At 42.7% G+C, this 576,716-nt stretch overlaps 1 protein-coding gene across 6 annotated transcripts; it reads right to left on the minus strand.

Moving 5' to 3' along the window:
- Positions 1–39,283: 39,283 nt before the first annotated feature.
- Positions 39,284–441,424, minus strand: Tnr (tenascin R). Of its 6 annotated transcripts, XM_021227882.2 has the most exons (26): positions 441,297–441,424; positions 438,254–438,368; positions 431,130–431,841; positions 311,421–311,552; positions 228,613–228,714; positions 118,084–118,639; positions 115,397–115,873; positions 109,430–109,693; positions 106,686–106,801; positions 103,310–103,460; positions 99,247–99,516; positions 93,257–93,442; positions 82,150–82,239; positions 81,063–81,326; positions 80,257–80,526; positions 79,042–79,161; positions 78,008–78,154; positions 75,301–75,420; positions 71,930–72,073; positions 71,195–71,325; positions 70,190–70,322; positions 55,656–55,807; positions 53,837–53,933; positions 50,963–51,124; positions 47,280–47,443; positions 39,284–46,629 (listed from the first exon to the last, which is right to left on the minus strand). In XM_021227882.2, the coding sequence occupies exons 6-26, from the start codon at positions 118,580–118,582 to the stop codon at positions 46,510–46,512; spliced, it is 4,077 nt and encodes a 1,358-aa protein (XP_021083541.1). In that variant the 5' UTR covers positions 118,583–118,639; positions 228,613–228,714; positions 311,421–311,552; positions 431,130–431,841; positions 438,254–438,368; positions 441,297–441,424; the 3' UTR covers positions 39,284–46,509. The 6 variants fall into 6 exon arrangements, with proteins under 6 accessions (XP_021083541.1, XP_021083542.1, XP_012969777.1 ...); XM_021227883.2 differs by lacking the exon at positions 431,130–431,841; XM_013114323.3 differs by lacking the exon at positions 311,421–311,552.
- Between the last annotated feature and the right edge of the window lie 135,292 nt (positions 441,425–576,716).

The following is a 576,716-nucleotide window of genomic DNA, read 5'->3' on the forward strand; positions in this document are numbered from 1 at the left end:
TTTATTCAGTGGAATATTGGCTTTGGTTTCATGCCAATAACTACTTAGTAAGCCATTTGATATTAAGAAAAACCTGTGACAAGCATCACTATCCAGCGTGATAAGGGAAGAAACCAAAGTCAAGTGGCCTGTGACCACCTACTGAGTTAGTGTTGGAGGTGAGATAAGAATTCCTTTCCCTCCATGCTTAGTCACTGGAGTCCCTGTTCTAGTGTTTCTAACACCACATACATTTAATCGTATTGAACCATGACCTTGTCCTCACACTTTTCGTAGCTGTTGTATAATTATTAGATGCTATGCTTCATTATTTCATGGTAAGATGCTTGGAAAATAAATGGCCCGCTGAGTTGGCTGGTGATGACAGTTGCTGCTGCTTCTAGCACATTCTTTGGTGGTGGGTCTTATTTTCCTTCTCAGAATCCCTTCCTTCCTTCCTTTCTTATTTTTTGCAGGGGCTGGGTCCTTTTGCAGACTTTATCTTGTGCACTGATTCTTGATTTGGTTGAACAAATCGAGACCTGCCAGTAGCTTCTGAGATGAGAGTGAGTATATGGTTAACTGTGGCTCACAGGACAGAAGGTGAAGCTGCCTTTACTTTTACAGCATATAGAGGACACAGATAATACTGTTTCTCCCAATGATCTTTGCCAACTACAGGTGAACTGAGGCTTGACCCAGTAGTAACATCTTGGAATCAGGAACAGATGACATTTGAGACAGTGAGAGTAGTAGAGTGGGAAAGGAGAAAGAACCCCAACTGAGTTCCTCCTCTGAACCTTTATGTAGGGTTTCATTTAGATACAGTGATACAGAGTGACTGGGATTCCTTCTGACACACCCCCATCAAATAACCAGGGTCAGTGTCAATTTCAACTGTTGTACTAGATAGCCCTATGACAACAGAAATATTATTCATCTCTAAGAGCCCTCTTGATTATAAAAGTGGACATAATAAAATATCCATTTTACAAGGTGAATGTCTAACACAAATCATGATGTTCCTGAAAATGTTGCTTTGCCTGCTATACTTGTTAATATTATGTGCTGTGTCAATATCAGTGCCATCACCAGGCTCCATGAGCAGGGAGAATACTTTAAAATCTTCTTGTGCCTCCAGAAAAATCACTACATCCTGAGACATTCGTGTGTTCCTTTTTTCTTAAGATCATGTATAGAAAAGCAAGATGGGTTATACTTTGGGGTGTAGAGTCCCTTAATGGAATACGGAAGTAACATCTTTCAATAAGCAAATGGGGTTTGTCAAGTTGCTTCCAGCACTAAAATTCCATGAAATTATTTCTAGCATCCCAGTACCTATGTGGCTGCAACATGTACCAGGCCACTCCACTCTGCTTGCACTGAGTTGTGGAGCACTCCATGGATTTCAGGTGAAAGGTCATGGTCCTGATGTATGAGAGATAAGTAAATCTAAGAGGTACACTTGTGCTGTAGTTCCCCAAGCAGAGCTCTGCAAGGGTTCTTCATCTGTTCTACAGTGCTCACCATCCTGGTGCCTTGCAAAAACAACTCTCTTAAGTTGAGTTTCTGTGAGAAGTATTATGGACTTGATGACTTCTACACAACAGGAATTTTTTTTTGCTTGTTTGTAATTACCTTTAACCTTTTCAAGATATAATCAATGAGGGAAGAGTTGGTGAGAGTTTTTTTTTTTTGTTTAAATCATCTCTCATGCAAACCCTAGTGTAAGTTCTTCTTTGGGATAATACAGGCGATAGTTATCCCTTAATTTCCCCTGTATTCATTTATCCAATCTTGGCAGCTACAGTCAGAAAGAAATCATTAAGACATTTACCCCACTCTTTGTCTCACCTATAATAGCAACTGTAGCATCAGAAGTAACTGTTTCACGTGATAGGCATTTACTTTTATGGTTTCAAACCCTGGAGTCTTCTATAGAGACATTCCTTCCATTTATTAGGGCTAAGCTATTGTCCTCCCAAAAGATGCACTTCATGATATCATCACATTGCAGGTTAGAGTTTCATTGTGTGTCTTTGGAGACACAGAAACATTAAGTCCTTTGCAACCACCTCTTTAAGTCTCTTCTAAGCACCGCAAGATTTGCTTGATTTACATTCACAGCTAATTTATACCCCTTCCCCCGCCTTTTATTGCAAGCGCAAGGGCCAGAGGAGTTCTATATTCTGCATGCATTTGTGGTAGAGATGCAGAATATAAAGACGCTGTGATCATGAAGAATGTGGCACTTCAGAGGGATCTTTCCTGGCTGTTTGTTGTGGGAGGTCTGGAAAGGACAGCATTGGCCTTAGACTACATAAGGAGGGGGAGAAACCCAGGGGACTCTTGATTGGCCCAGTTCCATCCCTGAGCTCACTAATTTTATGGAAGGTCAAGAAAGGAGGAGCTGAGCCCATGGACATCTGCCTGGAGTAATATTTTCAAATTGGTCTTTCTCCTCTAGCGGTTCATTTTCAAATTTAATTAGCTAACTAATGATGGTAAATTATCAAAATTAATTGATGGATGCTAAAGTGCTTTGACTATACAAAAACACTATACATAATTTCTAGGGTAGTTAATGTCTGATCTAACTTTAAAGACTAATCTAGGAAAAGATTTTTACAGTAGTAATAATAATACTTTTTTAATAGTTTGAGCTGAAGTCTTCTATAGGCCAGGAACATTGCCTTGGGGGAGAATCTCATATAGTCTCTAGATTCCCACTTAGTGGAAAACTTCTCCTTTTGCCAGAGGCATCCCTCGAGGAAGGAGTCCAGTGAGAAAGCAGTAAGTGTGTCTTTAACATCCAGAAAGTAAGACAGAAAAATAAACAAGCATTTATAGTTGTCTAGGAAGATGGGTGCTGTGGCGGGAGATGCTGAGGGAGACAAATCCGGGCACATCCTTGCAGAGGGAGAACTGCTGGAGAAAGTTCCTCAGGCAGAGCTGGGGATGGGGGAGATGAGAAGGAAAAACTGGACAGATGAGGGAACAATAAATGCACTATATGTGAGCTTCAGCAGTAAAACAGACAGAGAATCTAATGCATTTTGGGAGAACAAATTTGCTAAAATTGTTGGATCATAAGAGATGTAATTAAAATACTAGGGAGCTGTGTTTTAAAGAAGAGAATAATTAGCTGTCTATTAATCTATCTCTTCCTATCAAAAGGATTATAATAGGAATTTTATGAAGATGTAATCCATAAGAACAAGCAAGCAGAATATAAAACAATACTAAGTTTTTAGAAGTTATACAATAGGTAGAAGAGTGGAAATTGATTTAGATTTAGAAGACTGAAGAAAGTGTAAGACTAGTCTTAAGTTTTTTTGTGATTAATTTTATTCTTTGGCAACTTCATACATGTATGTAATGTACTTTCCCCCTACACCAAGTCTTCTGTTTATCCCATCCCTATCCATATCCCTCTGCCCGTCCCTAGAATCTCTTTCCAAATTCATGTCTTCTGGTTTTGTTTTATGACCCATTTAGTTTAGTCAGGGCCGTCTGAGGGATATTGAATTGAAATTAGCCATTGGGGTTACAAGGGGTTTAAAACCAGTGAAAATGACTTCTCTCTTTGAACCTATCAATAACAGATAGTTCAGTAGTATGTGTGTGGGTGAGCTCCCTGAGCTCCTCCCCATCTATCCCTTACAGTTGAGTGAGCCTAGAACAGGTATCCAGAGCTGCTGTGAGTTCATGATTTCAATGGCTATGTCTTGCCCTGAAGATGGCATCTCACAATCATTCTCCCTTTCTTCTGATTCTTACATTCTTTCTTATGCAATGGTCCTTGAGCTGTAGAGGGAGTGGTACAAATGTCTATTTAGGGTAGGGCGCTGCTTTTATTTCAGCACCTTAAGCAATCACGAGTCTCCCCCATTTACCACTCTTCAGTAGAATGAGGCTTCTCTGATTGAGACTGGGAGTAGCATTTGTCTATGAATGTAAACATAAAATATAAGAAGGCAGTTTAATATTGTATCAACTTAGCTAAAGAACAGTATTCATCCCTCCCCCAGGCTTATGATTTCTTGCAGGATAGGTTTTTGACCAGGTTTATAGTACCACATAAGAATTCCTTTCTGTGGAAGTGGGTATACCTTTCCTGGCAGGTTAGTCTTACAGTTTGATTTATAGCTCCCAGCCAAAATTTATCTCATTAAAAATATGTTTATTACCATTGAGTTTGAAAGTTTTGGGAGCTCTTATGTCCAAAGACCAAAAATATACTTTTATAATCTCACACTCCTGATAATAGAATAAAGATCAGGGTGCATGAGTGTGGTGGTTTGAAAGGAAATTGCTCCCAAAGAGCGTGGCACTATCAGAGTGCCTTGTTGGAGGAAGTGTGTCACTGTGTGGGAGCAGGCTTTGGGTCTCTTGCTCAAACTTCCCTCAGTGTGACTTTGAGACCATTTCCTGTTACCCGGAAGGTGAAGGACTTTCAGGTACTTTGCCATCACCGTGTCTGCCTGCACACCACCATATTCTATGCCATGATGATAATGGACTAAACCTCTGAAACTTCAGCAAGCCATCCCAATTAAATATTTGTTTTCCTTTATAAGAGTTGATGTGGTTGTGGTGTCTCTTCACAGCAATAGGAACCCTAACTAACACAATGGGTGAAGTGATACTTTCCTTGGCTGCATGCTCCAATAGTCTGCCATTAGTGCATCTGTGATATAATGTCTATATTTACTCACTTGTAGACATTAAGATGAATTGGATCTACAATAATACTCCAGACATCATTGCTTAGACCACATTCATCTTTGACAGACCAGAGTCCCTTTGCTTTTAGGAGCTTCTCTGCTCAAATATTTCTAGGCCTTCTTTCACAGATTTTTGTTTGTACATCTCAAATGCTCCCTTGGTCTTTGGGGATCACCCTAGGGAGGCAGCAGTTTCTCACAGTTGCAATCAGGGCCTCTGTCAACAGCTCTGACAGGCAGGGTCATCAGCCAATGTGGAATGCTGTGCATTCCTCTAACTGGTCTGTGGCCTCTGGCAGGATGCTCCCTGAGAACGCCTTTGTCTTCTGACCAGATCTTTTGAAACTGTTTCGCATGACTGAGCTATTGAGCCTCTCCTTTGCCTTATTCCCCATGCCTTCCAGTGTGGATAACATATCTAGGACGGTTGCTGGGTGATGTCACATACTATATTCCACTCCTCTGAAACCTTTGCTTCTCTGAATCCTAGTTTTTTTCTGCCACCAAGCTCTGTTAAAGTTTAACTCTGCTGATGAGCTCTAAACAGACCAGTATTTCACTAGGCAGCTATAGGAGCTTTCCTGAGGCCAATCCCCACCACCCGAAAATCTCCTGATTGAAGACCCTCAACACAAATCTTCCCTAACCCTGTAATAGTTTCCTAAGTATCCTGAGCTAATTCAGAGAATACCAAGAAGTTTTGGATGAAAATGTGGCCTAATATCACCAGTGTAGGCAGCATGTGTTCATGCTAGTTAGGGGTTAGAATAGGGGGCTATGTATTGATTGATTGATTGATATAAATAGACTATTTTTAAAAGATTTGCTTATCCTCACCCACTCTGTGAGATGAATCCATATTTGACACTACTAAAATGGCCAAGGACTTGACACTAGATAGGTCATGGACCCTGAGAGAAAAACTTGTGCTATTATTCTGCAAAAGGAACATAGTAATAAAATGACTCCTGATGACATATTTCTATGCTGTAGATCAGTGTCTTCTTCCAGTGGGTGGTAGTTAACACAGAGACACACAACTGGAAAATGGGAGAGATTTTGGAGCTCTTAGTATTAAACGGGATATCTTCATCAAACCCTTACCTTCAGGGCCCAGGGAGCTATGCAGAAGAGAAGGCAGAATGATTACAAGAGTTAAAAGTGGTGGGTGACTCCAAGGAAACAGTGTCTCTCAGACACAATAGGACTGATAAGAAACTCATGGAAAGCATAGCATCATGCACAAGACCTGTATGGGTTCAAACCAGACAAATTCCCAGCTCTGAGAAGGAGAGGGAGACACAAAGTCCTACCCTTAATTAAGAAGCTATTTGCAATTAATGTCTGCTGGAAAATGGAAAATCACTTTTCTTCAGTGTTACTGGGTGTATCAACCACAGTCCAGGGCAGGCCCCATGCTCAGGAGTAGTTGAACAACACAAAACATACTTCATGCTCTCTCTCTCTCTCTCTCTCTCTCTCTCTCTCTCTCTCTCTCTCTCTCTCTCTCTCTCTCTCTCTCTGTGTGTGTGTGTGTGTGTGTGTGTGTGTGTGTGTGTTGGGGAGAGACCTGTAGGGGTTGTTTATCTTACTGTTTTTTTTTGTTTTGATTTTCTCTTGTTTTGAGAAACAGAAATAATCTGAAGTTGGGTGGGTAGGGAGATGGGGAGGATCTGGGAGAAGATCGGAGAGGGGCAAGAACATGATCAAAATATACCATATAAAATTTTTTGGACAAAAATCTTTTAAAAAGATCTGTTTGGCTACACGTATGTGTGTCTGTGTGGATATATCTGCACATGAGTGTGTGTATGCACATGCTTGTATGTGGTGCAGAGAGGAGGTGTTGATGTCTTCCTTTATCACTCTCTACTTAATTCCTCTGAGGCAGGATCTGATCCCTGAACCCAGGGCTTCATTTTCTTGGCTAGGCTAGAAGCTAGCAAGCTCCAGTGATTGTCTTGTCTCTGTTCTCTTTGGAGTTGGGGTTACTTATGGGTATTTGCAGGGGCATTTAGTTTGTTACACAGGTGCTGGGATCTGAACCCTGGTCCTCAGGATTGTGAAGCAAGCACTCTACTTCTGAACTATCTCTCCACCAGATAATCTTCTTTTAGAATGCAAATATGTACAGTGTTGCCCAGAAGGGTGACTTGGGCTAGAAGATGGTAGAACAGAGATACAGAGAAACATAGGAAGTTTGGGTCAGAAATTTTTAACTTGAGCTATCATCATCAGTGACAGCACAACAGATTTTCATGAGCTTGGATTATTAAATAATATCCTACTTCAGCTTGCTGGGGAGCCTCAGCTATGTGTGGATTTATATTTGAAATGTTTGATTTCAAATTTGCTGTAAGATGAGTACAAGACAGAAGAGAGAGATGTATGCTCTAAGGGATGAAGGAACAAAGTATAATTTAGTATGAAGTAAGAAAGTTGGGAGATGAAAAACTATTTGAGAGAAGAGGAAATATGACCTTATTTTTGACTTTCTACATAATTCCCAGCTTGGAACTTGGAGATTTTCTTGTTTTGGCACAGAGCAGTCTTCTTTCTGTAGAAGTTAGATACTCAACATTTGGCCTTTCTCACAGTTGGACTACAGACACATGTTGCACAATGAGTCCTAGTTTGCCAAGGTAGAATTTTGGAACACAGGAGTAAAACACAGCTAAGGCTATAGATAATCTGTCTTGGTGAAGCTACAGGTATCAATGGTATCTAGATGCCATTTTAGCTTGATTCTGACCCTTATAAAATACTGTCACTCATATTAAGTCTCAGAACCCAGACACAAAAGCAAGCAAGCAAGCAATTTAGAATACAGAATGCTTAGAAAGGAAGGACATTCATAACATTCTTGTTTCCACAACAACAACAAAAACAATGGCCCTAAGTTTACTTGATGACACAGTCTTGAAGTATTTCCACTGAATTCTAGATGTCATGAAGACAGAGGAAAAAAATCTTTATCAAATAGTTTTGGAAATTTGAGGAATATTCTGGGAAAAAATAAAGTGGCTACATATAACTTCTCCAAAATCTTTTGAATGTTAATACATTCAAAAAGCTTCAAGACAGATATAAACAAATTTATTTTCTCCTCTCTGGTAGCATTTCAAGGGATCTGAAGGCACACATTCTGATGCAAAGTGTTGCTTTCTGCTCTCTATCCAAGGCATCTACACAATGGCAATTGCAGAGCACATGCCTTCATGTTCCCTGTGTAGACTTTGCACAGAAAAATCTCTCTTTGGGGTCTTTGTGTTAACCTGAGTTATTCTGGCAAGGTAGTGGTCCCTGCCCTGGGCCAACTGACACCCTCTTGGTGTTTAGTCTTTGCTCATGTATATTCTGATAGAAACTGAGTGTCAAAGCTGAAAATTAAGGTCAAGACCTCCAAATCCTGAAACGAGCTTAATTTATTTGGACATTTCCACTTTTCTACAAACTATATTCAACTTCCTATTCATCCCTAGCTTAAGGGTGAGACCTCTCAGCATGATTTGACACAGACTATAAAGAAAGAAAGGAAAACCCGATTTTCTTCAAAGGAAAAAATTCAAACATGACCAATTGCAATAGGGTTTGTCATGCAAATGGAGACCAAGTAGCCTTGTTGTTCCCAATTATGCCCAGTGTGGAAAGCCAGAGACTTAGAGAGACTTAATTCAAGGGAAAGAAAAATAATGGCTCACCCATGGGGTACTGACTGTTAAAGGAGAAATAAAACCTTTCCATTCTATTATTTTTCCCACCTGCTGAGCTGGTTCCAGGAAATATGACACTTACTGATAGCTGTGTCCCAATTGTGCTACAGACCTATGTGCTATTTGGAACATGGTACTCTAAAGGCATTGATAGGAATCTCTGCATGTATTTACATTTATATAATCAGTTTGTGATATTCATACTCAATGAGGACAGGGACTTTTTTTCACCTCTGTATCTATAGGATGTACAATAGTTGCATTATAAATGTTTGCCGAATTAATGAAATCTATCTGAAGAGACGAACTGGTGTGGCTGGGTCCCACGCAGACGCTGGGACCCACTAGTATCTACCAACCTAAAATCTGCTTTTGTATGTGCAGGCATGTAAAAGCAATTACTGTCATATTTTCTTCAGTTCCTTGGGAGAAGTCAGGTACTGATTTCCGCCTCCTTCTATTGAGCAGGAATTCATTCTGACTTCTCTGCAAATTCAGGAAACAAACAGTTCTGTTCCTTGCACTGTAATGGCTGGGTATTTGAAACAATTTTCCTAACAAAACAGCTAAAAAGCTAGTGAATGTATATTCTTTAAAGTCTTAAGACATCGATGAATCAGAAAGACACAGCAGCAAATGTTTACCAGTTCTAATCTAAAAGGGGACAGGAGCCAAAAATAGTACACTGATGTTTGAAAATTTACCGAGTGTGTGGTTGCTGACATGGTTAAATTTCATCTTTGGTTCTTTCTTCCTTCCTTCCTTCCTTCCTTCCTTCCTTCCTTTCTTCTCTCTCTCTCTCTTTCTCTCTTTTGGTTTTTAGGTTAATAACTGTGTGGGAGAAAGAACACACACAAAGGATAATGCACACAGGATAACATACACAGGACACTACACGCAAATAGCATATGATACCACATGCACAGGATAATACACACACCCATATACATATATACACATGACACTAAAAACATATAACACATACACACAATATCATACGAACATATACATACACACACATAACATACATATATGAAAACACACATACACACATGATAACTATGGTACTATACACATATATACACATGATACTATACAAACATACATGATACCACACATACACACATAACACACACATGCACACATGATAACACTACATATATCATGCACACATGAAACACACACACTAACACATATACACAAAATAATATACACAGAGACACACACACATGAAACAATATACAGAGACACACACATGGTAACACACAAATGATAACACACATACAGCACCACACACATGCATAACAATACTACCACACACAGAGACACATGCACACACGATACTACAATACATTACAACACACACATGACTATACACACATACACATGATACCACATACACACAATACCATGCACATACACACACAACACTATGTACATATACACACACGATATCCAACATACACATAACACACACATGACATTATATACAAATACATATACTACTACACACATACATGACATTATATACACATGATACCACATACACATGACACTACACCACACAGACATGCACTTACGCACAAAGGACACTACATACATGGTAATAGACACACACATGATGCTGTACACACATAAACACAATACCATACACATGACACTACATACACACATGGTACCATACAACACACTCATGATAACATGTATGTACATACATACACTTATGATAACACACATGGCATTACATACACATATACACTTGACAACACACAAACATGACACTACACACATATACAGACACATAATACACACACAATACTACACACACATATGGTACTACACACATACATACAGGTCACTACATATACTTACACATGATAGCACACATACACACACCACACTACACACACACCACACTACCCACACATACACTTGATAATACACACTCACACACCATACTACACACATACACATGATATTATATACATACTATACCTTCCCTTCACACAGAGCACCCAATGCTGGTTTTAAGTGTAAATGTGACCCAGAACTATCACTGCTCTTTATCCCTTCCACACACAAATTCTAGGGCAATGTGTTAAGCTCAAGGCAAATTGGGGCTTAACAACTGGGAGAACAACTCTTCTGATAATTAAGAACTTACTCTGGAAACAAAAAAAGAACTTACTCGGGCCTTCACATACACATTTAAGTCAAATTCATGTGGCCTGGGTAGTCCAAATTACTTCAAGTCGAGTTTTAAAGTATTCCCAAAATAGTGCTGGGCCAAACATTTGGTGAAAATAAACTGGACCCATCCCCCTGTCTCAAAACAAAACAAAATTAAAGTACTCATGAAGGCCTTGAAGGGTTCAGAGATGGGCAGCAGTTAACAGATGCATTAGATCTATAGACAGAAGAACCAGATCTGCACAGACTTTAGGTACTATAATGACCAAGTTCATAATCCAAAATAAATATGATTACCATGTTTAAAGAGGAGTTTAAAATGTCTGTAGGGAACATAAAATTATAATGAGGGACTAAGCAGATTTGAAAAAGAACCAAATGCAATTTCTAGGAATGAAATTATAATAAAAATTAAAAACCTAGAGCGTGAATGGACTTAATGTCAGTTAGAGAGAGGTGAAGAGAGGATGAGTGAACTATAAGATTCAAACAAGTTATCCAGAACACAGCACAGAGATGCAAATAGTCCAAAAGGAGAGTGACATGGGGACACATCTCTCTGGAGTTCAGGATAGGTGAGAATGCCACATACAAAATGTGTGAAGAGGTAACAACTGAGATTTTTTATAACTGTTGAATAAAATCTGCAGGTTCAACCTTCCTACCAGTCTCCAGAAAAACAAGCAGAAGTACACGCACATCCGGGCACACTCCAATGAAACTTTAGGACATAGACAACAAAGGAAGCATAAAAGTAACAGCAAGTGGGGGTGGTGTAAAACTGGTTACCTTAAAGAGAAAGCATTCATATGTGAAGTAGGCTTTTAAATTTTTTAAATAGAAAATACGTATTTTTCTGAGATATGAGTATGGTATTCAAATCATTTCCCTTCCCTCTCGTCCTTCCAACTTCTTCCATCTCCCACTTCACTCCTCAAACTCATGACCTCTGATTCTTTTGTTACTACTGTTAAATGTATGTACATGATATTCATAAATGTAGCCTGTTGAGTTCAATTTGTTGTGGTCATATGTTTAAGGTTGATCACTTGGGATTGGATCACCGACCAGGGGGTTTGTCCCTGGAGAAGACTGATCCCTCTCCCAGCAGTCATTCATTACCTGTAGTTCCTCATGTAAGAGTAGGTTCTTGTGTGACTTTCACCATCCATTTGGCAAACAGTATTGTCACTGTTTAGGTCTTGTGTTGCCCCCTGTCACTTGCCCCAGGTAAGCCTCACCCACGTTTCTTTTCAGTTTCCCTCTATATAGTGCCTGTGTTCTGCTATTTCCCTCGGCAGAGCTGCTTCTCTCTTCCATCACCATGATCCCCTTTTACGTTCTTTATATCTTCAGTTACTCCAGGTCACATCTAAAGACTCAGAGCTGGGATACACGAATAAGAAAGAACTTTATGGGTTTGTCTTTCTGAGTCTGTGTTACCTCATTCAGTATAATATTTCCTAGTTATATCCATTTGCCTGCAAAATCTCAAGATTTTATTTTTCTTATCGCTGAGTAACATTCCATTCTGTAAATGGACCACATGTATATTAGTTGTAGGGTATTTAGGTTGTTTCTCTTTCCCAGTTCTTGTGAACAGGAAGCGTGGCCTTCCTGGAGGAAGTATATCACTGGAGGTGGGCCTTAAGAGTCTAAAGCCTTAAATTGTTCCAGTTCACTATTTCTGCTTCATGTTTCCAGCTTCCTGTTCCAGCCACCACGTCTACCACTCAATGCTATGTGTCCCTCTTATCCCTCTGGACCCATGAGCCAAAATAAACTTCTTCTTCCACAAGTTTCCTCAGTTATGGCTTTTTTCAGAAGTCAATTTTAACAGAAAAGAAATTAATACAATGAATTAATGGCCAACCTGCACTTCGTAGTCAGACGCTGAGTTAAAAAAAAAAAGAAAGAGCCCAGCATTGGTGGTTCACACCTTTAATCCCAGCACTTGGGAGGCAGAGGCAGGCAGATCTCTGTGAGTTTGAGGCCAGACTGGTCTACAGTTCCAGGACAGCCTCCAAAACAATACAGAGGAACCCTGTCTCGAAACGTCCCCCCCAAAAAATAAAGAAAAGGAGAAAAGAAAAGAAACAAATAAAACTATTGAAATAAAACAGAAATTAAAAAATAAGTCTGAAGAAAGATGAATGAGTGTTAGGAATCTGTGTGTTGCCAGACAAAAAGTGTTCTTTGATACTTAGTAGCATGTAACTGAAAGAAGAAATGGGAAATAGGTACAATTTCCAAAGGAGTGGAAGAGGAAAGGGCAGGGCTAAAAGAAATAAAAACCCTCACTCAATTACAACAAGATCAGAAAGTGGGAGAGAAGGGACCAGACCAAGTGGGACAAAAATAGAAAGCACGGAATGATTGGGGAGGTGACTCAGCTCATGCCGAGGACCTGAGTTCAGTGGTGAGCACTCCCATTGGCCAGGTCACAGCCATCTGTATCTCTAGCTTCAGAGGAGCCAATATCCTCTTCTGGCCTTTGTGGGTATCTGCACTCACATATACACCCCCCCACAGACATACATGTATGCACACATTAAAAATAAATGGATGAACAAGCGTAGAACTGTCAGTAATTTCATTAAATTAAAAAGATTGAAGTTATTTAGATGACTCAAAAATTACTGTATCAAGTGAATGTTTGGTTTACATGTTATGAGTAATAGTAAAATATATAATACATGAACTAACTGAAAATGGGCATGATATATTAGTTGTTTTTCTCATTTCTGTGACATTACCAGACAAGAAGTAACTTAATTGAGGTAAGGTCTATTTTTTCTCATAGTTCCAGAGGATGCAGCCCACCATGGTGGGGAAGGCAAAGAACAGGAGGCAACTGGCCACAACGTATTGTATCCCCAGATAGGAAATGGAGAGCAATAGATGCCCTTGCTTTGCCAGGCTTCATGTAATCCAATGGTTCTCAATCTGTGGGTCACAACCCCTTTGGGAACAGTCAAACAATTTTACAGGTATCTCCTAAGGCCATCAGAAAACATAATTCATAACAGTAGCGAAATTACCATTATGAACTAACAATGAAAATAGTCTTATGGTTGGGGGTCACCACAGTGTGAGGAACTGTATTAAAGGGTCTCGGTGTTAGGTAGGTTGAGAACCACTGTGCTAGGTGGTCCAGAGTCCCAGTTCACACATTGGTGCTTCCTACGTTTAGGGTGAATCGTCCACCTCAGTTAACATAACTTAGAGAATTTCTCACAGACATATACAGAGGCTTTGTGGTTCTAGATTCTACCAAGCAAACAAGCAATATTAACCTTCACAGATATGAACAGTCACCTCACTGGAGAAAAGAAGCAGATGATAAATGATGCCCCACATCGTTTGTCATTAGAGAGTCTCAAATTAAAGCAAGGTGATCTTACCAGGCCCAAATTACCATGTCCAAAACCAAAAGAAAACTCTACCAACAAAAAACTCCTCACCCTGCCCCCCCAAAAAACCAACAAAATAAAGCAACTCCTACAATATACAAAATAGGTAGTGTACGGACTCAGATATCTTATTAACTCCACCCCTTGATGACCAGGCATGCCCAATGATGCGGCTATGTCACCACTATGCCACTCATGCGGGACTCAATGCGCATGTGCCTCATCCCCTTTATAAATCACCTGAACCCCCCCCTCTGCTCTGCACGGGTTGGTTACCTCTCACCCCCTTTTCCCTCCCCGTCCACCAATAAACTCCACGTGGGATCATTGAGTCACGGTCTGTGTCTCCTTACTGGACAAACCTAAACATTTTAACAACAGGTAGGATTCAGAGTAACAAGAATTCTCATGAATTACTGATGGGACTTCAAAATGGCATAGCTGTATAGAAGAATTAGGAACTATTTGGGCAGTGTTCTTTCTACTCACCCCAGACTAGATACAGCCAAGATGTCCTTCAATAGGGAAGTGGCTAAGCAAATGGTAGTCTATGCAATGAACTTTTAATAAGTGTTAAAAAAAGAAATGAGTATCAAGCTATAGAAAGACATGAGACACTTTACAACCACATATTGAATCCAGCCTTAAATGCCTTTTGATTGCAATTATATGACATTTGCATAAAACATAAAACTAGAGACAGTAATGCCAGTGGTTATGATGGAGGGAGTAGTAGGGACAGAGGACATAGTGGATTTTGTAGGGTGGGGGGAACTATTCTGTATGATACTAGGATGGTGGACATGTGACTTGGTGCTTTTATCAAAATTCACAGAATTTTACAGCACAGTGAATGTCAGTGCATGCAAATTAAGAAAAAAAAGATCATCTAGGTGGTTGGGGGAATCCCAGAGAAGAATGGGAACCGTGACAACAGGATCTCAGATTGTATCATAACTACGCTTCATTTCATTTGTTCTCATTGTTTTGAGACATGGTCTCATGTATCCTGGGCTGATTTCAAACTGATAATGATCTGACAGTGATCTTGAACTTCTGGTTCTCCTGACCCATCTCCAAATGCTGAGATGACAGGGATGCCACCACCAGACCTGGCTTTATGTGGTTCTAGGGTTTACACTTTTTAAAAATTGTTTGACAGCTTCATACATTTATAACATGAATTTTAGTTATTTTAATCTATTCAGCTTCTTTCTCTCCCACTGAAACCCTTCATCACACAGTGTTCCTCCTCTTTTCATGTGTTCTTTGTGTGTGTGTGTGTCCCTGAGTTTTATTAGAGTTACTTGCCAGATCATGGGAGGAAGGTTATTTTCTGGAGCAAGGGAAACTTCTCAGTTGCTAAGCCACAGAAGAAAGAGACACTTCCTCCCCTAACAACCATTAACTGCCAGTATTCCTCAGGGAGGATGGGCCTCATGGGTCCCTCCTCCATCCATAATGAAGTGTTGATGGGCCCCAGAAATTTTTGTAGTGAGGTCATGAGCACATCGGCTGTGTCATGTTAAGAAGACATCTTTTTGGCTCTTGCTGGTGTTGGGAGTTGGACACAGTGCTTTTTTCTTGGCAGACAAATATTTTACTGTGTGATATTCCAAACCCTCACAAATGTACTCTAAAAGGCATCATGAAGAAGGTGGGAAAAGAGTAGCATGCCTGGTTGCTTTGGAAATGGTGATGGCAGTTAAGGCTGAAGGCAAAAGTCATTGAATGTAAGCAATACACTGAAGCTGAAAATGCTTCCACAAAAGTATAGAGTATCAATTCTGATGCTAGTATGTTCATATACTAGAGGAGTTGGTAAAGATAGGTTTCTCAGTGTTGGAGTTGAGCATTATCCTTAAGCAAGGAGAGGAGGATGGGGTGATTCATTAGGAACAGGTTGGAGTGGGAAGCATTAGAAGAGACAGACACCTATTTGAAACTAGATAAAAATGATTGCATGCTAGGACTCGAGAGATGACTCAGCACTTAAGAGTATGTACTGTCTTCCACAGGACCTAAGTACAGTTCCAAGCACCAGTGGTAGGTGGTTCATAATTGTCCTCAACTTCAGCTCTAGGGGATCCAAAGACTCTGGTCTCGGTAGACACTTGGACTCATGTACATATATCCCTGTACACACACACACACACACACACACACACACACACACACACACACACACACACGAGAGAGAGAGAGAGAGAGAGAGAGAGAAAGGTATACACATGCACACATAATAAAAATTAAAAAGAACTCTTAAAAATGATTGGTTGTGAGTTATTACAAATACATATATTTATTTGTTAGCTGAAAGTACCTAGAAAGATGTATTACCCTAGTCACATTGAACAAATCTTAGTTTGCCCTACCATTCTCCGAGAGTAGCCATCAAATGATGTGGACAAATGGCTGATTGTAAGCTGGGGTAGGAAATGTGTAGGATGAGTATGGAACATCTCCTACTTCCAGAAAGTGTTCAGAATGCACAGAACAGACGGCAAGTGTTCAAACTGCAAACCCACAAGTGAAAACTCCTCAGTCACATAGGCAGACCAGACTGATGTAGAGGCGAGGAAGAACTCCAACACCCAAAGACAGCAATTTTAGTAAGAAAGTTAAAAATAATATTGGTTTATAACCCAAAGTACAAAATAAATGCCCACAAGTTTGTAAACATATAAATAAATTATTGAATGAATAAATAGTTGAGAGATAAAGACAATTTTCTCATGCAGAAACATTTCAAATAATTTATATGGTATTTTTCCTTGAGGGAGTTGAGTTATAAATCTCTATTGCCTAAATGTAGTCTGCACACAGTGACTTCCTTTCAAATACTGTGGTATGGCTATAGCGGAAAGAGAGTAATGGAGTAGTGGAAAAACCTGATACACATTTCAACCAACTGAGTAAGGTCAGCAACAATGAATGAAAATAACATTTTTGCCTCTCTGGCTTTCTGTTCCCAGACAATTGATCCAATTCTTATTATGAGAAAAGCAGCGGGTGAATCCTGACTCTGAGATATCTTGAAAATACATGACTCTTAATCCTCAAGATTGTAAGGCCAATCAAAAGCAAAGAATCAGCACAGCCAGGAGGAAACAGAGAAGACATTATGAGTTAGTGGGGAGGTGATGCGTAGATAAAGCATTGCTTTGAAGCTCACAGACCCCGATTCACTCCCCTGAACCCATGTTAAAAGCCAGGCAAGAACCAGACTGTGGTGCTGGTGCTGAAGAGAAAGAGAGACAGCAGATCCTCGCAGCTCACTGGCCAGACAGACTAGTCTACTTTGGGAGTTCAGGCAAGTGTGAGGCGCTGTCTCAAAAGAACAAAGTGACTTGGGTCCTAAGGAAGAACACACAGGTTATCCTCTGCTCTTCCCCACACGAATGCATGCACCCCTCACGCAAAATGTGCACATAAGCATGCACTAGCAGGGTTTTTTGTTGACAGATGTAGACATTGTTATTAAATGTAATGTGGTATCCCAGTAAGTATCTTCTTAACTTAGAAAAAGGGGGATTGGGTGCAAACTAAGAAAATCTGACTTTAATTAATAACAAGAATGTATCCATATTGCTTCAATAATTACAATAAATAAAGGAAATTAATCTAGGATGTTAATGATAAGGAGAATATGTAGCACATTTGAATAAAGTACAAAATCCAAATATATTTTAGCTATAAAAAAGAAACATATAAAATATAATAGTATTACAAGGATGAAATAAAAAGAGTGAAAAATGATATATCAGGCAAAATTTAACAACAATGAAACTGGTACAGTTATTTTAAGATTAGAAAAGTCAAAGTTCTGAGTGGAGGGAGATAAAGATGTTTGCTTCATAAAAATAGTTAAGTTGGAGAGAGAGAGAGAGAGAGAGAGAGAGAGAGAGAATGAGTGAGCAAGAGACAGAGAGATATTACAAGTATACACATCTTTTTTTAAACCTGTTTTTTATTTAAATTAGAAACAAGCTTGCTTCACATGTCAATCCCAGTTCCCTCTCACTCCCCTCCTCCCCCTCTCCACAATCCCCCACCTAATCCCAACTTCACTCTCCAGGGAGGGTGAGGCCCTTCATGGGGGATCTCCAAAGTCTGTCACATCAGCCAGGGCAGGGGCTAGACCCTCCCGCATGAGTCCAGGTTGAGAGAGCATCCCTCCATGTGGTATGGCTCCAAAAGTCCATTTGAACGCCAGGGATAAATACTGATCTATTGCCCAAGGTCCCAAAGAATGCTGAGACCTCTTCACTGACACCCACATTCAAGGGGTCTGGATCAGTCCCATGCTGGCCTCTCAGCTATCAGTCTGGGGTTCATGAGCTCCCCCTTGTTCAGGTCAGCTGTTTCTGTGGGTTTCACCAGCTCGGTCTTGACTCCTTTGCTCATTGCTCCTCCCTCTCTGCAACTGGTTTCCAGGAGTTCAGTTCAGTATTGAGCTGTGGGTGTTTGCCTCTGCTTCTATCAGCCACTGGATGGAGGCTCTAGGATGGCATATAAGGTAGTCATCAGTCACATTATCAGGGAAGGGCATTTAAGGTAGCCTCTCCACTATTGCTTAGATTGCCAGTTGGTGTCATCCTTGTAGATCTCTGGAAATCTCACTAGTGCCATATCTCTCCTCAAACCTATAGTGGCTCCCTCTATTATGGTATTTCTCACCCTGCTTTCCTCTATTCTTCCCTTGACTCAACCTTCTTGCTCCCCATGTCCTCCTCTTTGACCCCTCTCTTTCTCCCAGCTCCCTCTTGCCTCCCCCCATGCTCCCATTCCCCTCAGGAGATCCTGTCCCATTCCACTTCTCTGGGGTACCATGCATATCTCTCTTAGGGTCCTCCCTGTTTCCCAGACTCCCTGGTGGTGGGATTGTAGGCTGGCACTCCCCTGTTTCATGTCTAAAATCCACACATGAGTGAGTACATACCATGTTTGTCTTTTTGTAACTGGGTTACCTCACTTAGGATGGTTTCTTCTAGTGTCATCAATTTGCCTGCAAATTTCAGGATTCCATTTTTCCCCCCTTTGAGTAGTACTCCATTGTGTAAATGTACCACATTTTCTCTATCCACTCTTCAGTTGAGGGGTATCTAGGTTGCTTCCAGGTTCTGGCTATTAAAATTATATACATCTTAATAGCAGGACTGCTAAATGGTCAAGAAAATGGGGCTTCAAGAAGAAATAGACATAACCATAAATCATATAGCTGGCCATTTAACAACCTTTGCCATAATTTATTAACAAACTGATAAAACCAGCATTGTAATGTATGGTATTTGGCCAACGTGATGAAAACATTTGAATACACACACACACACACACACACACACGAACCATAAAGTAAGCCTTAACAAAATTATAAAGGGCACTTTTTCATTTTTTTATTTTTTGAGACAGAGTCTCACTATGTAGAACAAGCTGGCCTCGACTCTCAGAGATCTACCTGCCTACCCCTCCAGAGTTCTGGTATTAGCCAGTTGGTGGTGGCGCATGTCTTTAATCCCAGCACTTGGGACACAGACAGGAGGATCTCTGAGTTCGAGGCCAGCATGGTCTACAGAGCACGTTCCAGGACTGGCTCCAAAGTTACAGAGAAATCCTGTCTCAACAAACAAACAAACAAACAAACAAACAAACACAAAATAAAACAAATAAAAATCCAGAATGCTGGGATTAAAGGCATGCAATACCATGCCTGAGTGATAAAATTTTAAAAGTTGAAAAATACAGAGCAGTCATCTGAGTTCTAGTCAGATAAGCTAGACACTGAAAGTGATAACCAAAAGAGTTACATCTATGTAGAATCAGAAGGTGCTTCTGCATAATCCAGGGCTTTATAGAGATTAGAAAGCATCTAGTTGAATTACAATAAAAATACTACAACCCAAAATGTGTGAATATTGTGTAACTAAACTTTTTTAAATAATTAAAAGGAAAAATGAATCAAATTTAGCAGTATAAAAGTTCCAGCATACCATGGTAATTTTATCTCAGGAATACAGTGTTTTAATGTAGAAAATGTAATGTTTTTGCATTACTAGATGTATAGAAAGACTATGCAATAATAAATGTTATTTACTTACTGTAAATTTTTAGCAACCAACTAGTAAGGAAATTTTTTTTTAATAAAGTAAGGAGACTCTTCAAGGAAAGAAGTAGAGAAAATATCACTCATAATGGTCAAACTTCAAAAACTTTCTTTTAAGTGAACAATGAGATAAGAAAATATACTGGGGAAGGGCAGTGGGGATGAATGCGAATAAAGTATAATGATGCGTATTTATTGACACGTCATAATGAAATTCATTATGTATATGCTTACCACAAAATTAACAGAAAATAAAATAACCTATAGAAGATAAGAATGCTATCTCTTAGCACTTTTTAAACTTTACCCTAAAGCCTAAAGAGTTCAGCCAGTTAGAATAAAGCCAAATATATATAGATAAATTAGAACCAAAACCCTAACACTGAATTATTCAAAAATATAAATGAGACAGTTTGATAGAATTTCAGGATAAATTATCAGAATTAATGAGCTGAGTAACATTATTAAATAGAAAATTAATATAAAGGGTTCTTTTATATTTCTGTGTGCCAGCCACAGTTAGAAAAAAATGTACACACGAGATTATATGAAGTACTGTTTCAATAATTTACAGTATTAGGAAGCACTGTGTGAGAGGGAGTAATTTACAAGGCTGTGGGAAATACCGAATTTGTCATCCAGTGGATGTATCAAGAATTCAAGACCCCAAGAAGTCTTCAAATGGGCCATATCTTAGGTTTGCATTTTTACAGTGAAACTTGAGATGAGATGCCTTCCTCTGGGAAAGGCTTCAAGAGTGTTCATCACTTGCAGTAGAATAGTAGGTTTCCCAAGATTGTTGTTTGTCGGCTGTAAAGTAAGCCCACTCTGTGAGCATCATCCACTAGCATCCACTGGCCAGACCTGGGAGAGCCAATGTGCAGGCTGCTTGCTATGCATGAATAGTAGCGCTTTCATCCCTGCAGGAGCCTCATGTCTCCTGCTAGCACCATAGAGCAGAAATAGCCATACTTATTAACTTGTAAGTAGTGTAAAATCTCAGTCCCAAAAAGTACCCAGTAGTTAATCTAATAAAAGATGTATAAACTCTCTTAGAAGGAAACTATAATCCTTCATTGGGAGATATGAAAGAAGACAGACTAAGCTGAGAGATCCTCCTTGATTGGAGGATTTAGCATGGTGAGGAGGCCTATGCTTCTGAGTTGATGTATAGATTCAATGCAATTCCATTAAAAATTCTTATAGATTTTTGGTAGATTAGATAATTAATTTGGAAATGTACAGTCACAAAACAGTCAAATTTACATGAAGAAAAAGAACAAGGCAAGAGGTCCTGTCATGCAGACACCAGTACTTATCTTAAAACTGTAATAGTTTCAATGGTGTGGTATTAAGACAAGGTTGACAGAAAGGCTACATGAGAAAGGTGACATTGAAGATCAGTGGGTAAGGATAGATTTTCAAATAAATTATAATGAGATAATGTCCTGGGCACATGAAAAGGAGTGAAAAAAAAACAGACTTGGAATGAAGCTGCGTATCAGGTATTATATTACACTATATAGGATTACATGCTTCTGTAGAATAAGACAGGCAAATAGAGGTGATATCATGTAAGCTTTTCAATAAAAGAAATACCCAGGTAGATTAAAAACTCCAAATGTGACAGGCAAACTCACAAAGCTGTTGAAAGTAGGAGAATAGATTCATGTTTCAAGTTTAAAGCAAGACCAACAAACAATTACTATTTGACTATACTGAAGCCAAGGATGTGTTTTTATTAAAGACACCATAAAGAAGGAAGAGAGGCAAACACAAACCACAATGAGATCTTTGCGATACACACAACTGACAAGTGCTTCCTATGCAGATGTACAAAAATAACTCACGTCAACAAGGAAGTGACAAGCAACCCAGTAGAAAATGCCTTAATGAGTTATCCAGATCTTCCTGATTTGACATATTTTATTATACAATATCAAGAAGGCACATTTCTAACACCATGCTGATCTCATCAGAAAATTCTCAAGTATTAGGAAGCTGTCAAGCCTACTGTGGCAGATAAACATTTTTCAACATTCTAATTTTCTCCAGAGAGCTCGGATTTTTATCATTGGTGACAAAAATCAAATACTGTTGATTGTTCCCCTTGAAGTGACAGGCTCAGTCGGCTTGTTTTTTGAAGAAATGTCTGCCAAATATCCAATCTAAAACACCATAGTTTGCCTGTCACTCCTCCCTTCAAGTGAAAATGGTGTTTCTTTCAAAAATCATAGCTAGCACAGCTGGTGACTCAGACAATGACATAGGGTCTTTTCCCTGAGACGGTCTTTCTGCTTGGGTAGGCTGTGCAAGTGCTTTGACATTCTTCCAATTTGCTCATGGCATATGTAAGAGGTGCCCTCTGGGTTACAATTTAACAATCTTACTTCTTCATTAAGGTCTTTGTTTGTTTGTCTGAGACAGGGGCTTTGTTTTAAGTAGCTCTGACTATCCTGGAACTCATTAAGTTGAGGCTGGCCTCAAACTCCCAGAGATACGCCTGTCCCTATCTCTGGGTGCTGGGTTCAAAGACATGGACCACTATACCAGGCTCAAGGTCATTCTTAAATGAAACTAACATTTGTATTTCCTTCAAGTAAAGAATATGATAATTTTAAGTCTGTTGTCATTGCCTTGATCTGTTCCAAGAGTCCTGCTATTTGGGCGACTGTGGTACCAATATCAAAACAGTGACATAATCTCTTAAATTACTGTAAACATAGTTTGTAGTTTGTGGGCTTTCTGAAGATGTGGATCTGCGGGCTTGACAACTGTAGCCGTAGGTGGATGACTTCCCCAGCATCTGCAACATGGTGGTAAGAAAAGCCTGTGGGTGATTTCCCCAGCATCCACACATGGTGATAAGAAAATCCCTTGAAATTCGGGTGTTTTATGGCTCAACTTTCTGCAGTGGAATGATTCAGAACTATTCTGACTGATCTGGAAATGTGGGAACTTTATTACTTTTATTTTTGGAGACATGGTCTTTCTTCAGACTTGTCAGGTTTAGAACTTGCTTTGAAAACCAGGCTGATCTGGAACTCACAGAGATCCATTTGCCTCAGACTCTTAAGAAGAAGTTCTCAGTCTATGGGTTGTGATCCTTTTGGGGGTCCAAAGACCCTTTCACAGGGATCACCTAAGACTATCAGGAAGCAGATGTTTATAATTCATAACCATAGAAAAATTACAGTTATGAATTAGTGATGAAAACAGTTTTATGGTTAGGAGTCACCACAACATGAGTAACTATATTAAAGGATCATAGCACTAGGAAGGCTGAGAACCACTGGTCTTAAGTGATGGGATTAAAGGCATGCACCACCATGCCTGGGTGATGTGGGCCTTTTATTGGAGCTTTCTTAATATATCCTATTTGAATACATGACAGACAGGACTTTTGGGATAAATGTAATGAGGTCAAAAATGGGGGAAAAAACAGCCAAGTTTCAACTTTTCCTTACCCCACCCCCTTTAAAATTTCCTGGCCAAAATATTATTAGGTTACTGCTTGTATTATTTTTGTATCTTGTATTGTAATATATTTTATAGGTTAAACGCTTTCAGTGTTTTAAGCTAAGTTTGGTCTGAGGATGTCTCAGAACTTTGAGTCCATGTATAGCTGTATTTTAATCGAGAACATGAATTCATTGAATGCTTTATTCAGAAGGATCTTGAGGAAGATGGCACAGTGTTAGTCAATCCCTGCGATGGAGATTTAGTCAGTCCTTGTGGCTGACTCCTCAGAACATGTTCAAGTCTAGCAGCCTCTGACTGCCACGCAGGCTCTGCTTTTTGCCCATAAACACTGCTGCCCATGTTTGCACCACAGTTCTCTGAATCTCATCTGGTTCGGAGAGGTGCCTAATTTGTGAATAGTCCTTTATTCAAACTCTGCTAAACTTTATCGTATTTGAACTTATTCTCTTGAAAATCCCCAGTAACAGAAAATGCCACAGAAATGGGCTTTAACAAGCAACTGGCAAAAAAAGTGGGGATGTATTCAAAATCCAGATGACACCTGATCCAGCTGCTTAATCTTGTAATCAGAGTCTCTCTTTGCTGTCACAGTTTAGACTCATGTGGTGTCAGCTTCCTTCTGAGCCTGTTTCCTCTTTGTTTTTCATTGAGAGAAAATGTATGCCCTTAGTTCTGAGGGTTTCTCCCACACACCGCAAAATTCATGGGTAGTTAGAATTTCATTTCTTGAGGCCAACCAAAATCATTTGGTGTAATATTCTAGGACTGAATCGGGACATGTGGTCATTGCTGAATTGGTATCTGTGGTCCAAAGTGGGATCATGCTGATTGGCTTAGGACTGGGCAACTGTGTTCCTAGGCTATGTTTGTAAGGGAGATATGACCTTTCCTCAAGGGGATTTCTTGTTTTTAACTGGAGGAGTGTGTGCCACTGGCATCTGGTTGATAAAATCCAGAAGTAATATGAAATCACCCAGTTCACAGTACCACCTGTCCTGTTGTTCATAACACCTTGTAGTAATCACTATATGATCACAGAGAATTGTGTTCAGAATGCCAGTAATGCCAAGAATGAGAAATGCTGCCCCAGAGGAAAATGTGGAATTCAGAACAAAACTGGACAATCCAGCATAAAAAGGGGGGGGGAGAAAGGAAACGGACAACAGACATAGGACACAAGTGTAAGTCTGCACATGTGCATTTCCCCAGTTCTTAGCCACTTGGGAAAACAGAAATCATTTTTCCTTTTTATTAGAAAATATGAAGGGCATTGAAATGTTGTTGATTATCTCTGAATAGTAAAATATTATCTGAAGTAGGAGTTTACATAAATTTACCTTGGGTAGACACCAAAGAATTATGATTTGCCCGAATTAGTATGTGGTCTCTGGTCTTCTTGCCTCCCCAGCTAGGAATGTAGCAAGCCAACTTCATACTCACACCACATTTTATTATAATACTAGGTTCTGTGAGATGAAGTGACCAAAAGATTTACAGAGGTCTGCACAGTGCTTTCTAGACAAGTGAGAGAAGACCCAGGCTGCTGGAAATACCCTTACAACCCATCCTATAGGAATATTTTCTGTTTTGATCTGAATTCTTAAGGGAAAATGAGGCAAGGACATCAAGATGCCTTTTCCTTTTTTATTTTGAATTTTGTCTTAGTCCTCTTGAATATAGATTCCTGAAGATGGAGGTTTCTGTCCTACCTGGTCACATAGTCTCTTTGCCCAAAATAAACACATGTGTGCTATACTAATTATAAAACTGTTGGCTGACACCGCAGGCTTCTTATTGGCTAGCTCTGTCTTGATTATTTATCCATTTTTATTAATCTATGTATTGCCATGAGGCTGTGGCTTACCCACAATCCAGCATGTTATTTCTTCAGCAGCATGGCATCTCTTAACTGCCTCTCTTTGCCTTCCTCTCCCAAGCCTTCTACTGGTCTGGTCACCCCATCTATGCTTCCTGCCTGGCTATTGGCCAATCAATGTTTTATTCATCAACCAATAGGAGAAACATATATACAGAAGGACATCCCCCATCAGATTCCCCCTTTACTCCATAAGTATTCCACGAAGAATTTCACCCATTCTATTTAGATTCCCTCATCAGGGTCTTATATGTAGGCCTAGTTGGCCTGGAACTCAATATGTATACCACGCTAGCCTTGGACTCATCCACCTGCCTCTGCCCTCTCCTTTTCATGCTCTTTGTCCCCCTCTTAATCCTTTTGGCATTAAAGACCTCAAACTGACCTTTCCACAGCCCTCAGGGAACACCTTGCCTCCCTTTCTCCAGCAGAGTTCAACACAGCTGGTCTTTCTCTGGCTAGGTGCTTCCTTTGGCTGGTTTTCAGGCATCACCCTTCCCAGGATTTCTTCTCTTTTTCCTAACCCCTCCTTTTCATGCTCCTTTCTCCTTTTAAAGTTGGAGTTCTCAGCCACTAACTCTAATCCCCAGGGTTACCAGAAAGAAAATAGCCCAAAGTGTAATAACAAAAACCATAAACCAATAAAAATGATGTATTAGAAAATAAGCAGCACAAAAGATCTGTAATGGTAGAATCAAGAAATGTAAAAGAAGCCAGGCATGGTGGTGCATGACTTTAATCCCAGAGTTTGGGAGGCAGAGACAGGTGGGTCTCTCTGAGTTGAAGGCCAGCCTGGTGTACATAGTGAGTTCCAGGCCAGCCGCTTTGGTTTATCCCCCGCCAGCCGCCTGGGCTCTGCCACTTTGTAGTCCCCAAATAAACACACAAGACGCTGTATTAATTATGAAGCTGTTGGCCTTGCTTGTCTCTTACTGGCTAGCTCTGCCTTAAGTAATTACCCCATAATTGTTAATCTAAGTATGTCTCTTACCGGAGAATAGTTCCGGGCTTCCTACCCATGCGGTTACATCTCGAACTCTCTTGTGTTTCTCCTTCCCAGTATCCTCCTGGACTCCTAGTCCCTCCTATCTTGGTTCCCTATAGGCTCAACAGTACTTTATTGACAAATGCACAGAATTTCCCCCAACACAAAGCTATGTAGAGAGACCCTGTCTCAAAAAAACAAAGAGCAAAACAAAACAAAAACAAGAGAAATGTAAAAGATAAGATACATAGAAATGCTCTTAGGTGTTTCCTACCTCATCAGTATTTTCATTAAATATAAAGGGATAAAACACTCAAATCAAAATGAAAAGACATTACACAATTTTGCTGTTGACAAAATATGTTTTAGACTCACACTCAAAGCTAGACCATTAAAAGAATAATGAAGACAGCTGGTATCAATATTAGACTTTAAGATAAGAATTGATATTTTATATCAAATTCCAGGCAAAGAAAAATGTTTGAAAAGATTTAAAGGTCAGTTGGTCAAACAAGTAGAACAATCGTAAACATATATACATTTAATAATGAATATCAAAATATCTAGAAACAAGAAAATACAATTACAATGAGAAATAAATACTTCAACAACTATAATGGTAGAATCCAATACTCTATTTTCAATAATGGATAGAGCAATTAGTAAAAAGTCAGAAAGGGGACAGCAAGCTTTGGAGCATCACAGGTAATATGTTTCTAACAGACATCTATAGAGAAATCTACCTCAAAGTAGAAAAATCCACATTTATCTCAAGTGTTTGAGCAGTTTCTCCAGGATAGAGAACACAACAGCCCCAAACAAACCTTAATTACCTGCAACATTATTTGAGTCATAAAACACACTCTCTGTTTTCAATGTAAATCAACAATTGTAAAGTTTGGAAATTTGCCAACTAAGGGGGATTAAAACACTCCTAAATAACAGATACTTCAAAGAAATGAATGCAAAGGAGTATAGGAAACACCTTGAATTCAGTGAAAATAAAGGCACGTCATGTCCAAACTTAAGGGGTACAGCTAAATCTGTGTTTAGAGGGCAATTTATAGTTGCAAGAAGCAAAGAACTGTGAGGTCCCCATTTGAAACTGTTTATACAATATTGAACCAGTCCCAAGTCTTACTTATGCATGTGGCCCTTTTGTGATGATAAAGGCCATAAGTTCATGCAGCTGTCCCTGCATGTGATGCCCTGGCATATCTAGCCCAGGGCTCTCCTTTGAACTCTATTCCTACACACGCAGCTGCCACTCTGTCTGTTCCTGGCAGTGCTGAGGACAGAACCCAGGCCCTTATACATGCCAAGCAATCACTCTACCCATGAACTCTGTCCCCAGGCCTTGCCATCATCTTTCTTGCTTATGTATCTAAAGGTGTCTACAGTTGGTAGTCAAAATGAGTTCTTCCTTGATTTATCCCTCCTCCTTGGCCAGGTGATCAAAATCTACCCACAGATGCTATTCAGAAGTTATATTCCATTCTTGGGATTTCATTGCCTCTCAAATTTCTATTTATCTTCTAAATCTACCTTACAACTGTACTCCAACCACTTGAGTCCAAGCTACGTTAATATCACTCTAAATCACGCGTGTGGATGGCAGAGTTCTGAGTAGTCACTGGTCTCTGTTTTCAGCTGCATCTGTGTGCCCATCCCTACCCATCAGTGTTCCTGCTTCACTGTCTTTCTACCTGTTGCCCTGCACAGTACTAGCACACAGGGAGTGTTTCCAATGGCTTTTCTGATGAGTGAGCAAATGGCTACATAGAAAAGCGAGGGAAGGAATGAATTTTCCAGGTCGGAGAATTTAGCTCAGGTAAGATGCTCCATTGAAGGACATGGTTTTCCTTCTTGCCTGCCAGAGCTCTCTTTGGCAGATGTTCTGCATGAGGCTGCTGCACTCTCTCACTATGTAAATCCCGACAGGGAGAGCTGTAGCAGAGAGCCTAAATGTCTCTGTGCATCTGTTACAGTGACTAGGAGACCAGCAGAGTGAAAACACTGCAATAGAAGCCTCAAATGCATCAGTGCCACCTGGTGCAAGCGGGAGGGAGGATGGCGTGATAGATTCTGCTCTTTCTCTTTTTCCAGTTAGCACTTAGCAGGGTGAGTGTCTATAGACGACGGTCAGAGACACAGATGAGAAGTGAGTCATTACCATGATATATGCTCTGCGTTTTTGTGGCTTGGGCCTTGGGCCTCCTTATAGCACCTGACAGAATGAGGAGGGCTCATGGCTGCTATATGTGACAATTGTTTCCTGATCCTAGCACTTTGGAGCAAGGAGAGGGACAAGGGTGAATGCCCAGCACCTGGGTCACCCACAATGAGGTAGAAATGGGAGCAAGGTTGAAATGTTAAGAGGCTATGTATACTTCTATCAGTGGGAAGTTTTGTATCTATTCTGGGGTGTAGGAGTAAATGTTTTTCCTATGTGAGGTTCCTTGGCAGAATGAACACAAGACTGTACTGAGACATGAGAAGAATCCAGAATAACCTTATAAATGAAGATGCTTAAACATCTGTTTCACGTGTATGTAGAAGTGGGACTGAGACTTTAAACTCCTTTGGGGGGATGGGCAGTATGGTACTCTCTGCCACTTGATCGATAAGACACTCCACTCAACATATCAGAAACCCACAGCTCCTCAGAAACCAGCCTGAGCCCCTTCCCTAGAAGTTATCTGTTGTGGAATATTATTTGAATTAGGCAAAGATGTGTTACATTTGTTTATGCTGCAGACTATTTAACTGTGTAAGGTGTGTTACTTTTGTTTATGCTGCATTTGTTTAACTATGTAAAGATGTGATGCATTTAATTCATCTTGCCTGCCTAAGGCACCTGATTGGTCTAATAAAAAGCTTAATGGTCAATAGCTAGGCAGAGAAAGGATAGGTGAGACTTGCAGGCAGAGAGACTGAGGAGGAGGAGAAGTCTAGGCTCAAAAAGAAAGAGGAATGAGAGAATGAGGGAGACCCCCAGGGCCAGAAGCCAGGCAGCCACCAGCCAGCTAGACACAAGAAGCAGTAAAACTGAGATATACAGAAGTAAGAAAGGTAAAAAGCCCCAAAGCAAAAGGTAAAGAGAAGCAGGTTAAGTTCAAAGAGCTGGCCAGAACCGAGTCTAAGCTAGATCAAGCATTCAAAAATTCAAAACTAAGTCTCCATGTCATGATTTGGGAGCTGGTTGGTGGCTTAAAAGAAAAAGGTTGGTACAGTTTTCAGTTGTGTTATAGAGACATTCACTTTAATATGCTCGTAATATTGGAAACTCAGGCCTTTTCACCTGTGTAGCCTCCTGTGAATTTTCATAAATGCACAGTGACCTCTCTTGCTTCTCATCTCTATCACTTCCTCCACTCTTACCTCTTCCTGTTCTCAAGGAACTATCAGCTAATAGCAAGCACTTTCTTTAACCAATTAAGTTGCTTACAGGAACAATGTTGGTACAGTTTCAGGCCATCGCACTACTGTGAAAATGTGAAGGTATTTGTGATTTAAGGTCGATTTTCTCCATTCATGGTCGTATCATAATCATCATCATAATCACCATCCTGTGTGTTTTGTGTGTGTGCACACATGTGGAGATCAGAGGACAAATCATCAGCCTGTGTGTGTGTGTGTGTGTGTGTGTGTGTATACATGTGGGGGTCAAAGGACAACTGTAGGAGTCACTTTGCTTTCTCCTTCTACCTTGTGGAGGCAGGCTGTCTTGTCATTTCTAACTGGTCCACAAGCTTTTGGGAAATTCTTCTTCTATTGCTCCCATCTCAACTACGAATGTTGGCATTACAGATGTGTGTCACTATATTTGACTTTTATTTTTTAATGTGGGTTCCTGAACACAAGTTTTCAGGTTGGTATGGCAAGCTGTTTTACCTATTGAGCCATCTCACTGGCTATGATTTGACTTTTTGTTTTGTTGTTTGTGTCTTTTGGGGTAGTGTTGTTTCTGATTCAGGGTCTCACATATCCCATGTTGGCTTTGAACTTACGATGTAGCTGAGGATTACTTGGAATTCCTGATCATACTGCCTTACCACTTAAGTGCTGGGATTGCAGATCTGTGCCACCATGGCTGGTTTTATGTGATACTGGGGACTGAGTCTAGGGCCTTATGTATTTCAACAGTCTTAGGCCTCATATGAGGCTGTTTATGATATCTTTTAATTTCTACCGAACCATCACATTCTCAGTTATAATAAATGCCCTTTGCAAAGTACTTCTATATATTATAATGCTCTATGTCGCTATAAGTCTGTGTGAGTGACTATCTTTACTCATTTTCCAGAAGGATACTGCATTTCAGGGAGTCAGGAAGACCCACCCTGGACATACTGTCAGCAGTAGTGGTTTAGCCAGAAGCCCTTTGACCTTAAGCCCCATATCTTTCCTTTGATGCCCAGGGAATCTCAAGCTAAGCATTTCCTGAATATTTTGGGGGATCTACCCCAATTTTTTAGCACAGTTAAAGCTTTCAAATGTCTTTCAGATGCTGAAAAATAATAGATTCACTTCAGTTTACATAGGCTTTTCTGCAAATTCTAGACTAAATATCAATATTAGAAGTAGAAAAATCAAAGATCTACCTTCATATAGCTCACATACAAGGGAAATTTTCTTCTTAATGATTTCTTCACAACCCTTTCCCAGTTCCCTTCAACCCTTTAGAAAGAAACCATTTCTTTTGCCAAACTTGAGGTCTTGCCTCTTCAAAGTGGCTTGATTTTAGAAGAGAAAAAGCATATGGGAAATTTGTGAATGGGATTCAGCTAGACCCTGACAGGGGTGAACTGATTCAGTGACTATCCATCTGGACCAAGATCTTATGGCAACAGAGTATGGTGAGAGACAACATACATATCTCTGTAGCACCTAGATGTGGACCCCAATTTTCCATACCTTGAGCTCTGTGGCTATACATACCACAGCAGGAAGAGACACCATCATGCTCTCTTGGGAACTCAACCTTCTTGTGTAATTAAGAGAAACAAATGGCTATTGCCTCCAGTCCTGCTGGCATATTGACTGTCTTCCAATTACATAAAATCTTCACAGCTAGCTCCTCATTATGGAGAACTGTCACTGCTAGGCATAATAGAGCAAACATGTAATCCCAGCTGAGGTAGAGGCAGGAAGATCATGAGTTCAAGGTCAGCCTTGTGTACGTAGAAAAGGCTAGGCTGAGCCTTGTGAGACCTTGCATAAAAACATAAATAAGAGGGGGCAGAAAAGGAAAGGAAAGAAGACATGAGAACTGTGGTGGTGACTACTGTTTTCCAAAACACAGCACTGGATCCAAGCAGCCCTGAAGGTACGGCTGAGTAGGAAAGAAAGTAGGAAAGAAAATATCTCAAATTTCTGAAATATCTACAGGTGGAAATAGTGCCCCTCTGTCTGGTGTCCCACAGTACTTGCTGGGAGAACTGAACTGGGGAAAGGGATTAGTGTGGGGAGAGTCTCTACCTGATGCTAAGGGCCAGTGAATTTTTTACATGGTCAATGGCTTTATTACCTGTTTAATCCATCTCCATTCTAGGAACACAATGAACAGCTTCCCCAGGCTGGCTACCTGGTAATCCTTCACTTTCTCTCTTATCATAGAAGCCTGTCTAGGAACGTTACTCAGATGTGGATCCCTCTCTAGGCATGTTGCTGAGATGTGTACTGTCTAGGGATCAAAGGCAGGGAACACTGGCCTTTGTGGCTCAGCTGAGCAGAATCTTGGATGTAGGTCCCATTCTTAGGTAAAATTTTGAGATTTTAAACAAGAAAAGCAATTTTTTTTCTAACTTTAGAGCTGAACCTTTCCTTCTTTTTAAAAAAAAAACAGTGAATAATGGATTGTGAGGTATTTGGGACCCTCAAACAATCTCTATCATTTATTGTTGTCCATCAGGTAAAAAAAAGTAACTCTTGGTTTGAAAACCAGTTGACTCCAGGAGAACCATGGCAAACTAAAGGAGTCTGAGTGAAACCCATATTCTATGAGCACCATCTTCTAAATTCCACCACAACCCCAGAATCTAATCTTGAACCATAAAAATATCCAGAGTAATTCCCCCAAAGGGGAGCAAATATGAACTAAATAAAACACAGCTCTATATTTTTCAAATATTTATAAACTATATAAAATAAACTTAATATAAAAACTATAACAATGTTCCACTGGGGGATGCCTTACATGTTTTGAGCTGAAGTAGATTTACTGCTGCTTCCTACCACATGGCTTCAACAGAGCAACATAGTCTGGAATGAAGTTATTTTCTTTCTTCCATAAATGCTGTATTACAGTGTCTCTCAGTAAAGGGTGATCTAGCGACATTTGGTCATGACAGATTTTGTTGTTACTACTTAGTGGAATGGTGATGGTCTTACCAGAACTTGGTGAGTAGATGCCTGGGATGTGGTTAAATACCTTACAATGTAGGACAGTATTGTAAGGGGAAGAAATAAATAACTGAAACAATAACATCATTGTCTTAGTGAATATCAACTCTCTGATAAGCCTGGGCATTGAAAATTGAGTTGTTACTTCAATCGTTTTTAAGTATGCATGAGTTATAAATACATCTTCTCAAATATTTCATTTTTTAAATGGACTGTGATTAGATCTGGGGATGGGCTAGGAGGGCAGTAGTACCTCTATGTGGACTTTCTTAATGACTCCTCCTGACAATAGGCCCACCAAGTCCCCTTTAAGAACCTGGATTGCCATTATTGCCAAGACTTTCAGGGTAGCAACTCTGACTGTTATTTAAGTCATGAAAAGTGAGCGTGTGGATCCCAAATCAAGCAAGGTATTGTCTGAATCTATATGTAATATCCACATATCCACACTGCCTTTCCTAGATCTCACCCTTTTTTTAAAATCTTAGCATTCCCTATATAGCCAGTAAATTGAATTTTCATAATTGCTACTACATTTCTGGTAATTTCTATTTGTTTCCCATAAGCTTCTAAAGAACTGATTGTCACAAAGAGCAGATCCACAGACTTCACACAGCTGTGAAGGGACACTTGGCAGTGATCTCTGATAACAGCATTTTTAAAGCTTTAAAAGCCATCAACATTAACAGTGTCATCACCTTTCAGGACATCCTCTCTTTCCCATCAGGATGATGTGGGAGTAATCAGTCCTTGTAGAAGGTTCTGTTGGCTCTCAGAGACAAGGAGCTCCTTAATTGCCACTTTTCTTAGTGTTTGAAATGTTTGAAATGTGTCTTGAGTTTTAAAAAAGAAATTTCAATATTGAAATGGCAACGCTTATCCTAATTAGTTAAGCTCTTTCACTGTGTGTCTCTTTCCAGTCCCTCATGAACACATAAACAGAAGTTCAGAAATTTTGCTCTATTTTATTTGACAAGCTTTGAGCAAGGGGACTTACATACATGTGAAGTATCTGAATGGGAAAGAAGGGTTTTTAGGGATAATGAGCAGAAAAGGGTGTTTGTGACCTGAAAACCAGCCTGTTAAAACTCTAGTCTGCATTATGATGTCCCCATGACAGGAACATCTATGAGAAAGGAGTCATTCCTATGCAGTTTACTACCAGCCAATAATGTGATGGTTAATTTTGTGTGTCAGCTTGATCATAAAAGTTATTTCTACATGTGTGTCTGTGAGGGTGCTACTTCAAGAGATAGGCATGGATTGGCAGGTTGTTTAAGAAAATGGTTTAGTTCTTAGTGTGGGTGGGTTCCATCTTATCAATTGATGATAGAAATAGAAGAGAGAGGCAGAGAAAGGAAGGCTTTGCTTCCTATTTCTTCCTGCTTGTCTGCTGACCTGAGACCTTGGTATTTTCCTGCCCTTGGACTGGAATTGTCATTGACTTTCCTGGTTCTTCGGTCTTCAGGCTTGAACTAAACTACATTGCTGGCTTTCCTGGGTTTCCAGTTTGTAGATGTCAGATAATGAGACTTCTTAACTTCCATGGTCATGTCTGTCTGTCCTCTATCATCACCACTATGCTTCATCGTGCTAGTACTATTTCTTTTTTTCCTTGTTTTTCTTTGTAGTTTATTTAAATGAGAAACTATCTTATTTCACATATCAATCCCAGTTCCCTCTCCCTCCCATCCTCCTATGCTCCCCACTGACCCCCCATCCACTCTACAGGGAGGGTGAGGCCTTCCATGAGGAATCATCAAAATCTGTCAAATTATTTGGGGCAGGGACTAGGCCCTCCCCTGTGTATCTAGGCTAAGAGGGCATTCCTAGGGATATATCCTGGTTTCACTGCCAGAGACCACATAGACTTCCCAGTGCTCCTAGCTGACACCCACATTCAGGGGGCCTGGATTAGTCCTATGTTGGTTCCCTAGCTGTCACACTGGGATCCATGAGTTCTCACTTTCTCAGGTCAACTGTTTCTGTTGGTTTTCCCAGCCCCTCCTTCTCTAGAGCTGGATTCCAGGAGTTTGGCTCAGTGCTTAGCTGTGGATCTCTGTTTCTGCCTCCAACAGCTATTGGATGAAGGCTCTAGGATGGCATTTAATGTAGTCATCATTCTTATTATAGGGGAGGGGCATTTAAGGTAGCCTCTCCGCAATTGCTTAGATTCCTAGTTGTGGTCATCCTTGTGGATCTCTGTACAATTCCTTAGTGCCAGATTTCTCTTTAAACCTATAGTGGCTCCCTCTATTGATGTGTCTCTTTTCTTGCTCTCCTCTATTCCTCTCCCCACTCAATCTTCCTGATCCCTTATGTTCTCTCCCTTCCTTTCTCCCCTCCTTTTTCTCCTCCATCCCTCCCTCTTCCCCCTTACTCACAATTTGTTAAGGGGCTCTTGTCTTCTGATTTAGTGGGAGACCGTGTGTGTCTCTCTTACAGTCCTCCTTGTTTTGTAGCTTCTCTGGAGGTGTAGATTGTAGGCTGGGAATCCTTTGCTTTCTGTCTAATATCCATATATGAGTGAGTACATACCATATTTGTCTTTTTGTGACTAAGGTTACCTCACTTAAGATGGTTTATTCTAGTTCCATCCATTTGCCTGCAAATTTCAATATTCCATTGTTTTTGTTTTTGTTTTGTTTTTTTAGTTTCTGCTGAGTAAATGTACCACATTTACTCCATTGTGTAAATGTACCACACTTTCTGTATCCATTCTTCAGTTGAGGGACGTCTAGGTTGCTTCCAGGTTCTGGCTATTACAAATAACGCTGCTATGAACATAGTTGAACAGATGTCCTTGTCTTGCCCCTCTGCCCTCCGGGGGGAGAGAGAGAGAGAGAGAGAGAGAGAGAGAGAGAGAGAGAGAGAGAGAGAGAGAGAGAGAGAGAGAGAGAGAGAGGTGAGTGGGTGAGTGTCAGGGCTCTCCCAGGCCACCTTTCCCTCTTCAAGTCTTCTGACCTTCACCTGCCAGACCCCCCCCCAGTCACCTTTCTTGTTTTTCTTAGAAGAACTTTTTATAACACACTGGTACCCAAAGTCCCAGTGCTTAATATGGACTTCAATATATAGGGAGGGGACAAATAAGAGAATTCCTTTTCACTGAAAGATGAGATAGATAGAGAGAGAGAGAGAGAGAGAGAGAGAGAGAGAGAGAGAGAAGAGAGAGAGAGAGAGAAAGAGGGAGAGAGAGAAAGAGAGAGAGAGTAGGAGAGAGAGAGAGAGTGGGAGAGCACAAATCTCTTCAAGGGGGTAGGGATGGAAGGTCTTTTGCACTCACCAGGAAGTCTCTATCATTTAAGAACAAGATTTATTTTCCATTATGAATGTGTGTGTGTATGAATGTGCGTGTGTATGAATGTGTGTATGTGTATGAATATGTGTGTGTATGAATCTCTGTGAGTACACTCAAGGGTGCAGGGACCAGGAAGGGGTAATGAGTTTCCTGAATCTGGAGTTATATAAGTAGTTGTGAGCTGCCCAATATGAGTGCTGGATAACTTGGGTAGTATGTAAGGGTTCTTAACTATTGAGGTGCTTCCCCAACCATAGTCTCCATCTGTTTAACTAAAGTCAGCACTGGGTTTGCTATAAAATAGGTATTCATTGAATGAGGGAAGAGGCAAGATGAGTGAAGAACAAGATACACATTTATGTGTGTGTTTAAGTGTATCATGTATATTCATGTTCTAATTTCTTGCAAACGGAGGTGGGGGGAGTACATTCTATATCAGTGGTTCTCAACCTCCCTAATTCTGTGATCCTTTAATACAGTTCCTCATGTTGTGGTGACCCCAACCATAAAATTATTCTGTCGCTGCTTCATAACTGTAAATTTTAAATTGTTATAAATCCTAAAGTAAATACCTGATCCACAGGATATCTGATATGTGATTCCCTCAAAGGGGTCATGACCTCTACAGATTGAGAACTATTGTCCTACTTGTCTACTTGTTAAAGAAAAGGAGAGATGCTGGCCTGGAGGCCTCTCGTTTTGTGATGATGTCTTACTGCTGACTGGCAGAACGGCCAGTGCAGAAGCGAAGGTCCTCAGGGCCACTCAGGGCATTATGGGAGAGACGATGATACAGGGTAATTGCACTGATTACTAATGCTGTGAAGATTTCTCTTGCTTAATAATCCACTTTTAATTTTACCCGTGGCAGTTTGCAGTTCCCACAACACAGCAATAATTAAATCTGTGTTCAGATGGTTGTAAATGTACCCAGAGGTCTTAAGCGATGGGTGAATTATACCCATTTAAGTTAGAACATAATGCTAACATTCAGCCCTCTCAGAATAAATACTAATTACTGAAGTTCCTTTAGGTTCCACTAGACCCCTTTAGTTTCTACTTCTGTTTCCAGAAAGCAAGAGAGATGAGATTCAAACGGCAGGTTTTCATCTCAATATTATAGTAATCACTCCTCTGGTTCAAAATCCTGAGGTCTGGGTATCCAGGTGGTTTATTCAAAGCATGGCTAGGCAATGTGGCTGTTTAAAGGCCTTCCTTGACTGACAGTCCAGAAGCTGGGGGGAGGGAGGGAGTAGTGTTGAGGACACACAGGGCCAGGGCTAAGGAAGTGCTCCTACACCCGCATCTTCTCCTTATATGGTGCTCCTCCAGTGGGCTCAAAGGATGGCCCAGATGTTCCAAAGAAGCCTGTTGGCACCAGGGGGGAAAAGTAATGAATCCTTCTTCCTGGCTCATTCTTAGAAATGTAATTTAGTCCCTTCATTCTAATATTCACCATTTCTCCATTTTAGTAAGGGATGTGAAGAAAGTCTGCTCTTCCTTGGGGGTTTTGGAATTTCACAAGGCTTGGCCTATGGGAGCTGTCTGTGGGGAGTTAAGGCTTCATGCTCTCCCATGTGGTCCCAGGGAGCCAGCAAACATTTATACCAAATGCCTTCTGGCTTAGTATCCACATACTGCCTCATGCTGCTTGGCATTTTTCCCACTTTGACAGTTTGCATTATCATGGGAACTGGCCACTTAACCCTTCCCTAGCCAGGCTCCTACAAACCCCCTTTCCTCTCAGTGGGGCAGAGCCCTTGGTTTACTGCATTTAGTGCAGTCTACTGCTCAGTTACCTGAGACTTTCTGACTTTGTAACCTTACGGAACTAACCGCACAGGGTGAGTGTTTCCCTTGTCAACCTTTCTTGGGACTATTCTCTAGCTAATGTCTTACCTAGTATAAATGGAGGTCAGAGTTGATCTTATGCTGTGCATTAACAGAAAGGTAAAGGGAGAAGGCCTTTATAGGCGACCAAGTGGAGGAAAATGTGACCATCAGAGCCATCATTAGAATGGCTGGTAGTAAACTGGCTGAACTAGTTCCAAGCTGGAGTGATGAAGCCTGGCAATGGCAGGGCTCTGACTGGGGAAAGGCAAGAGGGTTTAGAACTTTGGGTCTGTCACATAGACTCAGTCAGTACCCATAGGTGGCACTAGAGATCTGGAGATGCGGCCATCACAGGGTTGAGGGTGCCAGGAGAACAGCAGGAGGGAGGTATAATGGACCACTGCCATGGTGACTGATCCAGGACACCAAACCATAGATAAGATCAGAGTCTGCCATTTGCTAGCGACCTATTGTGATGGTAGAACAAAGAGTAAGATTAAGAATTCTAAGGATCTGGAGGGAGCAGGTGGGAAAGGAAAAGAGGTACAAAGAAGGGAGGCAGGAGGCACAGAGAGTGGAAGGATGGGGAGGAGAGAAATGGCAAGGCTGTAATGGCAGAAGAGGGACAGAGTGGATCTGGGACACAGGAAAGGGAGCAGGGACACCAGGAACAAGGACAGCTCACTTACAAGGGTGATGCAGAGGAGATATGGGTAGAGGTAGGCTGGTAACTGCTGAGGAGAGGTGTTGGGCCACAGCCCCCATGGGGTCTCTATGAGTTGCTTGTCATCCAATAACCACAGGTGCATCCTGTTTTCTGGTCCTGGCTTACAGCCCTGGCCTTGCCCTACTGGCATCAACCTCTAATTATGAAAACATGAACTCTTACACCTGGGGTTTCTCCACTGTGCTACAAGTCTGTATATAAGGCTGCTCCCTCCTTGCAATAATCTCTCTCTCTCTCTCTCTCTCTCTCTCTCTCTCTCTCTCTCTCTCTCTCTCTCTCTCTCTCTCTCAGCATAAACAGCCAGACATCTCATCTTTCATTTAAATCTCCAGGCTTTCACCCAATACATTAGACTTGTTCATTGCATGGAGGTTCCATCAAGATAGAGAAAGAAAGGGAACCTGAGAGATTGCCTTTGGAGGCTGGCCAGCAGGCAAGGCAAGGATTTATGAAGATGAATTGTTGCTCGTGGCACAGGAGGGGCTCAGAGAAACCAGGGTTTAAAAAAGCACCCCTCCATAAATACCCCAAAGAATGGAGAAGACACATACTTTCCCTTTAGGATCTTTTATTAACGTATAGAAAATGTGTTTAAAAAAGGAACTATACAGAGGCTAAAAGCAACTGGGACTAAAAATACGAGTTAACAATGGTTAACAAGCAGATTCCAGTCTTTGAGCTACAGTGTCATGAAAGGATGGGGCAAGCTGGCTCTCCCTCTTCCTTCCTCTCTAGCTTTTGATTTTACTTCATCAGAGAGTGCATGACCTGACTACCATAGTAATTTACCCCCTTTCTTCCTTTGGCCTTTCTTTTTAAGCAAGAGCCTTTTCAAGTACAGTGTAGCTACAAAGTCAGTAAATTGGTCTTTGTTATTTTTACCTGAAAAGGCTATTAAATGTTAAAACCACAAATTCAAATTCAGAGGGATTGGAGGATTTAGTGCTTATGATTTCTCAGGATGACAACTGAGAAGCTACCAGGTTGAGTTTCATCTGCTTGGAGCCCCAGGTAATAATCCCTCAGAGTCACAGTGACTTGTTTAGGGTATCTGGGAATTCCTGTAGGGTTGAGATAGTGTGTGTGTGTGTGTGTGTGTGTGTGTGTGTTTAGGAGGGAAGAGCATGTATGTTGAGGAGAGGCAGGAGGGAATAGACTCTGGTTTGTGAGCCCCCACAGTGGGGTAGTGAAGAAAGGAGCTGGCAAAGAACTTCTCTGATGGAGGACGGTTTTGTAGGAACTGCAGGGCTTGCTGTATCTAAGGTGCCCCTGAGGAGCCACCACTCTGAGGGGTCCTGAATTCCCTCTTGGGGAGATCTATTCCTTTTAACATGAACTTTAAAGGAGGAGTAAGGGTTCAGTGTTGGAGTTTTTGCCTGATAGTTGAAACCACCAGGTTTCTGATATCTTTCTAAGTCATTCTCTAAAGTGGCAAAGTTAGTCATGGTTGTCGCCAATTGTTCTCCTAACTTCTCATTCACTGGGATATGGAGTAGGAGAAAAAAGTGAGGGAATAAATACATAAAACTTCTCTACTGCCTTCTTGTATCTCCAGGCTTTGCAAATGTCCTCTAATGTGTTCTTCATGGAGCCCTGGTAGTCTGGGAGTGTGTGTGTGTAAATTTTGTCTGTACCCTGCTGATCTTAGCCTAGAAATTTATAGGATGTTTGCATTTGCTGCTACTTGTAGTTTGTTTGAACACTCATAACTCTTTGCAAATTCTAGGGTCAAACTGACACTCTCAGAACTTATACTGTGTTAATTCTGTGTTCACTCTTTCCTTAACCCTGGTTCTGTCTCTTGCTTTAGGCTGAGAAAAAGGTCTATGTTAGAAAGGAGAGAGGCTTCTGTGCTGTCTCAAGACTGGGTTGGAAACCATATTTGTATCCTGGCCCCATCTCCAAAAATTTAAAGAGAATTGCTGCCAGGCTATTTCTTACTACTTCTGACAGTTGGGGATGAGGCTCCTCTGGAGTATGCATGGGGGGAATAAAGCAAGAATTCCCATCTATTAAAAGGAAAAGGAGAAGGAGAGAAGGATGGAGTTAGAAATACCTCAATGAGAATGTTACTGAGATCCAAGATGGCGGCTGCATGGTTAACTGTGTCTGCAGTTTTACAAAGAGGAAAACTCAACGACATTTGTGTTAGTGATGAAGGCTCTCCCCAGAAACTGTGTGATGTCAGACATGTTACTTAAGAATCCTGTGCTTCCATTTCCCTCATTCGTAAACTCTGGACTGTGGTGAGGATTTAGTAAAGTCATTGATGTGAAGACCTTTGCATAGAATCTGATCAACAGATGTACAATAAGTATATTTTCCTCAGTCTCTGTTAAAGGAGAGACAAAACAAACAAAAAATATTGTACCAGGTCTGCCTCTAGTTCTATGCCTCATTGACTGTGGGAACTAGGGCAAGCTGCTTGTCAATTTTGGCCTTGCTTTACTTGGGTATGAAGAGGGTCATGTTAGGTGACTTCAAGTATTTCCTTTGACTCTGAAGGAGTGTTTTTAAATATTTATGGAGGAGACAGGGTTAAGTATGTCAGGTTCAATGACGAATTGTTTAAAGGCAATATGTTTCTCTGGGGGCTGTGACACCACTGACAAGAAGAAAAGAGTTCTCACTAACATCCTCTCAGGCTTCCTTAGTATGGCATGTCTACATCTCAAAGACTCTCATACTTTCTCTTCAGAGCAAGTACCCAGTGACTGTACTCAGGAAAGTACTCATTAGAGGGATTTGAAAGGGATAAATATTTCTAAATTAGGAATTGAATGTTAGCCCAGCCTCACAGCTCAGATAATAGGGTGCTGTTCTAGTAAGTTAATAGAGGGGTCTTAGGAACAAGGGCTGTGTTAAAATGGATACTCTGCAATAGCCTTTTTAAGTTTGGAAAGAGGGAGGATTTTCTGTTTGGAAAAAACACTGTCCAAAGACTGAAGTTTGCCAAGGACATTTGGACAATGAGGTGCTGCAGGTGCAATGAAGTCATGTTTCAGGCACAGAGTGACCTTGAAAAGTAAATCAGAAATGGTTGAGATGACAAACCAGGCTGTGCTGGCTGGGAAAGGAAAACTGAGGTTGAGGCAAGAGTGGATGAGCAGCATAGAAGGATCTACTGCTTCTTGCTTCTGCAGAGTAAGGCTTCTGGTCCAGGCAAAGGGTGGAATCTGAGAGAACTTTGTCTGGAGGCATGAACTCAGAAGCCAGTGCCATTGTCTTTACTGTGGCTACTCACCTGGTTTGTTTCCCCTGTGGGGCCATCTCTAAGATTTGTTTTTATTTTATAAGACTCTATCGGCTTCTTTTATTTAACTTACATTTTTATTTTCTTCTTCCTAACTATTTTCTCAAAGCTTGAAGAAGACAAAACTGGCTTTATCTAAATCCAGCATGGATTTAGTTAGGATGAACCAAAGCCACTCTTTCCAAAGGGACTGAGTCTGCATCAGCACAACCTCTGAAAAACAGGAGTGTTCCTCATTCTGTTGACATCTCTTCCTACTGGACTCTTTCCCTACTTAATTGGAGTCATTTTCATTTGTTCTGTGAGTCCCCATTTTGCCTGGCAGTGCCAAAATACTACACTACTATCAGGAGAGATACTATCACCTATGGGAGAGTTGGGCTATGAAAGAAACAATGGCTTAGGAAAACAGTCAAAGAACTTCAGAAGTTAGTTCTGGGGACCCAGTGGTACAATAAAGAGAAGTCACAAGTCATGGGCCAGAAGCTAGCTCTGTCCCCTTTTCTCCAGAAGAGGGAACCTTGATTGCTTTGCTATCTGAATGAAAGTGGGCCACCCAGGGAGGATGGATGAGAAGCTGAACCCTAGACCTTAAAGATCCACCCCAGTCTCTGGGGCTCCCAAGTCCCTTCTTGTAGTTTGGGCAAGTTTGAAGTAAGCTAGCACAATCCCATCTCCAGAACTGAATTGGATTATTTGAGTCTTTCAGAGTCTTGTTATGGATGTTTCAGAGTGGACACTTGGATGTAAATAGAGGTGGAAAGTGATCTCCACTCTCCCTCTCTGGAGGAGAAGAAACACAACCAGGGAACTGGCTTGACTAGGAATTTTGTGATAAGTGATCAAGGGCTAGAGAAGCACTTACCCTGGGGAAGTGCCCCCACCCTTCTGGAAACCCTGGGTGAAGGAAAAAGAAAAGTCTATGGTGCAGGCGCATTTTCCAATGTGATCATTGACTGCTCTTTTTAAAATCCCCCAGCTTGGTGCATCCACTGTTCTCATGGCTCCCATTTTTCTTTCTCCAGAGAAAAGGACAAGGGGGAACTCATCAAACCTTTCTCAACCGATGCTTTGAAGAGGCTCTTTGAAAAGATTCTCTTGTCCCATAATCTATAGCTCTGCTCTGACACTAGATTTTAAAGGTAAAAATGTATTTAGGGTAGTTTGTTTAGGCCTCCAGCTCACTGGCAAGATGGCCTTGGTACTTTAAGTTTGCCTTTGAAATGAGAGTTTTCTATAAAGGAGGAGCTGATTGGCTCCCCAGTGGAAGGCAATGGGATATTCGGGGTGAATCTCACCTTGTTAGAGATAGGGTATTGCTAGCTGGGAGAAGAGGAAATGTAAATATCCACAGAAGTTTGTTTCATATTTTTCTGCTGTCATGTTGCTGTTCCTTTACAAATCGATGTCCTGTATAAATGAGTTCTGGCTTGGTGTGGGGTCACCAGGAACCCGAAGAACCATGCTGCATCATTCCCCATTTTTCATGAACAGTTAAGTGGGCATCCGGGTGCTGTGAACACCATCTTGTCACCTTTACCAAGGCCCCTTTACCCATTAAGTCTGGTCTGAAGGCCAGTACTTTCTACAGGTGTATCATCCCTGATGAAGAGTCTGGACAGCCAATTACCTTCCAGAAGCAGCCCTGGGAAAATGTGAATTCAATATGCAGGAACAATTGACAGCAGGGCACACACAGAGGAAGAGCAGAGTGGCCTGGTTCTCGACTCTGGGGAGTAAATGGCAGTCACTAGTGACTAGTTGTTTTTGTTGTTGCTTGGGTTTTCTTCTAAGTGTGTTTTCTAAAGTGTCTGCCCACTTCAAGTCATTCTGAGTCTGAGTCCCTTATGCAAAAGTTGGGTGCTTGGATGGGTGCTGAGTGTTGCTGCCTGCCTCCTCAGGGACAGAACCAGGTGCGGGAAGGAACGGACAGTAAAGCGATCTGTTACGAAGCCCAGTGCAGAGGTTAAGTCAGTCAAGTTCAGAAGCTATGAGTCAAGCTTGCTGTCAGTCTTGAGAAGACAATGGGATGCACAGTCTCTTCAAAACAGCGTTTGGGGTGGGGCTCGCTACTTAACAAAAAGGGATCTATAGGTCCTTTTTCAGAAGGTTGGCTGAGATGATCTTTGAAGTTCCTTCCTTACTTTAAAATTCCTTTAAATGATTCTAGGTGATGCTGCCGATGCTATTTATAAAAATGTTCCACGGGATAAAATAGTTCCAATGAAAGGCAGTTTTGGATTTCCATTGATGTTTCTTGATTTTCCCTGGAACTGATGACACGCAATCTTGTTCCATTTCAGCTCCCTTGATGAGATGGGCTGTACGGGCACACCCAGGCCCTTGGCTCTTGCACAGGCATAATGACTTCATCTTCTTTTTTGTTCTCTCTCTCTCTCTCTCTCTCTCTCTCTCTCTCTCTCTGTGTGTGTGTGTGTGTGTGTGTGTGTGTGAGAGAGAGAGAGAGAGTAGTTAGTTCTGAATCTGTCTCCTTCCTACTCGTTCCTTCCCTGCCTCCATCTCCTCTGGAATTCTGACTTTTCCTTCATTGTGATGGTTCACCAAGGCCAATTTTTGTCCTGCTTTTCCTATCACAGATTAACATATTAGCTGTTAAAACTGAAGTGGTGTTATAAATTCTTTTGGTCTAAGCTCTGATTCAGTGGGTAAGGAACCTGAGGCCCAGAAATGTGAATAAACCCATCAAAGTCTTGTAGCTGGCATGGTGGTAGAGATGGCCATATATCACAACCCCCAAGTCCCTCATTGAATGTGCTTACCTCCGATTCGGCATGGTTGGTCTGTAGCTAGTTAAATCTCATATAACCTATAGGCTCCTCTTTATTCCTCCTTCCCTTAGCTGTTTGAAGTTCACGTTGGATTAAGAAATGAAAATTCCACTTGTACAGTTTGACCTTGAGTGTGGCCATGAGTCTCCATCACAAAGATGGAGAAGGCTGCAGAAAGTGGCAAGCTAACTCCAACTTCACAATGCTAGGCATGAGATTAGCAATGACGAGGACTGTTGCTTCCAGGTCAGAGCTTGGTTAGATGGTGGCTGTTCCTATTACAAAATGTCCGCTAATCCTGTAACTAGCTGGCAAAGGTACAAGATGCCTCAGGTGGCAACCATGGGCCCTATAGTGGACACTCTGGGGCCTCAGGTAGGAGAGGGAGAAATCAGCTGAGACACTTGGCACAGTTTGGCCAGATGCTGCAGGGAAGACCAGCTGGTTTTTATTCAAGGAGAAGCTGAAAGGTCATGGCTTCTATAGCCTCCAGTTCCCCGGGGCTTAAAAATCAAATCATGTGGGAGTGGAGAGTTCACGCCTCTCACCTTTGGAGTTCTAAATGCAATTTCCTCTGGCACTTTTCATCTTTCTTCTCAAAGCAGAATAATAAAAGGGGATGGAAAATGTCTACCGTGATCTTACCTCACTGAGCGGTGGCTTCTTCCTACCACAGGATCAAAACAAACAAAAGACCAGAGCCAGCATCCCCTCCCAGGGCTTTCAGTCAGGAGAATGGCTGATGGTCACACAGATTTTTGCCTTGATTCTTATTAAGTCACTTGCACTGAGGATATAGCCTGGCTGAGGACAGAACTAGAGACTTCCAACTAGGACACCAGGGGAAGGAATCCATGGTAAATCTGATCAGAAATGCAAACAAGCAGCTCTAAGAAAGGTGGGACTTACAGTGGTACTTACAGATTCCCTGATAGGTGCCCTGGTTTCTACTCCCATCCTTTCTCAATGCCTGATGCAAACACGCTAGAAACAGAACCCTTCCCCAGTCTCACCACCTAAGAAGGTTATTCCATGACAGTGGCTTATGACACCCAGGGGCACAGCTATTTTATAACCCGGGGCTGGGGACAGACAGTTTTTGGCAACTGGAGTTCTAAACAATGGTTGGGTTGGTAGGTCTATAGAATCTAGGGGGTAGAACTAGGGGAGGGGTGGGATTGGAAGAGAGGAAACTCCTCCTCAGAGTTAAGTGTCAGAATGTGGGCATCTTTAGCCCATTTCAATGAACTTGGTTGGGCTGTTGTATTAGGGTGTGCTGGGCAACTTTCCTCTTAAAAGGAGACTGGTCAAGCTTCTCTCAGCTGGTGTGGCTAGCTGGCCATGGTCAGCTGTGGCCAGTTCACTATTACTTAGAAGTTGGAAAGTGTCTCAGAAGGGAGGGTAGAAAAAGTAGGTGTGTGTGCCTGTTGCTGTAACATTCTGTTCTTCGTGACCTAGTTTTGAATTGTAGTTTAAACCCCCCAGTTTTCCTCTTCCGAGAAAGGGGGGAGATGATTAGGGAGGACCGATTAGCAGGGAGCATGTATCCCAAGGGTCAGGCTCCAAGGCAGCAGAAACTATGAGCAGATGGTACCTAACTGATCCCTGCTTCCTTCAGATAGTCTGAATATGTTGTGAAGCACATTACTTGATGCCCCACCCCCCTTGTCTCATATTATAAAATACAAACAAGTGACAGAAAAGATCGTCTGGCTGGTGGCTGGCTGCCCAGTGCTCAGAATTTCAAGGCTCGTCGTTTCCTCCCGGCTGTGAGACGGTGGTTGTAGGGCCTCATCTTCATTTCTACAAAGGGGATGGAGAATTCATGGCCTTTCCAATGGTACCAGTTGATCCCCTGAGTGTGAGAAAGATGAACGTATCAGAGCCCCGTTCCCCCACAGCTTGAGAAGAGGAGAATGACTGGCTGGAGACCTAGTTCTTCTCAGTCAACAAGCGGCTTATGGCAGACTTCCCAGTGTGAAAAAGAGAACTGGGTCTCTTTCCAGCTTTCCCCTTAAACAGGCCTGAGTCTTTATAGAAGGCAAGTCGTGACTCATTTCTTATTGCCAGTTTTATGCTTTTGCCTCCAGGAGTTTCTTGTATTAGGGGGTTGTGGTGTCAAACTCCCAACTAGGTGGAAACATTTTGAATAGTGTAATCTTGGACAAATCATTTGTGATACAGAGACTGGAGTGGTTTCCAGCTGGGGTGAGCAGTCTCTGGGGTTTGCCAAGAACCTAAGGGGGCTTCCCTGACTATATTCTACTGTTTTTTGTCACTTAGCCAAACTGTGGACTTGCAATCTCTTGAGGAGGTAGCTCAGATAACTTATATTCTGATCTCTTTCTTTTGGGACCCCTTCTTAGAGTGGCATTAAGCTAATGATGAATTGATGAGCTCCTTCCACAAAGCTTTTTAAAGGGTCTTTGCTCAGCCTTAGAGTACTACTTTTTAAATGGGTTCTATGCTCTGGATCACTCTGACCACAGCCAGAACATGGGTTACCTGACTGTGCCTGGACTCCCCGTACTTCCCGTTGAGGTTGGTCCGGTGGCAGTTCTTATACCACCAAGCACCCTTGTAGGACATGGCACAGTTGGTGACTGCAATATCATTGTCTCTGTCCTCTGTGGAAAAAGGGCGTCCCTGGTGATAGCTGAGGGAGTCTCCTGCAAAAAAAAAAGAAAGAAAAAAGAAAATCAAAACAAAAGCATCAGGAGGCTGTCCCATTTGCTGTGGACATCTGGTTTCCACATGGAATCCTGGCTTACCTCTCTTGCTCCTTCTGAGATGAAACATGCTATGATGAACTTTTCTACTTTTCTTTCATATTACCTCATGGGGCAGGGGAACAGAGGGTGTCCATGTTTCCCTCTATAATCTGCCTTTTCACTACTGAGATTTTACTGGGAACTTTATCCATATAGCACTATTGTAACACCTTTGTCTATTTCTCCTGACTATTCTGGGACACAGAACAGTCATATTCCCATTATGTCCTTTGGCAACAGCAAGGAACCATGACAATAACTTGGATTATTCTGGATCGTCTATTCCTGCTTGAAAAAGGCAAGAAAGATGTCTTCCTTTCCCCTCATAAATATCATCTTCACCGCCTTTATCTCAGGTCATACTCATATCCATTATCTTAAAATGATTGGTTCAATTATATTCGCCAGCAACCCATTCCTGAACCATCAATTCATTGACTGGGTGTGTCTACTCATATTCCTATCATCTCTCCTTCTGCAAACTAGAATATATCCTCATTATTCTCCTAACAGTTCTCTCTGGTTTCTACTGTCATGTTGCCAACCAGTTGTTTCAGACATAGTCCCTTTGATCTTTGTATCCTCCTCTTCATTTATGCCTCATACATCTACCTCATATATTCAAGACATGTACTAAATCCTGGTTTTCTTTCTTGAGCCTCTGTTCAGATTCATACCTTTTCATAGCTCTGACGTTAGTGAGGTCTCCTGTTATCTCCCACCAGGATTAATACAGCAGTCACCAGTTGGTCTTTCTGTTCTTCACTCAGCTCTACTTTATGCTGCTTGGGGTGGACTGTCCTAGAGAGCTTTCTAAAATCCAAATCCCATTATGCCACTACAGACTTGCAAGACTTTTCGTCACATAAAGACTAAATTTCTCCTTCAGTGTCAAGACTTTCCAGAGTTATTCTTTCTCTCTCCTTTCCTCTCCCTGTCCCTCTTTCTTCCCCTCCCTCCCTCTTCCCCTTTACCCTCCTCTTCCTGCTTTCCTACCTGAGTTGCCTCTTCTTTTTTACTCCATCTTACTATATAGCCCAGGCTAGCCTTAATGTTCAATCTGTCCTTCTCAGCCTTTCATATGCTGTAATTATAGTTATGTGTCACTTCTTGATCCTTCCAATCATATGGCTGGCCCAAGGTAGTAACCCATTAAGCTTACTCTGCCTACTGAAGCTAGTCCTTCTATGACTTCTTGTCCACAAGATGTTTTCCTGGTAGTGAATTCAAATAGGCAAAATTTAAAGATCCTTCATCTACCATCCAGACACCCTTCTATGAGTATCCCTAACCTGAGAGTGCTATTTAGTGCTCAAAGAGCTATTCCCCAGTGTTTTCTTACAGAATCCCCAAACCAGGACTGTAAGCATTGCTCTGCCTTTACTGATGACACAGCTTGGAAGTCTCAGTTTGAATCTCAGTAGAGTTCTATTTAGATAGTCTTGGAGGTTGAGGACCTTCAAATTTGGAGAGAAGGGTTGCACTTGGACTGGAGGTCCTGGGGTTGCCAGTGAGGCCAGGAGAAGTGGTAAGAGCCAGAGGAATTGGGAACTGTTGCAAATGCCAGGAAGAAGAGGTCTTGGTTTTCTATCCCAGTATGAACTGTGTGCAGTTGCCTAGAGATAGAGTAGCCTAAGTAAACCCAGGGTTTTATCTATTGAAGAAGGTGAACTGGATATATAAGGTGACAGATGAATCATTGTTAATATCTATGAATGACCAGCCAAGCTTTACAAAGCTCTGGCCTCTGAAACAAGGGAGAGGTATGTGGTCTCACAGTCTGGCCTCTGTGGGGGTGCATCAGAAAGACTGGGTTGGGAAAGAGGTTTCCAGGGCTACATCCAAGGTAGATAGATAACATATGGGATTGCAGAGAGAAAGATAAAGAGGAGGGATGAGGGGAGACAGAGACTGAGGTAGAGATGGCTTGTTTCTCTTCCCATAGGAGAAACATGAAAAGTTTCTCTGTAGGCACAATTCTAATTCTAGGGAGTGAATAAGTATCCATTTAGTTTTTGAAATGATTTAGTCTGACATCTTGTTTAATGTCCATTTCAATGGCTGTTTTATGCTCAAAGTGTGGCAAATTGGGCCTTTTGTTGGGGCTCTTCAGGCTTCTGTGATTGCCACTGTGAATGACTCAGCTGTGAACAATAGCAAAGGTAAGTGTGTCTTCTCTTTAGAATAACAATACCTGGCTGAGAAAAGGAAATAATGGAGCAGATGCAGTAATTGGAAGGGTAACACCTTGATGTTCATTTTAATTCCAAGAGTCATAGGAAATGCTGCTAAAATTAAACACCAACATTTAGCTCTAAAATTAGAGAAATGAAATGTCCAATAACTCCATGTACCAAACAGTAGCATACCCGGTACAGCAGGCTTCATGAAATGTACTGTAATAGAGCACATTAGGCAAAGGGATAGTTCGGGTGATGTGTTCTCACAGAACTGTGAGTACATAGAGCAAAAACAGATGGTTGTTCTGCTTGGTAAAAATGCCATAAAAATCAACACTGGAAACTAAACATGGTATACGGTTCACTTGGGAGAACAAAGAGACATTTAAGCAATGTCCTTTGCTCCTTCATGGGGTGCTATGATGACTGCTAATGTTTGGGTGAGGGGGGTGCACTGGCTAGTTTTGTGTGCCAACTTGACACAAGCTAGAGACATCAGAGAGTAAGGAGCCTTGGTTGAGGAAATGCTTCCATGAGACCTAGCTGAAAGGTGTTTTCTCAATGGAGAGGGCCCAGCCCCTCGTGGGTGGGGTCATTCTTGGGCTGGTGGTCCTGGGTTCTATAAGAAAGCAGGCTGAGTAAGCCAGGAGAAGCAAGCTAGTAAGCAGTTCATCCTATGGCCTCTGCATTAGCTCCTGCCCCCAGGTTCTTAGCCCTGCTTGAGTTTTCTGTTCTGCCTTCCTCCAATGATAGACTATTATCTGGAAGTGTAAGCCAGAGAAACCCTCTCTTTCCCAACTTGTTCTTTTGTCATGGTGTTCCACTGCAGCAATAGAAACCATAAGACCAGGCATATCTCAAAGAATGGGGACTCTGAATTGTTTCATTAGTTCAGAGGTCATTTTTCCTAGAGGCTTTGCAAGGAGATGTCTACTAAGATGAGAAATAATTATACCTTCTTTAAATGGGAGCCTACATGAGTTAATCTAGATAAGACAAGCAACCCTTTGCTCTCACATTACATTCTTTTCAAGTAAACTTCACATACATACTTACTGGGTTTACAGCAATTTTTCTGACTATTCTGTATAGTGGGGCAGATATCACTATTATAATTTTTCATGGTAGAAAACTAAAGTTCCAAGAAATTGACTCCAGGTCTCCTGAATGGTTAGGAGGAATCAGGCCTGGAACACACACCCACTGCCCATGGGGTCAGCAAGGGGCCCATGGGTACCTGCAGTGCCGTTGTAGCTTCCTATGCGAAGCTTGTATAAGCTTCTGCTGTCCTCTACAGCAAACTTGTCATAGTAGGCAAAGGCTGTCTCCTGTCCATCCCGCATATCAACACGAAGCTCATAGCGACCCTGGGCTGTTATCCTGTGGATGTTGTCTAGCCCTGTGGAGAAGAACAGACAGTGTACTGAGTCTTGCCCAAGCACCTTTGGCAATGGGAGGGAAACACATGCTATGGAGACAGCATTGGTCATCCACATTGTTCTGTCCTCCATCCTTCTCAGGGTGGTTTCAAAGAGACCCTGCTAGATTATGACTGTCCTCTTGTGACGAGGTCACTCCAGGTCTGCTGAGGAGTGCCACCTCAAAAAACATTGGATCCTACCATCTAGTCTTGACCTAGTAACGGTCAAGCCTCAAAGCTCAACATTCTTGGTCCCGTTTCCCAAAATCTTCTGTGTTAAATTATGGTAGCAAAATCTCAAGAAGTCTTGAACAGGTGTGATTCTTTTGGTTTGAGTTGTAGGAAGCAACAGGTGGAAGCACTGAGTTCCAGAGTCTCTCTGCCTTTCTATTCCAGATGCTATGTGACTGTTGGCCTCCAATTCCCTCTGTCATGCCTGCAACGTGACTGTTCACCTCCAATTCCCTCTGTCATGATGGCCTGCGTCCTCCTGCTAAGATTTCTCTTTCCAATTTTTGAGTTCTATAATATGCTTCTCAGTCAGTCTGCCTGATCACATTTTCTTACTTATCTGGCTTGTTCCTTTCATCTGCTCAGAGGGTCTCTTTCCTGTTCCTCCTCTTTCCCATTCTCCTGATCTTTCGGTCTCTGATACCTGGGACTGTTTGTCAGTAGTTCATCAGTTAATCTGGTTTGTAAAAGGGCATTTCTGGTGATATGAGGCAAATGTGGGAACAAAGAACTAAATAACCTTGAACAAACAGGGATAGTTGCACATTCCAGTTCAACTTTTCTTAAAAGAGGGAAGTGAAACCCAAGCCTTGACCCTAATCTTAACTCCCAGTCTGGGTTTTATCCTAGTATTTCATGGTTGGTTGAACACGGAGCACTTTCTGATCACCATTCAAGAGCAGCAGCAGCAGCAATAGACTTGGTGTTCCTGCATGTAACTGTCATTTAATCATATTAATATTGCTTTCTTTTCACTTTTCATCTTTAAATGATACTTTTACTTTTGAGGCATCCTCTTATTTATGGCACACAACAACCACCTTTCCATTTTGGCAATGGATAAAGCTTCCTTAAAACATATATTTAATTAAATAGAAAGTGATATATAGAACATTTAAGTGCTGAATAGTTCACATGTTTCACAGAAATGATGGAAACTGTGAAACCAGGTACATGGTGACTGAGGTTTCTGTAGCCATGAGTCTTGACTACTTATGTCTACATTGATTCATGTATATTACTGACTCCCAAGCTGTTTGAAGATGTTTTAAATCAAAGCACATTTTCCTGCTTGTTTGAATTCTCTCTTAGTGGGTTTATATGGTTCTTACTGTGCATTTTTATTTCCCATATTGGCAAACATAGATTTGACTATCTAACAGATACTCAATAAATTCTTACCATTAATTTATATTTACACTTGAGGTACATATGCCTTAGGAAGTCTTAGGTAGTGATGTTTAAAACTGAATTGTGAGAGCCTGGCCCAAGAAGCATCCGATAGAGTCTAGACAGATAAAGTAAAATACCATGATTCAAGCCATAGTGGAACATGGCCAATTATTCCACAGGCAATGGATGAAAAAAAGCCAGTATGGCTTCTATGGAGGAGGAGGTGCTTAAGTGGGCCTTTGGATATAGGTAGGTATACATCAAGGTGAGGAAGGGACAACTGATTGAAGAGTGTTTCTTGCAGAGGAAACTTCCATGGTTGTGCAGGTTTGAAGGGCGGTGCTGGGGAAGTGAGATGGAAGACAGTGAGGTGCTTAGTGGTGGAGAGAAGGATCTAGAAGGGGAGAGTAGGAAGTCTTGTACCTTTACTAGGTGATGATGGGAGTCACTGAAAGGCTTTACCAAGCTGTGTTATCCTTCCTTTAGATTCAGGCTATGAGGAAGCTCATTTTAGGGCCATGTAGACAACAGGGTTACCCTGAGGGCAGGGAGCCCATTCCAAGCCTCTTAGTTGGCCACCATGGGAAGATGCTGAGGCTTGAAGAAGAACGTGGCAGGAGAGAGAGAGTGCAAGTAGCTAACATCATCATTATTTGCCTTTCTGTCTGCCTCCCCTTATCAACCATTAGGAAAATCTCACAGAGAAACATGGGCATTCACACTCTGACTGTTTATGAGCCAGCACCAGCAGTCTGGCTTGAGTGTGTTTATCTTCCTGGACCCACCTAAACTCCATCTAAACGTCCCGCTGTGTCAGTCCTCCAGGAAATCACCTCTAATGTCACTCTCATTTTTTTTTCCTTTCCATGCCAAGTCAGATAATAACACTCTCCCAGGAACCCAGCAGAGTCTCATTTCTCTCTGGACCTACAGGCTGACTAGCTGGATGCCTAGCTTCTGAGACAGGGCCAGCCTGTCCATTGCTCCCTGTGCCCCGTTCCCTACCAGGCAGATTCCTGCCTTTGTACTTGCCTCATGTCAAGATCCATCAGCATAAAAGACTATTAATGAGGGTGGGAAGAGACAGAGCAAAGAGGAAAACACCACAGTTAGATAAAAACAGATCAATAGTGGAGCCAAACGGAGCAAGAGGCACAAAAGCAATTCACGAGCTGTCAGCTTCTCAATGGACACAGACTTCTGACAGTTCCAGGCAGACACAGAAAGGAGAGAGATGGACATAAACCCAGGGCAGCCTGTGCAGGGAAAACACAAAGTGGATGTTACCTAGCCAAAACTCATCCTCCAGATTCCCAAAGCCAACACGATAATCAGCCCATTTCCGGAAAAAATCAGTTTGGCCGTTCTGCCGCCTCTGGAATACCTGTGAAGAGAATGAGAGGAGAGTCCGTATGACTGGGTACTGTATTGGCTAGCATCAGGACCATTTCAGAAGTGAGCTTCATATTTTCATGGCAGATTTTGCAGGGGATGCTCAGAGCCCTTTTCTTGAAGTGCTGATGCCTCTGACAAATAGGCTAGGGGTGTGATATCGACTCTAATTTGCACCCCTGTGATAGAGAAAAGATTCAGGATACATATCAAGCTCCAAATAGTCAGGGGAAATGGGCTTGATTCTCAAATTAATCTCTTTGCACCACAGAGAGTAGTAGAAAGTATTTCTCACCAAAGGACTGGGACCAACTTCAAATCATCTAGTCACTGTCATCATCTTATTGCAGGCAAAGCAATTGCATATCATTCACTTTCCAAGCTGTTTAAGTGCTAATTTCATTTAACCTCCAATACATCAGCCTTGGCTTCAATTTCCAATTATGCATTAAGAAGGAGGCACAAATATGTCAGAAACATAAAAGAAAATGTCTCCCAAGAGTATTATGAGTGCAGTCAACATTTAACTCTTCAAAACCTCCCTGTTTTGGAGCATTAGTGTTCCAGTGCTGTATCTGAGCTGTGCAAAGAAGGGTGGGTACAGGAGGGTGGGCAGGGCTGTTTCTATCCATACTGATTCAAGCCCTGCTGTTCAGTTTAGAGCCAGCTTCAGGTACTTGCTCAAGTGTACAGTGGCTAGCACCTCCAGCTGCCCTATTTCTTCTGCTCTATGCTAGCCTATCAGGTATGAGGGGAGATGGTGTCAGCAAGTAGTGTCCCTCTCCCAACCACTGTTGCTCCCTGAAGACCATGACAGCTCTAGGGAAGAACTTGGGATTCAGAATAGAATGAGGACACAAGCAGTTCTTGTAACTAGGGGGCCATCCATATTCTGCCTCAGATCTTATCTGCCATATGCTACCCCCAAGATAAGGAAACTAACTGCCTCACCATGGGAGGCTCAAGTGCTTCTGTATGGTGGCCACCACCTCTTCATTTTAGCTCCAGCCCTTGGCAAGCAGGATCCATGTGCCTCATTCTTTCCCTTCCCCAGCACCCCCTGCATTCACTCTGTTTGCAGAAAGAGCCCAAAGCAAGGCAGTCATCTTAGAGCCCTTCTTTGGGCCAGGCTATTGCATCCTTCATATGTATTCTGGTTGGTTTTTATTGTCAACTTGACCTAACACAGAGTCATTTGGAAGAGGAAACACCAAATGAAGAATTGCCTCTGCTAGGTTGGCATGTGGCTGTGTCTTTACTGAAGTGGAAGGACCCAGCTCACTATAGTACCGTCCTGAGGGTGTGGGGCTGGGCTATGTAAGAAATCAAGTTGAGCATAAACCAGTGAGCCAATAAGTAGCGTTTCTCCATGCCTTCTGTTTTAGTTTCTGTTCTATTTCCAGCCCCAACATCCCTCAATGATGGCCTATGATCTGAAAGTATAAGCCAAATAAACACTTTTCTCCCCTGTGTTGCTTTAGGTCATGGTGTTTATCATAGCAACAAAATGAAACTTAAAAAAACAAAACAGGGTCTTTTATTTCCCTTCTTGTGAGTGGGCTCCTGAATGAGGGCCTTGAAGCAGTGAAGAGACCAAGGTCCAAATGAAGGGGTTAGTTAAAAGGACAGTCTAAACAGATAGTGACATTATAATCCACAGGTACTCAGCCAGGTAGACGAGAAGCCTGAAGACGTGCCTACAGTGTGTACTTACAATCCAGCCGCCCCCATCTGTGGTCATGTCACAGTATACTTGCAACTTGTGGCTTAGCTCGCCATTGAGGAAGACGGTGTAAACTCCACTCAGAGTATCTCCGTTCATCAAATGCTGAGCACAGTCTTGAGGATGAGAGAACACCCGGCCCCCTACAGAAGAAAAGCAATTGATAATTTTATATTTAGTGTGTGTGTGCGCGCTCACACGCATTTGGAGACAGAGGACAACTTGAGGGAGCCAGTTGTTTCTTTCCACCATTGGGTCCTGGGGATGGATCTCAGATTGCTAACCCTGAGCAGCAACTGCCCTTTACCTACTGGTCATCTGATGAGCCCCAAAGCAATGAATTGTTCCTTTTCCATTAGGCACAAGAACCCTTGGGTGAGAGGATGTGCTAAAAAGTTTTGTGGTTGGTCTGTTATCATGAATGTAATTCACGATGTGCGGGTGTGAAAGTCAATGTGTGGATGTGAAACCTAAACTCATGCTGCACTTCAGGACTCCGAGGACCAAAGGCTGAGTTAGTGGTCGAGATTCTCTGCTTATCAGTTTGCTTGACTAAAAGCTAAAGGCCTTGAACATTCACTTTCTCATCAGTAAAATGGGGGTAATAAATACTTCCCCCTTGCAGCATGAAAATGAGTTAATGCCATTGATGACTGTGTAGAGATGGGCCAGGGGACCATTGTAGGGATCACCTCTCAAAAAGACAAAGGCATCTGAACAAAGTCTTTGTTATCTACATGGCAGCCATTAAGGAAGTTCCAAATAAGCTCAGAGTCAGCATAGAGATGAATGTCTATTCCCTGTACAAAGCAATCTCTTGATTGTACCAAACAATCAAACAGCCATGTTTTACAGTTCAGTTTAAATTTAAGGAGAAGGCAGGGGAAGTAAATTGCAGCTCATCTTTCAGAAGGAACAACCCAATCTGTAAAACAATACCTAATTAGCTGCAAGAGAAGCTTAAATCTTGGAGCACTTTTCTCTGAGATAAGTTGTGTGCTTATCAGGAGAGCCGAATGGTCTACTAGGGGGAGTCTGCTAAGAAGGCAAGTTAAAGGCACAGGCTGCCATGTAAGGAGTGGTGGTTGGGGAACTCTGTAAATGTGGGCTTCTGGGTCCATGAAGAATGTGGTCACAAGATACAGCTCTGTGTTTCTGTGTGGAACTGAGACAGACAAAAAGAGAGGTTGAGGCAAGAAAGTGGGTGTTGGCTAACACAGCCCCTTCTGGTGGTGTTACTCACACATCACGGGTGTCACACCATCTCTTAGAAAGGCAGGACAGTGGACTGTTTAAGCAGAGCATGTCACACAAGGAAAATGACACACTAACTTTCGTGAGAGTCCCCATCACAGGTTATCTATAAAGCATTCTATGTTAGGAAGAGGCTACTGGTCTTCATGCAAGTCCCCCAGCCCCAACCCAGCCAATAGACCCAGAGATATATTAACTCTGAGGACCATACTCCAGATTGCTACCACAGGTTTGCCAAAATGGTTTGGTAAAACAAGACATTTCAAGAATAGTCACACCGAGAACTAGTGATATGTTTCTACAAAAACTCATAGTTTACAAAGTCTATTAGTATTTCTATTTAATTCTTGTGAGAAGCCTTAGAGGGAAACAGGTGGATATAGATCTGAAGCTTATTTTAACCGTGAAGGCAAACTGCTCGGGAAGATTACATGATTGGCTTATTCAGGAGACTTGAATTCAAATTTTCAGAGCCCAAGTCAAGTGTGCTGTAAAATGTATTAAAACAAGAAATACATCCCTGGGTGGAGAGATGACTCAGTGTTTAAGAGCATCTGCTGCTCCTTCGGATGACCCATGTTTGGTTCCCAGCACTCACATCAGATGGCTCACAACTACCTGCAATGTCAGACCTAGGGGATCTGACACCCTCCTTTGGTCTTTGTGGACATCTGCACATATGTGCTATATACACATACACAAAATATGAAGTCTTAAAAAGCAAACCTTTAAAAAAGAAATATAACCTATGCTCCAGTTTGTTGAGGATCTTCTGTGTAACATAATTGATTTTTTTTATTTAACATATAAGTACAAAATACTCCAGGTGATAGTGGCCTCCAAAAGCACTATGTTCCAATTAAATGTGCTCCCTTAACTGGCTCCTATAGTCACTGCAGAAGAGCTATTGACTTTTATTTACAGTATGTCCTAGACCTCTGAAAATGCCTATCTCACCTATCTCTGAAGGTTAGTTTCATTTTAGGGGACAACCATGAGTGGCTTCTGTCCCCTCTCTGTGTTGCCTTGAGAACACTGGCCTTATTTCCAGTTGGCCAGGCTATTCTTGACCCTGGTCTCTACAGCAACAACGTGCCTACTTGCCCTTCCCCTCTCCTCCCTCGCTGCCTGTGGTTCTCCTCTCTGATCAGCACATATAATGTTCCTGGGCTCCAGCTCACTGCTGCTGTATGCACTATTTCTCCCAAAGGAAGAGCTCCTCCTTAGACCAGCCCAGCTTCTTAGGGAGACAGCACTCTTATTTCTCAGTACTTCATGGGTCCCCCACAAAAAAATCTCTTTCCCAAACTCATTCAAATATACATTTAAAATCAAACACACCTTGAGACTAGAGAAGCAAGCAATTTTACATAAGTTCCTTCTCCTTCATTGATAATGACTAAAATTTATGTTATAGATACTTTATGAGGGTATCAAATCCATTATTAGTTCTTCTAAAGTTAGACCTAATGTAGGCACATGTAATAAATTAAGATGACTTGCTTTGGAGAAGGGAAATTTTAAATATCTAAGTAGCTGTCATAAAAGAGACATTCACTTATTTTTAAAGTTGGAAGATAAGAATAAGTATCTAAGGCATGCCAAAGATGGATGGGATATAGGTCTCAGATGATCCTCGGGAGAGGAAGGACCATATGCCCCTCTTTCTGAGCTCCCATAGTATGCTGGCAGGTGGAGGCACTGTCCAAGTATGTGGGAGGTTGATGCATAGTCGCTAAGTACACTTGCCTTACCCTTGACAAATTACAAGGCCATCTGCTTGTTAATAGATTCGATTTACTGTAATTTAGTCTATGGCATTAGTGGAAAGGCAATCAAGAAGCATTTTGCTTTTATAGATGATCAGAAGCAGCAACCTGGGATTTTCCTTCCCTGGAAACTTGGAGATGATGGGACATGAAGTTTTCCTCCATCCTGCTCCAGCCTTGAAAGCATCCCAAGCTTGTCTCAGAGTCACTAGTCCCTTTAATCTTACAAGAGAAAGCAGAGGCTTGCTGAGAGCTCTCAAGTTATGTACTTTAATATTGTTCAGATTCCTGTGTTCATTCCTGCTCTACTGCATCACAGTGTCAAGAAGAGAGATAGGCTCAGAGGCCAGTATCTTACCAAAGTGCTTCCGATAGAGCTATTCAGAGCATACATGTTTCTCTTCTCAGAAGCCAAGAGGTGGAAATGGTAAATGAGATGATGGTTTGGAGGTCTCTAGGCCAGCCCTCCCTACTTAGATCATATGACTGTGTGGATAACACAGAATTAATTTTTCTCTCCCTCCTCTCTCACACACATCTCCCTGTCTCCCCCTTTTCTCTCTCTTTCTCTCTTTTCTTCTTAATGCTCTTTCTTCCTCAGTAACCATATCCTGGGCACTCCACCTTTCAGTTTGGGTGGTATGGGGAGGGATATTTCACCTTGAGTTTAAACCTTGTGACCTGTCCAGCCTTTACCATTTCTCCTTGCTGCTTTGGAGGTGTTGAACTTTGGCTAAGTTAACAATTATAAAATCTCTCCCATGTTCTGATTGACTTGTTGGGTTATGTGCCCAAGTTGGACCTCCTATGTTTTAGAGGATTATCAGGGCTGATCATAGGCATCCTTAGTTCTCTGGGTGCCATGTCATATAATTAGAGACCTACCTTTAATGCTGAAACTTATTATCCTAATACTTTTTCCGACCAAGCACATAACCTAGGAGGTTTTTCTTCCTTTTGGTGCAGTAACTTGAGCCTAGCTGAGTAAGATGGCCTTTTTTCCTTAAAAGCTCAGGTTATGGTGATTACCAAGTTAGAGGGAAAGAGATGCCAGGTGATCACTACACTGAAATGTCTCCTGATTAAGTATTTCTAGATGTAATTGTGAGATCTACAGGCCAGGGCATTCAGTGGAAGGATTGCTCTGAAATTCGTTTGTGTTGGGCATCAGAGGCTGCATGCAGGATGAAGAACAGCTATCTTCCCAAGCCACAGGGCAATTGGATGGCTCTGAGCCAGTGGGGAACAGAAGAGCCTTCTCTGTCTCTTTCCAGCCCTCACTTGTTTTGTGTCCTTGGGCACATGCAATCTTTAAAATTTAAAGATTTAATAGATCTAGAGTGCCTCTGCCTGCTGTCTTCTCTGATGGACTCAGTATAATAACTCTAGAGAGCCTCTGCCTGCCATCACTCTGATGGACTCAGCATCAGAGCAAAGCAGTGACATCAGAGTGTTTCTCTGAGAACAGCTACAGCAGGTTTCTCAGTAAATGCAGAACAAAGTATGTTTCTCCACCGAGTCATCTACCATGTTAAAATTAACAACCCATACTTGCAAAGTAACTGATAAAACTTTGGGGTCCAGCCTGAGTCTGTGGACAGAGCCTAGCTGTCAATCAGCTCATATGAGCTTAATCTATCACTTCATCTTTCTCAGAAAGTCTTGTTATTCACTTAATCAACATGTTGGAAAGTATCTCTTGATTTCTAAATACCAGACTGAGTGATGAGGAATTACAGGAGGAGGGAAGACATCTTTCTGTAGGTTCATGGTTTTGTGGGAGAAACGAATGAATGTGATCTCAAGTTCTCAGTGCTCTGAGACAGAAACAGACATGGGAGGATAGAAGGGCATCAAAGTGAGTATGCAGTGAAGCTGGGGATCTTCTGGAACGGAGTAGAATTTGACAAGTGCTAACCATAAAGCTTTCTGACTTTAGGAACTGACAGATTACCCATGAACTTGTGGAGAAGGGTATTCCAGCCATGTGGAAAAGCATGGAGCATTTGGAAAACTGAAGATTTAGCTAACAGACAAAACAAGCACTGGGTTGCATGAATGTGATACTAGTAACCGAATCATGCTGTGTAAGGAGAGGGACCTTCTACTGAAGGCAAGAGATACCCTATTTTTTTAGAGGTGGAGTATATTTTTCTGGTGCCTCCACCCTTTGAGTAAAAATTTTATGAAGTCCCAACTTCTCCACTGTGATACAGTCACTGTTGAACTACCTAGACTAATATGGAAACCTATGAAACAAATGTATTTTTTTGAGACAGGGTTTCTCTGTGTAGCTTTTTTTGGAGCCTGTTCTGGAACTAACTCTTGCAGGCAAGGCTGATTGGGAATTCATAGTGATCCGCCTGCCTCTGTTTCCTGAGTGCGCCACCACAGCCTGTCCAAATCTCTTTTTTATCATTAAAAACAAAAAACCAAACAAACAGACCCCATAAGGCTAAGCATCTGGCATGTTATTCACTACTTTGTCCTTAGCATTTAGCACATAGCCTGACAACACATGGCTACCCCATCAGCATTTATTAGCTGTTTAGTGCCATGTGAGTGCTAACAGCCATCTCTACAATAATGAAAGAGGATGCAGAATTAAATTTTCTGAAAACATTTGCAATGATATAATTTAAAATGGGTCAAATCAAATTCTGTGACTGGTGATATATAAGTTCTCTCTAGAGCACTTATGAGGTCATCTTATAAGCTACAGTAAATAGTAGCACTGTTAAATAAGACTCACCACCTCCCCCACAGGGTAGCCACACATCCCTGTTCTGTTCACTAGCACATCTCTATGTAAATAAGTTCAGCAATTTAGATGAAAGGGACCATTCCTTGAACACCACCACCTCCTAGAGGTCCCCCAAAGTGAAACACAATAATATCTAGAGAGTATGACAACTATTCTTCAAAACTTATTTTGTAGTTTAAAAAAAATCTCACATTAAAAAACAAAAAGCTCTCCAGACTCAGGTGGCTTCACTAGTGAGCAGATTGAGAAGTTGATGAACTCTCACCAGTTTTATAAAATACCTTTAAGGAAACAGAAGAGGTGAAATCAAATAAATTTCTCAGTTTGCTCAGCAAAATAAACAGTTAGACAAAACAGTACTGAATGAGATAGTATAGGTTGGACAATAGTTTTGAAATCTATTCTTCTCTATGCTGCCACAAGAGAGCTCGTTGCCTGGGCTGTTTGTTCTGCGTTTGGTCTTTCTTGATTACATACTTGCACTACCTGAAGGAGAGTCTGATAACCCAAGGGAGTATGGGCTTACAGGACAGAGTATCCATGCACTGAGGAACAAGAGTACTTTTAGAAGGAAGATCACAATCATTATGACATTGATTATCTAGTTCAGCTTATTAGAACAACAGTTTAATTAGACAAGCTGATTGCATTTAAAGGGGTAAGGAAAAAACCAACAGCATGAAGAAAAACTAAGAAATTAAAACCCAGCAGAAATATTAAACTTGGACATTAAGGTTTAAAATAACAATGCAATCAAAAGGATGAAAGATTTAGATACAGTTAAAATGTGAACAATCAATTGAAATGTATGGCTGAGAACCTCTTTAAGAAGATAAGAGGAAAGAATAAAGAGGAAGAAAATTAGAAGATTTGGAGTACAGCACACACATTCTAACATCTAATTAATAGAAGTCCTGAAAAGAAAAAAAAGGAGGAAATGGTTAAATGAATAGTAAAGACAAATGTGTAAGAAGTACAGATAAAATGCTGTCGATTTAAAAGCCTCATTGAATGTCAAACTGGAGATAAAAAGAGAAATGGACTGTAATACAGAATGAACTGCAAGACTGCCAGAGGGAGAGAAAAACATGGCACTGGAGAGATGGCCCACTGGGGCAAGTGCTTGCCACACTAGCATGAGGACCTAGCCACCATGTTTTTTTTTTTTTTTTTTTTTTTACGTCTGTAATCTCAGCACTGCAGAGGGAGAGCCAATCAGGTCCCTGGAGCTCAGGGCACAGCCTTTCTAACCAAACTGGCAATCTCTTCAGTGGAAGACCCTGTCTTAAAACGTAAAGTGGAAGAGTAATCAAAGACGATACTCTACATGCAGAGATGGGCACGTACCTCTACATGGGCACTAGTACCCATGTCCTCCCCGACACACACACACAAAGGGGGAAAAAGCATATTCTTAAAGGCTCCAGGTAGAAAAACTTAGTCATCTACAGAAGAAAGTCACCGGACATTAATTTTCTTGAAGTCAATACTGCACATGAAAAGACAGTAGGAGCCAAGTGTGATAGCACACACCTTTAATGCCAGCATTTGGGAGGCAGAGTCAGGGAGATCTCTGTGAGTTTGAGGTCAGCCTGGTCTACATAGTGAGACCTTGTCTCAGAAAAAAATAAGTAACAATAGTAATACTGTAAGGACATGAGATTTCTGTCCCACCCAGTCCTGTAGCCATAGGGGACCATGTGGAACAGAAAATTCTGTCTAAGCCGGGCATTCGTGATGCACGACTTTAATCCCAGCACTCCAGAGGCAGAGACAGGCAGATATCTGTGAGTTCGAGGCCAGCCTGGTCTACAGAGTGAGTTCCAGGACAGCCTCCAAAACAATACAGAAAAACCCTGTCTTGAAAAAAAAAAAAAGAAAGAAAGAAAAGAAAATTCTGTCTATCTACCGCACTGAATGCTGGCCAGTTTTTTTTTTTTTTCTTTCATGTAGTTGGTGAAACATAGAGATATAAACAGTAAAAATGGACAGGCCAATTTTCTCTATGACTATAGATGTCAAATGTCAGAGTTAACTAAATCTGAATGTATTAAAAACTCATATTCAGGTGAATTTTTCAATGATAGTAAATACATATTTTTAAAAGTCACCAATGTAAGTCACCTCATTTGTAAGCAGAAGTATAAGAACCATGACTTATTAAACTATCATTTGATAAAATTCATTGCAAAACCTAACTTGAAGTAGAAGAAAACTATAACTGAATGAGTGTTTCATGCCACCAAACTTCGCAAGTAATTTTTTTTATATTTATGGCTAGCTGATTACATATTTTTGTTATTTTAGAAAGCAATTACAGTGTTAAAGAGGTTCAGTGGATGAGGAGTCAGTGAGGATTATGCATCTGAAGTGTTAAATGTGCTCCTTTCAAGAATGTGAACAGGTCACAGTTAACTAACCTCACTGTCAGGGATAGCTTCAGAGGGTTCCAGTTAATGTGCAGTACAGAAACGAAAACTAGTACCCTTAAATGACACCAAATACCTAAACTATTTGTTAATGCATGGGTTTGTGGAGGCCAGAGGTCAGTGTCTGCTGTCTAACTCTGTCTATTTTATTTTCTCTGACAGGGTCTTTCACTAACCCTGGAACTCTATTCAGCTAGACTAGCTAGCTGGGATAAACCCTGGTATCCTCTTTCTTGTCTCTCTAGTGACGGAATACAGGCTTGGGTTGCCACCTTCCACTCCCCTGCCAATGCTGCGGGTACTGGGGATTAGAACTCATATTCTTGTAGGTGCACAGCAAGCATCACTTTACTTATACTATCTCCCAGCTCCATATTTACCTAAAATATTAATAGAAACAATAGATAATTACAATTAGTAAGAAGTCAGCAGGATCACTAGATACTGGATCAATATATAAAATCAATAGTATTTTTCTGCATCAGCAATAATCAACTAGAAAATATTTTTTTTAATTAGGGACAAGTCACAAAGCAATAAAAATAATAAAACTTCCAAAGATTAACCAAGAACACAGGAATGCTGTGGGGGAAATTTTTAACATTGTGAGAAACATAAGGATTATTTAAATAAATGAAGATACAGTCTGTGCATTTTAGAAGAGATAACTTACTATCATAAAGATGTCAGTTTTCTCAAATTCACTTATAAGTACATTGCAGTTCTAATCTAAATTTAATTTGGAGGACTTTATACCTAAATGGGATAATTCAGATGACATGACACCTATGGAAAATTAAATGCCATCAAATAGCTAAGTGAACCTTGAAAACTGGAGTCAAGGAAACTTGTCTTACCATGTGTAAACGTATTAAAATTAACTCTCTATATAAACACACAATGTAGGCTTTGGGGGAAAAAACAGATGAGTAGAGCCTGGAGTAAAATAGATAATTCGGAGTTCAGGGACAGATTATGTGTGTGTATGAACTTAATATATAAGAAAGCATCGCAAATCAATGAACAGATGGCTTCCTTAGTGTATGATGCTGGTAAAACTGGCTCACTTTATAAAGAAAAATGAAACAGTATCCCAACTGAACGCCACATATGAAATAAACTAAGTAAGATAATAAATCACAGAGTGAACAGAAGAATATTGAAGAATAGCTTTGGGTCTATTGGCAGGAAAAAAAATTTCTTACTAAAGACGTTAAAGGTTCATATAATACTGGATAAATACTATAAGGAACCCTGATGGAAAATGATCAAATGACATGAACAGGTAATTTACAATGAAAAGAAGTCTAACAAACTGAGATATTTAAATTCAAACTGACTGTTACTGAATGGGATTCACCAAGAACAATGACACATCAATCTTATTCGACTGTTAAAAATTCCAGGCTGGACCAAGCTGCATTGTGTCAAGTCATTAGGAATGATATGTACTCCCAGAAAACAGGGAAATTCCTGTGTACCCAGCCTGTAAGTACTGAAACTATGTAAGCACATACCCTGTGCCTAGCAATTCCTTTTCTGGGTATATAACTATTGCATGCCTCACTGGTCCATAGATGGATACATTGAGGGTATATACTATAACACCATTTGGGACTGTAAAAGGTTGGAGACAATTTGATGCCTGTCTTTGAGAGAGTGGAGAGGCAAACATGATGGATACACATCAAGTAATGCTTTACAATAATTATATGTAAAAGATTGATGAATCTAAAGTGTCCAAACATAAAAATTTGTAATGACTTATATAATTCAAAACACCTTACACACACTTAAATCATTCATAACCAAAGCAATTCTGTAGGAATATGTTTTTCAAAAGGAGAAAAAGAGGCTTCCCATTGGACTTGTTGGGATGGAGTATATGGAAGACAGAAAAAGAACTGGGGCAAAAGGAAGTAAATGAGTGAATATGAAGAGGGATCTTGTTGGAGGCTGATATTGATCACACATAATAAAGTGGGCAGCTTGATGATTACAAACCTTTGATCTGACATTTAGCTATTCATTTGGACATGCTTGGGTTGGTATATTCATATGATATGATTAGTGTGCCACTTCCTTCTCCATAGACAGGTCTCAGAGGAAGGTGAAGGCAGACCTTCCCCTATGTGTGTTTCTGTCTGTCTGTCTGTCCCCTTCCTCCTTCCTTCTCCCCTGCCATGCTTGCTTGTCTCAGGGAAACAAAACATCAAACTGTTTGTAAGTGGTAGAGCAGTGGGAAGTGGTCCCAGTTCCTCTCTGGATGAAGGGGCACATGATGTCCTGATGTACAGATAACTAGACTTCCCTTTCCAACAGAAAGTCTGGTAACCACGTGTTCTTCTAGAATCCACTACTCATTGTGTTGGAGTCTAGATTTTTGCCAATTTTCATTCATTTTTACAACCTAATAAAACTGAATTTTATGTCAGAAGAGACCCCAGAGTTTTCCTGGAGAGTGTCACAGAACAGCCTGACCTGGAAGGGAGATATCAGGGGGCAATAAAAAAAAGAATAATGTATAAAGAAACAAAACAAAACATCAACCTCTTCATTACTCATCTCTAGCTACCTTTTCGCTTAACCTCAAGGTCAACACAACCCTTTTATAGTGTTCACTGCCTCTGAGGATGAGCTAAGCCTGAGTTTTGTTTGCCTTTTATAGTATTAAAAGAGACTATGAAACCTGCCTCTCAGAAGATCATTTCACCAAGTCCCTGTGGCTCTGCAGGGAATATATTTGTTTCCTCATTTAAATTCATGTCTCTAAAAGACAAGTAGACCTTGGACGAAATTTCAGGAGACAGCAAATTATAAATAATGTATCCATATTTTTTCTTTCCCATACGACTTGTATATAATTCCCCCTGGAGCCTTGTGCAAACACCAGAGACAAGAGGACAGGAAGCTATTAACATGATTGAAAGATTGGAATGGGCTCATGTTGTGTAATATGAACGTAAGAAAAGGCATCTTGATCAAAGGAGGTTGTGAGGCCAGATCTTGTCTATAATAATGGTGTTGGGGGGAACTGAGAGGAGTAGAGGAAGGGAAAACCAAAACCAGGATATATTATGCGAGGGGGGGAATCTATTTTCAAAAAAAGACAAAAGAAAAAGAAAAAAAATACCACTATTGTTTACTATTATTTGTTACTATTATTATTGGCATCTAAACTATTTCCCAGACAATTAGATAATCACCTGCTTGAGAGACTCCTTTATCTTGATCACCCCAGGACAAGATGAGTGTTTGTTAGTGATGGAGGTTACTTTGAAGTCAAATTTTAAATTCTCTTTTCCATCAGAGAAGGCATAGAAAACTCTCACATCATCAGTGCATCCTCAGAATAGGATGCTAAGTGGAAAATGCAGATACTGTCAATTAAGTCATAAAGGATATTAACATCTAATTCCTTCAGCCCTGGTGTACTGTAATATAGACCTTCAGTGGTCCCCAGAATTGCTCAGCAGGATTAATTCCTGCCCCTGGGGTCTAGACAAGCAGCCTTTTCAATCTGGGATTGGGTAAGGATAATCTTCTTTTCACTTTGGTTATTTCCCCTTTTGGTACTTTTTCCACCCCCACCTTTAGGAAGCAAATGAACTTGTATTCTCTTCTTTGATAAAGTTTCCTCTTGAGGTGGGCAGAGACTGGGGCAGGAAGTAAGCAATTATTAACTGGCCAATGGCAATACAGCCCAGAGTAATGTCCCTGGAAAGATTTATACTGTTGTGGCAGACAGAACCTGACATTAGAGAGAGACTTTGGCCTTCATACCCTGCAAGCTGCACATATTCGTAGCATCCCTGAGCAGGGTATTAAGAATCTTAGTTCTCGTCTTCAGTTTTGTTTTATCATGAAGCCTCCATTTCTGCTGAGATTTAACTCTTCAGTTCATCTATCATGTCTGTATATATCAGGCTTTGTACTTGGGACTTGGACATGCATTATTTCTTGCCTAAGAAATTTTTACTCAGCATCTAGTTGTCTCAGTGGGTTCTGATAAATCTCCAAAACAAAGCCAGCAGGGTTTAGGATGCATCAGTGACTGAAATTTCAGCTTTCCATTAAAACCACAACTCCTAAACATGGATACTCTTTTGCTACATATTTGGGGATAGTGTGAGCCCATTGTTGGTAGCCCAAAACTCTATATTGTGAGTAGCTCAATTGGTAACTATATTCATTGCATAGACATTGAGCTCTTCAGTTCTCTTTCTTTTGTTCTGAGTTGACACTGCCTATGTTTAATGAGCCCATTGTCAACTGGAGTCCTGTAAGAAAAACAAATGAACCTAAACAGATACCAGCAGTGACCTAAACTGACCATCAAACCAAGCCATTAGCCAGCTTCCTCTCCACATTTCCAAGTTGTCAATTACCTGATTTAGTCCTCCCAAGGCCTTGGCTAGATCTGGAGACCCACATCCAAACTATTGCATCTAAGACAAGGCAGTGATGGGCAAGGGACCGGCTGTACTTCTCAGTCCAGAGGTATTTGGAAAGAAGCTGCTGCTGTAGATACCAAGACATTTGACACACTGTTCATTACTGCCAGCTGTGACATTAGCAGGATGGGAATGAAAAGCTCATCCAACACTGAGCATTTTGGTGACAAAATGATTCGTTTAACTCAGTAAATATGCAAACTGGGAGCTCTGTGCATCTGTTAACTGTGTTCTTTTTATAGTGAAAAACAATTCTTAATTCAGCAAAAAACTCCTCCCAGTGGATCTTTAGGAGGTGACTTCATAAGGGACCTTTTAATTAGCCTATGAATGTGCAGGGCTGGCTTTGAACAAGAGGTAACACCCTAATTCTGAATAAGGTATCTTTGAAACAGCAAAATAAACCTCATCAGAACAGACATTGAGTGTTCTCTAAGTTCCAGTTGGTAAGGATATGTCATGTCTTGGTTGTACGATCATGATTTATTTTTATTTTCCCATTAAAATATTTGCTTTTAACTAATGAACTCATTGAAGACACTCTGGAGAGTATTAAAAAGTATAAAAAAAGAAAGAAAGGAACTCATTCATTATTTCACTATCTAACAGTGACTTTGAAGTATTTGATCAGCTCTTGGCTTTGTCACCTAGAATGAGTGTACCAAGAAAAGGGGATTGGGGGGCACTTTCTGTTGCTTCTTTTGAGATGGAAGGGAAGGTTCTGGGACATGGAGGAGGACCCAGTCATCCTAGTACTCTGAAATTCAGGAAACCTGTGTTTAGGGATGAGGGATATGTTCCTATTAGCTCACTGATAGACACACCCTCATCCCTAAATGGGCAGGGTGGGCAGTTACACATCACAAACTATAAAGGGATGCCATGGAGATGGCAGAGAGAACTTTTAATATACTAACAGTTCAGATCCTGGGGTTGGACTCTGGAGTCAAATCTCAGCTATCTAACTTAAAAGCCATAGAATCTTAGGTAAGTTATCTCTATTGTACCCTACTTTCCTTGTCTGTAAAAATAAATAAATAGAGGTAATAGTCTATAGGACAGAGGCTGTTGTGGAGTTGAAATTAAATGAAGCTAAATAATGCATCTAATGTGTTTAGGAAAATGCTTGCCAGAAAGCCATGTAAGTCTTTGATTTCTTAAAAGCCTTTCTTTTTATTCTTTCTGTGGAGCCAGTAATCAAACCTATGACTTTGAACATATTAGGTAAAAGTATTCTATTAAGCCACACTCCTATTCCTGGGCTTCTTATATTTATTTATTTTGTGGAGCTGGGGGTTGAACCTGGGACCTCACATATGCTAAGCAAATGTCCTACCACTGAGCTGTGTACTAGCTCATATTCCTGACCTTTAAAATGATTCTACCAGTGATTTGAAAGATTGATTGAGATACTGAACACTCAAAAGTACTCTGTGCTTAGGAAGGTATGAGGGTTTATGAGGGTTCAGAACTGAAGGTTTCTTCTGTAGCGTTTACTAGAAGTGTTGCTGAGGACAGGCATCAAGGGAAGGATTGAGAGAGACAGAGACAGAGAGATACAGAGAGAGAAGAATTTTTTTTCTGGAGAAACATGCAGGAATTGGAACAAGAAGCAAGCTGATATCTCTACTTGGTGTCCTTAGTTGGTTTACATGGACTACAGATTTGGGCTGGTGTTTCCCTGATAACATCAGTGGTGGGAATTTTCTGGCAGAGCCTTGGAAAAGGGGAAGGAAGAAAGAGGAAGCTGAGTGTTTTTAATAGGCTCCTTCCAGGCCAAGGCTCAGCAGAGATACTGAGGAGGCAGGCACCATGTAGGGAGAAGAAGGCATCCAAGTGGCTTCAAGTCCCTCACCTGTGGTGAAGGCAGTAGAGGTGAGGCTACTCCGTGTGGCTTCCTGAGCTGCCTGCAGGAGCACTGTGTAGTCTGTGTTCTCTGACAGGCCCTCCAGTCGGATCCAGGTGTCCTCAGCATCCACAATCAGCTCCTGCAGGGAGCCAGAATAAAGGAGGCTGGGGCAACAGCTAACTTGCAATGTGGGACAGTAGGGAAGCTGGGTCAGCACTGCTGTCCTCCCTATCCCACAGCATGGAGGAAACTGCGAATAGGTATGGAGGGCAGCTCCCATGTGAGGTTTAGGCTGGCTCCTATCTCACAAATGCACATGGGATAAATTTAGGTACCTGGGTTATTGAGCCAGTGACTTCAGACTGCATTGGGCTTACTGTGGAGTAGAAGCAGCTGAGGAAGCAGAACCCTAGGCCTTCCCACCACCATCAACAAACCTGCTTTTCTTATACTTGTTCTCTACACTTGACTTCTATATATGACTTTCACTTTTAAAAGGAACCTACTGCAAGGGAAGGTTCACAAACTAGTGCTCTGATGGAGTGATGATATGAAACCAAAATTTATCATCTCCTACTGTAGGTTACATAGATGGTGCTTTTATAATGCTTATCAAGCCATAAAGGCCTCTTGGGTTTATTATATGGCTCATGTTTGCTTGGCCCTGTGAGTAAGAAATCATTCTGGTAACACGGGATTAGGAGTTTGTCATGTTTTACACCATAATGCCCAAAGTACCATCACACCTAGTGATGATCCAGAGAGGACACTGACTGAGAGAGGGCTAATGCTTTACCAGTGTGGGCAGAGAGCAGTAACAAAGCCACAACTTGGTGTTTCCTGGCTTATAAACCTGGTCTCTCTCCTCAATAGCAGGCTGTGTATCCAGGATCCGGAAAGTCATTGGTTCCTTCTCCATCCCTGCAATTTCCATGGGTCATTCCACTGGTCAGTTTCCACATGGGCTCACATGGGAGTGATGGCTTTTCCCCCTTTCCAGCTAATGCTTACCTTGCGGCTACCATCTGTGGACTTGTATGTTAAGACGTAGTTTTCAATCTCTGCTCTGGGTGGCTGCCAGGAGATGAGTGCACTTTGCCTGGTGACTTCACTGGCTGTCAGGTTGGCAGGAGGATCCAGGACTGCAAAGAAGAAAAAATGCTAGGGTGTCCCTATCTCTCCAGCTCTTCCTTGTTTGATATCAGGTATAGTGTGCTTGCTCACAGCGCTGTTCCCATGCTGACTCTGGTTCTGGCTTGGATGGGACCATAAAGGATGCTATTATCCTTTGAAGCTACTCCCACTCCCACAAGCAGGACTCAGGCCATCTTCCAATGCAACTCTTTATGATTAGACTACTGAACCCATCAGCCACTGTCTCTTTGAATTTGTAGCTATCTTGGATCTTCTCTTGTCCTAATGTTCCACTGGTCATGATTTTACCAAGAAGCTCACAGTCAATACCATACCAAGCTTTCTAATATTCAGAGTTTCTTGTACCAGATAGAGTCTTAGTGCCAGATTTTCTTGTATAGCTCTGCTATTGTCACATAGATTCTGGGTGTAGAAACCGAAGTGCTAATTGAATAGCAATACACAATACACTACTTGGACCACATTTGATCAAAACATGTTTGGGTCACCAAAACCTATAGCTTATTGTCTACTCTGTTACAATGAAGCATCATATTTAGTTATACATAATCCCCCAGGGATTATGCCATCCATGCAGGAACCTATACTCACGGGTAGAGAAGTTGGTGGCGATGGTGCCACTCATGAGCGGCCCACTGGTAGCATACATGGTGACAGTATAGTGGGTGCTAGGAAGCAGGCCAACAAGCTGAAATTCTTCACTGACTCCATCAACCAGGATGGTCTCTCCCGCAACTGAAATCAGATCCATACAGATGAGGAAACACCTACTATATCTAAAGGCTTTTCACATGGACTCAGTACCCAAGAATTCTGGGAAAACTACTGGTGATGGAGCTTATTGCCCCCTACAAGGATCCACTTTCATCTTTTTGTTTTTACTTTTTATTCTTCAGAAAGAGTATTCTGTACATGGAATAGCTCTCCCTTCTATGCTTGCCTCTGCAATTGAAGAGTAAGAAGAGGTGTTATCTGTTTTGTTCCATCCACTTTTCCCTATCAACTGCTCCCTCCTTTATACTGAGAAAATTCAGCGCCTGCCTCTCGTTACATTTGTACAACAGTTCTAAAGTTCCCACAGTCTTGACAGTTTCTCTCTGGACAAGAAAGTTTATCAAGGTCTCTGCTGAAATGCAAATCTTGGGAGAGAACTGAGAACAAAAATTGGTGCCATTGTTCAGTGCTGTAAACAGGGTCAGCCTGCTTCTGTGCCTGACACTTGTATTATTCCGGGCTTTAGGACAGCCATGTATCATTGCCATAGCATGCTGAATTTATTATCAATGACTTTGCTTATTATCACTGCCTTGGTTGATCGTTTTGACCTGTGGGAAGAGTTTTGCTTTTATTTTTATCATTTTTCACCTTGGTTGAGTTTTGGACCACAGTTTCAATTTATTAAAACGTCTATACTGTGGATTCAATCAGTCACAGTTTTGTTTTATATACAAATTTTATAAGCATGGCTTCTTGGTGCTCATTGAAGCTGTTAATAAAACTGTTCATTAGATCAGAGCAAAGCTCTCTGTTAGACAATTAGAATATTACTGAATCATTCAGCATTTAACAAAGTTTATTAGGCACATCTCCAAACTAGGTCAGACCTGATGCTTGACGTTTCTTGTGATCTAAAGGCAAATGAAACAAGGAATTCTTTGGAAGAAGGTACATCGTGACCATCTTTTTGCTATCCTACGCTGTGACATCCTGCCATTGCTCAATGCTCTCCTGTACTAAACTGTGATGGATACTTAAGTGCTCATCTCTCTCCAAATACAGGAAGGCTGTACATTTCCTTAGTATTCGCTTGCCATTTTTACTTTCTCTGAGATCTTGTTTCTTTCTTCCTCTTAGTACCCCAAATTCTAAATTGTGGTGATTCATTGGGTGGGGCTTACTATGTTCCATCTTGCATAGTTCAGGTCACAGCTCAGGTCACGCTGTATTTACTTCTCTGCATCATCACTGGAGGTGGGTTCCACAGCGATAAGAATTCAAGCATTGCTTCTGAACTTTTCTAGGTTAAGTGAGTTCATCGCCCATAGGACGTCATCAAAAGCATTTGCTGAGTGAATAGATGCGAATGAAGAGGATGGAACTGTGTGCCTTATCACTATGAGCAGGTGCTGACTGCCATACAGGAATGGGGGATACTTTGTCAGAAAGTACAGGATTGCAGCTAAGACCTGAAAGACAGGTTTTCTAGGTTGACTCTTGGAAAGAGGAGTGCCTAGCAGAAAAATGGCACATGGGCAAATGCATAGAGATTTGAAAAGGCTTAAAAAGGCATGCTGATCTAAGAAATGCTGGATCATGATATACACCAAGGGACAGTAGGAGTTGAGAGGGGGCTGTTCAAGAACATAGAGGGATTAGGATGTATTCATAGTATCTTCCTTTGAGAAGGATTATGCAATCAGATATAGTTCCTATCAACTCAAAACCATGTATGTTTCCATCTTAATTAAAGACTAAATGATATTCAACTTTTTAATGCCTTGCTGAAATGCAAATGTGCTAATAGAGTTGCAAAGCCAAAACAAACTGGAATCAACAAGAAAGCTTTGTGAACCTACAATGGTACATAGTAATGATGACTAATGCCTTTTCCATTTTGTTTGATAGTTGTGTGTTAGTTTTCAGTTTCCCCAACTTTGATGACAAATTATTCTTTGCAGCTTGTAGATCTGCCTTGTCTTCTATCTCTGAAAGTCATGCTGTCTGCCTTCTGTTTCCCTAGATTCTTGAATATAACTCACCAAAATTCTGTGATTACATGTTTAATTTTGGCCAAGAAGTAATTCCATAAGCCCAGATGTTTGGAAATGCTTCTGTTTTGTTTTGAGCTTCTCTATTCAACTTCAAATAGTGTAATGGGAATGAGCACTGTGAAAGCAGCACCAACATTCAAATTTTGGTGTTGATTCAAACTTTTGGGCCAGATATGGGTAGGGAAGACCAGTACAACAGAAATATTGCTTAGTACTTCTAAAGCAATTGTCACCTATTGTGGTGGTTTGAAAGAAAATGATTCCCAAAGAGAGTGGCACTATTAGGAGGTGTGACCTTGTTGAAGGAAGTATGTCACTATGGAGGCAGGCTTCCAGGTCTCATATATGCTCAAGATACCACCCAGTGTCTCAGAACACTTCCTGTTGCCTGTGAGTCAAGATGTAAGAACTCTTAGCTCCTTCTCCAGCACCAGCGCTGCCAGTATGCTGCCTTGCTTCCCACCATAAGGATAATGGACTAAAACCCTGAAAATGTAAGCCACCACAACTAAATGTTTTTCTGTTATAAGAGTTGTCATGGTGTCTCTTCTCAGCAATAGGACCCTAATTAAGATACCTGTTAACATGTTAATCTGTGTCAAGTTTGACACTATAACTTAATTATTTTTCTTGCTCTATAAACATCTAGAACAGTGGTTCTCAATCTTCACAGTGCTGTGACTTTTTAATACAGTTCCTCATGTTGCAGTAACCCCCAGCTATAAAATTATTTCCGTTTGTACTCCATAACTGTAACTTCTAGTATTATGAATTGTAATGTAAATATTTATGTTTCAGGATGGTCTTAGGTGACCCCTGTGAAGGGGTTATTCCATCTTCTAAGGGGTTGTGATCCATAGGTTGAGAACTGCTGATCTAAAAAATTCTTCTTTCTTATCTGCAGCCCTTTGGTGAAAATCTTGGCTCAGTTCTGAGCTTTGTCTTCCTAGTGTTGGCTCTGATTTAGTGTTTGTTCTTGGTTGCTCACCTTCCTTGAGCCTTTCAGACTGACTGTGTGATTCTCAGGAGTTGGGGGACATCTTGAGGACTTTGTAGAGCTTGGGGGGTTACATAATTCCCCAATCTGAGGTAATTTCTGATTTGACTTTTAGATAGGTAAAATGAATTATTTCTTCACTTCCATACTGGTTTGAAGCTCCGGCCCCACCACCCTCACCTGCAAGCACTCACTTGCAAAGTGTGTGAGGACAATGACATAGTTCTCTACTTCACCCATGGGTGCTTTCCATTGAAGCAGGGCTTCTGTGGGGGTGATGTTGGTAGCAATCAGATCCACAGGACTATCCATGGCTGAAACAGAACAGGATAATAACGGGTTAAAGAGCGAGCAACTGCAGGACAGAAGTACCACAAACCATCAGATTTTTCCCATGTGGTCCACGTCTGTCACTCCTCTGGATAAAACAACAGGGTGCAGACTGATTCTTTATCTGGCTCCATTCATCTCTTTCTTTCTTCCCTTTTCTTCGACTTTTCAAATACCCACTTCTCTCCCAATTTCCTTAAGTCCTTCTTTTAAGTTAGTTCATTAACTTATTTTGTTCAGAATTCTTTGACAAATTCCATGGGAAGTGGAAAATTCAAAATACTCTGTTGTACTTTAGATGTTTCAGTCTAGATGGTGTGAAGGACCTTTTGAAGACGTTATGGTTCCTTAGCTACTGGGATAATTCCACTTTCTGGCCCACTTGTTCTTTCACACATATAAGGGTGACTTTGTGGAAAGATATCTGTGACCCTCAGGAAGTGTGGTGGAAGTTCAGGGAACTCATAAAAATAACTCTCAGAGTCATATCCACAAATTCTTACATCACCATTCACAAGCTTTACTCTAGACTGTGTTCAGGGCATCCTTCTTGTTGCATGAGAGCCAAGGGGGATTCACATTATTGCTTAGGGAAGCCAAGCTTACCTATCAGGAGAAGAAAAGTTTGATAATGAATGCATTATGATTTTACTCACCCAAGGTGAAACTCTTGGATTTACTTAGGTGTGTCCTTTTCATGAAGTTGGAATTTATTTATAAAGTGGGCATTATTATAACAACTTAAGTGTTAGTTCATCCTGAATCATGCAATTTATGTTTGGGAACCAAAATCCCCTCTTAGTCTACCCCTGCTCTTAATTAAGTGAGTTGTATTTGTTGGGTTTTTTTGGTGTTTTTTTTTCTCCTTTTATGTTTCTAATCATAAAGTAATGATCAAAAACCCTCATAATTTAATGTTTTGAATTTTGTCTATAATCTGTGCTTTCAAGAACTTCTTCAAATACTGCTCTTATTTCTGAGATATGGATGGTTTCCTGAAAGGGGTTTTCATTTCAAAAAGTTTTAAGATTAATGTGACTACTTTAAGACTTCTGAGTATAGCACAGGTCCAGGAAGTTACCTGAACAGCTCTTGCTAACTTGAAGGAGGACAATGTGACTTGTTGAGCCACTGAGTTTCTGCTTTGGAGATGTCTGTTGCCTGTGGCTAAGAATCCCAGGAGTTAGCCTTCGGCCCTAGTCATAGCCTTCTTGGGAACAAGATGTTCTAGAAATCCATTTTATGATTTTCAATGATAATTTTCAGGAGGGTAGGAAAGGGGCTTTCTTGGCTCAGTGGACATTACTTTAGGTCAACATTTATTAACCAGATGCCTTAAGGATCACAGATAATTAGAAGATTGGGACCAGACTGAAGGATGAACATAGATAGTACATCTACAGTCACAGACCTGGAAGTAGAGAGACTGGGAAAGGTTAGAACACCCTGTGCTGTCATGAGATGTTTATGTTTCTGAAAGATGTTTTTGCCACTGTGTAAAGTGACGCTGTTTTGGCATTTGTGAAAGAGTATCTACAAAGCAGTGAGGAATTCTTAGGCATGTTTCCTTCCTTCAGGAAACACCATCTCCAGGGAAATTAAGCAGTGTCAGGAAATCCAGGTGTTCACTTAATGAGGCAGGCTGAATGTTTTCCTACAAGTAGTGGAAACGATGCTTTAACTAGAAGGTCTTTTCTCTGATGTTGAGGATAGAAACTGATGGTTGTGCCTTCTAGTGACATCTATAGCAAATCTTTGCTGAGTCTACCAATATACTTCTTAAAGACCAGAGAAGAAAGGCTAGGGGAGCTGCCAAAACAGAACCCTGTCCTAGGCTTATCCAAAGAGCTAGTTTTCTGAAGAAGGCATGGAAAGAGGGGACTTCTCTTCCCCACTATCCAATATTACAAGCTGTTGTGTCTCCCCTGTAAAGGGGCTTGAGGACATAGAGGACACTTGGATCTAGTTATACAGCCTGTAGGAGGACAAGGACTATACAGTGTTCCTGGGGGTGGCTGGGGATGCTATGTGAGTCAGCCTCACCTCCACTGCTGCTGCCTTCATACAGGTGAAGGACTTAGAACCTTTTTCCTGGAACATAAAGCAAAGGCAAAGCAGCTGCAGGGTGGCTATACAAGATGAATAATCTCACCCCTGAATTTCCTGTAACGGGATAACAACACTTCCCTGAGCCCTCAGCCCCCCCCCCCACCAATGTTAAAGAGATCCTATGATTCAAATGTCTGCTGTGGAATGTGTCTCCACTATGCATCTTTGAAAGGGCATTCTTCATAGTGGAAATTCCATGAAAATTCCTGACCTGAACCAGCAAGACTCCTCGAGTGTGACTCACTAAACTCCTATAATTAGATAAAAACAGTCTGGGGAGAGAGATTACAAGTTGCCCTGCAGGACACAGTGAGTCAGAGGAGGCCAAGGAATGGCGCCGTGGCCTGGAACCTATATCCGCAGTATGAACTGAAATAATTTCACCCTGCTTCCTGTGTTTGTTTCAAGCCTGCTGCTCGTGTCGTGTCCTGACCTGACACTCAACAAGGAAGCCATGTTTACCTGTGTGTACCAGGGTGCAGATGCGCTCACTCTCCTCCCTGCCCCGAACACTGTTGAGGCTTATTTCATATTCGGTAGCTGGATACAGCCTGGTGATGGTAAACTCGGTCACAGTGTTGGGCACCACAGAGCTGTCCAGCCGTCCCACTAAAGAAGAACGAAACCCATCATTAAAAGTTCAACAGCTCTCTCATCAGTGGGTCCATGGCTCAGTGTACATTGGGACAGTCGGTCATGAAGCACAGATGGATGTGGGCTCAGCATGCAGTAGGGAAGGCCGATCAATAATTCATAAGATGGTAATAGTGGAGTTTAAATAAATCTTATGTGCTGACCTCACTCTCATTTTATAGGCTTCTTAGAACAAAAATAAATGCATTATTTACTATGTTGGTTTCTATCAAACTGGTTTTCTCCAAGGTGACCATGTCAAAGCAGTATTGTGGGCACAGCTGAAAAAAGTGCTCCATGCAGCCCAGGGAAAGGTAGCCTGGAAACCTGTCCTACCCCTCGCTGGAAGTGGGCATGCCTTTCATGATGTTAACAATGCCTCATGCACCAGCAAGAGCTGGCAGTATGCAGGCAGGGTCCCAGCCAACATCTCTGAATCTCACACTGGCTACAATGGCAGAATTAGGATCACATCACTGTGGTTCCCTCCAGGGCTCCATCTGGCTCTGCTGGGTCTTTATCCATATCCTGGATCCTAGCCTTAGACTTTGTGTTCAGGAGAGTACATGTAGGCCTAGCTCCAGGCAAAGTCTTTTAGGGTTCATTCTCATTGCACAGCCTAGCTAATGGTGTCCAATTGCTTCCACTGGTGAAGTGCCTGGCTTTCTTGGTCACGTAATCAAACCTATTTTGAGAGGAGTTGGTGAACTCATATTTTCCCAGTTGTTCTTCACTGACACTCATTCTGAGGGAGTATGCTACAGAGAGGGGCCAACGTCCTGTGGATATGACAGCACCCCCATATTAGTCTCCACAAGGCTTCAAATCTCCTTTATGTGTGAGAAATAAAATCATTTCGTTACCTTGTGTGGGTCGGTAGGACACTCGGTAGTAATCAAAAGGTGCAATAGGAGAGCTCCAGGAAACCATCACTGAATCCTTAGTCACATTGCTAATTGTGATGTTTTTTGGGGGATCGATTCCTACAAAGATCAGGGAGTTGTGGGAAAAGACAGAAGCACAGTTTGAATATGGAATTTCTACTCCTGGTTTTGCATTGATCCAATAGTGTCCCATAGGCAGGCACGACCCTACATAACTAATGGCACATGCCTAACAAGAGGGCCAGTGCGATGTCACACCTGAAACATTATAGCTATTGCCAAAGTCAGTTTTGAACATTCTAACAAAAGGAAGCTAAGTTAGCAAGATCTGTGCTTCTGTGAAACCATTACTACCTATCTAGACCAACTAGTAACTTTCCTTTTAAGTTCCTGTATTTTATTTCAAATAGGGAATTACATGGTTATCTTCTTTGAGGGAAACTGCTCTTGGAAAGACACAATTTTGCTACCATCTTTTTTTTTTTTTTTTTTTAGCAGCCACCTTTGGTTCAATTTGGAAAAACTGCCTATTATCTGTAGAGGGATTTCAGAGCACATATTCCAAACAAATACACTTTGCTAAGTTGCATTTTATTTATGGTACATAGTTAAATTGTAGGATTAAATCAGCTGATGGTTTAATATATTTTTCAATTCATGAGTTCTTGTCAGTATGTAGGGAACTACCTAAACACAGGTGTTCTTATGTATACACACATCATATTTGGGATTACATTTGCAAATGATCAAATGGTAATGACCCAATTCATCTCAGAGTGCTGTGTTTTCTAAACAATGTGCACATCAACCCTAGTCTCTGAGTGTCAGGTTGCTACATGGTTGCATGCTAGCTCTGTGTTGATTCTGGGGAAGAATCATATGTTAGGTAGTCAAGAGATGGCTTTCCAGAACAGAAACAGCATCTTTTCACTTGGAAGGATTCCTTTGGAGACCAGCTTTCCCAGGACTTTTTCCTAAGCTGCTAGATATAGGACCAATGTATTTAAGACTTGAGTCCTCCAAGCACTGGGTCTATCATGAAGCCCTGGAAGAAGTATCTGCTTCAGGAAAACTCACTGAGGCCTGTTAGCCGTAGACTCAGTATACTATTGTTTGAATATTTCCCTTTTTAAATTGCATTGGCTTATCAAAGGCTACTGTGAGAACCCTCTTCACCATCCTTTCCAGCCTCACCTGTAGTGATGGAACCCACAATGGGCTCAGAGGTTACTGTCCCATGCACAGCTACAAGGTTCACTATATATTCAGTGGCTGGCTGTAGCCCCAGCAGGACAGCATGCCTCTTGGTGGCATCTAAGAGGACCTCCATCATCTCTTCCTCGTCATCTCTGGGGTTATAGTTCAGAATGAGTCTGTCTGCTGGGGGAGACGGGTCACTCCAGGTGATGTTGACACTGGAGGAGGTCACATGAGAAAAGTGCAAATGGGAGATGGGGCGGAAGCCTGCAAAGTAGAGAAACACATCCTGAAACGTGTGTGACAGGAGGTCGTTGAGCAGAAGAGATTCATGACTTCCTCCTTTGCTAATGAGGGCTCTAGTCTCACCTCCTGGCTCAGAGTACCCACCACACTCCAGTTCAGCCTAGTCAATTCTTCCCAAGCCATACACTGAACCATCAATTCTAAGTATTTCTGTGGAATATTCATAATACTGATCCAGGATTTAAAAACCCTTAACTTGGAAAAAATGTGACATAGAGCCTTAGCATTCCCACTGATTTAATGAAGGAATGGCAAGATGGACAAATCAGCTACTGTCTAGACTGTACAAAAATCAGACATAAAATTTCAGATGTGTGGCCTCCTCACTCACCCCTTCCCTTTACCACCAAATAGTTCCTTTTCATGTATATATTAGTTTTTCCTCTCTTCCCCCTACCCATCTCTTTTAGTTTTTGGAAGACTGAGGCATGAGAATGACCTTATCACATTAAGAGCTATTTATTCCTGAACCTCACTGAGATGTCTGCCCCTGGTACCTGTGAAGGCATCCACAGTAGACTCCAGGCTCTGCTGCCGACCCCTCTCAGCAGTGATAGAGATGATATATTCTGCTCCAGGCTCTAGATCTGTCAGTGTATATGAAGTCCTGTCCCTAGGCACAGTGACTTCTGAGGAGATCCCAGAAGATGGGGTAAAAGTAATTCGGTAGTGGTCAATGGGACCACTAGCCTTGGTCCAGATGAGAGAGATAGAGGTCTCTGAGGAGGCTGTTACCATAAGGTCTCGGGGACTGTCAAGTTCTGTAGATTAAGATAAGTTTTATTTATTTGTTTATTCATTCATTCATTCATTCATTCATGGTCTTATGTAGACTAGACAGGTCTTGAACTCATTATGTATCAGAGGATAACCTTGAACTTTTGATCCTCTTGCCTCTGCCTCCCAAGTTTAAGATTACAGGCATGTATCACTTCACTTGGCAATTAGCCTATTTCACATTGGCTCTGTAGGACAGCCACTGGTTATTGGATTACTCAGTATGTCTCCAGGGTGTTGATAGACCTGCTGACCATGAGCCCTAGGTTGTCATGGCTGATACTCTTCTCACATTTTGTTAAGCAGCTTCCCTTTAAAAGATGCCCAGTAATATACAAACAATGGACAGTCTGCAGAAAGGGGTTATTAGCAATGATACACTGGAATACATTCATCCCTGGAATAGATCTAGTTGCTGATTTGTAAGAAGTCTATACTTATTTTCACTCACCCTCCCTTGATAAGTCAAACAGGCATGAAGAGGAGCCAGCACCACATTGGATAAGGTGTTCATGGTAACTAAGTTTCCCATCTTCCCCTCCCTGACTGGGGGATTGTTATTTGGGGTTGTTCTAACCACAGGTGTACAGGTCTGCAGGCTTCTGGAGACTCTTATCAGTGTGTTCCTCTAGCAAGTTTATTTTGGCTAGACTGAACCTTGGGGGTAAGGATTGGTCCAAACCTGTAGCCCTACTTGGTCTAAAATACTTATATTTAAGCTTACTAGAGTGACTTTGAAATTTCCCAAGGATGTGTAAGGGAAACTGTTGGATCCACAGCAGTAAGAATTTTTACCATTCTACTTACCAGTCCTAGCATTCATGGTAGCAGGAATGCTTTGTTTTGAGTTCATGACCGCAGATATTCCAACTCCATATTCTGTGCCTGGTACCAGATCTGTGTATAGATGCAGAAACAGACATTATTCCTCTCTCTCTCTCTCTCTCTCTCTCTCTCTCTCTCTCTCTCTCTCTCTCTCTCTCTCTTTCTTCCTGTGTGTGTGTGTGCATAAGTGCACATGCACACACATATGAACACACAGGTTTAAGTGATGGGGAAGGCTAAAAGGAGAGAAGAAAATGATCATAGAGTCCTGTTTAGATTTCATGTTTAGTCCACCTTCAGATTGCTCCTAATTTTACCCATTAAGAAATCCCCATTTTGCTACGTGGTAAATCCATATGAAGTCAGTAGGATGAACTTGCCAGTGCCAAGTGGCTGCTTGTTATGGTTATCAGAATGGCAGTGAGGCTTCCCCTGTTAGTGTCCTTGGAAAAAGTAGTCGAGTCTAAAACATTTCCCCGTGTACATGGGTCTCATGTTAGCTAAAACAGTGAAGTGGTTTCCTGTTTAAACTGTAAGGTGTGAAGAAAATGTAATCAATAGGGACAGTGTAAACATGAGTCTTGGATGAGTTTCTTGAACATGTATATGAGGGTTATATTACACATTTTACAAATAGATCCTGAGACCATCTAGGGATTTTGAGGTCATTTCTAGAAAGTCATAATGTATAGACTTTTCCTTTGAACATGGGACTATCAGGCTTTTAGCACAGATGTTTGCATAAGTCCAGTACTTGTGAACACCCCAGCAAGGTCAGTCACTCAGTCCAGGGTATGTAAGCTATGGATCAGTTATACTTTACAGTGGCTTCTGGTGAACTATGAGTGTTTGAAGGAAATTCAAAATTAAAGGGTGTAAGCCTCATGGAAATCCTTTGGGAGTTCATTTCAAAGGATCGCTGACAGGTTCTTGGAGCATCTGGAATTCTCTAGAGTCTCTCAACTGTTCCACATTCATTTTCATATCAACTGGTTTGATTGATGTAATAGTTTCCTATTGCTGCTGTGACAAATTACCAAGATTTAGTAGCTCACAACAATACAAATTAATGATCCTCTAATGCGGGAGGCCTGGAATCTGAGATGGCTCAGCAAGGTTGCATCCCTTCTGATGGTCCCAAGGGAAGAACCATTTATTTGCTTTTTCAGCTTCTAGGGGTTGCATAAATTTCTCATTTCTTGTTTGTGAATTTACCTGCAAAGCCTGAAGCTTAACATCATCAAAACCTTTTCTCTCTGTTTGATCTTACATGTCATTGCCATACCTACTTTGACTCTGACCTCCCTGAATCTAACTTATAGGGGCCGAGGTCAGTAAGTTGGACCCACCTGAATAGCACTGGCAAAGTCTCTACCACAGAAGGTGACATAGTCACAGATGCTAGGGATTAGGATATGGATAACTTTGGGGATCCTTATTCTTCAAACTCACCCTTACTTATTAAAACTTAGATTATAGAAAAATGTAGTGATCTAATTGCCATCCCTGGGGGCCTTCAGGGGTTGGGCTAAGTCCTTCCAGCAGGTTTATTATGAGGCCTGAGCACTATAGATTGTAAGAATCTCTTGGGTTTGTGCAACACTGTTTTTCAAGCATGATTGTGCTTGGAGCTTCATAACAATCCCATGAAGGTGGATGAGCAGTCTGTATCCATCCTTATTGATTACCTGTGGCTACTGCCAGAAACTACTACAAACTGGTGGCTTAAAGCAACAGAAACATATTCTCTCACAGTTCTGGAGCCTAGATGTCAGAGGACAAGGGACCATGCTCCCTCCAAAGGCTTTAAGAGATCCTGTCTTGCCTCTTCCTGGAGTCTGGTGGCAATGCGTAGCTTTCTTTGCCTGGCTTGCAACTGCACCACTACAATTTCTACTTCTTCAGTCTTGTGACATTCCCGTGTTTCCTAACCTTAAAAGGACACCAGTTTCTAGCTTTTGTTCAGTTCACACTTTGTGTGATTACAGCAGATGCTTACCTGGTCTTACCCATCTGTCTCCCTTGAAGGAATGCAGTTGGGCCCTCTCTGGACAGAATTAGAACTAGGTCCCATTTTTCCACCTCAAACCAGTTTGTTCTTTCTCTCTAACCCTTACTTGATTCTTTCTTGAGTCTGTCAGCCTAAGAAGACATAAAGTTTGAAGTACAGCAGGCTTTGGAGTCTGGTGTGCTTTTATATATTCAGGCCCAGCCACTTTCCATGGTATAACTTTGACTACTTAATATCTTTAGCCCCCGGTTTCTGAAGAATGGGAATAATTAACTTGGATGTCAGAGGATCATTATAAGGAGTAGGTGAATTTTCTGTGTACAGGTCCTATACTATAATGATTGTCATCAATATTATCATTACCCAGCACAGAAAAGTATGCTAGGATTTTTTTAAAGCCTTTTCATGTAAGTGGTTTTGCCATTATCAAAAAGTGCCCAGGAATGCACAGGTTGGTTGTGGTACACTTTTTGTTGGTTTGCTGAAGCTTGGCTCTTGACTCTGATGCAAGTGAACAAATAAACAAATAATAAATAAATAAATGGTTCATGGAGTCAGGGTGTTAGTGAGGAGTGCTCCCTGGCTGGTCTTGGTATTTGTCTCTAGACTGAGTGGGTGAATGCAATGCATATAGACCTGTTTAAAACACACTTTCTTTGCCATTGGTATAGTCCACTACCCCCAGAACACTCCTAGTTGGAGAAAGAAGGTTATCTTTGGGGGCACAAACTGCTTTTCTCAGGCAAATGATTGAGACCTTCAATCGCCAATAACAAAGTAGAAATTTTGCAACGTAGGGTGACAGATCAGGAGAGTAAGACAGAAATTATACGTTGCCAAATGGATCTAGCATGTAATGTTTTCATCCCAGTTTCTTATTTATGAAGCTTAAATGAAACGCTCAATAATTTACAGCAGAATTGCCTTCTCCCAGAAAACAGCAGATGTTAAAGCGCTCTTCCCAGGCTCTCTGTCCAGGGGACAGGGAAGCAGGACTCTCTTACAGACCTATGTCCGCTGCTTCCCTTTGCTCTTCTGCAGCTTTCTTCCTGCACTGCAAGTCAATTGCTGCTCTTTTCTAGCCTGCAAAGAACAGTTCTGCCAGAGAGGAAAATGTGTATCCGAGGCATATCTAGTGTACTTCCCTCTCAACACACAGAGCACTCACTCTGAGAGATTTGTTTTTTCACTTTAAAGACCCCATTGCTCTCCATCAATGCTCCCTTTATTTTCCATTCAACTCTTGCGAGTGAGAGCATATAAATGTCTCTGTTCCCTTTCTTAACAAAAGCTCAGACAATTCTTCCCATAGGACTTCACTATTCTCCATCCCTTATAGAACTTCCTTTGTTTGGCTTGAGGGTTGATGCTTCCCCAAACTGTCACTACATGCCCATTCTTCTCTGAATCCCTAAAGCACACATCTCATCCAGCCCGCAAGTATTACCAAGGGCCCCCTTTGTGTCAGGCATGAGGCTGTGGATATGAAGTGAGCTGATAAGACATCACGTTGTCCTTTTGAGGGTCAAAAAGGCATCTGTACTGGAAAAGTAAATTAATTACTTATTGAGTACCCATGCTATGCCAAACACTGAGCTGAAAGTAGTAGGTGATCTGGAAGAAGGAGGAGGAGAAGGAGGAGGAGCAGAAGCAGAAGCAGGAGGAGGAGGAGGATGAGGAGGAGGAGGAGGAGGAGGAGGAGGAGGAGGAGAGGAAGAAGAAGAAGAAGAAGAAGAAGAAGAAGAAGAAGAAGAAGAAGAAGAAGAAGAAGAAGAAGAAGAAGAAGAAGAAGAAAGGGTAAGAAGAAGAAAGGGTAAGAAGAAAGATGAGGTTTAAACAAGGATTCCGAGTGTCTGATGGTAAAGACAGTCCAACTGTACTTTTTACAGAGACCCATGTATGCCTGTATTAACTCCCGTGTAGCTTGGCTCATGAACAAATGTGGGCTCAGAGATGTTCATCCCTTGACCACAAAGCCTAGTACAGGACAAAGCAAGGTTTAGAACCTGGTATCTTTCCCTAATTGTTATATAACTTAGCTTTGGGGACTGGTGTGAACAAACTGGAACCTGAGAGTCATTTATGACAATTCTGTGTGCTGTTAACTAAGAGTGGCTTCTGAGAAGGGAGTTAACTTGGCTGTAGCAGCCGGAGAAAGAACTTGGACCGGGCCTTGAAATCCAGCTAAGATGAAGAAAGGCAGTGATAGAGAAAGTAGAGTCTTTCTGTGGTCGGAACAGGGCACGGCAAGAGCCAGTGGTTTAGTGCAGGCTGGAAGGCAATGGACATGAGCCAGAGCTCTCAGCTGCACTGCAAGGATGGCCGCGATGAAGACAGAATAACTCACTTTCCCACTCTGAGGAAGCCTATGCTTGCGGTGACTAGTGGAGAACAATGGGGCTGGTAAAGGAGGCCTAAGGAACTGTCTCTTGCCAGCAAAATCATAAAAAAGTCACCTGGCATCTGTAGGCTTGATTGGCTTCCGTCTCTAAATCCCCAGGTCTCTCTCCCACAAGCCTATGAAACTCAAGGGCACCAAACTGGGAACAAGGATTTAGTTAGTCCTAGTTCTCTGGTTGTTTTCACAGAGAGGGACAAACCATGAACCTTTCCTTTCCTTAAGGAGTTTGCAGTCATTTTCTTAATTTTGACAGCATATGTCAAGTCATATATGACAAAATTACTTATGAAAACAAGACCAGATGTCATGTCCCAGCTCAGCAAAATTCCTTGGTAGTGGAATTTTGAGGTAGAGTTGTTACAGATGGAGAGAGGTCTGGAGACAGAGGGACTTCTAAGATGTCCTGAAATCATACCTCATGGGCAATGGTCTGGTTTTTAGCTAGATTAGCCAGATGGAAAGCCAGGCTCCCTGGCCCTGCCCTCCCATCTTGGATAAGAAGGGCTTCTCCAGTGAGTCAGCCTTTGAAGGAGATTGCTCTGCTGATGGGGGATATGAATGAGGGTAATGCACTAAAAGGGGCAGTGACTCCATCTTGACTTTAAAACCACATTTAAAAAGAATGCAATATTAAACAACATCCTCTCAGATGGGACTCTTGTCACCAGTGAGACTAATGGGGAGCATGGCTCATCACCCCGGTCTTCGAGTAACACCCTATTTCTGGTTCTTCGCTATAAATAAGTGTTCCCTGTTGAAGGATGTATTCTGATCTCTTGTCTCCTGGCTCCTCTTGTCCTGGGCTTCTCATGCAGTAAGAGAGCTGGTTCTTCAGTTCTATGAGGAGGCATGTGCTTTTGTTTCTGCAGCTTATTCCATATCTTCATGTTACCTGACAGGTCACATTTTTTTAAACGGTGCCTTACCAAAGTGGCCACTTGGGGTCACTATGACCTTGTCCAAAGGAGTCTGAACTTTGTCTAGTCCAGACCCCTAGACCCTTAGCCCATGCTTCTCCCTGTCAGATGTGCCCAATGACTGGCACTGATAATGGTGTTTGCACCAATATGGCAGGGGAATACAGACAGGGTGAAATGGACATAAATGCCTTAGTCATTGTTGATTTGACAGCTGTCCTCCCTTTGAAGTCTCAAAGTCCTTCATTAGCAAATTCCCTGTGAATAGTATATCTGCACAAATATCCTGTAGAGCTTACTTTCCTAGACTCACATCTGGGGAAACAGTGATGGGTTTAGTAGGTGGTTCCCATTCAATGGTCCCCACCAATAAGAAGCTGTTAAGAAGTCTAGGCATACTGATGGGTCACGCTTACAGATACTAGCTGTATGTGTGTGTCCTTGCATGTGTATGAATGTAAATGTGTGAACATCTGTGTATATATGTGTATATGCAGCATGAGTGTGTATATGGGCCTATGCATTTGTGTATATGGAAATATGTACATGCATATAATGTGACAATGGTATGTATATATAAACATGTATGTATATAATTGAGTGTATTTGTGTAAAAGAATGTGAGTTTGTATGTGTTACATGAGTGAATGTTCTTTGTGTGAGAATATGAAAATATGATTGGTGAGTATATATATATATATATATATATATATATATATATATATATATGTACACACAAACACCCACAGTTAAACACTGAACTGAACCCAAGGAACCCAGTGACAGAAAGAGAGGAGTGATGAGCAAATTGGCAAAGAATGGGCTGGCAAAAACAGTAGAGACAGCTGATCCGAACAGGGGAGAGCTCTTGGGCCCCAGACCGACAGCTGGGAGGCCAGCATGGGACTGATCCAGACCCCCTGAATGTGAGAGTCAGTGAGGAGGCCTGGGCAACCTATGGGGTCCTGAGCAGTGGATCAGTGTTTATCCCTCGAATACTAACAGACATCGTGTGTCCATAACACAAAGAGGGATGCTCTCTCTCAGCCTGGACTCTTAGGATAATGCCTGGACCCTACCCTGAGTGAAATGACAGACTCTAGATATCCCCTATGTGGAATGAATTGGCAATAGGGTGGGAGGATGGGGGGGGAGGAGGAGAGGGAGAGGGAGCTGGGATTGACATGTAAAACAAGCTATTTAAAATTAAAATAAAAAAGAAGAAAAAATATATATACACACACATAAATATATATGTGTGTGTGTTGCTGAATGTGAGTATGAATGCATGGTTATGTGCATTTTCCTGTACATGTAAGTAGGTGTGGGGGGGTTGTAACTTTTTCTACAACTTACATTATTGCACAATGTCTACAGGTCCTAGGTTTCCTTGATTGATTGATGTTCTGATTATCAGCTTGCTGATCAAAGATAGAAATACTAGCATGGAGCAGCAGCAGACTGGTTAGGGAAGTGCTTATGAGGAACCATGCAGACCAGCTCCTTTCTCTTTGTCTCCTGGTCACAGTGTCCAGGATGAAAAGACAGGGTTGAGAGGATGCATAAGTGCCAAGAGCCTACTTCTTTGTACTGAATATGCTTTTCTAGCCTTTCTGGGAATAGAGCAGAGAAGTCACCTCAGACACATCATCAGGGAACTAATGATGATGATGATGATTTATTTTCCATTGGTCTCTAGCAGGAAGGCATTCCTTTGGCCTCATCCCAGTCAAGAACCCAGAATCTCCTTCCCTTACTCCATTCTTCCCTTCCTCCACTAGGAGTCTTCCACATACGGTTCAATGTCAGAGGGCAGACTTGTGCCAGGTTCTAACCTAGAGGAGTCTTGATGAGCCTGTAAATCTGTGTTACTTTGGGACCCTGTGGAGACTCTAGGCATAAAACATTGACCAAGCGTATGTCATAGAGACTCAGAGACTGAGCCTAAAAGAAATGACTTAGCATTTAAGATCCAGAAGCCACCCAAGCAAGGAAAAGCAAAAAGTCACTGCAAACATATAGTCCATTGTTCAGAAAAAAAAATTGTGCCCCAGAGGGAATTCTCCACAGGCATCATCTTACAGAGAGTAATGAGGGAATGTCTGGAATTCTAGACCTGAGCCTAGGTTCTGTGTTGTAATGAATAAAGCTTGTGGAAGGGGACTAGTAGGTGTGTACTTGCTGTGGGCCCTTTGAATGACTCAGAATCCTCGAGGCCAAGAGGATCCTGGGTTTTACAGCAAATGGGTCAATGGTAGCCTCAGACACAGAGGCTTCTGTCAAGAATAGTAAACACAGGTACCACTGCCTCCTACAGTAGCAATTACCTGTGAGAATAAAGGGGGGTCTAAAAGTGTACCATGGAAAGACCAGATTGCAACAGGTCTAGGGCTGAACTTTGTAGAGACAAACAATGAAAATCCAATGGCTAATGTGCAGTCAGTATGTTCCAGGTTCCAAATTCAGCACTTATACCCAATATCACATATGGTTTTGTTTAATCCCCTTGATCAGAAAGCTGAAGAACAGAAAATGTACAGAATCTGGCCAAAGATGTGTAGGCATGAAGCTGTATACCTCAAATCTGACTAGGGTGACATCAAAAGCCATGCCCTAAAAGAATGCTTTGTTTCTGCCAGTGTGTGTGTTCATGTGTCCACAAGCCTCCCGAGGCTCTGACATACAGACTGTGACTTAGTGGGTTGGCAGTAGAGGCTTCTTACATTTCCTCAGTGGCTCCTCTGTTGCTGATGCCCATATCAATTTAGGGCATCATGCTGATCAAAAGAAGTCATCCTAAATCAGCTATTGGACCTTGGCATCCCTTTTCTCTCCCACTATCATCTACTTACAGCCCCCCTGTTGGCGGAACTCTAACAGAGAGTGTGACTCTCTGTAAGAGGCAGAGGGGATGGAGGACACCAAGAAAACAAGGCCTTCTAAACCAACATGATCAAAGCTCACATGAACTCACAGAGACTGACGCAGCAAGCTTGGGGAGACTGCACAGGTCTGCACCAGGTCTCTGTGTATGTTATAGCTTTCAGTTCAGTGTTTTTTATGGGACTCCTGAGTATGTGAATGAATGGGTCTGTTGTGCCTTCTCTTGGGATTTTTTTCCTTCTGTTTGTCTTGTCCAACACTAGTGTAATAGTTTTTGTTTTATCTTATTATTTAAAAAGAGTAAAAAAATAAATATATGATTCTCGCGATGGCTCTATGAGGGGAGTGGTGTCGCTTGCAAAGGGAGTCAGCTGACCCAGACACATGGAAAGTGTTGAGTCTGAGTCCTAGTCAAATAAGAGGTTTCTGGAGTCCCACGCAGGACATAGAAGCTGAGAAATTCCTATTCATGGTCCAAGTAGGGCAGTGAGTGAGATAGTTATTTAGAACTGGGACCAGTCATTTCCCCTTCTCTCCTTCCTGGGTCTTTCTTCCCCCAGATACTTCAGTAAGAGAACAGCAGCCCTTGGAACTAGTCTCAGCATAGGCATGCACTGTAGTTGGTTTTCTTATATGCCTATAATCCCTCCTTAAATCATGCAGTAGTTAGCATTTATAAATCTCCCAGTAGTGAACTCCCTAGGACAATCATAGGAGATGTGTATTATACATACATACACGTGTGTAATATATATATACATATATATACTAGTCAAACACAAAATATGAACACATTTGAGCCCATTACTCAGTAATAAATCTCCTATGGCCCTATAGGTCTGCATACTTAAATTTGGACCTTCCTTTACATTTTACTTCTGCAGTGGCAGCAGCAGCCAAGCAAGGAAAGTCCCCACACAGATTCAGAAGCTGCTCTGTGTCACCATGTCCCTTGCTAGTGTGAACTTGTACAAGCTTCCAGAGTCTCTGAGCCTCGGTTTTCTCATCCATACAATGGGGATGCTCATGGCTGCAAATATGTGGTATAAGACTGGTATCAATGAACACAAAGTATTCTCTCTCTCTTTTTTTCCCCTCCCAATAGTGGGGAATAACAATCAGGCTGTGATTGGTTTCTATGATTTTACAGAGTAGCTTCTTCCCAAACAACTAGCCTCCATTTTTGTAAAGCTGCTACTTGTCAAATCAGCCTGTATCTGTAGGCAGAGATGAGCTGCTTCCTCCCGTATCATTAAGTTTTTTGATGAAGATATTTTTTTAAATAAATGTCACCAGCTCTCAGCTAGGCCCTCGCACCAGCTGGGGTCCCTTCCATGCCTAATTCCCTCCTGTTAACCTGCTTTATCAGCATGTTTCCCATCCCCTTGTTATGTTTCTGGCTGTATATCTGTCTGGAAAAGGTGTTCTTTCATATCTACTTTAACTAGCTTGATTTGGCAAGGAAGTATGAGGTTTCAGTTCAGGAAGAAAACAGCTTTGATTACATTGCTCTTATTTACTGTTCTCCCTCTTGCTAAGTATCCCTAGACTAGTAAGACAGCAAATGCTTTTGCAAGCAAAGATGAAAGTTAATAAAGTCTGTAGACTCATGGGCAGCCTCTCGCCAACAAGCATTTTGTGCAGTTCATCTGTTATGTGAAAACCACATAGCATACTTCAAGCACCCACCTTTTGGTGAGGTCCAGGAAGTATATTTTCTTGGATGGATGTGCTGTGGGATCAGGGGGAACCATGGCTGAGTCCCAGTTCCTCTAAAGTCTGTCCCCAGCTCCCTAACCCCACCCATGCATTGTATTGTCCTAGGGAACTGCCCTGACCCCTGTCTATATATACCTACTCACTGCACTGCCTTGCTTAAAATCCCTTACCCAGCATGATGTTGCTCACTTATAATTTATCACTCAGGAGGCTGAGGTAGGAGGATTATGAGTTGGAGGCCAGCATAGGCCACACCGTAACACCCTGTCTCAGAAAGCAAGTAAGTAAATGCATAAATACATAAAATTTCTCAGTGGTTTCTTACTCTCCTCTACCATAGCTCAAACTCTTTATGGGACATAAAAGCATGGCTAGGCTCTCACTTTAAGTTTTTGCAGCTTCATTTGTTCACTTAGTCATTCATTTATCCAAAAAGCACTGATCTAGGATTGAGTATATGGTAGACACTGTGCTAAACTGTGGATTCAACAATAAACAAAACAAATGTGAACTGAATTTTATGGAGTTTTAGGTGTAGGGTAAAAGTCAAACAATCCTGCCCACATGTATCAGAATGGTGCAGAGAGGTGACTGTTTGAGTGTTGGTCTCTTTGACCTTGCTCCTCATCAAGTAACATGCACATTCTGGTGCTGAAAGACACTCTGTCAAGAGCTAAGCAATGGGAATGCCCTAGGTTAGGAGGCAGAGTGTATATGAGGAAATGAAGGAAGCAGACCTATGGGTTAGGAGCACAGAAACCACCAGGGCATCAAGAGAAGGCGGCCTGAGGTAAGTAGAAAAAAGCGGGCCAGCCTCAGGGGCTGTTCATTCTGAAGGCAATGTTAGATGCCCCAGATGTATACATAACATAATGGTATAATAAAAATGTACTTTGAAAAATTATTCAATGTTTCTGGGATAAAGAATAGCTTAGATTGAGATAAAAATGTGTGGTATTATTGTCATGGTTAAAACAAGAGATGAACAAAATTTAGAATGATTGATAACAGTACACTCTAAAGTGGATGTATTTGGTAGATATTTAAAATATTAAATCAGTAGGCTTTGTTGGTAGAGTAGATGTGAGAAAAATAAGTTGAGGAGAGACCAGTGAAGATACAGATCCAACAACATTCCAAGAGACAGGTCTTACTCACCTGTGAGGGTAGTCCTGGTAGTTGGACCAATGCCCTTGGGGACCAGTACTTCATGGTACTGCTCACCCGCTAGGGTGCTGTACACAACTTTGTACTCCTGAGCCTCTGCCTCGCTGTTATCCCACTCAAGGTCAAGGCTAGTTGCTGTGCGGGAACCCACTCGCAAATTCTTGGGAGCATCAATTTCTAAAATAAACAAATATCATCACCATCATATTTAATTCCATACTTTATGGTATATCTTGAATTCTAATGATCTATGACCCTCTGCCTCATTTATGAATGAAGTCTGAGATGTTGCTTCTCCTTTTGTTCTGCCATGACAAGTCTGGGTATGTCACATGGTTTGGAGTTAGGCTTCAATGAATTCTATGTTTACTCTATATTGTCTGAGAATTCAAGTAGCATTCTGGAAACTTGAAAAGGAGCTGATTAACATCAGAAGTTTAAAAGTAAGCCAAAAAGATAATCCAGTCAGAGAAAACAGGAGATGATCTCAAGTGGTTAAAATGGAAGAGAGGAATGCCAGGTGCGATCCCTGAATAAAAGGGAGATGGCCGATTTCGAGATACCTTCCCATGGGTTTACTTGCACAGATACAACTGCAAGGCATCAAAGTTGGGGATTTATGATGTGGATAATGGGTGTGATATAGTGGGAAGAGTGTGGGCTTTGAAGTCAGGTCTCAGTGTGAACCAGTTCTGACACCTACAGTAATAGGACTACAGACAAATCTTTCAAGCTCTTAGAACTGAATGGCCATCTCCTAGACAAGGGGAAAACAATCCAAGATGCACAGAGTAGGTGTTGCATGTGAAGTGCATAGCATGGCATGGGGGGTGGGGGGGAGTGTACAAAAGTAGGTGTCCAAACCTGGATGGATGGTTTCTCGTTATCTCAGACAAGCTTACTGAACCCAACAGTATGGCACCTGAATGTGTCTTTTGGGTTTCCAAGAGTTCCTGTGACTATTGGCATTTCCTCTCATAATCTGTGGGAACCACTTCTCTCTGACACTTGTCTTAAAAATCTGTCACTTAAAAAGTCCGAGACAGTTACAATACTGGGGACTTGAATTTAATATTGGAGTGGTTGTTGCTTGTTCTAAGTAAACTGTGTCAGTCTGCCACCACCAGGCAAGTAGCCCTTCCCCATTTGTCCCCATGGAAGAACTGACTCCATCTGAAAATGGAGGCTTCTGTCTTCTGTTGTAAACTGGGGGTGGGACTGGGGTCTTGAGCAGATGAATGCCTTTGCAGCTTATTTTCCTGAGACGTTGGTCTTCATTCAATGTGTGTTTTCATACTGGATACTGTTATTCTTGATGTGTTATATGTTATTTGTCTGGGAGTTGGAGCGTGGGGACAGACACCTGTGAGGTAGATCTCATGCAGGAAGAAAGCACTGGCAGAGTCGATGACCTGTCCTGACCAGATTTAATGTTTCTCTTTTCTGGAGCTGACGAAAGCAACTTAAGGAAGGGTACAGAGAATGAGATTGCTGGTCACTTGTATCCAACCACAACCAGGAAGTAGAAAAGGCGAAGGTTGGACTCAGACGCTCAGCGTGCTTTCTCTTTCTGTTGCATCCAGAACACCAGCCCACGGAATGTATTTGTCACATTAAGGGGGAGGCCCACCCCAGTCAACTCAATCTAGACATTCTTTTATACACATTCCCAGAAGTGTATCTCCAAGTGGTTCTAACCCCTGTCAAGTTGATGAGTACTAATCATCCAAGAGGTAAAAACAGTTAATCTGGGTTAAGGTGGGGACCTATGTCTATACTTACAAAATGTTAGAGATTTCCTCTTTTTATAAGGGCAGAGAGTGCAGTTTAGTGGCTATTGGCTCTGTACTCTGTAGGAAGGGGACAGTGTTCAGAAAGGAATTGGTGTTTCCAATCTCAGTAATTTTAAAAGAGCTCACTGCTAGAATGAGAGATTGGCCAGCGAGTCTTAGAATTGGGCTGAGATGAAAGCATTGCTCTCTCTGGGTCTTTCTAGACCCAGAGACATCCATGTAGAAGGGGGTTTTCTTTTCTCTGTTTAAAACATTCTTTTGTTCCATGCTAAATGCTCCTTAATTCCAACAGTAGGGGTCTAACTGGGCACTGAGTGAACAGATTTTTAAGCACTTCTACTCTTTTTTTTATTCTTGGGGCACATCAATTTGTATTCCAGGGTCTTTGAAGCAGCTGCCATTTTTGCCTGGAATGTTCTGTAGCTCTTGTGTGACTTGAGTTCTCCGTCAGAATGCCACTTTCTCAGAGGGGTGGGCCTAATCCATTGGAGTTCTTCTTTTTTGATCCATTTCACTCCCTACCCCAGAACTCATGAGTGAAATGATCTTTCATCTTTCTTTTCCTGTTGTCACCCAGTTCTCCCCACTAGGATGCCATTCATGTGAAAGAGGCTCTTATCTGTTTACAGCCTCTGCCTAGAGCAGTATTTGTGGCCCCAGAAGATGTTCAACAAGTACATGGGAAGTCACCAAACATGTATCATCCCCTTCTCAATCTTGTTTGTTCCCTCCAAGCCTTCAGAAATGACTTGTTAAATATTTTAACTGTGGGCTTTGAGATTGCCTGGAGTGAGGTGGTGCAGGAAACGGAACAGCTGTGAGAGAGGCATCCAGCCTTGCAAAGGAAGTCTTTCTGCTGTCCACAACCAGTGTCTTTGCTGAGGCAGCGAGTGCTTCCAGGTTGAATTTTGAAATAACTTGTTGGAGAATCCCAGGGAGGAGGGAGAGGAATGAAACTCTGGCTTGAATGTTTGCATTTGTTATCTGAAGCTGCCACACATGGCAGCCCAAGCTGGGGTCTGAGCAGGAAAGCAATGTCTAGAATCTTGAGATGCAGGTGCTGGCAGGGTGGTTTTCTTCTGAGAACTGGGGGGAGGGGAATCTGTGACATGCCTCTCAGCATCTTGTGATTTTGTGGCCATCTTGGGTATCCTCTGACCCATTTCTGCCTTCATTTTCATATGGCATTCCCAAGTGTGCATGTCTCTCTCTGTCCTGGTTTCCCCGTTTGATAAGGACACAGTTGTTGAATTTGAGTCAATCCCAATGACTTCACCTCAGTTGACCCACCAGCAAGGACCCTGTTTCCAAATAATGTCACATTCAAACATACAGGGGGGTCAGTGCTTTAGCATCTTTTCAACTCATGGAAACACTAAGTATAGGTGTGGGTCATTCAGATCAAAGGCACTGGTGGCTACAGTTCTTTGAGGACTCTGCCCAGAATGAAGTCCTCCATGGTAAGGGAAACTGTCCCAGAGTCTCCATGAGGCTGCTGAAGTGGGAGGGGACTCTACGTTTGCTAATCTGGCTTCTTTCTAATTACTGGCCTCTGTGTACTTCCACCAGGGTTTTTGTTTTCAGGGCAACTCTAAGACCCAGACTAACATCCTACTCACCATGCAGGAAGCAAATCTCAGTTTTAATTGCCTGTGCAATTAGTGCGCTCCTAGTGTTGAAGCCATCACCTGGAAAAACACTTTGCTTAATTTGAATTTAAGCAGAATTTTGAAATGACTGAGGGCCCTACCGTGAGGGTCTGCATACACTTTCATCATTCAACTGGCATCTGCCAACTTTGGACTTGGAGAATCTGCCTGCAAAGCTGTTTGTGGCTTCCCATCCTTACTTCCCCTCCCATCTAGGAGTCAAGAGAGCAGGCATGGGTTTGAGGCACAGGCTGAAGGCTGCATGGAGAAGCAGCCACCTAACAGCTGCCAATTCACCAGGCAACCCGAAGCTGAGATTCCTGCTGCAATGAACTGAAACGCAGGGTGAGCTCTCTCAGAGGAGGTGGGATGTAATTGTCTTGATTGGAATTTTCCTGGGCCACCAGCCAACATTGCTCCATCTTACCGACCTGAACATCAAGAATTCACTTTTCATCATACTGTTTGAAAGGCCCCTTCTCTTTTCTTACCTCTTCAAACTCCTTATCAGAGCAGAGCACAAATAAATCACTTTCAAATATAAACTATCTTGAAACTAAGAGAAGAAAGCAGAACACACGTGACCCAGAACAGATACCACCAGCCTGAGCAGGTCATATTGTATGTATGTGAGGTGTGTGTGTCTGAATATGCACTGGAGGATGACCATGAACTTTCAGACCATTAGTGGATATTACAGGACCATCCTTCCTCATGCTCTTACATGAACATTTTTGCCTACATAGGGGAGAAAGGAACAGAAATGAGAATAATTTGATTGTATTTTCTTCTTTTTCTTCCCCATGAGAATTACCATTTATTTCTTGAGTTGCCAAAATCATCACCAAAGAGTGCCAAGGGAACGAGGAGGCTCAAGCACTGATTGAGGGTTATCACAGGAAAGGTCCTTCTCTGGCTGGCTACCCTCCCTATCACCCATGTGGGGTTATTCTCAGGAGGAGGTGGATTGGAGGCTTTGGAAAAGGGTGTTGATTGTATTTTCTAAGAAGCACACTCAGACTTTGGGGATCTCAAGATGTGTTTACCTTTTTGCCTGGAGTATAACCAATGGGCCGTTTCAGTAGAGTCTGGTACCAAGGATTGAGAGAAGAACTTAGCGAGTCCAGCAGACTCTAACCTGCCTCCTGAAGCTTACAGAGTCCATACTTGTTTCTAAAGGGAAGTTCACCAGAGTCTAAACTTGCTTGTTTCTACAGAGGAACCCATCATTTAAGACTCTAGGATGCACTCTTTGGCTAGGGAAATGGGCTTACTTAAGTGGTGAGATGTACAGCAAAGCCTGGGCACTGATGGTTCACTCCCCACTTATGGGACTGCCACAGGGGTCCAATCTCTCCCCGTTCCTCCACAGTATGAGTCCTAACCTAAGCAGTCTATAACTTTGCCATGGGTAGTCTAACCCACATCTTCCCCAGCCACTCAACTCTCATATACGTCTACCTGTAACAATAAGCCATCTGCTACAACTGGGGTCATGTATTATGGTTGCTTATATCTACTTTTTTGTCCATTGATAATTCAACATCTTGAAAGAGAAGGTGTGATAGTTATTGTGTGTTCTTGGAATCCTTGTAGCAGACTCTCAAGCTACAACCCAACTTAGGACAAGTAGATTAGTGTTTCTTCAGAAGTCAATGGTTCTGAGGTCTCCCAGGTGTTATCAGTTTCCTTTGATCCTTGGGACAACTTGGAGCTGGCAGAAACATTCCTTGACATGTAACTTCCCCAAGGAAGGGAGACCAAGACTGACATTCTTGACACAGGGACTCAGTGTCTCTAACCTGTTCACAGGCCCTTGCTAACCCAGCAAGGAAACCTGACCTATGAGTGGGGCCTATTGGTCTTACCCATGGGCACGTCAGGAAGTGAGTCACCCTGAGACCTGGATTTTCTGATTATTGTTAAGTTCAAGTATGCTCTCTTGTGGGCATCATTACAAGACCGATGGGCTTAGCTCAGTTTCCCATTCAGGACTGTGTCTATGTCTTCTACCAATTATCCTTGTTGCTAGAGGTTACAAATGGCAGGATGACTCAGGGACCTCAGTCAGGAGGTTGGCTGATGACTATGCAGGTTATGCTTTGCACAAGGCTTCAGTGTCTTTGTGGTAAAGAAGTCATTTCAGGCTTAGAGAACTTCTACAGTTTCCAGTAAATGACAATAAAGCATCTTAAGAAACAGACACCTTCTCTGAACTTTCACAGTTTCACCAACAATATGGATATTCAAATGCCTTTGTGATAAGCTCAACAATTCTATGAGTCTCTGATTTCCAGCTTCTGAAGGCTAGCAGTTAGGATGCAAACCCAGCTCTCCTGGGCTAGCAGATACTCTTTTTTCTTAATGCTGGAATAGCAATAGCAGCAGGAGCCCCCTCAATCCTCTAACTTGCTTCTTGTAGCCTCTGCATGAACAGGGTTGCCTAGCACGCACCATTTCATTTTTTCTTTAATGTCTGCTGGCATGGTAACATCATCATGTTGCCTCCCACCCTGCCTTCTCCCCACCCCAGTCTCACCTGTTGTAAATTGGGTGCTTGTGGCATCACTTTCATTGGTTCCCCGGACTGCGCTGACAGAGACCTCATAGCGGGAGCCAGGTCTAAGGGCTTGTACTGAGTACTGGCTTAGGGGAGGCTGCAGCCGGAAGGTAGTCTTCCCGCCTTCTCCACCCAGTAAGCCGTATTTCAAAAGAATGAAGTCGACTTTGGCTCGAGGTGGAGTCCACTCCACAAAGGCCACAGTGTCAGAGACATCTCGAACCAGGATCTGCGTGGGCCCATCAATGACTGCAGGAGAAATACGACATGATGTTGATTCAGAGAAAGCATTCTTTGGCATCTATTTACCCCCTTTGCATCTTACACTAGCTTGCTTGGTGGGATGGGTTTCCTCGTCCCATTGTACCAATATAGGGAATATGGGCTATAGAAAGAGGAATTCTCTTCCTTGAGCAGACATTTGCTGACACCATGGACATTGATATTCAGTTCTCCTGAGACTTGGTCTCTTTCTCCATCCATTGACTATAAGTTTCAGGTGCTGGCATTTTCCAGTCTGGGCAGGGGAAGAACACTTACTAACTTGGATGACTCTGACCTGTTTCTTTCAGAGGTAATGACACAGGAAGAGAGAAGAAACTTCTGCCTGATCCCCAGCTCTTACCTTCACTGAGCCCAGAGGAAAGCTCAATGAGATCATGGAGACAATGGAGACCCAGCCTTGGTTGCCAAAGGTCTCATCATGAGTATTTAGAAATTATTCATATCTAGCTTCATTCAGCTTGGCCAACCAGTCTGGCATTTGCATATGTGGACATGAAACATGGCATTCAGGAATCTGAATACAAAGTGCTCTAACCCTGGAGTTGTTTTTGCAACCCCCCCTACCCCCACATAACAAGTGCCTACATGTTTCTGAGCCTGAGGACACTGGATACAAAGAATTCCCCAGGGTCTCTGGCACTAGAGATTGGCTCTAGAATTAGCCTGTGTAGAGCCAGGGCTGATGTGATGAGTCTCTACCACACTTATGGGGAAAGATGGAACATTTGAGATGGGAGGCATAGGTCTATAGATAAGCAGAAATGGGTGACCATGTGAGCTTTTGAAAAGACATAAAGAGTAACTCAATTTCTGATATTCTATTTTATGGTTAAAATCTTTTATGTGGCTCAAGTGTATTTCTGGTCCCAGGCTTCTAGGAAACATTTTATGTACTTTCCAGTAATCTTTCTTTTGCTTCAGTTAGTTTAAGTAACTTTCCATAGATTGTTCTGAAATCTTTGGCTAAGATTTTTGTTTTTAAATCTGTACACACTGGACACTTTTTATTCTGTCTCCAGCATGGGCATCTCCATCTGGACTACTGCAGGCTCAACTTTTCAAAGTTGGGCCATTCGCCAGGCACCCCACTCTCAGCCCATTGCCGTTTCCTATTAAGAAGCTTAGGGCTTTGGTCTAGTATCAGCTAAAATGAAAATCACTTGATTATTTTGGTACTTCCTGGTTTGGAATTAAAATGAATTTCAATTTTTCATACTTGAAGTAGTCATGTGTTTAAACAGAAAGCAGCCATATGGTTTCTTTGTAGTAGCTTTAAGTAACTCAGAACCTTTGTTATTTCACTTAATTTATTTACAGGGTGGCCAAACCCCCTTCTAGCTATGGCTTCAGTTCACTCTCTGAAACACAGAATATACTCAATGAGTGCTGAATGAATGAGTTGAATGGATAAGCCTCTCCATCCTTGAGAACAGGGATGGGAGAGCATTTCACTTAACTGGAGCTTTTTGAGAAAAAAAATGGAGTCAGGGGAAATCATATAACTACATAAAATCAGATAACTGCTTTTGTCCTTCAACTCTTTAGATCCAAAAACCCTAATCATAATGGATTGGCCATATTAGAATGTGATTATGTAGCACAGAGGGCGTTAGCTGCAGGAGGTCTTGCATTTGCATTCATAAAATGGCCTGCCTGGAAAAAGCCAGTCTAGTGTAGATGAGGACTTAGAGCTTCCCAGGAGGGGGTCGGTGTAGGTCAGAGCTTAGCAGAAGGACGTAATCAAATGATTGTTTCCTAAAAGCAGCAGACAAGGATGGGAGTCAGCCATCTTTCCTGCTTCACCTTGGATTCTGCCCTTCCTTGGTCAATTGGTTGTAATGTCCTGTTCCAATCAAGGCTGTAGCAGCTTGCTTTCAGACTCAGCCCTAATTTCTAAATGAATACACAAGTCCTTTCAAAAAGTGGAATGCATGAGTTTTTTCCTTCTTCCTCTTCTTTTTTACACTTTTCTTATAACTTTGTCCACGATGCTACTCCATTGAGTAGGATTTTTCTTAATTGAAAGCTGCCTAGCTTTCCCATGATTTCCTGAATCTGGAGCTTTTACTTTTAATTTTAAGGGACTCTCAAGAAGTACTTCAAATTTTATTTTAAAAATTGCATGGGTATAAAACCAAGGCTGGGTTGGATTGCTTCTGTAAGTGCCCCCAATACTCTGAAAGTAAATTACTCAACTAGAACGATCTCTCTGCTCTTCCCAACCGCCTCTTCTTTGCAGTCTTTTACCAGCTAATGCTTTCTTATGTCAGTCACAGGAACGGCTGGAGATTCTGCTACCAAACATGAGTAATCGGTGCCTGTTAAAAAGGTGCAGGCTTCAGAGTCCAGCATAACCCTGAGCAATAGATTTGTGCCTTTGACCTTCTGGAAAGTTCTCCAGAGCACCATGGCTTTGCCTCCAAGGGGTTTCTTCTCAAGTTCACCTGATTTTAACAGTGCTTTAATGAGCTTCTTCCTCATAGTGATACTTCATTTATTTGTTTTTTTAATCTTAAATGGATGTACAAAATACAAAATAGGTCAAAGCAGGACTTTCCCATCTGACGGTATGGGAGAGAAGTTAATTAAAGGTGTGGATCATACACACACCCCTATCCTGACCTTGAGACACGGCTCTGGAACCATGATGTACCAATGCAACATAAGTTAATGCCAGTGTATGTATGTATGTATGTATGTACGTATATATACATATAAACACTCAGCTTTTTCTATACTGGGCATAAGTCTCAGAACCTGATGCTGTTAGTTTGGATATGAATATCTAAGTTTGAACCATTAACCCATAAACACTGCTGTATTGTGTAGTGCTATGGTTCCCTTTTCTACCTAAGTCAACTTTTCGTTCTGGACTTAAAACTGACTTTCTAGGGTGTTTATTTCTGTTTATGAAAAAGAAAACTGTATTAAATTCATGTAGCTCAGTTTTTGTTGCTAACAGGGAAAGTTGCTTAAACTCTATATCTCATCTTCCCCATCAATAAATGAGAGCCAAAAATGAATACCAGATGTTACTTAGCACTTTGAAGCAACTCTGAAGGGTCATACACATGCACATCACAGTGAATAAATTACAGCACTCAAGCTAAGAGGACAAATAAGGCAAAATATGACATGATTAATGAATTGATCTTGAAAATATAATGATTCTGAATGAGATAAAGTGTGGGCACAAAATAATAACTTGAGCCATCACTTTGATAAGTGATTTAACTCTGCCTACGGGTTTCAAGTAGTCTGCACCTTACTGCCTTTACTTCTGACATGTTTTGTATGTATGTATACCAAGTACTAAGCATCATCAGTATAACAATAATTATGTCATATACTGTATTTAATCTAATCCTCAATTCAATAGAGGTGTTATAAAACAGGTTGAGGTTTAGAAAGGTTTAGTTAAATTTCTTCAAGAATGAAGTAGGTGAGAATGTGTTGGCTCTTGCTGGTTTCAAAGTTTATGACAATAGGAGGTTGATGAATGAGGTTTCTTGATGAGTGAGATTAGTAAAACATACTGGAGCTATTAATAGAGAATTTCCTCAGTGGAACACTTCCCCAGGTTTCTGTGCTTGCAAAGTTGAGCACTAAGAAAGAGGGTCTGCTAAGCACCTGGTAAAGCAGGTCCATTTTCAAGTTCCTGTATCATTTCAGCTCTGTGATGAATCCTCGCATCTTCCTTACCTGTTCATTCCTTGTAGTTCTTTGGGCAGCCATGGAAAGAGTTGGAGGTACTTACCAGTGGAGACGCTGGCAGAAGTAGGAGGGCTGCGGGCTTGTTCCTTAAGAGCCACAACATTCACAATGTACTCCTCTCCAGGTTTCAGTCCTGTCTGGTTAAAGGAGGTAACGTCGCTGGGGAGCTGAGCAATCACCCCTCCTTCGTTGTTCTGGAGAATGGGGCAAAACAGAGAAATCACAAGGATCACTGGGAAAGAAATACGATGAGAAAAAGATGAAGGAGCAGGATGCTAACTGTGCACAATGGAAATTAAAAAGCAGACCACATCTGTTCCCTACACGCTAGCAGCTGAGTACTTGGGGCCAGGAACATGCCAAACAGGCTCAATAAGAACCAGTTTACAAGGACATTTCTTTGGCCTGACTTTGCTGAGTCCCCCCTGCTCCCCGCCCAAAACACACACACACACATACACACACACACAACTAGTCATACAGTGATTCAGATTGACTTTTGTCAAAGATTTAATGTTTGATGGTCATGATCAATGTGCCTGAGATGCTGCCCTCCCTGCCTCTATCCACAGCATCGGTGCTTGTGTCTACCTTGTCAGGAAGGGGGTTCACCTGCTAGCCAGGTGGCAGAAGCAGAGTACCCAGATATAACACTTACTGTGGCTTCTGGAAGGTTTAGAGAAATGTCAGGAAGCTGGGGCTGGTGAGATAGTTGAAGCATTTGTCATAGGTGAAAATTTTAGGAGGGCCCCAAAACATAGGACTCTAGAAAAACTATGTTTTAGTGCATTTAAAAAAGCAAAATTCATGAAAATACAGGATGAACAAAATTTTATATGATAGTGTCTGATCCTGTGTTTTAATACTCTCCTTATCCTCTTTTCCCTCACCTAATCAAGGTCCTTCCTATCCTGCCAGCCATTTCAAAGGCCTGAGAGAGCTAATACAGTGTTGAAAAGGGCTAGCCTTAGAACCTGTGAGTGGCATTTTCAGTAATACATCAAAGCTCAAGAAAATATGCACTCTATAAGACACATGAACATTTTCTAGTTGTATATCAAATTTAATGAAAATAATACTCTTTTAAAAATACAAAATCTAGGCCGGGCGGTGGTGGTGCATGCCTTTAACGCCAGCACTCAGGAGGCAGAGGCAGGCGGATCTCTGAGTTCGAGGCCGGACAGCCTCCAAAACAATACAGAGAAACCCTGTCTTGTAAAAACAAAACAAAATCTACACAATCTAAATCACAAGAAAGAAAAGTTTCTAACACCAAGGCTTCTTTGGTATTTTAGCATCTCTGTTTATCAAATTTTATGTAAACTATGTATTTTTTTAAAAAATCAATCCATCAGTATAAAGCGCATTTCTCTGTTCGCTAAACATTCTCCTATAATTTCCTAAGTGTTGCTACTTGTATGTGTATCTCTAAGCAGTTATGACAAATATCCTTGCAGATAAGTTGTTTTTTTAAATCAGATGTTTGTTTCCTTGACACAATAAAACATTTAATTCTTAAAAAAAAGAGTTTTGGCACCTATTATAATGAGTATGCCCTTAGCTGTTTATTAGAATGCACTTGTGTGTGTGTGTGTGATATTTTAATCCAAGACATTAACATATTTTTTAAACCCAGAGCTATTGTCTCACTCTGTTTTCTTTCTTGTGGTGCCACCCTGGTTGCCAATCTGTCACCATCATGTTTTCCCTTCACTCATACCACGAAGTACAAAGAAAATGAAAAGGAACAAAGAAAGAAATAGAAACAGGAAGCAGAGAGAAAGGAGGCAAATATGTAGGAAAAGAAATGTGAAAAAGGAATTTGATGATATTGGATCCAGGATTTATCAATTTTAATCTATCCATCTACCGTCTATGTATGTATGTATGTACATATGTACGTCCATACCTATATACCTCCATCTATCGGTCTACCTACTGTTTTTTCCTAATGTCTGCTTTGGAAATAGCAAAGGCAGAGATCCTTTTGTAACCCTGCCACTCTTATGTGTTCTTTGGTCTCTATGTCACTTGGGTGCTCCATATATAACTTATAGCCATGCTCTTATAAATCAATGTGATAAATGTTCCCTTCCTGTGGCTTCAACCTATATATTACAACATATATTCCATGCAGCCATGTATTTGATCTTGGCTTGCCCTGACTAGCTCGTCTCTCATTCTACATTTTATATATTATATGTAGAGCAGGAAAACTCGACAGTTATTTTTTTTCCTGTCTGTACAGCAGGATAACATGATTCTTCCTACCTTGTTTTAAACCCAGTTGCCTGCAATTCTTTATTGGCCATTTAATTCAGGTAAGACATATTCTAACAGATTTGTATACAACATCTGTTTAGGTGTACTTAGCTTGCTGTGACATGACTATATCCACAGAAGGGTGTGTGAGCTCTGGAGGAGAACCTGAGATTCAGGTTCTACTTAAACCTGGCCAATGAAGTCAGTTAAGATCTGAGTCTTGGTTTCCTTAGACTAAACAAAACTAAATGTAAAATGAAGGCTCATATTCTATTTGCATGAAGGTCTTTTGTAGCTACAACAGTCATGGCTCCAGGAACTTGGGAGTAAAAGAACAGTAAAACCACAGTCTTGTTAGCCAAAAATGTGTCAGCTGTCATTAGGTCTGATGAATGACTCAAAAAATGCTTTGTGATGGTGAGGGATGGAGACAGAGGAAAGGAGTGTGCTGAACCCCACATCCATGAGTGATGCTTAGGGAGAATATGAGCAGAGCCAACAAATGCCGGAAACTGGAACAGTGCTGGTGACTTGCAGACAGTTCCGGGACCCATAAAATAAAACATTGCTTTAAAGACCAGAGAGGACTCTCAGGACACTTTTAACTCATGAGTTATAATAATGAATTTGTTAAAGGAAAAATTTGCTTAATGGATTATAAATTCATTTTGACTAATTCAGGAAAACCAAGACACATTTTACATCTCTAACCTTCAGAGGTCAAAAGCCACAGCTAACTTTAAATTTTTTTTCTCTACACTTATCTGTAGGCTGACTGTGTGACTGGATCCACTTGTTTGTTCTTTTGTATAAAGGGGAGGGCTCGACTCTTTGAAGGCTTGGTTTTCAGGCTCACTACAAGCACAGCTCTCCAAACCCTGGTGTTCCCTCAGCAGACAGCTGGATCTTGGTACTCTTTCTGTATACCCCATCATCCAAGGCCTGGGGCTGAGCTCAGGTTATATTTGTTAGGCAGTCCTCTGGTCTTTGTGAGGACAGACTCCTACAGCCCAGACTCTCACAGTATGCCTTTCTGTATCTTCAATGGATTTGGCAGTTACATCAGATAGTACCCTCCTTGTTGACCCTAAATCTAAGTTGAGGACAGGAATACACCAAATCAAAAATTTTTAAACGAGCTGGGAGTTGAGTGTTACCTTTGGAATGAAGCTGATCTCCCACCCATCGAAGGGGAATGAGAAGGGCTCCCACTGCACCTCCACGGTGGTCTCTGTGATCGTCTTGAACTGTAGCCCTTGAGGAGTGGAGACATCTGGAACACAGCAATGTGGGTGGCAATGTCATGGCCATCCCTGGCAGGGGCAGTGATTGCTTCCTGGTGCTTTGTCTTGTGACCTCCCTTGGTGTCCTGGGTGAGGAGAGGTGTGGTGGGCAATCCCAATCCTGCTGCACACAGAGTCTCGGTGGCAGGGTAGCACACTGTCATGTGACCCTGGTGCTCAGTGTGCATGAATACATGAGCAGACTTAACAAATGTAATCATTAGTTCTGTGCTTTCTAGTACATAATAGAAAATGTTAACATTAAAAATTTTTAAATCATGCTTTCTTTTCCTTACTCATGTGGTAGATCCTGGCACTGAATAAAAATCCTTTCTCAGAGGACTCATGTAAGATGTCATGCAGGATTCTGGGGAGGCAAGATAGTGGCCAGTATCAGCGTTCCTGTTTTATACCCAGGCAAAAGGAGGGACAGAGGAGGCTGGCTGGAGATGTAGGATAAAGCCAGCTTCAGAATAAAGCTGGATGCTTTCCATGAGTATCTGAGGTGCACTGAAAGCATTGGGACTCAAAGCACTACACCTCAAATGGTGTGAACTCGCCACTTTAGATGTATAAAGAAGCATAGGCATACACAGAGTGTTGCTCCCATTTCTTCTCTAAATTCCCTCCTGTTCTTTTTTTCTTGCTCACCTTTGCCTTACTTATCTAGTTTTTCTTTGCTCCTAATCTCTTTTTCTCGCCATCCCCCAAAAACACACACACACACACACACACACACACACACACACACACACACACACACACACATACACACACACATACACAGGCTTAGTGAGGTGGAAGTATGTCACCATCCCTGAAATACAACAGTGTGACTTTTCACAGTTCTCTAGGAAGCCTGCTCCCATGTTAGTATTGCTTTTCAGACTATTCCCACTGGAAAAGGATGGATTCTTTCTTGTTTTGTTTTTTTTTTTCCCTGTGGAGAAGCTTCCTTTGCTCCAGGATGGAAAGGCAGGGCTGACTCGGAAGCCACATGAAGGAATGGCAGGTGAGTTTACATGACTTGTCTTTGTCACTTATGAGCAAGCCTGAGGGGATGCCCTGAATTGGCACAATAAATGCCATCAGAGATGGAAACCGCATCAAGACATGGGTATGGATTAGAGAGGAGTGGCTTCTGGATGGGCCAGGCACTCCAGGGGGTGACTCATCCCCCAGCACAGTGGGGAAGGCAGCAGATGGTGACCTGCCTCTACACAGTCACTGAAGATATTTAAAACTAGTTCTCGGGCACCAGATTGTTTTTAAGGGTCAAATATAAATGGAGATAATTATAGGCAGATTAACACACTCAGCATTTGTGGAGGAGTCCAATAGCATTTTAACACTTTGGCCACCTACAAGTGGGACAAGGTGATTTTCTTAAGCCTTTGTCTCTTTCAAATTTCAGTCTTTAACTTCTTTGAGGTCCTCAAGACCAACTCTTTTACTTTGACATTTCCATTTTCTGACATTTGTTATCCAAATGCCATTTGTCATTTGAGACCTACATAAAATGGACTCAAATCTCTTATTTTCTATTTGGCCATAAGTTCTCTTTACAGACCCCAGGGGCTTTCTGAATTCTAAGGGGCCCTGTTTCCATGGCCACACATCTTGTTCCAGTCTCTTATCTCAGCCCTCATCCTTCACATGTTCTCTGTGTAGAATCCAGTTATGCATCTGTTCATGCAGGTTATGCACTAGATTCTTCTGGCTAGCATGAGCATAGGCTGCTGCTCAACTACTGGAAATTTCTTTCAGGAGAGTTGCTCATTTTAGTTTTGGAAAGTTGAAAGTAATACAGACTCTTTGTAACGATTTAAGAATTGAGAAGTATATATAAAATAAAAGGAAATAGTTTCCTTTATTTTTGGGTAGCTTCAATGTGAACACTTATAAGCTATTGCTTAATTTTTCTATGGTGAACTATGCATACACAAAATGTAGATAAGGGTCTAGAGGAGGTCTTCCTTGTTATAAAGAAACAATAAAAACTTTCCAGAAATTATGCATCATGAATTCAGCTCAGCCTGCTTTCTGTCTATATCTTCACTATCACTCTCGTCATTGTAGCTTTCTAAATTATCTTCTAGAACCTCGATTTGTATTATTACTAAAGCGAATATCAAGAGATTTTGCTAAAATAAAAGGTCATAAAGAAGTGGTGCCACTTATAGAAATAGGTTTGTCATCTGTGACTTAAAATAATCATTGTTTTTTTTTTTCTGCACTCTGCTTAGCACTCACCACCTATAACATTTAGTCCTTGTTTGTTTTATTTCATAGCTCCTAGTTTTGAATCCCTAACTAGATTCAAAGTCTGTATAAATCTCATACTTTCCTCAACTTCCATCAGAATCCAGCTTATAACAAATCAGGTGCTCAATAATTACAATATTTTTGTTCTATTCATGGATGTTGCCTGAATTTGGAAGCGCCTGTTTAATGGTGGGCACTTTTTAAAAATAGGTCACATCTGAAACCCTTACCCCTAAGAGCAAACTATTGCAGGCATCCCTAAAGAATTAAGAAAAGACAACACTATTCATGAATGCCCATGATCTCATGTAGGAGAAAATAAAAATGAAGCAGGACGGGGAAATGGTACGTACGAGTGGCCACCTTGGCAGTGATGGGAAGGCTGAGGATGTTGCTAATGACAGCGTAGACGCTGATGTTGTAGGTGAGACCTGGCTCCAGCTCCGTGATGGTGACACCACTCCAATCTCCAGGCACCCGCTGCTGGAGCTGGAGGCCCCCCAGGGCCATCGGCTGGTAAGAGATCACATATTCCGTCACTGCCATCGGCCCGTCCCATTCCAGCTCAATGGACCTGTCGCTGATACCAGCCACTCGCAAGTCCTCTGGAGGGGCAACTACCAGGAGGCAATACACAGACAGCATGAGCTCAGAGGATTGCCTTTCCCAGCCCGGACTCAACTTTCTTGTTCATGTCTCACCCCCTAGTTAAAAGTCTGTAGTTCAGTTGGGCTCCATGGCTTGCTTCCCTACTGGAAAATGCCAAGCTCCACAAGACCATAAATTAATGTGGTACTGAAGCTGGTCCCTCACTGCCTTGTGAAGGCTGACTGTTAAATGATCAGGAATTTTGCCTGACCATTCACAGGTATTGTCATCGTTAAAGATGAAGTGCTATGAAATGGTAATTAAGCAAATTGCATCTAAAAGGTAATTATTGAAGACCTGCCACTTTCAGATCATTTCATCGCATTTTATAATTAACTATGTTTTAAAGGTGATTTTTGTGTGTTGCATCTGTGGTAGAAATGCTACGTGGTTGTGTTCAGTTGCATGTCTGTTCTCAACCCCATGCTTAATCATGTCACATAAGCAGCTTGAAACCGGCCATGGAGGTGTTTTCACCATGGAAATTTGCAAAAGCTACAAATAAGAGCTTACTAGTTTGTTTTCCTTCAGAGAGCTAGTTGTTAGATTTTTCACAGCCCACTGTGACCAGCTAAACAGTTTGGTAGTTTAATAAATTACTGCTGTCAAACTGTCCTGACAGCCAGGGTCTTATTTAGCAAGTGGAAATTAAGACTAATTCCTGTTTTTCCTACAAATTATAAGAAGCCTAAACAACATGTCCTTTATCTCATAGCCTAATGAAGATGCTCAGAAGTTCTTTATTATAACTCCCCCCCATTAAAAGGACAACATTTAGGTTCTGAAGCAAATGTAAGTTGTTTCAAACTAATTTTCATTAGCCTTGACCTTGGAGATGATGACCAGGGAACATTCTTGAGAGCTTTGCTTTTCTCACTTGTCCAGCTTCACAAATGCTATGCAGAGTTGCCAAAGGTTAAACCATATTGAGATAGCCTTTCTTGTATAGCTCCCTTGGGAAGCCAAGCTTCACTGTAGGATGGGTATCAAATCATTGAACCTTTAAGGCTAATTAGGAGGCTAACTCTAGTGTTTATAATTGGACACACTCATAGATTACAGCAAAGATCAGGCCAAGATTTATGTGATTGCAATTAACTTTCATGTTTGTAGGTAGTGGAGGTTTGGTTCCCATTGGTTTCAGAGTTGTCATTGGTTTTGAATTTTTCTTCTGGGTAACCTCACCCTTTACAAACAAGCAGGGCCAGGCCAGGCACTTTTTACAGGAACATGAGAGTATGAGAGGAGACAGCCTGCCTCCTTAAGTTCACACCAGAAACCTCAAATTCTTGGCTAGCAGAACTGAGGAACCCTTATCTGATTCAAGATTCCTGGGTAAGAATAATATCACAGTTCTACAATGCTGGCTATTTGCTTTTGCCCCCAACCATTCTCTGCACAAAACAGCTGAGAAAATAAACTTTCTTCTGAGTGAAGAGGGAAAACATTATCTGAAGCAGGAAATCTATACTTTCTTCTATAATCAATTGATTTGTCATTGTTCTCACAATGTAGCCTAGGCTGTATAGAATTTAACGGTCTTCCTGCCTCACCCCATCTCCCGATTGCTGGGATTATAGCTCTGTACCATTATTCCCATTCGTGTCTTAAAATCTACTCCAGACAAACTTTCAAAACTAAAATAAGTATAAATAAAAACAATTAAACCCTTAAGTGTCCTGTTTATGGCTCTGACATTATAAATGCTGAAGTGCACTAGCAGAAACCCTGCCGTTATTTGTCATAGTGTTTCTGGTGGGCAAAATACTAATCATTTTACCCTGGGTTATCCCAATTCAACTTCCCACCAGCACAGCAGGATAGGTTTTATTATTACTCCTAATTTATACACAAGAAAAATGAGGCACACAGCAAATAAAGACAGAAGCGAGGATTTGAACCTGGGCACAATGACTAGAGAAGCTGTCAGCAAACACATTATTCTAGATTACAGTTCTAAAACATTTCAATGATAAATCATGTCAGACATACCATTCAACTAGTTAAAAATCCTTTTATAACAGTCCTGGGAGGTAGTTCAGTAAGGTAGGGTAATCTTAACGTGGTAAAAGGGGGCTGAGTAGAGGGGTGTGCCAAACTCCAGGAAACTGAGTCAGGGCAGAACTAACTCTCAAACTCAGGTCTTGCATGGAGTGGGCTATCCACTCCACCTGCAATCTTCTTTCATTTATGTGCAGCCCTTCAAGGATTGTGTAGAAAGCTCCAATCCAGAAGACCTACACTTGTGTTCAACAGAGTTTTTTCTTGTGCTGCCTCTTGTGAATCAACACCTTTACTCTGAGAGTTGTTGGCAGGACTCCTCCTGTCAGTGGCAGAAACGGTCACTCCAAATTTCACGTCACGGGCAACTCTTGGGACTAGTCAGTGTATTCCTTCTTCCAGAAAAATGGAGCTAATGATAGCAGCAGGGGCTGATCTAAGCTCAGCATTTAGAATCGTCAAGAAAATAAGATGCAGAGAAATTTTCATCCTGCTGGCTTAGGCTTGTTAATACTGCCTTCACATCTGCCTGCGAGAGTGGCATCTGCTCTTACCAGTGGTAAAAGTACTCTGGTAAGTGATAGGCCAATGAAGGTGTCAGCAATCACTCTCAAACAAAGCAGTACTGAACTATAAAGCAAACTGCAAAAGAGATGCGTGCAGTGAGCGTGTGGTAAGGGGCAAAGCATTTTCAGTCCTACACCCTTTTCAGATTTCACCTGGAGTCTCATGGAAAAGCAAGGGGCTAGAGAGGAAGAGGCTGGCTGGAGGGTCCAGGACTCTATTTCCAAAGCAGCTTTGCCATTTACTTTTCATATCTTGCATCACTTTTGTGCTTAGTGAGCACAGGGGGAGGCAGTTCCAGGCTGTGTTTTGCTCCATGGAGCAAGTGGTCCCAGAAGCCAGAGGTGGGGCAGCTTGTCTTGACAGAGCTGACAATGACGTTGATGGATCTGCACACGGTCTCAATGAATTCCAGGGAACCTTCCAACAGCTCATTCACCAGCTCCTGTCCTAACCACCATGTGGGATGGATACACACAATGCATTGTAGGTGCTTCTCATTAAAGACAAAACACATTTATGAGTCTCAGTATTTATGCCAAAAAGACTGCTCCTGGTGTATTTGATGCCAAAGATTTTATTCTTTTTTTTTCTGTTTGGCTTATCATCTTAAAGAGGTTTAGAGAATGCTAGAAGTTGGTGGGTGACCAGAGTTCCCATTCTTACTCTGTTTTAATGATGAGCTGTTCGTTCTGGGAAGAACCCATCTCTGAATGCTGCTTTTTAAATCTCTAGGAGAAGCCCAAAGCAGCTTTCCTCTAAGGCTTGTTTTGTGTGCCCAGATTTGGGAGGCTTTGCTGTATCACCTTTACACAGGCAGAGCACGAGGCAGAAAGACATATCATGAGCAAAGGTCAAGTCTAGGAGTCAACTGTAATGGCCTTGCTGCCACCAGTCAATTTTACTGATGCTAGGGTATAGGGACCTCACAACGAAATCCATATGGTGGACAACTATTCTACATGTCACACCGAGGGAAAAAAATGGTGACCTACAAGGAAGGCTATTTTGTGGCTGTCCATGTTTTCCCCTTTCTGACCCTTCTGTCCTCTATCTCTGCACTCCTGGGAGCTATCTTGTGTGCACCTGGCCAGAAATGTCAAACAGTGAGTAAATAGGCCCACTCCTACATCCTCTTCTCAAAAAGCTAGTAAAATAGCACTTTAGATAATGGCACACATCTCTTTCTGGAAGAGACCTGTGGCATTTGGTTTTAAAGGCAGGCATCAAGAGGAGTCCTCCTGCAATGAGAGGTGGCTCCAAGGTTGCTATAGAAACAGAAGGAGATTATGCAAATGTCCTTCCTCATGGGCTTTGAACCAGTAAAGAAAATTTATCTGAGTTTTCAGAAGTCTTCCTCAAGATGAGCAGAGCTGACATGTCAGAAGTAGCATGTATGCTAGGCTTGGTCTTGAGCCAATTGTAGCTATATTAACAGCTGGTGAATCTTGCCTGATATGATCGAGGTATTATACCTCAAGTTAGGTTGGAACACTGGATCAGATTGTTTTTCAAACAGACCTGACCCTGGAGCAAAGCATGTCTTGATCATGACAAGTATACGTAGATTCACAAACTTTGATTGTATTAAGAAGCATGTGTACTATAGAACAGCAATTAAATAACAGTGACTCAAGTTGACCCTTGGCATCCTCTGGATGGGGCATCATACTCTTGGTGGTAACAAGGTTATGCTTCAGGTTTGTAGCAATTGTCCTCGTGCTTTGGATTCAGAAGTGCTGAGGATAATGTCTGTTTCAGTTTTGCTTTGGAATAGTTGGTATAGTAACCATACTTTTAGAAAGGAATTTCAATTCAGTAAACAGAATGGAAAGGCTAGATGAAATAATTAAATATATAAGAAATGTAACATAGGGGAAAATTCTTTCTAAGCAGTGAGTTTAGCACTTTGTTGCCATTAATCCTTTAGAGGAGTTCAATTTGAAGCCACACATGCAGATGCTGAATAACAGAAAACTGTGGAAGCTGGCTTCCCAGGATTTGTCCCTTAGAAATTACTAGAATTACTCAATTGGAAAGTTTAAAAATGTTGTTTGTTTTTACTCATTTAAAAATTTCCCAGGAGGCATTCTGAGTTCATAACGGAAAGGATCAATTACTTAATCTATACTTGTAAGAGCACAAATTTATCAGCAATGGTTTCTGATTTAGTTGGAGTAGGATGAACAATAGAGAAACAATGAAAATAATATCATCTGTGGAAAAAACATAAAAATCACCACCAGCCCCGTGAAATACTGCCATCTCCCTCACAGCTGGATTTGGGTCTGAGAACATCATGGCAGGGCATGACTGTCCTATCATTTCCTACAATGTAGGCTACATATGGAGTTGGTTCCTGTCTGTGCTATAGTCATCTGGAACAAAATGAGTCATATCTGTTTAATAGTCTATACTAATTGCTAAAATGTGAGCTCCTCGGTAATTTCATAAGTGTAATCTCATCCTGCAATCTGTAAGATAGCCAGATAAATAGAGAACTAGAGCCATCCTTCCTCAAGCAGTGATGTAAGATGTTGAGATACAGTAGTAGATGAGCAGGTATAATTGGCGAACTCCCATTAGTTAAAGACCAGCCTTACCTAGCATGGTTCCCTGACTTTTTGGGGCTTGCTGTGATTTGAATATGGTTTGTATGTGTTCCCTTAGGCTTCAGGAGTTGAAATTTCATTCCCATTCTGAGTTATTAAAAAAAAGAGTACAAACTTAATCGGGCAGTGGTGTATAGAGATAGGGTCATTGGAAGTGATTCCGACTAGCAGGATCCATCCACTCAGTAGAGACCCAGATCTCATCCTGAATGTGCCCTCACCATTTTTTTTTTGAGACAGGGTTTCTCTGTATTGTTTTGGAGGCTATCCTAGAAATCATTTTGTAGACCCGGCTGTCCTCGAACTCACAGAGATCTACCTGCTTCTGCCTTCCAAGTGCTGGGATTAAAGGTGGGCGACACCAACACCCGGCAACCTCACCAATTGTTATGGACCCAAAACCAGTACAACCAAACTGGGAATTATTTTGGCCCCACCCCTCCATTCTTCCTTTCCAACCAACTGGAGCTAGCCCCAGCGTGTCCCTCTTCCTACCTGCTGAGCAATCCAGGCCCTCGTAGCCCTCCTCACAGATGCAGAGGCCCTCCTGGCAGTGTCCTCGCCCACTGCAGGCATTCAGACACCGTCGCTGGCTGCAGTCCTCACCAGCATAGCCTTCCTGGCACAGGCAGGTGCCATTGGCACATTGCCCCTTCCCTGAACAGTCTTCGGGGCACCGGAGCTCCCTGCAGTCCTCGCCTGTGTAGGGCTCTTCACAGACACATTCCCCATCCACACAGAGGCCCCGGGAACTGCAGTCTGTTGGGCACCGAAGCTCAGAGCAGTCATCGCCGCTGTATTCACTGTCACAAATGCACTGGCCATCAACACACACACCCCGGCTGGAGCAGCCCAGTGGGCAGTAGGGCTCTGAGCAGTTCTTGCCATACCAGCCTTCATTGCAGATGCAGCCACAGGACTCAAAGCTAAAGTTGCCATGGCCACTGCAGTGAGGAACATAGTCCAGTTGTCCTAGAATGGCCAAGGAGAAGGTCAAAGGGCAGCAGTGGCCTCTCATAAATCATACTGGGGAGGGTTGAGCAGAGATGTGTACTCGTCCCTTGATCACATTGGTGCTGCTGAGAGTTAACTACAACTTAGTTTGGTACAAATTCAACTTAATGCTTTCACCCAGTGCAATTGTCTATGCCTAACACAGCACTGAAGGTGAAGATGGCTAAGATCTGAGCCATTGTCCTCTTTCAGATAATCTTCTAAGCATCTTAGGTTAGGTTCCCTAGAAGCTAATACAAACACTTACTAAAAACTGTTCCCAGAAGAAGCTTGCTGTAGTACGTTGGGAAGGGGAATCAGGAAGGCGTGTGGCTGAGCCAGAGTATGATTATGCAAAGTCCCAGGAAGAATAACTCAGATTCCTGCAGTGTTCTAGAAACAGTACAAGGCACATTTCTCATGAGGTCCTTCTCTGAGCACATGCAAGCTCTAGGACCCTCTTTGAGCATGCCAAGTGTTCTGATAGGCTAAGGACATTCCTCTAACAAAGAAGTCCAGGTGCCAGGTATAGGTGTGAGGGGGATGTAGGCAGAGCACTAGATCCACTATGCAGGTGGAAGTCATATGTTACAAACCTGTCCCATCTTTTCCCTTCCTGTCACTGGATACTGTACATGTGTCAACCCCAAGATTTCATCAAAGGCTTCCTGAAGCACAGTTTCAGTCATTTTTTGCTATGATACCTGCATGATTTCATGCATATATTTTGCCTCAGGCCTTTTGCATAAAGTTTTATGGCTAAATAATGAAGTCCAAGTTCAGTCTAGTGGTCCATATTGCCTGAAAAATATACTACACTGACATTGCTTAATATAGTTCATCCTAATAGAATTTTCCCTAACCAGTGAATGATCTAAGTGGCAAGCTGGTGAATTCTGGAGCAGGAGAGACCATGTCTATGGGAATCTATGTTTCTCTCTTGGTTTTAAGCTCCATCAGAAAGATGGACCAACCTATCAGAACTTGCTGAAGAACAGGCATGTGGACATCTTGATTTCACTGTGTAGTAATCTCATTGTCAATAATCTGAGGAAATTCTATAAAATACTCCACTAGTCATATTGGCCCTGATTTTACTATGACTTGGGGAGAATGGGTTTCCTTTCTGAAGCTATAGATCCCAAGGGTTGATATAACTTCCCTCCACTTTCATCTTGAGCCGTCAGATCATACAGAGGTGAACACTTGCACCCAAGATTAATGGATGGTTGTTCCTTGTCATTCAGTGCCAGAACTATATGAGTCTGGGGGATCCTTTGGATGGAGAAATCTGGGCACAAGGCTGACTGGGTGCAGCTAACGGTAGCCATTGCTTATATGATGCTTACTAGCAATCAGACTCTCATCCAACTAGGTGAGTTAATAGTTAATAGCTCCATATTGCTCTAGTCTGTCACAATTTATAGACAAGGAAAGAAAGGCATAGGCTATGTGACTTCCTTAGATCACAAGCCAGAGGTGGCAGAGCAGATCTGAATTCAAAGTCTGACTTTGAAGTCTTGATCACATCTTATAGTAAGGAACAGATGAACAATGACAGAAGCAAATCTACTGAACATTCAGGCTTTTGGAGAACAGGATAAGGTGTGTGTGTGTGTGTGTGTGTGTGTGTGTGTGTGTGTGTGTGTGTGTGTGTGTAAGCCCATGGCTATATTCATGGATTGGATCAAGATAAAATTCCCATCTTGCTGCAGGAGAGGGGAACAGGTCCTCTGTGACCTTAATGACTTCCATTTGCTCAGAGGGGAACAAGTTGCAAGTGAATGGACAGAGCACCACACGCTCTAGTCAGTCAGGTTAACATGAACGGATATCAACTCAACAGCCTGTGAAAACCAAAGATGAATGAAGACAGACATCAAATTCCCTGCCTGCCATCAAAGTTGCCATGTCGAGCCGATGTACCATTACCTGACTCATCCCTCCAAAATCAGGTTAATATTTTTCAAACTGGGTAAGCAGTGTTGAGAATCCCTGAACCGAATCCCCAGGGAATGGCTGCATTTAGATCTTACAGATGACACATTAACTGAGAGCTATATACTAGGCACTTTTTTCTTTGACCCTGTGAAGAGATACTGGGTTTCTCTTCCTCTCACTTCACCCCCCTCTTCGCTCACCCTCTCCTTTCCCACCAGGGACCAGGATGCAAGCACTTTAGACTCTACCTGTGGCTGCACTTTCCTGACAGCAGTTTGTGTTGCACTGGTCTCGCAGTAAGGACACCTCCCTCTCCAGCATCTCGATCCGACTCAGCAGCTCCTGCAGCACCTGGGCAGAGCTGGCACACGGGCAGGCTTTTTTGGGGAGGTTGATCCTGTGAGTGAAGGTGACCTGGCTTTCATGATCTGAGGTTTGGCCTATGTATTCTGCCAGAGTATCATCTTCAGTGCTCACTTCATGTTCTGCTGAAGTCTCCAGCCCTGAGGAGCAGAGGCTCTCTAGCGGGACGTTGATGTTATACACGTGGTTGAAGACCATAGGCTGTTCCTTGCTGGATGTGTTGTAGCTGGAAGTCCCTCCTTCCTCCTCCACAGTTTGTCTCTGGACCCGTTCTGTGGTCACCTCCAGCTGACACTCAGATGTCTTGAGCATGGATCCCAGCAGGATCAGGTTTACGCCAATGAGCATGTTCTTCAAAACCACTGTTTCCCCATCGAGCCCCATCCTCTCAGTCAGAGGTTCAAGAGCTCCCTGTAGTAGCCAGCATGGAGTTATGGAAATCTGCAAGAGAAAGCAAGGGGTAAAGGCACAGATTGACTCTGAAACCTGTACCTGGGTACCATGACTCTCATTCTGTAAAGCTAGAACATATGTAGATAGAACTTCTCTGGGGCTGTGGGGAAAACTGGGAAGAGAAGGAAATTGGGTTCTAAGTCAGAAAGCTGGGCCTTTGTTCTCCTGAAAACTGGATTCTTGATAATGGATAACACTTGCATATAAGGGTATTGTTATGGCTTTAATTTCAAATGGCCCCCTCTTAAAGCTTGTTGACAGATGAAGGGTTGAGAAATGCTTGGATCATGAGGGTTTTGATTCTATCAATTGATGGATTCATACATTCACAGCATTACATATTGAAAGAAGCAGGTCACTATGGGCATACCTTTGAAAGGTTGTGGTGATTTATATCAGAATGGTCCCTATAGGCTTATATATTTGAAGGCTTAGTCACCAGGGAGTAGAGGTATTTGAAAGGATTAGAAGGATTAGGAAGTGTGGTCTTGTTGGAAGAAGTGTCATTGGGGGTAGGCTTTGAGGTTTCAAAAGCTTATGTCAGGTCCAGAATCTCTTCTCTATCTCTGCCTATGGAGCAGGATGTAGCTCTCAGCTACTGCTCCAGCAATAGAACAGTGACTAAGACAAGGGTACATCTTATTCCCAGTCATTTGTCTTCTCTCTGCTTCCTAGCCACCATGAGGGAAGCGGCTTTCCTCTGCCACATCTTTCTGCCACAATGGATGGAAACCTTTGAAATCACAAGACAAAAAAGTCCCTTCTTCCCTGAGGGTTTTTTGTTTGTTTGTTTTTTAGGCCTCCTTTCATTACAGCACTGAAATGTCAGACTAATGTCACCATTTAGGCACAGAATTCAATAGTCTGTCCCCACAGTGCACAAGGAACTTCTAGAACATATACTAGGAATAGAGGCTCTTTGGACAGCCTCTTCCAGTGAGGAGACTTCAAAGCTTCTCTTCACTTTTAAATGAAAGTTAGGATGAAGCAGACCATAGAAACTTAGAGGCATTCCCATGTTGCCTCAGATATTTATTATAAAGGGGCCTCACTGGGCATGTCAAATAACTTATCCATCAGCTCTTTAAGCTCACCTATTCAACAGAGGTTGACTTTATAATAACCAACCAGCCAAATAATGTAGTTCCAGGCAGTTCGTGATTGTTAATTATCCTTGGGTACATTTGTGATTTATCTGGGTTGATGTAAACCGAGCTTTGTTTTAATCTTCTCATTTAATATAGTCCCTGTGCTCTGTGACCACAGGGTGCCTTCCTTCTGAGGTCCTGTTTAAATAGCTAAAATAATGAATTAGCTCCTCTGTTGGTTACCTAGTCACCAAGAACCATGCAGTATAATAAATTCACAGTAATAAAACTCTGTTTTACAAAAATTATGTTTCCTTTCTATTCCCTGTGTAAAAGGAAAAAAGAAACTTAGACACTTCGGTTCTCAAGTAAAGTCAGAGCTACTAAGAAGATTAAGGACTAAGGAACCAAGTAGCTGTAACTCTGAGCCCCGGAAGAAGGTGACAAATGTCAGTTAATACTCACTGGCTGTGCACAGGGCACAGATGGTGCCGAGCAATCACATGTGATCTTATCCTACCCCTAGGAGAGTCTTAGATGACACTCATGTTACAACAGAGCAATTTCTGCTTAGAGAGGCTGAGATAGGAAAGCTGGCCAGACTGATCCCAAACCTGTGCTCTTGACAACTATGCATCAATGCCTTTTTAAAAAGGTGTTTAAATTTGGGCAGGACAGCACACATTTTTAATGCTAGTATATGAGAAATAGAGACTGGAAGATTAGGAGTTCATGGCCAGACTCCCCCACATAGCAAGCTTAAGATCAGCCTGGGATACATTAGGTTCTGATTTTTGTTTTGTTTTGTTGTTTTTATTTTTAAAGAAAATGTTCAGCCGGGTGGTGGTGGCACATGCCTTTAATCCCAGCACTCGGGAGGCAGAGGCAGGCAGATCTCTGTGAGTTCGAGGCCGGGCTGGACCGACAGCCTCCAAAACAATATAGAGAAACCCTGTCTCGTAAAAAACAAACAAACAAACAAAACAAAAAACAAAAAAAAAAGAAAAGAAAATGTTCAAGTTTTTTCTTGTAATTGATGGAGACTGGACATTCTAGAACTTTCTCAGGAATGCTAAAGTTAGAAAATTTGTTTGGGAATGGTTCAATTCCTTTTCTTACACGAACCATTCTTCCCTCATATTTCCTTCCTGTCCCCTCATACATTCCCCAAATACAGGGTGAATTGCCTGGACCCACACTCCCCTATGAACACCCCCTCTTAGAGTGCTGACCATGCTAGACCATGCCTGATTTTTCCACCTGGCTTGCTAAATTGTTTTGAGTCAGACCATGTCTTGTCTACAGCATATGGTTGTGTGTTTAGAACATGAAAGCACTCAGTATTTGGTCGTTGAATGAATGGATGGGCAGATGCATGAAAGAATGAATAAACTGATGATTTAATGACTAAATGCTCAATGAGCAAAAGGTTGAATCATTCTCCAATTCATTTAATCTCTCTCCATTAACCTTAAGTTACATACTGTTCTCTTCAATTTCAGCTCTGGACAATGTCTAAGACTTCATTGAATTAGGAATAACTGGTATTAGTGACTAACATATCTTTTTACTCAGCTCTTATGCTATATATTGTAGCATTTTCTGTCCCTGTTTCTAATATTGAGAGGAAGAAGGGCAGACCAGAGCTGCTGAGACTGCCAGACTGTCTGAGATCAAGCCTCATCCCCATAAATGTTTATCTATGGAAAGACCACTTAACCTCTCTGTCAGCTTTGCTATCTGTAGAGTGGATATAAATAATGGTACCACTTTTATAGGGTTAGAATGATGACTCTACCATTATCTATATAATACTTATTAAGGACCTAGCATTGAGTGAAATAAATAAATAAATAAATAATGCTGTTTTCAGACCATTTGGTTCTTCTTCTATTTAAAGACTACCCTGAATTTGCAGAGGCATGTAAAATCTCTTCCTAGTTGGCATCAGGAAAGCCCAACTCATAGTTTATACTTGAACAATGATGATGAGGTTCCAGAAACACTATGGGAGATGACAACTCATTGGCCATATTTAGATAAGGTAAATCCACCTTTCAAACTGATGAACTGACGTGTCAAAACTAAATGACCCCACAGCAGTAAGCTCTTCCCATGCCCCTCTCATTTGAGGCTGTACTTCTCTACTCTCTTTGAATTGCTCCAGTCATTGCACTCTTGGATTTCACTTCTGCACTTTTGTCATGACAATAACCTCACAGTGACTCTGTTAACACTCCTACACACACACACACACACACACACACACACACACACACACACACAAGACCTTGCTATCTTTCTTAAACTAAACTTCATTTACTTGGTTCATATGGTATTGCTGAATAATATTTTCTCATGGAAAGTGTGAAATTGTTACATAACTCTCCAAGGCACTTAATATAGATTTTTTAAACCAATTGTAGATAGTAAATAAAAAATAAATGATATTGTAAACAAAAAGGAGGACAACTAACAGGGAAATTATGAGGGAGAAAGATGTTAGATTCTATGTGTAGGTCCAAAACAACCACCAAAAAAAATGTAGAGAAAGGGAAAGCTAGCGTTTTATATGAGAAGCATGGTCAATATTTTAGTCAATAACCAAACTTATATAACTAACTCAACCATGTAATTTTTGTAAGCCCAAATTCTTTTTTAAACTTAGACTTTATTAACTGAACTACAGAGTGAAAAATCAGCAAGGGGCTAGTCTACCCTTCCAGCCTACTCCAGCTTGACCTCATCTTAACATAACTAGCCATATCTGTAATGGGTCACTTCCAAGTAGGGCCACATTTTGAGGTGCTGAGGGTTAGGGCTTCAACCTAGACACAATGAAAGGACAAGGCTCAACCTACAACAAATAACAACAGTGATTGGAACAAGGTATACATCTGCCTTGTGCTACTTTATTTTTGTAATAACACTTGTAAGCTAGAAAGGAGTGATCTTTTAGGATATTCAAGAAATTTACAGCATGAGTATGACTTGGGAAATAACCAGTCAGAATGGGGGATATCTACACATGAAAATGAGACATTAATCACTCTAGTTCATCATGGGCAGGTGAGCTCCTATGGTGATTTTCTATAATGGTAGGTTCTCTTTTCATTTCTATTTTTTAAGATGGAGAAAATGAGCATCAGAAAAGGCCAAGTAACTTGACCAAGACTGAATGGCTAATGAATAGAGGATCTGGTGCTGAACCCAGATCTTGTTGACCGGAGCCTGGGCCTTCACTGCTGTTCTGCAACCAGCTTAATTAGCAGCCACATACTGTTCTCGTGAAAAGAAAGACTAAGGGCTCTTATGTTATCAACATTCTCTTCTCCCTGGTTCAGATTTAGGGCTTCGTGACAGCTGTGACTTTTAGTTTAATGTTTTCTCCACAAATCCAGGCAGTTTCCCTAGAAATTGCTTCAGTCTCTCCTCCTTGGGGGAAAGCTTTTCTGTTGGCTTTTGATTTATAGGCACCCAGCCTCCACTTAGTCCCAAGCATCAGGGAAAATATCTCTACCAGTAAACTTTGCTACTAAAGGAAGGGTATACAGGGAGGCAGCTTTGAGACCTGCCCCTTCCCAGGAAAAACCTGGCTCAGACAGCCATTACAGAGAGCCAGACCCTGGGTGCTTGACTCCTTCTGGCTTCCTTCCTTATTCTGAGCTTCCTCTGAAGCTCACAAGTCACAAGCCACATGGACCAAACCCACTGGTGGGGGCTGCTTCCCTCTTAATCTGCTTTTCTGGAATAAGTCAGAAAGGGGGGTGGCGATAAAGGCTTCTAGGCAAAGTCTATAGCAGAAGAGGGCAGAAACTAAAGTGTCCGAAGGGCCTGCTCATCAAATATGCCCTTGGCTTTTGCCAAACTCATGTCAGTAATTATCTCAAAGTGGCTTTTTTTCTTGTGTTCCTGAAAGTGTCCCTTCCCTGGATTTGTTCAACACGTCTGTTATACTCCTTATCGTTACCAAGAATGCTGACCATTATGCAGGAAGTTGCTTTTGTCCACAGTTTTTAATAACGGTGGTGGGCAGAGTTTTGAAAAATTTTCTGGGAAGACCCAGCCTACTGCAGCACACCTGGGAATGGTGCATTGGCCACTTAGTTACCTTTGAGGCATCTCAAAGCCATGTCCTGTCTTTGGTGTAAAGTGGTGGCATCCACTGAAGCTGGATACACCTCTCTAGAGGTGACTCAGCACCTCCTGTCTTCCTTATTTCTTCCTGAATATCAGATGGTGGTCAGACAACGAGCAAGAGTCAAACACTGGAACCCAGAGGGTCTGTTAATGATACGGACTAGTGGTGGAGTCAGGGACACTGTGTCTGAATGTTTGCATACCCCTCCCTGTGCCACAAATTTATTCTTGAAATCCTTACTTCCAAAGTGATGGCATTCATAGTCATGAGGCATAGCCCCCATGAAAGCCCCTTTAGGGAGATGCCTTTGTCCTTCCATCATGTAAAGATATGGCTGCCTCAGAAGAGCCAGAGACGAGGCCCTTAGAGGCAGGATTTGCCAACACCTTGGTCTCTGCTTCCTAGCCCCAAGAATGGTAAGAAATAAATTTCTGTTGTTTCTAAACTACTCTGTCTGTGATTTTATTTCACTGTAGCTGTCTAGTAGCCTTGGGCAATGGAAAAGGAAGGAAAAATCAGAGGAGGAAGGCACAGAAGGAAAGACAGAGAAGGAATTAGGAAGGTACTTGGTTAGCAAGAGAGAAATGCAGGAATTCTACATGTATGGTGGGCAAACATAAACCTGAGGGATAGATAATACACCCCAGGTTCAATGACACGCTAACAGTCATGAGCAAGACAGATAGCCAGTGACCCTACAAATGAGAGTGCAAAGGAGTTGTGGTAATTCGATAGATTGATACTTGAGAAATCCTGTGCTTCTATTGATTTCATTTCCTCTGCTCCAGCTTCCTTATCAATATAATTATCATGGCCAGTACCAGAGGTGTCTGCGGGCAATTTGTAAGAGATGGATAACAGGATCTTCCTTAAGGCTGATTTAGTGCTGAGTTAATGAGGTGCTCACTTGTCTCCAGGGAGGTCTGTGGGGAGGCCAGGTCACCCTAGCTGGGTTGAAGCCTCTTCAACTACTTAAAGTCCTTCTTTCCCACCCCTCCCCCCAAACCCTCTCTGACTTTATTTCTTCACACTGAAGAGAACTTTGAAGGTTATAGAAAAATATTCTGAGTCCTCAGCTTTCACAGACATGGTAAAGGAAGGAAAGAACTGGTCACAGAAGCTGGGCCAAGGTTGGGGACAGGAATGGAGAAAAGATGGAGGAGAGAGACAAAGGAGAAGAGAGACAGCCAGGAGGCAAGTGCATGGCTGACAACAGGCCTCCCTCTGACTCTTCTCCCTTCTTTTTCTTTTTCCTTGCTCAGAGGTGATAGTGAGACAGAGGGATCTCACAGTGGAAACAGGAGAGAATGAGTGTATAGGTTGTTGGGCGGGCTAGGCTAGAACATTCCCCCCAGCCCGGGGTGGGTAGCCAGGGCTCTGCTTAAATTGTCTAGCTTCTGCCAACCTTAGTCTCCACTAGGTCCCTACGGGTTATTTATAAACCAGAAGTGTATCTGTGGGAAAATGACACTTTCTGTTCCTTTTTTCCCCCTTGTAAGTTAGAATTAGTTTAAAAATAGTCCCCTCTCTGCCATTGGGATGCTCTGTCACTCAGAGAAAGAGGGTAATTATGAAAGACGGAGGGTGTAATGTGATTACAGTCGGCCCCATTGTGTCAGTGGAGGCAGTACTGGGCTGCTGGGAGAAGGCAGAACTGGCTGTCTCCATCAGCACTGGGCCATTATTGGGCCTGTCAGATTTCTGAAAAGAACCTGAGGGCAGAAAACTCCCAGCAGACAGGACTCTATGGCTGGCCAGGAGTTGACAGAATGACTAAGAGTGGGGTAAAACAATATACTGGACCTGGCTAGGGTACTACCACCCACTGGACCTGGCTGACCAATGCCCCTAATAATGTGCATCTTGATGTGTCCACATATGGAAACCTGTAGGAAGAGTCTTTGGTTCAGCACCTAATGGATATACCTTCATTCCTTGGCACATGTCTAGAGCCCAGTAGGTACCAGATTTCATGTCTGCATCGATTACAGGTCCTGTGGTTGCTGCTCTTGTCCTCTGACCCCATCTTGTACTATCTGGGAGAACTCTAATTGCCCTGACCTACCAAAGCAGCTACTTATTCATCTGAAAAATGGGGTCTTGAATAGCAATCAAGGGAATGATAAAGAGAGGGACGAAAATCTCTACACTGAAAGTAAAAGTGAGGGGAATGTCATCCAGGTTTGCTTCAAAACTCAAATGCAAAGCTGGGGACACATTTCTTTTTGGCTACTGTGGCAGACAGAAAATCTTGCCTGGTAATTTCAGCTTCAAAATTTTGATGTATGATCTTGGGGTTTTTGTGATTTTTGGTAGATAGATATCCTATTTAGGTGATAATTTATCCAATTTTGTAGACTCTGGAGAATTCTCAGTATCTGTCGAGCAACTGACAATTCTATATTATATATGGCTCCATTTGGTGCTTGCAGCACCTGATAAAATTACTCCTGTTTTATAGGTGAAGCTTAAGTTTGAGGGTGCTTTGCAGTTACCTACAATAAGTTAGAATCAACTGAAGTGCTGGGCTGTATTTCTGGTTCTTAATTCATTAATAGAGGTACAGCCTCCCTCCCGCATCAGTTGCCCCATCCCTTGGAAATAGGTAGGGCATAAATTATGGATTGCTAATTAATCTTAACCATTTTAGTCAAAAGTTCTTTCAAGAGCCTGACCTTTCTCTATCATTAATGACTATTTTTTATCTGTGTTTCTTCAGCTTGGAGAACAGCATGTCACCATTTGCTGTTCAATTATTCTTCTTGAAGACTCACACTACCTTTCATCTTTCTCTTCTCTCCATTTAATAAACTCTAAAGGAAGTTCTACTGCAAGAAAGATTGCTAGCCAGCTTGGTTTTCCTGCCCAAGATTTCTCTTACAACAGATTGTGAACAATTGGTTTAGAATATACCCACATAGAACTTACAATCTAGTTGGGGTGACAAGATACATATGAGCCAAAAGAATGAGATTAGATATTCTATTTTAGCATATTAAACTGATACTTAAGTTTATTAAGCATCCCATAGCAAATAGAGGTAAGTGTGGGGGGAAGTCTTTCAGAAACAGTGGTATCTCAATCCAGATATAAGAGTTGTGGATAGGAGTGGCAACATATATGGGGCAAAATGACAGTGTAGCAGAAATAATTAGAGCCCTAAAGACTAAATGCAAGGAAGTCCAGCTTCCAAAGGGACCAGCTCTGTCTTCATGAACTTAAAATGTAGTGCATGAATACCTGTGTGTGCCTATCAAGTGTTTCCAGAGCCTTTTGTATGTGAACTATAGGGTCTTGGGAGCCAAATAGGGAGCATAACTTCTAATAATTATAAATATGACCATAGGAACTAATTGCTTAATTTTTAAGATGGCAAAAACTCTTTAGAAAATAAGTTACTTTTAAAAATGATATCTACCTGTATCCTGAATACCACAAGAATTTGTCTGCTCCAAAACTACCCAATGACAAACTCACATATCAAGTTCATGCGGTTCCCAATTATATAGCATAGCTATATTGGAGTTGATCTTTCTAGCAGGAACCAAATAATTATACTCACTTTGGATAGCCATTAGTTTCTTCAGATGACTTGAATGTTGGTGGTGGCAACTTATTAAAGGTTGGCTGTAGTGGTCTATGGGTGTTATTGACTTCATTGTGTAAATTATGCCTTTTAGAGCATGAAATAGCACAATCCTGACCCAGAGACTACAGGCAGGTGAAGTATGTCTTCTAGTGCATGAAATAACATAATCGTTTTCTACTTGAAATTTGAAGAAGCTCTGAGAGTAGTCGTATATAGAGCACAACTCGCTTAATTAAATTTAGTTGCATGCTGGTTGCATGCCAGGAACTGGGCTAGGATCCATCTGAGATGCCAAGGGCCAGCTACAGAAGCATCAGGCATCTCCTTGTGTATCTGGAAGAAAGGTGTTCACACAGCAAGGAAAAAGGGCAGACCATGGTGTATACCATGCCAGAGAAATGGGAATTCTTCTAGAAGCTCAGCAGAAGGCAGATTCTCACTCACTATAAGACTAGCTATAGAAAAGTCAATGGGAAGGGTGACCTTTGAGCTGGGGCTTGAAGAATAAATACTAAAGATTTGGAGAGGAGGGGGCAATGAAAGATAGGTGATATGAGAGGTGCAGAGTATGAGGAGCACAATAGTCATGGTTTCTGGGGTGGTGGGGTATCTGGGGAGTCTGTTTTCAGAGGTGAAGGGTACTACAATGTCTGATCACCTTGGCTGGCATCTTCAGAAAATGGCCTGGAGGTTTACTCAGCCATACAAAGAATGAAATTGGGCCATTTGTAGGTAAATGGATGCAAGCAGAGATTATCATGTTTAGTGAAATAAGTCAGTCTCAAAAACAACTACTGTGTGTGCTCTCTCCTAGCAGAAGATGGGGAGCATAGTGTGGCACTAAAGGTGGCACTACCGGAGACATGTAAGAAGGGAAAGGGGGTGATAAGGATAAAAAAGAGTAACCAGGGATGGGCATAACCAAGTTATATGTATGCATACGGATGTTGTAATGAAACACCTTTGTACAAGTTATGTATGCAAAAATAAATTAAATTTAAAATAAGCAAAAATAAATGAGTTCTCTCTGTGTCTGTGGGCCTGATGAATCACTAGCATTTTTTTCTGGAGTCTGACATGGTTAAGAAATCATGTGACATTTGTACTTATAATTGGCCCCAAAGATAAAATTCCAAATTGAACAAGGATTTTAAAAATTGCAGTTATTCAATTTGTAAGGTTCAGATTAGGCTTCCTCATTATTTTAGGGAGTAGTTTTTCAGGGTACATAATTTCTTTAATTCCTTTTCTCCCACTCTTTTTCTGATAAAAAAGCATTTTGGTTTCCATTAAGGGACAGCACATCATCTTTGTTCATTACTGTTAAAAGGGGACACTGAGGAATTCAAATGCCATTTTTATTAACTGTTAAATCCAGGGTACATATTGTACAATATTGGGCTTTTAAATGTGTTCGATCCAAACAAAGACAAGAATTGACCATCTAACTGTGGGGAACTAACTTCCTTGCTGGCAAATTAAAAACAGCTGGCATGGAGTGAGCTCTAAGTGAAGCTGGGCCACTGAGGCCTTGGTAAGTGAGGTATGCCCAGAGGGTTCAGAGTTCATGTGTGATAGAGTAGGGTCCAAAAACTGCTCAGTACAAGGATGCAGAGTGCTTTGAGTAGATTCAGGCTTTTACCTGAAATAACTGGATATTCAGTTATCTTCAACCAGCATTCTCCATCCTTCCCAGCCTCTGCTGTACTCCACTATTCTCAAATCCTTTCTGTAGTCCTGAGAATCTTCCATTGCCCACCTATGGCTTCCCTTCTCCTTTATCCTGTCTCCTTTCTTTCCCCAGAACTTCCTATCCTGCCTAGCAGGGACTCAAGGAGGAGGGTGGTAAGGTCCCTTGTCCTTCTTCAGGAAGACCACCTTGTGTTGGTTGTGCTCCTAAGATGAGGGGTACAGCACTTGCTTTTCTCTCTGTGACTGTCCCTCTCATTTCTTGCTTAGTCAGTCTCCTTGCCCCTTGTGGGCTTACAGATGGTAACAGTTTAGCTTCTGTCGGCCACAGTGCAATGCCCTCAGTGGCCCATGCCTGTCCAGAGCTTGTCTCTGCACATCCATGTAGGGACATGGCTTGCTGGGAAAGGCTTTTAAATCCAGATGTTTCTTTCTACTAGCTAGGCTCTGCTAAAAACTGATTTCTTCCATGTTTCCTCCCTTTCTCTGTTAGTCAAATGCCAAAGTAATACCAGTCATAGCACTGGCAATAAATTAATGCCTTCTGAAAAACCTATTTGGAAACAGGTAAGCCTTAAACCATAAATAACCATGACATTTTCATTTTAACAACAGCCTTCAACTAACCTATCAGTGGACATGGTTCAGCGTGGCTTCATATTGTAGCAGAAAGCAAGATTCACGGGTTGTAAAAGGTCCCAACATTTCTCTCACATTGATCTTTCCGCCTTTCCCCTCTTTGAAAGCCATTAAAATGAGTCAGGGTAGGAGAACGCCTGGCATTTGTAGAGCTCGTTAGGGTTTTCAAGGTGTTTTCATACATGTCAACTTGGTTGGTCCTTCTACCAATTCTGTGTAGGATGTTGCATGAGTGCACTGTTCCATAAGAGAGTTGGGGAGGCTCAGTCCTATGAATAACAAGCTACAGAGTTACTACTGAGGAAATCTAGTTTTCTGAGGGCAATCTCAACTCTTTCTAAGAAATTCACTGTCTGAAAAGAAACGAAATCCCTGTCTTTTATAAAGTTGTTTACCTCCCAGGGAGACTAGAAAAATATAGTGAATTAAAATAAACAAATAAAACCACAATCTTACTTGTTTTTTGTCTCTGCAAGAAACTGTTGTCTATGTTAAAAATATACCCCAACAACTTCAGACCTGGATTTCCCCATGTCAGGACACTTAGGTGCTTTAACACAGCTTGCTCAGGTAGAGGTGGAAAGGAGGCTTCTTAACAAGGATTCTAAATACCAGAACTGATAGTGTAGTAGTAGTGCCTGGGCAGTGAGAGAGGCATTAAGTGTCTAGACCCATGCACATCTGTCAGAGCAGAGGGCAGCGTGTCTCTCTCTCTCTCCCTCTCATTTATTCAACAACTCTTGTTGTTCTGGACTGGGATTGGAATGCTATGTCCTGAGACTTGCAGATTTCCCTAGCAACAACTCAAAGCACTGCGGCTCCTTCTTGGGAGTTTGCAGTGGGGAAAGCTATCCTTTCGATCCTTGTTTGCATTGTCAAACAGGATTCCCACTGGGAAATCATTAGAGTCGTATTCCCTCTACTGAGCAAGGCATCCACTTCATTCACTAAATGGAAAGCTCAGAGTAGGTGAGCTATTTTCCAATATGACTCTGACAATTTTCCATGCCTTATTTATCAGGGATCGTATTTGAAGATAATTATGAAATAGGCAGTGATATGTCCTTAGATTATTCTGGAATATTATACCACCATTTGCTTATATCTACAAATATACCTAGAATAATCCAAACTTTTTATTTGCAAGATACATCTACAGTATTAAGTTAGCAATAAATATTTATTGCTTTTCTCTAAAATAATAAAATCACTGGGCTTTTCCTAGAAGACCGAAGCCCTCGGAAAAGTAGCTGGCTTTGCATTTGATTTAGGGTAAAATCCTGCTCACCTTCCAGGAAAATCTATCAGATAGAATTGCTGAATTCAAAGCCTATGCATTTGGCCCTCCTGCAATACCCACCAAGAACTATGCTATGAGGGGCAGGAAGGGCTTTGATTGACACACTCTTAATCTAGGCATATATTAGGCTGTCTTCAAGAGTTTGTGTACATGCTTATTTAATTCTCATAGCAATCATACAAACCATTTTACTGTTCTAATTTAACAGTTGGAAAAAACTGTGTTACTGGAGGTTAAATGATTTGTCTACAAAAATCACAAAGCCCTCAGATATGGGTGCCAAGATTTCAACACCTTACTCCAAAGTCTTTGAATCTTGAGTGTCGCTTTAGTGGACTAGGACACAGTCTTTTAAGAAAAAAGTAATTGTGACAATCATTCTCTTTTCTGAACTCAGGAAGAACTTGTTACTACACTTATCATCACAGCTATCTGCAGTTGTTTGTATCTCCTGAAGAAAAGCTCCCTAGAGGGCAGGTTATAAACAAGGTATCTTTTATCCCAGCATCTGAAACAGAGCCTGAAGTCAGATGTGTAGTATCTCCCTACAATCCCCTCTCTTATACACAACGCACATGATATATTTCAGTCAGACTTACATACTGGGGTATCCTACCTGTTCTCACCAGTTTGTCTTCCCTATTTGTAAACTTTCTAACATGCTCCTCTCTGCACGGATGCAGACACAGGTAGGGAATGCTCCCAGGTGTGGGTAACCTGGGAAGATCAGGACACATTGTCCCAACAGCTGTCGGCACTGCTGCCTCTTAGGGTGAGCCATGTTCTACAGACCTTGATCCAGCCTCTCTCCCTGACAGCTCCGGGATTATAGGTCTTTCCTCCTTTACTTTTGTTTTGATTGCTGCTGCCAGCCACATTGTGGCTTATTATTGACCCTGGTAACCGCCAGACTCTACACATGTTGTAATTGCCTTTACCATCAGATGTTCACCCTTGCTGAAAGATTCTTTTCTCTGATTACCCAACCCTGTCAGTCTTCCATAGATTGACTTGCTGCTTCTCAGAAATTAAGGAGTGAGCTCTGTCATTTTTGTTCTTGGATTTGATGGAGGGTGTTGTCTGCTGGATGGTTGCAGATAGTTCCCTCCAACAAGAGGCTTTTTTTGTTTTTTGTTTTTGGTTTTTTGGTTTTTTGAGACAGGGTTTCTCTGTATTGTTTTGGAGGCTGTCCTGGAACTTGCTTCTGTAGACCAGGCTGGCCTCGAACTCACAGAGATCTGCCTGCTTCTACCTCCCGAGTGCTGGGATTAAAGGCATGCACCACCAACGCCCGGCCCAACAAGAGGTTTTGGAGACACATTGTCTGACCGGGAGGACATTCTGCTTTGGAGACACCGTGTTTGTGTCTTCTGTCACATCTGTTCATTGGCTTCATGTTCTTGTGTGGTCATTCATGTGACTACTGTGAATCTCAATTTCCATACCTGTGAAGTAGGAATTACTTCTACGGGGAGTCAAATGTATATGAAAGTATTTTATTGCATGAACTATGGTGTGGCATGTCATTGATTAGAAGGTGAGACCAGCTGTTAACAGATAAAAATGAAAGAGCATGTGTTCTCCATTGAGCTGCACATCAGAGGTTCATTTTGGGACATCCAGCTGTGGAGTCATTTTTTCCTCTGTGCAAGGGGATGAGTGAGTCATCACTGTCTGCTAAATTAATCATAGCACTGAGCCGAACTGAGGATACTTGGGTAACTTTGTGTGACAAATCCCTTGGTGGCACTTGTGGCGATGCTTCCTGACCCACAAGTGAAGGAACACTGTTTCACACAGATGATCGACAAACCTCAGGGGACAGTCATCTCTCCTTTCCAAGTGGGACTGATGAGAATATAGATCAATACCACAATCCCTTAGGAGTTCCGAGGATCCTTAAATTATGCACTGGTCCTTAGTCTTTGTGATCCTGGAAAAGGGAAGCCATGAAGCACCAGTAGTTGAAGCTACTCACTCAGCTCTAGCAATTGCACACAGGGCTTTAGAGGGAAGCATCAGATTCAGTGCCATGAGATTGCACTGAGCTGGATGAGAGCTTGATCATCTATAGTTCACACTTTTAAACTCAATCCCCATATTAGCATGGAAGTAGGGCTTTGGGGGGTTTAGTACTAGATGGACTCATGAGGATGGGTTCCCATGATGGTAGTGGTGACTTTTAAGACTAGGAAGAGAGATGGTACTAACTTATTTCCTGAGATACCTGTGTGATGATGCAGTAAGAGGCTTGCAGCAAAGGCTGACAGATGCCTGATCTCTGCTCTTGGACTTCCCAGCCACCATCGCTGTTAGCCAGGTAAACTTTTATTCTGTATTAATTGCTCATCTTGAATTTTTCATATCAACAGAAAATGGCATGAGACAACATTGTATCAAATCGAAGGTGAAACCAGGATCAGTTAATATTCATGGAGCTGAATTACAGCTTGGAGGACCAGAACTAAAAGAAGAGACAGCTCACCAAGAGAATCAGTATGGCAACCCCACAAGTCAAGGTGTTCAGGGCATGTGCATGCCAGGCAAACACTGTTGGCCCTGGGTGTCAGATCAAGGCGCTAATGGTATAAAGTAGAATCCGTGTACATATGTTGTAAAAAGAAAAAATCTGATTAGAAAAATAATCCCCACCCTGCCCACCAACACCTGAGGTAGGTAGGAGAGCTGGCCCTGAGGCTGTAAGAGTTCCTTATCAACTGCCAACACTCGGGAAAGCAGGCTCTGAACTCACCTGGGCAGTGCAATAGAGCCAACCCTGTTGGCCGAGGTATGAGTGAGCCAGTCCTGAAGTTGTGAGCATGGAAGAGCTGTCCCTATTACCCTCCTGTTATGTGGTGGCATGGGTGACAGAGGCATGTTTCTCACCCCTTCACCCCGTCAATGCCTGAAGCAGGAGGGAGACATGACCCAGAGGTCAGAAGAGCAGGAGAACTGTCCTGCCCCTCATCAGGCGCTACACTCAGGAGAACAGCCCCTACACCACACCTGGGCAACACAGTAGAGCTGACCTTGAAGGTGTCGATGTGGGACAGTCGACCTTGAGGATGTGGAAGCAGGAGAACTGTCCCCACCCCTTGCTCATTGCTGAAAAGGTGAGCTATCCAGGTCAATGCTGGAGAGCTCACCCTGGTGGTTAGGTCAGGAGAAAGCTGGTGGCCTGGCCAAGCCTGCAACTACCCGACCCTAACATCCACACCGTGTATGAGCTTCTGGAACACATGAAGGGGCCAGTCCTGCACACCCAAAACTGTAGGATCTCTATCACACAGGACAACAACAGAGTATCCAAGAGGAGACCCAATGAGGGCCCAGCATAGCCAGTGTAGCAGAAACCAGAGGCCTCAAACCAGGCCAATGACTCCTTGAAATGAACTCTTCCAAGTAAAGATACATGGACAAAAGAGTTTACTTCAGGACTCACCAAGTCAACTACAGCTTCCATGATGAGATGGACTTTTCCTATATTCTTTTCCTATATTTTTCCTCTTAAATTTTATTTTATTTGGGTAGGGGAGGTTGCAAGGGCAGAGGACAAAAACAAATGGATGAGAAAATGAATGGGATGGAAATACATTATGTAAAATACACAAAGAATTATTAAAAGGAAAAAACAAAAACATACATATTCATTGTAGAATAATAGCAGCATATAGACAAGGTTGTATTTTTAGTACCCTGGCCCAGTCAAAGTCATCCACTTTGGTGTACTTCTTTGTGTTTATTTCCGTAATTGAAATTGTGCCCTTTGGGCAGTTGATACTTTAAAGTAATATGTTTTTTGGGCTTGCTATCTTTAGGGAAGCATTGCCCATTGACTTTGGGCTTAGGCAGGCCTGGGTTTACATCAGTAGCCAAGCTGAGCCAAGAGCTCAGCAGATCAGACAGAAGCTAGGCCTGCACAGGCAGAGCAGGGAGTTGCACAGATCTCTAAAAGTGAATGGTCTTTCCATTTTCCCTGTTTGGTAACACATGCACATCTGTGCCAGTTGTAAAGCTTGGCATGTATTGGTAGAGTAACAAGTTGTCTTACATTTGTCCCCATTAAGATAAATATGTATTGAATTTTATGTCAAATCCATAGGTATGCTATATAACCCATTATATATATACATATATATTATATATATGTATATACCTACATACATACATATGTGTGTGTGTTCCAATTGAAATGATGCACCAGGTTTGTTAGAGAAAGTCTTAAAGAAGATAAGTATGTTTCCCCTTAGGACTCTGTCCTTTTTGTCCAACCTGAGCAGCAGTGTCATCAGGCAAGTTGACCTCAGGGTCTACAGAAGAGACATTCGGCAGCAATGGAAACAACTGCAGCCAGAGACAAGTGGGAACAAAGGAAGAAGTCCTTGGGCTCCCATTCTCTACCCTGGGCCATTAGTTTTCACAGAGAAGGTATGGTTTGAAGGGAGTTAGAAAGAGATGTGACCATGTCTAAGTGATTCATGAACTACTCACTAGGATGCAAGGTGTGCTCGGAAGAGACCAAGCAACAAATGCCATTTCCAAGACCCCTGGAGGGCAAGTCAAACTCAAGAGCTCTGAAAGTCATGTATGCATCTTCCAACCTCCCTGTGTCCAGAATAGGATGGATTCTTATCTAGAAAAATTCGGAGAGCATTCTCACCCTATGTGCTACAAACACACCTCAGGCTCCTTAGGGGCATATTAAGGCATTTTCTAAGGGCTGATTTAAAGAATACTCATCCCACTTGGGCTGACAATGTTCTCTCACAAGAGTGATAGACTAACAAAAACTCACAATGCCAGGCATGAGAATCCCCTCTTTGAGCTATTGTTCAGGAGAGTGGATTAGACTCCCCAATAGTATGAACTATTGCTGTTGCCCTTGATTGTCTCACAGAGGTTGAAGGTAACCTTCTATTGCTGAAGAAACAATTCACTTCAGACATAGAACTCTGAGGGTCTGAGCTGGAATCTGAAAGCCTCCTCTCTGAGGATTAGCTTCCAAAGTGCCAGATGGTTCTGTGAAAACTGCCAAGGGAGGGAAGCAACCAATCATCCTACCTAGCTATGACACCTGTGAACCACAATAACAGTCAGAATGTCACAATAACCCTATAGGTGCAATAGTGGCACTCATATCTTGGGTGGTAACCAACAGCTGTCTAACTGATCTTAAAGGCCTGCTGAACATGTGGGGAATCATGCCTGGTACTGGAAACACAGCCAAACACCTGGAGCTAGTATGGCCATGGATCTTAGAGGAGAACCTAGATACACAAATATTTATCCTTATAGCCTCAGACAACTGTAGTTCTCAACCTTCATCATGGAAGATCATTACAGAAAACCACAACTGGTCAAAATGAAGAGAACAAGTGATTAAGGGAAGCCCATTCACAAACAACATATCTACAATCAACTCCTGCTAACATGGAAGAGAGAACTCTCACAGGGCCCCAGCCCTAGACAAAGAACTACAAACAACTAATGACTGTTGAGAGAGGGAGAAATAGTCTTTCCAGAGATGAGCCCCATAATTGGTTATCCAACACCAAAAAATCAGCCCAGAAATCATATACATACAAAAACACTACAGACTGAGAAGGATGTATTTGTGTATTTAGTCACACCCATATAAGAACATATATGTATCAAAAACAATCGAAGAAAAAAGTAGTCATGAATTTGAGAGAGAGCAAATAGGGAAATGGGAGGAGTTGGAGAGAAGAAAGAGAAGGGGGTAAATGTACTTATATTTAATTTAAAATGAAAACTTTGGAAAATTTTTATAACAAATACTTGAAGTGAGGGACATGACACTGCCATAGTTGTGAGACTTGGGGATTGTACAGGCCTGAAGTCTATCTACTCCAATCATGTTGGATGCATAGTTGTGTGCAAATGATGTATTTTTATTTTTAAAATTATTTTTCTTTTTTAAATTGCAAATGATATATTTTGTATCCTCAGTTTTCTCTACTCCAACATGGAAGTAATCATAGCATTCATCTCAAGTGTTTATTTGAAGCACTCAATATATGGTGGGAATTAAGCATTTAACAAAGGGTCTACCATAAAATATGTTCTGTTAATACTGTTGGAGCCCAGGGATGGTGATGCCTCCGGACGTTGCCTTGTTGAACAGGGTTGATTTGGCTATCCTGGGTCTTTTGTTTTTCCATACAAAATTGATTATTGTTCTTTCAAGGTCTGTGAAGAATTGTGCTAGGATTTTAATGGGGATTGCATTGAATCTTTAGATTGCTTTTGGCAGGATTGCCATTTTTATACATTGATCCTTCCTATCCAAGAGCATGGGAGATCTTTCCATTTTCGGAGGGCTTCTTTAATTTCTTTCTTTAAAGATTCAAAGTTCTTGCGATACAGGTCTTTCACTTGTTTGGTTAGCGTTGCCCCAAGGTATTTTATGTTGTTTGTGGCAATTGTAAAGGGTGATGTTTCTCTGATTTCTTTCTCAGCCCTTTTATCATCTGTATATAGTAGGGCTACTGATTTTCTTGAGTTGATCTTGTAGCCTGCCACTTTTCTGAAGGTGTTAATCAGCTGTAAGAGTTCCCTGGTAGAGTTCTTTGGGTCATTGATGTAAACTATCATATCATCTGCAAACAGTGAAAGTTTGACCTCTTCCTTCCCAATTTGTATCAAGCTCTATTATAGAGCTATAGTCCTGAAAACAACTTGGTATTGACACAAAAATAGACAGGTAGACCAATGGAATCGAATTGAAAACCCGGATATTAACCCACACACGTATGAATATCTGATCTTTGACAAAGAAGCTAAAAATATACAATGGAATAAAGAAAGCATATTCAACAAATGGTGCTGGCATAACTGGAGGCTGGCATGTAGAAGAATGCGGATAGATCCATGTTTATCATCATGCACAAAACTTAAGTCCAAATGGATCAAAGACCTCAACATAAATCCAGCCACACTGAACCTCTTAGAAGAGAAAGTGGGTGGTACCCTTGAACGAATTGGTACAGGAGACAGCTTCCTGATCATAACACCACTAGCACAGACAGTGAGATCAACAATTAATAAATGGGACCTCCTGAAACTGAGAAGCTTCTGTAAGGCAAAGGACACAGTCAGCAAGACAAAAAGGCAGCCCACAGAATGGGAAAAAATATTCACTAATCCCACATCTGACAGAGGGTTGATCTCCAAAATTTACAAAGAACTCAAGAAGCAAGTCTCCAAAACACTAAAGGATCCAATTAAAAAGTAGGCTGCAGAACTAAATAGAGAATTTTCAATAGAGGAGTCTAAGATGGCTGAGAGGCACTTGAGAAAGTGCTCAACATCCTTAGCCATCCGGGAAATGCAAATCAAAACAACTCTGAGATACCATCTCACTCCTGTCAGAATGGCTAAAATCAAAAACACCAATGACAATTTATGGTGGAGAGGATGTGGTGAAAGGGGAACACTCCTCCATTGCTGGTGGGAGTGCCAACTTGTTCAGCCACTTTGGAAATCAGTATGGAGATTCCTCAGAAAAATGGAAATAAACCTACCACAAGACCCAGCAACTCCACTCTTAGGTATATATCCAAAAGATGCCCATTCATACAACAAGGATGTCTGTTCCACTATGTTCATAGCAGCATTATTTGTAATAGCCAGAACTTGGAAGCAACCTAGATGCCCCTCAGCCGAAGAGTGGATAGAGAAAATGTGGTATATTTACACAATAGAGTACTATTCAGCAGAAAAAAAAAACAATGGAATCCTGAGATTTGCAGGCAAATGTATGACACTAGAAGAAACCATCCTGAGTGAGGTTACACAGTCACAAAAAGAGAAACATGGCATGTCCTCTCTCATATATGGATTTTAGACATAGATCTGGGGAGTGCCAGCCTACAATCCCATGGCCAGAGAGTCTGGGAAACAGAACCTTCATTCAGTGGCTGATGGAAGAAGAGGCATACTTCCATGGCTAAGCACTGAGCTGAACTCAAGAAAGCCAGTAACAGAGAGGGAGGACTGATGACCAAAGGGATTAAGACTGGGCTGGTTTAACCCCCAGAAACAGCTGACCTGACAAAGGTTAACTTTTGAATCCCAGGCATCAGCCTGGTAATCCAGCATGGGACTAATCAAGACCCCCTGAATGTGGGTGTCAGTGAGGAGGCCTAGGTAATTCATTGAGCCTTGGGCAGTAGATCAGTACTCATCCCAAGTATACACACGGACATTGGACTCCCATCCAACAATGTGAGATGCACTCTCACCCTGAACTCTTGGGGGAGGGTCTAGGCCCTGCCCTGGATGAAATGACAGACTATGGACACCCCCATGGAGGGCCTCACCCTCCCTGGGGAAATGAGAGGATAATGGGGGGGGGTTGGGGGGAGGGCACGGGAGCAGGGGAGGGAAAGGGAGAGGGACCTGGACCTGACTTGTGAAGCAACCTTGTTTCTAATCTAAATTTAAACTGGAAAATAAATAATAATAAAAAACAAACAAACAAACAAAAATACTGTTGGAGCCCACCCAGCAAGGTCCTTTCATGTACCCACCCTGTGGGATTCAAGGTGAATGAGTTTTTGCTACCAGGCATGCTCAATATAAACATCTCAGGCCATGGAAACAGAATTGACTTTGGCCAAAACCCAAGGTGATGTCAGTTCCTGGAGAAGCATTCTTACAAACTATGAAAACATCCCCCAGTGACAATGATGGCAGCTGAAGCAATGAGCTTCATTTGCCTTCCTTCTCTCCATTCATTACCTACTGCCTCTGTACTCAAATTTGTAAAGTCTAGCATTTATTCGGCATCAGTATAGACTTGTGCCTAGAAATAGAGAGCTCCACTATTAAACGTTCCAAGGCAATGTTGAGGGCAAGTAGGTGTCATGATGCAGGCGGCCATGACTTCTGTGGCCTTGCATCAACAGGGGAAGGTCAGGACCACTGTCTTAGATGGCCTCAGTCCCTGCCCCTGTAAGACAGGGGTATTTAATCATGGATGAGCACAGTGCTGCTGGGTCTTATGTCACTGGGGAACAGGACCTTTGACTCTCCCAAGGAAGTTACCCTGAGAGCCTGTTGTGATCAGTGAGAAAGACAAAGCCTCCAGAAAGTGCAGCCATCTCATTTTTCTAATATAATTACCTGGAGGGACAGAGAACTTGGGGCTGTAAAATCATGAATAGTCTGCAGAGGAATATTTCCTGCCATGCAGGGAAGAGCTGAAGACAGAAAAACATCTCACTGGATAAAACCAGCAACCCACTGTCTAATTTGCTTGTGAGATGCTTGCTGAGCAACTTGATGCTGGGATGTGGTGTTGGCTCCCTGAATCACCTACAAGGGCTCCAGTAAGTGCTTGGCTAGGTTGGACATTGGTGCTATAGCTGCTTCCTGAGCAGGCCTGGATATGTTTGTGACTCATAGATGGATTAAAAGATAGAAAGGAGCAGCTCTGTTGCTATTTAGTGCAACCCCAGGAGAAGCTGCATATTTTCTGTGGGCTGAATTTGAAAGCCTACAGCATTAACCTGGCTTTTCTTTCCATCTCCCTAGTTAGACACAAATCACAGCCTTTTGCTTTATGTGAGAACATACTGATGTAAGGAAGCCTTGCCCCATCACAGATAATTTAGAAAAAGGATGGCAAACACCTTTACTCTACTGGTAGTGAAAAATACATGATCTTTATAATGTACTAACATATCTGTACTTTCTGGTATATAAATATTACATATGTGTAAATACATTATATATTATTAATTGAAACCAAAGTTTCATAGAGCAAGTCTTACCTTAACTAAATGCCATAATTCAATTCCCATCAATTTATTCTGTCCTTCTTTAAAAAATACAAATTGTAATCTACTAAATCAATTTTGTGATTCTTGGACATATCATACAATCCTAAATCTTATTTTAGAGGAGTGTTGCTATAGTATTTTCTCTGGTTAGAGTATCTTTTGAAATGATAAAAATGACCAGTGTGATATTTTTCTTCTGTTACCATCCTAAGGTTTTGGAACCTGGTGTGTATCTTACTGCCCTTAGAGCAAGGACCTTTCATACCTTAAGTGTTCAATAGTACTGCAGGGTTTATGGCTTCATTTTGAAGCAGGGTGGCTCTAGAAGACACTTTGAGAAGAGCCAATCGTGCTGTTCATGGAGGGGGGTGAAGTACTGGCAACATGGTTTTTTCTTCCCTTTTATGTTGTTGAAGCTGCATTTCCTATGCACCTCTGCCCCAGCACCAAGAAATGCATTACAGCAGAATAGACTTTGGATTGGGCTTTATATTCACTAGAAGATGTCCTGTGTATGAGTCTTTGGAGAACAGTATAGGGAAGAGTAAGAAGAGCATTCCTCCTCTACAAGTCAACCTCAAGATGTAGAAGGGAACAAAAACATGAAGGCAGCAAACTATGTCCTAATAGTAAAGCAGTGAGTTGGCATCCACAGTTTTAAAAAGTGTGTGTGTGTGTGTGTTCATGCACAGCATGCTTGTGGATGTTAGAGGGCAAGTTGCAGAAGTCAGTTCTCTCCTTCTACTATGTGGATCTCAGTTCTTGGTGTCAATTGCCTTTACTCAATGATCCATCTCACTGACTCATTAAAGGACTTTTGAGGCTATTTTTTCCTACTGCCAGAAGCTTAATTTGGCCAGGGTTGCCTCTCTTTTATTATCCTTTCTTTGACCTCTTTCTGTATTGGGGAGTAACTCATGTATTCCTGTAGGCCCATGCTGGCCAGCATTCCCTAATTTCTGTATAAGTACAGGAGACACAACTAAGAGACTTGATGGGATTAGTATGGCTGTGTTTCAAACGCTGTTAAGATTATTATTGATGATAATGACAAGACTAGCAGCTGATATTTACACCAGTCTTTAAAATTAAAACTTGCTTACAAATATATCATCTGGTTTAATTTTCTGAGCAGCCCTGGAAGTTGACATTGTTACTATCCTCTTCATTTTATGTTGAGGAAACTAAGGCTCCAGGTGGTTAAGTAAATTGCTCAAGATCCTACATTAGTTTAAATCAACAAATAGTTTTTGAACACTTATCAGGCACCACATTACATGGTGGTCATATAACAGGAGATAAATTTAACACTGCTGTTTAAAGTTTAATTCAAATGCAAGTCTCTTCTGACAGATTTTCAAGCCTGATTTTTCTATCATTTGATGCATTTCTTTTTTTATGCATTTCATGTACATGGAAATGATCACTGAGTTCTTAGTTTATTCTTGATTTGACTCATATCATCCATCATTAGTTATTTAGGCAACTAATTGGATATCAACAACAGAATGAATTGCTTTCCAAATTTACCAACTTACTTTAAAGGCATTTTAGTACCTGGAAATGAACAACTTTCTTCTAGATTTTGAGTGATCACTATTTATATTGGTAGAAATAAAACATAAAAATGAACCTGGGCTTTAAAAGTCCCAAGCTTCAGTTTTTAAAGTTGAGTTCTCGCAAGTTATTTTTTATGATGCTCTAGAACCTTCTGTAGCACTAGTTCTTAATTGAAGTTAAGTAAACAAACAAACAAACAAACAAAAACAAAAAATAAAAGAAACGCCTGAAGGGCATTCCTTGGATGCAATAAATTTAAGAATCTAAGAAGTCAACAGAGTTTGATAGATTTCTTTATAGACATTTTCAGAGTCCCTAATACACAAACGTGATCTGTGAATCAGCAAGACAAAGATGTAAAGGTATATTGTAGATGAATATATACATTGTAAGTATAGGTAGAGAAATGGGAGGTGACCATCACATAATGGTTTAGTGAGTAGATACAAGATCTGGATCACCAGGAATCCTGACCACAGCAGGTAATGTTTAGGTGCCTTCTCTTGTATCAGTTTCATCCATGAAATGGATGGAAGGATAGGGTTGTACAGTGGACATATACTTCAAATCATGGAATTAGATATCAGTATGTGGGGATTACCTTAGGAGGTGAGGAAACTCTTAGTTGAGGAGCTGAGAGTAATGCCGTCTCATGGCCCCATGCTCACTCTCCTGTAGAACATAACCGGCTTTTGTGCTGGATGGTGGTACTTTCCCTTTGCGCTTGAAGAATGCTGTATTTCTCATCCCCCAAATCCTTCAAATATTTTCTCTGCTTTCTTTTCATTGTCTTTGGATAAAGTTTATTTGTAACTATTATATAGTGAAGAGGGCTCACTGAAATGCTGTTAGAGGAAAATGAATACTAGAATAAAGGTTTCTTTCATATTTTGTCACAAAAGAATACCATTTTGTAAGAGAAGAAACATTTCATTTTAATTCTACTTAGCATTTTGAAGTCTCTCTGGGGTCCAATTTGAGAATCCTCATTTTGCAGGTATAAATCTGGGTTGGAGGAGGTGCTTGACCTCATCATCTACCTTTTTCTCATCAGAGTACCTGTTCCAAAAGGGAAGCTCCCATAAGGCCTGCATCCTGTATATTCTTTTGCATGACATTTAGCATGGGTATTCTTTGAACTGCTTTTCCTCTAGAGACTGTAGTAAATGGACCTTTAGGGAGGTGTAAGGCAACTGAGAGAAACATCAGAATTTGAAACTCTTCCTTGGATGCTTTTTGCACAGATTTGTTGTTTTAAAAGATATTTAGGTTTGTATCTCAACTGAGTGGTTCTGAGAAATAATAGTCATTTTCTTCTGTGTTAGCAAGAATTATCAATTGCTTACCATGTTTAGAGAACAATGCATTTGGTGTTGATGATAATGTAAAACATATTTGAGAACACAGTCTGTTCTACATGAGCTTAAATTCCAAGCTGCTACTGTGGGCACAATCTTTTTATTCCCCCTTCTCTTCCTACTATGGAGGGTTGAACTAACAGTGTCTCAGTAGTATATGTTCTAGGAAGGTCCAGAATAAAAATCATCTTATTGGAGTGGGTACCTGTCTTGGTTAGGTTTCTATTGCTGCAATAAAACACCATGACCAGAAGCAACTTGGGGAAGAAAGAGTTTATTTGGCCCTCCTACATTAATCATTAATGAAGAAAATACCCTACAGGCTTGCCTACAGCTAATCTTATGGAGGCATTTTCTCAATTAAGATTTCTTCTTTCCAGATATGTCTAGGTTTGCATCAACTTGACATAAACAACCAGCACAGCATCTTTCTCTCCACACACCAGGAAAGTGCCCCTGGTTGTAATTTCTCTTGCAGCAGGGCCAGACCACAGGCAGAAAAGGAGGGTCCAGTGCTTCTGGCAGAGTCCCATGAGGCAGTGGTGGCTATGGTGGTGATCTTTTGCTTCCTAAACTCCAGGACACAAAGCTGGGGTAAACAAATACTTGCCTCTGTAATGGGTAATTACTCTATAGGTAACTAGTAAAGTGACTAGTTCTAGCTCTCACAGGGGAGTCCACTCCCCTCTTGCTTTCTGTAGGTTATGAATGGAGATGACAACGCATGTGTTTTTCTCCTGTGTGTCATAGGTAGTAGGCATTACACAGGGAATACTATTGCAGAGGCTGGCCTGGAAGGAGTCACCTAACTTGGTAGCACTGTCAGCATTTGTGATGCACTTGACTTTATGGTAAAGGTCTCTGAATATTGATCTGGTGAAAACTGTTGGTCAAGGTGGCCCAAAGATAGAGGAACATGGATCCTTTTTTTTCTGGGCATTATAGGAGAAGGAGTTAGAATGCTTTTAATTTGTAAGAAGGACAGAATACCACACCTGGGAAAGCACATTGCAAAACAAAACAGAACAAAACAAACAAGCAGCCCTAGAAAAAGAAGGCAAAATTTATCCAAGAAGCAAACATCACTCATAAAGAAAGGAAGTGCCTGCCATCTCAGGTAATCTAAAACATCTGAGTTACACTTTACTTTCTTTACACTTTCTTTCCTGAAACTGTCTCCTTATTTCTCCATTTTTTTCGTATTCCCTGTTGTCTTTTCTACTCTCTTTTAATCCTTTTCTCCTTGTCTTCATTCTCTTCTCCTTTTCTTCTAAGTTTTTGTTTCTTTTCCATCTTTTTGGGCCTCACATCTTCTGCATTTGAAACCATCATAGATGTATAATGATATGTTATCCGATATAGTTATATTGTGGGCCCCATTCCTGTCCTTTGCTCCTCACCTGATGGAAGTCTAATTGGAGCTGAGGCTGTTAGACTCCTTCTCATCTTTCCTTGTGGTTATCACACTTAATATTTGGGGCCATTCACTGCATGCACTATTTCTTATCCAGAGTGCTCAGGTGATCAAGATATGGACAGCGATATGTAAGAGTATGTGAGAATGTGAGTTGCTCATACAGGAGGCTGACTAGCTGAGACTTATATCCACTTCGCCTTTCTACTGTCCTTCCTCCTGTTGTTGACTGCTGCCATGAGCATGATGGATCTAGGAGTCATCTTAGACTCCCAGAGGACTTACAAGTGGAAATCACACACCAACAAGACTGGAGAGGAGACAGGAAGAGCCTGAGCTCACAATAATACTGTATATCTACAATACCAACCCTGGCCTGCATATGTCTATACTCCATTGCATGAGAAATAAGTAAATTTCAGTATTGTATGGGCCATTGCTATTTCCAGTTTCTGTAGATGAATTCAGTGCCAAGTGATCCACTAACCTCATTAAAAAATTCTCCACAGACTTCATTATTTCCTCTTTGTCATTCATTCTTCCATCTTTTCTATCAAGGGAAATGTGAAACTTTGAGGGCTGCCTGAGCTCCATCATATGAGATTACACATCATAAGTAATGAAGCATTTCTGACTCTCTTCCATGTCCAACCACCCTCCTACCCCCTGCACCCAGGCTCAGAGTGGGACACTGGGGGCTTGGGGGGCTATAGCAGCTGAGGACCCCCAGTCTGAGTCTCCTATAGACATAGTGTAAAGCAAAGACAATCTGTCTGGGCTGTCAGCTACTGTCCAGGAGTCTAGGCAAGGCAACAATTTATGAGATGCCTTTGACACTGAGTGTAAGGGAAGGCTTCATCAAACAGATTTTGCTGGCTGTGTTGTATGTATGTTCACAAAGTAATTTACAGTTCCCTTGGAAACACAGAAGAGTTTGGGTCTAAATTTAGAGTGTTCATTCTGAGCCAATGTAATAAGCTCAAAGAATATTCAGAATGAAGAAATGTGAGACAATTTAATCTATAAACCTCAGACTCATCTGTTGGGTCACCAAGACCATAGCTGCTCCATTAGGAGGCCACTAAAAGGGCAGGAGGAAGTGACCACTTCTTTGCCTGCTCTAAGAGCTCTGATCCTCGATGGATTGCTTTTTTAGTTTTCTCCTTTGTATTTTCAGTTGCACAAGGCTCTATGGCATTTGCCATCTGTCTTCTGTTAAATTTTCTTGCAAAGCATCTCAGTGTGTGGTCCCAAGGAACCAGCATGCGAAGCTCTCAGGATGTAGCCAGATCACATTTTCAAAATCCATCAACATATTGGTTTCCCAGGAAGGTTCTGGCAGCTTATATGGTAAGGCAAATTCATTTCTAGGCAACAGGTATGAGGCAGGATACCTTCTAGAAGCAAGGGCTCCAGATAAGCTCCACCTTTTATAATGACAACACATAGGATGACAACTGCCCCTGAAAACTCTGGTTCTTTTCTTGGACTAAGTAATCGATTAATTCCTGTCTCCAGTGAATCTTGCAAGTATCCCCATTTGCCTCCTAGCCACCCTCCACTGCCATGGAGGGGACCTGACCAACAACAAACTCCAGTCCACCTGCACTGTAGCTGCTTCCTCTACTAAACTCCAAAACTGTAACCTCTCTGCCATTTCCCTAGCAGTTAGCACACTGCCTATGCTTATTCCACTTACTTTAGAATTGAGGGGCTAGTTCCTTGGCACACTGGCATTTAGTGAATTGATGGGTGAAGAAGAACTAGCAAGGAAGATTGAGATGAGGCACCTGCTGAGGTGAGAGTAGAATCCAGAGAGTAGACCCTAATGTCAAGTAAATGACAATGCAAAGAGGATGGAGAATCTCTTTGCATTAAGAACTATAACCAGATCCAGTAGGATGAACCTCTGAGAACTGATCACTGGGTTTGGCAGTGTGGAAGGCATAAATGATGTCAGAGCAGAAGGAAATAGATGTAGAAAGGATATTCTATTCACTGGACTGGGGTCCTGAGTAGGCTTGGGAGTGTGGGACCAGTATTCAAGTAAAAGGACCTGCTTTCCAAGAAAAGCCAAGAAGGGAGAGGCTACAGCAGTGAAAGCAAGCTGGAAAGTAGATGACTTAGTGGGAAAAGCAGAATGACTCTTGTGACTATCCTTATTTCTTAAAGGAGTCAGGTGACCAGGAGAGGATGGTGACTGCGTCTGTTGTATTACTTTTCTTATTGCCATGACACAATACCTGACAAAAGCAACTTAAAAAGGATTTGTTTCAACTTGCAGTTTGAGGCGAGGAAGGCATGAGGCCAAGAGCTATGATGGCAAGAGTTTGAGGCAGTTAATGGTGATGTCCACATTCAGTGCGGGGTTTCTATTCCAACTTAGGTATCTCTGGAACTCCCCTAGAGAGATCATCAGAGATGTGTATGCCATGTGCCTTCTGGGTGACCCAAATTCTAGGGCTTCATGTATACTAAAACTAGCACCCTATCAACTGAGCCATACTCCAGTCCCAAAATGAATATTAACAACCTCATATAGTTTACTTATCTCTGTGTTGTCTTCATGTCTCTAGAAAATAGTGTTGTGTCTGATCACATGACTGGTATTAACACAGGTTGGTGAGTGAACTGAGACTCTGAGTTGTGACTTCACACTTGGGTTATTTATCCTCATATTTTCTGGAAAATATGACCTCTTTTTTATTTTGAATTGCTTATGAACTCTTCCAGGTGAGCCCTGGCCTTGAATGAAGGTATATCCTCTCAGCTCTATATCATCTATTTTCTTCTGTTTGGAAGTCACTCAGGGCTTTTATATTACCAAATCTAACGACTAGGTCTCAGTCCTCACTAGGGGTTCTCAGTACACATACACATTACACACACAGTGGATATTTACACACTTTGTGCACAGTCTAAAAATTACAGCAATTTAAAGATTGTGGGAATTCAGGTCTGTATGTAGGAGACCCGTGGAGGGTCTGGAGTGGTTGGTGCAGAGGGAGCCTCCAGGTTTTCTCGCTAGCTGTTTAGGGAAAACACTGCCACAGTCCTGATCCTAAGATTGTCCAGGTACAGCCGTGCTGTTCTTCCTTTCTTAGGAACGCAACCTCTACTCTTCTATAACACGCTATCACGTTGCTTAGACAAAAATATAAGGTAAGGCTTTTTTAAAAATCGTAAAACTGAGGCAGTGGGGATTCAAGAAGCAGAGAAGAGGAGTGTGAATTACTAAACAGAACTGCAGAGTGATGTAGCAGCATGGTGTATTTTGTATTTGGAAGTCTTCCCAGCCAGAATCTAGCTGCAGTGGGGGACACAGGGGCCAGGGCGAGCATCTGTCAGTAGGTTTTCCTGGACCGCAGCTGCATGCTTGTCTTCTGCGTTGGGGGAGTTCTACGATAGGGAGCATAGGCAGGTGGTCAATCTGAGTTTGCTTCACTCGCTTCTTCTTTTACATGTCATTTTCTCTTGTCCTCTGCCCCACCCCCGTTCTCCTGCATCCATTTTCAAACAATTTGTAGGCACCACTATGAAAAAAGCCAGCAGGATGTGTAAAATAGCCTTATCAATTAAGACAAGATGACTCCCATCAGTTTGACCGAGAGTCCATAAAAGTGGCTGGAGGCTTCAGCACAAATCAAGAGGAGTTTGAGTTAGAAGGAGGAGCCCTGGGCTCATAGCTGAGGGGTGCTGAAGATGGAAGGTGGAACAAGGAGAGGTGGGCTCAAACACCTGGGACCCAAGGCTATAAAGTTACATTCAGTTGCTCAATGGACATTGAGAGTGGGAACGTGTTTTTAGGGCTGACTCAAGAGGTAAGAAGAAAATATTTGAGAATCCTCAAACCACAACAAAATGCATTTTTCCATGGAGACAGATGCATACAGAGTGACAAGAGAGAAGAGGAGAGAGCTTTTGTCCACATCCCCTTGGCCGACCTCAGCCATTAGTCATTCTGTTTCCAAGCATTAAACTGCAATAAATATGAAGGGTCCTGTCAACTGCCCCAGACCATATTTATTCAAATCAGCCAGAACAGGTTTCTAAAAGCAAATGCCAACACATCAGAAAGATTCAAGGAGTCTGGGAAAATGTCCGGAAGCAATTCCCAAGAAGCTTATCACGCTTAAAGACAATGTGTCTGTCTCCAGGCACTGCAGATTTACCCATGGTGAACATTCATTGCAAAATCTCCACACCCTTCCTGGTGGCCAGTGCTAGTTTGGTTTTGAAAGGCTGTAGTAAGTGAAAAGTGGGTTGTAAAGATAGCAATATATTCACCCACATATATTTACAACACATTCCTCCGGGCAACTTGTAGCTCAATGGAACATTTACTCTGTAGTATAATTTTTCAATAATATTACATGCATTAATAAAGGTAATTTAGAGAAGCCCCCATAAAGTCATTTGACTTTTTTTGGCAATTGCCAGAGTAATAAAATGCCTTTGCATTATGCTGCAATAGAAAAGCTGTGCCCTTTTGCTTGATTAAGTAAAGTCCCTTCAGCGTTTAGAACCACACATTCATGTGCCACTTTATTGCTGTCTTATTTTAATTTGAGCTATGCATTTCCTGACTCTGGTTAGCTCTACCCTGAGAGTTTTGAAGAAGAATAGTATTCTCTGGTCCAGCAGAAAGATCAGGGGCATGGGCACATGGTTTTACCCTAGGGTTCCAGGCCAACCAGGTCCTTTTGTTAATGGTTTGAAAACGTTTCTTGGTCATCAACTGTGTGTTAAGCCTAGTGGCAGGACTGTGGAGAAATTCAAAGTCAAGGTCTGACATAAACAGTTTTTAAAAGTGTAGCTAAGAGGCTGCAATAGAGGATGAGACTTCTAGTGTGTCCTTCAACTCCTCTCCACGATGACATTTCCTTATCAGAGCTAAGGATGGTTGTTTTATCATCAGAAAGAGCAGAGAAAAGTTGGGAACAAGAAGAAGGGGGACTCATGAAAACGGATGATAATGAAGTAGTGTGAAGGGGCTGAGAAGAAGTTAATGCAGAAAGGTGCATTCTGGAACTGATTGCTCTATGGTTTGAGATATGATTTCTTTTGTGACTTCAAGCATTAAAGAAAGTGTTGCTGACAATACAAGTGTTCTCTTTAGGGGCTGATCTTCCTCAGCAGGGGATCTCTGCAGAGGGGTGCAACAGCAGGCTGTGAATTTGAGGTAGGGTATTCACAGAGCCATAAGCCAATAGGCGAGCCTAAGCTTCATCACCACAGGGCCATAAGCCAATAGGCGAGCCTAAACTTCATCACTATGGCTTATGTCCACTCAATCTACTTCTCTTAGGACAGAGATTCCAGCCAACATCTGTGTTATACCAGACTTAGAGATTCTGAAGTACTTAACAACCTGACAGGAAAGCCAAAATCAACATCAAAATCAAAGCCTGTGATAGAGCCAGGAACACAATTGGAGTGACAATGTGAGAGCAGAAGAGTCCCTCAAAGGAAGGAGCATCTCAAAGAAGGTGCTTGAGCTTTTGCCCAAGCAGCCTGAGACCTTTGCAAGGAAGATGCAAGATTTAATAGGGGTTTTTGAAGTTTGGGGTCTGCTGAAGGGAGTAGGTGAGAGAGGTACACAAGCAAGTCATCTGGGAGTACAACGAATGTGACCGGCTCCTCACTGAGACCTTAATCTTGTGGTCTATGAGAAAAAAAAAAACTTCATGAGATCTATCTCTGCAGAATGAGTCCAGATTCATTCAAACCTGTCCCCCACAAACCACAGCCAAGAAATAACGGAAAACAGGAATCATCCATGCATTCAACCAGTAGAGGGCAGGGAGCAGCGTTTTCATAGCTAGGATTGCCATGGTAGGTAAAGCAGACAGCTGCTGTCATCCTGCCCCATGGGAGATACTACAGCCTAGCGTGCAGATGTACAACCAAACAGATCTACACGGTAATCAGTGCCCTGGGGGAGATTAGCAGGATACTGAGACGATTGTGAAGCAGCAGAAGCTACTAAAGAAAATGTGTTCAGGGGAAGGCTCGCCTAGGTGATGCTTAAACCGGGACCTGAAAAAATGAGACGGTTACACAGAGAGGAAGCGATGGCGCAGAGAGGGGGGAAAGAATGTGTAAAGGTGTTGTGTTGGAAAAGGATTTAGGCCTTTTGAAGACTGGGAGAACAGTCTCACTGAAGCACTGCTAGGAGGGTAACAGGATGCATGTGTCCCAGCTGCAGAGAGATCTGAACCAGATCATGTGGGATATTAGTCACGACTGTGGTACAAATCCACAGCTAATAAACTTGTTCAAGGAAGTTTTCATTTCTCGGTTTCACTCTGCAAAGATTTTCAACAATAAATTCCTAACACTTTACAGGCATGTGCAGGCCACCGCCATGTATGCTGTAGATGATGGTCTGGCCCTGTTCAGGTTTACTTGCTGCAGGTTCCCAGCAGCCAACAGATGGAGAATAACATTTAGTTGTCGGCGGCTGGTAATTACAGTGTATATTTAAAGAAGAAATAACTACATTTCCTGCTTCCAGCTCTCTCTTATGAAATGGAGAACCAATATCTTCCAAATTATATAGCAGAGATGCGATCCACAGTTCCAAGAACTGATAGAAAACTCCCCGAGGTTAATAATTCATGCATGACCTGTGATTGCAGTTGTACGTTTTATCTGTTTTCATTAGATGTTCTCTTTTATTGAGTTTTCACAGTGTACATTGGTAGCCTGGATGTGCCCCTGTTTGAAATAAGCTTTTGCTTTTGAAATGTTCTGGACTATATAATTTCATTTGAACCATTACAGGGAGCACATGGTTCCTGTGTATCTGGCCTTTTCAATTGTTTCACACTGCTATCCAAGACTGTGGTTTGGAAATCGATTCTAAATTTTCTATGTGCAAAGCATCATGATTCTCACTTTCTTGTGGGTTAATCTGTCCCTCTACTTCTCAACAAAAGGCTACCTGATCCTGAGAATAGAGTTTCAAACTCAGAAAGTGCTGCAAGAAGGCACCAGACACTCTTGGACATGAATTGTGTCTCTGTTCTGTGCACTGCAGGAGGAAAATGACATTCCAGCCATTTGGCATGATGCTGGCCCTTGAGAGTGATGTGCAGGATCTGGCCTGCCCCTGCCACTTTATTGCTTGGGATACATTACCCCCTCCATGAAATGCCTGTTAGTTTAGCTTCCTAAAACTATACAGACATTCCTGAAGTAAGGAATACCCTGTAGCTGTTGGTGGATCATCTAATTTATACCTCATGCTCTTTCCTATCTGATTTTAAAGCTGACTCAAAATGGTATTGCTAGAAATGCATACATCCTTATTTATATCTATGGATATATATTTGTACATATATACATGACAGGTATTAATTGTGGCTCTCTCTGGATTTTAATTATTCCTTTTGTTAATGTTTTCTAATTTTTTGATAGATCTGAATTATTTGTCTAATAAAAAAAAGCAAAGGATAAATTCCTCATTTTGGTGCCTAGAGCAAGGGGACTGGCAGTCATGGTAGACTGGGGAAAGGGGGAAAATGATAAACATAAAAATAGACTGCCAAGGCTGGGAGATGACTTAGTGGCTAGGGTGTTTACTGTGTAAGCATAGAGACCTAAGTCTGATTCCCCAGCACACATGTAGAGGACCTAATGTGGTAACATGTGCCTGTAATCCCAGGGTTGGGAGTTAAAGACAGAAGAATCATGGAGGGTCACTAGCCAGCCAGTCTAGCCAACTGGTGAACTCCAGGTTCCATGACTTTGTCTCAAAGGGTAGGGAGGGGAGCAATCTCTGACCTCTGCAGGGTTCCCCCCAACCCTGCCCCACCATGACAGCCTGTAGGGACCTTCAAATTCAAGGTAAGTGAAATGTGTCTAGGATATTGATAGCATCATCTGCATATGTGCATGTGTGCATGAACACTTGTGTGTGAGCCTGTGCATATGTGTATATGTGTGTGTGTGCCTATGTGTATATGCATGTGTGTTCATGTGTATACCTGTGAGTGGGTGTATGTGCATATGCGTGCTAAGAGTGTGCTCTCAAGTTTCTCCCTAAGATATAAACCCCAAGGTAGGACCCATCATCAGCGTTTCTTCACATTTAACTTGGATTCTTATTTTCTGGAAGAGATGCTGGGTAGTACAGGGTACCGACAGGTACTGAGGGTATGAGGAGCGGGGAGCTCTGGTTGCTCTCAGAGACCAGCAGTCAGTTTGGTTCTCTCCCTTTCCTGCTCTTTCCTCAGCTGCTCTGCAAACTGTCCATCTCTTCACCTTCTTCCTCGTTTTATCCTTGCTTCTTTTGGGGAGAGGAGACCTGGGTCTTACATCATTCATGGATTTTCCTTAGTCTCTTCTGACAGCTGTGGATTAGTAACCCTTGTCTCCATGATCTTACAGAAGCCATTTAAGGGAGTCACTTTTATTTAAGTTCATGACTTCAAAGGTTCAGCCCGTGACCACTTGGCTCCATTTCAGGGGTTGTGGTGAGGTAAAGCATCATGGTGGCAGGGCATGTGGACATGTTTAGCTCATGGTGAACAAGAAAGAGAAAGAAGGGGAGGAGCTAAGAACAGGTCCAACCTTCAGTAGTGTGCTGCTTCCCGGAACCACTTCCCTACACTGGTATCTTTCCCCAGGAATCAAGTATCAGCATGTGAGTCTATGGGAGGATATTTCCTATTAAAACCATAACAAAAGGAAATTGTTCATCTCTTCCATTTCTTTCTTTTTAATGTGATTTTGTTTTTACAGGTATGTACAGACCATAGCCATGTGCAGTTGAACAATCATTTTGTATGCTGTGAAGATTTGTCACTGGCATTGGTTTAGTAAAGAAGCTGACTGGTCAAAAGCTGAACAGGATGAAGTTAGGTGGGAGAGCCAAACTGAGAATGATGGGAGGAAGAAGGGTGGAGTCAGAGGAGACACCAGTCAAACACACAGGAAGCAGGATATGGACAAAATGAGGTAATAAGCCATGAGCCACATGGCAGCACATAGATTAATAGAAATGGGTTAATTTAGGTTATAAGAGCTAGCTAAAAATAAGCCTGAGCTATTGGCTAAGCATTTGTAATTAATATAAGTCTCAGTGTGTTATTTGGAGGCTGCTGGTGGGACAGAAACTTCTGCCAACAGTAGCCAGCCAGAAGGAGAGGAAGCAGGACATGCAGGAGAGGTAAAAGCTATGAGCCTCAGAGAAGTACAGATTAATAGAAATATGGGTTAGTTTAAGATATAAGAGCTAGTTAGTAATAAGCCTAGCTATTGGCTGAGCATTTATAATTAATAATAAATCTGGGTGGTGATTTGGGGAGTGGGCTGATGGGACAGAAAAGCCCACCTATAACTATGTATGCTGCTACTGCCAAGCTGGCATGTGTCTTTATGTCTATGGACACATGTGCTCCTGTGTATGTGGGTGCTTATGCTGCTGTAGAGGTCAGAGGTCAACTTGGGTGTCATTCCTCCAGAGCAAGCCACCTTGCTTTTTGAGATAAGCACTTCAGGATCACCAATTCAGCTAGGTTTGCTGGCCAGGGAGACCCAGAAATCCTCTTGTCACCTCCCAGTGCTGGAATTAGAAACATGTGCCACCATGCCAGCTTGAGCTTAAAACCAGGCTGAAATTCAGACTTGCACAGCTAGCACTCTTCTCTACTCTTCCACCTTCTGCTCTTAATAAGTCAAGCTTTGGAAAGTCAGGGAACATTTTCTCAATTAAACGACACAATCCTTTTGGGATTCCAAAGCATGAGACTTCAAGTCTATTGCCCATGTTGTGGAATTTACACCACTGTTTGGGAGACACTAGTAATTTCTCTCTCTCTCTCTCTCTCTCTCTCTCTCTCTCTCTCTCTCTCTCTCTCTCTCTCTCTCTCTCTCTCTCTCTCTCTCTCTCTCTCTTTCTCTTCCTCCTTGCTCTCACTGTTCTCACTGTTCTTTCTTATTCTCTCTTTTTCAGTTGCTATTTATTCTTGATTTTTAAAATTTCCCTACTTGTGAACAAAGAATAATTTCTGGGACCAGAAAGTCTTTTGTCTTTGCATAGTCAAGGGGTGTGTGCAGAGCTTGAGGGAAAATTCCTCACTTAATACCGCTAAATTTCATTCTAACACATGTAATGTGGAGCCAATTATGTATCTATCGTGTAAGCTTGTTATGAGGATTTAAATGAGAGAATCCAGAAGCACTCAGCATACAGAAGTAAGTGGAAGGGCTGGGTAACTGTTGCCAGTTGTAACAGGTGTTAGGATTGCTCCTGCTACTCTGCAGCTTCTTGCTGTTCACTGGGAAAAAAGAAAGCAGCTTCTGGGATTCATCCATGCCCATACTGAATTTAGCCACACCCTTCCTCTTCAGCCACGCCCTCCTCCTAGCAGATGAGGTGGTTTAGTAGCTGCTGCAGAGCTCCAATGACCAATGTTCTCCAGAAGCCACAGAGAAAGTTGATGAATCATATGTCCTCCCACTTGAGAAGTAGGTAAGATACTTCTAGGTTCAAGGCTCTTCATGTTCAGTTGGTGACCTCTGGGAGTCCCCAGTGAACCTGTAACACAGAACTGAACCTGGAGCTTGTTTGGTTCCTAAGGCAGGCAGAGAGGAGCATGGGAAGGAATGGAATGTATGGTAAGCTAGCAGCCTTCCTACATCAAGAAAGGACGGGCCTGTCACGGTACCAACACAAAACGCAGCCCAGGAAACGCTACAGCTGCTCGGACACACTTCAACGTTCCTGGGGTCGAGGAAGACCCGGCTCCAGGGTCTGCCTAACATTTGTACAAGTTCCTGACTTCTGACACAGCAATTGGCCTGCTGGTGTAGCTACTTGTATGTAATTGATGGCAGATAATGGGAGGTTCCACAGAAGCTTTGAACCTTCGTCTTCAACAGTAAGGACCAAATGGAGCTGTGGGAAACAATGGAAACTACTGCCTGCCCAAGTACCTTGGCCCCATTCCGTTTGCAGACCTCTACTGAACCAGCCAGAAAACCTGTATTTTCCCAGGGAGCTTTGCTGTCTCTCCCCCCCTCTCTGTCTCTGTCTCTCGTCTCTCTCTCTCTCACACACACACAGGCATTCACAGATATGTACATACATAAATAATAATACACACAAATACATATACACATACACACACATGCCTATACCCACAGCAATGCCTGTAGGATAACACCACACTGCTGGGTCCTTGGCAGGGCTTCATAATCTTTTGTCTCTGTCCCTCCCCTATCAAATACTCACTCCTCTCTCCAGACACTGTGGACCAGCTTCTCACAGTCCCCTGCAGCTGTGAGCTGATCTTTTAGGAATGATACACAGAGACCTTTAGACTCCCCTAAGGCAGAGTTCAGACATCACCTATTCTACAGAGACCCACCTTGAAGGCAAAGATACCTTTCAACTTTGGGTTAATTTCTCTGCTCTGGACACCCATTGCAGCTTGTGTGATAGCCTGTGGCTTCTAGCATGGATCCCTCCAAAATGGCTTTTTCATCTTCTCTCAGCTTTCTGGACATCAAGCTCCTAATGAATGAAGCTCATCTCTAGTTGGTGGGACCAGCACAGAGTAGGTGGTACTCAGCACGTTTTGTTTGGTGACTGAATAACTATGTTCATCCTTCATAGAAATGTGACTCTGACTAAGGGCATGATATAGACAGAGCCAACAGGGTCAGGGGTTCTCCCTGAACAACCAGGGAGGCCTGAAGAACCAACTGCTTTATGGGGATCTGGAAGCATGGCCAGTTGCAGCCTATGACAAGACACTCTGTCTTCTACTGGCATTCTATGGATTTACAAGTACAAATTTTAGCAGGAGGATGATTGATTTTTTTGTTTATTCTGCTCTCCCTATCCCTTACTCCAACTAAGAAAATTTCCCTTTTTCTTAGGGTCCCGAATCATACTCCTAGCAGTGAGCTGTTGGGAGTCAGGACCTCGAAGGCCATGGAAGTTTCACTGCCCTGTTCTCACCTTTGTATATCTTTGCATCCTTTTGCCAAACCTGGCCATCATCTCTAAGGTAGGAGGAGCCATCTAGATCATCCTTACCCATTAACTTACTTTTGCCTTTGCAGAAACAGAGACCCAAAGAGCTTGAAAGCCATCTCAAGATCCCATAGGAAGTAAAAGGGGTAATCTAGAAACATTCAATCTCCAGACCTGTCCTCTGCCCTACCATATTGCATGCCTCTCCTGAGAGGACATTTACTGATCATAGTGCTATGATGGAGAGGACATTTCCTGATAGGCTATCCCAGGCTAAGAGTAGACTCTGGAGCTGCTGAGCTGCTGACCACTGTGCAGTGGCTGGCATTCCCCTAGCTGTTCATTGAGCCTGTCTTGGCAGGAGGGAGAGCTACCTGTTGCCAGTGTGACAGGACTGTCGCTCTTACTGATGAAGGAGAAATCAAGCCCAGCCTGAAAAATGACATAGCATTTTGAATGTGGAGAGACATAGACTAATGGGCTCTTTCTTTATGCATATTATGTGCCACAGTGACTTTGGTGGCATCTCGAAAAAGAATTACTCTGGTGGTACCCAGCTAGGTATTATCTGTCATCTCAACATTGTCTGAGAACACAACACTTGAAATAGTTGAGAGTGGGCATGTGGCCTGGATATTATCTTATCAGGTGTACCCTGCCGTGCCATATGTTCATCTGTCCCCGGCCTCTACTGGAAGGCAGCCAGAGCGGCGGCCTGGGGAAAAGGATCTATGAGTGAAGTGAGAGGAAATGAGAGCCAACACCATACACTCTATGTCTCCTTTCTGCCAGCTTCTGCGGAGTTTCAAGATCCTTTTATTTTGGCTTTGTTTCTGCTCAGGGCAGTGAAATCAGATGTCCAGACCTTCCTCTTTTAGAAAACCTCCCGTGTTCCAGGGACTGCTCTGCCCTGGTATTTCAGTGTGCTTCAGGGTCTAGAAGAACATGGAAACCCAACAGTCAGCAGTGATGTCATCTAACAGTAGAGTGGTGACTGCATGTGCCCATGATGTTACTGTAGCTCAGATGGCCACACCCTCAAAGGAGATGTTCCAGCAGAAACCTGGATGGGGAGAAAGAGCCGGCCTTCCTCTGGATGTGGATAAAAGTATTCCAGGCAGAGGGAGGAGCAGGTGCAGAGGCTAGCTTGAGGATGTGCTAGTGTGCTGTGGACGGGACAGAGAATGTTGGATCCTGATAAGGGGCAGGTGGAGAGGCAAGAAAGAGAGGTGGAATGTATGGGGTTTAGTGGATCAGGGAACAGGTTTGGATTTTATTCTTAGCACTAAGTTTTTGGAAGCTTTTAATAGGTGGGGAATGACAGGTTTTGGTTTGTATTTTTTAAAGATGACTCTGCACACTGCCATTTGTGCCAACATTACACTTAACAACCAACAGTGGAAGCAGCCCAATGTCCACTGATTGAAGAATGGACAGATAAAATGTGGTACACACTTCCACGTGGAGAAACTGTGTGGTGTTAATGCTGAGTGAAATTAGCCAGTCATATAAGTGGTCAGGAGTTTCTCTTTAATGGATAAGGAGACTGGACTTGGCATGATGAAGATATTCTTGAAATAGATGGTAGTGATGGTAGCCACATAATGAGAATGTATGGAAGTTCAGTGAATCACAATTGTTAAATGATAAATTTATATGTGTTTTACTAAAATAGAACAAACAAAACAAAAAAGTAAAAGCAAAATGGCTCATGGCTAATGTGGAAAGCTGTATTGGGAGAGCAAGAACAGGTGTCTCCAAGCCCAACCAACCAACCAATCACAGGGAAGAGGCACTTGACAGTCTGAGTCAGAAGCAATGATGGTTTGGACCAGGGAATAAGGGAATGAAGAGAGATATAGAAAGAGAGAGAGCAGAGCAAATAAGGATATAACTTCAGATTTATAAAAAAAAAAGCTGCAAGAATGGGGCACAGGTGCCTTATAGTCCTTATGTGGGTAACTGAAGCATTTTACAAAGTATAAGCAGACTTGATGATGAGTCAGGTTGGGGACTGAGGGAAAAAGAGAAACACACCGTCCATTCCTTGAACAGTAAAAAGCTATGTGTGGAAGGATGGTGACCAAGCCACGGAATATTATTAAGTAATAAAGTACCAAAGAGGTAGGTGAGCTCTGAGCCACACAGCTAACTTGTGATGCCATGTTCTTGATTGGTAGTTTTATTTTTTGTAATTAGAATGAAACTAAGTTTATTTGAGCCATATCTGCACTGTGTGGAAAGGGCAGGGGAAGTAGATAGAGAGCAATTTCAGATATAAAAAGTGCTTCCTAATGTTCCAACTTCTTATTATCCACACAGGCGAAGGAAAATTGTACTTTAAACCTAGTGTTGCTGTAGCTTCCCAACTATTGTTCCTAAATGAATCTGGACATGTGTCTGTTGGGACTGGTGATGGATCAAGAACATGTCTTTAAGTTAAAGGGGTTTAAGTGGATAGAGCCTAAGCAAAATGTCTGTGCCTCTTACTACAATGTGTGACATTCATACAGGTTATTGGCAGAAATCAGAAGGCATGCAGGACTGCTGGCTATACTGCATTCTCTAGTTGATTCATAGTGTGACAGTTTCTGATCCCCACAATAGGTGTTTTCAACAAGGAGGAAAGGACACATGACTTGAGGTCAAACAGCATGCTGAGTGTTGGCTCCCAAAATGCTTGTTTGTAGAGAGCCTTGGTTACTTCACCAAAAACAGTGAGAACTATGGAGTTTGAAAAGGTTGGTTGCAAATTCATTTGGGTATCTCCCTTTGAGTGGTGAGGTTGATGTCCCCCCTCTGCTTGTCTAGATAGTCTTGAGAAACTATAATCAACACAGTATTGTGGGAGTGAGGCTGTATGACTGCTAAGGCTTAGTAATGAAGTCAAGGAAATGCCTTACACACTGAGCCCCTATATAAGCCACCATGCTAAAGAAGTCACACGTAAGGACTCCCAGTGAGGACAGCTGAGTCACCCCACAACTGAGGCCAGACACACATTTAAGAAGCCATCTCAGAAACGATCTGCCAGCCCTGTTCTCCTGGTCTCCAGTCATTTTTACTAGCCAGATAAACACCATGTATTCTAGGCGCCATCCAAATTTCCCAACCCATAGATTCTATGGGGAAAATGGAATGGCCAGCATTGTACTCCCTATGTTTGGGAAGGTTTATTACCCTGATAATCAGGATGGGGTTGATATTACATTTCTTAGAATAAGCATATGCTTTAAGTGGAAATTGAAGAACATTACACAGCATCCAGACTATTTTATGGCCACAATGAATTCAAAAGAGATAGAGCCTTACTGTCTAGTAGAAGGTGACATGCTGACTAAGGACTAAATGCAGCATGTAAGCATTATAGAGTCGGAAGCAAAACACTCAAAATATCAGTGAAGAAGCCCTTAAATTTTATAAGAATTTGGGACTGTGGAGCTGTGTCAAGGAGGATGTTGGAAGGAGGAAATATTTAAATTATACAAAATTTTAAATTGTACAAATGTGTTGAGACTCATTTGTAGCCATCCTTGGATGCGTGTGTCCCACAGGCATAAACCAACACAAGTCACTGAGTTGAAGTTAACTCGGTTCCAACTCCCAGGGTTCCCATCTTGTTCAAAATGAAAGCCAATGTCCTAAATGTGGTCCCAGAGTTAGGAATGAATATATCATTTATCACCCAAATGGAGGCATTTTGAAAGTAAGCAGGGGCACTATTGGTGCTACTTCAAAGAGAGCAGGCTTACTGCAGGGTCGTCTTGGGCAGTCAGGAAGTGAGGTCACCCTGCTTGTAGCAGCTCTTTGGAGTCTCTTTAGCCAAACCACCTCCCGCTTTGTCTCCTGTGTTCAGCTGCACTCAGAACCCATGATGCTTTGCTGATGATTCTCTTACTCCATCTTCTGCAGTTCTGGGTCCCTCTGCCTGGGATTCTCTGGCACTGGTGGGTCACAGGGTTTGTTCTCTCTTCCTTATCGACTTTCACTTCTTAGTGCTGCTCATTTGTGGGTCCACTCTGTATAAAGTGGGCTCTCCCAACAGCCTCCTTTTCCTTGATTTGGTTTTCTTTATTGCAATACCACCTTCTTCTTTGCTCTACAACTTATCTATTTGGTGCCTAGTTTTGTCTCCTCTTTGCTGGAGTGAAGGTCCCAGTAAAGCAAAGGCCTTTGACTTGTTTCAGTTGCTTCTTTTCTTCTACATGCCTATAGCAGCGACTGATACAGCACATAGTCTAACACTGAATGGTTCAAGCAATTGGGCTTAAGTGTATAGAGGAATGTTTTGCATGAGAGCTTCTTTTGTTGTTGTTGGTAGTAGCTCTTGAAAACAGCCAAGAGCCATGTCTAAACGAAAATGTATGGCCCATGTTCAGCACAGTTTGCTCTTATAAACTTTCCCTTCACATCTCTTAGTATCATAAATTATTATAGCTGGAAGAAATCAACTCTAAAATTCTATGATTTTAAGCGACAAGCTCTATTATATCTTTAAAAAAATGAGATGATGTATTTCCTGGATAGCAAAGAAAACTGGAGGTCAAGGCAGTGAGGGGAAACTGAGGATTTGGACAATTTATGAGTCAATTTCTTGGGCTGGCAGACTATTGGAATTTCTCCTGATTGCTGTGGGGGGCATTTCAATCCTGCCGCTAGCTGCTAGAATAATACTTCTTCCATTTCTTTAGCTCCCCACTAAAGTCTACAGATTTTGGTAGATAAATTGTCAGCAGTCCTTCCCATTTCTGAGGCATTAAGCTTAAATCCTGTTAAGGTTCCTCATATATTAAAAATAAAATTTCTATTAACTTTTCCTCTGTCGGTATGATCAGAGTTAAATTAATTTTCAACACTTGTGTAGAGCAGCAAGAGAGAAACATAGCCCCAGAGCTGTCATGAGCAGGCTGCTGGGCAGTTTGGGAGGCCTGGCCTGCAGATGATCTGCACAAGTGTCCATATCATATAGCTGTGTTGGGGTGACTTTGTACTCATAGACAATCAGAAGGATGGGAGTGGCCTTCCTGACTTTGCCATGGCTCAGGTACAAGTGGATTGCTGGTAAAGACTTTTAGTTATGCTGAGTGAGGTAGCTGTTAAACCAGTCTGCCTGCTTTGTCATGTCTGGGTCACATGACAGTCACAGTCTTAGAACCACTCTAGAATTCACTTTCTGTGCCCAGGAAAAGAGCTCATTTTTAAGTCTACATGTACAAAAGCATGGTCTTTACAATTGGATCTGTAATCAAACCTATTTCTATCACTTAAAAGCTAGAGACCTTAAGCAGAAAAACAGAGCTACTGTCTACTGAACATTTATTTTTATCTTGGTCAAAGAACACAGAGATGTGTGTATGTGTATACAAAATTTATAATAGTACATCAATTATACATTTCTAATCATTATTGAGTGTAAGAAAGAGGGATTTTACTGAGCAGATTGGGAGCATGGGGGAGGGAAGAGGGAGCTGGGAGAAAGAGAGGGGGAGAAGAGGAGGGGACAGGAGGACATGGGGGAACAGGAAGGTTGAGTCAGCAGAATAATAGAGGAGAGCAGGATAAGAGATATCATAATAGAGGGAGTCATTATAGGTTTGAGGAGAGATCCGGCACTATGAAGATTTCCAGAGACCTACAAGGATGACACCAACTGGCAATCTAAGCAATAGTGGAGAGGCTATCTTAAAAGAAGCCCTTCTCCGATAATGAGATTGATGACTACCTTATATGCCATCCTAGAGTCTTCATCCAGTGACTGATGGGAACAGAGGCAGACACCCACAGCTAAACACTGGACTGAACTTCTTGAACCAAGTTGCAGAGAGGGAGGAGTGAAGAGCAAAGGGGTCAAGACTGGACTGGTGAAACCCACAGAAACAGCTGACCTGAACAAAGGGGAGCTCATGAACCCTAGGCTGATGACTGGGAGTACAGCATGGGACTTATCCAGAACCCCTGAACGTGGGTGTCAGTGAAGAGGCCTCAGCAATCTATGGGACCTCAGGTAGTAGATCAGTATTTTTATCCCTGGTGTACGAATGGATTTTGGGAGCCCATTCCACATGGAAGGATGCTCTGTCAGTCTGGACATGTGGAGGAGGGCCTAGACCCTGCCTTGAATGTTATGATAGACTCTGGAGATCCCCCATGGAGGGCCTCACCCTCCCTGGGAAGAGGAGGGAGGATGGGGCCGGGGGGGGGGGTTGGGGGTGCTGGTGGGGGGCAGAGGAGAAGGGGAGGGAGAGGGAGCTGAGATTGACACACGAAACAAGCTTGTTTCTAATTTAAATTTAAAAAGAAAAGAAAGAAGGATTTTTCATTTAATCCTCCCCCCCTGAAGTTCAGTGTAAATTTTCTACTTTTCAGGTACAGATGCAAAGATTCACAGATGAGAATTTGTCTAATAAAGGCAAGACTCGGAAAGATGTTTGTGCTTATATTAGTTACTTTAGCACATGCACTGTGAATACAACATGTGACACAAACTTCAGGGAGGAAAGATTTCTTTTGGCTTATTTTCACAATGCATGATGATAAAGAAGGCATGGCAGAAAAGTTCCATTCCTATTAAAGAGAATGTGTAGCAGAGGCTGCTCACCCTGGGGTAGAACAGAAAGCAGAATGAACAACAGGAACCAGGGGTGGGTTTTACTTTCAAAGACCCTCTCCTAGTGACCAATATCCTAAGTATTACACAGATTTCAAAATCATGGCACTAGCTGGAAAACAAATATTCAAAACATGAGCATGTCTATTAGTATAAACACAGACACTTAGGAAAAGGCAATTTTATGCTGCATCAATTAAGTTAAACAACAAAAACAAGTTTCTCTCTTGAGCCTACGACTTCTCCAGACTTGAGTTATTGACCAAGTATATAGAAGGGGGCATGGATGGTGCAATGGGCATACAATCCAAGTAGATGGTGATTGGTTGTTTCCATAACAATTGTGCCATTATTGCCTTGTAGGTTAGTATTGCAGTTCACAGCCAAGTAATACAGATTAAAATTGTAACAATGCTTAACATAATTTCCCCACTATTTTAGATGCCTGTGTGCTGTGTATTTTGAGATGAAAACTGTAATGCTGTGGATTTGTTCATTGATCTATCCATCCATTCATTTGTTTAATATATATTTATTTAAAGGATATGGAATTGAGGAAAGATAAAGCATGTGCCCTACTTCGAAGAACATTCAGATGTGTTTGGGGTGACCAAACTCATACAAACTAAACTAAATAATAACCAGGGAAATAACTGCTCCAAGTCCAATGAACTGTCTTTGAGCAGGGTATAACCAAGCTCCAGAGGTATGGATCTAAGTTATAGCTTGAGTCTAAAACAAGCAAGATACGGATATTAGAAGAGAAAGTGATTGAGATACTCAGTGCTTAAGTTGAGAAAGTTTTTGTGCTCCCACTAGGCAGGTCGTCAGAAATGGAACTTTTACTGTCTAACTCCTATTCTGACAGACACAAATCAGACAGAACTTAAGAGCAGAGGTTCTTTGGAGTTCTGATATGAAGTAGGAGCAATGTGTCTTCTTTTAGAAGATGTATCCTATTGAAAATTCTCTTAAACCATTATACTCTACCATAGTACACATAAAACACAATCATATTCACCACACACAACAGTACTACAAGTCATTTCCCTCTTACCTTCATGATAATCTATACTATTACCACTACCTCCATCTCCACCACCATTACCACTACAACTATTTCTGATAATATCCCCATCATTACTTTTATCATTTCCAGTGCCATCATTATTGCCTTTAACACTACTAACATCTCAAATACCACCATTACCACTACCATTTTCACAAGGTAAACCTTTCAGCCTTTATAATTATTAAGATTAATGGTCTTCATTTTAAGGCTTACACCAATCAAACTGAGTAAAAGATATTCCCTTTTTTCTCTTCTATGATCTCTAAAAGACCAGTGGATATCTTTTCTATCTTGTATTTTGTTAAAATTTACATCACAGAGAAAATATACTAAGAGGTGATTTGCCTAGCTCCAAGTCAAGGTTCCAATCTCCTCAAATACATGAGGAAGAGAAATCTAATTATTCAAATTCCAGGAGATGAGATAGGGTACTGGTGGTGGCCATTGGCATGGGAGCCTGACAAAGCCTGCCAGATAGGATGTCTTGTCTACTCAAGCAACAGGCAGGGCTGACTTTAAACCTTAGTGCAGGATACTGCTGCATGAGTTATGCCCAGAAAGATCCTATAAATGGTTCCTTTAATCTTCTATTGAAATGAAAGAACAAGAGAGAGAGAAAGAGAAAGTAGAAAGGAATTGTATTCCTGCTGCAGAGAGTTCATTTGATAAATAATGCATAGAGAGTTTGCAGTAATAACTGCTCTTTCTCGTTTCAGCATGTGAGAGTGGGTTTTGACATATACTCTGTATTTCCAGCAGACGGTTACTGACTGGTTGCTGGACTGGCATTATGAAAGGCAAGGCAGACTGTTAACATTTGCTGCAGTGTTAGAAAGGTTAACTTGGCTTTCTCCTTGCGCTGCAGGCCCCACATTTTTGCTTTTCAGAGGAACTATGGAGTAGAGGCAGAGGACGGAGGGAGAACATGCTTTTCTCTGGGTTCCTAGGAATGGGTGGCAGGACAGCATGTGTACCCAAAGTGGAGAGACCAGGACTCTCCACAAGGGCGACACAGCTATGCTTTGAAGGCCTTGCGCTTGGCTTCTCTTCCTCAACAACAAAGACAGTCCTAGTGTCCGCCTGGACTCTGAGAAGATGTGATCCTGAGCTTTCCTGGGAGAAGGGCTGGTCCAAAATCCATGGGAGGTTCCTGGCTTGCCTGAAGGTATTGCAAAATTCACCCAATTCTCTGTGATTCTCTTACCAGCTAGGCCCTGGCTTTCAAAGGGATAGTACTGGGCTCATGTGCAGTTAGTGGTATTTAACCATCATCTATTACTTTCCATTTTTGCCTCAAAAACAATGAGAACACACATTTTTTTCATGTTTCCTCATTTGGGCCTTACAGTAATGAGGCAGAAATTGTTCTCCCATTTGATATATATGAAAACTGAGGTTTGATAGGCCTGGCGAGTTGTTCATGCAGCAAACCAGTAAGAGGAAGAGTTCATTCTAACTGAATTCCAGTTAAGTTTTCAGACTCTAAGCAAGTGCTTTCATTTCTATAGGTTGTTACTCTAGAGACATTTCCACAGGACCCTGTTGACACTTGTATAGGGGGAGAGTAAGGGCAGCATACGCCCAGGAGTTCAGATAAATACATATGTTCCCTGAGATGTGCACACACACACACACACACACACACACACACCTTCACACAGATGTGTACAACTTGAACCCAGCTGCATGTATGTGTTACACATAGGCACTTGTACATGCATGCCAGTATACACATATGGATTTACATTGCCATGACTGAAGTCAGAGGCATCCTAGCAGGGGAAGGGTCCTGCTAGTCAGTATGTTTTTATTTGCTTCTGTGAAAAAAGTCTTTCAAAGCCTCAAGAATCACCTTCTCCCTGGTCCCAGATGGATGGGAGGAGCATGCTGGGAGCCCCAGGAAATGATTTTCACACTGCAGGGGTCTGCAGTTTTGGAGAATCGTGATACCGGGCCTCTTTTAGCTGCTGACCCCTCATTGGGGTTCATAGTAGTCAGTGGTTACAATTTGCAAGGACTAAGATTTATAGCTCTCAGTGTCCAGGAAGATATAATTTACCTCACAAGAAGACAGCTTTTGCTCCCAGGAAAATGGTTTACCTCCCCTGCCTCACCTTCAGATTTAAGGAATCGCTCTGAGAGGTGAGAGGCTGTCTAAAATTTTAAATATTAGATTCACTTCCCTAAAGAGTAGATAATGTTAATGTCAGAGCCGAATTGTGTTCGTATCAGAGTCCTCACTCAAATAACCTACAAGAAACTTTCCAGGAAACCACAGAGGATGCAGCCTCCACATCTGTCTTCTGTTTTTCCTTCTTTCCCCCTCTGTCTTCTCATCATTTATTTTGATTTCTTTCTGAGATGTCTCTTGGGAAATCTTACTTTTTTATGTTTCAGGATGTTTACTGCTTCTCATAATTTTCTTTTCTGTCTATTTCTTTGTTTTCCTTTTCAGTTATGTTTTCCTCCTACCTACATGAATTCTTAATGGCCTCTCTCTGATAGTCTCGTATTTCTTCCAATTATTTTGCCTTTTCTTGTGCATTGGTTGTTTTTTGCCCTGTCCTCTGTGTTTCCCTCTCTATCCTTTCTAGGCAGGCGTTGCAGACTGAGCAAGGACTTGGGATTGAAGGGCACATTAGTCTGACCCCAGACTCTCACAAGTTACTAGCTGTATGACCTTGACAAAATACATGTTCAAACGCTAAAACCCTTATTGCAATATCAGATATTTGAGGTTACTACAGCTATGATGTAGGGCTGTGCTAAGAATAAAGTGAGGTCCCACTCAGAAGCACCTGTTCTCAGACCTGACACATGATAGGTACCCACAGAATGTCCAGTTACTTGTACTTGTCACTCTCTCCAAAAATTCATGCTCATTCCTGGTTCTTCACATATTCGTTAAATTACACTGAACAGCCTATGCGGGTTAATCAGGTTTTATGGGGCAGTCAATTCCTAACTTGCTGTAGGAGGACAACCACTAACAAGACAGCTTTAATTTGATGCTGACTGAAGAAAACACAGCAGCGACTTAAACAATGAAGGAAGTGATGAGCCAAGGGGTCAGTCTGCTCATGCTCTGTGTGCACACTGCAAACATCTTGATAATGGGGAGGGGGAAAAATCAAAATGTGCTCTTTAGTTCAAATGAGCTGTCATAGCCTGGGAGATAAAGATGTACTCGTCCATGAAAGCTGGGTGCTAGACACACACCATCATTATGCACAATTTAATAATATACACAGGACTTCTCCCAGTTCTTATTTGGCAGCAGCCGACGCTCTGAGCACTGATCTTGCTAATTTTGTGTATTTGGATTCTGCAGTAAAACAAGCAGTCTCAATATTTGGGTTCACTGGGAACCAGTTCCAGAATTGTAATGATGATTAAATGTGGGAATACCCTAGTTGCCTTAAAACTTAATTAACTCACACTGACAGGGCTAGTTTGATGATATGATAGCCACACCACCCCTATCAGGGACAGGAACACCCAATGGTCTCCATCTCCACCCCAAATAACAATGGCAACAGGACAGAAACAGCTGGTGAGTGAACACCGGCAGTGGTTAAAATGGTGGTAGGGTGGGGACAGAAGGTTGTACTCTCCCTGGTGGCTTTTTTCTTTATTAATAATTTGCTTTGCCAGCAAAGCCATCCATCTTTTCTGATCTAGCAATAGACTGTGGTTTGGAAATTACATCTATCGAATGTAGAATTGGGTTATTATGCTTTTATTTGAGAAAGAAACAGGTCAATGGTAACTTTCTAGAAGCCAGTAGCCAGGGCAGAGGACTTCCTTCTTTGAATTGCACCATGTGTGCTCCACCTTAAAAGATTCTGTGTCTGTTTCCACCTACAGACAGCCTCATGTCTAAACAAGGCTGCTATCCCACCGCCTCGGTGTGCCTGTAGCCTCTTCTGTTTTAATTTACAAATTTACCAAATCCTCTTGGTTACACCATTATCTCTTCTTTCATTACATGTACTTTTCAAAAGTACAGACAACTCTCATCCATTCAATATCTATCATCAAAGAGCAGGGTTATTTCTGTCTTCTTGCATGGATGCCCTCATTACTCTGTCTTTTGTTCTCATACTAGCTTCCTCTTGATCTCGAAATAGTTGCCAGAGCTCAAGCTATCACTTTTCCCAGTAATATCAACGTTTATAAGTGGGGAAAGAGTGAGTTCCCATTACTTTAATACCATTTTAAAGGTAAAAAGCGTTCCCTAAAGCTACCTTAAAGCTGTACCATGTGCCCATTTCTGTGGCAGTTGCCTGAAAGGGAGAACAGAGACATCATGATTGGTTTAGATGCATCAATATTTCTTCATTCCCATCAGGGACTGTAGTATGAATTGGCTTCTTATAAACTGTCATCAAACAATTGAACCAAATCAAGATTCTATGGCAAAGAAGACACGAGAGATGATTGACAGATAACCTCAAGCTATGTGGTTTCCAGGGGAGTAGGCGATATAAGCAGAGTACATGGGAGTGGACAGCGATTTTCCTTTCCTGGTCTATTTTGTCTTGAGAACCTTGAATCCCAGCCAAGCCACCAACATGCTGTCAAAAAGAATATGCAGTAATAACATAGATGTGTTACTCCCAAATAGTTGGTCCTTTCAGTCAAACACTGCCAATCATTTCCCTCACAAAATCTAAGGCATCAACCTCTTATGCTCAACACTGAACAGAAAGTCTTAATTTCAAAGGGAGATTCATCAAGGAATGGAATTATTTGATAACAGGATAAACCCTAACTGAACAGAACTCAGTACTTGAGAGTGAGGGGCACATCTATTTGCCCACCAGGTTAAATTGACAGAGGTTAACCTCTGTCCTAGAGGCCACAGGGCTTCAGATATCCAATACCCAGAATTAAAGTATTGAATACAATGTGAAACATCTTGAAGAAGGACAAGAAGCCTATTAGCAAATACTGCAGCTAGAACAGGGCTAGGAAGCCTTGCCAGTTCTAAGGAGGCTGAGAAACTAAGAGACTGGAGGTAGAGAAGCAGAGGGAGGCACACACAACTCTGAAGTTGCTAAGAGAAGCATCAATATTCTCCAAGCCCGTGTGCCAGGTGGAGTCACTGACGCTTGGGTGGAGATCTGTAACTCAGTAATACAGAGCTGCTAAAATCTCAAAACATGGTCAGATCCAGACATGATGCTGTCCACCTGTAATCTTGGCACTCAAGAGACCGAGGCAGAAAAATCACTAGTTCAAGGCAGCCTGGGATACATAGTGCAACCCTGTCTCAAATAACAAACAAACTGCATTGTCTTTGACACAAAATTTAGCTCTATTACTTAATCTTTATAAGAACTTAGGTTTACCCACTCATGTCTCTTAGCCTCAATTTCCTGATCTGTAAAATGGGGATAATGACAGCCACTGATAACCCTAAGTTAGGAAGATTAAGAAATAACCCCATTACTCATGCTTGGCATGTGCCAGTTAGTATGCTGTGTCAATCCATGGCTCAAAATGAGACGTGATGTTACATTCATTATTTTTTTTCTCTTTAAGCATCAATTAATTGTCACATTCATTAGTAAGTAGATTTTTTAACATGCATTGGTCAGAAAGCTGGTAAGTGTTCGCATTTACTTTTAAGTAAATCTTTTAAAAGTAAGGTGTTTGTTTTACCCTTGGTGTTGGTGACACCCACTTTCCAGTCTCTTCACCCCTAAGGTTCATCTGTGTCAGGATTTCTAGGTACAGGCCTCTAATGGCTGGCACATAAAATATGATTCATAAATGTAAAATAAACTAGGAAGAAAAGAAGAGAGTGAGGAAGTTGTTTAAGGGTGCCACTTTGTCCTCACATTTACTTGCCCATGGCCCCAACTAAACTCTGGAGCTAGAATGGCTCCCCAACCTTTACGTCAAAGTGACAATCTGCCAGCATTGTCTACCTTCAGTGCTCAAGCCTCATTCCCTCTTATAAATACCTGCTTAACCCAAGGCAGTGTGGGGTAGCCTGAGGTAACTAGCTCTTTCCTGATCCTCAGGTTTGCTTGTTTAGTCTAACCCTGCTTTACCAGTTGGACCCTTGGCTCTGCAACCTTGACCTCACGTTTGCCTCTATTCTCTTGAACTTGCTGTGCAGAAGCAGCCTTCCTGCCTCTGCATGAAACATTTCCCTGCTGAAGCCCCACCTTACTGCATGTGGGTCCAACATTAGCTCTGTTATGAACCTCTGCTTTGTACCCCCCATCAATCCTGTGACTTAAATATTATGGACTCATTTAATAGGCAGGGAAACTGAGGCTCAATTCCATATATCTGGGAATCAAATGATGTTTTCTGGCTTCCCACTCCTTATTCTAGTCATTCTTCGGCACCAGAGAGACATCAACTTGGCTCCGAGTCCCTGGAAGACTTTAGGAAGACTCTCCACCCCTAAGTTTAGGTAGTATGGCCTACTTTCTCAGTTAGTTCCTTAATACTGTCCCAGCTGGACAAAACGTCCCTCCTCTCATTTCTCTGGGTGATCATCAGGTGGTGCCCTGAGCCTTCCTTGGCCTGATCTTCTCATAGGGTTATGGTTAGCTCTGAATCTTTGCCTGTTACTAGGCCTTTCCATCCATCTTGGTTGGTCATCGTGTCTACCAGCTCTCTGATGTGAGAACCCTTAACACTTAACTTAGATAAGTTAATTGTATTTCTTCCTCTGACTTACCAAGGTCTGCTACTTATATGAAGGACCACTTGATATTGTCTGACACTATATTGTTCATCTTCCAGACTTGACTATAGGTCCTACGACTGTATCTATACTTTATCCTGTCCCACCTGATATGATTAACACCAGGAGACAAACTAACTTGTTCACAACTCTGGAATCCAGTCTCCCATCTCCTTTTGGGTTCTCAGCGGTACTGCCACACCCCACAGTTGAGCCATGACATAGGCCCAAACCTCCCTGGCTTCTGCTCTCTGGAACATAATTAAATTGTAGCAGAGGTTAGCCTTTACTTCTAAATTTTGGAAAAAGGAGACTGGGATTCCAGGGTCTGGCAAATGATTAATAGGTCTGGCATATTACATTCAACCCACCACAGCAGTATTAAATGTGATTTATGAGCTAGTTTTAATTGATATTTTACTGAATTACTATTCCCTGTACAGGACAGACCTAGACCCATGCTCGCAAGTGCACGAAAGTCTTTTAATGGGAATTGGGCAAATGTAGCCCTTTCAAGGGAGATAACTCCTTTCCCTCACTATGGGAGCAGAGGCAGCTTCTTCCTTTCCCTGTCCTATACCCTGTATAACATCACCACCAAGTGTCAACCTTGGAAGGGTAAGAAAGGCAGAGCAGTTCATCTTCAACTCCCTTGTTTCCTCAAAGGCCTTCAAATTTAAATTCAAAGGATATATGGACCTGGTTTGCCAAAACAATGAACTCTGTAAAGTGCGAAAGTGAGTGACTTCATGGGGAATTTCCATTCTATAAAAGGAGAGAAGAACTAAGCAACACTTTGAGGAACAACTCCTAAGCAGTGGGATTTTAGTCCATGGGAGAAGTGTTTGATGGATTTATAAACAGGGAACTAGAGACAGGAGCTATGAGTTTTTGGAAGTGTTAGTGGAGGCCCCTTTGAACCATGAAACTGGAAATTGCAGCTGACATGCTGGGCACTAGTGATGGTCACACTGCCTGCTGAAGGGACAGTAGTGCAAAGCAGGGGCAAATAAAAAGAACTATGTGGGAATTTTCTCTCCACAATCCAAGGCTGCTCTCTGACCTATAAGTGGGAGAATTAGGCTTAAACAGCAGTTACTGAATTTGGAACTGCATTGGGCAAAGAAAATTACTTGTTAATATATAAAACCCTGCATTTTCTATAATGTGAATGCCAGTGAAAAACTGATTCATGCCTGCCTCATAGAGAGAAGCTTGCCTTTAAACTACTAAGGTAAATGTGTCCTTAGGGAGAGTGGGAATGGCAAATTAGATAGAAGCTTGCAATGAGATATGGAAGCAGAGGCAGCCTGGGCTCAGCTCTGTGCTTGCAGACATGCAGAACTCAGGGAGTTTTCATGGTTTGGGAAGGACTAGAGAGGCATAGGTTGTTCTGATTTGGGTGCATATGGGACTCCTTCTCCCTTGGGATCTTCTGGAGATGTGCAGGTAAGAGAAACAGGCGGTATAATGTGAGGGATAGCATAAGTTGGAAGGGCGCATGTGGTTTTGAACTTCCATTCCATCTTCAGGCAATTCACTCTCTATAAGCTTTAATTACCTCTGCTGTGTATGGATGAACACAAAAATACTTGTCCCATGGAGTTCTTTTGAGACTTACTACAGATAAAGCAGTTGGCATAAGCTCATATTAGTTTATTTATTTTACCTTTACACATTCCTTCAAGAAGATATGCCTGTTCAGTAGATGATAATCAAGTTCCTAATTTTTTGCAACATGCCTTCTGACCACAGGCAGACAAAGGTATTATGGTAGATATAGCAACAGGAGACACTACAGAAACACTGAAATGAATCAATCCACTCTGAGGACATAGGAAAAACCTAAGAAAGCAGCCAAGAGAAGGAACAATCAATGTTTAGTCTGAAGTTCAGGCAGGAGTAGCCCAGGCAGAGGCCCTCTAGGAAGAGCTGACTACACAAAGGCATGATATTAAGAATCAGAAGAAACACATACAAATGTATTGTGAGGACTTCTTTGTGACTGGAGGAGGAGGATGTGGAGTCAGGGAAGAGGAGAGGAGGACAACTTGGTCAGTAGTCATCATGGAGGCTTTATGCAAAGGATAGTGGGATGCTTTTGAGTAATGGAAAAGAATCCTGGGAGGGCTTTCAGTCACAAGTGTGATCATGACACTGACAGGGTGTATAAGTCAGCCTTGGGGAGACTAGTGGCAGTGTGACTAGGCAATAGACCATTGTAGCAGTCTAGGGAGAGATGATGGAAGAACACCATGTTGGTGATAGGGTGGAGTGGAGCGCAGAGAGTCTGCAGGCATTCAGAAAGGACAATGAGCAGAGCATAGGCCAGAGGGAGGGAGGAGTCACACCTGTTTTTAATTCAGGAATTGCCACCAACTCCATAGGGAATTTCAGAAGAGGACTTCTGAAGGCAGAAGATGCTGAGCTTAGCTGAGGGCCTATGAAGTCGGAAGGACCTACACAATTGCTAGTTGGAAATGCCCAGTGAGTGCAGGACCATCCAGTGCTGGGCTGGATAAATGCAACTGGTTCTCTGTGAGGTAACCCCAGGGCTTCAGTTCAAGTGACACATAGTCTCTTTTGTTAAGGAGACCACTGTCTTGTCAGAAGGCAGACATCTGAAAGAAAGTGGGAGGCTTCATGTTGCTAGAAAACCCAACTCAAAGGGAAACTAATGAGGTGAGGTTGGTCAGCAAAGGCCCAGAGCATAGGAGGATTTTGAACAGGACCACCACAAAGTGGGTAGAAATTCACCAACCAGGGAATCAATGGATGGGAAAATACAGAAAGCCTTGCAGGAATTCTGTTGTGGGCACAGGGTTTGTGCTGCCTTTTGTGGCTGGACAAGGGCTATTGCTTTGTAATAGAGGAAAGGGATGCAAGATGGCAGAACAAATGTGGTCTAGAATTAAATTGTAAGAGCACTTGGGAAGCCGCTGAAGGAGTTCAGGCATGATTATAGAGGGAACAGGATCTGTCTTAAAATAAAAGGCTTATGTTCATGAATTGAGACATATTTGTTTGGGATCAGTATAGAGTGTGGACTGAAGTTAAGACCCACTGGGGCTAAAAGCATAGCAGCCAGCCTAGAGATTACTGTAGTGACCCAAGCATAAGATGCTGCATGAGTCTCAGCTGCTGCAACATAGAAAGATGGATGTATAAATACTAAAGAAAGCATGCACTGACCAGATGGACAGAGTATAGAGGAAGCAGGAATGACTAGATTTCCAATCAAAATGGTAGTGTGTTCCATTGGAAAGAAAATTGTGAGAAGCAATACGTATGGAGAGGCAGGACTACAAAGGGTGAGTTTGATGTCAGATATGTTGCATCCATGGAGACATTTAATTAATAAGCATCCAGCCTGTGGATCTGGAGCTTGTAAAGAAGCTCAGACCTATGAAGCAACCTTGTAGCTCACTTCCTGGGAATGGACTACAACATTAAAAAAATGTACAGAGTGAGAAGAAAAGAAGGCAGAAAATGAAGCAGGGGTGAAGCCATCAACACACAAAGGTCCAGCAGAGGAAGACAGAAGAGAGCAAGAGTGGTGGAAAGGTCAAAAGAGAATACACGCAAAGGGATTTTATAGAGGTCAGTAGGAGAAATGTGCCTTTCTCTGGATGCCCCTGGGATGCTCAGGCCTCCTTCCAATACAGGACAAGTCTCTGTGCTTTGTGATGGGTCATTGACCTGTTTCTCTATTAGCTGCATCCTAACAGTTGGTGGCCATTGCTTCTGTTGCCTGAAAATGTTGTACGGTGCTGGGAACAAGATAAGATGAGACCTTAGTGATTCTCCTCAAACACTGAATGAGAGCTCAGACCCACAAATGTAGCCAGGAAAACAATGAGGGGGTGATTGGATACACGTGGAGTATCTGCAGCCTCAACTTGATGGTGGGGGAATAGCAGGACCACCCAGGGTAGATGTGTGCTGTCAAGGAAAGGAGACTGAACCCCTCTGAATCACACAGCAAAGAAAGGCAACAGATACACCACAGTTAGTAAAACAGAACAGCTGTCTCACAGGTCTTAGGACTGGTGAATGGATCCCTCCAAGTAATGGACTCATTTAGGTCCTTCCTCCTGATCTTATCTTTGGGGCCTTGGCAAATTTTCATAGATGTCTCAGTCTGTGCTTGTTGCAATATTCATAATTTGTGTTATGTGTTGATTTGCAATGAGAGGAGACACTTGTAGTTGGGGTGGGGGAAGTAGTACCTTCAAAGAAGCAGGAAGGTACCACTTCAAGGAACCACTCTGAGTCTGGTTTCTAACACTACCAGCACAGGTTTAGCTGATGGCGAACTGCGGCAAGGTGAAAGACAAAAAGATTCCGAGTAGAAGTAGCAATGTGAAAGGTGAATGCCTTAAAATAAGTGGTCATGGGTAGACACTGTTTGGGCAGGATTAACTCTTAGCACTTGAACCATACTCACTCCTGAGCTGTTATATTGCAGCAGACAGGAATCCTAGTGAGGATTGTCTGATGGACTGTCAGAAGATAAGCCACGACGCCATCTCAAGCTGTACAAACCCTAAGAACACAATTTCTTCATCCAGCCTCTTTCCCCAGCTGCCAAGTACATTTTCCTCTTGCTTTCATTTCTGATTTCTTGGACACACAGTCTCTCTCTCTCTCTCTCTCTCTCTCTCTCTCTCTCTCTCTCTCTCACACACACACACACACACATACACACACACACACACACACACACACACTCACCATTAGACCTCCCAAACTGTCCTCAGCCCTCATCCTGAATCAGTGCTAGTTCCCTTAACGAGAATAATGCTGTTTAAAGATGAGCTGTTGCTAAGATATGGAAGAACACATCTCTTTCCTGGCGTATGAAAATTCCAGGTTGGATAAAGGAAGAGTACCCCAGCAGCAGCCTTCCAGTGAGGGAGGAAGAAGGGAGGTGTCTGTAGAGTGTTGGACAAAGGCGTAAAAAGCCATGGCAAGAGTATTTGGTTGACTCCTACTCTTTGCATGATTCTACCACCAACCTGACAGGGTAGCCATAGTGATGTTGGAGGCATAAGGCTGAGGGGTTTTGCCTTTGATTCTGCTTCCCTTTTATGTGTGAGCAGCTAACAGAGTGAGAAACTGTGCTCTTTAATGTACAGTCTACCTGGAAAGATCAATGGCAGCTTAACATGCATTTCTGTCTAATATTCACTTTGGCAGGTCTTTGTAATAAAAATGCTGGTTTTAATGAAGTGTATTAAAATGAGGAGATTCATAGCCAGCCTGTATGCTTTTATCACTATTGCCTCCCCTTGAGCTGTCACAGTACAAGCCAGTCTGTGGAAGCGAGAAAGAAGTATGTCATCTTAGGCATCACAAAAAAAAATTCCCTATTTTTGAAATGATCCATGTTACTAATGGACATGTTTCAATGTTGATACAATATGAGGGCCTTTCAGAGATGTGTCTTGGGAGACAATTGTACTGAGTCAAGTGGGTGCAGACAATGGGGAGAATATATCAGCTAAGAACTAATTCTCCTTCTTCCAAATTTATGTGAAAGTCCTCATCTTGAGGACCTTGGGATATAGCCATCATTAGATAGTAGGGTTATAAAGAGGGGAGTGACTTAAAAGGAGGGTGGGTGCTAATCAGATGTGACTGGTGTCCATATGAGAGGAAAATGTTGGAGCCCCCAAAGGCGCTAGGGGGTGTGCACTGAGCAGAGGCAACAAGATGGCAGCCATCTGCAAATTACAGAAAGTGACTGCCATAGAAACTAGCCCTGGAGGCATTTTGAGCTAGAATTTAATCTCTAGAACTATGCGAAAACGGATTTCTGTTGTTTAGGCTACCAAGTCAGTAGCCATATTATCAGAAAATGAAATGTTTGAGATTGGAGAGAAGGATCCTGAGTTCATTCTTGGGGAGTTAAAGTGATTCGATGGCATGGGAGGACAGTCTATATCTAGATTTGTCCTAAGGTAAGGTTTATGAGGGATGTCTAGAAACTTCTAGAAGGTAGAGAATGGGGTTTGGTCATTTATCTTTAAATGCCAAAAGATGATGCCACTAGTAATAAAGAGTATGTGTTAGATGAGGCTGTGTAAGAGAACTGTACTCACAACCACAGGCCGGGTGTTGTGCGGGAAGCGGGGCCTAGATGCTGTGTTAAACCCATGAGTAGCAATAGGTGGCACAGCACAGTGGCTGCAAGCACAGCCACTGTAACTCTGGTTCTCCTGCTGAACAACAATCACTTCTTTGGGCCTAGGGTGTTCATGGTGCTCAGGGAGGAGATGCAGGATCTGCCCCCATGGACCAGGGAAAGGATTAAATTAGCTATGCTCTCTATATGAACAGAGCAAAATCATCGCAGTGACTCTGAAATAGAATTGAGAGTGTCCCCCCCCCCCCCGAAGGTTCCCATTCCTATCTGGGATGAGAAAAGGAAACTACCTACCTACCTAACTCCGTCTTCAGGGACCTATAAACTGAAGGAGAAGCTAAGACATAATGAGAACTTTCAGCTCATTGAAAGATTAAACCAGCAATGCCTCCGGGGTACCTAGCTGCCCTTAAACCTCTATAGTCATATGATAAAATGATATTTTGAGAAACTATCTTTTTTGGAAAGGGTGGGCATCAAGGTCAATGGTATAAAGATGTCTGCCATGGTAAAAGAGTCAGACAGGAGAACCAAATGCAGTCCAAAGAAAGAATCCTGCACATGTCCCATTAACTCAGCCCAATGGCCAGAAATTCCTCAGCACACCTATGCCTGCTGACCTGTGGCTTTGTTCTCACTTGATTCCTTCCTCAGGCACTGGAGACAGCCATCAGTAATCCCTGATGACTATATAACTGTCTCAACAGTCTGGAGCACCATTGGGTGTGCACGACCACTAGATAGGGTAATCACAGTAAAACAGTCAGTTCACAATCTACAGAATAGTCTTTTAAAGCCCAGCATGTAATACCACCCAGAGGGCTAAGTAGATGATGTGTGTCCGATGTCTTTCTAGTTTCCAACACGCCTCAGGCTTCTGTTTTGCTTTTGGGAGGAAAGTCTATAGGCTGTAGGTTGCTCCATGACCCTTAGCAGCACTTCCTTGTCTCCACTTCCTACTCCTGAGAATCTGACCTCAGTTTCCCAAGACTTCTTCCTGCTCAGGACCTCAAATGTCTGCATCTCATGGCTGTCCTTTCTTTCTTAGGTCTCTGTTGCCTGACACACTTCAGTCTGCTATTCCTCTTCAACTTCTCAGACCCCAGCTCCCAAGAAAACCTCAATAGCCTCTACTCCACAGTTCTTCCTGGACTTGCCGGAGACTGAATTAATTTACCTGCAAACTGACTTTTGCAAAAGCATTAGTGAGCAATAACAGCTTTGTGTGCAGTCTGTCCTCTGTAAAGTAATGGGGACATTACCTGACATAATTCCGTGTACCCTAAATGGGGGCCCTTTGGGGAATTTGAACTCTGGAAGCTTAGGGTGGGGTGAGGGCAGCCAACTCAACAATTGTTAATCTTTGGAGACCCTAAGAACACCAGACAGGTATCCCCTCTCTAGGCTTAGGAATAAACTGCAGCCTCTCTAATAGAATTAGTGTTCCTCCCTCTAACTGCATTTTAAGGAGAGGATAATGGGAAGGTAGAACTTCACAGCAAAGAAGATCTAAAGAACGGCTTTTAAATGCTTCTGTATTTTGGCAATACAGTAGCAAAATATAAGTGAAAAAAAAACCCGTCAGGATAAACGAGATAATAATAACCACGGATCATTCTTAGTTCCTGGGAGGAAAAGCGCCATATAGATCTGAGGTGTTATTATTGTGCATATAACACATATACAGACACAGTATATTTATTCACAGTGAAGCACACATATGTCATTCCTACTAATAACATTTTCTTTCCCAGCTTCTGTGTAAGAGATTTGCCATTTTCTTATGTTCCACGCACACTCTGAGGAACCTGCTTAGAATATTTTTGCAGATGAAAATTTCCTGGGTTGTAACGTTTATCTTTTTGAAGAGCTTGCTTTCCGTAACCCCACGTGGAGAGCTGTGCTTCTCCCTCTCATTATGATGCCATCTACATGTAGATTTTTGTGTCAACTGCTTATCTCGAGCATTAGCCAATTTCGTGTCATCTGTATTGTTTATAAAGAGCCAGACACATAACGCATTTTGCCAGTGCATGGGATACTCGGCTCTCTACCCTGTGGAGTCTACCCTGCCATATAATGAAGACAGACAAGTCCAGCACACTGGAAGTCATACAAACATAAAACCCAGAAAGATGTCTTTGGTTTGGGAATCAAGCAATGCCAGGTAGGGCTTAGACAGTGGATGTGAAGACTTGGGGAAGTGTTTGGAAGAAAACTGGGTGGGGGAATATACACACACCACACTCCTGTCAGTTCCTATGCAAGTACAGAGTTGGGGTGTGGTTTTTATACATTCCTGTCCCCTCCATCTCAGACTTCCTCCCTCTGCCTGTGAAGCCTTCCAGTCTCTTGATTGATCATCCATAGTAATGAAGATCGGCCAGCTAAGTGTGGATTTTTGCAAAGCAAGTGTTTAATCTCCAGCTGGCCTCCTCTGCCACCCAGCATGCTTCTGGGTGGCTGGCTGTCTCTGCTGGCACTTGTGGGGTGTTCAAGGAATGCAAATTTGCTTCAGTATTACTGATAGCAAAGCAGCATAAATAGGAGGATTAGAGGTGCTGCAGAGAGAAGGGCATGTATTTCCTCCTCGGACTAAAAATAAACGTTTGGGAGTTATACATGATGGCTCCCCTGGATTTTGCACTTCCCTGGCACTTCTCTGTAGGGTGGGTAATTGGATGCTGCCGGTTTAATTTATATACACAGGCCCACACAGATTTTAGGTGAGAAAACTTGCACTCCAACTTTCAGCACGTGTGCACACACTGTCCAGATGGAGCCATGTTAGAATGAAAGGAAGAGAAAGAGAGGAATGGGGGCGGGGGAGTAGAGCAGCGCCCAACGCAGGTGGATAAATTTAGAAGGAAAGCAGAGTGCGGCCAAACAAAACAGCATCCTATCGAAATGCCGACTTGTGATCTGGTCTTGGGCAAACCATGGAAGTTCTCCATGCTTCAGTTTTCCTGCCTAATCATGTACTTCATAAACATTTGTGTTTATGAGGTTGCCTCTTAGACTGTAGCTGAAGGGTACAGTAGGTCCCTCCTGAATGGGTGCCTCCACCCATAAAATAGTATTCCCAGGTAGAGCCTAACTGCTGTATCTCTACCTAGATGCTCAGGATGCAGCTGCTCTCAGTAGTTAGAGTGGATCTCAGCTTCTGCTACTCCCTAGGAATTTGAATCCTATTTACCTGGTACCCAGACCTGTCTCTTAAACTCTGTGATCACCATGAGCTCTTACGCACATGGGCTTCCTGGCAGATGAGTTCTTCAGGCTTCTAACTGGCCCCACACAGGGCCCTTGGTTCCCAGTTTAGACAGTAGCACTGCTCAGGCGCTAGCTCCAAGTGTTTGTTTCCTCTTAAGAGCAAGAGTACAAGGTGCAGGTTTCTCGGGACCTCATGCTGCCTCTCTGTCTGGACATGGATTGACTGACCCTGAAAGGCTCATGGGTGGCTATACTGAGGTATGGCCTGGTGTGACATAATTGCAGTCATTCCTATGAGTAGGGCCACCCTATATGCTTAACTAGTACACAGAGCAAAGATTCTCTTACTACTTCTCTAGCTTGGCATAACACATCTATCTGGGACTGGGAGGGAAGGATGCTAAGTGAACACTGGCATCAGAATCATAAGCTAAATAAATGTCTTGCTTATGAAGTTTCAAGCTTCGGTATTTGCTAGAGCAACACAAAACAGATTAAGACATCTTCTGATATGCTTTGTGACTGGAGGGTTCTTTTGAAAACCCTCCCAGCAGCTGTGAATAGATGCATTTTCCAGTCACTTCTGAGCCAAACTGTAAGACATGCGAATTTTGGAAGCTGCATAACTGTTGATAAATATCCCTCAATCTCCATGGATAGCATTCTGGTGAGATTCTAGATGCTGTGTTGTTCTTATCTTCACGTGCATCAGAAGAAGGTGACCTGATGGTGATAGCAGCCAGGAGAACTTGTGGGGGAAGAACAGGAAGGCTTGGGCACTGGGAGGCATCTGCTCATGCACACTAGAGTCCTAGAGTCCCTCAGCTTCTTCACAGTGGCCTGGAACTGACGGAGACATGGAGACTCCTCCCACTTGTAACTGGACCAGTCCTCAGCTCATTCTACTGTTGCCTAGACGGGAGATGAAGTGTCCTCAAGGCTGTGTCCATGAATGAAATTAAGACATCAGTGCCAGTAACTGACCCAGAGAACACAGTGAGGGGAGGGGAGGGCTGGACATAGTCCTGAGTATGGAGCTGGACTGCCTGCACGGCCCCCATAACCTCCATCCCGTGTGCTCCTCCTCTAGGTCTCAGTGTTAGAATATGCTCATAGAATGCTCACACTGTGCCTAGCTCCATGCTGAGTATTGCACATGACATCATAGAACCCAATGCTAATCAAACCCTACAAGATTTCAGAGAGGAGTCTGCAGAGGTCATGAAGCTCAACTGAAGAGTTCACAATCACCCGTTGAGTGATGAAGTACTAGACAAGAAGCGCTTGCACGATCCCAGAATAGAGAAGTGAGGAGAGATAGAAATGCAAATTATCCCACCTGATCAGTAGACATCCTGTATGTGTGGATTGCTATACCACCTAAAATGTGCAGTTATTACCTGTTAATTAAAAATTAAACTAGATTTTAAAAAGGTCTGGTATGTGAATTTGAACTCAGAGTTCTTTCTTAAAGCGCTGGTGTACTGTCTCCTTCCTGATGGTCCACTTTTCTCCTGACTACTTTCCCAAATTCTCCTTTTCTATTTCTTTGAGTCTCATTGCACTACCGCATGCTCTGGTAAAAACAGAACTTAGACTATTCCTATTAGCTCATCCCTGCTAGTTCATTAGTTCAAATTCACATGGTTCTGTATTTTTTTCACTACAGGGATACTTCTTTCTGGTGTAATAAATCAATTTCTGCTGCAGTGCTAATGACTGCTAAGGGATATTCTTTCTTAAGCTGAAAAATCCTCTATATTGTCATTGTGGACTACCTTAACACCAAGTGTCTGGATCACTGAGAAGGAAATCTGGGATTAGGAAAAGAAGAGTGGGGAATTCCTTCTTGCCTCATTTTAATAATGCTATATCTGCCTTATACCAGTATATTTTTCTGTAAATTCTTTCATTAAAAAATTGACTCAATGAACCAGTAGCTTGGGGGAGGGGGGTGTCTGTAGTTAAGAATGTAGCAATACTGGGTCTGGACAGTAGGTGTCGCTGTTCACACTTTCCCACACCAGTGATAGGTCTAATTAAGGAAGGAAGCCTGGAATGTGGGGAATCCTGCTAGAGTAAAGGGTGAACATAGGAAATGAACATCTCTCCCTCATTAACCCTATTCAGAAAGGTTTGCAAGCACAGACTAGCAATCACTCTCTGTGGCTTGGGGAGAAGGCTGAAGATTTCCTCACGCCTTAGATGACCAGTGTAGTATAGAGAACATGCACAGTGAATGAGATACAATTCAATATGTCCCCTAGACAAGGGCCTGGTAAAAGCTTCCATTTAAGGGTGGCTCCAAGGGAGAGGTTGGTGGCTGAGTAGGATAGAGAGTGACTGTTGGCTACATGTTCTTTGGCATATGTTTCAGATGGGAGCACAGCTGGCTGACAGCATTCTAAGCCACCTTGAAGTTTCAAATCCTTCCTTTGGTGGCTCCCGCCAGAATCTGGATTAATTCACAACATTTACTAGGAGCCAGCATACTCTTCCATCTCAAAAGTGCTGTCCTTGTGCTCCTGTTGGGAATGGACTATTTCTGTCTCTGTGGCATTCCTTTTGTGCCAGGGCCAATTAACCTGCCTGGCCCAGTCTGACTTCCAAACCACCCCCACTCCAAGGTCTCCTGCTGTGCAGGAAAGAGCCAAAAACACACACAGAGGTTTCAACATCACACACCCACACTGAGGGGCTTGTTGGTCATTATATAAGTTGTGTGCTCTTTAGGGGCAATGCCTTTTTTTTTTTTTTTTTGTCCACCACTGGGGTCCAGTGACTGGCAGAAGAGCAGATATTGAGACATGTCTGATTAATGAAAGAATTCATGAATAAAATACAATGGGGTGTCCCTTGATGATCTAAATGAACTTGTAGGATAAACAAGGTAGAATTGGCCTCATATTCAACTGTCATGTTATTATGTCTCCCAGATAGAGGAAAGCTGAGCAGGTAGAAACAGTTTTCCTCACATGGTCTTTGCTCTGAAGGCCGGAAGCTATGGAACCTTCATTCCTGCTGAATACCACAAACCACACTGAGTTTTATTCCTGTTTGTTTTTTGGTTCATGAATGCACAACAGGGGACTCTTAATGGCCATCTAACTTGTGCCTTATTAAATTTAAAAAGGATAAAATGAATTGCACGAACCATAAGTTTATATGCTGCTGTAGGCAAATGAGGAAAATGCTGATTAAAGTTTACTCAGCAAAGAGCGGTAGCACTGTACCCCAAGCGCGTGGAAATAAGAGCACGCTGAGAAGGAGGGGGCTGTTGAGGACCACGCTTCCCACTTACTAGCTGAATGTGTGAATAAATGAATTAACTAGGAACAAGGCACTAAAAGAAGGGCTTAAGATCCCTCTGGCTCCCTTCATAATTGATCATAGAGCCAAACTCAATGAATGTTCTCTAAGGCTTGATAAATTATAGAGCTAGCACCAAGGCAGCCCAAGCCTGTTACTCTCTATTGACCCTGTACATGCGCCAACACCACCAAGAGAGGCGTGGGGGACTAACCCAATTGAGACCTTCTGTGTCAGGAGGGGGACTAACCCAACTGAGACCTTTCATGGCCAGACAGTGCTGAGGCAAACTTCCGTTCTGTTTTACAGATCACAGTTTGCTCTCTCAAGTGAGGAGAGAAAGAGGATGAGTGTTCTGAACTGAGTGAAAGATTGCCTGCTACTCAACTCATTGGGGGCCCTTTTCACACCTGCCCCCAAGCATTTATCAACACTTTGAGGAGGGAAGGGGCTGTGTGCAATAAATGGCCCTCAGAGGCCTTGCAGAACAAAGAAGAAGGCAGGCAGATATGATGGTAAAAAACAATAGCTGTGGTGGCTGTTGCCAGAGAGCCTGCTGGGAAGGAACACTTGATCAGGTGAGAGGTTCCTGGGAGAGAGGTTTTGAAGAGTTAAAAGAGGGGAGGTGGAACCTTTGCTGAGTCTCGGGATGAGTTCCAAGCATAAGTCAAGGGTCCTGTAAGAGTGGAGTGAGGCAGGGAAGTAGCCCTGCATCGGGAGGGCCACTTGTAAAGGATTACAGGCCCATTCACAGGCTGCACATCAGTGTGGCTACCACACACACAGCGGGAAGAGCAGGAGATGGGGAAATATCGCAGGCTAGAGGGAAAAGGATGTGGGCTGGCATTAGAGGTTATTTGGTAGGGCTTTATGACTGATGGAAAGGGAAGATGTTATTTGGGTTTGTACCCAGCTGAGCAATGTCAGGCTAGTGAAGTTTGAATGGGGAAAAAGCTAAGGGTCAAAGCAGCTAGACATGGCAGGCTGGTCTCTGTCACTCACTGAACGTCACTAAAGCTGTGGGCTCCTGGCCCTGGCTTTGAGCTGTCTGGTGCACTCCACCTACCACTGTTGTCTCTAGTGAACACACAGGTTCCCAAGGCTCCTGACCCATCTCAGCTCTCATCCTGTGGGACTTACTCTCACTTGCTTGGGAGCACCAGAGGGCAATAGCTGTGCTCATCTTGTCCAAATGCACATGGAAGATACCCAACAAATAAAACACATCATTCAAATGATGAATGGGTGGGCAGATGTGTGATGTCCCTTCCTATACTCAAGGCTTTGCTTACATACTGGTCAAATGAAAACAGTATCAGTGCTCCCCTTTCTAATCAGGAAACTGTCCCAACTTAGCCCCCTTCTTGCCCCACACATTCTCTCTACCTACTTCCTTTTCTTCCGTTTCGCCCTCTCTCTGTTTCTAACTACCCAGAGTCTTTCCTGCCAGCAGTGTTTTATTATAACTCTTCTCTTCCTCTTGGATTTTCTAGATGCTGATTTCTCTTCCCTACCTCTCTGCTCCCTCTCCTGGTTTGGTCTTACCTCCTGTTGGCCTGTGTCCTCCTTCCTGCCGATCCTAGCACTCCTCTTGCTCTCCAGACCCCGCCCCCTTCTCCATTTTCCTTCCCTTCCTTCATTGTTTCTGTCTTAATGCTGTTTCCTCTAACCTCCAGTCCTGCTTGACCCTTTGCTCTAGGCACTTGGTTGTAATTGACCTCCAGACTCTGTTCTCCATTTACCTGAGGACAAAACAAATTGGCAACGATAATGGCATTGGTGCTATTTCAGCAGATAAAGGCGTAGAGATACAGAGGGTGTCTTGAAAGGGACTGACAGATCAGCAGGAAGGAAGGAGGGGCACCACTTTGTTCATCACTGAGAATTCTCTGCTCTGAGATGAGGCTTCAGAGGGTTTCTGAACACATGATGAGCATCTGCAACTGTTCCTTCCAGAAAAATAATATATCAGAAGGCAGAAAAATAATTACGTTTCCCTCAATGATCCCAGCAAAGATGTTTGCTCTCCTAAAGTACCTCAAGGCACTCATAAAACTAGGAAAATGAAGTTAAGTGCTTTTTATTAAACCATTAAGAGATTTTATTCAGCTAAGACAAATGTCTTCAGTGAAGGATACAGGGTTTGATAGTATAGAAAATACCCAGATGAAAACTTGTCTGAATAAATTAGATGGATGCATTTGGCATTCAGGGCTCCAAGTGTCTGATTTCCTCCTTTAGTCTCAACCTGCCAACCAGAGAATATTCTCCAGAGGTGGACTCATTGACTGGGAGCCCAGTGGGATGCAGGTGGGAGAGGTTTGGACAACACTAGAAGTCACCCTAATTATAAATGGCTTTGAGCACGAGACCTACACAGGAAGGAATCTATTTTCTCTCAAGGAGAGCTCCACTCTCCAAGATCCACCTAACCTCGTTGATTGCAGGGGCTGAGAAGCAGGCCAAGGAGGACCCAGAGCAATGGAAAGAAGGAAGGTTTGGGGAGGACAGTCAGAACAAGAGAACTCAAATCTGTGACAGGACCTTCTATCCTCTGTACCACATGGGATCCCACACACCTGTTGGATCCATTCCAACCCTCCTCCCACCACCGTTTCCAAGATGGGAAAGGAACTGCTTATGAGAATCATGTGTGCCCAGGGATTTAGTACAATAATTTTTATTTATAAGGAATAAAATTGAGCCGGGCAGGCACTGTGAGCTTGCAGCAGCCCAGACTTACTAATAGTAATAGCTAACATTTATTGGGTATTTACCACGTGTCAGGCACCATGCCAAGCATTTTACATATAATTTTCCTATTTTGCCTTCACAAAAGTTATATGAGGGACATACTATCACGGCTGGCTATCTTTTTGATGGGACCCAGATTTAGTGAGATGATTTCAACTCTTCAAGGCCACTCTGAAGCTCTCTAATGGCCTTTCAAGCATCTCTCCCTGAGGGCAGTGCCTGCTTTCTGCCTAGGAACTTCTCTCTTCCTTATCCATATGGCTGCCATCGGTTTTTGCGTGTGTGTGTGTGTGTGTGTGTGTGTGTGTGTGTGACTTTCCTCCTACTCAAAGTAGACTTGAACTGGCAGAACACAGAAAGATCAGGCTGCAACCATAAGAGGCACAAGATGGAGATTGAGAGCAGCCACTCTTACCTGTCACACGAACTGAAAGAGCGAAGACCTTGCCCTTCCATGAAGGGGTTGAAAAGGAGTCATAAGCCCAGACTACTCTGATAGCCTTAAAGTCCTATTTGCTGCAGAAGCCCTGTTTCTTTATCTAATACTTAAAAATGACACATTTATTTATTTGTGTGTGTGTGTATGTGTATGTGCAGGCGCTTCTGTGTGTGCAGACTTATGCTCTGGGGTGTATTTGTGTGTGTGTGTGTATGTATGTATGTATGTATGTATGTATGTATGTATGTATGTGTGTATGTCAGAGAACAACATTTTGGGGAGTCAGTTCTGTCATAACATGTGAGTCTTAGGGATTGAACTCAGGTTTGTTGGCAGGCACCTTTATCCACTGAACCCTCTTCCCAGACCCAGAGACCTAGTTTATTAACCTGGGTTCCAACAGACAGCCAGAGCACTTCCCAGAAAGACTCCTCTCTACTTCTGCTATCTCTGGCCTTTAGGAAAGGGATATAGTATAGGGAATACAAATACGGGCCCAAACTTCAATAGTTCATGGCGTGTGATATCAAGAAAGTTGCTCATTCTCTCATGACTCAAATTTTTGTCTGGAAAAATGGGGTTAATAATTTTACTACCAAAAGTTTTGTGGAACTATTGCTCAAGTAAAACACGTAGCATTGTGTTTACCTCCGAAAAGCACCCAGCTGAAAAACCATGCTTTCTTTCCCTTTTGAAAAATCACTTTAAATTTTGATTTCTTCAGATCATGTATAGAATCACAGGGTTTAGGTCACAACTCTCTGATGGCACCCAGGACTTTATCATTCACATGTCTGGAAATGTTCCACCCGGATGAAGTGTCTGCGTGGCTGAACTGTGCCCATGTGAGGCCTGGGGGAGAGCACCAAGCTGTTTTCTGGCAGGCTTTGGATAACTCAAAAAATAAGAGCTAATGACATCTTTGGGAGACTTCAGTGAGCAGACTGCCATTCTGTGAAAACTGTTAGGTGAGGGGCAAGAAAGCAGAGAGGCAGATTGGCTTTTAAAAGGCTGAACTTCCAGTCTGCTGGAAGGAGCAGCCAGCAAATGAGAGATCTATAAACCCTGGAAACACGCAGTGTGTCACCAGGAATGGTGCTCGGAGATGGATTAGGCATCAAGAACAAGTACTTTGCAGAACAAAGGCATTTTTATATGATGCCAGGATCTGGAAATTCCCAGGACTATTTTTTTATGGCAAATCTAGATGGCAAAGAAGGTGGAGGATGAAATTAAATTTCTTAAAAGGTTCGCCACCAAGGATTAAGTACTGGTTGGAAGAGGGGCTAGGAGGCAGATATGATTTGGGAGTGCAGTGAGGGGCAATGGAGGGGAATAGATTCAATACAACTGTGCCCAGTTTCTTTGCTGGGCTGGGAAATTGATTTAAGGAGAGCTGGGCAGGGGATCCTTGGAGGTCCTGCAGTCTTTGCTGGTAAGTTGTGCCGAGTTGCTATTGGGCCCAGCTTCTAATGCTTCCCAGGCCCCTCTCTCTTGGAAAGTCACACAGGTCAGAGCCCCGATTGTAAATCTTCAGCTGCCACAAAAGTTTTAGCACATTCTGGTGCACATGTCACTCAGAGAAAAGCAATAAGGTGACATTCCAAGACTCCATCTGCCACCCCAAAAAGCTGGCAAATCAAATGAGGGATAGAAAATGAGAAGGGAATGTGGTTGACAGTTTCTAGAAGCATAGATGGGGCAAAGATTGTAGGGTGGGTGATTGCTATAGTTTATGTCTGAAATGCCCCTCCCCCAAGTTCACAAATTAAAGTTCCCACTCCATGTCAATGTTTGGAGGTAGTGGCACCTTTAGAGGGTGGGGCCTGTTTGAAGAATGTTAGCTCGTTAAGGAATAACTGAAGGGGGAGTTAGGAACCCGGGTCCTTCTTTTCTCTCTGTTTTCTGGTTGGCAAGGAGTGGGCAGCCTCCTCTGCTACTTGTTTATGCCATGATGTATTACTATCTTGTCAAAGTTCAAAGGTCAAGCAACCATAGACTGAAACCTTTAAAAGTGTAAAATAAAATAAACCTTTCCCTTGCAAGTTACTTGATCATCTCAGGTATTTTGTCAAAGAAATAAAAAGCTGACTAATGCAATGAGAAAGAATAGTCATGAGCATTTTTAGAAAAGGCCTAAGATAATGGAGAGTATGAAAAAAAGGAATAGAAATTTTGACATAAAGGTATGTTTATATTTCTAGGATTTGAATCTGCAGGCAAATGTAGAGTCTTTCAAAGAGTAAGCCATGGTGAATGTGTCCTAAAGCTTAGAGTTGTGAGTCATTTGCTGGCAAGTATCTGTTAGACACCCTTTTAATGCCATGAAGATAGAAAAAGGTGATTTTATTATCCCTACCAGCTATGTGGACACATTGCACTACACCTGAAAATTTTAGCAGTATAAGGTCAGTCAGTCCAAGGAAGGAGCAGAGCCCACAACCATTTGAATCAGTTCTCTTGGCTTGTGCATGGCAGGTCTGTAATTGGTGAGTAATTCATGTGATCCTGGGGTATTCTGCCACCTCTTGTAAAGCTATTCTATCACCCAGATGGAGGTGACATGTCATAACTGGAATTTCAGCTTAGGAAAAGCTGGAAGGCTCTGTGTTCATCTCCACAGTTTGAACAAAGACTTCGGTTGTCCCAATCCATGTGTAAATCCTGACTGCTGGGTCAAGATAAGTTGCATATAGGCATTTAGTAAGGAAGGAATAAGATGGGTGCAGACATGGTGTCGTCCTGTGGACACCAGGAAACCTCACCCCCTATCTGTGATCTTACTGCCCTGCACGACATGACTTCACTAAAGCTCAGGACATTCTTGCTTATCACCTGATATGGAAAACACTGATGATGGTGATGATGATGGCGGCACAATGGAGGTCTGGCTTGTTTCACAACAGTTAGTGTTAATAATACTTGCCACACAGAGTCTGGCATTTTCTAAGAATTCTGTTTGCACTTGTGTTTCTCACAAAGTTGAAATTCACGTGTGTGTGTGTGTGTGTATATGTGTGTGTGCATGTATGTGTATGTATGTGTGTGTATGTGTGTATGTATGTGTGTGTGTGTTTGCCTGTGTGTGTGTGTGTGTGTGTGTGTGTGTGTGTGTGTGAACTTCAACTAGCTAGGCATTTTCATTCCACACTATATGCACTTCTTATAAACATAATAAATTCAAATGTGAGTTTGTTTCTTCTTCCTTTCTCAGGGCCCTGCCAGCATCTTTTGACTTCTTTACCTACTTCCCAGTGAGGAAGGCAGAACTATGCTGATTTATACATCTTCACACATGAGAAAATAGAGCTCCTGAGCAGGAGAGCAATTCTCTCTCTCTCAGGATCACACCTGTTAGTGGGAGCATCCAGACCCTTGCATTTAAATACTGCACTTCCTATCACAGCACAGGCATCCGTGTAATCATGTCCAAATTCCTGGCCTAGTCTTTTAAACTAAAACCTTCTCATTGGTTGGCTACATGAATTATTAAAAGTTCTGCAAAGAAAGGCCACTCACTGCAGGCTTAGAAGCATTGGTGGTGATCAGATGGCGGCTCCGAATTCAACTCTCCTAGGAACCATTTCCATATCAAGCTTGGTTATCTTCATCAAATGAACATCAGATTTCATCTAATTTTTGGAGTTTAGAAAAAAATAGAAACTTTTTTTCAGTTGTTTTCTTCCTTCTGGAGGAAGCTCATATTTGCTAAGTCTATTGTTTTGGGATGCTGTGTTGCTACTCTCATTTCCAGGAGTTGTCTGGTGGTCAGATTGTGTAGGTCGTTCTGCAGCTGGGTTGAAATTGCTCATACAGCTGTGGGCATCTGGCATGCAGGTGTGTTTTCTGGTAGGCTGACTTGTTTACCAAGTGATTTCTCTGGGAATGAATACAGAGCAGTTGCCCAGTATATGGAATGAAGCTGCCCTTGATCTGGGTGTTAGCTTATTTCTAACATTTTTCCCCGACAAGGACACTTTGGAAAAGATGATCTCGGATATACGCCTAAAATAAATGTGTGGTCCCAAGGTTCTCCTCCTCAAAGGCAGGTATGTAGCCAGGCATGGGTTGGTTTGCCAACTTGAGAGGGTTTGGAATGTTGGTGCTGCAAAGTTGCATTTGTGAATATTTATGAATTAAATAACATGATGAATTGAGAATGCTTAAAGAAAAAAAAACATAGCCAGGCATAGTGATGCGGGCATGTAATCCTACCACTCAGTAGTCTGAGACTGCAGGATCATGAGTTCCAGACTATCCTGGGTAATACGGCAAGACCCTGTCTCAAAAAATGTCCTATGATAATGAGTTGGGGCCTTCAGAGGGAGGATGAAACAAGAGACATATTGTGCTGGAGATATTTATAGTAGAGAGATTGTTATACCAAACTCATTGGAAACTTTATGTAATTTTCCAAGTGTCCATAATAAAACATTAAAAACAAAATCTGTTCCTACATATGAACCCCCAGAAATATGACTGAAACTTTAAGTCTTTTGTTAATTCCAGGTACTGAGTGGTGGCTGAAGTGTGGAATGAACTCAAGCAGGAGGCAGAACAAGAGGTGGGTGGGTAGTCCACAGAGCAAGGGGAGAGGGACAGAAAGAGAAGGGGCAGGATACACATTTCCTGGTGTATGCAAATCCTCCCGCAGGAGGCAGCTGCGATTTCTTCTTGTACCACGGATATCTTCCTCTCTCTTTCTGCAGCCTACCCACAAAGTGTGAAGTTCCACGGAGACTAGAAATATAACCAGAACCGAGGCTTATACCTATCACAATGAACGGAAGTCACATTCTGACAGAGCAATAACTAAAGATAGAAAAAAAGGTAAAGGGACACAGAAGGGAGACAAAACAATCGGATTAAAGAGACCCCAGCATCACGAGAAAGATTTATTACCCGGGCCAGAGACCTAGCTGAGCTACCCCCTTGTTACAGACCAACCAGGTACCAGAGATGGCACATGTGTACCTCAGGCCATTAAGAGAGATCTGCTGCCTCCCTGGTGCTCTCTGAGAACAGCTGGTTCTGACCCATTCACACAAGGGAGACCATCCGCCTGTCTTTTAATAGCCTTGATGAAAATAGTAGTGGCTCTCTTTCCAGCCAGGGCAGCCACACACAGAAAACATTCTAAACTAAAACTAGGAATGATATCTCTTATGCCTGTGGATGTCCAGGGTTGGCTTCCCGCCTTTCCTTTGACAGCTGCTGCAGCTCCCAATAGAGACAGAGCCTGGGCAATGAGGTGAGAACCTTAGCTGTTTTCCAGAGATTCCATATGGCAGCATGGCCACAAATAACTGTACCAACTTGAGCAAGACACCCACTCCTCAGAGATGCTCTGTGTGCCTGAGTCAAACACGTTCTGTTCTCTCCCTCCATCTGACACTGGCCATAGAGATGCTCTCGGCTCGGGAGTTACTACATCTTTGTCGTAGATGTCTGCCTCCAACCTGCTTTCCTTTGGCAGCTAATCCATCTGCCTCTTTTCTCTTGCCTGCTGGTTATGTGCTGTGTCCCCTTCCCAGCTGTCTGGTCAATGTCTTACTCGCCTGCTGGCCACGGTCACCAGTCCATCCTCTCTTCCCTGCTCGTCTCTCCAGCCCACCCCCTCTTTCCTCTACACAGCTGGGCTCTCAGGGGACACGGCTGTTTGGGCTGTAGTCCTATGGACACAGGTGGCTCTGGCAGATGCAAGTTCTTTCCATTCATGTAGGTAAACAGTCAACATTATATTAAAATATTCATCACCAAGGTCTCCGTCTGAATGTTAATCTGGGGAGGGAGCTGCTTCTCCGTCCCCAGCACTGGCCCCTGGGCACGGCCTGACAGCAATGATATAACTGCAGTGGTAGAGTGGTCAGGAAAGGTCAGCCCTGAGAGGAAAGCATTGATTTTTGCATTTGCTTTGGGGGTGATACATGGTGGGCCTTTCTGACCAGAGAAACTGCTGTTCGCCAGGGAGGTCGTGTCTTTGGAGGAGTCACCGCACTGGTCGATGTCTAACTGGTAAGCTAGGGAACACCGTAGAACAAGCAAGTACCTGACACCAGGCTCCTTGGATGCCTGTTTATCACTTTCCTTTTTATATGTCTGGATATGTGCTGAATGTTAAAAAGTTCTCCAGTTCCTCAAACACGAACTAGTGATCCATTTGCTCTCCCACATTAAGAAACATGCTTTTCTGGACTGTTAAAACCCCAAGCATCCCAGCAGAGCCTGGACAAAGCCTGAATGACACCAGAAAGCAAAATGTAGACTCTTTCCAAGGAGAGAGTACTGTGGGAAGGCTGAGGATACTGTTCTCAAAACCTAAAAATATTTCAGCATTGGGAAACACGTGGGCTGCCTAAGAGGATGTGTCTCTTTCCTATGACGAGTTCAAATCTCTCATACTTGAGAGGAGTTAAAAATAAGTGGAATGTGCAAATGTTGTGCTCTGAAGAAGCATCCTTTCTAGTCTTCAGTCTGCTATTAGCTCAGACGCTGGCTTTGGCATATATGTGGGAGGCATGGATATTCACCCTCATTTGCCCCTTCTTCACTCCGGCAGCCTTCCGGTCACCCCTCCAGTGCCTGCAAGGTGAATGTACCTAGCCAGGCAAGGTTGGAGATGAGTTCTCCTTCCTACCCTCAAGACTTCACAGACCAGTGCAGAAGAGGCAGCTATATCATGGCCAGTAGGAGATTGCCAGTGCAAGGGCTCTGGGAACCCAGTGGAAGAAGGACAGCATCTCACAGAACAGCCTGAGCTAGAAGAGATTTCTAGGCTCCTTGAAAGCAAAGAGTCCTGTTACAGTCATCTCACTGCTGCATGGTGCCTGGCTCCCAGCAGGGGCTCATTGGATGCTTATTGAATGAAAGACTGAAGGTGTCCTTAGGACATAAATGATACATGGACCTTGTTGTCCAGGTGCTGAGACTTGTTGAGGGAACAAAATATCAATGACTGTACAAATGAGGGCAATCTGCAGCAATCACTTCCCCATTGATATTGCCCGAGCTTCCATATACTCCCACTCTATCCCATATGGGGATATCCAAGCCACCATACAATCTTTTCTGAGCATCAGTTCATTGTCTGCCTCTCCGTCTGGGTAATACAAGAGCGCATTGTAATAGTCTACAGCAGACACCCCTTATCACATCTTCCATGAGCATTACAGAGGTAGCTAGCTGGACTCACATATGGAGACAGCATAGTAATAAATCATGGCATCATGGGTGATGTGGTGAGCTGGGACCTACATTGGGCATTTTGTGCAGATAGTCACATCAATCCTCACACTCACAAACAATGTGCATCGTTTTTTTTAACTCATTCAGGGAGAGGGACAGGATGCAGAAGTCTCGCTTCCTTTCTAGATAATGTATCATGTCACTTCCCCACATCCTGCCACTGTGCTACACGCTACACGGAGGCAGTGGAGTATATTTCAAGAGAGAGGCTTAAAACCTACTGCTGGCTGGTGTTAACATCCTAGCCTCTTCAAGGCATTTTAGAATTGATGTTGGCAATCTGTGTTGTTTTCTATATAGAGAAGTTCATGTTCTTGTGTTTTCCTGGTATTAAAATAGAAAGGCTCATCACTCTTATTTTCTAAGTGCCTGATTTGCAGACTCTCAAAAATGGTAGCTGTGTGTCTGCTATTTTAGCACCACAGCAGCCATGCTAGCGAGGGCTGTGGGAGCCAGACTCATCTTGCTTGTTAAATACCTTTCACCAGGTATTCCCTCACTCCTTCTTGTTGTCCCACCCTGCCAGTCTGTGTTGATGAGACATATGTCTCTCTGATAACCTGGATGGGCACTTGGCACACACATGGCTCCTTAGTCCTTGGAATAAGTAAAAAATGAAACACTGGCTGGCACATGCTCTCTTGGTGACTTGGGGCTGCCATATGCAGGAGCTTCTCTGGCAGTGTGTACTGAAGTCTCTTGTTTTCTGCCTTGCTGGGATCTGGGAATACTTAAAGCATTCAGCCTGAGGTGGCTCTCAGTACTGAGTGGCTGCTGACTCCATGTCAGCTCCGGAGCAAGCCATGTCCACATTCAGACTCTGCTAATCTGCCACCTGCAAAATACTCTATGAGGTTTAGACTATCATTTTATACACTGGAAATGGAGGCAAGGAAGACAAATGGGCTAGCTCAGAGTCTTCTAAGCTGTCAGTGGGGAGTAGAGGGGTTTTATTCAAACTTTTAAAATTTTTTATTGACTTCCATATGGCTGTGTTTTGGAAGCCACTCTAAAACATTTGCAAACATAACACTTACACTCCTTACAATGGCCCTATCTAACTAATGCTACCTGATAAGGAAAGGGAGGCCGAGAAGGGTAACTTGTCCAGCTGACAAATGGCAAGACCACAGTGCTCTGATACAGTCTTCATATAGCACCTAGACTTCAAGTCATACTTGCACAGGCCAAGAGCTTTGGAGTGGAGAGTCCTGCTGAACAAAGCTCACCAAGAGGTGACAACATTTATCCACTTATCTTTCCCTGAATTTTTATTATAATACTAATTGCACAGCTCGGCATTGTTTCTGCAATCCTTTTAAGAGTCCTTCGGGGTGAAAATCAGTACTTAAAATCTAATTTTCCAGAACACATACTTTATGATTTTCTTTTCCTCATCACCTAACTCTCATGGCTCAGTCTCAGGGCATGTGAGCAGCAGCCACTAACTTCCAGGGACCGTGTGCTCCTGTATCTGCCCCATTTCCCTCTCCCTTGCCATCAATTACAGCAAATGTCATTAATTTGAAAGGCAAGGGACCAGAAAGAATGGATTTTGAATTAACTAGTTCAGATAATCTGATATTTCCACTGGAGTGTGACAGGGTATCCAGTTAGCTGGGGAACAACAATTGCTTCCAATTGTGTATCTTCTCAGATAAACCAATATCTGTGTAACAAGGTTTCACTGTAAAGGGCTATCAAGTTGGCATTTGCGTTTCAATGAGGCTTGGAGCTTGGATCCTGATGGCTGGTACAGCTGCTATGGCACTGCTGCATTATGCCATCTTAAAAGAGGACCAGCCTTCTTCTTTGCATAGAAACACAAGCTTCTGGGGGCACATATGTGGTCCCTGCCTTAGATCCCTGCCCCATCAACCATACTAGCAAGTTCTTGAATCCTTCAGTGCCCTTATCAGGTAGCCATCAGGAGTGCTTGCACAAGACAGATCCTGCTCGGGTCTTGTAGGATGTTTTATCACAGAAATGGAGAGCTAGCCACTAAAAACCTATGCTACATTTCCATAGGACAAACTGCTGCTACACATAGCTGCCTTGCCATGGGCTACATTTCCCTAGCCTCCCAGCATCCAAGGTAAGTTCTCACAGATGGGAGATGAGTCTGAGGGATTCATGTTGCTCCCAGGCCAAGGAAGGCATGCAGCTACATGTCTCTACATAAGAGAAAAAATCCCGAAGAGAAATTCTCATCCTGGGCTGTTTAAGAAGATGCTCCCACTCCTGGGCTCCTATTTGTTTACATAGCTCCTTTGTGTGTCTATCCCAATCTTCCTTCTTCCTGAATGTTTTCTCTTCTTTTGACAAGCTGAGAAGCTCTTTGCCCTTAGTTTAAAGGGAAGCAGGGAAGGGATATGGTTTCAGAGAACAATGCTACTGAAGGAGTACATAGAGTCCCAGCAGAAAGGCAGGAGGAGGGCCCTGACTCTAAGAAGGTAATACCCGGAGTCATAACTTCAGTGAGCTGCTTCTCTTGTGGGCCCAATTGCCACACAGCACATGGAGCTATTAGTATCATCATCCATCAATAATATGTGCCATGTTAACATGGTTGTAAGTTGCATTTGATGACAGCATTAAACTCTGTTTGCTCAGCTCCTGTTGCTCAAATTCAGGGAACCACACTTCATACAGCACGGTCATTTGATCATAATTAAAAAGTTAAAACAATAACAGAGGCAAAATCTGTAGAAGTCAGGTAGTCAGGAAGTCCAAGGTACTTGTCTTGGGCTCTGGTTCCTTCAGGGTTGATGTTGTGGTGTTGTGTGGGAGCTCTCCACCACAAGTTCAGCAGGTGTGTGTGTGTGTGTGTGTGTGTGTTGGGTATTGAACCCAGGGCCTTATGCATGCTAGGTAAGCACTCTACCACTGAGCTACAGCCTCAGTCCCTGTTTTGTTTTTATCATTGTTTTTCCCTTTCTAAATCCATAAAGAAGTAGAAAAAATATTTCTTCAGAGTGGAAACTGGCAGAGGCACCGTCCTCCCCTCCAATTAAAACAGAACAAAGGAAAGCATGCCTCATGTGTAATAATACTAATTATGGTAACAATAATTGACATTTTTGAAGATTTAATATGGGCCCAGCTTAGCACTAAAGACTTCATTTGTCAAATATGGGAAGCCAAGCTGGGCTCCCTGTGAAAGGGGTGAGGGCTGACTGTCCTCTCCCTGCTTCTTTGTGGGCTGCCTTTGTGTTCTTTGCTGTGCCTGCTGAACTTATGTCTTCTATTCACCTTCCTTCATCCACTCCCTTTCTAGAAGCCCTTGCTTTAACAAGTATGGTGTGCCTTACTGAATGCATGTTAGGGGAATCCACAGGTTCTAGTAGTAGGCTCTTTGGGGGAGAAATGGCTAACCAAGCAAATCACTTCCCATAGCAAAGTGTTGTTCTTTATAGCCCTAGGATGCCTTCAGTGTCCTGGTGTGCCCATCAAGGTCCTTTAGAGTATGATAATAGAGGTCCTGAGACGGGTGAAGGAAGAACCTACCTTCATTTGTGGGTTTTATTCACAGAAAGGACACCTGTCCTGTCTTCCATTTCCCTATTACATTCCTCCTGGCCCCGTTCCCAGTCAGCTATGTGTTAAGAGCTACCATGACCATATTTTTAGAATAAGACTGAACTGGTTTGAGAAGTACAAATTGGTGATCCACAATGGAATATTTGAAAGTGAGAGTGCCCCAGAAAATACAGTATCCATTACCATGTCTGTCACACATTTACCATCGGTCCCTCTACCACCCCAGACTTTGCCATTGCACATTGGTTGAATGCTCCTCCTTCCCTGCCACCCCACAGTGATGATCCTTACTCTATCAAAGTCCTGATCATCCTGCAATGTACATAAAAATGCAAACACCAGCCAAGTTTGAACAGCCCTTGTCACTCCTCCTCAGCACTGGGGGGTCATGAATGAGTAGGGCATTTCTCTCTCTCTCAGAAGTTACTTGAGTTTCTAGATGTTGCATATTAAACCCAAGAAGTTGGCTTGTTAGGAGAGAAAGGTACAAAGTGGACTTAGCTTTCACAAGGCACATTCCTCTATTTTTCCCTGTATGGATGTAGAATCTCTAAGTGGATTTAGGGTCTGGGAGGGCCTCTGAAACCCTGTGGTACTGATTTACCTATAGACCCAGTGACCCCAGAGCCCTGGAAGAAGTCCAGGCATATAAAATTTGTGTGTTGACTACAGAGGACACTGGGAGGAAGTCATGCAGACAGGTAGCAACCAAGACTAAACTGGTGGAGCAAGCGACCTTGGGGACAAGTGTGTGTTTGACTTTTGCGCTTCTGCCCTGACTCAGCCAGAGCTTTGTTTTAAAAGCAGAAGCAGATGCTGCTTCTGAGCTCAGCTTTAGGGCTGAAAATAAATTAGGAAAAGAGGGCTCCATGCAGGGAGGCAGCAGGACAAGGAATGGAGCATGCCCTAGAAAAGCCTGATTAAGATCAGGTCACAGAAGGGGAGTCATCCTATTCAAAGCGGCTGGACAAAAGAAGCATGGGGCAGAAGCATGGCTAACCCTTTGCCTGGCATTTTCCTTTTAGCAGATCTGCTTCCGGCTAAATGTGATTTTGGCAATGAAACATCCGGCCCTAATAGATGAAGAAGAAATGCAGGACCAGGCTAGCTGGCAAATGGGCTTGATGCAGAGTGTGCAGCAGATTCCACTGTGGCCCCAGCATCCCCTCCTCATGGAATACATACCACACATAATCCCTGCCCCAGAGCATGACAGGGAACCTGTGAAATCCTAAACTACCACTCAAAGGATTCCATTGCATTGCAGGTCAAGGGGATTTGGTGAATGTATGTAATGCTCCTAATCAGTTGACTTTGAATTAATCTAAAGAGGGATTATTCTTAGAGCTCTGATTTAATCAAGTGAACTTTTAAAAGGGTGTACAGTATCAGACATATACTCTTGCTGGCCTAGAAAAGAGTAAGTGCCTCAAATATATATATATAACAATAACAACAATAGTAATAATAACTAAATGATCAGCCAGGAAACAAATGTATAGATATGGATGCACAGCTAGGACCTAGAGATAGGATCCAGAAGCCTGGCCAACAACCAGAAAGAAAACAGGGATACAGTTCTTCAGACACAAGGAACTAAACCCTGCCAACAACCTGGATGAGCTTAGAAGGAGACCCTGAGCACCAGAGCATCGCTTGATTCAGCCAAGATATTAGTGAAAGCTTTGTGAGACTCTGAGCAGAGGACCAGAGATGCTGTGTCCAGACTTCTGGCCTATAGAAACCATTGCATAGTAAATGAGTATCATTTAAACCATGGATTTTGTGAGGATTTGCTGTAGAAAAGTAGAAGATGCATTGACCCAGCTAAGTGCTGCAAGCTGGGGACATCCCATACCTTTCTGTCCTTAGTTTCTTTCCTTTCATTTTGGCTCCTTTCTCTCTCTTTTTGTCACAGATACATGGTGTAGTGGTCCATCCACCTATGTAATTTATGTTTTCAGTCATATATTCAACATAGGGAGGCATTATGCTGAGGTGTAAACCCAGTGTCCACAGCACATTTCACTAGGGGGATACAAACAGGATTCAGTGTGACAGGTGCTATGGCAAGTAATAACACAGGGCAGGTTAAAGAGGGGCAACGGAACAGTGTGGGGCAGTAAATGGGCTTCTCAGTGGAAGCAATTTCTCTTTTGATTCTTCAAGTTCAGGTTAGAATTTTGGGCCTGTACATAGGACCACCTGATTAATCATTGGGGTGGGGAGGTCTAATTTAAATGCAGGAGACATGACATGGGCATTAAAATCTTTAAAGACTCTATGGGGGATCCCAATTGCAGTAAAGTGTGGGAACTGCTGATAAAATGAAGCTGGGGTGCTTTGCTAAGACCCCTCTTAAGGTAAACACATTGAACATCTCTTTTGAGAATACTGGCTGCTGAAGGCTTTAAAACTCTGCCCTCAACAGGAATATCCTAGGCTACAGTATGTTTAGTCTTCTTTCTATCGCTATACCAAAATATCTGACACAGCAGCTAAAAAGGAGACATATTTTGGCTCATGAATTTAGTGGTTTCAGTCCACAGTCTACTGGCTCCATTGCTATGACTGCGGTGAGGCAGAACATCATAGTAGTAGGAGTTTGTGACAGGAAAGACAGGTCATCTCATGGCAGCCAGGAAGTGTAACTATGAGTATAAATGGGGATGGGAGTAGAGATTGGGTGGGGGAACTGGGGGGCCTGGTGGGGAGGGCGGGGGAGGAGGGGAAGGAGAGGGAGCTGGGATTGACACGTGAAACAAGCTTGTTTCTAACTTAAATTTTAAAAAGGAAGGGGACAAAAGGCCAAGGGCAAGATAGAGCTTTCCCACCAGCCCCCAGTGAAGTCCTCTAACAAGGCTGTTTTCTACCCCATCCCAACAATGTATAAAATCATGCATTCACCAATTGATTAATCCACAGACGAAGTTAGAGCATTTATAACCAAATCACTTCCTAGCAGCCTGGTAGCTGGCAACAACCCACACCTTTAACTTACGAGCTTTTGGGTGACATTTCCTACTAAAATCAAAACTAATAGGAACTTTCTTGATGCTAGCTCCTCTTCTCAGATCTTTGCAGGATACAAAGGCTCAGCCCCTTGCTGCAGTGTGAGAGAGTTCTGATGCGCTCACCCTAGCTCCAGAGTGCCCGACAGGGTCAGCTGAAGCCTCAGTTAACTGCATTGAGTCGGTTTCTCCCATGAGTCATCTTGTCTTCTTCGCCCGGAGATACACCTGTCTACCAAGAGTTCTCCCCAATAAATCTTTTGTACACAGCTCCCTGGCTCTGTATGTGCTTGCAGGAAAACCAGACTAAAGCAAAACAAGAGTTAGTACAACGGATGAAGTGAGAGGCTTACAAAGACTTGCTCAGGCACAAGTCTAGATGAGAGCAAGGCTGTTGAGCTTTAGAGGAGCCCAGACAATCAGTGGACTACATTGTCAAAGGATAGAACAGGGCAAAGGGCATGGAAGGTATCACCACATACCCTCTTGATAAAGCTTCCCAGCCTGCAGGGTGGACTGGATCTATGGAATATATGTTTTTTCCCAGGAATTCTACAGCCCTGAATATTAGCGCAGGATGTGAATGTCAGGAGAAAAGCTTTGAAACATAGCCAGCATGCTCATCTCACAGCAGCTGCCACCTGCGAGAGCTGTTAGAGAAAGCAAAATGTTCTCCGCTGCAGCTTTGCATGAGTGGACACGGGTTCTTACGACCCACTCTGAGGCATTGCTGCAGATGACTGACGGAGCGACTGGGCCATAGCTGGAGGGAGGGAAGGCATTTGTAGATAGAAAGCCCAATTGAAAGGCTCCGGAAAGACTGTGTTCAATAGCAATAATCCCTAAGGATGGATCCCAACCAAGGACAGGGCTTGCATCTCAGCACTTGGAGTGTAAGGGACCGACAAGCCTATGTTCCTTTTCAGTAATGGATTGTAATAGCACTATTCATACAGAAGAAATCAACATAATTTTAGAGTATTATATTATCATATATTACCTATAAATTAGGTAATATGCATGAGAGTACTCGGGGAAATGAAAAAGCTCTATGTGGAGATGTGAGGTATTATGTCTTCTTCTCTGGTATTTACGCAAATGGGCGGATAGGAGCGACAAAGCTCCAGCAACTGTAAATCCCTGAACAAATAAGAAGCTGCATAATTAGGTATTTTACAAGGTACCTTGAGCCTGAGGCAGTCAGGCCATGGCTTCCATTCTGCAAGGGCAGTTTCACTGGCAGAATGAGCACTGCGTGCAGAGCAAGTGGGCTGACATCTCACGACGCTCTATTCACGGAGCCCTAGAATAACAGTATTCTAGCTGAGCAATTTGCAGAGAGCAAATTAAGGAGAATAAAACTCCTGTAATAGATCCTGGGAGGAGGGAGGAGATAGAGAGGAAGAAGCAAGCAGACAGACACTGCAGCCACGCTTGTCTCCTGCAGCCATCTTTTGCACTGTACAAAAGGCCTTCAGAGGAGGGGATCCAGGCAGAATGTAATGGAATACCTTTCTGGGTGGAATGTCAAGTGTATATGTTCACGAAGGGCTCTCATCTCCAAAGTCTTCTACAGTGTACCTTTTAACAGTGGGCACTATAATGGCTGAGGTGGTGGGGTGTACTCATGACTCTTTGCACATGCAGAGGCTAGCCCCATGGGGAACTGAGATTTGAAGGAATTTTCATTTTCTAGGGGGAAGGATCTCCCTTGAAGTAGTGACTTTCTTGGCCCAGCCATGGTGCCATACATCTTTAATCCTAGCACTTGGGAGGCAGAGACAGGAAAAACTCCATGAGTTTGAGGCCAATCTGGTCTATAGCGCAAGTTCCAGGACATGCTTCAATGCTAAATAGAGAAACCCTGTCTTGGAACAGAAAAAAAAATGTGTCTTTCTCCCTCATGTGCACCTCTCTCTCTCCCTTTCTTTGGACATACCTCATGCATTCTAGGTCAGCCTCTAACATAGTGTGTAGCTGAGTATGACCTTCTGATCCTCTACTTCTGGAGTGTTGGGTTACAGATCTGTGCCACCACACCTGGTTTACAGCATTCTAGGAATCAAGGCTAGGGCATCATGCATACTAGATAAGCACTCTACCAATGGAGATACATATCCAGCCCTAAATTGAATCATTAATGCTTGTTTCTTCCTACTCTGGTCACAACTTAACCTGACAGGACACACATTTTCCCCTACAAATCTGCTGCCCACTCAGGGCAAGAGAGTTAGGTTGCCTATCATGGAGCCCAGGCTCCACAACAAAAGTGTTAGCCAGGAATACTCTCAACACCTCAGAAATGTGAAGTCAACATTGTTATGGGTTGACTTGGGCCTCTCCAGAACTTCATATGTGGGAACCCTAATTTCACACTCCAGAAGACAACTGTTTGGAGGCAGAGTCTGATAAAGAGGCCGCTAAATTAAGTGAGGTCCTGGAGGGTGGGCTATAACCCAATAGGACATGTGCCTTTATATAAGGAAATGAGGATATAGGCACACACCAGAACTATAATACATTTCTAGTGTTTAAGCCCAGTCTATGGTGCTCAATCAGAACAGTTCCGGAGAGGAATGCAGGTGTCATTGCCCATGGCTCCTCCAGCCAGTCTCCAATCCTCTTGTCTTTCCTATTTCCCTTGAGTTTGTTCCTAGCTTCTTCAGGCACGACGCATTGCTGGTTAACATGAATGGCAGCTGAGCAATGCCCTGCACAGAGGCAATGAAAGCAGATGGTTACTTAGTCCACAAGGTCTGTATTTCTGCTCACTTCTCTTCTCAGGGGTGGTGGCTATTTCCATTAGCTGGCACACCAGGACCGCCCTTACACTATCGGTGTGTGGAAGGACAAGATGCCGGCAGCTCCTGGGCTGAAACAGAAGCTTAGCTCCTGTGGGAACTGTCCTCAAACCTATACTATCACCTCATCAGTAAACAGTGTGCTAAGGGGAAGTGCCTGTCTGGGATCCTGGCTCTGCCATTAACTAACTGAGAATTTAGGTTAGCTCTTTGACCTCTTGGGACAACTTTCCCCACTCTGTGAAATTATAATTCCTGCCAAATAGCACTACTGATCTTGCACAAAGTGAGTGATAGATGCAATGATAGACATTACAGTTTCTGCTAGTTGAGCTGGGATGGGAATGGGATTTTAGGAGGATCCAGTGCAGGAACACTGAGTCAGAAACCTCCCTGGTGACACTGTAAGTTTCAGACACTCTACAAAGTTCCTAGAGTGCCCCTGGGTAAAACTGCGTCAGAGGCAAACAGTGCTGTGGTCATCTGGAGTGCTTTTGTGGTTCTGTGTATTTGGCAACATATATATATATATATATATATATATATATATATGTATATTGGTTGGCTCATTTGCTCCTACTTGTCAATCAAATGTCCCAACCTATGCAGATCCTGAAGTTCTAACCCCCAGTACCTCCTAATATGATTAGTTTTTGAGATAAGACTTTTTAAGAAACACTGAGTCAAATGAAGCTATCAGGCCATCATCGCTCTAATCTGGTCACATTGTCATCCTTAGAAGAGAGCAGGAGGCATGGAGAAAGAACATACAGACACAGCAAAGGACATGTGAAAAGGCATCAGGGAAGTAGCCATGCGTGAGGCAAAGAGGAAAATCCAGAGGAAATCAAACCTGTCAATACCCCAAACCTAGATTTCCAGCAGCCAGAACAATGTGAACATTAGCTTCAGTTTTTTAAGCCACCTGGTATGTAGTAATTTACTGCAGCAGCCCAAGAAATGGAATACAATCCTTGAAACTAACAATGTGATAGGAAATGCTATCAGCCCCACTTTCACTCATTCATTCACTTACTTGACAGATATTCTAGCTCCCACTCTGGCCCAGGGCTGGATTTCTGTGCCGAGGAGATGGGCACAGTCTATGCCCCCTAGAGCTTTGAAGGCAGGTGGACTTGACAGAAGTCAGGGCAGGCAAGCATCTCAGGACAGATACAGGGCAGTGGGGACTGTGTGGCCCACAGGGCTCTTGTGGTGCCAATGACAGAGAAGTGGAATCTGAGTGGGATCAATCAAGCCTCTGTGAGACTGTGAGATGCACACACAGTCCTTGCCTGTGCGCCTGAGGTAAGAAGAGACAGGGGCCTCAGCAGGCTGTGTGAAGAAGCAGCGTGTGGGGACACCAGCCAAGGGAGGTAGAAACACAGTGGAGCTTACTGGCTCAGGCTGCCTCGAAATCCTGATTTGCATTATCCTGTCAGCCAAATGGAATAAAGAGTTTCCTTGTTTCTGCCTCCTCAGATGTGGAATCCTCCAAGTCACCATCAGTTATCTTTCTAATTTAGAACCACAATGAATTACAGCTGAATGCATCTATGTATGGTAATGTTATCAGCCGCTTATGAGACACTATGTCCCTTCAAGTAACTCCTGTAAGTGACAAGTAAGGGAATCCCAGGCTCCTTGTGGTATTTGAGGTTGTGGGCAGACTTCCTCTACCTCTCTGCTAACTTCCTGTCTGATCCCTTCATTCTTCCTGTCACCATCTGTTGCAGTTACTTTTCCTAAGGAGACATGAACAGGTGTCAATTACCTCCAGATAGGGCACCAACTACAGAGTTGATCCCATTCAAGTCTAACTTGGCGAGCCAATGAGCTTATTTAGGTTCTGTAGAAGGATACGGGTGAAGAGAAAAATAGGTGTCTACCTGAACACTGGAAAAGCCCACCTCAGCATGGGTCATGAGTCAGGTGGACTACATGCCTGGACCTCTCTCTGCAACTTGCAAGCAGCTCCCTCCAGTGCCTGCCTCCCAGCTATTATTTTCTGCTGTTACAGCTTTGGGAGAGACTGTGAATCCTGTAAGTTTCTGAGCTTCCTGCACCTTGGGCATTGTGTTAGCTTTCTGGAGCTTTATGAGGCCCTTTCCTCCTCCAAAAGTAGATGTTTAGCTTCCAAGGATAACACTACACAGCAACATTGCTCCAACTGACAACCTGGGCTTTGGGTCTACACAACCTACTGCTTCCTTCTTACCCACCCACTTCCTGCCTCTGTGATACTCCTTAGCCTCAAATGCTCTGTGCACTCAGCAAGCATAATAGGCTCCTATTCATTCTTCAACACCTACTTTGTTCTCTTAGTTTTCCTTCAGCACCTGGGAAGTACTTATACTAAATACTTACCCGAGTGTATCACCTCCAGTGTATTTACACATCTCTATTCACAGCCAGCCAGAGTGAGAAGGACAGACTATTTAATTTACTTTCTGTCCCACTACCTAGCACACCAGTGATGAAAAGTGAATGTTAAATAAATTTCCATGTCATGATTTATTTTACTATTTCTATCATTTTTTTCTTTTATAATTCTGGAGATTCTGGTGTATACACAATCTATTACAGTCTTGTCCCTTTTCAAAAAAAAGACTGTGAAAGCCCAGAGCTGTTATTTTTTCCCCTCTGTTGGCTTCTTAAAGGCCAAGTATTTCTTTCCCAACCACTCACCACAGAAAGGATGGGACTGTGTTCTACTCTTTTTCAGACAATTTGACCTTCTTATCCTCATTCCCGAAACCACTCCCCTTTCTTTATTGACTTTTCTCAAGCCATGTCTCCATGCTTATAAGGTCCTCTACACCTAACCAAGACCTTATTCCTTGTGGCTCATGGCAACTGTGCCACTCAAAGTGTGGTCCTTGACCAGAAATGTCACTGCTACCCGGAAGCCTGTGACAAATGCAGAAGTTCAGGACCTACCCAGCCTGATTGGAGGTGAGCCCAGATGTTTCACAGGCTCTCCAGGTGGTATGCCTGAATTGGAAGCACTCTGCTCCAGAGCAAAACTGTGCAGAGCTTTTCCTGTGAATGCTCAGACAACAAAAAATTTAGGGCATGGTCTATGCCATCTTTCTCACAGCTATTAACTCTACTCTTGTAGTACAGAAGCAGGTGTAGACAACATGTAATCATATTTATGTGACTGTGAATCAAGATAATTTTATTGACCAAAAGCAGGTAGCTGGCTCCTCTGGTTGATGCATGCTGGGCCTGCCTTAAGTACACAGTTTGGTGGCTGTGGTGGGCAACTTTCAGAAGGATCCCTAAGTGGTCTCTCCTCTTTGTATTTACACTCTTTTCTAATGACCCTTCCCTGGAATGTGGACTGGATTAACTGACTTCTTTCTAATGAACAGACTATGGCAGAGTGATGGAGTATCAGTTATAAGATTGGGCTATAAAAATCTGGGGTTTCATTCTGTATGGAAAGATATTGTGTCCAGCTTAGACACAGGGGTGTGGAGGTGGTGAGGTGCCTTGGTCCTGCCTCAACAAGATAAAGGGACAGACTTAGTAGACTTCCTAGGGGAGGCCTTACCCTCTCCATGGAGCAAATGGGAGGAGGGGAGATTCGGGAAGCAGGAGGAGAAGAGGGAGGGGGAACTGGGATTGGAATGTAAAAAATAAATTAATGAAAAAGAAAAAATCAGGGGCTTTTGTCCTATTCATCTATCATCTGTCTGTCTGTCTGTCTGTCTGTCTCATTATCTCATTCTCCCCCTCATCTCTGTTTGCTAACTCTGATAGAAGTCTTACTAGTCAATTGCAAAGCAGGAGTTGTGGCTATAATGGCCTCTGTAGCAGGAACAGAAGCTTTTGCATGCCTTGTAAGTGGGTGCCAAGATGGGTCCTTTGACCAGTTAGATTCTGAGATGACTACAGCCCTGCACAACATCCTTCAAGGGACCCTGAGTTGTTTCCATATGGCCCTCAGAAACTGTGACTCAGTAGGTGAGTATTGTTTTAAGCCACTCACTTTAGGATACTGTATTACTTGGTAATGGATAATTAAGAGATGTGCACTCTAGCCTGTTCCCTGGCTGTTCTACCTTCACACATCTATAGCTGTGTATAAGTGAGTGAGTACATACATAGAAAGCATTTGTGCTGTTGTTTCTTTCTTTCCCAGAGAATTAGATTACAGAATCTTTTAAGGTAGGCACTGTATCTTAAAAGTAAGCTGGTGGGACTGAGGAGATACAGCATAGGGATTAAATGCTCAATGCACAGGCATGAGGAGCCGAGTTCAAATCTCACATAAAAGTAGGTGTGATGGTGTGAATATGCAACTCTAGTACTTTGTGGAGGGTGTGTGAGTGTGGGTGAGTGAGTGAGAGAGAGTCTGTGTGTGTGTGTGTGTGTGTGTGTGTGTGTGTGTGTGTGTGTGTGTGTGTGTGTGTTAGAGACAGGAGGGCCCTGGAGATATATTGGCAAGCTAGTCTCTTACAGGAATATGGAAAAGGAATTAAAGAAGAAATTTGGCATCAGTCTCTTACCTCCACATATCCTGTCATGGTGAAGCACACATCTGCCCTCCACACATGGGTACAGCCACACACACACACACACACACACACAAAACCAACCAAAAAAAACCACCTCAAAACAAAATAATTAGTGCTGTCCACTTAATTTACTGATTTTTCTTATTGCAAATCCAAGGCCATTACTTTGTGGGGGGAAGGTTATTTTGGTTCTCGAATGCCCACTTTTATCTGGATCTGCCCTGGGAAGTATGATTTCCCCTTTCTATCAGTCACATTTTGATTTAATAATTGTAAAGCAAAATGCTTTTACCCAAACGTGAACACTTTTCCAATTATCTGGTAAGATTAATAAGCTGAGCTAGCTGCAGAGCTGATCTCTACTGCTTTGTAAATCCCTAGATGCTAGAAAATAGTCTCAGATGACAGTCTGTTCCCAGGTTATCTTTGAGAAAAGTGTAATCCACTGTATTCTTTTGCTTTGAGGTGTTTTTCCTCTTTTGCTTTCTCCCTGCCTTCTGATTTTGCTAGCTTTTATCTCCTCTTGTTATTTCACAGTTGCCTGGGCATCTGAAGAACTTCTCTCTTTCCCTCTATGCTCGTTTTCAAGAGTTTGTTCATAGCACTTACAAAATGCCTCACATCTCATGATTGACCCTAGGGTGACAAAAAGCCAGGTACCGATGGCAGGCTTCTTGGAAGAAAACGTTTTCAGTTGACTCTGTGAGTTGACTAAGCAGTAAACCAGAGCTACTAACAATTTACACTTCCTGATGTTGGTTTCAAAGGCAAGCACCTGAACTCTACATGACCAATGAAGAATGGATGCTTTGCACAGTATAGAGTGCTGGTTCCAGGACCAATTTAAAGTGTATTCTAAAATTTCATCCCATGTCCTATAACTGGAACTAAAGTTTCCAAGCAATAGAGCAGCATAGCCAGGTATTATGGTGTGTGTGTGTGTGTGTGTGTGCTTCTGTAAGCCCTTAAAGAAATGTCGTATGTATGTATGCATGTATATGTAAACACACACACACACATGCACGCACGCATGCATGCACACAAGCACACAGGCACTTGTTTCTCCCTCCCGAGTCCAGGTTATTTTGTCTATAAATTATAGCCCCATGTTTTAAAGTGAACTTGATCTTAGGGTTGTGGACATATATGTCCAAAAGTAAAAACTAAAAGGGACACTACAAGTTACTTTCAAGTTGTGTTTATGAGAGTATAGCTCAGTGGTAGACCACTTGCCTAGCATATACAAGACTAAATGGCATGACAACCTCTTCATTGGCTCCATTGCCTAATGGTCTTACCACCTCCTGTAGTGGCACCACAGGCTAAGTTCCAAGACTTTGTAACACATGGAACTTTAGGAAACATTCCAGGTCTAAGTTTAGCAGTTTGAATTTCAATCAAGCAATTATTTGCTAGTTTTAAATTTATTCTATAAATCTAATAATTTGTACACATTTCCCTTAAGATTCAAGTAGTAAATTAACGAAAATATCCATGTCTCAGTTTAACCTCTGAAGGGAAAATAAAATGGCTCTTATTATCTAAGATTTTGCTTTCTGATTCAGTTACTGATGGCTAATGGAATCCTGAATAGATTAAGTGGAAAGTTCCAGAAACCAACAATTCATGTGTTAAAATTGTGGATCTTTTTGATAAGTATGAGGAAATCTCATTCTGTTCAGATTCATCTTATCCAGGACATGAATCATCCCTTTGTCCAGAGCATCCAAGCTGTAGAAGCTACTCTCCTGTTAGTTATTTAGTAACTGTCCTTGACTGTGACATCATGGTGTTTGTTTTAGTAACCCTTACTGTCTTAATGACAGCCCTAATGCACAGGAGTGCTGATATGGTGGTGGGGGGTGGGGTATCAAGGTATAAAGTATGGAGGTAGACTAACTCCAGTCCTATGTGGCAGTGTTGCAGAGCATACATACAGGGAAAAGTATACTATATATCTAGGGCTTGCTACTATCTACAATTTGAGACATTCATAGGAGTTCTCAGACCCCCCACAGCCCTTCTTCCCTAAACCCACCACTTAAACACACACCAAAGACAAGGGAACATTGCTGTAATAACCTTAGAACTGGCAGATTATTTTATGGAAGTTGATAAAGTTTTTTTTAAATATATGTTAAAATGTTCAGTTTACGATATATATAATGGACATTGTGACTTACTGAAAATTACCAAATGAATCAGTATGTTTATATGGCAAAAATGCCATCAACATGGAGGCGAATATCTTACCCTTGCCTTTCAAAAATTGGGTGTAACAGTTTTGTTAAATAATTTCCTCCTGAAATGCCTTAAATTCCTTCTGCCAACAGAATCAGCATGTGGGCTGGAGGGTGCCTTGGGATCAGGCCTCCCTGGATCCCCCAGCCTCTGTTTCCTCAGAGCAACTCCCAGAGCCCAGTGCAGTAAACACATAATAAAACAAACCTCAACGCTGTCAAAATAGAAGAACATGCACAGCAAATTAATTTAAATAAAACATGTCAAATATTTGCTTCAGTTGAAATTCATAAAATGCCATTTCATTACACTGTGTTTTCATTTATGCCAGGCGACTGTCATGCCAAAACTATTTTTTTATTATTGTAGAAGTCAGAAAATACATTTTAGAATAAAATATTATCCTGATAAAGATATTTGAGCCTCATGTTATTTGATTTTACAGGGGAATGAAGGATTGTAAAGTCCTATTTATTACAATTAAAATAAGCAGTCATGAAGGCTCCTTGGCCTCCTTTCCCTGTGACTATTTAGGACAGCTACCAGCCAGCACCCCCGAGAAGTTGTTCCCTTGTTCCCATAACTCAGGCACATCTTCTAGTGAGAGGCATTGGTCTGACCATGTGGAAGGGCAAGAGGAGGAAGGGAGGTCCAGAGGAGAATTTTATCTGTGAGTTGTGAAGACACAGTTAACTCCTGGTCTAGTTCCTTCCCAATCTTTGTGAGTTCTCTTTCTTCCTGGGACCCAGAGTGAAGTGATGGTAGATTCTCCTTCCTAAAACCAGAGCAATTCTGGAGTTAGGGACCATCTCTTGGCATCATTTCTTAGTAATTGCTGCCTTCCTATGAAGCACATATTGACATCTCTTAGGGGAGGGGGGAAATGACTCTCATTCTTTCCTATACAAATAAACACATGGGAAGCCACTCAGAACCAGGTACAGTTACAGATGCTGCATAATAGCCATAGGATGGACGAGATACTATCTGGAACCTAGAAGGACTTACAGTAGGAGTAGTGGACATCCATTAAAATACAACTATACCAATACATATAGAATTGGCATCTACTCCTAGAAAAGATCTTGCAAAAGAATTGTTTCACTTAAGGGAGAAGCACATGGCAGGTCCCTGAGCTCTCTTGGAGAAAGTGAACCTTTCCACTTAGAAGCAGAAGCACCCTCTTGATAGAAGTGAACATCTCTGGAGATTTTGAATGAATTGGAAAGGATCAATCTCAAGGACTCCACTAAAATTGGTATTTCACTGAGAGATTAAAAGTGGGCCTGCCACCAGGTGGTGGTGGTGGTGGTGGTGGTGTACAGGACTTTAATTCCAGCACTTAGAGGCAAAAAAAGATGGATCTCTGAATTCTAGGCCAGCCTGGTCTACAGAGGAATATCTGGGACAGGTTCAGAAGCTACACAGAGAAACCCTGTCTCAAACAGACAAACAAACATACATACAACCCCCAAATCAATCAAACAAGCAAGCAACAACAACAGCAAAAAACAAAGAAAGAAAAGAAAAATGGGCCTACCAACATGGTTCAGCATGTAAAGGCTTGTCTCCAAGCCTGATGACCTGAGTTTGCATCCCAGGACTTACATGGCAGGAAGAACCAATTCCCACAGTTGCCTTCCAACTTCCACAAGTGTGCTGTGGTATTGGTGCCAAAATAAACTCAAAATATAATCATTTTTAAAAATATTTTGAATTTTTTTCTTTGTGCCAGGATTTCTTTAATAGCCCTGGCTGTCCTGGAACTTGCTCTGTAGGCCAGGGTGGCCTTGAACTCACAGAGATTTGCCTGCATCTGCCTCCCAAGTGCTGGGATTAAATGTGCCGCCACTGCCTGGATATATTTTAAAATCTTTACTAGACACTGAAAGTCATGATTTTCGACTGTGGAATTGAAATTCTCTGGATAGTCACCAAACATGTGGTAATTACTCTGAAAATTATCTTCCCCCAAAGGGAGGGATGGAGGGACAGAAAGACAAATAATATATGTTCTCACTCCCAAGAAACTCAAAACGTTAATCTCATAGAAGAAAAGAATGGAATAAGATATCAGCAGAGACTGAGAGGGAGGAGAGGGTGGGAAGTAGAACAGGTAAAAGGTGTCAAACTATAGTCTTGTAGGTCTAATAAATAAAGTTCAGTATTCCACAAATTGCCAGAGTGACCACAACAACTTGTTACATATTTTATATTTTTCAAAAGAGAAGAGTTCAAGTAAGTGCTTAAGAAGAGAGACATGCCAACAGTCATGATTTGGTCATTACACGTTGTTTATAGGCATTCAATTATCACACTGTGCATCATAAGTATGTATAATTACTGTGTAACAATTACAAACAAAATGGAGGGATGGGTTCTGTGGCCATGAGTCCCTGGACCTGAGGGGTGCAGCTGATATGACTTAAGCCAATCAAGTCTCTGTCCTGTCTGTCAGTTCAGAACTGTTACCAAAAGAGCATTGATCTGTCAGTCAGTCAGTCTGTCTGTTAGAACTCAAATGCCTTTCAGCTGCACTTAGCTTCTCCATCTTCTGCTCCACACACACACGAGAACACAGAAAAGAAGGTGTCAGTCAAGAGAAGCTGAAGTGAGAGGTGAGAGATGACTGCCAGGCATCTAGACGCCTTCTAGTTCTTGGAACAGGTACCTTCCCTCCATGTGCATTGTGCCCTTTAAAATACCACTGGATTCTGCAGTGCACCAAGTGAGACAGTTGACGCTGGTATCTATGACTTTCAATCAAAGGAGTCTAGTCTACTGAAAAGTTAGGCAAAGCCCCATCCAAATGACCAGAGGTGCAGAGACATTCAATTTTCCTCCTGCTGTAGAATTTCAGGTTGCTTTTGTTGGAACATTCTATCTACTGAAACCCAGAGGGTGGGGGCAGCCCCTCATACTCCATAACCAATTCTTAGGACACTCTGGTGAGTTATCAGGTTCCAGACCTGCTGGAATACACAGTATCCTTGTCACTGGCCCTGTCAACTGCTGCCATGTGTGTCATATCATTTCTTTGCCACTCCCCTGTGATATAGTTGTTATTTACTAGGGGAAACTCAGATTCTCCCTCCTGGTGTTTTCATCCATCTGGACTCAGCTCAGATTACTGTGACCCTCTTGTCACTTGTCTATCCCATGCCTTTCTCTTTTTCTGATTTTGAGTTTAGAAAGAGAAACTGAGTATATAGAGTGTAGCCTCCTCATCTCCATTCCCTTTGGAAGCTAGTTTGCCTATAGAGGGCATGTGTGTGTTCTCTGGTACGCTAGAAATCCTTCCACATGGGTTCTGTTCCTGCCTGTGGGGGTCATGGTAGAGAGTCCTTCCTCAGCCTAGGGTAGCCATCATTGTTTGAGAAGAAGTCTTCTTTATTAGGATCTTAAATGTTAGAGCTGCATGGAAACTCATGTAACCAAGGAGTTTGTCAAGATGGAATCATGCTCCCAACCTGGACCATGCCCTGTCATACACCTGTTTGTTCAGAACTCTGCCAAGGAAGAAAGATGCTATCTGTGTGATTCTATAAGATAGTTCCACAATTGTACACATTTTTAGGTAAGAAGATTGATAATAGAGCCTAAGGCTTGTCCCTGCTCTCTTAGAGAAATTCAAGAACAGGACTTCCTAAACTTACACACACACACACACACACACACACACACACACACACACACACTCACATGTTTCCCCCAGGACACTGTAATGTAGACTCTGATTCTGAAGATCTGGGTAAGGGGGTTTGGGTTTATATAATGAACAAGCTTCTATGTGGCTCTCACATTGCTGGTGGAAAGTCCACTCTGGAAACTCTGCTGTTAAATAAAAGACCCCTCTCATATGTCCAGAGGCATGCAGATTGTTGATAGGCAGGAAGAGGCACCCAGAGATACCCACACCCTTACCCTTGGGATCTGCAAATATGCTGCATTCTATGGAAAGGGGGAAAATTAAGTTAGCTAATTAGCTGTCTATATATCAGTGTGATCCTGGACTAGCTGGGTAGTTTTCATGTGTTGCATGATCCTTCCATAAGAGAGGTCAGAGTTAGGCAATAGGAAAAGGATTCCCTGAGTCACTGCTGACTTGGAACATGGAGGAAGGGGCACAATACAAGGAATTTGGGCAACTATAGAAGCTGACTGAAGCCTGGAACCAGGTCTACCCTAGAGCCTCCAGAAGGAACACAACCCCTCTAACTTGCATTAGACCCATGTCCAAGTTCTGATGTACAGAGCAGAAGTTAATACCAAGATGAGTTAACACACAGACACTTTCAGTGGTAGCTCTGTCTCTAAACCTGAACTGCTTCAGCCAGATGGAAGGATTTATGGATAAGAACATGTTTGGTAAAGATGTACACTATTCCTTGATGACAAATTCTAAAGTTTTAAATGCCAAAACTCCCAGACTGAGGGAACAGGACCGACCAATGCCTAAACAGGCTTGATTTTAAGTTAAGTGAGCATGACAAGCACATTGTTAAAAACTCAAACCTGATTAACTCTCTGACGAAGCACAGAATGATAAATGCCAGGTGACCACAGTGCTGTGACAGCCCAATGCAGTGCGTTGAATTGGGGAGCTTTCCCATGCAGCTAGAAGCCTGACTACAGGAAAGCACCCCAGGGTCATTATAGGGTCATTGCTAACAGTGGTTTCCCCTTTCCAGGAAGAATCCCATCCATGCTGCAGGGTCATTTATAGTTACTGAAGAGTATAAAGATAAAGATGTCCGGAAACCTACCTGTTCTGGACTAAGTCTCACCTAACTGAATTTCAGTTTATGAAAAGAAACTTCAGATGCTTCTGCTCTGAGTTGGAGAATGGAAGTGTGGCTCCTAGAATTCATATAAATCATGCCATTGAGTTCTCTCATTTATTCCATCATGATTTTGTTTATTCCATCATTGGCTAGTTCATTCATCAAGTATTTATTTATGCATCTACCACATTCTCAGCACCAAAGACATATGGGTAAATGGTAGGCAGTCTTATTCTCAAGAAGCTGTCAGAATATTTGTAAAGAAAGACTTATGCTCCAAGGATTACAGTGCCAAGTGTTCAGATCAATACAGGAGCTCTGCCCTAGGGTGCTCAGGAATTGTGAAGGGAAGTATTAACTCAATCCAAGAATAAAGTAGAGGGGCAGTCGAAGAAGGGAAGCAATGCTTGAGATAACCTCAACAGGTGAGACTTAGGTTCAAGCAGGAATCTCTGAGCAGGGGGTAGAGCATAGTTCTGTGTGGGAAGGCAGCTACTCAAGGCTGGAGGAGCCAAGGAGTATACTCCACCAAGTGACTGCTATGAGATCAGACTGGAAAGTTAAGTAGAAGCCAGATTCCAAACTGTTTGTGGCTTGCTAGAACACCAAAGATATTGAATATGAAAAGAACTGAGCAAGGTAGTGTGGCTACATGTGGGTTTTAGATCCATCACTTGGTGGCTGTGAGCAGAGAGTATCCCAGTGGCCAGGGTACACACAGGTAGAATAGATAAGGGGAAGGGAATTTAGAGTCTGGATGGGGCTGCAGACACTGAGGCTGTCTGAAAGGAAATAACTACCATGGGAATAAACTCACATTCCACAATAAAAGGGAGAGCTTCATGATTTCCCCAGTTTAATTTGCTCACTGGGAAGTGACAGAAAGGTGTGGAGTGTTGAGCATTGTGGGTGGTGGCCACAATATGTTCTTATGGCTCCTAAAGAATTGTATTCCCCGAGAAGGGGTGAATGCTAGACTGTAGTTAACATGCATTTTATATTATTGCCATGTGTTGTGATTACAGGTCTGGCTCCCACGTTTTTATTCAGAGCCATTTATTCAGAAAATCTCTTCTTAGAATTTGAGTTCATTTTTCATTATTTCAGTGGCAGCTTTCCGTAGCCCAGTGATTGAATTACCTAATAGCACCTGCCTGAAATGATTAACATGCGAGGAAGCCATGGGGTTCTATTTGATATAAATGATTTGTTTCCTGAAGTTGTAATTTTATTAAAGGGGGACCTAGTGAAGCACCCTGACAAACAGAGGCTAGCTTCTGGCTTCCAGGAAGTACCTGGGAGGTTAACGAGCAATCAGCGCCTAACAAATGACAACACAGCTCAGGGGAAAGGTTCTATTTCTGAAGCAATAGGTCAGCATCACTGAGAAAATAGCAAGTTTCAAAAAGGACTATGTAGTCCACATCCCATAAAAGAGGTGATGGGAGAAGAGGGAGAATGACCCTGTGTGTGAATCACTGTCTTGAGAGACTCCCAAAGGGATCAGGTAGAGGTGAACTGCCTAATCTTCGGTGGAGAAATAGGATACATTTCTGCATCTCTATAAGGCCAACTATTACCAAGACCTGAAGTGTTCTCCTTAAGTTAACTATGACATTAATATTATACTAGAACCTTCTGGCAAGCTGCAGGTGTGAGGAAGAGTGGAGGTTAGAAGGATGAAGAAGAGTTAGAACATGGCTGTTGAAAAATACTGTATCTCATTCAGGAATGGAAAGCATATTTTTATTTATAATACATTGTTAAGCCATGATTCCATTCTTTGATCAAGATATGTGTACAACCTCTGTGTCAGTTAAAGACAGAAATGATTCTGTGCTTTCTGAGATAGAAATTGAACATTGTTGTAATGTTCAGATTTCTGATTCTCTGAGTACCTGGGAGAGCAAGCTGGTATATCTGAAGGCTGGTACAGTGTGAAGGTGCCAATCCCTCCCCTCCATAATCCACAGCCATCCCCATAATTAGAGGTACTTTGAATCTCTGTTTGAACATTTTCCTTCCTACGCCCCTGACATGTATTTCAATTTCTGTACTGCCTCATTTTTCTATTCTGGAAAAAAATCTGGATCCCCGTGCTAACTTTTATCATTCGGCATTCTTAAAATCTTTTGCTGCTGGAAGACTGAGTAATTTAATTGTGTGAGTCCTCACTGAGGCAGAAGACCCTGGATGCAGGTTTAGGGGGGCAGGCAAGCAGAGGACAAACCCTACTGTTAGGGGAGAGTCGCTCAAGAGTGAGAATTGATGTATTTCCATGAGATATGCTTCCCCTTGCCGCCTCTCTAACCTTATAAGGGGTATAGGCTAAAACTTAGTAGAAAATGGAAACTTTTCATAGCAAGTTACAAAGTGCAGAATCAGACACTCCATGGAATGTGACTTAGGAGTCTGAATCTCTGTAGTATCTTTCTCAGCAGGTTTGATGTTGTTGGTTCCAGAGGCAGGAAACATCAGGAGTCCTTTCTTGCTGCACATCTCCTAATGTAGATGATATATCTGTTTAGCTACCTCTGATTCCTTCCTAAGCCCTGTATCTTGGTCTTGTCTCCCGGCTGCCTCGTATGGCCTGGGGTTAACCTTTGTTCACGTCCCCACGCTACCCTCTGTAACAGTACCTGCAGTACTGGGGGACCTTACATACTCCAGTTCTCTAGTTCCTTCCCAAAATGGAAGAAGAGCACAAGCTGGCACAGATACTCTTCCTCAAGAAAGTAGAGTCAAGTACTAAGCCCTGGAGAAATAAGCAACTGCTCTCCTACTTAGAAGGAGTATTAGTGGTGTGTGTGTGTGTGTTCGTACATTCGCATATGTGAGAATGTGATGTCCGTGTGTCTATGAGTAGATAGCTGATAGGTTAATAGGGAGATACATGACAGATAAGTGATTAATAATAATTAATAAATAGTATACAGAAAAGTATATATGGAAAGAGAGATAGAAGGGGAGGGGGAGGGAGAGAGATAGGTACAGATAATTGGCCTCCTCACTGATCACTTTTCCAGGAAACTCACACAATTTCCAGACTTGTTTACACATCTGCTTACAGAAATACTATACATGAGATAGTGTGTTATCATTCCTATGTTAATAAAAAAAATTTAGATTGTGTGCTCAAATTGTTTCAGCCAGGTCTGATAATCCTGGACTAGGCATATAATACATGCCTGGTTCAAGCAAGGGCAGCTGTGTAAAGCCTAGGACCATGGGGCTGTGCCGAGTCAAATCTCTCAGACACCTCACCTCTTGCATGAGATCTGCATGAGGATCCATGTGCAGTCACCCTCAAGCCCCATTCCCTTTTGTTCTCTCCCACTCTCGCTCCAAATACCATCACAAGCTCTTGATGTTCATGTAGCCATCAGTTTTTCCATTAACATCATTATCTTTTTCCGGGGTCCATTAGAACTCCTGCTATAATGAGAATTTGGGGTATAGCTGGTCATTATTCTCCTAGTCATCCACATCTCCAGCTGTGGTGATGAATGTTCTGCATACCATTCTCACCTGCATCACACGGCCCCTCTTATTTCCATTAAGATGATCATCTCTCCCCCAAGTCCGTAGTCATCACCTCATTACAACTCCATTACCTTTTAGCGTCATCTACATTAGAACTCCATTACCTTTCACACAGCCACCATTACCTCTCTTATCGCCCCCTCTACATTTCAGTTGCCCTCACCATCTCCTTTACAGCCACCAGCTTTTCAATTACAGGTCCATTATCTTTATTATTACCTCTGTTACAATCATAATTGCTCCCATAACAATTTTAACATCTGTATCCACCCCTCTGCAACGCAAGCCCCTGGCCACCTTTGATAAAGCTCCAGGCACTCCCATTACACACTAGACATGTTCCCCAACATCTCCATTAGTGTTAGAAGTCTCTTCCTTCTCTTCATCAAATGACCCATGATAATGTTAACTGCTGCAGATCTGCCACTTTCCACAGTAATTCCACTACCGCCACGGTTACTCTTATTTACAGCACACTCCTCCACACTCAGTTCTCTTTCTGCACCAAACAGCAGTGACCCTCATCTGGACAGGGCTCTTTTTCAGTGGCTTGACTCAAGGAAAGCTAACTGCCAATGTCTTCCTTGGTTTTTAAAAGTTACGACTTTATGTAGAGGGCGAAGGGAGGCATGCATGCATCAGAGTGGAGTCAGTTCTCTCCGCCATTCCCACCTGAGGGACTGAGCTCAGACTGTCCAGCGTGGTAGCAAACAGCTTTATCCTATGGCCCACCTTTCTGGACCCTCAGTGCTTTCCTCAAAGCAGTGAGGTCCATCCTTATTTCTGTTATTCCAGTGTTAGCGGAGGGAGGGAGAGTTCATCATGATTGCCCCTCCTGTAAACTTACTGAATTGTAGGTACCCGATGAACTAGCCCCCTTTTAGGAGGGAGGGAAGTTCATCATGATTGCCCTCCCTATAAACTCACTGAATTGTAGGCACCCCATGAACTAGCCACCTTTTCCTTCCAGGAGTACTTAGCATGTGGCCATTAGCATTGAGTGAGCTCAGCTAAGTGAATGAGCATATGCATCACCGCTCCTCCTGTATCTTCACACTCACCATCAATTTTTGTTGCATTGATCACATCAAACTCTCATTAATACACTCAATCAGTTTGTAACTTCCTAAGCGTGAATATATCTACTATCCCACTCCAGGTCATTATCTCAATAATTATCATTCGTCAGTGTCAGTGGCTCTGTTATATCCAGTGCTGATTCTTGATAAAGGGGACAGGCTACTCCATCCACTACAGTGTCCTGCTTTGCTTCCAGAACAGACTCTTTTCCCATGAGCAATCAGGGCCTCTTTCCCACCAGATCTGTCATGACCACTCATCTAACAGAAATTCTTATTGCACTAGTGATACGTACACTCTGAGCTGACTGTGACAAGACTCAAATGACAAAGAACAGCCTGCTTTCCGTGTTGGTGTCTGACTATGATATTTTTCAGGGCAGTGCTTATGTGAAAGAGCTCTGAACTGACACTTTCTGGGTCTAATTCTCTCATCTGCCACCTCCTAGTTTAGGCAAGTTACATATAAGGATTTCTCTAGTCCTTGGTTTTCTTAACTGTAAAATGGAAATAATAATAGGATCCACTACCATTGGTTGCTTGGAGGTAAAAATGAGTGAATAAATAAATATAAAATAACCTAAATAGCACTTAGCATAGGGAAAATATTCACAAACTGTAACTTCTCAGGACCCAACCCCCCCCCAACTGAAATGATTGTTCAAATCCTAGACTGAACATTCAATGTGCCTGGATTATCATAGTTCTCATCATTACAGTTCTTAAATCATTTTCTACCTTTAGGGCTCTCTGCTGACTCAGCTGGAGAATGCAGCAGTCCCTTGGCCCAGGTCCATAGTTACTCTATCCTGGCAGAGATCTCAGGGAATTTTTCCTCCCTGGGTCTCATGAAAACTCACTGTGGTGTTCCTGGGTCTGGGTCTGACTTTGCTGCACAAGCACTGATTCAGCCCACTGCCTGACAAAGGCCCACAACTATCCCTGGTCCACTCCTCCTGGCTGCCCACTGAACTGATGCTAAGCCTTCCTGGGGGTCCTTGAATAAGGTCAGCAGTGATTTCAGAGTGAGTCATGGCTGCTCACTCTCTCTCCCCTCTCTCTCTCCCTCCCTCCCTCCATCCCTCCATCCCTCCATCCCTCCATCCCTCCATCCCTCTCTCCCTCTCCCTCTCCCTCTCCCTCCCTCTCTCTCTCTCTCTCTCTCTCTCTCTCTCTGTATCTCTCTTTCTCCTCACCCTCTCTCTGCTCTCTCCCCTCCCTTACCCCTACCTTCTACTTCCTCCCTCTCTCTCACTGACTTTATTTTCTATCTGGTACTTATCCAGATCATCCACCAAGTACATCCATGTACATTGGTTACCCTTAGCTCTGCGTTTTCTGGAGGAGTACCATGTCCTAAAATTGTTTTCCCTTTTCTCTTATCATCATTTCTCCATCTCCTCTCTGTATAATCCTCCCCCAGTGACTGTAAGACAATAGAAAAAAATCTACTAAAATCATTAGTATTGCAGTGGATAAAATAGTACCTTGGGGCATACCTGCCTTTTAAGAACCTGGCAGGGGCCACTTTGACAGGAATGTATCTCAAATGGAATAGTGTCAGGCAACATTGCAGAACCGGTGTTGTTTTCTAAAAATTTGGGTGGGCTTGATGCTGGGGTTACCTTTAGTTTTCAGGGCAGGGGGATTTCACAACATCAGTTATAATACATAGACATAGAACTTTCATGAAGTTCATCTAGTATATTGTTTTTAATTTACCAATCTCTCCATTCCTTGCAAAGGTTTCCAGATCTTCTGCTGACAAAGGTTGTTGAGGAACTTCTATGGGGTCTTTGCATCTAATGATTAGAGAAGTCAGGTGTCAGTGTTAGTCTGGTTTAGTGTGATATATCAAACACAGGACAAGGACCACATCTCACTTAGGTATAGAAGCTGAAGAGTTTATATTGTAGAGAGTAGAACAGTGGTTTCCAGAGCTCAGGAAAGGTGTGTGGGAGGGACAGTCTGGGAGTAGGAAGATGAGGACAGGGTGAAGTTAGATGAGACTCCTAGCCTAATGGTCTGGAGCATAGTGTGGTGACTATGGTTCACAAAAAGTTAAATGCTTCAAAATTGCTACAAGAAGGATTTTGAAAACTCCCAAGACAAAGAAATGATGAATGACTTAGGTGATAGATACACCAATTATCCTAATCATTACACAGTGAATATGTGAGTTGAAATGTTACTCTGAATTTCATAAATATTGACAATTGCTGCTTGTCAGAAATGATTTTTTATCACAGTCTTTAAGGTATGAGGTTGTCAGGGCAAGAACCATTCTTCTGTACCTGACTGAGGAAATGCTTCCCTGTGTTATCACAGAGACAGAACAGGCTGGCTCTGGTCTAGTGCCACAGAGATGACTGGGATCAGAGACATTTTCTGCACTGTAGTGTTAGACTTTGGTCAAACTAGAACAAGGCTAGTGACGTGTCCATGGAGACAGCTATGTTGATCCCTTTGTATATCACCCCCTTTCCTCTTTCTGTTCCTTTCTTTCTCTTCTTCTTTTTCAGTCCCCCCTCTCCCAGGCCCTCTCCTCCAAAGCCTCAGATGCTAGGCTCACATACTCCTCCTAAGTACACATCACCTATGTCTTCAGGGCTCAGTTTGATGATCCAACCTCTGTCCTGATGTTTTCTTTGGTCATCAGTTGCAAGCATCCTCTGTACGTGTCCTTTTAGGGCTTCCAGTACAGAAATATAAACAGTACTGAACATTCTGCTGGGAAGTGTGATGGTCTGTCTTTTGGGTTTAGAATGTTCAGTACTGAAGACATAGGTGATGTGTACTTAGGAGGAGCATGTGAGCCTAGCATCTGACTTGCTAACTGTGTCTTTTACCATTGTCTCTCATTTTCCCTCATTTATCTTGCCTTTCATTTTATTTACTTCACCACTTTTTCTTGTTCTCTGCTGCCCACATGCCACAGACCAGTAGCCCTCAGCCACTGGTTGCATATACTAGGGCCAGCTAGGGGTTGCATTTGAGTAACAAAAGTAGGTGCCACACTAGCCAAGACTGGCTTTGGTTTGCACATAGAGATGGAGTATGAGAGATAGTTGCGGAGCGGGTAGACAGGAGGCCAACAGAGTTCACACACAAAGGAATTCAATCATACATTTGTAAGCGCCAATTAATTCCTTACAATATCTCTTTGAAACTATAGCACAGATATTTTCATCTAGGGCAAAGGATGGGTAATTTAAACTTGCTTTGATGACATACATGCCAAAGGATAATTTTCCACAAGCTTTTCAACATAGGTACAAGTCCTGCTTTTGATCAATTCTCATCTGTATGTTGCAAGGCAATTTCAGTAAGTACTTAGCTTAATCAATTTGTATCTTCCCATTGACCTTTGGGACTCTGTTCATGGTTCCCAGCATGCAGTGTGCACTGCACTTCTGTCTGTTCAGGCAATGTGGTTCTCAGTGTTTGTACATGGCTTTATACTCAGACAATGCTATCATGTGTTCCCTCCCTTCAGCCACTTCCTTTCTCTGGAGAGATCCAAACTGAGCACTGGCTCTGCCACTGTGTGGCTTACAGAACACATTTTAAAAATTATTTCCCTGAAACCTGGAGAGCTGCAATGTTAGGCTTTCTAGGATAATAAAAGTAGTGGGGAAAATAAAAATTTTTTATCAGCTTGTTTACACAATTATGTAAATGATGAGCACTTATACATGGCTGAGTCCTCAATTATTCATGGTTTGAAGCTCTTGAAAATTCAATTCAACTAAATAACCTTTCTTTCAGTGCTCATGGTGAGCAAGGTACTGTAATTTGAAAAGGAGAAGACGATGATACAATTTGATCAGGAACATTACAGAAATGAACAATAAATGTAGTACAAGTTGATAAGAACAGCACAACACATGCTCTGAGGTTTTGGGGCAGAAGAGACGTGATCAATGCCAGTGTGTTTGTGGAGAATGGAGAGGGTTAACCTGGAGCCTTCATCCATGTCCATTGCTATGCTGGACTCAGGTCCCATCTCCTCCTATCTGAACTGTTAGATCAGCTGTCTATTTCCGGCCCCTCACATCGCTGCTCAACAGTGATCTTTCTAAAGGCAATCTGATGGTGCTATACCATAACTCTAAACCCTCCATTTCCCCCTGCAATTGACAAGGAGTGAAAGTTTCTTATGTGTCACATAGTCTCTGTACCCTCAGTACACTGTCTTCCCAGTTGCCATTACATTTCATGTTACCTGGACCCCAATGACCTCACTCGCCTTCCCCAGGCTGTTCCTTCTACCCAGATGGATCCTTTTCTTCTGTCTTTTGCTCCTTTACCCTCATGTGTATGGAGAATGCCTCTCCTACTTGCTTGACTCCTGTCCAGAAGGTACAGCTGGTGATTCTCCATGTCCTCTCCATTGTACTCAGCACCATCTCCACGTATCCCAGTCCTTTATAATCTGGGGTGGAGCTAGGCATTCTTGCCATCCTATGCAGGGATGAGGTCTTAGAGGAAGAGTGAGCCTTGGCAAGGAAGAAGGCTGCTTTCTCTGTATACAGAGACATAGGACAAAGCAAGGCATGGGGGAGAGGGTGAAATGAAACGGAGCCCTGTGTATACAGCCTAAAGCTTAGCAAAGGAAGAGAGCTGGCAGGCAAACTCATATACATCTAATAGCACTGAGTTTCTCAGAGCCACAAATGTTGAGAGAAAACCACACATACAATGCTAGCAAAGCACAGTAATGAGAAGTGGCCTTTCGGGTAATATTCTCTTCATGAAAGTGCATCACAATTGGACAAGTGCTTAACTTCTCAAAGGTGCAGGGCTAAGCATAGGGGCTGAGACCCCTGACATTCCCTTTATAGTCCTCCACATCAAACAGCCTTTGAGCCCTTACTGAGATAGGATCAAACATGATCCTGGGGCTGAACTCTACCTAGCTTCTGCAATCCCCACAGCTAAAGCAAGCCATGCCTATTCAACTGTGGTGTCTGACTCTGGCCACAGTTTAAATGCACCTGAAACCACCCAATGGTCTGTGAGTGAAGGCTGGAGTAAACTGGGAATTTGTGGGGCCAGAATGGGAGGACTGTTTGTCCCTCAGAGTGCCTAGGTCTGAGGTTCCTCTCCTCCTCATAGTTTGCTTCTGGAGCTTCTTGGTTTCCCCTGAGAAAGTTCATTACTCCAGTGCAAGGATGAACTGAACATTTAGTTTCCTCTGAAAATAAAAGAGCTGCCCTTGTAGGTTTCCAAGAAAGCTTAAACTCAGGGACAGTCTTGAATGACCACCCACATCCAACGGGACAAAGCATGAGTTTCATTTCAATATGTTCTGGAGATGTTAAATCTGGTGTGAGAACATACAGGAGTGAAGACAAAACCAATAGTTTTGTTTGCTTGTCATACATTTACCTCAGCATCAGGGAATTCTTTTACATTCACCTTTATTCTCTTCTTTTCCAATTCTGTTTTTTACCTTTTCCACAAAATTTACAGCAGAATACTAAATTGGAGAGTTATCCCTATTTATTTGATCAATGCATCTGTCTTTCCTGGAATTGAATTTACCCATGAGTTACAGACGGTGCTAAACATACTTAGGCAACAGAAAACCACATCTCATTTTCTGCTGTTTCCACCCAAACTCTGGTATTACTGACATTAATGGCAGATTAAATCACTTAAAGTAGTAGTTGCTCAAGAAAGGATATATCCTGAACTCAAAAGTTCCCAGAAGATATGGGGGCACTGAGAAGTTTGCCTGTAGAGTATCAAGATCTGGTCTCCTCATCTATAACTTCCCTTGAAAATGCAGGATCATAGAGACCATTGACATAGAATTCTAGCCCCTTAGAGGTGAAAGAGCCCTGGGATATCCAAGCAAACCCACATTTAGGCTGCAGTGAACCAGGGGAGAAGGCAAAGTGCTTCAGGACCTGTCTTCAGTCCAGAGTAGGCACAAAGCTGGGAGCTCAGTTCCCTAAATATCACATTTGTCTCAATTTGGCAAGAGGCTGAAAGTCTTTCTGGGGCCATTTACATTCTAATGTTATTAGGGGCTCATCTAATCAGCTCTTAAAATAAGCCGCTCACAAATGCATAGGGACTGAGAGAGAGGCAAGTTGATTCAGGCAGCTCCCTTTAGCCTGGTGGGTTTACCTTGGTCTGAATTACCAAAGAGCCATTGGGTCACCTGGCTGCTTTCCTGTTTGGTAACTTGTGCTATTCTATACTAAACAGCATTTGCAAAAGATATCTGTGAGTATGTGGGAGAGAAAGTTAATCTTCATAAGCCATGTTCTCCTGAGAGGTCCACCATGCACATGTGATAGGCTTGGCAGGGGAAGATGAGCTGGCTTCTCTGCCTGGGGTGATTTACATAAATAACCGACAGAGAATGGGCATTCTGAAAATTACCTCTGCATCAGTTTCTGCAGACTCCTGAGAAGTTCTACCCTTAGGGGACCCGGCAGAACTCCCCATCCCTGTCCTGAGCCCCTGACAGTTGTTATCTGCCTTTCAGGTGTTTCTCCCTTCCATCTTGGTTTGGCTTTCTCTGGCTCCATGAGCTTCTACCAGCCCTGGACTGAGATGGATCCTGACCTTGGTATGAATGTGGCTCTCATGAAATCTGACTTCATCCTCTAGACCCTCCTTTAAAAACAGACTCATCAGGAGTCCATGAACATCCTTTGCTTCAGGCTGCACACTCGTTTTCAAGGGCAAGACTGAGGCCAGGGGCCTTGATACCAGAATGATGCTGTTTCCAAATGTGATGGTGACAGCTGTCTTGGGTATTGTGTCTTCCTGATGCTCATCTTGGGCAAATCACTTCTTGCCATCTTAGAGTCTCATTCATGAGCCTGGGACCTCTCTTCTGTCCTTTTAATCCCTTGACCAAAAGCCCAAGATAGCAGGGCTGGATGGACATGTGGGGTACGCTTACCACATTAATTTTTTTCTCATATCTAAAGCACTCATTTTAAATCATTTAGTCAGCATCAACTTTTTTAAAAGGCATGACAGTACTCCAGATCTTCTGCTACCAATGAATCCTTAGAAGTCATTTTTTGAAGTGTTTTTATTTGAAGAATTCTTTTGGATGGGAGGTTTAATCTTTCCCTACTGTGAGTGGCTTGCAACTACTCTTCTATCTGTAGAGATATTTTCTCTGAGTAGAGAGTAGGTCAGTGAAATCACCTCCATGTAAATACAGGATGCTGATGTGACAGGTAGCCCCCACTACTGCCTACTGGTCCAACCTGTTCCAGTTCTGCATGGTTGCAGAAATGTCTGTCTCACTCAGCGGGTAGCCTTGAAACATCAGACTCGCCAATTCACCTGAAATATAAATGGCTGAGAGCCAGCTTGACATGATGAAGTCTCTTATGACTTCAAATGTTCAAAGAATTAAGGAAAAAAAAACAATGGCCCGGGGATATTTTGTTGTCTAGTGTCCCCAACTGAGGCAGGATGCAGCTGAGGACATCCTGGGTAGATTTTAATGTGGACCCTCAGACAAGACTCACATTGTGTCTGTAGAGTGCTGGGAGAATGACTGAGTACACAATGAGGCACAGGAAGAAATGAGCTTTTCCCGAACAAACTTTAAAACTGTGTAAACAAATAGCAAAAGAAGGCTGGTGGGTATATCATCATTGCTTTGCACAACAATAAAAATCAGACACACCTGTTTGAAAAGTTCTCAATTCAGTGAATAAGGTTTGAGTGCCATGGGAAGTTATAGAGGGAGCGAAATATTCATTGTGCCTGTCAACTCTGAATCCTCAGAGCCTTTCCTGTCGACCATTTTTTAGAGGTTATTATTTCAACCCCCAAATTTTTCAGACATATATATGCAGTAAGAAAAAGGAATTAGGAAAGCTTTTAAATTAAAAGAAATAAAACGACAGGTTTTCCTCCAGTTGTATAAATAGTTATGGGTAGAGATAAAGAGATGGATATTTTTTCATAATACTTTATTAGGGGTTTTGGAACTCTGGAAATTTTAGAGTCAGGTTCATGAATAATTTAGCATTGATTCATGCAGGCCCGGTGCAGGAGCATTGGGCTAAGAATCAAGTCTAGCCTCTTGGAGGGACTCAGTTCAGTAAGACATTTTTATTACCAACTGCATCATGAAATGCATTTCAGGACTATTTTATGAGCAGCCAAAATCTTAGTACCTGGTTTCTTGAGTGATTTCAGGGACCATGTGAAGCCCAGAGGAGCTGACGCTGTTGGCCAGCTCATTTCATGGAGAGTATCCCCAAGGCTGTTGTTTCAGTGACAAAGGGTCTCAGGTCCCGGGGAATATGCAATTCCTACTGAAAGCCTTAAACTGGCCATTGGCATGATGGATAGTTAAAGGTCCACAGCACACAGTACCTTCGTGATGTCGCCCTCTCTGATGTTTTCTCTTGACCGTGTACTCTTTGATTCTAACTCCTGAAGGTATTGGTCCTGTGAGCAGGGAGTTGATACAGATGCCTGTAACAGGAAGGGATATGTGTCTTTAAAATGAGAACCTCAGGTTCCCCATTTTCCTCTTTAAATAGATGAAGTAGCTCTCTGTAAGAAATAAAATTTTTGCTTAGTAAGTTATTATTTTCTCTCCAGAATTTTATTTTATTAATTCTTTTTATTAAGGGTTACAACTTTGTGATAAAATGATAAATATATAAGTTAAAAATTCTGTGGAAACAGTCCAGAAACATATTGTATATAACAAATTGAACAACCTTAAATATTGTTGTGCAAATTCTAGGATAATCTGATTGCAACAAGCATTTGTCACTTCCTCCAAGAAGCCTCTCATCCAATTGCTTCTGCAAACTGGAGTCCCCTTCATCCCCTTAATTTCCTCAGCATGTTGAGCATCCCTTCATGATGAAGGTACCATTTATCAGAGTCTCTTTATCTGTGCAACTTTTCACTGAAGATTCTCAAGGACCTTCCAGATTCTCCTAGGGGTCAGAATCTTTGTCCCTTTCCTGCTTGATTTGGATCTTTTCCAAGCAAATACTAAGGCAGAAAAGCTCGATCAATAATGAAAGGATGCAGAATGCTCCTCTATGGTTAGAAACACTACCACTCTAAAGCATGTCCATCTACTTCGAGTAGAAGCTTCTGTGTAAGCATATTTGTCATCCGTTTTAATTAGGGCGCTATGCAGAACTTGGATGGAGTTCCCCCTACACAGTTCCTAAGGATCCGTCAATGTAGTTGGTGGCTGGATAATTATGCCTTCAAGGACTTCCTGCTCACAAATGCTACTAAGCCTTCTCCAAAAGGGGGCACTAAGCCTTAGGGGTCTCATTTATAGATGACTAAAGAGGATGCATTTGCAAAAATTGGTTGGAATCCAAAGGAGGAAGGAACAAGCATTCTGCTAAGGCCTAGGCTTCTTTTCTAAGTTGTCCCTGGATAGATTTGCCTTCCCAGAAAAACCTCCTAGAACCCCAGAGATCAACTGGCTCTAGAAGGACCAGATGCGTCCATCTCTGGTGAGTCCTCTGGCTCTCAAGAGAGTAGGGCCACAAGCAGTGTGGGGCTGCATTATTAGCATAGACGTGGTCCACAATGGGTTTGCTGTTAGTGGAGAGAGAGGTTATAGATCGTATATGTAACAGGTATTTTTCTCTTCCAATTAGAATCTAGCTTTTCACCAAAAGGATGAACTACAGGTAATTTGGGAGTGAATTTTGGATAGTAGACATCCTAATTTTTTACTTTATTTGAGAAGCAGAGAGCTCAAATATTAAACAGTCTCTCTTTCCATGGAATTAAAATTCACTCTTCTATTTTGCCCACCTGTTCCCTTCACTGTATGTGTGAGATAGTGACTTCATTCTCAGAGAGCTGGCCTAACCATTTTTGAACCAACTAAGTCATTGTGATGTTTATATATCCTAATAAGGGAAAAATACAAAGATACACGCAGGAAGTAGTTGTTTCTCCCTGTCTTGGTTCTTTAATACACTGGACTCTATCCTTGCACTTTGTTTTGGTTTCTCAAGAAACAGACTGAGCTGAGACAGAAGGAAGCGGAATTGCCAGATGGTGCTCTGGAGCTGTGCTTCTCTGGGAAGAAGGCCAGACCTTTGGACCCCATGTGGATCTCTCTTTGCATGTGAATTCCCACCAGGGAATGGGTGGACACAGCTTTGGGCAAAGATGTTCTCAATGGCTGAAAGGGAATTCCCAGTATCTGTTGGAGAGTGCCTCAGTTGAGTGGAGGTGGTTTCTCACAGTACCAGCAATGTCCTCCCTCCTTCTTGCTCATTTAAATCCCATTATGGGTATACCACAGGTATACAGAGGGTTTTTGTTTGTAGCTTTTCTAAAATACTATTCAGTTCGCTTTGACTAAACACAACCATCACCATTCCTTGCATCTAGTTTATTTGCACATTCATGCACAGTTTTTTTCCTTTTTCTTTCTCTTTTCTTTTCTTTTCTTTCTTTCTTTCTTTCTTTTTTTTTTTTTTTTTTGAGACAGGATTTCTCTGCATAGCAGCTCTGGCTGTCTGGCTGTCCTGGAACTCACTCTGTAGCCCAGGGTGGCTTTGAATTCACAGAGATCCACCTGCCTCTGCCTCTTTAGTGCTTGGATTAAAGGCATGCACCACCACAGCTTTTAGCAGAATATACATCAAAGAATTTTCAGGGCAGTCTTCTTCATTCTCTATGGCTTGGCTCTCCTCCTCCTCCTCACCTGAACAATGTATCTTCCATTGCCATGTTGACTGCTTGGAGTATATCCTTATATACTTTCTTTCACAGTACACCTACGTAAGACCTGTATGAATGTGGGTGTGTGTGACTGTTTACTTTTGTGGTCATTGGTGGGGCCTGTGAGACACATGAGACCTGAAGAACAAAATACAGCCTCTGCTGTCAAGGAGTTCCCACCTATAGCACCAGGCTGTTGTAGCACAGTAAGGCAATTTCCTTTCAGAGGCACGCAACTAATAGGGGGATCATTTATCTAGAGAGTTATAACTAATACATGGGTCTCCGGGAGTCTAGTATTGTGCTCTTCTCTGTTGAAACAGTTTTTAAAATGGGTTGTAAACTGTGAGCTGAGGAAGGGTCAAATGTGAATTGAATTTGAGGCAGTATGGGGCAGGCAATTTTCCTGAAGATATAACCACATTTTCTCTGTCAGACTGCAGCTCATCATGAACCAACATGCCAACTCTTGTGATTTGCCATGTTTTACCTCACAGATGGGTCCAGTTAATTTGATTAACCAGTTGAGTTATCACACAAAGGCCTTATAATAATGCAGATTTTTATATAACTGGAGACAAGAAGGACTGCTGTGACAGGAAGTGAAGATGGCGAACCACAACATAAGCACATATTCCTGAGGCAAGTCCCACAGGTTCAGCTGAGGTAAATATCACACCAGGGTTCGTGCTCTCAAATGCTCTCAACCTTCTCACTTCTGCAGGGCCCTGAGGGTGAGGGCAGAAGCACCACAGACAGACCCAAAGGTCAAAGAGAAAGGCTGCTGACTGAGCAAGTTCAGTGAACTAGAATGTTGAGTTTGTTTTTGTTCCTTTGGTTATTTTTTTTTGTTTTTTTGCATCTGTTCACTTCTATCATTCACCTGTACCCTCTCTGATAGCATTTTGTAAGGTCAGCTTGTAATAGTTCATCTTTGAGGGAAAAAAAACCCGAAGAAACATGTCAGAAAATGTACAGTATATATTCCTTCCTGATCAAATGCTGACCTTCTCGTACTGAAAGTGAGTTCAGCTACCCACGGGGCTTCACTTAGTCTTTGTAGCATGGGCTCCCCTTTCCCTACTGACCAGGCAGGATCTAAGTGTCTGCAGTGCAGAAAGCATTTCCTAAGAGGCCATGTTGATTTCAATCACAGACTTTCTCCAAGCCTGGAACTTGTCTCTCCTGTGGCTTAGGTGAAACATGGGCAGAAGAAAGACCCCTGCCAGGCCAGACAAGGCAATCAAACACTGCTGAGGTTTCAGATTTTACAGCAATGGTTCATGTTGGAATTCACTATAAACTTTGAACTTGACTGCCATGGATTTATGTACTGCTAACTGCTGTTGACATTCCAGTAATGGTCATTGATTCCAAGGATGCTGACCAGCTCTAGACAGAATCACCCAGTGCCTGAAAGCATAATCAAGTCTTTTTTTTTTCTCAACTTTGCCAGCAGTTGGTCGCTGAACAATGGACCAGATTGTGAATGATCAACAAATTGTGCTTAGTCATCTACATGACAGAATGGGAACTTTAGGCAGCTATTGGTGATCTGACTCATACCCTCTTCTGTCTCCCAAACCCTCCTACCAGGAGAGATCTCGAATGTCCATTACTTCAGACTCCCTCTTTCAGACATAGAGATGTGATTGTTTCTTAGGAGGAATTCTCTGACCCACTGGTATTAGAAAAACTATGACTCTGTGGGCAGCCTGTAGAAGTTTGTGAATTCTCCACTTTTTATCTACTTACATGCAAAAACGTTAGCCTGCGATTAAAGCAACCAGCATTTATTGTCTGTTCCTGTGGGGCCATTGAGACTTCAAAATGGCTTATGGGGGTGGTCTGCCTCATGAAATTTTGGTGAGTCCAGTCACCTGAAGACCTGCTAGATATAGTCGATTTCCAAAATGACTATTTTTTAAATGCTAGTTGTCATATTGGTTCTCAGTTTCTCCCTCATGGGTTTCTCAAGGTTTAGTTGAGTAAATATCTTCACAACATAATGATGGCTTACTCCAAAGCAACCAGCCTAGGGGAGAAGTTGGGAGTCATGATGTCTTTTGAACCTACTCTTCTCACCATTTCTATAGTACCCGAACATACACAGTAGACCCATTTCATGTGGAAGAAGCCAGTACAAGGATATAAATACCAGATTGTAAAGATCAGCTGGAGGACACTTGAAAGCAAGCTGCCGCAAATGCTTTTGACTTTGTCCATAATCGTGAATCCATGGAATCAGTCAGTTTTGTTTCCTGAATTGCCCTGGGATAATAAATGGAAAGCATGGAATTTGGCTCAACTTTTACCCCTTGCCAAGCACACACTTATAAAAGAGAAATTCACTTAAAGTCTGTGGTCATTAATATTGATGCTAACATGATGGGTTTTAGAGTCACCATGGAAATGCACTTCTGGAGTGTGTCTGAGGGTACTTACAAAAAGATTAAACTGAATAGAGAAGGTCCACCCTGAGTGTGCTGGCAACATCCCATAGGTTAAGACTCTAGACTAGAACTTAAGAAGAAAACAAGCTGAACCCCAGAATTCATCTCCCTTTGCTTCCCAACTGCAGACTTGATGCTTCCAGTTACCTCACAGCCCTGACAGCACATCTTCCTGGCCATGAACGACTGTGCTCCCAAATGGTGAGACAAAAATACTGTCTTCCTTGAGTTCTTTTTGTTAGTTATTTTTGCCACGATAAAGAGAAAATGAATCAATGCAGCCTTTAATTATTCATTTTCTTAATCTGTGAAGTGGGCGTAAAATAGCCTCTTATAGGATTTGCAGCCAAGATGTACTTAGTGTACAGCAAAGGCTTAGCTAGTGCAGAGCAGAAAGTAGAAACTCAAACCTAGTCAGTTCCATTCCCGTCTTGCTCCTTTCCTCTCTGCTCATGCCATTACATCTGGATGATACAGTTAAAGGCACTTTACCCACAGTGGGCCTCCCTCTCCTCCCACCCCTTGCCAGGCTGGTTAACCAAGGAGGAACTCAATCTGGAATATCTGTTTCCCTTTCCCTGATGAAAGTTTTCTGTGGCTTAATAGAGTTTGGAAGTATGAATGACACGTCAGTTCTTTCATCTCTTAATTAGCAATTAATTAAGTGGAGATTCTGTGGCCTGGAATATCTGACAGGCAGGTTCAGTAATTACCTTTTATTATTACTAATGGAAAATATGGTTGAGGGTTCAGATTTTCCCAGAATCTCTGGGTTATTGAATACCTCAGTGGAAAATAAAGTGAACAGGCTGCCCTTTCCAAGTTGTTTTATTAAAAATATTTTGAAATGCAACATCTTGCACTCAGGAGCTTGACTGGCCTGTCATTTCTAGCGGTGACCTTTATCTAGGCTTAGAGGAAGGGAGGTGTGCCACTTCAGAGTCACGGGGTCCTTCTAAGGAAGCATGGGGTTATGTTTTGATGAATCTGCTGACAGTGTTTCATTTACCCACCCTAGGAGAGGGCACTGCTTTAAGAGACGAGCTGGAGAAAAGCAGCAAGGGGCTGTGCAACTTGCTATAGTGATGTCCCCTGGGTTCCTGGTGGTCTCATATGGGAGTGGCAGGAAGCCCTTGGTTAGATCAGTGACTGCACACCCTTGTGTTCCCCTAGGAGGATGGCAAGTCAGAGCCCAGAGGCTGGCTCACAGGAATATGAAAGGCTGCAGTCTGACATTCTGTGTTCTGAACTTGTACAATGGGGTCTCTACAGATGTTAACAATGATGAGACAAGAGAACAGAGCCTCTTGTTTTGTAGGTTGACCTGGGATCACTGAACATGTGCAAAACTACCTTCCTATCCCAGAGGAAGGCTGCAGGACTGTCAGAGAAAATAACCACTTTGCATGAAATGAGACACTATCCCTAGACACACATGTCTGTGTTGGTATAAACTGCCTCGTTATCATTCTTCTAAGTGAGTTGTTGGATGAGTCTACAGGCATCTGGAACCTCATCTGAATATCTGGCAGGTCTGAAGTAGAGTCACTTGTTTTCTATCATCAAGTGGACAGTTTCCATTATTCACTATTCACAGCTCAGACTTGAGGGGATTCATTAGATCTAACAAGAGACTTGAGATCAATAGGATGGCTTAGCTTGCATTAGTGAGGCTGGAAATTGGTGAGCTATTGGAGAGCCTAATACACAGACACACTGAGTTGGGATTTCCAGTGACTCTGGCCTCTAGTCATGGTCTGTGGAGCTGGCCAGCATCTCTTGTGATCTGACATCCTTCTGAGTACCACACAATGGTCCTCAATGTAGTAGACTTGGATGTATGGAAAAATGGGTTAGTAATTAGTCTCATAGAATAACTGTGCCAGTGTTAGCTGTAGCTCTTGGGATATTTTAAATTTTTCCTTTGTTCTCACCTTAAGCTACATTTCTTAAGCTTTCTGTGTTTATATCTTCAGTAAAGACAAAATGCACATTGCTTTAAAAGTTTGGATATCACGGTCATAACTTTTTTAAATCAAGTCTGATATTAATAGGTTTTAGCTTAGAATCTATGAACTTAGAAAAAAGTTACATTCTTGTTTTTACCAATTTCTAGGGAAAATTTAGCAGACTTTCTTAATTTTGAATTAGGCAACAAGTCATCTTATTATTAACAATAGCTATAATGTTGTCACCCAGAGAAATTGTAGAGTTTTTTTTATATCTCATTACAATTGTAGATATGTTGAAATATTGTTTAAGCTTATTACTACTTCAAAATTATAGCAGTTATTAGGTCTGCCAGTAGATCTTTTTATTTACTATGCTAATAAAGAAACACATATATTACTATAACACAAATTTGGTTTTTCAGCAGTCTGATAACTATATTTCAATAAAAATGCAATTTCCTCAACAATTCCATGTATATATGTATTTTATACACTTTCTGAAAAAAGGATTCATAGCTTCACCAGGTGCCAACTGAGTTCACAATATGAAAAAGGTTAAGAGTTTCTGGCCTAGTAATGGGGAGGGAGTACTGGCTTTGTTAACACTGCCATGACCAGGGCCATGGCTTTCTGAATTCCCACTAAGTCTGGAAGGAAGTTACCAATATTACTGAATGTGTGGCCCAAAAGCTCTTGTACTAGAAGCCTAACCCCCAAATTCATGTTAGAGGTATTTGGAAGTGGGGCTTTGAAGAGGTAAGCAGGATCAGATGAGATCACATGTGTGGGATTCTCATGACAGTATTGCTAGCTTCATAAGAATAGAAAGAAAGACACAACTGAACAAGCTCTGTATCACCATGATACCCTCATCATGTTATGACGTAGTATGAAGGCCCTCATTTCAGTTGCCAATCAGATGGCAGCACCATGTTGCATGCCAGCCTCTAGAACCATGACCTCAATAAACTAAATAAATTACCCAGACTCTGGCATGGTATTGTAGCAACAGAGAATGAGCCGAGACATCCTTATTTTCTAATTGGGAAATTGAGAAACAAAGAATTAAAGTAAGTTGTTCAAGGTTATTTAGCAGTGAAGGGAAAAGAACTGGGCTGAGAATTCAGGTAGGCAGAAGTCCAGATGGCTCCTTTGTCCTTCCTTCAGCTCTGCAGGTGAGTCAATATTTAATGTACTAATTCATGTGTTTCTATGTGGTCAAACTATCTACTATTGCCTAGAAGTTTGATGGGATGTGCTTGACCTTGACAGCTAGAATATGCATACTCCAAGGGCAGGCTTTGTGGTAGGATTCCCTTCCTTCCATCCTTCCTTCCTTCCTTCCTTCCTTCCTTCCTTCCTTCCTTCCTTCCTTCCTTGGCTTATCATTCTAAAGACCCAAAATAACAGAATTAAAGAATTATGCCCCAAGCTTTAGGGGGAGCAGCAAATAGTGTAGAAGTCTGACCTCTGGAACCACCTCTGTCCCCTAACTTACACTGAGAATCCCAGGCATCTTGTGTCCTGGTCCAACTAGGCTGTACATGTAAAGGGGATCACTACCATCCAGAATTATTCTGTTCCCCTTACCATTCTCCCTTACATATAACTTCACTGTATCTAAATGGTGCAACATATTCCGGAACTGACCAAAGACAAATGCTTCATTGCCAGAAACTTCCTTCCAATGCACCATTGTTAAAGTGGTCACCAAATCTTGATTACCAAACTGGAAGAGCAACTCTTGTGGAGCCTCCAACTGGGGTTAAATCTTACTTGCTAGCCATCAATCACCAATCTGAAGATATGTGCTAGCTATGACAGAATTAATAAAAGGAAGCCCAGAGAGGAAAGGGAGCAGAGAACTCTCCAGCAGTATAGCTCTTATCTTGCTGTGTATAGACTTAGGGGGATGAGTCCTTCATTTAGGCTCTAGGATACCTACCTGGCTTATCCAGTGTTGGCCAACAAATATGTGACTTTAGGCTGGAGACAGAGAAGTTTTTTCTGATGGTGACTATCTGACCCACCTCAAAGAAAGCCAATTTCTTCCCAAAGGACCTGACTAAGCATGAGACTGGGTGGTAGGTCTGGGAGAACTATTTCTTCACAACAAGCCCAATTTTAATTCACTGGTTACTGTCATCTCCCTTAGATTTGTAATTAAGGAAGGATCAACTACTGGAGTGATAAACAAATAAACTTCCCAAGCATTTGATGAAGAACTCTCTACAGGGTTCTATTGGACAATTAGCCAAAACCCTTGCTGATTTTCCACAAATCAACATGAGGTGTGGAGGGAAAATAGTACTTGAAAAAGGCACTAATAGTAGTGGGTTTCTCTCCCTCACCAGGGTCTACCAATGATCAGACAACTGCCTGTTTCCAGAACTATGAGTTAGAAGGGAACAGGTGTAGTAGTAGCCCATCAGACAGCAAGAGAATTCAACCAAGGACAAAGTGTAGACCCTCTGGAAACACTAATGGACTTTTAAGTAGGATCATTTTTTCTTGGGCTAGATTAACCAAGGTCAGAATTTAAGGAGGTCAGATAGTTAAGCCAAGAAGCTGGTGAGATAACTCAGTGGTTTAAAACTTGTTGATCTTCCATAGGACCAAGGTTTGGCTCCCAGAACCTATATGGCAGACCAAAAATCACCTGTAACTCCAGCACCAGGTAATCCAACATCCTCTTCTGGCCTCCATATATACAAGGCACATAGATAGTACATATACAGACATAAGGGCAAATATTCATAAACATAAAAATTAATAAGTCATTAAGAAAATTGAGCCAAGGCAAATATGGGGAGAGAAACAAATCCAGACGTAAGGAGTGTGGTATACATGAGCATCCCAGGAAGGTGGGTTTAGGATGAGAGCAATGAAGAGAGTCCACTGGACTATGACTAGCTTTGAGGTATCTGCTTAGACACTGGAGAGACACAGGATTAGAACAGAGTGTGTAGCCAGCTATGGCATGAGTCACAAGGCCCCCATCCTTTAGACTACAAAGGCCTAAGTAGAAATTTGGTCTTAACAAGACCCATGTTCAGATCAGAAAGTCTCCTATGTATGTAAGGAGACTGAAGATGTTTCTCCTGTAACCTGTTTTCAAATGTGGAAATGAAGTCGTTTGATTTAGTATGAGGGGAATATATAGTGGGTTAGCAGAAGTGGGCACTGGAAATGAAACCTTATTTGTTTGAGTCAGCATCTGGTTCCACAAGAACTAAAAATTCTGAACTGTGAATTCTTAGGTCACCTAGCCCTGTGTTTCAGAGTACGCACTATGAACCATTTCAGCGGCAGTTTGGCTGGATCTCCTTCTTTGGCCTCCCATCCACCTTTGCATCCTGCCTCTGGCCAAACATTTGACAACAAAGCATCTCTGTACACACATCTCAAAATATCCTCACACTGAGAGGTGAAGATCACCTTTGGTTAACCCAGCTCCTCTCATGGCCCACAGGGTGGTAACTGATCTCCCTGATGTTGTTTTATGTGCAAGGACGTGAGACCAAGGTTTGGGAACTTCCATCAAAACTAAAATTTCAGATATGTGCAGTGCCTAAGCAGTGGGTTTTCAGGACATGACCATCTTTTTGTACTTTTAGCAGTTTCAAACTCTGATACTGATATATAAATTGACATTTCATATTGAGATCCTTGAGGGCATAAAAGTATTTTATATCCTCATTCTTTTAGTGAGGTCCTGATCTTGGAACAATAGAAACTTAAGAAAGACATGAGGTAAACAGGCCAGCTTCCCGGCCTGTGTTCCAGAGCCTGCAGATCGCCTGGGAACTGCACAGAGCTCCCAATCCCGGCGGGAGCCAAGCACCCCAGACTCCAGATCTTCTCTCCCACCAACGATTCCAGGAAAGGAGAGGAGGCTGGGAGTACAGGGAAGTAGCTGTCCCTCTGGCATCATCAGGTAAACAGGCCAGCTTCCCGGCCTGTGTTCCAGAGCCTGCAGATCGCCTGGGAACTGCACAGAGCTCCCAATCCCGGTGGGAGCATCAGGTAAACAGGCCAGCTTCCCGGCCTGTGTTCCAGAGCCTGCAGATCGCCTGGGAACTGCACAGAGCTCCCAATCCCGGCGGGAGCCAAGCACCCCAGACTCCAGATCTTCTCTCCCACCAACGATTCCAGGAAAGGAGAGGAGGCTGGGAGTACAGGGAAGTAGCTGTCCCTCTGGCATCATCAGGTAAACAGGCCAGCTTCCCGGCCTGTGTTCCAGAGCCTGCAGATCGCCTGGGAACTGCACAGAGCTCCCAATCCCGGCGGGAGCCAAGCACCCCAGACTCCAGATCTTCTCTCCCACCAACGATTCCAGGAAAGGAGAGGAGGCTGGGAGTACAGGGAAGTAGCTGTTCCGGATCAGGTACAACAGGACCCAGCATAGGGTCCAGGGGACCAGGTAGGAGGCTAAGCGCCCCAGATTCCTGTTCTTCTTCTCTACCCACGGACCAGCATTTGGACAAGGCATAGAAGAACCACCAGATTACTGGACTTACTAGCACCCACCAAAAGGGAACTCTGGTCCCCAGACCAGGAAGGGGCTCTTTCTGCGCCCACTAAAAGAAGAGATGGGAAAGAGACAATACAAAAACACAGTCAGCAACAGAAAAACAAATATGACACCGCCAGATTCTAGAGACTCCACACCAGCAAGACCCCAATATTCCAACGCGAAGGAAGCAGAAGAGAACGACCTTAAAAGCACTTTCATGAAAATGATAGAGGCCCTAAAAGAGGATATTGGAAAATCCCTCAAAGAAATGGAAGAAAAAACAAACCAAAAAATGCAAGAAATGGAAGAAAAAACAAACCAAAAAATGCAAGAATTGGAAGAAAAAACAAACCAAAAAAGGCACGAAATGGAAGAAGAAATGAAGCAAAAAATGCAAGAAGTGGAAGAAAAAGCAAAGCAAAAAATGCAAGAATTAGAAGAAGAAACATACCAAATAAGGCAGGAAATGGAAGAAGAAACAAAGCAAAAAATGCAAGAAATGGTAGAAAAAACAAAGCAAAAAATGAAAAAAATGGAGGAAGAAACAAACCAAAAAAGGCAGGAAATGGAAGAAGAAACAAAGCACAAAATCCAAGAAATGGAACAAAAAGCAAACCAAAAAATGCAAGAAATGGAAGAAAGAACAAACCAAAAAATTAATAAAAGGCAACAAACGGACAAACAGATAAACAGAAAATTGCAAGAAGCAATGCAAACGCTGCAAGGGTTGAAAACTGAAATAGAGACACTAAAAAAAACACAATCTGAAGAAAGGCAGAAAATAGAAAAGCTGGACAAACAGTCAGGCACTACCAATACAAGCATTACCAACAGAATAGAAGAGATGGAAGAGAGAATCTCAAGTGTTGAAGATACATTAGGAGAAATGGATTTATCAACCAAAGAAAACCTTAAATCCAACAAATCCTTAACACAAAACATCCAGGAATTATGGGACACCATGAAAAGACCAAACCTAAGAATAGGTATAGAAGAAGGAGAAGAAATCCACCTCAAAGGGGCAGAAGGCATATTCAACAAAATCATAGAAGAAAACTTTCCCAACCTTAAGAAAGACATGCCAATGAAGGTACAAGAAGCCTACAGAACACCAAATAGAGTGGACCACAAAAAAAAATCCCTCGCCACATAATAATCAAGACCCCAAACATACAGAATAAAGAAAGAATATTAAGAGCAGCTAAGGAAAAAGGTCAAGTAACATATAAAGGCAGACCTATCAGAATTACACCTGATTTCTCCATGGAAACTCTGAAAGCCAGAAGGTCCTGGATAGATATTCTACCTACACTAAGAGACCATGGATGCCAGCCCAGACTACTATATCCGGCAAAGCTCTCAATCACTATAGACGGAGAAAACAAGATATTCCATGACAAAACTAGATTCAACCAATATGTGTCCACTAACCCAGCCCTACAGAAAATTTTGGAAGGAAAACTCCAACCCAAGGAAGCTAACTACAACCAGAAAAACATAAGCATTAGAGAATCCCTCTCTACCAACAGCCAAAAGAACAAAGGGGCGAAATTCCACCCATAATTCCACCAACAACAACCATCGCAAATCGAAGAAGGATGAGCAATCAATGGTCATTAATATCCCTCAATATTAACGGCCTTAACTCACCCATAAAAAGACACAGACTAGCAGAATGGATTCGAAGACAGAACCCTTCCTTCTGCTGCATACAAGAAACACACCTCACCCTCAAAGACAGACATTACTTGAGAGTTAAAGGTTGGGAAAAAATTTTTCAATTAAATGGACCCAAGAAACAAGCAGGGGTAGCAATCCTAATATCTAACAAACTAGACTTTAAAATAAAATCAATCAAAAGAGATGAAGGAGGTCATTACATACTCATCACAGGTGAAACCCACCAAGACGAAGTGTCTATCCTGAACATCTATGCCCCCAATACAAAGGCATCCACATTCGTTAAAGAAACATTATTAGGACTTAAATCTCATCTAAAGCCCCACACAGTTATAGTGGGAGATTTCAACACACCACTCTCACCACTAGACAAGAATACCAGACAGGAACTCAACAAAGAAGCAAAGGGTCTAATAGAAGTAATGACCCAACTGGGATTAACAGATATCTATAGAACATTTCATCCACATAAAAAAGAATATACCTTCTTCTCACCACCACATGGAACCTTCTCAAAAATCGACCACATACTTGGCAACATATCAAACCTCAGCAGCTACAAAAAAATTGGAATAACTCCATGCATCTTATCAGACCACCATGCCTTAAAATTAGAATTCAACAACAACACAAATTGCAGAAAACCTACAAACTCATGGAAATTGAATAATGCTCAACTGCACCATCCCTGGGTCAAAGAGGAAATAAAAAAGAAATTAAAGACTTCCTCGAATTCAATGAGAATGAAGACACAACATACCCAAACCTATGGGACACTTTGAAAGCAGTGCTACGGGGAAGTTCATAGCACTAAGTGCTCACATGAAGAAACAGGAAAACAGTTATACCAGAGAATTAACATCACAGCTAAAAGCTCTAGAACACAAAGAAGCAAACTCCCCAGGAGGAGTAGACGCCAGGAAATAATCAAATTGAGGGCTGAAATCAACAAAGTAGAAACCAGGAAAACAATACAAAGAATCAATGCAACGAAGAGTTGGTTCTTTGAGAAAATCAACAAGATAGACAAACCTTTGTCCAAACTTACCAAACAGCAGAGAGTGAACACGCAAATTAACAAAATCAGAAATGAAAAGGGGGACATAACAACAGACTCTGAGGAAATCCAGAGAATCATTAGGTCATACTTTGAAAACCTGTACTCCACAAAATTCGAAAATTTAAAGGAAATGGATGACTTCCTGGACAGCTATCATTTGCCAAAACTAAATCAAGAACAGATAAGCAATTTAAATAGACCTATAACCCCTATGGAAATAGAAGCTGTCATCAAAAGTCTCCCAACCAAAAAAAGTCCAGGTCCAGATGGCCTCAGTGCAGAATTCTACCACAAATTCAAAGAACAGCTTATACCAATTCTTCTCAAAGTGTTCCACACAATAGAAGCAGAAGGGTCTTTGCCAAACTCTTTCTATGAGGCTTCAATAACCTTGATCCCCAAGCCACACAAAGATACAACCAAGAAAGAGAACTTCAGACCAATATCCCTCATGAACATTGATGCAAAAATACTCAATAAAATACTGGCAAATCGGTTCCAAGAACACATCAAAACAATCATTCACCACGATCAAGTAGGTTTCATCCCAGGGATGCAGGGATGGTTCAACATACGAAAATCCATCAACGTAATCCACCATATAAACAAGCTGAAAAACAAAAATCACATGATCATCTCACTAGATGCTGAAAAAGCCTTTGACAAAATCCAACACCCCTTCATGATAAAGGTCTTGGAGAGATCTGGGATAACAGGGACATACTTAAACATAATAAAAGCCATATAGAGTAAACCAACAGCCAACATCAAACTAAATGGACAGAAACTCAATGCAGTTCCTCTAAAATCAGGAACAAAACAAGGCTGTCCACTCTCTCCATACCTTTTCAACATGGTACTTGAAGTTCTAGCTATAGCCATACGACAACAAAGGGGGATCAAGGGGATACAAATTGGGAAGGAAGAAGTCAAACTTTCACTGTTTGCAGACGATATGATAGTTTACATCAATGACCCAAAGAACTCTACCAGGGAACTCTTACAGCTGATTAACACCTTCAGCAAAGTGGCAGGTTACAAGATCAACTCAAGAAAGTCAGTAGCCCTACTATATACAGATGATAAAAGGCTGAAAGAGAAATCAGAGAAACATCACCCTTTACAATTGCCACAAACAACATAAAATACCTTGGGGTAACGCTAACCAAACAAGTGAAAGACCTGTATCGTAAGAACTTTGAATCTTTAAAGAAAGAAATTAAAGAAGCCCCCAGAAAATGGAAAGATCTCCCATGCTCTTGGATAGGTAGGATCAATGTAGTAAAAATGGCAATCCTGCCAAAAGCAATCTACAGATTCAATGCTATCCCCATTAAAATCCCAGCACAATTCTTCACAGACCTTGAAAGAACAATAATCAATTTTGTATGGAAAAACAAAAGACCCAGGATAGCCAAAACAACCCTGTTCAACAAGGCAACGTCCGGAGGCATCACTATCCCTGACCTCAAGCTCTATTATAGAGCTATAGTCCTGAAAACAGCTTGGTATTGGCACAAAAATAGACAGGCAGACCAATGGAATCGAATTGAAAATCCGGGTATTAACCCACACACGTACGAACATCTGATCTTTGACAAAGAAGCTAAAAATATACAATGGAATAAAGAAAGCATCTTCAACAAATGGTGCTGGCATAATTGGAGACTGGCATGTAGAAAAATGCGGATCGATCCATGTTTATCGCCATGCACAAAACTTAAGTCCAAATGGATCAAAGACCTCAACATAAATCCAGCCACACTGAACCTCTTAGAAGAGAAAGTGGGTGGTACCCTTGAAAGAATTGGTACAGGAGACAGCTTCCTGAACATAACACCAGTAGCACAGACAGTGAGATCAACAATTAATAAATGGGACCTACTGAAACTGAGAAGCTTCTGTAAGGCAAAGGACACAGTCAGCAAGACAAAAAGGCAGCCCACAGAATGGGAAAAAATATTCACTAATCCCACATCTGACAGAGGGTTGATCTCCAAAATTTACAAAGAACTCAAGAAGCAAGTCTCCAAAACAGCAAAGGACCCAATTAAGAAGCGGGCTGCAGAACTAAATAGAGAGTTTTCAATAGAGGAGTCTAAAATGGCTGAGAGGCACTTGAGAAAGTGCTCAACATCCTTAGCCATCCGGGAAATGCAAATCAAAGCAACTCTGAGATACCATCTCACTCCTGTCAGAATGGCTAAAATCAAAAACACCAATGACAATTTATGCTGGAGAGGATGTGGTGAAAGGGGGACACTCCTCCATTGCTGGTGGGAGTGCCAACTGGTTCAGCCACTTTGGAAATCAGTATGGAGATTCCTCAGAAAAATGGGAATAAACCTACCACAAGACCCAGCAACTGCACTCTTAGGCATATATCCAAAAGATGCCCATTCATATAACAAAGATGTCTGTTCCACTATGTTCATAGCAGCTTTATTTGTAATAGCCAGAACTTGGAAGCAACCTAGATGTCCCTCACCCGAAGAATGGATAGAGAAAATGTGGTACATCTACACAATGGAGTACTATTCAGCAGAAAAAAAATAATGGAATCATGAGATTCGCAGGCAAATGGATGACACTAGAAGAAACCATCCTGAGTGAGGTAACCCAGTCACAAAAAGAGAAACATGGCATGTACTCTCTCATATATGGATTTTAGACATAGATCTGGGGAGTGCCAGCCTACAATCCTATTGCCAGAGAGTCTGGGAAACAGAAACTTCATTTACTGGCTGGTTAATTACTGAGCTGAACTCAAGAAAGCCAGTATCAGAGAGGGAGGACTGATGATCAAAGGGATTAAGACTGGGCTGGTTGAACCCCCAGAAACAGCTGACCAGACAAAGGTTAACTCTTGAATCCCAGGCATCAGCCTGGGAATCCAGCATGGGACTGATCAAGACCCCCTGAATCTGGGTGTCAGTGAGGAGGCCTAGGTAATCTATTGAGCCTTGGACAGCAGATCAGTACCCATCCCAAGTATACACAGGGTCTCTGGACTCCCATAGAACAATGTGAGGTGCACTCTCACCCTGAACTCTTGGGGAAGGGTCTAGGCCCTGCCCTATATGAAATGACAGACTACGGACACCCCCATGGAGGGCCTCACCCTCCCTGGGGGAATGAGGGGATAACGGGGGGGGATGGGGGGGAGGGCACGGGAGGAGGGGAGGGAAAGGGAGAGGGACCTCGTACTGACTTGTGAAGCAACCTTGTTTCTTATCTAAATTTAAAATGGAAAATAAAAAAATATTAATAAAAAAAAGAAAGACATGAGGTTAGTTCTAAAACCATGTCCACTTGATAGTCACACTGCAAGACTTTATTCTCACTCTCCACCAGGAAATGGAAGGTAAAAGAAAAACAAAACAAAACAATTTCTGCATTAATCACTTAATATCTGCAATAACTAAATTGCTGGAAATACAGAAATGAATGACAAGGTACTCCTGACCTAGAGGGAGAATGTCATAAGGCATGAAGAAGACACAGTCCTGTGGACATTGGGGTGTTTCCACATGGCTTCTGCACCAAGGATTTAACAGAGATGCAAACAGAGTTCCCTGGTAATCCAAGCATGGAGTCTGAGGAGGCTGGTGGGCAGTGCTGGTATTTTACCGAAATAGGTAAAACCTACTCAGACTGAGAAACTAGGCGTTCTGAGACCTGCAAATTCCTGAAAATACCCTTGGAAAGCAGCTAGACCACTGGTACTCAACCTGTAAGTCACAACCCCCAAGGGGTCACACATCAGATATTTACATTACAATTCATAACAGTAGCAAAATTACAGCTATGAAGTAGCAATGGAATAGTTTTACAGCGCGGGGGGGGGGGTTGTCACCACAACATGAGGAAATTTGTTAAAAGGTCACAGTATTAGGGAGGTCTGGGAACCACTGAGCTAGCCTGACCACTAATAGGGACCTTACATTTTCCTTGGGATCTGTTTCTTCAGAGTGAGGCTGAAGGGCAAAGAAACCCTCTTGGAGTTGCATCCATGAAGTACTGATACAACTCCACAAAGTCTTCTGAGAATTTCCAGAACCAAGAAAGACTATTCTGAGGCCAACTGATTGCTTGGGAAGTTAGAGAGTCTCTGTTTTTCAAACTCACATTTCTAATATTTATTTTTATGTTATTACCTCCCATTCTCAGAGATATTTGCCTTTTAAACAAAGTCTTAAGTCACTGACCATACAGTGTGAATCCATCTCATCTATTACCATCCAGGATGTGAAGACAGGAGAATTTATGTCTAACATAGGCAGTAAAGGGCTAGAAGCAGAGGCCACCAAAGCAGAGAAGGACAGCACAGTAAACCTTGCTCATACTTTGCTATCTAGAAAATAGGCATTGACTGGCTGGCAAATCTGACCTTGGTGTCAAGTGGAGAGGGAGCTCTCTGTGTTAGTTTTCCATGTTTTGCTTTTGCTGTCAGACCACTTACTGCCATGACAATCTCTTCCTCGGCTAGCCCTTCCCTGATGATTCTGACAATGCTGCCCTTATCTAACCTCTTACATTCTGGGGTCAGATTGTAGCAGTGGGAGAATCTCAGGTGGGCCGCCCCTCCCCAGAAGCACAGGTTGCTCTCTGAAGGCACTACTGGGCACATCCCCCGTGCAAAATCAATCACCAAGAGCCTTCTAGACTCATTTGGCTCCAAGATTTAATTCCAGGGCCTGAGTGATGGTGTTGGTCCCCCAGATATACCTGAACCTGGAGGTTATGGGAAGAAAGAAAAGTTTTCAATTTCCTTCACTGATCAGGATCCTGTTAAGAAAGCTTCTCAGGTGACTCCCAGGAGCTGACTGTCATTAAGAGGAAAGGGCCCAGATTTGTGCTCCATCAGGGTTACAGCCTTGTCCCAGAAACTGTGTCACCCTGACCTAGATCTAAGCTTCATTGGCGTGTCAGCTCTGTCCCGCCTATGGGCTTATAGCTGTGTGCCTAAATGTATTTGGAAGCAAGCATGTGCTCCACAGACCCACGAGGAAGAGAGAGGGCACAGGGGACACCTGCCTGCTGCCTAGCCCATCATTCCCTTCACATAGTCCACTGTCTTTGGCCCGGAACTAGTATACCAGGGGTGAGAGCAGATGCTACTTCCTTTTCACCCGGCTCCTGCCACCCTCTCAGCCTGCTTCTAACCCATTCTCCATGCTGTTCCCACAAGGGCTTCCAAAGCATAAATCTCTCAGTGGTTAAGGTGTGCACAAGGCCTGTTATGTCTGGCCCCATTGCTTCCCCTCCCTCGCCTCTCCCTGCCCACTCTCCCCTGCCACTGCTCTGCACTCCAGTAACACTCATTGTGTGCATATGCCCATTCTCATGTGTGCTCTCTTTAGACCTCTACATCTGTGCTTCCATCTGCCTAGAAATACCTGCTGAGTGGGTATTGGCCCTCCTCGTGGAAGAGTCTGCCGGTCCAGAGGTGGGTTATGTGCCATCCCTTCTTCTGTCTTCCCTCCTTACACTATAAGCTCTCACAAATCACCCTCTCCAAGGCTTGGTGCTACTGCTCAATATAAGTCAGTGCATCTGAGCTCCAGGCTCTGTGCTTAACATGTAGAACAGGGTCAGTAACTACCAAACTAGAAAACAAACCCTCAGGGCTCCCATGGGTCTCCTACCCCTACAGCTTGGAGGACACAGTTCATGGCGCCAAGGGAAAACACCCACGTTAAATACTACCATGTGTCACTCGGAACTGTGTGCCGTGGAAAAACAAATAAGTGATTAAGTAATGGCAGGCAAGTATTTCACTAAGAATCCTATCCAAATAAAATAACGGGAAAAGTGCCTTTCAGTACTGATTAACTGCAGCTGAGAATTAAAGATCATTTGTAACAAATCATTACAGTCAACTGATTAAAAATGAATGAGTTTGTACAGAGAACCATTACTGAATCTAGGGCTGAGAGAGAGAGAGACAGAGAGAGACAGAGAGAGACAGAGACAGAGACACAGAGACACAGAGAGACACAGAGAGACACAGAGACAGAGAGACAGAGACACAGAGAGACACAGAGACAGAGACATAGAGAGACAGAGACAGAGAAAGAGAGCGAGAACAAAAGAAGAGAATTTCTTCAGTTCCAACTTAAACCCTCCTTTTCCTAGCCCTTCTCTCCAGAGCACAGTAGGCCTCACATTGCTGGAAATAGTCCTATGAACTGAGAGTGGTTATTGCAAATGGCCATGCATGGATGGATACAACATACAACAAACCTTGCCAAGGTCCTGAGGACAGCCCCACTAATCTGGTCCTTCTCCTGCCCCTGCCTGGGGAAACTTCCCAGGAACTGAGTGTTTTTCCTTCATGTTTTAGTAAATGGATGAACAAAGTAGTAAGGTCTCAAACTCCACTGTCATTTCACCACTGTCCAGAGTCCTCCTAGAGGGTGAAAGCATTCTGCACACAATCACTTCCATTTCCTGATTAGATAAAACCAATGATGAGCAATTTCTTTGTAATTACAAATGACTCTGATAATACACCTTGTTTGCATTAAAACACTTCTACATGGCATTGATCCAAGCCCTTAGCATCTCAAGTAATCATCTACATTACCCAGGGTCCTGTACTTAGAAAAAGCCCAGGCTTGGGATAGTATTTTGCTGTTTTGATGTCTTACTAAAACATACTTAGAGTCTCCACATTTTCATTTTGAGCTCTACAAAGTTACCTACTGGCCCTGATAAAGATAGAGAGGAAAAGAAACAGCAAGAAAATGGAAATGGAAGCTGAGAGGATAACAGATATGGGAAACTCCAGGGAAGAAGTCCGAAAAGGTCTGAGCTGGCCAATGGAGGGTCATTTAGGATGATACAGATTCTAGGAAAGGAAGACTTGCTGAGGAATCTTTAGAGGCCAGACCTGTCATATTCAGCCCATCAGAGCTACACAGTTCTTTGAACATGAAGGCAAGAAGACTTTCTTCTAATATAAAAAGGCCATGTCTCCCAGAGGCTGCCAGTAGCCAGAGAAGAATGGTAACAACTATAAAGTTTGACCATTGTGTTAATGTGATAGACTGCATTCTGTCATTCATTTGTTTATTCCTTCCCTCAACAAACATTGTTAAAATATCTAATATGTTCATTCTGTGTTAAATTCTGGGCAATTTCAAAGAGCCTAATGAATCAGTTTTTGCTCTGGGGAGCTCATAATCTATATGAGAGAAAAGCACATTAGTAATAATGTAATGTGATTGGTGTCATACATTGTAAAATAGGGACAAGGTTGAGGAAGTTTTTATGAAAGATGCCTCCACTGCATCTTGAACAAACAATAGGAGCTCAACAAGTACAGATGATGAAAAGAGACTAGTTTAGGAAAAAATAGAGGAATGAGGTAGGGATGAGAAACATTATGTCTTATTTTGATACAGTGAACATATATAGTCTATGTAGATGAGCATCAGAAAAGAGTGGCATAGAGACACATGGGATCTGGATATGAAGTACCTTGAGTGTCACAACATGGAACCCGAATCTGACTGCAGACAAATAGGAGAGACTTTGTAGTTTTCCTCCAGAGAGGAGAGACAAGATGATATGGAGTATTAATCTTTTTCTGCAATCAAGATGGACCCTAGTGGTGAATGATTAAAACATGCTGGCCAGTTGGCCAGTTGGAGAATAACAATTACTAAAATCCAAGCAAGGGTTAGTGCTATACTTTGGACCAAGAAAGTCCTCTAAAGGTATGTATGTATGTGTGTGTGTGTGTGTGTGTGTGTGTGTGTGTGTTTGTGTGTGTGTCTGTGTGTGTGAAGGTCAAGTTCCCAGCTTATTTCTATTGGAATGTGGAAGAAACCTTAAGCAGAAGGCCTGGCTGGACATCTTTAGGTTTCTGGGAACATTTATACCAAGGATATCTTGGGGTTCTACTCTCTTCCTTGCTTTTTTTTTTTTACTTCCCATGAGTTGAGTGATTTTTTTCCCTCTGTGTCCACCTATACCCTGGTGCTATGCAAGTCCATAGCAATGGAACCAACTGGTCACAGACTGTAGAGAGTTGAAGTCACAGGAATATAGGATCTTATAAACATTTAAGGCATATGGAGGATTACCTAAAGAACACATTTAAAAGACAGGAAACTTAGGAGGGAACAGCATTTAGGAAGTATTAATACATGGAACTTGATGACCCAACGATGGACACTAAAAGATTAGAGAGGTAGAAGAAAATCCATGAGGTGTTATTTATCCCTATCATTTCCTGTCTTTCCTGGAAGTCCCTTGCATGTGGGAGGAATGTACTTCTTTGATTGCTTGATGCCAGGCTTGAGCCACATGACCTGGTATGGCCTATGCAATGTCTACCATAGTCAAGCAGAAATTTCAGGGGCTACTGTATAATCTCTTTCCTTCTGTTTCTTCACCTAACATCACCAAATAGAGAAAGAAAAAAAAGAGGAGCAGAAATATATCTACCCTTCAGTTGATGTGGGATTTGAGCTTAAAGGAAAACCTTCATTGTCATAAGCCACTGAGCCTTGAGGATTATTGCTTAACACAACAAAAACTGACTGCTACAACCAAAAAAATAACATCTCAGCAATGAAAGAAACATTTCCAGAAAAAACAAGTGGTCAACAGGGTCAAAAGTGGCAGAGAAGCAATTAGCTTTAGCAATAGGGAGGTCACTGGTGATATCAGGGAGAACAATTTTAGTGGTATGTTGGAAGCTAAAGCCAGATTACCAAGGATTGAGGCATAAGTGAGAGGTGAGGAGGTGGAGATTTTGGAGATTGCTTACATAATGATGCTGATGGTAGAGAGAAGAAAATAGAAACAAGATTGAGGTAAAGATTATAGATAGGATAGAAGGACCGTTTTATTCAGAGCTGGAGGCATTTGAAACTAGACTGATGAGGGAGATTAGGTGAAGATGGAAAGACCAAAGTTATAAATATTGAGGTCATTTGCCTAAAAATACTTACATCTGATTCTCCCATAATATTAGAAACAATAGCCAGTTTAGATATCCTCATATGCTCCGCATTGCTCTGATCCCCTTTTATGTACTTATTTAACCTTCAAGGCAACTCTGAAGTAGTAGCATTAGGATTTCCATTATATAAATGAGTAAACTGGAGCCAGGTGGTATTTGATTAACTCATTCATGCTCATACAGCTAATGAGTACCACAGCCCAGATTCTAATAGAGCTAGGATTCAAATAGAAGTCATCCAACCTCAGGTTTTTAATACATCGCAAACCCCACAACCACACACATACCAAGATTCTGAGCCTTTGCCCATGCTAAGTCTGCCTGGGAAGATGTTGGAGAAGTAGTGGGATGTATATATCATGAACAAAGGCTAAGGCAGACAAATACTCAGGAATCTATAAGGAGAACGTTGGGCTCTTTTGGACAGTGGGATTGGAACTGAACATTGAGCCTTCCATTTGAAGCACCAGGTTGATTTCCTGACATTCCTCAGCCTCATTGAAAAGTGAGAAACAATGAAAAGAGGAGAAATGTAGAGTACAAAGAAAACCTAAGGACCAAAGCATCAAACCATTGGAGAAGAAGAGGCCATGCTAACTTCTGTAGTACTCTCATTACTCATGCATGTTAAACACTACTCAGGGGCTCAGAGAGGGAGACTGTCCTTTCCCAAAGGAATTCCTCTCTACTAAGAAGAATGCTTTGACATTGGGGTGAGGTGGTATGGGCTCTGTGACAGGCTAAGGAGAATCAGGACATAGAAGGTCAGAACTTGCTGTCTATTGAGGAAAAAGCAGAATTGCTAGCAATTGCTATCTCAAAGATTTTCATAATTTCCCCTATCTCTTTATATCAAGACACAGCTCATGGGATATGGACCATCTTTCCAACACAGGTAGAAAGGCCATGGGGGCCAGAGTTGATTACAAGAATTTATACTTGGAGATACCTATACTACTATCCACACAGACAAATGCCCAAATGTGGCATGTCTTTTAGGAGGGATTTCAAAGCAGGTGTGGCCTTTTATCACTATTGAGTCTGTGGGACATGTGAATTGTTAGATCACCTGTGACATCGAGCATTCAGAGGATGCCCTGAACTGGAGAGGATCCCTCTGTCCTCTGTAGAAGTCCAAAGACTTCCCTCTACTGTGGGTACACCTGTGTAGGTTCAGGGAAACAAGTCAGTCTCCAAAGACAGCATTGACTCAAGTATAGCTAGGTACATATACTCTGGCAAGCAGGCAGAGACTCAGCTCCAGCCAGAATCTATTTTATTTCCAGATTTTCTTTTGCAGCCCTGGACTTGAATAAACAGAGTGCCTGCTGTTCTCTTTCCTGTCTTCTGTACTTTATACTTTGAATTCCTAGCTCATCCTAGCTTTCCATTTAAAAGATACCAATGGCCAAACAGATATATGACAAACATTAGCAGTCTTATGGATATCATGGTTCTTGGTCTCCTAGGCAGTTGTGGAACTCCCTAAAAATGCTCAGCAGAGTGCTGACTCTGGAGCAGCAGTCACAGCTCTCTCAGGCAGCTCTAACACTATCATCCTTTGCTCCAGTGCCCTGTGCACTCAACTGATATTTCCTACTTGAGTACATTGCAAATCACATCCCTGCATATATATTATATAGGCCATATGCATCCTCCTTGGAGTCTATAAGTCTGTCACTCTTCCCTCACAATTTGGAGTCTACATGATCATTAGTTAATCTTTAGCTCACTCCAGATTCCTACATGCCTGAAGGAGGAAACATACAGCTGGGAAATCAGTGGTAAAGAAAGATTTTTCAGGGAAAATGAGAGGGGAAATGAAAGTTTCAGGATGAGTAGGTGCTCTGTGACATTTACATAAAGAAATGAGAAGTGATCTTAGCAGAGGGATGATGTGTACAAAGACCCCAGAGTGGGAATGGACAGAGTGACTCCAATGAGAAGCCAGGTCGTGTGGATAGTGAACTCCCATTGAGACAGGCTCAAAGCCAGGCACTGAATCATGTTCATGACAGGCCAGGTGGGCCCCACAACAATTGTAACAGAAGGAAGCTCTTGGAGACCCTGGCATTTCCACAGGGAAAGATCTCAGCCCCTTACCTATCTTTTCCTCAGAAGAATGAATGAATAAAGCTGATTTTCTGATGAAGCCCAGAGACCTTCCTTAGGAATGAAAACAAAATATGAAATAAAGCAAGGTGTCCTGCTGTTGCTCTCTCTAGGTGCAGCAAGAGGAGGCGTCTCTCTGAATCACTTCCAGAGACTGTACGTGTTATTGATTTACTGATGCCCAGTTGGATATAACAAAAAGGCACCAGTATGAGAAATATACTGAAATCAGACTATTTTCTCCATGCCAATCTTCTGTGCCTGCTTCCCCCTCTCTCCCTCTTCTCCCTTTTAAGACAAAATTGTGTGTGACTTTTCCTCCCCTTAGGAGCACTTCCTCTGCCCTTCTTCTGGCTGCCTGCCAGTGACTTACCCATCATTTTTACTCTAAGCTAAAAAAATTTTTAAACACTAGAATGGACAAGGAGGCACTCTGTAAAGGGGCACTCAGCAGTGAAGGTTAAGAGACATGAAGCTAATGAACTAAAGAATATTGGTTACATCTCACTTGATTACACTCAGAAAATGTAAAACCATCTTTTAGTCATGACTGGCCATTTATCTGCTGGAATGCTTGGAGCAACTCGACCCCCACCCCACTCACATTTATTTCTTGCCTTCAGGTTCCAGTCAAGGTTTCTAGAAATTAGTGATTCATCTCCAAACACAACAGCTACCACTGGGACCTGCCAAGTCAGGATAAATCGCCATGTCCCTGTGCCAAGGTGTTGTCTCTCATTGGGAATATCTTTATGCAGCTGGCTGGTATGTCAGTATATGACAACCGTGGAAGACACAAGCAGCACACGCATCTAAGCTATGTGTCAGGATCACTGAAGGCATACAGAGTCGTGCTGCCCAAGGCTGGTTTCTGGGATCCTTGAAAGTCCATGACTTGGGAAGGAAAAACATGCAAGCCTGCTTAGGGTCTGCATTGGTCTCACAAGCACATAAGGCTTACTCATTGAAGTGAAGGAGTAAAAAAAAATCTCATTTTTTTCTTAAACTTTTAAATAAATGGAACACCACTCTCATTGCAAATTGAGTTTGTCATAATGTCTAGAATACTGATTTTAACAACTAAAATGCAACAACACTAACAATACAGTAGCATTAGTCAGGAGAGACATGTAATTAACCATGGTGGATAAAATAGCCACAGTTATCTCTGCTCCCTTCTGAAGATTAAGCCACTGTAATTACCACAATTTGAAGGTCCCCTGAGATTTCCCCTTTCCTGATATGCATGCCATATGTACCCTCTGAGGCTGTGGACTTGTGACTTTGTTCCTGTGATGAGGTTTTGTTACATGATGTAGTTTTAATTGACATAGGAATGTTGCCTGAATAGATGTGTTTGACTCACAAGAGTCCTTTCATAGAGAGTTTTCTTTGTCTGGTTGTAGAGAGTGAAGTCAGACAGCTATGAATCATGAAGGCAACTTGATGTGAGAGGGTCTTTGTGGATGAACATGAGTGGTCAACATGAAGAGACTTGCCAATAGCTAGAATGGCATTGGGGACTTTGGTTTTACAATTACAACATAAAGAGTTCTGCAGCAACTTAGAATAGCTTAGAAGTGGATATTTCCCAGTTAAGTCTTTAGACGAGGACATGGCTGATCAATTGTACAATTTTAGCCTGTTGAGTTCTGAAGCTAAGGACACAGGTAAAGAACACTAGACTCCTTACTCAAAATGGGATATCAAATTTGTATTGTTTTAAGTTGTTAGGCTTCTGGTGACCTACTACGTTACAACAGAAAACTAAAGCTCTCTCTATATGGAGGGAAGGCTTAAATGTATAAGGAGATAATTATAAAGAGAGGGGTTGTAACAGTATTTTTCAAGGCGGGAAGCAGGTGGCATAGTTTGCCTGTTTCAAAGAGCTGATAAAGTGCTTGCAGAAGCAGCAGCAGCCCAAAAGCAGCAATCCGTATGGAGACTTGGGGAAAACTGTGGAACAAGATACTGGTGCCTCTGAAAAATGGAATACAAATGCCACTGCCAACTGGAAGACAGAGTGAAAGTCTTCAACTCCCCCACCCTCATATCCATGGAAGACCAGAGGTTGATCCTGAGAACATACTGCATCAGATAGATTCTGGACTTGAGGACACTGTTTGAGCAAGCATCAAGTATGAGGGGAATAATGAAAACAGGAGGACTGAGTAAAATCCTATGCTAAATACTGATACTCGGCTGCCAGCACAGGACTTTGTCATGGGAAGAAAGTTCAGATCGTTCTCTGGGAAAATGGAGCTGGTGCCACATCTTCCCACCTGCTTGCCACTATTCGTGTACACTGCACATGCGCACATAGCACCAATCAGTTCTTTTGTATTATTCATAGCTGAAGTGTGAACAGAAAATAATTAGCAGACTTTTGAGGTCTTTGGTAGAGAAAAGATAAAAATAAACAAGGAAACAAGAGTCAGAACAGAAGATTCAGGGAATAAGGGGGAAAACCTGAGTGAAAATAACATTTAATAGGATGTTATTTACAAAGGCAATCTTCAGCAAACAAGGAAATACTCTTGAGTACTAAAAATAAAAATATCAAGAAAAAAACTTTAAGATCAATAAGATGTGTAAAACATAAGGGTGAGGTGATTTTCCCAAAAGAGACACACAAATTATGGAAAACACGAAAAAAAATAGGTCTCCAGCCATGGAGACTCAACTTCTGACTAATGGGAGAAGGAGAAGGGAAAAGGGGTAGAAAGGAGCTGCAAAGAAAATAGAGGAATGAACATTATTAAAGCAATATATAGGAGATTGTGTTTGTGCATGCATGGTTTTAAAGCCAGTAATGCGGAGGGAGATATGACAGAGATCTGTGAGTTCTGGGACAGCTAGGGCTATACAGTGAATCCCTCAAACAATGACAACAACAAAAACAAACAAACAAACAAACACATATATGATAATGTTCTTTTACTGAAGATGACTTCACATTTTAAATAGGCTTATTTAGCGCCCAGAACAAAAAAGAAAACTGAGGCTCCGATGAAGACATACTATCATGAACTTTCATGAGATCATGGATAAAGAAATCTAGAGATCTCTTTTTAAAGGCAGACAATACACAAGATATAAGAAATCAGACTGAGGCCATAGCTCAGTGGCGGAGGGAGCACTTGCCTCTTACACATGAGGTCTTAGTTCAGACTTCAGTACTGCCAAAACAACAACAACCCTGAAATCAAGACTTTTAACAGAATACTGGATTCCAAAAGACAATGAAGCATTTTCTCAAAATTTAGGAGCTAATAATTTTCAGGTGAACTTATGTATCTAACCAAACTGCCAATCAAGTACAAGGAGTCACTGAATGTTCAAACACCTAAAATCTTACTTTCAAAACCATTCACCTTTGATATGACACTTCTAGGAAGCTAGTGGAGGATATATGCCATAAGAAAAGGAGTAGGCCAAAAGGATGGCATTGGGTCTAGGAAACATAGGGTTGTACTGAGAAGGAAATGAATTACTGAGCTAAAGGTGAAGGAAGCCCTAGAAAAATCAGAGTGCTGCAGATCAGTCATCAACCAATCACAGGGCAGGAAGGTGGGCTTTCAGAAGAATGTCTCTCATAAAAGTTCAAAAATGATGCATTACTTCAGATGTTTGGCAGTTTTCATGTTTTATGGATATGTCAAAGAGCTTGTTACTACTGTAATTAAGCATCAAGAAAATAAGCAGAGGAAAAATTGAACACTAAGGACAGACAAGACATATAAATGAAGAAACATGATCACTGTACTGTACGCGGTTTTGTTATGAATAATAGTTATAAAGGCAAAATAGTGAAAATAAGAAATAAAAATTTGTCGTAACTTTGATAAGCTGTATTGGAAGGATGGGTAAGAAGGTACACATGTGTGCATTGTAGGAATATAGGAATAGAGCAATGGCTGTAAGAGATAAAACCTTTCCTTCCACAGCTGTAAATCAACATATTATAACATTGTAACTCAAGTATAATATTATTTAAAAGTAGAAACAGTTTCAAAGACAGCAGTACAAACACATTATAAATCTTTATTTAGGCAAATTCTAGAATAAATGGGAAATAGTGCTTGCATATGACGCTCAGCTTTTAGGATCTGGGAGGAATGGGCCAGGGAACTGCTGTTTTTGTGAGGAGACCAGTAGCTCTGTGACTTTCTGAATTCTGGATCAGTAATTAGGAAACCACAGAAAACAAAATTACATGGCACCTGGGCAGTAAGAACACTTCTCTTTCATCACATGCTTGGGGTGGGAGGTGGAAAAACATTATTCCTCATAAATTTAGCCTGGTTGTAAGCCAAACTCTTATACATAGTCAATGTCCATGGATCTTAGGACTAACCCTGTAGAGTTGTAAAAGTTTTATCTATGTAGTGCTAAGACACAGCAAATCTCACATCTTCTATCAGTCAATATTGGTCAGTTTTCCAAGTGTGTACACACACATTACCTTATTTGATCCTCAGAGTACCTATGTCTGAGGATCAGGGCAGGAAATGGCATATGAACAAGGAAAGTAGAATCAGAAGGTTGTATAACCTTCTCTTTATCACACAGCCTAGACCTCTTGTTGTCATTTTATGAGCCAACTGATGTCATGAATCTAAGGAAAAGGAAACCTCTATAAACTGTATCTATATGCTACATTATCCAATTGAGATATTGAGGGATTAATTCATGTTCTCCATCTTTCAACCCTTCCCTTTTCTTTCCTATACCCATGATATTCCTATTATAACTCTTTTGGGTCTCATTCCTGCCCCTTAAAGCTCTCATATTAATGCCTCCAGATTTAATTTTTGGCTTGAGGAATTGAAATACTTGAAATGCTAAAACTTATCAGATGAACCATTATTGTGGCATTGTCTGTTAGACACTGTGGTCTGCTCATGGCCTTGGAGTTTGGATTGGACCTGGGAGACCTGAGGTCCCCACACCATCATATACTATCTTCTCAGCTCCAAGTTCATCTCAGACTTATGTTCCACAAACTCAGAGACCTAGTCACACAGAATTGAGTCAAAGGATGGATCCCTCATGCCCTTTTACTCCTTTTATCCTTTTGCTTTATTTGAGGCAAAGAAAGGTGAAAGAAACAAGATGGACAAGGTGACAGGAATTGACAGGAAGCCCTCCATCTCCAGGTATTTAAGTTCATGTCCACTGCAAATACAGCTGAGGGACACTGTGGTTAGAAGGGTGAAGTTTGAGTCACAAGTGCTTTTTCCAGCCTCCAGATTCTTGGAGAGCTCTTGATCCCATTTCCTGTTTGAGGCCATCAGGATCACAGCATCCAGTGTTATGGCTGCAGGCATAATTCCAACATCTGAGAACATTTTCCTCCCAGATATTTAATTTCCCCTTATAGCCGTCTTACCACTGGGGCCCTAAACACACTTCACAACTCTATCTAGCACATCATCTTAGCCTCTTTTGCAAGTCTTTTAATATCCATTGGAAAATAATGCTGCCTTTGATTCTGAGGCAAATCTCTAACACTTCTTCCCTTGTTTCTAATTAGCAATATTTCTGCGGTAATTAAGATGAGAACAGCTCTTCGGTTCTGCAGCATTTTTTATTTGCATAGAAAGAAAAATACAATAGCAGGAAGTGGGTCTGAGAGCAACTCTGTTGTCTGACTCAGTTACATTTAAATTAATCTCAGTATACCTTTAAAACAACACCCACTCTTGTACACATACATTTGCACACACATGCTTGTTGACACATGCACTTCACACACACACACACACACACTACTGTGTATGCACATGCCCATACACACAGACACAGAATAGTTACCCATTTCTTAGGAAATAGGGTTTGAAATGCATTAATGGAAATACTACCATTCTTGGGCTGAACAAATGGATCATCTGCAACCTCAGGCATCCCATAAATGAACAGTCTCAGTGAGCTGAGTGCTAATGAAACATGACCAGAAAGCAACAGCCCTTCCATCTCTGGACACTGAAATGGGGCAAATTTCCTTGCTGGTCAAACACACAAGGACTTGGCATTTTTAAGACCCTTCACAGGCTTGCTATGCATGTGTGTTCAGCCTATGGTGGCTTTTGCTCTTGCTTAACAGGGGGAGTGCCAGACAAAAATCTAACAGTGAAGGCTGAGTCAAGGGTCAATGGCACTATAGTTTCCTTTTGAGAGATGATGCTCTTAAACTCCATGAGTGGGCACGAGTCACAAATACATACTTCTACAAGCCCTCGAGGGAATGACAAAGGTCTACTCTATGCCAAACAAAACAGATAACCTCTTTACATTTTGACTGCTTTGAATCCAGTCATATTTCAAGGTTGGCTCTCATTAAGAGTTCAAGAAAAGAACTTTTTATTGTAACTTCAGGGATGTGCTTTTCCAGAAAATTGACAGGCAGCATGGGGGCTTGTTTGTCTGGAAATTATTTGGTGATTTATTTCCTCTGCAACTAGTTACTCTGTGATTTCTCCAGCAGAGTTGCTTACCAAGAACTGGACTGTGCCTTTCTTGGTGGTTAAGACTGGGCTATAAACATAGGGATCCTGACCCTGACAAAGATGAGCTACTGGGTACATCATCCCTCCAGCCCCCATTTCTGGGCTGAAGTGCTGAGTAGAATGCTTTTCTTTGTATCAGTTATATTGTCCTTATGAAGAGTTAATTGATCTTACAGGTTATCTTATTCAATTCTCTCCACTTATAGATAAAGCTAAACCAGTCTTTCAAGTTACATGTGAAGCGAGATAGTAACCCTAGCTACACAGGAAGCTCAGTCAGGAGACTCATCAGTTCAAAGACCTTCCTGGGCTACATAGTGAGTTTCAGGGTGGTCTGGATAACTTATGAAATCATGTATCAAAAAAAAACTAAAAGGGAGGGAAGGGAGAAGTGAGGATATAGCTCAGAGATAGAAGGATTATCTAACCTGGTTCCATTCCTATCTAACTAACCAGCTAATTAAATAAATAAATAAAATCGTGGGTAAAGAATATAAGTCAGGTGGTAATGGCAAGCTCATCCAGTTACTAGTAAGAGAAGAATCCAGCACACCTTTCTTCTCTACATACTGATTCAATTGTCTTTAGTTAAGCAACTATTATGGAATTTTTAGCATAGATTAAGTATAAGGATAGGGTCAGAAAATTCAATAGAGTACCAAAGGAAGGGGATCAATATAAATGGCAAATGAGACCACATATGGAAAGCATCTTACATGGTGCCTGGCTTTGGTCATATTTCATCCATGGATACAAAGAATAGAACAATCTCAGATATGAGTCTGTCAAGTTCTTATAGATGTCTGAAAGACCACTGGCATACAGCTTTTGTTACTCCTTTGGAAACACACTCAATTTCTGTGATAAACTCCTCTATGCCAGGCTCCATAAGAACTCATTTGGCAGTTGTGGAAAGTGTGGGCACTGTGTTATCCCTTTATTCAAGTACACCATCTGGTCACATGGCTCATCTACCCACACTGTCTGACATCCATAACTGAAGTATAGAGAAAGCTATCTAAGTTTATCTGGGGATGGAGACACTTAACTGGGGGAAGGGTTATTGAAACACACTTTCATCTGGTCATCTGGAGAAAATTCTGTCAAGATCACTGGATTTTAAGTCCAATCTATTCCCATTTTCTGAACTTCCATTGCCCATAGACTTAAAGCTCCATATCTTTATTCTTAACCAAAGTCATATATAAAAAACTGTGAACAATTGCAAGTATTTTCCTGATTTCTGCCTTCAAAAAAAGAGATTCAAATAGGAGCTTCCTTCTATCATTCAGCTGTATGATGTTCAGGGCATCACAACCATCACACCAGCATCTATCTAATTGTTTGTGTCTAGGCCCTATTTAAAATAAAGTACATGGACGCAGACACTCTGCCTCATGAATAGTATAACAATCTTGAGAGATTCAAAATAATATGTACTTCATTGATAAGAAGCCAGGGATGTGGCTACAGTTGCTGGGCTCCTTAATAACTACATCTCCAAATAATTTTAAGAAACCATTTTTTTTTCTGGCAATGTAAGCCAAAACAGAACCATTCTGCAGGTAGGATTACTGGCCACTAGGGATGCCATCTTATGTCTTTAGCCTTATCTTCATGATCTGGGGCTCTTAAGGTTGGTGTTTCCTCCTTACAAGAGGGCCAACAGTCTAAAACATCAAGATGAACACACCAGTTCAGTGGGCAGGTATCCATGGACAAATACAGTACAAATATAAATAATTCCCATTGAGAATGAAGTATATCTGAGCAGACAAATGACTGGCCAACTACCTGGTACAGAGTAAGCTTGATTTTAGTGTATGTCCTTTCTTTTTTCTAAATATACTTTATTCTTTAAACAGAATATGGCCAAAGTTCCTTCTCTATGTTCTGTGAAAATAGGACCAAGCTTGACCTGTTAGCAATTGGGCAAATGAAACCCATTATCTGTAGAGGCTGCTCAGTCAGGCTGGGTGCCCTGATAGTCACCTTCTCTGAACCCTGATTTGCTTGTTATTTAGTCCATCAGCCTCCGTAATGCATCCCTTCTTGCCCCTTCGTGGTTATAAAATGTTATCTTTGTATAAGCAAAAGTCTTTTATGGAGCATTGGTTGAAACTGATTAATGTTTAGGTAACTTTTATTTTGTGAGAGAGTCATTTTGGAATTAGGTAAAGATGGTGGCTATAATATACTGTGAGCTACTAAATCCTATACAGTGGCTCACTTTAAAATGGTTAATTCTATGAGATATGAATGTCACTTCAACATATATTTAAAATCTTCCTCCCAAAGTCTTTTACTTATTTTAAACATAGAATATTTGTTACAGAATGAAATAACCCATATACCCAATATCCCAGCTTTAAGATTAAATACTGGTAAATAGTAGAAGTAAGGTCCTGTGTGTCCTTTTTATACTGCCTTATTCTCCCTTTCCACTGAGAAGCAGTCACCAGCCTGGACTTGATATTCCCCATTCCCATCATTTTTTATTATTGTACTTAATATATATGCATCATTGAACAATAAATAGAATTTTGTTTTTGGATGTATATAAATGTTCTCATACTGAAAATATTCTCATTTAACTTCCTTTTTCTACAATAGTAATTGTGAGAATCATGAATATGTCCCATTTTCTTCAGTCATTCTCTTGTTGATGGACATGTGGGTTATTTCTTCTCATAGCCATAGCATTAAATATTGCTAGGAGCATTCTTTATGTGTCTTCTTGTGAATTGCTGTGAGTATCTCTAGCTTCACCAGCTATTGCCAGGTACTCTCATAATAAGATTTTAGGACACCCTGCTATGGTGTTTTAATTCCCTGGAGAAACTTGTACTTCTCAAGGATATTTCTCCAGGAAAAAAAAAACATAGTAAGTCTAACTTTTATTCTAGAGAGAATACTTCTTCCAATGCTTTAGTGACCATATACACTATAATTTTCTACTGGTAGTTTAATCAAATAGTAATCACAAGTATTTTTATATGAATTGATAATTCTGTCTACGTGTAAGTGCAGAGCCTTAATTTCATCTGTATTGAACTTTACTTTGCTAGTCTTAGCCATTCCTGTACACTGAAGATGCTTAAAGTCCTGGCCCTGCTATTCCACCCATACGTTTGCCAAGCAAACCTAAATCATTGATAAGATATGGATGAAAAAGCAAAGCATGAGCCCCTCCAACATAGTACAGAATGTTTTCACATCAGTGATGTCATCAACTATCTGGCCATTGCGGGCCAGTTAACCATGATGCTATCTAATAGTGTTCTACAGCCTCCAATTTTCCACTCCATCCACAAAAGTATTGAGTCAAACTTTGTGAAGGAGGATGCCTTATCTACAGTGCTTGACTGATTTATGTCTAGAGATCTGGTCAAAATGGGATTTCACTGTATGCCTTGTCCTTGCTGAATCCTTGCTAGCCTCTAAGGATCACTTTTCCCTTCCAAAATTCCATAGTCTGTTTGCAGTAATAATTCATTTCACACTTTCTATAATGTTCAGTATCAAATTCACTACGCTGTACAATCTATGATCTCCTTATCTATGATCTCCTTTCTTGCCACAAAAAATGCACAAGCAAGTTTTTATTGGCTCCAGTATTCTTGTTTTTTCCCTTAATAATTTCTAGTTTGTGATTTCTTTTTTAAAGACAAGCATTTGTGTTTCTTTAAAAGCCCCAGCACAAAAGTTGTTTCACTATTTTCACTATCTCAGTTAATCATTTACATTTTGCTTACCCAGTTTGAATACCAAAATTATTCCAACCACACTGATTCCATTGTCTTCTGCAGAAAAATCCAGATTGTAAATTAATGAAATATTTGAGTGGTCCTCATTTATCATTTCATCTTTAGTCTTTCACTGAAGAATGTGTCTTCCCCTTCCTACTTTTCCTAACTCTGAACATAATTATTGAAAGCTTTTGTGTTGTCTCTGGAATTTTCCTGAAGCCTCTGCTTGTTAGAGCTTCTCCATCCTGGCACTGTCTTATAGGCTGATGATACTTTTTTTTTTATCTGTCCTTGACTTGTATGCTTCTTTCCCTGTCTTCTGCGTTTGGCTTTGAAATATGTGAGGTCATTGTCACCTTCTCAATGTTATTTCAGGGTACCATCTCCTTCCCTCAAAATAATGGGATCTTGTCTACTTCTGAAGGCATAAGGGGTGCTCAACAGGCAGGCTGTTGTGAAGTAACACGGCCATCACCTATGTCAGTCCCACCTCCTATCTTCCGTCATATTCCTCTCTCACACACAGAAGCAAAAGACATTACAATCAGAAGAAAACCTGATTGATTCATGGATGTGAGGGGATTTCCAGCCTCTTTAAGCTCTTGGCTCTCTGATTGGTGGGTGGGGTCTTGTAGTATTCAAAATGCTCACTGAATCCCATTTTCTTTAACTTAAGCTTGCATCAGAACCTGTTGTTAAGAGCAGAAAGCTGTAGAAGCTATTGAAATGCTGCATCTTGACCTAAAAGTCAATAGCACCTGGGCCGCAAACTGTGGAGGATTTATCTATGGAAGGAAACCAATTGGAACAGTCCATTATTCATTTCTTCCCACATTAAAACAGACTTTGCCATAATGACTTGCTATTCAAAATGCTGCAGTGTTGAATCCCTTGTTTGGAGATTTCTAAGATCTTGGTCCTTTGGTGTGTTTTGGTGGCTATAATTCATTGACAAAGATATTAGAATAGAATAGCCAAGCTTGGGACGCCTCCCAGAACATCATAGTTCTCCCCTATTCCTAAGACACATTCTCACCCCTGAAAACTGAGGAAAATTATGACGTCCTATCATCATGGGCAATGAGAAAGCTAATGACCTAATAATTATAAATTTCCTTGACAAAGAAAAACAAAGGGCACCTTCTATTTTGATGTATCTAATAGTGGTAACATCCAATAGGGCCTCAGAATATGCTGGCTGCTCATCCCTTACAGACTACATAAGTAGATTCATTTTTTCACATGCCAAATACTTTCCCTGGTCCATTTTTCTCCCATACTAAGCAAGTCTGAGATTTTATAAATCCAGTGTCTCCTATGTTCTGTGCCCAAGCCTATCACCTCTGCTATTATTAAGAAATGCCCAATTCAGATACACTTACACTCCCCAGCTCTTCATACAGTCAACGATCCTAAGTGCTCAACAGATTTGTCCTGGACTTGGAGTCTGAGCCTGTGGAGCGAAGCTCAGATAATTTAAGTGCCTCTTCTAACAGAAGGCAACTGGAATTCAATAGAGATAAATGTAAAATATTGAACTAGGGAGCTGAACCATCAGCAGGACAGGATTCAAAATGGAAAGGGTATGGCTGAATGACTAAGCAGAGGGCAGCACACAATACACCCGAGGAATTTGTGCAGAAATACATGCCCTGGGTAGACCCTGCAGAAAACAGGAGCTAGAATGCTGCAATGCCATGGCCAAAGGAGAGCCATTGGAATTCAGCATAAACAGGCTGCTAGGAACCCTGTCAGGCTGGGACAGAGGGATTTGGACAACTGAAGAGCTGCCAGCTTTTAGTGGTTATCATGGGGAATCAATTTCGCTTTTGCTCTGCCAGGCCCCTAACACCAGAAGTAAAACATCCGATGATAACCTGAGGCGTTGGCTATGTCTACTAGGAACAAAACAAAAGTAAAACACAGCAGACACTCAGGCTGGTTAATTCAATCAAATGACTGGCCTCATTCCATAAAGAGATCGATTCAATCAGCTGCTTGACCAAATGGTCAGGCCCAATCAGAAAGCATGATCGATCCCATTGCCCCACATAGAACCAGCCAAGCAAGGCAGTGTGGTAGGGAGCCAAAGGATCTCTAGGGTGTCTGCAGCATCCACAGAACCAGCAACGGCCTTTGTTACATCCTCTCTTTAAAGTGTACTTTCATAGAATTAATGAAAGGACAGGGTCTTGCCTTCTCTCTGACTGAACACACACACACATACATGGGGTGGGGGGTGTAAAAACACAGTAAAAGGCAAGAATATGACTGCACTGTGATTAAACAAGTGTTTCAAGTGGTCAGATTATTTATTGGGACATACGCAAGAAAAGTACTTGCATTGTTTTCCAGACAAGATCTTTCAGTGCTTAACAAGCTGGTGGTCCCCTAAGAATACACTGTAAAAACAGTTTTTCCTTTTTATTGCTTCTCAATATCTACCAAAGGGTATTAAAATGCACACCAGTTATGGGCTTCAGGGTCCCTCTCAAAGCTCCTAGTCCCCAGTGAAGAGATGTTATTTATCAGTTAAAAGAGGACAGATTCGCAAAGCTCTGTACCATATTGACAAACATACTAAGCTCTTTTGACCCTCACCCCAAGTTCATTGCCTGTTTTGGCAGGGAACAATATGGAGGTTTCAACTGGGAAAATTCATTGCTATTTGAATGCATAAGGAAGAAGAGCTGTTCCTGTTGTTATTGTCTATGAGAGCTCTCTGTTGTCTGTTATTTTCTAATAACCAAGAGCAAGGGCTGTCTCTCATACTTTGGCAGGATGGTAAAGGTTTTGTCCTGCATCCCTGTGTTTTAGCAAAGTCCCTTCTCTGCAGCTTGTGTCACTTGTTTCCCAAGTTCATAAAACCCTGGGAAAGAAACAGCTTTCTTCTGTCACTTCGAAGGTGGGTCTATGCTGTGTCCTCCCTCTTTAGACAGGACTCATAATAAACATTTCTAATCAGAGAACTGGCTGTCAAATTCACCTGACGTTAGCAAGAGTACAGTTATCGCCATTGAAAGTACTGTCAATACACATTGGCAAGGCAAACAGTAAAAATCTACCTCTTCCTTCCTAGTACCTGATACCTTATGAAATGTACAAAGGACCAGTTCTTCCCCCAGTCCTTATCCTTCTTCCTGCACCTGCCCTGGCTCCCTGTCCACAGTTTCCCTTCCTGTATGAAAAGATGGCTAGGAAGCAAGCAGAGGAGCTGAGACCCATATGGGCATCAGAAGTACCCATGTTAGCACTCAGCTGGGACACTTTCTTGGGGCTTGTGGTAGTCACGATAGGAGAGAAACTTCTCATCAAGAGCTGTAGAGAACTCTCATGAGTAGTAGTTCTTTATTAATTTACTTAACCAGTAAATTACATAATTAATAAGTCAAATAGTATCCTGAGAGCCAGAATATGTAGACGGAATTTTGTCTTGTTTGCATTGCTGATACCCACTTTAGGTATTCTTGAAAGCATCTCTAGAATTTCCATATAAGAATGCTTAGGAACATGCTGCAGTCAAATGTTAATGGGTGGTGGCTTTGAGGCAGGGAAAGCTGAGTGGAGGTTGGGTCACACCTGAAGGCTCTCAGCTACTAAACTCTGATCCCTCCTGGAACTTTACTATTCCGAATGAGAACACGGAAGGATATGTCACCTTCTAATCTCTTCTCCCTCTACCCACTCCTTATCCATTGCCTGGCTCATTGCTCCCCTCACCCCTGTTTTTCCCTCTCAGATATCCACCTGCATTCTTGCTCTCTCTTCCCTTTAACACTAACTTTGTTTCCAGATCTAGCTTCCATTGATCTCAGTCTAATAGAGACTTGCTTCAAGGCAGGAGAATCCCCTGGACTGCTGTGAAACCAGAACTGTGACACAACATCCAAGGCTAAAAGCTGATGCCCCTTTTTTAGTTTGAGAGCAATTATTTTAGGTTATTCTGCCATGAGGAATTCTGGATCTTAAGAGAATAATGAGTATTATTTGTTTCCACTCCTCTTTTTACATATGTGAACAAACAAAATGGACCCACCAAGCTGTCGCTTTGTTTCTGAGGGCACCATTTACAATAGAATAATCCAGAAGACATTGGTTCTTTCTATAGCTTTTGTTTTTTCAGTCTATTCCCAAATCCTTCACCTTGTCACCTCCAGGGGTGATATTGCTGAGTGGGTATGGCAAGTTCACAAATAATGTCAGGAAAACCAGTGAAGAATGAAAACAGAATATACAGTATTTATCTATGAAAGTGCTCTTGGAAACAAGATTAGCGCACCACCCCAGAGTCTATTTCTCACTGGTATCCAACTCTGGGAAGTTCCCTCCAGGGAACCATGGAGAGAGAGAGAGAGAGAGAGAGAGAGAGAGAGAGAGAGAGAGAGAGAGAGAGAGAGAGAGAGAGAGAGAGAGAGGACAATACATACCAGGAATAAAGAACTCTCAATCTCTCACATACTGTTTTCATGATGATATTTTTGGAGTGTAGTGTGAGAAAATTTATTGGAACCCTTAAACACATATTTACCTTGACCCAGTGTTTCTGTCTAGGACTCTCAGGAAATGTATAAGGATACCCACCAAATTACTGTTAGAGATGCTGAAAATGAAGCACATTCAAATTCTCCATCCTAAGAGTCTGATTATCTACATTTTGGTATATGAGTCAATGCAATAGTATGAAACTACTACAAAGTGAAGTGTTTGTTGACCTGCTCACAATATATCATTCATAAGGTATTACAGGATGGGGATGGAAGGCAAGAAGGATGTGAATATAAATTGGACTCACACCAGGTCCTCAGAAACTTGTCTTTTCATAGATGACAGACAACAGATAAAATCTTGAAAAGGCTTTTAAAGAAGACAATTAGATCATGATCAGTTATTTTGTTTTGTTTCCCCCCAAAAAAATCATTGTTGTTTTATACAAGTTCCAAATTACTCAGCCTCAAGCAGAGCAGGAAGAAAATAAAGAAGACTACATTAGATTAGGAATGTATCCCTGAATAATCGAGAGTTCATTATGGACTCTTAGTACATCAAAATCCAATTAATTCATTAGCTGTGCACTTGCATTTTCATTCTTTCCCCCTGGCTGCCAGCCTTTACCCTATGATGTGGTTTATTAGCAACCCCAATATGGGGTGAGCAGGGGAGATAAAATCCAAATGAATTGATTTTGCTACTTTTAACAACAAAGGACTGGGGTGGTGGTGAAGACTGAGAGGTAGAGAGAGAGGTAGAGGTAGAGAGAGAGAGAGAGAGAGAGCACCCTGAGCTCACAGAATCACACATCTAACATACAAACAGCCTAGAGTGACAGCCATTTCATAGATATCAAATGACTCAACTTACTTCTAAACTTGGAGCCATAAGTCTCCAAACCATATGACCCCCTTCCCCAGATTTCCTGGGTTTTCCAGTAACTTAGACTTCAGCCAGAAAAGTTGTTAGGACTTAGGTGTGGTCTGAGTATGTTCTACCTAAGTCTGTGTGCTGGAGTGTGAGCCCTGGAGTAGCCGTGTTATATCCTTTAGGTGGTGGGACTTCGGGGTTATCGATACAGTGTGTGTCTTGGGATGGATGTGTGCAGGTAGGTGCTGAGGACTTTACTGTTCAAGTAAGGACAGCCAGTCCAAGTCGTATCGTTTTCTGGTGATCCCTTCTCCATGTGGTTCTATCTTTTCTGCTTCCCTGTCATGCTGTGACATAGTTAATGGAGCCCTTCAAAGAGACCAAACTGACGGAGAAAGTCCAGTCTTTGACTTGTCACTTCCAGAATAGTACGCACCTCTGATAAGTAGTAAGCCTCGGATATTTTATCATTAACAACAGAAAAGGAACTATTATGGATTAGCCTCTATTGACTCTCTCCTCCTAAAGTCTCTTCAGAACCCTGAGGTGACGACAAAGCTCCTCATGAGTGGCCTGGATTAGACTGCAGGTGAATGAGGTCTGCTGGTATTCCCCCAGCATCAGCCAGCAGCACAGTTGTTGGTGCTGTTGTGGCTGGCCCCTCTCCTCCATCATCTTTCACTCTCCTGGATACCATGTATCTACATGTGTTTGTTCTCAAGGAGAAATCAGCTCTGATAACCTTGGTCCCTAAACTGTTATTTTTCAAAAGCATTCTTCAGGGACTAGAAATAGAATACATCAAGTCATGTTTCCTGCTTCTGCCGTACTGAAATGCAGCACATCTGTTTGCCGTCAGTCCCGATGGTCTTATATTCTTTTCTGCAAAAACCATTGCGTAAGTGTTTATTTCCTGTCCTGTTTCCCATAGCTAAACTCACATTGTTTTACGATCTCTCAAGATCTTTAAGATACCAACCGACATTAGCCTCTTATTACTCTTCACAGTCAGGCAATAGCATGAACAATTTAAGATCTCAGAGCTCTCTGAATCATCTATGTATGTAATTATGTTTAATTATGTTTGGAACAATATTTAAGTGTAAACTCCCCAAGGGAAAAAAAAGAGACTAGGATATGTAAACTACCAGTTGTGTGGTTCATTTTTGCTTATCAATTTGGTTAGATTAATAAATACCTAGGCTAGTACTGAAGCACACCTGAGGCTGGGGGAGGGGCAGTGAAGGGACCGTGGGGTTCCTCCAGAGAGGACCAACTGAGTGTGGGCAGCTCCTGGGCTGTGGTCCCAGACTGAAAACATGGGGTGTGGGGAGTAAAGAGCCAATCAAATTCTGGCATTCCTCTTTCTCTGACTCCTGATCCACCGAGACCGGAGCAAGCAGCTTCACACTCCTACCCCCGTGGAGCCAACCTGCCACCAAGATGGGTTGTATTCCCTCAAACTTAGAGCCAAAGCACCCTTTTCCTCCCTCAAGTTGCTTTTGCCAGATACTGGTGATAGCAGTGAGAAAGGTCATGGTGCAGAAACAGAAGGGTGTCCTACATCACATGTTTCCAGTGAGCCACCTGCCAGCATGTAACTGGTGTTGATGATGTTGCAGATGGATATGCTAGAATGAGGTCTCACCCTGGGTAAAAACATCCCTCCAGGAACTCTCCCCACCGCCGACTTAACAGGGTTGCCCAGAGCCACTTTTTCAGGAAGGCGGGGCATGTAGCTGATTAGAAAAGGCCTCAGAGCCACAGTAAGGAGCCGAAAGTGCCTGACACATCCATGAATTGATTTGGCCTCTCAGTGACAACTCTAGAGGAAGCTTGGATCAATTAAGAATTCTTATGTCAGGGCTGGAGACATGGTTCAGTGGTTAAGAGTACCAGCTGCTTAAGACTCTGGATCCAGTTTCCAGCACCTGTGCGGCAGCTCACGACCACCTGTAACGCCAGCACCAGAGAATCCAGTGTCTTCTTCCGGCCTCTGGGACACCAGGCACACATGTGGTGCACATACGTGTATGCAGGTAAAACACCCATATGCATAAAATAATAATTAAACAATGTCTAAGCAGGGAAAAGTGTGATCCAGTGAAGATGAAGAGAGAGACAGACAGGCAAGCAAGGCTCTCAGACTTGAGCCACTGTGTGACCTAGAGAAGCCCCTGTCTTTGGAGTTCATCAGCCTCTATTGTAAAATTATAACAAGACTGGAGGTCCCTAAGGCCCTTCCCAGTTGATCATTCTAGAATTCTCCAGTGCTTCTTACAATGAAGAGGTGTGCATGTTCTCAGTGGGTTTCTTCTAGTCTCACAAAACAATAGCAAAAACAACCAAAGTCATGGGAACAAGCAACTGGAGAAAACAATGATTAAGATATAATTTGAGCTTTCCTGAGTTTGATTATTCCCTTTGCCCGTATGATTCACAAACAGGGGGCTGTAAAAATTAGCACACATATTTGTAATAATGTAATCTTGCCAAAAGCAGTTCTGAGGATTCTTGTGTGACTTTATTGAAGGTGATGTAGCACCTGCAGCTGACATGTTTTCTCGTGGCCTGGCTCCTGGCATCTTAGAGCAAAGTGACCCCTTAGAGCAGCTGTGGAGAGGCCTCCTCACAAGGACTGCTTGGCAGGCTCCTTCTCATGTGCTAGTGCCCCCATTTAGTAAATATTTATTTAGCTGTCTGAAATATGATGATGAATCACTGCAGTTTTCTCTTTAAACAAACAAGCCTGACCTCTGGGCTTTCTTTTCCTTGCTAATAGCTAGATCTTACCTGTTTCGTGTAATTGTTTAAAGAGCTTTGGGTCCACGGAACAGGCTTGGTGGGCAATGCTGGGCAATCAATAGCCTCTCTTAATAGCTTCATCGTCCCCGCAGAGACAATCCTCGGCTTCACAAACGGGGCGTAGGTTTGAAATGGTCCCCCCCCTCTCCATCCAGCAGTCTTAGTGGTATCCTTTATCTCTGCCTGTTTGTGCCATTGAAAGTGCTCTTGCTTCCCATCACTCCTCAGTGTCTGCTCACTATCTAAGCATCTGGGGCCAGTTCTCTATGTATCCCATCCTCTGCCTTCCATCCAGGCCTGGATCAATTGCTGGAAGCCTGGGTCCTTTGACAAATCTTATCTTACTGTTCTGCGCAGTGCAGAGAGCAACACTGGATAGTGGAGCTCATGGAAACACCCTTCTTAAGGACTTGAGACTCAGGAAGGAAGCTTGTAGATGCCATGGAAGTTTCACTAATTTTGTGCAGGGCTGGCTGAGAAGAAGAGGTATGCATTTGTTTAATACTGAGTTTCAGCTAACATTCCCTGCAATGCCTTCCTCAATCCTGCTCTGCCCATTCCACTAGCTGGCTCATTCTGTTTTGTATTTTCTTTCTTCTTTTTTTTGTAGGTGATTTTTATCCCATTTTTTCTACTTTCTGGCCAGGAACTACTAAGAAAGACCCTTTGCTGGCCAGGAAGGAGAGTAAACACAGCAGTAAAATCAGTAAAATACAAGATGGGAGGAAGCAAGCTAACCAGTTAACTCTCAATAGAAGCAAAACCATGTCCACAAGACCAGCTCCATCTCTCACCTGCCGTGGACATTTCCTTTTTTACCTCTTACTTAATTAGAAGCAAGGTGAGTTGAAAACATGAGATGAAAGTTGCTATAGACACGTTGGCAAGAGCTCCTTCTAACTGGGCCTCCAGCTTCCCCACATTCCAGCCCACCCAGCAGATGGCTGTCCTATGTGCACTGCTTGAAACACCGCAGAGTCTGTCCATAATGGATCTGAAGAATCAGTCCTTAAATGTGACCCACTACTGTGTCTAACGGATCCCAGACAAGCTAGCTGACCTGATCTTTGCCTTCAAGCATCCCACAGGGCAATTACAGGGATAAGACAGAGACAAATGTTAACAGAAAACTAGTAGAAAGCTATACAGTACTCTGTGGTGAAATATGTGGCTTTTGCAGTTTTATTTTGACCAGTACTCATACACTTGTCGGCAGTAGATAAAATGCTTGCTAATGATATCAACATGTTATCACAATTAATAGAATACTATGGCAGAACTCCATTTCTTCATTCATTCAACAAGTACTTAGCAAACATTTACTCTAATGAGATTTTGCACTTACAGGGACTTTACAGTTTGCAAAAACACTTTCCCAAACGCTGACTACTTGATTCTTATTTAGCAGACAAGTCTTCAGTAGACGAGTAAGAGTCTCCAAAAAGATTAGGTGCTTTTCCTGCTGGGGGTTACTGACAATGCTCAGGACCCAAGACTGCATACAACTTCTGTTAGTCACTCACACGCCCACAACACTTAGCAGTGACAACGTGTACAACTTGGAGTCACTGTGTTCAGCCTGTGCCATGCATTGTGATTCTGGCCTTACACATCTTGCACCATCCCACTCCACCCGTCTTGTCTTACATAGTTATGGATACAAAGAATGTCCTTCTAGGGAAATCTGTTCCTGAGTTGTACGCAGTCCTCACATACTTTACTTTCCTGCCCCCTAAACTCTGCTTCTTCATTTTTGATCCTTTATGTCTGGAAGAACAAGCTGATTTGTGATCTTTGTGAACATCTCCAGAGGGCCAGGGTGAACTTTACAAACTCACCCCAGTTCCACACTGAGAATTGTGGTCACTTGCACGGTTTTCCTATTCTCACCCCTTAAACCCTGATTAAAATTGTGATTGAGGGCAATAGAGGTGAGTGGAAAGGTAGGGAACCAAGTTTTTCTGGGGCCTCTGGGAAGGAGTAGCTTCGCCATGAGGAAGAGGAGAGATGTGTGTGTTAAGGTACAGAGTGGAAATACCGTATGGATGGATTTTATTAATTTATGTCACAGCCTACCATACTAAAAAGAATTGGTATACTGATTCTGACTCTAACAATGTTTGTCCTCATAGGTTCATATTTTGAACACTTGTTCTCTAGCTGGTGGTACAGTTTAGTGAGGTTGTAAAATCTCTGGAAGGGGAAGACCAGCTAGAGGAAGTGATGTAGTAGGAGACAGTCCTTGAGGTCTATAGCTCATCTCCACTTCTGGTCATCACTCTGCTTCCTGTTCTGCCAACATGTGAAAAGGAGAGCACTCTAATTGCATACTCCCACATGCCAGTGTCATCTGCTAATATGTTTTCCCTACCATGATGTCATATATTCCCTTAAAATATGAACCAAAATAAATTCTCCCCCTTTAATTTACTCTGATACTATCAAGCATTCTGTTTGATAAAAGGAACCAATACAGTACAGAAACCAAGTGGGGGAGAGAGGGGAAGATGTTGTGATGAACCTGATCATGTGGTTCTTAGGCATTTGGAACTAGTTTGTTGCTAGAGGAGACACGGAGTGCTAAAAGCAGAGCTGGGTGGGCCCTTCTGTAAGGATTCAGAGGACAAGAATGCTGATAGAAATGTGGACAGTGAAGGCAGGCTCATGAGCTTCCAGATGAGAACTAGGAATTAGGCTAGCAGATTTTCATGTCATATTTTGGAATAAACAAAACAAAAACAGAAGAAAACAAAAACCTAACTGTGTATGTCCTGAATATGTGACTAATGCTGAATTTGAAGAACAATGGACTAATTTGGTTAACCAGGGTTGTTTCACATCTGCACAACATCCAGACAGTAGCATGGTTATTGCTCACTGCTCTTCGATCTATAGTGAAAGAAAGGAGAAAGATGTAGAAATGTGAAGTCTTGGTGAGGAAAGGAGTGTGAATGAGGTTTCATTTGGGGCAGGATGGAGACCAACAAAGCAGCATTAACTGATAAAGTGACTAAATTCACAATTAAACTGAAACATCACACTTTGCATTGAGAAGTAAAGGTACTTTAAGGCCAAGATCACACCCACCCACTGTTCCTGGGTATAACAGTGAAAACCCATACACAAAACCCCCTTGATAAGGGAGTGCTTGAACAAATAGCTCCTCAAGGGTATCTTGCTTGAGCAAGACTTCTAGGAAAGTTTGCCATGGTCAGCTAGGCATGCACGTGACTCAGAGAGCAGCTACTGCTACTTCTTTCATTGACTCAAATATTTCTCGGGTACCTTCAGTTATGCGATGAAGACACCATAAGGAATATGATATTTTGGAAAATGTTCAGGTGATTGGGGTTTCTTTCCTATACTTATTGTCAGGAAACCTCATATGTAGCCCACAGAGTTCCAATGCCTTAATAGAGAATGGGCCCAAAGAAAATGAATGGCTACAAAATCTACATATTCTGATATGTTCTTGATACTGTTAGGAAGATGCGCTGGAGAGGATCTGCCCTTGGTGTACCTCCAGTCAGGCAATCATAATGAACATCATCATTTATAGGTGGCTTTGTGTCTATTTCAAGTACAAAAAATGTGTTTTAGAAAAATTTTAAAAACATAAAAATAAAAAATTAGAAGATACATATACAACATATAAAAGATACATAAAATGTATATATGTGTATCCCAATATTTGTATTTAATAACTTTATTGTTTTTGTGTATTCTCTTCCAGCATGTTTGTTTCATGTCTACTATTATGTTATATTATATTATGTATGTTCCTATGTACTCTAGGATACATATATCAATATCTATAGCTATACATCCCAGTGTATTGTACTTTCACATGATTTCAACCCAAATCATTTTTCCTTAACCTAACCTTGCTCTCTATGATTTATAATTTCTCAAGTGACCTATTATTTTGCTCAGGGAAAAATACCTTAAGAAAAGAAATCTTAATTTTAATAGCTTAAGTTGAAAGTGTTGACTGTAAAATACTACAAAGTTCATCCTGGAGCCAAATGCATTTGTATATCATTTTAGATACACTTGTTGGCAATGTTCAGTGGTCGCAACTGGCCCTTTGGATAGCATGCCTACACAGGGCTTGGCTATAGCAGTATTTCACACTCCATGCAAATACCTACAATGTATATTTACATCTGGTGGCTCTCCACCTACTTCCTCCATGACTTTGAATAAGGGGGGTAAGAAGTATGTGTCCTCTGGAATCTGCCCTCTCTTTTGTTCCAGGAAAGCACTCTGCCCTTGTTAAGGTCATGAACCTGCTTTAGGCATCCTACCATCTTCTTGGGTATCTTGGCGGTTAGGAGTGGAGAGGCCACTGAGACAGCCATGTGGGAGAACAAACCAGAAGTAGATAATAGAGATCCTTGCTGCTGTTTCTGGAGGAAGAAGGCATGCCTTACCCAGTAAAGTAAGACGGAAAGAGGTAAACGGAGAGTGGCTTGTCACACCCACCCAGCCTGAGAGCCTGACAGGTGAGTTAGCAAATGCTACACTGTAAGGAATTGCAAGCCATTTTCTGCAAAGTGGGCAAAGACTCGGGGATTAACGGCTGTGCAGTGTGATAGATGTTGCTAAAGAAACCCATAAATTACCAGCCATAAACCTGGCAAAGCTTATCCGATTGCATGATTCAGTCTGAGGCCCTGGCAAATTCCCAGCACTGGCTGGGGGCTGTGGAGTAAGGGTGGTGTTTGATGCAGGGGCTGGTAGGGCACATGACCGGCTGCAGGGCACAGATGGTGAGCTTGGCAAACATCCAGTGCTGGAGGCTGTGAAGGCAATAATGCTGCTGAAGTGTAGTCCTCAATCAGAATTGCTAGGGAAGCCCAAACGAAGCCTTAGACATAACTGGAGGAAGACCTCAGTCTCATTCCCCTTTCCTTAGCTGTGGGACATAGAACCAAAGGGACCTCCCCTGGACATGAGTCTCAGGGCCAAACTTTTGTTTTCAGAGACATCGGAATCAGTCAAATGTACTGAAACATGATCACAGAAAGAAACACACAAACAACAAACCTCACACCAGAATCCTGGCTGTTATGATGACCGTTACTAACCAGACTCTAGGCCTGTCACATATTCCCCAAACCTTCCCTCTTTCTCCCCAACTCCTCCTGTGCACATTTCTTATCTGCTACTATGGTTTGGAGAAAAGGGCTGGGACAATCAAAATAGAGAAAGAAGAAGAAAAGAGAGGTAAAAGGGGAACAAATGAAGCAAAAGATGAGCAGGAATGGATCACAGTGGAGCAGACAGGCCTCCAGAGGAAGAACGACACCTCAATTTCTCAGACTCTTTCCCTTCAATTCCCATGATCAGACATTACGTCCAATATGACACTGATTAACTAGCAGTGGGAGACATGTATCCATGAAGTACAGAAATGCCTTCTATATGCCTGTCTTCCATTGTTTGCTGAACACACACATACACTCATTCTATACACACTCTATATATATACCTTGCAGGGAGTGTCTGTGTACTAACAGTAACAGACTTCATAGAGGATGGAAGCCTCTTTGCTTCTCCTATGGTGTTGAAAGGATATGCCCGAGTAACATTAACCCTGTGTCTAAGGACTGAAGAACACTAAGGGCAAGCTTCTTTCTCCCACAAATGATGCTACACAATGACAGGGAAACAGATCAAAGCCACATGGGCTGAGCCCCATGTGACAAAGGCTTACAACAAGGCTGGCCATCTTCACTGGTGCATACTGAATACCTATCATGTATCAAGTACTGACCCAGCATTAACGATTCAGTAGTGAACAAAATGGACGTAGCATGTTCTCCATGGATTCAGTAATAAAGCACTTTGGAGAGGCAAATAGTACTCTTAAGCATTTTGAGCTCTCTGCCTTCAGGAAATGTGGTGGAACTATATTTTGTGTACAACTTTTGCTGGGGGAACCATGTGGCTTTGTCTGGAGGAGACCTGTGCTACTTTCAGAACACAGCCAATGTGAGACCTTTCCAAACAATGCAAATTGGGTCTACAATTGATCAAAATAAGCAGATATTACTGACTTGTGGAAAGAATATTCAGTGAGTGTGACAAAGAAAAAAAAGAACTTATTATTTTAAGCCATGAGAATTTGGGGACATTTGTTATTAAAACATATCTTACCCTATGCTGACTGTTATTGGCCTATGAGCAGACAATAGCCTTATTTATAACCTGCTCTGTGGAAGGCCTTACTTATAGGAAATATAATATCTGTTGTGAGAGGATGCTAACATACTGGGTACTAGTCTCTTCCCTTATTCTGTCACAACCGCCAAAGACATAAATATTATACATTCAAAAGAAGCCAACCATTATTTTAATCACCCAGATTCTCAGAAAATGTGTTGGTTTCTTATAGACGTGGTATCAGCCAGGAGAGGTGGAGCAGAGGTAAAAGATGAACAAAACTCAAAGGGAGAGTGTTACAGGCTTGGTGGTGCAGAAAGGCTCTGGAGGTTTGGGAATTTAGTTGTGCCCACGTGAGTTAAATGAGGTAGGCATTGCTGCACAGAATGTTTTTGGTGTGGGATAGACTGAGCCACAAAGCAAAGTAGACAGTGTCCAACACACTTAGGGGGTCAGTCCATATAAAAAGAAACCTTCTCTGGAGCATTAGGAAGGCTGAGTAGGCAGGGCTACTATGTTGAGAAGATCTGGCCACCCTAGATGCTGGCCATTCTCAGAGAGGCCAATGGAGAGGAAGGGTGGAGCATAGCAAGTGAGCCAGGCATGCCTTACTGCAGGCTGCTGCTGCAACTCATTTGGGGAACTATGTCTCCAGCCTGCAGCCATTTCTCCCCTCATTCCCTGCAGAAGGTAATAACCTGTCACCAGAGCAAATAAAGTCTGATTTACATGAAATTTAATGCTAAGCATTTTTCCTTTATTCCCCAGCGCTGAGGTGGCGGGATAGCAGTACCTGCACAGCTGGGCATGCTTTGTGCAGTGGCGGGATTTCACTAGATAGAAGTTTAACAAGAAATTACTTTTGTGTGGCAGGGTCTATCGCTCTGGGCAGGGGGCCTCAGTCAGCTTGGTGATATACACCTGTTTTATTCTAAAGAGACACAAAGTCAGGTGGTAAGGGTTTGGGAAGTTGGAAAGAGCGGGAAGGTATAGTCAGAAATGCCCTTAACTTTGGGGGTGCTGGTCCTTGCCACTCAGCCTCACGGTGACTGTGGTGGGTATCAGAAAGCAGCATCGGCATCCTCACTGACTCCTGTCAGTGCATCACACACCACTCGATATGCTCTCTGAGGAGCAACCATGACTGTGTGCCAAGTCCAGTGGTTACAAAGACACAGCCACTGCTTTGTGGAACTTATCCTTCCTGAAGTCAGGTTCTCACATGAAATATGTTTCCTCCTCTTCTGTCAATATCCCCAGTCCATCACCCCAAACTTGGAAGTGTTTCATGAGTGTCCCTGAACCTTGATAAAGTCCTTTCACTTAGAATGTCTGCATAAACCCTCTGTAATTTTCTTTATATTTTATTTTTTTTTGTTTTGAGACAGTTTCTCTGTAGTTGGATCTTCTCCTGGAACTCGATCTGTAGACCAGGCTGGCCTTGAACTCACAGAGATTTGCCTGCCCCTGCCTCCCAAGTGCTGGGAATAAAGGCATGCACTACCACTCTATGTTTTACAAGACCCAGTATAAATACCGCCTCTTACATGAAGCCTTCTTCATCTATTATCTGGGAAAGGCCTCTCCCTCATCCCCTTCAGTGTTCCCAGTCAATGCTGATGTCACCTCAGGTGTGCTCCCAACTCTTCACTGCCATGCTCAATATAAGTGACTGAGGTTTGCAAAGCTTTCCACCTCTGGACTGCACAAAACCCTTAAGGGTTCAGAATAAAAGTGTAGTAATTAGGAAAGAAAGCAAGGGCCCTGAGAATTTCAGTTCAATCCCATATGCTATATGGACTATGATTAGGGGCCTTCTGTTGCCATAAGCTGTTAGAGAAAGAACGTCCATGCATGGAGTTAAACATGTATTCAGTACAGCAGGTAGGGGAGGAGCACACATCCTGGTGAAGGAGTTCACAGCCAACTCTTCAGGATGGGGAAGGAACTCAGAAGACTAAGTACTCACTAGCTGATGCAAATCTTGCTAGCCTCCCTTTCTTGCTTGCTTTTCTCTGTCCTTCGGATCCTTGTTTAGCTCACCAAGCTGGGAAGAGATTGATTGATTGTCCAAATGGTCCGATGATCCATGTGTTCATCTCTGAAATCTCTTTTATGTCTAATGCATAGAAGGGAGGCTTGTCTTAGTTTCTAGTCCTGCTGCTGAGAGAAAAAATACCCCAACAACAGAGAGAGGGTTTACTTTTGCTCACAGGTGAATGGTCTATTCATAGTGGTAAGGAAGTCAAGGCTGTAGGCGCTTGAAGAAGGTGTTCATATCAAAGCCACCATCAGGAACAGAGAGCAATGAATGCCTGCCAGTGTTCAGCTTCTTTTCTCTATTTTGTACAGTCCTGGATCCCTTGAAGTAAGCAATCCCAACCATCATAAAGATGGGCATTTCCACACCAATTAACACAAACAAGATAATCTGCCACCTGTAGGCTTGGTACCCATCTCTCAGATGAGTCTAGATTCTATCAAATTGGCAATTAACACTAACTATCCTTGGGGATACTCAACCATTCTCTCTGTGGTTTATTTCAGGCCTACGGCATCTTGGGATGCCATCTTTTGAGCTTTCCTAGGCGTCCAATAGAACAACATAAAAGCTTAGTTAGCAGGCTGGGTAGAAAGGAAACTGCCATAGGACTGGGGATGGGAGCTTGGGTCAGCAGAGTTGGGTCAGAGGTTGGAAGCCATGATACAGCTATGACTCTTTCCTCTGAAGAAAGATACTATCTCCCTGTCCACTGCCATGGAAGGCAACATTAGGGTTTCTTGTTTTCAGAATCCGTGGTCCTGACCATCCCCCAACTAGCTTTTTCTGCCCTGTATTTGATGATCAGCTGGAGCAGAGAAACACCAACAGATGCTGTGTTCCCAAGCCTATTGGAAACAAATTCTACACTTTTCTACAGGTGAAGATATCAATGACATTGCTCAGCCAGATAAGTAGGAGTGGCTGTCAATATTGCACTTATTAACTGTGTGACCTTCAGCTAGTTACCTCCCTGAGCCTCCACTCCTCCTCTGTAACGTAGGAGGAAATTGCTTAGAGAAGTTCTAGTAAGCAGGAAATGAAGACCGTATGAGCAGGGCGCCCAATACATATCAGCTCCTGTTATTAATAGCAAATGGACCCAGAACCCCTGCCTACAGCAGCAGGTGTCTAGCTAACTAGACACCCCAAGGGAGTTGAACAGGGATCACTGGTCAAGTGCAGGAAATAGGGGGTAAGGGTAGAGGAGGAAGACTCCAAGTAGAACCAAGTGCAAGCTAAGAACAGAGCCAGAATGGGAGGGCAATTTAACTATGTGGATAACTAGATAATTGCAAGATGAAGGGGCTGATAGACAAGGTAAAAAAGATTGATAAAGGAGATTAAAAAGGAATGGGAGTCCAGGCACTGCCAGGGAATATAAATAGACCAGAATATCAACAGGATAGATGCTGTGGATGGAAAGGACCCATAAAACAGAATAGACAGAAAATATAAACAGTGCAAATAGCCCAACGGATAGAAGGTGAGAATGACAGGGGCAGAAAGATAGGCACATTACCCAGATAGATGTTCTGCAACCACAGGGAGAAGAGAGATGGATGGACCACAGCAGGACCACAGATGGATGAGAGGGGAGACAGGAGGGAGGCTCCACTATCACCCCTGCCTCCAGCTTGCTGCCTCTGGCTCTGGACCCCAAAGGCAGCCAGGATGTGGCTTAATAAGGCAACCCCAGAGTTAAGCTAGAATGGAAATCCTATCCGAATTTTGCCACTTTTTCCACACTTGTCATTGAGAGGCATTTGAATGAGAGCTAGTCTGGTGATGACAGCCCCTTGGCTGGCAGAGGGGAAGAACAGCTTCTATACTCTCTGATGCTGGAGCCAGGGGCTAGGTTGTCCACACAGTGCAATTGGGCTCTTTCTGGGCAGAAATCCCTCTTCTCTCCTGCTAAGAACTGCTGCCAGTCCCTGGTCCACAGTAGTGCCACTAAGTGTCAAGAAGTGCCTCTTATTTGGGAGCATTTGAAGGGAGGAAAGGGAAGGGAGAAATGTAATTATATTATCTTCTCAAAAATGAAAAAAAATTGCCCCTCCATCACCACAGAGTGTTTTATCCAGATAGTTGTCTCAACTGAGCGATATAACTAAGAATCATTAATTATAAATCCTTATGAACCCTATTTATCCTGGGCCAGAAGATAAAGGTAATCTCCTTGGCTTCCTGCTTCCCTCTCTCCCTCCCTCTGTCCCTCCCTCCCTCCCCCTCTCCCTCCCCCTCTCCCTCCCCCTCTCCCTCCCCCTCTCCCTTCCTCCCCCTCACTCTCCCTTTCTCCCTCCCTCTCTCTCTTCATTACTTCTTCCCTCTCCTCCTGCCTCCCTCCCTTCATCCCCTCTTGCAATTAAGATTCAACAACTATGTAGCTACCATATAACACACAGCATTTTATAAGGACTAGGGAGTGCTACACACAGGGGGATGGTGAGGAGGCAAAGTCTGCAGGAAGCTGGTGAGTGGGTGGGCTCAGTAGGTGGACAGGAACACAGTCTAGGCAGAAGGAAAGTGTGGGCCAAGAAAGCAATGTATTTAAGCAACTACAAGTTTCTGGAAGTCTAACAATGGGCAGAAGGTGCGGCAAAGTTGTACGGATAATGAGGAGCTGAGGTTGGGAACTTGAACATTGTCTGCATCTGTGGTAACCCACAGAGAGTTCTGAGAAGTCTGATAAGTTAGAGTTCTGTGCGGTGACTTTAAAAAGTAACCAGGAGCACATGGGGCAGGAGATGAGAGTCCAAGGTGGGTCTCCTGAGCATTGGAGTGAGACAGGACAGGATTATACTACCCCAAAGTCCTTTATTCTTTATTTCTTACAGTTCTTTTCTGCTTGCAAAATCAACTTTGATTCTTGTCTCTGGTAGTTCCTGGCTTTTTCCCCTTCCAATTATTTTCTTCCCCTTTCCTCCTCCTCCCCCCAGGATCAGCTTCTGGTTTTTGTTTTTGTTGTTGTTGTTTTGGTTTTTCTTTAAGGATGCTATTGGTCCTATGGCAGCCTTGACACATCAGAGAACTTTTTGAAAGGTGCTGGAGTCCAAACAGAGTAATAAAGAGAAAGCAAAGCCAAAGACGGGAGGAGTCTACAGGCTTCTCCCACAGAGTGGACTCCAAGAACCCTCTTACAATGAGACCCTGATTCAGGCAGGCAGATTAGGGGGTGGAAAAATGGGGAGGAGTTTCTTACAGCTGATGCAAGACAGCTTGGCACTCTTTTTTTCTTCTCTTTTCTTTTCTTTTTATTTTTTTGAGGTGTGGTGAATTATTTTAACAATTTTGTCTTGCCATGTCAGTTGGTGTTTTGTGTTTTATCAACCTAACTCCTCCCAGAAGATGGCAGGGTCAGAAGAACAGGACCATGTTTGCTGTATGGCCCATGGCACTTGACATAGCGGGGCACACTGGGCAAGAGCTCAGAAATACAATTTGAATAAAAGAATGAAGCCAGACAGTATACCTGGGGGGTATCTATTTGCATATGAAATGTGATTAACTTTTTACAGGAATCCAAGGGAAAGCTGTCATTCAAAGTAATGCCTTGGCTGATTCTCCCACTGCTCAACATATCCTTTGAACTTCTCTTGGAATTATCTTTAAGGCTAGTTAATGAGCCACACAAGTACCACAGTCTTACTACATTATAATCACCAAGGGCCCATGGAAGAAGCTCTCTTCCTTCTGCAACTTCCAGACTAAGGAAGCTTGTGGGACTCTTTATCCGCTTTCAAAGAAGCCTCTTGATAAATTTCATTTTGTAGACTCAAAATGTCCATAATATTTTACTTACTCTTATTTGTAATAGGAGAGGGAGGAGAGAAGGGGGATAGATTTTTGCATTTGAGGTTCAGAACAAAGAGAGCTTATGTTTTTCTGATCCCCCACCATCTCATGGCATGCGAATTTATTTAAATTCACAGTACTGTCTTTCTATTGTGAGGATGGGGAGAGTCTGGGTAGTTTTATAAGAACAAAGGGTTTCATACCCTCAGGAAGTCTTTGAAAACAAACACTGATCAGAAAGATGCCCAGTTCTGACTGCCTGTAAGTTCTTCTCCAGGTTTCCAAATGGGAGCCCTGCCAGCCAGCCATCAAGTCTGACAGCTCAGTGGAGCAAGCATGGCAGCTGCCTTTTAAAACCCATAGAAATTCCTGTATGGTGTAAGACTGGACCAGGCATAGCAGAGGCTGTTGACACAACCGTGGCATCCCCAAGAATTGCAGTCAGGGACCCTGATCCTTGCCTTCTGTGTGGCCAGGGTCTCTTCCATCAGAACAAGGGCAGCCTGAGTGTGTGCTGCCTGAAGAACAGTCTTCTGAGTAATCTCCACAGCCTCAGATGGGGGAGGGGACATCAGAACAGGAAGCTGATCCTTCCTTGGCATGCCACTGAAGTCTCTTGGCAAAGAAGCAGGTCCCAGCTCGACAGAAATTCTATCTTCGGCAGCCATGAGCAGATGGATTGAGGTTTCTCGGGGTCAAGCATTTGCACTTGTCCGGCTCCTCCTCCAAAATGGATATTTATAGTTGAAAAACAATCTGTCGATAGGGGTTTATAAGGAATCCTCTCCTCGGGAGGGGGTAAAGAGAGGAACCATGGTGGGTGTTTTGATGCCTACACAGAATAAGGTCTTGACTTGTCTCCAGTACAGTAAAGCATTGGCATCTTTAGGGCAAATGTTCTCACTTTTAGTTTTATAGATTTAAAATGCTAAAGACCTGATAAGATAACCTAATTTATAACTCTGGTGGCACTGAATGGCTTGGTTCCCAGTTACTAGGATGGGTAACTCAGGGTAAGCTACTCTTCATGTTGTATTATAGTCATGGGCAACTCATACCCATCCATGCACATCTATACCTAGGGGGACTAACATCACATATGGACCAGAATTAGAGATATTTTCAGGTTCTGAAACCAGACAACCCTACAGGCCAAGGCATATTCAAAAAGCTCTTCTACCAACTAAAACCACAAACCCTGGGAAGTACTGGGAAAGGACCTTCTTTCTCACTGCAAAAGCTTTTAAGACATGAAAGTAGAGCAACATTGTGAATATCTCTTTGTGAGTTTTCCTTTATACGCAACTCCTTGTAAGTCTTTCACTCTTGATGTAGTGTCAGACAGCTCTGAGGTCAGCCAAGTGATGCTCTTAGCCATCCTATGATAGAAAAAGGAGGCCCTCACCAGTTGCCAGTGTGTTGATCTAGGCCATCTCAGACTTCAGAACAGTGAGAAATCGATTTCTACTCCTTATCCAGCCTCAAGTTTTCTATTACAGCAACAGGAACAATCTAAGACACCAGGACAGGACAGTGTGGATAGAATGAGGGCCTGTGACAATAACTCCTCCAACTATTAATCCCCAAACTCCTTAGGCCTTGATTCGATCCCAAGGGGCCTTCAGGAGATCCATGAACTTGATTACAACCCAGAGGCAGCTACAGTTCACCAGCAAGAAGGCCCTGCCAGAGCAATCACAGGCAAGTGGGGTTTAAACTGGTTTGGAGCCACAAAGTCAAAGTCCTGTGAGAGCTGAGGCAGGGGCATATCTGGGGACAGTACAGTGATGGTCAGCTCCACAGATGGAAAGGAAAGAGTCAGACAAATATGCCATTTTTTAAATAGCAGATTCACTTCTGCTACAATGAATTCAGTACCATAACAGCATTGATTTGTATATTCATATTGGCAGAGAACTGGGAACGAATCACCTCTTGACAAATGCCACCTACAATGCTGTTATAGTGGCAAATACATTTCAACATGAAGTTTAGAGAGGACAAATTCAGGAAAGAGACAGTTGAAGAAAGTCCTTGCAATCATCAGACATAGTGTTGCTTAGTCCGATTCCCAGAAGTAATACCACAGTGAAGGGGAAGGTCCACCAATACCATAGTAAGGAATTTCTCCAGGTGGCAGCCATGGAACATGAATCCAATTCCCAGAAGTAACACCATAGTGAAGGGGAAGGCTACCAACACCAAGTACCTGCTTGCTAGTTGGCATGTGCCTGCCACCACAGAACTCTAAGCGGAGGAGCCAATAGACCACGGACTTTAGACCAAACTGAGCTATATAGCAAGGTCCTAACTAAAAAAGGAAAATCTAAAATAAAGCAAAAATTGTCTACACAGCTGCAGCTCCATATTCTAAGACAAGCTAGAAGAACAAAAGTCTGGGAGGATCGATGAGATGTCTCAGTTGGGAAAGGCACTTGCTGCCAAGCCTGACTACCTGAGTTCTATCTTTGGGGACCACATCATGAAGGATGGGAACGGTGTTGTTTAATTCAGTTCTCAGAAGTAACACCACAGTGAAGGGGAAGGTCCACCAACACCATAGTAAGGGGTTTCTTCAGGTGACAGGCCTGGAACATGAGTCCACTAAGTTTTGAATTCCTCATCTGAAAAGCAAATGACAGATCTTGAAGGGTATGATTGCTGTTTATTGGTGCTATAAGTTAAACTGTCTCCCCAGAAAGGTGTGATGAAGCTCTAAGCTCAGTTCTCCAGAAGTTGACTTTATTTGGAAATAGAGTTCCATGGATGTCATCAAATGCAGTAAGTGGGGTGGACCTTACTCCTGTGTGACTGTCTTCCATGAAGAGGGGACACAGAGACAGATGGGCACAGTGGAAAGAACACAGGAAGCCAGAGAGAAAACAGTCTCCTGACAGGAGTGATATATTTAAAATCTGAACAGTACCAGAAATCGTGGCAAACACAAGACTCTAAAGCCAGGAAGGATTCTCCCTTAGAATTGCTACACGCGTGAGCTTACTTACACGGCAGCTTTGCATGCTTGGTGTGAGAGCTGTAGGACAATGAACTGTTGTTGTTCTACACCATCCCATTTTGGTTCTTTGTTATGGCAGGCTCAGGAAATCCCCATAAACTCAGACTGTGTGGTGTTTGAAAAGTGTCAGCCATATAGAAGTTTCTGAAATTTGCACTAAGAAATACTTGCTATATTATGCTCATTTCATTACATGGTGACTCTAGACACAAGGTCTGAGGGTCTTCTGTTCATGGACATCCTAGGTTGATGTCAATATTTCCAGTCTGGCAATAACGAGAACAACAATGAAAGGAAGTTGTCAACATTATTACTAGTCTATGGCCTCATTTTTAAAAAATGGACTGGTTTAATTTATTTTTAGCCTTTGGGGCTTGTAACTAATTAGTACAGCTGAATATATATTAACTGCAAATGAACATCGCCACATCTCCTCACAGCTCTGTGAAGGCTGCCTTGGTGCTTCATGCACAGCCAGATGGACGCAGCCTGGGCTGGAGGTGCTTGCAGGTTGTCACCAGCTCTCTTAGCTTCTTCCTGCTCAGTGGCATTGATGTTATCAAAAGTAAGCTCAGAAGACCTGCACGGGCACTCTGAGAATGTGACTCATATCAAACTCTTTAGTCCTCTTCCCAAAAGCTGGCAAGTGGGTGCAGTTACACCTTCAAGGAAAATAAAAGACTCAAACCAATACCAAAGGCAAAGGTCCAGTGATGGAGACAGGATAATTTTCCTAAAGTTGTTATCAGTCATAAATATAGAACATGGATTTGAACTCCAATTCTCAAACTTACACACTAAGTCTGTTAGCTATCACCTTCTGTAAAAGTGGTTTATGAAGTGGTTCTAGAACTAACTCACAGGGTAGGGAAAATGTTGTGTGTGTGCTATGTGTCTTGTTAATTTTCTTAATGGCCTAAAAACAAACCACACCATTCCGTTTTTATGAACGAGGATGCTGAAGGGTGGTGAAATAGCATGAGAAAGGGCTCAGAATGATTTTCTCAGACTGGGAATTCTAAAAATACATCCTTTTGATTCAACGGTGTTGGGATTAGGGCTTACCTATGGTGTGATATACCAACCTGTCAGACAAGACAGGGGCTGCCCATAGAACAACCATATAAACAAAACAAAACAAAATAAACAAAACCCACACTCCAGTGTTCCAATTCCAGTTTCTGCCTCTGCAGCCTGCTTCTCTTCTCTGTCTCCTTCACTCCTTTTCCTTGCATTCCCCCCTTACCTCTTATCCTTCTTTCTGGTCACTAATTGAGGTGGGTCCATAACTGTATCTCCTGGTCTTTTCTGTGCTTTAGAATAAAGAGATGTTTGGCCTCACACTGGGACAGAAAGCTGACGTTGCTCAGAGTTCCAGCATGGCAAGCACATGGCTTTGTGAAACTGTAACTTACGTGGAGGTTACAATCCTGTATAGTTGTCCTAGAAAAGGTGATCAGGAATGAATCAGTGTCCACCCAGCTGTGTGCGTCCTATAACATCTTCCACAGGACTGGAAGAATATGAAAGTGACAGCCACCCAGTCTTAAGTGATCAGAGAAGCTCATTAGAAGAAGGGCTTCCCAAAATGGTCCCTGAAGGCAAGTCATGACAGCCCAGAAGAGAGACAAGAGTTGCACAGCAGGCTATTTACAGTCATGGGGATCCTGGTTAGAGACTGAGTGTTCTATGTACTCCCGTCTTGCCCTTTCAGTTCTGGTTTGATTTTGTTCCTTCTGTCCCTTTCTTTTGTCTCAACCTATCGCCTCATAGTTTGCTCCTGTCTGGTGCCTTCAGCACACAGGTAACCCCACAGATAATCCTCCTTAGTCAATTTAATGTGAAAAAAAGTGGCTGTTTGTACTAGAGTATGTTCTAGAGATGTAGTGAGAGTCACAGAGCCACTGAAAGCTAGCTGTGTTAAGGGCTGAGGGTCACCTCTGTGGGATAGTCTTTGAATAATGGGATAAATCTTGGATCTGACACAATGTGAGACTCTTCTGCCATCACCCTGGCAAGGATATCACCATTCTCTGGATTGAGATGGCAGGTGTACCACAGCTCCATTCTTACATAGCAAATTTACTCTAAATAATGAAACACATGCAGCAATAGTCACTCAGTATTCTACAGCTCTGTGGGAAGTAATTTCATATACAGCTCTTTATTTTCTCAAACATTTTATTCTGACATTTATTTTACAACCAAATATCAAAGACTTATTTCTCTACAAAGCCTGCATTACATCGACAGGATTTTTCCTTCAAGAAAATGTACCTATAAACAAATCATTGAATGAAAACAGAAAATGTTCAGTGTCCCTTATTTAGCTTAGAAGATTACCACAAAACTTCAGCTCATACAGTCGTGAATGTAAGCATGTCTAACAGAAGGTAGGTCCTAATTCTTGGCATTCACTGAATTAAGGAATGCAGAATGCCATGAAAAAAATGTGGACTCTTAGCTCAGAACAGACATCTTTGTGGTTAGGGTAATGAGGACTGAATCGAAATCCCCTGCATGCTAAGAAATCACCCTGCCACTGACCTACACCCCAAGCTAGATCTGCTCACCTGGCTATTTGGGTGACCTCAAGCGAATTACAACACCATTTTAGCTAAAGTTTACTCCGTTGTAGAGTGAAGGAAAATAAATGATGATAATTAAGTAGAAGAGTAAACGTGGTGTCTAGCTCATGCTTGTGAATGGCAGATTGTTCTTTTCTTCTTCATACTGAACTACCAACCAAGCTATCTACCATGCTCCAGTGAGGCACTGGCCAATCAAAGAAACAATTGAGGATCTGGTGTCAAAGGATTGGCTTTTAATTCTGGTCTTGTAAAATTATTACACTCTTAAAATGTTTTTTGAAGATAGGTTTTCCTTGTCCCAGAATTTACTCTGTAGACCAGGCTGGCCTTCAACTTACAGAGATCCTCCTGTCTCTGCTTTCCAACTGCTGGGATTAAAGTCATGTACCACCACCATGCCTGGCTTGCACTAGGCTTTGATGATCTCTTCTTACCAATGATGACAGTGGTATAATTGTCATTTTGGAGGATAATGATGTTGGACAAAATAAAAGAATGAAAAAAGTTTTCTGAAGGGCTTAATTAAACATGCCCTTCAGAATGCTGAAGCACCTTTGGCATTCCCTAAGGACATAGCAAAAGATCAGAGGCTCATCCAAGAATGTGGATGGAGCTGCTATCTAAAACATCTAGACCAGGGTCTCATGCCTCTACAAAACAAGCACAACACAACACCCTGTTGTCATTATTAGAAACAAACACCCCTGAAGAATATACTAATTGATCAGAGGGTGGCCGCTCTGCATGGGATGGATGGCTCTCTCCCTCTCTTTTAAGCATCTACCATTGGTCCCTGAGACAACTGCTAATAACATAACAGACTGTGAAAACCACAATTTTATAGACAACCAATTTTGACTAATGAACGATTGGTGCTCAAAGTAGCTGAATAACTTCATCGGGTCACACAGTGCATGTAAACAAAATTGGGTTCAAAGCCTAGATCCTCTTTTCTGGGCCTACTGCCTTTCCCACCAGCCCTCAGTAAGGCCTCCCGGAGCAAAAAAAAAAAAAAAAGACAAACAAAAAACCCATAAAAAACAGCACTCAGCATGGTGCCAAGTCAGTTCTTGACCATTTATCTATGGCAATATGGTTGTGTCAAAAGTTCAAGAAGACATTTCAACTGAGGCTGATGACCTCCCCCTGGGAGTGCCTGTTGTATGCTTCTGGGGGTGGGAGTGGGTTTGCTCCAAGAGCTGCAGAGCTGCTTTCTTATACAATGATATTAGTGATCAAGGCATTCTGTAGGGTTACCAACTAGGGTTGGAGCAAGGAAGGGTGGCACTACATTAGAAAACAAAAATTAATTTTAAAATCTGCATAAAATACTGCAAATATCCAAGATGAACAAAGTTTCAAAAGGTTAACTAAAGAGATTCATACTGTCTGGTGGTATTCAGAATTGAACTTAGGGCTTCAGGCATGCAAGGCAAGCTCTCCACCAGCTGAGCTACACCCCCACACCAGAATTTGTTTCTGATTTTTCTTTTTTGCTTGGGGCCTTAATAGGACTCAATGCCATTGTCATTGATCCCATCTTTATTTAAAAAATTGAAGATGTTCATTAATAATATCTGTATTTTATGTTGAAATTTTGTATATTATAGGGGCCCTTTACACACACACACAATAAACAGGGAGAGTGATTAGTGTGTTTTTACTTATCTACAGCAATCAGTTTACTTTTTACATTTACAGTCTGTTGTATAGTTTAAGTCTGAAAAGGGGAACATAATGTTGACATGTGGTACAAATGGGTCTTATAATAATTTTTATTATTTTAAAGAAAATGTTGCATTTAATATTATTTCTTTAGATTACTAAGACTTTGCATGTGTATTCCGTTGCCTTTGTATCCTGTTGAGGCATCAGTAAAGGTAGAAAGGCATTCTGGCTCTAGGGAGTACATGATAAAAAAAAAAAAGAACAAGCAAGTCATGGCGGGTGATTTGCTCTGAGAAGGTACCAGGTGCTGCAAATGCTGGTATTTCACACTATTGTATGTCACAGTCTAAGCATCCCCACCAAGCATAAGTCATAATCTATGTTCTCAGGAACTCTTCATGTTTACAGAAGACAGAGCATTTCATTACAAAAAAAAAGGAGTAAAATCTAATAAGGGGACAGCGTGTAAGAGGACAGCAGGCTCTAGGAAGATGAAGACCATCATTGTGGACTTCTGAGGGAACACTGCAGAAAAGGCATTCTGTGTGGTCGGCACTAAGGAACTTAGGAATGATCCAAGACTCTATCTTCCTGCCCTTCCTGGCCTGATGCATGTGTCAGTGCACGTATCACCATGACTAAATAGCCTCCATTCACTCCTCCTTATGAATGCAACCAGTAACCAGCTGAGAAGGAAGAGTCCTCTGTGGACCTCGCTTGGATAGCAGCCAGGCCTCTGTGTCCCTGAAACATAATCCCAACTGACTTGCCTTGCTGAATGAGCACAGCAAAAGATATAAATAACAGCAGCAATGAGCCCCTCCCAGGACTGCTGTGGGATTAATAAGCCCCAGAGACCCTAGCACTTCAAACCCCGCAGAAACCGGCACTTCAATTGCTATTATGAGCAGACTCCCAGCCACGGCTCCTTCAGCACACGCTGCTAGATAATCTTTCCCCAACTATTGCTGGAAACCATCAATCACCTGGTGCCTGTCCCCAGCCCACATCCTGACATGGAAAGGAAATAAGCTGCAAGGATAGTATGGGATAAGATGTGAGGGGGCAACAGCCTGCTAGATGGCTGATTCCCCCTCTCAGTACAGGATGAGGCTAGCACATAGATTCTAGAGTCCAGAAATATGGGTTTAAGACTCAGTGTCTCCACCTACTGGTCCTGTTAAGCTAGGTGGCTTGAGAAAGAACTATTGATAAAGACTCCCATTCTCCAACTGGGCATGTGATAGAATGTGCTTATCTGTCCCCTTTGGAGTTGGTGTAGCCATGTGATTTGTTTTGGCCAGGTAATATGAGGGCAAAAGAATTGGAAATAAGAGCTTTAAAAAATGAGTGTAAGATTCCATACCTTCCTTGAAGGGACAAGCATCTATAAATTGTGACTTAGCCTGGGATTTGAAGTGACTAGGATTGATCACAGACCCCTGCTAGACTGTTTTCAACATGATGAGAAATAAACTCATATTGCTTGAAGATCCTGAGATTTGTTGTGTGATCCTGAATGGGACAAGTTTAAGTGGCACAATCTCTCAGGTTTTTTTTCATTTGCCAAATGGGGATACTAAATTCCACCACACAGAATTATGTGGGATTTGTGAGGGATAACTTATGCTAACTAATTAGCACATATTCAGTCCATATACCTGCTCAGTGGTTGCTAATTTTAGCAGTGCTTATCTTTATTATCACATCAGGATTGTATTTATTTACTGTCCCATCTTATGTCATAGCCCCAGTGTCCGAAGTTCTGTTCCATGCCACCTGTAGATACTTATCACCTGTGTTAGGCTGAGCCCTATGCTAGACTCTGAGGATGGTTCCAGCTGAATCTGAAAGGATGGAAGTTACTCTCCTCCAACAGGTAAGACTAAGTTATCTAGTGGTTTAGTGACAAGGAACTAGCCTTTCTATGCCTCAGTTCTGAATGTTGAGCCCTTGCCAACTGCCTGGGGTCTTATATATCCTCATGTTATGCTCTAAAAATAGGAACTGGATTCTCATGCCTTTTCCAATGCTTCCAGTAGTAACCATCATAGCAACTTGAGTTCACAACTAGTTGTCACATATCGGGGCTTAGATCCTATCCCTGAATCATGCTGGGCCCTTACTTTCTGGTCCATTTCCCTGGTAGAAACTGCCTGCCTATAGAGGCCTTGTGTTCTTCTCTGGACACTAGACTGTTGAATCTCTGTCTTGCCTTCCCTAGCAGCTTTTCCCCAGAACCCAATGTTGTTTTTTACCTGATACCTTCTCCAGAGTATGAGAAAAAACTTAGACATGTTCACACTTGCATCACTTGGCCAACAGTAGATGCTCAGAAAACACTGGTCAGGTGATGGATGATATCATAGATTCACTGATCCTTAGTGACAAGAATGATATTAAGTCTTGTCTTTTTTCAAATTGGAAAAAAATGAAATATAGAGTCACAAAATATCATTAAATGTAGAGCCAGCAGGCAGGGTACTGACTGACTCTGCACTTCTAGCCCAGCTCAGGTCAAAGAAGACAAAGAGAATATTCACTTTCGTGCCAGAATGACAAAAATCCTCTAAACATAATCCACAGCCAAGATTCTGCATAAAGTCTTTTCTTTTTAAAAGCAAAACCATAAATAGAAAAGAAGGCAGTATGACAAATAAGGAAACAGTTTTCTATTGTTTATTCTTTATTTTATCAATGTATCAAAGTATACAAAGGGGAAAATTCTTGGGTAAACTCAACAGATACTGAGTAGGTGAAGAAGAAAATGCACCCCAATTTTCTTCCTATCCCTAGAGCTACAAGGGACAAGAAGAGCAAGGTGGGACCTATAGTGAGTCACAGCTCAGCCCTGCCCACTTCTGGGCTTACCAAGGCCTCCCTCTTCATGAGCCTGCAGAGTTGCCTCTGCCACATCTGTTCCCAACGCTACACTAGTTGCATTCCTCTCCTGGGCTTAGTCTACCTCCCTTCTTTGAGCAGCCAATATTTCCCTCCATGGGTTCTCAGCTCTTCCTTGCTCTGCTGGAGCAAGGAGGCACTTCCCTCTTTGCTGGAACCACTTCCCCAGGTCCTTCCCATATGCTCAGACTTTGCAGATATCATGCTTTCTCCCCTGCACCCAATAACTGCCTGGGCTTACACAGGTTCTGTCCTCTGATATCGACACACATTTTTTTGTTTGTTTTGTTTTTTTTTTTCGAGACAGGGTTTCTCTGTGGCTTTGGAGGCTGTCCTGGAACTCGCTCTGTAGACTAGGCTGGCCTCGAACTCACAGAGATCCGCCTGCCTCTGCCTCCCGAGTGCTGGGATTAAAGTTGTTCGCCACCAACGCCCGGCCTCAACACACATTCTCTAGGCATGGACATGTACCTAATGGCATAGTCCTCTGATAAACATACAGGTGTTTCAAATGCTACATTCATTCCTGTCCCTTAGCCTCAACTCTATCTGCCTCTACCTTATTCCAAAGTCATTGGCCAACTAAAATACCTCCCCTAAGTGTCTTTGCGCATCAGGCAGTGAAATGACTAAGAAGAGCCCAGAGGATTGACTGAGAGACGAAACCTCTAAGAACTCTGTCTCCTTGGATGTTCTTCAAGGAAAAAAGAGCAGTTGAGAGAGGATTATGTCTGCTTGGGGTCTTTCCTAGAGTCTGTGGGAATTATGAGCTGAGGAGCAGGGCTGGAGCAGTAAGAGCTCTGTTCTAGATGCTTCACTAGTTGCATGCCTCTCCTGAGTCCTTTTCTTGAGCAGCCAGTATTTTCCTGCATGGGTTCACAGTGATGGGTTCAGGAGAAGCTCCCATTGCTTGGTTGAGCATTATTAATGGCACCTTCTAGGTTCTTCAAAGTAGCTCATGCCTCTGGCTGGAGGAGTCTATGACCTTCCTACTTTTTCTGTTAGAGTTGGAGTGAAGGAGGTCTTTACCTTGACTCCATCTTCCCATCATACATGTAGGCATGACTTTACTGAGTGTTGACACTTTAGCCTTTGACATTACTCTTTCATTTTTCCATTAAGCATCATCCAGTGGAAAGTATCACATGAGTTATGAATGAAGTGATTGTAGCTCCAGAGATTGACTATTTAAGCTCACACAGGCCAGAGCTGGATCTCAGTGCTCTTTCCCAGTATTTAATCTCCTCCAAAGGAGAATTGTTCTCTTCTAAGTTTCAGGCTGGATGGAGATTCTTTTTATTTATTTTTGTTCTGTTTTTGTACTCAGGGTTGCTTGGAACTTAATCCTCCCACCTCAGCTCCAGAGTGCAGGATGTTAGGGTATGTGGCGCCCTGCCTGAGTGCCATGCAGACCTGTCATTTAATGGGGAGTTAGCTACAGTGCTAGGAGATGCACCCATTTTGTCCTTTATCATGAAGAAAGAGGCACTTATCTATTGTATCTCTCCAACCAAGAGTTCTTTCTACCACCTTTTGAATCTCTCATTTAAAAATATCCACAATGGTAGAAATTCTCTGCAGGAAGAGACTCAAAGCAGCTATCTGGCTGGAATGCAGAGGGCTTGGAAACTCTTCTTGGAACTGACTTTGAAGAAAGAGAAAGTTTCCTACTTTTGCCTAGTGTGTGAATAACCATAGTGAATTAACTATGGTTGTGGGACAAAGTACTGTTAAAGGATGTGTGAGAGCTAACACCAACCCTGCAATCTAACTTCATCCTTCTCATTGGCTATACAAAGGCCCATGGTGATTCAACTAGTGAAGAAATAGAAAAGCAATGAGCATATAGGTCAATCCATGCCAACAGGTTGCACCATCAGAGGTAGTGACAAAGTAGAGACCCTCTTGTTTGGTGTTGATTGAAAGCTACAAAGTGGCTTGGGCAAATAATGAGTTTGCAAAAACTAGATGGGGTACTGGGGAGATGTTTCAATTAGCTAAGTACTCTTGTCATGCAAGCAGGAGGACATGAATTTGAAGACCCAGCACCCACATAAAGAGCTGGTTGTTGGTGACATACCTTTCTAAACTCCAGTGCTGAGACAAGAGGATCAATGAAGCCCATTGGTCAGCAAGGTTAGCCTAATCAGTCACTTCCATGTATGGGGAGAAACCCTATTTTAAAAAGTAAGGTGGAGACTCATCTAGGAAGTAACCGGATGCTGACCTCTGGCTTAAACACACCTATATACATATGCATATGCATACATATGCAATGAATACATGCACACAAAAACATGTACACATACACAAGTTTAAGGGTAATATACACAAACATACACACACACACACACATACACATCTAAGAGCAGAAATATGAACTCTGTCAGGAACTCAGAGTTTGATAGATTTTCAATCCTCTCATCACCATAAGCATCTCTTAAAAATCAATAAAATTATATTTCAAAGACCCCACCCCATCCCTCACAGATCCTGTCTGTGGCCAGCCCAGAATCCTCTTTGGCTTGTGTCCTCTGTTCTTTGTTTGAGCAGAGGAGATGCATGTGGGTGTCTTCTGCATGACAAGTAGGGCCCAGGATCATTTGTTTTCTCTATGATAGGAAACAGTCTGAGTTCCCATCCACAGTGCCAGTGTCCCCCCAGACAGATGAGGCATGGGCAGAATATTTCACACTGATGGTTCAGAGCTTGGAGGTGGCAGTAGTGCTGATTTCTTTCTATGTGACTTTATTTCTATAGTAATTATTCATCCTTAAAGCCCACCTGGGAGATCTCAGGAGGGCCAAGAAGAAAGGAGCCTTCCTCTTCTCAGCACTGGAGTTTAGAGAGGTTTCTACTTTCTATCTCTTGCAAGATTTCCATTTCCTGGTGTGAATTCCGTTATCTTCTCTAAGTTCCTTAAGCCCCTTAGCAGACTTTCTAAAGAAACTGAGTTGATTGTACCAACTAGATAACTAATTATCTTGAGTTTTCCTGGTAGAGATTAGAATTCTACCTTTTTGACCCCCCCCCACAATTCTATAAATCTATGTACCCATCTACATAAAGACAAAGGGCTTCCTGGGTGTTTTTAAATCCTTCCCACCTCTTAGCTTTTGCTCTTGCTATTCTTCACCAGGAAACCTCTGCCTTTCGCCTTTGCTTTTCTGGTTGTCATCTGTGAGTCACCCTTCCCCTTATCACTAATTTACACTTCTACTTCTAGCCCCTGCACCCCTGTCTTTGAATCCATTTTCTTTGTATTTAATCATATGTTACATTGTATTGTTGTCTTATCTGATTTGAGTTTATAGTATTAGTCTTCCTAGGGAGATAAAAACTCTCTTAGGACAAAGAATCATTGCTGAGAATACATATTTGGTGATTGCTGAGTAGTGGTGGGGAATAAGTCACTTGGAGAAGATACAAGCAAATGCCACAGAATCGTAAAAAATAAGCTAGAAGGAACTTGAAGGTTGTCTAGGGTATTTCGCTTTACAAATGAGATGTGAGAGCCAACACAAGAACCTTTCACATACCTACAACTGAGTACTTGATTTGAAATGAAAGATATAGTGAGTCCTGTGTCAGAGCTTTCTTCTATATCCTATGTTTGGCCTCTACAGGAGCTCAGCATCAAAGATCTCGTCCTAAAAACAGGTGAATGGAAAAGATGGACTTCTCGGGTTCGGGTGGGTTTTGGATAGACTCAGCTGCCCTTACAGTCATTTCTCCTTTCTACCCCTTGGGAAAGTAGCCTTGACTAGCTTCTTTTTTCCCTTTAAGTCTAAAGCATTTCTTCCTTATTCGGGGTTTCACTTTTCACAGTTTCAGTTATCTGAGGTCAATCCAGCCATCAACAACAGAAACGTTCGATGTAAACTACCAAAAACAAAATAATTTATGAACAGAAGTTTACAATATTTTGAATAGCATGATAAAATCTTGAATCTTCCCTTCTGCATGTTATACATTTTTTGAAATTAAAATAATTATATTATTTTACCACATCCATTTCCTTCTTCCAACCTTTACCACTTACCCTCTCTTGGTCCCTTTCAAACGCATGGACTCTGTTTCTTTTAACTGCTGCTATTGCTGTTGTGTATAATGTGTGCGTGAGAGCAAATGCAGCCTGCTCAGTCTGAATACTGTTACTTGTATGTATATGATTTCAGTACTGACCACTTGGTATTGGATAATCAACCTGGGGTCTCTTTTATGAAGAAGACTATTTCTTCTGCTCTTAGCATTTCTGTCAGGGTCTGAATATAATATTTCAATATAGTCCTCAGCTCAATTCCAGGAGCTAGAATCTCCTATTGTCTTTTAGATGCCAGCTGGTTATCTCCAGATGACCTGTCACAGTGGAGAATGACTTCTAGTTTAATTAACAATAGACCTAGCGCCCCCCCTCCAGGGCTAGTGGGACACACCTGAAGACTTATGAGATGTGTGTTGTGGGAGGTCTGAGGGTTTATAGGGTTAAAGGAAGTATTTCCTAGTTAGCCCTATATACATAATAATAGATGTCTTCTGCCAGTACCCCTGCTTCTAGAAAACTATTTAAGAGGATGCTTGAATAAATCAGTGTCTCCAGTATGAACTGAGAGCCCTCCTGAAATGACAAGATGTCTCTGTCTTGTTCTTAACGCCTTTGGGTAGCTAGGACTTTCCTGATCCACACTCCACCACTCAGGGTCGGACCCAGGACTGTTCGGCTGGTTCCAAACACAGCCCTAAAGAAATCAGTCCAGAATAGATGGCTCTTGCATCGTAGGTCTGATACAGGCCAGACCCCCGGCACATTTCTAAGTAGTCTGTAGTTCTTTTTCTAGAGTTTCTGCCCCCATGATAAGAGTTAGAGAAAGGCATTTACTGTGAGATTTTGTCTCCTAGAAATGTCAGAGAAGGTGTACCCATGAAGTCTTATCAGCATGGCTGCCTCAACAAGACCTGAACAAGGACAACAGCAGTAGACCAGTAGATAAGCTCACCTGGAAGGAGGCAACCTCTTTCCCTCTTGGAACCCAAATCATTCCTTTATCCAGTGAGATACATATACAACTCTCTGGATATTATACATACACACACACACACACACACTTTCATCTGTTAGTCACTTGGTAGCCATCTTAGTTATCACAGCCACTATCATATTATTACAGTGCTTAATGGGAGACCTAAAACTCAAGATTAATGATGCTGGCATCTGCTTAGACAAATAGAAGTTGTAAAGTTATAAAGCACATCCTTTAACTAAAAAAGATATATATATATATATATTGGTCAATGCTATAGTAGGAACAATAGTGACTAACATATAATAATCTTTCAAAAATTATCAGAAAAGATTGGGTTGACGTTAGTTGGGCAAGGGAGACAATACATAAAACAAAAATGGAGTGAGCTTTTTTTTTCTAGTCCATGGTTCAGATAATTAATGATAGATAGTGTTTGTTTCGTACCCAACAGATGCCAGCATCTTAGCACTTTACACATATTCTCCTTCATTACTCACAGCCTCCATATGAGGGTATGCAGTGGGCGTGCTCATTATGCTAATTTTATGAAGGAGGAGGCTGAGGCAGAGAGATTAAGCAACTTATAGTGGAAGATGGAGAAATGTAATAACTGAGAAAAAGGAGCTGTCAGATTTCTGTGATTCTCTTGCTATTCTAGGACTCTAGTTTCATTGTAATATTCACATGAACTTAAAACCATACTTGAAAATAGTAGCCTAGGGGGTAAATATTTGGTGTGACTACAAAGTGTCTAAAGAAAGAAGAAGAAAATTAATTTATAAATAATGTTTATAATTGGGTAATGGTATGAGAATTACTGATTTTTGAGTTTCCCTTGAAGACTGGAAGAAATCCTGGACCTGGGCTTCTACATGGCAAGAGCAAGCAAGCATTGAGTGTGGCAGATTTCTGGAAGATTCTGGGGTTCCCCACAACTCCCACTTCCTGCAACTCCTAACATAGAAGCCAAGCTCATCTGCCACAAAGCCTGGTGCCCAGAACCATTTCAGTTTGAGACACCTCAACAGGGATACTTCTGCTCTTTGGGGAGTGAGTCTATAAATGTAACCGGAACTCTGAGAGCCTACTGAAAAATCAAGTCTTTCTAAATTGGAAGATGGAAATAGTCAAAAATAACAAACTTTTTTTCTGGTGTGGGGGAAAAAATCATCAGAAAAATTTCTCAAGAAAGAAACAATTTGGTGATATGGAAAAATCAGTCTGTGTTCTGCAACCTTTGAATGGCGGCTTCAAACATTCAAACCTTGCCAAGCCAATTTTCCCCTTTCAGATTCAACGCTGCTCCATTTATCTCAGTGGGGACTAAAGACCAGCAGAATCTCAAGTCATAAAGCTGAGCCTCTTTGAATGATTTTGGTCAAAACAGCTCCTTTGTCAGCAGGCAAAGTGTGCTTACCTGATGTTCTTCCTTCTCGAAAGACACTGAGGAGAAATTTCTAAAATTTTTGAAAAACATTTCACCTCTGAGCTGATTATAAAAGTGGAGAATTTCATTCAGAAAACAGGCACATATTTCAGAGCCTTATCAGCTCTAGGGAAGAGGCGATTATAATGGAATCAAGGTTCCCCCTCCTTGCTTTAACTAGAGTGAATGCCTCTGTGATCGCTGCAATAATGATGCTTTGCATTTATATAGCACCATTCACTCTTCAGAGGCCCTCAAAATGATTTACAAACATTATCTCATTAAATCCTCTCTGACATCCCCATAAAGCAAATAACGTCAAGAGAGATTATCCCTGGGTACACGACTCCCTCCAGCAGGACAGAGGTGAGATGAGCTGCCCGTAATCCCAGTCAGTGTACCCCTGTGACTAGAAACAGAGCCTTGGGCTGTACAATGCCAGATGGAGCCTCATGTAAGGATCAGTGTCTCCTAGCTGATGTGAGACTCGACTTTGTTCCTCATGTGGCCATATGCAGCTTCCAGAGACTTGTGCAATGGGAAACCATGCCTGAGTCTCCCCATCTGGAAACTGTGTTTGGACTCTGTAGATAGAGGGGGCATTCACTGGCTCTCGCTGAAGGCATGAATGCCAGTTTAGTCTGAGGATGTCCAGCTGCACTTGGTTAGTCTAAAAGCTCAGATTGTACCCGAGAGATGAATTTCCCCATGTTTTCCTTTGCTTTGGAGACACTGGGGTCCGTTCATACATTTCTATACCTGATGAGGATTTCAAGTGAGGCCAGAGACCTATTTCTGTGGGACAATGAGGCAAAGCTCTTGTTGAGGTACACTAGGAGTGTGTGCATGGAGACAGGAGAGGGCAGTCAGCTGGACCAGCTTTATAATTGAACATAGATACACTGACCTACAGGACAAAGGGCTGAGCTAGAAAGATCAGTAGATAGTATTAGGAGAAGAATAAATAGATTTCAATAGGAATGGTACCCATTGACTCCTCTAGAGTCACATTATTCTAAGTTCACTCTGTATGTGTCATTGACATGGAACTGGGAATGGTCATCCTTGGTCAGAGAAGCTTCTTTTTGCAGAGGGCAGAAGTTAATGGAGAGATGCAGAACTAGTCAATGTGTCAAGAATAAGAGACTCCAGGCTCAGCCCTGAATGAGATATCTCTATCAACCCTTCTCCAAACCAACAAGGTGCAGAAACATCACAGAAGAGGGCACAGAAAGAATACAAGAGCTGAAGGATGCAGAGGAGTGCTATGAAATTCTGTCCTCTGGACAGTAGCTGGGATCCCTTTCATAAAATGTGTAAATGTCAAGTTGGCCAAAGTCCTGGCATAGATGGGGTAGATAATTGTGGTGGAATAATCTTTTTCTATATTGTGAAGATGTGCCATTCTGACTGGTCTAATAAAAAGCTCACTGGCCAATAGTGAGGGTGGATTTTCAGGCACTCAAGACTCTAGGAAGAAGAAGGAGGGAGTCACTAACCAGATGGAAAAGAAGCAGCATTCAGAGTAACGATAATAAAACCATGAGACTAAAAGTAGATTGAGAAAGATGGGTTAATATAAGTTATAGGAGTTGTCATCCAAGCTTTTATAATTAATAAGTCTCCATGTCATGTTTTGCGAGTAGGCAGGCAGGACAAGAAGTCCAACAAGAGATATTCTCCAGTTCTCACCCTTCCTGAGGGCTATTTGAAGCTGATAGTTTCTAGAGTGGGAGACTTATTTTTGAGGGTGTGACCACTGGTATAATTTCCATGTTCCAGGCAATGGTCTCACACTCATGCACATATGGGCTGTACTGACTGGATTTAGTAAGTTATTTTAAAAAAAAGAAGAAATGAAGTTGAGATGGGGCTGTGTTGGGAAAGTTATGAGTCATCAAACATTAATCAGTTCTACTCCCCATGTAACACCTCTGTGATGCATATCAAACATCATCCTAAGTCATGTATGTCACGTATTCCCCATAGTATGGGTTACTTATTAACTAAGCCTGCTTCTTTAGGATGAAGAGCCATCCCTGATTCAGAAACATTTATGAGTAGAGACCTTTATTTAGTGGTCCTGAGACTCTACCTCAGGCCCTCCATGTGTGTACAGCTGGCATTAGAAAGTACAATTGGCTTGTCTCTACAACTATTTTGAACCTCCTCTCCTTTCCCTCCCCCCACATAACTACCAAACATGTGGTATTAGTTTCTATAGGACATAGAGTATGCATCTATGCTGCTGTAATACAGTTATAGTTTTTAGGAAGCATGGTTTCTAGGTCCTAGAAATGAGCCTAGAGTGTATGTGTGTGGAATGTACAGATGCTAAATAAATGGGGAGGGGAGATGGAACAGGACATACTAATGAGTAAAATCATGATACGAAAAGACTATGAGTGTGTTGTGCGTGTGTGCGTGCGTTTGTGTGTGTGTGTGTGTGTGCATGTGTATGTGCGACCCTAAAGGAAAAAAAAGCAAGAACCCCAAACCAGGTAGTCTCCATTAATTTAGACACCCAGTCACTCTATGAAATAGCCTGAGACTCCTAAGTCTTCACATTTCCTTGAATGTTCTAGTGAGAAGCTAGCTCCATGAGGGAGGGCAGACACGAAGCAGCTCTATTTGCAGGTCTCTTTCTGTTGGTGTGCCCTCATCTAAGTCTCTCTTAGCTCTCAGCCTTGAAAGCCTCCCTAAGGTCACATGCTCAGTACTGGAAAGGCAGGATGGGGTGGTGGTTCCAGACCCTCACATATTCCGCTTGTCACATGAAGGGAGCCCTGCTGAACTGGGTTCCTGCAAACCCAGAGGACACTCGTAAGACTGAAGAAGAATGAGGTGGAGGGAAGAGGATCAGAGGCAGAGGAAGCTCAGTCCTTGGTCAGCTTGTGGGGCAATGACTGGCAGGAGAGTCTCTGCCTGCCCAACTGGGGCTCTTTTCAAGCCATTGCTACTCCTTTTGGATGCTCAGGGGGTCAGCTCATCAGGAACAGAAGCAGCAAACACCCTACCAGATAATGCAACCTGCCAACTGCACGACAGCCCTTGGAAGCAAATATGCCTCCCTTTCAACTTCAGGTACTTAAAGTGCGCGGTAGAGTTGTGTTTGTGTTGCCATGGTGATAAAAGCAGACCATTGGAGCCTTATAGCAAAAAAACAGGAAGACTTTGGAGGTCTTAAGGATCTCTGCAGTCTAGTGTGAGGAGTAATTCCCATAGCCACAGAAGAATTAATGGGGTCTCTGCGAATAAAGCCTGGTAAGCACTTTGCATTCATGGTCACTGAGCAGGGATACCTGTGAGCTGGCAGGAGCAACAGCATCCTAGTAAGTACAGACCAAGTTGGCAAAGACCCATGATTGACAGCTCCATCGGGGCCAGAGGAGGACACACAAGTTGGGACAGGATCTGCAGACCTAACACACATCCTGGCAACCCAGATTCCTTGACCACAAACAGTCCTCACAACTATTTTCCTCCTACTTAAACAAATTTTGTTTCCCAGATAACAAGGGACATTGTTTATGGCAAAAGAATGCAATAACTTAGGCAATAGGAAACCCAGTGGCTTGGAGAAGCTGAAGTAGGTTGGTTCTCTGGGAGGGAGGAGGGGTGGACCAGATGAACTATCATCCCCTTGGACTAGCCTTTGACTACATAGCTACCTAGACAGGCATCCTATCTCTCCAGTGTCTTACACACCTTTCCTGTGTCTTACATGGCCTCAGAGTTAGTACAGACTATAGGGTTGGAATCCCAGCTTGACCTTATTAGCTGTGACCTTAAGTAGGTAACTTAATACTTCTGTTCCAGAGAAACCCCACATCAGGAGAGTAGGGATTTTGATAGCTACCCTAGAGGCAGGATAATAATAACAGTGGTTAACATACCCGGCATCTAGAACAATGCCTGGCATATTATAAACTTTAAGTATAGGCTTGCTAGTGAAGCCTCATTAATCAAGCTAGACCTGATTGGTGAAGAAGCTTGTAAGAGGGGTGAAAGAAGTAATGTTTTTTGCATTGCCCTATCTTTGAGGGGTCTGCAAGGATAGTCTCTTATGCAACAGTTGACTTCTAAAACCTACTATGATGCAAATGTAATTCAACTTAACAGAAAGTATGTCTTGGATTAGATGAGTCACACTTCTAGACGTTGGCCATATTGATTTAAAAGGCCTCAAAAATATGGTGTATACATGGTTTTCACACAAGGGCAGGACTGCCATGTAGAGTGGAATTGGTGTATCCTGTATAAAGGTGCCTGGTGGAGAGGTGAAAAACATCAAGTCAGTCCATGCTCTACTTCCCAAGCTGTGCTTGCAGGTATGGGGTTATGACTGCCCTCCGGAAAGACCTGTCTTTTTGTAATTTTCATTATGGCATCCTTGGCACCCTCAGCAGTATTTAGCTTTTGTGAGGGCCACAAGCAATGGGGGGAAGGAGGGTCAAGACATTTAACACAGAAGAAAAGTATGGATTAAAACCTAAGGCAACAAAGAAGCCTGAGTCTGTGTTTGGTGTTTGTAGTTTGAGTAAAACAATTCCTTGCTTTGTTCTCAATCTCACAATTTGCTGTCCTTTTTCTTCTCCCCTTATGTAGCCTTTGTTCAGGTTCCTACATCAAACCACTTGGCTCATAACAGAAATAGCATGTGGTTTCAACATATTTACTCATTTTTTTTCCTGTGAGCAGAAATCCATTTGCTAATGTAGAAAGTAGAAAAGGCAGAAAGGCCTTTAGTCTGTCCTCAGTTTATGTCAGGCTGATTTTGACAGCCCAGCTGCAATGTTTATCAGAGGCATTTGGTAAAACCATCACATTCCCAGTGGCACTGCACAGAGGGGATGGTGGTAAAGGCTCTAACCTAGCCCTTAGTCAGAGGACAAGTTGAGTGTGACTATGGGAACTGTAAAAGTTAAAGCCTGGGCCCAGGTTTCCTCAAGCTGACCATGTTGGTCACAGCTAATATTTACACAGAAGCTGGTCTTTCAAGCTGCTATGTGTGTGCATGTCTTTGGAATTCCTGTGTGTGGTTAGTGTGGAATTAACTACTTCAACAGAAAAGAAAAGTAAATGAGCCCAAAGCTCTAAGATTTGGGCTTTAGCTCTAGCTGTATAAGGTTATTAAAGGCATGAGTTTTTTGTAATTATCTACCTTGGCAAGCTTGAATCCCTAGCTCAAAAAAAATGGAGCTAAGGCTGAGGATGGTAGCCTACATCTGTAGCCCCTGAAAATAAGAAACTAAAGCAGAAAGGCTGCTGTGTGTTTGAGGCTATCCAGAGTTATGTAGTAAGTTCTAGATAATTTTGAGCTACAGAGTGATACCTTGCCTCAACTACACACACACACACACACACACACACACACACACACACACACACAGATACTTTCTAACATGGGGATTAGTATCTGTAAGATAAGTTATAGGAGATTTTGTCACATGCAGACAGCTGACAATTCAACTAAGATTCACTAAGCACCTGCTTATGTGCCAGGCACTAAGATCTGCTATCCACAGAGGGAAATTGCTCCTGTGTGAGCTCAGCCAATGATGTCTAAAATCAGGAAGTTGTATTCCATTATCACTATGGTCCTTTTCAATTTTAGAACTCTTTTTATTCTGTTCTTATCTAAGGGAATAATAGAATTTTAGAGGGAGGAACTGTGGGGAAGACAGAAGAAATATGCATACAAAACGCATATGGACAGGAAAGAAGTCACTAAGAGACATGCCTATCATAGGAGAAGTATCTCGGGAAATGTTTGGTCCTGTTGATAGCCTACCACGAGCTCTCTGCACTGAAAGCTTCCATAGAAACGCAGAGATTCCGTAGAAGGGGGGAAATGCCAACCAGACTTCTTCATAACAGAGTTTGAAAGTTTATGGGTCTACTTCAAATTAGCAAGATAAGTATTTGCTTTCCAGGCTTTTGCCAAGAGAATATATCCTCAGACTGCCTGCTGTCCAAGTCTAATTAAAGACTCCGAGGGAAGAAATAGTGCTCGAGTAATTGTCAGAAGGACATGCAATCTACTCATTCCTCTCTATATCACTAGTCCTCAAATTATATCTGGTCTTGTTAAAACATAGATTACTGGCCCCACCTGTGGTGTTTCTGATTCAATAGGCCTATTCAACAGGAAAATTTGCATTTCTAATAAGTTCCCAAGAGCTACTGATGTTGCAAGTTTGGGGTTATGTGTGAGAAGAACTGGGCTAAGAACATCAAGTGTATTAGCAGATCAAGTCTAAACGAAGAGAGGCTTCCTCGGAGCATGTGGTTTTGAACTCCAGTCGTTAAGGCACCCTATTGAATTCCCTGCTGACACCATGTCCTTCTCTGGCATTGAGCAATAATACAAGTAACAATCTTAAGAAATCTCTGGCATCTCTACATTTTGAAATTGTTGAGAGTGTCAACTCCTACGTCTCCCAATGTCCTTTTATTAGAATGCCAAGAATGAAATCTTTGTCAGTTCTCAGAGCAGGAGAAATGATTTTTCCCCCCCAGAACAATGTGGCTGTTGGTTTCTTTCAGTTTATATGACTTCATTTAGCAACTGGATTTCTAAGACCAGCAAGTAGCCTGGTTTTAATAAATAGCACAAACCTCATGGCACATAGTTTAGGATTTGTCCTGTAATTTGTTTTTATTCAATCTTTCTCTTCTACAGATTTTCTCAAATCCTTCCTAGAATAAGGGGGGGGGGGGGGGGAGTAAATCAACCCATAAATAATAAAATGAATAATGGCAAAGAGTATGTGCACAAGTTCTAGGGAGGCAAGAAATAATTGAGAACCAGAAGTTAGTGGCAGTAAACACGTGGTTTTGTCTGTTTTGGTATGGCAGGTGACAAAAGTGACTTACCCAGGATCCACCAGCTATACGCTGTAGACCTGGCACTGCAGCGTAACTCTTCCTGCTCTAGTAATGGAGCCCTTTTGGCTCCTCTTTCCTGCTTGCCATGAATAAAGCCTCAAGATAACTGGGCTCCTGCCTTGGTGTGAAGTATCAGGGTATGCAACCTGAGGAATCAATAAAATGAGTTTGCTTCAAGCCTAGTCATTCCTGCTCCCAAAGGAAAGGGCAGGGGTTCAGCACGGATGTGTAAAAATGTGGCAAGGTGGCCTGAGTCATTAATAAAGAATGGTTTCAAGTCGGGAGGGAGATGAGAATCCCTCCTCCTTCTCAGCAGACATTCTAGCCATAATTAAATGGACACCAGCAGGGCAAGCACGGTGAGATTTTTATAGAATACCAAAAGAAAGTGATGCTGTAGTACACTCAGGGTGGAGACCACAGGGCCTGGAGAGTGGTATTGTTTACATGCTCCCTGTTTTAGGGCTTAAATCGGGAGGGCAGGGGAGGCCAGCTATGTGACAGACTCGGGGGCTGGATGGCATGCTCTTTCAGGGACAGATCTTCAGAGGACATTCCAGCTCTGTCAGCACAGGGGAGAATTATTCTCATTATTTCATTTCCAATAGAATATACCCTAAAGCTTTTAACCCTTCTAGTGCAGGTTCAGTGCTGATTACCTCTGAGTCCCAATGAGGACCCACCAGTCATCTGGAATCAACCTTGACCTTGCTGGGTGGAAGGCGTAAACTGGAGTGGGCCCTGGGTGGGGAGGTGAGGATGGTGGCAACTCCCCTCTCCTGGATGCTTTCTCCTAATGAATTCTTCAAGCAGCACCCAGAAAAGGAGATGGGTTGAGGCAGACCCAGCCTCTAACCAGCTGCATTAATCACACGGCATCCCTTCCGCCCAGCTGAGATGGATGGCCCTTCAGTAGCCAGTGCTCAGGTGCCTTCTAATAATAAGCTTAATTCAGCACTTCTCGATTCACACACTCGCTCCCTCCTTTCCCGGTGAAGACTAGCCCCAGAAGCAGCATTTACATCAAAGACCTCAAAAGGCAGAAGGTGGGGTCGTGGGGGAGTCTGAGTTGGGAAAAGGTGACCCAAGGTCACAGTGATAAAGCCAGATAGTAGTGAATAAAAGCTCACGTCATTGCCTGATGTTATCTGGCTGCCCAGAGAGGAAAGGGAATTAGAGACAGACAGGCTGACTCCACTCTGCTCCAGTTTTTCCAGAACCTACATCTGGGCCCTCTGCTTCCTTTGTTGAAGTCCCACTTATCCTCAAAGAGCTGGCATTGTGTACCTCTCAGGAACTGATTCTGTTCTCTGTAGGACTTTTAAGAGTGACTCCTGTATACCCCCTACCTGTGTGCCTTAGATCCTGGGATTTCCTGGAACCATCTTTCTGTCATTCTGTGTTGCAGCAACAGATGATGTCATCACTTCCTAAGACCCAAATGATGTATGCAAGTGCCTGGGGGAGTAATTGGGCAGAAGTACAGAAAATGTGGAATTTGCCCCCAAGGGGTTGAAGATAGAGGGGAGAAGAAAACACACATAAATTGAACACCCAGAAAGAAGAGCCCGCAAAGCTATAATGAATGGACTGGCTTGTGTTTCTTCTTTTTCCTTTCTCTGGGGTACCAAAATGGAAGGAGTATGGGCAAAGGGTAAGATGGTGACATGGCAGGTGGTAGCAGACCTCATATCATAAAGAATTATCTGGAAGTGAGTAGCCATCCCAAGAAAAGTGATAGAGCCAGAGAAATGGTGAATTCCGGCTCTTACATTTATTTGAAGTCTGACTTCTGGGAAGTTATTTAACCTTTCTGATTTTCAATTTTCTCTTCTGTAAAATGGATCTGATAATATCTATCTCCATGTTGAGAGATTTGTTTGCCTGAAGGAAGTCAAGTGTCTAGCACTGTATTTGGGTCAACACTAACACTATTGGTGAATTCATGCATTTACTTGTTTGTTTGACAGACACACAGCAAGCGTCTACTGTGTATATCACACATTCTACTAGACCTAGCATACACCAGGTGTGAATAAGAAAGACAGAATCTTCTTCTGTGTAGACATGGCCCTGTGGGAAAAAGACACATGAATTGGTGATTTAAATTCCTTCTGTTACATTCAAGGGATGAGAGAAATACAGTCTGAGCTGTGGGAGGGCAAAGAAGATATTCCCACTTCATTTTTAAGATCTCTTTCCTTGGCATTGTTTTGTTTTGCTTTTCTCATTCCTTCTCTTTAAGGTTATCTGACAATTGATTTTTTCTTATTGTCAATAAATCTTCACTGATCTAAGGAATTGCCTATGATTTCATCTGCCCAACCAGCGAGCAGATTAACAATCTCATCTTTCAGGTGACTTTTTTTTTAACTCCCTGCCTGGGTGTCCACTTAGTTGTTCAAAACCAAACTTAACCCCTTCATGGCTCTGTGTCATTTCACCTAACTATTTATCACCAAGTTGGCAGCAGAGATTTAGTGTGGGAATGGTTTGGGCAAAGCTGTGGATCAAAATTCTCACTCGAGCTGAGGGATTCAAGAGAGAGGCAGATTGTATGCTCCTCACTCCATTCCCTCCTTTGTTCTTAAACAGACAATAATTTATTTGATGTGGACCAAGATTTATTTCATGGCTTACAGGACTGGAAATTTGGGGGGCAATAAAGATCTGTCAGACCATTCAGACCTGTCATCTTCTGAGTGGCTTCTTCTGGCACCAAGGTTTCCTTAACTGCCCAGATAAGTCTTCCAGATGACTGCCGGGCCCTCTGTCAAATGAAGCAGCCTGCTTTTCGCTAAAGAGGTTCAGCGTATGGCTCCGCATGCAAGAACAGCACTGGGTTTTAGAGAAGCCTGTATCTGGATGGATAAAGCCACCAACAGAATGTAAAGCATGAAAATGTGTGTGTACGCACAGACATGTTTGTATGTATGTATGTATGTATGTATGTATGTATGTATGTATGTATACAGCATGATCTTTGAAGCTAGTGTGATCTCCTCCACAGTCTGATTGGCATGGTCAAGGCAGGGGATGGAGGTAACAAGAAACAGTTTCAAGAGACCTAGAACTTGAAAGTATTTTTCTGTTATAAAATAGTTGGGACAAGTATCTTAACTTCTGCATGCCTTATCTGTAACTGAGCTCCTAGGGATAGCTATAGGCTGATAGGTTTCCTGGACGGGAACATTGACTCTGATGTGCTGCTCCAGGTTAGGTTGAGACCCAGACTTTACCTAAAATATCGCATTTGCTTGTCTTTGTCCCCATCCCTGCCTTGTTTCACTCCCTTCCCAGCTAGCTTCTCCTGAGACACTTTACTAAGTATCCTTTTCCTGGGGTCTGCTCTAGAGGGACATACCTGTGACACCTTGCAAATCTAGTAAGTTCTCAGGGTCTGTTAATGGAAGGCCCATCTATTCCCTTTCTTTCTGTATCTCCAGAGTTTACAATTTCTATCCTGTATTCTTATAGATTGTAGAGAATTATTGAAGCTGAGTGGTTTGAGATCATATATATGCCAGACTTGTAACTGGTTCAAGTGACAAAGCAATTTCATGTCAGATGATGGCTACCTCCTTCAGTTCCTGTAAGCCTAAAAGAAAACCCTGGCATAAAGGAATTCCTTGCAATTCAATGAAACCTGTGCTCACAATGTACTTGGAAGAGTAAGAAATGAGTAACTTTAGAGCAAAAGTAAAGACTGTAAAACTTTCTCCAGAATAAGACCAAGGGGCAGAACTCAACCCTCCCCCAAGGAAGCTCACCTTGCCTACCCCTGACTCTGATCATCTGTTGTCCTCTGTGCAGCATTATATGATCCGTAAGGAGATGCCACTCATCTGATGGATGACTCCTTTTTACAAAGCACACTGTTTTGCAGTAGTCTATGATGGTATCTGGAAGAGGTAAGGTAGGTGTTATATCATATAATGTAATGAAAGGTGTATCACAGGGAAAGTCCATTAGTCATGGAGTTGTACACACTAGGTTCAAGCCCAGGTCTGCCTGATCTGTAGGGCAAGCTGGTAAAGTTTATCTAACTTCCATGCACTTCAACTTCTCCATTTTTAAAATTTATTTATTCTATGTGTATCTATAATGCATATTTGTATGTTTGTGTACATACATATGCATGTGCATGCATAGGTATGTGGAGGTCAGTCATTGGCTTGGATGATGATGATGATGATGATTTTAAAAGCATCTCCCTGAACCTGGAGTTCACCGACTCAGTTAGGCTAGCTGGCCAGTTGGGGGTTCACTTCTCCGTGCCTCCCCTGTCCTTAGACTGCAGGTGTGAACCACCATGCTCCAGCCTTTTACATGCATTCTGGGGAATTTGACCTCAGGTCCTCATACTTTCAAGGCAACAATTTGATCAAATAGGCCATTCTGTAGTCCTCATCTATAAAATTGAGGTAGCACTGATTGCTATATGAAGTTTCCCTGAGGATTAATGGGGTCAGGTATTTAAAGGAACCATGAACATTTCCATCACAGCCCTTAACTGATCTATCAATTGTTATTGAGCTTGGTCAGTTCTGTGGTCAGAGAAGACAGAAAATGTTCTGGGATGAAAGGTACTGTGGTCTACTGTGAACACTCCCAAGGGGCTTCACTATCTGCACAAATGTTTCCTTAGATTGCAGTTCACCCTGGAAACCCTGCAGGGTTTTAGAGGCCTTTGTCATTCCAATTTCTATTCTCTAATAAGTGACTACAATCATTGGTTTCCTGATAACCCACTTTGCTTAGGAAGTTTGGCATATGATCAAAGTGGCACTGCAAACCAATGGGCAAAGATAAATCACCTGGTAGATGGCATTGAGAAAACAGCAGATTTCATGTACTGACCCGACTTCTAAATTTGCTGAAGTTACCTTTGAAAAGGAAAAGAAAGAGAGAACTGGGTTCCTTCAGATGAAGTTATAATCATGGACAGATCAAAGAAATAAATGCAGTGGCCAGTAGAAGGCTAATAGAAAAAAATACAATAACAAATTTTTGACCTCGGGATCAGGGATGTCTTCTTAAACAAAACCTTGAAAGCATAAGAGATAAGGTGAAAAGTCAGAACTTTAATTGGAGATTAAGTCTCATGGACAATGCTGGCAGGTGATGTCAGCAGAAAAACTTCATTTTAATGTACAAAACTGGCAAGAGACTCATATATAGAATAAGCAGTTTCTGTAAGTCAGCAAGCAAAGACAGTAGGGTTTATAGAAACAGTGGCTAAAAGTTAAGAACAGGAGATAAAGAGAAGATTCAAACCCAAAGCCTTATAAGTCCCAGAAAAGCAAATTCGTTAGGAACCACAATGTAAAAAGCAAAACAATAAGGTACCAATTTAAGCTTGGGGAAGTAGCAGCAGCATGAAGGCTGGAAGATGCCACATGTTGGCAGGAATCCGATACATAGGAACCGGCAGGCCTACAAGCAGGAGTCCCCTTCTGTGTAGTGCAGCTGTTCCAGAGAGCAACACACTTTCAGCTCCTGTGCAAACAACCTGAGACCCAACAACCCTCCCCCTGCACCCAAGAAACCTTCCCATAGTCTGCAAGAGCCCACAGGGGCTGTTTCTCAAAGTACTGTCTTCTGGGAAGTTTGAAGATTCTAAGTGTCTCTGGGAAATGCGTAGACCTAATATGGCCCAGACACCTCCAAACTGGAAGTGGTATATGATAGATGTACCTAAAGTAACACAGACAGAGCTTCCAAAGTATGCTCAGCAGGAAAAGGAAGAATTGAATGGTGAGAAAACACAAAGCGGTTACGTATGTATGTATGTATGTATGTATGTATGTATGTATGTATGTATGTATATTTATGTCTATAAAACACATCAGCACCTTTCCCTATGGAGATAAGAAAAGGGAAGGAGTGTGAAGATAAACAGCAATAATTGGAAAAGGAAGGAAAATATAGACATTAGGAATGTGGTTCATGTTTTCTTGGTTTGCTGAGGTGCTGAAGATACATTGTTGTGACAGTCTTTGGTAGAAGGGATGGCGACTTCATGAAACCATAGCAGAACACAATAGTGGTATAATCCGGGGTATCGTTTCCAGAAAGTACCTCATAGAAGTCCCTTTGGGGTTGACATACTCTTTGCAGGTTTAGAGACAAGCTTCTGCCATTGGCCAGGAGTAGAGTGTCTAGGGACTGACCTGTGTTAACTGATGCATGTGAAACAGGTGGATGTCAGAGGACCACCTGGTCTCAATAGCAAGGAATTGTCACACACCCGGAACACTAAAAGCTGTCTGATTAGTGCATTCTCTCCCTGTAGTCAAACTACACAGGAAGCCGAGTCCTAATCAGAAGGTTCCTTTGATGGGGATAGAGATAAAGCAAAATGAATTTAAATGATCTTAAAAGCAGTCAGTTCACCGGAAGACATTGATGGATTGTCCCAGGATAGTCTTGCTGATGGGATCATAATGGTAGGATGATATACCTGCTCTACTGTGGACACACATATATAAAACAGCAAATTAAATTCAGCTGGGTAAAAGTAGGGCCTGCACAATTCTGAACACAAGCAGGAGCCCGATTCCAGACAAATAATATAACCAGCCACCTCAGGAAAAAAACATCTCAGAACAAACCTGCCCAGGTCCCCCGCAGGCTGTCGGGAATAAATGGGTAAATGGAAGAAAAGCTTCTCACACCTGGCAGGGTTGAATTTTACCAGAGCCTCCTGAGCCTGGAAATCAGCCAAGGTTAAGAAATCCCCTCAACCTTTTGTGTTTCAGAAAATGGCTGACTACAGAGAACAGCTTCCCTCCCTTGACTTGTAACTCAGAAAGGCACTGTTTGTTTACCTACCCAAGGCCACAGGGACCCTCCAAGGTCGCATCTGTTGTCTCGTGATCAGAGGAGTTGCTCCTCAGGTCTGATCTATCCAGACAAGACACTTACTGACTAAACCTGTGTGAAGTGTCTTTTCCCCGCATCCCGAACTGTGGTCAGTGTCCACCTTCTCTTTAACAGCCCGTCCTGAGCCTGAGTGCAAGCTGGCCCCAGGGTCAACACTCTCAGACCATCTGCTCCTCCACAGCAGCTTCTCACTGTACTTCCTCTCACTCAGTGCTCCCTCTTCCGTGTGAGGTCAGGTGCTGCAGTATGCCATTTTTAATTCCCCTCTGAGGGTACCACAGGACTTGACCTGTGTGCTCTCTGTTGGCTGGAACCCTGACTTGGTGAATTCTCTTGCCTGCTCTTGGACAGACCCCCTTGATGTTTCAGGGAAGAGTCCTTCCTTTGCTTTCCCGTTTCCTGTTGACTAACTTAACCTATTCCTTCCTCCAAGAAGAAAGTACCCTTACTTTGATTGCTCAGGTCTGCGGCTGTCTGGGAGATGATTCTTTGTCTTTCAGTGTGGGATGGTGTCCCTAGATACCCTAACCTGTGCTTTTTTTGCTCTTCTAGACACTTGGCCTAGTCTCCATGTTCTGTACTCCTGTTTTTCTTGACCCATGTTTCTTCCCTTTCCCTCATCCTGACCCTTCAAGAAGTTAATTAATTGGTTCACTGACTACACAAGTTTGCACAGAACAGTGTTTGATTGCTGGGGATTCTTTCAGGCCCTGGGAACCCACAGATACAATGTCTCTGCCACCTAGAAGCTCACAGGAAGCAGAGGAGACAGACACATTAAGTAATATAGCACAACATGATCAATCTGGTAATAGAGATATGAAAGAAAAATGCCATGCTGTGGATTGAATTTAAATCAATAGAGGAGGGGAACAAAGTATTCACAAGTCCCAATTGAAAGTGTGTCATGTTTTATATCAAATACTCAAGCTCCCTCAGGGCTCTTTAAATGAGATATTCTTTAGAGGTCACAAATAGGATAATAAGGTTCTTAATCTTTAGTCACCTGCTTCTGAATCTTCCTAGGAAGGGGTTTGACAAACACAATCTTCATTTTGGAAAAGCAGTCACTAAATAGGGTTCTGGAGAAGGAGCATTGGCCTGGACTCCCTTGCAATCTTCTCTAGCCATTCAAGTCCCTCCTTCTAGGTTTCAGGGCTGAGGCTGACCTTTGTGTCCCGTCCCCTGATTTGTCACGCAACTACAGGAACAGCGAAAGGTGGCCGCCGAGGCTCTGGATGATCCACATGGTTTTGCTCAGATCTGCTCTTTCCTTTGGCACATCTGATGGCTGTCATAGGAACTCATCTGGATTGCCGAGGAAATGCTAGTAGTGGGAACAGGCCTTCTCTTTCAGAAGTGTCCTACAGGGACAGTCAGGCACCAGTACCTGGGTTAGGTCTCTATTCCATCAGTCAAAGAGTAGGTCCACAGGCACTGGATTTTTCTATTTCTCTCAGTGCCCTACTATGGGCTTCTGGTCTGTGAACCTGTAACAGTGGCCACACCCCTTTGGGTGTGGCTTCAGGCAAACGGAAATAGAAGGAGGTAAATTTGGGGTATGGCTTTCCTTCCCTCAGTCTTTCTGGTGGGTTAGCCAATGCTGTAGGAAGGGCAGGGAAACAGTCCCGTGGTTCTTTGTATTTTTCTGTGTAATTGTTCCCTAATAAACACCCATTTATCTTTGGTTTAGCGAAGTCATTACAACCTTGCTGTCACCCTACTACTGGCATCCATAGATTATCATTTTCAATTAGGAAAAAAAAACTTCCTTAAGGTATAAAATGACATAACAGTTTATACATGTAGACCTTTCAGCCTTGATAAATATACCCTTAATCTTTCTGCAATACCTGTAAACTCCCAAACTACTTATGGATGAGAGGAGGCCTGAAAGACAGACGATAATCAGATAGTATGGAAATATAAATTCTTCCTTGCCCCCTGAAGGTATGCTCTGTGACTTTAAATTTTAATTGATATTTGTAGATGTGATTCCTGTCATTTTGTCAATGAATACGCCGATATTTTGTGTCCCTAGCACTATGTTAGGTGCCGGGGTATCTATAAGAAGGGCCAACAGGATGCTTGGAACTTAAGTCTGAAAATGCAACATGTTCTTTGTCTTCTAGCAGATGCTTCACCCCAAATTTAGGTCCTAAATCAGGCTGATGCTCTATCAGTCTCTTAAAGTACTGTCCCCTTCCTCTCTCAGGACAGCAAGGCCAGGAAGGCTGGCTCTCAATCAGGCCTTTTGCAAACCCCACCTAAACAAAATCTTCATGTGATTGCCCCTTATAAAGATAATCATGACATTGCCTCTGTTTGAGTTAATTTATCACACTTCATATTCCTACTATCTTCTCCATAGATATTTTACAGTATTCTGAGACGGTACATGATTTAGGAAAACATGAATCCAGTCAGATTCTTGTCCCAGCATTTACTAGCTATGTGGTTTCAGGCACTCTGTTAAGCCTTGGTTTCCTTATCTGTAAATGGGGGACTGCTGCTGCTATTGTGGATAACATACATAGAAATATTCAACCAACTTTACCTTTGAAATATTGCTTCTTTGTTATTTGTCTCCTTAAACAACTGAGTATACTCCATCAAACCCCTATTGTTGTCAAATTGGAATGTGGTAGAAAGAAAGAGGAATGTAGAATAGAAAATACAATCCCTGTGGAGACTAGGGAGAAAGGCTGGAAGGGTGCTGGAGCTGAGATGCTGCCACGGTGCTGGCTGTGGAAATCTGGGCATTCTTGCCAGGACAGAGAGGGCTCCTTCTAATTTTTCCTGCTGTGCCCTCTCTTAACGCTTTTTGGCAGAAGTCTGTCATCTCCTAGGCATCTGCCTCATGACTTTATTCCTTGATCACCTCCCTTATCCTTTCCAGATCTCGTCACCATCTCAGGTTGTTTTAAACTGCCAAAGCACTTGAAGACATTTTTCTAGTGTCCCTTCCTAAAGTCCCAAATCCTGACTGTCCTGACACTTGCCAGGGCACTCACTTAGCTCACAGACCTGGGAAGCTCCTTTGGTGGCCATACTGCTACCAAGACCTTCCCACACCATTCCTTTCCACAAATATCCCTCCTTGGGATCTGCTGCCCCCAACAAAGGGAAACTTTGTCATAGGGCTCCTCAGGACAACCCTGGCTCCTTTTTTTCCATCTCCTCCATGAACACACCAAGGCAACTCAGCATTTGGGTCCTCCTGTACAGTATAGTAGCTATAAATTTTGAGTTGGGACAGGAAAGGCAGACCTAGGGATGCCTCGGTGACATTTAGGATTCCAAGTACCATCCTGACAGAGGCAATAGTTCCATACCTGGAGAGGTTGGGCCTGAGGCTTCTTTTCAAGGGCTTAACTGAAGTCCAGAGTTACATGTCCCTGGGCTTTCTAGATGTGGTTAGAACCACAATGTGTGAATCTCTGTGTTCATGACAGAACTGGAGGCATAGCTCAGTAGTATAGCATGGGCTTAAGCTGCCCTAACCTAACAAGGTCCTAGCTTAGAAACTGAAACCTAGCCTAGGACAGCCTCCTCACTGAGTTGCTATGTCTCCTGACCATTCTGGACTTGAGCATCTCCCAATGCATACAGGAGCTGGCAATGAACAATAGCACGGAGAGTGGGTTTCTCTGAAACGCCATATGGTACTAAATGGAGGCATAAAACAAAGCTGGAAACTTAAACACTCTGATTTACAGCCTGTATTACAAACAGTACCATAGCACCTTCAATTGGGTTTCTAAAATATCATAGTTCATGTATATTTAGATTTTAATTTACATACTAGATAACTCTCTAAAGTCTTTGCTTACCAGATAGTTAGCCAATTTCCATTCTCAATGCTTGAAGTTTCAAAAGCCATGCTGTAGGACAGATATACATCAGGTTTTTTCACCTGAAGCAGGCTATGGTAATTTTAGAAAGATTTGAAGAATGATATATGGATAGACTTTGCTTTTGCAATGTGTGACTAAGAGCCTGCTAGACTCCTCATGTGGTCCAATTGGCTTCCAGATTAGTTAACTCTCCATATAGAACCCTAAGAAGCATTTTGGGATTCCCAGGGTTCTGTTCTGTAGTGCTGTCTGAGAGAGGCAAATTTCTCAGGATCACTTTGTCCTTCACCCTGACCTGTAATCGCTGTCAAAGCATCTCTCTTGCAGTCTGGTCCTACCCATGAGGTCCCCACCTGCCTTTGCAAGTCTGAATCACCTGAGAGTCACTGCACTAAATGCTTCCTTGGAAAAGAGTCATTGTCCCTTAGTCCTCTCCAAGTACCTTTACATACTATTTGTTGGCAAGTGATGGTAGGTGTGCTGGGGGAGTCAAGCCATGGCAATGGGCCACCTCTCTGAATTTGACCTTTACGGATTTGGAGTTCTGTGTAGATTTCTTCATGGGAGTGTTGAGAGCTAAAAGGCATCAGCCCCTCAGCAGAGTCAAGGAGAGGTGAGTTCCTTGGGGGGCCCCAGGTGACTCCAGCAGCCAGGCGTCTGCTCATTGTACATGCCCATGTGAAAGGACAGTTCAGGAAGCAGGGTCCCTCAGCGTGAGGGCCATGGAAAGCAAGACAGTGTTGAGCGCTGGGGAAAGAGTGGTCTAGTCCCACTTCGTCTCTCTGTGTAACCACAGAAAAGCTACCTCGGCTCAGTTTCTTAGTCTACAAAAGGTTGGAAAAGGTTACTTCATACATGCCATCCTATTATTCTGTTTTTTAACTGCCAGTCACTAACTAATATGTGAAGGAAGGAATGTCTGCTCATCCCACCACCTCAAATATAAACTCCTTTCTTCCCTTCTTCCTGCCTTTTCCCTGCAGTACCAGAACCCTTCCATGGCCTGGGAACCTGCAAATTCTGAGGCTACAGAATTAACTGTTTATGGTTATTATTGATATATTTTGTAGCCCTTGGGATCTAACCCAGGGTCTTGAACATGCTAGGCAAGCACTTTGCCACTAATTCAGTTACAGTCTCAACCCTGTTTTGTCCATTTTAGGTTAGAGAATTGACACCCAGAAAGATTTAGTGCTTGACCAAGATCATATAGCCAGTAAATAAGAGAGAACATGAACTCAAGCTTACAGGACGAAAAATCTTGACTTTATAATAATGTATTGACATTTCCCCTTAAATTTGTTTGGTTATTTAATCTGGAGGATTATTGCGGCTCAACCAACATTCCTTATGTTAAAATTATTGGGGTTGATTCCTTGTAGTCATTCAATTCATGCATCTGCATTCCTTCACTTAAGTTGAGTAAATTTTATGGAAATAGATCTGGACCCTGTTTGTGAATGTTTATTGCCCACTAATCAGAAGTGAGTTGCAATTAGACCAGAGTTAGAAAGTAATGGCATAGTAGTTACCACATAATTAAGGAGTAATAGCATGCGATTATATCTCTGGCCTTGAGATTTAAAGTGATATCATCAGAACCCACCTCCTACTAACAGAAACCAGGACTATGGATATGATACCAAGTCAGACATTATAGATCAAGTGGTCATAATTGGCTATTTTTGCCCTTTATCCATTGCTTTTCTAAGGGTCCTGGCCTTGACTGGGATGCACACTGGCAGTCACTTAGCTTTTTAGTTCCATGCCATTAAACTGCAGTTCTGTTCCATACAGGGAATCTCTGTCCCAACTGGCTAAGGGAAAACAGTTGTTTGCTTCTTTTTACCCTGCTGTCAGATACCCTCTCTTGCCCAAGGGTTTGGAGCATTGCTTTGCTAAGGAGAACTCTACAGTAAGCCACAGAATCATTGCTGACCTCAGGAAGTAGGAGCCTCAGTCTAGGTGGCCAGAATACACTAGCTTTGTTATCTGCCGAGGGACACAAACCCTTTCTGTCCCTTGAGGGAAACGTGGCCCTGGCAAAAGGCTGACACAGGTGCATGGATTCTTTGAGGCAGTATTTAAGGCAATGTCATTGATCTAACACTCTCTGGCTTTTTGCTCAGGCGTGTCTGGCACATGTACTGTGATTCATTTCAGAAGTTGAGGATTTGATTGGCCATGAACCCAATTTGCCTATTTAGTTTTCCACCTGGCTCTTTATTAGTGTTCAGCTATGCCTTGATGACCTCATTGTCCAGCTGGGCCATGTGACAGGAGGACTTCTATAAGTGAGTGGTCTCTATTTAAAAAAAGACTGCTGTTTTGAGATGCTAGTACAGTCCCTGTTAGTGACAGATGGCCCATTCCTCCATCTTCTATCACAACTTATGCTTCTATATCCACCTTTGATCATTAACTTTCCCAGCCATATCGCAGAATATGAACACGATCATGAATATGAGAACATTGCCTTTTTATATCGAAAGGGCTACAGGGAATATCCAATATTTACAGTAGTCTTTACCAGGCTGTGACACCTAAAACTCCATGCAGAGTCCAGCATCGGAATGGCCCCAGGACTTTGGCCTAGACAATCATGTATATGCCATAGAGCTATTTGACTTTCTGTTTCAGTTTTAAGAGACCAGAAAAGGCACCGAACTAACAAATAACTAAACTGATAGATTGGCTAGAACCAAGCTGAACAGACTCCTCATTTCATCAGACTTTAGCTTAATTGTGGGAAAACAAGTATCTCCACAGCTATTTTTGCAGCAGCAAAAAGAATGAACTAGCATTAGTCATAGAAGTACAGGCTTTAGAACATGGTTCTCGGGACATTGTCTGATCTGAACTCACCATATAATACACAAGGAAATAGAGCTCAGGGATACTGTGGCATCTGCTCTCAAATCCAACACTAGTCAGGGCAGAGGCAGAAGTATAAACATTGTGAAGGTCTGGGAACTAGTATAATCAGGCCCATTTTCCTCCCCTTCCTCTGGAGAGAAATGTAACAACAAGGCAGATCACTCCCAAGAACAGTGCCCACAGAGAGCTTGTGTGTTAGAATGGAAACCTTGGCTCCAGAATAAGAAAATATTCACTCCAAATCCTTTCTACCTTTAGTAGCCTGGGCTCTTCTAGAAGGAACTGAACCTTACCTATCCAGAAAATGGGAATACTAAAACCTACCTCATCATTTAAATGGGAAGAGAGCACAAAGGGGAAGCAAAGAGCTGTGTAACTGTGCAGCTGTGCAATCTCACAGAGTCAGAGTCCTGTCTGCTGAGAACTATTGAGCAGAATGGCAAGGGCATCTGAGAAATGACTTTAGGGGCTTGGGGGTTAATTCTGGCACAGAATTTCTCTCTCTGGCTTGTTAAGTCAATGGTAAGCAGTGTGGAGGAAGAATCTACAGAGCTCAGAGCCACGAGTTTGTACTTCTAACTTCTAATGTGGATGACCAGCTGATGAACACAAGACACCAAGCAAGTCCCCTGCTCATCTCTCTACATCTGTCTTCAGTCTAGCCTGCGTTCTGCTGCCAGATTCATCTTCCTGATTAAAGCCTTCTAATTTCTCCCCGTTGGTATTAATTCCAAACACTTAACTTGAATCCCCATTTATCATCATCTAAACCCATCCAATCTTTCCTACTTGCCCGCATCTGTGGTCCCTGCCAAACTCAGCTTTCCAGTGTCCCAGACGTACCCCTGGTATGCCTCTGGTGATGCTTCCGCCCTTTGGCTGTTGCCCCCTTCCCCAGATGCATGTACCTAAATTATCCTCTGCTTTCCTAACCTACTAAATGTCTCAGAAACAGCAACTACCTTACAGGGTTGTATAAAACATCTGCATGGGGTCTGATGTGAAATGTCTGCCATGTAAATTACTGGTTAATGTCTCTCAATTCCAGTCTCCCTGTCTGGCTCTCCCTTCCCATCTAGCACTTTTCTGCTCCTCCCCCCATGCCTTGTATCCATCATATTTTATTCCTGTTCCAAGCATTTAACAATCCCGAACATTCAACACACTTTGACTTGGGGATGTCCCAACTCTTCTACCATAATATCCATTTTGATGTTTATTGTTGTTTCTTTTCAAATAACCTCCAGCTTTTGAAGCCAAAAGGGTGACTTTTCTGCCCACTCAGACTGCAAAACCACACACCCAAGGTGCCAGAGAAAGTGACTGTCATGGGTGCTGGAATACAACAGAACTGAAATTGGGCCCTATTGGAGGGAACCTGAGTATGCATGAAAGGGCCTGAACAGCCCATCTCTGAGGTGAAGGTACAGGGTAATCCCTCATAGTGGCTCTCAGGACTCTGAGGAAAGGGCTTTCTTGTCTTGAAGGCTGCTGCTCCTTAGGGAACTGGTATAGTGGAATCCCCAGAGATCCCAGTGCTAGATTGCCTCAGCCAGGCCTGAATATGCCGCTGTTGCTGCAGAAGTGGGTTCAACTCTGAGCACAGCCTCCCCATGGGATTCACACCATGTTGTTTCTCACTCAGACTGTTTCAGTTGCTATGGAAAGCACCCCACTACTTCCAGCCTTCATCTCACCCCTGTCTGAGATTATTTCCCCACAAGAGGAAACTCTATGAAACCAAACAGGAACAGGTGATGGCAGGCTGCACCTGTAAAGCTGCAGCTTCTAGAAGCATCTTTGCACCTCCAACTTCCTTTCTAACACTCCCTGCATAATAATCTTGCCTCTGCTCTTTCCCTTCTGATGGGGTCATCCATTGCATTCCCAAAACTCCTACTCATACTGTCAGAGGCTAAGCATATCTGCTCCAAAAGAACCCTTAATTCTCACTCGTGAGCATCCCCATGGCAGTCCTCAGGCCTGGGGAAGAGAACACCTGGTAGATGGATGCACTTAAATGAAGTATGCACACTGACTATGTATTTTGCGGCATTGTATCTAGGTCCTTGTGCCAATGGGATGATACCACACACAGGGAAGCATTGCCCTCCTCAGTTAAAACCCTCCCTGTAAATGCTATCACGGCCATGCCCAGAGATGTGTCTCCTAGATGACTCTATATCAAGTTGGCAATCAAGAGAAACCATCACACTTGTAAAATTGACTCTCTGATGGTGTCATGCATGTGTAAAATATGTTTTAATCATATACACCCCTCATTTTACCTTCCTCCCACTTCTTCAGAACCCCTTCTTCTAGATGAGTTCCCCTCCAGCTTTCATTAATGACTGTAGTCTGTCTATATTTCCTTCCATACCATCTCTGTGTGAGGCAGGGCATGGTGTGAATCCTGTGGGGAGAGAGTTACACTAACTTCGGCAGTAACAGAAGGGTATGCAGGCCTAGCTCAGCCAGGCTGACACTGGGGCTTCTGGGAACATATTAAATTCTAGGAAACCTCTTATAGTAGGGGACCCAAAAGCTATGCTTATGATCTGATCCCTGGAACATGTGAAGACAATATTTTAAAAAATGGTCCTTGCTGATCTAAAGATCCCCAAATAAGATCAACAAGTGTTACTTGGGTGAACCTAAGTCCTATGGCAGGTGATAAAAGACAGAAAATAAGAGTCATTGATACAGTAGAGTTGAAGCCACATGAAGATCGAAGAGATTAGGGGATACAGCCAAAGGCAGGGGATGCCTAGAGCTATCAGCAGTTGGACGGAAAGGAATGACTCTCCCCTGAAGCCCTTACAGACATGCAAGAAAAATTAAAAATTAAAAAACCAAACCCAAACGAAAAACAATGTGATGTTTTAAGCCACATGTCTATGGTAACTTTTTTGTGGCAATGCTAGGAAAGCCAGACATAGTGGCATGCATCTGTAATGCTGGCACTTCTACAGGGAGATAGAGACAGAGCTGGCCCAGAAGCTTGTGGGCCAGCTAGGCTGGAGTACTTATCACAAGGGTAAAAATGTAAGAGAGACTGTGTCTTAACAAGAAGGCAGGTGAGAATGGTCTTGGAGAGTTGTCTTCTGACCTCCACACATATGGGTGTGTGCTTGTACACACACACACTTTAAAATTGTTCTTCAATGCCCTTGTCCCTTATAAAAGAAGCTACATGAGTTAAGGAAGGTTTATAAAGAACCTCTCATTGCTATTGCTCCAGAAATATCCATTAGTAACATGGGGTCAGAACCACTGGGTAGAAACACCTCCAAGTCTACAAACAGTGTCTATCAAAGTATGTTTATCATCTCCTTCCAGGCATAGTAAAAGCTGCTTACTTGGAAGTCATGGCAGGGACTCTGCTTCATACTTTGGGCAGGAAATTAAACCACATCACCAACTTCCCTGGTAATTCTGACATGGTCCATTTGCACTCATCTTCTAAGAAATGCTGTTGTAGATCAGCAAGGCAGTCATAGTTTTGCTGGAAGGCCATGTAAAGGATCTAAGTGGGAGGTAATGTTAACCTGTTTTGCATCATTATTAACCTTTCAGCTCAAATGAAGTGGGTTCAACTTGGGGGCTATAGAAATTCAGGAACATTGGGTGTGGAACTGGTGGCTGCTATGTGGAAGCTGAGCAACAAATGAGTTGCTTCAGGATGGAGGGATGCTAGGGACAATCTTCCTCCGCAGTACTTTGCAATTCATTGGGTGCCAGCTTGAAGTGAGATGGAAAGAGGAGCCTGTTTATCCCCAGTGGTGGCACCAGCAGGAGAGGAAAGGAACCACCTGATTGATTCAATTAGCCTATGAGTCCCCTGTGGATCTGCAGAGGGGCTTTCTGTAACCATTAAGGTCAAGTTGTGCAGAACACTATGGGACTTGGTAGAAAACAAAAGAAATCTCATTTTCTCTCAAATTGAATTTTACCCTGTGTTCTGAGAATGTGATCCTATCAGGTCTAGAGTGTAATAATCCAGTTGGAGTGGATCAGATAGGATTTTTTATAGTGTCTGTGAGCTCTCAAGTGGCAGCTGTCTGCTTAGTCACAAGACCCTCAAGAGTCCCCTTCTCTCCATGCCCAGACATGGATCTTGTCAGTCCTTTGCTTTAGCATATGGTCAGAAGGACCAAGGCACGGGAACTGTCTTACCAGTTCGAGCTAAGATGTTTCTATTACAAGTTCTCCGGGGAAACTGGGATGCTTCCAAATTTCCTAGCCATTGGAAAGGTACCAGGCTCACAGTTGCTGAAGGAGGCTTCTAGGAGCAGGCCAAGGTGGTGCACTGTGAAGGACTCGTTAGAATATGCCATAACTCAAGGGATGTGGAGACAGAGAGAGTAGGGTGGCAGAGGCTGGTGAGGTGAAGCTAATGAAGTGGTCAGTGTTGCTTTTCCTGCTGCAGAGAGAGCTGCAGATGAGAAAAAGTGGGATGGGAGAGACTGGCATAGCTAATGCCCTGCCTTCCACAGGCTGGAGTCAACCACACTACAAGAGGGCTACCAGAGCCAGAGTGCCTTCTAGACCTTAACCCTTCAAGGCACTGAGAGAGCAATGCCTTCACCTCAGGAACCTCAATCTCAACCAAGAAACTTACATGTTAGAAATAATGTTGGATAGAGGCAGAAGGAAAATGATTGGGGAGGAAATGCCTTAAGGAGGATGAAACCTGCCTTCATCCTTAAGAGAGCCAGTGTGGGGCAGATGCAGCCACGTATACTCTGAGGAAGGAGATGCGGTACATCACACATAGAGCAGGCTGTAGCAGCTGAGCCATGGCCACCAGAAGTTTGAAGAAGATATAACTAGCTCAGCCTCTGATTCTGAATGAACCCCAGGGAGGGGGTCTATGGCATGGCCTCTTCCCAGGTTACCCCTGAGGGCTACACACTTCTCTAGCATCTGGAGGTGTCCTTGCCAATGCTGCTGCACTGGGAGGCTCTGATCCTGGGAACAAGATTTTTTTAGAAGTCTCTAAGGACTTCATAATTCAAAACATATCCTGAGCAAAAGGTTGCTTTGATGCCCTGGAGTCTGAGGACAGATCTGAGGGGTAGGAAGTTCCCGCTCTACTGTCGAGAGCACAGCCTTTTCTTCTGACCTGCAGGAAAGAAGGACTCTGCTTCTGTCCCTAGGAACTACATACCCACAAAGCCTTTTGATAGGAAACTTTCTGAAACTGCAGATAACTGAGGAAGTATCTAAGGCAAAATGAAAACAATTATATTGTTATCTGACAACTGCCACAGCAAACACAACTTATTAAACAGTCTCGTGGAGAATGCATGAGCTTGGCATTGACATTGTACATACTTCCTAACTAGCCCTGTAACTAAGCCCCATGACCTTCATTACTAACCTGCAGTGGCTCAGGATCTACTCTTGCTCTCCCATTTCCTCCGTCCCTCCCTCCTTCCCCCACTCTCTGATAGGAAAGTTTAGAAGATTAGGGGGGTTTTGGCCTCTGTTTCAAATGTGCTTCTGCAGGTGTTTAAGGGAATACCTTTCTACCACAGTACTTAACTCCACTGTCAGCCTTGCTTTTAATGAATAAAACACAACCCTTTAGAGCTGTCTGGTCTATTTCACACTAAATTTACCCATGCTTCTTAAACAACCCAAGAACTCAGCTGAGCTCTGCTGGCAAAACAAAGTAAGCAGAGCAGCTTGCATGTATCAGGAAGAAAGCAAAGGGGTCAGGCAAGCCTGGTCCTCTGCAGGGCCCATTGGCACCAAGACCAAGGTCATCTGGCTACTGGAAAGTAAATGCATTCACTTAGTGGAGGAGTTCAGGTTTATAAGATTTATCAAATCAAAAAGACCAACACTATGTAGGACCATGGAGAATACCATTTTATCAGTAGTAAAAATGCATGAATGTGGTAAGAAGACCCGTATTATTTGGCTTTCCTACAGAAATGTATATGTGTGTAGGCAGATTTATTGACAGATCTATAAAATATATTTGAGTATTTTTGTTCCTGTAAAAACTAGAAACAATGGAGATTTTCAGCATTTAGAAAATAGCTAGCTGAATTCTGGCACATCTTTACAATTTAATGCTGCGTGCTCATTTCAAAATGAACTACTTCTAGAGATCTGTGGGCTGGGATGAGGTGGGATGGGGAAGAAAATGTAGGGAAATATGCAGTGGATAATATCCATAGTAAATCGACCAAGGAAGCATATATATGATGTATGAATGCTTATGTACATGAATGAGTAAATGTAAGAATTGTGTATATGGGAATGTGGAAAAATCCAGGATGGATGGATGGATATATCAAACTGTGAACGATCTTAATGCACTCAAATGAGACAATAAGTGTCATAGGGATATTAGCTCTTTCTGTATATCTCCTGCATTGTTTATATATTATTAAAAATATGCTTTTGTTAGGATATGAAAATGTAAAATCATGTTTAAGTCTATTTAGAAATCATCTAGGTGGTTTGTGGAGTCTGTAGTCTTCGGTGCTAACACCAGCACTATGATATCTCATTAATGCAATTTGCATTAGAGGAGATGGATGAGATGAGGTCAATACCACCAGGTACCCGAGGAGACTTTGTGAGAAGGGTTCTTAGTTCCCTGGAGGACTTCACCCTGGGCCTAGAGGCAATGCCCCAGCTCATGCAGAGTGGTCTGTTTAATGAGCACATTGTGAACTTCACTGTCAACAGCCACTTCACTTAGTGGAGACTTTACAAACAAAAATTTTGTTCCAAGCAATAGTTGCTTTGACAAATGTACTTAGCAAATCTGCTAACTGTGGATGGTGTGAATAGAGCTAGCATACCCTGTTTCCAAAGCTCACCAGGTTACTGTGGCCAGGAGCAAAGGACGCTGGCACTGGTTGTGATAAGCAGAACGTCCCTATGACCGCTGAGGTCACCCTTGCTCTTATTTCAACATCAGCTCATTTTATTCTCCTTGAAAAATAGGATTAGACAAGGTTCAACAAAGTTGAGATCTAAGAATGTTTCAGGGTTTGGGTAATTCTTTATACCTTTAAAATACTCAATAGTTTATAAGAAGTTTTGACATTAGAAATAAAACTAATATTAACATTAAATCTATTAATACTTATTTAACACTGAATTTCTGAGCTCATTTGGTCCCAAGAATGGCCCTGGGAGTCTTATTGTACCTAATTTACAGGTAATGAAAGTGATGTGGGAAATTTATGAGCTCTGCATGGCCATGGCAACATGGCAGAGCATCTAGCATCCACCCCACAAATTCTAATGCTATAGTGGGACTTCTTGAGGTACTATGCTGCCTTACCATATAAGGCTATGATGACCCTTTTCCTATGAAGAACAAATAAATAGTCATTGCTCTATTTCTTGACCAAACACAAGTCAACCTTTTAAGGATACTCACCTCATCTGCTATATAAAATCAGTTCCCATCTCTAAACATTCAGCTTAGCAAACTAGGTTAGAGATACCCTCCCACACTATAAAACTTAACTTGAGCTATAGTTTTATATAAATCCCACTTGTTTATAAGGGTTTTATATAAGAACAACATTCTGTATCCACTTATGAGCTATGATGCCTGGTAGCTCAAAACTGTTTAAACTTACATGTGTAGAACAGCTAAATAAATGAAACACAAACACATGAATATCCAGCCTCTCAGCTCCCCATCAGAGAGAAATGAGAAGTTCTGGTCATGTATAGACTTAAGATCCTGAAAACAATAGGAAGTGAGGAAGTGTGTCCAGAGAAGATTCAGACCCCAGCTTTGAGATGAGCCTCTCGCTGGCCAAGAAATCAAAAGTGCAACAGGAGTCTGCCAAGGCCCTCCAGCTTGAGTGAATAGCAGAGGTACAGAGGAATTCCTGGGTATCATCCCACATACATTCGTGATCGAAGCCTCTTTTAGAGAAAGACAAAAGTGGGGGATTCAGAACTGACAGAGAGCATCTGTAGCTTACCATACAAGATAACTACTTTTGCACTGCTGTAAACAAAATACCTGACAGAGAGGCTTATGGCAAGAAAAGTCTGCTCTGGCTGGTGGCTCAGAAGTTTTCATCCCTTGTGGTGGGGAAAGCAGGCATGGCAGAGATCATGGAGGTGGGAGTGTGAGATACCTGCTTGTCCCACTGGAGAGCCGACCAGGAAGCAAAGAGAAGCAGGCCAGGACCAGGGGCTCTCGAAACCTTCAAAGGCTCACTCACAGTTACCCACTTTTACTAGTAAGGACCTACCTCCTTACAGCTCCCCAGTCTTCAAAGTAGCACTGTGCTAAGAGCGAGAGACTAAACTTTAAAGCATGAGCCAGTAGGGGCTGTGTTACAATGACAGCAGCTGGTTCTGTTTTTAATGCCTGGAGAGTAAGCCCGAGAGCACACAGAAGGCTGGGCAGTTTTTCGGATCTGAATGAGACATTTTAGTGGCCCCCAGTGACTCCCAATTCCATTTAAACATTCTCTTGAGAGGATAAGTGAATAAATAAATAAAGAAAAATGCATGTAAATCATCTTGGATAGATTTAAATCTCTTCTTCCTGGGAAATTGTTCTTAATTTTCTTTGTCAATACAGTTGCTAGACACATTTCTAGACCTGATCCAAACCCCTATCTATCCTCTTCAGTCCACTGCACCCACAATCATTGTCTGTAGGGCACTTTATTTTTAGGGGGATTTTTTAAAATTTAAATTAGAAACATGCATGCTTCAAATGTCAGTCCCAGCTCCCCCCCTTGTCCCTCCTCCAGCCTCACCCCCATCCCCTCACCCCCAGCCCAATCCCCACATCATTCCCCAAGGAGGGGGAGGCCCTCCATGAGGGATCTCCAGAGTCTGTAATTCCATCCAGGGCAGGACCCAGTCCCTTCCCCATGTGTCCAGGCTGAGAGAGCATCCCTCCATGTGGAATGGGCTCCTAAAGTTCATCTGTACTCCATGGTGAACACTGATCTACTACCCAAGGCCCCAGAGATTTCTGAGGCCTCCTCACTGACGCTACATTCATGGAGTCTGGATCAGTTGTAGGGCACTTTATATATTGCTCATATTTTAATGTGTTTATGGATAGTATCCTCACTTGAACCACTGACATCATATAGGCCAAATCTTTGTTATTCTTTTCCCACTACTGCAAGTCCACAGAGCTAGGATGTGCTGGTATCCTCATGTAGCCTGTGCTTCAAAATATAAGAGAATAAGGGAAGAAAGATTTAAAACAGTAGAATGATGGAGGAAGAAAGGAAAGAAAAGTTTTGATGGCAATGACAAAGTGGATTTTAGACAATCCAGCCGGTGTTGAAATGAAAATAGAAATGGTTTTCAAGATGGCATATGTAATTACAATTAATTAAATAGTCTGTTGCCTAAATTATTTAATTACTAAACTTCTCACAGCCTGTGAGTTGATTTAATCAAAAATGCCATAAAAATTAGAGATGTGGTGGATGGATGAGAACATTCTGTATTGTAAATGGAACCCTAAGTCAGAGGAGGGGGGGACGAGGAAAGAGTGAAGCAAAGCTTTCTTCTGCTCCAGTCAGCTGGGATCTTTGTCTCAGAATCTGGGGGGAGAGGATGGAAAGCACTGGGGAATGTACCATGGTAATATTCCAGAGAACAGAAGTGTCCCTGATGGCAGCTGTGAGCACAGGAGTCAGACAAACCCAAGCTCAGCTCAGCACTGACTGTTAACTAAGTGAACCTTCCTGGCTCTGTTTTCCTCATTCATACAGCTAGACCATTATAATGGTGATAAAAAATAAGGCCAATCTCTTGAGGTCACTATGCAGATGAAGGAAGCTAATATATGCAAACCACTTGACCCCAAGAAAGGCCCCTGGCACACTCAGTGATTGTCAATTCTCTGCTTTGATTTTGGAAACTGCTTTCTGTTTATACTGGGGGCAGAGCTACATGTCCCTGCATTTTGCTTACTTTGAATGATGCCCTGTGTGCGCAAGATGATGCTGATACTGATGCTGACGAGACAGTATCTCCACTTGTCCATCCCATCCATCCAGCTATACAATAATGCTTACCCTGCCTCCCTATCAGCTGGCCTCTGCCTCACCTGTGAGTCTCTCTGCCTCCAGTGAGAAGTCATTTGTTCTGCTGATAGGGCTTTTACCTTCTTTCACATTTTGTTTTCTTGCCTAAATGATTTTCTGACTGTCTTGGGTAGGTGGTTTATCTCCATAACCCAAGTATGTATCTGAAAATGGAATGCACGGAGAAAGGATATGAGTCAGTCAGTGGAATGAAATGTGGATGTTGGCTGGGACTTTTTACAGGGCCCAGGAGAGAACATGCATCCTTGAAGTATTTCAGTAGGAAAAGCCTCAACATGTTCCCTAGTCCTCTCCCCAATACTACCATCCTCAATCACAGAAACTGTGGCACAGAAATGAAAAACTACTTCCTTACCTGTAGTACCAGAAACAAGTCCCAAAGTTCCTGTTCTCAGCTGACATCCTTTTCATGATAAACTGTTCTTTTTGTTTTTCATAAATTTCCATGGTGCCACTTATTACCATCCTTCCTTATAACAAACAAAAACTTAAGAGGTTGCCATTGCCAATCTAGGCTTCCTCTGCCTTCCCCCATGACAAATGGCCCCTTAACAATATCCTACTGATCTTGCTTGCTCCCAGGTCCCTCCTATGACTTTTGTAGGGGATGGTAAGGCTGGTCATGGGCATTAAGGAGAGGTACTCAGATGGTTAACAGGCTATAACATGGACAACAAGAGGCCTGTTCCATGCCTACACATCTTAAGGTTAGTGGTATGTTGGATCATCACACCACAAGAAGTCAATTCAGCATGTGGGGCTGAGTCATAAGCTCTCCCTGACTTGGAAGTTTCCAGTAGACCTGGGCATAGCACAAAAACTTTTCCAAGAAGTTCTGAGCAGCCAAGGAAAGTCCTACCTTGACTATATTCACAGACTTATAGAAAAGTGGAAGGGTCTCTAATTTCTCTTTTCCAATTTTCTCCCAGAGCAACTGACAAGTCTCTGGAAGTTTGGAAATTCTCTCTTCAAGATGTGTCCTGGTTTTAACATTTGTCTGCAATGTCAGTCAGATAATCCAAGTATTCAGCTAGAGTGAGTCCTCTTATCATGACTCCATATCTACATTTGTAGAACACATTTTATCAAGTACCTGGCAGGAGATATGGAGTGGCAAGGAGGTAATTCTCTCTTGTATTGCATTGATTTCAGAATTTTTAATAAAAACTCCCTAAATCCAGTTGCACCAATATAGATAGAATTGGAAATGTGTGCTTCAGACTGAATTAACCCTATACAGTCTGGATTTAAGCATGGGAGTCCTCGGCAATCGGGCCAGGCCAGCTTCCATGCCCCTGTGTGGTGCTGCGATTCCTCTTACAATCGCACTCAATCAAATTATAGATCAAATTCACTTTCAACTTCTGCAGTCTATAGAGCCCCATAGATTACTGAGAAGAGAGTTAGCATTATCCACTTTTGAATTCCTGACTGTTTATTTTAGAAATACATAAAATCAATTCCAATCCAAGAGGATTTATGTGTCCTCACAAAGAAATCATGCATCCCTGGTTTGGTATAGCTGCACCAGAGTCACCTGTTTATGCTACTCCCAGGCCATAGGGTAGAGGCTAGCTCTATTCTCCCATCTCCTCCCTATCCAAGTTCTTCAATAGAATCATTATTCTAAATCTTAGATTAATTCAGAGATATGAAGATACCCACAACATTTGGAGCTCTCATGGACCATCTTACAGAAATGAGATCCAATGTCCTCTATTAACCACTGCCTCCTCTGTCATAGATTCAGGAGCTGCATTCCCAGGATATTGGCATAAGTATCAATAGTGGTGGTAATAACAGCTACCACTTATAGGCAACTAACTTTGTCCTAATCTTGTCTACTAACACATGTGTCATGATCTTTCCCCCAGAGGCCCTGCCACTTTGCCAGATGTCATGTCTCAGTATTTCCCCTCTGATTCTTTGTTGGATGTCCAACTCTATTGTCCTTTCTTATTCCTCTTCTAGGACAAAAGAGCCAACCTTGAACTCCATTTTGAGGCTCAAGACAAGTCACTCAGGGGCAGAATTTCCAAATAATGACTGTATCCTCCTCTTCTCAATTTCTAATATCCCACTGTGTAGACCCCTTGCTGAGTCTGGCTCTCTGCTTTTAGAATCCTTGTGCTTTGTTCTCTGTGAATCTTTGATTGACGTGACCCCTCTTGACCCTGAGCCCCAGTCACCCCATACTAGATCTCATGCCATTCCATTTCCTGATGCCCTAGACTAAAGTCTTTTTAAAAAAGGAGAGAAAGAAAAAAAACCTTGTAAGTTGTCATACTGTTCAACAAAGAGTTCCTTGTGCTTTTCCACAACTAATATGCATTTTGATATGATTTTATGTCAACTCAATTTATATCAGCATTGAGAAGGTGATTGTGAAGTTTCATGTGAATCTTACAGATGTGATTGTAAACATTTGTAAGACAAAATAGAGTTAGTTCATGTGAGTCTGATATTTAAGAACGTATGGAATAATGGAAGGTGAGTGGGCATCCATGTCAGTACTCCAGCCTATTTTTGTTGCCCTACAGAACCTTGAGTTCTAATGGTCCCTGATAAATAAATAGCATGCTAGAGTTCGACAATAGAGCAGATGTAACTTGCTGTTACATGGTGCAGTTGTCAACTGTGTAAGCATTACTGCCAACACTAGGGGATTCATAATGATGAAGGTCATGAAAATGTGGATAACTCAACATTACTTTTTAAGTCACTAATTTTTCCCACACTTAATCTTATTTTCTAACTCACAAATATACAAAATAGTGTTTCTTTCTGCTTCTACCTACCATGAAAACAGAAAAGACTGATGTACAGAATCACCCAAAACCAGAAAGTAGCAAGAAAAGAAAAGAATAGAGTCCTGGGTAATCCACAGCCCAATGGATCATGCCTAGATGACAATGAAGGAGGCATAATGTATTTCTATTTTCATGGTAGGTTTGTCATTAGGGACCAAAATAATCCAGGTATCAGCTAATCAGTGTCTGAATAATTAAGTGTTGGATGAACTTCTCTGCAGCTCTGAGAAGAAATCTTCCACTAAGGGGAAAATGTCAAATCTAATGTCACCTGGGCTCCTTTTCCTTGTCTAAATCTTGTCTTGCCTGTGACTTTGTATTAAATCTTTTTGCTCAGACTTCTTATCTGTACATGTGGCCTCATGATCATCACCAGATACTGCTCTGCAAGAGAAGCAGGGCTAAGTATAATGAGGGGGAAATGATTATCAGTCCCAGAGGTAATATGCACCTCTCTGCACACCCACCTCTATTGAAACTTAGAAGTGACTCATTTCTTTTACAGGTTCCTCCATGACTTATCAGGCACTGTGTGTGAGCATCTAATTGGTTTTCTCTACAGAAGGATAGCTCACAAAGTTGAACCTTCTGAGCCAGGCTCTTTAGTAGGAGGCAGTATTGACCTTCTGGTCATGTCTCTAATCCCTGAGATGTTCTCTGGACAAAGCAGAAACAATGAGAACAAATTTTCCTCTGTGTAAAATCCTGTTGGAAGAGATGCCTCAAAAATCTTCTCTGGTCCAGGTAGTTATGAGACCAAGCTTCTCACTCACTAACAGTAGTCATTACAGAGCTCTTGGACAAAGGACAAGATGTCCTTTATCAAAAAAAATGCCAAAAGATGCCCTGCTTCTCCTGGAGTGAGTATTAAACTTTCTTTCTCTTTCATATATTAAGACCCCAAACCCACTTGGAACAACTCTTATTTAGATGACTGCCTGGTGAACAGGCTCTTGGGCATATGCCGTCTACTCAAATAGCAGCATCAAATATACAGCCAAATGCTGCTTTGGACTTCAGTGGTAGAGCTGGAAGAAGAGTAAAAATTGATATGGTATCTGGGGTTGTCAGTCACAAGGGTCCACATGGGCTAGGAAAAAAGAAAGCCAGGGTCAAAGCTCATAGCTAATATTAGAGTGTCACCAATCACTTTTGCCACTTTGGCAAGATCCCTCTGTCAATTAACTGAGTGGCTGTAAGAAACACTTAGTTATCAAGTCCAAATTCCAATATATTACCCATCCATAGGTTCAGTTATACTCTATGGCATAATTAAGGCACACAATCTCTGTTTGTGTCTAGAATAGCTCTTTGTTCCAAATAAAAGTATTGAAAGTCTAAGAACAACCCCCTTATTTTGTTTGCCTTTAAACACTTATTTGTTCTTAGGAGACTACAGAGATTTATTCTTGTAGTTCAGAACAAAAAATTGTGAAATCATTCTTGACTTCCTTCCTTTGGCACAAGCCATTTAATTCTAGCAAATTCTACAATGTTATCTTCAAAATATACCCAGTATGTGATCTCTGCTCTATTGTAAATGCCCTGGACCAGGTTACTAGCATCTTTTATGAAAAAAATTGTCCCACTGTAATCTATTTTCTATATAACAGCCAAAGATATTCTTTTATTTGTTTGCTTTGTTTTTACTAAACACTACATAGCTGATTCGTAACTCATTGTATAGGCTAGATTGACCTTGTTCCCTCGGTGATCCTCTTATCTCTGGCTCCTGAGAGCTGGCATTAAAGCTATGAGCAACACATCCAGCCAGGGTAGTTCTTTTAAATTCCAAGTCAGATCATGTCACTTCTCCTCAGTGACTTTCTAGTTCCCACAAAGTAATAGGCAAGGCTCTTGTAATGACCTTTAAGACCTTTTATGACCTTTTCTAAGCTAACATTGCAACCTCTCTCAAGATCTCTGGTATATCCCCGGACAGGTCTTCAGGTCCACTTGGGAATTTTGGATTTACTCTTCCTTTCGCTTGATTTCTGGTTTTGAATATTCACATTGTCCTTTTTTCACATCATTTTGGTCTCTTCTCAGATGTCTCTTATAAGCTCTTTCCATATCACTTAACTTGATTCCCTGATCCCTCATCTTGCTCATTTTTCTCTATATAACTTAATAAAATGTACTTCACTGAATGCAAAGACTTATTTTTTGTTTTCTAGTTAACAAACAAATGAGTTTTGTTGTAACATTTTTGTGTATACATCATTGTACTTTGATCATCCTCTCTTTCCTTTACCCCACTCCTGTCTTTCCTCTCTCTGTGGCCCCCTTACTACCTCAACATAATCTTCCTTCTACATCCATATATCTATATCTATCATATAAATGTATGTATATACAAAGATAAAATCTGTATATGGTAGAAAAGACATATGGTATCTGTCTTTCAGAGTCTAGCTTAATCCACTTAAAATGATGGTCTCCAATTTCATCCATTTTCTAAAACTTATAATTTCATTCATCTCCATAGCTGACTAAAATTCCATTGTGTGTGGATATCACATTTTTTTAAATCACTGCATCAGCTTTTTGGCATCTACACTGGTTCTGTATATTTACTTACAAATAGTGTTGTAATAATTATGTATGTTCTAGTAGCTCTGTAGTATACTGACTTAGAATTCCTTAAGTACACATTCAAGAATGGTATAGCTAGAGCATATGGTATGTCTATTTTAAGTTTTCTGAGGAATGCCCATAATGGTTGCTAGAGAGGCTACGCAAGTTTATATCCCCATCAGCAATGGCTGAGGGTTTCCTCCCTCCTACAGCCTCACTAGCGTTCAGTGTTATTTAATTTATTCTGATAGTGGTAAAAGGGGATATACATATATTTTTACTGTACATTTCCCTGACAGCTAAGAATGTTGGACATCTTTTCAAGTATTTTTTGCTATTTATTTCTTCTTTTGATAAACATATGTTCAATCATTTATCTATTTATTCACTGGTGATTTTCATGTTGCTTAATTTTTATATATTCTAAATATTAACCTCTTTCCAAATGTGGCAAAGATTTTCTCACATCCTATAATCTGCCTCTTAACGTTGGTGATTCTTCCTGTTCAGAGCTTTCTAACTTTAATTCAGTCACATTAGTCAGCTCTTGAAATTATTTCCTGAGCTATTTAGAGTCTTTCACAGAAATTTCCACAATGGCATTTCAGCTTATTTTACTTCTATGCTCCTTGTTGCTAGAACAGTGCCTGGAGGGTAGCATACACTCAACAAATACTCATTGACTGCATGATTAAAATCAGTTAGTTCAAGCTTCTTGCATTATGAGGTGGTGTGAATAAGTAGGTCATTCCAAAGAGAATTTTCTTTAATGGGAGACCAAAAACATTTACCTCTGTGTGCCTAACTTTAGCATACCTGGGCTGTGAAATAACAGTCCCTTGTCCTCAAGCTTTGCACTTCCCTTTTCTACACAAGGCCTGTGTATGCCAGCAAACTCTGCACGTAACGTTATGAAACAATCACTGTAAGGGAATGGCACACTAGAATATTTGGACATCCTCCTTGGAGGGAGAATTTATGGGACTTGGTGATGAAGCCAGGAGCTGGCATCATTATTACTACTGCCAGTATTAACCAAAGTTGGCATATGACTGATCTTAAACTTGCCCATCCATCTAATTGAGAACTCTCATTATAAAAGCTTGCTTTCTCTTGCCTACTTCAGAAGACATTAATTAAGAGTCCCAGCTTAATGTTTCTTCCTTATGTGGAAGGACTCTTTTTTAGGTTTCTGTAGCCTACTTCGATTTCCCTTGGGTTTGCAGGGGAACTACAGTTAAACACATGTTCTCTCCTTTGCATAATAAAACTCTTGGTCATCATTTGAAGGCTCAAGGCTAGACATTCATCATTTCACAATCTCACCTAATTAACACTGTATCACAGCTGGTGAATATGTAATATATTCATATTTTATATTTATTACATGTGTGTACCTGTGGCAGTGAGTAGTGAGGTCAAAATTACCAAACAGTCCAAGAAACAAAGCATAAGCTAGTTTAGTTTTCTCCAAATAAAAGAAGTTCTCCCGTGCCCAATCAAGTACAGGTTGGTCTAGTTTGGATTGAAAAATGATGAAGCCCTACCTAGTTTAGTATACAACATCCACATTGTATACATAGTATTTTCTAACTTAAAATACCTATTTTCTGGCATATATTCATGAATTTTTTTTCTCATCCTGACAGTAAACTCAATGAAGCTGGTATGAAGTATCCCATAAAACAAAATAGAATTCAGTGAAAAATTTGGAAATTGGTCAAAATTATTTCTGGAGATGGTTGATAGACAAAATTCATGCTTTGGGATCCCTCATATAGCAAGTTGAAAAATGTAATTTTATTTCAACCTTCCTAGAACCCAATGAGAGATGGAAAAAGAAGATATCAGTTTTGTAGCTTGCATTGTATATAAGATAAAAATATGCTGTCCACAAGAATACTGTACAATGCCTCCAAGTGTCTTCATAGTGAAGACACAGTAATGTAAGGATTAATGTACTCAACAGCATCCTCCATCACTCATACTGCTATAGAATGGCATAAGGAGCAAGGAGTTACCCTGTGGGTAGGATAAGGGCATGATCAGCTGTGCTGAGACTCCTTATATGCTTTTGTCTTTCAGCTACAATTTAAAAGATAAAAAAAAATCTTTCCTAGGTCTGACACCGAAATAAAAAACTACTTTTCACTAATGTGGCCCTTTGTTCATGAAGCTGGGTTACAAATGGTTTGCTGTAGGCACTGGGGTTGTGCTGAGACTCCTTTCTATTAAACCCAGAGGGGAGATGTGTGAGTCAGTTATTGACTAGGAGAGCCTCACAGCTCAGGTTAAAGAAATGAGCTATCCAAGGTGCTGGAGTCCATCACAGCCTTAAGGAAATGGAATTTTCATGCTCAATTCACTTCAGCTCTAGACATTTATTGAGAACTAATATGTATTAGGTGCTGTTAAGCTGACGTGATGAAGATGAATAAAACCTTGTCCCTCTTACCAAGTAGGTCATAATCAGGAAACAGAGAACCAGGTCAAATAATAACAATCTCAGGTCATATCAACCCTAAAAGATACTTGGAAAACCAAGGGAAGGAATGCCCATCCTAGCTCAAGGGGTCAAAAAATGACAACCTTAATCAGAGGACCTAAGAGCTAAATACTTGAGAACACTCTACTATTTTTCTCCAATCCACAAAAGATAGCAAGGTATGTAAAAAGTACATGGGCACTGTGCTCCCATTCTTACATGTGTATTTGTGTTTGTAGTTGGGAGTATTGGGGGATAGAGTTCCAAGCTTATGAAACTGTATATGCAAGATCAAGAAGTGTGATGTTGCATGGATTTTGCATACTATTGAAACTTAATATTGGAGGCAGAGAGTCACAGAGTGTTAGGAGAAACAGCCAAAGGCTGGGTCAGGAAAGGGATTTGGGCATTTGAAAGCCGTCAAGACACAAAAGAGATTTGAAATGGAGTGATATGGTTTCTTCCCTGTGCTAATCTACAGCTCCACAATGCTGTAGAGGAAGAATTGAAATTGGTAGGAAAGACGAGGTAGAGGAGAGTGAAGAGTTGGAGACTGACTAGAATGTTGGAGCTGAGCCAGGGATGACAAGCTTATGCCTATAGCCCTAGTACACTAGAGGAAAATTCAGAAATGTCATGAGCACAAAATGAATCTATATAGCAAGACCCTATCTCATAAACAAACAAATAAACAAAAGGGGGCCTGAAATAGCACAATGTCCATTGAAAAGAGAAACAAGGGGTAGTTTTAAGACTCCTTAAAGAAATGATGGAACTTTTATAATCTATTGGGTGAGTAATAAGAGCACAGGGGTCCAAGATATTTCTGTCATTTCTAATAGGTGATAGTATACCAAAAGCACCCCCAGAAGAATAGCAGCCACATTCCAGGTCTTCACAGGCAAAGGGGCCTCTTTTAGATAAATATTGGTCTCTCTCACCCAGTTTCCTAATCTTTTTATCTTTCTGACATGCTCCCTCTTCCTCTGTATGGCAACATTAATGATCCTGGGTCCATTCACCTCTAGTTAGAAGGCACTCTATTGGGCGGAAATGTTTGGAAATAGGAATCATGGGTTCTTGGCTTCTTCTAAATGACCACTAACATTCATGCTTGTCTCTATCAAGTGCCAACTCAATGTTCTAATATACACAATGGACATTTGATAAAGCCTATCCTTCCACCTCACTGAGTCTATATGAGGCCAAACATAGCGCTTTCCCAGAAAATGCTTTTGAAATGTATATGTTTCACAGAGACAAGGCTCTAGTATTGTCATTATAGGAGAGGAATGCAAACCAAAAGCCACTGAGGAAAGGATTTAGAAATAGAAAGGCCATTCTGCAAAACCCAGAGAACTGTTAAATTATTTCTCTCCTTCTTTTCAGTAGGCAATGAAAAATATATAGAAATATGACCACAGAAGTAATGCCAAATTCAATACTCATAATATCTATTCAATATTCAGCAATACACATGTGCTATTACAGATGGTCGTGGGATGAGATGGTCTCTCTCCAACAGTTCCAAAGGGGAAAACAGAGTGTTATAAGTCATTTGGTGCATCCTGCTTGTTTAAGTGATGTGAGAGTCAGCAATCATGAATGGATTAGAATACAGTTACGTACACAGACTATCCAGATTAAGTCATATTTCAGGGATGTGTGTTAAAATACTAAGCATCCGTTGAAATACCTTGTGACCATGATTTGCTATTTACCCAAGAATATTATTACTAAAACAAACTACACAGGTACAAATTGCTTAAAGTGTTAGTGTGCATGACAAATTAGGAGGTGTATAAGCTTCCCCAAAGGGTCAATCAGCAAACAGTTTAGTTAAGTGTGCATCAACAGACACACTGTGCAGTATGTCATTACTGCCTTGACAGTACATACTGTTTCACTCTGAGGGGGCTGGCTTGGTTTATTCAAGGTCTAATCAGTATCACACCACACCATAATCCCCAGCTGCAAAGTGTCTATTTATGTAGTCCTGCTGTGAGCTGGGCTACGCCTTAACCTGGCCAAATTGGCGGCTGTAGGCAGGAACATAGTGGTGGTGGCTGAGGTAAAAGTGAATAGAGACCGAGCTTGTGATGCAATGTAGGCGAGTGGCTGGCTCTTAATTGTTGCTATTTCTCAGCACCCCTGGCCCAATTCTACAAAGCTGAGTAACTGTAAGTGAGGGGTCCTTCATGGCAACATCCTGGGAACAGTTTATACATTATGGCCCTGAGATCTGTTTTCATTTCTCTGTAGCCCTCTGGACCAGACAAATCCACATGACCCTTGTATTCCCATGACACGTGGCAAATTTGGAGCACAGCTTATTATTATAAGAAATCCTAAAAAGAAGTGTGACCTTTTCTCCTTGAAGCACCCCTGTATCTTAAGAATTCCTCCTGGAATCCAGGACTTCATCCAGGAAGTCACCCTTCTGCTATCTCTGTCAGATATCTGATTCATAATTCATTTCTGAGAAATAAGAGAATGGGAAAACGCCTCTTTCTCTCACCTCATATTTATGAATAAGCTTTCATTCCCCGAGTAATTTAAGCTCTGTCCCCCACCTCAGCATCTTGGGAGTGAGCTATTAGTCAGTACCAAAGTGAACAAATTATCAAGTACTTATTGAATGCTATCTGGGTGTGGAATGCAGGGAAAGTACAATTGGAAGATTTTTTTAAAATTACGATTCCAGCTGAGAAGATTAAAGAGTGACAAATGAAGTAATTAGAAAAAAATAAAATGGCATGTTTTAAATAGCCATGACACTACTAATTTATATGCTGTTTACTTCCAAAATTATTTTATCAAACACAGTAAAGCATGTGTATGCAGAAAACAAGCTGTAAAACAGCAGGTCAAGACAAGGAAAATGACACAGAGACATAATTCTGCTCCAAAGTTAGGATCATCTGATAGGCTCCACAGCATGAGGACAGGCCTTCAGATTCCCAGAAACCAAGGCAAAAAAGCAAATTAGCATCAGGCAGACCGTGATTTTCACATGTACTAAGAGGAAGTATTCCATTTTGCCAGGAGAAGCAAACACTTCCACAGGAATTTAATGTGGATCATTATAATGGGAACATTAAACAACATAACGAATAATATCTTCCACAACACTCTTTAGACAAACTGAAGAAATGATACTCACTGGGCTGCTTCTTAAAATGGACTCTATAAAAGTCACAGGCATGAACAGGCATAGCCACCATAACTCAGTGAAGACACTTCTGCAGAGAATGAAGCTCATGTGGTTCAGCTTTCTAAGCAGCCAGCAAGGAGTTAATAAACGTAAAGCAGTAGGTCACTGGCATATAATTTGATCCAATATAACGCTTATCAGTTGCCACAACTGCCCTCCTATATGGAGTTAAAAGGCCAGTGGCTTTAGTGTTGAATACTGGCAAGTACAACAATACTAAAAGAAGAGTCTCATGTTTTAGAAATTATGCCTGCACACTGGCAGCTATTTTGCTGGAAACCCCAGGAAGACTTAAGATAGGAACGTACCAAGATAGGAAGATGAGCTTTTGGTTAGAGTATTAAAGGGTGTTTGTATAGATTTAACAAAATACCTAAGGTCATAAACTTATTAAAAGGGTTATCAGCCTATGACCACTGCCTCCTTGACCAGTGTCCACTGCTTAGAGCCTGAGGAGGCCACATATGGAGGTGACATACCAAAACTGCTTGTCACAGAGCCAGAAAGCACAGAGGGAAATAACAAGTGGCCAAGGTCCTAAAACACTCCTCTGAGGCATACACCCAATATTCTAAGAAGTCCCATATGATCCAGCTTCCAAAAGTTTCACCTCCCCCAGGAGCATTACCCCAGATATCACATGGGCCTTTTGCACCTTCAGCACTCAAATTAGAGCAGTGTGTTTGGGACAGGAAGGGGAACTGACGATGTTCCAGATGCATAGGGTCCATTCTTGCAATATTTCCTTCTTGACTCACCATTCAGGTCTCTGCAAATTCCCCATCCCAAGGCTACTCAAGGGTTCTCATCTGACTAAACAGTAATATATCACAGCATTGTTCGGAATACAAGATGAACATTGCAACTGGATTTTGGTTGACCTGACTGGATGACTTTTTATTAGAAACAAAGCCCCAGAAATGGTGGCCTTTTGTATGGCAGAGCACCAAGCTTCTGGGATTGCATTGTCTGATTCCCATGGGATGGCAGGGCAGAACTAGCTAGCATCCTTCTTGCATATAACCTTTGAGATGGCCTATGGTAAACCTGCCAGCTCTACCACTGGAGATTCACTCTTCAAACTTCCTGTCTTTAAGAGTTTACTGTCAAAACAATTTCAGAAAAGAGACCAAAGGACCTATTCCTACAGTCTAAAAGGGTCAGATGCACCATCCATTGCAGAGATCCCAAACTCATTGCCTACTAAGTAAAGCCTATAGACTGATTTACAGTGCAAAAATTTTCACAAAAAATTCATTACTTCAAGATCTCTTTAAAAAGTACAAGTCTGGCATCAGTGGGTCTATATTAGCTTATGGGTTTTTGTTTGTTTGGTTTCGTGTGAGATTTGTAGAAAGGGCTATAGCCCAGGCTAGTCTGGAATAGCTGATGATAGCCTTAAACTTCTTATCCTCTTGCCTCTATGCCCTAAAAGGCTGGGATTACAGGTATATGCCAACATACCCAGTTTATGTAGTGCTAAGGAGTGACTGACGGTTTTGTGCATGCTAGACAAGTACTCTACCAACTGAGCTGTGTCCCTAGCCTGACACCAGCTTATGGGTCAATCAGCAAGAGCAGGATAACCTCTGCCCACTAATCACAACAAAGTTCCTGTATTCTGCCCTGGTCCCAATAGTCTCCAGAATTTTCTGCTAGGCTCAGTTTATCCATTTACAGGGCCTGCCACATTCTATGTACATTTGAATTTTAATCCTTGATCTAGTACATTCATTTTTTTGTTCCAAAGTGGAGATGAGAGCCTGATCAAGGTCATATATCAAATTCCCAAGCCTCCCAGATCTCTGTAACACACACGGAAGCCCTGAGTAGACTGAATAGGGCCATGCCATCGCATGACCAGGAAAGGACTTGGGAGCCAGAGACAAGCTCCATGCCATTTACAGAATTGTGCCCCAGGCTGGCTTTGCCTGAAATAATATTTGACAGCATCCTCCAGAAAAATCAATTTGTTTAAAACAGTAACTGTTTTTACCCAGGGTGAAAATGTTTGGCATATGCAAAGAAGGAAACCTCATGTTTCCTTTAAATAAAGTCCTTTCTAACCTATGAACAAGCTGAATTAGTTACCACATACACATACTCAACAAAATTGTCTTGGGGAGGGACATTTAAAATTTAAGAAATGTGAGAATTTAGTTCTCCCGGCACACAATGTCTTTCTTTGTTATTACATTTGAAAGCGTGTTTGTCACTTTTTTGTGCTTTAAAAGAAAAAGAGAAGGAGGGGGTTGGGGGAGAAAAGCTCATGATCCTGGCTCTCATTTAGAAGCAAAGCAAAACGAGGGGAGGAGGGGAAGCTGGGAGAAATGACTCTGCCTAGATGAAGAAATCACAGGCAGAACGTTTCCAAGCTGCTAAACACCAGAAGGAGATAACAGGCAGTGTGTGAAATGCCAATTATGATGGTAACTATAATGGAAATAGTCCTAACAGCAGTCCACACTGCATGTTGGAAAGCCTTGAGTGCCAGGCAGATGGAACCCTCCTGTGTATATGCTTGACACTGGGCCTTTCCTTACCTGGGAGCCATGTGGTTCCAGGGCCTCAGTCAGGTAGGATGCCCTAAAACAGCTCTCCAGAAAGACACCATCAATCCCCTATGCCATGCTAATTACTTGACATTTTCCCTAGGGTACACCCCTGGTTCCAGTCCCCACTTCTTCCGGGGCAGTCTCTACTGCACCCTCCCCACTGTGTTCACGGCACATGGCTGGGACCTTGGCTCCTCCTTGCTTCCGTCTCTTTCACCTCCAAGCAAGACTCCAGCCTTCAGTGCTCGTCTCCATAAAGCCTGGTCCCCACCAATCAGACTTCTATTTTCCTTCTCCTTGCTGCTGGCCTGTTTCAACTCTATCTTGGCACGTATTGTTCTCCGACCTGCTGTGTAGCACTGGTTCAGTAGTCACCATTCCTAACTAGAGTGTGAGTTTCTTGAGATGGGAACAATGACTCTGCTGTTTATGCCTCTGAAGCCTCTAGGGTTTTATTTTGTGTGTATAACCATTTGATACATTTTTGTTGTTGTTGTTTCATTTTTTGAGACAGGGTTTCTCTGTGGCTTTGGAGGCTGTCCTGGAACTAGCTCTTATAGACCAGGCTGGTCTCAAACTCACAGAGATTGGCCTGCCTCTGCCTCCCAAGTGCTGGGATTAAGGAGTGTGCCACTACCACCCAGCTACCATTTGATAAATGTTTAATGGAAATAGGACTCTACTTTTTAAAAGATGCACAATGTGGCTGGAACAAAGACCGTGTGATGCCGGAGAGGAAGAGTACTAACTAGTTCATCACAAAACAGCCTCAGGTCACCCAGTCAGCTTAATGAAATCGAAAGTGGCTTCTTTGCCCCATGCCGTCCCATCACCCCACCCCTAATGGCAGCAAATGCCACAGCATCCTGTGTGAGAAATATAAATGGACCACCTTTGGTCCTCAACATTTCGGTGTCCTTCTCTCTGACTCAGAGGAGACTTCTGTCCCTCTCAGGCCTTATTACCCCGTCATCCAGTCTGGCCTCTTCTCAGACCACACCATCAGCTGCCCTTTCTCACACTTGCCAATCCTTTTTCTAGAAAAAAAAGACTCCATCTTCTCCTGTTGTGCTAAAGAAGAAACACCCTTCCTTCAAGTCTTCTTTCTCCTCAGGCCAAGCTCTACTGCCTGCCCATGTCCTCAGCCACTGTCACAACTGATCTCATCCCAGAAAATGAATCATCTTCACCTGGGCTCACCCCAATGCTCTTCCCTTTCATGACCATCACAGTTTGGCTCTGCCTTTAGAAAGTCATCTCAAATCTCCTACTTCCCCTCCACTCCCTGCTGTTTCCGTTTCCCTCTCCACACACATACAATACTCAGTAGTTCAGCCCTATGCCACCTCAACAGCATCCAACCTTCATTCCTGCTGCCCTCTGACCCCAGGGGCCCTAGTAACTCCCAAAGACAAGAGGGATCTAGCAACAGGACAAGACAAACTCCTCAGTGCCAGAAGCCCTCTCCAGGTTTGCATCATTTCAGACTGAATCCCAGGCCTCCCTGGTCAGGCTACCGGCCCTCCTGGCTTCCATACTTGCATCCTTGCAGTTTTTCTAGCCTTCTGACTTTTGCTCTGGCACACAGAACTCTCCTGCACTTTTGATTTGCAGCATCTCCTGTCCAAACTGTACCCCAGACTACACCGCTCCATAGTCAAGCCTCAGCTCAAGTCCTCTCCAGAGAGTTCCTTTCTTCACTTCCTGCTTAAAGGACACCCTGACCACCTCCTGCTGTCTGTCTTAATTACACAGTCTGCTGTTTGCTTCTCAGCATTCAACACTGGTTTGGAGATATCTGAAACTCTGATGTCACTGGGCTGCTTGTTAGTGTTAAGCCCACTCCCCCACCATGTATTTCACCACGGCAGACTTCACCTTTGTTCCCTGTCTTTACCTCAGAACTGAGCCTTGCACTGAGTCCTCTCCCATGCAGCTGGCAGGTGGCTCCTCTCCTTTCTACAGTGTTCCATGTGCACAGTCACTGTGTTTGCTCGACCTGCACCTGCCTAGAAACTTCTCCACTTGCTCCCTCACACTCACTCCTATTCTCTCTGTGAGTACTGTTTCCACTGCCGGGGAGATGCGGCTCTCATTTTTCTTAAACTGGTTAAATATTATGACTTTCCCCCTGTTAATATGTGTTAAGATGATTAAGGATTAATATTAAAAACAAATAGAGCAAAGCATGATGTCAAGTAGAGCCTCTCAAACTGGAATCAACAGAACCCTGGGGAATTTTTAAATTTTATGCTTTCATTTTGTTATCAATCTTTTAAAGGTAGTAGGTAATAAAAGCTTATCTTGTTTTATCAAGTCGGCCACCTCATCACCAAGTTCTCTGCAGTGACTGTAATGTTGCCCTGTATTATTGCTCCACAACCTTAGCAGCAAGGAGGCTATGTTTTGTGGTAAACTGGGGAGAAACCTGTCCCCAGAAAGCAGGGAACCCCTCCCCTACTTCCTCTATATCCCTGCCTGTCTCTACTCCATCCTCACCCCATTGCTACCCCTCCCCCATCTCTTCACCAGCCCTTTTCTCATTAACACCTCTGTCCCACCTTTCCCCAACCACACTTCTAAGTCCTCCTCCACAATCAAAAGACAAAGGTGAGGAGGCCCTTAGGATTGAAGGACCCAGTCATTGGGAACATGCTTTCACCCAGGCAAAGGGTTCAGCAAATCCTCCCAGTGGATGGGAAGACTGAGCTGGAAAATAAAGAGGACCAGATCCAGAGAGGAATGAGAGACTATTTGCCCTAAGAAGAAAAATACAAGCCAATATATATTTAAAAATACATGTGTAAGAAAAGTAAGAAGTTTCAATAAAACTGAACACACTAAACGGAATGGATAACTTTCAAAGTGTGTGGGGGGGGGGAGGTGTAGGGAGGTGGGGGTGGGGATGTGTGTTCCAGATACTGAAAAGGTAATCGGGGCACTTCAGTCTTAGACCTGATCACTTACAAAAGGTAAATGCTCACCTTGTAGATAATGCATGCTTTATGAAAGTTGTTCTGGAAAATAGAAAAATAAGAAAGCCAATTCATTTTGAAAGTTGATACTATTATGAACCTAAAGTTGAATAAAGACAATTACAGGGACAAAAAGAAAACATTTATTATATTTACTATACATAGAAACAAAACTCATACTAGAAATAGTGACTATTGGAACATAATAATAAATTGAAGGACTACCACTAAGTAAGCGTTAACACATGGAGAAGGTGTTTAAATGTCAGAAGATCTGCTTCAAATCACTTATCATGGATGAAAAAATAATTGTACTAATGTTTTAATATAGTCAAAGTATTTGGTGAAGCATAAATCTACTTATTTAAAAAATGACTTAAAAAATAAGAACAGAACTACCTCACACTGATAAAGCTGAATACTAAAAGGCTAGAGACATTTTGTGCCCTTAAGCAAATAGATTACTTTATATTTCTGAATGAAAGCTTATTTATCACTGAGTCAGAAAAAGAATTTTTGAACAAGATTTGAATGGGACAGCGGACAAGATGAAAAATTAATAGATTTAATTACACCAAAATTGAAAATCTCTACTCACTGGTGGCCATGATGAGCAAAATTCACATAGAGGTCATGAGCATGAAAATGAATTTTTCAACTTATGAAACCAAGAAGGAATGAACATCTGCATTATTAAATAATTCCTGTTGATTAACAGAAAGGAAAGCTAGTGGAGAAGTAGGAAAAAACCTGAGTAGAGAATTCACTGCGGGAGAAAACAAACAGGCTAACATGTGTTCCTAAAGATGGCGAACCCTTCTATTGATTTTTTAAATGCTAATTAAAACAGTGAAGGAATACCTCACACCTATCAAGTTGGCAAACATTTTAAAGTCAGACACAAGGCACTGCTGGGCTGGGCACATGTCATGCCATGCTTCCTGGTGCTGAGAGCATGCGTGAACACTGTGACTGTGGAGAAGAGCCGCATTGGAATCTTCTACAAGCCGTTTATTTGAGCGCCACCAGGCCAGTTCTCTAGGGAAACCCTCATCTGGATCTACAAGACTATTTGAAGAGCTCTATTTGTGGCAGCCTGAAACTGGAGGGAACCTAGGTGTCTCTTGGCCTCTCACAATGTCATGGCTCAGCACAGTTCTCTATGACCCCTTCAGTTCTGCAACCCTCATGCTGTGTGAGCTTGCAATACTCAGTAGTGCAGGTAGTTCTAGAAACAGCAGTCCATGAGAAAAGTGAGAGACAGAATGATTCTGTCCACCACTCAATATAAATACCAACTAAAACCAAATTGCAAAACAATATGAATATTTATTTTGCAATAGTTTTTTTAAAAAAAAAACATGTCCAAGAACACACAGACTATGTGGGGATAGGAGGGTGCTGGGACAATGGAGACCAGGAAGCAAAGGAGAAAATTAAAATAGAATAGCACAGGAGTTGTTTGCTATGTGCAAGCCAAGATAGTTTGCCATGATTTAAGATGTCATTAATTCAATTTTTAAAGCTTGAGTTTACAGAAAAAGACACATGTGCTACAAACCCTGGACTACTACATAACAGACACAACTCTCTCAAAGGGAGAAAAACTGATAGTATGCTACCCAGTAGTTACCCTTGCCATTCACTTTGCAAAGATATTCATTCTGAAAGCTGTAAGAACATATCAAATTAAACTGACATGATTGAAAGTGGAGTTTATTTTTATTTTTGATTTAATTGATAAATTTTCTTTTGTCTTATAATTATTCCTAAGCACTGGAGATGTGTACCTGGTTTTCTGTTCATAAAACCTTAAGCATCCTTGATCACAAATACAATATACATTCTGAGTCACTGAGAATATTTTTCCATGGGGATTTTTTTCCTTATTATCTTGTGTCAAATGCTGCCTCAGAAGCTGATGTGTTGTGCCCCCGGGGATCTGAGTGTTATCGTCAGGCAAGCTGGTTTGATGCCCCAAATGTGCAGATATGCCTTTTGTTCCTCTCATACTTGAGAGTATTCGTGCAAATTCTCCAAAATCCTTTCATGGCTCTTAGACACCCAATTTGGTGTGTACATGTAAAGTTTTGTTTTTCAAAATGGAAATGTTCAAAAGCAAGATGCAGATTTAGCTTCAGAAACTCAGAGACATTTGAAAAACATCTAAAAGTAGCTTAGCAGTTGACAAAACAGAATATATACATGAAGAAATAAAGTAATTTTATTGAGTGGTCTTCCTGGAGAAGATGGGCCCTGTGTAGCCTCTCTAAATCACAATATAATACTGTCTTTTTTTAGTTACTCATGGAGTAACTCAATGGCTGTCATTGAGTCTCTTGATTTTGTGGCACCACTCCGTTTACATATTGTTGCAATGAGGACCATCATCACATGATCAGGTTACAGAGCCCCCAAGGTCCAGTGAAAGTGAACTCTTCCACACTCACTTCCTATGAGTTCATCCCTCCTTGGGAATGCTCCCTCCTTCCTTCTATCTAGCCTCTATCTGTCAAGCAGCTTTTAACTTTTTATGCATGAATTTCTTCAAACATCACCACAAAAGCATTCTTTCTTCCACAAAGCATGTGGGACTTTCCTCTTTCTCTCCTCTGCCTGTTTGACACTGATGACTGGGTTAGGGTAACAGTGTGTTGGTATTGCACGAGTGGCACCCCTTGCATGTCACAGAGGGTGGCTTATTATTGTCCCAGTCCACACACCCATTCACTTGAAACTCATTATGGGCAGCCAGTATCCCATAAATGGTCCATGAAGTAAATACAAAATACAGTTCTGTTTCCTTTTAAACTGTCAAATCTCTGCCCCTTTACCTGGATATTAATTCCTTACTTTGGTCCCATATGTTTACTCATCCATTCATTCCATGTCCAACTCTACAACAACAAAGCCTTTAGTTTTTGTAAGACCATTAGTATCATCCTCATTTTTCAAATAAACTAAGGTTCAGAGAGGCTATACACTGTTACTCAGCAAATCATTAGCAAGAACTGAAGCTCAAAGCCTGCTCTGCTAGGTTCTTCACTTAGTTCTTCTATCACCACAGGAAACAAAATAGAATGATGCTGGTGAATGCTGTGGGAATTTTCAAAGTCATGGTCCCTCCCCTCAAAGAGGATGGGGCATGTGTGACAGCACTAGAAATACTGCGAAGGACTATTATCTGAAGATGGGTTTAAAGGAGTTCACAAGACCCAGATAAATGATTAACAGGTATTTATTAGGAAGTACTTACACAATTATGGTAAGTAACCACCACGGTCTTCCTGCTCCTGAAGATGCAGTCTCTGTCCTTCAGGATCTCCGACTACAGCTCAAGAGAACCAGCCAAGTCTCTCCTTTCTTATAAGGGGTCAGATCTGCACACCTGAAATCACACCCCTAGGATGCAGCCACCACCACAAGTCTACTAGCACAAGAAGATGCCACTATAATTATCCGTGTAACTATTGTAATGGTTGTAATTGCTATTGCATCTCCCACTACCATTAGCAAAGACCCAACACGACCTTACTTGATAAGTTGTACTAGTCCTTCCCTGAGTAGGGGCTAATATCCTAGACTGTGGAAAAAGAAAGGGGGCAGCGAGATCTTCCTAATGAGGAAATCTATCAGGGTTAGGTAGGGAGTTGGAATGGGGATGCCTGTTCTGGGCAGCCTTGTGTGATTATGCTAGCTGTTCCATCCACAGGTTTAGTGTCAAGGTCAAGTTCTGAAATAAGTTAGGGTTCTGCTACCAAGCCTTTGTGCTCTGTACTGGGGGAGGGTATGTTGAAGAGGAAGGAACAGAGTCACATTAAAATACCAAGTCATGGGTCCATCTGCCAAGACTAGGCAACCCTAAAAAAAATCTGTCCTCACAGAAAGGGACCAGGAGGAAAGCCTAATTTCCCACCAGCCCCCATCAGTACTGTAAGCCTTCCATCAGCCCTGAATGAACCCTGAGGTGAGCACAGACCCAAAGTGACCTTTCCTGTACGGTAAGGCAAGCAGAAAAACCCCTGCCAGCTAAAACAGGGCAGTCATCACCTGTCAGACAAAAATATTTGTCAGTTCCTGCTGACTAGAGCTGGGTCAGAACCAGTGACCCCTAAGTACAAATCCCCTGACTCCATTAAGGCAACTAGCAATGCACAGCCTAGCTCCTGATCGTGGTTTAGTGCTGAAACTGATGCCCCTGGTGCCTGGGACTCAGACATAGACCTGGATGGGCTTGGACCTCTTGGTGATCCATTCTACCACCTGTGTGCTTCTCTGTCTCAATTAGCCTGGTCTGGTGGTAAGAGTGTCACCAGGTGAAATAAAAGCAGAGCCCATGGTGTGGCAGCTCAGCACCATAGAACTTTGGGTCATATCAGGCCTATCTTGGGAGCTGGCAGAGGGTGAGATGAGGACTCTGCAGATACAGGGCATCTTCCAAGGTGTGGGACATCTTTTCAAGTGAGGCTGTATGTAGCTGTGTTTGTGTTGTGAATTATGTGCGGATTGTGTGCATAACATTGCATGTGTATGGTATGCATGTGTGGTTTGCATAATAGGATGTGGGTGTACCTGTGCGTGTCTATACTTTTGAGTATGCAGATGTGTCTGTGTGGGTTTGTTCTAGGAAGCTGGGTGTGAGGATGAGGCAGAAAGAAAGGACACGTGAAGAAGGCAGAAACAGGCAGGCATAGGAAGGAGGAAAGAGAGACATCGATAAGGAGTTGGAATGATAATGAAAGGGGGAAATAATTGCCCTATAGGAGTGGATGGTTCTTAGAAGCAGACGAGCACTGGGACATTTTTAAGTAAACGGATGAACTGAAGGCCCCAGTGCTGACCCAGATTAATGAATGGGAGGGAAAGCAGCAGCTGCAGCAGATTACTACCTCACTTAGGTGGCCTCAATGTACTATGCAGTACCATTCAGAAAGCATGGACTGTGACAGATGACAAGTCCCTAGGGCACTCATTTCAGAACCTTGAGCCCATAACCCACTCTCCAAAGCCCCAGCCCAGGACTCTCCCTCGCAACCCAGCGATGTCTGCATATCTCATGGTTTGGAGCCACACCTGCTGCGTCCACACCCCAGTCAAGGTAGCAGCCCCTCTGGTAAGCAGGACTCAGTTCCCACCAGCTTGGAACTCTGCTCCATCAGTGTGAGCATCTGCCCCATCAGGTACAGGACAGCGAAGAAGGAGGCATTGCTTCCTTGTGCCTTAACAGGGAGGAGAACAGAGATGGGAAGCTGATAAGCAGAGGTTACTTATCCATATACTGTCCTGAAGACATGAGAAGACTAAATGTAAAACATGAAGACTTGAGAGGTAAGACAGCCTTAAAGGTAGGCAAGTCAGTCTCTGTGCTATATATAGAATGCTGAGAGGGTCGAATAACCTGCCCTAATGACAAAGTACCACTCTATCCCTGCCACTCTCTGTGGTCCTGGACATGAAAGTCCTTGCTGGAAACTTTGAAGACCATCTTTCAAATAAGGATATTATTCTCAAGTAGTTAGGACTTTTTCAAAGCCAATGCCTGAGAGCTGGCAATACCTCTTCCCTTCTGCTCCCTTCAGTCCTTCACATCACTCAAACCTTTGGCTGGGTCACACACGCTTTGTGATAAACACATTCCCATTGATTCCTTGAAAGCAGAGTTTCGCAAACAGGGAATTCTCTTCTCTCTAGAATCAATATTAAAAGATAGAATTTCTCTTTCACTCCCTCACCCATCCCCAGAGCCCATTTTGAGAACCTTAACTAGAGTGAGGGAGGAGAGAGAGAACACCAACAGATTCAACATGTGAACTAGACACACACATTTTGGTTTTCACATAGATTTTTTTCCAGAAACTCTGAGCTGAACTAGACTTCAGGAAGGTAAGGCCTAAGTGTCTGGTGAGAGGTTCAAACAAATCCTTACTTTTCAGGTTGGGAGAGGGGGGAGCAGGAGGATGGGTGTAGAAGTTTCTCTCCACACCCAATCCGCACAGTTTTTAGAGTGATGAGAATTCAAGGCAATCAGAAGCCCTAACCAGTCATTTAGTCTCTGCTGGGCAGGGCTGGGCAGGTAGAGCAAGGTGGCAAAGAATCAGATTGCCAGGAAGCCTGGGACTCCAGACACTCATATTGGAAAGAGTCAAAGGTCTGGACAAAAAGAAATAAATCCCACGCTTCCTAGGAAAGACCCTCTTTAATCTAATAAGGATGGAAAAAGCGGCTGAGAAGTTTGTTGAGGATGGGTGTTAGCCAGAAGTCAACTACACCAGAGGCCCTGGGTCCCAAGTGCTAGGAGGATGGAGAAAAGTGACAGAGAAGCCCACAGACTCCACTTCTCTCTTCATTGGGCATGTTGACTCATCAAGCACCTCCCTTCAAGACCCTCAGAACAAACCCTTCTGAGGAAACTAGGAGAGCCAGCATGGAATCCTCACAGCAGAAGCTTAAGTCAGGACTTAAAAGGGGGGGGGGAGCTAAGTAGAGCACTGTTTCCTCCACACCCTCCACCCATCAGATGGAAGACGTACTCTGTTACATTCGATCAGCATAGCCATTTTGAGTGACAGGGGAGCTGAAGAGTATAGACCCACAAGGTCTGCTCCTGCAGAAGGCTTTGCTTTGACCACAGAGACCACAGCTGCACAAAGCACAGTGCTGTAGTGCCTGGAAGCTGGAAAGACTCCAGTAAGGAGGGGGCAGAGCAGGTGTCGGGTTGCTAGAAAAGCACAGGTGCTCATGCAATAGAGTAATTTTGATGGTTTTATCTTTCCTTCATCACTAATCTTAACTTTTGTCATGGTAATTTTTTCGGTCGATAAATTTTAAAGGGTGAATCTGGGGTGAGTGCCAGAGAATTAAGAACCCTTGACCCAGACACTCTTTGTATGCCAGAGGCCTGGGTTCTCCTCCCAATGCTAACAACCTGAGTGGCTTCCAGAAACTCATGCTAATCTCTCCCAATTCAGTTTCCACGCCATTACAATGAGGGCACTGAATTGGCCTAAAGCTCTGAAGAAAGCAGCATGAGATATAACTTAAAAACCCTGGACAACTTGGGTGGTAAGACAGGACTGAAGACAGACACAGTAGACTTGCATTTGCCATTGAGATGTTTCTTTTGATTCCTGAAGAGCTCATGTCAGCAGGGGAACTGAGCACATCTCCAGAGATAGTCCCTTGGGTTCCATGGAAAGGTGACCATCCAACCAGCAGAAACAGAACTGTAGGAAGGAGTGTAAATTTCCTTTTTATAACTGGCCAGTCAAATCTTTTCTCCCCACCAAAGACACCTTGTACATCCCCTGGGCTCTTCATGTGTAGCAAATGAGGACGGTTATCAAAGGTCTTTAAGAAACAAGGGCCTTATTCAATGTCTGTTCATTAAGTATTTATGGAATGCACAAAAACATGCCCAGTATAATCATAGACACTGGGAAGGAGGGAATGGGGAAGGTCACAGTTCCTGTTAGATTTGACCTGACTGGGTTGGGTTTAGCGATTAAAGAGACAGGCAATGGAACACATGTGGCATGGAAGCAGAAGGGAGGACCAGCAAGATTAGGTAAGGGAAGGAGAAAGGTAGTGGGTAGCAAAAAGAACAAAGTATGACATATATAATGCATATGGTTGAGGACAGTGTGATGGCATTACTTTAAAAAGAAAGCAGAGCCAGGGGGATGGCTCTGTGGGTAAATGCACTTTGACTAAGCCTGGAGGCTTAGTCTGATTCCAGGAACTCACATGGTGGAAGGAGGGAACTAACTTCCTGCAAGTTGTCCTGTGAACTCTGCATTCACACCATGATGGGTGAGCATACATGCACAAACACCCATAGGTTTACCTAGACACACAAGACAGACAGACAGACAAAGAAAAGAGAAAGTAAATGGAAAACAGAAGAAACATTGAGGGCTCTGGGTTAGTCAATAGTTTCTAGGAATGGAAGAAGGTGGGTATCTCTTCATCTGACAAGGCTAAGGCTTCTAGAGAAGTAGAACAGATCTGAGTCCCTAAGATAGGAAAGAAAGAATCAGATTGTTTGGGTCTTAGAGGGTGAAGGGCCTGATGTTTGTTGTTCATACCAGCCTGTTGCCTCAGCACTTAGCCCAGAGAAGCAGGATGTCTGTAAACATTTTCTTTGGCAATGCCTCCAACTACTTGTTTTTTCCATCGGCGGCAGCATCTATTCAGAGTTCTGCTCTCCACAGCTTCAAGGAGTACCGAAGATCCCAGTCAGTAGTAAGACTGGAGGCAGCAGAGCCATTGTGGAAAGAGCCATCTTACAGAGGTGCTAGATCTGCCATAGTGAAGCAAATCTGGGTCACACCAGCCACAACTGACCTGAGAAGTAACAGTTACGAGCCATCCAGCTAGCTCTATCTGAATTCCTGTTCCTTACACTTTTACAACATGACAAAGTAGTGGTTGCTTTTAGCAGCTCCATGGTGGTGCAATAAACCACGAGACAGGAAGTCAGAACAGGCATGAGGCATCCAAGTGACTTTATTCCATGGACACTGAGGAAGGCTTTGCTGAACTAGAATTCCTCCCTACCCTGTTCTACGCTGTCCTCTAACTCCACACAAGGACAGCCCTGTAGTCTTTAACATCACAGTGGGAGTAAACCTAATGTCTTCCCTTAGCAAAGGGTTGGGCTGCAAATCCCCAATCAATGAAGGAAAATTTAAAGAGATTAAGGTTGCTGCCATGATGTACATGTCTCTCCCTTCAAGAACATTCTCTCCTGAGTTTGTGTTGATCTTTGTATTCTCTCCCTGTTCTATGTTTACCACCTTTACCCTCCTTCCCTCTCCTATTTCTCTCCCTCCGTGTCTCCTTCCAAGCTCTTTTTCCAAACTTGGGATTCCATTTCCACTCCTCTGTATGCATTCCTCCCACCTGGTCTAGGCATCTCAGCTATACATCCTCCTGGAATAGATACAGTGTCCTCCATAGCCACTCTCTGACCCAGAAAGGATGACACATTCAATGTTTATAAACTCAGGAGTAGTGTCAGATATCCAGGTTTGGGCAAGAATGATGAAGGCAATGTCATATTTAGTAATGTCTTGTGCTTACCACGTAACTTCTCTGGGAGTTTCAAAGCACTTCCCTATGCATCCTACTTTATTCTTCCTTTATGATCTCTCATCCTGTATGCCCCGGCCCCCATAGCATAACCTTCTTACACCAACATGACTCTCATCTCTTTCATCAAGCCTAGCAGATTCCCATTGCTCTGAGGATCCCCATCTCATGATCTGGCTCCTGATGATTTGCTGTCCTGTCTTCTGAGCTTGTCTCCTTGTCTTGCAGAAAGGGATCAGACATGTTTAGTACACCTGTGCCTGTTCAGAGCCTGGTTTTGTGTGAGCCAAGCATTCAAGAAGCCAAGGCTGGTATGTTGATCGTGTGTTCAAGGTCAGACTGAACTATATAATGTGATTCTGTCTCAATGAAACACAGGAAAAGGAAGATGACAGGAAAGAAAAACGAGTAACAGGAGGAAGGGAATTGAAGAGAAGAATGGGAAGAGAAGGAGAAGATACAGAATCTCCATCCTAACTCCAGACCTATTGAACCATCAAATTGCATGCTTAAAGGGCTCTGCAAGTGATATCTATGTCCATTCTTCCCATTGAAAATCGCTGGTTCAATCAATGCATTTCAACAAGTTGTAATGGGAGAAGATTCTGAGTACTCCACTGTAGGAACATCTCCACATAGCACATATTCAAGAAATTTGCATGAGTGACATTATCTATAAAGCGTCTTGTCTTAGAAAAGAAGCCGAGATGAGAGCTTCAGGCTAAGGAAACAGGGGTCCTGTGCCCTTCAATGGACCTCTGTTTAAGTGATCATGTGATTTTCCTGGTAGTTGTCTGAGGACAAATGTCTTCTGTTGTGGGAAGCCCAGTGTTACTCTTCGACAACTACTGTGGTTCTTCTGATGCCACCCACATATGCAGGCAGATGATGATCTTTAACTGTGGTCCACCTGAGACTAGGTTACTGGGTCCCAGGATACATTGCATACAGGGAGGAGGAAGAGTGGCCCAACTGCCCAGAAGTGGGAAGAAGATGGCAGTCACCTGGTATCTCAAAAGAAGCCAGAGGCCGGCACTGAACACTACTGTAACAGGCATTAGATTTGCCACTTTTTAACACTGCCATGATTAGCACCATGCAAGCATCTCATATATTCTCTCTAATGATTTCAACAGCTCTATAAGACAGCAGCATGGCCTCCCCTTTAAGACTGAACGAACTGAAAGAAGCAAATGACTCATGTGAGTTCCATTGGATAGTGAGAGATCAGGCTGTACTCTGATTTGCCTACCGTCAGTCATGTGGTCTCCTGTGGCCCTGTGTCTCCTTGCCCAGCAGCACACAGATGCTCTGGGATGGCAGTTAACTTGCTCAAGTCCCAGGCCTCTGCAATGGAGAAGGCTCCAGGGCTGAGTAAGCTCTGCACTGGGAGTGACTGCCTGCCAGGCTCATGCCAGATTCATTAGATACTCGCCTCATCCAAAAGCCTGAGCATCTGCTTCTGCCTTGGTTTCCCCACATTCTCCCAGCAGGCAGCAGCAAGTGATAATGAATTATCGCACTGGGGGCTGAGAGTGATGAAGAGATAATGAGAGTGAAGCAGATGAAAGATAAAATGAAGTAACCACCATAATTACTTCTTCTGCAGAGACCCCCTCCTTCCCGGAAACAGAGAGCAGAAAGAATTCCCCAGAAACCAATCACCAAGCATTAGCCTGGCTGGCAGTGTGGTAGTTGAAAGTCAGTGAATAGAATCCCCAAAGTCAATCCAACTCCATGCCTGGGTCTCCTCAGAACCATACCCCATGGCCCACAGGCAACAGGTCAGTAACCATGTGAGGGAACTTTACCCCTCCCCTTCCCTTCTACATAGTACAGGGCTCAGGAATAAATCACATTTTAGTAAAATTCTACATGCTTCAGTCAAGAGCATGTAATTACCCAGGTGAATGTTTTTCCAGTAGAAACTTGAGTTAAATTTTTTTAAGTCCCTACACAAGTACAAGTATTAGCAACCACCAATCAAGCTAGGGTTTCTGATGGATGGCCAGTAATGTTGAAGAGAAAAACCTTAAGCTGTCAGATGTGAGGTCATAGAACTGACTGTGGACAGCACTCAGGAGGCAGAGGCAGGCAGATCTCTGTGAGTTCGAGGCCGGGCTGGACCGATAGCCTCCTAAACAATACAGAGAAACCCTGTCTCATAAAAACCAAAAAAAAAAAAAAAAAAAAAAAAGAACTGACTGTGGGGAGGACTCTTGGTAGTGAACAAGAAACGGGGAGGGAGTGATTCCCTTAAGCACGGCAATGCAAGACATCCATCCTCATTACACTCAGAAACCTCTCTGGCTTCTAAGCATGTTCAAGTCCAGAACAGGAATGTTACCAACAGCCCGATTCATGCACTTTGCAGAAGGTCTGTGTCAGAGCAGGCTGGGCACTTGTCCTCCCCATGGCTGGCAGCATGGCAGTCCTCTCTGTCCAGTCTCCTTATCCCCTCTTCTTGCCTTTGTGGTCAGTCAACAGTTAATGGTCCACTCTGAGTTTGCAAACTATAGGAAATGTCCTCATAGGCCCCAGATTGGGGTCATGAAATTCATTTCACTCATACTGTGACCTCTGCCACTGCAGTATTTCCTGCCTCCTGGGCCATGAGGCTGGTTGCTTCATTAACCCTGAAGGGCTGCCAAAGCCCATTTGGGGATTTCAGTAACACAGGATCTAGACATTTGGGACCTGAGAATTCAGATGCAGGCAGGGCACAAAGCCAGGTGAAAGAAAGCTGGTGAGATTTGGCTCCTCTTGCCTATTGCACTAGGGCATAAGAAAGAGAAGCTGGGTACCATCTGAGCAACTGAGGGACGAGATCAATTTATCCAGAATTGGCACTTAGTAAGGAGCTGAGCTTTTAGCCTTGCCTGATAGTTCCTTATTCACTTACTTCTTCAGCTAACCATGTGCTGCATATCTTACTACATGCTATACTTAGTGCTGTGCAGGAATAAAAAGCTATATGCAGGGTGACAGTGCTAAGGGATGCAGACCAGCGTGCCAGGGTGATGGGGAGATAGGGAGTAATCGTTAGGAATCCTTGGATCCAGGGATATGCTCATGGAAAGAAGACAATTATGCTAAAGTTTAAAAGCTATGTTAATGAAGACAGAATATGACATATTCAGGAAGGCATGTAGTTTCAGATGACTAGAGAAAGGGATTGAACTCACAGTTCATCACAGGCCTGTGTACAAGGCTCAGGATTTTAATGTCATTCTGGAATCTGTGTGGTTAGAGGAGGCAAGACAATATGCATATGGTCAAATTAAGAATCAGGTTTATATCTCGGGATCTTTGCCTCGATAATACTCCATGGGGCAACATTAGAAGGAAAAATGAGGTCAAGGCTACTAACATGATTCATGGAAGAACAGTGATGGTTGTAACTCAGGCTGTGGATGGAGATGAAGAGAATAGGATGGGAGCTGAGGAGGAGGAAGAGGATGTAGGCACGTCTGTGGGCAGTCACAGAAGAGAGAATGAGTGACCAGATCTATCAGGGAGAATACAGGTTTGGGGGGGATGCTGAGGAGTCACTATGGACATGTTGGCTTTGAGTTTTGAGGATCATGTGGTCATCCAAGTGGTATTACCAACGGAACTCTTTGTACCTAGTCATCGGAATCCAGAAGAAGCAACAGAGCCCACCCTGGAGGTGAAATTGCAAGGCACAATGACAGGTAAGCTCCTTTCTTGAAAGCTGGCCATGTGAGGCAGAGTGAAGGTGTGGGTCCAGCCTGGTTTATGCACAGGAAGCAGATAGTTAGCATCCCAGCAACTTCTGTCACAATGCCAGGACACCTGAATGGGTATAGACACCTATATCATGCCCATGGAGAAAAGGCCGCCAAATAAAATACAGGACATCCAGTTAACTTTCATCCCATATAAGCAATGTGTTTTAGTATAACTATGTCCCAAGGAGTGAACAGGATATACATATACTGAAAACCTAGTACCTAAATCTAGTAATCCCAGAGGGAATAGAGCAAGGTCCAGCTTTAGGTACAGAAAACTGTTCTTGCTAGTAAAAAATTTCCTTGAGTAGCCCTAACTGATCTGTGGGCTCTGTGTACCTACTTATTCAAAGAAGCCATGTGAATTAGGGCTTTCTGTATGTAGTGGTAGAGAGAGGGCAAGGGATGTTGACCTTCCCATGAAGGGCATGGGTTTGGCCCTTTCAGAGGTGCTGACTCATTGCAAATAATCAATGTTTGAATAAAGAATCATATGGAGTGAGGCAGATTCTCTTCCAACTTTCCCATAAAGAAACAATGAAACCTTTTTTTTGCAGATGTATTGTGAAGACCAAATGAAATACTTTGGTACAATAACAAACGCAGACACTCCACATTAATGCCTGCATTAGCTACTCTGGTCAGTGATTTTGCATGCCTAACCTTATCCATCTGTGACCAACAAGGACAAATGGAGACTCTCACATATATGATGTTAGGACTTTAGTATGTTGTTGGGACAACCTAGGGACTTATCCTCAATATGAAAAGAGATGGCATTAACAATGTCTATTTTTGTTTTGTACTTGTTTTGTTTTGTTCTTGAAACAGTCTCCTGTGATTCAGGCTGACCTTGGACTTCTTATGTAGCAAATGCTGGCCTTGAACTCCTGGCTCTCCTGTCTTTGCTTCTTAAGATCTAGGATCGCAGGCATGTGTCACCAAATCCAGTTAGTAATTTTATTTCATTTTCTAAAGGTAGTGGGTAGAAGGAGGGGGCAATCCTAAAATGTCACTCTTCTGTCAAACTGACTTTGTCACTTGATATCCACTCACTGACAGCTATCCCTCCCTATTGCGACAGAATTTGCATGCCAGCTCAGCAAAGATTCCCCCATGCACAGCCCACAAGCCCCTGTGTCCTAGATGGTCCTAGAGGTGAATTCTAACCAGGCCAGAGGACACCCCGCAGCTCCTTTTCTCAGTGACTGAGAAACTTGCAGGCTGCTCTCCTTGCCCAGCCACCCCGAGTTCCCAGCATGCTCTGAGCTTGCTGAGGAGGAAACTGTGCATCCTGCAGGTTTCTGATTTATCATTGTCATCAGCCTGCTTTCACAATCCCCTTTCAATTCAGAAATGTCTCCTGAAAAGCTGCTTCCTGCTAGGCCATAGTCATCACCCTTTTCACTCAATCTGCATACTTACTGCTCATTCCCAGGCAGCATCTCTCATGTTCCTTCCTCTGCCTGGAAATACCTCTGCTGCTTTGTGCTAGGACCTTTTCCTAGCTGCCCCTCAGCCTGCCAGGCATCCTCTAGCCTCTGGGACCACAAGCCCTACCTGATCTCTAAACTCCCAAGAAAGGAAAGTACTTTGGCCTTTTTCACTAGGAACCATCAAATATATCTACCTAGATTTAAAAACAAATCAAAACAGAAAACCTTAATTACGTTTACTTATCTGTGTGTATGCCACAGCACATGTGTAGAGGTTGGAGGACAGCTCGCAGGAATCAGCTCCCTGCTTCTGACATGTGAGTCCCAGGAATCACACTCAAGTTGTCATGCTTGGTGGCAGGTGCCTTTACCTACAGAGCCATCTCACTGGTCCTCTGCCTTGTTTTGGCTACTTAATCTCTTCTGAATGCTCTGTCTCCTGATCAGATTGTAAACTTTGTGGGGAGAAAGGCAGAATGTGACCGTTCCTTCTGGCTGGCCCTGTCACAAGCACTGACTGGAAGACTAGAGAGTAGAGAAATGAATGAAAGGCCACAAGTGTGGACAGCAATATGTCCAGAGAATTAGCATGGCTTCAAAACCTTGGGAGAAGGCAATTAGACAGACAGAGATCTTGCCCTTCGGGGATTTATAAGTCAAGACACACAAGGTGAATCTGGTGGAGAATGCAGAAACATTCCAACCAATGAACAGGTTCCAGACACACAGTGAAATATTTGCTTTGTGTGGAAGCAAAGAAGCAAGCATACTTGAAGCCCTGAAAGAAATAAAAACAAAACAAACCGAGCCTTGCATATGAGATCACTCATTTAGTCACTCAATGTATGCTCTAAAGTGTCTCCTGTGAACCCTGCCTAGCGCCCTGTGCAGGTCATGGACCGATGAATGAGTCATGCTTCCTGTCCCTCAGGACCTTACAACCCAAGTGAATAAACAACTCCCCCTTGGGCAGACAGATCTAGGCAAGTCTTCACAGGATGGCTGAATTTTAAGATGTACCAATACAGACAGTAGAGTACAATAAAAATACAGTGAAAGACATTTTTAGCACACCAATTGTAATAAAATGCAATTATTGCATATTTGTTACTGTTTCCATTGCTTCAAAATATATATCTAAGGAACAAGAAACTCAAGAAAGAACACACAGGGGTGGGGCTCAAGGAGGTAAGAAGACATTTTCTGTGGTAATGGTGTGCCTGGCACTGAGACTCAGGCTTCCTTTGCCCCCTCGCTCATGGGAGCCAGCACTATGGGACACTGCAACAGTGCTGTGGGGAATTAGAGATCTGTAGCTCACAGCTCACTAAACAAAGCTGAAAGGTGTCCAGCCTGGCCAGAAAGCAGATGGAATGGATAGAACCCCACGTGGAAAAGGGCTCGTGGAAAAGAAGGCTAAGACCCCAGAAGTGACTGCTCATTTTCTTTTCCTTGTACCATGAGATAGTGCCCCTCTGGAGCAAGTGTTTGTGAAAAATGGGATAAAAAGACAGTGCTCGACTTAAGAGAACTACAACACATCACCTCCACATTCTACTTTATATACTTGCACAGAGGAGGAGAGGAGGAAAGAGGAAGGAAGGAAGGAGAAGGCAAGAGGAGGAAAAGAGGGAGGATGATGATGATCAATGACTAGGACAACAAAACTCTCCCACCAAGTTTAAGCTGTCAATCTGGTCCTTCTGCATCTCCATCCACTCTAGCCCTCCAGTGTGTACATGTATTCACAAGCACACCCATATGCACATCATACTGAGCTCACGCCCTCATTCCATGGGGAGAGGGGATATTGGGATACTATAATCTAGTGTTTAATAGGCAGTACTGGACAATTAAGGATGCTTGGTCCCTAGGATTCTTGGACCAGAGTACCTGGTCTGACTCTCCGGGTACTAGGAGTACTGAGACAGTAATGCCCCAGGCAAAGGCCAGATGACCTCCCTGCAGCAGCTCTCTCTGGCTCTCCTGGGTCTTACTCGGTTTCTCCCATCTCAGAGTATTGGTACCCCCAGCCTCAGTCTGCTGGGCCTCAAGAAAACCTGTCCTGCTGTGATGGATTTTTTAATTGGATTGTGACAAACATTTAATACCTAATAGAGCTCTTACCAGCACAGTTAATTAAGAATGTGACTAATCTAATTCAGTGGGAGCTGAAAAAGAGAATCAGGAGAGAGGGGAGCAGGATTTTGGGGAAAGACAGGAGTGGCTAGAGTTGCAAAATGACTGCTGAGCTTCTTTTTGTTTGGGGCAGCAGATTACAAACACAGAATGCAGAGACTACATTCATTGAGTCTGCAAGACAGAAGCAAAATGCTAGCAAGTTGCAGAGCAGCCAGCCAGCCAGGAACCTCTCTTCGCAGCTTCTTGCTTGGTCCCATTGTGCACACTGGCTTGTCACCGCTGGCTTGTTAGCAATGCCTGAGCAAACGGGGCTTTGTGGATTGCAGAAAGCTGCATAGATAACTGCCGAGTGTTACGAGACTCATTACTGAGCCTGCCTCACAGAGGGTAGCACGCGTTGGCACTACCAACCTGGAGCAAATGGGCCTCTCACCCCCCATGGCCCCTCGTTGTTAAAGCGGATTGCAGTTTGAACGCAAATATCTTATTTGTAACTCCTTTTTATTACACAGTACACTCACACATAACCGTGTCATGTGAGCTCGCAGCATACAAATGCTCACACGTGTGTGCTGTACTTAGCCAGCGTTTGTCTGTGGTTTCACTCAACAGAAATGCATTCTCATATGCGTGAGATGGGTGCACAGATGGACTTGATGACATAGAAATGCACGTGTCACACATCAGTGAACAATCACTCTAGTGCAAAGCCCGCTTGGGTATCTAGCCCACACGTGAATACCCCCCATCCTGAGGTTTGCTCTGGTCTGACCTTGCTGTGACCCATGTTGGTCCATCCCGTCACCATCCTTGAGGGCTAAGTGCCTGCTTATCTTTGGGATAGGACTGCTATATGTGATTTTCACCCTGGTAGATGTCCGCCTACCTCTCTACCATAAGGAATGGGGAAGGACAGGGGAGGTGCTGGGCAAGCATGTGTGGCCATGGATAAGTAAAATACCTTGGAAGCCCTGGGTGACTTAGTATCTCACCTGCCAGGGGAAGCATGCCACAAGGAGGGCTCTGTGTCAGGCTGGCTTTCCAGGGGGTGGTATGGGGGGGGGAATATTAGTCCCTAATATGCATGGTGCCATAGTAACTGCTGGGGAAGGAAGAACTATTTTGAGTCTCTGCTGCAGCACAATGACGGGCACTGAGCTTTACAAATGTGTGCCTTTTATAGTCTGATCTTCAATGGCAGGTGATAAGATTAGGGCAAAAAAGCTGTGATTTAGCATTCCCAGGCACTTGATATCTCACAGGGGCTCAGCCACCCATTGTCTGAACTAATCCCCATGGTAAATCTGCTAGGAGAGTAGGCAGGGTTCAACTGCCTGTTGTCTCAGAAGGGGAGCTTCTTGAACATTCTCTTGTGGAGGACATGATGCTCTTTGGGCAGGGTAGTTCACCGCCTCCATGCTCAAATCAATCAAATCAGGGCCTCCTGGCCATGCCATCTGGTCACCGGAGAGAAATAGGGCCTCTCGTTGCTACTTAGGTGAGGGTCAGGACAAGATAATGGGCAGGGCCACACAGACCTGGCTGTGTGCCAAGGGTGGGACACCTGGCAAGGCTGCTTTTATAGGACTGAACACAGGTCAGGTCTCCTGGTGGCACTGAAAAGAAATGGTGGTAAGACATTATCCTTCCAGGTTAGTGTGTGTGTGTGTGTGTGTGTGTGTGTGTGTGTGTGTGTGTGTGTTTGTGTGTTTGTGTGTTTGTGTGTTTGTGTGTGTGTGAACTTGACACAAGCTAGAGTCATTTGGTGACAGGGAACTTCATTTGAGAAAATGCCTCCATGAGACCAGCCTGTGAACAAGCCCCTGATGCATTTTCTTAATTAGTGATTGATGTAGGAAGACCCAATCCCTTATGTGTGGTACCACCCTGAACAGATGGTTCTGGGGTGTTTAAGAAGACAGACGGAGCAATCCGTGGAGAGATAGCCATTGACCATGGCTTCTTCTTCAGCTCCTGCCTCCAGGTTCCTACCATGTTTTAGCTCCTGCCCTGACTTCCTTCAGTGATGGACTCTGATGTGAAAGTGTAGTCTGAAAGAAACCTTCTCCTCAAGTTGCTTTTCATTATCACAGCAATAGAAGCCCAAAGACAGAGTCAGAGCTGGAGAGGCCAAAAGACACAACCATAGCAAACAAAATGGCAAAAATACAGAAAATGAAAAGATCTCATGTTAATCTTTCCTCTTCACTTCTTCATATGTCTCTTAAAATATAATTACAATTGCCCACCACCTAACAAAGGAGAAATGTGTCCTTAGGCAAATTTCAGTGGCGGGTTCTTTTGTCATTCTGGAGCCACACTTACTTTTACACTTACAATAAGATAGGAGAGTCTAACATTATTAGGAGGTACCATTTGATGGGAGGTGTGTGCCAGGTCAATCATTGGTGAAAAAGTCACAAAGTGGTACTCAACTGTAGTCTTTACATTGGTGTAGACATTCTCCACTCTCTGAAGCTCTTACATGGGTAGAATTGTTGAATGCTGATGCTATAAAGCCTATGAGGTTAGAGTTGGAAATGCAAAGGGAACCTAGATCTCCTAGTAATAGGCCTTTTTCTAAAGAGAGACACTTGTGCTATCAGACTACTGAACCAACGAAATCCAAAGAATTGGAACTTCTCCAGGAATAGCATGGTGGGGAGATGGGAGGATGGGGATCTTGTCTCCAGGAAGAGATTTCACACACGTCTGGCATTTTACCAGACCATCTTTCAGGAGACACTGGGGCTCAAACAATAATGACTCAAAGGTAGGTGACCAGGACTATTCAACTACGATTATCCCTTACTCTCTGTTTAACCCAGGGCTTACATCAGTAGCCAGAGGTAGACATGGCAGAGGTCCCTAGACTCTTACTTGTTTTTCTTTCCAAGGGTGGTCACACTGAGTAAAAACCTCCACTTTGCACCATCACTCAATCTCTTTAAGGGGCATTTGGGAAGAGTTGGCTGAGCCTAATGTTTTAACCCTAAAAACATTTTGAATCTCCCAAGAGTTCTTCTACCCATGAGCTCAACAAACTCTTCCACACCACTGAAAGTCATCTTTGTCCCCATTTACAGGTGAGGGAATGCAGGCTCAGAGGATAGGTGACTAGCAACATCAAAGGACAGAAACTTGTGTAGTTCACAGTTGAGCTGGGACTCTGGTCAGGTGTAGGGATTCCTGGTCTCATTCATCCTCTTTGTTAGCAAAGAGGAGTGTGAGGGGGCATTGGTAGAATAATAAACCACGGAGAGGAACGCAAACGCTCTGCAATTCTGTAACCACCAGCAAGCGTTTGTTTCACTGCAAAGCTGGGAAAAGTGGCACAGTCTACAGCGGGCAGGGCACCCTCAGGGATGTTTCCTGTGTGTTTCTGCCCTTTGTTTGCCTCCTCTGCTCTATTCTTCTGACATTCCCCACACCCTTGCCTCATTGCTTTTGCTCCCTGGCACCACTGACTCTTTGGTTGAGTCAGGCAAAGTGGCTCTCCTTATTGTCATTTTGCTTCCTAGCAGTAGCTTCAGGGAATAGGGAAGCATGTTTCTACATGGGGACCAAGTGTCAGAGCACATCACTTCCTCCCCTGACTGAGCCATCAAGGTGGAGACCCCTTAGTACAACATCAAAGGTCTGCAGCAGAAAGCCCTTAACAACGGTTTTTCTGACAGCTTAATCCCAGGAGAAAAGTGGAAGCCAGTCAGAGATGGGAAGAATCGTTAGAGAAAAGAACAGGGTGATGGGCAAGACTCAAGTTAGGTGAACAAAGCCCATGTTTACTACTTCCAGTATGCTGACCTTGGCCAAGTCATTAAACATTTGTGAACTTCATCTATTGACTGAAATTTAAAAACCTATGCACGCCTTACTTGTTTCTTGTTGGGAAGACATCATATGTAGGGAAGCAGTTTGGAAACTGCAAAGGGCTTCAGAAATGAAAGGTAAATGAAAGGTATTTTTATTAAGTAGAGAGAGGAAGATCAAGAATGACGAGAGAGAGGAGGGAGAAGCCAGAGGGCCAGGAGTAAGTGCCAGCGGAAATGAATGCTTTCCCACTGAGAAATGCATTAGGCACTTTCAAATGTTCGGTCTTTTTCTAGAAGATCATAAAGAAAAAGCTATTCCTAATGGGCATCAATTATAAGACTTAAGAGTTAGTCGTGGCACCTGTGATGGGAAGCTATCACAGCAATCCTTTCAATTATTTCCCAGCCCCACCTTGGTACACAACACTTCCTGTTTCATATTCTCTGGCATTCTAGAAAGGGCAATGCTAGGCATGAGGAAGACAGAAGGAGTGGGATGCCCATTGGAGTGGGCTGGGATGGAATTGAGTAATTCTGGTTTAAGGTGAAAAGGGAAGGGGCAGCACATATTAACCACACTGATTTTCCCTGCCCTACCCCCAACCTACCAATTTCAAACCTCAAGACTGGAGCCTGGGTTCTCATGGGTCCTAGGGTACCCATATACATGAAAACCTCTCTATCTCCTAGTCATATAAACCACTTTGCACACATGTCTGCCTGCCTGCCACCTCCCGGTACACAGAGTGTGATAACCATTGAAAACATAGTCCTGTGACTTTGTCCAACTTGCCTCCTTGGATCTTCACACTGAACTTGGCTTCTCTTAAACCAGAGACAGCCCTTGGAGGAGATGTGACTGAGATGGAGACCATTTGCAAGGCACCAGGCGAAGGCAGACCTCAAAGACCAAGTCAAGAGGCAAAGGAGGCACTGATAACCAAAGAAACAAAGCCAGCAAACCTAAAACTAAAGGATTAGGTAGACAAAAGGATAGGAAGACAAAAGACCAAGCCACAAGGCTTTGGGAAGAGAGATGAAAATCTTTGGAGGGCTGTTGCCTAGACCTTGTAGGGTCTAAAGATTAAGAGATACTCAAAGAAGACCATCTGCACCATCAGAGTACAGGTGGAATGCCGGTGGTTCAGGGCAGCAGTCTATGCCTCTTCCTGGTTCTAGACACTGAGTTCCCTGTTCTCCACCTTTGCCTGTCTAAACTCCACATATGAGACATATCTATGGCATGTTGTCTATGGTCATCAGCCACCACTGCCTGAGGTGAAGAAAACACTTCCCTCAAAGGGACTTAGAGAGAATTCTTCAGCTAAGTCTTCATGTTCTGCTGTTGGTCCAGTTTGCCTGGGGGTTCCAAGTGAGCTTTTGGGCAGTATTTCCTGAATTACATTAAAAGCCTCAGTGTCCATGGTTGGGATCTGGAAGCTCTGTGTCACTAAGACTAGGCTCTCTCAGAAGCCTGCCAGGTGTCCTGTATCCTCTCTTTCCTGGGAGACAGGCTTCTGGACCAGGCAGCTCTAGCAGCTCTGGGGGATTCACAATTTGAGCAGGCGCAAGCCTTCCAGAATGCTCTGACACTAGCAGACTCACTGCCGGAGAGAAGAGACAGCAATAGAAGACGTGATCTATTCCTTCAATATTTTTACAGTTGAACATGTAGTCAGAATGTCTACTGAATGGTGACTACCTTATAAAGCTCATGTCACCAACCCCTACCCCAGAGTATAAAGACAAAGTGCTGTGTGAATAATGTTCATGGCAGGAGGGACTGGAAAGAGCTGAGAGAGTCAAAGATCTTTGGGGAGAGGCCAGTCTCAAGTAAGGGTGTGTGGGCCCTACTGTAGGCCATTCACACAAAGGCCACCAGGAAGAAACTATGAGTTTCTCAGTAATCACAGCAGGTGTGAAGAGCAGGGGAGACTGCAGAGGCAAGAAAGTCCCATTCTGCTCCCAGCCCAAGTCTCTGCGTCTGGGGATTCAGTGATTCATCTGTGTGTGGTGATGTATTGTTTATGGTTTAATAAATCCACTGAAGGTCAAAACTGCAAAGCTAGCCACAGCCATAGAGCCAGGAAGTGGTGATACACACTTTAGTACCCGCAGCCATATTGGTTAGCTATAGAAGCCAGGCAGTGGTGGCACACACCTTTTATCCCAGGACTCAGGAGACAGAGGCAGATGGATTTCTGGGAGTTCAAGGCCACCCAGGGCTACACAAGAGTGAATCCGTCTGAGAGAGAAACAGAGCTCACACCTTTAATCCCAGAACTAGAGAGTTGTATAAGGAAGAAGCAAAGCCAGTTTTAGGAAATTAGTCTCCAGCCTGGATGAGGAGAGCATGGCAGTCTAGGATTCTGAAGTTTGGTGGAGGACAGTGAAGTCTGGAGATGCAATCTGAGGTTCAGTGGATCACTCCTTCAGTCTGAGCATTGGCAGAGGTGAGAACTCCCTAGTGGCTTGGCTGCTTTGCTTCTCTGATCTTCAGCTTGAACCCCAATATCAATCTTTGGGCTTTTGTTATTCATGCTAAATCAGTGTGGTGACACAGATATCTATGGCATATTGTCTGTGTTCACTGGTCGCCACACCATTCACAGAGCCTCTGAGCACGTGCTTTTTTCTGCTGAGTGCTCCGAGGGGGACAGAGGATTACTTATTGGATGTGTAACCTCAGCCAGGCCTTAGCTTTGGGGGAGTGATGAGTGAGAACTGTGCAGGCCTCTAACAAGTCCCCTCCACCAGGCAGGTGGTCCATCTGTATTCATGGCACTTTTCAGCCCCAGAATTCATAAATGAACCAAGAGAAGTCATTTTTGTCTCAAGGGACCAAGATGTCTCTTGAAATACAGAGATAGTCTTTCTTACTCTTTTCTGGTTCCTGACTTCACTGTTACTCTTTGGTAAGGAACAGGGCTTGGATTGAACATGGTTCCCATCTGCAGCCGAGAGGCTCAGAGAAGGGAAAGGGGCTAGGGTAGAGAGACACAGATACACACAGCTATGCTCTTAGTTTCACCCTGTCAATAAATGAGGCCAATGAATGAACAAGAGAGGGAAAGCAAAGGGAAGCATGGAGGAAGGAACGTGGGGGGGGGGCTGTGGAGATGGGCATGGAGAAGACAGAAAGACTGACAAAGACATGCTGGCAGGAAGACAACTGGAAACTACAGACCAATGGAAGAGGGAGAGGGAAAGAAGAAACACACAGAAGCAGCCAGCTTGAAGTGAGAGCTTGGGCTAATCACAAGAGGGACAGAGACAGCCAGCAGTAAGCAAGCATGCTGAGATAGGAGAGAAGTACAAGAAGGGATGACAAGGAAGGGGACTGGACAGAGAGGCTGGGCAGAGATAAAGGGACAGTGTGGTCACATGGAGACTCAGTGTCAGGAGAAAGTACCAACCAATGTGTGTCAAAACAAAAGCACAGCACGATCTGTCATGCATTGTGACTTTAGTTGAAGAAGACACTTTATGCAACAGGCAGGATAGGGACCATGAACCAAGGTTATCTAGGTAAAACCTGGGACTATCAGTACCATCAGTGTGACACTATCCTGAGTCTTGGTGCTCCTTCCATGAAAATGTAGAAAATATTAGTGTTAGTTTTAGAGTTGTCATAAAGATTAGACAGTTTCATAGATTCTATGAAAGCATCTAGAAGAGCGGAATAGTGCTTGGAGTATTAAAAAGATGTTCAGGTGGCTGCAGACTCAGACAGGATGTGGGTACAAACAGATCAAAGGGACAGGAAGACTGGAATCTGGGACAACAGGTCAAGGATGAGTCCACCTTTCACCGGCAAACCTGTTTCTTTTAGCAGATGGGCTTCTTGTTGAGAACTGTGGACCTGGGGAGAGAAGAAAAGCTCTCAGCCATGCAGCAGGGCAGCAGGTCAACTGAGGAAGTCAGACAGACAAGGAAAAAGGAGGCTTGAATCTGCATCAAAACAGTTTTTAGAGGTGAGAGCAAAGCTGACTTGCTGGAGATACCAGGGGGATCCACAGAGCATGAAGCCAAAGAGAGTCAAGCCAGAGCACACCATGCAGAGGAAGAGGATGGGGGTGGGGAGATAAAGAGATGGTCAGACTCCATCTGCAGGGAGATTCAGTATCAGACCTATGAATCTTTCTGTACAGCACATGAAGGGCTTGGAGGTACTTCTTTGCTCTGCCTTCCAGCGTGTATGTTGGGGGGTACCCTCCCAAACAGATGTGACACCTTAGAAATGAGTTCCTTTGTGTCCACTGGTGAGATGGATTATACAGCATTCTCGAGCACTGGGAGGGAAGGGGTAGGAAAGGGAGCAGAGAGCAGAGCTGGGTCACAGGAGAAAGAACGGAAGGACCAGAAGCTTGTTTCATTATAGCCTCATCCCCCACCCCTACCTGAAATTGTGGCTCATGTTCCAGTATGGGGTGACCATCCAGGCAATGAAAGATTCTCTCTCTCCCTCTCCCTCTCCCTCTCCCTCTCCCTCTCCCCCTCTCTCTCCCTCCCTCCCTCCCTCCCTCCCTCCCTCCCTCCCTCCCTCTCTCTCTCTCTCTCTCTCTCTCTCTCTCTCTCTCTCTCTCTCTCTCTCTCTCTCTCTCTCTCTCTCTCTCTCTCTCTCTCTCTTCTCCTGAGAGATACCAGGGACACACCAAACTAGAGAGCAGTGCCCTACATATAATGGGTGATACATGATGAATGGCACCTTGTCATCCAGTAAGACACACACACCCATAACATTTCTCCTGAGAAAATGTAACAATCCAGTATTTTCAGTCCCCACATCTGCTAAGTCTGGCTAGTCTGTGATGCTGGAACTGAGCCTGAACCAACAGGCATGAGAACTCAGAGGAAAAAAGTTGAAATGTATTAATTACTCACTGCCAGTGCTCCTTTGTGGTTATGAATATTGTAATCACAGCTATCACTTACTGAGAACTTCCCAGGGTACAGGTACTTATATCCCCATAAGCTCCCAAATCCTCTCAAGGACCCCGTAGAGCAGAGAGGCAAGTTCCTGTGTTCTGGACAAGGATGCAATTCAAGAGGAGGGAATTGATTCTCCAGTCAGGGTGGCCTCAGAGATGCTACTCCCCAAAGCTAAGTTTGCCTCCCGTTCTCTCAAGGAACAGGGGCTTTCTTTTGATTCCAATTCTGCTAAAAATCAGCATCACTAGATGGCAATCGCCAACTCTTGTTGCCTTTTGCTCCTGCACTTGAGTGCCTTCTTCAAAACTTTGAGGGAGAAGACAGCCTTTGCTGAAGCTGGATACCATTTTACTCCGTGTCCACACCCTTCATATATAGCTTGAAACTCTGGGGAAGCAGGACATGCAGATACCAGGGAGCCCCTTCTCAAACGTTTGGGTTAATAAGAGCTATTCAGGCATCCTCTACCCCAAGGTCTCTACAGTGTATGTAGCTGATAACTAATATTTCTTTTTGTTGACTGAGATCTGATTTCACTGCTCTATGGAATATTTCTTATATAGACAGAGATAGCTACATAGAAAGCCTACAAAATAGTGAGACTCCCATTCTTTACAATAGGATTAGACTATTATAGACCACTGGTCTGGAAACAATGGAGAAGTTTGGGGCCAGGGTTGACACAATCACAACATGGGTCTGTGGTTCTTATCCCCCCACCCCTTTCTTTGCCTTGAATGTCTACTTACCATGATCAAGCATTTCACAGAAGATTTTTAGAATTCCATGTAATTCTCTTACTGTACATACATACACACAGATATGCTAAACACACATATACCACACATAGACACAGACACACAGAGACACAGATAGACAAACACACAGACACAGATATAAGTGTTCTCTCTCTCTCTCTCTCTCTCTCTCTCTCTCTCACACACACACACACACACACACACACACACACACACACACACACCGCAAAGCTTATTTCCTTGAGAGATTAGACTCCACAGAGGTTTAATCAAGGAAGATAATAAAATTTTCCCTCAGAAAAGCAAGGTTAATTCCCAGCTCTCTTCATGCAATAGTGGCATGCTACCAATACTACATTCCAATACAGATGGAATTCAGTCTGGGAGTGACCAGACCCCCAGTGTTCATATCAGAATTTCACCAAGTGGCAATGCGTTCCTTGGGAATGATTCTGTACTAACACTGCAAATTGCTATGGGTCAGTGTAGGTTAGACAAGAGAAAATCCATCAGCCTCCTTGTCAGCCTGTTGCTTTCAGTGAGAGGTAGGTGAACACACTCCACCCTGTCCCCAACCCAAAGAGGACATTCACATGGATATCTGTTGGGTCTCCATACCAGTGTCTGTCTGGCCATCTCCCATCTCAAGCTAAACACCTGCCATAGAGAAGGAGGGGCAGGGCAGGGAAAGGACAAGAGAGGACAGGGGACACACGGGAGAGAGCATGTGAAGAAACCCCAGGAGATGAGCTTCCAACAGTGATTAATTTAGAGACAGAAAATAGATTCTCACTGCCAGCCACCGAGTCTGCAGCAGCTGACAATGAAGAAGTGAGCTCTGCTGTCAGGTGGCCTTGTCCCGTGAGAAGATGATTCCTAAGTTTTACGTTATTGCACCAGTAGGATGGTGATGGGCATCAGTTCTCACCTTACTGAGTAAGGAAACACCCTGACCCTGGAGACAAGATCTATAACCTTTCCTAGAATATGCCTCTAGCCCAAGAGAGACTTGGGTCCTCAGAAATGAGGGATTCCCTTGCTTACCCCATGCCTGACCTGCACTGTCCCAGAGAGGGTCCAATGGCACCAAGGGTCCAGAGGGACCAATTGACTCAGGCACTGGGAGAAGGCTGAGATCTGTTGTGTCAACATCTCATCTGCCTTTCTAAAAGACATCACATAACAATATCCATTCACTCACTCACTCACTTAGTCATTCATTCAAACCAGATACAAGCCATGTGTGGTGGTAGATGACTACAATATCAACCCTGTATGGAGGAGGCAGGAGGATCTGAAGAAATATGGAGGCAAGGTTACGTTCATGGTTTTGACCTCTGCTGCTGTCTAAATTTCATTCTGCTTCTCAGCTTGAACCCTGGTAAACATCTGTTCACAGGGGTGGTTTTGGGCATGAGCAGAGCAGTATAAAAGGGTTCAATTTCCTACCTCTGAAGAAAACATCAACAAACAAAACAAAATGGCAACAACAGAAAGTCTGAACTTTGGAATCAGAGCCACCTCAACATTGGTATGACATTCAGATGATGCCAGCTCTTCCCCCCCCCACATGCTAGCCTCTCTACCAGTTCTCCCAATTCACCTTGAACACCCTCACCTTTGAGCAAATCTCTTGTCTTACCAGGAGATGGTTAACAAGAATCTTTTATTTCCTTAACTCAAACAAAGCTAGTTTTTTTTTCTGTTGCTGTCTGCTTTCTTTCCCTCTGATACTGTGGTTCACTTTATTCCTCAGAGACTTCTTCATTTCACCCCAAATAACTAAGAGAAAGAAAGGATTTAAAGAATGCTAAAGAATTACCTGTGCTGAGGCCCTTTTCCCATGAAACTTGCCACCATGGAGTGTGAGACTGGATCTTCATGTTGACAATACACAGATGTGTGTGCACTCACACAGTTTCTTATAGAAAAAAATGCAGAAGTTGATTTTTTTCTAGTGACCTAAGTGTTCAGGGAATGCTTCAGGGAATCAATCATCTTTAAAGAATGCTGCTTATTACTCCAACAACACCTGGGAAGATCTACAATATAAGGCAAACAGTACTCAACAGAGAGTCATTAAGAAGTGTTATAAAAAAACACTAGTAGCATCCACACTAACCATTCATTTAAAGACCATACACCATCTCAGGTCGTTTCTAGCTAATCTTCCTATACACTACATTTCCTTCACTTATCAACAGAGATTCTGAATCTCTGCCTCCCAGTTCCCCTCCCTCTACACACACACACACACACACACACACACACACACACACACACACACACACTAGAGGCCTTGGAGCAAGGTTTCATTTATGTTCAGCCCCAGGTTCTGTATCAGGGAGCTGAAACTTGTCCTCCTGGACTCAGCTGTGCCTACCCTGGTTGGTTTCTGTTCCATCCCCTGGCCACAATGCCACCTCCTTCTTCTGAACCCTGTCAAAGCTCATCTCACTTTCTTCTTACTTTTCTTACTCAGAGCCCAATTCATGCCCTGTGAGTTCCTCAAGGGCCTATCCAGCCACTTTGTCTACTACCCACCTTTATTCCTGCATTAGGCTCATAAATGTTTATTCTCCCCAAAGCTCAGACAGTATTAGTCCTATCAACTCTCCACACTCACAGAAAGGAAGCACAGTCTAATGGAAAGAGCATGGCCTTGAAAAGAAAACAACATGCTCCCCTCCTTCATGTTCCTCTGTGTCTCTGGCAACTGTCATGATTTTACTCATCTCCACACCTTCCTAAATTCAGCAGATCATGGTTAACTCTGAAATAAACAAGAGACGTGATGTGCTGAGATCCCCATGCCCACTCTTCTCTCCTATGTTCCTTCCTTTCTTCTAAGGAGACCAGAGCTCCCCTGCACTGAGAAAACAGGAGCTGCAGACAATGTGAGGCAGATGCTCCTGTCAGGAGCCCATGCCTCAAGCGAGATACATCCCATATGGCTGATGGCTGAAGCTGGCTTGGTCCTTCCCATCATTTGCTGTCAGTACCCCCCTCACAATCTCCCCTCCCCTGGAGCATACTCAGATCTTCCAACAAGCCAAGCGTGAATACACCAGCCATCTCAGACACCCAGGGATTGGGGAAAGTGTTAAGAAGGAATGTAAACAATACATACTAATTGCTGTTGTGACATAAGTTATAAATTAAGCCTGATAGGCACGGTTCTGAGCTTTCCTTCTCCAGCTTCTAGCATGAACAACACAAGAGCACCATTGTCTCAGACAGAGGGAACCAACTTCTGATGAGTACCTTTTAATATTTCTACAACTAAGCCCTGAGGTTCCTTGTGACATATTAGCTCTTCACTCTTCTGGGTCATGAAGTTCTAGAACATTCTGTACTAGGGACAAAGAGGACTTGTGGTACAAGGGTGAACAGTGTGGTGGACAAACCTGCCTGAAATTCCTAGCTCCATCAGAGCGACAGCGTTTGAGAAGGCATGGGTCAGAACCAGTCCTGCCTGTAGGCCAGGAAGGAAAGTAGAGTTGCCAGATCATTAGCATGAGGTCTGCTGTTTCCTTGTGTTGGGAGGACCCAGAAAACCTCTGTGCTGGAGCAAAGTGCTTAGTTGGGTAAATGAATTAATAAGTATAAGTGTGCACTTGAAGACCCCAAATGCCTTTGCTGCTTACAAGCCAGACTTGCCTAGTTTTACTCAAGCCAGCACAGAGAGCAGAGAAGATATCATTGACTAGAGGAAGAGGAATGGCGTCACAGTTGATTGAGCCCATGGAACATCACGTTTGCCAGGAGCAATCCTAAAAGCCAACTGGGCTTAGCAGAATCCAGATCAGCTTGGGAGGGTTGCAGGTGTTGGATAATGGTGGAGTAGAGTGGTCCTAGGCCACATTTTCCTTTGCTTCTTTCAAATAGTCTCCACCCACCCCAACCTACCCCAATGCCAGATCTGAGTCACCTTCCTGCTCTTCTCAGAGAGGCTGCTCATTTTTTCTTCCATAGCACAAAGCCAAGGGCACAAAGTTTATGACAGATGCCCAGAGATCTGTTATCAAAGCCTGTCCATTTACTCAGCAAACTTGGTGGACTAAGTTTGTAATCTAAGCTGCTAGAGAGGCTGAGACGTGAGGCAGGTTCAGAGACAGCCAGAGCAATTTAGCAAGCCTCTATCTCAAAATGAAACAATGAGAAAAGGGAGAGCCTGGGGATGTAGTTACTGACAGGGAGTGCGTCCCTGGCAGAGTAAGGCCCTGGATGAGTTCAATCTCCTGCACCACAAAAACAGAGAAATAAACAAATGTGGTGAAGTGACCCCTGCATCTTTGGCACTCTACCAGGCTCCGGGACACATAAATGAATAAAGCACAACTAGCTTCAAGTAGTATATGATCTGGAGGGGAGATATCACAAGGTCATTCCAGTGTGGGATATCCTGCGGGCTCAGGGCTCTGGCATCTTGTCAGGGATCTTTCCATTGACAGGGAGTTTGAAGAAGCTGAGTCTACTGATGGGGGTGTAAAAGCAGACACAGAAGTCTTCACCTACAGCAACCTGGCCACTTAGAGTTTTCTAAAGGAATCCCCAGTGACTGCACAGCCTCCCCACCATCTCCTTCGGCTGGAAAAAGAGTCACAAAGAATTTAGGTTTTCACTGGCACACCTGCAGCATGCCCAAATGCTGAGACCTACCTTCAATTTTCTTCCATTATTTTCATCAGTATAAATCCAAGATGCCAAATGCCTTTTAGATTGCAGGCCTGCAAGCTTCCAGGGAGGGAACAAGTGCTGGGAGCGGGGCCATTTGCATGCTTTCATTAACACAAGCTGTGGTGGACCAGGCTGCCAGCTCCCTGAATGCATGTCTTCCTGCGGTGATAGAGAATCAATTGGCTTGATGCAACTTCTGGATTCTTGCTACAGCCCTGGCTCAGGGCCCACTAAGACCCTCAGACAGACATCAATAACCTTGCTTCTCATTGCCTTTATTGGCCTCGATGCTGGCCCCATTAGAATGCACCAATATTTATGTACATTTTAACAGCACTGCCAACAGCAGCATTATAGCAGGGTAGCCAGCCTTGGCAGTAAGGGAAGACTTCAGGCTGGGTTCCCCACCCCCTACTCTACTATATTTTCACTCTAGGGGGAAAGGGCTTCTCTCTCTCTTTCTCTCTCTCTCTAATTCATTCTCACCAATACCTGAAGCCTTAATTTTCATTGTTACTCAAAGGTTTGACATTAATAAGAATGAATATTAGTTGTTAGAGGCCAAAAATAGATAGGAAAGCAAGGTTATTTTCCATACATCCATTGTTCCATGCAATTATTACAAATTCATCAAGGTAAGTGGTATTGTTATTTAACAGATGAATAAACCAAGGCTCCGATTGGTCACATGCTTTATTACCATGGTTACTGGCAGGAAAATAAAGTCATATAGTAATAACTAGAATTTTAGCTGAGGTATGGACCCAAACTTTATATGCTTTTACATGATTATATTGCCTTGGGTCCTCACAAGTCAATATATGCAATAAATATTTATTGAACATCTACTTTGTGTGAGGTAGTCTTGTGAGAGCTGAGCATATTGAAATGATTAAAGCCGGTAACTTATCTGTTTAGTGTCTGTGCATCATAACACAAAAAAGCAAATATAAAATAGGAAACTGTTAGCTGATGTAAAAATACGTGAAGAGTAAAATACAGTGAAATTGAGTGACTAGGTGGTTTCTCTTAGAGTCAGCAGGAAAGCCCTCTAGAAAAAGTAGCATCCATCTGTCTTATGAGTACAGAGAAGTAGCCTGCCTTGGGACCCCAGGACCCAGGCTTATTGGTTAAGGAAAGGTGTGAATTGGGTGAGCTCTGGGTTAGCCCAGGAGCCACAGCAGTTAAGAGATAGGAAAGGGGGCAGGAGAGGCAAGCAGAGTGTCTGTCTGTTCTTGGCTTCTCTACCCAGAGAAAAGCCAATTGAATTTAATTCTGTTTGTGATAAGAAGTCACTGGACTTGATCTGATATAATTAGTTGAAGTTCCCTCTGGCTTTGAGGGGAGAAATGTTAGAGTGAAGCACTGGAGAGACAGGTGGTCAATTAGGAGCCAAAAGAGTTGTGGTAGCCAAGTGAGGAATGTAGTCAATGAAGGAAGGTTGGCTACATGCTAGGTATTCAGGAGCGGGTGAATCAGACTTGCTGGATGTGATGGGAGATAACCAAGGAAGTCTCAAGCCCCATTAAGTACTAAGCATCTCGGTGGATCACGGTACCACTTGTCAAAGTGAGAAGTGTTGCCTGATGAGTTTATGGGGAAGTTGGTTAGAATAGGAGTCAACGATGTGTCCAGGTGATTTAAAACCTCACATGTTAATTAAATACCCACATGGAGACTCTAATTAAACTCACTGGGCCACACTCACACAAAAGAAGACATGAAAGCAGGAGCCCAGGCGGTTGAGGGAACCCCGAGAGGGAAAGGGAGGGGGATGAGAAGAGGGAGTTGGGGGTGACTAATGATTAAAACTCATCATATAAATGCATGAAGCTGAAACAATAAATTAAGAATATATAAATTTTGAAAAACATACATATAGCAAATATGGATATTGCTATGTGGACTCCACTCAAGATGTCACCCAAATCTCAGCTATAGATGAGGATAAGCACCCAGTTCTACTCTGGTACCATAGGTAAAGAAGGAGAAGAGGACAAAGAGAAGGCTGAGGGACAGAGGATAAAAAGAAGAAGAGACCTTGGAGAATGGAATATCAGGATGATAAGAGACCAAGAGAAGGTTTCAGTGTAATCATAACTGACACAATAATGAGTAGAGGGTGTTCACAGAGGCAGCAGGAAAAGCTGTGTGTCAGGCTCAGATCTAGGCAGCTCGGATACATTCGCTTATTTAACCCACACCAGCCTATGGAGACACATGATGCTCTCCACTTTGTAGCTGGGCAACTGAGGCAATGGTCTTCCTATCCATTATGCTCATTGAGAACTAGGCAATTCCTGCTTCCTTCCGTGGCCCACAAATCAACTGCTGAGCCCCCAAACAGGCACTGACTGAGTTCTCGGGAGGTCCCGTCCTTTTTAGCCCTGCACTTGGTTTATTAGTCTCTTTGTCGCTTTCAATGCTCAGATCAGGGGATGTTGGCTAGCTTAGCTGACAGACAGCAGGCTGCAGCTAGGGAGAGCAATCATGTTTTTATTCTTTAACAAAAACATCTCTCCCCTGCCTCCCCCTTTCCTCAGCTGCTAACCCCCATCATGTGACATTCGGGCTGTCCACACCACCCTGACATAGTTTCGCATCTTTTCCCAAGAGGCACCCAAAGTTTCACCTCCTCTGACAGTGATAAACTCATTCATCTGTATGACCCCTCAAAGATTATTTCATATACAATTAATTTTCATATTTAATAGGGTCCAATTTTGTACTGGGTATTGGCAACGTGCTTGAGTTCCCATGACATACTTTAGTTGAAAACATTACCAGAGTTGACTACAATAGTGAAAACAGAAACTGTACCCCTGAACGTTGGAGAAAGGACTAGCACAGGAAAAATTGCCATTAGGTGTCACTGAATCTTGGTGCAGAGGCCCACAGGAATAAGGGACATTGAAGAGAGCCAAGTATATCAAGGCTGAGTCAGGACACACAGGTCACACAGGACACACAGGTCCTGGAAAGGGTCAGCCTTTTTACCTTGGCAATGCTTGGGACATGGTCTTTCAGTAGTGGCACATGGCACTCACTAGTCCTCCAGAGAAGAGGTGTAGGTCCTCTGGAAAGTGCGGCCATTGCAACATCCCTATGATCTGCCACTTGTCACATACTTCCAAAGTGAACCTCATGTATAGGCATGTGGAAAGTGCCCTAGCAATGGTTGAGAGAATTTGAGAGTGTCCCAAATTCGTGTCATCCACCTTCCCATATGTTTAAGGTCAGAGAACGGTGCCTTGACCCTTGCAGCTGTGGTCCCATGCCCAGAGCATGGCTGAGAGAAGACAGTGGAGGAAAGCCTGTCAGGTTCACAGCAGCTTTACAGTGGCCAGAGGACACACTGCCCTGAGTGAGCTTCTCAGTGGGGAGGTCAGAGAGGACAGACTCATAAAAGACAGAGGGGTGCCAGGGGACAGTGGTCAGAACTGATCATGCCTGCAGAACAGGCCATCTTTAATGTGAGCAGAGACAAAGAGCAAAGAAGTTTTTATTCCATATTACTCCAGGCACAGGTGAGGACCTGGCCAGTCATCCTCGTTTGCATGGAGACCCACATCAGTTCTTCTCATTCACTGATTCACCCAACACATATTTAGTAAACATCTACTCAGAGTGGATGCTGGCAATGTACCACTGACCACAACAGTTGCAGGGGTCTATACTCATGGGGTTATAACTCAAGTGTGACAAAAGCTAACAGATAATGAGTAAATTTTATAGGATGTAAGGGGTGATGAGAGCAAAGTCTTTATAAGAGACAGGTTTTGCTTTGCTTTGTTTGGTTTTGAACCCCCAAAGAATATCCTCAGTACCATGGGATTGTGCATAAACTCAGTTTATTGCCTAGTATCTTGTCAGGAACCTGTGAGGTCAACACCACAGTCCCCCATCCTCTTATTCCATTAGCCCCTTCTTCCCCAGCTGCATTCCCTGTACTACTTGTGTGTTCTTTACAGAGAAGGAGCATGGTCTAACGTGACAGTCAACCCTCCTAGTTTGTGTTCTGTACAGAGAAGCAGCATGATCTAACATGACAGAACCCCTCTACTTTGGCCCAGACCATCTACAACAAAGATCCTCCTGCAAGGGAGTCTGTTGTTTATTCTAGGACTTGGAACTCTATTTCCACACTCACACCCCCATCAAGTGTGAGAATGGCTACTCTGGCAGACTTGAAGTAACTCCAGAGATAACAGAAAAGAAGTTCTCATTCCTGTTTTAATTTCCCTTTCTTTCCCCTTAGGTCTTCCAGGAACCCACATCTGCTCCACCCCTCACAGCAAACCTCCTCTCCTGGGTCATACTTTAGACAGAAATGGGTGGCAGCGAGGTGGAGACTGTTCTTTGTGATGAAATACTGGTGACTCTTTAAAACTCTGTCATATAAAAGGACTAAAAGTGCCTTAATGTTATCTAATTCTTGGCGTGCATGCATGTATACACACACACACACACACACACACACAGAGTCATAAAAGATAAAACTAGTATTATTCTGTGTCTAACACCAGGGGGCCATATACAGAAACATTTTTACACAAAATCATGGCCTATACTGCAGTATGTTTGGGCAGCTTTTATTCTCACATATATGTATATGCATTAGAGAGCAACTATTTCATCTCTGTGCTCTTTCAGAGATTATTTCGGATATTAATTTTCATACTTAATTAAGTTCAATTTTGTTTTTGATACTTACAAAGAACTTGGGTTCCCTTGGCATACTTCATAAGCACTATTACCAGAAGAGGAAATAACAATAAGGGGAAAATGCCATGAGGTACCAGTAAACCTTGGACTAGATCCTAGTAGGAATAGGAGATTTTTGAGGAGAGCCAGGAAGGCCAAGGCCTTCGTGTGTGTGTGTGTGTGTGTGTGTGTGTGTGTGTGTGTGTGTGTGTGTGCGCGCGCGCGCGCGTGCACATAAGTGTATGTGTCTATGTGTATATGTGTGCATATATATTTGCCATCATGCTTACATTATTTCAATTGTTGCATATTTCTCTAAGAATAGCACAGTGCCTAGAAATTCCTATATATAAGTATATATTCATATATAATACCAAATTCCGTAGCTCTATGAAGATCTAGTTAAGTAATACTTTTAAATTCAATGCATACAAAAATAAAAACAAAGCTTAAACCCAGTCTTTGTATGTACCAGCCTCTGACTTTCTTTTCTTCTTTTCTTACTCCTATGTATTACTATCCTGTCTCACTCATGACCTCTCTTCAAATGCCATCTCTCTGCCAATGCTTACTCACTTACATTTGAAATCTAAATTTTTCCTCTCAGTTTTAGAATGGGGCACTATGCAAAATTCCAAAGGCTATCTTTACTGGGTTGGTTACCAAATTCTTCAACATTGCACATTCAATACAACTCCTCCCTACCTCCAAATCCAGGCCATGTCCATTGCTCTTTATTTCAACAGTAACTTGACTATCATGTGAGGGCACAAGCCAAAAAGCCCAAGCACCCATACTGACTGATCTTGTTCTTGCCTTCATTAGTCAATCTACTTAAAATCCAACAATTTTACCTCCTAGATACCTCGTGAAAACTATTGACTGCTTTCATCTCTAGTATCACCCCTAGAGCTATCGATATCTTATTACTAGGAAGGTTTCCAGTTAATCTGTATATTTCTCCCACAATCCCTGTATCACAACCAGGAGGATTCTGGAATACAAATAAATATTATAATGTCAGGCTATGTTTAGGTTGCCTCATTGTTTCCTGTCTTTGAGAATAAATACCAAAGCCATCACATTATAAACTTGATTGTAGTTCCCAAAATTCATATGCTGAAATCCTACCCCCTATGTATCCAGCACCTAAAATATAACTGTACTTGGATAATTACTTTTACCATAGTAATTAAGGTAAGAACAATAGTGTTGGGGTGACTATAATCTAGTGGAACTGATGCTCATATAAGAAAAGATCAGAAAACAGACAGGCAGAGGGAAGATGATATGAAGAGAAAGCATCTATCTCCACATCAAGGAGAGAGGTTGCACAAGCCAACCCTGTCAGCATCTTGTTCTCAGACTCTAGGATTATTAACAACTTAGTTTCTATCATGTATTCTGTCTGACCTACGGCTCTTTATTATAGCAACCTAGTAAACTAGTGTCCTACAGAGTCCTCCATAGCTGGTGTGGTGGATTTTAAAATATTTCCACAAATGTTATGTTACCCCTTTGTTCAAAAGCCCTAAATACCTTCCCACTGAGTATGACAAATCTTTATATGCCTGCTTGGGGAGAAAGAAAGGAAGAAATCAAGGAAGGAAGGAAGGAATCAAGGAAGGAAAGAATAACACAGAAATGACAATTTGTGACTCCCAATATTGAGGTAGAAGCAAGCAGCATGGTAGCTTCCCTTTGGCCTCATCTCAGATCTTATGCTTGCAGAGAAGACAAACTGCCACTTCATGGGAAGTTCTAAAAGACTCTCTAGAGAGTCCTGAGGAAGACTGAGGCCTCCTGCCCAGGACAAAGATGTGAGTAGTTCCATGGTACCAATGGGCCTTCAGATTACCTCAGCTCTTGCCAATATCTTTTGTTTTGTTTTTGTTGTTGTTTTTGAGACAGGGTTTCTCTGTACTGTTTTGGAGCGTGTCCTGGAACCAGCTCGGTAGACCAGGCTTTGTCTTGAACTCACAGAGATCCACCTGCCTCTGCCTCCCATGTGCTGGGATTAAAGGTGTGTGCCACCACTGCCCAGCTCTTGCCAATATCTTAACTACAACTTCAGGGAGACCTTGGCTCGGAGTATCTGTTTACTGCTCCTCAATCCCTGACCAACAGAAATTATCTAGTCTGTGATTGTTTCAAGTCCCAAGGCTCTGGAGTATTTTGTTACTCAGTAATAGACATATAGCAAAGTTAACTCTGTGTGCTCTTTCCCTCCACCCCCACTTTCTGATCTCTAGCCTCATTGGTTTTCTATTTGGAATTCAAAATTTATGTGTCCTCAAACACAATTTTCTAGTATACTCCCTTATATTCTTCCTTGAGTCCTTCTTGTCCTTTCAATCACATTTCCAACATTGTTTTATCAGGGAAATCTTTCCTGACCCCAAATATAGTAATATATTCTCATTAAATAAGTTCCTTTTCCTTCAGAACACTTTCTTAAGTTCTTATTTTTTTTTCATTAGGGCAATTATCAGACTGAGGGCTGGCTTTCTCACTAGCCTAAAGGCCTCCTGAGTCCAGGTATGTTGTTGTTTTGGCTCACTGTTGTGTGGATACTCAATAAAATCAGCTAAGACATACTTGTTGGTTGGATGGATAGATGGTGGGAGGATGGATAACACTGTCTATAGACTCTGAGTCATAAGAGGAAAGAGATTCTCTACCCTATAACAATTTAAAGGGGGAAGTCTCATGGGTAGGTGGGTAGAACATCTGGGATTGTTAGTCTTCTTTGAAGATGTGAGACATGGTTACAGAGGCTTTATACAGAAGAGGTTCTGCAAGATGAGTTCCTCTAGCCTAGAGATATGGCAGCTGGGCAGATGTCATACCACAAACACGAGAGCCTTAACTGATGAGTCTCAAGAAAGAAAGGCAGCAAGAAATTCTGGGCAGAATTTGGTTCATTCTTCCTTGTATAGAAAATAGCACAGCTGTCTCAGTGCCTCAGTGAACTAGTGAAGCCATGTGAAAGAGGCTCCAACCATTTAAAAAACATAATTTGACGTAAAAACAAGTGATTTTTAAATAAAACCTTTATTAAGTCGAGCTATCTGGTGGCACTTGGCCTGCTCTGCCATAGTTTAAGTCTTTGTTGTTTGTAAGAATGGTTTATGAATGACTTGTCTTAAAAGGAAGAAAAGAAACACCTTAGAGCTGTTTACCCTGAGCCTCTTTAACTCTGGCTGCTTTGTATGTATATGTATGTACATATATCTATATTTTCTCCCAAGGACCAGAAAAGTCATGCTGTAGGAGAGCCTTTATTCAGTATTCAATCAAGGAAAGAGCTTTAGCTCAAACAAGAGCAGGGAAGGGAGGAGGTGAAAGGGGGCAGGGGGGAGCAGCCAAGTCAGAGTGAAATAGACTGGGTAAAAGAATATTTTTATAAACAGACTCTTGAGATGAAAACCTGAACAAAGAGCAACAAACAACTCCTTTCCACATCTTTTCCCCCCTTTCTTTCTTGAAGCTCATGACAGACTCGGCTCCCTTACTTCATAATAGCCTCTCATTTCTTTCTAGAGGAGCATCAGTGCTCTGAACACAGAATGCATCCCTGCTGGCTTCCTTCTTCTTGTTGCTCCCTCCTCTGACACAGACAGAAGACAAGAAATCCTGGCCCAGATCCATCCAGCCAAAAGGGCCTCTCATCTCCACCGAACTGTTTCCATTCTCCACTACAGCTGATTTCCAACCCCACAACCATCTCCATCCTAAGGATTTTGACCCTCACCTAAGATGGTTGTCCATGTCTGATTAACTTTTCACGATAGTTAGCATTCACCCTGGGAATGAACCAAGTCCAGCCATTGGACCCAGCTGAGGCCCTGTGACTCCTATGATCATCCCTCACTCATCTGACTGTGTGCCATCACACTGTCCTTTAAGACCCACCATAGGAGGCAGGTGACTACCAAATTTACTTTGCAAGTATGGAGACCAGGGCTCAGAGAAATAGCTTCATGTAGGAAGCCCTGGATTCAGGTGTCAGCCCTGCCTTTCCATGTTGAGCTCTGATTTCTAATCCAGTCTTGGCTTTTCCTAGAATCAAATATTCTCATTAGAGCACATCTCTCTTGTATCCTTCCTCTCAGTAGGAATGCATTCCTTCCTTTAAACTCTAAGTCAACTCATTACTGCTCACCTCCTTGTAAAACAAGAGAAGCTGCCACGGTGGGTTTGTGGATGGTGCTGACTAACATTCTAGTTTAGGAAGACAGAACCAATGAGCAAACAGGTCACGTGCCAGGTGGCAGTCAGAAGAGAAGTCATCCAGATATGCTAGCACACTTCTTTAATCCTAGCACTAGGGAAGCAGAGGCAGAGGCTAGCTTCTATGAAGTAAGTTTCAGGCCAGTCAGAGTTATACTGTGAGACCCTGTCTTTCAAAAAGAAAAGGTATGGAAGGCATGGGGAGTGGTCCTGGAGAAAAGTCTTGCTCTTCAATGTTGGGGACCAGAAAGGCTAAATCAAGATGGTGACTTTGAAGCAGATCTGAAGGAACTGGGGAATCCGCCACTTGGGTGGAGTGGGCACAGTAAGTGCAAAGGTACCTGGTGTGTCTAAGAAACAGTGGAGGAGCCTGGCCTGGTAGCCACAGTCTAGGAAGAAGGCTTGGCAGAGGAGGCCAGGATGGAGTGGAAAAAGGCCAGGAGCCCGCTGTGAGAGATTAGATCAACCACAAAGGGTGGCTAAGCACAAAGATGAATGCTTCTTTTTGCAACTACTATGTAAGATAGAAGGTTTTTTGGAGAGTGATCAGTAAGCAATAACCAGATGCTTTTGTTTGCTATGTTAAGAATATCTGGGGCACAGGGGTGGGAAGCACACCAGGGCTGTAGTTCAGTGGTAGAGCACTTGTCTAATAAAAACGCACACAAAGCCTCAGGTGTGATGAGTGCTGCAAGAAAACAAAGAACTTCCCCTCTAATGCAGGAAGGGCACCCAGGATGCTCCAGGCACAAGGGAGTAGGAAATGGGATGTGATGAAAAATGCTTAGATTTTAGAGTCTTTTAGAAGGTGGAATTACCAGGGTTTCCTAGCAACTTGAATGTATGGAGAGGAAGAGGAGGAGAGGGGTTGAATGTGAATGACTCCATGGTCTGAGTGAAAAAATAGAGAAGATAGTGAAAGGAAGAACCAAGTGATAGTGAAGAGGGAGGGTGAGGGAAAGTTCAAAACAAGAAAAACTAGAAAATAACCATGGAAGAAAGGAAAAATGATTGCCTAAGAAAATAGTCTGATTGCCTAGTAAGACTGGGGCCTCCCTCCAGGTCTGTGGTTATGAATTTTAAGTGACATTATGAGTATTTTGCTTATTTGTTCATTCTAGCTTTTTTTTGTTGCCAATGTTTCTTTTTCCTTTAGCCATTTTAAGTTGCATATAAACAAGTGTGGAGTGGCTAGACAAAGCAGGGAAGGAAGGAATTACAAACCCAAGAAGGAAACTAAATACAAGAGATTGTAGGCAGGGCAAGGAGAGGTAAGCCAGAGAGAGGGAGGGGGAGGAAAGTCTTGGCTGGTAATGAATGGGGTATTCATTTTGGTGGAAGAATTGTTGGGGTGGGCAATGACAGAAGGAGGGATTTGAATGGACAGAAGGTGGTGGGTGGCCAGAGAATGAAAGTCTTAAAATAGAGGTTTGATGGAATGTAAAATAATCAGTAGTTGGATGCTCAAAGAAATTAGAATGGCAGTAGATGGCTTCTAGAATCATCTTCCAAGATACCTCCTTCTTGGTCTCAATTCTTTTTCCTCTGTGTGTTTCTAAGGCTCCATTTCTACCATTCTGCTCTTCATTACCCTTAGCTGATACAAATTTAGCTCGTGTCTTCTATCCTACCTGGGTTAGTCTGATACCTCATAAAAGATGGATTAAGCACACAAGACTTGTCATTAGGGGGATTATTAGTGTGGAAGGCAATAGGTAGGGAGCTGGCAGAAGCCATCCCAGCTTTCCTACAACCATGCAAGCCTGTCCTACCCTAGGCAAAGTAGAATGGATGATTATGCAGCCTAAGGAGGGCTCAAAGTTCTGCAAGTCTGTTGAGGAGTCCTTTTAGTGGAAGGTATCTGTCAGAGGACTCCCCTTTCCAGAAATAAGCTACCTTTTCCTGCCTGACACAGGTATTTCTAGGCTGAGGGCAGCCTGTGAGGAAGTGTGAGGTGGAGCTAATACAAAGCAGGATCCTGAGCCCAACAGAGGGAGACTCTTGATCCATTATGCTGACCATTCATGGAGGACATGCTTCCATAGATACCATACTGCTCCAGTGCAGGACCATGCTTAGAAATGAGGCCATGACTCTTAGATCATTATTGTCAATTAGCCCTTTGATGAGATTCGGATGCTGAGAACATCTCCAGAGAAGCCTGGGATGTGCCCCTTATGCACAGTGGCAGTCGACGCTGAATCTCTCTTTGGCAAGTTTCTGTGACTTTGACAGGAGCACTGTTCAGGTTGCCTGCTAAGCCAATGACCCTACCTCTGTGGAAAGTAGCATGAATCTCAGATTTGTCAGAACTTGGCTCAGAGGGGATTGTGGCAAAATGTGTTACACTCCAGCTGCCCATCCAGGCAGAGCCAGACACATCTGGGGTTCTATTTGGCACTCTCTGTGTGTACTAGCACCCTCCTGTCTCCACTGAAGAGCTGTTTTCCCGTCTGTTTTGTATTCTTTGCGTCCTGCCAGATTCTTGGGCCTATGTTTCCTCTTTTGATACCTAAAATTTCAGCACTCACAAAGCTGTACATAAGGCTTTGTCCTCTCTCAGGCTGATTTTTGGGGTCTGGTACCCAAATAAACAGCTGCTTTCAGCCCCTAGGCAGTCTTCACCCTCTTTACAAACACACCCTTGAGTCCTCTCTCCCTCTGGAAGTCCTTCCACTGCGTGTTTCCTGACAGTGTCTGGTGTATAATTCGGGCAGCATCTTCAAGTCATCCCTGCCCTATAACACCAGCGCCAACCTATGCGCTGGTTATTCCTCTCCTTAACACAATTTATTGCTTCCTGCCATTGCCAGCCCTCTTCGTTTCCTTTTCCTCTTTCACTGCCTCTCCTGACGGCTGCTCCCAGGCTTCTCTCTTCACCATCAAATTGGATCTCACTGATCTGTGCAACCTACTCACTTTCTCTTCTCACCTTGACTTCCAATAATCATGCTCCCTAGAACCACTTTGCCCAACAAAACAATAAGAAACAAAACACAAGCAAGTATGGTCAATAGCAGCAAAGGAACTATTCAACAAGTCCTGCCTAAACTCACACATGAGAGGGGGTTTGTAGGGGCTTAGGAAGAGTAAAGCCAAGAGTGGCTGCAGCAGGTGGGCTCCCCAAAGTTCCACATTAATGAATGGTAAAGTTGAAACTCAGGTATGTGACACTCTATCCAATGTCACTCTAACAAATTAACAATGCTTTCAATGAAGCCCAGTTCTGCTTTGATGGAAATGTGGCTTCCAACCCAAGAATCACGCGGGAATGCTGGCCAGAAGGGCAGAACTGGCCTCACTGGGCCTACTGCATCACAATCTGCATCTGCAATGGGATCCTCAACTCATTTGTGGGCCCATCACACTTTAAGAAGCCAAATCCATATAGCCTCAGCCACACCGTCACCTCTCACTGAGAGGCTCCAGACCAAGGAAAATGGCTGGTAGTTTGTAGTCTAGAACCAATTTTATTTATTGACAATTTCGTTAAACAGTCCTGTCCCTTAATTATTTTTGTCTTCTATAAAGTGACTAATCAAGGTATTCATTGTCCAGGGATTCTTTGCACTCTAAGGGTTAATCCGATGCACACTTTGTACTTTCTATGGGTGTTAAAAGGCCACACATGCCTCAGTCAAGGAGCATGCATGTGGTGAAGAGCCCAGTGAATCAAGGCAGGTTCGGAGACTGCAGTCCTCAGCTCTCCCTACCTCTGCAAATGCATAGTGCCCCAAGCTATTCTTAGACTGACATGCTGCCTCTGGGTTCTCACCTGCCAGTATTCTCTCTGATCAAAAGAAGACAAACGTTAGAAACATCATGGTTTCTGATGCATGTGCAACTTCCAAACTCCAGACTTCTGGGTAGGAAGAAAGCCCTGTTGCCGATAGTCAGACAGCCTGAGTTCTGCCTTGGTAAATGAGGACAGGAAAATTAATTTGGAGTGGGTTCAAGATATGGATATCCCAAGCTGCTGAAATGAGGCAGAGTTAGAAATACACTCATGAGGTCCTACTTCCAGACAGCTGTGTATGTGTGTGTGTGTGCGCGCGCGTGCGCGCGCGCGCGCGTGTGTGCACAAGTGCATCTGTGTGGGTCTGCGTGTGTCAGTTTGCGCGCGTGTGTGCACGTGTGTGTGCATGTGTGCATGTGCATGTGTGTGTACGCACACACTCGTGTGTGTGTTCATGTAGACACATTCTAAACCATAACTACAAAAGATCTTCCAGAAGAAACCATTTCTCTCTGAGTTGCAGGCACTGCACTGTAATTTAAGAATGCTTGGGCATTGGTATGGGTGCACCTGCCCAATATACACAGAAAACATCTGGAGCCGTTAAGTGTTCTTTCTGTATTCCAGGACCGTTCTGGATCAATACCAAATGAGGAGGCAGATTTCTTCTCCCTGCTCAAGATGAAAATGCTCGTGAAGCACCTAAACCCCCTTGTCTCTGCCTTCATTTAAAAGGCACCAAAATTCCTAAAATGTTTAGTCCCCTAGCACAGACAGCATCCTGTTGCAATACGGTAGTCCAAAACACCCACCCGTAATTCTCAGTTTCTGCTCTATATGGAGGATTTGACATTCCAAGAAAATTCTTTCAAACTATTCTGTTGTTGCTTTTTTAAGGGAAGAAAAAGAAAGGTAAGAAAAGAAGGGACTTGGAAGATCAAAATAAGTATCTTCCAAGGATAATTTCTCCTCTTGAAAGGGTAATAATGCATAAGCTTTAAAAATATTTATGTTGGCAGATTTTTGTGTTAGTTCATTGAGAATCGACATATTTTTAGTAGAGGCCTGTTGGCAGTCACAGTTGAAAACAATTAGTAACACATTCATTACATATCAATTTACTGTAAAGTTTAATAACACTTTGTTTAGTATAAGATCTCCACCAACCCTTCTGTAATCTGTGATGTTTCTTTACACTTTTTCCAACCCCTAATAGTTTTTTTTATATATCTTGCACAATGCTTGGTTCAGAGGCATTGTTCAATTAGAAGATTGCTCACTAAGTAAATGAATCAATGTTTATGTTTCTATGAAAATTTCCTGAGTGGATGTCTATAAAGATATTTGAATTTCATAAACCCTGCATTTATAGCCAGGGTAAGACTAAGCTTATACCTGGCTGTCCCTATCATTTTAATGAAGGTACAGTTATCAATCTGTCAGAGACATTTTCTTGAACTACAAATCAATAAACTAGCCAATAGAAAGATCAAAAAAATGATATAAGATGAAGAATTCAAATAAATATAATTAGCCATCAGGAAAATGCAAATTAAAGTTCCCATGATACATTGTGTTTAATCTACCAGGTGGACAACAAACAAAACCAGTGTACACTGTGGAGGGATGTGGGCTCTAACATCAAGATGAAAAGTGAATGGCACCGCGGATATCTAGAGAGCAAACTGAACCAGACCCAGAAAATCAAGTATGGCACATTATCTCTCATATGTAGAAAAGAGAAGCAAAAATGACCTCAGACGAGAAGAGTAGTACCTGAAAACTGGGAAGGGTGCCAGAATGTGAGCACAAGTGTGCAAAGACCAACAACAGGCAGACAGAGACCACCAATGCACACTGTAGATACCCTTTGCAGGAGTACCAGTGAATTCTATTAATATGTGAATTAATACATGCATACATAAATGAAGGCAGGAAGAGGGAGGGAAGTCCTTCCCCTGGCCAATGTATACTCTACAACAAGACTGTTAACATGCAAGTGCCCTGTAATGGGATAATATCAATGTCTATCTCCTTAAATGACTTTTAACACATGTACAGCATCCATAACTGTGCTCAGCAGAAAGTAAGCCTTTGATAATGTAGGGAGCACAAACTTTCTGGTATTGTTGCTCAAATATGAATACTGTCCACTCTGGAGAGTATCTAGTATCTTCTGCTTAAAGTAAGAGTGTGCCCACCCTTCCAGCTTGAGATGTTTTGAGGGCCTGCTCCCCAGAAGCATGTTTCCTTGTTTTGTTTTCAGACTCCTTGCAGCATGGTGGTGGCATGAGAAATATCTGGAAACCACTTAATGGAGTGATGGCCCACTACATACAGTATTACTGAATACGTACTTGAATTAACAATGTAACTGCTCAGTGCTGTCATATACTCATCTCTAATATGTTTTTAATAAAAACAGCATGCATCCATGCAACTCATGATAGTGTTTAAATAAAACCATATGTAGCTATATGTGATGGTTAATATGCATTACCAACTTGATAGCATCTGTAATCATCTAAGAGGCAAACCTCCAGTCACACCTAGATTGTGTTAATCTCTGAGCATGCCTGAGGAGTAGTTTACATCAGATTAATTGAGGTGGGAAGAGCCACCTGACTTGTGGGTGGTACCATTTCATGGTCTGGGATCCTAAACTGAGTGGAAAGGAGAAAGTGAGCCAAACACCAGTGTTCATCACACTCTGCCTCCTGACTGTAGGTATAAGGTGACCAGTTGTCTTAAACTGACTGTCATGACTTCCTCCCCGAGTGGGCTGTAGCCCCTGGAACCGTGAGCTCAAATAAACTCTTCCTAAGTTGCTCTTGTCAGGTATTTTGCCAAGTCAATGAGAAAAGTAACCAATATATGTATGTATGTATATATGTATGTACTAAATAAGCCTAAAGTTTCTATGTGTGTGCCTGCCTACATACATGATCAGTCAGTCTGATTAGGTGATTTATGTCATTCTTTAAAATAATGCATCCTTGTATTACCATAATTAAACACTAGTGACAAGGAAATGGGAAATCAGTGAATACTGAGCTTCTGTTGGAAATGATGAAAGCATTCTAGAGATAGGTAATAGTAATCATGGTCACACAACAATCTGTGTATCCTACTAGGTAACACACATTAAATTGAACACTGAGAAATACGAAAATGCTCAAGTTTGTTGTATGTATTTCACTATAATAAAAATTGAGGTAATAACAATAGCCACATGCTGTAACACATTAAACACTAGGCAGGTATTGGTCTGTGACACAGACTGTAAAATTCCTTTAAAGAAATCAAGGTGGGCAAGGGAGACTTGGTGGACAGAGCACAGAGGCTGACAAAGGCAAGGAGAATGTTGTGGGTAGGAGGAAATTGTGGCTTAAAGTCTAGTGGTATACATGATGGAACTCAGCCTTAGCCTGCTAGGAGTACCACCCAGGGCTAGAACACAGCCTTAGTCTTCTAGGAACGGTACCCATGGATTGGAGACAGCTTTGATCTGCTAGGAGAAAGAAGAGTGTCCCCTTCATCCCTAGCTCCCTCTTTCCCCAAACATCCATAGAAATATCTTCACAGACAGGGAGGAGCTGGGGCAGAAAAGAAACGGGTCATAAATAGTAGCATTGTGTAATGGATGTCTTTCTGTTTCTTCTCTTTTAAAGAGCCTCTGCACACCTGGAAGGAGCTTGATTTCCTTGGGAGAATATGCTTTTCAAGTAGATTAAAAACTATTTTCATGAATTGGGGCTGTTTACATGCAAACCTGTCATTCAGGTGATATGTGCCTTCACAGGCACCCACAGAGGCCTGTTGACAGCTCCCTTCATTCCCTTTAGGTTCCTGTGTGTGTGACTGGATAGCAAAGAGGACAAGGGGATGGACAGAGGTGTTTCATATTCTGGATAGGAAACAAAAGCACAAAGATGATAATGGGAGTGGGGCTAGGGCAAAAGGCTAGCGTCGCCTTCAGCTGGCACAGGGAAGGGAAGTTTTATTTCACAAGTTGACCATATCAAGCCAAGTTCATCCTTGAAGTAGACCAGGCTCACTCTGGATTACAAACATCATGGCAAATTCCTTGTCTCCCTGAGGGAACCTGCACCTGCTCCTTAGAAACCCTAATGTTTACTGTACTCAAGGAGCAAGAAAGATTTGACACAGAGGACACATTCGTTTTGGGTAAGCTGGACAGCATAAAAGAGTCTTGAATTCAGCCATCACAAATCTCTGTGTCTCTCTGCCTCTCTGTCTTTCTCTCTCCTTTTGTTTTTGAGATTATAATTTGATTACAGTATTTCCCTATCACTTTCCCCCTCCAAACCCTCCCTTATATAGCTACCCACCCTCCTTCAAATCTAAGGACTTTTTTAAACTAATGTTTATTGTAAGCATATATGTATATGTACCTAGATATATCCTTGTGGTAGCTTGAGAGAAAATAACCCCCAAAGGGAGTCGCACTACTAGGAGGTGTGGCCTTGTGGGAGTAGGTGCACACCTGTTGGAAGAAGTGTGTCACTGTGGAGGTGGGCTTTAAAGCCTCATCTGTGCTCAAGTCACACCCAGTAAATCAGTCTACTTCCTGTTGCCTGCATAGTAAAACATGAAACTCTCAGCTCCTTCTCCAGCACCATGTCTACTTGCATGCCACCGTGATGATAATGGACTGAACTTCTGAAAAATATAAGCTACCCCATTAAATATTTTTCTTTGTAAGAGTTGTCATGGTCATGGTGTCTCTTCACAGCAATAGAAACCCTAAGGCAATCCCTAAATATAACATGTTCAGTCCATATAATGTCATTTGTGTTTGTATCTGTATCTCCTAGTAATATCAGAAGCTATACCCATAAAGTCTCACCGACTCGACCACCCAAATGTGAGATAAGTAAAAATGACACTAAAGAACAGCCATTATATAATACTACTGGATGACTGCATGAGACATGAACTTTACACAAAGAACTAAAGGCAACTGAGGAAAGCTAGGAGCGGTCAAGGCAGGTTTTCACCAGGGCACACTAATTAGCCATCTAGCACCAAATGGTCATTCCTGAAAACATACATTTTAAATCTTAAACCCTAATATTGATAAATAACTGAATGTAAAAACATTCTTCACAATGAGCACTGATCTTCATTCTACAGAGACGAAGATATGGATGGTAAACCTTTGGAAATAAAAGGCTAAGCCAATGTGGCAGGGAAGAGACAGACAGATGGGGTGGGGGAGGCCTATGTTTGTCTGAAGTCATTAGACCTTAGACAAATGTCACATTACAACATGACTGTGCCAAATGACATGGGTATTGTGAATTTTGATCCCCTCTCCCACAAGTGTTGGGATTGAACCTAGGGTCTTATGCCTGCTAGACAAGTACTCCACTACTGAGTTATATCCCAGCCCTAGTACGCGGTGTCTTGACTCCAGAAAGATATTTTCAATGCTGCTTCATGATCAGTGTCAAAAGGCAAAGCATAGAATCAGGATATTAACAAATACAGGCCTACTGAACAGTATTGCCCAAAGATTATGGATTATCTGAATCTAGTTGATCTAGATATCCACGAACGTCTTCTCTACAACCCATGACTGTGTTACGCAGAGGACAATTTTAAGAGATGTTTTCTGAGAACTGCCAAAGCACAGCCTGACTTAAATCAAATGTAAGTGATACATTTATAAAGCCAGGAAGACTCAAAGTGGTGGAAAATATAAGGCCCAGATTACAGAATCAGCATTCAAAATTACCACTCTACCTGCCAATGTCATAGTTTAAAATCAATGAGATAACGTATAACAATGTAAAGTTTGATTTAAAAAAAAATCCATTCTCTAAGGTGAATCTATCAGCAGCTCAGATAAGGAAGTCATTGGAATTTAATCAACTTTAAACAGTAATAAAGATTAGGATGGCATATGTCAACCCTGGCTACAAGGGAGACCTAACACAGGGTAGGATTCATTAATAAAATGCAGAATCCTGAACATACTACCCTGAATTTGGAATACCATGTTCAGTATTAGGCCCTAAGGAGAACAGTAATACACAAGGACAAGAGAGAAGATAATTGTGAGGCAACTTACTGGCATGTGGTAAGGACCATGGCCCCTAGGTATTCCTTCCCTTCATCTCTCCTAGCTCTCACAGCCTCTGTGTCTGGTGGATATCCATCCTGGCTTGAACTCCATAGTAAGACACCAAATCCCAAGGCAATATTTGCCTGGTAGATCTGTTGGAAATCCTTTCTTACTTGAATAGGAATCACATTCTCCATGACCAATCTAGGTTCTAGCATTTTGGGGTTCACAAATCAAATCTTTTCCAGTCAAGGTCTCATTATGAAACCCATTGGCCTGGAACATGCTATGTACACTAGGTTGGCCTTGAACTCAGAGATCCTCTTGCCTGGGTGCTGGGATTAAGAATGTGTAACACCATACCTAGCTCACAAGTCAATTTTAATCTGTCTCCTACATAAACAGCCCTTTCAGCAAATAAAGAGAAGGAGTCACCTCTGTGACACTACTCCCCCCAAAATGATTACTTAATTAAATTAATTGAGTAGAAACTTTTCAAGTTAAACAAGGACATTTTTAAAGATGGAGCCTCAAACTCCTCTTTTGGCTTCCTGTCTTTCTGGATTTGAGGCTGTCTGTCTCAAAGATGCAGACCTGGCCCAGTCTGTTTTCCTTGCAGTTCAGAGGCAAACACCAGTTGACATGCTTGTGTGGGCTTGATCTCCCTGGAAAAACACCTGACCCCTCATTTGAAGCCTAACTATGCTTTTTGAAAAGTGAGGCAGTGACTCCTAAGTGTGATTTTTTTGTTTTTGTTAATTTCCAGTACTTCTGTTTCCCACAGAATTCTCAGACTATTCTTTTAGTTTGCACTAACTTCAAAGCTAAATGTGTTCCTGAGAACACTTTAGGAATACAATCAACATGCCTTCTGAAGCAAACTGAAATCACTGGCTCGTTTGGCTGGTCTTATATCTCCAAACTACTGTAACTGCCTTCCATTTCCCAACACACTCTGAAGGTTGTGTTCTTTCCTGGACTCTATATAATTATCATGTAGGTTTTATAAATGCTTGCCTGGCAAATATCACCTGTTTGGTATTTGATATTATTTCTGAGTACCTGACATTATCTATGACACTTTGAGGCATGTGAGAAACTCAAGCAGAACCATAAACAGTGATGATTTTTCTTATAATTTATAAAGAAACACTGAATTATAGACCACCCAAAAGATAATTCACATACTGTGCCTTCAAGGATGACAGCCTTGGAGTTCATCCCCATTCTTTGTGCCACAGGTCTGCAAGTGACCAAGAGATATTGCCGTGGGTCATCATCCTCACCAATGTTCTCTCGCCTCTTTTTAAACTCAAGCTTGTTCTTTGTAAATAGAACGTTGCTTATGTAAGTAATTAATCAAAAATTACATGGACAGTTTATTAGGAGGCCAATAATAAGCTGTCTCCTGGGGCATTCAGCAAGCTTTCTCTCAGTAAATAATTATTTAAGTTAAAATTATTTATGAAATTAAGTCATTCCTTTTGTGATATCTCTGAGACTTCAAGTAATTGGTTGAGTTCACTTTAGTTTGCTAGTTTATAAAGGGAAAAAATAAGGCTACATAATGAATAAACTGTGCAATTAACTATAAATTTAGCACTTCAAAACACATTTTTAATGACTAAGGACAGGTACAAAAAGATCAGAATGTGTTTTCTCTTTTCTTTAAAAGAACAAAACAACCCAGCAAACGCCCACCTAAGTATTATTTTCCATCTTGTTTAATAGGGCAAGCCAGGATGAGTGTTAACACAGCCGGGCTTGTCATTTTCTACTCACAGAGGCTCTGAAGTACCCAACAGTCCCAGACATGCAGAGCTCTGGCCACACCCTAGAGTCTGGTGACAGTCACCTTTGCCTCTATGCAGGGCCATCTCCTTCCTTCTCTTCAGCTCCCAGTCTATCCTGGAGGAACCTTTCCTCCTCTCCTAAATACCATCACTCGGGGGAGGATGGGACGATGATGATCCAACCAAGACATCCTTCCTCTTACAATTCCATTACTACTCGCAAAGTAATGAAAAGCAAAGTGTGCATGGACTAGAACCTTAATTAACTGGGTTATTTTCACTGCTGTTGTTGTGGTCTTAAGTTTTAGGAGTCACATGCAATTTGTCTTTTTTTTTTAAGCAAGAAAGATCCTGAATTAGTTTCTATGAACATCTTGGCAAAGGTATATTTTGTCACTTCATGTTTCCCCACACACTTTTGGGTTCATATTTCATGTAACCAAAAGGGAGTGTATATCATGTGTTAAACTGAGCCACAACGCCTTTCCTTTCAAGGATGTTAATACATGTGATTCTCATAACGACTCCATGCTGTTGATGTGGAAAAAAATGGAGGTCCTTTTCCTATTCTGTGCCCCTTTTTTTGCAACATAGCCACGGCAGGCTACCTTCTCTTGACCCCCTCCAATCCCCACTACCACTACACACACACACCACATAGAATTTATTTCAGAGTTTGGGATCAGTGAGGTGACTCGGGGTAAAAGCACTTGCCCCACAAATCTAATAAGCTGACTTCAGTCCCCAGAAATCATGGAAAATCTGGATGTGAAGGTATGCATCTGTAACCCTAGACCCTACCTGAAGGTATGCGCATCTGTAACTCTAGACCTCCTACCTGAAGGTGTGCATCTGTAACCCTAGACCTCCTACCTGAAGTGGGAGGTAGAGACAAGAGGACAGAATGTAAGCTTTTGAGTCAGCTAACCAGAATAAGGCAGCAGAAACAGGAGACATTGCCTCAAGACCTGGCTCTTGAAAGTTGTGATCTGACTTCACACACCACACACCCCCACACACACCCACACATACACACACACCATTAAAAATGTATATCGAAAGTTTATTCAAAATATGTCTAAGGCTATCTTTAATTTTGCTTCAAACATACATTATATAAGTCCATAAGAGCCTAGAAATACCCAGCATTTATTAATTACTTGAATTTCTGAAGATTGTTGCTTCAAATAATTTCTAAGGAAAAGTAAACACATTTTTGGTAGGAAGAAATAATTTTGCACTCCAAGGTTGGCAATATTGAAAGCTTTGGCTCTTCATCTTGGGCAGGCACATCCCTCAGCTCATTCTCTTAATATGTAATAACCAGTCTTGCTCATTCTATGTCATTTCTTTTTGCTACTAGTCATTGTACTATGACATCAGTCTTTTTTATCTCGTGCCAATTCCCATGGCTTCTGTTCAGTCTTCTTGGTATTCTTGCTGCCTTTAATCCTACCAAATATACCATTGCTCTACTCAACACCTCTTAGCCCTTTCCATGTCTGATACACTCTGCTTGGGATTCACACATCGCCCCTACATCAGAATGTTCAAGGGCTATTAGGTGACACCAATGGCTGAGTAACTCACTCCAATGGAGAGTGATACCAAGACACATGTGGGTTGAGACTGCATGGTAGAGCTGCAAAGGCAGAGCAAGGATTTTGTGGATTGATGCCAGGATAATGCAAATCTGTGTGTGGGCTTTCATGGAGAAAATGTATGATGAAGCTTGAATTTTTCAGATACTCTGATTATGCTAAAAATGAGCATTTTAAGGCTGAGGAAGTACCTCAGTAGCACTTGCCACAAAAGTATGAGTACCTGAGTTAGGATACCCAGAACCCATGTAGAAGCTGGACACAGCAGTATGTATCTGTAGTCCCAGTGTGCCTGTGGTGAGATGGGGGCAGCATATATCTGTAGTCTCAGTGTGCCTGTGGTGAGATGGGACAGAGATTAGAAATCCCTAGAAGCTGGAAGTCCAGCAAAAAATAGACTATGCCTCAAAGATGGGAGAAGGTGAAGACTTGAACACATGGTTGTCCTCTGCCCTCTACATATATCTACACTCACACACACTGAACACACACACACTGAACACACACACACACACACACACAGGTTTTCAAATTAATAAATTATACAACATTATGGTGAACTAACTGGAGAATTGTAAGACCATGTAGGAGGCTTCTTTAACTCTAGGAAGAAAAGGAGGACTGCCAGGCCTTAGTTAGGGCAGACGAGAGAGAAACAGATGGATATTATAGGTACCGGAAGCATAGTGGGTGGGTTTCCTGAGTGGATGGAGAGGGTGGAAGAGCGAGGGCAGAAATGAACTCGTCTCATGAATCTTACTCTTTCATTTCTGCTTGCTTTCCTAGTAATCGCCACGATAATTTTCCTAAAGTTGGATTGTTTTCCTTTTTGCTCCTTTCAAAAACCTACACTGTCACCCCATTTCCTGTCTAATAAACTACATTCACTCACTGACCCCATACCACCATGGATGTTCCATGGCTACTGTCCTCTATTCTGCTTTCCTTCAAAGGTGACACATGTGGTCTTGATTTAAGTCACATAACTTCCTCTTCCACACATTCATCTCTTATGACCTGTGAGGATGCCAAAAAGACTCAGATGTTCAGAATGAAAAGTATGGCTCTGCCTTTAGTGACAGATTCCTACTCTTGGACACTAGCATCTTTCACTCTGTGACCTCCACTGCTTTGATGCCAATAGACAAGTGAACCACTGACTTAGGGGATGCCAAATGGGACCTACTGCAGATCTTAATGAGCATGTCAGCTGAAAACCATCCATTTTGGACAAATGAAGTCTTGGTCCATTTTAGAAGAACTTTATGGAAAGAAAGTCTACTTTTGTATCTTTAATTGTTCAAGTTATTGGTGGCCAATAAGACACACACACACACACACACAATATTTGTCTGGCACTGTAAGACAACCTTGAGGAGAAATGCAACTTACAAGCCCTCAAGAACTAAGATATTAAGACAAAAGTCCCAGTGCACACAAAGAGAGCTTCTGTGGTTAGAATAAAGTGCTGACAGGTAGTATGGATGTCAGAAGACTCACCTGACAGGAATGTTGCCACCTACAACATCCTCTGTACCATTCTAGCCAATGGACAAAGCAATAGGCAAAGGATCAAAACTAATGTACTCATGGGAACAAGCGTCAGGAGACAGGGGAACGCATAGTCAACACATCATCCATACACTCCTTCAGAATAAGCAAGTGTCATATATAAAACAGAGCCAAGCTTGTGCGCCAAGGTAAGCTTGCAACTGCAATTTGATATCAAGTCTATTTTACAAACAAACTCTGAGATACAGGGTATAGCCTTTACAGTTGCCCCTCTTATTTGTGGGGGACATGTTTCAAGATCTTCAATGGATACCTTAAACTATGGAGAATATCAAACCCTTGTTTTTCTCTTACACAGACCTAGCTATGATCACACTTAATTCATAATATAAGCACGGTTAGATATTAGAAACAATAACTCATAGCAAAATGGTCAATTACAAAAGTATAATGTAATAATACTTGCTAGCATCACCACTTTTGCATCTGGGTGCCATTACTAAATAAAGTAAGAGTTATCTGAGCATTGGGATTCTATGACAGATGATCAGATGATCAAGGTAGCTACTAAGTGATGGATGGGTAAGTAGCATATACATTGCGGATACATTAGACAAAGGTATGGTTCACATGATAGGAAAGAAAGAAATGGTGCAAGATTGAATTGAGGAAGCCATGCAATTAAAAGCTTAGAAATTATTCCAGTTACTCTTTTGAACCACAATTGACCATGGCTAACCAAAATTGTGAAAACTGTGGGAAATGAAGCCATAGATAAAGAAGGGACTAGGATACTAAAAGGACATCATTTCACCAAAAACTTAACTGAGGTGAGGGATGACACATTGGCCTTCTTGGGAGAGTGTTTTAGCTCTGTGCATAGCCAGGCCATGAGTCCCAGTCAGATGCTGGCTAAAGCTGCCCAAGGAACAAGAAGAAAGACAGTATGCCTACAGCAGTTCCGGTGACAGAGAATAAAGTGGAGACATGAAGTCAGAGTGGTAATGGTGGGGTAGGGAGGTGTAGCATACTGGAGTGATCCCACTTCAACTGTGAAAGTCAACCTCTGGCTGTTGGGAAGACCGTGACACCTAAAGAAGTCAGAAGAAATAGAAGGGGTGGGACAAAGGCTGCTGGACAGACTCTGGCTGGTGACAGTGACAGGGCCAAGGGAGCAGCAGGTGCCAGAGAGCTTGCGAGAAGACTTGAGTTCTGGGTAAACTTTGCAGCTATGAAAAGCAGGGTTTGTGGGTAAATTTGATGTAGAATCCATGGAAGAATGAGAGAGGCTGAGGTGTTAAGAGACTCCACATAAAAAGGAATCGTTATTCATTCTGTTGGAAAATCTGAGTGGACATGTTTGGAAGATAGAATATAAAGAGGTCAATTCTGAACTTGTTGAATTTATGATGACTATTCACCATGCAGAAGAAAATGCTGTGTGACAGGTATGTGTGTGAATTTGGAGTTCTGGAGAAAAGTGGAGGCTGGAGATGTAAATTCTGGTCGAAATCATAAAGACTTTCCTCTGTGATAATAACAACATAGCCAACTCTTCTGCCTTTTGCCATCAACACCATCACTCACTTTTGACGGGTCCTATATGCCAGGCACTGCTCACAGCAGCCCCACAAAGCAATCACTACAGTCCCAGATGAGCACTCTTGGGTGGATAAAACAACCAAGCTCACACATCTGGAGAGAACCTGATCCCGCAGCAATGGGGAACCACTAAAATTTGAGAATACCATTGTCAAATGTTTGTTGTGGATAAACTACACGGGAGCTAGCACAGCAGCCAGAACAAGGAGGAGGATGGTGTGAGCCCAGCAAGATGATCCTTGCAGTTAAGTCAAGAGTGAGCTCAGGCTGTGACAACAGAAGAATCAGAAAGAGTTGCCAGGTAGTACAAGGCTCAGGGGCTGCAGAATTGAGGGCCATGAAGGAACACCTACTATGTATGTGGGCTTCTTGTCAGAGAGCTAACTCAAGGGTGGTACCAAAAGCCAACCCAGGAGACACAGGAAGACGGCCAGGAGCTGGGCCCAAAAGGAGCCAGTGGGGTGGTACAAATTGGAAAGCAGGAGAAGCGATGAGAGAGGGTACCAAGCAAGAAGCTGGGGTGGATGGAGGAAGACCTGCTCTGTGAGGTTTAGAACCTAACTTTGCTTGCAGGAAAGCATGCCCTTGAGACCCAAACCAGGTAAGTCCTGTATTCCATAACAATCAAGCCCTGCTGTCCCTTAGCTCTGTGAGGACAGGATCTAGGTCTCCTGTGTGCAAGGCCCTGGCAGACATTTGTGCACAGCAGCTACTTAACACAATGAACTACCGTCTGCCCTCTTTTGCACCGTTTACCGTGTGTACACGCAGGCTTTTTTTTTTGATTCAAGCATATTGTGCACTTGGGTTGAATATGTTGAATAAATCCACTCAGGATTTCTATGGAATTTCTTTTTATTCCAACTTATAACAAGTAACAGCCCACTTCTCCCTACTACCCCCCCCCATTGTCTGCCCTGACTAGGATAATGGGTAATTGTGTTTGGACATGCATTACACTAAAACGCTTCCTTTTGCCCAGCTTCAGTCATTATCAAACCCAGATCCTAATCTAACTTCCTTAGGCAGCCAAACCAGCTGCAGCCCTGAAAACAAGCAGGCAGGCGAAGAAGGCTGAGGGAAGAAAAGAATGCCTGCATTCCTGTCAGAAACAAAAGAACTCATCTCTGATCAAGTGACCCAGCATGAGCTAAGAAAGAGAGGGAGCCAGAGAGCGCCAAAGCTGAGGAAAATAAAATTGCCGGGTAGGCTCCCTTCTCATCAGTTTTTCTTTCACACTTCCCATTAGCTCAGTGAAAGGAAGATGAATTAAGAGTTAAATGCACCAAAATAACTTAAGCAATTTTTAAAACTTAAATGTGCCGTTTCCCCCAAACCGCCTTCTTGCTTTCCTTCTCTCAGGGAGTTTGTGCTCAAGTCTCAGGCCCTGCCTCGTTCTCCCTGCCTCGTTCTCCCTGTTGCTTTCTAGTCTCTCTTCATCCACAGCATCTTCTCTTCCCTACACTTTCTTCTCTAAAGATGCCTTCTGCCCCCAGCGCTGACCAACCTTCAAAGCCTGCACCCTCTCTGAGCTTTTCCCTCCCAGCACCCTCTACTCCTTTCCCTGCCCTTCTGCAACCTTCTCCTTCCCAACATGCCCACACTTTCTGGGGTGTCTGGCCCCAGAAGCTAAATTTCTAGTGCAGGAAAAGCCCATGTACCCTGATGAAGGCAGATGATATAAACGAGGCAATCGCTTCAATACACAATTAAAATAAGCCAAATGAAGCAGCAAAACAAGACAGATTCATGGTTCGGAGCTCTCAGGGTGAACCCTCTGCAGAAGACGGACCTCCTTTCCCCTATCCGGCTGGCACCATGCCCCAGAAACATATTGATCAGCCGATCAATTCTCAGATTCCAGAGAGATGGCCAATGATAAATGGTTACCCCCTCCCTAGTGCTCCCCTCAGTGGCTGCCAAACCTAGCTCATGCATACTGAACCATCCCCCATTTTGAAATACCTTCCTCAGATCGCTTCTCTCGCTCCCCTCCCCACTTTTGTTTCCAGCTACAGGGAACTCCTAAGTAGAAAATCAATAGGCGCTTTAATTACTGGCCCCCAATTCATCAGGGCCTCAACTGTAATTACTCTGCCTGAGCCAAGAGCCTCGGGACCCAATAAACAGAGACAGCTAGGCACTGGGCAGTGTGCAAGATGATGAGAGTGACTCTGTCTCAGGTTTGGGGAGCCTTCCTTGACCACCTGCCCACCTTCTTGTGACCCACCTTCCTGATCTCTGTTCCCTGGTCAGAAGATGCATGAGGTAGTCCCCATGCTCTCAGGACAGAACTGATAGGGAGTCTTTGCCTGGCACAAAGCCATTCCTTCAGCTCTCTCTGTAGCCCTTGGTTCAGGCACCTTGTCTCATAAAACTCACTCTCAATACGGCATCTTGAGCATCCTGTGGGATGCAGAGAGTTGACACAGATATTGAACTGGGTTCTGCATTTAACACAGTTCCCACACTAAAACATAAGCAGTGCTTTGCTTTAAGGTCTATCTCATAGGATGTAGAAACTGTGTTCCATCTCAATATCTATGCCATCCAGAAAGGTTTCTTGGAGGTCTTTCATTTTTGGTATGGGGTACTCAATGGTACCAAAACGCACTTTCTTCATGGCATCACTATTCTTCTCTCTCCAATCTGCAGTTTCTTCCAAAGGCAGGTAAACTAAGGAGCTAAATGAAGATAGTGATTGACTTTGCTCTTCTGTCCTCTAAAATACATCCCAACCACCTGCCTAGATACAAGGTCCTATTCCCGACCCCATCCACAGTACTGTTAAAGTTCAGCTTCTCTTCATCACTGCCCTCCTCAGTTTTTAGAGCCCTCAAAGATGGGTCTCCGGGAAATCTGCAGGGCCCTGCTCAAGGTAATTTAGCCCAATGACATAATGTCAGGTAATCACAATAATGCTATGGTAGGATTCCCTTAAAATAATGCTGGTGGAATTTTTCTCCAGCAGGCCAGGATTTATCTTGGGGCTGGTTCACAACAAAAGACTTCTTTGTGATGGGTGACTCCATAACCTGTGTGTGTTACTGATGCATTCACCATTCAAGGGAATGCCAAAACCAGCTTGATTTTTCTGCAAGAAGCCTGGGCTGGCTGTTCCTGGTTAGGGAGACCTAGGCTGCATCTGCCCCACTTTCTGCACACATATCAGCCAGAGCTACTTGTCTGAACACGGAGCTATTGACTCAGCTGATCAATGTTCAAGTTGCTGGCAGCCAGACCCATGAAAAATGACTCTGTTGCCCATAACCCGCCCCTCCAGACATTGGCCTTGGCTCATGCAAATGAAAAGACTCTCCATTATAAATAGTTTCTAAGCTTCTCCTTGTCCTCCTTCCTGAACATGGACACTACTGTCTGAATCCCCACTCTCTCTTCCTCCTCTGTCTCTGAGTGTGAATCTTGTCACCTCAACTCCCACATCTCCAGAGAAGAGTGCTCAGAGCTGTCCCTTACCTAGTCCACATCTAAGCTTTTGACTCAGATGACTTGCTTGGAATTTATGCAGGATGGTGCCATAGTTATAACCCATTCTTGTGGATAGTACCCAGGTTCAAATCCTTAGTCATCACAGCTTGAGTATTCCATAGATGCTCAGTGCTATGGACACTGCTTTTCAAAGAGCTTATCCACCTATCCTTTCTGTGTTGTCACCTTTATCCAGATTCTGCTTGTGATGGCTACTGTGGAACCACTGTCCCTCTATCACCTCTGCCAACTGGCCTCAAGTCAAGCTAACACAACAGAATCACTGGGGGGGGGCTTTTATAAAGTGTCAATGACAAGATCGATGTTTAGAACCAGCTAAACCAGAAAACATGAATGCAGAGCTCATAAGCTTTCATCATTTTAAAGGTGGCTCAGGTATTGCTACATTGTCAGCCTGAGGACAACTATTCAAGCCAAGGTTGACTGTTTATTGTGTTTATCCACTTCTTTTCTCCCCCTCCTTCCTCTGCCTAAGATAAGCCTGTCTTCTGTCCACCAATGAAAATCCTGCCTACTCTCCCAAGCGAAATCCAAATGTCACTGTCTATGGAAAATTCTGGGTCCCCAGAATTCTCATAGCCCTTACCCATACATAACTCATAGCACAGGTTCTGTTTTTATTTGTTCCATGGTCTTGTCACATCCACTCTATCTAAATGTCACATCCTTGAAATATTAAAGTATTTCTTGTAGCATCGAAGTTGGAGTTGGAGGGCCTGTGGTTTTCAATTTTGACACCTCACAAATAAAACCTCAGCTATGAGATATGGAGTGGGTTATTTTAAAATCTCAATTTCCTGTTCTGTAGAATGGGAATCATGATTGCTATCTCTTTCATAAAAATACTAATAATTACCACTATAGTCTAATAAGAATTTTCATCTGTTGTGTTGCTTAATAGTGACTTGGACAAACTAAGTACTTACTAACTGGGTATTGGAAAAAGAAACAAATATATTTGGGTTTTTATCGCAGATGTTTTTCTCCTCTGGAAAATGATCCCATATTAGAAAGCCAAACGTCTAAAGAATGACATTTGGGTCATAGACCCTGTACTTCCAACAGTAGTCAGGCACACAGACATCTGCTTTCTTAAGTACCTTTGTCACTAGTCCTTAGTGTTGCATTTAAATCGTCATCTTTTTATCACATGTCAAAACCAAAGATATAGATGGCACTATTTTTTAATGCATGCAGGCTGGACTCATGGATTAGCATTTGCCCCTATATACAAATGCACAAACACATATCCATGTACATACAGAGTCAGGCATGTGTATACAACCTATAGGAACCCACACCACCAGTAAAGCCAGGTTCTTCAGAAAATAATTCATAAAGAGCACCCTACATAAAGGCCTAAGCTGAAAGAGATTATGGCTTACATCTGTCTATAACCCACAGCAAAGTGTTCCACCCTGTGCGTGCCATACATTTCCACTGTCAGCTTGTTGTAGCTTGTCCCTTCTGTTACGATAGCAAGTAAGTAAGCCAATAAAATTTATTTTGCAAGAGAGGAGTATAAGATTGCAACAGGAAACCCAGAGCTGCAGAAGACCAGCATTATGGGTCAAACAAAATGTCATGGGGAGTGGAGGGTACCCACCAAGCAGCTTGCAGAGTGCGACACACTCTCCTCAGACATCCTAGCCAAGCCTGGTTCAGACTGCCTGTTTCCTTCCTTTACTCTCATTTAAATATCCATTTGTGTTTAGATGAATAATATCTCAAAGTAACTAAATTAAGATTCCTTTAGACTGGCTCCCTGCACTCACACCACAAAGAGTGCTAGGGAAAAACATCTTGCCCATCTCCATAAAACCAAAGGAAGGAGACAGGGACTAGCTACTGTGAATCAGAGGGTCTGGAAACCTGGACTGTGGCATGAGGGGGCCAATGCTGTAGTCAAACAAAAGCAAGAGGTGAGCAGACAGAAGCCACAGTGTGTCACTTGGCCAGAGCTCCAAAATAGGAAAGGCTAAAGAATGGGCTCACTGGAGAGCATGATAAAGTCACAGGGAGTCCCACACCTCTCTTTAGGAATCTATTAAAACACATATTAAATCCTAAATAAACTGATGCATTGAGACTCTGGTAGTTTGAGGTCAAACCCAGGATACTGTGAAAGTTGTAAGACTCTCAGAGCTGTCACATGGCCATTGCATCTAAACAACCTAGGAGATATTACATAATCTGTGTGAGGATATCCAGGTTCACAACCAAGGTGGAGAGGACCAGGGTTCTTGTCTCTTGGCTCTGTTCAGTGCCTCTTCAAGATGGATGGTCACACCCATAACACGGGCTATGATACTCAATTCCATCACCATCCTACAGGCTGGACAAGGTAAATGCTCCTCTGAACTCTATGAGCAGAGACATCTGCTTTCTCCTCCTTTCTGTGCCTGTGGCATGCCTAATTACCAGAGGCCATGGAGGACCTTATGTAGTTTCATTTCCCTAGTGCCTCTGCCCCCTTTTCCTCTCCCCATTCTCCTCCCCTTCTCTCTCTGGCTCCCACCACAGGCTTGGCTGGTGAAAATCCGCTGATTAGAGGAGAGGTTATAGAGAAGGCACAGCCCTCTTTGTCTAGTGTGCCAAGTGCCAGAAGGATTGGCTGTACCCACCTGGGCTCATCTTGACTGTATGTGGGGTTGTCAGTGAAAGCAACAAGTCTGATTGGTCTAGGCAGAGCCCTCAGCACCCCATCACACAGTATGGAAAGTATACAGGACAGGGCGGTCACAGTCTTGGGTAGTGCCCTATAGTGACTAGAGTCTCAGCCATATGAGGGTCACATGTGCCACCACCAGCTGTGAGAGTGCAGACATTTCTTCATCTCCTTATTTTCCCATCAACACAAGGCAAGTGGTATGAGGACACAGTTGCTGACAAACATGAAACACTTAGTGCAGGCCTGGGTCAAGGGACATTGCAAAGGGCATTCATTCACTTTGCTGTCATTCTGGCTTGCTTGCTTGTCTGCTCCACATCTGTTTATGTGGCCAACTTTAGGCTTGCAGCAAAGATGGTCAAAATGAGCATCCTTGAATAGGCCCTTTGGGAGCTGGACCAAATTCTCTACAATTTCCCTATTGGTTTTTCCCCCCTAACTGCATTTCAGTAGCCCTCCTCAAGCCCTGAACCTACTTTTGAAGACCCTGTAGCAGTCAAATGCATTTTCCTCCTACATAGTCTCTCACCTGGCAAGCGGTTTCATTATTGCTTTTCCAGGACCATCCCACTGAGCAGCAGATTTCTGCCCATAGAGGGAGATTCAGAATGTTTCTAGAACTTTCTCACTCATGTCTTTGCCTGTTTCTGTGAACTGCATGCCCCAACTCTCCACAAACATATGTAATAAAAAAAATAACCAAATGTGACTATTTGGGTATTTTAGTAGTACTTTGGTTTTGGTCTTAAGGGTAGAGCCTATAGTCAGGTGGAATTCATTCACACTCCCATATGCAGTAGGAACATACAGAGCAGAGATGAGACAACACCCAGTCTCCACATGTGAGGACAGTATGAGAAGTGCACACACCCAAGATTAATGGTCTGGTGAGTTCACTGGCATTTGGGGAGCTCTCTTCGAGATCTAGCTCAAATCCAGTCTTTCTCCAGAGGACTGAGACAGTATGACACACCGAACAGGTCCTAACCATCTCCTCAACCTTCCCGTTCTACAAACTAAGGCTGGACAAGGGTGGGCCTAGATTTAGAATCCTTTCTGGTTCATGCTTTTCTTCACAGCCCTGCATCATGCTGACCTCTGTGCTTCCAACTTTCCCAGCATATGGCTGGCTCCTCATCATCCTTCAGAGATCAACTCAAAGGACACCTCCTAAGCAAGGTGTTGTGGCCCAAGCCCATGGTGCCAGCACATAAGAAGCTGGCAGGAGGGACTAACTAATGAAACTATTTCATAAAACAAAGCAAAAGCCATCCTCAGAGAGGTCTTTCCAGACTATCCAAGAAAGCCCTGTAGAGTGTAGCCTTCCCTGATATCTGCCTGGGCCCTGCCACAGTTGCAGTCCCCAAATAACACACAGGATGCTATATTAATTACAAAGCTGTTAGCCATTTGCTTGTTTCTTACTGGCTAGCTCTAACTTAAGTATTTAACCCATAATTGTTAATCTAAGTATTTCTCTTACAGGAGAAAAGGGCCTGGACCTCTTCTTACTCCTCTGGTGGGCTACACTGTGTCTGCCTGTGTCTCTCTTTGCCAGAATCCTCCTCAACTACTAGTCCCACCTATCTTGCTTCCCTATTGGCCAACAGTGCTTTATTGACAAATACACAGGACTTCCCCATCGAAGCCCCTTCCAGAGGGTCCACATCTCTTTTAGCATTTGAAATAACTTGCCCTTGTTCCTGCCATTCCTGCCTGCTCTCTGCATCTCCCTCTCTTGGGGGTCAAGACCAGGAGCCAGTGAATGTTCAAGAAGCAGTTCCAGGCCCTTCTGGGGGCACCAAAAGCATATTACTATTTGTTCCGCCCATTTGTAGTGGGACAGATAAATTCACACTCCACCTGGCCCTCTCCAAGCTGACTCCTTTGAAGAACATTAGCTCTAGTCCTGTTCTAGAAGGTTCCTTGGTTGTTGCTCTCCATTGACTTCTGCACTGAGCAGTTCCTGGTCTCCAGTTTCAACCCCCACCCCCTCAGTACATTGTCCTCATAAGGGGATCCCTTTCATTTCAGGATAACCCAAGTCTCTCACTGATATTGATAAAGGAAGTGAAACTTTTCCCCCTTGCTTCCCTCATACTCACTCTTCATATACCCAAACACAGCTGGAGCAAAGTCTATCACATAACAAAGGTTGACCTTCTCATGCCCTTCCTCTCTAGGCCACGCCCAGCTTCATCAGTCTTGTGTGCCCACACCCCACACCAGACTGCCAACCCAGCAGATGCGTTTTTCCTCTCTTGCAATCACAGGGCAGCAGTGAGCTTGGCACAAGGATTTATTTTTAAACTCAATCATGAGCAGTCCAGCAGCTTACTCCAGCTGTAACCAGCTTTTTGACTTAGGGATACTCCTCATTTTACACACAAATTGCCCTCTTCACCAGGTGGTCTCAGTTCAGATAGTCATATGACCAGCTGGCCTTTCTGCCTCTGCCAGTTCGGTTTAGTCCCCTGTGAGGCTACTCCCTCTGCCACCTCTGCTTCCTTGGGCCCTTCCTGGCCCAGGAGAGCTTCATTTTCTTGTTCATTTCCTGGTCATACCCCTCCTCCTCCTTCCCCTTTGCCTGCTTTGAATTGTGAATAATTCATGTGTTTCCATGATCCTGCCACAGGTTTTTCTCCCTCATGAATCAAATTCCCGAGACACAGTTTATTTTCTCACCATCTCCTTGTCTGGGTTGCTGACAGGGACAGGGTTTATTCCTGTAGGTCATGAATGGAGGCCAATACCTATGCCTGCTTATGAGACAGTTGCCATTTTCCTCAGCCTGTTCTTTTCTGCGCTCTATTTTTCTAGTCTGCTTCAATAGATGTGTGTTTGTATAATATTACACAGTTGGCTGGACAGATAGATAAATAAATGAGTGGTTAGATTCATAAATAGATGGATGCACAAATAGGTAGACAGACATAATCACTTCCCCACACAGCTTTCTCAGTCACCTTTCTTACTTAAAGTAGCTGGAAAGAAAGTGGCAGGTGATTTTGAACATGTTTCTCCTATGCAACAGATACCTCATTGCTCTGTCTGCAGCATCCTTCTGAAAAGCTCTTCACAGTGGGACTCCCATAATAGTCCAGCCTTTATCTAGAGTCAATATGGATGTCATCTCTATTCATTTAGTCTCCAAACAGCTATTATAGATGTGAAATGCTCTAGAGTTAGGCAAGACCATGGAAATACAAAGGTGAGCAAAAGAGACATGAGCCCTTTTCAATCAATGGGAGCATATATCAAACAGGGAGTGCTATATGTTTATTATTGATATATATTTCTAAACCATTAAAATACGTAATTTTGGCATTTATATGAAATTTGATATTTTTGTATTCTGGTAAAAATGGATAAATACTAAATCTTCAAAAGTAAGAAAATTCATACCAGTGAAGTCAGGAAGGCTGTTGTCTGTAGAAACAGAGGGACTTGAGGTCGGAGGAGGAACCAAGGTGTCATTGAGTCTTATTAGTATCATATTGCTTGACCTGGAGGGTAGTTAGTTACAGGGAGACTGGTTTATTATTATGAATTGCACTTAAATGTTTGTGCTGTATTTACGTGTCATGTGTCACATGTTTGAGATTATAAAGAAAAAGAAAGAAGGTTCTATGAACATATGTAGCACAAGACCTGCCTAGGTCAGGGGAGACAGGGAATGGCCTCCTGAAAAAAGAGGCACCCAAGCTGAGACCCACACATGCAGATGAGTTCAGTGGAGAGAGGAAGGAGTGGAGGGAAGACATGGAAGAATGGGAAAATCATGAGTAAGGAACTTAGGACCAAGCAGATGCTAAGGAGTTGCAGGAGGCCAAGCCCAATACTGTTGCAGCACAGAGTGGGAAGCAGTAAAGCCTGAAAGGCTAGGCAAACCACTTTAAGGATTTCTGTTTGTGTTATAAGGTCAATGGATGGTGCTTAAAGTGTTTAAGTAGAGTGACAAGCTCAGATAACCACACTGAAGTGGTCTTTACTAAAAGTATAGAGAATGGGCTAGAACAGGGGAACCCTCCCCCATTTCCACCACATGAGGACACAAGAGAAGATGATATGCATAAAAGCAAAAGCAACCCTTTGTCAGTAACCTAATCTGCTGGCAACGTGATATTAGACTCCACGATCTCCAGATTAGAATATCCACACAGAGCCTTCTAGCTACCGAAGTAATTCCACCAACACCATTGTAAATCCACCAAAAATGTTGTTCTCCCTAGCCTCAAGTCCCCACAGTGATACTCACAGCACACCTAACATGAAACATTAGGGATCTAGAGAAACATGACTTCCACTACTCTGCAGTTCATACCATAAATAAGCACTTTACAATGTCTATTATGACTACAAACATCAAGAGTTCAAATGGCATCTATTTCTTCATTGACAACAATAACAAACTAATCATTCTAGAAAAATGAAGGACCAAAACTTGAAAGAAGAAAGAAGAGGAGATGAAGGAGAAAGAAGTGTAGGTACCTCACACCTAGCCAGGTGCCTGTACTAGTTATATTCATATTTTAAGTTTTTCTGTATAACCTCAGATTTTTATATAGTAACATATGACACATAAATACAGCATAAATATTAAATATAACCCATAATAATGGGGAAGAATAAAGACAGTTTGAATAATATACCAGCGAGTTAGAGATGAAGAGATGCACAAGTATGAGGGCAACTGAAAAGATAGAATGAAGAAAACTTGATGATATATATGTTGTATAGTTTCTGGGTAATGTTTGTTTGGTAAGCTGGGAAATTTTTGTCTCTGTAGGAAATTCAGAAGCTAGAAGAGTGCCTGGGACCTAGGTTTCTCTTTCTTAAGGACTCAAAGTCTGACTTAGATTTTCACATTCAAGGATGTATCATGGAAATGGAAGTAGGGTCACGAGAGGAAACTGGAGGCAAATACATTTTAAAGACACACAGCAAGGACAAGGAATTCACAGGGTTTCAGAGCCACCCTGAGGATTCCAACACTTCCTTCATGAAATAAGCAAATAAATGAAGCAGAAAATGGATTATTTAAATGATAATAAGCATGATCAAAGAAAAACACATAAAGCTATTAGTGCTATTTGAGTATGCTAAAACACTCATCAAGAACATCTCAAAGATTTTCCAAACAAGAATAAAAGACCAAAGTAACAACTGCCAACCAGTCTTTGCTGAAGATCTATATGGTATAGGCTTGTAGGAGGCCAGAGAATGAAGAATGGCTGTACAAAAATGAATGGCTCTTTAGATACTTAATGACGTCCAAGTTGTTGCTGATAGCTAATATTGACTGTCAATTTTAACAGGATATAGAATAATCTAGGAGACAAATCAATGGGCAAGTCTGCAAGGGAGTTTCTAGCTTGGGCTAATTGACATGGGAAGACCCATCCTGAATGTGGGCTGCCCCATGAGATAGATAGATAGATAGATAGATAGATAGATAGATAGATAGATAGATAGATAGATAAAAGGAGAATCAAGCTGGCACCAACATTTATCTCTCTCTGCCACCTAACTGTGATGCAATGTGGCCATCTGCCTTGTGTTCCTATCGCCACACTTTCCCAACATGACAAAACAGACTCTCAAACTATAAGCCCAAATAAACCTACCCTAAAGTTGCTTTTGTTGAGTATTTTGTTATAGCAAAATATATAAATATATAAATATATAAAAACTAAAAAACATTAAAAACCATTATGTATTAGTTACTTTTCTATTGCTGTGATTAAAACACCATGACCAAGGCAACTAACAGAAGAAAGGGTTTGTTTGGGCTATGGGAAAGCATAGCAGCAAGCAGCAGGCATGCCTTCCAGAGAAGGAAACTGAGAGCCCATATCCTTAGCCACAAGCATGAATCAGGGAGAGAACAAACTGGGAGTAGGTAAGGCTTTTTCATCTCAAAGCCCACACCCTAGTAATGTACTTCCTCCAGCAAACCCAAACCTTCCAACCTCTCCAAACAGCATTATCAACTAGAGACCAAGCATTCAAATATCTGAGGCTATGGGTGATGTTTTCACTCAAACCACTGCAATAAGTAATACAATGATTAATCTTTTCTAAGTTAAATATTTGATTGGAGAGATTCTCCAGTCTACGCCTAAATCCTAATATAAGAGAAAATTCAATCCATCTACTAAATATCATGTGACTTAATAAGAGTCAGAGCACATTGAGAGTAGGATGTATCTTGTGTAAACTCTATGACTGAAATCTCTACTAATTAATAAACCATTTAAAGGTCAAAGATCAGCCAGGCAGTGATGGCAAATGCCTTTAGTCCCAGCACTCAGGAGGCAGAGGCAGGCAGATCTCTGTGAGTTCAAGGCCAACCTGGTCTACAAAACTATACAGAGAAACCCTGTCTTGACAAACCAAAACAACAAAAAGGCAGAGATCACCCAGTAATACTAGAATAGAATGAGTACCAAATTATAGTTTCTTCTTGAAAATCTTTTCTTCTGTCCTTTGTGTCTGAAAGAAACACATATATATGTGTATCTGCTGATATTCACATGCACACAGATACACATGTATAATTAAAGAAGGCATTCCACTTAACTTTTGACAATTAAAAATTGATTCAAATCATCACCTGAAAACAAGAGAGCCTATGAAAGGCTGATGAACATTTTCCTCTGGCCATGTCAGAGGCAAAATTAGACAGTCATAAGTTTCACTTATTTTCTTCTTGCAGTAAAGGAGAAAATTAATCAAAGGGTGGCAGAAGCCACTTAAGTACATTCAAGACCTGTTCAGGTTCAGAAAAATCACATCCAGGTGACTGACATGAGAAGCTTCTCCAGACAAAATTTTGAGGTAGCAATAAGTCTAGCTTCTTGGGAGACCCGTTATGGCCCAGAAGCCTCTCCCTGCAGCCTCAAAGCCGGTTTCCTGGTGCCCAGTTCTGTGTTTGCCCCAGTTTGGTTTTGTCACCCTGTATCTCAGGCCAAAACCAGCACCCAGAAGATAAGCAAGGAAGACAATCAAGATTCTTCATTTGCCCCTGAAATGACCCTTGCCTGGTTTTGATCTCTTCATCTACAAAAGGAAAGAACTGAATGGGATACTTCCTATTATTTCTCTTGATTCTAGAATCTTCATCACCAACTTGATTGGCTTTGGAATCACCTAGGAAACACAGTTTTGGATGTATCTCTGAGATTTCCAGAGAGGTTTAACTAAGAAAGGAAAGCTCATCTTAAATGTGGGCAGCACCAATCCATGAGCTGGAATCCTAGAATAAATAAAAAGGCAGAAGAAAGTGGAGAAAACAAAGGGATCAGTGGGTGAGTTGTGGTTGCCAAGAGCTTAAGGCAGCTCATCATACTTCATGCAGTTAGGAAGCACAAAGTAATAAATGCAGGTATTTATCTGACTTCTTCCTCTTTATTCAGTCTAGCAGCCTAATCCATGGAATGATACTATGCCACCCACAGTCAAGTGAGACTTTCTACTTCCAAGAGACCTAATCTAGATAATTTCCCAGAGGCATGCCTAGGGGATTAAGTTAACAATCAATATTAACCATCACATAGAGATTCAACTTTTTAGAGGTTGAAGACAGTGAGAGAACCTAGCAAATCAGTGGCTTTCAAGATACAAGGAAAAACTAAGAAGTTCATGACACAAAGTCAATAGATGGTGGTTTGTAGATAGTAATAATTGCTCCATGATGCAGAGAGTTGATCAAACACATGCATGTGTGCGTGTGTGCGAGCACATGCACATATATACAGGTGAGGGGGGGTGACGAGACTTGAGAACATGAAGGCTCTGGAAACTTTGATGATAGGTGGAATGTATTTGAAAGGATAGCTATAGACACCTTGCAGAATTAAATGAGCATGGAGTAGAATTAGGACCAGCCACATTTTCAATGAGTTCTGCCACGAATGGGAACCATGAAATGTGGTAGAGACAAGAAGTAGAACCAACACAGACATCACTTTTTCAGAGATTATCAGAACAATTCATCTCCTTCCTAGGAATATGAAATAATGAGAGGAAAAATGATGACTACAGAAGCCCATCTTTGGGGATTATGGAAAATCAGGGCTATGGCACTCCTAAACGAAGAGGGTAGACCAAGAGGCTGGGCATAAGGAAGAGTGTGAAAGGAAGACATGGGAGGGTCTACCTGTAGAGAGTAAGGTAGAGGAGATTTAAAAAACAGGCAGGCTGTCCTTGCAAAAAAGATATAAAATGATGAGATTGGAAGTTAACTCACAGAACACCATGGAGAGATTGCCACTGAGTTTTTAGAGCTTATTTGGGCTTTGCTGTGATAACAAGGAACAGGACACTATTTTTCTTCATGGTGTGTAGTTATTTGGATATAAGCATGACAGTAGATGGAAAGGCAGCAATTGGGTTTAACCAGGCAGGAGGTTTGCGAGGTGAGCATAAGAAGAAGGTCCAGAAGGGTTTTGCAAGGAATTGATCGATGATCATGATCAGTGGTAAAATCCAAGCCTGGTAAAGTAAGTTACTGGAGAGCAATGGATGCTAGAAAGAGAGGCAAAGCCAGGGGCTGGAGAGCTGAAGCCAGAAGGGAAAAATCTGAATAGCCAGCGCGGGAGGCTCGACTCAGCACTGCAGAAAAGGGCAGTAAGTGTCACAGTCAAGGTTAAGGATACGGCCATGGGGCCATGGCATGCAATCCTATGCTGACCCCACTCTCTGCTTTCCTGACCTTGTGTATCATCTGTCCTTTTGGCTTTCTAACGGGCATGATTTAAGGGACTCTGCCACAGACCTGTCACTGAAAATGTCCCCTCAGAGGCCTATATCTGGTTTTTGACATTTGCTATTAAAGCTTCTTTCTTTTCTTGCCTGCTGCTTTCCATAAGTGCTACCACCTAACCTATTAATTCCTTATCAATCATTTATGCATAGGTGTGATTTAGTGCTCACAGCCTTTCAAGTAAGAAAGAGGCTGGCAGCAATCAGATTTTAATAGGCTACAGGGCAGGACTTGAATATGGGATCTTGTGAAGCAGGTTACAGGGATAAGGAGGAATCTTTTTTTTGAGCACCTACTATGTGCTATGATCTGTTCATGAACTTTGTATGGGTGGTTAATTTGCAATGTCATTTTTTCCTATTTATAACAGGAAGGTTTGGGAAGAAATACCTGCTACTGACTCAAGTTCGGTATTAATGAGAGGAAGTCAGGGTCTAGATCAGGGCTATGTGGCCTGAAGAGAAGCCCATATTGGAGTAGAAGCATTCAAACATCGATGCCCATCCTGAAGGAAGTCACAATCCTAGCCCTCCAGCTCCTACCTGCAGCCCTTGTGTTGCGGGTGTGTCTGACTTTACATTCTGCTCAGGAGGTTCTTCTTGGTGGTTTTGTCTTCCTTTGTGTATTTTTTAAACAATAATTTAAATTTTGATTAGGTGTTCAGCCACAGGGTAAACACCATGATTTGAGATACTGACATTCAGATCAATATGAAAACGTTTTCTTAGAGTGGGGACATTGGCATGGGAACCTCCAGCCTTGTCATTTTTCCAGAAGACAAGGGAATAATCCACAGCTTAGAAAGAGAAAAAACATTTTAAAAACCAACCCAACAACAACAGAATGGGCATTCAAGGCTTCTAGTATGAGCCCCACTCCCACCCCGCACTGCCACATGCTCACTAAGTAGTTTTGCCTTTGACCTATGTGATACTAATCAAAATGTCGTCATTTTCTGAGGGTACTAGAAGAATCAGCTCCTATGACTGACGACCGGCCTTCTGTTATAGTGCAAAGAGAATTCCAGCAAATGAAGGGGCCTGGAGGCTCTGAGGGACCCTCCTAGCCACCCCCAAGTCCCTCATCTCTGGATTAGAGACAGTAGACAAAAGATGTGGTTAAAACACAGCAATACCTCAATTGTGAGTAGACTGGTTAAACTGTGCCTTTCGTTTTCTGATGAAGCTTTCATGAACAATGTACTTTCAGATTTCTCAGTTAAAGTTCTCCAAGCTGTTGACAATTTCCCCTCATGCACATTGTGAAAGTTAAGTTAAATTCTCATCTTCTTTATCAGCATAATCCTCCATCATCCTCACCAAACATCCATCCCAACCATGACCCGGTACTGCTACTCAAGCTACATAACCTGGGTAGTTACCCCCACAATGCTGCAAACCCTAAACATGAATAGTTCACATGTCATTCCTTTGTGGAAGCTTAATAGAAGATTCTAAGCAAAGGGAGCATTCCCATGTTGTAGACATTAACCCTTCATGCAGTGAGGAACACACACACACACACACACACACACACACACACACACACAACCTCTGTCTCTCTACCTTATCCAGACAAGATGTTCTTCAAAGACAAAGCACCAACTTAAAATCTAGACACTGCCAGTGTGACTGGCTCAGAGCCATCCTTTAGCAAACACTTCCTAGAACAGAGGATTCTGGATGGATGGATGGATGGATGGATGGATGGATGGATGGATGGATGGATGGAGACTCAGTTTTCTACTGCTCATGGACAACTCAGGGCAAGGAATGCAACTGGATAAGATAGATAAAGTCCAAGACTTACAGTGAATTCTATGGGGAGGAACCAGACAATAAGAAATCACAGAAAGATGTGTTATGTTGGCTGGTGATAAATGTGCTAAAGAAAAATAAAAGTGCATGGAGAGGTTTTATGGGAGTAGGATTCTCTGTGGGGTGATTCCTGAGGCTTCGGTCTGATGCCAGGAGGGGAACTTGGTTCTTGTGGAGGTGCTGCATTGGTAGGGGAATCCAGCTCCCAAGAGATGACCTCATTGTAGAAATTCAGCACCAATCTGTCAAGGAGCTGCCTTGGAAAATACTGGGAATAAGAGAATGGGTGCCAAAGCCTCCAATGATACCCCAGGCCCTGTCTGTGATGCATGGAGCTGCTGCAGTGCCTAAGGGAGCCTTTTCTGTCTTGTAGATACAGTGGGTCTTTTGACCACTGTAATTTTGTTGGCCAGCTCAATCCCAGCAAACAAAATGGGTTTATACATAATTAAAAGGAAAGGTACAAGGTCAGGAGGCTGTGATCTCAAATCTGTAACATATTGCCTGGACTACCTTGGACAGTTCACTGAAACTCTACAGAAACAGAAGTAATTAAACAGTCACCTTGTTGGACTCGGCAAACATATGCATGTGCACACATATGTATTTGTGTGCATGCATGTGTATGTCTGTGTGATGCAGGCCCACACGTATGTGCAAGTGCACCTGTGCACTCAGAATTCTGATCTATCACTGTCCACCTCATTTCCTTGTGACAATGTCTCTCACTGAGCATGGAGCTAAGCTGGTTGCCAGCAAGCCTTGACAGTCTTCCTGTCTTTGCATTCCCTACAGTTCTGTGGTTATGTATAAGTGCAACCATGCCTTGTTTTCCTTGAATGTGCTGGGAATGGGAACTCAGGTCCCCATGTTTATACAGCAAGTGTTCTTATGAACTGAGCCATCTGCTGAAGCCCTCGAATGTGAAATTTTAATAGGACTGTGAAAAGGAAGAAGAACAGTGGGAAAGGAACACTGGGAGCTAATATATGTTTCCTTATTCAACTACTGCGAAAGCCTCAGCATCCCACGCTTGTATCCAGGAACTCGAGTCCCAGGGATAAATGACCACACTAATAGTCAAGTTCAGAAAAGCATCTCCAACTACACAAAGACACAAGTCGTCAGGGAAATGGTGTTCCTGGGAGCTATGTATATCATCTCCAATCTTTCTAGTGAATCAGTTTAAAGGACACCAACGGGTCCTCAAGATGAGGATGACCCCTACTCATACTCATGCTACATGAAGATCAACACTCTTTTGTTTGATCATGGAACCTTCAATGAAGCTGCTGCCTCAGCTGAAGCACCCAGAGAGCAGCCTCAGTAAGAAGGTGGGTGACTGGGGCTGGAGAAGAGATCGTAATGTTCTTGTAGAGGACCTGAGTTCCGTTCCTAGCACCCATGTCAGGTGGCAGTAACTCCAGTCCCAGGGGATCTGACACCCTCTTCTGGCCATCATGGGCACCTGCACTCATGTGAACATACCCACATAAACTCACACACACATATATACTTAAAAAAAAAAACCTTAAAAGAAGACTGGCAGTGGTAGCACACACATTTAATCCCAGAACTCGGGAGGTAGGGACAGGTGGATCTCTGTGAGTTCAAGGCCAGCCTGGTCTACAAAGCTCCACAGAGAAACCCTGTCTGGAAAGATTTTTTAAAAAGAAAAGAAGGTTCAAACCACTGCCTGGAGACTTTTGTTCATGAAGACAGGTTGGGGCCACATGGAGCCTCCTCAGCCTGTAGGGAAAAAAACATGTTAAAGCAGCCTGAGTCCTTGACCCTCACTTTTAAGGTTTACCTTCTGTGTTGTAGACATTCCACCAGGTAAGAACTCCATGTATTGAAGCCCCTCACTATGGATGAGCTGTTATAAGTCTCCACGGGAAAATTAGCATCTTCTTGAACATAGTCAACAGTTCAAAGAGGCAGCAGCTATTTGCCACATGCCAAGTGAGAGGAAATGGAAGCTCATAAAGCAATTTCCCCAGGCTACTCCATGACTAGATGGTAGAGCCAGGATGCTACTTCTGTTAGGCAGGGTTTCAGAGGGTTGCCACATGCTCAACACACATGGCAGGAGATGCAGGGCCGGAGGAGACACTCAGAACACAGGGACTGGTCAGCCAGGCTTTGCAGCTGTACCTCATCTGGAGCTATGAGGAGCAGAAACTGGCAACTTCCAAGCAGATGAAAAACAAACCTTTCTCAAATTGTTTTATTGAAAGCCAGGCTCCTGACTGTTTGAAGCTGCTTGATTTTGGCAATGCTTTTGCCTTTTCGTGCTCTTCATTGCTGTTTTTAAACAGCCCTGCATGATAAGAGGAGCATGCCTTTGTTGGATGCTCAAGGGACCTCTGTCTCCCCTGCCCTCTTGGTGGCTCCAGAGCCCTAGCATCTGGGTCTTGAAAGAGTGTAGGGGTGTGCACCCTCAGCTGGAAGCAGGCAAAAGGCCCTGTGCTGATCTGCACCTAAAGTAGATACAGATAAAGTCTTTTGCTTTTATAGTGAGCTTCACCAGCATTAAACTTCATTTATATCTCTATAAATATATATGGCTTTGAACGGGAGGCTCGGTGGCTGGCTTTATAACTTCCATCTCTCTGTAGAAGAACCTGGGTTACTATGAGGAGAAACCCCCGTTACCTATGGCACTGACCTCTACCCTTTTCAACACATGGTAATTTGCAAGGCTCTCATCTGCTATTCAGGACCCTATCCCTCTGCCCAGCTGGACACTTGCATCTACTAGCACAGGACAAGCGTAACTCTTTGGCCTTGGGACTGACAGTTCCTCAGCTCTTTCACCCCTGCTCACAGCTGGCCAGCTGTCAGAGGCAGAGAGGGGATGGTGCTGTCAGCTGACTCCCTCCCCATTTGTCCCTTGGCCAGTCACCACTGCTGACCTTGGCATTGACAAATCCACAGGGGACAACAGGAGGCACTTATACAGGACAGGCAGGCAACCCTTAGCTTATTAAAGTATATGTTCTACAGAAATCTGTTTAGATAAATAGTCCATCCACACCGTTGCTGGTGCTCAGCAGCTGTGTGGTTTACATTTCTCCATCATGCAGGCAGTGGCTTCTCTCCTGATGCACTTGAGGAGATAAATTCAAGGTAATCTATATAAACCCAAGGCTTTGAAATTGCACACCGTCAAAAAAATTCAAACAATTACTCGAGCCCAGCCAGGAGATGGCTGTTAGATGTTCTTCTTATGGAAAACATAATTATAAAGGAAGTGAAATGTTTCATAAATAAAACTCAGAATGGTAGAACCTTGAAGGGAGGGGGGAAGGAAGAAGAAAGCAAGTCAGAGGTTTGGAGTCTCTAGCGTAATGGGTCTCAATCCCCAAATGTCTCCTTAAGATTCATATTAATTTCACTCTGGTACAATTTCTATGTAATTAATTGTCAAAAGGCATCTCTCAGATATTTTAAAATATCAGTCTGTCATGTTTCTTTAATGCTCAAAGAATAGAAAAAATAGCCCAACACAAATTCCTAAAATCAAGGTGATGCAAATTAAAACAAGGGCAGCCCAACCCCTTAGCACTTGAGAAGGTTATAAAATCCAGGTCAGCCCAGATAATTGTTCCCTTGTTAAGATGCCAAGTACCCAGGGCCTGCACCCAGTCTGCAGGCTACATTAAATACCAAGTGACACCAGTGGTTCTTAAGGGACATGTTCCATGTCAGCACTGTCCTAGGCACAGGGACTTGTTCCTTAATTCTCATGAGAACTCCTTATAGATGACATGACAATATCTATAGCTTTGGGAGGCTGAAGGAGGTGAGAGAGTTTGATAAGGAATTTCAGACTATGATAGATTCAGTAATTGCCCAAGGTCATAGGTCAGTATGTGGTAGAGCAGTTAACATCAAGTTTCCAAATCCTGTCTTTCTTGTTTTGTGTGCAGGTGTATTTTATACATGCATACACCTATTCACATCTGCATGCATGTGCATGTGTGAAATCCTGAGGTTGAAAATGGGTGTATTTTTCAATTGTCCAACTTTTTTAAATACAAAAGTCTCTCTCCTTGGCCTAAATTGCTTATTTGAGTAAATAGACTATGCTGTGAGCTCCAGAGATCCTCCTGTTTTACTCCTTGGGGCTGGAATTACAAACATGCCATGTGCTCTACTGTTTACGTGGGTGCTTTGGATTGAACTCAGGTCCTCATTCTTGCACAGAATAAGCCATCTCTCTAGCCCCTGAAAGGGATAGCCCAGTCTGACCTCAAGTTTATGAGCCCCCTGTCTCTACCTTGTCAGCATATACCTACTGGTGTATGTCCCCACATTCTCTGTCCTGTTGGATCTGTATATGTAAAACCCATGGCGAAGGAAAGCAGAGGTTAAGACACAAGCTAGTGAGAAACATGAGCTTCGTCCATGGTTCAAACCAGTCCTGTGCTCACTAGCCATGTGGCCTCAGGCAAGGCTAACCTCTCTGAACCTCTCAGCTCTGTACCTCTCATCCATGCATTCTTTCATGATTATCATGTGTTCATTTGGGGGTCCCTCCCTTTTCACTTGGCTGGCGAAGGGTTTCCCTGCTGCTCTGACTCCAGGGTTGCAAGGATTAAACAAAAGAATTATCGCACAACATCATCATGGTGTGACTTCAGCCCGAGAGTAGATGAACTTAAAACTATGAGAACCAAGTGAGATGGAACACTGCAGGGCCTGGGCCAGAGCCAAGCAAACCATGAACACTCCATAAATCATGGCTGTTATTACTAAAAAGGGAAACAAGTATGGAAGCTTTTGTACTTAATCTGAGCAAGTCTCAATTTCCTCATCTGTAAAGTAGGAATAAAAATATCTATCATCACATTTAGCCACTAAGCAATACAAAGTATTAAAGGTTTTTACTCATGGTAATAACACAAATATCTATTAAGGGAAGTTTCTGTGCTAAGTACATGGCTAATATACATAGTTAATACTCAATGACTGTTGGTTAGTATTATAATTAGTCAATAGACAGATACAAGCAGCTAGAGCCCAGAAATGAATTTTTTAGTTAACTTTGAATCACAGACCAAATTGTAGCTCTAATATTTTGTTAAGCTGCCACCAGACACTAGCCATCCTGCTTGCTACTGTAGTGGAACCAATGTTTCAGGTGTCTTCCTCTTTTGTCTCTTTTGCACCATGCACAACACGATGAGACACATTAACATTAAGAGCACCATGCCCCAACTCCTGAGTCTAGATAATGGCCTTTTTCTGACACATCTATAGGCAATTCATGAACTGCTATTAAGCAAGTAAGCTTGGAGGTGTCCTTCCCAAAAGATGAGAGTCCCTGATTAATCAAGATAGAACCTTCCAGAATACTATGGTCAGTCTGTGAACTTATTCTTGTCGGACCCCAAAAGTTCTTCTGTCATTATGATCTTTGTCTTAAAATGCACAGCCTAAAGACAGGCTCACTGAGGGTGGGAAATGAGCTTCTTCCTGCCTCCTATAACCTGTCTGTGATATAACGGGGCATTTCAGGGAGAATAGAGATTTAGGACTCAACTTCACTTAGACTATCTTTGTTCTATATACCAGCAATAAGTAAAAGCTTAAGCATGGGAAACAGACCCAGGTCATTCATATACACTGGCTCCAATTTGATTCTAGGGAACCACCTCTGTTCAGTTTTATCAGAAAAGAGAATAACTTTAACTCAAAAGAGTCATTCCATCCATTGTCTGGAGAGTAAGACAGGCAACTGGTCTAAACAACCTTAGTGTTCATATACAGATAAATGGTGGTCTGCATGTGAATTGGAATATTACTCTGTTTGCAAAAAGGAAGAAAATCCTGATGCCTGCTATAAAATGGATGACTTTTTAATATATGAAGCATGAATGACGTTCAGAGAGATGACTGAGTTCATAAAAGGGTTCAGCCTAATGACCTGAGTTTGATTACTGGAACCCACCTAGAAAAACTCGATGAGGCGATATGCATCTGTAATCCCAGAACTCCTATGGCAAGATGGGAAATGGAGATAAGGGAATCACTCAGAAGGCCATAGGTCAGCTGGATATCCAGAGATGCAGTATGACAGAAACAAAGAAACCCTGTTTCAAAAACAAGGTGGAAGGAGATAACTGAGTCCCAGTAGTTATCCTCTGACCTCCATTATGTGCACCATGGAACATGTGTGCAAGGGGCACACACAGACACACACACACCATATACACATGAAAATGCTAAATAAAATAATTTCTAAGAGTGGGATACAAAAGGATAAAATAGGGTAATTCTGTCTGTATGGTGTGCTAGATGAGATGACTCACAGAGACTCACAGAGTAGAATGATGGTTGGCAGAGTCTGGGGAAGAAGGAGGTGGGAGTTATCAGAGTTTCATTTTGGGGTGCTGAAATGATGTGAATGTGGGCACTGGCTGTGGCTTTACATTGTGTGGAAACTCTTTATGCCACTAAATTGGAGATACCAAAAAGACAAAAGAAATACCAAAATTGGGGGAATAAAAAGTAGAGGAAAAGAATATGGTTGCTAAGGTCTGCTTGCCAACTTATGTACTCACTACTTTCCTTGGTCAAGATGTATCAACACAGATCTAGCCAAAAATAACATTCAAGGCAAAGCTTTAATGAGTCCTATGTGTAGCTGGAAATATATGTGAAACAACTTTATCACAATCCCTCTCGCTGTGCTCTTAGAATGCAATGCTACTTCATCTTTATCAGTGAAAATCAAGATCAAGATGAAGCAATGATGATTTCTGCCAAGCCATCCACTCGTTTGCTTTGGAAATTTTGCACAATATTCTACTTAGATGTTAGGAAGTCTGACCTTTGGCCATCTTTTAGTTTGTCATGACTTACACTCTCCATTGTGGGATCTTAACTGGGAGCGATGACCCAGGTCCCTTCCTGTAGAAGAGCTGGCTTGGTTCATGTTTTGAGGAAGGTGAATTCAGAGGGACAATATCCTGAAAGAAGGCCCAGCAGGAAAATCTCCAAAATAGAGGAAGCAGAGAACATGGCTATCCAATGACTGTGTAAATAGATCTATGATCCACACAGACAAATTTTGAGGAATATCATTCTCTGATTCTCTGGCAGATATTCTGTTTCTTAGTTGAAGACCCCAGGATCAACTGGGTACAATGCTTCAATCCAATGGTCCTCAAAATAGGGATGGAAAAGAATTGGCAAGATGTCATGATACCACACATACAGACACAAATATATTCAACAAAGACACCAAAACCCTTCTGATTACTCAATTGTTTCTTAATGATAAAAAAGGAAAGTGTACTTATTACTGGAGCAAGCATCCCAGAAATGGAAGCAGTTGAATAGTACTCCTTGGGTAGTACTATGGTAATATGTGAGGTCAACATATAGTTTGTTTTAGAGTCACTCTTAAATAGGGAGGATTGGGCTGGAGAGATGGCTCAGCCGTTAAAGGCTAGGCTCACAACCAAAATAAATAAATAAATAGGGAGGATTACCAGGTGGTGGTGGCGCATGCCTTTAATCCAAGCACTTGGGAGGCAGAGGCAGGTGGATCTCTATGAGTTTGAGGCCAGCCTGGCCTACAGAGTGAGTTCCATGACAGCCAGGGCTACACAGAGAAACTCTGTCTTGAAAAAAAAAACAAATAAGGAGGATAAGCACACATATCCCACTCCAGGTCTTTTGTGGATGGAACTAGATTTCATGGTGTAAAGACTGTCACTATGAACTAGTTTTCTTTTCTCATTCTCTACTAAGACCATGTGGGCTCTTTCCTCAGCTCACTATTGGAGGACCAGACGGAGTGACTCATGACCAGGCACCTGAAACTTAATTCCATAGTTTAGTAACTATTTCAATCTCATAGTCATGAACTATGCCATCAAATAAACTCAGATCAGCTCAAAGGCAAGAACCTTCAGGGTCTTCTGGGGGGAGTTAATTGTTGCCTTCCATACACACAACTGAAATGACCATTTTCTATCACCATTACAAGAAGCTGAGGTACAGAATGTATCCCATCCATCCCTCATCTTTCCTACTGAGATGTCCACATAAAAGTCTAAGATCCACTTAACAGATCTAGCATGGAATGCTATCAGCATTGTATTTCTGCTACACAGTGCAGAAGTTTGAGCTGTGATGGTAAGAGTCAACAAGTAAAGGGGCTATGGGAAAGAAGGTTGACTGGGAAGAAGCATGCAGGAATTTTTATGTTTAATTTGAGGAAGACATCATATGTTCATTTTGATACAGTTGTCAAAACTTACTAATCCAAATAGTTAACTTTAATCCATTTGTTACATGCAAATTATATCTGACTTCAGTTCAGTCTGAAGGCCACTAGCCCAGGGACTCTTCACTACTGGCACAGAGAGCTCTTCACTTCACTTCTGAGCAACAGCAGCACCTTGAGATGCCTGGTTGATTCTCAATCTTCCCCAGGGAAAGCCCACTGCTTCCCAACAAATTCACTAGCAAGCTTTCCCACTCTCCCACACATGAGCACTTCCACACTCACAGGTGATAAGATCAGAAGCTCTGTTTCTGCCACTCTCCAGCCCAATGCTTGTGTCTCCTTTAGAAAAATGGGCTCAATAATGTCACTGAACACTTTTTTCAGAGAGAATTTAGGGGCATTAATAAGATAATAGTGACATCAGTAACAAACACAGATTTAAGACAGGGTCCACTGCAAGGGCATGTTTTGTTGCTGTTTGTTTAAGCATCCAGGGATATATCATGCAGAAATTCATCCACTTAGTGATACAAACTAGAAGGATGTGAAAGGCAAGGATGGAATATAGGAGTATAGGAGTATAAAATGAGTCAGTGTTGGTTTCTTATTCTCTAAATGTGTCTGTTTCAGTCCTTTTTCTACCATGACAACCTCTGACATCACTGTCCTCCCCTCCCAACAATCTACTCACTACCATTCATTCTAAAGACACATTGAAGTTTCTGGATCCGATGCTGATAAGAATGGGGACCATTTCTCTCAGAATTCTCTCTCAGTTTCCACAATCCAAACCTGAGAGTATTTTCCTCATCTTGGAGCAAAGTGCAGGATTTTAAATTAGAAGCATGGTTGAAATCATCCCAGGAAGAAGCTCTCTGCACAGCTCCCCCTGCCTAACCCTCCCCCACCCTCAGCATGAACAAAGGTGACCAGAGCATCAAAGAGTTACAGATCAATCAAGTAACCAAGTCTAGGCTTTATCTTACAAGATGCTGCAATCCCTCATGGGATACTGGCTCCTGTGAAACTTTGGTGGTTAAAGAAAACCCCCAGTGCCACTTGTTGAACAGTTTCATGCAGTAGTTTGGGTAGAACAGGAGGACAGGGAGGCAGGCAGACCATCTCCAAGGAAAATGCAAGACAAGTAGAAGTAACTTATTGAAAGTATTTAGAGAGGGAGATAGGGAGGGAAGATGGGGGAGGGGGAGAAGACAGAGAGGCAAAGAGGGGAGGAGAGAAGGAAAGAAAAAGAGAAAGGAAGAGGGAGGGAGGCAGGAGAAGGGAAGGGTGGAGGGAGGGCAGGAAAGGCAATGGAATGTTGTAAAGGCAAGCTCCCAGCTGTGGAGCTCCTGGGTGGGAGTTAGAGGAGAAACTCCCACTTTTGGGTCACCAGTTTATGTCTGCTCCTGCTGCTCTATATGAATGGAGACAGCCTTTCCCCTGTGGTGTGGTTTTTATTGACAGATGCCCCTAAAAAATAGGGGAGAACAGACTTTTTTCTTCCTTCCAACCAAGGACAACAGAAAAGTAGATGGTACCTCCTGCCTGCTTGCAAAAACAGTATAATCCACACCAGCCAGTCCCTGCCAGGCTGAGCATTTTCCTAGAAGCATGAAATCAGAGACCTCAGCCCCAAATTACCCCAACCTGGGGTTAACCTGTTGCACCTGCCCACCATAAATTCACACCAGGAAAGAAAGCAAAAGGTCAGGTTAGGCTCTCACCACAGCAAGAACCCAGGTAATCCTGGAGGAAAATGACATTTTAAAATATCACCTCTCCAAGATCCCTCCCAGGAGCACAACTTTTAACTCTACCTCCACTCCTACCCCACCCCCACCCCAGGCCTGCTCTGTAACACTTTCCTACCACCTACAGCTAGTTAGGAAAGAGTTAATTAAGGAAGATCCAGGACTCATTTTCCCCCTACCCTCCCTCTGTCTACATATAAAAAGGACAGCCTCACATGGAGACTAGCACAATTACAAGCCTGCTAGCTCCGACCTCACCTGTCTTATGCAACAGTGCACACACATACATTTGCTCAGGCTCACTCCCAAGGCCAAGGTCCACATCCCCCTCTAATTCGGTAGACACAGTTTTGCGCCTTTCTCCTTTCTTTTTTTTCTCTAAGCAGAACCCAGCTTTACAGGCAGTCGAAAGAGATGTTTCCTTACTGCCAACCGCCTTGCCAGGACACAGAACAGAAATGCGTCTAGTCGCTCTCCGTGGTGCTGAAATCTCGCTAGCGAGGAACCCGAGGAGCGCAGTGCTCTGGACTTACCCAGATTGGGGGGGCTGTCGGGGAGCTAGAGGAGCTTCCTGAGCAGAGAATTCTTGCCTGTTCGGGCTGGGGCCAGCTGATGCGCTCACCTAGAGCGCCCACCTCTTCCCTCTCTTTCCTTCCTCTTTTTCTGAGAGGGAGAGAGAAGGCTTCACGAAAGAAATGCAACCCAGATGGGTAGGTATACCAGTGGAAGGAGAGAAGAGGCAACCAAATAAGATCAAAAAGTCAGATGGCTTTACTCCACTAGTGGTAATTCCTTGGGTCAGGGAGGACCCCCTCTTCTTTCTCAGTCTGAGGCTGCTCTGTCTCTGTCTCTGCGTGTTGAGCCAACAGCCTTAGCACAGTCGGTTGGTTCCTGCCTCTGACGCGAACGAGATGAGGAAGCCTGGGACCGTTCTGCTGTCTTTCGCAAGCTCTCTCTTTTCCCCTCTTACTGAAATTTCTACAGCATATTTTTAAGCTGTTTTTTCCAGCCTTCTACAAGTAGCCCCCTAGTGGACAGAAAAGCAACTCGTCTTTGGTCGTCTTGATCAATCTGGCACCCACAAACTCTCGGAGGCTTCCTTTCTACACAACCAGCCAGGGTCCCAATGAAGACAGAGACTTCCCTCTGGTGAGTCCAGACAGGAAGACAGATGGGAGTGAAGACCTTTTGCAGATCCTTTGCCTGTGGTTACAGTCGTAAAACACAGCATGGGATGGAGGGTACCTTTTGAGGACAAAATAGAACAAGTTCAGTTGTGAGGGTCTAAGTGGTTTAAAGGCCTCAATGAATCCTCTAAAAACTCAATGGACACCCAAGTGAGAACTGGGCATACCCATTATAAGTCAAGAATGACAGGAGTGCCTACCTAAAAAGGCAGCTATGAAGAAAAGGAAGGAGACATCAACTGACATTCCACTCAACCCCATAATGTGGCTTTTTGGAAAGCTAGCAAGAAAAACAGGCAGGAAGACATAATCTGATATTATCTCAGGAATGGAGAAAGGACTGATCTTGTTTGCATCCCTGGAGAAACTCAGCAGAAAGGGGGTAAGGAGGTCTGTGTTCATAGTCTCTAAGAGCTAGCTTGCCCTTACTTTTAACTGCACAGTCACTCTGCCACCTGGAAAGTGCTTTAGCACTTATGCCTGCAAAGTCAGTCTTAGTTTTTTACTGCCTCTTGAGCACTATATATTTTGCTTCTGTGTGGCTCAATTCCACTGTTTGTAAAATGTGGATAATGCTGCCCCCTCCCTACTGAATAGAAATGCTGAAAGATCAGAGTAATATAGAAACATAGAACCTCTCAGCTGGCAGGAAATTTAAGTCCAATCTTATCCAAACACTCTTCTTATACTTGGTTTACCCTTGACAAATAATAATAGCTAACGTTTATAGAGCATTTGTACTGGTCACTAAGCATTGCTATGAATCCTTACACATATTATCTCACTTAACTTCTACATTAATCCTATGATGCCAATGCTCTATTTGCATCTTTTAAACTGGGGAACTGGGACACAAAGGAATGAAATTACTTGCCTAAGATAACAAAGCTAACACAAATCAGGAGGTTGGACCATTGGCCATGACCCTAGAGCTTCCCCTGCTAACTCTCATTTCACTTTAGAAGGGACAACATTGAAAGCAAATGCAATGCATAAAATGATCCTTGTTATTCTAAATAACATGTCTAAGCTGTCATAATGAATTTGCATGTGGCTGCTGAGTTTTTAAAATAAAATATTTACAACTGTATGTGCCAAACAAACCAGGGATTTCTATTGCTTTTGGAAATCCCCTAAGAAAATGCATTCTCTTAGATTCAGTTAGCATCACAGATACAAACCAGTTGTGAATCTCATAAAATTGGAAAGTACAGGGCATTAGTGTCAAGTCAGAGGACACATTAGTTAATCTCTACACCTAAAGCAGATCACTTTGTAGAGACCAACGCAGTACTAAGATAGAACCAGAAACTTGATGGGCTGAACTGCAATGCCAGCTACTAAGAACTGAATAAGATTTAGCCATTTTCTTCAGAATTTCAGTCATGAATTCCTTACTTAATATGGCTTGTTTTAAAAAACCTTTGGATTAAAAGGAATGGGGAAGGGCAAAAATGGGTTTTGATGTTTGCAAATCATAGTCCCCATTTTTTATGGAGTTTGCAGTTTCTCAAAGTGGAGAGAAAGGGCACAGATCAGATAGTTCAGAGGCTGGTGCCAAGACATGGGCAGAGGCAATGTAATAAATGAGAACACAGAAAACTCACTTCACCAGAGAGCCACAGGCTTTCCAAGGAGCACATAATCTGAGCTGAGACTGGAAAAAAGAGGTTATCTCAGCAAATGGCAGCTAAGAAACTGAACCAGAAGACATGGCAAATTTATGAAGGTGAAGACTGAGTATTGTGAACCTTCTAGGGTAAGCATTACCATTCACAAATGAGAAGGCTGGGGCTCACACAGACTAAATGGATAGCAGAAGGTCACCAGTATTCTTGCTGCCATATTTTCCACCCATGCAGCTAGACCAAAGAAGAGTGCCACCCTTGACACTTAGCTACCTCCATAAAACAGTTTGTCACCATGGCTTACCTTCCTAAGGAAAAGCTATACCACAGCCAACATTTCAGACGTTTCTAGGACCTACTCTTTTAGAATTTAAGGGTAGACACAAGGACTCGGATGACACAGCTATGACTTTTTAGTTGAACCAGGGAAAACTAAGGGTTCTGTTTTGGAGCACAGTGAATCCAGAGTGGGCAAAGAAAGCTCTTAGTTCCAAGACTAATCAAGGCAACAAACACACCACTGTCCCAGTGAGCTAGATGAAAGCAGCGTGTTATAAACATGAGACAAGGTGACAAGAAAGCTTCACTCTGTATAAGAAGAGATGGCAAGAAGAGGTGGACAATCTACATGATTACCACCCAAGGCTATCTCATGGGAGAATGCTTTAAGAGCAAGCCTTCCCCTTTCCCAATCCTTTCCTATGCTGCATCTTTCCCCTGATCTTGTGCTTATATGGCCACAGAGACATAGGGTTACAAATAATTGCCCTTTTCTTCTATGAGGACACAAATTCCTTGGAGGCCAGGACATTGACTTCTGGGTATATTTGCAGTACTGTGGGGGTTCTGTGAGCCCAGGATACTGAGGATGCTAGGAAAGACAGAAAATGTGGAGGGGCATAGTCCCAGGTCATAGTCCCTGAGCATGACCACACATGGATAGTAGTTCCTCTGCAATGACTGGGAGTTCATGGCTTCTCCGGATCAACTGCACAGATAATCAGGAGGCACACCTTCAGACCATGCCATAGTAGCTGTGCTGGGACTCTCAGACCTTTAACACAAGGAACTTACCATTCATTTTGCTCTGTGGCCTCTGACTGGAGAAGAACCAAGAGGAAAGCAGCCAACATGAAGAATTGTCCAATAATGGACACTTCCAAACATGGTCCAACTCAAGAAGTCACTTGTCAGGGCACTGTGCAGTCAAATATTGGAGTCAATGGCTCACTCATTCCCTTCCAACTCAGATGACATGAGTTGTATTGGCCTAATGGATATAAGTTACATTTAGAAGGAACTATTTCAGGATCTGAGAGGTACAGGGAGGAATTCTTAAAGATTGCCATGAGAACAATGTGACTCAAATGTTCACCTCCACAAGGAGGCAGAGAAGGCCCTGCATCCTAAGACTGCACTTGGGTTCTGTCCCAACATGACTCAGCAGGACTCGGTGACCTCATTATATGATGAGGATGATGTCTGAAGAGAACTCTGAAGGAACAGCTGCTGGCCATGGCGACAGGAAGGCTGGAGCTACCAGCAGACATTAGCTAGGAGAAGAACTATAGAAAATGCCTCCAGTGTTTTAAAACACTAAATTGAAAGAACCTGGAAAAGTACAAGTAGAGGTTTGAGAGAACAAGAAGGCTGTTGGACAACCTTGAAACTCTGCCAACCCACTGAAAAAGCAGGATTTGCGATTATGTTGAAGCAGGAGATGAAAAAGATCACTTGCCCCAAATCTTTTGCCTAATTAGATGCCACAAGAAGGTAAACCCCATTTCAATAGAGATTGTGGATCTATCACTTTGCCTGTGAAGTACATCTTCCCAAGCCCATTCTAGAACCAGAACCTACCCATTCATCATCTCAAGCATCATCCTGGACTCATGAGCTAAACTTGTTCTCCCTTCTTCCCTATATTTTGAAAGGGCTCAAGACAGCATGTACTCCAAGTATAACCAGCTAGAGCTTTAGAAGATGGGAAAGTTGTTCCCTAAGAGTTTACCAAACGGAACCATGTGAGCCTAAAGTGGACCAAAGCCATTTCCCCGACTTTATGAGATGACCCCATTCACATTTACAAATAATGATGTCAGTTCCCAGCAGGACATAGAGCCAAGGGCAGGAAGAAAACTCCAGACGATGTTGTCTGAGCTGCTAACTCCAGTGAGTTCTGAATCCCAGGAAGGTGAGTAATGTATGCTCCTTTGCTTAAACTAATTTGTGGTGCTCTGTTTCTTTAACTACTGTATCCCTTTTTCTTTCTAATTGACATCCCTTTACATAGCTCAGGCCATTCTCCAAACTGTGATCCTCTTTCTTCAGCTTCCCAAGTACTGGGATTTTAGGTATATACCATCACACCCAGTTATAGTGTACCTTTCAAATCTTGCAAGGTTCCTGGAAAACTCAAACTCCCTTTAGGATGAGGAAACCCTAAACAGTAACCTCAGGACTGTCATTTAAAACATGAGTTCAGAGCAGCAGTGGGGAATGAACCAGGCATTCAAGGCAGAAAGCTAAACATTTTCTTTCTCATTCCACAGGGAAAAAGCACTGAAAACCAAGACTTTCATTGGGAAGTATAGAAAACAGTCCAGTAGAAAGATAGGCAGCCACTGTTGTGACTATGTAGGAGAGGTATGGAGGGGGCTGTCCCAGAGTCCTGGGGTTTGTTTGTCCTTTGGTTTCCAGATGAAAGGACACTCTGTTTATGACCTGTCAGCATAGGGGCCCTCCAAGGCTCTTTGTGGAGTTTCACCTACAAGAGGACAGCAATCCCAGTCTCCCTGTTCGTGTGTGACAAACCTTTCCATTCAGGCTTCTAGCATGCCCAGACTGGACACCACCTCCTCCCTCTCAGTTTGTCTGCCTCCTCTGAGGGCAGAGCTGGCTCAGAGGGTTCTGAGAAGAGTCTGTTCTGGGAACTGCAGCCCCGTGCTTGTGCAAGCAAGTCTGCACTGTCTTCCTGAATCATGAACCTGCCTCCCCCCTCGGCTTCTGTGCATAGGGCCTGGCCAGCTGCATCCTGCCTGGGGAGGGAGGACTGCTGGGTGATGGAATGCTAGCCAAGGAGGGATGCAGCTGAGCTCCTGGCTCCCAGGCCTGCCTGCCAGCTAGGAATTGTTATCTATACCCAAGAGCAAGCTAGGCTTCCTACACTAAATTAGCGAGAGCAAAGCAGATGTCTGCCTTCAGTGCAGCAGAGGATTAGATAGGCCTGTCTCCTGCTGCAGGCAAGGGCAATGATGGGAACCCAGGATGGATGAATGTCGGTTCCTGTTGCAGGACCACCCCACAGCCAGGCAGCCCAACACCCACCCCTCACTGTCTACTCCAGGGTAGGGTTTCCTCCCCCCACAAGCATCTTACTCTTCTTTTGATTTTAGAGTTCTAGTTTTCATTTTCTGTGGCCTCTGAACAGAAAATAGATGCCCAATTTTAGGCTCTGCCTCCTGCATTAAACACTTTAGAAAATTTGATTCCTAGCCGAACCTTTCTCCCAGACAGACTGTGTGCTCAGATTTGCTGTGGCATAAAGGTCCCAGTCCCTTTCAGCACTGAGACTTATGGTTCCTGTTCCCCACACAATATGAAAAGGTAAACCCTTTGGTTACAAAACATCACCCCCCAAAACAAGGCAAGAATAGGATTAGGTACCTAATAAAAGGACTTTAAGGAAATAGCTAAGCCCCTTTGGAGCTTCAGTAACTTCTGCCCTGGAAGCAAACCATGTACCATCCGGGGGGGGGCAAGATCTTCATCAGACACTGGACCAGTGACAGCTTGACCTTGAACTTTAGCCTCCAGAACAGAGAGAAACACACATTTCTATTACAATCGTGCATCATTTGATGACAGGGCTAAGTTCTGAGAAATGCATAATTGGGCAGTTTCATCATTGTGGGAACACTGTGGAGTGTCACTGGGCAATATAATCTTAGAGAATCGTTGTCCTGTATTGATCCATCATTGACATTTTGCAGCCCATGACTATATTTATAAATTATACCCAGTCTGTGGTAGTTTGAGTGGAAAAAATGTTGTCCCCTCCACATAAGATCATTTATTTAAATACTTAATCCCCAGTTGAATGTCTGGGTGAGGAGGTTATAGAACTTTCAGGATACGGAGCCATTGTAGATGAAGTACTTCCAGGGGTTTCTAGCTTTGTCTAACTTCTAGTTTACTTTGTTTCCTTTGTGTTGGTAAAAGGTAGGGTCAGTCTGCTTCTTACTCTGGCCACCTACTGCATGCCATTGTGGATTCTCCCCCTAAAACCATAGGCCAAATAATCTCTTTCTTCTATAGGTCTCTTTGGTCCTGGTATGTTATCACAGCAACAAAAAAGTAACCGAACCCGTCTCAGGTACTTTTTGTATATCAACAAAAACAGGGGTGCAGAGGCAAGGGGTTATTGTGGACTGTTGTCATTGTTATGTGATCTCCCCAGCCCCCTTGCTTCTCAGCTCGAGTTCTGGGAGCTGAATCCTTCCCCTGTGATGGCCATGTTCACAATTCCTTCAGCACTTTTACTGCATGTGAGCAGAAGTACTAGGGAAAGCATGACTTTATGCACAGGGAGGTTAGGGGTTAGATTCTTGCTTTGTGGGTCTCGAATCTTGCAGGTGTTAGGCAAGTGTTCTGTCAAGTAGCTACATACCCAGGTGGATCTTTACTCCAGGAATTCTGCTCTATAATTCTAGAAAAGGTTGTTTTCAGTTCCCTCATGTGTCCAATAGCAATCCCAGTGGTCCCAGGTCCCATCTTCCTCAAAGGACATCTGTGCAGAGTCATCTTTAGAGAGCCTTAGATGGCAGCTGCCCTTGTTCTCACCTTAGGTTGGTCTTGACTTGTTAAATAAGCATCTTTTGTCAACTTAGCTGCTTCCCTCTTGCTTGGCTATGACTTTGGCTTTGAGACACCTTGTCAGATTCTGCCAAAAACACCTCTGTAAGAGACAAAATAGGAGCCGAGGACTGGGATGAGTGGCCCCGAGTTTAAGCTTCAGTGAAGCCATTGATGAGCTATGCAGTTCTGCCCATGATACCTCTCTCCACATCCCAATCCATCACAACAAAAGCATCCTGATGCTATCTACCCCTCATGGCATTGCCCTGATCATCTGAGGTACTGAATGAGAGCTTGAGAGGCCTCAAAAACACAGGGAAATCCCAACAGATGTGTGAACAGAGTATAAACATCTGCCTGCAGAAGCCTGATCTTGCTCTTAGTCCTGAGCCACCATTCCTCAGCCTGGTCTTTCTTAACAGTCAGCACTGCCACCAACCTCCCAAGCCATATTTTCCATCATAGCCCTTGGCACCCACTAGCATTTTACGGCCCATCTTTCTGTGTATTCAATGTCCAATCTTCCACCACATTTCCTCTCCCAGAGGGCAGGACCTTGGCCTGAGTCAGATCCCCATAGCCTAGAACAGGACCTGCTTCACACAAACAAGCTTCATAAATATTGCCACTTGAGAGCATATTTTATATCCAAGTCGTTTTTAGTTCCCTCACAGCATGTTTTATAGCAAGTAGCAAGGTTTTGAATCCGGCAGAACAGAATTTAAGCCTTCCCTTTTTTCTTAACCTTACAAAATGAACTCTGGACTCCTGCGTTTTCCGCTATAAAATAGAGAAAATATAGTATGAGCACATTGTGAAGATAAATGGAGATGATGGTGCCCAGAAGTGACTGACACCCGGAATCAGCTCTATATCCTCACTGAGTGGGTAAATGAAGGAAATACTAAACAAATCCATCCATCCAATCTCTCACCTTAGAGGCATCTTACTTCTGCCCTTCCTCCCTCTCCTGGAGGCAAGCACATTGGAAATCCTACTAATCCTTCAGCCCCAGGGCGTCTGTCTCCACAGTCCCTGCTGGCAACAGCAATCTGGATCAGCGTTAGAAGTTATTACCCTTTGAAGCAAGGGTCGGCCACTATTTTAGCTCAAGTGCCACAAATACGGAACAAACTTTGCCAGAGGCACCAGAATGGCCAAAGGAACATTTTTTTTCCAATTTTTGGAACAGCGTTACCAACACCCACTGGCATTTTGACTCTACATTGGGCTTTTCTATAAGATCTTTAATATTTACATCTCTTTTCATCTCTTTTATCTATCATTCTTCAGCAGAGGACTTCTTTTCCTTTTCTCCTATTTTATGTACCCTCACCTAGTCTTTTGGCCCTGATCTTTTTTCCTCAAAAGGCAAGCCCTTCATGCTATTCTCAGTGCCATCATTTCAACTTGTTTCCATTGCTATAGAAAAACACCACAGGTAGGAAAGTGTTTATTTGGCTTACACTTCCAGATCATAGTCCATCATTGAAGGAAGTCAGAACAGGAAATCAAACAGGATTAGAACCTGGAGTCAGGAGCTGATGCAAAGGCCATGGCAGAGAGCTGCTTACTGGTTTGCTTCCCCTGGCTTGCTCAGCCTGCTTTCTTATAGAACCCAGGACCAGTATAGCCCAGGGATAGCTCCACTCACCATGGGCTGGGCTCTCCCCCATTGATTACTAATTGAGAAAATGCCTTACAGCTGGGTCTCATGGAGGCACTTCCTCAGCTGAGGTTCCTTCATCTTATGACTCTAGATTGTGTCAAGTTGACACACAAAGCCAGCCAGTACCCCTTGTCAACTTGACACACAAGCACATCACTATTAAGCCATAACCTTTCCCTTTCTTATTTATCCCCAAATCTCATATTAAAATCATAAATAATTTTAAAAGTCCCACAGTTGTGACAAATTCAAATATATTAAGATTTCAGTGTCTTTAAAATATCCAACCTCTTTTATAAGTTTAAGTCTTTTATCTATGGACTTCTTTAAAAATCAAAATTAAATACCTTCTTCAAGAGGGAAACACCAAGGCACTGTCACAATCTGAACCAAGCAAAACCAAACTCTAACAGTATAAATACCCCAATATCCAATTATCTGGGATTCACTCCTCCAAAGGGCTCAGGTCTGTTCTCTAGTCCTGATCTCTCTTGCACACAACTTGTCTTCTAGACTCTGGTTGGCTCTACTCCACTGCTGCTACTATTCTTGGTGGTCTTCTGATGGTACTGGCATCTCCAACATGCTGGGGTCCCTTGCTGCAACTGGGCTGCACTTTCACCAATAGCCTCTCATAGGCTCTCCCCATGATGCCAAGCAGCAACTTTTTGGCATGACCCTTTCCGTCCTGGGCTTACAGCTGCTACTGCTGCACCTGCCAAGCCTTAGTTGTTCTCCATGACCCCTTCATGTCTTCAAAACCAGTACCACCTGGGTGACATTTACACATTACCAACTCCAGCTGCCAGCACAAGGTACCGCCTTGACCACTCCTAGAACTTAAGGTCTCTGTGCTCTCAGAAAATACTTCCCAAGTTTCACCTCAATGATGCTGGTCTCTTCTTAATCACTGCTAATTTCTTAGCTCCAAAAGACCAGTGTCAAATATTCCAGCAAAGCGAAATTTTGCTTTAGTAGTTCTGGTATCTTCTTAAGCACAGCTGATTCTTCAACCCCAATTAGGCATAACCTCAGGATCTTAATTCAAAATAACAAATGCCCTGAATCTTTAAACTTCTCTCTGAAACTTCACACAAGCCAGGCCTCCATCTTCTGCACTGCTCTCAACACTCTTATTTTCCAAGCTCTCAAAAAACAGCCCACAGAGCTCTTAACACCCAGTGGTTCTTCTAGACCCAAATTCCAAAGTCTTTCCACAAACCTCCTCCAAACAGTCAAGTCTGTCACAGCAACACCCCACTACACTGATACCAATTTGTCTTAGTTAAGGTTCTACTGTTGTAGCAAAACACCAAGAACAAAAAGCAAGTTGGGGAAGAAAGAGTTCATTTGGCTTACATTCCAGATCATAGTCCATCATTGGAGGAAGTCAGAACAGGAGCTCAAGCAGGGCTGGAACCTGGAGGCAGGAGCTGACACAGAGACCATGAAGACCATGGCTTACTTCCCCTGACTTGCTCAACCTGCTTTCTTATAAAACCCCGGTCCACTAGCCCACGGATGGCAACACCCACCATGGGCTGGACCTTCCCCATTGATCACTAATTAAGAAAATGCCCTAGAGCTGGGCCTAATGGAGGTGTTTCCTCAACAGAGGCTCCTTCCACTCTGAAGACTAGCTTGTGTCAAGTTGACACATAAAACCAGCCAGTACAGACTTCTTCCATTCTTCTCCCCTCTTCTTCTCTCCAAGTGTAAGGATGGTGGTGAGGTTCTGATCTATAGATATGGATGAAGTAGAAGGTTCAGATCTGCAAGATTCACGTAGGAGACAACTGATCTTAAAAGGTCCTTTTCTCACTCTCATCTTCACTTACTCTCTCTCTCATCTCATCTTCTCCCTTACTTTACTCTCTCTCATGTCTCTCTCCCCCTTTCAGTCTTGCTATAACAAGCTGTGGTTAAAGTACAAAAAAAAAAGAAGGTCCTTTTCTCACTCAAGCAGTCAAAGTGAAGCACAGGACTAGCCCTGCTGCTGTGGGCTTTTCTACATTATTTAGTGAGTATGTAGAAAGCCTTACAACAAATTCATATTATGTACTTTTCTTATTGTTGGGACTAAATGCCTGACATATGCTTCTTAAGGTAAGGTTGATTTATTACAACTTGAATTTTGAGGGTATAGTCCATTATGGCGGCAGGAGCATGAGGCCAGGGCTCACATTGCATTAGAAATCAGAGAGAGAGTCATGTTGGTGCTCTCCCTGTTTTTGTCTCTTTATTCAGTCCAGGACCTTAAACCATAGAATGCTGCCACCAACATGCAGGGTAGGTCTTCCATGCTCAGTTAAATCTTTCTGAAGATACCTTCAGAGACCTATCCAAAGGTACACTTGCATAGCAGCAAGCTGACAGTGAGTATTGAACATCACAAGATGCAAAGACCACATGCTTCCTGTGAGCATCTGCAATAAGGGAAGGGTTTCTGAGTTGAAAATAGCTTGATCCTAAGCTTCTCAGGTCACCTGAAGCATATTTAGACCTCTACAAACCATGCTCAGCAATTCACAGAGTACATATTCTAATCTTGGTCTAATCATGAACTTCCACGGTCCTCAAGGCCAGTTTTCCTTGTTTTTATCATTCACCTATAGCCTCTTGGGTTTCTGAAAAATGAGAACAAGAACTTTCACTCTTAGGTCTAAACTCCTGAGAGTGTGTTCTGAGGTTGCAGAGTGAGGAAGGAGTCTCACAAAGGGTTGGCAAAAGCATCTTCATTTCCCTGCTGTTCATACAGTGGGCATTCACACCACAGTTTTCCTTTTCTTTCTTTTTTTCTTTCCTTTTTTTTTTTTTGGTTTGTTTTGTCTTTCAAAACACAGTTTCTCTATGTAGCTTTGGAGCCTTTCCGGGAACTCACTTTGTAGACTGGGTTGACTTTGAACTCACAGAGATCTGCCTGCCTCTGCTGGGATTAATGGTGTACACCACCACTGTCAGGCTTCACACCACATTTTTATCAGGTCGAGGAGAGCTCAGAATCAGAGGTGCAAGCTCACCTGAGGTAGAGTTGTGTGTTCTCATATGCAATAGCATTGTTGGAAGGTGTCAGCTCAACGGCTCAGAGGCAGATTCTGACCCAATGAAGGTCCCTTCTGTATCAGCAGGCCAACATCACAAACCCACTGGAATTGAGTTGGGCCTGGATCTCCAGAAAACACACATCCCTAGGGCCTTTGTGCAGCAATCTGAAGGCAAAAGCTTGGTCTTGTGAGAACCTGATTTGGCACTGAGCAACTTCTAGTGACTAGGACACACAGTGCAGTGAAGCTGAAGGTAGGGAGCTGCTAGAGGTGACCGCAATAAACTTTTCTTGCAAAGAACTAAGCAAGCAGTCTCTTAAGTGACACAGATATTTAGACTAGAGAAAATGTAAAGGAAAAAGTACCAGGAACTCCGCACACACACACACACACACATGTATGAGTACATTATTATGAGTCAGGCATTGTGCTAAGCACTTTACATACCAAATTTCATTTATTTTGATGCTTAAGAAGAAAAATGGAGAAAAAGTATTCTAAGTAGCTGAGAGCATACATTTATACTGAACCGGAAAATGAAGATGAATGAAAAGCCCTGCTAAGAAAGTAGGTAAAGTGATCCTTCACGGAGACCATTTTTAGTCTGGGCTGCTAGCCAGGGGTATCTAGAAGAAAGGAAATAATGAACTTGTAGAATGTCAAAGCTGAAAAGTGTCCTGGAACACATGTTTTCCAGTCACTATTAGCTTCCTCTCACAGACGAGGGCCAAGAAAGGAAGTGGCACAGCAAGACATAGCTAGTGTCTACTTCCTGTACACTTATCTTTCAGGAAAGAAACTAATTGTCCCCATTCACCCATCAACCAGACTTTTACTTCATCATGCTTAATGGACAAAAGGGTAATTTTTTCTGGTATAATACAGACCATTCTTATCCTTCCATTAGCCTGTATATTGGGGTAATCGCCACTGACATTCATGGGATGGAGACAGCTCACTGCTGGTGATGAAGCTTACAGATCCAGCAGGGCTCATGATAAAAGTACATGCTTCCATGTGCATCTGCTCTGGGGACCAATCTGCTTCATCCTGGAGTGTAACTCCAATGTCAGACACAAGTCCAGAAGGACAAACGTGGCATCTGCCACTGGAATGGGACCTTAGATTCTCTGAATTTCTTTACTGGTAGAGCCTCCCTGGCATCTGGCTCAGAAAGACCAATTACAGAGCAAGTAACTGACTTACCCAAAGCGACACCACACCTAAAAAAGCTTTGATGCCAGCCTCTGTCCTGACTTCCTAAACAAAAGGACTGGCACTGCGCACAATCATTTGCTATTAAAAAGTAAGGGTGTAGAACACTACACACTAAGCTCAGTGAGGCTGCCAGGAGCACCCCCATCTGGCGTTCACAAGGGATTCGGGAATCACTTCACACTGTATAGCCCCTTCACACCTCATTTGACCTTTACGAAGGACACAGAAAAACAGTTCTTAATGCTGTTCCCAATGAGGTTGCACAGGTTTGAAAACACAAATAAATGATAATAAACAATATTATGACCAAAATGTAGGCTTAATATGATAAAGTATGACAAATAATAATGACCTAGTATTAAATAATTTATTATAGCAAATGTTACAAAACCTGAGGTCCTATATTTCTATGGCTGTTTCTAAGCAAAATAGCCATGTTTATAAACAATATTTATTATTAATATTCACCAGGTACTACACTATCATTCTAAGCTCATATGTATGTGTATAAGTGTATATGTGTGTGTGTGTATACTCACACAAATATATAGTGCATATATCTTCTGCTCATTCATTTTTCATAAGAGCCATTGAAGTAGGTAGACGCCCATTTCATAGATGAGGATACTGAATGATAGGCAGGTTACAAATAAAGCTCAAAGGCCTATTCAAATAGGAATACCTTGTTCAGGGCTCTCATTCTTGGAATATATCTGCATCTCTGTGTTCCTGTGCTGTCAAATATAGACCTTTTCTTCTCTCACCATTTTCCAATCAGTCAAAAACACACTTTCTTTCATTCAAAAGGGAACTAAGCCAACCCCTGAAGAAGTGTCATAGAACCTTTGTCATTTCCCTGGGTCACCATGGTATTATTGTCTCAAGCTTCAAAAACAAGAAGAGTGAAAATTAAATTCCCCTGGCAAAAGCTGTCAGTAGGAACCTCTTCTCAGTGTGAATCAGGGAGGGGTTGGGATGTGAGCCTTTGTTGTTGTCTGGCAGCCTGTCACTCTGAGCATCCAGTCCAGGGGACTCAGGTGAAAGCCTTGGCAGGCAGGGTCAAGAGCGCCCCTTGAGGCCAAGGAGGGAATGGAGGGTCCATAGCATGAGCAAGATGAGGTCTACATTTAAACAACATTAATAGTCAAAAGGGCTTTGACTGTAACCTAGAGGGCAATAAACTGACACCTTTAAGTCCTTCTAATACCCTCCAATCAAATTTGAAATGATCATCAGGCAGTTGTGGCTCATGTCCTTAATCCCAGCACTTGGGAGGCAGAGGCAGGAAGATCTCTGTGAGTGAGTTGAAGGCCAACCTGGTCTACAAAGTGAGTTCCACGATAGCCAGGACTGTTAAATAGAGACACCCTGTCTTGAAAAGAAAAACAATGATCTTGTATCCTTGCCTGCACATGATAAGTACAGGCAAGGAAACGGTGGGTGGAACAGCAGAGTGAGAAATCCAGGGTGAAAGAATGTGCCAGTCAACAGGTAGAAGACAAAGAGCAGGATCAACAGAGAATCTGCAAGATGGCCTAGAAGAGAAAATGAGATGTGTGAACAGAGCCAGGCTATGGATGGGAGTCAGGGAGATGAGACCTGTGAATAGAGCCAGACCTTCGATGGGGGAAAGGATTAGATGTGTGAACAGAACCAGGTCTAGGATGGGGGGTGATGTTGCTTCCTGAGAACAGTCTGGTCTTGTATCAACTTGACACAACCAGCCAGCTCCAGCACAGATCTATCCAGCCTTCGGGAGGACAGACAGTACTCTATGGGGATCCATACTGGGGACAGCTTCCTCTAGAAAAGCATGCTGCAAGTCCTGTGGTCTGTAACATGAGTGGGGCACCATCCTTGAGGAGGGGCTAGAAATAGAAATTGGGTTTAAAAAAAGCATGGGGGAAATCTGCATTTCTATGCATTCTCAGGTCACTAAGTCCAATAATAAGATCATGAGCTTCTCTGTCACGCTCCACCTTGGGCATCTGCTCAGTTCATATGTTTGCAGAGTAGGAGAAATATGTGACCTGAATACCTTCCAAAATGATAGCAGCTTTTAAAGAGTCTTCTACTCCAAAGGGCTCTCACTCTAAATCTGTCACTAACTGTTTCTGTTTTGGGAAAGAGCCCACATGGTAAGACTAGCTGGGCATCAGAGGTGTGTGTAATACAGTCAGAATTCCAAGCCAAGAGTTTGTGACCCTTAGTCAACACAGCCAAGAGCCTCTGAGTATTACGGATCCAGGGAGGTACTGCTGCTACTAGTGGTGATGGCAGTGGTGTGTGTGTGTGTGTGTGTGTGTGTGTGTGTGTGTGTGTGTGTGTGTGTTTATCTTACTCTACCTCTGTTCCCAGCAAAGAACAGTATCGGGCTTCTTTGTGGCATCATCTCTGTCTTTCAAGCACAGGGCTTGTTTTACTCTATAAATCTTTGTTGAATTCAACTGAACAAATCTAAAGTGAGTTGTGGGGAACACATTATGCCAACATTTTTTCGGTCTTGGAAAGTGAAAGACCAGAAAATTTGTTAAAGCATGAGCAAGGCCAGGAAAGGAAGAAATTCTCCCAAAGTACTTATGTGGTCTGCCTCTGGGCCAGCCCTGTTGGTGCCACCTATTTAACTTGGCCTCCACATTATCTTTTCAAGGGTCTCACTGTCTCTCATAAGGATGTCTGGCCAGTTCCCTGTACGTTGTCAGGAATGTCAGCTTTTCTTATTAAGTAGAATTCTCCATGACCCCTGCTCTGTTGTTACATGATGGCTGTAGCTCTCAAGACTGAAAAGTCGCTGTGGGCAAGAGAAAGACAAAGGTGCTGTCACCAGCATAGTGCTGGTGCTAGACTTCAATGGGCAGGCAGAGCTGCCATGGCCAAACCACAGCACCAAAGCACTGGCACAGGTCCTGCATAGCTTGTTAGAGCCAGAACCACTGCCCAAACTTACAAGTCCTGTGGGCAGAGCTATGCCAAGGCTGGGCTCTCTATGGGTCTCTGGGTAAGCCCAATGGGACAGTCATGGAAAGAATATGAAGTTAGCATCTCGTTGGCAAACATGGAGAACTCAGCCTGTCTATACAGTGCTGAGTCTGTGTCTCAGTTAAGCAGGATGCTTCAGATGTGGTTCCTGTCTTCAGGAAGCACAAAGTTATTTTGTCAATTCAATAACCAACAGGACCCATGGGACACTAGAAAGTATGAATGAACAAATGAATAAATTGGCAGATAGGCCCAGACCTCTGCTCCTGGATGTTTAATAAGCTTTATTTTAGATCCATATTGGGTTCCCAGCAATACTAAGCAGAGTATACAGGATGACAGACAGCCTCCATTGTCAGCACTCTCCAGCAGAATGGGGGTTTTGCTTGTTGCATCTATTTAGCTCCTACTTTGACACATCCTCATCACCCAGAGTCTTTAGTTTGCATCAGGGTTCCTTCCTGGTACTGCACATTCTATGAGTTTGGACAAATGTATAATGTATCTACCATTCCAGTATTAGCATTACATAGTTTCATTGTACAGAAAATCTATCTACTTATCTTTTCAAATTATAGTTTCATCCTCAAACATGAGAGAACCAAGGAGAATATCCATGCAAAACACATCTCTCACCTCAGAGCAAATAAGAGATGAACCCAACATGAGTGCCCATGGTAAGAAACATGAACTTGAACTGTCCCAAATAATATATCCAATGAAGAAATTCCACAAAGTTTTTATAGTTGCAAAACAAAATAAAGCTGCAAATAAAGGCATTTTCTAAATACATTTGCTGAAAATATCAGGTAGGTCTATTAAAATGAAGTGGAAAATCTCTGTTATAGGTTTCACATGCTATCTGACAACATTCTTAGCTTTTGGGTTGGTGGAAGACAGTGTTATGCCCAGATATACATTCCAAAGGTTTAAACTGATAATTGCAAGGATGTTAGGTCAATATGGAAGTTGAATGCTAAACAGTTATTTGGAGAACAAAAATAGCCCAAGACAAGTTTGGTTCTTGACCTGCTGCGTCCTAACTCTTCACAATCACAAGACTCCAATCAGTCAATTCATGTTGTAAAACGGTTAATATAAGTAAGGCTTCTCTTTGTCTCTGTTAACTTCATTTTATAAGAGATATCTTCATCTCCTACTTTTTATACATTCATTTTGAATGAGTCCTCAGGAAGCAGGCTATAGAGAGTTTACCTCAATGCCCTATGCAAAGTAAAAAGATCAGTAAGTCAGGCCCTTCTCACTGAGGGTACAATATTACTTAAGTGAATACTGTCTTGTGATGGGTTTAATTATGGTCCCCAAAGATATGATAATTCAAATCCAACCCTACTTTATCTGTTACAATGACCTTGTTTGGAAATAGAGATGTAATCCAGTTTTGATGGAGTTATATAGGGTTAGGTGGACACTAATTTGATGGCATGTGTCCTTCCTTACCACATGAGGGAAATTTAGACACAAGAACACACATCAACATGCCAAATGATGATAAAGACAGAAATGGAGGGATATGTTCATAAGACAAGAAACTCCCAGAAGTCTTTGTAAGCAGCAGAATCTATGATGAAAGGGTCCTCTCCTACAGGGCTGAGGCAGCATAGCCCTGCATACCTTGAATTTGACCGCCTAGCCTCTAGACCTCTTCATTTGTTTTACACACACACACACACACACACACACACACACACACACACACGCACGCACGCACGCACGCACGCACGCACAAACAACAAGAATTTCTGGAAACAGAAAACTATTTTAGACTTGGAGCTATTTGGGGCTTGAGCAGGATCCACATAACCCTAACACTAGGTCCCAGACAAATCAACATTGGACCAGTGAAGAAGAGACACCCCAATGGTCCATGAGAAACAAACTGCTAAGACGGTGTTGAGAAAAAGAGTCACAGGAGAAAAATAGCTGCTGAGGGCAGTCACCATTGGAAGAACAGTTATTTATTTGCTCCAAACCAGGACTGCCATAGAGGGCCTACCAGTCATTACTTTCCCTTTGGCTTGAAGAACCTACAGCACCACCAATGCAGGTCAAATAGCCTTGGAATATAATGTGACTAAGGGAGCTGTTAGGGACCTCCAGCTTCCACTCTCCCATTTTAAATTGGCAGCAGAGGCCCTCAGCACTCCCTTCTGAGTCTGTCCATGCCACTTCATAAAATCAGAATCGGTGGAAGTAAGGAATTCATAGAGCACAAAACCCTCTGCAGGCAAAACCTGGCCATCTGCATGTTTGATAGGACCCAGAGGTTTTGTTTCATTACCCTTGTGGAATTTATTTATATCACTCTTTCTCTCAAAGTAATTGGCACACTAATAAGTACTGGCCCACTTTCTAATTCTCTAAGCCACAGTAAGAAATCAAGGAATGCTGTGTCCAACTCGAGCTCTTGTAAGACAGAGGTACCTGTCACTCCTTACAATGCCATGCTTCATGAATGCTGCCAGTTGGCAAATTTGCTGAGCTAAATGGTGAGGAAGCAATGAATGCACACAAGAAGGAACTGTAAAGACCCAGGCTTTCTGTTCCTTTATCTTCCTAGGACCAAGAGAACTGAATTTTGTTAAGAAAAACACCATGGCAAAATGGCAGAGAAGGAAAGACAGTGACAAAGAAATCATGGAGCCCAACATCTTCATTTTGAAGTCCAGAAAAGTGACCTTGTAAGGCCATGACCCCTTGTGAAAGAACTGGGATTCAAACCTAGTTTCCCAAACTCCAGATCTAGTGCTCTTCTAGGGACTGTAGTAAGAGAAAGGAAGATGATAGCCAGCTCCTGAGCACTAAGGAACTGGTATATTCCAGAGCATCACCTTGAAAGGCTGAGCAGTAATCACCTTCAGTTCTCCCTAGGTCATTATCAAGTTGACAACTCAAATGGGTCTTTATTGTTGGTATTCCTGTTTGCCTAATGTGTTAGCTTTTGTCAGTGTGGCAAATAACCTGAGAGAAATAGCTTGAAGGAAACATTTTATTTGGGCTCATGGATGGTTTTCAAGGTTTTAGACAATGGTTGCTAGGTCCACTGTGCCTGAACTGTGGTAAGGCAAAGCATCACAGTGGCAGTGTATGAAAAAGCTAGGATGCTCACTTCATCCAGCCAAAAAACAAAGAAAAAGGAACAGTAGGGCCAAGGCTTAGCTACCACAGATAGCCCATCCCCAGAGACTCTCTTCCTCCAGCCAGGGTCTACCTCCAGCCAGGGTCTACCTACCACAAAGCTGATGATTCCCAGTGGTCTATTCAGATTCTGCACCCATCAGTGGATTAGAGTAAACCATTGGCTATATCTGAACCCTTATGAGCTAATCATCTTTATATATACAACACTCAGGCACACCCTGAGTTGTGGTTTAGTCACTTCTCAATTCAAGCATGTTAACAAAGCTTACCATCACACTGAAGAAGAGAAACTTGGCTTCAGGGGTGTCACCTTAAATACAGAGAGTACCACTGATCTTTGCTTAATGTCACCATGACCAAGGAGATAAAAGATATCACCTTCATTGTGTGCTGACCACCACACATCTAGGCATTCAGGACCCTCTACAGCCTGACCTCAACTTCCCTTCTTGGCTTTACCTGTCTTGGAAGCAGAAGTGTGATAATTGTTTTACTTTCTGGCTTCCATCCCTTTTTCTAATAGCATCCTGTATCCAAGATAATGCTAGCTAGGAACACATAAGCCTCAAAGTCGCAACAGCTTTGTGTAATAAATGCACCCTTTTTCACCAAACAGTCCAAGAAAGCACCTCTCCTCCAGAGTATAATTCAAAGGTCTAAGTTCCATCCATTTTGTGGGTCAGACATCTTCAACATATGGCTCTCAAGATGATTCTGTGTGAACATCTTGAAGATAGCCAGGGGAAAGGAGCACAGGATGGTATCCTTGGAAGCATGCATAGAAACAGCATCTCTCTCCTCACTCATTGGTTAGGACCCTACCAGGGATTTGGGGAAGTATTATCTAGCTCTGTGCCCAAAAGAAAAGAGCTTCAGTAATCAGCTAGCAGATTTTGGCTACATGCTTAAAATTGCTTAAGTAATAATACTTAACACTTAATACTTCCCCTAGTTTGTGGGGGAAAAAACAAACATTGAAGCAAGGTCTTACTATGCAGTCCAGGCTGATCTTGAACTCACAATTTCCCTGTTTCAACTTCTTGAGTGCAGGAATTATAAATGCATACCACCATGCCCTCCTCCTCTTCATTTTCCTCTCCTCCTCACTGGTCATCTCTCACTATGGAAAGCAAGGGTTCTGGAAATGAGTGCACAGTCAAGGATCAGATGTATGATACAAGTTCAGTCAAACACATTTTTTGATCAGGACTTTGAATCCTAAAGGAAGGTCCAAATGATGCAGCCAAAGACAAAGAGAGCAGCTGCCAATTGTTTTCATGACACAAGGGTAGTGACGGCAGAGGCATTCAGCTGCCCAGGACCTATATGGTTAATCTAGGCTGATATCTCTACTTTTGTCTCTTGAATCCTGTCAGTGATCTTTTTCATAATACATGTGGTTCTCCTTTTTATTCTAATAGCCTTACCTTGCTTTGCATGGGGAGAAAGCGGAGGATAGATGCCCTGGGTGGCAAAAGACAACCCTTAGAACCCATGCAATGCCCTCCTCATCCACTTTCATGAGTAAATGAAAAGGTTCCGATCTCACCTCTACTACAAATACTTTCATTTCTGCATCTGAGAAAAGCTAGTGGCAAACAGATTAAAGATGCCAAAGCCTAGAGAACAACAGGCTGAGCAAAACTACTGATTACCCACTCCACGGTCTGTCCTGCTTCCCTTTCCAGAAGAGTGTTCTAAGTGTCTCCCTGGCTTGTACCAGTGAGGTTTGAGAACTTGTGTTGGAGTTCAAAGATATTCTCTCAGTCTCCACAAGCTCCTAGGATTTCCTCACTCCTAAAAGATCAAGAAGTCTGCAGTGGCCAAGTCAAGTGAATATTTACATATGCAGAATCTTCCAGGAGCTGCCCTGCTCTTATTTGTGGTAAACATTGGAAATACAAGATAAAAACATGGCAGTTCACCCTCCATCTCCATTGGGGACACTTCCAAACAAAGTGAAGGCCACTGGCCGTGGTATCTGTCCTACCTCTAGGAGGAGAATCCTTCTGCACTAACTTGATTACCCTTGTCTAGGAGAAGTTACAGAGAAGGTATCAAGTAATGTTCTGAGACCTGAGAAGGTTTGACTCAAGAGTGTCACAGAGATTAATGGGATGCTACCTTAAGAACTTTTTAATCCAGGAGTTTCTGAACTTTTCAAACAGGTAAACCCTTAAGTGAAATTCCATGTGGAATTCCTTTGTAACAAGTCAAAGTAGGGTGTTCTAATCGAAGTAGACATAGAAGTTCCAGAGCCATGGCCACCCAGCTACCACTTCATCCCATCTGTGGGCCCAGAGAATTGAGTGCCAGGCAGTGTGGTTTGAAAGCCATGGATCTTATCCAACTAGCTGTTGACTTGCTGGAGGTTCATCAAGTTTAACCCCTGTGACTGACCCTAACCCACATGTTCTTATCCCCACTGCAATTCTCTTCAGCAAACTGTGATGTTTTATGATTCCTTCCTTGCCTTTAAAAAAATAATTGAGTCTTAATATTGTTTACCTTCAAAGAACTCCCTAGAAATCAGGGGCACGTAAAGGCACAATGAAAACCTCAACTTCTTCTTATAGCTTTGATAGAGTGAGGGAGAAAAATCAAATTCAGTGATGCTTTTTTTTAACATTCCTTGTTGCTTCTTCATCTTTGTGTGTGCAAAGGGAAGCCTGTGTTCTGGTCTTAAAAACCTGTGCAATTCCCTCCCCCATATAAACAGCGGCCAACTCAACAACACGGAAGACAGATTCTTGCCATAAAAGTGAGGTTCAGTGTCCTCAAGAAATCATAATGTCTAAGAAGTCCCCTCCTTGCTGTGAGAATGTCTTCTTGCTATTTAAAAGGAAACTCTGGAATTATAAATGCATACCACTCTCAGAAGCCCCATTTCCATACATTTTAGTGGTGAGGAGCTGCATTAAGTACCTCAGGGCTGCCTGCTTTGAGCTCAGCTGCTTCCACAGCTTTACTTTTACACCCATTGTTTGCCTCCCAGAGAAGATAAGCAGCTACTTGGATTGCCCAGAGCCTCAATTAACACACTAGAGTGACAGTCCACCTTCCTTCCTGAGGGTGAAGATGCAGCAAGGCTCTGCTTTGAGAGTGTCTCCCAAAGTTTCCTGCACTAGAAACTTAATCCCCTGGTGGTGACACTGAGAGGTGATGTAGCCAGGCAGGGCTCAATCCTCCTGAGCACATTAATGTGATTATCACAGCAATGGGTCACTATTCCCGAGAGCCGGTTCCAGAGAAGTTGGGTCTGGCCTCTTTTCTCTCACAGGCATGCACACACTTTCTTTTCTTGTCCTGCCTCGCACCAACAGACCACACATGGGCAAGAAGGCCTTCCCCAGATGTGGGCCCCTTGACCTTGAACATCTCATCCTCCAGAGCCACAAAAAATGAATCTCTTCTTTACAGATTACCCTGTCTTGGTCATTCTATGAGGACCATGCAGTGTGGAGCTCCCTAAGGTATGTGTTGGGGGGTAGGGAGATGATTTCAGAATACAATGGTCTCGTTCACAGGTCTGAGAGTGGACAGGAAGTGATGCCATTTCTTCCTTATCTTCAGATGATGACTGTCTGCGGGACCCAGTGTATTTTACCTGAGTGTCTCAAGGTCTAGAAGAGCAGAGAGAGCACCTTTTAGGGCAAGGGACCACAAAAAAAGGCCCAATTGCCTATTGTCTGTCCTAGCAACTTAAGCATGTGAGTCACCCTACATGCACATTTTCAGATCCCCCAACTCTAGCAAGATCTATGCAGTGAACATATTATTAGCTCCACTGACAGATGAGCAAACAGATGCCCACCAAGGGTAAGGGTTGTGACTGTCTCAGGCACTGGGACTTTGGCAGATTCCCACACACTGTAGTTTCTGCACCCCAATTTAGTACTGTTAGTCATCTGACTGAAAATAGTTCCCTCTTGTCTGTGAGAGAGCTAGTGGGCACACTCATGTGAGATAGCCAATAGCTCTCCAGAGAAGCTAACAAGGGGAACATCAAGACTGGTAAAAGAGCCCAAGACTTCCAAAAGCCCTAAGCTGAGAACATTCTACCAACTACACTTAGCCCATTCTGTTTGAGGGACAGCAGATCCGAGGCAAGCAAAGGGCCCAACAGAGAAACAGAGTTTCATCTCAAAGCCTTCGTTCTAGACTGCCACCAACCCTATGAAGAGGCAATGGAGGATAAGAGAATGTGTTTATACTGCAGTGAGAGGTTTAGGTTACCTAAAAGAAAAGGAAAGCTGCTTGGAACTGTTCAATGAAATGACATTCAGCTCTCCCAGGGCTGATGACATCTCTCAAATTGAGAGCTTTTCTTCTCTTCCTTTCTGCCAAGGTCACATCATCAGCCCTGTGTCCACCTGCCTCTGGAGCTGTGGGTGCCAAGCCATCCTCAGAGCAGAAAGAGGTGTCTATCTTTTGTTCTGTGCTTTGCATTTCCTCTCCTCAATATTACCTCAGCCTTCTCCTGGATCTGGAAGCGCTTATCTAACACTCAAAGCCATCCAGGTATTTCAGTCTCTAGATATCCTCCCACAGACACAGTGGGGTCCCGAGCCTTTCTTGTAGGCTCACATGGCACCATCTCATGTCATATATAGTCTGTGTTCATCCCCATCTGACAGTGACCGTAAGGGAAGTAAGGCACATGCTTGCAGGGAATGGCGTGGGGGGAGTTATTAAGTGCTGGTATCCTAGTCTGGGATTATGGGATAAACTGACCCATCTCTCAAGAGCCTCCAGGTACCAGGGTTCAGTAGAAGCATATGGCAGGGGTCCCTTGTGTGGCTCTCTAAACCCAGCAGAGAACCTTCAAGAACTCTCAAGAAATTGTAGGAACAGCAGAAGCACACACACGCACACACACACTAACGGTCACAATAATGGTGTGACTGAAAACAGTATTATCTTTCAAAGGTAAAAAAAATGATCTTTTTGTGGAAGACAATGAGATGTTTTTCTCACTAGAGCTCGATCTCTCAGAGAATAAATCGGTGCATGGATCCATGTTCACTTTTGCTATCATTCATTAACAGAGTCCTTACTCAGGTGACATTGCTCCTCTGAAAGGTCACAAGGAGCTCATGGGCTCCTTTCTTACAGCACTACCCCCTGGCTCCCCAGTGCAGCCAGTTATTGTCTGATGGGAACTTCCCTGAGGCTCCGAGGCTTATGTAGCCTGCGCAGGAGCGTACAGGTGGGTGTAGAGCCAACCGTGAATTGGATATCTTAGTCTTTGTTTTCTGATCAACATACAAAAGCCCTTGTTCTGCGTCTAGTGGAGCATGACTAATTTCCCTGAGAGAAAAAGACTGAAGGGCCAGAGCCCTAGCAGCCTGGCAGCTGCTCCTGCTTCTGCTCTGCGCATGGTCCTTACCCCCACAGACTGTTGTTCCACTGTTCACCAGGCAGAATGACCCACTCCTGCCTCCGGAGAAGTCTGAGAAAAGAGCCCTCCAAGGTCACAGCTGAGAGCGTCCCTCTGCCCCAGCCACAATGGGAACTCACTCTCCTCAAGAGCCTAGATGTACTTTTAGGGTAAAACATCACGGTTTGGGTTTGCTCTGTAAAAAGGCAGAGGATTAAATTTAGCAGGCTGTCTGGAATGTGTTCCCAAGGGTGTCTCTACCCTTTAGAGAAAACTCAAGAGAAATGTCTCCCTGAGCAAGCACGGTCCACCCACGGGGATGTGGGGATCACACTTTCTTCCTTCCTCTCCCTGACAGAAGCTATCAGTGGCCATGGGGTTCCAGCTAAGAAGATGGAAACTGCATCCCATTTCACCCCTTGCCGCAATCCTGCAATGGTTCCCCATAGCCTGTAGTGTACAAGTTCACCCATTTAAAACAGTCATCAAGGGACTCTGGCATATGACTCCAACTGATAAACACTCATTCAATAAACAGTGAATATCTGTCTGGTGATGATTTGGCACCTGGCCCTGAGAATGCACAGATGGAATCCCAGAGACAGAATCATAGCTCTGCCTACAGGGAGCTCTTAGGCTGTTGGGCATAGTGGTCAGTCTGCTGTGTCAACATAGGCAAGCCGCAGCTTCCAGTTGCTCAGTCAATACCAGTCTCCATGCTTTTGTGGAATTGTGTTGTAGATGTGATCAGGGTTTCTAATCAGCTCACTTTAAGCTAGGAATCTTATTGTAGATAAGCTAGATATGCCTGAATCAGGGACAGGCTTCAGGAACAGGCTTCAAGGTTTCCAGGCCATGTGTGAGGACTTCAGCCACTCTTTGTCATAACCTGTCCTGTAGATTGTCATTCAGTTTCCACAACTGAATATGCTAACTCCTTGCAATAAATTGCATAATGTATATATCTCCCTGGTTCTGTGTCTCTAGTTGAGTCTGACTATATTATCACAGTAATCAGGCAATGTGGAAACATAGTCTACCATTGCCGGACCACAATCCTGACCCAAGTATGTCATGGACCAAGCCCCATTTATGCCCAGCACTGTGCTAGACACATGAATAGTTATTTCCTTCAATCTAGTGGGTAAGCAGTACTTAGTTAAGGTTAGTACTGATGTGATAAATCACTGTGACCAAAGCAACTTAGTGAGGAAAAGCTTTAGTTGGCTTATACTTCAACATGATTATTCATCATCAAAGGAAATCAGGACAGGAACTCAAACTGATACAGAGGCCATGGAGGAGAACTGCTTACTGGCTTGCTTCCCATGGCTTTTTCAGCTTGCTTTTTAATAGAACCCAGGACCATAGCCTAGGAGTGGCACCACACACAATGGCCTGGGCCCTCTCACATCAATTACTAATTAAGAAAATGCTTTATAGACTTGCCTACAACCTGACCTTACAGAGGCATTTTCCAGTTGAGGTTCCCTCCTTCCAAATTACTCTAGCATGTGTCAAATTGACATAAAACTAGACAGGACAGGCAGAAACCCTTGTGTGGGGTCTCATGATAACAGAATCTTGCTTTTGTGTGGGGTTTGTGATCTTTAACAGATAGTTTTTTGGGGGTGTATTTTTGTTTGGTTGGGTTTTATTGTCTCTTCAGGGACATATATGAACATTACAGATAGGCCATATTTGTTGTATTGCTCTTGTAAGAACGGGGTCTCATGTTTTGGGAGGTTTCTTTTTGTTTGTTTCAGGTAAGCCTTGCATATGGTCATTGAGGAATCCTGCTTATTTATTTCTATCTTGTGTTCTTTGAGAAAAAAATTAGAGACCATACTAGTAGCTAAGAAGGTCCTCCTAAGTAGCTATCTGAACCTGAACCAACAGAGACCAGCCTTGGGGTCTGTGGCCTCAACTCATCAGTATGGTCAGAAGTTACATGACTATAGCTGGGACCAAGTCCCTGCTACTATTGCCTTGGGATTCCCTTACTCACCCAGGAAAGCAAAGGTACTTGAGGAAGTTTCTGACATGGGAATCTGGGATCCTTCCCATTCTGCAGCTGCTAAGATCCCTGATCATTCCCAAACGTTACAGGGTGAAGAAGCCCAACTTGAGAAAGAAGGACATAGCCTCCAGTGGTCAGTATGTGAGGTCACACTCCAACCTCCAAGTCCTTCCTGAGCTTCAAGACCTCTGGGCCTCAGAGGTCACAGTGCCATAGTAGTCTGAGCTCCTGTACTGCCTCCCACACTTGTCACCTATCTTTATCACATACCATTTCTCTTTTGTAGGAAGTGAAAGGAACCTGGGCTGCTTCCTTTTGTCACTGTAAGTGGTTTGTGTGTCTATTTAACATGCCTGTAGGAGATATATATATATATATATATATATATATATATATATATAATTGGAACTGTGTGATAAACTGATTAGATCAAGAGAACCCAACTGTGAGGCCAGAGAGAGAAATAGCAAAGGACTCACTCCAGAAGGCAGGACTAGTGAGATACACACATAAATGACAGTGGCGTCCCTCTCCATATCTCCATGATGTGCTTTCTCTACTGCAATAGGTGACAGTCTCCTAGTCAACAACCCTGTTCTTAGTTGCAAAGACTGTTATGGTTATTGAGAGCCAGGTGTAGGACACCGGATCTCATCTCAGGGTTAGCATTGACTGACAAGCCCCATTGAATCCTTAGGTGAGAGGGGAGGAGAGTCAGAAGGGAAGGGTGGAAGGAAGATTCATGAAGAACCAATGGCAGGCCCACACGGTCCCTGGAACACACCGATCTATGTTTGCCAGAGATGGCAGCAGTAGTGACAGGAACCCAGGGAAGCTTCCTTTCTCCAGACACAGCTATCAATAAACTTTAAACTACCCAGGGGCCTGGACATTAGGTCAGAAAAGTTATTGCTTTATCACCGCTGGTACATGAGTTCATCCTCCTAGAACCCACATTTTAAACAGCCTGCCATGAGGCCATCTGTGCTTGGGAAGCAGAGCCCTAGGGTTCACAGGCCAGCAAGTCCACTATACTTCATAAGCTCTAAGCCAGTTAGAGAGAGACTTTGCCTCAAAGAACAAGGTACACAGCTCCTGAAGTATAACACCCAAGGTTGTCCTTACACACACACACGTGCATACACACACACACAAAACCACACACATAAAAGCATACACACATACCTGCACACATGAACATTAATAACTAAATGGAGAGTCTTTTGATTATATAAGGAGCAGCTTTTTTTCAAGCACCTTAGCTATCCTGAGTCATTTACTTAATTTTGTGTATGAACAGGCTAAGAATAAGCAATTCATCTCTCCACTTTAACAAAAATTTTTTACAAACCACCTAAGCTTCAACCACCAAGAGTTACAGTATCCCACTGAAAATAGGGCACATCATTTCTCTCCACAGTTAGTAAATTTTAATAATCTGTACTGGTTCTTCATAGCTCTTAGTACATATTATCTGGACAATGCTGAATTGCTTATCTTCTGCCTCATCCCTTTATCTTCCAAATTCAAAAAGCCCTCCTTATTCCTGTCTTGGCAGTTCCTCTGGCTCCACCACAGACAGCGTCTATGGTAGGCCTACTTATATAGTAAGAGCTATTTCAGGCTGTGTCCAAAAGTCATTGTCCAGTTCTGGGTGATCTACACACCATCTATTTCTCTGATTTCCTTTCTCCATCCATCTCTATTTTTCTTTCAGTTTCTGCCTTTGTGCCTATCCTTACTTTTATCCCATACTGTTCTGTCCAGTTTGCCTGCTGATGAAGACTGGCCATCTGACTCTTAGTCTCCCTGTGACTCATTTCCTCTTAACTCTGCTTACTCCGTTTGTAGTTCTTGGAGCATGGGCTCCAGCATCAACCAGGTACAGAATCTCAGGTCCCATCCAGACCTACTGCATCAGAATAGGTGTGTCACAAACCCCACCCCCAGGTGATCTGTGTGCACATTAAACACTCTGGTGATCCTAAAAAGAATTGCCCCCAAAGGCTCATAGATTTGAATGCTTGGTCAACAGGGAGTAGCATTATTTGAAAGTTCTAGGAGGTGTGGCCTTGCCAGGAGAAGTATGTTACTAGGGGCAGGCTTTGCGGTTTCAGAATCCCATGCCAAGCCCAGAGTCTCTCTCTTCCTGCTGCCTGCAGATCTGGATGTAGAACTCTCAACTTCTCCAGCACCATGTCTGCCTGCATGCTGCCATGCTCTCCATCATGATGGCAATGGATTAAATCTCTGAAATTGTAAGCAAGCCTCAATTAAATGCTTTCTTTTATGAGTTGTCATAGTCAGTGTCTCTCCACAGCAATAGAACAATGAATGAGTATGAAAGACTCATGAGATGAGCTCTGACTTAAATCACACAATTAATTCATGAAAGCTATCACCATGGTCAGTTTGCCCTCCTGTATCTCAGCACCAACCATTGTGCATAGCAAATAGTAGACAATAGACAGTAACTAAACTGGTGGATTTCCAGGCAGCTTTCCAGGCTTGCTCTGTAAGCTACATCCACCATGTACCCTAACTTGCTTCTGCCATCCTGCCTCACGCGTTGCCATGCTCTCCCTAACTTCCCTTTCCACTTCCTCCTTTGCATAAAGGGTAAGATTGGCCGAAGTGTGGGGGAGGCAGCAGGTTGGAACAAGCTCATGGGCACTGCTGACAACAGCCGTTCATAGAGCAAGTCAGTACATGGTCCTGTGCTCATCTGCTTCACACATCAGCTCTTGAGCTTCAGGTATAAAAAGGTCCAGTGGGTTACTTGGAGGCTCAGTTTGATCACCTTTTAGAGATAAAAATGTCTAATTCTAAACAACACTAGACCCAAGCTCAGATTGCTTCGGCCTCCACACCTTTGTTAATTAAATGTGAATATATGAAATGCCAGTAACACAGAAGAGAAGGAAGAAAATATAGAAAGCAATAAAAATAAATTGTGCACTCGGGGAACTTGTGAATGCCCAGGCAATAAACCTGGAAGCACAGAACCCAAAGATACCTCAGTCCTCTGTAACACTTTTCTTTGATCATTGAAGAAGTGTCAACGTGTGATTAAAGCAGAGGCAGAGGCCAGCCATGGTTCCTGCTTGAAATGTCAGCACTGTGGAAGCTGGGGCAAGAGGATTGCTGTGAATTTTCAGGCTTTGGTTATGTACATACAGAGTTCCAGGCCAGTTTGGACAACAATGTGAGATCTTGCCACAACTCTCCCTTCCCCCCAAAAATGGGAGACAAGAGGAAATTCAGGAATGGGAGCTGACCATATTGACTAAAGGGAGGATGGAATGTAGCAGTAAGCGGGGAAGGAGAGTGAGAGAGAGCTGAGGAGAAAGAATAGCTTTTCAAACCATAAAATCTTTGCACTCTAAATCTTGAGTGTATATAATATATTTAAAACCTGCTTCCTCACAGCTATTTAGTAAGCAGGTGAGAAACTTCAGGCTGTGAGCTCGTAGACAGTTTGTTCGGAGCCACGTAAATGTCAAGGGTGGCCAGCTCTGATTCAATCTATTCCCAGGGGCTGGAGTGCCCTTGCTTGGCACTGCATATTCTCCAGTGCTTTGTCCAGTGCCATTTAAAACATGTCAAGCAAGAGCCTGAGCTCTGCAGCAATCTGCCAGTCAGACAGTCAGATCTCAGCCAGCAGGACCCAGCCTCCAGGCTGGCTCCATTCCATATGCATGGTGAAAAGAATGTGGACCGAAGTCAGGCACCCCCTACCCCCAACTGATGCACATGGGCCAAGATGGACGAAGTCTAACCAGTCTATCGTCCTCCGGAGAAACTTCAGGGACCAATCACCCTGGCCAAGCCTAGAGGGACAGTTGCAAAAGAGGGTACCTTATCTGGCCTGGCTCCAAGGGGGAACATGCCAAGCAGGGCATGGAGGTGCTGTGATTAGCACATGTATTGGTGACACTCTGACTAGAAGGCACAGAGCCAAAGATCAAGTGACTTTTGCCAATTGCCACTGTGAATAATCACTGAGAAAAAGCTGATTGCTTAATTGCAAGGTGGAATGTAAATAGAGAAAGAGAGGAATCAACAAACAGTGTTGGAAAGTAGGAAGTTAAGGGTCCTTGGCTCCCATTCCATGGTCTTGGGCATTTGCCTTCTGGCCCACAGCTGTCACACACTGAATTCATGACCAGCTGGGAGCCTTGACATTTATGAGCTGAGTCTCTCAGGAGACCACGTGTAGTTGTCCTAGGTTTACACCACCGTGATGGAGGACTCTCACGGGGGACTTGATCAGGGCTGCTTCACTTCCTCAGAAACCACCTTTGAAACAAGGTAGAGATGCCTGTGCCATGAAATCATTGGTAGGACACACTGAGCTGGAGTAGCATGCTATCAAAACCTGGAACATGATGAGCAATGACTAATAACTAGTACTACTTTTCCATTTGGCAATTATTCTAAGCAGAAACATCCATTATCTCAAATGAACAGACATATATAATTCATACATAAAAAAATAATTAGACTCGAGTGACAACTTTTTCCTTACCACTTGAGTCATCCTTCTTAAACTTCAGTGAGCATAAAAATCACTCATTATGTCTGTTTAAAAAAATCACAATACTCAGTTACTTTAATCTAACCAATGCATTTGTCTATCTGTAAGTTTCTGAAGGGATGAAAATATATCTTGTTTATCTCTATCCTCTACTTTTAGCCCAAACCCTAGAGTATTAGGTGCCCTAGTAACACTGTAGGAGCATTCCAAGTGCCCATTTGCCCTTAAGAATAGCACCTGGAGGAAATCTTGGCATAGAACTTCTGTTTATTTAGATCTCAATTTCGCATCTCAGCCAGTGCATGGGAACTGAGCACAGTCATATGAAGTCCACTAAAAATATGTAGTGACTTCAGATGGCATCATGCAAGTTAAGATGCAGGGATCAATGTTTAAAGACAATGCAGTAAGTCCTAGGAAGGGAACAAAAGAGTGATTTTCCTGAAGCAAGGATGGAAAACTATCCAGAAAAAAAAATGGAAATATGGGAACTGTGAGTTGCCTTTTTCTCTTTCACTTATGGCTTCTGGGTTTTCACTGCTTTGCATGGAGCTATGGAACCATTGCTGTCCTTCATTCAACCCTCTCTGCACCTATCTTTGTCCTGTCTATAAATAGCAGTAGCATCATCTCAACTATGAGTACTAAAGTGCTAGTAAATGTGGCAGTGCTGAGGGGCGTGCAGAGGGAATGGTTGAAGAGGATATCAGGAAAAATGTGTAGGCCATAATAACCAGTGGATAAAGGGAAAAATGGAAACTCCAGTACTTAAGAGAGGAAAATGGAGAGAGCAGAGGGCAGGGGTGGCTCTGACATAATCGTCTCACATGGCCAAGAGTCTACCACACTGTTATGTCTGCTCACCTGCAAAACACACCTAAGACAGAAGTTTTTCACACACACACACACACACACACACACACACACACACACACACACACACACACACCCTTTGGAAATAACTGGTTGGGTTTGCAAGTAAATTTCTCCACTGTAAAACTAAGGCTAAACCTTCCAAAACCTTCCTGAAGTTGGCACCAGGACCAAAGAAAGAGGTAGTTCCTGCTAGGGAAGCCCCTGGGACAGATGTTAGCAGGAGCTGCTCCCAATTCTTCCCCGAACTGCCTACCCATGAAGACCCCTGCAACTTTGATGGGTTTGAGATAGAATAGTGGTCAAGTACTGTCTTCATGACCTAAATCTTTCAGAATCTTGGTGTTGGTATCTGCAAAGAGGAGTGTGCAAGGGCTATGTACACTGAAAATAACACAGGTTATGAAATTGCACCTACCAGTTGACTTTCAATTAACTATCAATAAATGGCATTGTTTGTTTCTTCTATGGATTCTTCTTAGAGGGATACTTAGAATCTGAAATACCTCTACTTTTGTTTGATTGACCTTCTGTGTTTCAAGTATCAAGAACTGAATATAAATGTTTCTAACGGCTGGATCTCAACTGGTGTAGACTAGGACCCAGGAAAATATGTAAGCCATGGTGTGTGGGTGAGGAAGCAAGTGCATGACTACTGCATGCATCTTTTATTTCCTCACTGGCAACTGAGCAATAATTACCTATTATTTACCTGTTAGGGTTGGTTACCTATTAGGATTCGGTCAAGAGTGAAGGAGAGAAGTCTGTAAAGCAGTGCTTAATATGGCATTTAGCTGATATTACTGTTCAGTGGTCGCTATTTTTCCTGATGACATTGACAACAAAGGAAAAGAAGGAGAAGAAGGAAGGGGATGGGGAGAAATCATCTTGTATCCTAGAACACAGAGTCTGCCCATCTTCGTTTCATATAGCAGGATGCTGGGTAAGGTCAACAACGTATCAACTTCAGTGTAGTTCAGTTTTATCTGTAGTGCTGTCAGGGTAGCTGGGCCAGGATCTATTAATATGAGACTCTCGGGTTCCCTTTGTGAGTGCCAGCATCGGTAATGATCACCAAATGAAAACTCCTGATGCAGCATAGAAGAGGTTATTTTCCTATCTATAACTACTTTTAAACTCTCATGTAATGGGAGAGTCCTTTTATGTCCTGCTTAAAATCTCTTAATATTTCACCTTGGCTTTCAGGAAACAATTCACAAGGTCTTGGTCTATCTCCCAACCTGTCCACTTTCTTCGCAATAAACACTGTTAACTTCTTCTGTGAAGAACTCTTGTGAGTTGGTGAATTTCTATAAGATTGTAAGAAATGACTTTTTCAGCTGGGTGAGGTGGCACATGCCTTTAATCCCAACACTCAAGAGGCAGAGGCAGAGTGTATCTCTGAGTTTGAGGCCAGCCTGGTCTACAGATGAAGTTCCAGGACAGCCAGGGCTACACAGAAAACCCTGTCATGGAAAAAAAAGCCTATCTTTTTCTTCTCCAAAATCCCATCATTTGCCATAATACCTGACACATTATAGATGCTCAATGGGTACTCAAACTAATTAATGAGATGATGAGATAATGAATGTGATGGGAATAAGCTTGCTGGGAACTGGTTGGAGGGCAGTCAGAGACAAGATTAAAAATGTACATAGGTTCAAGGATGTTATTTCTTTGCTCATTTTAATTCATAGGGAAAAAGGAAGTGAGCTAGATAGTCAAGTGTACTAGAAATATTTTAATATATCTCAAACAGATTAGACTTGTTCTGTTGTCTCAGTAAGAAAGTAAATCGAGGTATTTTAGAACAGAAATGAATGATTTTATGTAGTTATTAGGCAAAGTCAACATCGAAGGAATAAAGTAGAAGAAGAAAATCTCCATTCAGAAGACTCCTTGAGCCCAGCCCATTTGACATCTGTCTTCATCAGAGAGGCTTTTTATTGAAGTGTGAAGTGGCTAATATAGAAACCATAAGTGACCGAAGTGATGGCAGAAAATTCATCCCTTAGTGGGATATAGCTACTACCCTTTCCAAGGCTCAGGGAACATTCTGGAAGAGAGGGTGGAAAGAATGTGAGAACCAGAGGATAGCAGATGGATAACATGAAGACATCTTCTGGACCTGGCATAGCCAATGCAACTGTGGCTATTTGTACAAGACTAGGCCTGTCAACATTTCATACAGATGGGAGAGGAACCCTGAAGCCCCACCCCTCCCTGAGGAACTGCTGGAATTTAATGGTCACTAAGGGAAAGGTAGCATTCTTCAGCAATGTAGTAACTGATAAGTTGCCCTTTTTCCAATAAATAACCTGCCACCAATGTCCACATAACCAACTCTAATTTAACTCAGTAGTCTACACACAAGAGAAGATACTAAAGTAGGAGGGGGACTTCTTGGAAGGAAGAAGAGTTTCAGTGGGAGAGGAGAAGGTGAGGGAGGGGGATGGAGGTGGGGGATGGGCATGATTAAAATTTACTCTATGACATATGAAACTTTCCAAGAATGAAATATTGGGGGAAATTAAAGAAAATGACAAAGCTCCCTGAAGAGATAATTTTTGGTCAAATGGTCCTGACTGGAGGCTAACACCAGGAGCTCTCCATTTGTAATAAGTGGACCTAAGAAAATGAAATCAAGAATGGATTTTATGGGGTTGGATGCCCTTGAATGTCATTGAGGAAAGCCATCCTTGTTTCTCTTGTATAGTTGCTTGTATGTAAATTAACCCAAGAGAACAGGGTTATTGAAAAAAGCATAAATGGCATGAATCTGTACCTCACAAATAACCTAACACAAAGCTGAGTAACTACACAGGCTCAGCCAAATTATGTGTGAATAAACAATGTCAGATTCCCCTGAGTTCAGGCTCCTTAGGCAACATGGGCCTAGCCCTGTGCTAAAATTGGCATGTTTGACTTCATGTCACCCACACAATTACTATCCTGTTTCATTGGGGATGGCGATAAAACTCAGAGACATTAAGAAATTTGCCCATATTTACCCAGAGAGTAAGATGCAGAGCTGGGTTACAAAATGGGCATCCGGGCCCTAGTTCCTTCTTATCCACTGCTTCATGATGAAGAGGTCAAGCTGACCACAAGGCTGTCTCTGCTACTGCCCATTCACCATCTTTTAGGACACAGAGCTGGACACAGCTTATGAAATAAGCCAAGTTACTTCCCGTGCTTCCTCCTATACCCCTCATGCCCTGCCCCATTACTACCTAATTCTACCTCCTAAGCTCCAGAACCCCAGTGCTCATCCTCTGTCACCCTCTAAAGCTCCCTGCTTCTCCTTCTAGCTACATTTTTCTGCAGGTTTGCAAGTATGGTGTTGGTGTCCTCAGCAACGCCTCCTGTAACCTTTACCACCACCCAATGAAGGCTAATATTACCAATGCCACAACGTCTACTTGACTGTTATAGAAATTATATGCAGTGCCTTGTCTGTAAGACTCATAACACTGGCCACCATTCAGATTATTATTTCATCAAGATTATGGAACTTCTTTATAATCCACAGTTGGTAATTGATCAAGATAGGAGATGAGCCTTGATCTTTCTGCCCCCCAAGGCCCTATTTTGGAAGGTAACAATCAGCTCATGTGATGAAACAATTTGGCATTTTACCCATGGCTTCTTATCCCCATCTCTGACAACGAGCCATGAGATTTTATTTTTAGTTTTATGTACTTAAGGAAAAAAGGGAAAAGTATGTGAAATGTGAGAATATTTTTTCATCTAAAAGTCATGCTCAGCCCCCCAGTATACCACACTGTATGAGACTGCAGACTGTGATAGTCTGAGGGATAGCCTATGGGCTGACAGTAGCTGTTTCTAATAGTTGCACTCTTCTGTGTATAGCTTTGGGTCTAATTTCTTAAAAGACAGACAGAGAAAAGGGGGCAAATTATTAGCAATGACCCAAGGCACACAGTATGTTCTTGGTATTTGCTACATTGAGATGCTACTGAATTAAAGAGAGGAAGGTACCAGGCTGGGCTGGCATGCATCCCAGAGCAGACCACATCCCGTTTAAAAAGCCAGCAGACAAGATTCCTCCTTTGTCCGTGCTCCCAGCTCACATCTTAGACCGACTGATTAAGTACTCAACAGAAATAGCTGTGTAAATGTTGGGATGGGACCAGAATTTTAAGAAGCCATTAGAATAAACAGAGCCCATGACATCATTGCTGACTCAAGATGACTGGGGGAACTGAAGTGACCCACTAGAAACCTAGGAGTCATGCCACAAAGAGAAGAACAAATGAGGCCAGAGTGTACAAGACTGGGGAGCAACATCAATCTGGAGAAGAGAGGCCCAGCCTTTTCTACAGGCCCCAACTCTTCATTACGCTTCAGATGCCTTACTGTTTTAGAGATGCTACGGTCTACTTTGTCTCACCATCAGCCCTTTGCTACATGCCCAAAGTCCTCTAGGATAAGAACTAATGCAGCAAACCTTCTGTGTCATTTTGGGAACTAGGTAGACTCTGCAAGTGAACCATACAAGTTCCATATGGGAAACCAGAGTTCTTCCTCAACCAGAGCCTCCCAGGGCATCACCCTGGCTGAGTCCCTCCATCATCTACCAGTCCAAGCCCCCCACCCAGAATGGCTGGTTCTTGGAGTTCACATATTTTCTTTTATAGAGAAAACAGCCAGATCATTGAGCTAAAACTTTTAGCCCAGCTCTCCCTCAGTTCTAATATGGGTATCACATTCATAACTTCCATGTTTCAGTGTCCTGGCTATCCACAAGGTCTTGGTTGTCTATCCCTGTCATTCTCAGGTTTACTTATTTCAGAATTTCAATAGTGTTCTCACGATTTCCCTTTCCCCATCTCCCATGCGGTGCTGAGATGAAGCACTTCAAGGGGCTGTCTTTGACCCTCTTCCTCTTTAAGCTAGTCAGTTTCATTCACCATCTCCAATAAACTCTCACAATCCAGAAGCACAAATCCATTCACATTTTTTCTCTTCTACTTAAAGCTCTTTAGTGGCACTTGAAACCCTGACGAATGAAGACCACATTTCTTCTTGAGCATGTGAAACCCTCCAAGATGAGCCTTGCACAGCTCCCTGCAGCCTTCCTTCCAGCCATGTCCAACTTTATGCTCAGCTCTGCAGAAGCCCTCCCACATGCCCAGCATACTGTCAACGCATCCTGTTCCTTCTCTCTCTCCCCTTTGCCTTGGCTCAAGTTGAGCAAATTGTTCAATCTCTCTCTCTCTCTCTCTCTCTCTCTCTCTCTCTCTCTCTCTCTCTCTCTCTCTCTCTCTCTCTCTCTCTCTTCTCCCCCCATTCTCTCTTCCTTTCCTTCTCTGTCCCTCTCATCTCCCCACCCCCTCTAAAACATCTGAGTATTTCACAAACCCAGGGGGCCCCATCTCTTGAGCATCTTTCCTGTCTATACAATGATGATCATAACCTCCATCCTGTCTCCCACCAGCCTTAACTCCACCCCCGCTAGCCCGTTCTTACTCCCTTTTCTCCAGTCATCTTTCTAAAGCACTGATCTCACTTTGGTCCTTCTCTCTCTCCACCTTTCAGCCCCTTCTCCCTGCCCACCTTAAGTGCATGTCCTCTATGTCCCACTTTCCAGCCTTCCTTTCTCCATTTCTCACTAGGAGCTACTGCAGTCATCATGCTGCCACAATTCTGGATGTTATTTTTGCTGGCAGAACCACCTTCTCTGCTAGCAAAACTCATTTCAGTCTTCAAAATTAAACTGCAGCTCGTTGCTCCTATGAAATCCGCTTAGAAACTCCAACCCAAGCCCTTACCATATTATATGATAATGACTTCCTTCCAGACTTTGTCTTTTATTTCCATGTGAGCTGCCCGAGGGTAGAACTTATTTCTCACTCAGCTGTTCGTGTCCAAGTGCTGGGGCTGTGTTCTACGGCATGATCAACTCAAACAGGAAGGTTGTCATTGTGCTGTCTCATTGCCTCCCCTAGTTGACAAGGCCCCTGATTTCAGAGCTCACTTTTCATGCCCTGATCATCTAAAGAGCTGCCTTTGACGAGACAGAGAAAAATCCCTGCATAGGCCTCAACCCCATTCTGTTGATGATCCTGCCTTAAATCTATGAGAAGCATCAAAGGTTCTAAAGGCAAAACAAATCTCAAACTACAAAGGGAAGTCTGAGCAAATAGGAGAAGGCAGAGCTCCCTTCTTGTCATGGTATGAGGAGCAAGGTCATGGCTGAGCATATGACCTTCCAACTGATGCTGCCCTAAGGAAGAGGAAGGATACTGTAGGAGGTCCCCTCTGGCACTCAGTCACTGCAAAGATTTGCCAGCAGCTTGCAGGCTAGACTTACAGTTCTGGCACCAGGTCCAATTCACTTGAATCTTTGCTTTGCAAACTCTCCCTCAGATGCCTGCATTTCCACTGCTCAGAAAACTCTGGAATACCCCAGGTCCCATTGGTTCATGCTCTCTCACATTGCACATGACCGTATCATCAACAAATGGTTAAACTGCTGCCTGAAAAATAAAAACAAAGGTGGTGTCCGTTCTTAAAACTGATTCACCTGCCAGGCGGTGGTGGCCTACACCTTTAATCCCAGAACTCAGGAGGCAAAGGCAGGTGGATCTTTGTGAGTTCGAGACCAGCCTGGTCTATAAGAGCTAATCCAGGACAGGCTCCAAAGTCGCAGAGAAACCCTGTCCAAAAAACAAAACAAAACAAAAATTGATTCACCCAAGTGTTTTGACTGTTGTTCTTTTTTTGTTTGTTTTGGTTTGGTTGTGTGTGTGTGTATATGTGTGTGTGTGTGTGTGTGTGTGTCTAAGACAGACATGTCAGGTTGTGTCACGGGAATGCTCCAAAAGAATCCAATTTGTTACAATTCCAGAACCTACAAAGAGCCTTTCTTACTGTTTGTCTTTCAGGGAAAATCTACTCTAGAAGACAGAGGCTCCCAGTCCATTACCAAGAATACCAGGACATCCTGCACCAAAGGCAGGGAACCCAGGTTATCTGTGCCTAGGGCAGCAAGCTTCTGTCTCCTAGCAAGCTGGCCTCAGGAGAGTGTTGTCATTGAGAGCAGAACAGGATCACAAGGCCAAGTTCCCAGGTAGATACAGACATTTTGCACTTCTAGAAAACTAACCCAAATGATGACCACAAGGAATACAGAGAACAGACAACTCTTAGTGTCACGGAGGCAGCCAGGCCTGAATGACCAGAAAGAAGACAATAAAAAGGAGACCAGGAGGAGTGGCATTTACCCAATGGGGGTGGCGATAGTCTGTGCAGTTTGTGGAGGGTATGTTCACTAAGAAGAAGCAGTCCTGCTGAGCCTCTGGTGGAGGTGGATAAACCATGGTGCTGTGGGCATCCTTCTCTTCCACCTTCTGTCTGTCTCTGTATAAGTAGAGCACAAAGTTAGAAACTGGGTGCCAGTCCAGAGTGAGGGGTAAGAATGGATGCCACACAAAACATCCTCAAGGCAGACAGCCAAGGGTATTGCAGAATAGAAATATAAGTTCTTGATTTTGAAGATGTGAGATTATTGCACTGTAAATAACCACCTTTGCATCTATCCCTGTCCCTGTCCCGCAGTGATATCAAACTCAGCTTTATACTCCAAGATCATAAATCAACGATAATAGACAAGTTTCCTTCTGGGTCAATATGGGGCAGAAGAAAAGCGTCTGATGCCAAGGGACTGTGTGACAATCCATATAATGTGCTCATTCTGTAGAAGTGGGGTTTCAGAACCTAAGCAATGATGAAAACCTGTGCATCCCCGGATTTGAGGAAGATCTTGATGCTTATAAGCATTGCAATTCCATGGGGTGTGCACTAGTGGCTGGATGGAATCTAATCCAAATGTTATGGGCTGGGATATTGTTTAGACATCACCACAGAAATTCAGAAGTTTGACAAGATCCTAGACAAAAGGGGAGGGCATGTAGGTGGAGAAGGGAGGGTAGGACAAGAGACTATAGGATGGGGAAGTCAGAAAAGGAGTCTAAGATCAGAGACTCACAACTGAGGCCATAACTGAGCTCCCAGAGCTAACCTAATGAAGTGGACATGTAAAGGGGGTAGAGATGAACCAGATCACATCTTCCTATGCCTCTCTAGTGGAGGGTCCCCATATAAACAGCTCTCCAAAATAGGGACCTGGGCAATGAGATGGAAGAACGAGTATGGCAGTCATGGAACTTTTAGGGTGCTACTTGTAGAAAGAGACATTCCAGTAGACCCCAGCCATGGAGCATCAGGAACAACCAGCGAAGAGATTTGGCATAGAGGGAGGTGCTGGCTGTTCTGTGGTCCTAGGCAAGACTCAAAACTACCCAAATAATCAAGATGGCTGGGTTGATGGTGGAAGAGAAAAAAATCCTGTGAGATCCCGTAAAATGTAAACATAGAGTCTACAAGAGAGAAACCAAAGAATGCAGGCTGGGCTGATGGGGGAAACCCGAGAAAGATAGACATAATGAAGGTGGATCAGTTTTCAAGGAGACGGGCTCATCTCCTGAGTGCTGAGCCTGAGGTGACAGCCAGACAGCCAAGTGAGGAGTCTAATTGGACCATTAGAATGATGGGATGGGATTTGCAACCAGGGCTTTGGATTGTGTTTGTGAGTCATATATCTAAAAGTAAATTAAATTGCAGAAGAAGCACATGATGAAAAATTCAAGAAGCCTGCATTTACACACGTGGAAGGAACCTAGTGGTCAGAGAAGGATAGGGTGTGGCTAGAGAAGGAGAGAGAAGAGAAGAGGAGAGAAGAGAAGAGAAGAGAAGAGAAGAGAAGAGAAGAGAAGAGAAGAGAAGAGAAGAGAAGAGAGGCCATAGGTCTGCCTTCAGCCCTTACTCTAAGACACTGTGTGGATTCCCTGACAAGTCAGACTAGTCCAAAGTCTCCCAAGTCTTCTTTGAGAGATACCTGCAGGAAGGCTCTCAAACTGCTACAAGTTGGGGTAAAAGCCTAACAGAAGAAACACCTATTACCTCAACAAATTCAACAACAAACAACAAAAATCCAGGAATATACAAGCTGGGAAGGAGTGGGAGGAAGTCTCTCCCCTAAAGGCATGAGCTGTGGAGGTGGCCTGTGGGGGAAAGGCTTTCAGCAAATCAAGAAAGAGGGGTCCAGGTCCCTGCAGAGATGGAAAGGGGCATGGATGGGAATGAATTAGCCCTAGAGACGGAAAATGTCTATCAGCTGGCTACTGCTGCATAACAAATCACCCATAGTTCATTAACTTAAAACACTATTGTGCTAATCAAGATCTCTAGAGAAGTAAAACCAATAAAGGGGATGGAAGGGAGCAAGGGAGAGGGGGGATGTTTTAAGGAATTTGCTTATGATACTGTACAAGAGGAAGCTCCAAAATTATAAAAGTAGACTCATAGCTGGAACTCCTGGAGGTGACTGGGGCTGGTCTTTAACTGACTGGATGAAGCTTACCCACATTAGGAAGGATAATTTGCTCTACTTAGTCTACCAACTAAAATGTTAATTATATCTGAAAAGTATCTTCATGAAACATTCAGATGTGTTTAACCAATACCTAAGTATCATGACATAGACAGGTGTCAAATAAAATAAACCAAACCACGGCAATGACCTTTTATTTTTATCCTGAGTTAACATGTAGACTGAGCAGTTCTATTTCCTAGACCAGGCTTGACTGGGGTCATCTAGATCTGCTCATACATAAGTGGCCAGCTGCTGAGTCAGAACCTTGGGTGGGCTCCAGTGGTCTCTGCTACTACAACTCATCTCCCCTCTCTATTGGCTACCATTTTCCAGGAAACTAACCTGAGTACCAGGCTTTTAGGGTGCACCAACCAGTTCCCAAATCATGACACACAAATTTATTATTAGTTTTGAATGCTTGGCCAACCTTAGGCATGTTTCTGGCTAGCACTTTTAACTTAATCTGTTTCTCTGTATTTAGATTTTGCCTCAGAGCTTATTACCTTTCTTACTTGAGTATATATTACTTTCACTACTTTCCTACGTCTGTCTGTCTGTCTGGTTGGCTGAGTGACTGGCTGGTATCTGCCTGGCTTCTTTCCCCTCCTCCTTCTCTCTTGAGTCTTTATTTCTCCACCTATTTATTCTCTCTTCATGGCAGGCCTGCCTATTCCTCTCCTGCCTAGCTATTGACCATTCAGCTTTTTATTAGACCAATCAGGTGCCTTGGGCAGGCAAAGTGAAACAGATGCAACACATCTTTGCATAATTAGACACACATGTTAAGCAATGCAGCATAATGAAATGTAGCACACCTTTACACAGTTAAAATAATATTCTGTGGCAAAAACAAATGCAACACATCTTTGCCTAGATAAAATAATATTCTACAACAAGGCTGGGTTTATTGTCATGCTAAGGATATCCTCTCATTACAGTTAACTGAGAGGAGTCCCTTTGATCTGTCTGGATGGAATTAATGAACAGATGAGAAGCAATCTCCTCTACAACAGTAGAAGAGGTAGGCCTGGTCCTCATTGCCTGAGCCTGGAGAATGTAGTAGTGAAACCAAAAGCTGACAGCTACAAGCTCTCTGAGCTTTAACATGAGCAGGCACTGTCTGCTGCTGCTGGCTTCTAAAATGACCAATGGTTAAAGGCCCAGTTAATAAACCTAATCCAGAGCCAAAAGCCAAAGTCCTGGAGCAGCAGCCTGTTGGTATTACAGATGCAGGATTGGGTCCATGGTTTGGGACTCTAGGCTTTGACACTGCCTATTGTTAGAGTGTTGAGCTCTGGAACCTTCAGTTCTGTGGTTAGTAGTTCCCTAGAACTCTTCCAATGCCAGGGATGGGCAAGGCACACAGTGTCTCATCACAGATTCTCCACAGCCTTCTTTCTCTAACTTTGACACTGCCACCTTTCTTCCTGTCATTTCTGCCCCTGCCACTGCCTGGGACCCTTCAGCCACTCTGTCTTCACTATTAATGCTGTTCCTGTTATACCTACCCACCTACTCTACTGTTGCTGCCATCAAGACACTGACTTCTACCCTCTACCACTGCTTCTGTGGTCTGTCTTCTCTTCTGTAGTCTACCTCAGCCCACTTAACTAATAATAAAAACAAGAAGTAGGCAAGAAAAGACCACGTAAGGAAAGCCCACACATGCACACACGGGGCCCAGCGTAACAACTCTAGGAAGTAGCACAAGAGGGCATCTCCAAAGGAGCTAATAGTCTCCTCACATAGCCAGAAAGGGATATGCAGGGGTGTTTGCATACATCACAGCTGTATTCCACACACACGAAGGACCATGTTAGCATCAATCACAGTCCTCCTATGGATCTACCAGGAAAAGTGCCCCTGCTCCACCTGGGTAAAAACGGATACCCAAGGCTTGTTATGACAAAGGTCCATGTAAGTTGTTTTAAGCAGTTGTAGCCTGGTTGGTATCTTCTGGTACTGGAATTATCCTTTGGAAGTAAGCAACGTGGTTGCCTTTGGACATCCATTGGGTGTTCAAAGCAGTCAGGCTGCTACAAGGGCAGTCTAGCCAGATTTCAAGTCCTCTGCTCAAGACAGCCAAACACAAGGGGATAATCTAACAATGGTCATGGATGGAGTCAGATCACCATGCCCCTAAGGGCTTAGCATGTTGACAGAAATATTAAACAGCTGCTTCCCACAAAAGCTTATCAGTATCAGCACTTAATGGTGCTCTAGTAAGGTTTAACCCCTGCCTCACTGTCCCAGGGAGAAGCACTTTGATCTGTGTAATTTGGAAAAGAGCAGGAGCCAATGCTGAGATGCACAGCAGCCATGCTGGCATTTCTGTTTCATGTCCCCATCTTAAGCAAGTCACCTAGATATAACGTTCCAGATTCAAGAGATGAGGAGAGTCTTCTTGATTGCAGGGTATGTCTTAAGGGGCACAGAGACACAGAAAATAAATAGCCCGAGGCAATTTGCAGTCTCTACTCCAGTCTCCCTGTGTCTGAGTGTGGAGGAGAGATAAAGACAGAGAAGGTCAAAGAAAAGCCTTGACTTGCTAAAGGAAACAGAAGAAGGAGAAATAAATAACAATGCCACTGAGAGTTGTATACAATAGAGTAGTCACACAAAAGAAGGGACAGCCAAGTCACGTCATGAGGACACAGCAGAAAGCAAGGAACAGGGATATGCAAGGGCCAGGGCGACCCCAAGTCTTGGGGAGAAAACATGCACAGCCAGTTGGCAGAAAGTAAGGACACAGGATGGAAGAGCAACACTCAAGTGGCTGGAGTTGCCGGGCGTTGGTGGCACACGCCTTTAATCCCAGCACTCGGGAGGCAGAGGCAGGTGGATCTCTGTGAGTTCGAGGCCAGGCTGGACCGACAGCCTCCAAAACAGAGAAACCCTGTCTCGTAAAATCAAAAAAAAAACAAAAAAAACAAAAAAAAAGAAGTGGCTGGAGTCAGTAGTTCATTCTCAGAAATGGAGCGACAGCCTGGGAACACATGCTCATTTGCCCTTAGGAGCAATATCGGCTTCTTCTGGGGGAGAAACCCTGGCCCTTGATGTTCTAGAGGTGATCCCAGTGTTGACAGGATACTGCATGAGGACTCCCAAAAGTATAAAAACTAACTGAAGGAGTGACTGTAGCGCTGAAGGGCAACAAAATCAATGGATGGAAAATGTTGATTTTTCCAATTGATTTTTCCACTGCATATTGAGGACACAGCTACACGTGGTCATAAAACTAATCAGGAAATGCTTTAACCCTCTTAAAACTGATCCTGAGGGCCTGAGATGTCCAGCATATGAAATCATTTCAGCCTTGCCCTTTGCCCTGAAATAAATAACAGGCTCCGATGTAGACAATTCTTAAATTATTTCTACAGAATCTCATTCCTCCACAAATGAGTTTTCAGGTGCTTTCACACTATGACGGAACAGCCAAATCAAAGGCTTTTATTCATTTTCTTTCTTCTTTGATTGGTTGGTTTGCTTTGGTTTGGTGATGGCAGGACTACTGTAGATCAAATGAAGAGTTTGTGTATGCTAGGCAAGTGCCTTCCACTGAGATACATGACCAGCCCAGCCCAAAGCCTTTTCATATCATGACAGAGCTTCACTCTGCTCTCCCCTAGGCCCTCCTTTGTGAAACTCCACCTCCATACCATCCTGGCTTTCTTTCAAAGACACTGGTCCATTCTCTAACTGTTCCTTCTCCAGTTTCTTTGACACTCCCCTCCCCTCTCCATCACTTACTTACTGATCAAGCTTTCAGCCTCCATGGCTGCTGATCTCTTCATGCCCCTGCACAGCAGGCAGGTGTCTGAGAGTTTAGTAACACTGGCTTACTATGAGAAAGAGCCTCACCCCAGGGAGACACGGATTAAAATCTGGAGATGTGCCTTAGAAGTTGCATCCCAGTTGGTTAGAACATTTCCCCCTTCCCTGAGCTCTTTGGAGAATCTCTGGTCCTACCCATCCATTATCTGGAGTCTCAGACACAGGACACTTGCCTTGCTTCCCTCTGGTGAATGCCTTAATGGTTCTAGGTGAGAGACTTAATGACCATTTTCAGAGAGGCCTGGAGTTTTGTTTGGTCTCTGTTCTGAGCCTGATCCATTTGGCTCTAGAACTGATCTGGTATACTAATCATTTGTAAAGCCTTTCTCTTGGAAGTAGTAGGTAAGGTGGATTTTGATAGCTGCTCACACTTAAAAAGTTTGGCTCTTCTTAACACTGCTGCTATTCCGTGAGGATGGTCCCAGCTCCATTTTCAAGGTTGATCTCTTCCTTTCATTTCCTATGCCCAGGGGACCGTTCCATTGTAATAGTTACTTTTCTGTTGCCGTGATAAAATACTATAACCAAGGCAATGTAAGGGAGAAAGAATTCTTTTTGGCTTATTGTTCAAGAGGGCAGAGTCCATCATGGTGGAGGTGTATCAGCAAGCAACAAGCATGGTGGCAGGAGCAAGAAGCTGAGAGACTGCATCTTCAAACTCAAGCATGAACTAGAGAGAGCAACCTGGAGCTGTCAGGAGTCATTTGAACATACATATCAAAGTCTATCCCCAGTAACATACCTCCTCCAGCAAAGAGTTACCACTTAAACCTCTTGAAAAACTGTCACCAACTGGGGCCCAAGTGTTCAAATGCCCAAGACTATAGGGGTCATTTCTTATTCAATCAACCACCCCACTTGCAACCCAACATTAGATTAAATTAAAACTCAAAATACCTTATTTGCGATTTTACTGCTTGTCCTCCACAGTCAGTGGCACATGGGGATGCCCCTGCCTTTGTTGGTGACATCACTGCTGATCAGCTCCCTCAAACCTAAGATACTCAAGCATATTGTTCACACTATCAGCTTCTCCTTCTATCTGGTTCTTCCTGGCTACAGAATTCACGTTGTTTCTGAGTTACACTGTTCTGTGGTCTCTCGTCTCTTACTCCCTTTTTCCTGGTTGAGTAAGGTCACCTGAACCTATGTGAATGAATGCAACCCTAAACTTGAACTCTTTTTTTATTTTTAAATTTAAATTTAAGTTAGAAACAAGGTTGCTTCACATGTCAATTCCAGGTCCCTCTCCCTTTCCTTCCCCTCCTCCCATGCCCTCCCACCAACCCCCCCATTATCCCCTCATTTCCCCAGGGAGGGTGAGGCCCTCCCTGGGGGTGTCCATAGTCTGTCATTTCATCTAGGGCAGGGCCTAGACCCTTCTCCAAGAGTTCAGGGTGAGAGTGCATCTCTCATTGTTGGATGGGTGCCCAAAGTCCATTTGTATACCCGGGATAAATACTGAGCTACTACCCAAGGCTCAATAGATTACCTAGGCCTCCTCATTGACACCCACATTCAGGGGGTCTTGATCAGTCCCATGCTGGATTCCCAGGCTGATGCCTGGGATTCAAGAGCTAACCCTTGTCAGGTCAGCTGTTTCTGGGGTTAAACCAGCCCAGTCTTAACCTCTTTGCTCATCAGTCCTCCCTCTCTGTCACTGGATTTCTTGAGTTCAGCTCGGTGTTTAGCTGTGGGAGTCTGCCTCTGCTTCCATCAGCCATTGAATGAAGGTTCTGTTTCCCAGACTCTCTAGCCATTGGATTATAGACTGGTACTCCCCAGATCTATGTCTAAAATCCATATATGAGAGAGTACATGCCATGTTTCTCTTTTTGTGACTAGGTTACCTCGCTCAGTATGGTTTCTTCTAGTGCCATCCATTTGCCTGCAAATTTCAGGATTCCATTTTTTTTCCTGTTCAGTAGTACTCCATTGTGTAAATGTACCACATTTTCTGTATCCACTCTTCAGTTGAGGGGCATCTAGGTTGCTATTACATATAATGCTGCTATGAACATAGTGGAACAGATGTCCTTCTTGTATGAATGTGCATCTTTTGGATATATGCCTAAGAGTGGAGTTGCTGGGTCTTGTGGTAGGTTTATTCCCATTTTTCTGAGGAATCTCCATACAGATTTCCAAAGTGGTTGTACAAGTTGGCAGTCCCACCAGCAGTGGAGGAGTGTTCCCCTTTCACCACAACCTCTCCAGCATAAATTGTTGTCGATGTTTTTGATTTTAGCCATTCTGACAGGAGTAAGATGGTATCTCAGAGTTGTTTTGATTTGCATTTCCTGGATGACTAAGGATATTGAGCACTTTCTTAAGTCCCTCTCAGCCATTTTAGACTCAAGTCCCCAAGGTTGCTGAAGTATCAAGTCCCCAAAGTCACCCCTGGCCCCTTAAGCTTTAAGGACAAGTACTGACAAATGTCCTAGTTCCATGTGTATTTTATAAAGCCTCCCATTCCCAGCCCTTGACTCGTTCTCACTAAGGGCTGGTTGTTCTTAAGGTGCATCCATCTGCTGCAGCTGAGCTGCACTCCTTGCTGTCCTCAAGCCCTATGGTCTCAGTGGTGCTGCTCACACTGTTCTATGCCTAGGAATGTCCCCTCTCTTCTCTGCCTTTCTAAACCCATCCTCCCTAGCTTAGTTCACATCTCCAGTTCCATGAATTCTCTGCAGATTCCCTAAAATGGGACTAAGGTAAAATAACATTTCTCACTTTCCTTTTTTGGGTTTTGCTTATAATTCCTTCCTCAACTCCTCTGAACTAACAATTAACGTCTTTACTAAATCTTTCTAAATCTCTTATTTGTGCTCTTTATGATACTATATTTCTGACTATATCATAAATGTCAGACATCGCTTCTCTAGAACTTATTGGATACTTCATGCTCTCTCTGTGGTCACATTCAGTGTGTGTGTGTGTGTGTGTGTGTGTGTGTGTGTGTGTGTGTGTGTGTGATACAGATGGGAGTGGTAGATATGTGCAAGTGAGTGCAGATGTTCACAGATCCCCTGCGGTTGGAGCTACAGGCAACTGGGACCTGCCTAACCTGCAACAAAAGCAGTATGTGCTTTTAACCTATGAACCATCTCTCTAGTTCCACTATATTATTTTATTCTTAAATCTCTATGCAGGGGAAATTATTTACCACTTAAGAACAATGAGACAGTTTGTAGAAAGCTGCTGGGGGAATATAATAGAGCATTTCTAAGCTGTCTGAGCCTACCAGCATCTAAACACCAGGGCCAGAGAAGGAATCACAGCATTGTCTTGCTTTGATTGTGGACATCCTAACACTGGATGAATAGGGGAGAGTGGGCAGACCAATATTGGTGCTGACTTCCTTTGCTCCTGTCATTTGGTAAGTTCCTTCTGGAGGTTTGGAAAATTGCAACTCAGATTCAAGGCACAACATGCAATATGCAAGAATGTAAGCCATTAATATAAAAGAAAATTAGCTATTATATCAGTAAAAAAAACTATCTGAAAATAAATCAAGAAAATTCTATTTATGATAGTATAAAACACCTAGAAATAAATTTTACCACAAGAGTAAAAGATCTATATATTAAAAATTATAAAACATTGATGAAAAAGTATTAAAGGCAGCAAAAATAGAGTGATATCTTGTGTCTACAGACTAGATAAAAATGTTCATAGACTAAAAGTAATATGCAGATTCAATGTGATTTCAATCAAAATTCCAATGGCATTTTCTTAGAAACTTAAAGATGAATCCTAAAATTAACAAAAAAAACCCAAACATTGACCCCATCAAAACAACTTGAGAAAGATAAACACAGTTACTGTAATTCTTTATTTTAAATTATATTACATGGGAACCAGAACAATATGCTGAGGGCCAGAAAAGAACAAGCAGAAATAGACTCATATATATGTTTAGTTAGGTTCCACAATATCACTTATATACACACTGAGGAAAGGATAATCATTCTCTTTAAAAATTGTATTGGAGAAACTGTAGGTCTATATTAAACCAGACCCTTATCTTACACCATGCACAATAATCAATTCAAAATTATTTAAAACCTAAACTATAAAACCTCTAGAAGAAAACACAGAGGTAAAGCTCCTAGGTGTTTCTCTTAATGTTAACTTTTTATATATGACATCAAAACCATAAACAACAAAAGCAAAAATATACAGAATTCCTCAAACTAACACTTTTTCAGAGCAAAAGAAGAAGCAATAGAATGAGAATCAAGGGGTTAGGGAAAAATGTTTGTGGACTAAGACATCAGGTGAGAGTAATATCCAAAATACAGAAACTCAAACAATTTGATGTCAAATACATAAACAAACAAAAAATATAAGAAAGGGAGCTGAGTAGACTCCTCTCTAAAGAAGACATAAAAATAACCACTGGGTATGTACCAATGTACTGGATATCACTGATAAGGAAAATGCAGATGCAAACCACTAGGGGGTATCATGTGGATTGCCATGGTTATTATAAACAAACAAACAAGCAAACACCTAAGGGCTAATGCAGCTCAGTTGGTAGAACGCTTGCCCCAGCATTCACAAAGGCCTGGGTTTAATCACGACACCTCATAAAATCAGGCATGACGGCATATACCCATAATTACAGCTCTCGGGACGTGACAGCAAGAGGATCAGGGGTTCACAAGGTCATCCATTCTTGGCTATATAGTGAATCCAAAGCCAGCACAGGCTACTTGAGACCATATTTTCAAAAAAAATAGTTAAGTATTATTGAAAAGAAGAGGGGTTACAGGTGTGGAGAAAAGGTTCACCAGTCTATTAGTCTGAACAAAGTAACCTGAGAAATACCTCAGATTTCTTAGTGCACTATTCCTTCAGGAAATAGATCTTCTCTGTCCCAGGCATGTAATGGGAACATAGCAATACATAAAGCATAGCCCTGACCTCACAGGACTTACTTCCCAGTGAGAGCTGTCCAGTGTTCACAGATACAAACAGCAGCAGCAGCAGCCTCATATGTGAAATATCAGGTGACACTAAAGAGAAAAGTTAGGCCAGGAGGGAGCATAGAGAGGCTCTGGAAATAGACCCCCCCCAACACACACACACACACACACACACACACACACACACAGCATTGTCACTGCGGTTTAGAGAGGTGTCACAGCTGACCTGAGAGGAGTGAGAACTGGTCTTCCATTCATATCCTGTCCCTGCCCACCCAGGTTGGAAATGGAGTAGACTTGCCCACTGCTTCAGGAGGAACCCTTGAAGGCAGTTTGGCTGATCTCCAACAAAGTCACCTGAAGGAACATGGGGCTCTCTTTGCCCTCTCTCTTTTAATTCTCCTGCTCCCTGGTAACAAAAATGTTTAAAAAATGGGCTCTTACCTTTGTCTGAACTAGATGGAATATAGGGTCCTCTCTTCCTCTTCCTTACCCAGAGCATGTGAGTAGTAGGAAAGTGCCCGTGAGAGACAGAAGCAAAGCAGGGACAGAATGGACCTGTTGTGCCTGGTGTAAGCACCTTTGCTGGCATAGCCTGGCTTGGCACCTCTAAACTCCAGACAGTACTCCTCCAGGCAAAGCGAAGCAAGAGGAAGGAAAACTCAGTCAACCATCTGACGAGAATCACTTCAACAGTAAAAAGATGCAAGCGAGTTGGATCTGACAGGTTTAAGATTCCCTCCAGCAAAATGTTCTATCAACACTTCAGAACTGATACCCTTCCTCCATCTTAAATAGTCATTTTCCCACCCACTTTCATTCCGTTCAACCTGCCAGGGTCTATGGTAACAGTCAAAAGAAAATTATATGTGGTTTTCAGTTTAACTCCATCTTTCCCTTCGTTCGTGTTTTTATTCTTTTCTCTTTTTTCCCACTTACTCTGACTCATAAAAAATAAATCAGTCTCTTGTGTTTCTGGGTCAGAACATGTATACCCAAGTCTGAGTGTAGAAATATGGGTAATAAAAAGGAAGACAGATGTAAGGAAAAGGAACTAGTAGGAGCTTAGAGGAGGAGAAGTCACAGTAGTGGCAGGAAAAGCCGGAAAGACAGCAGTCCTTGATAGTGAGCTTCCAGACCCACAGCAATGAGTATGTACACACACCGGATTACTTGCTTAGAGCTGCCATAACCAACTATCACAGGTTACATGGCTTAAAGAGCAGAAATTTTCTTCCTCACAGTCCTGAGGCTGGGAGTTCAAGATCAAAGTGTAGGCAGGGTTAGTTTCTTTTGAGGCCTCATTCTTGGCTTATAAATGACCATCTTCTTGCCATGCCCATTCATGTTTTTGTGTGCCTCCTCACAAATTTCTCCTTCTTATGAAGATGCCAATCACATCGTCTTAGAGCCCATGCCAACAACCTCACTATAGGTTTATAATCTCTTTAAGAACCCTACCATTAAATGCAGTCAAGCTTTCTGGTACTGGGATTGAGAAGTCAGCCAACAACCTAGAAGCTGAGAATCAGGGTGTTTTTCCTTCCTTCCTCTGCTCTGAGCTACTTGTTCCATGATCAAAAACATCAGATGCGCGTATGGAACCAGTGATAACAGAGATGCCATCACCACACCAGTACTAGATGCTTGAATCAACATTGGTTCTGAGCAGGTACCAGGTGGCACTCTTCCTCAGCCCCAGCCTAGCTGGGAAGCTGCTCATGACATCTGAGACCAGAGACAAGACACTGAGATACAGATCTTTTCAGGGGTTGGTCATGGGGGTGGGGAGCTTCTTCTTTCCCCAGGGAGCAGTCCTCAGTCTGTGACTAACTCTTATCCAAGCACATACATTTTCCTGGGCTTCCTAGGAATGAACATTCTGACCCCACCCCCTTTTATTCTTTATTTTTGAAAACCACACAGCCTCATCATTTCCTTTGCTTTTCTGATTCCTGTTTCTTGTTCATGACTTCTGGGCATTAGAAAAAGAGACACAATAGAGGAAGAGAGCAACAAAGAGAAGGAGAAAAGGAAAGAAAAAGGAGGGTGAGGAAGAAGGGAAAGGAGAACAGAAGAAAGAAAGGGAGAGAGAGAACACTGCCCCAAGAAAATAGGAGCCTTGGGTCCTCAAAGGCAAGGACAAATTATTGGTACCATCAGTCATTACAAACCTCTTAACTTGAGCTTGTCTGAAATTCTCAGACCCATTTCTAAGACCCCCTGTCTCATTCCTGGACTCATACCCATATTTTGCTGTTGTAATGGTGATCTCTAATTGTCAAACTCTTGTTTACCAATAAAGAACCCTCTTCTAGTCCCCACAATTAGATATTGTCCTAGATTCAAGGGCAAAAATAAGACCTTCATTCCTTTTACTCTATCAGCTTTTCAAGGGAAGCCAGGCTTGCTCAGCAGCTCTGTGTCTGAATAGCAGTTACTCATACGCTGTTCTCCTTGGAGGATGGGAAGGTCACCCTAGTTTGGAGTGTGCAGCACTCTGGTGATGAGATGGATTCTGAGTGCACTGTTCAGACTTGTTATGGCCTGGAAGAGCTGTGATGATTATGCTAACATGGCCCCTCAGGCAGTCCATCCATTCAATGTCACAGCTAAGGCTGTTGACACTGGTTGGAAAGTGGGAGAGTCTCTATTAAATCCTTTCTCCTCCTCCCATACATGTTTCTCAAAAATTAAGGAAATGTCAGCTGTCCTGTATATCCATCAGATAAACATGTCAAAGGAGCATAGCTGAGTGTATTATGCTTACTGCAGAAAAGAACCCTGTCTTGTCAGGGTCTCAGTTGCGTTTCAAAGAAGCTGGTTATACTGTTTGGGGGATATGGGCTCAAATGGATTAAGGTGACTCTTATAAGTTGAGTACTATAATAAAGTTTAATGGACACAACTGCAAGTACTAATACATCTTGATAAGCAAACTCTAGCTCTGTAAGCAAGGTTTCCATTTAAGTAAGCAAATTAGTATTCTGATAAGGGAGCTGTTTATCCATGTGAGAAAACAGCTTGCCTGAATCAACTGGTCTGCAAACAGTGGCATTACAGGTGTCTTGATTCTTAGTCTCTCTCTCTCTCTCTCTCTCTCTCTCTCTCTCTCTCTCTCTCTCTCTCTCTCACACACACACACACACACACACACACACACACACATACACACCCCATATTCACTTCTCAGCATGAGCTGGAGAAAACTTGCACACAATTCCCCTTAAAAGGGCAACATTAAGTCTAGAGCTCTGTTGCAGATCACCATATACTCAGTCCCATAAATTTCTCAAGTCAGTTTGTTTCATAGGTCTCAAGTAGCAGTTCTCAGATCAAATTAGTCAGTTATCTATGTGATACCAGTACTGAGAGACACTGTCTCTTCCTTTCTATAGGCTGCCAGATCTCTCATCGTGGGCCTCCAGTCAGGACCACAGTCTAATGTTACTCAATGCCTCGGGAGTCCTTGAGAGACACAAATCCAATGATCAACTCCTTGGAGTTTTACTACAGTGCTAGTTGTCTCTTAGCAATACCTGATACCAGTGCACTGGAGTTTGAAGCTGTCTTTCTCTGGTGTCTTTTACAGAGAAACTAGAATTTCAGGGTTTTGGATCATGTAAGTTTTGCTTGAGAGAATATTGAAAGTGTCTCATGTGTGTTCATGATAAAATTGAGGCAACACAAGGGTCCCTTAAATAGAAATGGGTAGATCTTAGAATGAGAAGTAATACGTGTTTCTAGACAAATGGGCCAGCATTTAAAAGAGCATGAATGAAACCTGGGAGTTGACCTAAGTGACATCAAAATCAGTATACAATCTTCACCAAAACTCTGACATTCTTCACAGGAAATAGAAAAAGATACAATAAAGTTCATATTTAAACACAAAAGACTTCAAATATCCAAAACAATCTCAAGTAGAGAGAGCAATGCAGAAGATATCACTATAACTGACTCCAAATTATACTAAGACCTACAGTAACAAAAACAGACATGTAGACCAATAAACTAAATAGAGGGCCTAGCCCCAAACCCATGCAGCTACAACATCTGATTTTTTACAAAGGTGCCAAATCCACAAATAGTGCTGGAAAAACTGAACTCCCACATGTAGAAGATTGAAACTAGATCTCTATCTCCTAGTCTGTGCAAAATGAATTCAAAATGGATCAAAGATCTGAATATAAGACCTGGAACTTTGAAAATACTGTAGGAAAGCAGAAAAATCACTTCCGGATCTAAGACTAGGTAATGACTAGCAGTGACTGGTTTTGTTTGTTTGTTTCATGCTTCTCCTTTCCAAAAGGGTTGACCACATCTACCGGCTTACTGGTTGAATCTTTTGGGATCTCTTAAGTATATGTTCATACCGCTTGCACACAGCGGTGGCTGGAGTTCTCCCTGTCTTATTTGCTCTGCTTGATCAACATTTTCTCTCTCTCTTTGTTTTATTTTATTTTTTGAGAGTATCATATAGTGACTAGTCCAATAACCTAGGAAATTACTGTAACAATTAGCAGATGGCATGACACAAAATTAAAAAGCATCTGCACAGCAAAGGGAACAAGAGGAAGGAGACAGCACACAGAATGAGAAGCTTCTTCACTAGCTATTCATCAACAAGGTATTATCTTTCAGAATATATAAACAGCAGAGAAAAATTAAACACCAAAAGAACAAATAAGCCAATCCATGAATTGGCAAATTAATTGGGTAGGAAAAAAGTAGTACAAATGGTAAATAAATACCTGAACAGATGATCAGCACCCAGAGGCATCTGGAAAAGGAAAATCAAATATATACTGAGCTTCCATCTAATCTCAAGCAGGATGACTATGATAATAAATAAAGAAAATAGTGAACATAGGCTGGAGCTTATGCAGTGGGAAAGACCCTTACACGTTGTTGATGGGGATGCACATTCATACCACCACTGTGGAAATCAGCATAGATGTTACTCAAAAACTAAAAACAGCATTATAAGTTTTGACTATGTCGTTTTTTATTATAAACCCAAAGGAATCTAAGACAGTATATAAAAGAGATTGTTAAGAGAAGCTTTTTCCTTGAGAGGGAGCTGTTCCGCCAGCCTGGTTCCAGAGCCGTATCAGTCCCAAATAAACACACAGGAGGCTATATGACTTATGAAGCTGTTGGCCTTGCTTGTTTCTTACTGTCTAGCTCTGACTTAAGTAATTGCCTCATAATTGTTAATCTAAGTATGTCTCTTACCGGAGAGGTTTCCGAGCTTCCTACCCCAATGGCGTTACATCTCGACTCTCTCTGTTTCTCCTTCCCAGAATCCTCCTGGACTCCTAGCCCCACCTATCTAGATTCCTATTGGCCAGCAGTAATTTATTAACATATACACAGGACTTCCCCAACAAGAGATAATTGCACATCCTTCATTGTTGTGTCACTATTCACAACAGCTAAAATTATGGAATGAACCCAGGTACCTATCAATGGGTGGATGAATAATGGAAATGATATATATTTACAATGAAATATTATTAAGACTTAAAGACTAAAACTATTTCATTTACAGAAAAGTAGATGGGATTGAAGATCACCCTATTAAGTAAAACAAACCAACCTCAGAAAAATAATTAATGCATAGTTTTCTCATGGTCAGAATCTAGATTTTAAAAAATGAAAACATAAGACAGAGGAGAAGAAGTGATGAGACCAGCTGGAGAGAGTAAAGGGATAAGAGAGGTTAAAATGGATGAATATGATTAATATATGTTGTTTATGTGTATAAACATGTCATAATAAAAACCATTATTTTAGCCGGGCGGTGGTGGCTCACACCTTTAATCCCAGCACTCGGGAGGCAGAGGCAGGCAGATCTCTGTGAGTTTGAGGCTGGGCTGGACCAACAGCCTCCAAAATAATACAGAGAAACCCTGTCTCGTAAAACAAAACAAAAAAACCATTATTTTTGTACCAAAAAAAAATGCACCATTTTTTTAAATTTTCAGTGAGGTGCTGGTAATCTCACAATGGACTTGCTTCCCTTCTTCAGTCTCTACTTGCATTTCCAATTTCCTATGGCTAGAAGCCAAAGTCGCATCTGGGCCAGGATGCATTTTCCCACGATGAACTTTCAGAATAGAATCTGAAGACTCTTCCACACCAGACCAATGACACTGCAATCTTCTGTGGCTTTTGTTTTGGTTTTGTTTGGCTTGGCCCGGTTTGGTTTGGTTTGGTTTGGTTTTGATTTTGTTTTTAGTAGGATCTGGACTCTCTAAGGACAGCCTCAAGTTTTCTTACAATCTGTCCTTCTCAGCTGAGTTTTTGCAACTGGGGTGTTAGAAGTCCCCAAGACTACTAGTAAGCTTAGTGAGATTCTGGAAAGACTGCTGAGGCTCAGCAAAGTAGTTGCATGACTTTTGCCATGTTCTACAAGGATGAAATTGGTAAAAGGGAGATGGGCTTGGAATGAAGTTCAGTGGAGCCACCCAGAGTGACTTTGGTCCTCTCAGCTTTGTTGTAGATGACCTGACAGATGACTCCCCTAGCAACTTAACACTCACACCTGAACTCTAGGAAATACTAAACAAAGCACTTACATTTACCCTAACATGACATTGAAAACAGTCAGTGAGATTTTACCTTATGCTGAAGGGGTTAACTTTAAAATGGAATTGGGCTTGCGGGAGTGGAAACTTCTTCCATCTTGGGCAATGGTCTGTCTAATCATTAAGGACAAAATGAGCACATATTCCTGGACTTGCTCCCTGTGTTTGATCCCCATTCCCATCAGGTGATCAGGAACAGCTCCCATCTCCTGTGGCAATTCTGTTCTGTTTACAGAGATGCTAAAGCAAAGTGCTCAGGGGAGGAAGGGTGGGTGTCCATGTTTGAGATTATGTCATAAGTAGATGCTACACTGGAAGATGCTACGAAGGAAGTAGTGCTCTTTGTAGCGTGCATTAAATGGGCATTTATTGATTACATGAGATTTTTATAGCGATGTGTTTTTACAGAAGTGCCAATTTCCTTAGGGGAGGCTGACTAGTTCATAAAGGAGATCCAAAGAATGCTCGCGTGCCTTTTATGTCTTTTTGCTGTGGTTCTGTATGTCTCTATTCACTGGTAGTAGCAAAGAGGAGAAATCCTGGCACATTTCATCATTATGCAAATAAATGTATGAGGTTTTCAATAACTTTCTTAAGATAAATTGCTAATTTCCATTAGAAAAGCAAAGCCAGAACTCTTTTATTGAATGACCTTGGTCCCAAGCTGTTTTGCAAAAACAAGTCATTTCTATAGCCCATTTCTAGAGCTTACATTTTTTGACAAGCACTTCAAAAGGCAGCACAATGTGTGCTCATGTACACACACACAAGATAAATAAATAGTTCACTAAAGCCGATATAAAATGCCCACAGCTGTCTTCCTACCAATGGCGATAAATCCAGGGGGGATATAGCATTGTTTTCCACTTAGTTCCTCCTTGCAATTGTGGTCCTCAGTAGAGGTTCACATAGATCATTTGACTCTATGGAAGCCTGCAGCACCTGTTGTCATCTGCCTGTCCCCTTATCCTCACTTGAAATTGAATATCTCAGCATCATGGCTCCAAGCTGCTTTTGTGTCTCTTCTAAAATCCCTCTTGATGAGACTGAAGGATGGTTTCTTGGTACCAGGGAGAGTTAAGGTACAAGACAAATGGCAAGTGGACCAATCTTTGCTAAGTTCCCACGGATCAGTGCTACTCACACCAACTAAACAGTGAGCCCACCCATCACTCAGTTGAAAAGCTCAGAAAACAGCTTCTTCTATTACTACTTTGGCCCAGCAAAGATGCTTGTAGTACATATCTGTAACATTCTTACAATAAAAGTTTCAACCCGTATCCTCAATTTTCAGAGAAAAAAAAATTGACAAAGGATCCTATGAGTCTTCCAGGCCAGCCACCCTTGGATGGATCAGAAGAACACGAATGCCATCATTGCCTCTTTATATCTGTCACTCCTTCCCATCCTTCAGGGACAACTCAAAGAAACTGCTTCTTAGAATCCTAAACCCCCTAACCATGAAGACAGCTCTCACTGGTGAACTACTTTGCTTTTCCCAGTAAAGACACAGTAATAAAATGGCAAAGTTGGCATAGCACACTAGGCTGGCAAGAAGGCCATTGGAGTGCTCTTGAAGATTGTTCTGAGCCACGGGTGACTACCAAGGTTCTGTCTGCACCATTATTCATGGAAATCAATATTCCAGAAACACCTGTTTGGAAGCTGTACTCAATCTGGCCTGTTTTTTTACTTGTACAGGGGATGGATATATTTGGGAATATTTCCAGGTTAGAGACTCCATACATGGAATGAAATAACAATAAGATTTGTCCTTTAAAAGAAGCCCTAAAAGAAATTACTCTCAACTGTTGAACAAGGATGAGAGACACTCTATCTGCACAATTCCATCATCAGTTATGCATGGCCAAGAGGCAGCTGCCACAATTGACATGCCACAATTAAGATAGCTCAGGCTGAAAGCAAGCAGATAAGATCCAGAGCCAATGTGATCCATCTCTTCAAAGCCTGAGTTCTGTCTTCCCCACCTGGTCACCATACACAGGAGACAGGAACTGGGAGGTTTTCACTTGTTAGAAAGGAGACAGTCCAACAAATGGTTCTCCAGTAGGAAGTAGTGGAAGAACCCGTTGGTGAAATGGAAAGCATGAGAAGTGTGTCCTAGTTGGTGTTTTTCTGAAAGGTTTGGGAGGTTAAGGGAACAATTCATAAAGGAAAGAGTATGTGTTCTTGGTCTTTCTCACATCAACAACAAAACATTTGATTTTATTTTGGTGTCCAAAAAAAGTGTATTATAAGGGCAGACAGAGAAGAACATATCTCAGACCCTCTTCTTCTAATTTCTAAATTTAAGGCATAAATCTCAAACTGGGTCTGTGTAGCAAGCGTATGGGGCCTATTTGGAGGATTTACTGATTTTCATGATATAGACATTCCCATCAAGCCCTGGTCTAAGCTACTGATATGTAAGATCATGAGACTGTAGACATGAGCTCTCAAGCAACTCCATCACAATAGCTGCTAAAATTTGTCATTGAAAAGGACATCAAGAGATCACAGGAATCTACCCTCCTAGCTTTCCCATCGCAAGCACACAACCACCACCACCATGGCAATGGCCACCACCACTGCTGCTACCGCCACCACTGCTACAGTCACTATTACCACCACCACCACCAACACAAAGTGGCATATCAAGTGTATCTCAGTAACTGTCATTTTGCGGTAGTATTAACTAACCTTCCTTATGACTAATGGCCATAGAAGGGAGACAGAGGAAGTATTAAGTGATTTCAGGGACCCTTGACTTCTTGGTACCATGGATATTGTCTAAAAACTGAGAAAGAAAGGTATGTGACTTTTCACTATACTTCTTCAACTGTATATTATATATAATGTATATATCTATGGTGACTAATAATTGACACTTTTTAAATTATGGCATAACATTGTATAATTCTCTATGAACACACATGAAAACAACAGCTAATGTGTACAGGTGTTAGGACAGGTTGGGACAGAAGTTTTGAGTTTCTGAAAAATGATGTTCTAAAAAGCATAGTCAAGGATGCCAGATGTAGTCAATCAACTCAAAAAAATGTGAGAAATCCTACTAGACAAGTGATTGTATCTCCCATGCCAATCAGTAGCAAGAGACGGTAAAGGGAGGGCTAGCAACAGTTTTAAGCATTAGATCAACCCTTTATGGACATTGACTAGATCCCCAAACAAAAGAGGACATTGAGTCAAGTAGGGATTTGAACATAGTATTGGATTATGTTGGGAATTATAACTATTTTGTTAAAGGAGATGATGGTTTTAATGTTTAACTGTGCTTTTTTTAATGGCCAAAGGATGAGGCAGACAGATGAAACCAGACTGGCAAATGTTTTCAAGTTGAGTGATGAGGACCTAAGGTCCACGATCTCCTCTCTTGTTTACTTTATGCTAACATTTTTGTGCTAGCTAGTTTTATGTCCACTTGAGACAAGTTATAGTCATCTGAGAGGAGGTAATCTCAGTTGAGACAATGCCTCCAGTAGATCAGGCCATAAGTACGCAAGAATTAAGTAGCATTGTTTGATTTTGGTTCTATGACCATGCCAGCCCCTTGCTAAATTGTGTCAGCCACGCTTCTGTATGAACAAAGCTTCCAAGCTTGTATCACAAAAAAATCTACAATACAAATATTTTCTTTAAGTAAATAAAGACCTTTTAAGTAGCATCTTATTAAATCTGGCATTACAGATTAGCATGCTGTCAGCTGGATCATGGCTAAATTCTGATTGTCTGATATTAGTAAACACATTTCTGAATTTACCGATAGCATGTACGCCACTGCATTTACATGAATTCTTGTTACTATTAATACTGAGGTTTAACAGATTGAGGACTACCATAATTGTCATCACAGAACCTTCATCCAGCTTCCAACTGATGGAAGCAGATGCAGAGATCCACAACTAACCTATGGGTCCAGCTACCAGAGTCTGGGTGAAGAGAGGGATGATCAATAATATGAGCAAAGGGGTCAAGGCCACAATGGGGAAACCCACAGAAACAGCTGATCTGAGCTAGTGGGAACTCAGTGACTCCAGACTGACAGTCAGGGTACCTGCATAGGACCAAACTAGGCTCCCTGAATGCAGGTGACAGTGGATGGCTAGGGCAGTTTGTGGGGCCACTGGCAGTGGGGCCAGGATCAATCCCTAGAGTAAGAACTGGCTTTTTTGGAGCCAATTTGAGACATAGCTTTTTCAACCTAGACATGGGGGAGGGCCTTTGTCCTGCCTCAATGGTGATGGGACAGACTTTGTTGACTCCCCATGGGATGCCTTACCCTCTCAGAGGAGCCCATTGGGGATGAAGTGGGGGAAAGTTGAGGGGAGTGGGAGGAGGGGAGAGAGGGGAAGCTGGGATTGGTATGTAATAAAATAAATAAATAAATAAATAAATAAATAAATAAATAGTGAGGTTTAAAAAGTGTTGATTATAAAATCCCTGAGACTGATCGTGTGCCCATAGCACAAAGAGGGATGCTCTCTCAGCCTGGACTCTTAGGGGAGTGCCTGGACCCTACCCGGAGTGAAATGATAGACTCTAGATATCCCCTATGTGGAAGGAATTGGCAATAGGGTGGGAGGCTGGGGGGGAAGGGGAGTGCGGGAGGAGGGGAGGGAGACGGAACTGGGATTGACATGTAAAACAAGCTATTTAAAATTGAAATAAAAAATGATAAAAGAAAAAAAACAAAATCCCTGAGACTGATTTTTTTTTTACTGTTAAGTCTCCAAAGCCAGCTTCAAGAAGCCACTGCCCCTCCCCAGGATGGGGTCACGGTCCTTTCTGCAGGATTCAGAATTGTTATTTCAGTAAACCCCCATGTGACATCTCTCCCTCAGCTCCTTCAGTTTTAAAAATAAGGATGGCAACAAGGATTGCTGCTAGCTGCTGTGAAAGTATACAACAGGTGACAATTAGTGTTCAGCAGGTCAACCCATCAGAGGCATGATGGCCAATGGTCAGTTTTAAAGGACTATGTCCACTGAACAGGATGTTAAGAATTAAATGTGTAAGAAAATGCAGAGATGTCAAGTGTTCTGCACATAAAGATGAGCAGGAATCAGTCACATAAATTGCCTAGTGCCTAGTGAGTTCTGAACAATTTCTTCAAACTAGGAAGGGGGTGTGATGACCCCTGGAGCTGTCTTTGAGTACCCTTACTACCTTGAAAGCTGCATGGTAGAAACAGGCCTTCCCGAGGAAGGACAGATACTATATAGACCTACTTGAAGTTTTCAACTACTGTCCTGAAGGTACATGGATCTCATAACATACTTTGGATCTCACAAATGTAGACACAAGTTTCTCAGATAATTTTAAACATTTTACTAAGATTTAATACAACATGCAGTGTGTTCTTGCTTAATTTACATATCAAATGTAACTAACCAATGGTCAAATTTGTGCTTACCCCTTTGTTATCTTTTTGGAGTTGGACCTCAGAGAAGCATCTGCTGCCAGATCTGAGAGTGCATTTGGAAGTTTTATAACTAAGTCACTGTGATGTGTGTAGTTAGTTATACAGTGGTCTTTATCAAATTTAAACATGCACAAATATAAATCCAAGGTGAGGTAAAGTGTAGATGTAACCCAATAGTTAAAAAACCTACCAGGTATGGTTGGTTCATTCATCACTAGTTCAGTCACTAAACAAACAACATCTATTTTATAACTAAAGGACATTAAGGTCTCTTTTAAACATTTATAGAGAGCCAAGATCAAGGCTCAGACATGTTATTCAGTGTGCACTAAGCTATTGTTAACCTGTTATACCAAGCAAAATCAAAACATTTTTTATTGTATCAAAAAACTGATAGACTTAGCAATTTATTATAAGTGTGGAATTCTTATTGCCTGACTAATGTTTAGGATAATGAACTGAGCTAGCTGTTGTATATTGTTGGCAATTCCACTTCAAAACTAAGAAGTCCTGCAAATCCTATTTAATAGTTTTTGAATCAGTTTGATTGAAGAGAATCTTGACATGGCAAGGCAAGCTACTTATCTGTTGGAATCAAGATTTTTGTAAGATTACAGAATGTAGTTGAATAGAGAGTTGCACTGAACAAGCAATGACCACATTTGCAATTTCAAATTTTTATGTTCATTGAAATAGACATCTTTCTCTCCCCCATATATTTGCAAAATTTCTATAGATGTTTGACTGGCTAACTTGCCACCAGTCTAACATGTTTTTATTATGACATGAGCAAACATATATAAAATTCTATTTAGTTCATATTCATCAGGATTTCCTGTGACTGGCTTTGTAATAATTAGGAAAAGAGGAAAGATGAAATATTAAATAAAAAGATACTTTCAAAATCCCACCTTTCTATGCTTTATGCATTGGGCTACTGAAGAAAATTTTGTCTGGGAAAAAAATATACTTATGAAAAACTTTAACTGCCAGATTCAAGAAGCCAGGAGACCAAGGAAGAGAGAAGTTTGCATGACTTCTACCCTTAGAAACTGATCTTCCAGCTCCTAAAAGAGGAAAGTGGAATTTCGGTAATTCTCTTATATATTACATCCTGACTGCAGTTTCCATTCCCCCTACCCCACCTGCCTCAGAAAGTGTCCTTGTGGTAGGATGGAGTGTCTTTTGGGTATATGCTCAGGAATGGTATATCTGGGTTGAGAGAAGCCTTTTTCTTGCCAGGTGCTTTGGTTTTTCCCCACCAGTCGCCTGGGCTCTGCTGCGTTGTAGTCCCCAAATAACACACAAGACACTGTATTAATTATGAAGCTGTTGGCCTTGCTTGTTTCTTACTGGCTATCTCTGACTTAAGTATTTACCCCATAACTGCCAATCTAAGTATTTCTCTTACCGGAGAAAAGTTCCAGACATCTTACTTCTCTGGAGGGCTACATCGTGACTCCCTGTGTTTCTCCTACCCAGAGTCTTCCTGGACTCCTAGTCCCACCTATCTTGCTTCCCTATTGGCCAACAGTGCTTTATTGACATATACACAGGACTTCCCCATCACTGGGTCTTGAGGTAGATCAATTCCCAATTTTCGGATGAACCTCCATACTGATTTCCAAAGTGGCTGTACAAGTTTGCACTCCCATATGCTGTGGAGGAGTTCTTTATATATTTTGGATATTAGCCCTATGCCAGATGTGGCATTGGTGAAAGTATTTTCCCATTTTGTGGGCTGCTGTTTTGTCATACTGATTGCGTCCTATGCCTTATAAAAACTTCAGTTTCATAAGGTCCCATTTATTAACTGTTGATCTTACTGCCTGTGCTAGTGGTATTGTTCAGGAAGTTGTCTTCTGTGCCAATATATTTATGACTATTCCCCACTTTCTCATCTATCAGATTCAGTATATGAGGTTTTATGTAGGATATCTGGTTTTGGTAGGATGGCTATTTTTACTGTTAATCCTGCTGATCCATGAGCATGGAAGATCTTTCCAATTTTTGACATCTTCTTCAATTTTCTTCAATTTCCTTCTTCAAAAAGACTTTAAGTTTTATCATACAGGTCTTTCACTTGCTTGGTTAGAGTTACCCCAAGATATTTTATACTATTTGTGACTATTGTGAAGGATGATGTTTCCTTGATTTCTTTCTCAGCTCATCTCTCATTTGTTTATCAGAGGGTTCCTGACTTTTTTTTTAAATTAATCTTGTATCCAGTCACTTTGCTAAAGGTATTTATCACTGTAAGAGTTCCCTGGTAGAGCTGTGCTGGGGTGACACATGCCTTTAATCCCAGTATTCAGGAGACAGAGGCAGGCAGATTTCTGTGAGTTTGAGGCCAGCCTGGTCTAAAAGAGTTAGTTCCAGGACAGGCTCCAAAGCCACAGAGAAACCCTGTCTTGAAAAACCAAAAAAAAAAAAAAAAGAAAAGAAAAGAAAAGAAAAAGAGTTCCCTGGTAGATTTTTTGGGATAACATATATGCTATCATATCATCTGCAAATGACAATACTTTTACTTCTTCGTTTCCATTTTGTATCCCCATGATCTTCTTTAGTTGCCTTTTTGCTCTAGTTAGAACTTCAATTACTATATTGGATAGATATGGAGTGGACAGCCTTTTCTTGCTTGTGATTTTAGTGGAATTACTTTGAGTTTCTCTCCATTTAATTTTATATTGGCTATCATCTTGCTATAAATTGGCATTATTATGTTTAAGTATGCCCCCTTGTAATCCTGATCCTTCAATACTTTTATCATGAAAGGGTGTTGGATTTTGTCAAAGGCTTTTTTCAGCATCTAATGAGATAGTCATGTTTTTTTTTCAGTTTATCTATATGGTGGATTGTATTCACTGATTTCCTATGTTCAACCATCCCTGTATCTCTGGAATGAAGCATACTTGATCATGGTGGATGACAATCTTTTAAATGTGTTCTTGAATTTGGTTTGCAAGTATTTTATTGAGTATTCTTGTATCAATGTTCATGAGGTGAACTGGTATGGAATTTTCTTTCTTTGGTGAGTCTGTGTGACTGTGGCCTCATAAAATGAATTTGATAACATTCCTTCTGTTATTATTTTGTGGGATAATTTGAGAAGTGTTGGTATTAGCTTTTAGCTCTTCTTTAAAAGTATGGTAGAATTCTTCTCTAAAAGCTTCTGGTTTTTTGTTTGTCTTGTTTTGTTTTTTGGTTTTTTTTTTTGGTTTCATGGTAGGAAGACTTTTAATGACTACTTCTATATCCTTAGGGACTATATAGGTCTATTTAAATTGTTTATCTGATCTTGATTTAATTTTGGTAAATGGTATCAAGAAATTTGTCCATTTCTTTTAGATTTTCCAATTTTGTGGAGTATAAGATTTTGAAGTATGACCTAATGATTTTTCTGGATTTCCTCAATATCTGGTGTTGTGTCTCCCTTTTCATTTCTTATGTTGTTAATTTGGATATTTTCTCTTTGCCTTTTAGTAATTTGATTAAGGGTTTGTCTATCTTGTTCATTTTCTCAAAGAGCCAACTCTTTATTTCAATGATTCTTTGTAATATTCCTTCAATTTGATTATTTCCTGCATCTACTCTTCTTGGGTGTGGTTTATTTTTTTGATGTTGTTATTCTAGAGCTTTCAGATATGCTATTAAGTTGCTAATATGAGATCTCTCCAATTCCCTTTCTTTTTTTTTCTAGTCAAACAGGAACTCATTTATTGTCCCACAGTAAGCACCTTTCTTTTTTTAAAAATATTTTTTTAATTTAGGTTAGAAACAACCTTGTTTCACATGTCAATCCCAGCTCCCTCTCCCTCCCCTCCTCCCCTGCTCTCCCCACCAGGTCCCCCAGTTTCCCAACCAATCTCCACTCCGATCCCCAGGGAGGGTGAGACCCTCCATGGTGGATCTCAAGTAACTGCCATTTCATTCAGGGCAGGGCCTAAGACCTCCCCCAGGAGTCCTGGCTGAGAGAGCCTCCCATATTGTGGCATGGGCACTCAAAGTCTATTTGTATACCAGAGATAAATACTACCCAAGGCCCCATAGATTATCTAGGCCTCCTCACTGACACCCACATTCAGGGGGTCTGGGTCAGTCCCATGCTTTCCACATAGCCATCAATCTGGGGTCCAAGAGCTCCCACTTGTTAAACTGTTTCTATGGGTTAAACCAACCCAGTATTAACTCCTTTTCCCATCATTTCTCTCTTTCTGACACTGGATTCCAGGAGTTCAGTTCAGTGTTCATCTGTGGGTATCTGCCTCTGCTTTCATCAGTTGCTGGATGAAGGTTCTGTTTCCTAGACTCTCTGGCTGTGGGATTGTATGCTGGCACTCCCCTGATTCATGCCTAAAATCCATAAATGAGTGTGTACATAACATGCTTCTCTTTTTGTGACTGGGTTACCTCACTCAGTGTGGTTTCTTCTAGTGCCATCCATTTGCCTGCAAATTTCAAGATTCCATTGTTTTTTCCCCAATGAATAGTACTCCATTGTGTAAATGTACCACATTTTCTCTATCCACTCTTCAGTTCAGGGGCATCTAGGTTGCTTCCAGGGTCTGGCTATTACAAATAATGCTGCTATGAACATAGGGGAACAGCCATCCTTCTTGTATGAATGTGTATCTTTTGGGTATATGCCTACCTGGGTCTTATGGTAGGCTGATTCCCATTTTCCTGAGGAATCTCCATACTGATTTCCAAAGTGGCTGTACAAGTCAGCACTCCCACCAGCAGTGTAGGAGTGTTCCCCTTTCTCCACATCCTCTCCAGCATAAACTGTCCTCGGAGTTTTTGATGTTAGCCATTCTAATGGGAGTGAGATGGTATCTCAGAGTTGTTTTGATTTGCATTTCTCAGAGGGCTAGGGATGTTGAGCACTTTCTTAAGTGTCTTTCAGCCATTTTAGACTCCTCTAGTGAGAATTCTCTAGTTCTGTACCCCATTTTTTGATTGGATTCTTTGGTGTTTTGGAGACTTGCTTCTTGAGTTCTTTGTAAATTTTAGAGATCAGCCCTCTGTCTGATGTGGAGTTAGTGAATATCTTTTCCCAATCTGTGGGTTGCCTTTTGGTCTTGCTGACTGTGCCCTTTGCCTTACAGAGGCTTCTCAGTTTCAGGAGGTCCCATTTATTAATTATCGATCTTAGTGTCTGTGCTACTGGAGTTATGCTCAGTAAGCAGTCTCCTGTACCAATTCATTCAAGGGTACCTCCCACTTTCTCTTCTAACAGGTTCATTGTGGCTGGATTTATGTTGAGGTCTTTGATTCATTTGGACTTAAGTTTTGTGCATGGCGATAGACATGGATCTATCTGCATTCTTCTACATGCCAGCATCCAGTTATGCCAGCGCCATTTGTTGAAGATGTTTCTTTTTTTCCATTGTATATTTTTAGCTTCTTTGTTAAAGATCAGATGTTCAGACATGTATGTGTTAATATCAAGGTGTTCAATTCGATTCCATTGGTCTACCTGTCTATTTTTGTGTCAATACCAAGCTGTTTTCAGGACTACGGCTCTATAATAGAGCTTGAAGTCAGGGATGGTGATGCCTCCAGATGTTGTTTTGTTGAATAAAGTTGTTTTGGCTATCCTGGGTCTTTTGTTTTTCTGTAAAACGGTGATTATTGTTCTTTCAAGGTCTGTGAAGAATTGTGCTGGGATTTTAATGGGGATTGCATTAAATCTGCATATTGCTTTTGGTAAGATAGCCATTTTTACTATGTTGATCCTACCTATCCAAGAGCATGGGAGATCTTTCCACCTTCTGGTGTCTTCTTTAATTTCTATCTTTAATGACTCAAAGTTCTTGCTATACAGGTCTTTCCCTGTTTGGTTACCCCAAGGTATTTTATGTTGTTTGTGGCAATTGTAAAGAGCGATATTTCTCTGATTTCTTTCTCAGCCCTTTTATTGTATGTACATAGTAGGGCTATTGGTTTTCTTGAGTTGATCTTGTATCCTCCCACTTTGCTGAAAGTATTTATCAGCTGCAGGAGTTCCTGGTAGAGTTTTTTGGGTCACTTATGTACATATCATCTGCAAACAGTGAAAGTTTGACGTCTTCCTTTCCAATTTGTATCCCCTTGGTCTCCTTTTGTTGTCGTATTGCTCTAGCTAGAACTTCAAATACAATATTGAAGAGGTATGGAGAGAGTGGACAGCCTTGTCTTGTTCCTGATCTTAGAGGAATTGCCTTGAGTTTGTGTCCATTTAGTTTGATGTTGGCTGTTGGTTTGCTGTATATAGCTTTTATTATGTTGAGGTAAGTTCTGGTTATCCCAGATCTCTCCAAGACCTTTAGCATGAAGGGGTGTTGGATTTTGTCAAAGGCTTTTTCAGCATCTAGTGAGATGATCATGTGATTTTTGTTTCTCAGCTTGTTTATATGGTGGATTACACTGATGGATTTTCGTATGTTGAACCAACCCTGCATGCCTGGGATGAAGCCTACTTGATCATGGTGGATGAGTTTTCTGATGTGTTCTTGGATCCGATTTGCCAGTATTTTATTGAGTATTTTTGCATCAGTGTTCATGAGGGATATTGGTCTGAAGTTCTCTTTCTTAGTGGTGTCTTTGTGTGGCTTGGGTATCAAGGTTATTGAAGCCTCATAGAAAGAATTTGACAAAGACCCTTTTGTTTCTATTGTGTGAAATACTTTGAGGAGAGTTGGTATAAGCTGTTCTTCGAATTTCTGGTAGAATTCTGCACTGAGACCATCTGAACCTGGACATTTTTTGGTTGGGAGACTTTTGATGACTGCTTCTATTTCCTTAGGGGTTATAGGACTATTTAATTTGCTTATCTGTTCTTGATTTAATTTTGGCAAGTGATACCTATCCAGAAAATTGTCCATTTCCTTTAGATTTTCAAATTGTGTGGAGTACAGGTTTTCAAAGTATGACCTGATGATTTTCTGGATTTTCTCAGTGTCCATTGTTATGTCCCCCTTTTCGTTTCTGATTTTGTTAATTTGCATGTTCATACTCTGTAGTTTGGTAAGTTTGGATAAAGGTCTGTCTATCTTGTTGATTTTCTCAAAGAACCAACGCTTTGTTACATTGATTCTTTGTATTTTTTTCCTCGTCTCTACTTTATTGATTTCAGCCCTCAATTTGATTATTTCCTGGCGTCTGCTCCTCTTGAGTGAGTTTGCGTCTTTGTGTTCTAGAGCTTTCAGCTGTGCTGTTAATTTTCTAGTGTAACTATTCTCCAGTTTCTTCATGTGAACACTTAGTACTATAGTATCCCATAAGTTTGGGTATGTTGTGTCTTCATTCTCATTGAATTAGGAAGTCTTTAATTTTTTTTATTTCTTCATTGACCCAGGAATGGTACCGTTATACATTATTCAACTTCCATGAGTTTGTAGGGTTTCTGCAATTTGTGTTGTTGTTCAATTCTAATTTTAACGTTTGGTGGTCTGATAAGGTGCATGGAGTTATTCCAATTTTTTTCTTTTTTATTTTTTTAATTTATTTTTCAGTTTAAATTTAGATAAGAAACAAGGTTGCTTCACAAGTCAGTTCCAGGTCCCTCTCCCTTTCCCTCCCCTCCTCCCATGCCCTCCCTCCAACCCCCCCATTATCCCCTCATTTCCCCAGGGAGGGTGAGGCCCTCCATGGGGGTGTCCATAGTCTGCCATTTCATATAGGGCAGGGCCTAGACCCTTCCTCAAGAGTTCAGGGTGAGAGTGCACCTCACATTGTTGGATGGGAGTCCAAAGTCTGTGTGTATACTCGGGATGGGTACTGATCTGCTGCCCAAGGCTCAATAGATTACCTAGGCCTCCTCACTGACACTCACATTCAGGGGGTCTTGATCAGTCCCATGCTGGATTCCCAGGCTGATGCCTGGGATTCAAGAGTTAACCTTTGTCAGCTCAGCTGTTTCTGGGGGTTAAACCAGCCCAGTCTTAATCTCTTTGGTCATCAGTCCTCCCTCTCTGTTACTGGTTTTCTTGAGTTCAGCTCAGTACTTAAGTTTGGGTATGTTGTGTCTTCATTCTCATTGAATTAGGAAGTCTTTAATTTTTTTTATTTCTTCATTGACCCAGGAATGGTGCCGTTGTACATTATTCAACTTCCATGAGTTTGTAGGGTTTCTGCAATTTGTGTTGTTGTTCAATTCTAATTTTAACGTTTGGTGGTCTGATAAGGTGCATGGAGTTATTCCAATTTTTTTGTACCTGTTGATATTTGATATGTTGCCAAGTATGTGGTCATTTTTTGAGAAGATTCCATGTGGTGCTGAGAAGAAGGTATATTCTTTTTTATTTGGCTGGAATGTTCTATAGATGTCTGTTAATCCCAACTGGGTCATAAATTCTATTAGTTCCTTTGCTTCTTTGTTAAGTTTCTGTCAGGTAGTCCTGTCTAGAGGTGAGAGTGGGATGTTGAAGTCTCCCACTAAAAGTGTTTGGGGCTTTATATGTGATTTGAGTTTTAGTAATGTCTTTCTTTATGTTGGGAAAGTTTTCTTCTATGATTTTGTTGAATATGTTTTCTGCCACTTTGAGGTGGATTTCTTCACCTCCTTCTAAACCTATTATTCTTAAGATTGGTCTTTTCACGGTGTCCCATATTTCCTGGATATTTTGTGTTAGGGATTTGTTGGATTTAAGATTTTCTTTGGTCGATGAAATCTATTTCCTCTAGTGTATCTTCAACACCTGAGATTCTGTCTTCCATCTCTTGTTTTCTGTTGGTTATGCTTATATCTGTAGTATCTGACCATTTGCCCTGCTTTTCTATTTCCAGCATTCCTTCAGACTGTTTTTTTTAATTGTATCTATTTCAGCTTTCAACCCTTGTAGTTTCTAAATTATTTCTTGTAATTTTGTTTTGTCTTTTCCTCTCTTTCTTGCATTTGTTGAAGTTTTTCATTTGTCTTTTCTTCCATTTCTTGCATTTTTTTGATTGTTTTTTCCTCCATTTCTTGTATTTTTTGGTTTGTTTTTTCTTCCATGTCGTTAAGGGATTTTCTTTGAGGGCCTCTATCATTTTCCTGAAGTTTTTTAAAGGTCTTTCTCATCTGCATCTTCTGCAATGGACTGTTCAGGTCTTGCAGGTGTAGATTCTCTAGTTTCTGGTGGTGTCATATTGGTTTTTCTGTTGGTGGGTGTGTTTTTGTATTGTCTCCTTCCCATTATTTCTTCCTGTGGGTGCAGCAGGAGTCTCTTCCTCCCTGGCCGGTATGTGACCACGGTTCCTTTCCAGTGGGTGGGAGCAAGTCCAATACCCTGGTGGCTTTCCTCTGGCATGGATGGAGGCTCTCCTAGTATCTGGACCTTAGCAAACTCTGGTTAGGCTGGACCCTCACCTTGCCTGTCCTATGGGTCGAGACTGGAACTTGGAAGCTGGCAGTCTCTGGACATGCTGAATTCTGTCAGGCTGGAATCCAGATCTGCTGTGTGCAGTCCTCAGCTGTCTGGTGTTTCTGCTCAAGCCACCAGAAGTTAGGCTTGTCTCACCTCACCAGTCCCATGGGTGGAACTCCAATTTCTTTTCAAAGGCACTTAGTGCTATGAACTTTCCTCTAAGTGCCTACTTTCATTGTGTTCATATGGGTGGGTATGTTATGCATTTATTTTCATTGAATTCTAGGAAGCCTTTAATTTCTTTATTTCTGCCCTAACTCAGTGATTGCTCTGTGAATGGGAAGTTGTTCAGTTTCCATGAGTTTGTAGGCTTCCTGTTATTGAAATTCAGCTTTAATCTGTGGTGGTCTGATAGGATACAGGGGGTCATTTTGTTTGTCTTGTATCTGTTGAGACTTGATTTGGGGCCAAATATGTGGTCAGTTTTGGAGAATGTTCTACGAGGTGCTGAGAAAAAAAGTGTATTTTTCTATATTTGGGTGAATTTTTCTGTATATTTCTGTTGAGTCCATTTGATTCATAACATCTGCTAGCTCCATTATTTCTCTGTTTAGTTTCTGTATGGATGATCTGTCCATTGGTGAGAGTGGGGCATTGAAGTTTTCCACTATTAGTGTGTGAGGTTTGATATGTGATTTAAACTTTAGTAATGTTTCTTTTACAAATGTGTGTGCCTTTGTGTTTGGGACATAGATTCTAAGACTTGAAACATCATCTTGGTGGATTTTTCCTTTGATGAATATAAAATGTCCTTCCTCATCTCTTTTGTCTAATTTTGTTTTCAAGTCTATTTTATTAGAATGTCTGCACCAACTTGCTTCTACTAGTTTGGAAAGTATTTTTTCAACTCTTGACTCTGAGGCAATATCAATCTTTAATGTTGATGTGTGTTTCTTGTACGCAGCAGAAGGGTGGATCCTGTTTTCATATCCATTCTGTTATCCTGTGCCTGGGGAATTGACTCCATTGATATTGAGTGATATTTATGACAAATGGTTGTTTATTTCTGTTATTTTTGTTGTTGTTGGTGGTGGTGGTGGTGGTGGTGTGTGTGTGTGTTTCTCTTCTTTGTGTTTTGCTGGTGTGAGATTATTTATTGCCTGCATTTTGTGGGTGTAGTTAAGCTATTTGGGCTGGAATTTTCCTTTTATTATCTTCTATAGAGCTGGATTTATGGGTAGATGATGTTTAAATTTGATTTGATTTTACATGTTTTCTCCATCTATGGTGATTCAAAGTTTTGCTGGGTATTGTAATTTGAGCTGGCACCTGTGGTCTCTTAGAGTCTGAAAAACATCCAACTAGGTCCTCTGGCTTTTAGAGTCTTTCTTGAGAAGTCAGGTGTAGGGCTGAAGAGATGACTCGGCTATTTAAAGACTAGGCTCACAAACAACAATATAAGAGAAGTATGGTGTACTTCTAATAGCTCTAACTTTACATATTACTTGGTCTTTTTCCCTTAAAGCTTTTAATAGTCTTTGTTTATATTTTTAGTGTTATACGGCTAGGAGACTTTCTTTTGTGGTCTAATCTGCTTGGTGTTCCATAAGTTTCTTGTACCTTTATAGCCATGTCCATCTTTTAAAAAAATATACTTCTATGGTTTTGTTGAATATATTTTCTATGTTTTTGGGCTGATAATAGGAATATTCCTATTACTCTTAGGTTTGTTTTTTCACAGTATCCTAGATTTCCTTAATGTTTTATGTGAGGAGTTTTAGATTTAACATTTTCTTTGACCAAAGAATCTATTTCTTTTGTCATATCTTTAAAACCTGAGATTCTCTCTTCATCTCTTGTATCCTTTTGATGATGCTTGCATCTGCAGTTTTTGTTTGCTTACCTAGGTTTTCCATTTCCAGAAATTCCTCAGTTTGTGTTTTCTTTATTGCTTCTATTTTCATTTTCAGGTCTTAAACAGTTTCCTTCAACTGCTTATTTTTTTTTGTGGCTTTCTTCAAGGAATTTGTTGATTTCCTCTTAAGGGAATTTTTCATTTCCTCTTTAAGGACATCTATCATTTTCATAAAGTTGGTGTAGAGGTAGTTTTCTTGTGTTTCAGCGGTGGTGGAACATTCAGGTCTTGCTGTTGTAGCATAGCTGGGCTCTGGTGGTGCCATATTGCCCTGGCTATTACTGTGTTCTTCCAATGGCATTTAAGCATCTGTATTTGGGATGATTATAGGTCTAGGTGTGGCTTTCTTAGTTTGTCTTTGTTTGGTGAGTGTTTTTTTCTTAGTTTATGATTCCTGTTTAGTCTTCTGGTCTTTGTGACTTGGGTTTTTGGTGACTGGTGTGACTGTGATCCAATAGAGGGAGTTTGTGTCCAAGTTGGGGGTTGACCATTTGGTGGTTAGCTTGGCCTTTGGTTCAGCAGGGTTATTTCTTCCCAAGTTGGAGGTGTAATACAGTGATGAGGAGGGTATTGGAGATCAGGGACACAAAGTGGAGGAGGTCTACTGGTGGGTTGCCCATTCATGGTTCTGGTGGCTAGTGTGGTCTCTGGTCCAGCAGGAGTCTCTGCTTGAGATTGGCTATTTGTTTTTCTGGATTGCTTGGCCTGCCCCTCTTCTTCAAACTTTAATGACTTGTACTGTTCTTCTGACTGGCTTGGTCTGCTCCTGTGCAACAGAAACCCTCCTAAGTTGGGAGTGGGTACAAGGCACTGGGAGGAGGCAGTGGTGGGGTGGGACCGGGAGGCAGCAGACTGGGTCTTTGCAGACTGAATCTAGGGAGTATGGCAGTTCCACAGACAGGAGGACCACTTACCTGTTCTTCTGACTGGTGTGGCCTGCATCTGAGCAGTGGAGGTCTGCCCAAGTTGGGGCCAGGGACCTGATAGTTGGGTGGGAAAGGGGATAGTAGGATGGGTCTTTGTGAACCAAATCTAGGTCTAGGAATGGGGGAATTCCTCGGGAAGACAGTTCACTCAACTCTTCTTCTGACTAGAGAATGAAATTTCCTTTTTTCTTTTTTCCAGGAGAGATGACTCATGTTATTACTCTTAACTTGACCCTATCTTTCCCACTTTAGGTTCCAACTCTGCAGATATGCCCCACCCTCCCCCTTAAAAGCTGGGCCCCTGGGAGATGAAGTGGTAAACCACAAAGTTTGGGGATGGCAAAGTTTGAACAAGGAAATTAGAAGGCTGAGTAACTGTACAAACTGCATGTGAATTGAGCAATCCCTCTTTGGCAGTGGCCAAATGCACAGTTTTTGGCCTCTTGGGCTCAATCCTAGTCCGAAGTTAGTAAACCAGAGATAATGTGAGATCACAAGGCACCGTTTAACATGTACAGGAACTCCAGCAGTTTGAAGGTTGTCAGTATTGTTAGGGTCCTGATGCTCTCTTCCTTTTAAGAACTCACACTTGGGTAGCCTTGGCCTCATCTTCCAGCTCTTCAAGGAAATGCTCCTGAGCCACTGAATAGAAGGTATAACCATAAATAGCTGGTACCAGGGCCCAGTGCTCAGGCCAGTCACAATGCTCCAGGTCTGCCATTTCTGCCACTAGGAAAGTTGCACCTGCCACATAAACTGCACTTGTGCAGAGGTCAATATGCAACTTGTTATTAGAATATGTAGGTGATTACAGGTTGGCAGTAGAACCCTTAAAGGAAACTTTTTAAAATATTGAACTAGAACGCATTGTGTTGGTTATTTCCTGTGGTTGTGATAGCACCATTACCAAAAGCAATGTAAGAAAGGAAGAGTTTATTTGGGCTTATGTTTCCATGGGGAGAGTTCATAACAGCAAGAGTGGCACAATGACAAGTGCCTAGAGCAGGAAGCTGTGAGAGCACATCTGCACCCACAGGCAGGAAACTAAGAGAACATGCTACAAGTGGGGGAAGGCAATAAATTCTCAAAGCCTAATCCCATTGATGTACTTCCTCCAGCAAGGCCACACCCCCTACAGGTTCCTTAACCTCCCCAAACAGCACCATCACCCAAAGAACAAGCGTTCAAATGTGTGGACTCATTAAGAACACCACATCCATAAAGAGAAAGGAAGGAGTTCTGCTTTAGGAGACTACAGAGAAGACATCCCCCACGCCTCCTTCCAGAAATACAACCAGCCTTGATATGTCTGAGCTGGGAAGCTAAAGTGTACCACCAGTCCTGCTCACCAGCCTCACCTGCTGTCTCAGTGCAGCTGCAATCTTTGCCCTTATGCCTAAAGACCATATAACAGCTATTGACAACATGTACATGCTCTATCCCAAACTTCCCCAAAGTAGATCTGAGAGTAGGCATTGGACAGAGAAGTATGGGTAATCGCTAAGGACCTCTTCTCTGGAGCTCGACTCTATGGGTTGAATCCCAGCCCAGTACCTATAGCTGTACTTCCACTAGTTAATGAACCCACCACCAGTCTTACTTCCTGATCTGCACAATAAGAAAACAATGATACCTTCCTCACAAAATAGTTAATTATGTGGGAGATGTAGGTCTAAAGAGGTGGTGTATGTTAAGTGCTCCAGAAACATTACACATTTGTAATTAATACAATAAAAAAGAAGGACAGTATGCAACTTCAGGGGAGGTCATAAACATACTGTGGCTTCAGCTTTTTTCACCCTTATAGAGAACTCACTTTAGGAGGACATTTAAACCATCCATGCAGAGGGCCAGGAGGCATCCTGCCACAACTGGGAAGAACTGAGGCTCCCCAACAATGGGGATATGAATGAGGCATACTTGGAACAGGTCGTTGAGCCCAACTCAGCCTCCAGATAACTGCTGCCCCTGTGTACCCTTACTGCGACCCTGTGAGAATAACACTCTGTTTTTGTAATCGTATGTGTACGTGTGCATGCATGAACATGGCACACACAGAGGGTAATAACTGCCTTCTTGTGTGATCCAGTGATTGAATTCAGGCCTGCACACAAGCCTTACCTGCTGAGTCATCTCAGAGACCCAAACCACTCAAATTCTTGACCAGAGAAACTGAAAGTCAATTCTTGCTGTACTAACCCACTAAGTTCTGGAGTTGTTGCTACTCAGTAATAGAGAATAATGCAAGAAAATATTAATAGCGATACTATACAAAGTAAAAACGTCATGTGGAAATATTATGGACAACTTCACACCATATGTCAATATGAATACATAGATGAAGTAAACAAATTCCCTCAAAATTACAACTTCCAAAATTTTCCCCAGAAAGCCCCAGGCAACCATGATAGACTTATATCTATTAAGGAAATAAAATTCATAATAAAAAATCTTACAATGAAGAAAACCCCAAAGTCACAATGTTTTACCAATTAATTCTAGCAAATATTTAAGGAATTGATAATTATAATGTCACTCGATCAGTTTCAAAATGGCTATAATCAACAAGGCTAGCAGCATCCAATGCTGGTGACAATATGAAGAAACAAAATTTTCCTATATATTTGTGTACATCAAAGATGTCCAGGGGCCAGTGAGCTGGCTCAGTGGGTACAGGCACTTGCTGCCCAGCTTAAACACTGAGTACAATTCCCAGGAACCACATGATAGAAGGGAAAGAACCAACTTGCTCCATGTTGGCCTCTGGTTTCATGTGAGCCCACATACACATATACAAACACACAAAGTAAATTTAAAAGTTTTTAAGTGTTTTTAACCATATTGATCCAGGCATAATGATGCGTGACTGTTATTTCTACCCTAGGGAGGCTGAGGTAATAGAGTCACAAGTTTGAGGACAGCCTGGGCTAAATAGTAGGTTTAAGAACAGTCTATCTAGTGAATGCTTACCTTAAAATAATTTTCTACAAATTTAGAAAATTGTTAATTTCTTATGGCTTGTAATTTAAACTTAGCCTATTATTTAGCAATCTCACCCAAGAGAAATAGAATGTATGTCCATAAAAAGGTTTACACAGCAATTATAAAACTTAATCATAATTAATAAAAATGAAACAACCAAACATCATTGAGTAAGACAGTGGATAAAATGTGGCTCTTAGTAGCCATGAAATATTACATAACCATGGCAATGAAGAAACCATTACATGTAACAGAACATAAAGGAATCTCACACATCAGGGTGAGCAAAAGATGTTTATGCCTTATGTGAAATCCCACATATGAAAGATCCAAGAATAAGCTAATTTATTGTGAAGCAGTAGGAATGAGGCAGTAGTTGTAAGTGGGAGGGTAGCTGTAATGTGGCATGAAAGAATGTTTTCTATTCTCCATCAATGTAGACAATTGTCAAGACCTGCTAAATTGTGCTATAAATATCTCATCTCACTGTATCTGCATTCTACTTGAGTTAATGAACTGTAGAAAGAAATAGAAAATTAAATACAATATTTCTTAACTAAAGCAAAAGTCTAATTTAAATTAATATAAGTATAGGAACTATGAGATCAAAGATGGTAAGATAAATTTTAAACAGAAGGAAATAATTAATAAGTTAATTAAAATAATGAATTATTTAAATGGATTGAAAAATCCTAAAAAGAGCTTTTGATATATATAAAAGGAAACATAAAGGAGAGTGAATACATAACTGTAGCAGTGTTAGGAATTTAAAGGATTATAAAAGCATATTAGTACAGTAATTGCCATTAAATTTGAGGGTCTAATTCCAAAAAAATATTTTCAAGATACATAAACTGTGAAATGTTTTGAAAGAATATAAGTCCAGGTTAGATCAATAGCCACAGAGAAAAGTAAACATATTTGAAAAACAAATACCTACTTTCCCAAAGACACACTAGGATTAGAGTTTTAACAATGATGAATTCTATGAAGTAAGAGATGGCTCAGCTAGTAAAGTCTTTGCCATACCATCATGAAAACCTAAGTTGAATCCCAACACCAACATTAAAAAAAAAAAGGCTGAGCAAATGAGGCACACCTCTATTATCTCCATTCTGGGAAAGCAGAGATAGGAGGATCCCTTGTCAAGCAATCTAGCCACATGACATGCTTCAATTTTTTTTGAGAGATTCTGTCTTCAAAACTAAGGTGGAAAATGACTGAAAGAGACACTCATCATTGACCTCTGGTGTTTACACTCATGTACACACACACACACACCACACATATATGCAAAAAGAGATGAATACATAAAATTTGCATAGACAGTTTCTCTGTTATTTTAACCTTTTCAAGGCATTAGGAAGATGTAAAATCTTTCTATTAATATCACAAAACAGATATATTTATAACACCAGCAACAGATATAAGTAGCAGAACAGTGACTTGCAATTGCATGCCAGTATGACTTTCAATGGAATAAACAACAGCAGGTTTAATCCAACAAACTCATTCTCTGTGCTCCTTCTGATGCCAACAGGTTCATAGAGAAAACAGAGTTGGCTAAAATGAGAAAAATGCTCATATCAAACATTGGGTTAATGGAACAAGCAGAAACTATTCAAATCATCTTAATAGAATGTTAAAAAGATTCTGAGAAGATTCCACAGACTTTTAAGAATACTCTTAGAAAAGTGAAATGTAAAATGTCTTACTACCTAAAGCATACTTGCCAGAACTCTGCTAGAAGCCTCCTGCTTAACCGTGAGATGCTTAAAGTTCCCGTGCAAGCCACATCCATAATGCTTCTATCCAATATTGTTCTTACGTCCTTGTCAGTGCAGTATGACAAGAAAACATGCTGAGCATAAATAATGGCCAACTAAATGCTCAGTCTCATTATTTTCATGAAATGATTCTTTATCCATAAAATCTAAAGCATTAACTAAATAGTTTTATAACAAGTAAAATATATGGAGTTGACCTGATAAATCTTTATATAAAAAATGACCATTAACCATATACCTTTATCTTACACTCTACATCACACGTACAAACTTGCTTTATCTGTATTCAACTTCAGTTTTTCCCCTCTGTTCAACTTTATAATATACTGCAATTTTTTTCCAAACAGTTGTGTTCCTATATGTTTCCATTTGCATTGCTAGGAAATTTCCATTCCTCCAAATCCTGCCAATACACGATATTTTCAGTATGCTTCATTTTAGCCATTTTGGTGTGTTTGTGGTGTAGCATAGCTCATTGTGGCTTTAATCTGCAATTCCTTTAAGATAAACTGGTTTTAAGCACCCATTCACATCAACTGAGCCATTTAGCTGTCCCCTTTTATGAAGTGTCTTTTCAAAGTATTTGCTCATTTTTATTGAGCTCCCTTTTTCTTACTAATGTGTCCTTTATATACACTGGATATGAGTTTTTTATTGGATGTAAGCATTAGAAATATTTTCTCCCTGTCTGTAGACTGCCTTTTCATCTGTTAATAGAATCTGTTGATAAATAGAGGCTCATTATTTTAATATCATTCAATTTATTGTGTTTTCACTATGTTTAGAGAATTTTATGCCCATTTAAGAAATATCTTCCTACATCAAGATCGTGGAGATAACATCTTCTGAAGTTCCCCCCCAAAGCTTATTTTTTTAAACAGCTATATTATCTGTGACAGAGACTTGAAATTGGCACACAGGAATCCAAAATTAATTTGATATGCATATACAACTAACACAGGACAGTTTATTTAAAAGGCTTATTTTTCTTGCTCAAAATTGTCATAGCTCTTCTCACTTAACCCAGAACAACGTCTCGTCTCTTCTTTGGACGGCCTGAGACCTTTAGTGCTCTGCTAAGTTTCCTAGACCTGCCATGCAATGGCTCTCTTTCCACTTCCCCTTTCCCAGTTTGCTTGTCATTTAACACTCTAGCCTTAATCACTCCTTGTCCCTGTCTCCCAGCACATCATTCCCTCCTGTGACTCTTTTATTTCCTCCTCAGTGGCATCTTCCCCACAACACTCCTCCCCTCCTCTCTTCAGGCTTCACACTCTTGCCAAGCAATCCTGTCCAGATTCACACCTTTCATCTCTCACAGACAATTCTCAAGTGCTACTCCCTGGCAGAAGCAGATAGGAAAAACTCCAGAATCGAATGACCAATTTCATCCAAAAGAAGTCCAGGAAAGTGGCCAGGGAAAACATGTGCAAAAGAAAGCACAAATGTTTTAGTTCCTGCCTGCCCACCACGTCTACCGCATCTTTAAACGCCTCACCACATCTTCCTCCCTCTTCCATCCCCAAGCTGGAAGTCCCCTGCCCTGTGCTGCGCAACTACATCCTGAAACCTCGAAGTTCCCTTCAGTCGCTTCTTTTGATGCATTGATCCCCAGGTTTGGGTTACCTGACCTGCTTGGCACCTTTCCTAACCATGTCCCTCTTGTTCAAGCCCAACTGATGATCACCAGTGTTCAGTTCTCTTTCTTACGACTTTCTAACAGTCTTTTGCTTTTGACTCCTTGTGTTTGTATCATTTCATAAATGATGTTTGCTTTCAAAGACCTCCTAATTGGTAACAACGATTTCTCCTTCCTACAGACCCGGGATCAGCTCCCAATGAAAGAAAGCAACAATGTGACAAATATGTCCCTCACCATGTCTTATATGGTGGTGGGAATATGTGATTATTGGAGGTATAAATCTATAGCCACACAAGCTGTGAGGATACCTATCCTATGTGGATTGTTAAGCAGAAAGAACCCGAGGGCTTGTGGAGTCACACCTCCAGGAGTAAACATTGAGAGCCAAGGTTCAGGATTAAACCAGAGCTCTAGAAACAGACCAAAGAGGGCCTCGGTACTTAGTATTATGGGAGCTTAAGGCTGGAGAGGGGTATGTTAAATAGAGAGGAAGAGGAGGAATTGTCCTCTGTTAGTTCCTTAAAGAAATGGAAGGAGATTTATAAATAGAAAGAACCTCAGTTGCTTTATCAGGCACTGAGATGGGAGAGCTTTGGGAAGGGACAGTGTGGGACTTGAGAGACGGCTCAGTGGTTAGGAGAACTAGTTGTTCTTCCAGAGGTCCCAGGTTACATGATGGCTCACAACCAGACTCAGAGGATCTGATGTTCTCTTCTAGCCTCCAAGGGCACCAGGCGCACACTTGGTACACAGACATACGCAGGTGTAAAACACTCATACAAACAAAATAAAGATATTTTTAAATGATATGGTACAACATATTAGAAATAATATGACAGAGAAAGGAGAGGGCTCTCTGTAAAAGCTTCATTGAGAGGGGTAGCTTAAAGGCAAAGTGAGAAAGGTTGTGCACAGAGTGGGAAGGCCCAGAGAAGAGAGCCTTCAGAAGAAAAGAATCCCCCAAGAAAGAAAACACCTAACTTCCATGTTTCAGGGACAGTGGGTTGTACTACACCACAGGTACAGTGTGGGGTAGACAGCATGAGAGAAAGAATAGAGGATCTAGGAACAGGTAGGGATAGGTAGGGACCACAGCACACAAAAAAGCTTTTTAACTCTGTTTCAGGGAGTGAAGCAGAGGTGAGGAGAGAAGAGAGAATTGGGGGCGGGGGTCAGCAGTAGAGCATGGCTTGGTTTCTTCAGGATGTGGGATCTGGCCTCTAGAAGTGATCAGTATCTTTTCTGTAATCTAACAGAAACTGATGGTGTCCCCTCTCGTAATGATTCCTAGGACCACCAAGGATACAAAGTGCCAGAGACTGGGATTTGGGATTCCTGGGATTTCTGGAAAAATAAGAGATTATTAGGCTGATCTGGCTCTGAGACGAGACACAGACTTGGGCTGAGACAGGGCCCTTCTGCATCATCCAACAAGGACTCTGCAGTTCTGAAATGGGCCGACTCGCAGAGGAAAGCCACCTTTCTTCTCTGAGACGCCTGTATTCCATTTATTCTCCTCAACAAAGCAACAGAGAGTACAGAGAGACAGTCAACATCAGTGGGAGCACAGTGGGACAGCCACTATCACTGGAAGATAGCTGCACTAAGAGACAAAGAAGGGTGATCACCTTTCCCTTCAAAAATTGAATCTTATGTGGGCAAAGGTGTAAACTCTGAGTTCTGTTCATGTGGCCTCTGTCTGCCTCTCCTTATACAAAAGGGTGTCTGGACAACTCTGCCCAGAGAACAGTAAGCCAGTCTTGTCTTGGGGATTCTGCACCTTTGGGAGATACATTATCCTGAAAGTGAAATTAAACTCCTATCATCCTGAACTCATCTGGAATGTCTCCCAGGGCTTGGTATTGCAGCTGTGGGAGTAAATGTCACCAAGGCTGGGCCTTGTAAGGAAATGACTTTTAGTGCCTAGTGTAGTCTGAATGCTTGGAAACTATCCATCTTTACAAGGAAATGAGATAAGATGATCTTTTACTTTGCCCATCTGAAGGCAACGAGACATTTCTCTGCATCAGAAAATAGGTTTGTGACCCCAAAGAACCCCTGCTTTCTCTGTGCGAGCATCAGAAGAGAACATGCAGGAAAATGGGCTTCCTTAACATGCATAGTCAAGGATGGAGCACCTGAGTCACTGGCAGGGTCAAAGATATAGGGAATCCCAAATAGCAGTTAATTTTAATTTTTAATTGGCCCTGGCATGCCCTGGATGACTTCTTGTGCAAAAAAGCCATCCTTCTAATTATTAGCTTGATTAACCTAATTATCAGTTGGGATAATATTGAAATTAGTCGGTGTAAGTCACTCACAGTGCAAAAGGGCCATACATATACAAAGCCAGACGTGGAAACAAAGAGTCTCCCCTACCTTAAACACCAGCCACACTACTGACCAGCACGTAGTTAAGTAGATAAGCAGGTTAAGCAGATTTGGAGTCAGTAGGGCCCCCAAATCTCCAGCCAGCCTTTAAGGAGTGTCTCAGTGGTGTCAGCACTATGGAGAGAGTGAAGTAGCTCTATGTCACCACATTGGTGACTACCTCCACGTCTCTATCGACTGTCTGAAGTACATTTAGCCTTAAACTTCACTGAACCCTCTCCTCCCCAAACCTGATGAATCAACTCAATGATCCCTCCCCCTCTGGCTGCTCTCTCAAAGGACTTCCTAATCATAGTCCATACATTGATAATATCCAGTGCATTGACAGATATGGGGAGGGCACTTGATAGATGTTTGATGAGGAAATAAATCAATTACCCTGGACTTAGCACTTCTCACATTCCTACTAATTGCCTGCTTTCTTATTAATCACTCTCAGTACTATGAGCCCCTTGAAAACAAGAAACTGTATGTGTTTGTATGTCCCTGCTCTTAGAAATACATGGATACAAAGCACCTGCTCCCACTTTGTGCAACTAATTTTGGTATAATTCTTTCTAGCTTACAGAGTGCTTTCACATGAGTTATTAGTGCTTATACTTATGGGAAACAAGGATGGAAAGTGGAAAGGAGGGGACTGTGTGTTAGATGTGCCTATTATTTCTCCACACAGCCAGAAGGAATAAAGTTCGTAAGGTTATAATGGCTTGCTCGTGGCCACGTGACTCTAGCTGATTGTCTAACTCTGAGTCTATATTCAGTTATTTTCTAACCAACTGTCATCATTCATTCCCATCTCTGACCCAAAAGAATCCTCCTCCAAAGCCTATTACCTAATTCCTTTCAGGAGTTAGCCCACTGAAGACTGGGGGTTAAGATAAAGCAGACAGAGGTACAGAGAAACTTGTTTTTGAAGATGATGTTTATGAAAATTGATGTCAAGAAGTGAACAGCTTCCAGGTATAAGATTCTCAGACACCAGGCAGGTGAGAAGAAAGTGTTGCATAATTATAGGAACCTGGGAGACCCAGACCACTCAATTGTGATGTCTGTTTTACAAAGGAACAATGTTCATTCTTAATTGCTGCATATCAAATCCTCCCAAACCTGGAAACATCTAGCAATGGTGAGCATTTATTACTGCACACAATGTTTGAGCATTGGGATTTTCTGGAGAGTCTTTGTTGAGTGGTCCTATCTCAAGCTCTCTCATAAAGGCAAGGCAAGCTATCAGGGAGGATTTCAGTCTGAAGGCATGACTAAGGATGAAGGATGTCTCTGGATGGTGCATTTAATGGCTGCCAAGTATTGGTAAGAGGCCTCAGATCCACCCCATTTGGAGCACTCCCATGGACTACTCGAGTATCATCAGGACATGATAGCTAGCTTTGCTCAGATTGAATGAGCCAAGAGATCATACAATGTTGATGATGCACTACTCAAAATATGACATCTCTTTTGAGAAAACAGAAGCAAGAAAGTCTCTCTGGTGTTCTGACCTTCTCTTCTGATATAGACTTTGGAAACCTTCTGGTCTTGGGTTAGGTATGAATCTGAATGCCTACCAAATAAGCTTACATTTTGAATGTGTGTTCTCCATCTGGGGCTGCTATGTTGGGAGGTTGTGGAACCTTGAGAAGGCGGGGCCTCAGTGGCCAATATGGGTCACTGTGAATGGACCATTGAAGGCTGTATTTAGCCTGTGATTCCTGTTACACTCTTCCTGCTTTTTGGTCCCCTGTGATGTGAGCTATCTCTTCCACACTCCCCTCTATGATCTGGTCAGCTCTGTTGTGTCCTTCCTGCTGTGATGAGCCAAAACTCTCTGAAACTGTGAACCAAGATAAATATTTTCTCCTGAAATTTGTTTCCATCACAGATTTTGCCACAGTGATGCAAAAGGGTAACAATTACAGCTTCCTCTTGGGAGACCTTTGTCCCATGAATACCCTCTCAAAGGTTCATGCTCACCCTGAATGACATAGAAAGACCATAAGGGTCTGACAAGCATACCTTCTTAAGCTCCCCTAGCTTATTACCATTCCAGAACAACCTTTGACCTCTAGTCATATGTCTCCACAACTGCCAACTTCTTCATTGATGAGTCATCTGTGTTTTCCCAGTTTGTATGTCTCCATTTTCTATGCCATATAATGATTATGTAAAATAAGTTTGTGAGCCTTTCTCTAGTCAGCTGGCCTTTGATTACAAGTCCCTCAGCCATGCCTCTAAGATGCTCCTAGCTCTAGCATTCCCCCATCAGGACACTAAAGCCACAGTTGCCAGGGCTCTGACACTGTCCCTTTAGTAAGGAAGAGGGAGACGGAAGGGAAGTAAGAAAGTCAAGTTCTGAGGGTCACACTAGTGGTCTCTCTGTGCTATCCAGAACTAAGAATAAACATTAAATGGGGGGGAAAACTTTAGCCTTTTTAAACTTATACAAAAAGTCACATTGACACTGCTGTTGGCTTGATATCAAGCAGAACCCCAAATATTGCACAAGGACTTTATGTTTACCTGCATAGACCTGCTTAGCTTGGGTTTCCAACTATTCCAGAAACAAGGTCCTTATCCAATGCCGATGATCTAGAGGGCTATAACAAGGTGTCCTACCCTGAGATCTAGGCCACAGAAGAGCTACCCAATTCATTTGTTTTCTTTCTCATTCCCACTAGAGTCTCAAAATAGGGATGCAGCATGGGTCGGGATGCAGGCCAGCTACAGTGTAGGTAGCAGGTACCACAACAAGAACAGCCATTGGAGCCAGGTTTCTAGTGGTACCACAAGCACTCTGGAAAAGCAACAACAAAAGGCACCCACTGGATCTTTGCAGCTGGCAGACAAACTTCTGAGGATTAGGGTGGGAAAATGGACAGGAGAGTAAATGAGGAGGGAGACCTCTGCACCCACACCATTCTGAGATTCCTCCCAACTTTGAGCAAGACTAATAAACCTGACTTGTTTCTTCTCCTTCCCAGGGATCTTTTGTTGGTCAAATGCCTTTGTCCCCTAGCAAGGAGTCTCTGTGCTTATTACCGCTAACAATGTCCATGTACTGGCATCCTGTATTTAAGAGGTTGTAAACTTCTACCTAAAACTTCCCATGGTGACCTTACTTGGGACTTAGGAGAGATGCACACTATGAATTCAGCAAGTCCTCTAAAGAATGATGGGTACCATTCACTTTCGACCCTGAGGTGACTTATTTCACACCCCAATAAAGACCTGGCTTAACTTTTTCCTTCAGGAGCAGCAGCTGCATAGGAGAGTCCACTGCTTCCACTGATGGAAATGTTCTGTTGTGCAAGAGGTGGCCCACTTGGTTTAATATTGGTGTGTGATAGCAACCAGGGCACTCCCTGCTCTAGGGCTCCTTGAAGACATGTGATCATCTAGAACCATGGGAAGGGCTGCTATAAAAACAGTGGGTGTTTACTAAGCCAGAGAATTGATAGCATGGCTGGAAAGATTAATGAGAACTGGAACCTAGGACCATGAAGCACCTGACTCAAGAGGTGGAGAGGTGGGACGCTCCCTGCTGTGAGGTTGTTAAAGCAATAATCGGTAAAAATTTGGACATTCTTCAAATGAAAAATAAATTCCACGATTCAAAAAAAACAGAGAGAGAGAGAGAGAGAGAGAGAGAGAGAGAGAGAGAGAGAGAGAGAGAGAGAGAGAGAGAGAGAGAGAGAGGAGTGTGTTCTGGTTCTGAGAGGTAGATTTGGGGGGAGGGGTGGAACTGAAGAGTGGGTAAGTATAGGAATACAGAGAGACCTGAGCAAGGAGTTTCTACGTCTATGGAGTCCTAGTTCTCAGCTTCCCCAGTCCTCTGGTCTGAAAGGAGTAAGACAGTGTTTCTTCTTCCAGTCCCCAGAAGGGCAGGCTGAGAGAAGGACTTCTACTCTAAGCATCTGTAATTTTGTCAAGGGAAAAAAACCCAAGAGATAAGGAAATCTTTTAAATCATTCCCAGCCTGAATATTTGACAAAACTGGGGTTGATTTTTTTAAATAAGGCATCTGTGGCTTTTTTTTAAGCAACAAAGAGACTGCTTTATGCAAATTTCCCCTCAGGGCTTTTCATTAAGATGTTAACATCTTTCTTGTCAAAATATCTACTTTATTATAATGAGTCATCTTATTTCTCTTTTCTCTGGCTGAGACATCTTTGTAAGATAAACTCTCTGGGCTGAGAACAAGGCTTGTCTTCTTTCTGTATGTCTCTAAAACCTTTTTGAGAGTTACAAGGAAAGAGGTAGGAGACAGGAGATTAAAAGAAAGGAAAGGTGATTTACCTGAGGGATAGCATGATTGCCTGACTGCTAGGCCTTGGTTTGATCTCTAGAAAACTAGAGAAGTAAACAATCTCCATGTACAGTGAGATCAGCAGTTGGACACTTGCTACACAATGGTGGGAAATTCAACTTCTTTGGAGTCAAGGATGTATCACTAGTGCTAATAACATACTAGAACCATTCTGTCTCTACTATCAGAACAACCACTAAGCCTCCATTGGTCCATTGAAGTCACAGGTTATGAAGTGGCTGTACAGTCATAAGTTCGTAAATGTTTCCTCTGCAGAAACTCATCCCATGGCCCAGTAATAAGAAAGATGATCCCTGGGAAACAAATAGCAGTGGCAGCTGCATGGATATGGAAATGAGAACTTCTCTCCATGGCCCCTTCATGCTTGCAAAACTGGTACCATCTAGGAGACTCTTACACATCATTTGACAAGTTCTGCTGCCAACTCGCTATGCAACCTTGGCCCCCAATTGGATTATCGTTCCTTTGTGTTCACCCTAAGGATACACTTTCCAAAAGATTTCCACTCAATGATGCTAGTCTTTTATTAATTACAGGTGATTTTCAGCCTCAGCTAATTAAATGATTTACCCCATAAAGCACACTGGATTTTTTTTAGTTGAAACAAGATCTCATTAAATAGCTATGGCTTGCTGAAACCCATTTGGTAGACCAACCAGGCTAGCCTCAGACTCATGGGGATGGTTGTGGTGGTTTGAATGAAAATGGTTCCCACAGGCTTATCTATTTGAACACTTTGACCCCAGTTGTGGAACTGTTTGGGAAGGGTTAGAAAGTATGGCCTTGTTGGAGAAGGTGTGGCACCGGCCCCTGGTTTCAAGCACCCCCACCAATGCCAATTAACCTAGTTGAGATTCCCTCTCTCTGTGTGACCATAGTTTATATCAAGTTGATAAAAATAACCAGCATGGGTCACATAGCTCCTGCTGTAAATACTTAACCAAGCTGTTCCTTGTAAAGAAACTGGCTTTCGGCTAAGCCTCAATAAAACTACATTTATGGACACAGAGGTGTGAATTTCACAAAAGTGTTTCTCTCTTCCCCTCCCCCACTCTTTAACTCTTTTTAATCATTAAAAATATTAAACACTCTTAGCTCTTTGCTCATCATATAGAAACAAGCACAGACCACATGGCTTTTGTTCTCAGGCTTTGAGGTCAAGTATTTTACCCCAACAGCTCTTTGGACTTGTCCTAGAACAGCTTGATATGCACAAGGGCAACTCCCCAAAGGCAGGGGTTGGTTGCTAATCACTCCAGAGAGATTCCCTCCCAGCCCCGCCTTCTCTTGCCACATGACCCAAGTGCAATATTTCAGGGAAAAAAATCCACATAGAAATGCCCAGAAGTGCTTCTATTCTGAATGTTTGAATGTGATTAAAGCAAGTGGGAGGCGAGGCAGGGAGGCAAAAGCCCTTCAAGGAGACATTTGGCTCAGACAGAGAGCCTGATGTCAAAATAATGGGTTTAGAATCATCTTAAGGTATATTTAAGGTGCTAAATATTCATCGGGAAAGGAAAGAGATGTGTGAGAGAAACGAGTGGGTTAGAAGAGAACAGCATGGGGCTCAATCTTTGAGAAGTGCCCTCACTGGAAAAGGCTGTCCCAGGAAAATACACACATGTAATTCCACGGTGTGCAAATAGACCCCTTCTGTTAATATCACAGGAGGGAGAAACAAGAAGTTACTCCACTTAGATAGAACTTTAAGGGCTGTGGGGGATAGAAAAGAGCCTGTGTGGATTCCTAAAATTGGGCTGGAGATATTTAACCTGAAGTGGGATGCAGCCAGCATCTTTAGGCCTGCTCAGAGATTCCTAATATGAGTCAGTCCAGAGCCTACTCTTAAAAAAAACACTCAGAGAATATATGGAAGGCAGATCTCATAATAACTGGGACCCCAGAATTCAAGTCCCTTTCCCTGCCTCCATGGCCTTGGACAAGACACTTAACTGCATACATTAGTGTCCTTAAGAGTTGGCACCTATTTCTCATGCTGTAGAGGGGCCTACATGAGAGACAACCTCATGAAGACTACATCATAGCACACAGAATGGTATGTACAAAGGTTTAGTGAAACCTGGATTTTGCTCTAGACTTCTATAATTTTCCACAAGACACATAGTTCACAGTTAGTTGTATGAGGGCCAGTGAGATGGCTCAACTTGTAAAAGCACTGTGCAAACCTGATGATGAGTTTAGTTCCCAGAATCCATGTGGAAAAAAGAAGCAACTCCCAAACGTTGCCCTCTGATCTCCACGTTGTGCCATGGCACGTGTGTACCTGCAGTCCCACTCATGTAATAATCAATACATTTTTAATTAAAAAGTCAGTTATATAGGTTAGAGAGTTGACCCTGTGGTTAAGAGCACTGGATCCTCTTTTAGGGGAACAGGGTTTAATTCCCAGCGCTCACATGGTAACAAAGAACCTTCTATAACTCCAGTCTCAAGCGATCTACCCTCTTCTGGTCTCTCCAGGAACCAGGCATATATATGGTGCATGGATATACATATGCAGACAAAACACCCTACACATAAAAAATTAATAGTTTATGCTCAATAGGCCTTATGCTATGTTTGGTTTGGTTTGATTTTTAAGACAAGCTCTCACCATGTAATTTAGGCTATCCACAAACTCACAATCCCTTACCTCAACCTCCCTACCACTAGGATCACAGGTATGAGTCATCATACTCAACTTGAATATATTGTGTGTATTTTTTCTGTGTATCTGAATGACTTCCAACTTATGATTGTTGGCATTATGAGTTATAGAACTCATAATGAAGTTGAAGTTACAAAATAAATACTCCACGTGTTTGAGAATTTGGTCTTCACAATTATCAGCAATGGTCCTGTGTGTTCTGGTTGGTATGTAGGTATTTCCTTTATTTTTTTTCAAAAAGGGAGATTGACTTGAATATTCTTCATAGCTTCCCTCCAGAAAGCTGATAGAGGCACCAGTAATGTCAAAGAGTCCTCACCTACAAAGGGACAGCACTAGGTTCTGTTTTTTTGGTTGTTTTCATAACAGATACTTAACATGGATTAGTTTTCTTATCTTTGTTTCCTTTTTTTTTTTTTTTTTTTTTGATTACTGACAAGGTGGTTTTCTTCCTCACTAATGTTCCTGTTATATTTATGGTCTGTTTACTCTCTCTCATCACAAGTTCAATGTGGGTTCGGTTCATCTCTTATAGTTGCATTTGGACTCTTGTAAATTCTAAACTCAGACTTGTTATATTAAAGATATGCGCGCCCCTCCCCATGTCCTTTTCATCTGAGTTTTCTCTGTTCAATGGCATCTTAAGTCTGTGTGGATCTTAACCTGCCATTCTTATTACTGAAAACATTAGTTCAAGCAAAGAAAGAAAGAACTCCTCTCCAAGTCCTATAAGAGTCTATTTTCTTTTTATTATTTAATAATGCCACCTCTAATTCACCTACACATATGAAGCTGTACCCTTTAAGTTATAAGTCTGGGTGACCTCCACATTGCTTCTCACGATCCAAGGAAAGCATACGATTCCTTTTCTCTGCTAAGGTAACTTAAACTCCACTTGTTATGTATTAAAAATATTTCTTCTTCAGTCTATTTATGGAAACTTTGTTATCTCCCAATGACCTATATTTTGTGATTAAGCCAGTTCTGTAGCAGCTTTTTAAAAAATGTCATTATAAGACAAAACAATCCTTGCTAAAATAAATTGCTAGCAAAAGAACACAATGCCTGGAACCTTCTAGACACCAGTGAGTGTTTTCTGAACAAAGGGCTAGACAGCACTCTCCTGATTATTCTCATCCTGTGTCTGGTGAAACCCACAAAGACAGCGACCGGATAAGGGGGAGCTCTTGAATCCCAGACTGATGGCTGAGAGGCCAACAGAGGACTGATCCAGACTCCATGAATGTAGTACCAGGGAGGAGACCACAGAAATCACTGGGGCCTTGGGTAGTAAATCAGTGTTTACCGTGGTGTATGAATGATCTTTGGGAGCCCATTCCAAATAGAGGGATGCTCTCTCAGCCTGGACACATGGGGAAGGGCCTAGGTCCTGCCCTGGATGAAATGACAGACTTTGGAGATCCTTCACCCCCAAGGAGGGCCTCACCCACCCTGGAGAGTGATGTGGGGATGGGGAGTGGGGGGAGCTGTTGGAGGGACAAGGGAGGGGGGAGAGGGAGCTGGGATTGACATGTATTGACATGTGAAGCATTCATGTCTCTAATTTAAATAAAAAACATTCTGCAAAAAAAATTCACTGTAGCTTCCCTTTCATATGCAGTATTCTTGCTGCTGATTTAATAGGATAACATCTTGAGGTAGCTGGCAGCACACTGTCACCCACAGTACCCAGCCTTGTCATTCAAGAGTACATGTTCCTTTTCCTTTATTGGAGTTTCGAAGTGTAAATACGTGACATTGGATTTAAGAATCTCATAAGCTTAACTCTAATCCTCCTTGCTCTATAGTTTATGCTGTAAGGTCTCAGCTGTTTAAACTTATGTTTCTCTTCTTTTTACTTACATGGTATATCTGTTGTCTTTAAACCTTTACAACACTGTTTCCTCTGGCAGTTAATCCTGAAAGAGAAGCTTCTGTACAAATTAAAATCTCTAGCAAAAAAAAATGACTGGGAAACTTTCTACTGCTATGACTTTGTTTACAATTCCCATATTTCTGAGTTGTTTTCTATGATTCCATAGAGAAAATCTTTTTTCATTAGATTTCCTTTTTCTTGTTACTTTTTCCTCATGTGTAATCACATGCTTCTTTAACCTGTTCTTTGTTCTTGTTTAACCTGTCAGCTCATTGTAAGTAGCAGCAAAGAGCTGTTTCACTGTTGGTTCATTTCCTTCATTTCTAATAGCATTCCTGTTCTTTTTCCATGCCAAACTGTGATGCAGCTACAGTAGTCTCAACCTGTTTGTGTTTCGTGTTGTTGTTAACCCTTACTTCTATTTCATTTTTTTTTCCTGGTATGTTTTTTATATATTCTGAAACCTGGCTTGTATGCATACCTGTTACATTTGTCACTATCCACATTTTCCTGGAGCTTTTTACAGATTTTCCCCCTGCTGTAAACATCTTTATTAATGCATTTAGGTTGGAAGAAGGAGGGGGCCCGGGAGCCTTCAAGCAATGTTGTGATGTGTCATTGCCTGGTAGAGGATGGTCCAAGCAGTCAGTCACAGAAGACCTGAGGAGGAGAGGGCCAATTGACCTGGAAATGCAGATCTGTCCTATAGTGAGTGGCAATGGAAAGGAACCAACTCACAGGTTTGTTCCTTGGGTCTAGGGAAAGGCCTCTTCCCACACACCTGCCAGTCAAACACAGAAAAGCAATTGGCTTCCCAGAAAGGGACAGGAAATGGAGAAGTTTCTGGAGGACTGATGAGCCAAATTTATGGTGCTATGTAAACATGAGAGCTTAATGGGTAGAGTTTAGCAAGAGGTCATGACCTACACTCCTTTACAACCAATTAAGTGTTTGCCTCTGAGCTGGCACAGCAGATAATTAGGCTGTTTGCATAGGTTTTAGAAATAGGACAAGGGTGTGACCACTGGAGCTAACTCTTCATCCTCATGTCAGAGAGAAGGGACAAGACACTATCAGCAACAAACAATGTCTTGGTGGGTCACTGTGGGTGTTAAGAAGAGCAAGTAAGGAGACTGGATCTAAAACTCAAGGTTTAGATAATGAAGTACTCTGTGTCTTTCCCCGCTCATTCTATCATTGGAGCAGCTCAGGTGACTCAAAACTATGAGAAGTGGTCCACACTGCCCAGCCCCAACTGCCAGATACTTACAAACATGGTACTTACATCCTTCTCATTAGCAGAGCTTGCTTCTAGGATGTGAATTCATTATCCACCAGACCTTTCCAAGATGCCCTGTATTTTGTTTGGTTTTATCTTTGGGACTTCCTAGAGTAGAACTATTAATGTATCAGAATGTATCAGAGGCAGGTTTAAGCAAAATTTTGGAAAGAAGACTTCCAAAACCAGGGTGCACAACCTCGGGAGAGGGTAATTTCCTCAAATCCAGGAACATAAACGTTCTTGGTTGGAAGGCTAGAGAAGGGGCAGCAGCATACATGACAATAGAGAGGAGTGTCATGAAGAAAACTCCCAACTTGAGATTCCGTGAGATCAGGTAAGAGATAACTTCAGGACCTTCATCTACAAGGCAAGGCAGCTGCTTCTAAGTGATGAATGGCACTCTCGGGAGGAGTCAGAAAGAGAAGTCACACTTGAACTCCGCCAAGTTGTAAATGACCTAACATATATTCTTTAACCATCTGTAGACTATAGGATAAAGGGACTTACTATCATTTTTAACTCCAAGCTCCAAGTGTCACTCTCAGTACTTATACAATCTGCTCCCTCTGTACCTACTGCTCCAGCCTCTCATGGAGCCCCATCATTTCTTAGCCAGACTATAAGACCATGAGGTCACAAGAGTCCTTCACCTTACCACTCACCTTTATACTGGCATCCAGAATGTCAAAAATGAAAAGCATATCAAGTCACCCTCTCCTACTTAAAATTCCTCAGAAGGTTCCTGGATCATTGTGATAAGATCAGGTTCCTTAGCATGGTCACCAGACCCCATATTACCAGGCCAGCTACAGACTCCTCCAGAGCAGGGACCTGGAGTGTGTCATACCAGCATGACCAGGACCTAACACAAATGCCTGCTTTATAGAAGAGCTTTGCCTGTTTTCAAGTCTAGTGAATAAATTTTCTGCCACTTTTGATGTAATCCTATATTTCAGTCCAAATTGCCTGTTTCTCCACAATGCCCTTCACACCTCTTATTTTTGAAATACTTTCCTTAGCCTGCCTAGACTCACCTTGTATTTTTTGTTATACAATCCCAAGACCCTACTCTGCCTTTGCTAGAGCCAGTAAGTTCAATATATACTATTCAGAAACAAGATAGCTTTCAGAAAGGCTCCAGACTCTGATGGAATTTGGCGAAAAGAAAAAAAAAAAACTCAGCTTCAGGATGCCCAATGCAGACAAAGGTCACTGCCACAGCAAGAAGCAATTAATAGCCTACTCCTGCCTGGGGCTCCTTACCCTCTCAGTTCTTTCAGAAACTGGGAGCTGGAGCCTTCGTTAAGAGAGGAAAACCAGAACAAGATAACCAAGCCACATTCCTCCTACACTTGGTCCATCAGAGGAGGATCATGTCAGAGGCTGAGCTCTGAGTGGAAGCCTATGCACACCTAAGAAGACCCAGCAGGTAAAAGGGAGGAGGGAGAGAGTGAGGGAAAGAGAGGGGGAAAGAGATGGAAGAACATAGCTGGTAATTTATTGGGAGGCAGAAAAAGTGCTGAATTTGACACTAGTAAGGGGGAAGATGTCAGTTCCACATCTGTTTCTGACACTTCAGCAACTCATTATTTCTTGGTGCTCAGTGGTGGGCTGGGTGAGGGAGCCCCAGGCAGGCTCGATCCTGTCAATAAACCTGAATTAGATTGGCAAAGCAAATAAGCAAATATATAAACAGAGCCCATAGCTACTGGTAATAACTGAGAGTAACCAAACAGTCTTGCTAACTCCCAAACACTAGGTGAAACTCCACTGAGGAGGAGCAGGAAGCTGGAAGACTAGAAGACACTAACCACTAAGGGTCCTACTCTCGGGGTTTCTGTCCTTACGCAGTTTGGAGGTGCACAAAGCCACCCGTGTGGGGGCCTCTTGTTCCTTCCCTGTTAAAAACTTTACATTCCCTGTGCTTCCTTGTCATCAGACTGTGTGGGCACCACAAAGTTATTGTTCTTTTTTGAGTCAATGCCTCTCAATGAACCAAGAGTTTAGCTTCTTCTAGGCAGGCTGGCTAGAGAGCCTTGGGATCAACCTATCTTCCTTCACCCTCCTGTGGTTGGGTTACGTGAGAGTCCCACCACCCCTGAGCTCAAATCTTCATGCTTTCACAGCAAGAACTACACCCACTGACTTCTCTCCCCATCTGAAAAAAAATCTAAGCAGAGGAATTTTCCACACAGCCTCTCTTACTGGATTTAGGTGCAGCTGATTTACAAGCACCATCAGGAAGCCTTTTTACATCCTTCTCCTTCTTGTTGCACCCAAATCCCCACCTCCCTTCCAACTCCTTACCTGCCTGGGTCTCTAGCAAGCAATGACAGCTCAGCAAGGTCTTCAAGTGATCTATCCGCTTACATATTCAGAGCTGGTTCTCTTATCTATTTTTCCAGCAGGATATTGAACTTTTCTGAAGGAGAATGGATGATGGGTAAATGGATAAATGAGTGATTCTGACAGGAATGAATGCTACTAGTTGAGATGATAACCCTCTAAGACGCCATGAAAAGAGATAATAAATTTTAAGATGCTGCTGATTAGGACAGGAAATGAAGTCTATATGTGCAACCTAGGAATTTGCCAAACCAAGGTGTGATGTTTGATTAAGAATGACCACAGTAGGCCCACTTATCTGAATACTTAGTCCTTAGCTGGCAGAACTATTTTTAGAATAAATTAGAAGTGTGGCCTTGATGGAGAGATGTATCACTGATGTGGCTGTGAGATTTCAAAAGCCCATGCCAAGCCTAGTTAGCTTGCTCTGTCTGCAACTTGCATATCAGATACGATCTAATGCCCACTTGCCACCATGCTCCTGCCATGATGTTCATGAACTAACCCTCTGAAACTATAAACAATCCCCCAAATAAATGCTTTCTAAGTTGCCTTGGTCATGACATCTCTTTACAGCAATGAAACCGTGACTTAGACACGAGGTAAAGTCAACAATCTAGTGTATGGAAAGGAGAGTGTGGATAAGAGGCCGAGGTACAATATGACCATATTGCCATTACTGTATACTCTAGTGTGAACTGAAAAAGTCTGTATGCATCCATGTTAAAGATTATATAAGGCAATTGGTTTGAACTTCCCTGGCTATAACATGCTGGGATGTTTCATAAGCCATTTTGGGCTGTCTTTAGCCCCATTAATAACCATCCATTCACTACTCACCTCTGAATTTAACCTAAAGTCCATCCTGTGACTATTTGGTAAATATTTTAGTGTGTAGCTACCTACTTTCTACTAAGATAAAGGCTAAAAATGTCATCAGATAGCATCTGAGGCCTGTAACAGAGATACCTCACTACCTGATGAACCCACCAATTCATTGTAAAAGCACCTGGAAGGGGCTGGAGAAATGGATCCGTGGATTAAGAATATTCACTGTTCTTGCAGAGGACCAGAATTCAAATCCCAGCACCCACATTAGGTGGCTCACACCTGCCTGTAACTCCAGCTCTGGGAAATTGGACACCCCATACACCCCATAGGCACCTGAATACATGTGCAAAGGCACACACATACACATAAATAAAAATAAGTATGTAAATAAAAGTGACTTGCCTTATCACACACTACTTTGGAATATGGTATTGGGGCAAATTGAACCCATGTTCCTGGGCTGTGGCCACTCTACTTGACTCCAGAATAAACTCTATTCTTACTGCCTCTCAGGTGAGATCGAGCTGTTTTTGCATCAACTCAAAGAGTTGGGGCTGTCTCTGAGGACAATGAAGAAAAGGCAAAGAGCACTGTGGCTATAGCCTCCAGCCAGTCATGGGGTATGTCCTGCCTCCAGTCCTTTGAGACAAGAGAATCCCTTGGAGGCTGTGTCCAATAGGAACATGGAGTCTCTTCATTCCTATCCAGGAGCCTCTCTGACACACACATTCCACTGTGCTGCTTCTGCTGAGAGCCCTTTTGTGATGTCCCACCCCCATCACATAGAAAGAAGCCCAAGCTCTCCAACATGGCTTTCAGGGTCTCCCAAGGTCTCTACCTCATCCGTCTCCCGCGCTTCATCCCTCGGTTTTAACCAGGCACACAATCCTCTTTTAAATCTTCAAAGTTGACCTGCTACAAGAAAAAGCCCATTTATTTATGGGCTGGGATTTTTCTGCCCTGGTGTCTTCGCCTATGTTTGGGTTCAGCCTTCAGATCTCGGTACCAAGAAACCTTCTCAGGAAAGTTTCTTGACCTCCTGACGAAGCCAAATCATCCTTCTCTGGAGGGTGGTCAAAGTCCCCCAGCTTGCTGCTCTTCCCTCACCACCAGACTGGCCCAAGGCCGATCGTTTCTCCTTTGGCGCTCTTGGAGCAGCCTCTTACCGCCTCAGGACCCTTACCCACCCACACAGCAGTCTGCCTACACAGGCACCTCTGGCTCCTTCAGCTTCAGACTCTTCATGTATTCTGCTTTCTCAGCTTGGGACTATTTTTTTTCCCAAAATATTTGCAAAATATTCTCAGCAACTCTCATTCTCCACCAAAGGTCATCCCTGCTGAGGGGCTGTCCTACTTAACCTCTGAACACACACACACACACACACACAGCCAGCTCAGAGTACTTGCACTGTTTTCTGTCACAGTTCTTATTACTGTCTGAAAAGCCTGCATAGGCTTATTTTGACATATTTATTCAAGTTTCATCTCCTGGGTTAGAATACAACTTTCATATGGGCAGGTTTCACTGTTCGCTGCTAGGCCCTCAACTCCTAGCACCTGCCACGTGGAATGTATCTTCAGAGTATCGTAAGTTCTGTAACCTTCCGGAGATAAAATCAGCCCTCAATGAACACTGAATAAATGCACATGTAAAAGAATGAGTGGATGGAAATGGAAAATTACAATGCACACACAGATGCAAGGTGTTATTACGAAGCTGTTCAATCACCTGCTTACCTTGTCACCACCGGAGAGTAGCAAGGTGGAGCATTTCAAGTCCAGCCTCAGTTTTTTCTACTGCTCCTCTCAAGGATTTTAGAGGGAGGCCCACGTGCCTTTCTACCTTGTCCTTTACGTTTTGTGAACAACCTACAAACTCACCTGCTCAATTTTCCAAGGTGTTCCAGAACAATAAACTATGTCCCCCAGTTCATCGTTTGGAATAACCTCCACAAATGTTTCTATCTTCCACATTGGCAGCATGGAGGAATTTCCAACTCACTTGCAGGCAGCCTACAATCCCAACTCATGGCAAATACTGCTCCCACCTGGTGTCCTGATTCCATAGGAGAGGCAGAAAAGATGCCAGAGAGAAACTGTGTTTAAGTACAGGTTGATGGCGTGCAATGCCATCAACCTCACTGACATATATTTGTAAAGACAGAAATAAGTTACTGGCCTCTCTGCTACTCTGAGGAAGCACAGCCATTCCCAATTCAAGGATATAAAACTTTACAATGCCCTGCTCTCTCAGAGCATAATAACTCACTTTCTAAGCAAATCCATCAAAACCCAACCACGATTTATTTCATAGCAGCATTTAGTGTGGTGATTCAAATTACTATAAACCCTCTGGAATTAGTCTAGGGCCCAAAGAAGTGAGGGGATGGTCACCTAAACAGACAGCTACAACACTGACTGTCACAACTCTGACCTCATTTCCTTTCCTGTTAAAACTCGGGTCAATTTTAGTTCCTTTTGATTCACCCAAGGACATTCTCTAGGAAAGCATTGAACAAGTTGGTGGGAAATGATAGGGGCTGTGACTTCTTCCTAACATTACATAGTAAGGTCTTAAAACCCACCCAATATTGCTTGACCTTCATTCTTAACATTCTTAACAGTGTGGGGTTAGAAGCTCTATTTATTAATCATGTGATATAGGGCAAGGTACTTAATCATTCTGGCCTCAATTTCCTCCCCTACAAAGTCAGGATGATAAATTCTGCCTCGTGAAACTGTCCTGAGATTTAAGTGAGGTCACTGGATGGCTCCTATGAGCTGGTGGGTGAGCAGTGTTTCCTTTGTGGGACACTGTCCTGGATCACTGCCTTGCTCACACAAGCCTCCATGTCCTTGGCTGGTCCTATTGCTCCTGTTCTGTAAACTCTCTTCCATCTCTCTGCCTGTGTTTGTCTGCCTTCAGACTAGATTAAAAGCTCTTTGGGCACAAGCAATGCCTCATGATTTCACATCTCTGTTGGCCTGTGCACATGACAAATCCAGTGCCTTCTGGGCGGAGTGGACTTACAAATGATATGCATGGTGACATTTCCAGGCGAAGTGGTTTTTCTGTGGCTACAGGGAGAGCTGAAAGGCTGAACTTCACTTGAGAAAAAAAAAAAGAAAAGGAAAAATGAAAAGAGGGTCCTGCTCCACACGAGGGAATTCTCAACCCTTGGGGAACAACAATTGTCCTTAATAATTTTTGTTCTTGTTTCCTTAAAAACTTCTTAATAGTCAGGTTTTTAGCTTTGTTTTGCTTTGCTTTGCTTTGTTGTGGTAGTGTTGATAGCCAGAATATCACTGTGGACTATAACCCAAATCCTTCTAAGTTCTAGATTTAGGTAGAGTTCTAGAGAATCAAATAGCAGATGTCTAGATTCAGCAAATAAAAATGCAGAATATCAGGACTTGAAAAATGGTTCAGTGTGAAAAGTGATTACTGTGCAAGCTTGAAGACATGAGTATGGATCTGCAGCACCCACTGAGAGCGGGGCTTAGCAGTGCACATCTGTAACCCCAGCCCAGGCACTGGGGAGTGAGGTGATGGGAGGTAGAAGGCTCCCCAAGGCCCAGGGTTCAGGCAGTTGAGTCAAATTGGTGAGCTTCAAATTCACTGAGAAACCCCATCTCAAAACATAAAGTGTATCCTGATTGAGGAAGACACTTATAAGGGGTTCCAGAGGGAACTGGGATTGACATGTGAAGCAAGCTTGTTTCTAACTTAAATAAAAAAAGAATAAAGACACAGATGGACCCTGCCCCCACCACTAGTGGAACTCCACTACTGTGGTGCACTCCCCACCAGTAGACACTGGCTACCACATGCCCATAAACAGGTGAGTACACCCACCCACCTACATGTGTGTGCACATAAACACATACACACACACACACACACATGCATGTATGCACACACAAATGCAAATATCATTAAACTTGAATTACAAGATAAACAACAAATCATTTTATAGTATAAGAATATCTCATTCAATATTTGAGACATACCTGTGCTAAAATCTTACAGTTAAATTCAAATTCAAATTTAGAGACACTGTGTACTTTCTCTGGCATTTCTAGTCAGTAAGGGAAGCAAACACACAGTGAGATAAAGGGGGGAAGACAAAGAAACAAAAGCTCCCTTCCCCCCTCCCCCACCCCACCCCACACGATGAACCTTCAAATCAAAATTCTAACTTATGTGAAGAAAATAAGAGCTGATACAGATAACAGATCACTTAATATATTCATTTATATGACAGTTGAACAGACTTTTAAGCATTGCTTTTGGTATATCTTTAGAAAGAATGAAGTCACAATTTCCATATTAAACAGAATAAGAAGTTATTTAATCAGACATTAATAAAGTACAGATAGCAAGATAACAAACAGAACCTATTAGAAATTCTAGGAATTTAAAAAATCTCACTGAGTTTTATACAATCAATATTTAATAAAAACTTAAGATTGAAACATTTTTATAGGTCGTGTGAAATGAAGGCAAGGGCTCTATAGTGAGCTATCTATGCTTATGGCCCTGAGAATGGAGACTGTTACAGAAGGACTTCATAATCTGAAAAATAAAATTAAGGAATTTATCCAAAGAAAGGGAGAGAGAGAAATGTAGTTAAGAGAAAATCTAAAGTTTTAATATTTATTCCAGAAAAAAATGGCATTTAAAAGAATGGCAGAGAATCAATATTTAAAGAGAAAATTGCTGAACATTTTCTAAAATAAGATAAAGGCATAAATATCTTTAAATAAAATGTGTTCCCAGTGTCTAGCAAGATAAATTAAAAACAAATCCACTCACACTCACATTCGAGAATGCCTCTACAAGATGGTAGAACCAACAGACTCTCATCTACAAAAAACAAAGGACAAGAAAATATTGCCACAAGCTGTGAAAGAAAAATAAACACCCAGAGTCTTCCTATAACGATCCTAACAATGGTTAGTAAGGCTAGTAACTGTCCTAACAACAGAAACTGAGATGATAAAGGCAAAGGAGTTTTATAGCCAGTGGTATTGTGGAATATTTCTTTAAATTGTGTGATGTGTCACTGTGATTGGTTTAATAAAAAGGTAAACATCCAATAGCTAAGCAGGAGGTATAGGTGGGACTTCTGGACACAGAGCGCTCTGGGAAGAAGAAAGGCAAAATCACCAGCCAGACACAGGAAGCAGGATGGGCAGTATGGAGTAAAGTTAAGCAAGCGACATAACAGATTAAAAGATATGAGTTAAATAAGTTATAAGAACTAGTTAGGAAGCCGGGTGGTAGTGACACACACCTTTAATCCCAGCACTTGAAAGGCAGAGGCAGGTTGATCTCTGTGAGTTCAAGATCAGCCTGGTCTATAAGAGCTAGATCCAGGACAGGCTCCAAAATTACACAGAGAAATCATGTCTCAAAAAACAAACAAAAACAACAAAAAAGAATTAGTTAGGAACAAGCCCAAGCTAAGTCTGAACTTTCATAATAAATAATAAGTCTCTGTCTCTCTCATATTTTGTGAGCTTGTTGCCCAAAGAAAGATCCATCTACACAGTGGCTTAGAAGAGATAGGTCTAGACTACTGTGGAGCATCACAACTGAGGACCAACCCTCTATCCTCCCTTCCACAACATGTAGCTCCCCTGGAAGATTCTACATTCAAGGGGAGAAGGAAAAGTATAAAGTATGACTCAGTTAGCCAAGTTACCCTTGAGTGCTGCCTTCATCTGGGGTCTTTGCTTACATCTCCTTTAAGTCAGAGCTATGAAAGGCTGGAAAAATTTAGACATTTTGCTGAACATGAGACTTTCTCAATAAAATAAGTATTCTGATTTTGCTTCTAAGAACAAGGATATGGGTATAGGCAGTTAGCTGTATGCAAGAGCTATTATTTAAGGGAATAAAATACATTTCATTTATTAAAAATGTTAAAAGAATTTCACATCTACAGGCCTTCAGTAAAAGAACTATTAAGACGACAAGTACTGAAAAGAAAGTGGCATGTGAATCTCACTTAGTTTGAGTTCAGTCTTTCCTACATAGTGAGTTCCAGTCCAGCCAGGTCTACACAGTAAGATGGGAAGAAGGGAGGAGAAAGAAGAAGAGGAAGACAAGGAAGGGAAGGCAGGAGAGGAGGAAGAAGAAAAGGAAGAAGAGAAAGGAGAAGGGGGAAAGGGACCAGGGAAAGGGAAAAGAAAGAGGAGAAAGAAAGAGATGGAGGGAGGAGGAATAATATACTTCATTTAGAAGAAAATAAAATCAATAGGAAGATGTAGACCACAAGATCAATAGTGAACAGTCATTTACAAACTGTCTTAGTCAATGCAATTGAAGTTTACCATCAAAACCTTTTTTTATTGGCTTTTAGTTGGTACAAATCCCTTTAAAACCATAAGATGATGAAAGTAATTAGATATGGCACCATGTTAAGGTTTTATACTGCTGGGGTGAGATTGTAAAGATTTTATATTATTCTTTATATTTATCCACAAATCTAGAACACTGCTGTCTTCGTTACTTTTAAATTACTATGATAAGTCTCCATGACCAAGACAACTTATAGAAGAAAGAGTTTATTTGGAACTTACAGAGAGTTAGAGTGACAGTCATAGCAAGGAGCATGGCAACATGCAGGTAAGCATGGTGCTGTAGCAATAGCTGAGAGCTTGCATCCCTATTGGCAAGCAGGAGGCAGAAAGAAAGAGATAACTGGTAATGGTGTGGTCTTTTGAAACCTTAAAGCCACCCCTCTGTAATGCAATGCCTCCAGTGAATCCATACCTCCTAATTCTTACTAAACAGCTCCACCAACAGGCTAGGGAATGGGACAAGCCTTCAAATATATGAGCCTATGGGGATCATTTTCATTCAAGGTACCACAATTTCATAAACTCAAAAATTAGAGAGAATACCTCTATGAAAAGTCTAAACTTCAATAAATCAAAATATATCAGAGACAAAATAGACTAAGGGGAAAAGTTTACAACATAATGCAACAAGAAGAAAATAGCATCTAGAAGAGAACATTTCTAAACATCAATAGATAAAAGCCAAAACTTAACAGAAGCAGGAAAATAAGAATGTAACTTCATAGGAAAAGGACCACACATATATAACAACTTTTTTTTAATGTGCTCAATCATATAATCATGGAAACTCAATTTAAAATGAGTATAAGATTTCATCCTGTATTCCACTATAGAAATGAAATACTTAGAGAACTGAGACTGTTAAACACTGACAAAACAGTGAGGCATGGCAACTCTTGAATCCTATTCATAGATGCATTAGTTGGCAAAACTTGATTAGCATACAACTTGGTAGTTCTTAAAATATTTAAATATCTGGAGCAACTCACTAATGGTTATACTTCCAAAACATCATTCTATAAAAATAATTGCATATAAGTATTAAATACTTTAAGTGAGAATAACCATTGTAGCATTTTTTGTTTGTTTGTTTTATGAGACAGGGTTTCTCTGTATTGTTTTGGAGGCTGTCAGACCAGCCTGGCCTCGAACTCACAGAGACCTGCCTGCCTCTGCCTCCACAGTGCTGGGATTAAAGGCATGTGCCACCAACACCCGGCTCCATTGTAACATTTACTGTAGTCACAAACCCCACCCACCAACATTCTAACTTGTCAATTCATTTGTAAAGAGAAATACTGAATTGAGATTGTTCCTGTAGGGGTTTCTTGTTTAAAACTTACTAACTAGAGAAGTGTCTTCTCAGGCTCAGCTATTAAGATGTTGACACAAGTCACCACTGCTGTGGTGCAGAGTGGCAGACTATATCTCAAACTGGCAACAGAATTTGACAGCCATTGTCCATACATGCAAAATGCAAGCATTACAGCATCTTGGAGCTTCTACCAAAGTTTCAGAAACCTACTGAGGCTATGAAAAATGTGACAGGGTCAGAGATGACCTTCAAGGAGACATGAGAGGCCATTGTGTGAAACTGAGGAGGTAAAGCCAAAATGCAATGAAGATCCCAGGATGTCAGTGATAACAGAATCATGGAACATCATCTACAGAAAGCTGAAGCCACAGAATGAAGTCAGCAAGAAAGGATACGTGTGATTAGGGTAGCAAAGAGAGAGTGATGGATGGATCAAGCTCTATGGAACCAAACTGATTCATGAGCTCCAGGTGTCTGACATGGAGCTGGAAGATTTGATGTTTTCTCCATTGGATTTTAGACTTACGTTGGCCATATTTGTCCTTGTAGTGCCTTCATTTCTCTATTCTGGAATAAGAGTGTGTATTTTATGACATTGTATATTAGAAGAATATAACTTTCTTTTGATTTTACATGGGTCAGTTAAGAGATAGTCTTGGGTGTCAGAAAAGAATTTGAACTTTGGAACACCGTTGGGATTATTAAAGAATATGCTGATTTGTAGAGATGGAATAAGCACATTTTGCATGAGGAAATGACATTTCAAGGGTCAGGAGTAGAATGTTATTTAGCATAATGTGCCTGCACATACAATCAGAGAGGGAATTGTTATGGTAAGACATTATTGTCAACATGAATGGATTTAGAATCACCTAGGACACATAACACTGGTATGTTTGTTAGGGTATTTATAGAGATTTAGCCAAGAACAGAACACTCAGCCTAGATGTGGACAACACAATCTCATAGGGCCCAAATTGAAAAGAGAAAGAAAGAGAGCTGAGGACCAGTACTCATTGCTCTGTGCTTCCTGCAGCCACAACTAGAGCAACTCTTACCATCATGGCTTCCACACCATGAAGGACTATGCCTTCAAATTTCGAACCAAAATAAAATCTTCCTTAAGTTGCTTTGATCTTTGATAACAAATACTATGAGATATCTATATTGTAGAATGGCATAATGCCACAAAAAGAAAAAAAAAACAGACTGACCCCTAGAGAGTAACATTACAAAATACATAAAGTAAACATTGAATGTAACACAAATCACATCAAAATAGTTATATATGCTCTGTGCTTACAAAGAAGACCAGAAGAATACACACAAAAGAGAGTGAGAAAAAGCTATTCAGTATTCTTCTGTACTGTCTGAATCATATAAAAGTTATTTATACCTAACGATCTCATATGTGAAATACAAAATAGTTGAACTCACACAAGTAGAGAGTAGAATGATATTCAGTGTTCCTAACCATAGAAAAATGGTAAATATGTGAGGCAGTAAATGTGAAATTTCCTTGGTTTAGTATTGTGTAAATTTCTTCCTAGATCAAAGCATTCCATCCTGCAGAGAAGCTCTTTAAGTAGAAAGTTAAACAGCACAAATAGCTTCAGGAAGTCCCTGAAACTGATCAGAATCACTAAGCCTCTCTCTGCCAGAGTAAACAACCCAGCTACAAAAGAAATACTCTGAGACCAGGCTAAACGCCTGGAAGAAGCAGAAACCAGCCAAGCTGCCTCAGAGAGGTCATACCAACTGAGTCACTGGGAAGAACCACTATACAACCTGTTGTGCTGCCTTCAGGCTATTCAGAGTCCTCCAGGTTCCAAACTTTAGTGAACTACCATATGTTATTTCATGATGCAGCTGTCTTTGAGTCATTTCTGCTCCTGTAAGTAACCTCACATCATATTCCTGTAAGTACCCTCAATAAACTCATGGTTCACCAAGTTACTCTTTGATGAGATCCACACTTTGGTCTCTCATGGGTCCCCTATTCGATGTGAATAGAGGCATGTGCTGCATCTCCCCAGGAAACATTTGATCACACAAAATTTAGTCAGCCCACAATGTTTACACATGTCAAAATAACATGCTGTACACCATGCATATGTACAATTTTTTTCAATTAAAAATACAATTTAAAGGCTATTTTCTAAGTAAAAGGTAGGCAGCAAGATGCTCTGCAAGGCACTCAGAGACTTCTCACAGGGTGGAGAAACTGGGCACCTGGCCTTGTTCCTTTCCTGGTAGTGATTAAAACATTAATTTAGATGAGCACACTGAATAGAAAGTGAGGCCTGTTTGGAAAAAAAAAGTTTGTATACCACAAGAACGGGTTATCATGGTGTAGGTGGTCCTATGTGTTTTACATATAGACCTTTTAAGAAGTAGATTGATGTTTTAATTATCCTGATATTTAAAAAAATGTTTAGAAGTGAAAGAGCCAATGGCTGAACCAAAGGAATCCTGTCTCCATGATTCTCTAGACCCACAATCTGGCTTCTTTTGGAAAGCAGAACTCTAGGGTCTGACAGCACAATGTACTCTGTGGCTCCACTCCCACTGGGCAAGAGAATAAGCTGCTTTCAGTAGAGTATTTGAGAGTTTTGTTGTTTGTTTTTGTTTTGTTTTTGCTTTGTCTTTTATTGGTCTTTTTTGTAATATGCACGATGACAGCATTCTCCTTTTCTGCCATTGAAGGCTTAAATGTATCACTATTTGTGGAACATTTACCCCAGTATCCAGCACAATGAATGGTATTTGAGTGTTGACTATTATAAGGATGGCTTGTTGCAATGGTAGATGGTTGATCTGTAGCTGGTTTCCACACATCAGGCTCCAATGTATTTAGATAAGGTGAAGAGTGGAAAACTCAATGTGAACCTCTGGTCTCCATTCATAATTTTTCATATAAAAGAAAAGCTGAAAACATTCTGAGCCCTAAGTTCTTGAGAATATTCCACTACTTCCTTCCTGCATGCCTGGTAATTATAATCTGCCCAGGGTAGAGGAGATTGCTCAGTGGGGAAGAATGCTTGCTATGCAGGCATGAGAACCTGAGTTCAAATCTCCAAAACCCACATTAAAAAGAAAATACAGGTGTTAAGCATGATAATAACTGGAAACGCAGGAGGGGAAGACTGAAGGATCACTGAGGTTTCCTGGCTACCAACCTAGATCCAGGTTCAGTGAGAGATTCTGTCTTAAGAGAAAATGGCAGAAAATGATAAGCAAAACTCCAATGTCTTCCTTTGGTTTCTACATGCATGCAGGCAAGTGTGCATGCACATATGCACACACACACACACACACACACACACACACACACACCTAGGCCAAGAAGTCAGATTTCCCAGTTCAGCTTTCTAGGGCCATCTTCTAGCACCTTTGTCTGGCTGAGTGTTCTTGAGTACATCCTGCTGGGCAAAGGCCTATATTTCTATTTTCCAACTAGTGGATAGATAAGAAGGTGGTAAAGAAACTCATGGAAATTGAATCATGCACAACTGCACCATTCCTGGGACAAAAAAGAAATAAAAAAAAGAAATTAAATACTTCCTAGAATACAGTGAGAATGAAGACACAACATAACCAAACCTATGGGACACTTTGAAAGCAGTGCTACAGGGGCAGTTCATAGCACTAAGTGCCCACATGAAGAAACTGGAGAAGAGTTACACTAGAGAATTAACAGCATAGCTGAAAGCTCTAGAACACAAAGAAGCAAACTCCCCCAGGAGGAATAGATGCCAAGAAATAATCAAACTGAGGGCTGAAATCAATAAAGTAGAAACTAGGAAAACAAAACAAAGAATCAATGCAACCAAGAGTTGGTTCTTTGAGAAAATCAACAAGATAGACAAACCTTTGTCCAAACTTACCAAACAGCAGAGTGTGAACAGGCAAATTAACAAAATCAAAAACGAGAAGGGGGACATAACAACGCACACTGAGGAAATCCAGAAAATCATCAGGTCATACTTTGAAAACCTGTACTCCACAAAATTTGAAAATGTAAAGGAAATGGACGACTTCCTGGATAGCTATCACTTGCCACACAGCTGAAGAGTGGATAGAGAAAATGTGGTACATTTGCACAATGGTTTACTACTCAGCAGAAAAAAAAAATGGAATCTTGAAATTTGCAGGCAAATGGACGGCACTAGAAGAAACCATCCTGAGTGAGGTAACCCAGTCACAAAAAGACAAACATGGTATGTACTCACTCATATATGGAATTTAGACATGGACCAAGGGAGTGTCATCCTACAATCCCAGGGCCAGTGAGTCTGGGAAACAGGGAGGGTCCCAAGAGATATGCATTATACCTCAGAGAAGTGGAATGAGGCAAGATCTCCTGATCAGATTGGGAACATGGGGGGAGGGGAGAGGGAACCAGGAAAAAGAGAGGGGGAGAAGAGGAGGGGAGAAGAAGACATGGGGGAGCAAGAAGGTTGAGTCGGGGTAAGAATAGAGGAGACCAGGATGAGAGATACCATAATAGTTGGAGTCATTATAGATTTGAGAAGAGAGCTGACACTAGTGAGATTTCCAGAGATCTACAAGGATAACACCAACTGGAAAACTAAGTAATAGCAGAGAGATTACATTAATATCCTCTACCTGATGATAGTTGATGACTACCTTATACGACATCCTAGAACCTTCATCCAGTGACTGATGGAAGCAGAGACAGATACTCACAGCTAAACACTGAGCTGACCCCCTGGAACCCAGTGACAGAGATGGAGGAGTAATGAACAAGGGGGTCAAGACCATGCTGGTGAAACCCACAAAGACAGCTGACTGGACAAGGGGGAGCTCTTGAACCCCAGACTGATGGCTAAGAGGCCAACAGGGGACTGATCCAGACTCCATGAATATAGTGTCAGTGAGGAGGCCTCAGAAATCTCTGAGGCTTTGGGTAGTAGATGCGTGTTTACCATGGCATACAAATGAACTTTGGGAGCCCATTCCACATGGAGGAATGCTCTCTCAGCCTGGACACAGGGGGAAGGGTCTAGGTCCTGCCCTGGATGAAATATCAGACCCTAGAGATCCCCGCAAGGAAGGCCTCACCCTCCCTGGGGAATGATGTGGGGATTTGGCTGGGGGTGAGGGAGCGCTGGTGGAGGGACAAGGGAGGGGGGGAGCTGGGATTGACATTTGAAGCATGCATGTTTCTAATTTAAATAAAAACATAAAAAAGAAAGAAAGATTATTATCCATACCTGCATAAGATTAGTTACATTGGCTTAAACAAAGGAGACACTAACTTTTTATGGAAAGAAAAATCTACACAAACCATGCCAAGCTTTTGTGACAACTCCTTAGTCACTGGAGACTTGAAGCTCTATTTTTGTCACACCATCCTGGTCACATGGCTTCAGACTTCAAAAACAGCTCATAGGTCAAAATGCTATAACAGCAACCATCATGTCTGAACTCATGGTAGACATTAGGAAGAAAAGATCAACAAAAGAAAATGCTGATGATTAAGTCAGCACCCTTAGGAGTTTTTCCTGGGACTCTCTTCCACCCTCAAGCAATACTGACCTCCCTGGATATCTTGGCTTTGCACCTTATCACTGGGAATCTGACGGAGGAAAAAGAGTTGAGAGCAGATAATAGGTAGGTGGTATCTGTGGCAAACCCCCCAAGGATGTTAAAGAATTAGGGAAAATAATGCATTGGGGAAATAATTGTATACTCAACTGGACTTTGCAGATGTTCTCATTCCCCCAACAATAAATAGCCCATTGAAGTGGAAACTGAAGGACAGACAGGCTTTCATACCACTGATGGACGGCTGAAGTTACATCTGTCCTGGCTTTGGATAAGAACGCAAGAGCTCTGAGATCTTCTGGGAGTCTGTTGAGGGGAGGCCAGCAGTCCACTGGTAGACCTGTGACTACCACCCTGCCCTGCCCCACTCCTGAAGCAGGTTGGGGGTATGAGCCTCTCAGGAGCCTGAAAGCCTAAGCTGTCCCTGGGGTGGGAGCCCAGACAGCCTCCCCTGGTTACCCTCAGCCTCGTGAGTTGTGGTCAGGCTGTCCTCTTTCAGATTATGGATGCTTTTAATTTTCCCTTTTACCAAGGGCCTTGGGACCTGAGAGGCCTTCAGGCATGAGTGCCTACAAATTGCATCTTATTACATTATTAATTACAGTGGTATCTGGAGTCAAATAACTAACACCTTGGCAGGCAAGGTTGGGAAACAGAATCTCCCTCTTTTCCTCCTCCCTGCTGTGCTCCAGACTAGAGAGAAGATACAGGGCTCCTTCATCCCAATATATCTTGAACTCTTTAAGGAAGGCTTCCCTGTATACGATAAGCTCTGATGCACTGAGATGAGACACACTCACTGCAACCAATGATGGGAACCCGTATCCTGCCTCTGAATCCCTCGGTAAAGATGTATGTGCCCAACCATGTCACAGAAGGGTCAAATGGTAGTGTTGAGGAGGTGAGTGCTGAAGAATTGTCACTCTAACAGACACCTGAAATAGTTCGATTGTTAGAGGAAAGTTTCTTTTGGCCTGGGGTTTTTATGAACATCTGCCTGCAACTATTTCATAGGCATAATCCCTCCCTACACACTTGCCACGTGGATCAAAGAACATTTGGAGCAAGGCACTATAATTCATACCTGTAGTTTCTACACTCAGACTGAGGCAGAAGCATCACCTCAAGTTTTAGGCCAGCCTGGGTTACATAGCATGACCCTGTCTTTAAAAAGAAAGAAGATGAAAGAAGATTGGGACTATGCTACAGGAGCTGCTGTGGAGCTATGGAAGATTACTACATCTGCAACTCAGCTCACCCACTCCCTTACATATTCTGAACTCGACCAAGTGATAAATGTGAGGAATAGCTCCCATCAGCAGGGTTGAGAGTCCATGGGGCGCCCCTGAATGGCTCCTAGGACACAGGGATGAGGCAGGCGCATCTGACATGCCTGCTAGGCACTGTAGCCATCCACAAGCTTTGGAAAGGTCCAGTGACATACAGAGTTGATAGGCCACCCTGACTTCGATCTGCTCTTTGGCATGTATAACTGGATGTTTCTGCAAGCTGTTAAACTTCTTTGTCACTTGTCTGCAAGCTGGGACTCATCTTCAGAAGAGCTACTGTTCCAATACCCTACTCCAGCCAGACCAGGACAATCCTGGGCCAAGGAAACTCGCAGAGTCCACAACTCATGGTCCCCACCAGGGTCCTCACCTAAAGCACCCCTGTTGAGAAAAGAACAGCCTGGGCCAGCTGAACACCCCTGCTCCTAAATGTGGATAAGCATGTGGGAAAACAGCCATGATGTTCTCACCATGGCCCCAAGACACAGCATATATTAGGCAGGACCTTGTTTTTCTATAAAGAAAGAGACAGGACACTAAGGCCACAGAAAGATGGACTGACAGGGGCCATAGGTCTCAGGAGAACAAGGACTTAGGCTTCCCACAGTCTATGTTCTGAACACACCCAAGCTTATGCTATCCCTTATTCAACCTTTCTCTGTCATATATGAATGAAACACCCAGGAAGATGCCACTTAAGAGCAGACTGAACACATGCTCTGAACTGGCTGAAACCTGACACAGCGGCACACATTTATGATTCCAGAGCTCAGAAGGCTGATGCTAGAGGAGAATTGCAAGTTCAAGGTCAGCCTGGGCTACATAGCTAGATTGCATATGTATATGCATATATATATACACATATACATATATGTGTATATACATACACACACAAAATGAATGAATGAATGAATAAATAAATAAATAAATAAATAAATAAATAAAATGAAGCCTGACTTAAACATGTACTTGAAGTTTAGGAAAAGCGGTTCCCTGTTGTGTGGGAGGCAAAGATCTGAATCTGCCCTGCATTTTACACACGATGAAATCTCTACTTAGTAAATGACTATAACGATCAAATTGCATCCAAGCAAACCTCTGCACAGAGTCTGACACAGCTTGACAGATGTGTTGCTACCTTTGGACCCCTCTTTCCAGGACCAACCACACACAACCATGCAGGTTGCATACACCTAGGTCCAGAAGTCATCACACATTGTGATGTCTATGACTCCTGGATTTGAGCAGTGCACATTCTATACCCCTAATCAGTTCTCCAGGCAAGGCCTCTTCATGTTTCTAATTTATGGCAACTTGACGTTAAAACCAACCATATTACCTTCAACCCTTCTAGTTACTTCCTCCAACTACGAGTCACCCCATTGGTGGAGAAGCAAGAGCAGTGCAGACAAAGCTTAGGACAGTAGGTTTCCTTTCCTCCTAATCTCAAATTTTACCTAAAGTTTGGGTCCCCTACTGTTCAGAGTCAGTGGCTAATATTTATTTGTTTGTTTATTTTAGAGAGTGCACGCTACTGGCTTTGCCTGGTCCCTTCCCCTGGGATCTCCAGCTTGGGGTTTTGTGGCTTTTTTTGGTTGGTATGTCTGTGTCTTAGGGTTTCTGTTGCTGTGAAGAGACATCAAAGCCATGGCAACTCTTACAAAGGAAAACATTTAACTGGGGCAGCTTTCGGATTCAGAGGTTTGATCCATTATCACCATGGAGGGAAGTGTGCCAGTACACAGGCTGACCTAGTGATGGACAAGGGGAAGAGAGCTCTACATCTAGATTGACAGACAGCAGGAAGAGAGGGAGACAGAGACAGAGACAGACAGAGACAGACAGACAGACAGAGACAGAGACATAGACAGAGAGAGGCAGAGATACCGAGAGACAGAGAGAGACAGGGACAGACAGACAGAGAGACAGACAGAGACAGACAGAGAGAGAGAGAGAGAGAGAGAGAGAGAGAGAGAGAGAGAGAGAGAGAGAGAGAGAGAGAGAGAGAGAGAGACTGGGCCTAATTTGAGCATTTGAAGCCTTAAAGACCATGTCCAGTGACACACTTCCTCCAATAAGCCCAAATCAACTCCAACAAGGCTAGTCCTAATAGTGCCACTCCCAGGTGACCAAGAATTCAAATCTATGAGGCTATAGGAATGTATTGGGTGGTTTTATATGTCAGCTTGGCACAAGCTAGAGTCATAATAGGAAGGAGCCTCAGTTGAGGAAATGCCTTCTTGAGATCCAGCTGTAAGGCATTTTCTCAATTAGTGATCAATGTGAGAGGGCCCAGTTCATGGTGGGTGGTGCCATCCTGGGCTGCTGGTCCTGGGTTCTATAAGAAGGTGGGCGGAGCGGGCCAGAGGAATCAAGTCAGTAAGCAGCTCCCCTCTATGGTCTCTGCATCAGCTCCTGCCTCCAGGTTCCTGCCCTGTTTGAGTTCCTGTCCTAGCGTCCTTCAGTGATGAACAGCAATATGAAAGAATAAGCCTAATAAACCCTCTCCTCCCCAACTTGCTTTTTGGTCATGGTGTTTCATCATAGTAGCAGAAACCCTAAAACAAGGGGCCATTCCTATTCAAACCACCAGTCTGCTAGATAGAAAGAAAAGGCCTTGGGGTATTGATGGGTTTTTATTCTCAGACAATCTTGAGCAAGAAACCTTGAAGACTGCTGTGCCGTTGCTGCTATGTTGCTGCTATTTTGATTTAAGTGTTATTGAGTTGCAATCTGCTGGTCATTTACTAGGTGAGCCCACAAGCCAGGGACAGAGCCTGGCTTTCAAGGCCGCTCCAGTTCCCAGTGCACTAATGATACTTCACAGACACTGAATCCTTGCAGTTTCCTAACAAAGCCTCATTGCACCAATCCCAGGACTCTAGGGAAACACTCCATCATTACCCAGGCTTTGCTCAGCTGGTCCTCATTGACTGCCAGCAATCCTCAGCTGAGAGTTCCCTGCCTTAGGGCTCTCTGCCCCATCCCCCTCCCTGCCTGCTTCCCTGCTGTGGGCACCTCCAGTCTCCCACAGGTTTAGCTCTCGATGCCCTCTGCAAAGTCAGCCAGTGAAGTGGCCCCTGAACTGTGCTAATTAGGTAGCATGGCAAGCTTAGTTAGGACTGTATCCAGTTGCTCATACTGTGCCAGAGGCTGACAGTCTCAAGCCCCCTGTGCTAACCTCACAGCTCCTGAACCTTACAGCTCCATGTTATCTGCCAGAGAGCAAGGATGATCTCTCTCAGAACACCTGAACACAAAACCCAAGATGGAACAGGCTCACAGCCAAATTTGAATCCTGTTACTTTCTCTTTCTTACACTAGGGTTTTTGCTTTGATTTTACATTGCATTATTGTTGTGTTAATTACAACATGATCCTGACTTTAAGAGGAATAATAAAACTATACAATGGGGAGTTCAGTGGTAAAGTGTTTGTCATGCAACCAACGGACCTGAGTTTGGATCGTTAGTACCCATGTGGCATAGAACATGGTTGTAGTCCCAGCCTGGTGAAGTGGAGACAGGTAGAACCCTGCATTTGCTGGTCAACCAGACTAGCCAATCAATGAGCTCTGGGTTCAGTGAGAGACCCTCTCTGAAAACATAAGGTAGAAAGCTATGGAACGATGCCCAGTGTCAGCTCTGGCCTACAGACACACACAGGCATGCACAAATGGATGATATAAATTTTTTATAAAAACTACCCATGTAAGCCAGTCTCAATCACTTCCCTCCTGCCCCAGTTGTAAGCACCAAGCTTGATTAGATCTGTTTGTTTGCTCTTACTCTGCTGATTCACCTCTTGCAGCCATCTGAGAGAATTACACTGTACATACAATCTTCTTCCTCAACATAACTCCATCACAGCCATGATAATATATGCAGTCCTAGTTTGCTTATTTGTATTGTTCTTGTATGCACATTCTAAAATGTATTCATCTATTCTGTTGTGTGAAGTTTTCCTGGAGAAATATAAGCAAATGTCTATTCACCCCAGATAGGGCACAGTGACAGATGAACGAAATGATGTCACCCCAAGTCTAACATAGTAAACCAATGTGTTTAGACAATGTTGCTTACAGAATTTTAGGCATCTTACTGGCAGTTACATCACCAAAGAAAATGTCTTCCCACTTCCAGCAATTGCTAATGGCTTCTATATCCCTGGGGTGTCACAGGGCCTCTTGAACCACCCTTCCCCCTACAATGAAATATTAATGGGTTCAGTATTCTATGTGTCACTTGCTGAGAACTCAAGAGGGCAAAGACCATACACTGGATTTTTCATGGGCATTTGATGGCAAATAATTTCCCCTGAATCTTTGTCCCTCTAGGCTGTTTTGTCTCCTGCCATGCTTTGGGATTCAGAAAATACTCTGAGTACACAGGGCTAGGATATTATGTTGGTCCTGGATCTGCCCTCTCTTTTAGGTGGAGCTTACCACCCTTTTACAGATGAGGAAACTGGCTCAGATGGAGAATAGCTAGCCCAGGATCTGGAAAGAGCTAGAATCTTGTTGCCTTTCATCTGGATGCATTAACCACTCTCATCAGTCTTCCCCAGGGATGATACCAAGTTCCTGGAAGGCATGGATTGCCCACACTTGGTGACCATGTCAACTTGTTCCCAGAGCTTAAGTCCAGTCCTGTCCCAATAAGATCTCCCTGGTGCCTATCACCTGTGAGAACCTCCTCTCCATCCTCAGAGACCCTCCTGCACAGGCCCACTTTAGAAGGATTGGGTCCATAATGAGTGAGCCTTTCTCTCACAGCAACCCTTGGCCAGGAAGAAGGGAGAAGGCAGCAGCAAGGCCCACATCTGGATGAAAGAAAGCCTCCAAACACAGTGCTGGATTGCTGGGCTGAGCAGTTCTGGGGGGTGACATGACAACAGTCTCCAAATATGTTAAATGTGTGGGTCCCACAGAAGAAGGTTTTTTTTGTTCAGTTCTGTTTTGATATTATTATTATTCTGCTTTTTGATTGGAATGAGGAGAGGGAAGTGAGGAAAACGGGGAAGGCTGAAGGACAGGGGTGACTACACAGAAAGTGAATGGGAAAAAGAAGGAAGGGGAATCCAGCCCTGTTCTGCCTCGGTAAAGCTGGTAAGGAGAGGTTGCCCTGGATGTTCTCCAGCTTAACTCTGAGCATGCTCTTTAGCAGCAGGAGTTTTCAATCCTGCAGAAAGGCATGTCCTTAGGAGAGACCAATCCTAGAGTGGAAGGTGCAGAGGCTGGAAGCCTGGAGAGGGAAGGAAAGACAGAGGACATCACAATACCCTAAAGGGACCAGGCATGTGTTGTACAGCTGTGAGTCTTCCCTGGTCTGATGAACCTTAGCCTGGCCTCACAGGTCCCTTCAGCCTGGCATGATGCTAACAATAAGAACTCAGCCCACCAAGTACAGGGGCTGAGGGAGTAGAAAATCTCTTGGGAAGAGTTGTCATCCTGTGTCTTGGCAAAGTGCTGCCTGAGACCCTCTGCAGACCTGAGTCCCAGGCATCAACCACCTGGGAGCAGAAGACTTGAGGTTGAGGTCCAAGCAAGACATCAGGTAACGTCTGGATACTGTGGGTGGCTGGAAAAGCCCCAAGGAGATGGGGCCACTAAACCTACCAGGGCCACCAGTGTCTCCCTGTGAGAACAAATTAAAGTCATGTTCAAGGCCATAAAGTTTAAAAAGCTAGAGAGCACAGGCCCAAGGCTGAGGTGAGCTGCCAGGACTGTAAAGGACTCACCACCCCCACACCGGCCCCTCCTCCCTCCTCTGCCTCTCTCAAGCAGAGTTTGGAGCTGTTATTCACACACCATGTAATTCACCCATTTAAAGTGCACGATTCAAAAGGTTTGGGTCTACTACATTATTAATTCTTTAAACTGTGGAAAATAGATGGAATATAAGTTTTGCCATTCTAGCCACTTTTAGGTATGCATTCCAGTGGCACTAATGACAAGCACAGGATTGGACATCCACATTCTCACCATCCCCAAACAGAGACCCTGTCCTACATTAAGTCATAATCTCCCAGTCCTCCCTCCCCCAGCCCTGCTAGCCTCAATATTTTTATATTCTGTCTCTATGAATTTGCATGTTCTAGATATTTATTACAGTAGAATCATACATTTCTCTTTTTTTGTTTTGTTCTTTTGGGGTTTCAGACTAGCTTTACTACATTTAGCATATTGTCATTGTTCATCCAAGTCACAGCATGTGTCAGAGCTCATCTTGTCCAGTGACTGGACTCATTTATGTTGAATAAGGTGCATTTCAGGTTCCTTTATCAACATTTGGAAATCCTATCATCTTCACTGATAGGCCTACAAGGTGAGTAGTCTTCGTATCTCTATTTTATAAGATGCGGCTCAGAAGAGTACCTTGTCCAAAGCCAAAACCAGGCAGTGAGGGAGCCAGGACTGCAGCCCAGACAGAAGCCAGGGCCCCTCAGCACTGTCTCCACACTCTCCTCCTTTCTGCTCCTCCCCCACTTCTCCCCCTGCCCCTTGTCCCCACAGTATGCACTTTCCAGCTCTGGATTCCCTGCATGGGACCCTGTAGCTCAGAGACTCCGGACCTTTCTCTTTTCCAGGCTGTGGTCCCCACCTGTGATCACCTAAGACACAGGATCAATGGATCTGAAGTGCTTATCGGTCCTTACTTCCTGATATACACACTTGGAAACCCCTCAGAAGAGCCAGCCCTGTCGCAGACTACAGCCGTGGAGGTAAGATGTAAACTCAGCTACTGTGAGCCTACAGTCCTCAGGAGCCTACATCGTCTATGATATGAGCCAGTTTTCTCTGGAAAGAGAAAGCAGTCTTCTTCTATATACAGTTTCTGACAGAATTCCTACCCTTGAACTTACAGAATTCCAAGCTTGCACTCAGTCCAAGCCCCACCCACTTGTCTCCCTCCTCACTTCCAGATCCGATCACGAACTGACCCCTCTGTGCCTGCACCTCTGTCCCCTGTAACAGTCCCTCATTCTGGGTGTTCATGCTTGTTACAGTCTCTTGAGCTCTCACCCAACCCTATGGGGCCTAGTGTGCTTCGGAATTGATAAGGGTCCAGGTTTGGGGACAATGACATGATACTTTTCCCCTCTGTGTGTACTGCCCTGCGGCATCTGGGCAGACTCCCTGCCATCAGGCACATTAATACTTCTGCAGTGCAAGGCATGAATATTCACGCCAAGCGGGATAAATAAAACACTATAAATAGCCAGAGCTCAGGGCAGGTTTTGCCTCCGAATGAGTTACATAAAGACTCTGTTTGCTGGTTGTGTTCCAGATAGGGGAGGCTGGGCCTGACTCAGTAATTCCTGGGTTCATCTAATTCCGCCACTCACCCCTCCTGGTTGCCATCTCCCCACACATCTACATCCAAGCCCTGTGTCACCCAGTGGTTAACTGCAGCACAATCCATTGCCCTGAGACCTTACAGACTGTCCTGGAGAGTCCCATGTCCCTCTCACCCTGGGCCAACAGCCACTCTCTGTGTAAGAACAGCCAGTGTCACTGCCTCCTCCGCAACAGGCCTCCTTTGACAGGATCCTCCAGCCCTGCAGACACCAAAGGGTTTAGACAGACCACAGAGTATAGACATGTGGTATCGACAAGAGTCAGCTGAGAAGGAAGAATCCCCATAGGAGACAGAGGGAGATGCTTTGCCTTGGGAGGAGGGAGGTGGCAGGCGGGGGTTGGGGGAATCAGTCTCTGGAATTCCTCCCTGACCTTTGCCTACTGGGCAGTGGAGTGTGAGTGAGTGAGTGTGTGTGTGAGTGTGTGTGTGTGTGTGTGTGTGTGTGTGTGTGTGTGTGTGACTTTCACCCTCAACATGAGGCCTGAGGGTGTCTTCCTAGGGTACCCCAAGTCACCAAGAGGAAAGGCAAGGGTACTTTGGGAGTCAGAAATACATGTCAGAATATTGACAAGGAAGAGCCAAGCTTTTTTGTTGTTGGTTTTAAAAGATTCCTTTTATTTATTTATTTATTTATTTATTTATTTAATGCGTGTGAATGTTTGCTCTTATGTATATATGTGTATGCATAAGAAGGGACCAGACCCTCACTCAGCCCCCTGCTTTAGCAGCCATGACAGGATGCAGTAAAGACCCAGAAAGATGTAGGCCTCTGACTCAGCACATGTCTGACCTTGCCAAACCTGCCCCAATCACTAGGAGGTCAGATACCCTCCATGTAGCAAGTAACCAATCAGAAGTTAGCTGGCAGGCTCTGGACATGCTTTACAGTAAAAGTGACAGAACAGGTGGCGTGCAGAGCATAGCAACCAGTTAACCAATCAACTCAGGACAGATCATCCAATCCCAGAAGTGCACCAATCCTGAGACTTCTGTGTACCCCTAGACACTCCTTGTTCTACCCAATAAATCCCCTGCCTTGTGGCCCCTTTGGGTCCTTCTCCCTCCGACCACCTGTTGAAAGAATGGAGGTCCTGAATTAATGCAGTTAACTCGTTAAATAATAAATGACTCTTTGCTTTTGCATCAGAATGGGTCTCTTGGCAATTTGGGGGTTCAGAATTTGGGCACAACACACATATGTGTGCCTGGTGGCTGTGGAGGTTGTAAGAGGGAATGAGTCCCCTGGAACTGGAGTTCCAGGTGGTTGTGAGTGTTGGTGCTGAGAACTGAATTCAGGTCCAGTGAAAGAGCAGCAGGTGTTATTAACTGCACAGTCATCTCTCCAGCTTCAACAGGTTCAATGCAGATTATAGAAAACCTCCCCATCCCACGCTCAGTAATACAGGCTATTATCTCAGTTATTCAAGAGGCTGAAGCAGGAGGATCATAAGATCAAGTGACCTGTATTTCCAAACAAAAAATTAGCAAAAAGGGCAAAGGATGTAGCTTGGTGGTGCAGCATTTATCCAGCATCTTCGAAGTTCCGGTACTGAAGGGAAAAGAAAAAAGCATCGCCCTCCAAGTAGGTGCAGTCAAGGTGTCTCAGGTGGTGGGGAAGTCCAGCCTTCAATGAGTTTGGGAGCAGTGAGCATCTGGGATCTTGAGTACTGATGGTAAGACTCTCTGGAAATAAGGGTGTGTCCTTTGAAAAGAACTGTCCTTTGAGCTTATGCAGATGAGTGTCAACCTTCATTGGTTAAACCCTGAGTTGTCACCTCCTTACTGCCTAGGACAGGGAGACCTGGGTATTTAAAGATCCCTTGAGAAATTTGGTAGTGGCAATCTTCAGCCTGGTTACTCTGCAAAAGTGAAAACTGCGTTGCTGCTATTGGAAGGGATGTCCTGTCAATGCCAGAGCAGTTGAGAGAGCAAGGCTGGCCTCAGCTCATAGTCCTCAAGCACAACCCCTCAGCTCCAGGCTCCTGCAGTGCCCCTTCCCAGGACCCAGGCCCACCAAGGAAGTATGATGCTCATGGAAGCAGAAAGGAAGAAAGGGGGAAATGGTTAAGCATTAAAAGATGACAAATAAAGACAAATGGAGAGCAACAAACCAGGAGAATGTCTGGCTTCCATTCCCTCTTCTCTCCACTTCCCCTAGAAGATCAAATTATGACCTGAAATCACTGGATACATATTTTATTATGTGGATAATTTAAAGGATTAGAGTGAGACAAAGAATTCATAAGCTGTAGTCACATTAGAAGACAAATTGTTTCCATTCATCTCAGAAGAAGGGAGAGAAGAGGAGAAATGAGAAAAAAGTGCATATTAGCAATAGGAAGGCAGGCAAGGGGAGCATGCCCTGGGAAGGGGTGCCCAGACGAGGGTGCCTTCTTGTCTCCCTGCCTCAGGCAGTGCCCCCACCCCTACACCAGCCCGCTTGTTCCAAATAAGGCTGATCTGCAATGCAGATTTATCTCAGCTGCTTTTTGCTTCTGTTGCCAACCAGGGATGGTTTAAATAACATGTATTGTTCTGTGTGATTCCTTATGCAAATGCTTCTGGCCTGTTTGTTATTCCTGAATAATTTCCAAAGCCTGCTGTCTGGGCAAAAGAAATGGCTTACTCTCCCAGTTGTGTTAGGAGTCACCTGCTGGAGCCAAAGGACAAGAGAGCAGGGTTTTAATGGCACCAGGACCATTGTGGAAAAGCCAGGTCTACAAGTCCTACCCCTCTGGCTGGGTCCTAGACTGGAGAATGTCACAATGGTAAAGAAATCCAAGTATCTAATCCAACAATGGGATTTTTACAGTAGAGGGAGTGGGAGTTCAGAAAGGAAAGTACTAGCATGCTTGCTTCGCCCTGGAGAGCAGGGAGCCATATAAAGGCAGACTGTGGGACTGAGATTTGGCCTACCACAGATGAATAGACAAAGGAATAAAATAGACCTCAGTGAGTGGACTGTGTAGGCATTCACTGGGTGCCCGTTCTTTGCTTGAATGGTCTTAGAATGTGAGAGCATAAAGTAGGCCTTCTTCTCAAGAGGCCAGTGCTCTGAATGGAGGTTGAGGCAACACAGGCATGGTCCTATTCAATATATTTACATCCCTCTCACCACCACTCTCTCCAAGGCTTCATGTATCCCAGGATTTTCTCAAACTTGGTAGGTAGCCAAGGCTATCTCTGAGTTCCTGATCTTCCTGCCTACACCTCCTGAGTGCTGGGATTACAGGGGTGTCAGTTTATGTGGTGCTGGGAAACAAACCACAATCTTTGTGCATTCAAGGGGATCACCCAACCAACTGAGCTCCACCCTCAGTGTTATACCCTGGCTACTCCCTTAATGTATCCAACCGTATACTCATCTCCCACCTACTGAATGAGGGCCAGCCATTCAGATGGGACTTACATAATAGTAGGGGACAATATTCCGTGTCATGTCTTTTGCTCACTCATTCATTCACTAGTGCTAAATATTTGATAACCAAACCTGTGATGTCCCCCAGCAGTTGCTACTAAATGGTGTAGAGCTGAGCTGTTCAAGTTGCAACAGAACTGGGTGTCTGAATCTGTTCTCTAAGTAGTAAGGAAGCTCTGATGCCCTACACCTCATTTTCCTCACCTGCTGAGCGAGGCAAAGCTGACACAGATTCTGTCAGGTGATACAAGCAAAACTCTTAGTGCAGAACCTAGCGTGTGAACCCTTTTTGAAGATTGTGTGTGTGTGTTTATATGTGTTTTAATATTTTTAAGTTTGTATTTTCATTTACTTATTTGTGTGCATAATAGTGTGTGTGTCTGTGTGTTTGATTTCAGCACTCAGGAGGTAGAGGCAGGAAGATCAGGAATTCAAGGCTAGCTTTGGCTACACAAGCAAGTTTGAGACATGATACCCTGTGTGTGGGTGGGGGGAGTTATGTGAATTCATAGTAACATGGTCTGCTTCAGGATTCTGAGGAAATCCTAGAACCTGTGAGACAGTGGAAGTGAGAAGGCTGTCAGGTCCTCCAGCCTCTATTCTAGAGAACTGGCCTCTTGAGAGGAAGGCCTGTGTTGTATCCTCACAGTCTAAGCCCATTGTAGCAAGGAGCAGAGCCTGGAAAGCTTGCACAGGCCAGTCGTCTGGTCTTGTGTGAGTCTATGCCACAGGGCATGTGAGAATGTTAGCTGTTTGTGAATCCTGAGGGTCAAACATGGGTGTCAGAGTCAGCAGAAAATGCCTTTACCCATCTTGCCAGTCCCCAAACTTACATCTTGTAAATAAATAAATAAATAGACTCAGTTTTACACCTGCAGTAAACCAGTTTCCAGTCTACCAGTCTCTCTACCCAAGCTTGCCTTTGAAATAAAGCTTGGAAACATGTGTAACATGCTATGGGGTGCCCAGGATGGCATAAGCAAGAGGCCCAGAGTAATCCCCAGAGGAAGAGGGCCATGTGTCCAGGCAGACTGAGAGCAAGGCCACTAGGTGCTCAGAGGGGTAGGGCAGGTGTGTCTCCTTCCAAAACCATGGGCTGGTTGGTGTGAACCAAACAGTGTTTCCCAAAGTGTGACTGGTAGTCTAGAGAGTAACCCAACCTGGCTCATCCAAATATGCCCTTCCCTTGGTCTCCACCTTTTGCTCTCACCCCCCTTAAACTAGAAAGAACCCCCACCTGCCCAGCTATTCCTCCCCACCACAGGGCTGTGCAGACAATCAAGTGGCAAGATTGCTCTCCTGGCTAGCGCCTAGGCTTGGGAATTTCTATGCTGTGCACCAAGAAGCAGATCAAACTAGCACAGAATTTTCTTTTCCAAACAATGGTAAATTTTTAAAAGTACGACTTAATTTGAAATGTGTTAAGTAAATAACTGTGAGGTAGGGCTCAGAGACAGCAAAATCACTGGAAGGCAGTTTGCAAACGGTAAGCCTGCACACACAGACCACATGAAGGCAGGCACAAAAGGTGACTGGGAAGGCAGAGCAACAAAGACCAGGGCTGCGGCTGCTTCCAAGACTCGAGAGCTTGGGTTGATTTCACTGGCACAGCCTCCCTTGAATCCACCACATAAATTCAAGGACCAGGTCCTTCCTGTCTTCCTTGCAGTAAGGCTTTACTCCTAACAGCTTCCCAAACAGACTCCTCTGGGAATACAAGGCACTTGAAAGACTGGATCTACCTCAAGTTCTGTTGGATCATATGGAAAAATCACTGGGTTCTCTCCTGCCACCTGTTTTTGCTCCAAATTTCACAATACATACATATATGTGTGCATACAATCACACACACACATACACACACACACACACACACACACACACACACACACACACACACACACACACACACACGCAAGGCAGACCTAGTGTTGACATTTAAAGATGGGGCAAAAAAATAAGCCTCAACGAAGGCAAACAGAGTTGATTGTCCAATCTTCCTAATGTGAAAGAGGACAGGTATGTGTAGAGAATTAAGTGCCCCAATGAGAATAAGCCAAGACCCCCAGTGACTGTGGGGCCTGTAAAATCAGAAGCTGCTTCCATAACTTGTTAATGGTCTTAACTGTAATAATGATGTCGCTGTGGCTGGCACCTTCCTTTTATCATCTTCTTCCCACCATGCCTGGGGAGTGGGGAGTGGCAGGAGTCATTCTTCCTTTACTAAACTGATGGCAGATCTTGATTATCCCTGAGTTCTGGAAGGGATGTGGGGAGGGCCATAGGCTGGCAGACCTCCAAGAGCACCTGTCTTCATTTATCAACACATACTTCTGAATGCCTTGCTCAAGGGGTGGGTGGCTAGGGTGGCAGGGGCCAAAGCTGTGATCTCCTGAAGACCTGAGATAGTCGCACATGGAAAGTAAGAGAACAGTGTGGTGAGGGGGAGGGATGTAAATCCAGAGCAAACAAACAGCTGTATCTTGCCCCTTAATCCTCCGTTTTCTCATTCATAGCATGGGATGACAATAACTCCCTCAGCACGTTGCTCTGAGGATTCATTGTTATGCAACCCCCTCCCTTTTCCAGGGTGGATGCATTCCCAAGCCTAGAATTATAATATAGTACCAAGCCCAAATGTGCACTACCATTTTCCCTATACATACACAGAACAATTCCTTCCCCATCTTAACTAAGCGCTTTGCATCCACCGTGACTGTAACTTCCACAGCTCAAGGTGTGATCGAAAACTAGCATGCTTCTCTCTTGTTCACAACTTCACAGATCGAGCATTTGTTCTTAGTGTAAATCTTAGCAACCTCAGCACAGGACTTTTCTCGCTTGTTAAGTGGAAAATATTCACCTCTATAGCCACTTACAGCATCTCATCTGCGTGTCTCTATTGCCAGCTTCACAAGCCTTGTGCTGTGCCTATTATCAAGTGAATAAGGACCACAACCACACAACCACAGTGACCCCAATGCCCTAACAGCCAATCTGATACCAAGATGACTACCAGGTGACTTATGGAGGGTAGCATATACCAAGTGGCAAGGTCTGAAAAAGGAATGAGTGGACCCGTCTGGATGGAGGGGAACAAAGTAAGAGTCTCTCGGGCCACACAGAGCGATATGAAATGTAAAACTTGTCAGTAGTGTATTTCTAGAACATTCCATCTAATAAATATTTTCAGCTAGTTGTTGACTGCAATAGAAAATGAAAACCAGGGTAAAGGGGACTCACGTGCAGCCCCAGCAGGTCCTACTGCTCTCCTCTCAGCTCTCAGATCTCTGGCCACTTCTCTCCCACACCTGCTCCTCTCTGGAAGTCAAGACGCTGCCTGCCAAGCCTGCCTGACCCTTGGGTAGCTCTGCAGGCTCTTCGTTTAGATCACAGCCGGAGGTAAAGAACAGATCTCCACAATTCTGCTCAGACCTCCTCTCATAATGCAGAGCCTCCGGTAACAGATGTAATCCATTAGCATGGCAAGGTGGTTTAAAAAAAAACTGTTACTGAATTTGTGTGTTTCCTAGTTTGGACTTGATTTTAATGAGACCTGGTAATTACCAAGAGTAATGGAGACTAATCCAGAATGCTGTGAGCAACTGCTAAAATAATGTCATTGACATCTTTATGATGTCCCTGCCCCAGTACAATGTGAACACTCCATTTGCTGCCACACCTGGTTTCATGCTATGTGGGGTGGTCAATGCCACCTCTCCCCAGCCCTACCCCACAGGGACTCAGAGAGGTCATGTTTACTGGGGGCAAAAGGTTGGGAGACAGTATCACTTGAGGTCTCTGTGTCCTGTGTGGAAAGGGGCAAGACCTAAGGGACACAATAGTTTTCTTGCATATCTGAAGACCACAGAGGACCAGTTTAGAGGGCAGGGCACACTGAAGGACAGTTATTGGAGGCATGTTTCTTCTCAAAGAGGGAAGGGACTTTTGAATACTTAGAGCTAGCTCATCAAGGAATAGGCTGTTTCAAAGGGAAGATGCTCACAGAAATGACTCAGTGGAGCTGGTAGAGAAAACCTGTGAACAGTCAGAAGTGGGAACATATGTGCTAAGGTTGGTTCACCGACTCTGTAGTTAGCAAATGTGTAAAGCACGTGTGACGGCAGGAGGAGAAAGGGGGGCATGAGGAGTTCTCCAGAAGGAAGGGGCCTCAGAGAGGTGCTCAGGGATCAGCAGAACTGAACCTACCAGAAAGGGCAGGGGTCCAACTCTCAGATGGGACACTGTAGTCACAAGTTCCACTTGTCATGACCCAGTCCTGCAACGCTGGTCTCCCGTTCCTGCCTTTCCAGGAAAGTGCTCAGGCTTGCTCACCAGCATATGGAGGTCCATTGTCAAGACTTCAGGTAGCTCCTGGCAACTCTTGTCACTACAGTTCATGCTCACACACGACACCAAGGAGGTGTGCTAGGGAAGCGTGTGCCCTGAGGTAGGGATAAGTTGGTTGTGCCTTGGCTGAGCTGGGTCACCTTAGTCATCTGATCCCATTATCCTGTGTTACTAGCAGCTAGATTGAGATAGGGGAGGGGCATACAAACAAACTGCTGCTGGGTCAATCATTGCATCCAGATGCAGCTGAGCTGGGTGTGGATCAATGCCAACCCCACTCCAGCTCTGCAGCTGGCAGTCTCATCTGAGCCCCCTTGATATAGTGGGACATGCTGCAAGTTACTTCTCCAAGGCCCAAATTCCCTTATCTGTGGACAGGAAAGGAAATACTTATCTCTTCAGGGTTGCCATGATGGTGAGATGAAACAGAAATAATGTGTCTATCTCATGAGATAAGATTAAGACAGTGTCTCCCACAGGGTAGGTGCTCGGCAAATAACCATCTACTCATTTTCCTTCCTCAGTCAGCTAAAGTGATAATCAGTAGAGGGGTAGGTATTTGGGATAGGAAGGATATCTGTCAGTCCTCAAAGCTGTGTCCAGCCAGGCTGATTTGCAGCCCTGAAAGAACTGCTCTAATTTCAGGACAACTGATAGAAGAGACCAGCAGACAATAGTGACTTTAACCCAACACCTAAGGGCATAGTGACTATCTTTGTTAGGGTTCCTATTGCTGTGAAGAGACACCATGACCGCAGTAACTCTTACAAAGGAAAACAATTCTGGTGGCTGACTCACAGTTCCCAGAGGTTCAGTCCATTCTCATCACTGTGGGACATGACAGCGTGCAGGCAGACGTGGTGTGGAGTGGTAGCTGAGAGTTCTACATCTTGTAGGCAACAGGAAGTGAACTGTCTCACTGGGCGTGGCTTGAGCATATATGAGACCTCAAAGCCCACCTCCACAGTGACACACTTCCTCCAAGTCCACACCTACTCCAACAAGGCCACACCTCCTAATAGTGCCACTCTCTTTGGGGGTCATTTTCTTTCAAACCACCACAGTGATACCAAATGTATAACTATCTTATTAGGCCACGCTGGGAATAATATCTACAGTAGTCCAACTTTGATTTAACAGATAATTCAGTGAGCCTTGGTGACTGTATAACAGGTATCATGACACCTGCTGCACAGAGAAGGAACAAGGATTTGATACAGAATGCTTAAGAATCCTAGCACAAGGCCAGTACAACCGGATTTACAGTAACATTAATCACCATCCCCCTTCTTCTACCTGCTGTTTACTCCAGCATTTGACTGGGACATCACAGAGATACCAGGTACCCTGAGCAAGTTGACTGCCTCCTCAGTGTCCCTGGTACCAAGCCTGTCACCCACACTAAAACAGAGTGGGATAGGAAGGAAGAAGACAAAGAATACTGAGAAACTGGCCAATGCTTATTAGAAAAAATTCTTCGTGGATTTAAATGGAATTAGTATACCTTGCCTCATAGCAGATGCCACACTGGTCTATCTTTAGAAATTCTAACCCAAGGAAGGTTCTGGGGATGCGAGCATCTCTGCTCTCAAGGTTGGCTCTATAAATACCCTCCCACCCGGCCTCAGCAGCTCTCCTCTGATCCAGAAATAGGCCCTCCTCTCTTCTCTGTGACTGTCTCTGTTCTCCAACAGTGGCTCCCAAAAGCCCCAGCACAGAGCTCCAAGCAAGCTAGATGTGAGACCTCCTCCTCTACCCTCCTTTCTCCACCTCTGTACCCCAAAAGGCCATGATGTGCTTCACCAGTTTGCTGTGGAGCTGGGAACAGGGAGGCACAAAGGCTACAGAGAAAAAATGAAATGCTGAAGGTGAGCATGGTGGAATAATGACAGGGGACAGGAGGGAGGCAAGAGGACAGGACATGATGGGAAGAATAAGGCATCATTTGTTCTTGCAACAGGCAGAGCTCCTGCTCTGAGCCCAGGCCCAAGCACTGAGGACAGCAGTGAAGAAAGATACAGCCACACCCTGAGGGTGCTTGGGTCTAATGAGCTTACAGATAAGCAAACAGGTAAGTCTTGTACAGTGAAACTCAGAAATGTGAATGACAAATTATTTGGGGGGGAAAAGTTGAAGATCTGAAGACAAAAGGAAAGGCCAAGAATGACTGCATTCCCTCATTCTCTTGTATGTAGATGCTGCTTACTTTGAGGGGTCTCTATAAATTGGGGTGTAGAGTGAATTCTGCTGATTGAATGACAATGCTCAAATGCACCAGGAGGGCTATGTATTTAAGGTAACCTGAGGGGTTATCTCTAATGAAGCTGAATAGTACCCCCTACATGCAACCAAGCACACACCAAATACTCATCACACACACACACACACACACACACACACACACACCACTATACAATATATGCCTTACAAACATATACCACACAGTCACCATACCACATACTATATATATCTCACACACATCACACCACCACCACATTGTACAATACATGACACACATACATACTGCATGCAGACTCACCATATCACACATATACCACAAGTATGTGCACCATGTCTCTCTCTCACACACACACTATACAATATATGCCTTATAAATATATACACCATACAGTCACCATACCACAGACTATATACAAATCACATACACACACTGTACACACACACACACACACACACACCATACGCATACACATACACAATACACCACACACAGAGACACAGTTCATGAGCCTGAAAAGGCTCACCAGCTCCAGTCATCACATTCTAGGTCGTCTCTGCCCCAGCAAGCTTGCACTAGGGAGGGTGTGTCTTGTGGCCACTCAACCCATGAGAATCCCCTCCCCATTCCTTCTCATCAACTGTGCTAAATAAGTAGTAGGGATGGAAATAAGGCAAGGTGGGAGGCAGGGATATAGGGACATGAGGATGAGTAAAGACTTAAAAGGGACAGAAAAGGCACAAATTCTAGATATGGTAGCACATGTCTGTAATTCCAGTCATCAGAAAGTTAAGGCAGGAGGACTGCTTTGAGTGTGAGGCCAGATGAGAATACATAGTTCCAGGGCATCCCAAGCTACAAAGTGAAGACCTGTATCAAGTTAAAAAGAAAAAGAAAGTTTACTGGAATACAAACAGTCATCGTGTGCCCATAACACAAAGAGGGATGCTCTCTCAGCCTGGACTCTTAGGGGAGTGCCTGGACCCTACCCAGAGTGAAATGACAGACTCTAGATATCCCCTATGTGGAAGGAATTGGCAATAGGGTGGGAGGCTGGGGGGGGGGAAGGGGAGTGCGGGAGGAGGGGAGGGAGAGGGAACTGGGATTGACATGTAAAACAAGCTATTTAAAATTAAAATAAAAAATGATAAAATAAAAAAAAGAAAAAGAAAGTTTAAAAAGTAAAAGAATTGACAGCAAAGAAAAATGACCTTCAATTTCTTCTGCCCCATGTGCTCAGTCTCCCCCTACCCCTCTCTCTCACCCTACTGGAACCCAGAGCCCCTACCTTTCTGCACATGTACATGTAGCCCACCCCCATGCCCCACATATTAGAACTAAACTCCCCACCATGGTTGTAAAGATCAATACGTGGGTCATGCCTTGTCCCCATAGCCACGCTCTGAGAGAGCTGCAGTTGCACATGGCTCTCTGTCCAGCTCTGCACCCTTGGCAAATCCCGGCCCCTCCTTGCACCTCACCCTAATGCTGAGTATGCGTTCCAGGGCTAGAGCACAAGTGTGGGTCAAGGGTGTTGGGTAGTCACTGTAGAATTAGTCTGAAGATATGATGTCATGTGTAGCCACAGTCAAAGATACCATTGTTTTTTGGGAAGGGCCAATTCCTGACTGGCCAGGGAGCCGTAACTGGGATACTAACATAGAAGGGGACTGTGGTCCCTGCCCATACCCCTGGGACTCTCTTGTCGGAGCCCTGTAATCTGGGTGAGCTTTGTGATTTGACATCAACAACCTCTACCTGTTATTTGGGGATACAGAGGCCTGGCTTTTCAGCCCAAAGTTGAAGAAACCACAGGCTTGTTCTGAACTTCTGTAGGGGGAGTAAAATAGTCAGCAAGACTGCATGGTTAAAAGCCAAGGAAGCAATTTAAAAAAAAAAAAAAAACAACCTCAACTCATTCTGTAATATTTCCTATTTACATTGAAGAAATGTCAATTCTTGGCTTTAAGCCTCGCAAGAGACCAAGGATTTAAAGGTACTTAGGAGACAGATATAAATCTTTGATAAGACAATAACCACAAAGAGAGGCACGCTGCAAATGTTAAGCTGGTTAGATTTGGTCACAGCTCTTCCCTCTCTTCCTGACTTGACTAATAAGCATCTGGATGCTCCACTTGCTACTAGAAAGAGCAGGGTCCTCTCTCAGCTACCAGGCTGCCTTCTGCCTGTGACACAGGCACCATGTGTATGTGCCTGTTTTCACAGCAGGATCAGAAATGTGTCAAATGTCCTTCTGTTTGTTCTCAGGTCCCCAAAATGAAATGTCCAGTAGCATTACCTTGGTGTCTAGTGAGACCTCAGTTATTCCCAAGGCCATTGGTAGTCCCCTAAAACCTATCATCCCCTGTTAGGGAGACCTGGTAAGCATGCGGTCATATTGCCTACCTGGTAGCTCAAGTAAAACTGGGAAATCAAAGCTAAGAACTTGGACTGGAAATGGCCATCAGCATAGGAGATAGATCCAAGGCATTCTGGGTATTTTGTCAGTTTCTTGAATGCTACGTTAGACCTCAGGGTAGATAAAGGTTAACAAGGAGGAAGTGGAGGAAGTCTAACCAGAAAGCCACTGTGGAGCAAAGCATGGTTCTGGGGCAGCTTGAACCAAAAGGGGGGGGCTGGATAAGAATGCAGAGGTGACAAGGCAAGCAAAAAGCTGGGAATAGGCAGGAAGGCCTGCTAGTCTACCTCCTAAGAGTCTACAGAATGAAGTGGTATCAGGGATCACTGGTATCAATGGTCAGTCATGAAGCTCAAGCACCTTTGTAATCTCCTAATGACCATTAAAGGCTAAGATTAAAGTGCAGCATAAAAAGAAAGCAACTGACCAGTTAAAGTATTTGCCTGCAGCAGTGGTAGATACTTCTCTCCTTACTGTGAAAAAAATCCACAAGGAAAGCAACTTAGCAAAGAAAGGATTCATTTTGGCTCAGTTTGTTGCTGCAGTTCCTTGTGATAGTAAAGGCATGGTAACAGGATCATAGAGCAATAGATCTTATTTTGTCCACACTGAGAAAGCAGAGAGCAATGAATGCTCAGCTCACTTCCTCATTTAAAAATAGATTTACTTTTACTTTATGTGTATGAACGTTTTGTGTGCATATATGTATGTATGTGTGTGTACTGCATGAGTGTCCAGTGCCCTCAGAGGCCAGGAAAGGAGGCCAGATCTGGAGTTATAGATTGTTGCAAGCCACCACATGGGTTCTGGAAACAAAACCTGGGTATAATGAAAGAGAAGCAAACACTTTGAACCACTGATCGATCTTCCAGCCCCCACTTACTCCTTTTTGTTCAGATCAGCACTCCAGTCCATAGAATGGTGTCACCCACATTTTGGGTGGGTCTTTTCACCTCAATTAACCCAATTTAGAAATCCTCTTAGAGACTTGCCCAAAAGTTTGTCTGCTGGATGATTCTAGTTCCTGTCTAATTGGCGACTGATATTAAACACTGCAGGAATGAACCAAAAAAAAATCATAAATGTATTTTCCCCCTGGAATTAGGCTGCTTTTAGTCCTTAAGAGTGAAGAGAGAAGTCTAGAGTATGCTGCTCTTGCTACTCTCTGGGCATGACTCCAGCCTGTGTTCCAATGGAGCCCATCCCCTGTGCTCATTTGGGTTCTGCTAGCTCAGGTTCCACCTGTGATTACAACCACACTGATCCTCTTCTTCCTAAAGACTCACCTGCATGTATCTGCAGGCCTTAAAGGTTCACATGAGCTGTCACAGAGTGTCCCTTCTTACCCATCCTGACCTCTATTACCAATGAATTGTAACCTAGTTTCGTAACCAGAGACTGCCACAGGGGAGGTACCCTTCATCTTTGAGGATGCTTCCTCCTCACAAAAACCCAGGAAATGGCAACTTCTGCTATACCTGCTTTGCTTCCCTTGTGTGTCAGGCAGGGTTAGGAGGATACTATGCGATCTCCCCTCTTCCACTCATGTCAGGCTACCAAGAAGGCCTCTATCATCTCACTCACCACTAAGGGCTAAGTCTTGATGAGGCTATTACACCTTCTCATCAGCCCCTACGCCTGCTTCCTTTGGACGCTATGCTAAAAGCAAGAAGGAAAACCCTCTCTCTCCCCAAAACTGAAGCCCAGCCAGATAAAAAGGTCAAAGTCAAAAGAGTCTATATCCATAGAAAAGAAATATATTTATGTGTGTCATTCATCTTCAGGGACCAAAGACACATTAATAGCCGTGAAGCATGCCCAGTTTCTCCAAACAGAATAGTGATCCATGAAGAACACCAAGGCCAATACCATGGAGTGTTCTTCCAGGAACAGGTGTCATATTAGGCAAGCTATGGAGAACTCATCACGGAGAACCCACCTAACCAGAGCCTAGTGTAGTGGCCTTGTGTCAAATGGTAGTAATGTAAACAGCAATGTAAACAAGGTCAGGACTTTCTACACAGGTGCAGCAGGGCATTCAAGCAACCCCAGCACATGGAAGACGGAAGCAGAAGACTGCAAGTTCAGGGCCAGCCTCGACAACATAAGACCCTCTCTCAAAAAGAAGAAAAGTCAGCATTTTCTAACAGAGTATGACAAGCTAGTTCTAAATAGAACAAGCATTTCTAGTAGCCAGGAAAAAAATAATCCCAACTTATGATGAAACTAAGGTCCTTGCTATATTTTATTCCAATCACTCAGATGTTGAAATGATGGGCATCAAATCTCCTCAAAATAGAAGATGAGAGTTAGTGTCAGATGGGCCATGCCTGTCGAGCCTTGCTGTCCCATCCTGTGAATTCTGTGGCTCGGCCAATCCACTTCCTACCTTTCTGGTGCTTTCACCCTCCTTTGGACTCGGGCCCCACACTGAGTCCTGTGTTAAGACCTGAAAGGGCTGGATGGAAGAGTTCAAGGCCTGACCACAGCCTCACTGTGTCCTTTTCGTGACATTTTCTAGGTAAGAGTCTATGCTGCAGGCTTTACTTTACCCTCAGTCACCTAGCACCTCCTTCTTTTAGTTAAAAAGCTAAGGCCCAGGAAAGAGAAGCCAGGCATAGAAGCATGGAGGAGTGCAGTTAAGTGACACTTAGGCTTCTGTGCTCCCTAAGTGAGGTTCATGCCCCCACTTCCTCCTGCTCTCCAGGAAGGCCTTGGAGAAAACCACCAGCTTCTCCATTTGCTGGTTCACACTGCTGATGGCTGTCTACAGGGTGTTCCTGTTGGACTTGCCCTGACTTTCCTGGCCCTGCAGCTGCCATTCAGGAAGGGGATAGAAGTGAGGCAGCCCTCATTATCTGTCACTAGGTCCCCCTCATACAGCCACCCTCTGGCCCTCAGCCTAGTAGGGAGCTCGTGATCCCAGGCTGGCAGATATCCTGCATGGCTGTGCCCAGTTCTCCACCCAAGTGCAACTGGATCACTGTAGCGCAAGTGCCCTCGCCTGGTAAGAGTGATCTTCAAAGGGAGACGGTGATTCACCTCACTGGCCCCTGTGTGGAAGCAAACATACTCAGCAGTTTCCAGCTTCCCACCTTCACTGTCACACCCAGGATTGCCCGACAGAGAGGACACATGCCGATGGCTCCTCTACCTATTGGAAAATCCTTTGTGTTCCATCTTTAACACCCCCTCTTTAGGGTGACTACAACTTTGTTATCATGCTTATGGCTGTGTCCCAGCCCTCCAACCATTCTGGGAGCACCCCCTTTGAAGACTCCAAAGGCTATAATGAAGTTCTCCTTCAGATTCCATCACCACAGCCTGAATGGAGACTCGAGAACCCCCAGCTTCAACAGATCATGAAGCATTTCCTCAACCAGGGTCTCTACTCTTAGCTTGCCAAGTCCCTGCTAGTGTAGTTTGGGAATGGGACCTGGACAATCCCAGGGTTTCCTGAACAACCTAAGTGAGCTGTGTGGGCAGTGGGGAACTACTCTTGAAAGGCCAAGTACAAGCAGCCCTTTCACATGCTAAAGGTGGGGGATGGATGCTCTGGGGTTTCCCTGGCCATCCAGACCGGTGGAGTGAGGCTCTATGGAACATGCTCACTGACACTGGAAGTCAAAAGTAGGAGGGGATGCAGTCAGAGTGCGGGTACTTCCCACAGTTGTGCCAATAAATGCCAGGGGACACCTCCACTCCCATGGGTATGGAGAAAGGGGCAGCAGACTGGATCCTGATACTTCAATTGCACAGAGAGCTCTGAAAATCTCACAAAGCCTATGGATTACACACACTACTCTACCTATAGTTTCAAGACTGTTGCTAAACTTGGTCCCTGTGTCCCTGGTCCTGAAGGCTGGCAGCTTGTTCCCTTTATCAATGTGCTTCCGTGTTTGGGCTGTGCAGTGCAGAAGAATGGTCCATATGTGTTGTGGAGTACTACCTTAACTATGTAAAGGTGTGTAACATTTGTTTGCGCTGCATTTGTTTAATGACTTTGCCTGACTAAGACACTGATTGGGCTACTAAAAAGTTGAACAGCTGATAGCTGGGGAGCAGAGGGATAGGCGGGGCTGGTGGGCACAGAGAATAAGTAGGCTCAAGAAAAGGGAGAGGGGGAAAGAATGAGGGGAAAAGAGAAGGAGATGCCTGGGCAGGCTAGTCAGGCAACTGCCAGATAGACAGACAAAGAAGAAAACAGGACAAGTAAGACATCCAGAATGAAAGAAAAGTAAAAAGCCCAGAGGAAAATGTAGATGAAGAGAAACTTAAATTAAGTTACAAGAACTATTGGGACAAGCATAAAATAGGGCTGAGCATTCATAACTAATAGTAAAGTCTCTGTGTCATAATTTGGGAGCTGGTTGGTGGCCCCAAAAACAGACCTACTACACTACACACGGACCTCTTTTTTTCACTCAACACCTGGTACACAGGACTCCAAGGTCCCTGAGCCCCAGCACAACACCCAGACCCTCCTTCAGACTGTTCTGTCTCTGAAGGGGCATGGATGCCAGAAGGAGGCGTGGTGGCACTTGCTTCCTGTCTTGATGAAAATCTGCTATTTTTGCTCTGCTACAGAAGTAAAATAGAAGCATGACTTGTGTAGCCGTTTTGTTGCTGCAGCCATGTACTTTCACTAGTCTATCTTGTTCCTCACAACTACAAATATATTCCTTCCCCTAGGAATCTGAGTGTGTGGGACAAGCCCTCCCCACAGTACACGAAGTTGTTGGAAAGCAGTTGGATACTACCCCCAGGAGATCCTAGCAGACAGGCCTACAGACAGGGAGGAGGGGCTCTAATCTTCAATAGCAAAGACCCCATCCAAAATCCTTGGTGGTCTAGGGCATGTTAAACTCTCCCTGCCTGTCAGTTACCCATGATTACTGCTCCCTCGCTGGGAGCTCCAAGACCAGTTACCATTTGGTTAGAGAAAAATAATGATTGTCTGTTTATTAACTAGAAATAAATACCCCAGCACAAGTGCGAACTCTAGCCAGATCCTGGTCCTGAGAAGCTTCCCCTGGTCCAGTGTCTCTTCTCTAGAATGCCATCCTGGTGAATCTGCCAGCTGCTGTGAGTCAGTGGTATAGGACAGTGGTTCTCAACCATCCTAATGCTGCCATCCTTTAACAGTTGCTCATGCTGTGGTGGCCCCAACCATAAAATTTCTGTTGCTACTTCATAACTGTAATTTTGCTATTTTTATAAATTGTGATGCAAACATCAGGTATATGATATGCAGGATATCTGATATGTGACCCCTGTGAAAGGGTCATTGATCCCAAAGGGGTCACGACCCACGGGTTGAGACCCACTGATATAGGACCTGCTGGAATCCCTATAGGATGTTACAGACATTCAAGAACACATGGCGACTTTAACTCATTCCTTGGGTGGTGCCAGGGTATGTGGGTGCCTCTGGGGAGACACCAGGCACAGGCCAATGTAACAAAGGGGACTGAGCAGGTAATTGGCAGGAGGTGTGATAAGCTCTAGGAAGGGATTGGCCAGAAGCCACCCACTGTGGGCTCCAACAGCTGTTCAGTGCCAAGGCTGTTGGGACTCAGGTAGCCTGAGTAAAAGGAACACTTCCTCTGGCTTTCTATCTCCTCGCCTATCCTCTGAAGAAAATCTTCCCTTAGCGGGAGCTCTAGTGCCACACTGACACAGGTTCAAATCCACACTCTGCCATCTAAAAGTTGCCAGTTCTTGGCAAATTTTCCTGCACCTCAGCTGACTCTTCTATGAATTGGGAATTGTTAAGAGAATCTTTTTCTTTTGCTAGCCGCTTTGGTTTATCCCCCGCCAGTCGCCTGGGCTCTGCCGCGCCAGCCTGTTTCTAGATCCGCATGAGTCCCAAATAAACACACAGGAGGCTATATTAATTATGAAGCTGTTGGCCTTGTTCGTCTCTTACTGGCTAGCTCTGCCTTAAGTAATTACCCCATAATTGTTAATCTAAGTATGTTTCTTACCGGAGAATAGTTCCCGGTGTCCTACTCCCATGGCGTCACATGTTGACTCTCCTGTGTTTCTCCTACCCAGAATCCTCCTGGATTCCTAGCCCCTCCTATCTAGGTTTCCTATAGGCTCAACAGTACTTTATTGACAAATGCACAGGACTTCCCCCAACATCTCCTCTTTTCTGTTTAAACAAAAAGAAAGGTCTTAACTTTGACATAGTCAAATCATATATAACAGAACAGTTATCAAGTAAGAATACAGTTGTAATATTTTGTCTATCAACATTTAGCAAGATTTAAAGAAAATATCATCCATCCCATCCTTGTGAGTCCAAAGTCCTATATGTAGCTTATCTTTTATCATAACTAAGGAAAACTATAATTATAACTATCTGTCTTCAACTCCATCAAAGACCACAGAAGGATAATATATAAACACTAGGATTGACAGAGACATCTAACTGCCTGGACAGTCACCCGAAGTTCCTCTGTAACGTTGGGGCATCCATCTTCAGCCCATAGGCCACAAATGTGTCTGGAACACTTCTCAGCAAAGCAGGAAATTTCAAACTGTCTATCTGCGTTGGCAGTCTGTCAGTCATTTTTCTTTGTCCTGCAGAAAGTCTCGTAGACTCTTCATCAAGCAGGAACCCTGTAAGACTGAGTTCAGTAGTCACTTTCCTGTGGGTCCTGCATGTCCAGATGATACAACAGCAGTCAAACAATCTAGGCAAGAGCAGTTTCTTGCCCAAATGGCTAATCTTGCCATGTTGAAAGCAAACTTTATAACGAGTTTCTTCGATGCCCATCTTCCTCTCAGACGTAATTGGTGCTGCCAGGATCAGACATTTCTCATTGTCAAGACAAACCCTAAACCATTTTAAATGCCATGTTCTGAAGGTCTTTGAGAGGTTTGAAGACTGTCCATCTCAAATATATTTCTGTATATCTAGAAACCTAACTTATGTAACTAGAAATTCTGTCATAGGGCAGAAACAACACCTGAGAAGGTAACTGTATAAAACAGGTCTGTGCTCACCAGGCCTTCAACACAAGATGGTCACATTGATGCATGAGAGTCTTTCCCTTGCTCTACCAGGAAGCCTGATTCTTCACTAAACACTCTCCTGCCCCCAGAGCTGGCCACCTGTCTGCAGACCTTACGCCAACTATTAATGGCCATAGTCTACAGTCCTTTTCCAGAAGGCTGGGGGATGGCCCCAAGCCCTAGCTCTACCTGTTTACTCTCCTTCAAGCCAAACAACACACCTTTGCTTTGAAAAGCCGGTCATTAATCACTAATGGAGTACAGGAAGGTACAACCAAATTTGGCGTTCAGGCATAGGCACACAGATCTGAAATCCAGTAGTCAGGTTTGAGGCCAACCTGGGCTACATAGTGAGACCTTGACTCAAAAATCAAATAGAGAAAATGTCATTCATCAGGTTTGAACCCAAGTCTCAACTCAGACACTGGCCTGCAGGGGGACCTTCCATGCAGCACTGGATCTCACAGAGCCCCGATCTTACTGTCAGGTAATGGGAGCTCCCGAGCCAGCTCTGAGGGGCTCTCTCACTCTATAAAGATTGCTCTCCTGCTGCAGCAAGAGAAATGCCCTGTAGTGTCTTCATGTGAACATCTCTGTCCCACACTTCTATCTTAGTGCCTACTGTGCGGAACCGCTTACCAAGTGGTTCTTTTGAAAGTGCATGCCCCTCCCTGCTCCATGTCCAGTCTGCCTTGCAACTGTGCTTTGGATGATCAGTCTGGTTCAGGTGACTCCATAGCCTACATTCCCCTTTATCTCAGGGGCTCCACAGTGAGCCCAAGAAGGAGTCTTTCCTACAAACATGGTATGTATTCACTCATATATGGATTTTAGACACAGAGCAAAGGATTACCAGCCTACAATTCACACCACCAGAGAAGCTAGGAAACAAGGAGGACCCTAAGAGAGATATATATGGTCTCCTGGAGAAGGGAAAAGGGACAAGATCTCCTGAGCAAATTGGGAGCACAGGGGGAGGGGAGAGGGTGTTAGGAGATAGAGAAGGGGAGAAGAGGAGGGGAGAGGAGGACATGAGGGAGCAGGAAGATTGAGTTGGGGGAAGAATAGAGCAGGAGAGCAAGAAAAGAGATATGTTAATAGAAAGAGTCATTATATGTTTAAAGAGAAATATGGCACTAGGGAAATGTCCAGATCAACAAGGATGACCCCCAACTAACAATCTAAGCAATAGTGGAGAGGCTACCTTAAATGACCTTCCCTGATAATGAGATTGATGACTACCTCATATGCCATCCTAGAGCCTTCATCCAGTAGCTGATAGAAACAGAAGCAGACATTCACAGTTAAACACTGAACTGAACTCCTGGAATCCAGTTGCAGAGAGAGAGAAGTGGTGAGCAAAGGGGTCAAGACCAGGCTGGAGAAACTCACAGAAACAGCTGACCTGAACAAGGGGGAGCTCATGGATCCCAGACTGATAGCTGGGAAAACAGCATAAGACTGATCCAGACCCCTTGAACATGGGTATCAGCTAGGAGGCCTGGGCAATCTATGGGGCCTCTGGTAGTAGATCAGTATTCATCCCTAGTACACGAATGGACTTTGGGAACCCACTGCACATAGAGGGATACTCTCTCAGCCTAGACACATGGACAAGGGCCTAGGTCCTGCTCCAAATGATATGACAGACTTTGAAGATCCCCCATAGAAGGCCTCACCCTCCCTGGGGAGCAGAAAGGGGATGAGATAGGGGGTCGGTGGGGAGCAGGGGAGGAGAGGAGGGAGAGGGAACTGGAATTGATATGTAAAACAAGCTTGTTTCTAATTTAATTTTTTTAAATCACCAAAAAAATGGTATAAAAATTTTTAAAAATTTATAGTCTTTCCTTGGGGTCCTTACCATCCATGCTTTCCTCCTTCACTCATGCAGTCACCATCTCACGCACCTTAGGCTCAGGTCAGTCGTTGTTACAGGGGACCCTGATCTTTGCACCTTCCTAATCTGAGCTGATGAAAATCCTGGTAGATGCAGAGCCACATTGGTTTCATTACAGGATCGAAGAGTGCCCTCTGGTGGAGACAGAAGTGATAACAGAACCATGCGAAGGCTCTTAAAGCTTCTATTTAGTCCTAGATCAGATCACCTGGTCACTTACATGCCCACTTAATTGGGCAAACAAGTGGTATTGTAGATGGAAGAGGAGGTGTGATCTTCCCCTAAGGATAACAAAACATTAGCCACCATAAGTCATCATTTCTGGTGCCTTCTACTCCACCTCTGCATTTTACCCTGAAAGGATGACAGCCCAAGGGTGTGAGGTGATTTATCTCAGGACACTCAGCAAATGAATGAAAGAGAAGAGACTAGACAGTCCAAGTGCATTGATGAGCTTCCAGCTCACACGCAGGGGCTAGACATTTGGACTGGACCCTGAGCCATAATTTTAGGCAAGTTAACTCTACCCTAAGCTCTGACTTGCCTTTCTGAAACATGAGACAAGAATATTGAGCTTTGCGGAAAGTCTGAGAGTCAGGGTCAGTCTCCTGCCTCTCTTCCTGGTGGCCAGTTACCCACACCCCTTCACTCCACGTTCTTCAAGCCCATTTGCTTTTTTTCCAAGAAACTTGGGGAAATAAAAATTCTTTGGGGTTGCCTCAGAATGCAAAGATCCACCTGTGCCATTGTCCCAGTCTCTGCTCACAGACCTCAGTGTGTCCTGAGTGTCAGCAGAGCCCTGCCATACCACTAACACATTGCACAGGGGAGAAGGTCGAGGCAGAGATAACCTCTGCACCCCTTCGCCACCCACCCCCTGACCCAGGAACCCTCACATGAAGGCAGACACTCTGCTCCCAGTAACCCCTGGAATGAAAAAATGTCCTTGGTCACCCACATGCCCAGCCTCACTTGGGGCACAGCGCACCAATAAGATTTTGCATGTTGGGTATCTACTTTGAGCTGTGTTGGAGTGTCCAGTGTCCATTTACAAAGCTTTCCCATTTGACATCTCCCCTTGCCCCTCCACATGGTCCTTCTGTGTGAAGACAGGCTCAGGAAAGTCTGGTGAGCCTCCTAAGGTCACAGCTGGAAGGCAGCAGAGAGGAAAATAACCTGTGTTCCAGGAGTAAGTTGTAACTTCAGTTGTCTGACCCTTCATCATTTTGCTCACCTCTGAACTGGAAGTGGCCACCTAAAGCATCATTATCCATGAAAGGTCAAACAAGACAAGGGTCTGAGAGAAATTACCCATCTCTGCAGCTGTAACCCTGACTTTCTCCAGGCCCCACCTTTCATGAAAGGTGCTCCTTAGCCACCATTCCCCACACTCCACCCCATATCTCCCTATCCCCTGAAGGACCATATTGTATTGGGTTTAGTTTTCAGATAGTTTCATGTAGCTGGGCTGACTTCACTCATTATGTAGCCGGAGATGAACTTGAATTCCCAACGCCCTTCCTCCACTGTGGGGATTACAGTGGCATGCCACCAGGCCTAACTTTGGATAATGGTACTCATGATTACTTTCTTCCAGATGTTCATTAAGATACCTCAGTGTCACCCACTCCTTTATAATAGTGAGCCCCATGAACATGCATTTCTATTTCCCCCACACATTTATCTCTATAGGTTCTAGAATAGTTTTTGGACTTCAGTTAACAACCAGGTAAATTCAAGAACCTCATATTCCTCTCTTTTCCCCCACCCCATTCCATGCCCTATAGGGTCCTTTCATTCCTCAGGAAATCAACACAGGGGGCCCTTTCCCTTCAGCCAGTCAACTGCCTGGACTCTGCAGGGACTGGGCAATGCAGCTCAATGAAAATGCAACATAAGCCATGTTGCATCTCACCTTAAAGTTCATAGTAAATATGAAAAAGATTATAGCAGATCATAGTAAGTTTTAATAATATTTTATTTCATCTAATATATCCTAAATACATCTTAAACTTGTATTTAGAATAAAAATACAAAAGGGGCACTGTCCTTTTTGTTTGTGCTGGGTCTTCTGGATCTGGTGTGCATTTTATTTACACTTATACCACCCCATTCAATGAGGAAAGTCACACACCCTGCTCAGTAGGCAGACAAGGTTAATTATACCCTACTGGCCCACAAAAGAATGAGTCAGAGTGAGGCGAAGCTTACCTTGCCTAGGATGGCTTTGAACTTCTGATCCTCGTGTCTCAGCCTCCCAAATGCTGAGATTACAAGTCTGTGTCTCATACTCTCTTTATGTGGTACTAGAAAGCAAATCCCAGGCTTCGTGCGCTAAGCAAGCTCTCTACAAGGTGAGCTACATTTCTGTGCCCCTCTTATATTTTTTGTTTGTGAGCCTAGCTTTTAATGGCTGAGCCATCTCTTCAGCCCTGTACCCCTCTTTAATACTTTCCTTTTCCTTCCTGAGACATGCTCTGCTCTTAGACAGCCAGCACGTCCCTGGGTGTTTATGTGGCCAAATTGCTACATGTATGGAGAATAGAACAGACATACCCAGCCCTAAGAATGACACTGGAGGAGGTTGGGAATAGTGAGTCTCAGGCTAGCCCAGGTCCCAGGTCATTTTCTTGCTTGGACACACACATCTTTATTATAAAGAAACATTGTAAACTTGTGAAAATGACTCCTTCTTGACTTAGGTTTTAAGGAGGTGCCTAGGATCCAGACAGAACATGAATGAGCAAGTACTCTCTAGCCAAATGCCATTGATTTTTCTCTCCACTGAACAGCCTTGGGGCTTTTCCTGACCTTCTGGGTCAAGTTCATCTCAAGCAACATGCAAACCTTAAATTCAGTGAAGCCAGGGACGTCTCAGGTCTAGGGTCTCCTACAAGCCTTCAGGCTACACTTCCCTATCAGACCTCCTCCTGACTCTCCTTGCAGACATCCCTCCACCCATACCTAGACACCCCACAGGCATGAAACTTAGCCCTCACCTTTGCTTTGAAAGGCCTTCTCTGAATTCTCCAAAATATCTCCTCCTATTCCCTCTGCTCCTCTCCCCTCAATTCCATCTGCGAAGAAGAAGAAGGAGGAGGAGGAGGAGGAGGAGGAGGAGGAGGAGGAGGAGGAGGAGGAGGAGGAGGAGGAGGAGGAGGAGGAGGAGGAGGAGGAGGAGAAGAAGAAGAAGAAGAAGAAGAAGAAGAAGAAGAAGAAGAAGAAGAAGAAGAAGAAGAAGAAGAAGAAGAAGAAGAAGAAGAAGAAGAAGAAGAAGAAGAAGAAGATTTGAGGGATGTTGTTTGGCATGCTGTCCTTAAGACCCTTATAACAACTTTATAAGGTAGGCAACTCCTTCCCCATGTTAGAGATGGGTAACAGACGGAGAGGAGGGAAATGGTTCACCCAGGTTTACAGTTCAAAAGTACAGAGCCAAGGCCAAAGTCCAGGACCTCTCTGTGTAACTTCAGAGCTTTCTGTATCCTGTTAAACAGCTTAGGGAAAGTGAAACAAATGATCCATGCCCACAGGAAATGGAATTGAGGCAAGGAGACAGTGCAAATGCATGGAAAATTCCTAAGACAGTTTCTATCCAGAAATGTTTTATAACCAGGGAATCTGGAAGTAGGAGGCTGTGCGTGTGGGAAGGGTTGCATAGCTGCCCAATGACTGTGGCAGGCTCCTGCTTCCTGCTCTCCCTGCCTGCTGAGTTAGTGTCCCTGCCCACTCCCTGGTCCCTCCAGTGTGGGCCTCACACAGCTCCTCTAGTCTGAGTGAGTACAGCAGAGAGACACAACCCCCCCTCCAGTAGATTGACAAGGCAGCATACGCTGCTGTGGGAAGTTGAACAATTGCACTTCTAAATAATGGCTCAGCACGGAATAGAAGGGATGTCACAAGGCAGGAGATGATTAATTGCCAAGTGAATTATTGAAATTGTAATTTCAGTGGAACACATGATCGCTGCAGACCAGAATGGTCAGGAGAGGCCAGGGGGTGACTGAATGACCTGGCCCTGCAGAGAAGGCAAAGTTGGCTGGGGTGGGGGTATTGTCATGGAGGTACTGCTGAAAGGTTGTGTGAGACCGCAGCCCAGAGGCTTGCTTTCACCTCAGTGTCAGAAACTCCCTGAGGCCAGAACGGCAGACCTGCCTGCCGTGGGCATCTCCCCATGATAACCCATCCCACCTGGCCTTCCACCTGCTCTCTGGTCTGTGGGATCCGAGTTCTCATCCCCAGGGCCTCCTCTAGCCTACTAGCCTCCTTTGTGCATCTGCTGCTCACTCTACACAACAGGTAAGTGGGCAGATCTCTCATCCATCCTGCTGAGTTGGAACAGGAGACTTAAAAACCCAGAATGCTTTGCTGCTGCTCTGTTATGTTGGGGCTTGTTTTCACAAGGGCTCCAACACACTCTAGCCAGGTCCCATTTCCTGACATGTAGGACAGTAACATAAGTAGAGGCTTAACCACAGAAGCACTCAGCCTTACCCCTTACTGTGTGGTCTTGAATAATTTGTTTAATCTTTCTGAGCCTTAGTTTTCTTATCTGTGGCATGGAGCTGAACATGAACAACTCTTTGGATAGACATCCAAACTTCATATCTAACTCACTGCCTCAGGCTGGCCAACAGTAACCCAGATCCATACAAATGCATGTTATTAGGCTGCGAAGATAGTTCAGTTGGTAATGTGCTTGCCTCACAAGTCTGAGACGTTGAATCGCCAGGACCCATGTAAAAGCCTGATGTGGTGGCTCACTTATACCTGTAATCCCAATTCTAGGGAGGAAGAGGCAGGAGGATCCCTGGGGCTCACAGTCTGTGAACTGTGGTGATGTCTTGCTTGTACAAACAAAGCTTGTCTGAAGATCAGAGGACGAAGCTCACCACTAGCTAACCATAGAGGTCTGGAGGTCTGTTACAGACAGACAGGAAGTGAGATGGCTGGGCAGAGAGAGGATGTAAGAGGGAAGAAACAGGAGCTTGCTCTCTTCCAATGGGAAGCTAATGAGATAAAGGTGACTTTGGCTTGCTTCTTCTTCTCTCTGATCTCTCAGCATTTTCCTCTATATCTGACTCTGGGATGTTGTTATAAAGGGTATGATGTCCTATCTATGCCCCACATGGCAGGGACTAGCATGTTATGGGTACAGGAGTTACAAGAGAAGGGACATATGGTCCGTTCTACTGCTGGAGGAGAGCAGAGGCATGTGAGGAGTCTGCAAGCAGCTGCTGGGGTCGGACCAAGGCCACAGGGTGCACTTTAGGGCAGCCATCTCAAGGCAGATGAGAAGACCTCAGTGCAAAAACCTGTTTCATTTAAAAAGGGGATAGAATATATAAGTGAAGGTAATTTTTTTTTTTGGTTTTTCGAGACAGGGTTTCTCTGTATTGTTTTGGAAGCTGTCCTGGAACTTTCTCGGTAGACCAGGCTGGTCTCGAACTCACAGAGATTCACCTGCCTCTGCCTCCGGAGTGCTGGGATTAAAGGCATGCGCCACCAACGCCCAGTGAAGATAATTTTTTTAATGCAAGAACAATTGTGTAGCTAGCTATGAGAAATCTGTTATTACTTATCTGTTTTATCATTAGATTTTAGAACTAAATATTCAGTGTTTAAGTAGGCAGTGCCTGTAGGAGGCTAGTAGACCCTTAACCTCTGGGAGAGGCAAACTCAACTTTGTGTACATGAGCAACTATGTCCAGGAACAAGTTGGAGAGCTCTGTATCCCAGGTTGGGTTCTAGGCTGCATTTAGG

This window comes from Mesocricetus auratus, unplaced genomic scaffold (genome assembly GCF_017639785.1).
Source record: "Mesocricetus auratus isolate SY011 unplaced genomic scaffold, BCM_Maur_2.0 Super-Scaffold_100676, whole genome shotgun sequence".
NCBI classification, from domain to species: domain Eukaryota; kingdom Metazoa; phylum Chordata; class Mammalia; order Rodentia; family Cricetidae; genus Mesocricetus; species Mesocricetus auratus.

Excerpts from the sequence above, each read along its gene's own strand:
- Tnr (XM_021227884.2), bottom strand. The coding sequence starts at position 118,582 with ATGGGGCTCGATGGGGAAACAGTGGTTTTGAAGAACATGCTCATTGGC. Across the intron at positions 99,517-103,309 it reads TTCTGCCAGCGTCTCCACTG|TCATTGATGGGCCCACGCAG; the intron begins GTAAGTACCTCC and ends TTTCTCCTGCAG. Across the intron at positions 51,125-53,836 it reads GGAGGATGAGTTTTGGCTAG|GGCTAGACAACATCCACAGG; the intron begins GTAACATCCACT and ends TCTTCTCCACAG.